Source organism: Pholcus phalangioides, unplaced genomic scaffold, assembly GCF_987345545.1.
Source record: "Pholcus phalangioides strain wild (caught in Gottingen) unplaced genomic scaffold, Ppha-v1.0 ptg000039l_1, whole genome shotgun sequence".
In the NCBI taxonomy this organism is placed as follows: Eukaryota; Metazoa; Arthropoda; class Arachnida; order Araneae; family Pholcidae; genus Pholcus; species Pholcus phalangioides.
In genome coordinates this window covers 3,800,410-4,377,125 of record NW_028301625.1, presented here as the reverse complement: position 1 = coordinate 4,377,125, position 576,716 = coordinate 3,800,410, and the positions used below count along the sequence as shown (strand labels likewise).

The following is a 576,716-nucleotide window of genomic DNA, read 5'->3' as shown; positions in this document are numbered from 1 at the left end:
TGGTCCGAGAATGATGTCAACTCAAAACATGTCTTTGTGCTTGATAAAAAATGTGAAAAATAATTCATGGCTAAATATGCCAAAAGATACAGTACATATATGTATAAGGGACTGCAACTTCATTAAACTGAAAAAGAAATAGCATGCATATCTCATGTCTAAAACAATGTCACAAAAGATGAGAATGAAGTGGGACAAGCAAGTGTATGTTTTATGGAGACAAATGGTTGAAAGTATTAATTGAGGAGAAAAAGAGAGAGTGAAATTTAGATGATCATGATGACTATAAAACTTAACAGCATGCCTTTATGGAAGAGCCGAGGACATTCTTCGGCCAATGAAAGGGTGGCAATTTACTGATGATTTGTTTGAATGGTCGGACCACTTCATCGATTCTTGAAGGAAGACCAGACTTGAAGAATCAGGAAACACTAGAGTAACATTTGCTACCATTTGACGAGCTTCTTAGAAATTCTGAGTGGGAGTTTCAACATGAAAATGCTTCCTTTCCTACTTCAACATGTACAAAACATCAACTATGACAATAAATTTCCTTAGTATAAGACTGACCAACATTGAGCCCAGTTCTAAACCAGATGGAAAATCTTTTAGGCATTCTTATCCGTGATTTATATAATCATGGAGAGGCAATAAAGCCTCTAGAACAGTGGTCTGCAACCTTTTTCTAGTAGCAAGCACCCTCAAGGCAAGTTTGGAATACGAATGTATGAAATCAGGATGATTTCAATCCCCTTGTTTAATTAAAACGTTGATCAAGTGCTCATGAGCACGAAATTACACACGAGCATCGAGCACTTTGGGGGTTTCAGGGAGCAACATGGTGCTCGCGAGCAACAGGTTGAAGATGCCTGCTCTAGAAGGACTCTGTATTGCTCGGTATTCAGAAGCCAGAAATCCTTCAAAATATGATCCTGCCAATAGAAACACATTTTTTAAATCCTTTAAGTGGTTTTTAAAAAATTTCCCTGGTCTGCATTATAACTGCCACATAGGAATTAAAGCCATGTTAAGAACGCGAGATAATTCATCATGACTGAGATAAAGTAGATCAAGTTCGAAGTTCTATCTCGGGATAGCCGCTGTAAGGGTTAAAGTAAAAGTTTAACACTTACAATGTAACCCTTTACTTTACCCTTTATTACCCCCCCCCCCTTTGGAATTGCATCTATTGTATCAGGATTGTTTTGTATTTTGTGCTTAAACTTTAGAGACAGATTCAAATGTCCAATTTTTCATTTTATATCAAAAGTCACGATTGAATTATTACTTGTGATTTTTTTCATGTGAATTATAGACTTGATATTAAAGCACCTAATTAGCAAAAATATCAAATTCATTTGCTTTTGATTTCTCTTCGTATTTGTCATACTCCTTTTGTGCTTAAACTTCTCAGACAGACCATATCATGAAACTAGACCTTTCTGGATATCATGCTGAAGTGAACTCTGAAAGAAAAGTCATTTGGTCTTCACTGGGAATCGAAACCAGGTCTTCTTGCAAACAAGTGACTGCCAGGTTTGGTTCCCAGCAAAGACCAAATGGCTTTTCTTTCCGAGTTCACCTCAATGAATATCGGGAAAAGGTACAGTTCCTTAATATATCGAGCTAAGAAAAAGTTGTCTTCTTCTCTCTAGCATCCCACCTGGGAGCCATTAGCTGAAGTAAAGAGTGCCTCATGCCATGGTGCATGAAATAAAGACAGGGTCTTGTCTTCAGTGGTGCATATAGACATATACTTGCCTGGTTTGCAAGAGGACCTGGGTTTGATTCCCGGAAGAGACCAAATGGCTTTTCTTACTGGGTTAACCTCAGCATAATATCCATAAAATATCTAGTTCCTTAATGTATTGGGCTGAAAAAAAGCTGTCTCCTCTCTAAAAATCCTTTAATTTCAAAATTTGTAGCAGCAAAAAGAAAAAAAAATTGCTCTCCAACCATAATTTCAAATTAGCATGCCATGTTCGGAGAGATGAAATTACCAAAAGCATTTTGATCAGGAAACCCAAGTCAAAAGATGCAAATATGTGGTATCAATAAAAAATGTAAGCTCACGTTTTTTTATAAAATTAATTTTTTCATGTACGAAACATGTGAATGAAATATAAATAATTTCATTGCTTTTTACTAAATACATCTGTCTAAATCTATAATTTTGTATAAATGAAATGAAAAACTACACAAAGAAACTCTGGTACGTGTGAAATGTTAGGCCTACTCAAGATTTCCCATTTAAAGCATTTTCTTTGCTTTCAATGTTTTGTCATGAAATGTTATAAGCAGAATCTCTGATATATATTTCTTCTGTCTGATATACAGTGAAACATCTATATCATGATACTCAAGGGACCAGAGAAGTGTCTGGTTATAGATGGAATATAATAACACTAGCAAAAGTGCGCTGGGACTAGAGAGTAATATTATATAGGATTTTCACAATATGTATAGGGTATCCACTCTCATCAACGTCTGATGGCTAATTATGATTTAACCTTTAGTAAAGGGAAACTTCTAATTATAAAAAATGTTTCCAGACTTCATCTTAGAAGCTTTTAAGTAAAAAAAAATCTCGAAAAGTTACAAAATTTAATTTTTTATATAATCCCTGTAAATAATAATTAAAAAAAATTCCCTCTGCACTGACATGTGAAGCAAAAAAAACCACCTCTTAATGACCAAGATTGACAGTTATATAATGTTGAATTTTTGGGTTTTAGGCAATTACTACAAAACACATCATTCCAACTAAGCCTTAAGTCAAATAAAATCTTATACAATAAAACTTTGAATCGCAAGCAATTTGGTTTATGAAGATTTTGCAAGACTTTTCCTTAAATTTTGATAATAAATGAGCAATATCCCACAATATAAGCAAAAGTTTTGACTATATAAACTAGAGAATTCATACAAAGAGAATTTAAGAAATAAATGCGATAAATGTAAAATTTGCCAATTTTGACTAATGCCAGAATTTTATTTTTTTTACTACTATTTGGTGAAATCTCAATAATTTAAAATTTTTTTTAGCTGAAAAGTTGTAATTTTGCCCACCACTTATTAGCGTGCTTAAAAGAAAAATCACAGGCTTCACTTCTTCACAGGAAATCACTTCTTTCCCCTCTTACTAGCTCATTTACTGGAACAAGATTGGGGTTTCAATAGACCTGCTTGGCATTTTTTCCCCTCTTGTAGGGAAGGAAAAATGTGAAAAACTCTTGTTTGGTGAACTTTTGTGGTTTCATGCCCCTTTCCCATAATCATTTGTGAATTTTCCCTATTGCCGTATTAGAAAAAATTGACTTTCCTTTTCCTATGTAAAAAATGCTACTGAACTGCTTAAAAAAAGAGTGTTTATTTTTGCCATCAATGGTAAATTTTGCTAGTACTTATAGTGATATATTCAGCATTCGCTGGCAATGATAGACGTACCAACATGGGCCATCCCAAAAACTTAATGGGCAAAGTGAAAGAGTTTGACCACAAGGGACTGTATTTAAGTGATACAAACGTTATTATGTGCAGGTTTTGTAACGTTTATGTAGATGGGCTGAAGAGAGATACTTTGCAAAAACATACAATCTCTGCCATGCATCTAAAGAAGAAAAATTAACAGCTAGGTCCATCTGGAACTAAACGGCAGACTACAATCTCATTGGTGGTTTTGAAGCTCAAAAGCGCGCCAAGAAGGAACGAAATGATTTTGTATAGAAGATATGGTAAGAATGGGTTTGAAACCTATAATATTACTTTGCATAAACTTGATCACTCTGCTATACATGATTATTTTGCAAAATATGTGCCTGGTTCAGGAGTAACCTTCCTTCTGAAGACAATCTCAGATGTAAATATGTTCCACTTTGTGGAATTTTGGAAAAAAGACTATAAAAGAAGAGTTTGAATAAATTGACTCAACACATGACATCTAATGCAACAAATGAAGTGTACCGGTATATAGGTAGATTATTCTGTCCATCTGAAACTGATGATGCTCTTAGAGCATTTTGGGCCCCAGGCCAAGTGATTTTTCTGAGACCCTACCTTTAAAATTCTCGAAAAATTCAACTACTTGTTTTTCTGAGGCCCCTGGGCCGTGAGTTAAGATGGCACTGCCTCTCATGACAACTGCAAAATTTTTTTAGTGTGAAGAAATGCAAAATTTCTGATTTCAAGTATTTTTTTTTCTAACAAATGTAAAATTTTTAATTTCAAAATTGTTATTTTTTGTGTGAACAAATGTGAGATTTTGATTTGAAATATTTTTTTGTTTATGGAATATGTTTTATTTATTTTTGTGTATAAAAGTGTGAAACTTGCAATTTGAAATTGCAAGTTTCTTGTTTTTTGCATGAACAAATGCAAAATTTTTGGTTTGAAAATTGATTTTTTTTAAAGAACAAAAGCATTCTGATTTGAAATATGTTTTATCTTTTTTTTGTGAATTAATGAGACGTTTTGATTTGCAATGTTTTTTGGGAATGCGAAATTTCTGATTAAAAATTTTTTTAAAAGAAAAACGTATCTCTAACCCCATAAGTTATTAATACACCATCAATCAACTGCTTCGACAAGGAGACACCAGCATTGTAGCACTTAGAAATTCTGAGATCTCCACATTACCAGCCAATCAGAGTCAAGCAACTGTGGCGTCATAGAAACGTCACAGCAGACCGCGAGGCTAGTGCAACTTTTGATCCATTTGGTGTCACCATATTTCCTGGCAACATTTAATAATTGATATTCTAAATTCAACTTCAGCTCGGCAACCACCATTAGTACAGTGGGAAGTTCACAGGACACTTAAAACGAAGGTTATGAGTTCGAGTCCTTTCGAACCCGAATTTTTTTTCCTAAAATCTTTGTTTGTAAAATTTAATTTTTTATTACATTTCTTTTAACCGTTTCACAGGATAAATATTATAATTCACCACAAATTGTCAGATGCACGGGAATAGGTGGGGGGTTGTTCCCAAACAGCGAACTTGGCGATACAGGGGAGAATGGGGGCCACCCCCGTACAATAAGTTATCGTTTATTGAATCACTAAAAAATGTTTTCATTTTTTTCTGATTTAATCCAAATGTGGTTCAGTTGCATCAAGTTGACAGTAATAACGGCTCGCAAAGCTGGGTCCTGCTATCATTTATTGATTCATAGAGTGCCGACCCATTCCTTTGTTATTGGTTCATAATGATAATAGATTCATTAGGAAACCAAACATAGAACTTGTGTTTCGGCAAGCCACTGTATTTATTGCATGCCAATATAATTATTATTATTATGATCGTTATATTATAGTATTGTTAAATTATATCATTGTAATATTATCATATGAGCGAATGAGACGTAATGACAAAATAATAGCGAAATCGTTAATAGATGCTGGTGTTGGTGATAAGTTGCCAAACGTAACAGCAGGAGGTACACTTTACAACGTCACAGTAGCCTGATTCTGATTGGCTGATAACGTGGTAAGAATGAAAAACTTAGAATTTCTAAGCGTTAGTCACCAGCATAGGCGTACGCAGAATTTTCTCTGGGGAGGGGGGTGTTAGAACCCCAAAAACCCCCCTTTACATACACCAATAGACACCAGTATCGTTTAATAAGGGGCAATTCCCAGTTATGGTGTCGCAGGTAGTTTGTTTTCTCTAATAGTATTCACAACCCCCAGAGGTAAGCGAACACAATTGATACTTTTAAAATAAAGTACAATAGGCACACATAGTAGAGAAGCTATCCATACTTAGTTACGACAACCATAATACTTTTTATATGTGGGCAGTGTTTTATACAGGGTATCCTGTAAGTGCATTATTGCACAGCTTTTATCTCATCAACCGCCCATTGTAGGCATGATTTCAATTTAAAAAATGTTCAACAGACATTTAAAGATTACCTTGTACCAGTTTTACGAGTGAAAACAAAGTGTGTAGAAAAATAAGAAATCAAATTTTTATATGGTCGCCATGTGTTCTAACTTTTAATTAGAAAGTTGTTGCCCTGTCTTTCCTGATGCCAACAAAAAATTCCATGTTTCTAAGTGCAATATTTACTGAAATGTTCCAATTCAAAAATGAAGGAAAATTTGGGAAAGAACAGCGTTAAATGTAAATAAAACTGTTTTTCCGCATTTAACTGTGTTCTTCCCCAAATTCCCTGATTTTTTAAATTGGAATATCTTTGGGAATACTGCACTTGGAAACATGGAATTTTTTTGCTGCCATCAGGAGAGACAGGGCAACAACTTCTTAATTGGAAGTTAGAGCACAGGGGGAAACGGTATAAAAATTTAGATTTTTTTTTTATTGTTACACTGTTATTTTCATTCTTAGAACTGGTAAAGGGTAATTTTTGAACGCCTGTTGTGCCCAAAGAATAACTTACTAAATGTGACATAGCATCAGAGCACCATATGAAAAATTAAGTTTCATATATATAACTTTTTAAGATACATATATATTTTATTTCAACAGCTTCTATGACGATGTCAAATGAAACATTTTTTGTAATTGGAAGTTTCCTTTAAGACTAATGGTTGAGGAATTATTTTTCCAACACACACACACAATGACAGAAGACACCCTCTATATATTATATAATACATACAGGAGTGCATGACAAATAGTCTGTTTCACCTGAAATAACTTAGACAACAATAAAGTGACTACGCCCAATTAGATACAACAGCAATGTATAAAAAATAGAAATATGCATATGTTCCCAAATCCCAGGAAGGTCAATTGGTAAACTATGTCCCTTTTTTTTTATATTATACCAAAAGGAATTTGCCCCCTCCCCATAACATTTGGTTAAAAATTTACAGAGATGGAAAAATATGAATTTTAATCTCTAAGTGCTGAAATTACTAATTTTTAAAAGAAATATCGAGATGGTTATATAAAGTGGCAAAAATCAACATTTTCAATTATCTATAACTTCACCATAATTCCATCAAAATTTTACAGGATTTTTTTCTTCTGTATAATACAGATTTATAAATTGACAGTTTTCGGATAAAGACGGGGGGGGGGGGGGGGGGTGCATATAAAAATTTAAATTTTTGAATTTCTCCATTATTTTTTTACATGCTATTGTTTGTTACATCTGATTGGGTGTAGTCATTTTCACAATGCCATAATCTAAGTTGCTTTGCTTAAGCTCTCTTTTATTCACGTGTTATTTTGGGTTCAAAGGAATTTCCTATACACAAATCATTCACAAGCATAAATTGTTATTCATATAACTGAGAATCTCTGAAATGTGACTGGCTAATCTTTTAAAATTTGCATGTTTAGCATGACCTGAACATTACATTCGATAGGGAAAAAATATTTAAATTAGCTAGGAACATCTTCTAATGCTTGTAGAAGAATCACCTATATTTCTCAGACAATTCTTTTTCTCTGGTATGATTAAATTAAATGGAACTTCAGGAGTCAAAGCTCAGTCACATTTTAACTCTCAATAATTTTGTACCTTTTTATTTTCTTACTACAATTATTTTTCACCAGCACACCAAAAGAAAAAAAGTACATCGTCATTGACTAAACCAGTGTTCTTCAACTGTGAGTTCATGAAACATTTCATCCAATTCATGTAGTAGCTACATAATTTTAGATTTAATTAATAAAATCTTGTCCTTACATTAGTTTTTATTTTCCACAGCCATGAAAAGGTACACAACTATTTTCACCAATAGAAGCTTTTGATCTGGGGTGGTTCCCCTAATCTTTCAGTGTAATTTTTTAAATAAAAGCTTAATTCATTTAGTGCTATAAATTATCAACATTTGAACAGAAAAAGCTACAAAAAACGATCAAGCCAATCAAATAAAAATTTTTAATAAATTTAATAATTTTAAAATAAATGGACAGTAAAGTATACAATAACAAAATTTTTAATACAAAAAAAATTCATAAAGAACAGTTGTAAATAAAATTACTCAACACTGAAAAAAAGAAAATCCGCTATAAATTGGTTAATCTATAAATATAAAAGTCAAAATACATTTATGACAAAACTTCATTCCAATTCAAAAAAAGTAATTTCATTAATAACAAACAATGATTTGCATATAACAAACAATGATTTGCATTCAACAATGACTGATTCTCAAAACAGCACAAACATTCACTATATATATATATATATTTGCTTATACATTGAAACATATACGGGGAGATACATATAATCTAAACACCATAGTCTCTAATGAAACCTATAAACAATGTTTTATCATACAATTCATTCTTCTGCACTGGCTACTTCCAAGATGGTTTCAAATGAGAACGGCATGAACATGTACCCAGAACCTCCATAAAACTTGCTCTGGAATTCAACCCTTGAATGATGATTAAAAATAACTCACTTCAGAATAAACACTGAATACACACACTGTTGCAAAAGAAACAATCCAAAAAATTGCTTATGAATTATTTTTTGCATAATAGAAGTTTATTGCTGCTATATTCTTTTGAATATGACACTTCTATAAACTTAGCTGCAATAATGGCCATGAAAATATCATTTATATATATATTTAGATAATAAATAAAGTATCTAAAATAAAGCTTATTTCATGACAAGGAAGGTTAAAGCTATGGCAAAACTTTCATTTCTTATTTCATAATACGATATCAAAACATTGAATCACAAATCTTTCTCTCTTAAAAGGCAATGGTAGTTATATCACCTTAACATACCAAAGCATTCACAACACTACACTACATAAACAGCCTTTAAAAAAAGAAACAGCTGACAATAAAAAATTCATTCTTTGTGGAAAAAATAACCCTAAATTTGAGATAAATTTCCAGATAATTTTCAATTTTTTTATATTTTGATAAAATGCTTTACAAATTAAAAAACCGTACATTTGGTAGCTTTAATTGCAAAATCTTACACTAATCATGCTGATAAAACATTTTCCTCGGATATAATGCCATACAATGATAAACAATCTTCAGATATGTCATTGTTGAATTTTTCAAACATTTTTTCATTCTGCTTACAATGATTCAGATGGTGTGTTTGTTGGTTGTATATATGATTGTGATTTTGCAGGTAACTTTTATTTGGGTTTCATCACAAACAATGATGTATTATTGGATATGAAAAAATTAAAAGGCCATAAAGGTAAAGGCAATGACTGTACACCAACCAACATTGTGAAGAGATGTGGTCCGTATTTGTGTGCTCCACTTTCTATAATTTTTAATTTATCTAATCTGTTGTTTTTCCTACACCAGAAAAATATGCACAGTCCCCCCTATTTTTAAAAGTAGTGACAATGCCAACGTCCACAATTGTCTAAAATCAATGGTTTTGAGCTCATCATATATGCAAGATCATATGGCCATGTCAAATCTTGGATATCTAACAATCAAAACAGTTTTATTCACAGAAGATCCACTGCAACCAAAATCTGGCAGAGATATCTTAAATCATCACCTGCCAAAACTTTTAACAATTAGCAACTTGATGTTATTTACACTTACTTTTCTAAGGCCTTTGATACTATAAATCATAGTATTCTTCTTCAGAAGCTTGGGGGTCGGGGGGGGGGAATTTACTGGTGTCTTTCTTCACAATGGTTTTGATCATATTTTACTCATTGATCTCAACAGGTTATCATAGATGGAATTACAACTTCCTATTGCACCTGTATTTCTGGCATTCCTGAGGGCTATAGGTTTTAGGATCTTTGCTTCTTATTTTATGCATTAATGATTTGCCTGCTTTCACCAATTTTAAGTGTTCTTAATTGTTTAATGTTTCCCAATTAATAAATAGTAGAGAAGATGCCGAGAAACTACAACTTTCAATAGACAAGTTCAGTTTATGGTGTAAATATAATTCGTAGAATTTGAACATTACCAAATGTAAAATCATGTCTAAAAGCATGTACTTTTTTTAAAATATAGCTATAATATTGACAATCAGCCTATAGAACCTGTGGAATACATGAATAATTTGGGGATCACATTCAATAGTTACTTCAACCTGAATAAACATATTGAAAATATTACTGCGAAAGCATCTAGAAATGCTGGCTTTATATTATTTGTAATAGTAATTTCTTCCCTGATACTGAAACTAACCTCCTCCTTCATAACTTTTTTGTCAGACCAGCTTTGGAATATTGCAATAAGGTTTGTACATTCAATGTATCAACAATAGAACATACCCAAAACCCATTTTTACACTTTGCCTATTTAAAAAATTTTCATATTTATATTGTTCGCTTGTCAATTGAAATCCTTATAAATCAACATTTCAATGTGATACATTAGATACTCGACATCAAAAAGTTTTGCACAGGTTTTTAAAAAAATCAAAATACTCAAGAATCATTTTGATTCACCATACACCCTATGAAAAATTACTTTTCACTGTTCCCACATTAACCTTAGAAACCATTGCTTATTCTATGTTCCTTCATATTGCACAAATATATTAAGAGATCTTCCCACTTTTTTAATGTACAGTAATGTAGATTTTTACTATGCATCAGAGATGCCATTGACACAAAAATTTTGTTCACGCCTTCTCCGGGACGTGTTCTTTCCTAGTTCTAAGAAGAAAAAAGTACAGAGAAAACCTCCAACTTTTTTTCTTCTTACCATGTATTATGATCGCGCAACCTTAAAAAAGTGGTTGTACACTGTATTGTATTGATATACACACGGGTTGTTGAAGAATAAGATGAGGGATATCTAGTTGCTTCCCTGAATGGGGGCTGTGTAGTTGTTAAATTTTGGAGTTTTATTCCCCTGCGGATTTTCTCCCTTCCAGTTAAATACTGGAAATTACAATACTTTCATACCTATCTGCCAGCATTCGAAAACAGCTTCTATATGGCGTAAACTCGCTTTGTTCCTACAATATTGCAAATGAGCTTTTTTTTTTTAATCGTAAAGAATTAGAATGCCCGTTCAAATTGTAAAACTCTGGGGTCAGCACAGATCATGGCCTCAAAACTAGTGAAAATAGTGACCAAATAGTGATCAAAATATTTTTAAAAAGAGACCAAATGGACAATGAATTTTGATTATTACCAAATTGAATGAATTGAAATTGAATTTAGTTTTAACTTTGCATTTCAATAGAACTCATTGAAATTGCTTTTTTTTTTACATAATAGTGTGAAATAATTAAATCAAACTCAAACGCATTCTGCTAACCAGAAAAGTTTTGAATAACTTATCAAATTTATCAACAACTATGTGTGAGAGAATAACTACATTACATCCTTTCTGAGTAACAGTAGCAATGCCTTCCCCCATGTTGCTTTCCACAACCCATTTTAAAATCAATTTAAGCAGGAAAAACTTCAAAAGGGGAAAAAAATAAAATAACACAAAATTTGATGAGAGAATTTGTCCCATCTACATTCTAGTGGACTTTTCATTCATGTTATGCTATGAATGACAGTATACAAAATGTACTTAAACTTTTTTAACTAGTACAAATTTGATTTACATACCTAGGTTTGTATAATACGTTCCAACAAATTTTAAGAAATTTACTATAATGATTTACTAAAATTAAATTTATAACAATATTTTAAATTATTAAATTAAAAAATTACTTAAATATTTAAATTATTAAATTAAAAAATTACTTAAATATTTAAATTATTAAATTAAAAAATTACTTAAATATTTAAATTATTAAATTAAAAAATTACTTAAATTACTGAATTATAAATAAATCATTTAAATTAAAAAATTGAATAAAGTATTTAAATTATTAAATTAACTAAATTGTTTTAATTATTATACGTTGAGAGAGGGGCAATCCACCCTCTCCCCAGCGTCAATGGCCTACTGATGTATACATATATATAATGTATATTAATTGTCATCGTGCCACACCCCTAAGACCTTCAAGTCTATCTCCACCTATGGCTGGACTGGGAAAAGTGGGCGAGTCTACTATTTTACAGGCGGGGGGGGGGGGGGGGGAGCACCAAAATAATACTGCCCTTGGGTGAGGGAGAAAATAAACCAGTTTTTGAGAGAAAAATTTGTAAAAATATATATTTTTCTTTTTTTACACACAACATACACCCCTGCAAAAAAACACATTTACTCCTTTACCCAGAAACACAGGGGTGGGAAGTGACAAAGTCCATTTCGGAGCAGCTTTGAAGCAGCAAAATTAAGGATTCTGAGCAGTTTTGGAGCATCAAATTCAGGATACAGAGCAGTTTTGGAGCAGCAAAATATAGGATTCAGAGCAGATATTTTTAAATTGGAGCAGGGAAATTAACAAGAATATTTTCGTTAACCCTCACCCCTTTTCAAAATAAAACAACTGCACTGTCTCTTTTGCTATCAAACATCTTTTCTTCAGCTTGTTTTTTGTTTTTCGTATTACAGGCTTTTGACAGCGCAATGGCTAAAGTTTTCAAATTTTGAGTAGGCTATTTATTCCTTTGAAAAAAACTTCTGGTTGCCACAGCGATTACACAGACCTACAATACAAATATGTATTCATTAAACTTCAAATGCACGCATTACCAGTTTGGAGGATAGATGCAGGACCGCAACTGGAAGGGACAGGGGGGTCTAGGTTGATCAGAAGATATTGAAAGAGCTAATATTTTTTTTAATGAAATGTAAAATCAATCAGAAGGGAATTTATAGATTGATTTATTAGTAAATGTATAAATGCGTGCCTCCAACTGTTAATTAAAATGGATCCTGCTTATAATGTTTTTCAAAAAAACGTCATAAAAAACATTGTAAATAGGAAATCTTAATGAGAATTATTTATTGTTAGGACCATGAAAATAAGTTGTACTAAGTGGAAAAATGTTCTAAATGGGAGAAACGTTATAAGCAGGATCAACTGCACATTTGTTTTAGATTTATTACACGTGCAGAATTCCATACGTTAAATTCTCAGTGCTAATGAGCTTCTCTCCAAGCTTTTCATACTAGTAGACAATAAAAGTAAATGAACCTTTGGATAGAACATGTTTTTAGAAATTATACTTGATTCACAGATACCTTCTCCTACCCAGAACATGACCCACTGCTCAGTCTCAACAAAGAAATATAAGCAGGTGATCAAAGACCTGGGGCATGATGGAAGAAAATTCATAGAGATACCAGTGAATTATGGGGGGCATAATTTTTTTCAAGATCAATTTTTTTTTTAGAGGGACCGACTTTCACGCAAAAGGGACCCAGATTTTTCGAATAACCTGGATATCAGGACCCAGATAAATTAGAGTACAGTGGCATATCTGATGCATATATTTGTATGTACATGTGTGTATGTATACATTTAATTTTTTTTTGGTGTTTTATATTCACATGTTCTATGAGTTAACATGTTTGTTATTTCTTTTTCATCACTGCAGTTTGGTTGAAGCCTGTTGCGAGTGAATAAATAAATAAAATTATTTGGTGAATCAAAGCCTTGTCATTTAACACTAGAATGATGGAAGTGGTAAGTTTGGCCACAAAGGAACTTTGACATGCAGTTACATCGAAAAAATTAAGTTGAAGTAGGGATAATTTGTGAGTAACTGAAATTTTATGAATATTCTCATTTTCTTCAGGCTTTTTGAAATCCTAGAAGATGAAAATTTTTTTTTAGTTTTCTTAACCCTTCAAGAGGTATTGATGAGAGATCATGCCCCTTTACAAGCCTCTTACTATAGCATTAATAAGTAGATATTTTGTAAAGTTGGTTTCTCAACGGAACACTTCCCTTCTATACTCTTAGTTTGCGCCTGCTGAAAATTGCATAAGAAAGCCTACTTCATTAAAAGAAATGGTATTCTGAAGAGACTTTAACCCTTTAAGTAGCACTGTACAAACCACTAATCAAGTGGTAAAATAAAGTTCTACCTAAAACAACAGCTGCAGTCAAAATGACTTCGTAGCTACAACCTTCTTTTATTCAAAAATTGTAGATTCGATCTTCAACTGATGAGAATATCGAAGAATTGGTATACTATTTTTGTCATGTACAGCATGCACAACTTGTTCACATCGATTATGGATTCCTCTCAGTGATGAAAAAATATTTATTATTCCATTGCGATCATGTCTCTGAAATTTCCTATACCTTTCTACAGTGCAACAGAAGAGCTCTTCTCATTGATGGTGGTGGGGATTTGCAAATCACTCTCATTGGCCTAGAGAAAATCTATGCCTCAAGTACCTGGCACAGACAAGCTAAATAAGGTAATTAATTTCAGAGAAAATCACTAACAACAATTACTTCCAAAAATTATGAAATTTTATAATCCTACAATATGTGTCGTAGACCTTGTTGACCAAATAGAATTGAAACTATTGGCATAAAAATAAAGCTGCGTTAACGTATATATTCTACAATGGACTTAGTGTTTATTCATGCTTAATTTTCATTCAACATATGCAAATTTGTTGATGATCAATACTTTAAATCTTATCAATCAACTATGAAATGAAAATGAAGCAGCAAATTACAAAAGCTCAAAGAATCCAAATCAAAGCCATTTTTGTAGTAACTAAACACAAAATCAATTTTCATCATATACTCCAAGCCATTGTAAATAAAATATTAAAAAATGATGCACGAGAAAAAGTTTATTGTAAAAATGTGCCCCATAGAAACTGAAAAAAAGTTTGTAAGAAATTTTAGAAAAGAAAGAAATTATAATAAAATTTTCCCTACTTTGATCCAAATGACTACTTTGTCATTCTACTAAGTGGTTCAGAATTCACAAATACAAGGGTCACAATAGGCAAATTGCCCACCAAAATGGCTGAAAAAATTTGCCCATAAAAATAAGTATGTCAAATATTATTTATTTATTGATACAATATTGTTTGGCTGAAGCCTATACAAGAGGGTGCGGTGATGGGATTTGACATAGGTGATTGATGCTACATACAAAATCAGAGATTTAAGTACAGAATTTGATGGAATGTTTTTCCAAATCAATAATTGTAAAGGGGGGGGGGGGACTAAATTTAAAGAAATCTGTGAATGAAAAAAAAAAGTTTCAATTTTAGGGAGTGATTTAGTCTACTGGAAAAATGTGAAGATTTGATTAGAATGTGATTAGTGTCAATGTTAAAACAGCCGTGAATAATTTTGAAAAGTAATGATAGGCGAACGATACATCTACGGGAGGTAATTGGGAAGATATTAAGTTGGCGTTTGAGCTGTGTGATGGAAACAGAGGAAGACCAGTAGTTTAAAATAAAGCGGGTAGACTTATTTTGGATAGATTCCAGCTTATCTATATTGCTTTGTGTATAGGGATCCCAAATTTCGCAGGCATAGGAGAGAACAGGAAGGATGTAAGTTTAGAAGCATAAGATGTTGGAGGTGGCAGGTGGAATATTTGAAGTTACGAAGGAGGAAAAAACTTTTTGAAAAGCCATTTTTGAATTATATAATCCGTGTGGAGGTTCCAATGAAAGTCGGTAAAAATGATCACACCCAGGTATTTGTAATGGGAAACTTCTGTGATTAAAGAATTATTAATTGAATAAGGAAATTTGAGGGGAGATCTTTTATGAATAAGTTTCCTGAAGACTGTTTGGGGATGTTCAGGGGTAGTTGCCAAGAAGAGCACCATTCGGATAAAGTGTTAAGGTTGTGCTGGAGAGAAACCAAAATAGTCGATATAAAAGCATATATCACCAAAAAAAATAATATATAATATGCTACCTATAAAAAAATTATGGTTGTCTTAACTAGTATGAATAGCATTTCAACTTATCCCACCATGTTATAACTATTTTAACTCATTTTAAACGTATCCATTGTGTTAGAATTTATTGGCTATTAGAGAAAAACTCTGACACCGAAACCTGGAACTGTCCCTTACTAAATAATACTAGTGTCCCATTGTCAAAGCACTTGATTGACAATGCATTCATAACTCATGGTCCATCCTATCCATCTCATTGAAAATTTTAATACTTCCATCATACGGGTCTTCTTTCATCAAAGTTCATCAAAATTTACCTTACTGCTTGACATTTGAGCTTGAGAAATTCCTTTCTCTTCGAGAATTTTAGTTTGAGTTTTTTTTCCCATTGTGAAAAAACGTATAAGTTTTAGATGCAAACTCAAATCCTTTATTTTCACGTTCATTTTTTCTAATTTCAAGACATGCATTAATCCATGGCTTTCGTGCAGATTTATTTACTTTTATTAAAAAAATTCACTGTCCCCTATGGGCTCAACAGATAGCTCAAACCTTGCATGCCAACAAGAGCATGCGTAGCTCTTCCCTTCACTCTCTCAACCAAGTCTGTCCCTCTGTATGTATGGTGTCCAAAACCTTGAGGCACACTCCACTATGGGACAAACTAAGCCTCGGAAAAATGGAAGAATGACTTTAGGAGAACACGAAAAGACCTTTTTGGAAATGTGACCAAGCATTCTATTCAATTTTTTTACCACTGCTGAACAATGTTCAGAAAACCTAAGCCGCTCGTCGATGAGAATTCCAAAATCAGTGACCCTAGTTTCATTCGGGGGATAGTGACACCATTCAACTCGTAGGAAAACCGTAGGTTGTTCAAACCAAAATGAGCGACCATGCACTTATCAACACAAAATGTCATGCTCAATTCATTAGGCCATGATGCAATCCTGTTTACGTTGGCCTGGAGAAACTCCTACGTTTCACTTCAAAAGTGAAAAAGAATGGGGCCAAGGACACTTCCTTGAGGACTCCACTTTTGACACCTGCCAAACCAGAAAATTCCTTGTTCACCATAATCCGTTATGGCCTATCTCTCAAACACAATTCTATGCAATTCAGTAAGTTCCCCCAATCTCATGTAAATGCTTCAAGAGTTTACCATGTTGGACCCGATCGAATGCCTTCTGGAAATCAAGATAAACTATGTCAACATTTTTGTCATTTCCAAAAGCCTCAGTCAAGTGATCATAGAAAACATTTTCACATCATTTTAGTGTTAAGAAAGCACGTTTTTCTAATTAAATTTTGTTTGTTTCATTGGTTTTTGGTTGCTACTTTTCTATGCAAACTAATGAAAGTGAAAATGAAAGATATAGAAAGTGATCAACTTACCAATGCAAACGAAGAGCATGTAAGAAAGCAGAAAGTCCTTCCATCACAAGTAAAACACTTATAGTGAGGCACCCCCATGCAGCAAACACAATGTAGAGAACTATTCCCCCTTTCATTCCAGTACTTGCTATTCCTATGCGCATAACCATTGTCCACAAAACTTCAGATAATTCTGTTGGGGGGGGGGGGGAGGGAAAAAACTATAACAAATGTGGTATATAAAATGTATGGGACGAGCCATGTGGACCAAATCATTAGATCATTTATATTTAGAAGAATGATACATGAGATGCATAACTGATCTTAACAATTGGTCTACGCAAATAATTGGAAATACAGGCTGTCCCAAATCGTTTGCACAACAGATATCTTTGTGCAACCATTTACTTTGGAAACATACTTTCAGTTACAAAGTTTTCATATATGACATGCAGTTACTTGAAATCTCAACGTTTGATCCAGGGGTTGTATACATAAGAAAAATAAATCAACTTTTTATGCAGTCCCAGTGTGCCAAAACACTTCAAATGATTTTTCAGAGCGGGATCTACATTTCAATTATTTGAGAAAAATTCTTATTTTTAGATGGAATATTTATTAGATATTAAATATATAAAAGCTCTATGTTATGTCAACTTATCACTGTGTTGGCAAGTTTTCATTGGCTAAAAAGTTGGGTTTTTTTATGGGAAGTAAACAAATAGAATGGATTCAACCATATTATTTTCTTCATTCACAATAAATAGCAATTATATTTTTCAGCAATTACATAATTTCAACATTTTTTAATTCAATTTATTGAATTAAAAAAAAGGTCTCTTCGTGTTCTCCTAAAGTCATTGGTGATAAATGCTGAAAACTTCAAACTCAAATATCTCAATTAATATTACATTTAAAACTACATAAACATTACATTATATTTAAAACTACACAACTTTTGGTAAATGACTTTTCAGAGCCACATTTACATGACTAGAAGTTTTGGCATACAAGGTGTACATAAAACCTCCTTAACTTAACATCCACTCATGTCAAGACGTTTATCTATTTCCTTTGGCATGTCAAGCTATTGAAGTCACTCACAATTTGTATTTCCAAAAATTTATTTTAACAACTGATGGAAGCAGTCATTTTGTTCTTCCCCCACCATGAAGGGAGTGGGGAAGGTAAGAGTTAAGACTAAGAACAGGTATATAGAACATTAATAGATACACTGATTTCGGTGCCAACTAACAAAGTTTAAACGGTTCAGTGATTGAGATGCTGTCCCCAAAATACACTCATTGCCATAAAAATTTGCACGCCAAGAAGTAATTGTCAGATCGTAACGAAACTTGGCATGAAGATGCATGTCTGGCAGATATGCAAATTATTAGCATTGATTGCACAATTTTTAATGCCACCAGAGGGCATTGAACTTCGTTCTCCTTGGCATATAAAAAAGATACGAAGAGGAATTTTGCCTATATAGTCCACCGATCACGAGAAGAACATCGCCTATGTCACGTCAGACGATTCTATTATTTTCTTTTAGGTAAAGCAACTGCCCATCAATAATAGCGCATTATCAACAGCACTTTCCCGTTTGGCATCTTTGACACTATTTTGGCCACCTAGAAATTTAACTAAAAGCGCCACGGTAGTGCTGTCAATAACGTCGTCATCGCAGTGTTTTTGTTATGTAAACACCGGCTGTTCAACAGTGCCGTCTTAAGACATTGTCGCATTAGATTCACAAAAATAAAATCTGGTCGTAATTTTCCAGGATTTATGTGGTAGGGCCTCAGAAAAATCACTTGGCCCGTGATGCTCTTAAGACGGCCCTGCTGCTTGAGCACTTACAACACATTATTTTAATACAAAAATATATATTTTTTATTCCGCATAAGGGATTGAAAACTCCAGCCTTTTTTTCAATAATCAGTTCCATGCTGAAGCCCAACACTGCACGTATAAAACATCTTCGACCATGGCCCCCGGAAGGATAGGGCTGACAAAATCCAACCCAGAAGAATTCTTATAATTTTTTTTTCCCACTGTAAATTCAGTGAGAGATCCCAGCCAGGATGCCTGCTGTAGCATGAGAGAGCCATGCTTCGGATGGCGTTAAGCATTGCCGCCCCCCCCCCCACGTCTTGCAGCCGGGCTCTCGGGCTGGAATCTTCGACAGGTCACTCTAAAGTGAATTTATAGTTGTAAAAAATGATTAGAATCACCCAGGGCTGGATCCCTGTCAGGTATGCCCTTAAGGTGGCTACATACATAACTGCAAACTTGACAAGCATGCATGTTCAATCTTTTTATTAGTCACTACTGCATTTGTCACCTGTTTGAAAAGCCTTTATGAGTAGCTTCTGTGGAAAAAGGAAAAAAGACGATATGGCAATAAGAGAAGGTAAACAAAAGAAGGATGGCTAATTGCTAGCAAGTGGCATTCTCTTGCTGCGGTATTAAACCGAAAAAAATTCCATATAATTTACAGTAGCAATAAATTATTATTAAATTAATAATACTCCCTTTGTATTAAATTATTAATTTAAAGTAATTTAACAGTTAATTTATTTTATTATTTTAGTAATTTAATTATTAATTTAATTTTACTCCCTTTATTAATATATTATCACTACTTCCTTTAAATTTTTTTCTGTATTAAACATTTTAGTTCAAAATATTAAATTTAATAAAAATTCAAATTTTTTAAATTAAAAAATTTAATTTACTCTTCCAAAATTTATAACAATTTTCGAGTACATATTTTAACAAATGCCAACACAAAGCGCAGCTCACTCAAGCGTGAAGAATACCCACATACAGAGAGAACCAATTTGCGCCAAGACAGCCTTTACTGGCAACCCAGGATAATTTTTATCCTTCCCTGCACCAAAATGGATCCTCTCCAGAGAGGGGCGTTCCCGTAACTCTTCTCATGATCTGAGGACTATACTTAATCTTTTCCAGAGGGATGCTTTTCATATAGGGATGCCATTACACCACCATCAAAAACAATATTATCAGCTGTCAGAGTTCAAGAGGGGAAGAATCATCAGGATGATGTAAGCTGGGTGGTCAACTCGGCAAGTAGCCTGCCACTTAGGACAATCTGACTTTACTGTGAAGTGGTGTTGGAACCAGTGGATATGAGAGAGGTCACATGCATGGCGACCAGGCTCAGGATGCCCTCGGCAGACCAAGACTGTTACATCACTTGATAAGCACACAAGGCACCTTGCTGAAGAACATTTGGTATCACTGCACCCATTACATGCATGTGCTACCAATGACACCCAATCACTGTCACCTCCATTTGGAGTAGTGTTGAGTTCGATGGGATTGGACCACAATCGAACGGAACCAGGTAGTCTGCAGCGATGAATTGAGATTCAATTTGGGCAGTAATGATAACCGTGTATGTGTGTGGAGGTTCTGTGGCAAACGCCTCAATCCTGCCTTCACTATACAGTGGACACATCGCTCACACAGCTGGTGTGATGGTATGAGGTGCCATTGCATATGGCACCCAGTCAGCTCTAATATTCATCCATGGTACCATGACAGCCCAGCAGTACGTTTGTGACATCCTTCAGCCACATGTGTTGACACTCATGGCAGGGCTCCACAGGAGGCATTTTTCAACAGGACAATGCTCGACCACACATGGCAAGAGTGTCACAGGAATGCCATCATCACAGTAACACCCTTCCTTAGTCTGCCCGATTCCAGATTTGTCACCAATTGAGCACATCTGGGATCACTTGGGATGGCAAGTTGGGCAGTCTAGGCATCTGATTGAACTAGAGACGCACTTACAGCAATTGTGGAATGAGACGATGTAGGACACCATAAGGGACCTGTATGCCTCAATGCCCACCTGCGTATCACAGTGTATTTAAGCTAGAGGCAGTCCAATAGAGTACTAGAACCTGCATTCATTTGTAGTTTTTCCCACAATAAATGATTCTTTTGCTTCAATTATGTAATCACTCACTTACATCAACGTTGTACTCACATATATAAAAAAAAATTTCCATTCGGAAACTCTTTCTTGATACGCAAATTTTTATGGCAATGAATGTATATATATATATAAAACTGAAATTTTCAATTATAATGGCGCTTAACGAGAATTCCATGATATTACAGCTAAATATTTATTTGAAACATTATGTATCACACTGCACCAACTCTTGATCACACATTTCCAACAAAATTCTGATTGTAAATAAGATTTAAAAATTTAAATATATAGGCCAATTAAAAACTTACGTGCATGAGCCAAGCTCAATGCCCACAACCGCAAATATGAAGCTGTGTGAGATATTGATCCAAGACAATACTCAATTGTATGAATAGACTGATTAATGAAAATATCAGCAAAATCAAATTTTTCTGGAATTTCTTCCGGTAATACTTGTTGAATATCTTTAGCAGCCATGTCAGAATCACCAATAGCATTACCATCTTCAGTGTTTTTGCTTTGTGTAGGCTTCTGATATGGAACAGAAACAGAGTACACTATTTAAAAAAGTGTTCGACTCACAATAGTCAGTAAATTAAAAAAAAAACAATACAGCACTCACTGCTTTATGTACATTTAATAGCACATGCCTACATATATTTCAAGTGATGAGATTCAAAAATTCAGCAAATTTTGCCGATATTTAAAAAAACTATACACACTTTTAGCAGTAGTAGGTAGGGCCTCCAAAAAATGGCTCGAGGATCCATGATGTTCTTAAGTCAGCCACCTCGTTGGGCAGTTTGCCTGTTGTGGCGTTGTATTTTTATTGTATTGTAACAAATCCCAACAATAAGTTTATGATGTTTTTTGTTTTCAAGCTCAATCCATATAGTTTCAATATCACTTCTCTGCACGTTACACTCTCTGGCCTTCAAACATGATTTAACATATATCAACACTCCACACCTCTCCTATCAAATCTATTTCTCAAAAAAGCATTGTATCCTGAGATGTGTAAGATTCATCCCATCGTTTGCCCAAGATTCAGGGCTATAAGATATATATAATGGCTATAAGATCCAGGCCCTCTGCAACCATCATAGTTTCTAAAAAATCTTTATTACCCAAGCTCCTGGCATTAATTAGCAAACATTTTAATTTGCCCGGTGGTTGTCAATCAAGAAGCCATCGAAGTCAGAGGTGGGTAATTCCCGTCAGTACTGTGATTATCATTAACTAACCCGTATTCCCGACTACTAGGTCTGGGAGTAAAAAACCTGACCTAAAACTATCGTAAACCTCCCAGAACCCCTCCTATTTAGATGGATCCCATCCGAACAAAGCCACCTATCGGGAAATGTGGGAAGCTCCAAGAACGTGATTCCAAGTGAGGAGCAAATGTCCTTCAAGCCTAAATTGAATTGATTATTTTTATTCCCCGTATATATATATATCCCACTATCCCCCTCTACCTTATCCACGACCACCCATTCACCCTTTAAACTGTCGTTGTTCGTGGAGATTGCTTCTCCATCAACATGTGGCTCGACGACAAGTGGCTCTGTTATATAATCGGACCCTCACTTTTTCCCGTAACACTTCGACCTCGAGTTCCAACCTTGCCCCATCCAAGCACCCTTTACAATTGAAACTACCAGCTACTATACCCCTAGATCAGGGAAACCTCCCGTCACATGCTCCACACAACACTAGTCGAGGTATACTAACACTATTGCTAAAACTAGATAACAATTAAAAAGGAAAATGAAAAATGTTAACAGGAAATTAAAGTAACGTAAAATAGAATGCTCAACACAAAATCATGAAGAAAATATATATGTATATAAAGAATACAACTCTCTCTAAAAAAAAGTATTAAGCTATAAAGTACAATTTATACTTACTGGAATTAGCTAACTATCTCTATTCACTAACACTAAAACAATAGGCCCAAATGGGTACAAAACATTGAGAACACCCGGGAAAAAGTATACAGTGTTTGCTAACACTAACGTCCAAAAAACCCACGTATTTATATCAAAGAAGCAGGAGAAACACAAACCTGGCAAAAATACAATGAAAATGAAATGAGAGCGAGAAAAAAAATTAAGATCAAAAATACACAACGAAAATTAAAATAACTGAGAGCAAAATAAAAAAAACCACTTAAAATAACAGAGCAAAATAAAAAAAAAACACTTATCTCGCAACTCCAACGATGTGCTAGAAAAATAAAAAAAACACTGCAGAATATGACCAAAAAATGAAAAACATGCTAAGTAAAACTCACGAGAACAAAGAAAAACACAAAATGGCGCACCGACATGACAGATAATCTTTCAGTAATCCCCAGCAGTGGTTTCAGATAAAACTTCTGTTATTGGTCGGTGAGCGGAGCGTGATAAAAGCATGTACGGTCCCCACCACGGCGAAGACGAGAATGCAACAAGACCAATGTGATATCTCCCCCGGGAGAATCCCCCACACAAAATAATTGTATGTTACACGAGAAATAAATTTTTGTGGGACATCAGCCACCCGAACTTGGTCCTGTCCTCGTCAAACGACTGCAAGACCCCACCCTACGGCCGTAGGACGAAGTGGACTTCTGGCTCATGACAGTACGCCAGCAGAACTTCCGGATGGTTTCCAGTAGCTGAGCAGTCCCAGGGCCTAAACATATGACTTTCCCACATAACAAAGTAATTTTTGAAGTAACGGAGAAGGATGCCATCCTGATCCGTTACAGCGTCCTCCAGGACTCATTCTTCACTAGTTCCAAGATGAAAAAAATAGAGAGAAAAAATTAAAAAATCATGCGACTTTGAAAAAGTGGTTTTTACTACTTTGTATACTGTATTCATATACATGTGGGTTGTTGAAGATATTTAGTTGTACAGAATTTTCAAAGAGAATTTTTGTCTTTCTTTGTGTTTTTCTTCGTTCTCGTGAGTTTTACTTAGCGTGTTGTTTATTTTTGGGTCATATTCTGCGGTGTGCTTTTTTTTTTCTAGCACACGTTGGATTGCAAGATAAGTGGTTCTTTTTTACTATATTGCTCTCAATTTTTTTAAATTTTCGTTGTGTATTTTCGATTGACTTAAATTTTTTTTTTCTCGTTCGCATTTCATTTTCATTGAATTTTTGCCAGGTTTGTTTTTTCTCACTTCTCTGATATAAATTCGTAGGTTTTTTACACGGTAGGGTTAGCAAACTGTGTATACTTTTTCCCCAGGTTCTCTCAATAACTTTGTTTTTTCTTCCACTTGGGCCTATAGTAGTAGTGTTAGTGTGATTTGAGATAGTTAGCTAATTCTAATAAGTAAAAATTGTACTTTGTAGCTTAATACTTTATTTAGAGTGTGTTCTATTGTTTATAGACATATTTATTTTATTCTTCGTGATTTAGTATTGAGCATTCTATTTTACGTAATTTTTTCGTACAATCTCTTACGTCTATTTCACATAGTAATGTATTTTACATTATTTTAATTTCCTGTTAACGTTTTTCATTTTCCTATTTTTAATTATTATTATCATCTAGCTTTAGCAATAGTGTTAGTATGTCTCGACCTCGACTAGTGTTGTGTAGAGCTTGCCACGGGAGGTTCCCTGGTCTAGGGGTATAGTAGTTGATAGTTTCAATTGTAAAGGGTGCTCAGATGTGGCAGTGATTCCAGTGCTGCCAAGGGGTAGTAGGGGGTATAGGAATAGGATCCACCAATTCTATAGAGGCCTGAAGGACATTTGCTCCTCACTTGGGATCACGTTCTTGGAGCTTCCGCATTTACCGATAGGTGGCTTCGTTCGGATGGGATCCATCTAAATAAGAGGGGGGTCTGGGAGGTTTACGATAGTCTTAGGTCAGGATTTTTACTCCCAGACCACGTAGTCGGGAATGCAGGTTAGTTAATGATAATCACAACAGTATTGACGGGGAATTACCTACCTCTGACTTGGATAGCTTCTCAAATGACACTAAATCACCGGGGAAATTAAAATGTGTGCTAATTAATTAGTTGGGTAATAAGAAAGATTTTTCAGAAACTATGATGGTTGTGGAGGGCCTGGATCTTATAGCCATTACATAATCTTGGGCAAACGATGGGGATGAATCTTTCTTACACATCTCAGGATATGATACTTTTTTAAGAAATTGATCGGATAGGAAAGAGGTGGAGTGTTGATATACGTAAAATCATGTTTGAATGCTAGAGAGTGTAACATGCAGAGAAGTGATATTGAAACTATATGGGTTGAGCTTGAAAATAAGACGTCGTAATCTTCTTGTTGGGGTTTGTTACAAACCACTGAGTAGGGATCAAAATTACATCACCAAATTTCATGATAAAATTTCTTACATGTGTAAGCGTAAGAGGGTTGTCATACTAGTGGATTTCAATTGCCCAGGTATCTATTGGGAGAACCTTTCAGCTGGAGATCAATATGAAAGAGACTTTCTTAAGTTGGTGCTCAACAATTTTTTGTATCAGAAGCCACTAGAGGGGTACTGCTATTTTGGATTTGGTTCTTACTAGTTCTGAGGATCTTGTTGAACATGTTACGGTGGGGGACGAGTTTTCTTCCAGTGATCATCGTATCATCAGATTTCACTGTAACTTTTCCTCGGGTAAGGTTGATAACAAAAGACTGGTTCCTTGTTTTCGGAGAACTAAATGTGATGTTTTGAGAGGATGGTTAGCGGAAGTTTCAAAGACCGGTTGGAATCAGTAGGGGTGGTAAGTCAATGGGAAGAATTTAGCACGAAGCTGTCCTCTGTTTTGCACGACGTCATACCCTTTGTTCGAAAAAAGCGTGTTTGTACATCGCACCTTCTATGGTTCACGGATAGCTTGCGGAACCTTGATCTTGAAAAGAAAAGAGCATTCAGAGAGTATAAAAGTGGACCAGTTGGCCTATCATTGTTTACTGATAAAAGAAGACTGTTGAAGAAAGCGATAAGGGATAGTAAAAAGGAAGTTGAATCTAGGTTGGCAGATAACATTGGCTCTGACCCAAAATCATTTTTTTGATACGTCAATAATGGATGTAAGGGGACAGTTGGCCCCCTCTTGATAGGAGGCTCTAGGGTAGAGAGCAATGTAGGCATGTGTAGTGCTTTCAATTACTTTTTCGCCTCGGTTTTTAATGGAGATAATGATATTCAATATACGGGTGTTGCATGGGGTAATAAAGCCCTCAACGATATTCAAGTAGAAGACGTGGAGGTCCTAAATCTTCTAAGAAATGTATGTGCAAGCAAAGCACCAGGACCAGATGACATCTATCCCAGGGTCCTCAGGGAATGTGCTAATGAATTGTTGGGGCCAGTCGCACAGATATACAGGATTAGTTTTGCTGAGGGTATCGTCCCAAGAGATTGGAAACCTGCTAACGTTGTCCCGATATTTAAGAAGGGTAGTAGAGAAGCTGTGTCAAATTATCGTCCAATGAGTTCGACGAGCTCCCTCTCGAAAATTTTGTAAATTATCATGAAAAAGCAGTTTGTGAAGTGGATAGACAAGAATAATGTATTGTCAGATAATCAGCATGGGTACAGGAAGGGGAAGTCATGTGTAACTAACCTCTTTTGCTTCTATGATCACGTGACAAAGGCTTTGGGTAATAGCAAAAATGTCGATGTTGCTTACCTTGATTTCCAGAAGGCATTCGATCGGGTCCAACATGGTAAACCCTTGAAGTGTTTACACGAGATTGGAATTGGGGGCAACTTGCTGAATTGGATAGAATCGTGGTTAAGAGATAGGTCACAACGAGTTATGGTGAACGTGGAATTCTCTGGTTGGACAGGCGTCACAAGCGGAGTTCCTCAAGGAAGCAGGGGCGTCGGAAGTGTTTCTAAACTGTGGGTGCTCGTCTTTAGTTTTATATCGGAAATTTTAATTTCTGAATCAATTCTGGGGGTGCTGGGATCCATGCCACAAATCACTATGGGTGCTTGAGCACCCACAGCACCCCCGGCTCCGACGCCACTGCAAGGAAGTGTCCTTGGCCCCATACTTTTTTCACTTTTTATCGATAAACTCGATCAGGGTATCGATGGGATAACTAGCAAATTCGCAGATGATGTGAAGCTACTGAGGGTAATCGAAAATCAAAGCGATAGGGAGTTGCTCCAGACAAACTTAAACAGGATTGCAGCATGGGCAATTGAATGGAGCATGACGTTTAGCGTTGATAAGTGAATGGTCGCTCATTAAGGTTTGAACAACCCACGGTTCTCTTACAAATTGAATGGTGTCACTATCCCGGATGCAACTAGGGTCACAGATTTGGGAATTCTCATTGACGAGCGACTTAGGTTTTCTGAACATTGTTCAGCGGTGGTCAAAAAAGCGAATAGAATGCTTGTGTGGTCTCATTTTCAAATAGGTCTCTTCGCATTCTTCTTAAGTCATTCTTCCGCTTTTGCGAGGCTTAGTTCGTCCTGGACTGGAGTATGCTGTAAGGTTTTGGAGACCATACCTACAGAGGGACATAGTCTTGGTTGAAGGGGTGCAGAAAAGAGCTACGCGTGTCCTTATTGGCACACGGGGCTTGAGTTATGAAGAGAGACTTCATTTTTTGAATATGTTTACATTGGATGAACGCAGATGTCGAGGAGATACGATCGAAGTGTTCAAAATTTTCAATGGGATGGATAGGATGGACCATGAACTTTTAGTACACCGCCAATCGACTGCTTTTACAAGGGGACACCAGTATCGATTGGTGAGGGACAATGCAAGGTTATGGTGTCGCAGGGAATTTTTCTCTAATAGGGTTGTTAATAAATGGAATAACTTACCCCCGGAGGTAGTAAATTGTAACACAATTGACACGTTAAAAAAGAAATACGATAAAGGGCATTGTATAATATTTTATCATGTGTATATACTGTTTATAATTTGTGTTAATTGGGTTGCTGTTTTTTTTTTTTTTGAAATATATGACATCCATATTTGTATGGGCCTCTTTTTATCAGCCACCTCGTTGGGGATTTTGCCTGTTGTGGCGTTGTATTTGTATAATTTTGGAGTTTCTATTCTAATGCAGATTTTCTCCCCTCCAGTTACATATTGGAAATTATGGTACTTTTGCAGCTATCTGCCAGCATTCAAAGACTGCGGTATATGAGGAGTAAATTTGCCTTGTTCTTACAAGATTGTGCGCGAATGTACATTTTTTTAAAAATCTCAAAGGATTTAGAGTGCCTGTTCAAAATGTAAAACATTTTCCCAAAGAGTTCAGGAAAAAAAAACAAAAAACATGTGAATCTAAAAACTCCTAGCTGCTATGTGGTAGTGTCACAGCATCTCATCGCAAAAATCACTGGTGTGTACGCAGAATCTACTTTTGGAGGGGCAGAAGGATTTCTTCCACAGAAATTGTGGGTCACTAATGCTCAAAAAGAATTTTAAATTAACATAACATAGTCTGTAGTATATATAGTATAGTCTCTGTAGTATCCATATAGTATAGATATCTTCCTAGTCTGAAGAATAAAAGACTATTTTCTCCAATATTTTAATTTTCCATTTTCTTGGGGCATGGGGGGCTTGAGACCCAATACCCCCAGATTTTGCCTTTGGTGAAAAACCGGGTGTGGAACCGGTGTGTAGTGGTAATCAGCTAAAAATATGATTTTCTAAGGTTTTCTAATTTTGAGTTGGCTATTCCTTTGAAAAAAGCTCTTGTTGCCACGACAATCACACAAACCTACAACACAAATATGTATAGATTTCAAACATTAGATTTCAAATCCATGCATTACCAAATTGGCAGATAGATGCAGGGCTGCAACTAGGGTGGGGGGTGCAACTAGAGCAGGTGAGTATAGGGTCCCCCCCCCCCCGGCTCTGGACTAGAGGAGGTGCCAAATTCACCCTTTATAACTGCTTCTTCTACATTACACGGGGTGCTAAAATGTGTGCTTGCCTCGTTTGAGAAAGTATCTAGTTGCAGCCCTAGATAGATGGCACCACCTACTGAACACAAAACACATTGAATGCTTTGCACACACTCACACACAAACACTTTAGTTTCACCAACACAAATCTGACATAGCTTCCATATTCAGGTGTGAAAATATGTGGCAGTTAAATGGCGGCAGATCAGAGTGGTGGTCCAATAGGGAGGAAAATAAAATCATTCTACCAGGAAATCGCTTTGCAAGGATTGGTATGAAATCCTTGCTCCTATGAATAGAGAATCAGAAGATAAGTGTCTGAGAGAGAGTGTACTGAAAGAGAGAATTTCATTTGCTTTAAATTTAAACCAGAAGATATTATTGAAGGAGCTAAGATTTTTTTAAAGAAATGAAAAATATATTAACATAATTTATTTGTCCCCAGTTAATTACAATAAAACTATACAAATTAAAGTTTAACAAATTAGATATTATCTTGGAGCAGGGTTGGTAAAAAAACCCGTTTTTTTTAAAAAAACCAAAAAACCGGGTTTTTTTGGTTTAAACCGATTTTTTTGTTTTAAATAGTATTAACCGGTTGAGCGGTGAAAGGTTTTTCGATTTCTATTTGAAAAACGGTGTGAGGTTATACAGAAAAATACTTGTAAAGTGGCGAAGCTTCTTTATCTCAAGTAGTGCTATCCCCCCCAACAAACATGCAGGACAACAGAGAAGGCGTGGTTGGTGGGGTCCATCCAAGTGACAGGTTGGCTACACCTATTCCAAAGTGATCCTATTCTTTACTAATACACACTCAACTTCAGTACCTGTTCTTTTGTTACAGTATTGGCCATTTTTTTTTCTCCCTGTCGTGGTCATAGACATATTTAGAAGTTCATTTTTCCTATTGCTGTGGAACATCGCTAAAATGACACTTGATACAACGATATTTTTCAAGTATTATTTGGAAATGTCTATACTCTAATGTTAATCGGCTGCCTCTCGATATAGCGATAATCCCACTACAGCGATATTTTTTCTTAGTCCGCAGACTATCGTTATATCGATGTTTCACTGTATATATATTGTACTTTTCTCACTAATTTATTGGCGAAAAGAAGCGTTTATATTCTCTAAATGCACAGCAACACTATAACGGGGTATTAGGGATTACGCAACAAAGTTTTTCTTTTCTTTTTTATTTAAAAAAATATTTAAGCCCGTTCTGAGTCTACGTAGAGTTTCATGGCGTTACAATACTTTATAATCGCACTTCCTTGCAATTTTTTCGTTCCTCTTTCGCTGACGTTGCATGCGACTTATCATTTTGTGGTATCACTAAAGTGTCTTAGCACATTTTATCCGAGAAGTGTGATGCACTTTTCCAATGCATACTTTTCAGTTTAATCGAATAGCTTTTTCGCAAGAGAAAAGGCTGCACAGTTTTGAACAGTATAGGAAATTTATGAAAGCAACACACATTATGTGTGATAAGGCACAAAAATATACATATATGGTGTACTTTGAATTTCCTAGAAAGTTGAAAATAACAGTAGTCGATGATTTTAATTATACAAATATCGATATTATATCTTATGAGTAAATTTGAAATATGCAATGAATATGAAAAAAATACCTTCGTTTTTATTTAATCTATTTATACAACACGAAATGATTTATACTTCACATATAAAAAACTAACTGATTATAAAATATATCGATTTTATGTGTATATGGAAGGAAGCAATATTATGATGTATTTAATACATGCCATTAATAATGTAAGATACATTATAAACGCAAACGTTTTAAAAGCCTATTTGAGCCTCGTTTCGATAGGTGGCATGTTCAGCAACGCGATGTATCTTACAGAATTTTTTTTTCTTTTGATGAAATTTACTTTCTTTGATGATATACAGACCAAAAAAAATAAAAGGTAACAAAAGAAATGGAATATTTGTCAACATTTTAATTGAATCAACGATAACAACTGCTTTTCAGGGTTTATCTCAATGTAATGTAACATTCAGTTGGTCACATATAATTGAATTTTTACGCTTCGCATAAATTACATGTGTTATCATAGGATTCTATAAACACATTCAAAAAAAAAACCCGCATACATACACACAGTTGTACCCGCTTATAACGAAGTTAGAAAAAACAGCGAATGTATTCAATATAAGTGAATTTCATTACATCCGTACCGGCTTGGAAAATGATACGATTAAGCGAATAACACATTTTGCACGAGCGATACGCATTTTTCAGTAATCTGAACATTCTTAAAATGAATAGATTAAAATAAAGATTAAAAATTTAATTGATGATATAATAACATTCCATATGAATAAATATGTGCCGATTATTATTTTTCTTGATATGATTGTATATGTCAACCGTATTGCGTTTAAATCATTTTTGCCAAATAAGCATGCACAAAATGTGTCTTTTATTTTAGTAAGTGCATAAATACCAAACAATTTTTGGTTTCTTTTTTGAATCATTCAAAGAGAATGAAAGAATTATACAAAAGGAATTATATTATCAAATCCGGACCACAATCATCCCATTCTTTTTTGCATGCATGGTATGTATTACGAAAACTACTATATATATATCGAGTAGCTTTGTGTATCAAAATTATACTAAATACAACATAGGCGTTCTCAGGATTTTCTCAAGAATGGGGAGGGGTCAAATTTTTTTCTTCTGAAGGGGGGGGGGGGAGTGAAGTTTATACTGAAAAATAACGCTGTAATCTCGGCCAAAGCTTGAACCCCTTCTCCCCTTTTCATACGCCAACGAAACATTCTGTATTTGGGGGGGGGGGGGATCGTTTCATGCCTTGACGCTGCTCAGAAAACATGTCAATTTCAATATTATTTTTGACAAACCGACATCTCTCAATGATTCTTTCTTTCAAATTTCACATAAAAAAGAAAAAATTGAGGAAATTAAGATGTCGGATAATACAGTAGATTTTGCTTTCGAAGACAAATTAAACATGCAGCACAATGTTTCAAAAAGGCCACATCACATACGTTTTCAAATAAAGAAAGTCTTGGTTTTGACGTATACCGCGTACGAGCTATTTCTTTATAAAATTTAGTTCCCTTGGTTGGGTGCAAGTCACAGACTATTATTGCTTTCAAAAGAGAAAAAAAGTCTTTCTGAGCCTTTCTGATCGGTATATCGATCTCTAAGATATCGATATACCGATTTCTTTGATCGTTAGAGTTGCTGTCGCTAGCTATAATTATAAATGGTCACAATTATCACCAAACACTATGCCAACGTGGTGATGACCCTAAATCATAGGAATCGATACATGGGGCCGGTCAAAGCACAAAATTTGGACATTGGCTGGGCAAACTGTCCAATTTCGGGCTTCGCCACTGTTATGCATGGTCGCAACTAGATGCATGGTCACCCGGGGCAAGTGCGCATTTTGCCCCCCCCCCCTTGTAATGTTGAAAGTAAGGTTTGAGAATGAAATTTGCTCCCCCCTCTGGTCCAGCGCCCAGGGCACGAGGCCCGCCTGCTCCCAGGGCTCGGTCGATTGCGCCGAAAATGGGAGTGTTTGTATTCCCCCCAACAGGTCAATTGCGCCGAGTGTGGAAATCGGGTTGTTTGGATATCGGGGTGAGCGCAATCGACCTATAAACGGTTTATCTTCTGCGCAATCGACTTACACCCCTGCTCCCTAGTTGCGGCCCTGCCCGTTTATATATATTTATTTATGCAGACTAAAAAAGAAATGTCGTTGTATATTGGTTATCGTTATATCGAGAGGCATCAATTTAACATTAGAGTAGTGACATTTCCGCACAAAACTCGAAAAATATCATTGTTGAAGGATTTATCGCTTATCGTTGTAGCGGGGTCCCACTGTATTTAAAAAATTTGTAAAATATAATTAAAACATTTATAATTAAAACAGCAATTGTGAATTAACAAATAGCACGAAATATTATGCAAGTCTCAAGTTAAATTTATATCCATATAACTTAGAATAAATTCTAAAAAGAAATAAATAAATTCTAAAAAAAAAAAAAATAAATTCTGGAAAAAAATTTAATTTTAATTTCATCTTCCAGTCAATAAACTTTTTGTTGGATTTTAGTGGATTGCATACGTTTGTTTATGTGTTTATATACAGTGAAATCTCGTTACAATGTCACTGATACAACGATAAATCCATGGCCCCCACTTCCTGGACTAGGGCCCCTAGGCTGGAATCTTTTGCGGGCCCCTCCCCGACCAGACTTTCGCGGGCCCTTTTATGATGGATTTATAGCGTTAAAAAACAAAAATAATGAAAATCGTCCCGGGCCCCAGGGCTGGAGCCTTGCCAGCCCACCCCTTGTGGGGGCTATGGATAAATCCTACTACAACGATATTTTTTCGTCTTATTTAGCAATGCCTATAGCCTAATATTGAAGTGCTGCCTCTCGATATAGCAATAACCCTTCTACAACGATATTTTTCATGGTCTCGAGAATATCGTTATATCGAGATTTCACTGAAAAATTAAAATAAAATAAAAAAATATTTTTGAGAAAAATTTTGACGTACAGCATCACATTGTGAATATAAGTGTGGAAAAAACAGTTCCCCTCCTTAGAAAGATAAACAGTTTCTCTCCCTCTTTCTCTGTACCACCCCTCCCTAATTCCATTTTAACAATCTAGCATTCTTACTTTCAAGATACCAGTAAAAAAGCCACACCTTATTCTGTACAGACGGTATTTATTGTGACGGTCTATAACCAATTCATTGTACTGTTCAACCGAGCGCTTCATTCATTTGAAGGATTAGGAGGCGTTGAAGGTGTCAGTCAATGTACAATAGGTCAAGGGGGAAGGAACAGGTCTTCCATGACCCATATATTCGTCACCACCACTCAAGGATTGGAAAAAGTTTGACCCATATAGTCGTCATCACCACTCAAGGATTGGAAACATTATGACCCATATATTCGTCATTGCCACTTGACTGGTTAACATTAAAAACAATGAAATTTCTGAAAAATCATTCAAACTTCTAATAATTAACTATATTAAAATGGTTATTAACGTAATTAACACTATTCCCATACTAATTAATCAGTAAATATTTCTTACATTTTAACAAAAACCAACTTTTGCAATTTAATTATTTTTTGCTTAACTCAATGGATTACTGTGTGTTTGAAAATTCTTTCAATGTTATTATTAATCACATAATATATAAAGGTTTTTCTCCAGTTACTTTTAGTATGCTTAATTATGAAGCTATTTTGCAAAAAGTAATAAAAATTAGGTGAATATAATGTATTTAATGAAGCATAAATAATGCAGATTAATTAGCAATGATTTACGATATACAGGGTGATTATAACTAAGGTTCTGATTTCAAAACACTGTAAAAAAAGAACGATTGTCAGAATGACTTGAAAATCGACATGAATATTCCTGAAGAAATGGAATTTTATTTGGTAAAGGGGAAAAAATACTTACAAATGTAAAATTAATGACATAATCCAACATGTGGGAAATTTGCTCGCAGAATGGAAACGATAGCCAGTCATGGCAAAATGATACCTTAATTATAGTATTGCACGATTTCATAATTCATGGAAACATCACAAAAAACAAAGTAATTGAACAAATAGCTACAACTTACTTAAGAAATGCTAAATATGTTATCCACCTTGTTCTGGCTATGAGGTTGAAAGCACAAAAATTGTTGTTCAACAACAGAATCGGAGTATGCCATGGTCATGATGTGGATGTGCTTGCAATTCAGCTTCATTAAACCAAATGCCCCCTCCCCGTTAATATTCCTGAGGAACTTCTAACATATAGGGAATGTGCTGGAGATTGCAATTCACCAAAGTTTGCAATGTGACCACTGTTTATAACATTTTGAGGTACCCCCACAGCCAGAAGTTGCAAGGGTTAAATTGCATCCTGTCAAAATGGGTCTTTAGCAGCTGCTTTGCTGGTATTGCAATGTGCATCTTGATAGAAGTTCTATCCACACACTGATGCTGTGGAAGTGCTGAAATGATGTGGTTGAACAAAATATTATACTGCTGGCCAAGTACAGCATCATCTACTTGCACTTTTTTTCCTTTTGCAAAAGAAAATTCAATTGCTTCAGGAGTATCCATGCAAATTTTCAAGTCATTCTGATCAATACTCATTGTATAGTTTTGGAATCAACACTTAAATTATAATCACCCTGTATATAGCTGATTATTTTTCATAAATCTGTTACTACTATACAGTAGAACCTTGATTAACTGGGCTTAACAGTGTGTGAGAAAGTATAAAAGAAACAACTATATTGAATATTAAGACTGGGAGATATACAGTAGATGTGCTACTTCTTATGGGAAAGAAAATGAAAATGTATGTGAGGTAATGTTCCTAATGTAACTACTAGTACACTAGTCTTTGTCCTTTAAGGACAGCTGGTGTCTTTATTGGATTATAGGACTATCTGTGTGCCCCTAGCATGATGGTGTCACTACTGTTGCTGCTTCTTTGTGAAGGGAAAAAGAAACCTGTGAGATAATATACCACTACATTTAGATGTGTGATGCAATCCTTATTCATGAATTTGCTTAAGATATAGAGCATCAGAATGTAGACAAAGGTTAGAAAATGTTGTAAGAATGAGAAATTTTGGCTCTCGTATATATAACTTTAAATAACTAAGATACTTCATATGAAAAAAATATATATATTCTGGCCACTTTTATGAGACTTTTTGAAAAAAAACCACTTATAAAATCTTATGTCATTTAAAGATATACCATCAGAATGTACCCCAAGGATATAAAATGGGGTAAAAATGAAACATTTTGGCTAATAATGAACCAATATGATATTTTTCACTGAAAAAAATTATATTTAGGCAACTGTTATTTGATTTTTTGAAAAAAACTACTTGGTTTAAATCAACGTGGTTTGGAGACAGGGTTGGTTTTCCAACCCTGTTCTTTTGGAGAAAAAAATTTAATTTTTTTGAGTCTATTAAAAAATTTGTTAATAAAAATTCATTAGTCTCTGAAATGTCAGAAAAAAATGGTTATTGGGTAGTCTGTAGCTTTTGAATTAATCACAGGAGCTAAAAATTGACTTTTAAAGCAATGGCTATATTACATGAAATTAAATGAAGGTATGGAATTTTTTTTTGAGAAGTCAGAAATGATCTTTTACCAACATCAGCTTTTGATGACCCTTTGCATTTCTGTAAGGTGTAACAATGTTCAGTAGTTATGGTATCAACACAGGTAACTACTCCATTTACATAGGTCCACTACCATCACACACAGTTGAAATGATCTTCCTAGTCTGAAGTAGCCGACTTTGAGAGTCCACCTATTAACTCCACTATTGCTTTAACATTCCTTTCTTTTTCAGCGGACACATGGCTCTAACCTGTGCTTAGCAATACACAAATAGATGCGTGATTCAGACATCAAAAAATTAAATTTTACTCCTCTAAATTTCGTTGAGTGAAAATAATCTTTGTAATTTTAGGTAATTTTTTCAATAGTTGTTTCTCACCAATGAAATAAAAATACCCCTCTTTATACAAAAATACCCCTAAAATTTTGGATAGGAGTGAAATTACTCTTCAAAATTATATTTTTGGATAACATTGGCTCCAACTGATCATATATACATATTTTGTACTGTTTCCAAAAACACCAAACCATGGAGTACTGCCACATCTTGGATTCTTCTAAACGAAACCCCAGAACTCTTCTCCAATTCCCCACTCCCCATCTTGTCTGTTATCACCACAAAATCTGTGAATCGCAACAGTACCTAATTGTCCGGGGGGGGGGGGAATATATTGTAAAAATTTTATATGCTTGTTAAATTTTTTTTCTTTTTGACTCAAAATAAAGTGTTTTGGACTTTTCTACAAAGTTGGGCTGGAAGAGATTTCGCAACGGGATAAGTCCAGCGGCGAAATTCTGGTGCTCATTCATTCATGTCACATCTTGGATTCCTTGTCACCTATTTGTGTTTTTGCCAGCTCTATGTTTCGATTGAACTCTCATGTGTATGTGTTTGTATATATAGATTTTTTGAATGAATTTTTAATTGATCAACCCTTGAAAAGTCACTGTAAACAGTAATTCATAAAAGTGAGTGTAAGGACATTTTATAAAATTAGAATAATTTTATAAATATTATATATGTATTTTATAATATAATAATTATTACTCAAGTTTAAATTTTTTTAGTGAAATGTTTTAGAATTTTTTTTGTCTATATAAAAAACAAATAAGCAGCCTTTCTGTTCACAGTTCAAAACCAATAAACACAATGAGAAAAAATTAACATCTTACTTGAACAGGTATCAATGACTGTCTGTATAACAAGAATGGTTTTGCCAGTAACATCCATGGAATACACAACATTGCTATGACAACTAGAAAGCCTTGAAATCCGGGCTGTAAAACAATGATAAAAAAATTTTAAAAATTTTAAAAATATTAATAAAATTTAACAAATACTAATTAAACCTTTAGTAATACAATTTAAACAATGCCCAATTTAGTGATATTATTGATTTAAGGACAACATTGAAGTGTATGGACAAAACTTCATTGAGATATAAAGTGCTCATTTCCTGAATTCATTATTTACTCAATTCACCAATAAACTTGTATATCTTTTCACAGAAATTTTGAACAGTTTTAAAGCACAAACTTTATGAACAAAGTGGAAAAAAAGGCATGCCCACCCAAAACTTTACATGTATTGTTTTGTTTGCATATTGAATACTTTTTAAAACATGAGATTTCTGTTCTGTTTCGCATCACTTTATCCTACATCAACTGTAGCTATATCTGTCTAATTTTAAGTTCATTTTTTTAAATTCTCATCTCATGGATCTAAAAATTTTATTTCATCAATTTCATTGCATTGGGATTCTTCATTGGTTTACAATGAGCATTTCTTTTTCCTAATCTCACTTTCCTTGTCTTGTTACTTTTGAAGGGTTTTGTATGATATAAAAATATGTATATATACAAACTCAACTTACTTGACCAGCATAAATGTTCTTTAAATAGCATGGTTCACTTGGGTAATTAAAGAGAAACATATTGATTAGCATTATGAGCAAACTTGGAGCACATCCTGATGATGTTGCATCATAATTGGTCCATTTGGAAAATATCAAGATGACCAAGTAACCAAATATACAAACCAAGAAAGTAATCTGAGGAATGAATTCACAATAAATATTCAAAGGCTTCTTGAAATATCTGAAAAATAAAAAGATATTTTATAATTACATACATATACCAATTTTCTAAATTTTGTAACATACCTAAGTTCCAATGAAATATATACATTGTCGTGTTTCTATATGGCCGTATAGTTTCTGCTTTTTTCAATTAAAAATTTATTACAGAATAATATATTTTCAATGTAGTGCAAATTAACTAAAATGTAAGTTCCAGTAAAAATTGTGTTTAGTCGAAGAGAGAATGTTATATAAAGACACTACTGTATATACATTTGTTTCAAAATATTAGACGAGCACTAAAAATTTGCTGACACAGTTCATATTAGAAAGCCCAATTTTACATTATGGCTAAAATATACATTTTAGTATTCCCCAAGGATTTTTTTGAACATATCGATGATAAAAACATTTGTGCATTGGATGTGATCCAAAATTCCAACAGAGTTTATCTTTTGTTTCATAAAATTAGAATATCAGAAGAGTTTGCAAAATGAATATGTGCATTCCTTTCCTGTAATAAAAAAAATCAATCATAGTTGGTAACTGTATTATTCCATTGGAGTAAAGAAACTGGGGTTGCACGGGAGGCATATTCCTTGGCGAAGTCAGACTTCCCGCCTTCCTCAAGCTTTTTTAATAATCATTTTTTTAACAAGAGTTAATGTTTTATGCTTTTGATTTGACTGTAATATAACATTGCACACACAAGAGAAACAACAGAGGAGCAGAAAAGATACTACCACAAATTGTGGAGACTGAGAATCAACCATGAAATAAGAGGGAAAACAAGAAATTTATAACAAAAATAGAATTAATACACTAATTTTGGTTAGGAATCTCATCAGTGAAAGTTAGGGACTATATACTTAGTGCTTTTGCACAATAAAATGTGCTTTTCAATCACTTTTCTTTCCAAATATCAGTTTCAGCATTAACATCCAGAAAATTCAATTTCTCAGTATATTTCAGACCGAAAAAATACCATCTCTTCATACAAAATGTGCTTTATTTCTGGTTTTAAATAAAGCCATGAATAACACAAATCTACATTTTCTCCACCCTTCATGCATTACAAGGAATGTGTTGCCAATTATGAAGATAGAGCGCCAAGTTATGGATACCATGCTCTTGTTATTCAACTCACCACATATGGGATGGGGCATGCTTCAAAAAAAATAGGAGGAAAAACAACAGGATAAGCAGTCTAGTTAATCATGTCTATGATTCTTGTCAACCCTGCTTTTTTGTTATCTAGCCTGCCTTTCGGCAAAATTAGGCCAGATAGTTGAGAGTCTACCATACTTTTCCATAGTGCTTGGAATATCATTACACAGGAGTTTCACTGTATAATATTTTAGAATTAGTTATTAAAATCAACCTGTGATTCCATAAGCTGAGTACAACCCCAAAGACCATTTGAGAAACACCAAGTATAACAGACACTTTCATTTTGTAGGAGTTCAAGAACAAAATTTTGTTGAATGACACCTGCCATGCCTGAAATAAAAATATCAAGAATAAGATTACATATCAAATTAATTATCATGACAAAAAATTTGATCATAATTCGTTAGATACAAAAATGTTCATCAAGCATACTGGATCAACTCCAAATGGATAGGGCACTCCAAAGTAGTCAGTATTATTTGTTGGATTAAGTTGATATGCTTCTGCCAATCCTTTTTCCGACCTTGAATGAAAGAATTAATATATGTGATTCCATGCTTTGTTATGTAACTCTCATTATTTCACACAGTGCTGAAAAATGATGAAGCCATTAAAAAGTTCTATTATTTTTATAAACCTAATGCTGCATAATTGTGGTGAGGGGTAATTTAATAAACAAAAAAGTTGAATACAAAAAAAAACCCATTTCTAATTAACAAAAACTGAGTACCATTTTAAACTTTTCAAGTGCTTTTTAAAATTTTCCTGATCTGCATTATAACTGCTACATTTGAAATTGTAAAGCCTTCACAAATAACTGCCTTATTTTTAACAAAAAAAAATTTCTCAGATTGTGAGCTGTGATAACTGCTCCCCTCCAACAAGAACATTTAATACAGCCATTGCCTTTATTTCCCTCACTTTGGAAATTTCAGAAATTATAAAAAAAGCAATTGGTGAGGTGGTAGATGAGAATAATTTATTGTCAGATAATCAGCATTGGTTTAGAAAGGGGAAGTCACGTGTAACCAACCTCCTTTGCTTCTATGATCATGTGACTGAGGCTTTGGGTAAGAATAAAAATGTTGTTGTTTACCTTGATTTTCAGAAGGCATTTGATCGGGTCCAACATGGTCAACTCTTGAAGCTTTTACACGAAATTGGGATTAGGAGCAACTTGCTGAATTAAATAGAATTGAGGTTAAGAGATAGGTCACAATGGGTTATGGTGAATGGGGAACTCTCTGATTGGGCAGGTGTCAAAAGTAGAGTCCCTCAGGGGAGTGTCTTTGGCCCCATACTTTTCTAATTTTTTATCGATAAACTTGATCAGGGTATCTATCGATGGGACTGCTGACAAATTCGCAGATGACATGAAGCTAATGGGGAACATGAAGCTAAGCGTTAAGGAGTTGCTCTAGACCAACTTAAACAGGAGTGCAGCATGGGCAAATGAATGGAGCCTGTCTTTTAGCATTGACAAGTGCATGGTTGCTCATTGTGGTTCAAAAAATCTGTTTCACTTACAAGTTAAATGGTATTATTCCAGATGCAACTATGATCACCGATCTGGGTATTCTTATTGATGAGCGGCTTAGGCTTTCTGAACATTATTCAGAGTTGGTCAAAAGATCAAATATAATACTCAGTTTTATTCTGAAAAAGGTCTCTTTGTGCTCTCATAAAGTGACCATTCTACTTTTCCTGGGCTTAGTTTGTCCTTAGTATGCTGTCAGGTTTTGGAGACCATACCTACAGAGAAACATAGACTTGGTTGAGGGGTGCAGAGAAGAGCTATGCATCCTCTTGATGGCACACAGGCTTAAATTTTGAAGAAAGACCTGATCTTTTGAAAATGTTTACATTGGAAGAGCCCAGGTGTTAGGGAGATATGATTGAAGTGTTTAAAAGGTTGAACGGGTTGGATAAAATGGACCACAAGTTATTAATACATCGTCAATCAACTGCTTCGACAAGGGGACACCAGTATTGATTGGTAAGTGACGATTCTAGATTGTGGTGTCACAGGGAGTTTTTCCCTAATAGGGTTGTGGATAAATGGAATAGCTTACCTCTGTAGGTCGTGAAATCTAACACAATTGACACATTTAAAAAGAAATATGATAAACATATTGGGATAAATTAAGAAGCTATCCATACTTAGATAAGACGACCATAATTTTTATGGGCGGTATATATATTTATATTTTATCATAATTATTGGTTTTTTTTATTGATCTTATTGGGTTGCTGTATTTTTTATATAGTTTAGACATATATTCGACATCCTTATTTTTTATGGGCATCTTTTTTCAGCCACCTCGTTGGGCATTTTGCCTGTTGTAGCCTTTGTATTTGTATCTATGATACAAAAACACCTACCGTAACGTGTATGGCTTTCTAAGACGCTCCTCTTATTGAACATTGAACAAGAGCTGCCTCCACCCAGTGGAAATTGACTGATTGTAGGGAGGGATGAAAAACATGTTTTACTGCAAAAACAACTTCAACATGTTTTTTATAAGCCAAGATATTTCAGGGTGGCTGAAATAAAGCAGATGAAGTTTGACGAGATATATCGAGATTGCCGCTGAAAGGGTTAAACAAGTTTGTAACATGAAAAATTAGGGAAAATTTAGAAGTATTATATGACCATTATTTGCCAAGTAACAGAACTTGCTCCCTCTTAAGAAAATTTGAATATACTGAAATAATGATTTGAATATGCAGTGAAACCTTGATATAATGATAAATCCCTCTACAACAATATTTTTTCAAAACTTCTTTGGAAATGTCTGTAGTCTAATGTTCTACATATATGTTGCCATCTGGTGGCCTATGTCATTCCCGAGCTATTAGTTGATTGCTGCCGCTATGTACGGAGCTTTCCAACATAAATATACATATGCTCCAAGGAAGAAATATTCTATCTGTTTCCATAGCTTAGTTGGAAGCTAAAGCACTCGTCTGGCAAACGAGAGACAAGGTTCAAGCCCCCGTGGGGAAGAGATGAATTTTCTTCCTTTTAATCAACATCTCAAAAATATTACCAGTCTTTCGAGGAATCTTGTATCAAGGGACACCTGTTTGTATTTAAAAATCTTCCAAAAACTGTAACTCACATTTTTTTGGCCTGCTGGTCTACATTGCTTTTTTCTGACATGATGACTAATGCAGGAAAATACAGTAAAATGAAATAACGAAGAATACATTCCCACCAACTCAAATAAAAATTGATTTAACAAAATTTTAGACACTGTACATCACTCACAGCTTAACTGTGGGATACCAGCAGGAGCCGAACACATTGAGGGCTTTAGAAAACACATCGTTGTAAATTAGGCCAGTATACACGGAAAATCCTCCCATGAGTAGTATAATATAGCGTCCATTAAAAAATGTAAGCCATATCTGCAATCAAAAAGAAAAATTTCATTTTAAAATAAAATTTTAATACAATGCAAGTCATGTATAATGATACCCTTTCTAATGAAAATCACCTATAAAATGATATCACTCTTTAGTTCTGCCACACTTCCCATAGTGTCGATATATTCTGTCTATGATAAATCCTATATAAGGATTACTTTACTTCAAGGCAATCCATATTTTGTTACCAACATCCTACCCTCACTCCTATAAAACATAATTTTACATGATCTGTGCTTTAGCAACAGCTCACAGAAAACATAATTTTATGTAATCCAGAAATAATTTCTTAACATTTGGACTATGGATATATACACTGCTGGCCACCCAAATTGCAACACCAAGAAAGACAAGAGATATCGCAACAATATTTATTTTGTAGATAACATGTTGACCAAGCATCAAATGATTAAATTTATAGACTTCTGTGAAGTGTGGTTCCTGCCAAAATCAGTAGCCAGAGTAGCCGCCATTGTTGGAGATCACCGCTGCCACACGCCTCGGCATTGATTCAAAGAGACTTTGGATGTGTTCTTGGGGTACAGCAGACCAAGCAGCTTCCACGCGTTGCCAAAGTTGATCTGGTGTGGCAGCTGGGGATGTAATCTGGGTCAATCGTTTAGCAACCATGGACCACATGTTTTCTATCGGCGAAAGATCCGGAGAGCAAGCTGGCCAGGGAAGCAATTCAATCTGGCGATTGACGAAGAACCTTTGGACAATGCGTGCCACGTGTGGTCGCGCATTATCCTGTTGAAATATGGCTGTGGGCAAGCCCTGAAGGTAAGGAAGGACAACTGGTTCCAACACCTCGGAGATGTAGCGCTGGCTTTTTAAAGTACCGGCAGTGCGTACTAGAGGAGTGCGAGAGTGATATCCAATACTGCCCCATACCATAATACCCGGTGCAGGACCAGTGTGGCGGTGCATAACGCAGCTGTTCAGCATCCTCTCTCCACGGTATCTCCAGACTCGAATCCTACCATCGTGGTGTTGCAGACAGAAGCGTGACTCGTCAGTAAAGACAATTTCATTCCATTGTGCCGTCCACATCCTTCTTTCATCGCACCATTGGCAGCGGAGACGTCTGTGGTTCTGCGTCAAGGGTAGACGAAGCAATGGACGTCTTGCGGACAGACCACTCTGCTGTAAACGGCGTCGAATGGTACGTGCAGACACTGGATGATGTGGTACAGACTGAATGTGCTGTGCTATGGTTCGTGATGTGGCTGAGCGATCCGTCACTGCCATACGCCTGTCATCATGTGAAGTGGTGCACTGAGGTGGATGCGATCGAACACGTCGGTCCGTCGTACCCTCCTGCATCCAACGATCACATATCCGCATTACAGTTGTTTGGTTTCGTCCAACAGGACTACCGATTGCCCTGAAAGATAATACACAATCTCGGTAGGCCACTATCCTTCCTCTGTCGAACTCGGATACTTGATCAAAAGATGATCGCTGTTTTCTACGAGGCATAATTGATCGTTTTTTTGAAAAAACCACAAGAAAAACACAATTGCCGTACTTCAAATCGTCGAAATCTCCAAGCCTTAAATAGCGCTTTGAAGTGGCGCCACAGGCGCGCGTGATGTGCGTCTGCGCTGAAATTCTAATCATTTGCATATCTCATCTCCGCTAATGCATGTTGTAAATTTCATATTATTTGCATGCTTCCTTCAGGGTGTTGCATTTACGGTGGCCAGCAGTGTATTTGCATCAGGGGCCCTGCAATTGATATATACATTTGCGCCATCAAATCCACACCCCCATAGCTAAAATACTATTCTTGGACTTAAAATTTTCAGTTTCAGAATGAAGAAAGCATCTTCATTGCCCACAGAGTGTAAAAAACTTTTTCTTGGATAGCCACCCAGGGGTTATGCACAGGAAATTACAGTACATCTTAGATTATCTTCAAAGATAAAGAGTGAGCTCAAATGTCAAAGCTAGACTAAGTAAAATTTTCTAATTTATGTCGCATGATAGTTTTATATCTATAACATATCAATCCACTTGTGAGATACAAAAAAATCATTAATGCAGAACCAAAAGGCAATCATAAATTTTTGTAATTCCACTAAACCTCAGTACAATAATTATTTTTTCACTTGAATAAGTACATACACTGACAAAACACTAAATCTATAATAACGTTTCGTATGTGGTTTAATCAAGTTAAAATACTCCTATAACAAGATTCAATCTGGAAAAATATTATGAGAATAAAAAAGTTTCCTATTGTTGCCTCAATGGTTTTCCCACATTGAAGAACCTGATCATATTAGAGCATGGGTTTTATTCAATTCTGGGAACTTCAGCAATAATTATCAACTCTTCAACTATAACTGTTTGAAACAAAAAGTATAAATACTGAAAGTAAAGGAATTCAAACAAAATCACTTGAATGATACATTCAGTCTGACCTCATTATCTGACTTCTCAGAAGCTAAGCCTTTTTCTTTCAATACCATCCAAGCAGCAAATAAAGCCATAAGTATTCCATGGCCTGCATCTCCAAACATCACAGCAAATAAAAATGGAAATGTAATTATTGTGAAGACAGCTGAAAAGGCAAAAGTATTCTGTGTGAATCAAACAAAAGTAAATTTGAACTGAAAACTATGTGCATAGACAAATTTACATTAAAAAATTATGAAAACATACATAAATCGTTTGAATAAAAATTCATTTCATAATTAAACTATTCAATAACTAAAACAGCATTTGACAAATCAAAAAATTAACTCTGCTGCCGGACTAATCCCATTGCAGAGATCTCTTCCAGCCCAGCTTTGTGGTAGCGTCTGAGTTATATATGCTAAAAAATGCTAAAATGTACACTGAAATTAATATATATATATATATATATAAAGGTTTTCAACAGCTGGCTGATGCAAAGATGTATTTAGGAAAGAGAAAATTCAACTGCCCTTGTGGGGAATCGAACGCACATCCTTTCACTTTCCGGATAAATACCCTAGACCACTAGACTACAAAGCCAACTAATATCTTGATGGTTCTTTGGAGCTCATGTGCACTGAACGAGACCATACATGTGTTATATCGAACCACTGGAAGAATATATATATGTAATTATCTAGATTAACCCAGGCTCCTAGTGGTCCAATATACATTTAGAATAAAACGATGACTCATGAAAAGAAAGAATCAGTTAAATTTCAATAGCATTTAATATTTAATCAAATGATCATATGAAAAGAACGAGTTATAATTACACAAAATAAAAGTCAATTAGAAAAATCCATTTCCACGATATCAAATTCTGCATAATACATAAACAAAATACTGTATGTTCAATTATAATAATTTTAACTTGATGTTGGAATATCTCTCTTTTAATCACTCTTTATGCCTAATTTTGCCATCTGCCCCCTGTTAATTCCTCCTAATTTAGGTTTTTACTAAACGTCTATAATTTACTAAAATTGTGGTAAGAATTTCTTTCCTACCTTTTCCTCCATCCCTTTTCATCACGGATGATCGCCGCTCCTGATGCTAATCGTTGAAATGTGTGTAAACAAAATTCTAACTACATTTTTTTCCAACTTGATTTCTAGCTTGCACTAATCAATCTGCTTTAATTTTTCAAAGATTCCAAAAAGTAAAGTTTTGAGGGGGTACCAACCCCCTATTTCTAATTGGTAGTCCGGCTTCAAAGAAAGATCCTTCCATTGGGTGATGAGGATTACGTAGGTACAAATAGTATTAAATTGACATCATTGGTCAAGGTTCACCCCCTACGATCTTTCGAAGCATATGGGAGGAATATGTTTTCTGTGGGGGGGGGGGGGAGAAGTTGTACAAAAAAGAAGGAAAAGAAAAGTAGAGAGGAAGCAAGAAAGTCAGAAATAAAGTCAATTGCCTGCAGGTGGCAATACAATGGTCAATAGGCTTCAGTATATAGGGGAGAGAGAGAGAAAAGAAGAATACGAAGCGGCTATTACGCAAACTTTGAAGGGGCCCTTTAAGTAAGTGGCCATAAAATTAAGGAGTGTTGATGGAGGCGAAAGAGCATGTTTTTTACAATTTAAATGGCTCAAGTCCCCTTTTCTCTTATTATTATATTATATTGGGCTGGAAATTGGACCTCTCCCGCTTCATCTGATAGCGATGGCTATTGACGCCATAGCACATGGACGGTCTGAACTAACTCCGGCGAAAGTTCACAATTGCAAGGCCTCACAGCAAGGGCAGTTGAATTTTCTCTCTTTCCTAAATATATCTTTGCATCAGCCAGCTGTTAAAAACCTTCATACGGATAGCTGAGAGTGACATCTTCAGATAATTCGCCATCTGGTGTCAGTGTCAGCAATTTTGAACTTTTTAAGCAAGGTTTTCCCATACATAAACCAACTAAAATGGCAATAATAAAGTTTAACTTCATAGTAATAAATTAGTCCTTTGCAAGACAATTAATGGATTAATATTAATATGCCTTTAAAAATGTTTTTTGTGATATGCCTTGCATATTGAATAATCATTTTTTTTTTTATGATGAAGCCTTTTCTTTACCATAATATTGACCATAAACTCAGTTTAGTGAGAGGTTTGTGTAACTTCAAACACGATTATACGGGTAACTCTGGAAGTAGGCTATTTTACATGCTAGACATTCAGAAAAGAACCACCCCTCTGACAATCTAAACAACACCATCTATAGATGGTGGAAGGCCTCCGCGCGAAGCTCGTGACATCACTGAAGAAAGTCATCTCACCTATAGCCATTGGATGTACTACAAAAAAAGGTAAAGTTGGCGCATACATTAGCCTGCTATATTTAATGATTATAGGTGAGATTACCTCTTCACTGATGGCACAAGCTTTGTTTAGAGGCCTTCTGCTATAGATGCTCCTGCTTCAGTAGTATGAAAAAAACTTGGATATTAATTCAATTTTTTTGGTCATAGATGATTTTGGTTTGCTACCAACAAACCGTAGATGAAACATTGAGAATTGCTTGGGTCACTTCATTAACAGAATGTATTCACAAAAACTATTTCCACATGGTTAGGCCTAAATAGAGAAAAATTCATTATAAATAAAAATCACACTGACCTGGATTCACTTCTCGATAATTAGCTACTCCATATGCATCCACAATGTTCTGAAAACCTTGAGTAAACTTATTAGTTCGGTTGAATGTAGGAGGAATTTCTCTTGTTTCCATACGGTTCAAAATTGATGGCACACTTCCACCACTTATTTCCTATATGCATAGATATTGACATTATTTAACCTGTGTTTAAATGAATTACACTATGGAAAATATAGTCATAGTGGTGTCCTTATAAAAAAAGGACTGATAAGGACTAACTAGGACATACAACACCACCTAGTGTTAGGTATGGGGAACTCATGGAGTTTCACCCCAGACATTGAGAAGGTAAGATGTCTGGATCTTCTGCTCCAGCTATATGAATTGCAAGTTTTCTTCATACTATGTGAATTAGCTGCCATGTATCTATCCAACTGGAATGAATACTTTTGTGTATGTTTTTAAATGTTGTAAGGTCTGTTACTTAGCCTGATGATATTTTTTTTAAAGAGACTGGCTCATATTCACTGCAAAGTTAAACCAACTTCAGCCAAACATCACTGTGCTGCTGACTGGGATCGAACCGGGTCTTTGGGAAGCTAAGCCATTATGATGCTTACAGGACCACACACTGGCTATTGTATCTAAACTGAATTTCATTAACCATAATTGATAACTGGTTGCAAAAATAGTTTATATAATCATCAATTCAATAAAAAAAGAAATACATAAGTTCTTCTCTGGTAATGAATTGATCTGTAACACCAAAGAATTAAAGGTTCAATACTATGGTATAATTTATACTATAAACTCATTCAAACAGCAATCACAGTACAGTCATACCTCGGTCAACAAAGATAATTTTTTCCAGAATCAGGTTCAATAGTTGAAATCTTTGTAAGCTGAAATGATCATTAACAGCCTCAAAACTGAACAAATTAAAATTCATATGGAGATAAGGTACTGAAGATCATTTTATTTTATATTATGTACACAACCATTACCAGCTACTAAAGCTGGTGTTGACACAACCCAGTCGAGCCCATTTGTGATTTGGTTAGCCTATTTCTGTCTCTGATACAAGCAGACAGAAAAGATAAGCTTGTAGAATGTCCAGAATGTTCAGTATGACGCCAAGAGTCTTGCACTGAAAGAATACGTGCTCTAAAGACATACAAAATGCATTGGAAAAAAAAGTATTTGCTGAATCTTTCATTTTGCACGAAATGGTTAAAAACTTTCAGAGAGAGAAGTGGAGGTACATCTGGAAAAAGATTACAAAATGGACACGAGTTAAACAGGCTAACAGTAATTCTGATGACGACTGGTGCAAAAATTCAGTTCATGACATGGTTGTTTGATATTAGTACGAGTATCCATGTACTAAAATGTTCTTTAGCAAAGGCAAAAAAAATCACTAAGAAAATCTTCGTTAGCCAAGGTATCACTGTATAAGAAACCATGGGTCAATAAAAAAATTCACGAATTAAATTGTACCTAATAAAACACTCTGAGAAAAATGTCTAAGTATCTCTTCAAATAAAATTATAATTGCACCAATGAATCTATACCTAGAAATCTCAAACTGAAGATTGTTCTTGCAGAGAACAAGTATTTTAAGACCAAATTTTTGGATATGCAACACTGCAAGGGAAAGGTAGTTTTAGTCCTATATAAAATTATCAACTGGTGGGGTACTAATAAAGTTCTGTCTTACAGATACAGATGTCAAAAAAATAGTAATAACTTTAGCACTCTAGAGTTCAAATTGATCTCTAAAAGTTCTAAAAATCTTGGTAACTACACAAAATTTATTAAGATCCTAGTAACCACTGTTTCCTCCAAGTTGTGCACTCGTGCACAGTGAAAATGCTCCCACACATTCAAAATCACAAAGTACAGCATAGGTAAATGTCTTAAATGTCTCATATTGCCATTCCATACACGGAAGAAACAAGTCTGGACACATGAAATAAAAATCACATGGAACGATGCTGATAACTACACAAAATTTCTAAACATTGTGGCAGCTGTACATGAATGAACACCAGAACTTGGTAGCTATACAAACTTTCGAACCACTACTTCAATGCAATCATGTTTCTTTTATCCAATTGAAATGTCTGATACAATCAATACTGTAAAGTCAACATAAAATACAAAGTGAAAATACAATAATATAAAACAGATCACAGTAATCCCTCACTTATGTCCCCTTGATTAGCATTGCCCTACATTTACAATCTCTGAAAGTTTGTTTGGATAGGTTAGTGCTTTGGATTATGGGCATATTTCTGGAACAAATTATGATCACACCACAAATCAAGAGGTACCACTTTCTATGTATATATTTATTTTTCTTGTTTCCCTCTCCCCCCCCCCCTCCACAGCCACATCATTAGACAATTTCCCTATTACAGCTTTAGATTTTGTATAACACAAATGGCAGGATCAGGTTCTGGATAATATTGGAAAGTCTGTCTGGTAGATGAAAAAGTAATTATCTTGCCAGTTGAGATTTTTTACAAATACCTAACCTAGATAATGCCAGAAAAACATACTTTAAATTAACTCCTACAGCCTGAACTTTACTGGAAATGCACATTTAGCACGTTTTGTGTTGTGTTTTCTCGAAATTTATATTCTACCATATACAATGGATCATTGAAATTGTGATTCATTGGATCACAGCAAATCCTGCAGATTATTAAATGTCCAGTTGTGGTCTTTGACAAACTGGAACCACTTGATCATGTTATCTGCAGACAGCAAAGATTTTAACAACAATCTTCAGCTTTCATATCCTGATGAATGTACTGAAAAATGAAGACAATTTCTAGTAGAGGTAGTATCAAACACTGAAAATATATGAATACCCAAATATCAGAACAACATACAGCTATTTTAAGGCAGATATAGCCCTCCTTCAGTAGGGAAAATGAAAAAAAATTTATAGCACAGACTGCTCCACTTTTTTCACCAAAGAAGGGACTGTAGTAGCCTCAAAACAGCTGTATGATGTTCTAATTCATATTCATTCAACACCACCGATCACAGTGCCATGGCTCAACTTCATTACAAGTGGGAATTAAGAAAATTCGAAAAGATCAATCGGATAGCTCTATTTCACAAGCAGCCAATCAGGTTATTACAGAAGACTTACATACTGAGCTCAGCTTTATTGTGGTCACAACGTTTGACTTCGACAGACGTATATTTTTCTTTTCACTGAGCAATGAAGGTGTCCTCATGAAGGTGTTCAATGAACCGACACACATACACTTTATAAATACTGTAGTTTCAGATGAAACAGAAATAGTGTTGCAAATCCTCAAGAATATCCCGACATTTTTGATCAGTCACACATGGGAACAGTCAATAGCTTTGAAGTGAACATCAAGCTCAGTGAGAATGCAGCACCTAAAATTGTGAAAGCACAGCCAGTTCCTTTTGCCTTGCGTGTTGCAGCAGACAAAGAAATTGACAGACTGGCACAAAACGAAACACTTGAGTAATATCCGTGTCCATGGTCCCCACATGGGCAGGGCTGACAGGGCACGGAACAATTATTATCACTTATTGAGATTTTTCACACTATAAACTAACTATAGAGGGACCCATGAAAAGCTGGTTTAGGTGCCCCCGCCAATGATAGACTAGGGGCCCTGCTACAGGATGTGGGAGCCATGTCCGTATCCAACATTTGAGGATGCTGCTGCAAAGTTGAATGGCCACGTAGACTTCAGTGTCATCGATCTGAAGGATACGTTTCTTCAATTCAAGGTCAACAAATGTTCACAGAAGTACCTAGTAATTACGACACATAAGGCTTATTACCATTACACCAGTATGCCGTTAGGAATATCATATGCTCCAATTATTTTCCAGGAGCTGATCCATCAGTTCCTTGTTGAAATAGAGGAATTAACCTGATAAAGGATGATATTGCTGTCGGCGGATCCAACAGAACACTTATCAAGACTCCGCAAAGGGTGAGATATTTTTTGACAGGTAGGCTTGAAGATGCAGCAGTCAAAATTGCAGCTGTTCAAATCACAAATAAAATTCTTGGGACACCGAATCAACAAAAACAATATTCTGCCAGATAGGAACAGAATATGAGCTCTCAATAAATTGCCTGCACCAACAAATGTTCCAGAACCAAGATCTTTTTTAGGTTCAGTGAACTACTACAGTAGATTTGTAAAGAACTTGCAAAAATGCTTTGTGAACCCCTATATGAACTTCTGCAAAAGCACAAAATTTGGAAATGGAGCAATGTTCATCAACAGTTCTTTGAAAAAATCCAAGAACAAATACCATCCGATATACGGCTAGTACAAAACCAATCATAATGTCTTATGATGCTTCAACCAGAGGTTTGGGAGCTGTGATCCAACATTGTATTGATGACAAGCTGAAAATGATTACTGTTGCTTCTAGAGCACTGTTTCTTAACCTTTTTCAGCTCATAGCCCCCGAAGGATCACATTTTTTTCTTGTGGCCCCCTGTCCTATCCAGGGGCCCCCTACCCTAATCCAAGAGTGAGATACTTTCTATTTTTTTTATTATGAATGAAATTTTAATAAATCGGACCAATCTCTAGAATCCTGGCTAGGCACGGATTCAAATGATGGATTATCTCTCCCATGATTCAAATTATATGGAAAATTATGGATCTGTGTATAATACGGGACGATCCAACGAACATGCACAATAAATCGACCCTCCCAACACATCAACCGTTGCTCTGGCAGCCCTCCATACTAAGCAGGTACTAGATTTGGTACTATGATTTTCACATGTAAGCTGTTCTTACATATGAAAATCATATAGTACCAGATCCCATATAGTGCAGTCCCTCTCCCTCCGTTATAGACATGAAGATCCGGGTCATGCCCACATAGACCCAAGGGTTAAGATGACCCTGGTTCTATGAACGGATCTGTGATGAATTCTGAAAGTAGTAATATTTTTTTCAACCATGTTTCACTTTTAAACCTTTTTTCTCTTCACAGCTCTCTGACTCTCTTCACCACCTGTCGTGGATCACCTTTCTTCTGATTTTCTCCCGTGGCCCCCCTAGAATGTCCCAGGACCGCAAGGGGGCCATATGGCCCCAGGTTGAGAACCACTGTTCTAGAGAACTCTCAACCAGGCCAAAAAGAACTATTCCAGCTTTGATCAAGAGGCCTTAGCTATTATGTTTGGACTGCTAAAGTTTTACAAGTACCTGATAGGCAATCAGGTACAAAATGACTACAAACCACTCGAACGCATTCTTAGCAATGATAAGGAAGTACCTCGTTTAGCTGCTTCAAGATTAACTAGATGGGTTATTACTCTGAGTTCTTTTGATTATGAAATCAAACATCTGCTTGGCAAAAAAAATGTGTGTTTCTGAGGCATTGTCTCGACTACCTTTGCCTGCAGAAAGCATCAGTGACTTTGAGAGTAGTACAGCTGTCTACAGAATTGTAAACCATACAATAAACAAGCTCTTTCTAACACAAAGAATTCTCAAATCCCTAAAGAAAAACATCCTGTTCCAAGCAAAGTTATTCTATATACTGAACAAGGATGGCCAAAGAACTAATTGGATGAGAACCTGTATCCATTTTATGAGAAACGACATGAACTGTCTTATGAACAAGGGATTTTAATGTTGAACAATCACATTGTAATACCAAACAAGTTGAAGAACTGTGGGAAATTCATGAAGGCCATGCTGGCATTGTTTCAATGAAATCAGAATCCAGAATGTCAGTATGGTGGCCATGCATTGACCGTGACATAGAACATGTGGCTAAAACATGTTTGGAATGTAACATAAACCATCCAAAAATTTGTGAATCGCTTCTATTGTCTATTGTTATGGAATAAACAGACCTTCGGGTCGAGTGCACAGACTTACCACAGCTGATATGATTGGATTTTCATCATTGACTCTCATTCTTGATGGCTAGAAGTATTCAAGCTAAAACAAGTTGCATCAGCTTGTGCAATTGAATGTTTCCGAAAGCTGTTCATTTCATATGGAATTAGTCGCATAATTGTGTCTGACTACTGACTACAATTCACATCATATGAATTCAAAGAGTTTTGTGACAGAAATGGAGTCAAACATGTCAGAACAACTCCATACTATTCCAGAAACAATGGTTTGGCAGAGCAAGTAATTCGCACTTTCAAGATAAGATTCAGAAAAACATCTAACAAGGAAAGGGTCGGAACATGTCATTCTCAAAAAGCTTTGAAAAAATTACTACTAATTCTACTTATTTAAATATGCACAAAAATATAAAAATATCTGGTGGAATTATTATGGGTCACTCAAAAAAAAATGTAGATATTAATATTTTGAACGAAAATAAAATTTAAAATCCCAAAATCTTACAACCCTAGAGTCTTAGAGTGATGTCAATCAAACAACATATGATTAGGTACAGCAGACAGAGAAAGAAAGAAAAAAGAGAAATGAAGTGGAACCTTGCTTATACATTGCTTGGTATACAGTTATACGACTTTCACGTTTATACAATGTTTGGCTTCCATCGCAATATGTTCCTATACAATTTAATGTTAAAATATATATATATAATTCATTTATTCGCCGCAAAACCTCAATTACTCGAAGTTTTCACTTTGACTCACACTGAATCTTTAGAAAAAACATCCATCGAACGAGCACAATTTTTGCATGCAGTGATAACGCATTGCTGTAACAGTTCTTCTTGCATACTGCCAACGCAATACCCATACATTTTAGGATGATTGCTGACATATATAAAAGTAGCCAGTGAGCTAGCTGATGGTAATTTAGAGTGGACTCCTCTCTTGAAGTGATTTTTTTATTGCTTATTTCTGAGAATACGCAGATGCAGTGAGTCCAAAAGAAACAGGTTTCAATTGTTTTTATGGCCATGTCCTTTCAGAATTTCCCTTCTCCCAATGAATGTTTTCAGCGTTATCTTCAAAGGGTAAGAAAGTCCACACATTGTAAGCATTTGGAGGGTACAGATCTGCTGATGAGAGAGACACATGGTACACATACGCAATAAGTTCTTTCGATCGTTTCCTGTGAAATTTGTTTAATTGTGGTGCTTTGCTTGCTGGCTGTGTCAAATTCTGCTGTTCATAATATTGACAAAACGAAAAGTCCTTTCTTTAAAAAAAAATAACTGGAAATATTAGAAGAATTCAACAAGAATCATGATGGAAAAGTTAAAATCATGACTAAAGTCAATCTTGCAAAACAGTTGAATATCCCCATAGCAACTTTGAAACCGATTACAAAGCAGAGAAACAAAATCAAAGCCCAAGCTGCTGGTTGCAAATCATCTACTACAAAAAAAATGACAGTCCAAGATGGTAAATTTTCCCAAGTCAAGAAGGTTTTGTTGCAATTTTTTACTTAATGTCCTACTGCAAAGGTAATGTTCCACTAAATTTGATTTCTTTAAGAGTGATTTGAAATACACAATTTACTCATTTTGTCCTCAAGTGTTACTGAAATATTTTTTTTATAAGAGAGTTGGGGATGCAATTAAAAACATTGAATTTATATTTTTTGGTAAGCCTTTGTTTGTGTGTGTGTGTGTGGAGAGGGGGAAGTCATTTTCTTCAACACTAGAACCGCTGAGTTGGTCAATTTGACCCAAATCAAACTTCGTTTTCATTTATCTCAAAAACTTACATGCAAATGATAAAAAAATTTTGTAACTTTTCATAAAATCGTATGAATATTAATTTGCGAAAATGTTATCTTCATTTCGTGTTTCAGAGCTATAAGCACTTATACCTAGAACCGTGGTTTGGGTCATTTTGACCCAACGTACTATTCTATAGGAAAAAAAGGGGGTGTAGAATTTTCTTGGATGTGGTTACCCTTTCTAAAATTATTTGTAAATGATGATAGTGAAGAATAAAGGTCTTTCAAGGTCAAGGCCAATTCATTATCAGAGCAGATTATCTTTTTTTTCAATGGAATGGCAAGTAGTGCTAAATATTTTTTTCCTTTGTAAACTTGAATACCTGGAATTCTGATGGGACTCAATAAAGATTTTGGGAGAATAAAAGCTTAACTCTAAAAAACCGTGTAGTTTAAAATTCTATAGGCAAACGATGTCACAGAAAAAGAATAAAATTCTGGATTGCATCAAATACGTTTTGCACGGATTTCCAAACTTTGGGGAGTATCAGCGTCCAACGAATCTCTCTTTCAGAGCACATAGTGATGCATCTGATCAAGCCATTTGAGAACAAGGGCAGAAATGCCTCAACCTACACCTCTTTTCACTTTGATCATGTATCTGTTCGTGAGCGATCAAAATATTTTAGTGTTGAATTATATCATTTTAGTCTAATGCAACAAATATCATACACACGTGTATAACTTTGACACAATAAAGACCTTACATACACACACATGCAACACTATCCAGTATACACCATTTGTTAGGAATTTCCCCAGAGATAACATTTACAAAATACAAGTATGGTTTAGTGTGTTGCAAGGAATTTTTCTCTAATAGAACTGTTAATAAATGAAATAGAATTTATTACCCCCGGGGGTAGTAAATTCTAACACAATAGACACATTTAAAAAGAAATATGATAAGGATGTTGGGGTAAATCGAGAAGCTATCCATACTTAGAATGAGACACCAATGAATACATCATGGGCATTGTATAATACACTGCTGGCCACCCAAATTGCAACACCAAGAAAGACAAGAGATATCGCAACAATATTTATTTTGTAGATAACATGTTGACCAAGCATCAAATGATTAAATTTATAGACTTCTGTGAAGTGTGGTTCCTGCCAAAATCAGTAGCCAGAGTAGCCGCTATTGTTGGAGATTACCGCTGCCACACGCCTCGGCATTGATTCAAAGAGACTTTGGATGTGTTCTTGGGGTACAGCAGACCAAGCAGCTTCCACGCGTTGCCAAAGTTGATCTGGTGTGGCAGCTGGGGATGTAATCTGGGTCAATCGTTGAGCAACCATGGACCACATGTTTTCTATCGGCGAAAGATCCGGAGAGCGAGCTGGCAAGGGAAGCAATTCAATCTGGCGATTGACGAAGAACCTTTGGACAATGCGTGCCACGTGTGGTCGCACATTATCCTGTTGAAATATGGCTGTGGGCAAGCCCTGAAGGTAAGGAAGGACAACTGGCTCCAACACCTCGGAGATGTAGCGCTGGTTTTTTAAAGTACCGGCAATGCGTACTAGAGGAGTGCGAGAGTGATATCCAATACTGCCCCATACCATAATACCCGGTGCAGGACCAGTGTGGCGGTGCATAACGCAGCTGTTCAGCATCCTCTCTCCACGGTATCTCCAGACTCGAATCCTACCATCGTGGTGTTGCAGACAGAAGCGTGACTCGTCAGTAAAGACAATTTCATTCCATTGTGCCGTCCACATCCTTCTTTCATCGCACCATTGGCGGCGGAGACGTCTGTGGTTCTGCGTCAAGGGTAGACGAAGCAATGGACGTCTTGCGGACAGACCACTCTGCTGTAAACGGCGTCGAATGGTACGTGCAGACACTGGATGATGTGGTACAGACTGAATGTGCTGTGCTATGGTTCGTGATGTGGCTGAGCGATCCGTCACTGCCATACGCCTGTCATCATGTGAAGTGGTGCACTGAGGTGGATGCGATCGAACACGTCGGTCCGTCGTACCCTCCTGCATCCAACGATCACATATCCGCATTACAGTTGTTTGGTTTCGTCCAACAGGACTACCGATTGCCCTGAAAGATAATACACAATCTCGGTAGGCCACTATCCTTCCTCTGTCGAACTCGGATACTTGATCAAAAGATGATCGCTGTTTTCTACGAGGCATAATTGATCGTTTTTTTGAAAAAACCACAAGAAAAACACAATTGCCGTACTTCAAATCGTCGAAATCTCCAAGCCTTAAATAGCGCTTTGAAGTGGCGCCACAGGCGCGCGTGATGTGCGTCTGCGCTGAAATTCTAATCATTTGCATATCTCATCTCCGCTAATGCATGTTGTAAATTTCATATTATTTGCATGCTTCCTTCAGGGTGTTGCATTTACGGTGGCCAGCAGTGTATTTTGTCTTGTATGTGTATACCGTTTATAATTTTTTGATTGCAATTTTAATTGGGTAGCTGTATTTTAATAATATATGACATATGCATCTTTTCTCAGCCACCTCGTTGGGCATTTTGCCAGTTGTGGCCTTGTATTTGTAATAGTAGTTGGATAGGGCACATCCAGCAACTCTCCTTTCAGGTCAATCATGAAGTAGACTATACCAACCATGTTTTTTTTTGTTTGAGACCTAGTTTTCTATTTAGCAGACCTCCAAACAAGATTCGTTAAACTTCCACAACAGCTGGTCTTGAACACTTCACAAGTTATACCACTAATGCAGATGTCACCACCTAGACCCATGGCAATCATTTCACACTTCCAAATCAATTAAATCACAAGTTTACTCATATTTTTCCCCATAATACAACAAGATTATACAAGCACCATAATAACCTCTGGTGGTAGCAATGAGATGTTATAGCTGATTACGAGATACTTAAAATAAATCAGATGCATATGTAACATGATTATCTAACATTCAATTATCCTATTCATCCCCTACTACAATGGAGTATGAAATTAAAGAATAATTGACAAAATTATGTATATCTGGAAAAACATATCCAGTAAAAAAAAATTTATCTTTATTTTTCTTATATTCATTTTTATGTTATTTCTATGTATATTTTACTGCAATTACCTGCCTATAATTTGTGGATAATACATTAAAAAAAAACATTTAAATTTCTCAGTGCAGATCATAGGCCATTGTGCTGCAATCAACAGCAATTTTTCCTGAACAAAAAAACAAGTTTCAAAACTAACTCTCACAAATTAATTTTTTAAAGATATTAGATGGTGCATACATGTAAGTAGAAGCATCAGTAATTTTTTAAAACAAGACACGCAATTGAATTTCATATAAGATATCTTTATTAATAATACAGACAGCTACCAAAAATTTACATGTGCTGAATATATGCAGCATGCATTAGAGGCAGGAAATTTATGGTACTTACGCTAATATAGTTACTTTATTTACAGTGTTTATACTTACAGTTAAATGTTTATACACTTGACAAAATGTCATTGGTAATACAGAGTGGGCAAGAAGTCCTGAACACATTTTAAAAATTAATAAAAAAAATCAACCTGCTGACTTAAAAAGTGCAGTTTTTTTAAATTTATCAAAAAGAAAAAAAAAAGTTCCAATATCACTCACCAGTGGGGCTGTAAAACAAACAACTCGACATAACACAAACAGTGCATAATCGATGTTTATGATAATTTGTGTTACATAAAACTATCATATTTCAATATGAACGGTTTTTTAGCTTGGGCTACATCTAAATTGGTGAAGGGTGCTAATGATGAAATATGGCAGTTTTATGTAACACAAATTATGTGTTATGTAGAGTTTGTTTTACAGTGCTCGGGAAGGTCCACACATAAGATCCTGTGTCGAGTTTGTTTTACAGTGCTCGGGAAGGTCCATACATAAGATCCTGCGTCGCGTAAAAACGTGGAACAGCAAGTGGTGCAGAGAACTGATTATGTTCATTACTGGACACGGCCCGTTCTCTGTTAACCTCCGAAGGTTCAGGTCCATCCCCAATGATCGCTGCAGCTGTGGTGAACTAGGCACAAAACTCCACTACACCACATCATGTCATCACACCAAAGAGTTCCATCTAAGAGCTCCCTCGGAAGCCATGGAAGCAACATGGATGGCCAATGCCCTAAAAAGGCCGGAGCCGACAATAAAACTGATCAAGCTTGTCAGATTTTTACAAGAAAACCTGGACAAGGCTAAGATGATCGGACCAGACTTGGATAAGGAGAGGTCCACCACCATCGCTGTGGAGCCAAGACGCTCAACTAGGCTGGCAGGAAGACATCAGCGATACGCCAAAGACTCCGACTATGTCTGACTATAAACTTGACCCCTGACCAAGCTGAACCCAAGCACGTCCTGCGCTGAAGGACTTCGGTGAACGTTCACTGTACAGTTGTGTGTGCGGCTTCTCCCCCTTCTTTTATTTATCTGTCATCATGTTTGTATATATTGTAATTATAATCTAGTATTTTCTTTTGTCTGTTCTTTTTTTTTCTTTTGTAAGCTTTTTTTTTTTTACTTTTTTTTAATGTATGTATTCTATGTACATGGAAAATAAAGTTCCCCAACACCACCCAGCCTCTTAACCAGGACAAGGGCTGATATTGACAAATGTTGACAGAGCCTGGTGGTGTACAGTTTAAAAGTACAAAAAAAGTGCCACCTGTGAGTGGAATTTTAATTGCCGCTTTTTAAATTTATTGGGGAAAAAAACTATAGGTCATGATAAGTATTTTAGTGTGAACTATACACATTTTTATGTCAATTGGTTGATTTATTAAATTTGTCCAGGACTTTCGTTGTGCCTACAATGCATATCCTACTATTTATCCAATGATGTAGATGAAGCACTCCTGTTCCTGTGAGTGTCAAATAATTGGTCTACTATATACACTATTCTATGTTTAAAATGTTCACAGTTTATCACCACAATAAATAAAATAAACTTTTACACATAAGCATACAATCTACTCACAGTTCCCCTACATAGAGCCATTTGTATTTTATCAAGATCAGAAACTGCACACCAACACTCTGCAATAAGACACTTTTGTGTGACATCCAAGTTGAAAAGATTTAATGTATGGTAAATTGCTTTAATTTTTCTAACTTTGACAAACCAGCTTTTAATATTCTTGGCAGCCGCTACTAGTACTCTATAGCGATGATCCTGTGTTTGGCCTAAAACCTATCGGGAAAAAAATACTTTTAATGAAAATGATATGACCTATATGAACTACAAAATATAACAATATTTAATATACACTCAGAGTAGTAATAGTATAAAGATCCAAATTTTAAATGTTGAGCTATCTGTATGAAACAAAGAATGAAAATAAATTTTAATAGCAATATGCCAATAAAAAAAAACCACAAAATGTTTTAACGATACTGAAAAATATTCTTTTTATGCTTTCACTTCTAGTATGGATCACTACTGCTATACTATTATCTACTACTGTATACAATGAGCCCTCTGTATTTACTGTCTTTTTGACGTTTTTGGGGAAATATTGTTCCTGAATTTTTTCTAGTATCAGAAAACATTACGTGTTAAAAATGACTCTACAGGCTTTTCTAATGCTTCTTTATGTTTTTCTGAAAAACAAAAGAAAGAGAAAACTTTGCAACATTTCAGCACACTGACTATGCACAGCAAAACAGTCAGTTACTGCAGTTCAACATCATTAAGGTGTCAAGGAATCTACCACTCAGATACATAATACCAGGATATGATGCAAGCATTTTGTAACATATTCATAGACCATTCATAGACCCTCTGCATAAAAGTCCAAAATCGTCATTATATCTTCAGTTATAGTTCCGTTCATAATCCAGACAGGGTCGAAATTCTGATAGGGGGCCATTCAAGTATTACGCAAGCAGATTTTCAGCCATTTTTAACTCCCCTTGTCAGCAAAATTTCGTCAGCAGCTTAAAATATTTCATATCTTCAAAAAGGGGTGGTTGATGACATAAGCACCCTTCTAATTCCCCTCCCCTTGTCATCAAAAGTCAGCAAATCCGAAACCTCCCCCTCCCCTCAATGCTGACGTAATACTTGAATGACCCCTAGATCAAAATTCCAACAAATCAAAATCCAGACAGGGTTGAAATCCCGACAAATCAAAATCCTCTCTTTCTGTCGAGATCTTCATTTCTCCCGGCGAGAGGCATTGGGGCGGCAATAAGAACAAATACAATGCCACAACAGGCAAAATGTCAAACGAGGTGCCTGAGAAAAAGGTGTCCATAACACATATGGATGTTATATATTTCAAAACTACAGCAACCCAATTAAAAATGCAATTACAAACAATATATATACATTTTAAAATGTATATTTTAAAAGAGTAGCCCCTTCCTGAGAAGGGGTGCTCTTCTCAGCACCCCTTCAATCAAGTCTATGTCCCTCTGTAGGTATGGTCTCCACAACCTTACAGCATACTCCAGTCCGGGACGAACTAAGCCTCGCAAAAGCGGAAGAATGACTTAAGAAGAATGCGAAGAGACCTATTTGAAAATGAGACCACACAAGCATTCAATTCGCTTTTTTGACCACCGCTGAACAATGTTCAGAAAATCTAAGTTGCTTGTCAATGAGAATTCCAAAATCGGTGACCCTAGTTGCATCCGGGATAGTGACACCATTCAACTCATAAGAGAACCGTGGGTTGTTCGAACCAAAATGAGCGACCATGCACTTGTCAACAATAAACGTCATGCTCCATTCATTTGCCCATGCTGCAATCCTGTCCAAGTTGGTCTGGAGCAACTCCCTATAGCTTTGATTCCCAATTACCCTCATTAGCTCCATGTTAACTGCGAATTTGCTAGCAATCCCATCGATTATCCTGATCAAGTTTATCGATAAAAAGTGTAAAAAGTATAAGGCCAAGGACACTTCCTTGAGGAACTCAGAACTCCACTTGTGATGCCGGTCCAACCGGAGAATTCTCTGTTCACCATAACTCGTTGTGATCTATCTCTTAACCACAATTCTATTCAATTCAGCAAGTTGCCCCCAGACCCAATCTTGGTAAACTCTTGAAGCGTTTACACATGTTGGACCCGATCAAATGCCTTCTGAAAATCAAGGTAAACAACATTTAAATTTTTGCCCTTACACAAAGCCTTTGTCACGTGATCATAGAAGCAAAGGAGATTATTTTGAGAGGGAGCTCGTCAAACTCACTGGACGATAATTTGACACAGCTTCTCTACTACCCTTCTTAAATATCGGGACAACGTTAGCAGGTTTCCAATCTCTTGGGACGATACCCTCAGCAAAACTACTCCTGTATATCTGTGTGACTGGCCCCAACAATTCATTAGCACATTCCCTGAGGACCCTGGGATAGATGTCATCTGGTCCTGGTGCTTTGCTTGCACATACATTTCTTAGAAGATTTAGGACCTCCACGTCTTCTACTTGAATATCGTTGAGGGCTTTATTACCCCATGCAACACCCGTATATTGAATATCATTATTTCCATTAAAAACCGAGGCGAAAAAGTAATTGAAAGCACTACACATGCCTACATTGCTCTCTACCCTAGAGCCTCCTATCAAGAGGGGGCCAACTGTCCCCTTACATCCATTATTGACGTATCAAAAAAATGATTTTGGGTCAGAGCCAATGTTATCTGCCAACCTAGATTCAACTTCCTTTTTACTATCCCTTATCGCTTTCTTCAACAGTCTTCTTTTATCAGTAAACAATGATAGGCCAACTGGTCCACTTTTATACTCTCTGAATGCTCTTTTCTTTTCAAGATAAAGGTTCCGCAAGCTATCCGTGAACCATAGAAGGTGCGATGTACAAACACGCTTTTTTCGAACAAAGGGTATGACGTCGTGCAAAACAGAGGACAGCTTCGTGCTAAATTCTTCCCATTGACTTACCACCCCTACTGATTCCAACCGGTCTTTGAAACTTCCGCTAACCATCCTCTCAAAACATCACATTTAGTTCTCCGAAAACGAGGAACCAGTCTTTTGTTATCAACCTTACCCGAGGAAAAGTTACAGTGAAATCTGATGATACGATGATCACTGGAAGAAAACTCGTCCCCCACCGTAACATGTTCAACAAGATCCTCAGAACTAGTAAGAACCAAATCCAAAATAGCAGTACCCCTCTAGTGGCTTCTGATACAAAAAATTGTTGAGCACCAACTTAAGAAAGTCTCTTTCATATTGATCTCCAGCTGAAAGGTTCTCCCAATAGATACCTGGGCAATTGAAATCCACTAGTATGACAACCCTCTTACGCTTACACATGTAAGAAATTTTATCATGAAATTTGGTGATGTAATTTTGATCCCTACTCAGTGGTTTGTAACAAACCCCAACAAGAAGATTACGACGTCTTATTTTCAAGCTCAACCCATATAGTTTCAATATCACTTCTCTGCATGTTACACTCTCTAGCATTCAAACATGATTTTACGTATATCAACACTCCACCTCTTTCCTATCCGATCAATTTCTTAAAAAAGTATCATATCCTGAGATGTGTAAGAAAGATTCATCTCCATCATTTGCCCAAGATTCTGTAATGGCTATAAGATCCAGGCCCTCTGCAACCATCATAGTTTCTAAAAAATCTTTATTACCCAAGCTCCTGACATTAATTAGCACACATTTTAATTTGCCCGGTGATTGTCAATCAAGAAGCCATCCAAGTCAGAGGTGGGTAATTCCCTGTCAGTACTGTTGCAATTATCATTAACTAACCCGCATTCCTGACTACTAGGTCTGGGAGTAAAAAACCTGACCTAAGACTATCGTAAACTTCCCAGACCCCCTCCTATTTAGATGGATCCCATCCGAACAAAGCCACTTATTGGTAAATGCGGGAAGCTCCAAGAATGTGACCCCAAGTGAGGAGCAAATGTCGTTCAAGCCTAAATTGAATTGATGGATCCTACTCCTGTACCTCTACTACTTCCTGGCAGCACTGGAATCACTGCCACATCTGAATCCTCCTCCCTAGCGGAGAATAGTAAATCCTAATACTCTGACAGAGACTCACTAATATTCGCTCCTACCCGATTCATTCCCACCCAGAGGATTACCTGCAAGAGCAACATTCGGCATTGAAAAACGTCTCAAACGCTGCTAATGTTCTCCCCAGGAAGATAACAGCACTAGAATAAACCCTAGAAAATCCCTACACACTGTTCCCTAACCATAGAATCGCTGATGATTAAGCACCTCTATCACTATCCCCCTCTACCTTATCTACGACCACCCATTCACCGTTTAAACTGTCGTTTTTCACGGAGATTGCTTCTCCATCAACAGGTGGCTCTGTTTTAACCGCGACCTCTAGAACCCCAACTTTTTCTCATAACACTTCGACCTCGAGTTCCAACCTTGCCCTATCCAAAAAACCCTTACACTTGAAACTATCAGCAACTATCTACCTAGATCAGGGAAACCTCCTGTCGCAAGCTCTACACCACACTAGTCGAGGTCGAGGCATACTAACACTATTGCTAAAACTAGATAATACTTAAAAAATAGGAAAATGAGAAATGTTAACAGGAAATTAAAATAACGTAAAATACATTACAATGCAAAATATACATAAGCGATTGTACGAAAAAATTAATTAAAATAAAATGCTCATCACTAAATCACGAAGAAAATAATTATGTATATAAAGAATACAATACACCCAAAAAAAGTATTAAGCTACATAGTACAATTTATACTTATTAGAATTAGCTAACTGTCTCTATTCGCTAACACTAAAACAGTAGAACCAAATGAAAAGAACAAAAATTACTGAGAGTACCCGGGAAGAAGTATATACCGTTTGCTAACACTAATGTATAAAAAAAAACCATGAATTTATATCGGAAGAAGCGGGGAAAACACAAACCTGGTGAAAGTACAAAGAAAAATGAAATGAGAGAAAAAAAAAACCACTTATCTCGCAAATCCAACGATGTTCAGTTCAAAAAATCCGGTGACAAAATCAAACTATAGAGTAAATTAAACACACAATCTAGAAGAAAGAAACACAGCAGAATATGACCCAAAAATAAAAAAACGCTAAGTAAAACTCATGAGAACAAAGAATAACACAAAGACAGACACAAAATGGCACACCGACGGATAATCCTTCGGTAATCCTCAAGCAACGGTTCCAGATAGAACAGCTGCTCTTGGTCGGCAAGTGGAGTGCGATAAAACACGTCTAGCCCCAACCACGACCAGAATGATGAATGATATATTGCGATCAAATAACTTTTTCAATTTTAATTCCGCCATATAAGCCGCATATTGCACTTTGTCAAGATTTGCATTTCTCACTACGAGGGGCATAAGGGAGGCAATAACAATAATAAATTGTGATCTAACAAATTTTTTCCAAATTTATTTCCGCCGTATAAGCTGCACTTCACCCTTTCTGTAGGTATTATCATTTCTCATTGCGAGGTGTGGTGGGGTGCCGATAACAGTAATAAATTGCGATCAAATACATTTTCAAATTTTAATTTTGCCGTATAAGCTGCACTTCACGCTTTCTGTAGGGATTTTCATTTCTCACGCCGTGAGGCGCCGATAAGAGTAATAAATTGCGATCAAATATAAATTTCGAAATTCTAATTTTGCCATATAAGCTGCACCTCACGCTTTCTCTCTGACAGGATTCCTATTTCTCGCAGAGAGGGACGTTGTGCCACAAACAAGGTAGTAAATTAAGATTACAAAAATTAAATACGTATGCTTCGCTGTATGCTTCTTTCCTCTACCCGATTTCTTGCAATACGAAATATTGCGAAGTGGATTCGAATAATACATCAAGTTTAAAAAAATTGTACCACAACGTTCTGTTCTAGGACCATTGTTGTTTTCAATTTATATCAATGGTTCTTGTAAATTTAACCTAAATGGATCATTGTTATCTTCTGTGATTATACAGTACTATACGGTGAGAACACTGAAAGGAAATATCTCATACAATAGTAGAGAACAGAACTAAAATCAATTCATGGCAAGATAAACTAAAATTAAATGTACAAGAAAGTAAATAAATGTTTTCAAAAACCAGTTATATAACGCTAACCCACATCTGCATTAAGATCCCTATTCGCTGTCAAATAATTACGCAATGTAACTGACAAGAAATAGGGTCTGAATATAATTTTGGCATGATAATGCAAGATGATCTGAAATGTACATGGGGATTGCAATTTAAAAATAAGACTTTTTTTTACAGCTGTTAAAATTCAAGTTTTTATGCATTGTCGATAAGAAATTCATCAAAGATGTATTCTCTGCATGACATATTCAATAGTGAATCACTGAGTTTGTGCTTGGGGGGGGGGGGGGAGGTGGCAATGATAGCAACATAAATCAACCCCAACTGAACAACATATACAAATACTTCTAAAATAAAACATAATGCAATAGACAAAATTGTATGTACAGGATTGAACAAAAAAAAGAAATGCTTGTGAATTAGCATCATGAAACAGGAACTTATAGATATATTATTTATGAAAACAATAATATAACTAGAAAGCATTGGTTACAATGAATTGCACTGTTTACGAATTGCGCGTTGAATTTTCTTTATTTCTTTTTATTGTTTTGTCTGAATTATATTGTTTTGCATCATGTCATTCATCGTGTTTTTGTTCTGTTTTATTGTGTAATTCTTTGAAATAAAAAACCCAAGATCAAACGTTCACAAATTCCAAAAATAGAGAAAAAAATTATGAAATAAATCCTTATTACTACCATTTAAACGGGTATTTAAAAATATAAAATGTTAAGATACACTGAGGCAAGGGGAAATACAGGGGAAGTAGAACCCAATATGAGTCGCAAAATTCAGTTAACTTCCATGTTAATCTTGCAGAATTTTTCTTTAGTACCTGAACTGTTTTTCAGTCCATATGATTTTCCCAACTTTGAAGTGCGGATACAGGCTGATCTCCCCTGATCTCGGGCTGTTAAAAAGTCTCGCCACAGAGAACAGGCCTACAACAGTAAAATCTACATACATCCCTTAACACCATCATTTCACCACTCCGGCATAATAATTAACAGCTGATATGAAACAAACTATTAAACACATTACGTTTAATATTTTAGATGTTGGAACAAATTAACAAAACAAATTATTTTTTGTACAATACTGCTTGTCTGAGGACATCAGAAAATAAGGAGCTAAATATTGATACAAGTGAGAGATAGATGGCTTTTTCCCAGTCTATACCTCAAAGAAATGGACATTTTCTGGATATTATGCTGAGGTGAACTTTGAAAGCGAAGTCACCAGGTTTCCACTGAGAATCAAATCCAGGTCCTTTTGAAAACCGGGCTAGCGTGCTACCATATAAGGCAGGATAATATTTCCAATGATGTATATTACCAGGTGTACAAGTATGAAATGCGGATTTCAGAAAACAGATGGTGCACCAATGCAATTTGTGCTATAAAGATTTGACACTGCGCCATCTTGTTGTGTCATCAACAAGTGTCAGATGCGCACGAGTGATAAATTGGAAAAGTGGGTGCATAGTGTTGTATTGTTGTGTTCAATATGTCGAAAGTTATATTGAACAAAGAGCATTCGTGGACAGCATTAATTTTTTTGTTTTCATTTGAAGAAAACTGCTGCTGAATCATACCGATTACTTTGAGAAGCTTATGGTGAACATGCTCCATCGCAAGATACGTGTGAATGATGGTTTCTGTGTTTCAAAAGGGGCGACTTCGATGTTGCAGACAAGGAACATGGAAAACTGCCAAAAAAAAAAGATGTGGAATTGGAAGCATTGTTGGAAGATGATACTACACAGACACAAAAACAACTCGCAGAGCAATTGAGCGTTAGTCAACAAGCTGTTTCCAATCGCAATGCCCCATGACAATGTGAAATGCTTCTTGACAATGGTCAATGTGCAATGCTCCATCACATACGGCAAAAGAAGTTCGCGGCACGTTGGAAGCATTCAGCTGGAAGTTCTACCCTATGCGGCTTACTCACCAGACTTGGTTCCTTCCGATTACCACTTGTTTACATTGATGGGTCACGCAGTTTCTGAGCAGCGCTTTGGTTCGTACGAAAATGTGAAAAAATAGCTCGATGAATAGTTCGCAGCAAAAGGGGAAGATTTTTACTGGCGTGGTATTCACAAATTTCAGGAAAGATGGGGGAAATGTATAACAAGCAATGGGGCATACTTTGAATAAAACACTTTTTATCATTCTTCCGAATTTAACATGTTTTTTTTGAAAAAAAATCCGCATTTCATACTTAAGGGATACGGAGGGGGTAAGTTTTTTACTGCAAAAATTCAAAATATAAGAAGGTAGTCCCACACCACCATTTGTGTGCATTAACGTACAGGTTTGAAACCATGTTTTAGAGAGCTGCAAAGCTGTTTTCACACTGGGTTGCAAAATACTTGAGCCCATCCCTGCGAGAAATAAAGCAAGATATTTCCCCCATCTTCCTCAGTTTGTAAACAGAATTGGGAGGGGGTTTATAATTGTTGGAATCTGATTTCGAACAATAGTCATTGAAATAAAAAATCAAATTGGATTTTCAACCGAAGGTTATTCCCTTTTATGAAAGGGTAAAAAAAAAAGGGAATTCTTTTTTGCTGCCCTGTGTGGCTGCACCTTGCACACAGAGCCACAACTAAGAGAGAGCACAGGAGTCTGGAGCCCCGGGTGCTTGACCACAAAGAGAATACCGAGTTGATGTTTTTTTTTCCAAAAAGCCGGATTTTCCTAGAAACAGGCTTTGGGGCTGAGTGCACCGAACTGGATCATTTTGTGTCGGCAGAAACTTGTTACGTAATCACGCTATGCGTTTGTGTAGCATGCCGCATGAGCTCAGGGTGGCTATATAGTACATGGTGGACAAAAAGTCAGTAGAAACTTTAAAAATTCATAAAAACCGGAAAAATAACCAAAATAAAAAAATGGTTTGAAGCATTAGCATCGTTAGGGTTAGGTCACAGGAATTTTCTTAAAACCGGAAAAAAACAAAATTAGCCAATAGGTGGTGCTGACATACACAAGTCCAAGAAAAGATACACAAATAACGAACAGAATGCCTTCAAATTGTTTATTGCAGCAGTATGTGTTCCACATGACCACCACCACAGGGAATAACACATTGCAGGCGAGTTACAAATCAGCTACTCTGTCATTTGCATGCTCCAGTTTTGAGGGGGAAGGGAAAGAATTAAGAGAAGATGGGTGAATGGCACAAAGCATTTGACTCCTCCAGAAGCAGTCCGCCAATCACACTCGACGTAAAGTGAAGTCATGAGCGGTATTGCGCTCTGTAGGAAAACAGTCATACTGCTTTTTTTATTGGTGAGTGGACGGTGCGTCATGCTGGGTGAATCACATTGCGCGTGCGCTGCACGAAACCTGCTCCTAGGAAAACTAAATAAATTTTTGTTCTTCCTAGTTGTGGCCCTGCTTAATTCTGGGCCTGGGTATTTGAAACTAAGGTTTCTGAAACAATGAAAGGTGTTCAGTTGTGTGTGAATGTGTGGTTTTTTATAATTTTTTTTGGTCCACGTTCATGCATTGCACTATTAGGAAATTTTGGTAAGGTGGGAGATAGATAGATTTGGTAAGGTGGGAGATTGGGGGGGGGGTGAAATGCATGCTTTCCCAGTGTGAGAGAGTACTGTACTTTTTTTTCTAATTGCTCCTTGTGAGACGGATAGAAAAATGTAGCCTAGGCACAGGATCCCAGTTCAAAGAGGGCCTAGAAATGATAACAGACATTTTTTACGTCAATATTTTAAAATATATATACTGTGATGGCAATTTGATTCCATGTTTTGAATGCAACACTGGAGACCACTTTTCTTGTTAGCAGAAAAAGGGGGTGATGGAGGAAGATGACTTTCTCAATTCTCTTTATTTTTCCCATCGCTACTGGACAACAAAAGAGAGCAAACTGTCCAGTATCTCCAGAAAGTTAACGAAGAAAAAATGTAGTGTGTGTGTATTCTTATCTTCACGGAAATCAGTATACAGTATGCACACTGCTCATCAAACCTTGAATTTTTTTTTTCTCATCACTTATTTTCCATGTGCAATTCGCACAGATTTTTTTTTTAAGTTACCTTAAGGATTATTTTCTATTTGTGTGTGTATCCAAGTTTTCTAACTCATTTTGGTGCCCCCAGCCCATGGCCCTCTTTAGACTTCTTTTTTCTCATGCCCCTATCTTATACACTCCCCTTCCCCCCATCTGTTCATGGAATCTTTGCCCCCAACATCTTGCCCCTGGCACATTTCGTTCTCGGTTGCGCAGCCCTGAGACCGCCACTGATGATACCCCCATATCAGGGCGGGATGGTAAAATTTGTTAAATAGGATTTTGTCATATTGTAGTCTGATTGCAGAATTAATCAAATAGGAGTTATTTCAGGAATGTTCAACAAAATTTGTAAAATCAGAGCTCATTATACCAGGTTAAAACTAGGGCTCACAAGTATGGTCATCTAAATCATTGTTTCTCAACCTTTTTCAACCCATATGGCCCTCTTTGAATAATTTTTTTCCTCATGCCTCCTATCTTATTGGCTCCCCCTATCGGTTCACAGAATCTTTGCCCCCAACATCTTGCCCCTAATACGTTTCATCCTCGGTACATTCCCCCCACAAATTTTGGTCCTGACATTTCACCTGCCCTGACCATATGAGCAACCCAGTGAGTGACCCTGCGAGTGATCAAGCTGGACATTTACTCCCTGACATTTAACCTGCCCTGACCTTTCGAATGACCCTACGAGTATGCATGTGAATGATGGTGAGTGACTTTAAGAATGATCAAGTTAGACATTTAGTCCACGATCACATTTAGCCTGCCCTGACCATATGAGTGACCCTATAAGTGATTAACACTAGAATCGCGGAACTTTCGGTATACCTAGAACAGCGGACTGGGTCAAATTTACCTAAACTGTGAAAGAACGGTGTTTCATAGTGAAAACAGGAATTTATTTTTGGTTTCTGGATTTTTCCCCTATTTTTATTTAATTATGTTTAATTGCGTATTCATAATGGAAAACTATATTTGTTTATGAATATAAAATTGTCTTCAAAATTAGCTAAAAATTAGCTGATGTAATTCAGTAAAAATAAGATTTAGTATACATTATTTACTCTATTCAGTCTAAAAACACTTTCTAGTAATCCCATAATACAACAAAGATATAAAATAAGTGTGTCAGATTGAATATGAAAAAGTCTATAATATGATTCTGTCAAATAAGTATTTTGATTTCTTACTGATAAGTGGAATTTACGATGAGCAGTTTGGAGCAATTTTTTTTTCATTATTCTTGCACATTCATTGCATGTTGAAGTTCTACAACCCATGCAAAAATTAACAAAAACTGTTAATTTTTGCAGGGTTCATACAAAATTTTCAAAATGAAAAGTAAGGAGTTTTTAAGGAGTTTCAAGCAGTTTTTAAGGAGTCATGGCAAACTTCATACCTTACAAGTTTTACAGCAAAAAAGGGGCAGGACACATATGCAAATTTATTTTTAATTTGCAAACAAACTTTCCCTCTTCTCAAAAATATAGACGCAGAAGTACTTCAAAAATTACAAGTTTTGATTTGTTACCCAGCATCATAAGAATTCATAAAATAATCAATCCACATACATGCTTTCTGTCATCACTAAAGTGTTCTAAAACCTTCAAGTATTAGTCAAAAATATAACTCATAACAGCATCACATAAATTATAAAAATTCTAAAAGTGATATTCATTCCCCCTCCAATTATTCAAAATAAAAACTACAGCCGACAAAGATTTTTCTTACAAAATTATTTATATTTGCTCTAGGCACACACACACACTTCCAGCACAACTTCCTAGATAGTAAATTGCCCATAGATGGTAATAGACCTGAGTTGTGCTTGGTTTGAAAGAAAGAAAGCCCCCCCCCCCCGGAAATCACTCACTCAAACAATCTGGGAATGTGCCGCAGGCCGCTCAATTGAAGTAAGAATTTGCCACGAGCCACTCGAAGCAGGCCACATTTAGGCCATGTGTTGAGCACATGTATGCTTTAAAATAAGGGGCTGTTCAAGTATTATGACAGCAAATTTTCAGCAATTTTTGACTCTCCCCTCTTGTCAGAAAAAGTCAGCAAAACTCTCACCCTCCCCCTGTCAGCACTCTGCCCCCTTCCATCCTAACGCTTATTGGTGGAATCTGAATCTGAATTGGGGGCTTCCCCCCAGATCAAAAATTTATTTTTTTAATCCACAAAAATTTTTTTAAAAGAATTGTACAAATATTTTTTACAATTTTGAAACAATATCTTTATATGTTATTATAACCAATTTTTGTTAATTTCAATGCTATTTGAAGGCTAAGAACCCAAAATTGCTAAAAAAATTCATTGTGACCCTACCTCTCTAAGCCCTTGGTAAGCCTTGACCCACGGTAAACATTCGGCCTTTGCGGACCAAATGTGGCCCTCGCGTTATGATGTGACCTGTCCCTAAATCTATTTTTGTAACAATGAACCAAGTGACACATTTACAGATCGCTTAAGTGACTCATGGCACAATTCCAGACCATTTAAGCGATCTGTGGCACATTAAGCGATCCCTTGAGTGACATGTGACAAAGTTTTAGAGCATTGGTCCTGCCACCAGTGCGGTTATACATCACTCAAGATATCCGCGGCACATTCCCAGATTACTTAAGTGATCTGCGGCATAATCACGGATCACTTATATGACGCGCGGCACAGCTCCAGAGCATTTGGATCCACTAAGTATTTGAAGATCACTAGAGTGGCTCTGTAGGAGACTCAATAGGGAGAATGTTAGTTCAGGTGCCCACAAACTAGTGAAAAGTTAGTGAAAAGTTTTACTCGTTTTTCACGCACCAAGTAAGACGGCATTAAGAATATTTCATATTTTTTATAAAGGGTTGGTTGATGATGTAAGAATCATCCACCCCCCCTCCACATCATCAAGTCAGGAAATCGAAAATCCCCCATCCATGCTGACGTAATACTTGAATGACCCCTAACATAAAGATACCCGAAAGTTATTTTCTGAAGGTTAAAAAAAGTGGGTTCAGCTATAGCGGCTGATCGGCTCGTCCCCCCCTCCTCCTGTAAAACCAGACGTGGCTCGTGCTGTCACTTTTAAAAGCCGGATTTTACTAGCAGGTTTTCTATGGCACGCGCAACATGAATCACCCAGCGCGACACGCCGTCTATTCATCAATATGAAAAGCAGTAAGACTGTTTTCCTACAGAGCGCAATACGGCTCACGACAGCGCTTTACGTCGGGTGTGATTGGCAGATTGCTTCTGGAGGAGTTAAGCATTGTGTGCCGCGCGTTTCGGCGATCTTCCCTTCATTTTCGTGTTGTGTCTCTTCCCTTTAAACCGGAGCATGCAGTCGATAGAGTATATGACGCCAGGGTCATATACTATATAGTCGTCCTGAGCCGATGCGCCACACTTGGAAAACGCAAATGTGTAACGTCATTATGTAACTCATTTCTGCAGACACGAAATGATCCAGTTAGGTTCACACGGCACAAAAAGCCTACTCCTAGGAAAACCTGGCTTCAGAGATGAATGCTCGTTACGGGATCCCAGGAGAGATAAACCCATTCTCTCATAGAATCTCTTGTGTGTGGATAGAGCCTGTTCTTTTTTTTTTTTGCCTTTTTATTTACAGTAACCAATCTGCGAAACAGATTCGCTTTCCCCACTTGACTTCAGTTTTTAGCACTTTAAGGCGCGGCGGCGAAAAGATACGCTTGTCGTCGTCCCTTACTCTAGTGGAGAACTGAAATTTTTTTCCCTTTCTTCTTTTTCAGTAGCGAGTTGCAATGTGAATAGAACACGTCAAAAAAACTGCGGAAAGCAGTGACATTGCGGTTTCTCGGAATTTTCGTAGTGAGATATTGGCTGTAAGCAAATGGGAAGGAGGGATAAAATAGGAATAGTAGGAGAGAATTGCAGTAAAAAAAAGGCGATTGCGGCGAAAGTACGAAAATAATAGGAAAAATAGGAAAGCTGCGAGGTCTGCACTCAGTATACTGCGTAATATAGGAGGTTCGAGACATCGTTTTGCCGCATAAGTAAAAACTTAAAATACTTTCTCACCACTGGACATGGGGGAATTTTCGGCCACTGGTTCAGCGGAGTGATGTCGTTCTACGGACCATCGATTTCGAATGCTGACCAGTTTGCGACATAGGCAGGAAAACACGTCAAAACTAGCGATTCGGTAAAAAATCATATTTTTAGAAGCAAAAGCGTATAATCGTATTAATTTACTAAATACGACAAAATCGTAACGGTTGGCAGGTATGCACAACCATTGGATGTTCCAATCCCATCCCCTGCTTTCACATTTCCTATTACAAAGGGAGAGGGCATTTTGTTTTTCTCTTTTCTTCCTCTTTATATTCGGGGGAAACTTCCTCTTATTTTTCTAGGCAATGCTATTCATCACCATGGGGAATGCCTATTCTAAGAAAGATCATCCCTTCACAGAAAAAAAAAAGGACTTTTTCAGACGTGGCTGCAAAAAGTAAGGAGTTATAAGGGCCCTTCCAGAGGGAAATGAAAAGTTAGGAGTTTTTAAGGAGTCTGTAAGGATGTGCGAACCCTGGTTTTGTTTCCACATTTTTATGTTATCTGACATCAGATTCATTTATTTTTATTTATTACTCTTATTATTATTTTGATCGCTCACGAACAGATACATGATCAAAAGTGCACGAACGTTTCTTTTTGCGCAAGGGCAACACGTATGATGAATGCAGCTCTTCAATAAGATTTTAGAGGAACTGTTTTCAAAAAATAGTTCTGGCCTTCTGTACTGCTCTATACAAAATACAGGAATATTTTTATAGTGAGATCCAGGATGTTATAGAAAACGTCTGTGACGCCACCTTCACCGAATATTTTCTGGGCATTTGATCGCTACAACTACGATCATTACACTTTGTTGAATTGTAGTGTGAAATAGTTTCTGTGTGTGTGTGTGAAAAAGCTTTTTGGAGCTAACTACTTCCAATATCGACTGCCAGATGAAACGTGCTAAGTAATGAAAAACTTGTACACATCGTTCTTTCCTTGATAAATTGTCATTGTGTTCCATACAACTGTAGTTTCACTATCTTTATTGTGCGTGAGATAATATAGCTCTTCAATTACATCTCGTCTCTACTAAGCTCGTATTTCTTGGCTTTTAGCATTTAAGCCAGCTTCAGTGTAGTGAAAAGAGGTGTAGGTTGAGGCATTTCTGCCCTTGTTCTCAAATGGCTTGATCAGATGCATCACTATGTGCTCTGAAAGACAGATTCGTTGGACGCTGATACTTCCCAAAGTTTGGAAATCTGTGCAAAACGTATTTGGTGCAAGCCAGAATTTTATTCTTTTTCTGTGACATCGTTTGCCTATAGAATTTTAAACTACATGGTTTTTTAGAGTTAAGCTTTTATTCTCCCAAAATCTTTATTGAGTCCCATCAGAATTCCAGGTATTCAAGTTTACAAAGGGAAAAAATATTTAGCACTACTTGCCATTCCATTGAAAAAAAAGATAATCTGCTCTGATAATGAATTGGCCTTGACCTTGAAAGACCTTTATTCTTCACTATCATCATTTACAAATAATTTTAGAAAGGGTAACCACTTCCAAGAAAATTCTACACCCCCTTTTTTCCTATAGAATAGTACGTTGGGTCAAAATGACCAAAACCAATGTGAAGATAATAACATTTTCGCGAATTAATATTCATACAATTTCATGAAAAGTTACAAAATTTTTTTATCATTTGCATGTAAGTTTTTGAGATAAATGAAAACGAAGTTTGATTTGGGTCAAATTGACCAACTCCGCGGTTCTAGTGTTAAGTGTGAGTTTGACATATACTTCCTTGGCTAGTAGTAACAACTTACATATTTACAAACCTCTTCTCCTTTCATCTGATTTTCACCCTTGGCCACCTTAAAATATCCCAGGGCGGCAAGGGTTGAGAACCACTGATCTAAATAAGAAAACTTTTCATGGCGATGGGACTTATTTATCAATATGAAAGCCGATTATGCATAATTACTGGCAAAAGTGATTTTTTTTAGTATCATAAAAAATTAACTATGACCCCTGGTGCTAGAAAATCTGATAATTATTTACTCTGGTGGAAGTGGAGTACTCTTAAAAAGGCTAGAATATCACAACTGCAGTATTCCACATTATTTGTACTGCGGTTAATATCGTATTGTGTACAAAAGTAAAAGGAAAAGAATTCTGTACATTCAAGTATAATGCATACATGAGAATGTCTAACTCTGCTCAAAATGAGTCTCTCTTGAAATCTGGGTGATATTTGCAATAAAAAAAAGAAAAGAGAGAGGGAGAAAACATCTCTTTTCTTCCTGAAAATCACCTGGATTTGCAGAAAAGACTGAATAACCTACCTTTTTTTTTCTCAATATTTTGATTGTGCTATTTAAAACATGTTGTATGCTGCAAAGAATGATTGTGCTTGTAGTCAACTTTGAAAGTCAATGTGGCGACAGCAGTTCTGACACTTTTGCACAGTACAGTGGGTCTTAATCCTTTTGGGAGTGTTAGTGTCAAGAAGGGGAGAGGCTATACTGAGCCATCTTTGTTATGTTTGTGGCGCTACTTGTCTTGTACAATTTTTATATTTTTATTTTATTTTTTATGCCACTTACTAGCTAGGCATTATCTAGTGTGTTCTTGTATTGGAGTTCAGTCTGGCTCCAACTGTCGACCGAACATGTCGTAAAAGTCTCTCTCTCTTCTATTAAATAACTAAAAAAAGAAAGGAGTCATGACTGTATGTTTCCGAAATAACAACCAGACACATCCACCAGCACTAGCATCACCATATGTTTTAACAAAGACGTTAAGAGGGAAGAAAAAACAGTAATATACGTCCAGAGCAAATAATCTGCCTCATGTTTTCATGTGCAGAACCGTTTTGAAAAGGATTTTTTCACATTTATTTTTATGAGCAGATCCATCGGTCGGTTAAAATGTAATGTAAATTGGATGTTGGCTTGACTGTTAGCTGTAGAGGTGACGTTCTTGTAAAAATGGCAATGAAATAAATAATTTTTGTCAAGTTTGCTGTTTGAAAACATGATTTTTATCAATCCTAGTCTGAAGTAACAAAGAAAGACACTTGAATTCTTTGATAAAAAGCAGCCAAAAATCACATACAACACCCCTCCCCATATAGCAGAGAAACTGCAATTTTTGCATGCAAATGCATCACAATAAGGAACTATTCAGTGAAGTGACCAAGATATTTCAAGCTCCTAAATGCTTCATAAACTTCAAAAGCCTTTTTTCCTTGAACACTGAATATGGGTATCAAATAAAAAAAAATTGTAAAAACATATTTTAGGAGAGGTATTGTTATTATACACAATATATGCAGTCGAGTCACATTGTGACCCCTTTCTATTTTTGATAGGAACTGCATGTAGCAAATGAAATAAAGCAAGAGTTGCAAGCTGGCTTGATGCAAATATAAAAAATGAGATGTAAGTATTCTGGAAATGCATCATACATTACTGTCAACATACTGTGTGGTCTTGTGATCATGGTGACAGACTCGCATCGCAAAGACCTGGGTTCAAACCCCACCAATGGCACAAAACTGGTTGGCTGAAGTTACATTTCTGTAGTTTCCAACTTCAAGAGGTGAATGTGAGCTGATCTCCGCGTTAAAAAGTCAGGCCACAGAGAGCACAAACCTATGATGGTACAAATATCAATTCATCTATACAGCACTAGAAAGTCATGCACAAAACTAGCTAAGCACTCACACAGTTAAGCACACATGCACTTCTGGCACAACTCATTTGGTAGAAAATTGCCCAATACGATAGACCCGAGTTGTGCTTGGTTTGAAAGGAAGTCATTACTGTCACATGTTAAACCAGTGTTTTTCAAAGTGTGTGTCTTCAACCTTTGCCAGGGGTGTTGCTGCGAGCTGGAGATATTGATTTGTGAGCCTATTTATGCTATGAAGTGGCTCTGTTATAAGGTAAAATGTCTACTTAACATTTTAGGGAGCCACAGATGAACCACAAATCAGCAAAGGAGCAGCAAGTGACAAAAGTTTGAGATCCACTCACTGTGTTAAACAAACTATTAACCCATATTTTTAAAGAAAGATGACTATATTAGCTTTTTGGCCAAGCATCACAGTATGATGGTATGTATGTATGAAATTAAGCAGTTGATGAAATATTAACTATTCATTAATTTATTTATTGTATGATAGTGTTTATAAGTGTACCATAACTAGACAAATAACCACAGAAATAAACTAAAGTAAAGACAGCCGAGTATCAAGTGCTGTCGATACATTAGAGGTGCATCTCAGCTGAGAAGGTACATGAGGGCTGAAGTGTGCAAGCTCTTCAAGAATAGAAATACGACATGCTATGCAGCCTTAAAATTTTAGAAAGAGAATGATAAAGATTTCTCAGTTCTTTTCTAGTCCCTAAATTCTCTAAGCTTGAAACCAATTGACCTCTTTAGGACCAAACTCTATCATTCTTTTTATAGATCTTCTATTATGCACTTTTCAGCAGCTATTGAATGGACTGAAATCTCCCTGGATATATAAATCAAATGCAATAACCATCTTCCATCTTACAGTGCCACTTCCAGACCATCTTGCTGTGTCTAGAACTGCAAAACCCTTTTTCTGAATATAAGCTGGTGGTCAGATTAATGTGATTTGACTGGGTGAAACATTATTTCAATTTTTTTTTTCATACACATATCAAAAATTGTTTTTGCATGAAAAAGGTAATTTAGCAAAATTTAAATTGTCAAATCTCAGTCAAATATGTGGTAGCTGATGAAAAACTTATGTTATTATTAGTTTGACTCATTGGAAATTCAGATTTTTGAATGAAGAGAGGAAAGTTTGTTTAAAACCGCCAAGTTAATTATTAGAGCTCTGATTTTTATGCCCTAAAGATGAAATGTTGTTGCTCATAGGTTTAAAAACCTGAATTTACCAATCAGCAATGGCGTTTCATCTTTAGGGGCATAAAAATCTGAACACTGCCCATTATGAATATAGTATTAGTAAAAATATCAAACTGCTGGAGAATAAGATATTTGCAAGAATAAATTATTCCACTGCAATTATATTTAATTACTGAATAGGAATATTAAAAAAAATTCACATACATTTTTTGTATGGATGTATAAGCACACATTTCTATAACTGAAACATATAAATAACGTGAGAAAGCAAGATTTCTATCAAAAATTGAAGTAATTTTTTAAATTCTAATTTTATTAACGTTTGAAGAAAATCTCATACGAATAATGTTCTTTTATTTTCAAAAATTGTCGATGAGGGTATTTCAGAAGGAATGCTTCACTTTTCAACCACTTTTCCAAATTCAGGTTTCTTTTTATTTTTTTTATAACTTGTTCTTTTTCTTTCAAATAAAAATTTTTTAACCTTTCATTTCAACTTTTTGAAAAATGTATGTACAATCAAGATTTATACTGATGTTTCAACACTAACTAACGGTGTGATATGGCTCACATCATCTGATGTTCAAACACTACTACTACACTAACATGCACCTCATCTACATTCCTCTGTGGAATTTCTATCGAATTGGTATGTTGGAATGTGTGTGTACCTGTACAACAAGAACAGATTTGCAAGCAAAGATAACCAAGTTCATTGGTCAGTATTTGTCTAAAAAACTGGAGCAGGTGGGGAAGAAAGAAATTCCAAGAATTATGTACTTTGCACTTCCAATTCTTTACTGAGAGAGGGTAAATTTATTTAATCCATCTTATACCCACAAACTTTTATTTAAAAGAGGAAAATTTCGAGTTATAAGAAAAAATTTTAACACTAAAATAATATGAATGTTTCTGAAAACTTCAACTTAAATAGATATTCGACTTGTTGGGAATTAACTGCATTTGAATGGTTTTGATATCATGCCTTTTATAAGGCCAAAAAAAAAAAATCACACAGTAAACCACACTCACTGTATTTAAATCTTCAATGCGAGTCATAACTCCTATTGACATCTCTCTTCTGTCAACGGGTGTTTCCGGACAGGGATATAATGTTGCACGAAAACTGAAATTCAAGAAATTTTGGTGGAATTAACTTACTTCCTTTCAAAATGTCAAATTAGAATAAAAGCTTTAGGATATTTTTACTATTAGGTCATTCGATTAAAACCTAACCTAAACTGACAAGTTGACCAAACTGACATCTGACTTTACACTGAATAGATTTGGTTCACTTAAATATTTATAATGTTATTTTCTATTTGAAGACAATGTAAGATATTTAATATTTCTGTATTAGAAATAAAATCATTCTTCTTAAATAAAACTTGCACGTCACTACTTTTTTTATGTCTTTTCAGTTAAATTTTTTCCATCACAATGAAAAAGGGGGGTAAAAGTTCATGACTTGATTATATGCAGGTTATTGGCCGTCTCTTACCCAAAACACAATTGAAGTAGCAATTACTTTAGTTATGTTTATTAATTTTGATTCAAATATTTGAACAATGTTTTAAATTATTTTTGACCACTCCTCAAGTTCATGATCAAATTACACAATTTTTATATATGTGATAACTGCATATAATAGTAACTGCTGATAATAGCATATTTTTAAACAACTCCAAAAAAATAGGGGGAAACAGTCTCTCATGTTATCCAACTTTAAATAAAAGCTAACTCAGCCAATTGGCAGTTGATTGACAGGAAGGAGGAAGGATGAAAACATGTCATCAGGCTAAGCTATCTATATAGAGGTAGCTGGGCTCGAGATTGCTGAAATGAGTGTTTTTTAAAAAGATAATATATTTCGGGATTGCAGCTGTAAAGTTAAATAACATATTTGAAAAGTTTCTAAAATTGGACATTAATTTAACATGTTTGTCTTTGTAATTAATTTAACATGTTTGTCTTTGTAATTAATTTAACATGTTTGTCTTTGTAATTAATTTAACATGTTTGTCTTTGTAATTAATTTAACATGTTTGTCTGTGTAATTAATTTAACATGTTTTTCTTTGTAATTAATGTACATTTTCACTTAATTTAATTAAAATAATTACTAATTATTGATTTCGGAAAAGCTTGTGCACCATTGTGACAGTAAACAATTAAGAAAAACTATTTTTTCCTATTTTTAAAAAATCTTTTGTCAATGGGCATGGAAAATAAAATTCCAGATCAAAAATCAGGATAAAATTTCCAAAAATTTCATTGAAAAATGATAAATTAAATTTCTCTGTAAACAAATTTAAAAAATACAGTGGCCCTATCATTAAACTTTTTAATTTACAAAAATGTTAATTTCATACAAAAAATTTTATGAAAATTGAAAAAATATTTAAACAAAGTATTGCGCAAATGAAACATGAGTCAAAAATGGGTAAGAAAGATGGCAAATACTAAAAAACAAAAAATTTCATACACTACATAATATGTGATATCAACAAATTAGGAAAAAAATTAAGAGTTGCAAGCAATAAAATATAAAACTAATCACCCTTCACAAATTTTTTTCACCCTATTTTTGAGTTGTTCCCCTTGGAAAAAAATGATGAATACAGACTTATATACTTGATCACCCTAAAACAGAAATTTTGAATATTAGGCAACAAAATATAAATGTTTGATCAATAAATTTTGTGACCTGACATTGATATACAAGGTGGCTATAATTAAAGTGAGCTTATTCCGAAATATATGTAGAGCCTGTTCTGGTTGACATATTTCTTTGAAACAGGGTACGTGTTATATATACCATTTGGGGGGAGGGAAAGAAAACGTGTATGTATATATATAGTAGTATGATACATTATATAAAAAAACACTGAAATTGAAAATTCAAAGCAAAAACATACCAAGAAAAACTCAAAATAAAATTTTATTTTTTCCAAAGCCAGAGTATAGCGCCCAAGGCGGCTGTATATACATAACTGGAAATTATACAAATAAAGATAACAAAAACAGAAAATATAAGGAACAATGAATAGTATTAAAATTTTGAAAAATATATTTTTTGGACAACTTCCTAGAATTAAAAAAACATGGAACAATGTAAATGATTTTCTTAATGCTTTTTCTGACTTCTTAAATATCTTAAGTGGCGACAGATATCCATGTTCTTTTATGGGTTTTAAACTTCACCCATGTTTATTGAGTAGTTAGTTAACGCCATTTGGCTTTTAATTTTGTGATACCCCAATGAAGTTGAATTTAAGGTAGGATCTTTGTTACTTTAATTTTTCATAAACTACTTTGGAACACACTTGTATTGTGTGGTGTCCATTTATTTAAAATTTTATTTATTTTTTATTACCAATGCTTTTTCCGTGTTAGTCTAGTGATTTTTAATTTTGATTATCTCAAATTCGCTTTTCTTTCTCATGTATTTTGGACTTCCAAAGCTTGTTATTGCAAAAATGTCGGGGAACAGATGGTAATTTTAGCCATTCTATGGCTTGCCATCATCAGAAACATTTTTGCTTGTCTGGAACAATGTCGGGGGTTCCCCCTTGAGAACAACCTCCTCTCATTGTTCCTTATATTTTCTCTTTTTGTTCTTATCTTTATTTGTGTGTGCGCATATATATAAAAATATACATTATGTTGCAAAATTGATACATTTTTGTCGAAACTCACCAATACCAGCGCTATAGGCAGCTGAAATATGCAGTGTAGTGTAGTGTATAAGCATTGTAAAATACTCATTGTTTATATATGAAAAATTAAAAAGCAAAATTGATGAGAAGATATGGAATTTGAAAGCATTAAATCAAAATTAAAAACAGTATATGAAAATTGAAATTTTTGAATAAGGACAAGCATGGGCACTGCCTGAATTGAAAGCAAATATAACATCATACAATTCTTCATGTTACTATTGATCTTTCTATAATTTGTTTTGAACATGTGACTGATGCAAATACACATTGAATAAATGCTGTGATTAAATAAATTTACATTTCTTAATTGCCGTTTAATTTTCTTTATGCATCATTTTTTCACCAGGTGGTGTAGGTTTGAATTATCACTTTCATTGCAGTTTTCTTTTCAACAATGTAACATATACACCAAATTTCAACAAAATATATAAACCACAATGGGCTCTACATAGGCCTGAGTGGGGTCACTTTAATTTTAACTATCATGCACTGGTATAGATCAAATTCTTGAAAAACAAAGTTCTCTTTAAACATTTTAACTGGAAATTTCCCTGTGTGTGCACACATACACAAAAATGTCTTTCTCCATGTTAAGTTATTTCATCATAAAAAGTTTTTATCATAAAATTTTTTTTATACATGTCTAATGAATGGCAACTTTTCTTAGAAAATGATTTGCATGGTCAAGATGGCCAAACAACACTTGCATCATACAATAATAGAAGGTTAAAATATATACAGTACAATATGGTGAGCGATAAATATGATTATTCATAACTGGTAATTAAGTATAACCACACATCGTTTCGGTACATTTGATAAATTTTGTTCATGTACTGCAAATGTCACCAGCTTGCGTTAGAAAATATGATAAATCCTCAAATCCACTGGACTGTTAAGCTTAAACTAAGTCTAAGGTAATGAATTCGATCAGTAGCATTGAATTTGATTGCTGTTGATATGTGCAAAGAAAGTCAACATTACAATTTTTATTATTTTTTTCTTAAATCTTCTTCACACTTACTTTCATATAATTTTGTTTCTATGGTAAAATATGGGTAGCATGCTTATTACATATGAGCAAAGCTTCAAGTACTGTCAAACCACCTTATTATGAAGGTGAAAAAAACTTGGAACATATTCTCTACAAATACATCAGCCACAACAGGAAAATCGCCCATCAAGGTGATAGAAAAATGATGCCCATAAAAAATACGGATGACAAATTGGGGTGATGTTGTCACAATGGGTTGATGTTGCAAACCAGAGAATTCTGAACATTCCTCTCAAACACGAAAATTCTAAACTCATTCTGATCATTTACTTCAATTAAAAAATTCTGGTGGCTTTTGCAATGCGTTACCAAAATGTTCTTAAGTGAGCTCTGGTTGAGTTGTATTCAAGCATTTTATGCACATTTGTCTCACCTACATCCTCTTATAAACAAATTATCATTCAACCACTCATCTGGCTATGATAGAATAGCATATCATGCCAATTTCTGGCATAATTTAGAAAACAAATTATTACTTCAATAATAAAATTTTTTTTTGTTGACAATTTTGAAAAACAGCGAAGATAAACTCAGTATAAATATTTGTGGCGTCATCTTTTGCCCCTTTACAAGTAGGTGTCAAAGGCTAAAAATGAGGGGACAAGTCGAACTGTTTACACCTCATTCTTTTCAGTGTGTTGCTCGCACGCAAGTGGATATATTCTTGTCCTTATATGATGTGGAATTAAATCTTGTTAACCAGTGTGAATAGTTTTCTAAAAATTAAATTATCTTAAATTATTGACCGTTTCTTAATTTTGAGTCACACACACACAACTACAAAATACACCATCCACAATGATGTCTATATATTAATAAAAAAATTTAAACAAAAATGTTTTAAGAGATTGTATATTTTGGGCTGAAAAAGTACCAAGAAATTGAATTTTCTGAATGTTATGCCGAAATGATTACTTGGAAAGAAAAGTGGTTTGTCTCCTCCGGGAATCGAACACGGATCCCCTTGCATACTGGGCAAGTGCATTAACCAATACACCAGACACACTTTTGAATTCCTTATAACACGAAATTTCTAACTTATAACATGCATTATTAGCATGAAGTGCTGAGTGGATATATTGCAGCCTCACCTTAACTACAACAATTTCGCCCCAGGTGGCCTTTTAATAAAATAAATTAGAAAATGAAAAGTAAATGCAAGGAGAACCACAAATTATTTGAGTTTCAAGAGTAAGACAGCTTTTTTTTTCTCAGCCCAATACATCAAGGAATTAGACATTTTTTGGATATTATGTCAAGGTAAAATCTAAAAAGTCATCTGATCTCTGCCTGGTGATGCAACCACACGGTCAAGGAGTCATCGAAAACTTCAAATCGTATTACAAAAAATTATTGCTGAAGGATTTCATCAGAACAATCAATGAAAAAAAATTCCATGTAACCATACTTGATGCCAAGTTATATCTCCACAGAAACTGAAACAGCGCCTCTGAAATTACCATAAGAAATTGCTTCCACCATGCTGTTTTCTTAGGAAATCTTGTCAATGACAGTGAAGATGACGATAACTTTGTCCCACTTGCTGTGTTATTAGAGTATCTGCAAAATCGTGGAAAAGATATGCCTGATGAAGGACTCTGTCAAAATCAATGAACGCTGATCAAAATCATAAAATATGCAGTGAACAACGTAATAGATATTACAGCTGAACTTCAGGAAAGCAAAAACATATCCGATGACGAAACAGGCAAAGAATAACCACTTGTGAAGATGCCTTCAAAACAAGAGGCCATGGATTCTATCAACCTATCAAGAACATTTGTATATATCAGGACTGGAAAGCACAACAGACAGACTTCCAATTTTCATCATCTTTGGAGAAAAGGATTGTTCCTCCAAAAATTTATCACAATTCAATACAAACAAAAATTGATGGGTTTTCTTTTCAGTGAAAAATGATTTTTCTTTTTTTTTCAAACTCATAGATGAAAAATATTTTCACTTACAGTGTTCCAAAAGAATTAAACTGCCATACAAGATGACAATACTTTGGTTTCCATGCACATGGCCATAATTTGAAAATAATTAAAAATAAAAGTTATATTTTGTGTTATTCAAATGTGTAATTATGCATTAAATGAACATTAATTAAGAAAAACTCAAGTAATCAATTTTCACGACTGAAATCGTTTGTATAACTAAAATTTATTTTTTTCCTGCAATGAAGCATCAATAGAGAGACAGGATTTGGTGCAGCCATGGCTTTCTCCGTTTAATGCATTACTCTGCTCATAGGGTCATATTTTTGCTCTCCCAAGAGTGACTTATCAATGAGGTTTAACAGGATGGACCATGAATTGTTAGTACACTGTCAATTGACTGCTTTTACAAGGGGACACCAGTATCGATTGGTAAGGGACAATGCGAGGTTATGGTGTCACAGGGAATTTTTCTCTAATAGGGTTGTTAATAAATGGAATAGCTTACCCCGGAGAAAGTAAACTGCAACACAATTGACACATTTAAAAAGAAATACGATAAACATGTTTGGGTAAATCGAGAAGCTATCCATACTTATAATATAAGACAACCACAATATTCTTTATGGGCATTGCATAATATTTTATCATTTGTATATATTGTTTATAATTTTTATTAATTGCATTTTTAATTTGGTTGCTGTATTTTTGAAATATATGACATCCGTATTTGTTATGGGCATCTTTTTCTCAGCCACCTTGTTGGGCATTTTGCCTGTTGTGGTGTTGTCTGTATTTGTAATAATACTTGTTACCCTGCACAAGGGTTCAAGGTTAAGCCTCAAATTTGTCACAATCGGTCGTGTGATAGACTATCACAGCCGATCTGTATTGTTACTCTGCTTATTGTTTTTGAATTGTTAATATAAATGCCTTGTTTCACTAGCAGAGGGCTGCAAACTTCTGTTGGCACTAATACATTATTTCATCATACAATAGGCCAAGTTGACATATTGGAAGAGCCTGGCCAGTTCCCCCAGTATTATTATTTTTTGGATTGCCATCCTAAAATACTATAGCTTAAATCATTTTCCCATTTGAATATGTAAACCGCATCAGTGAAATAGCTCAGTGTTATAATGGAATTTTTGGAATTCTAAAGCTGGAATTTTTCTGATTCTGACTATTTGGTGTGCTGGTATCAAATATAAAAAGTTTTTCCCCCTATCAGCTCCAGTGATGATGACAACACCTGTTCAGTTGAGGAAAAGCCACGATTTTATTTTGCTCCAACGCCATCTTGATTTTACAATTTTTTATATATATATATATATATATATACCGTATATACTCGTATATAAGCCGACCCCCCCCCCCAACTTCAGGACCACCAAAACCGCAATAAATTGAAAACCCGTGTATAAGCCAACTCCAAAAAAATCTGCGCATTTTAGAGAAAGAAAATCTTATATTTTCATGCAAAATGAATGGCTAGTGGAAATTTACAGTGGAAAATTATTCAAACTTTTTAATCCATTTCTTTTTAATCCATCCGAGTCTCCAATCGTAATCCATCATAAGGGGTACGGCATCTTCGTTTTTATCCTCATCTGGGCTGTCACCGCTATTGTCACTTTCAAAGAGGATATCATCTTCAGTTCCGTCCATAGCATTGCTGATCCAATACTTTTTGAAGGATCGAATGATAATTTCGGTGGAAACAGAATTCCACGCCTCATGTACCCATCGACATACTAGGCCAACGTCAGGTTTCTTCAAGGCACCACTTTTTGTAGTTTCTTTAACATCGGAACCAGGGCCGACACTAGGGGGGTGCAGGCGGGTCTGGTGCCCCGGGCGCAGGACTAGATGGAGTGCAAATTTGCCATTGGGGGGTCTTTGACATTTTCGGGGGTTTGAACATATCCCATAACAATAATGACGGTTTCTCGAACACTGCAACAAAAATGACTACTGATTGCGGGGGTCGATATTTTTTCACCAAAAACTGACCCGAGTATAAGCCAACTTCCCCACTTGAGGAACGAATTTTTCCACAAAAAACTCTGCTTATACACGAGTATATATGGTATATATATTTGCTTATTTCATTATTTTTATCTGTTCACGCTATAAATTTCTCAGGTTACTAGATTTAAGGTAAATTTATTAATCAAAATCTCTATACAATGTTCAACAATGGGGAATCCTAAAAAAAGAACAAAAACATCAACAAAAATTTCTCGCCCGCACATCAATTGGTTTGCACACCCCCTGAAGCCACGGGTGCCTTGGGAAAAATGTAAAAGACAAAGTTCAACTGATTCACCTCCAACCCATAGTGAAATTGATGCCAACACTGCTGACAGACCTCAAATCTATAATGCTAGCTAATTCTAAAACCCTTGCAGATCTTACTATCAGAATTGATGCTGTGGATATGAAGCTATTGAAAATCACAGATAACCTCGAGAAAGCTAGCAGGGTAAAATCAAACCACAGAGCAACGAACGAAAAATTGAGATCTAATCTGAAGATCATCGGCTTGGAGAACATGCACATTCCACCCCGTGATGATGCCTAGGACTGGTGCTCTGTTGTGCATGATATTGTGAAAGAAAAGCTACAGATGTCTGGTGCCGACCATCTGCTCATCGACATTGCTCATCCACTCCGCCACAGAAATGGAGGTTCTAGAAACCTACAATATGTCACTCTGATTGTGAAATTTGTTCGTGTTGATCGCAATGATGTGTTTAGTGCCTTTAAGTGGTTCCAGTGGTGATCGGCTGAAGTTGGTTTTCTGAGGTTCCCAACTTTGAGGCGCAAATACGAGTCGATCTCTCCGTTAAAGAGTCTTGCCGCAGAGAACAGGCCTACAACGGTATAATCATACATTCATTACACTTCACGCACTATGTGAGTTGAGGAAAAACTCAGTTTAAAATATTGATTGCAGATGGCCGCACTACACACATGGGTGGAGATATGGGGGGTGGGCAATGCACCCCCAGCGTCAAAGATGGAGTCGACTGATCTAATGTATACATGAATAGACATCATCATCATCTTGCCCCCCCAGACTTCCAAGTCTATCTCCGCCTATGACTACACATAAAAAGCATTACACAGAAACAAACTTCACGGAAGGTTCCCTATACATACACACATTCCAACATGTGCAAATTAATTAGAGGTTCTGCAGAGGAATATGAACGAGGTGTATGTCTGGTTTAGTAGTAGTAGTGCCTGTAAATGTGTATGCCTCTCCAACCCCACCTTACTCGATGGTTTACGTGTGAGAGAAAATTTTTGTGCCACAACAAGAATTAGATTCCACCTTCATCCACTTATAGATAGCAGTTTGAAAGCAAAGAGGGTGAGATTGATACGGGACTGTCTATTTGTTGACGGTAAGTGTTTTTTAGTCGATATAAATCAGTGATTCCCACCGTAGGCATTAACGCCCCCTGGGGGACGATGGAATGTTCCAGGGGGCGGTAGAAGCTACGGGCATAACATAGGATCGTATGGATTAGATTGCGTTGGGGACTATAGGAAAAAAAAAATTTCTGAAGGGGACGATGGGACAAAAAAGGTTGGGAAACTATGATCTAAATAACTCAATTATTGCGGTTCCATCCAATGGCCCAAATAACACTGATGCTTGCAGGCCATTTTATAAGAAATTTTCACTGGTGGGCTCCTTGGAGAAAAAAGGGACTTTTTCCCACATTACAGGCATACGGGGTGAGGGGCATAGGGTAGTTTCTTGCCAGATCAAAAATTTAAATGTTCTTAAATATTTTTGCAAAAAAGAATTATTGAATGAAAATACCTTTTTATGCTACTACCTTAACAAATTTTTAATTTAATACCATGCTTTTTGAAGGTTAGAAACACTAATTCTTTGAAAGAGATAACTTGTGGCCCCTCCCCCTCCAAAAATCAATCCTATGTATGTCCCCAGCCCTAGTGTATTCATAAAACTGAATATCGGGCCAAAATGTCAAATTTTTACGAATTTAACTTCAGTTTTTTTTTTCAGCACTTATGTATTTTAATAAATATTATTGCTGTGTGATACTTATGCCCCCAAAAAAATCTATTATTTGTTGAATCTCTATACCCTGAGGCTAGATACCCATCAGCATGAATAAAAAAAAGGTTAAAAGCAGTCACTCTGTCCCGATATATTTTTTGGAAACTCCTATAAATTAAAAATCATTACGTTTGTGCCTAGTTGGGCAGTTTAAGGAAACATTAAATTCCATAAATTTATTTGGTGGCGATACATCAACAAAATTGAGCACAAATAATATTAAACCTTCTTGAGGTTTGAAACACTCACTATAGAGCTTGTTAAATACTAGGCTGACTCATCTGCCATTTTTAAGCAAAAGTGTGATGTCAGTATTATCGCTATGATGTTCCCTATCTTTCAATGATTTCAGAGACATTACTTAGAGCTGCAAGCCTGTTTTTTGCTCTATGATGGATGAAGGTTTCACTCTTCTTTATAGGGGGGCCCTTAAGCCACCTTGATGTACAGCTAGTGACTTAAAAATGAAATAAAATTAGTGTATATACTGTAGTAGCTTACATGTTGAAAATTAGGTTGTTATGAACGTCATCGGTACCTGTATTTCCCATAATAGACAGCACAGTGTTATCAGAAAATATAATTTTGAATATTGATCAAAATCATGGTAAAAAAACCTATAAAAAGCATTACCTAAAATTTAAAGGAGGTTCACTCAACGAAATTTGGAGGAGTAAAATTGAATTTTGGTGAGTGAATCAAGCATAATGGTGAATACTAGTGGGCAGTACCAGAGGCGCCAACATTAAAAAACATTAAAGAGCTGAAAGTCGTTCCTGTATATAGAGATAGGCTGAAAGACTCGTGCACATATGCAGGAGGGGATGATTGCATTGCATTCTATATTCACATAGCTGCCAACTTTTGAAAATGAAAATTCGGGAGATTTTCGCGCAAACCCGTATTTTATGCTAAAACCACTCCCTAATAAATACAATAGGGATTTTCCAAACATAAAAGTTAAAGCGTAGGGAATAAAATCCCTACTCAAAAACTGAAGTCAAATTAAAATAGGGATTTTACACACATAAAAGTTAAACCCTTGGGAATAAAATTCCTACGCAAAAAAGAAGTGAAATTGGAGGCCAAAACTTCAATGATGTAAAAATAAATAGTGTTCAATCAGAAACGCTGTGAACAAACATTCTGCACGAATGACCCCAAAATCATTGGAAGATGAAGGAAAACACTGTCAATTTTTGAAGAACACTGACTATTTGTGAAACTTGCTTGTCTTTTTTTTCATTTCACATGAGTGATGATGTCACTCTTTCCACCATGACCGATGTTTATGTCCGTAACACAAGTCCGTGTACAAAAAGGAAAAGTCGGCCCTCTTCTGGAACGTTTGATGAAAGGAAATTCATCGGAATAAGTATCTTTAAAATTGATTAAATATGTTTTTGCTTATCAGTATTCATGTTTTGTTATATCGCACGTACGTAACTTCAACAAAAGAAATTTTGACCATATGCGCGTCACTATAATCTTATCCAATTATTATCCAGGACTATTGGCTGCTAAGCCATTTCCCTGCACGATAAGACAAACAACTTTCTTGTTACCATCAGAGGGTTTGTAAAACTTCCTTAAAAAGGGAATTTCCCCATTTACGACGTGTGACGTGATTTCGAAAGGGGAAAAAAAAGAGGCTTCATGCCCCACAAGAAATTCCTTAGGGATTGTTTTCATAAGCGGGGATTTTTTTTAATGAAGTAGGGAATTTTTAGGGACAATTAGGGATTTTTGTAAAAATTCGGGAGATTTAAGAACTTTTCGGGAGGTCGAGCAATGAAGCTAAAATTCGGGAGATTCCCGAAAAATTTAGGAGACTTGGCAGCTATGTATTCATTACTTATTCCAATGGCTGTAAAGCAGTGATTTTCAATATTGGGTCAATAAATTTCATTAACATACTGTAATATTAATACACTTCACAATCAGTTTTTGCTTATCATTTATATTTTAAAACATTGACACACAATAGGAAAAGTGCCTTTACTTTTCTGCATTTCAAGGTGTACAAAGTGTGACTGTTGTATGCAAGTAAAAAATAATTATTATGACTACTTTATACTACTTATGGTAATTATATCGACTTTGTTTTACAATATAAACTTTAAAATTTTCCTGTCTGACTAGCATGTTTCTTGTTTTTCAATTGCTTCAATAATATCAGCATGTCAAAGTGTAAAAAATTTTAAATTAGATTCCAAATCAAGAATTTTTTGTATGAGATTTCATGACTTAAATGAGAATTAAATTTCAAGTTCACTGCTGCATTTTAACTACATTACAAAAAAAACAAAAAACACACACTTTATCCAACTTTTTCTGCTAAATCTGCTTTTGTCCAAATCCTAATCTTAGATGATTGAAAGAAGTGTTTGCGCAGTAATCCATAAGTTTATATATTAATCATATACATACGCTAACAGGATCTTCTAAAGGGGTGTCAATTTCAGCTTGTCGTAGGAAAACATTACCATGACAAACTCGCCATAACATGCGTTCAAATGCTGGAAGTCTTTCTCTTAAAATCACACCTGCAACAAATCTACAAAAGAATTTATATCAGAAATAAACATATAAAAAAATGAAAAAGTGTGATTTGTTACAAGATGCTCTTTGAGTATTAAATTTGTTTTGAACTTTTAACTCTTTCACGACTAAAGGAAACATTTTTCCTCATTTTAAAATTGGTGATTTAGTTATGTAACCTTATTTGCATTTTTTATACAGAATGTAAAAATAGAACATATGCTGATCGCAATTACGTAAACGGGAACGTTTAGAAGAAAAAAAAAAGATGTCAAATCAATAATAATCTAAAATAACAGTTACATACCAATATTTACTCTTAGCAACCTTATGGTCCTGTAAGGGTTAAATGACTTAATTGAAAGATCTAAACACAAATAGTTTGAATGCAATAACCATCACAATCACATTAACCAGTCACACGTTGCTATGACATATAATTATATGATGGCCATATGCAACCATGGTGCCTATGGAGGTATTATATGTCATACAGCTACTGCCACCTTCAGTGTCATTCTTTTTACTTCATTATTTCACCAGTAGATGTGGTTGAATAATCATATATTAAAGTCTGGGGCACTATCTTCATGATGCTTTGCAAAGTTGCACCCCCTTACGCTTTATTTTTTCTCTCAGATTCTATTGCAAAGATGTTTGTGTTTCACTCACTCACATCTCTTTTAACGAAGGTTGAAATGTTTAAAAGCTATTTTTTACAGCCACAGGACATTTTATGACCCTAACCCTCAGTATTTCTGGATTATTATATTATGTCCACATTCACAGAGAGAGATTTTCGGCTTTTCTGGGAAGACTCCTCTCCTCAGCAGTGCATTACATAAACTAATTTGACACCTAGCTCATAAAAAAATACTCCTGGATGGTTTGCAAATTTTCAGTTTCCCAAATTGTCCCTGCTCAATCAGTTGCTCACTCACATACTCACTGACTTATTCATTGTACTGGTCATTTGTTCAATCAATTACCAACTCTGTAGACTAAAATCTAGCAAGGTGTTTGAAAATTTATTGAAGATGATTTTGCGAGAGTTAAAAAAACAATGTAGCAGTTTCACAATTTCTTCAAAAATTATGGTTACAGAAAGATTTATAATAATCAAGGCTATCATTAAATCAAAAGGAGATTGCATTAGTTTAAATGCAATTCCCAACAAGATATAAAAATATATTATTGTAAAGAGATTTATTGTTATATCGAGTATCATTGTAACGAGAATTCACACTGCACACAAGATATTTTTTTTAATACATGCAAAGATGTTGCTGCTATTGCTAATTTTTGTGTAAGACGAAAAGTATAATGCAGTAAACACATCTACAATGTCAAGTTGTTATTCAACACCAAAAACTGACAGCAATAGAAAATAAGTTGAAAATATCTATTGAATATTTTTCGTATTGAATCTTACAGATTAACCAAACAAAACATTTAAAAAAATTACAAGTTGTGAACCTTCCTTTCTTGGAAGGGCATCATCTTATCATTGCAGCAAGGTTCACTGTAAAAACAATAACAATAATAGAAAATAAATAGATCCGATGAAAGATCTGAATTTTTCTTCAATTATTTGAAGAAAAAAAATTTCTATAGTATATTAAATGCATTCCCCCCCCCCCCACCCAGGTCTGTGGTTGAGCACAGCCATTCGTGTTTGTACAACAGGAAAATCTGGACATACAAAAGAAGAACATTTTATTTAAATGCTGCAAAACAATTTGTGCATATGAATACACACTGAAAGGACAAATTATTATACAAACCTAAGCTGGAATACGAAAATTTTAATATTTTCTATAAACCGCATTTTGGCAAGGGCCAAATATATAAATTTACAGCAATAATTGTAGAAAAATTTTCTAGCCGTGAAGTATCACTGTACGTAGGTAAAGAAAGTGCCCATTGATTGTTAGATTGAGAGAATTGTATAAAATTTATTTCTTTGCAATGTCTCTTATATTTTGAAAGGATCAAACATCATTGATGTTTATTGTTCATTATTTCAATGGCTGGTGCTGCATATTCATGTTTTTCAGAGGTAATAACATGAAATCAGAATATTCAGAACTATTACTGTGTTCATCTACTGTATCATCTCCGAACACTTTCTAGATGATCCTGTCCCTGCTGCATTTGGCTTAATAATAAAGTGTTACAGACTCTGCCACAAAGCTGGGCTAAAAGAGGATAAGTACGGTGGTAAAGTTCTGACATTCATTCCATGTCTCTGCTGTATTGTGGTGAAAAAAAGAGCAAGAAACACGAATAAAGAGAAAGAGAAATAAAAATGCAACTGACAAAAAAATTGTTCAGGGTATCCGTGCTTGTCCAAGTTGAAAATGATCCATCAAAATAGATGGAATATGTTGTGATTGTTAGGCATTAATATCAAATTAAGTGCTGAAACAGGCAAAATGCCTAATCGGATTTGTTTATCTTGTAACATGGTTAAATTTAATTTTTTTCCCCATGAATTTTTAACAAGCTTCATTGCTGACTAAATTTTATTTATTAGCAGTTTTATTTATTACAAAGGTAGGACCTACATTCCTGGCTTCTCTTTTCTTTTGTTAATTAGAAATACCCTAGAAAAACAGATCTCATGCATCAGGATCACTGCATTGCTTAGACAAGCATCTCTGCATATGTAAGAGCAAGTTACTACTGTATATACTCGCAAGTTACTACTGTATATACTCGCAAGTTACTACTGTATATACTCGCAAGTTACTACTGTATATACTCGCAAGTTACTACTGTATATACTCGCAAGTTACTACTGTATATACTCGCAAGTTACTACTGTATATACTCGCAAGTTACTACTGTATATACTCGTATACTACTGTATATAAGCTGAGTTTTTTTGTGGGAAAAATTTGTTCCTAAACTGTGTGTGTGGGGTATCCTGCTTATATATGGGCCAGTTTTTGAAAAATATCGACTCCCACTGCACCAAATCAGATAGCTCTGCACGGTCCATGTAGATTTTCATACAATAGCTGGCATTACTGACCAGTAGAGTGATTTTTATAACTATAGAAAGAGTTGGAACTGGTTGCTTGGTCAGCCAGGAGCATTTTGTCTACCCCTTGTAATGTTGAAGGAGAAGTTACAGAGGGAAATTTATGGGCCTTCTGATCTGGCACCCAGGACCCAAGATCCAACTCTAGTTGTGGTGGATGGCATTGCCAGATGAAACCCAAGAGGTAATTTTTTCTGTAAAAGTTGTGATCACCCGAGCGGTAGCCATTGATCAATCCAAAAAACATTGCCATCTAATGAAGTATCTGCCGGTAAAAATGAAAAGAGGGAAAATATTTGCATTAATGCTTCTTTCAAACTAATAAAAAGTTTGAACTATTTTTCATTTTAACTTTTATTGCATGAAAATATACAAATTTTACCCCCTCTAAAATGCACTGATTTTTGGGGGTTCGCTTATACACGGGTTCTCAATTTATTGCAGTTTTGGTGGTCCTGAAGTGGGGTGTCAGTTTATACACGAGTATATACGGTAATTAAATCCAACAACTTTCTCACATTACAAGTAATTAAATACACTGTGTCCTTAGCTCTGGCATTTTTTAAATTCTTAGCATCGCTAGGTAAAGTGGTTAGTGAATGAATCCCCCCTATTACTACTAAAACTAAAATAAGCAGCTGATGACTGGGCGATTTTATTGACTTCTAGACATGTATTTGTGTTTATGAGGTATAGGATTTTCTTGGAAATGAAAAAAAGATATATATCTCCACTCTTGATAAAAGGGTCTAGGGTAAAGAGCAATATAGGCATCTGTAGTGTTTTCAATGACTTTTCACGTTGGTTTTTAATAGAAAAACAATATTAAGCCTGGGATCCCCATACCCAAACCAACATAGACAAATTAGAATCTATCAAAAATAAGTCCACTCGCTTCATTTTTAACTGTTGGTCTTCACCTGTCTCCATATCGGAACTCAAGTGCCAACTCAATATCCAACTGCTCTCCTCTCTTCGACTTATTTCTCGTTTGACTTCTCTTTCTAAAATCCTCCATGGGGTTTTAATATCGACACTTCCAATATTCTAATTAAACCCTCACATTTCTCTGTTAGACTCAATCATTCCCAAAAATTTCAGCCCATCTTTGCCTCTTCAAATTGTCAAAAATTTAGCTTCTTCCCAAGAACTATTATAGACTGGAACAACCTACTACCAAATATTGTAGATTGCACTATGTTTTCCGAATTTCCCTATTCCATCAATCGCCATTTTCATCATTCATAACTTCCCTTCACATCCTCTTGTATAGGCCTCTGCCAAACAATATTGAATAAATAAATAATAAATTCTTCAATAAATATTAAAGCTCACCCAAGCTTCAAAGCTTGACCACCTTGGCGTAAACCTTCATCTCCTAGAAGTTGAACATTCTCCTCTTGCAATGTTGGGTCATGCATCTGTACATGATGAAAGTCTGCCTGTTAAACACAGTAAAAACTCCTCTAAAGCGACCCTTGTGCTCTTTTCAAGAGTGGTCGCTTAAAAATACATTTGATAAATAAATCTTATGCATATAATATTTAAAAGGATAAAAGCAAGTGTAATTATTTTATATGTATCAAATATAACTGCAGCAATACCCTAAAATTACGCAATAGGAGGAATCAACAATAACTGCTTGTCTTTCTGTTGAAAGTTTCAGCAAATGCATACATATATAATTCACAAAGGGTGCATGGCTACCAGGGCGTGTGGTATTTTACTGGCAAACCATTGATCCTAGAGGCATACTTCCAATTAGAGAAAGTATTCAAATAACTTAGTATAGTACTCAGATATGTCATTTATGTTGCAAGGAATTATACACTATCTACCAATAAGTATTTGGACACCTGTGATAGAAAAGAAAAACTTTATTTAAAATCAATAGTTGGTAGAGCCTCCACGAGAGGCAGTTACAGCGTGAACCCTCCGGGGCATACTTTCCACAAGTCCTTGTGTGACGGCTAGTGGTATTTTCTTCCACTCGGCTTGGAGAAGACATGTCAGTTCCTTCACCGATTTTGGACGGGTAGGGCACCCCTTAATTCGGCGATCCAACTCGTCCCAGAGGTTCTTGATAGGGTTCAGGTCTGGGCTCTGGGCAGGCCAGTCCATTCGATGAACCCCATTGGCACCATACCAAGCCTTGGTTAACCTCGCAGTATGACAGCTGGCATTGTCGTCCTGGAAGTAACAGGGGTCCACCCCGTAAAACTGCCGCAATGTAGGAAGCACATTGTCATCCAAAATAGTGCAGTAGGCATCGGCATTGAGCTTACCATGAATGGGGACCAAGGGTCCCCGTCCATACCAGGAGAAACACCCCCAGACCATAATTCCACATCCGCCGAACTTGACTGTTGGCACAATGCATTCTGGCTGGAGACGTTCTCCAGGCAGACACCAGACCCTGCCATCCGAACGGTAGAGGGTGAACCTTGATTCGTCGCTCCAAAGAACCCGTTTCCACTGATCTACGGTCCAATTTCGATGTGCTTTGCACCACATTAACCGAGCAACGCGGTTGGACTTTGTGATCAAAGGCTTATGGGCGGCAGCATGACCATGAAAACCAATCAGATGTGCTTCCTTATGGATGGTATTCATTGAAACAATACTCCCAGATGCCTGTTGAAACTCAATGCGGATGAGGGCCATCGGTTGGGTGCGATTCTTCAGAATTTCTCTGGACAGCACCCGTCAGTCTCTATCTCCCAGTTTCAATGGTCTGCCGACTCAGGGCAAATTCCAGCAATCACAGCTCACCTTCCAATTCTTAATCACATAGGCCACTGTCGATTTTGGGTACTTCAGCTCGCTAGATATGTCCCTTAAGGATCGGTCATTTTTGTGATACCCGATAATTATACCTTTCTCGAAATCAGAGAGCTCCGAACTGCGCGGCATCTTGCATGCGACTAATGCCAATGTTGTTTCCTACACGATATATACCGGCGGAGGGCGTGACGTATCTCAGGATCGCAGATATCGTCATTTGCATAGGTGTACAAATACTTATTGGTAGATAGTGTATAGTTATTAAAATATAAAAATTAACTTTTTGTGCAAAAACCCTGTGCTCAAGAACCCAATTATAGAGTTAGTGCCCTGTCTCTCCTGATGCCAACAAAAAAAATTAAAAGTTTGTACGTGCAATATTCACTGAGATATTTGGATTCGAAAAATTGAGCAAAAACGAAAAAAATAGCATTAAATGCAGATAAAACGGTTTACCCATATTTAAAAAAAAAAGTTTTTTCTTAACTTTAAATTTTTTGAAAAATTTAAATACCTCAATGAATATTGCATTTGGAAACATGGAATTTTTTCTTTTTTTTGGCATCAGGAGAGACAGGGAAACAACTTTGTAATTGGTTTCTTGAGCACAGGGTCTCCATATAAAAAGTTATTTTTATTTTAATAACTATACAACCCCTTGCAATGTTAATGACATATCTGAGTGCTACATGTAGTTTGGATACTTTCTTTAATTGGAAGTATGCCTGTAGCATTAAGGGTTTGCCAGTAAAATACCATACGCCCTATTACTTATGCACTTTGGATATATAAATATTACTTGATTGGAACCAAAATTTGGGAAAAGCACCTGCATTTTATAAAAATTGCAGTAAAAAAATAGTTATTCCTGTGCAATGTGTTAAATGAAATTTTTCTCAGAAAATCATGGCACTGTAAGTTGACGAAAGTTAGGGTACTGTTGTATTTGATTCCTAAAATTCATGTCGTTATTGATGTCCATATATTATTTCTTTAATATTTCCACATAATCAAAACTCAAGTTTATTATATAGATGATGTATCAAAAACAATTAAAATTTTTGGATTCATTGCACGTTTCACCTCCAATGAAAGCATTGAATGGTTGTGACATCTACGGCATCACAGTGGTTGTTTTCAACCAGCAAAGTTATATTGGCATAATGCAGGGCTTATGTTATTTATTCTTTGAATTTATTTTAAAAGAAAACTTTTCATGTCTATGCAACACTCCAATCAGCATGTCTAACACAATTGTCTGACGTTATCTTGCTCATTCTTACAGTGACTGACAACAGTAAATGTTCTGTTTAGAAAAGCGCTCTTGTGGCGAAATTGCATGGATCGTGGAGTGCTCATATCCATGGGTCACAAACAGGGGCACACAAAGTGCAATAGCCCCAATTCTCTCTCAAAACAAGAAAATATTTTGTTTTCATTCAAGCAAGAAAGGTACAAGAATGAAAATTGAAAATGAGTGAACAAAAACAATCAAACCTGCTTTTATGTAAAAAAGTCTAAATTGAGGGGGGGGGAAATGACATAGTATGAGAAATGTCTCCCGATTAAGGGAGTTTCTATTCTACTGCAATTTATGCCAGTTTGGCAACAGCGACTAGCACAACCACTAACCCACATTTTGAACAATCCTATTATAATTTTTGTATACGATTGAAAAAAACTGGAGTAGTATGTAAGGCTACTGATGACTTGAACATATGTGAAGTTTGAAATAAATCCTACATTAATTAGGTATTTTTATTTTATACAAGTTTTAATTTTTGATATAAACTAATTTTTCAAATAAAGTTTGTAATTATGATTTTATGAAACCTGATGTCCCAAGGAAATTTGAAGAAAACTTTTTTTTAATTGTAAAAAAAATTTATTTTTGTTGTTTAAAAATAAAAAAACTTTCTCAATAAAAAAGTTAAGATACATTAGAAAAAACACATTTTTAAAAAAAATCAAATTTGTATTTTAACCAAATTCCAAAAATACAACAAAACTTGTTACATCTTTTAATTCTCGAAAATGATTTTTAATCATAAAAATAAATGAAAATTACTTGAAAAAACTAAAACAAAGCATGCAATATCAGTTAAACAGATGTTAAAATGAAAGTCTTTTCAACAGATTGTCAAAGAAAGTTACTAATTATAAAAGCATGATGCCCTGATTTTTTCCACACACACGTGCATTTTTTAAAGAAATATTTTACTACTACAAGCCATGTTCGTTACAGGCAAACACGAATGGAAACTTATGCAGTAAAATTACATAGTGGGTTTTTGCTCTTTACAATAAAAATGGCCTTATTTAAACAGGCTCTGTATTTTGCAGGGGCTTTTCATGGGATTTTGAAAATTACAATTCATTAATTTAATTCTTCAAATGGATTTGATACCAACTTAATACCATTGAATTCATTTTTTTTCAAATCAATTTGATATAGATATATAAATTAGACAAACATTTTTGGAAGGCACTGGTTAAAAAAAAAGTCCCATAAAATATGGGTCATAGGGTGAAGGTTTGGCAGTGCTTTCCATGGAGACTTATGTATTCTTTCTTTTTTGGGCGCTTTCTGCCTGACGCTGATACAAGATACCCTTCGTACTTAGGAACACTGTAGGAAGAGGATAGTTACCACAAGTTATTATGCTTATTTTGGCAGTGCTGAAAACCTTGCGGCAGATACAGATACTAGATGGTAGCATCAGTATCTGTATATCTCCTATATTTTAAATCTGTGTTATATCTTTTAAATTAGAATATATTTGAATATAAAAAATTAATATATATTTATAACTTTATCATTAAAATATAATACACCTTTTAAATTAGAATATAATCAATGATGTTTCGTTGAATGGTCCGCACGCTGACCCTTGTTGATGGCCCAGCATTGAAATCTGCAGCAATTTGCGGAAGGGCTGCACGTCTGTCACGTTTAATGATTCTCGTCAGTCATCGTTGGTCCCATTCTTGCATGATCTTTTTCTGGCCGCAACGATGTTGTAGATTTAATTTTTTACTGGATTCCCGATATTCACGGTACACTCGTGAAATGGTCGTATGTGAAAATCCAAATTTCATCGCTACCTCTGAGATGCTATGTCCCATCTCTTGTGCGCCGACTATAACACCACGTTCAAACTCACTTAAATCTTGATAACCTGCCATTGTAGCAGCAGTAACCGATCTAACAACTATGCCAGACACATGTGTTATATAGGTGTTGCCGACCGCAGCGCCGTACTCTGATTGGTTCCATATCTATTTATTTGCATACGCATGCCTGCACCAGTTTTTTTGGCTCTTCAGTTTATATATGTGTATATATTCATCTGTATGTATATTTTCTTTGTTCAGTAATACAAAAATTGAAAAAATATACTTTATAAAGTACAATAACAAGACTTTTATTAAACCAAGCTAACTCATTTAGTTAATTCATAACTGACAAACTGGAAGAATGTTTAGTCCCTTGGGGTCGTGAGAGTCTGTTTCATCATCATACATGTCATCTAATGTTTCTTCTTTTTTGATGTGTATCTCACTTGTCTTGAATGTATGTTTTATGTGTTGTATTCTGTCCAATGAAAAAAAAAAACATCCATGAAAAGCACACCTAAAGCCGTGGACAGAAACTGCTATTGATACCCACACAGAACTTCATGTCTTTACTACAGGTTCAAAGATAGTAATGGACTATTGAGATGACATCCTTGTACCATATCGTCCCGCTCATGCCAGATGCACGAATGTGCAATGTACTTGGAAAAAAAATAAACTGGGAAATGATGTTTGAATGTTTACTCTATAGAAGATGATACTCTATAGAAGTTATTTTACTAAAATGTTTTGTAACATGTATTTCAATAGGGATACACTTTCATGTTTAAGGCAAAATTAAATAATAGCTTAAAAAATACAAAAAAATAAATTTTATAGCAAAATAAAGTATTTAACCAGATGATTACAAAAAATGGAAAATTTACATATTTGTGCTTCTGGCATGCAGGGGACGATATTTAATGCTCATTTCTTGCTTACAAAGTCATTTTTTATCAGGTCATTCACATTGCAGTCATGGAACTGATAGCATGTTTATGAATAATTATGCAAAAATTAACACAGATGTTGTCAAGCATTAAGTTCAGTCTTAAAAACTGACTAATATGAAATGGCAATAAGAGATAGGTCATGTTTATTTTACGTGTAATTTCTTCAGACATGAACCCTGTAGAGCAGGGGTAAACAACCTCCAGTCTGCAAAAAGGGTTCCGATAGAAAAGTATACACAACACAACTAAAACCTAGCCTGACCCTATTTTCTTCATAAAAAAAGGAAATTAGAATCCATGCAAGATATCGCCAATTATCACAAAATAAAATTGTCAACTGCAAGTAAATTCGCTAATTATAGCCAAAATTTTTTTTTTCAAACATGAATCATTATTAGCCTGGATGCAATTGACTGAAAGAGTACTAGATTTTCCTTTCCACTTATCCGAGGACACTGCTCCCGTGATGATCCAACCAAGTTTAGAAAGTATAGCAAACAGTGAATCTGTAATGGAACACCTTCGTTCACCCTTCAACAAGATAAGAGACATTTACTCCAAGCAAAATATTGGTAGGTCCACTTTTGTAGACTGTAGAATCTGCTAACACAAGATCATAGGGACCAATTCATAGACTTGAAAAATCTGTAGTTTATCACATAACGACACATTCCGCATCAAAGAAAACATGGCACACAAATAAAAGGGAAAACTCAGACATTTTTCTGAATTTCAACAGGTGATCATATATATGTCCCATTTTCCTGGGATGCATTTTTCGCTGTTCTGATTTTTTGGCAAATAATTGGCCACTTTGCTTGCTTTTGGCATTATATTTGGTGACAATTACCGATTTTCCGTACTTGAAATCCCGATTTCCTATATTTTTCCTAAGAAAACATGGTCAACCTCAAATTTTAAGGAATAAAAGAGTATTTTCTTTAGGGATTTTACATTCAAACAAAGCTCAATTTGAGGACTTTTAGGAATTTTCCTATGAAGACACAAGAAATCGGAAGAATCCAATTCCCAACCAGATTTTAATAAGGCTGAAAAATTGAAAGGCTTCCAGGTAAATCAGAAGCATTGGCACCTATGCAAGATCATTGAACTCATTTCATAACTTCGATGCACAGAGAAACATGCGGCATATCTCCTATGATTTTACACATCACATATGCGGATTCACAAAAACTTGATGTCAATGTAAAATGAGAAAAGTTAAAATTTGTTATTCCATTTGTGTAAAAACTCGTGTACCTAAATACAAAATGGACTGACATGAGAAAAGTAAAAATTCCCATGTCTTTTTACATATTTTTTTCATGATAAAACTTGCTTGACTTCCGGGATCAAGCAAAGCTCAACCCAACTGGAACTGTCCTGCTGTATCTCACTTTGATTACCACTGTACACAATAGCACACACTGTTTAAAGTCAGAAATACACATTGTAATCCCAGTCTCAGATGGCATCTTTGGTAGGATACAATCCTCTGTGAATTTCACTGCGGCTTTGCATTGTGACGCTCCTAGAGGCACAAACTCCTGGACAATAGGAGACAGGCATTTTTTGTCAAACATATATTGTCTTGGTGTTTTCCTTGTACCCTTTGAAATGCAATAGTGAATAATGATTTTTTTGACAAAATTGCATTTTAATATGCTCTTGCAAGCCAAAGCACAATGTTTGCTCTTCAAGCAGTTGAAACGGTCTCTCTTCTCTTTCTTATTTTTCACAAAGTCTATGCACCTCTGAACAGAAATTTTTGTGAATGTTTCACATTTGTGCAACTAATGATTGCTATCACAATAAGAACACAAGAGGCTAACGGCAGCGACCAAATTAACTTTAGGATGAAACGTATTGCTTGCTTGTTTGTTTGACCTGTGGAGATGAGGATTCGTTCGATTGCAAGGCCTTTGCGTGTTTATTGAGGAACTTGAACAGCTCTGGTAGAGATGGAATGCCATCATCCTTCTGAAATGTCTCCCACCAGCTCCTCATGATGAATCCAACTTGTTTTGCATTATGAACAGGACTATTGTATCTGCGAAGTCTGAAATGCATTATCCTAGAATCTCTAAAGACCGAACACATTCAGTCGTTGAATCAGCCAAGCTCAAGATAGCAGACTGTGGTTCGCTTTGCACTTGTGGTAGAGACATAAGTCTTTACAAAATAGCAAATACATGTTGTTTTTTTTTGTTTGAATACCTCGCGCACTGTATGTCAAAAACTATTTCAAAATTATCATTGGTCATGGAAAATGATTGTATGAATTTCCAGATGCTTCCTTTCATCAAACTAGAGACATTGAAGCTTTCATAGAAAATCATTTTTAATCACAGAAGCACTGAACAAATCAGAAAAGGACAATCATTCATTAACTCACCAGAGAATCGGCTTTGGCAACTAGATCTCTATTCCACCTCGATGGAATGGATGGGAATCCTCCTAGTGTGATGTCTTCTCCTTACGTCGATTCTCTTCACATCTTAACACCAGGAGCTAAAGCTCTGTAACTCTGTCAGAGAAAAATGCTGATTCCTCGATGAATTTGTCGAGATCTTTGTCCTTGCATTCACAGATGATTGCCACGAATATTTCTGAAGCCGACTCTTTAACATCACTAAGTTTTATAGCATTGGCAGTTCTACTTACTGGAATCCATTGAGGATAAATTTTACAATTTTGATTCCAGTTTCGAAAACGAAGAATTCAAAATGCTTTTGCGACAAGATAACATAGCCATGACAAAATTGAAAGTAGTTACTCACTCGATCTCAGTTCACAGGAGGTATTCTCAGCTCTGGCCCGCAACGGATCAACAATTTATGAAGGATATTAAACACAGCGAGTCACAAACTCAATTAAAAATAATTAAAAAAAAACATTAACACAAAATAAAGACCACAGACTCCTCTAGACACACCTATCTCGTCATGCTCTCACACTTGCACTGATGAAAAACAGGCTACAATAATGCACAATGACAAAAAGCAGACAATATTATCACAACAATATCGTCTACAATAAAATACACTCACAGACGAGATAGGTAGTTTTCTCTACTGTAACTTATTTTTTCTGATAATGTTCCATGTAGGCTTTAGCAGTGTTTATCATATTATTAGTCACTCAAGTTTGTTAGGGGCATGACTGGAATAAGGTGACAATTTCGTTTATCAGCAAAATGCAGCTTAAGAAACATGTAAAATAACCAACACTAACTAAAATAAACATTAACATATAATATTTGATGACAACAGTTTGTAGCATTGCAAATGAAGTTATTACATGGGACCATTGGTAAAGATTCATTCAAAAATAAAAATGCATTATTAGTATAGTGTTTCCTAATCCTTCACAAGCACATTCTCAGATCTCGAACCTCAAGATTTCTGGTCATGGGGCCATTTGAAGAATTTGGTCCATCATGGAGGTGGTGTTATATTGGCAGAATTGTGGGTGGTGTGATGCCAATTGTGCAAAGCATCATAAATAATAGTTACTGATAACCCATTGCAGGTAATGAAATCAAACTTGGTAAACATTTCAAACCTTCAAAATTCCATTGCCATAAAGAAATATTAAAAATGTATCAGGAGAAAAACTGTTGCTGCATATTATGCAATAAGCATATTCACATGGCTGAAGACAAGTAATTAATAGAACAATCTTTCCCAAAATATCAAGGTTATAATTTACTTATACAATATTATTGGCCATGGAGGCCTATACAAGAGAATACGTTTGATTGTGACAGAGATATTGTTCTATATTGTACAAAAATTTAGAAGTTGTAGGAGAATAAAAATAATGAAGGGGAGTTTAAAATAGTTGGTAGAAGCAAAAAAATTGGTTTTAATTTTTAGGAGTAGTCAAGTCCATTAGAAAAATAGGAAAGCTTATATAGAATACTAGAAGTATCAAAATTTAGATGACCAAATGGAGCATCTTGTATAGCATGGCATGTCCTTAGCACGATCTCACACCATGTAACTTTTAGTTGTGGGGGTTATTTCAAAAGCTTTATATACTAAGCACATGTTGACAATTTATCAACTTTTAAAAACCAAATAACAATTCACACGAGACAAATTAGTGGAGATCTGTTTGTTCTGCAGTGAAAAATGCTATTAATAGAAACCAGTTGTTTTAATGTAATCATGCATTTTCATCACCAACTGATAACTGCACGTGCAGCGTCTCAGTTTTCTTATATCACATTCGAAATGTCTGAAATGTATATCTACTAAATTTGGTTTCATTAGCCGCAATAGGTCTAGTAACAGGCAATGTTCTTTTCTTCAATCTTTTTTTGGCAATCATTATTTTATTTATATTTTGATAACAGAGGAAAAAACTGTTTTAAATAATTTTTTTCCTTTCTCATTGTCTAATCAAAAGTGAAAGAATATATGCACAGTATATCTAAAGCTGGTATTACACTATAAAAGTTTAATAAAATCCCTCTTATAAAACTTAAAAAATCCAACCAATAAAGCTCATAGGTTACATTCAAGCAAATGCAACCGATAAGCTTATTGGTTAAATTTTTCATGTTTTCATGAAAGGACTTTTATAAAACTTTTATAGCATAATCCCAGCCTAATAGAGAAAAAATTAACTGGTTCAAAGACCATACATTTATAGCAATTATGTTTGATTCAGGCTAAGCACATTACTCTTTCAGTTGAAAATAGTGTAACCAAGAATATCATGATAGAAGATAACGTACCAAGTTTACATGTAATGAATATTTCAGCAGCTTTCTTCAGCTTCATAATAAGTAGGTCCAACTGTATATTTTAATTATTAAACATTCGAAAGTGAAACAAAATTTAAATGTACCTCGGTAATTGGAAAGGATTGTCTGTAGCAGTGTGAATAATGCATCATCTGACAAACAAAAAGTAAGCATAAATTCATGCATAAGCTGAACAAAAAAGCTGAACATGCAAAAATAAAACTTTAATCCATCACAAAAAAGGACATTACATACAAAAAATTTACATTATCACACAAAATAAATGAGTTAGCTTCAAAAAAAAAATTTTGTTTGTGTCCTAATTCAGGCCAAAATTCAATTTGGCATAAAAAAATTTTGAATTTCACACCCCTAATCTTGCTAAAGCTGTATTAGCATAAAACTACTAGTGCAGTCAAATAAGAATACAGTTGCATACCGTTATAACAAAAAAAAAAAATCTCGTTTTAATGAACACTTTTCTAATCCCCCAGATAAGTTTACATAGGAACAATGAAAAAACATGGAATTCCTTCATAACGAAATTTTGTTACAACAAAGTGATTTCTCTTGTTTCTTGGAGTTTGTTATAATGGGATTTGACTGTATATATAATCATATCCCAAAAAATAAAATGGCAAATATATTTATTGATGTTATTGTATCATTATTAATGAAATATTTTTAGCCTCATTCAAAAGTTGTTTTTATTTCAGAAATGATGATATTAAATCAGATATTTGTAAAACTGATTTCTTAATACCACTTTTCCCCTATCGTCCCCACCTTAAACCTGCCAAAAATTAAAAGATAGTAAATTTTGTAAAAAAAATGCAACATTTTAAAGAGCCCTCATCATCAAAGAGCCATCACACCCTAGAGGGTGTGATTTTTATCACACCCTCTATGGTTCACGGATAGCGTGTGGAACCTTTATCTTGAAAAGAAAAGAGCATTCAGAGAGTATAAAAGTGGACGAGGTGACCTATCATTGTTTACTGATAAAAGAAGACTGTTGAAGAAAGCGATAAGGGATAGTAAAAAGCAAGTTGAATCTAGGTTGGCAGATAACATTGGCTCTGACCCAAAATCATTTTTTCGATACGTCAATAATGGATGTAAGGGGACAGTTGGCCCCCTCTCGATAGGAGGCTCAAAAGTAGAGAGCAATGTAGGCATGTGTAGTGCTTTCAATGACTTTTTCGCGTCGGTTTTTAATGGAGATAATGATATTCGATATACGGGTGTTGCATGGGGTAATAAAACGCTCAACGATATTCAAGTGGAAGACGTGGAGGTCCTAAATCTTCTAAGAAATGTATGTGCAAGCAAAGCACCAGGACCAGATGATATCTATCCCAGGGTTCTCAGGGAAGGTGCTAATGAATTGTTGGGGCCAGTCGCACAGATATACAGGAGTAGTGTTGCTGAGGGTATCGTCCCGAGAGATTGGAAACTGGCTAACGTTGTTCCGATATTTAAGAAGGGTAGTAGAGAAGTGGTGTCTAATTATCGTCCAGTGAGTTTGACGAGCTCCCTCTCGAAAATTTTGGAAATTATCATCAAAAGGCAGTTTGTGAAGTGGATAGACGAGAATAATGTATTGTCGGATAATCAGCATGGGTTCAGGAAGGGGAAGTCGTGTGTAACTAACCTCCTTTGCTTCTATGATTACGTGACTAAGGCTTTGGGTAAGAGCAAAAATGTCGACGTTGTTTACCTTGATTTCCAGAAGGCATTCGATCGGGTCCAACATGGCAAACTCTTGAAGCGTTTACATGAGATTGGAATAGGGGGCAACTTGCTGAATTGGATAGAATCGTGGTTAAGAGATAGGTCGCAACGAGTTATGGTGAACGGGGAATTCTCTGGTTGGACAGACGTCACAAGTGGAGTTCCTCAGGGAAGTGTCCTTGGCCCCATACTTTTTTCACTTTTTATCGACAAACTCGATCAGGGTATCGATGGAATTACTAGCAAATTCGCAGATGATGTGAAGCTACTGGGGGTAATTGGAAATGAAAGCGATAGGGAGTTGCTCCAGACCAACTTAAACAAGATTGCAGCATGGGCAAATGAATGGAGCATGACGTTTAGCGTAGATAAGTGCATGGTCGCTCATTTTGGTTCGAACAACCCACGGTTCTCTTACGAGTTGAATGGTGTCACTATCCCGGATGCAACTAGAGTCACCGATTTGGGAATTCTCATTGACGAGCGACTTAAGTTTTCTGAACATTGTTCAGCGGTTGTCAAAAAAGCGAATAGAATGCTTGGTCTCATTTTGAAAAAGGTCTCTTCGCGTTCTCTTAAAGTCATTCTTCCGCTTTTTCGAGGCTTAGTTCGTCCTGGACCGGAGTATGCTGTAAGGTTTTGGAGACCATACCTACAGAGGGACATAGACTTGCTTGAAGGTGTGCAGAGAAGAGCTACGCGTGTCCTTATTGGCGCACGGAGCTTCAGTTATGAAGAGAGACTTCATTTTTGGAATATGTTTACATTGGATGAACGCAGGTGTCGAGGAGATATGATCGAAGTGTTCAAAATTTTCAATGGGATGGATAGGATGGACCATGAACTTTTAGTACACCGCCAATCGACTGCTTTTACAAGGGGACACCAGTATCGATTGGTGAGGGACAATGCAAGGTTATGGTGTCGCAGGGAATTTTTCTCCAATAGGGTTGTTAATAAATGGAATAGCTTACCCCCGGAGGTAGTAAATTGTAACACAATTGACACGTTTAAAAAGAAATACGATAAACATGTTGGGGTAAATCGAGAAGCTATCCATTCTTAGAATAAGACAACCATAAGTATTCTTTATGGGCATTGTATAATATTTCATCATGTGTATATATTGTTTGTAATTTGTGTTAATTGCATTTTTAATTGGGTTGCTGTATTTCTGAAACATATGACAACCATATTTTTATGGGCATCTTTTTATCAGCCACCTCGTTGGGCATTTTGCCTGTTGTGGCGTTGTATTTGTATAAGAGTGCTCAGTGAATCTTAGTACAGCATTTTTAATGTGGACCTGTGAAATGCATTGTCTAAGAAAAAAAAATAAAATAAAAAAATAAAATTTTTATTAGCTGATTTCTGTATACACAATTCAATTTAATTTCACGGCTGTTGCCCTAAAATATATAAGAACATCTACAATAGTACTTCAACTGAAGAGTATCTAAAAAAGTGAGTACTCCAAGTTATGAGAAATTGAAGAGATTTCCATTATTTTAACAGGACAGTGTCATAAGATATGTTTTGCATGATACGGGTAACTTTCAGGAACAAATTAAACTCTTAAGTAGAAGTACCACTGTATTTAGTGACTAACCGCATCAATTTATGTATTTATAATAATGTATTATATATATTTAATGTTGGTTATATATTATTTATGTGCAAGTTATTTTAAAGTGGTCCTTGAAATGATTGCTTTGCCCTGGGTCCTCTCGTATCAGCCCACCAAAGTAGCATAAAAATCTTGATAATAGAGTCCAATGATTTCATTTTAAACAAATTTCTGCAGGTGAGAGCTAAAAACGATAAACCCAAAAAATTAAAAGTACTTTGTATTTTCTGTGTTGAACAATATAGCCCTCCATTGCAGTGATTCTCTAATAGTCTGGTATGATTCTTAAAGGTACCATAAGAAAGAATGAAAATATGAAAACCATAACAGTTGTATGCATTAAATTAAGTGTTAAATCACTAATCATGTGTTTTAATTGTGTGTTAAATCACTTTCTTTGCCTGTGAAGAAAGAAAACAAGCAAAAAGTAGAACATGAATGTCTAAAAACATTAACTACAGAGCAGTTCCAGCTTGAACTATGTCAAGAATCAAGTTTCAAAACAGAAGGAATGCAAGAATCCATCATTCAGGAAAATGAGAAGCAATAAGAAAAATGTTTGTAGCACTGCCAAGAAACATTTTGACTTTGAGAAAATGAATGGGAAAAACTCATGAATATCAAAAGTCTCATTAGAGTAGACATCTTCAACCTGTTGCTTGCGCGAACACCATGGTGCTCTTCAAAGTTCCAAGAGTGCTCAATGCTCACGTCTGATTTCGAGCTTGCAAGCACTTGATCAACACTTCAATTAAACACCCTGTAAACATTATATTCAAGGATTATAAATATGCAGATTTCAGGCATACGTATGTGAAAGTTGCCGTAAAGGGTGCTCTTTGTTTAATGATGGGTATAGGCAGTGCTCATGACTCAAGAAAGGTTGGAGACCCCTGGAGTAGATTAAAGGAAAAATGAGACTAAAAATAATTACCAGATTCTTCATAATACAAAGCTTATGGACAATTCATTATCAAGCAATTATGTTGGAAAGAAGAATATGGCATTGAAATATGACATGAAAATAAATGCAAAAAAAATTTGGAGAAAAAAGATGCACGATACATTAAAAATTAATTTTTTTTTTTAAATCGTGATAATATGTCAAGCGCACTTGAATTCAAATCCTTTGCACTTGTTACAAAGAACTATAATTCAAATGCTTTGCACTTAAAATACATACTTCACACACATATATTTGAAGTGCAAAGTATCTGTTTTATAGTGGTATCATCTAAACTAAATAACGTCTCCATCCCTTTAAAATTCATACTACAACCTAACTTAACTACAACCAAATTACGAGTTGCTAATTATAATTATTTAATAATTAACAAATGAGAGAATTAACCTCTAATTAATTTACTCTGAACCGTAAAACCCTGTTTTAATAAATCAATTAACCAAAATGAACTTTTAGTTCCTGACACTTATCAATTAATAATCAACTGATATTATCAATTCATGTGCGTTGTTCTTTTAAGACTTATACTATCACTATCGTACTACTAGTTTGAGGGGTTTTAAGGGTAGTCCCCCCCTTACCACTAAGGTGGCAAGATAGGGGTTATGTGGCCATAGAACGATATACCGATTCACACAAGATCCTGCTGCTAGAGGAAAGTATCTGTTTTAAAGTGCAAACTATCTGTTTTATAGTGAAGGTCATCCAACTTGCAGTTAATTCCATTCACCCCCCCCCCCCCAAAAAAAACCATACATAAAAGAAATACAAATACAATGCCACAACAAGCAAAATGCCCAACGAGGTGGCTGAGAAAAAGATGCCCAAATGAAGTTAATTCAAAAATTTTTCAATATCAAGAAGAGACTGGCAAAATACCAAGCGATTTCAAAAAACCTTTGCTGGTCCCCATACCAAAAGAACTGACTATCGTGATTGTGGCAATCTTGATTAGAATAATTAGTCTGATAATGCATGTTTCTGAAGGCCAAAATAAAATAGTTCACTCATTTAATCAAAATACAGATACAAAATTGAAATAACTACCAATCAGATCAAAAGCAAAACTGAATCCAATTTAAGTGATGATCAATATGGTTTTGAACCAAAATACACAGAGATGCAATATTTGAGACAAGAACAAGTACTAAAAGGACAATTGTGAGCTAATATTAAATGAAGCATATATTAGCATAACACATTTTTACCAGAAGCAGACAGCCACTTTCAATATAAGCAATGAAATATCAGTGGATAGAGATAAAAATGAGAGATATGAAAAAAAAAAAGTTATCTCCAGTAACTTACTTTCATTCCTGCAGCAGTGGTTCCCAAATTGTGGTATACATACAACAAGGGGTGCGTAATGGGCTATCTCAAGGTAAGTGAAAAGTAATAATTTGATTTGAAAACAAATGAAGTAATGAAACAATTGAACAATGAAAAATGGTTCAACATGCAAAAGGGGTATGTTAGTCCTGTATGTATGTCCAGGGGAAGGGGGCAGTGCCGTATTAAAGCATGGATCCACCCAGGAATGATCCGGGGGCCTCAGAAAAACGACTAGCAATTAAACTTTTCAAGAATTTTCCAGGTATGGTCTCAGAAAAATCACTAGGTCCGGGGGCCCATGATGTTCTTAAGATGGCTCTGGGGGGGTTCTTGAAGCACGAGAGGTTGAGTACTACTGATCTTCAGTGGAAAACGTATTGGTTCTCAAAGAAAATGAAGTTGATCTCAGAACTTTGAAGAATGGTTGAGAAATATTTATGGAAATTTAAAAAAAAAAAAATCCATCATGGCTAATGTTGTTTCAGAGATTACACTATACAGTGGATTCAAAAAACTTGCCTGACCTTTGTGAAATTGTCTAGAAAAGATAGTTTACCCAAGCAAAAACATTGTGGAGTACAAAGGTTTGCTTTTAATTTTTAATCATTTTACCTTTTCTAAAAATAAATATCAATGGTATTTCAAGCTAATTACAAACAAAATTAGTTTGTTACTTAATAATAAATTAAGTTTTTTTATCCTAATGAAATTCACATCTTTCACAAATCAATTTCTCATTCTAAATTTTAGTTTATATGACTTTCTCACGCACACACATTCATAATTTTTTCTCTAACTTTCCATATTTAAAACATAAACCTGTCCCTTTTTAACCCTCTTGACAGTGATGGCAGAGTCTAGTTCATGCAACAGCAAAATTAATTATGTAGTTGATATAGATAATAAGTTATATTTGTGATTTGATTATATTTTGAACACTATTTCACAAAAAAAAGTGTTTTCTTTTACATGAAATCTGAATTGAGTTCATCTTTTTCATTGATATAATTCATAACAAAGAAAAGATTTCCATCTTCATAATTTTTTTCAGAAAAATACACCACTGTCACAGGGTTAAAGACACCTAATTTTAAAGCAAACATTAAAATTTATCAATTGTGTGTAGGAGTAACACATACTACACCTAAATGAATGATACTGATATTGAAAAAATATTAGCATTGAATGAGTAAAACAAAAGTCAGAAATTATTTGGAACTAAAATAAAATTTCAATGTACCTACTCTATAGGTATGACTACTTCTGGAAAGTTTCTTAGCCTGTCAAATGAATCATAATTTAGACGTCTGGAAGAATGATCAGACAAACAAAAAATAAGCACATGCATTCATGCATAAACTAAACATAACAGGGTACATGCAGAAATAAGTAAACAAATACAGTGGAACTTCGGTTAACGAGCAATTCACATAACGAGCAAAAATTTTAAACAAATTTTGATTTGATTAACGAGCAATGATTCACATTACAAGCAAAATGTGCTTTGTTTATTTATTTTCACGTTACCACAACTGAGCTGGTGGTTTTTCGCTTTCATCAACACAAGTGCTGTGAAATTGTGGGTAATATTCTCCTCTACAGCCTATGGTCAGCGTGCTTAACTCGAAAAATGAACAGCTCTAAAACGTGACTGTTTATGATATGAAACTAGATGTAGCATTGTAACTATGTGTATATGCACTTGGAGTTTTTTTTAAATTCTGCTTGGAGAAAAACTTTGGGCTGATTGCATTATTGACCGTGACTTTAAGGAGCTAGCTCATCAACAAGGGCCACCATATCCGAGGAGATTGTGCCATAGGGGAAGACCATGAGACTGGAGGTGCATGAGCCCGACATTCAAGAACTAGTGGTGAAACATGGTCATATCCACAGACAAACTGATGGATTTCCATTGCATGCAATATCAAGAGCTTATGCACGTAGAGCTTATTATGATCTCGTCTGAGGAAGAGAGAAATGAGAAGTCCCTTCACTTCAAATGAGATTAAAAGATGTGTAGAATGTGGGAATCTGTGCAAAACTTTATAGAAGAGAACCATCTCAAATAAAGCTGTAGCAGTGTGAACGATAAATCTGTCCAACGATAGTACGATTTTTTTTTTTTCTTTTTTTGGAAATGGGAAGAGGCAAAAGCAAGTGTCATAGATAGGATTCCATTTTAAAGTCACACAAAAAATAATAAGTTTACAGATGGTGAGTGCAGTGCATAAGTCATCTTAAACGATAGTCCTCCTCCTCCCTCTGGTCGTTTAGAGTAAGTTAATTTGTAAACATCATATTGTATATTTATTTATGGTATTATTTTATTTTTTTAAATAATTTATTGTATTATTTATTATATTATTGCGTTGCATTATTGAATGAATGAAGTTTTTATTAGTCATTTTCATGTGAATGAATAATTGTGGAACAAATTATCCAAGTTCCCATTATTTCTTATGAGGAAGTTTGATTTGCATAACGAGTGATTCGGAATGAGCGCGTTGGTGGAACGCATTAAGCTCGTTAACCAAAGTTCCACTGTATTAAAAATTTTCACACATAGCAAAATTCGTAAACCATAATAGTTATCAAAAATACAGAAAGAAATAGCTAAAATCTTTGGGCGTTTTGAACTTCTATTATCATGAAGGTTTTGATTTAAAGTAGATGTTTTTACAGGGTTCATACTCTCATTTTTGTAAAAAAAATTTACCTGACTTTTCAGGTAATTTTTCAATTGAAAGTTCAAAATAAATTAAAATAAAAAATTGGTTAATAATATAAGAAATGAACTTATTAATTATAAGAAGCCAATTTTAATATAATTATAATTTTATTAATTACAATTGTCATCAAAACATCTCTCTCATAATTGTAGATTTATATTTTTTTCATACATGCACTTATGCTTTTCAAATACACCTAATGGAAAAATGGAATAAAATCAAGGAATGCGAGATTTCCCATTAATACAATAATAAACTGTAAAAATTTAAAACAATACCATAAACATTTCTCCAAAATCCTTAAATTATTATAAGATAAGTGGGACATGATTAAGTTAGGGTCTTCAACATTTTGCATCCGAGGACCACATCAATGGATTGGTGAAATTACGAGGGCCACATTTAATGGGAGGGGTGAATCACTGGGGTTGGGCAACCGCACCTTTCCCTCTTTGTGACCCATGCAATGAAAAAATCATGGTTTTTATAAAATTTGCAAATTTATTTTGCAAAACAATATAGCCTATAAATAAATTAGAACTATCAATCATTAATTAATAAGCATTGATTATTAGGTAATTTTTTTATTGATTTGACAAATTCAGAGCACGCTCACTCAGAGTTTTGTCCAATAATAATCAGGACTATCAGGGTGTCTACCAAAAGCAAAATTCTGTGACCTTTTTGTCATTCGCATGGCTCTCACTCTAAAAATTAGAAGAAGTAGGATGGGGTACCCACTTAGACAACATAATCTCTCTCATGGTGTAATTTAAAAAAAAAATTTTTTTTTTTTTTTTTTAAATTTTAAAATTAATTTTTTTTCATAACACACACTTTCAGTATCCTGTAAGATTGACTCAGGCCAAAGCAAGATGGCAGAAAGGACTTGGTTACAAAAAAATGTTTTGGCCAAAATAAGGTCTTAGCAACCGTATAGATAATTCTTTTCTGCTCTCCCATGATATATTACATTCTTTTTGAGAGTCTTCCACAGTCCAGTCTTATACTCTCTTCGACAATACACATGGCAAATTATGAAGATATGTAAGTTTTTAAGAATGACACTCTTTCGATACCACTTCCAAAAGCAAAATGTGTAAATTACAAGGTCCGATTTAAAGAAGTCAAGGTGGACCAGATGGTTTTACTGTGTTGTCCATCCCTTTTAAAAAGAATTTGTTTAAATTTTAGTGGTCAATGTGAGTGTAATCATTTTTGACAAATGAAACACTTTTATTTCTAGCTCTTTACTTGAGCATTGTAAATATTGTTTGTGCCTCCGCATGCCCTGAAAATACAGAAGAAAATTGAATGCTATTAGGTATCATCAAAGTCACAAAACCTAGAATAAGTCTATGTACACAACTGCTTTGTTATGCAAACTGTTTCACCTACACATAAGATGTGCACCACAATTTTGAATGATGAATGTTAGTTACTGTCTAAGACCATGAAGTAGTAAATAAATTTTTTTTTCAACTAGGCAGAAGTTTTAAATCACTACTCTACTTGTTGAACCCTCAAACTAAACAAATGAAAAATTAAGAAACCACCAAATGGTCCACATACATTCCCCCCCCCCAAATAAGGTTTAAAATGATACAATTTCTGCTTTGGTAGAATCATTAATTGCTATCTACTACATTTTTATTACTTGGCACTATGTCCATGATTCCCTCCTCTATTAAAATCAATTATACAAATTTTGTTGATAGGATTTCATTTAAAAAGTAGGAAAAGTAGGACAAAAATGGGACATTTTACAGAAAAGTAGAATGAGTGGGAGCCCTACTGGACTGTTTTTTTATATCAGTTGTTCCCAACTTGTGAGTAGCGACCAAATAGGGAAGTTTGGGTCAATAAAATAAAGGGTCTTAATGAAAGGGGGGGAATGCAAGTAAATTAACAAGAAAGACCAGAATTTTGTTCCAAATATTTAAAAACTTTTGAATTTAAAGTTGATTTAAATACAACGCCCCATAGAAACTGGACCCTAAGGTCTCAAGCCACATAAGCCTTTCCCCAAGCAAAAGCATAAGTGGATACAGGTTGTTTCTCTAACAAGGCGGGGGACTAATGTGCACTTTTTGCTCTTCTGTCTACACCAATAATTTTTTTAATTAGGGGCGATCATCTTCATTTCCCCCCCCCCCCCCCGTATTCCCACCCATGGCTTCAATCAACTTTGTGAAATCACCTAAGCCCTCAGGTTATCATGAATATTCAATGCAATCCATTCCTGCATATGCCCTTGCAAGTCATGTACGGATGTCTGGCAACCATAGAAAGAGACCTAGACAAGCCCCTCATCAATGTTTTTGTCATAGCGGAGTTACTTCGCTACCTATGACAAAACTTTCCAAAGCAAGCTCCATGGGCGCACCCATGCTCATTGAAAACGTGTCCTGCAAATGCTAAACTACTGGAAACACTACTGATCGATATTAAGCCGTGTGTGTACAAGAGCAGCGTTGCGCTGTGACGCATAGCAATAGTGGGCTCAAAACAGAGCAAAAAACCCGAACGACACTGAATGGAGCAAGGCGTGATTGATTGAGCAGTTAGTTCAGTCGATTCAACGATCGGCGCAAACTGTCGAAATTGGCAGTTTGCCGTCGAAATCGCAGCACATCACCAGACAGGGATGTGCATCAGAAGGAAACACAGTCTTAATAAAATGTGTACGAATGAACCCATTTCTTCACTGATTACATTAACGCGCGCAGGTAAAATAAAAAAATAAGAAACGTTTCTTATGTACGAGAGACGAAACCATCGTTTAAGGGTACAAACATAGTCCAGCATATTTTCCAATTCGGAGGGAAGCACAGTAGAGGACTGATCCAGCCTGGGGACTCTAAGGGCCATATTCACCGACATGGTTTAAACCTGTAGTTACAATTTTTGGATAAGAGATCAACATAGATTGGTTAAAACCCTGAATTTAACCAATCCGTGTCGATCTCTTATCAAAAAATTGTGACTATAGCTTAAACCATGTCGGTGAATACCACCCTTAATGAGCTAATTCTCATTTTTGTTTTCAAAATTCACTTACAGGGCCCGTGAAAAATTTGGCCTGAGCCCGCCAAAGATCTCAGCTTAGGGGGTCCTACTGCAAGATGTGGGGCCACTAGACCAGTTTCTCAACCTTTGGAATCCTGCGGCACTATTGATTTCTTTTTCTTGATTGGAAAGCCTGGGCATACACAAGATTAATGGGAAATAAATGGGTAAAAATGAAGCAATAAATCACTCGCGGTCCAGTTTGGCGGATGTAAGGGCTCAGAGGTTGAGAGACAATTCACTAGACTAACCAAGAACCCTTTTAAAGAATATGGATTTCACATATTCCTTTTCCTATTCACATATTTCGAAGTCCAATATTAGCCACTTGTTATTTACTCTATCATCATGCTTGGGTGTCTATCTAGATCAGGTATCTTCAATCTGTTGCTCGCGAGCACCATGGTGCTCCTCGAAGCACCAAGAGTGCTTGATATTCAGGTCCGATTTGGTGCTTGCGTGCACTTGATCAAAGTTTTATTTAAACACCTTGTGCAAATTGCATTCAATTATCAAAATCATCCGGATTTCATGCATTCGTACAGAGTTTTGCTGACTTTTGCTGAAAAGAAGGGGTCAAAAATGGCTAAAAATTTGCTTACGTAATACTTGAACGGCCCTAAGGTGGCAGGAATACGCTCTTTCACATGGACTTATGGAATCTTTATTTCTCCTCAGCAGTTTTTACTGTTTTTGCATTTGATTGCAAGATTAGATTTATCTCAATATTTACGATGTTAATAGGATCCCAATATACTTTCTCCATTTCCCTTTTCAAGGCAAAAACTTTTTTTTGCCTTCAATCAGATGACAATTGCAATGATTTTCCAAGTCTGTTGTCAAAAATTTCCAAGTTTTTAAAACAAAAAAATAGGTAATTTTCCTTTTTTTTAAAATAAAAAGTGTTTTTTTTCCCTAACCTGTATGAACCCTGTTTTAGTTTTATAAGTAGTACAAGCCTCCTTACAATATTTCAGATGCCTTGAAAAATACAGGGTTAGCATAAATGAGAGAATAACCAAATTTTAAAAACTTATATTTATTTTTGAAACTACTACACATACGAGAAATATAATCAGTGATGCACGAAAATAAAGAAAAAATTTCTATAATTTTTTACAGTTACAAATATTTGATGTGTGAACCTTTCATAACACAACGAACATTGAATCTGTAATCAAGTTTATTAAACACGTTTTACATTTTTACACTGCCAATGGTTCTTAATGCAGCACTGGAGTGTTTTTAAGTTCATTGAGCGTTCAATGGTGCTTTATAAAAAAGATCTGATGAAATACCATTAAAAAAATTACATTACGCAAGATCCGGGGATCTCAGTGGTCATGTGAATTAGGGCAAATCATTACCCGCACATCCAATCCAGCATTCTGGAAGCTCGTTTAAATAACTATGAAAACCCAAAGCCCCATCTTGTTGAAAAATAAAATTTGTACTGTCCTCACCCAATTGTGGAAATAAATATATTTGAAACATGTCTAGATAATTGTTATCCATTACCATTGCGGGTTCCAAAACCGTTTTTTCACCAAAGGCAAAAAAGGGGGGGGCGTATGGAGGCCCCAAGGAAATGAAAAATTAAAAATATTTTTGTAGAAAATTAAAATACGGGAGAAAATAGTCTTTTATACTATGTTAATTTAAAATTCTTTTTGATCCACAATTTTCTTTGGAAAAAAATCCTTCTGTCCCTCCTAAAGCCAAAACTAAATATCTTCAACAACCCACATGTATATCATTACAATGCAGTACAGTATACGAAGTAGTAAAACTTGGATTAACTTCATCTTGGAACTAGGAAAGAACACATCCCGGAGGACACGTGAACCAAACTTTTATGCATGCTTTCCCGAAATTTTGGGTATTTGACGTGTTAATGGCATCTCTGTATGCCACTGCAAAATATTCATGTGGCTTGGCGATCCCTTTCTGTAGTGATTTCTATGCGCATGCTGTACAGAAATAATAGAAAAACCTTTCAATATTCTAATGCACAAAAACTTTTCTGCCATTGTTGCCATTTTCAATTTTTATAGACGAGTTTTATAGAAGTACTAGAGTAAGTACTAGAAGTAATAGAGGTTTATAGAAGTACTAGGTTACACAAACTTTAATTTCTCACTTATTTTCATTGGCAATCAATTCCTTTCTGCTGTATGTATAAGGTGTTGAAACTTCTTGCTGTTGCAGCAACTTTTGTCAAGCCCAATGCATGCAACAACAATGTTTTCTGCAGACTTCACATTTATAGCACATGACTTGCCAAGAAAGTCCAATTTTTCTCAATATCTGGATATCTGGGCAGTTTTGAAGGAACTAAAAGAATTCCCTCTGATGGTGCGCCTTTTTGATAGTTGCCAAGTAAGTGGTGAATGAAATCTGATCCCTATTCATCTTTGCTCAAATTCACACCTTAGAAAATCTAGAATCCATAATATCTGAAACATGATAAAGAGATTTTATAGAGAGTGTCATGGCTTCAAGTGTGATTTTCTCTTCACTTTTCAGGAGTGCCAAATAGAAGCTTTTGCAAAACTTTTGCAAATTTCAGAAAAAATTCTTTGACAATCATACTGATTGTAAGTTTGGTAGATCCATTTTGCACATTAAGACTCATAGAAAAATGAATTTTTTTTTACATGAGGCCAAAATATATCTTATCTTAATCTCAGCTAGAATGCAAGAACTACTATTCACAATACAAACAATATAAGTTAATAATTGAAGTCAGAGTGCCTATTGAGAACAGTTCTATGTCCTCTGAGAATGGAGATGCTTAACTTAAATTTTAAAATTTTACTTTTGCTTCCTGAAAAAAAAATCGAACAAAATATAACTTTATTGGAATGTAATCAATTTACTATTGATATTAGTTTTTTTAAAACTTATTTCTGAACACGTAGCATTTTATAAATATCTTCAAATATTCATTCACAAAGTAATATACATTGGTACCCACTAACCCAAACTGACTGGGACCTGTTTGGATAGCCAGGGTTTGTCTTTTAATTATTGCTTTTTTTAAAACTTTAATAATAGTGAGTATCCCTATGGGTAGGATAAGAATTGAAGACCAGATAATTCCACTTAACAAAAGAATTGTGGGGAAATTACATGGTTTTTTTACCTTTTCAATCTTACGTTTTTGCTTCAGCCAATGGACCAAAGGGTGTTGCAATTCATCAAACAGGTGCAAAAAAAAAAAAAAATGTTGCTTCAATATTTCATTGGAAATGAGAACGAGCCCCTTTCAATTCCAATGAAAAAAAATTCAGTGAACAATTTTTACTGGCCTGCAGAAGCAAGGGAAAACGTGACAGAAGCCTTGCTAAAAAAAACCTGGGAAAAGTTATGGCCCAGACTTGCTTTTGATGATAATCAAGAAACAAAGGGATCTGACGAAATCCTTCAGCTTTTAAAAGAAATCCCTGGTTGCAGAGGAAAAAGATGTGGGTGAAATGTTATTAGACTATAAAAGCCATCAAATTTTCACTGATGCAGTAATTGTCTCAAAAGTTTTAACTAGCATTGCCTCATCATCAAGAGATGGGTTAGAACAGTGGTTCTCAAAGTGTGGATTGTTTTTCCTAGAGACGCTATAGTAACATATTAGGTTCACATCCAATAGTAATAATCGTGGAGGAATATCATCCTTGATCTCGGCACATTATTTTGCTCATTATATTCGAAAGAATTATTGAATTACATAATTGTACTTACGTATTCTCTGAGTGGTTGGCTGCCGACCTCTGCCCAAGATTTATACAATTGTTGACAATATTTTTGCAATATAAAATTCTTGTTGCTATTCTAAAATAATTTTGCAGCAAAAATGTTTGCGACACGAAATTATGTAAATCCTGGATATTATGAAAGACAGAAGATTTAAGAGGACAGTCAGTCCTAAAATATCTTCATCACCCGGTTGTATAAATACCCCTGTTGCTTACAAATCGATCACTACTACTACAAGTAAAATTCGTTTGTTCAACGATTAGTAATTTTTACTAATCCTCAGCCAGCAGTTGAAAATTCTTTGGTATAACATGGACCGATCAATTGATTAATTATTCATTTTGTTTCTGGCTAGTCTGGATGTATGTTAACTTGAACCTTAACTGAAATATTCTCATCTTGTGATATCCTAGGAGTTCAATCTCACCAAAGAATAGCAGGTGCTCTCGTATAAAGATTAGAATAAACTGATACAGTTGACCTTTGGGTGCATTTCTTGCTTTTAATTCTGTGCAAGCACCTCGGTGGCAATGGACGCGTTTGTCTACAGTAGCTCCTGGACTGAAATGTTTGATTTCAATATGACATGGGGAATTTCAGGTGCCTGATCTCAGTAGTCAAGAAGGATTTCACAAAGTTATCTGGAAATCATCTGAGATGTAGAGTTCATAGAAAACCCTGAATTTAGGTGAGATCTGAACTTATTTTGTTGAGATATCTCTACGAAATTAACTGCCAAAATTTCAAGACAGGACTTTAATTCTTAGAATTAAAAAATCAAATGGAAATTGATAATTGTAAAGTGTTAATTGTGAAAATTGTTAAACTTTGAATAAATGATCCACTGTGATAGGAATCTTTCTCAATTTATTTTGTTGTCTGCTCACATTGGATATCCAAAACTTAACCTGGGAATGCAATAGTATGTTGCATCATCAACCTTTGTCAAGGGCATCACAGTGAGCTGTGAACATTGATGATTGCCTATTGTAGTGGTTCTTAGACCATTCTGGGGTGGAGCACATTGACATAAAAAGGGAGCAATGGATGGCAAAAGTGAACCACTTGGTTAGATTATGATGCTCCACTACCAAAGACTCGGACCATTCAGAAGCTGTGGTAGCTTTTAAAACTGAGAGAGAGTTAACTTTCATCAGAGTTTATATCCTTTTGTGAATGGACTCAAGTTGTTGATATCTTTGCTAAAGAATACTAGCTTATACTAGGTGCTTATTTGTTAGACTGCTTTGGGAGAGCCACAGACAAGCATTGATACAGGAGAGGGGTGCTGCAGAAGAAAGTTTAGAACCATAAGAGAAAGAATCTGTATTACTAATTCAAATTGTTAAAAGAAAACTTTTTAAATTCTCATTCAAAGTTTCAGACTTTGTGCAATAATCCATATGAAATAAAGTTGTAGGTTAAATCATTCTGTAATTCACTGGATACGGATTCATTTTATGAAACTTTTATCAGCACAGTAACATTTCTTGCACACCCATGAAACTTTGTTACACTTTGAACCCTTAAACTGTTCCCACTGCTTTGATCATCTAACGACAATTTCAACTGATACTCATGCTTTAAAACGCTTTGTTTCTTGAAAGGTTGTACAGATTGTATATGAATATGTTTGTCTTCTTCGTGTTCCCTATTGCTTTAGCCAGCTGGTAAGTATAGAAAAAAATAGTTTTTAGCCTCAGCAACTTTTCATTTTCAAGCAAACACCATCTATCTTCCACAAAATAGAGTAAAAGTAATGGAACAAAATAAAAAATTCTTCACACATGAAAAGAGGTAAATATCAGACAGAGCTGTTAAAGGTTAGTCAAGAATATTTTGGAGAATTGAACTTCTGAAATAACTTACAGTAAAAGATTTTACCTCATCAAAAAATGCTTGTGTTTTTCTCAGAATATGTTTCAATTCTGTCAGTTCCAAATAAGTTTTCTTCAAAGCTTCAGCATTTGTGTTCACTTCCTTCAGCTCATTTTCTAGCTTTTCAAATGTGGCCTAAATGGGAAAACAATAATTAGCTTACATTTGTAAAAAGCCCCATTTATACACCTTTTATATTTACATTCAAATTTCACTTCCAAATTATTTCTATACAATCACAATTTGAGAATTCTCATTAATGAGCTGTAACATATTGCCCTTTGAGCAATATGTTCCTGTATTTTCTGGATTAACAAGATTGAGCTGATCATGAGTGCATTGGAGGGACGAGCAAAAATCGTGATGGTAGAGCATAGGAAGATATGAGCAAGAAATATGGGATTGTGTTAACATTATCAAACCTGCCTCCACAAATTGAGGCTCCCCTTGTTTTTGATTAGTGAAAAATATTGTAATCGGAGATTTCTGATTGAGTACAAACATCTCATAGTTTTCAATAGTCTTTCTTAGGGGGGGGGGGGGGGTCATCATTTCTCACGGAAATTACCAGAGACTGAAAAAATTCTAAGCAATTTTTTTTTTTGCAGGGATGGGGGGGGGGGGAATGTTCTCATATTTTCTGTGTTCTGCCGCCACCACTAACCCTTAATTCTGTGGTGTTTGGTCAGAACATAACTTGAAAATCGCATTTTTGAGATATAAGCATTTTCATTGTCATTTAAAAATCAAAAATAAAGCATACGCACAAATACAAATGAAAATATCATACATCAGCATGTTGTTTAGCCGTACGCACGTATTTGTGCATTTATCTAACTTCTAATTAGTTATAATTAGCAAGACTTACTTTTAGATCAAAAAGCCATTTTTTGGAGATATCATGTTCTGACCAAACACCACAGACTTTATGAGAGATGTTAGGTTTCTCCCAGAAAGAAAACCCGGTTGAGTCGTTAAGGTTGTAATTTATTTTAATGAATCATGTTATATACCATTTGGATAAGATTTCATGTGTCTAGAAGAGAATCTGGACTAATGTGGTGGAAAGGCGGGCCGGATATCAGAAAAGCCGGATAGGCCATAGTTCTATAAATGCTCACTTCTTAACCTTCCTATCAAAAACACCATTTTAATGCAAAAAACTGCCCCTCTTCATATAATAGGAGTCAGTACTTAATACTTAAATGTATACATAATGTAAATGTTTGTTATGTACTGTACATTTTAAAAATTTATTACTGAAAAGGAAGTCCAAGAATATAAATATTGCTACAAAAATTATGTAAATAGTTCTTATTTATCATTTATTGTCATTTTTCACCTGTAAATATTCCTTATTTTATGTAAAAATGAAAAGTAACACATTTCTCTGTAAATATCGCCAAACTGGCAACAAACTGAGCAATGTTTGGCGACAGCTCCAATGATTTGATGATGTCATGGCACCAAGAGACTAGGCCGTATAGTTGTGAGCTGTAGTCAAGAGATTTTATTGTAATGTAATTAAATAATTACAAATACATTGTTTTGCTAGCAGGGGTCGACCCGGGAACTTCCATTAATGTCTATCTTTCTTTATCACCACCATCTCATAGATATTGGCATATTGAGAAAGCCTGGCCAACTCCCTCCTTATTGTTAATTCTGTTGCCATCCTAAAATGTCAATACTCAAATATTTATTATGCATTTTTATGTAAATTACTTACTGTTTTGACAAGGGGACACCAGTATCAATTGGTAAGTGACAATTCTAGATTGTGGTGCTGTAGGGACTTTTTCTGTAATAGGGTTGTTAATAAATGGAATAGCTTACCTCTTGGGGTTGTGAATTATAAAAAAATTGACACGTTTAAAAAGAAATACGATAAACATGTTGGAGTAAATCGAGAAGCTATTCATACTTGGATGAGAACCACAATTTTTTATGGGCAATATATTTATATTTTATCATAATTATTGGTTTTTTATTGCTCTTATTGGGTGGCTGTATTTTTGATATAATTTAAATACATATTCAACATCCATATTTTTCATGGGCATCTTTCTTCAGCCACCTCATTAGGCATTTCATCTGTTGTGGCATTTGAGATCAGTTTTACTAAAGTGTTGATATGTTCTAGTCGAAGTCCGAGAATATTCATTATTGAAGAAATGCTGGATCCTGAAGTAGTTTGATTACTTCAAAAAAGAGGAAACATCCTGGACAGTTGATCATCAGTGTCCTCCTGTGCAGCTATCCTTATATGTATATTGTATATCCTGGTGAAGAATCATCGTCTGCTGTAGTCCAATGTGTCCTCCTGTCATCTAATACTCAGCCTAAACTGAATTTTCTGCAATGATTAGAAAGACTTGCTTTTAACTACATGAAAGGATACATGACTCCTCTCTGCATTTGCTTCGATGTGTCAAGTGGCGAGATGGTGATAAAGTGCTTAGACCACATTCAATCATTTTGGTCAGATATTTTTTATTTACTGTGAGATATATTCAGAACATACTTTAATCACGAAACAAGGATTAATTGCCTAACATGGAAAAATGTTTAATTGAATGTGTTAATATCTTAACTGTAGAAAATAGCATTGTATGTTTTGACTGTGAAATTTCTTTGCTGCCTGTGAACTTATTGGGATATGGGAATCCGCGACAGTAGCATTAAAGGCTACCGAGCGGCTTAGGTTTAGTAAACGTTGTTCCATGGCGATAAAAAAAATTAATAGAATGCTCAATTTCATTCCTAAAAAAGGTCTCTTCTCAATCTCCTAAAGTGATCCTCCCACTTTTCTGAGGCTTAGTTTGTCCTGACCTAGAGAATGCTTTATAGTTTTAGAGACTATCTTCAGAAAGATACAGACTTGATTTAAGGGATGCAAAGAAGAGCCACTGGAACACTAGCAGAAATACAATACTTGAGCTACAACGTGAGACTTCATTGAATATATTTTCTTTGGAACAATGTAGATGCTGGGTAGATATGATTGAAATATTTAAGATTTTCAATGGGACTGATATGGTGATCATGAAATATTGTTATGCTGTCGTTCAAATGCTTTGACTCTGATGATAGAGGCAGTTCTCGGTTGTGTGAGTGGCAGGTAGTTTCATCTAATAAGGTTGTAAATGCATATAGAATAGCTTGCTTTCTGATGTGAATTGCCTCATTATAGACATCTTCTGCAACAATAGTTGGAGAACCTGAGGAATTTGCCAAACCCACCTCTATCCTACAATTTTGAAACATGATATATACATTTGTAATTGTGTAATTTTATAATAGAATTTTTGTTATTGTTTCCTTACCTCTCCTAACCGTGCACAGTTGATTAAAATCTGTGATATTCTCATTGTTCATAAACTGGAAAAAATGTGTGATCTTGATCACGTCAACATTGTTGCCACATTGATATTACAAAATTTCTATAACATTCAATGTCATTGTTCTGTTATGCAAATTTGTTTTGTTATGTTTTAATTATTCATGTTCTGATATACATTTTTTGAGATGGTCAGTCCCTGGAGTTGGACTGTACCGCACTTTCTATTTAGAGGTGTAAATACTCACGATCCTGGCGATCAGATTGCATTCTTTCGTCCGTTCATCACTTTCATGTGAAAGCTTAGTAGATCGGCTCTTGGCGAGTCGCTAGTATACTCAGCAGGTGTGAAAATTGCTGAATGTTGTACAATCAATAATGTTTGATGGGAGGTTGTTCCAATCAGTTATTGTTCGAGGAAAGAAACTAAATTTAAAATAATCTGTGGATGCAAAAAGATGGGTTTCAATTTTTGTGAATGGTTAATTCTTTTTAAACAGTATGAAGCTGGAGTTAAAAAAACTGGAAGTGTCGATATGAAAATGGCCATGAAGGATTTTAAAAAGGAAAGTTAATTGAGAGATATGTCTATGGGTGAAAAGCGGTTGCATATTGAGTTGGCGCTTGAGTTAAGTGACAGAGGCGGAGGATGACCAACAGTTAAGAATGAAGTGGACGGATTTATTTTGAATAGATTCTAATTTTTCAACGTTTGAGAGAGTATGGGGGTCCCAGATTTCACAGGCATATAAGAGTACAGGAAGAATATAGGTTTGGTAACAAAGATGTCTGAGGTGGCGGGTGGAGTTTGAGGTTTCAATGAAGAAAAAGGAGGTTTTTGGAGACACTTGTGAAAGACATAATCAACATGGAGATTCCAACGGAGGTCGGCAGAAATAATTACAACCCAGATATTTATAATTAGAAACTTTTGTGATTAAAAAGTTATTGATAGTGTAAGAAGAATCAAGTGGAAGTCTTTTGCGAGTAGATATCATAAAAACTGTTTTTGAAGAATTAAGGGGTAATTGCCAGTACGAGCACCATTCCGATAAAATGTTGGTTATTTTGGAGAGATGCTTGTGTAACGTTACCATTTAGGCCCCGCGGGAAATGGTCCTTTTCTAGTCATTTTTATATTTTTACTACCTTTAACATTGATTTTGGGATCGATCGGCCTCCATGTTACGATCTTTTGCGCTGCCAGATGCCGATTGTCATGCAATATTTTTTAGTTCATGTGAATATGTAAATTTCTCAAATGTTACGTTAATTTTAGCGCCGCCGAGTCTCGATACGGATTGGTTCCGGTAAGGCGAGATGGGGAAATTTTCCCTTATATGCCGGTAGTGTGCAACGAACAGTCACGTTGGTCCTTGAACGTTGATCTTTGGACGTGACATTTCATTTCATCCCGCCTCGTTCCAGCCATGAGTTGATAATCTAGAAGGGTGCCTCGGCACAGATCGTTCCGTTGATCATCCTCTTCATCTAGTCAAAAGTCGCTCATCCTGTGTTGAAGTGTCTACGAGATGTCGGCTCTCATCCATTAAGGGTTATTCGTCAGGTTCACCTCTTCGGATGCCTGATGCTGTTGCATTAGAGCCTCCCCCTCTTCAGGAGACCGCACAGATAAATCAAGAAATGAACTGTTCGCGTTCTTGTGACAGTGACATCCAGAAGGCTGTAACCGATGGACTGATCGGGTGAGAACGGTTGAAATCTGTGATATGTTAACGCTATAACTCTAAAGCAAATTTACTGTTGGCTTAAAATGTTGTAAAATATAAAGATTAACGCCAAATTAAAAGTCTTAAGAAAACAAAATAGTTGTTGAATCATTGTTGTCATCTGTCTAGTGAAATTATTTTGGAAGATAAAAATAGAATCCGGGAAGTAACGTTACATCGTTACAAAATTGGGGGCTCAACCGGGATTTAACTTGCATCGTTACACTTGGTCGGATTCGTTGTACACTGTTTGGTAGATGACGCGATCATCTGTAAAGAGTCTGATATGGCAATTGATGAAATAAGGAAGATTGTTCATATAGATCAAAAATAATAATGGTGAGAGGACCAAACCCAGGGAAGTGCCAGACTTACCCTGGAGAAATGGGGAGTTCTAGCCATTGAAGGAGACAAACTGACTGCGGTTGGTGAGGAAGGCTTCCACCCATAAGATAATTAACAAGATAATTAGAAATTTCACAGCAGCGCAAAATTTGAGAATAACATCATGAGGGAGACAGGCTTTAATAGACAATCAACTCACAGCTTGCTTGTTTTGCTCTTTGTGGCTATAGTTTCTAGAAGTAGTATAACGTCGTTGCTGTTGTTTGGCAGGTGAACATCAAGTACATTCCGCAAGACTTTCTTTGCAACCATCAATAAAGCTCTCATATTTTGAGATAACCTTTTCCCTTTCAGCATCTTCCAGAGTCCAAGAAAAACCCCAGACATCAATTCTAATAAATCTAAATCAGTTATAAATCAATTCTAGTTCTTTTTTGTCACCCATTAAAAAACTAACAGTTCCAATAAAGCTCATTCACACGTGCATACCTCCAAGACATAAGACAATGTTGGCGAACGTTTCCGGGAATGCCCAAGTGATATGTAATGCAACTCTATACAACAGTTGGTCGCATGTAAATATGGTAAAATCCAGATTTGCTAGCTCAGTAAGCCGTTAAGCTAATAAGACATCATCATACTAATGACATTGTAGTGACCTTATGTTCTTTGAATAGTGAGCACTCATGATGACAAGCATAAACAGAAATTTATTAATAAAATAAAAAAAAAATAGAACGTTAACATGAGACGACGATCCTACTCGATCGCTTTTTCCACCCTCTCTCTCCCTGTTTATTTTCGAATGTCCCATTTTGTTTTTTTCAACCTCCGGTCTCCTGGGACTTTTCTTCTTCTTATGCTCTGGAGCCTTATACCATATTGTTACGTCAAGGTTTTAACTGAGAGACGCGCATACAGAACACTACACCCTCCACACAAGATTGGGTTTACATATAAACACAACCTGGAATCTTCTGTATGCGTCTGGGAATGTTTACAACTATTCACTGGCAAACAGCCTTGACAATGCATCTGCGTGAGACATTTTTGCGCCTGGGCAATGTTCAATTTTTATGTTGAACTTCTGTAGAGCAAACACCCAACGTTGCAATCGCGAGGATTGTGGTGCACACTTTGTCAAGTATGATAGTGGGTTGTGATCAGTATACGCCACTGGATGAGCAATCTCTGATGAACATTCTTCAATCAGATCTAATTCAATCAGTTCATCTATCTGGACATCCACTTGTGATTTCAACGCTTCTGATTTTTCTATTTCCTACACAAATATCTGCATAATGTAAAGGGTTCAGATCCAGATTTGGCTCACTCGAATAAAATAATTCCGATCGAATTTCTGCGGTCAACACATCATCTTCCAGGTTTTCTTTCGTGTTCGCCTTATATCTTTGATCACAATCTCGAGCGAAATGATTCAAACCACAGATGTAACACTCCTTTGGGCTTTTTCTGATATTCGTGTTTTCGGTCTTGTTCCAGCCTTTATCGCAACGATACTTCCGATTTGGTGGTGGATATGCTGTTTTTGTCGATGTTTCTCGTCCCTCTCCATAGCTGAAGTGTTGTCGCTGTAACGATGACTTTTCTTCTTCGAAGAAATCCTTCGAACTCTTGCCGATGTCTGCCCTGACGTTCTCGTAGTCATCCAATTTACTAGCAAGGATGTCGGGTCGCTTGAATTGAGACCACTCGTCAATAAAATGATCTCGAATCTCTGACGGTACTTTCCGTTTTATCTGATCCGTAATAATCAAATCAGACAGTTCTTCAATCGTGGTAATCTCCAGGCCTCGGATCCATTCAGTGAAGAAGTTTCTGAGTTCATAAGCAAAATCACACCACGTTGCTTCCGATCGTTTACTGTGCTTCGTGAACATCTGTCGGAACCTCTCGGGAGTAAGCTTATATCTCTTAAGCAAAATGGATTTGACTTGGTCATAGTCATCTGTTGTCTCTTCATTTTCTCTAGCAATGACTTGCGCCACATCATAAGGTAGTAGTCCAAGCAGATATGAAACCCAAAGTTCCCTTTTTATTTCGGCTCTTTTCGCTTGCCTTTCAAACAGCACCAGGTAGAGGCTAATCTCGTTGCTCTTCGGATCGAACTTTTGCAAAATGTTCTGTAGCTCTAGCCTTGGCCTTGCCATTGAGTTAATCGGGGATTCACCTGCCGCGCTGATGCGAATCCTTTCATTTTCTAGTTGCATTTTTCTGAGTTCGAACTCCATTCGTCTCTCCTCACTAGCTTCCATCCGTTTTCTCTCCTCGCTTGCTTCCATCCGTTTTCTCTCCTCACTTGCTTCCATCCGTTTTCTCTCCTCACTTGCTTCCATCCGTTTTCTCTCCTCACTTGCTTCCATCTCTTTCCGTTTTCTCTCCTCGCTTGCTTCCATCTCTGTCCGTTTTCTCTCCTCAATTACGGTGTTCAAAAACTGTTCGATGAACTCTTTGTCATAGCATTCTGCCTCCGTTATTGCGGATTTGAGTTGAAATACTTTCATCTGCATAACATTTTCAAGCCCCATTTCCGCAGCGACTTGCTGTAAGTCCTCTTTTTTGCCTCTGGCTAAGAAAGCCATGATTCTCTCAAAGAAAAGAAAACCAGCGAATTTTCTTATGAAAAAAACACTCACCGCACTTTTCCTTCGTTCTTCCAACACTCTTCAAGTGCTCTTCGTATCGTCTCCTCACGACAAAAGTTCTCTTCGCGTCGCCTTCTCACGACGAAAGTTTTTCCGTTAAATATTGTCCGATCTATTGCTCACTATCCTGTCGACTGCGCCAATGTAGTGACCTTATGTTCTTTGAATAGTGAGCACTCATGATGACAAGCATAAACAGAAATTTATTAATAAAATAAAAAAAAAATAGAACGTTAACATGAGACGACGATCCTACTCGATCGCTTTTTCCACCCTCTCTCTCCCTGTTTATTTTCGAATGTCCCATTTTGTTTTTTTCAACCTCCGGTCTCCTGGGACTTTTCTTCTTCTTATGCTCTGGAGCCTTATACCATATTGTTACGTCAAGGTTTTAACTGAGAGACGCGCATACAGAACACTACAGACATCATCATTGTAACTGGATGAGAAGGAATCATGTCGATTCAGAGGTTGATATTTTGCAGAGGTTGTTGGTTTCATCTCAAAGTCTTTTTCTTGACATGTTCCTGTATCCATTATATTCTGGGAATTGTATATATACAGAAACACAAAATTTATGGCAGGTCACCTTAAGGTCCTTATATATATTTTGCATCTATCTTTGTAGTTCTTCGCATTTTCTATCGTCATACATCTCACTACATGAAATAATATTTTGAATTTGCTGCTCACCTGCTTCAATAAGTTTTAAGTTTTCAACTGCAATGATATTTCCATTAAAAAATCACAAACACAGTCTGATTTCTTCATATTTCTTATTTTTGGCTATTACAATATTCAAAACTGTAAAGATTATAAAAAATAATTTAAAGGGAGCAGGGAATCCCACAATATATAAATCTAATTGTGTAGAGACACATACTCGTACCAAAGCATGCTCATAGCATGGCTGCACAGATGCCACTCATATGGAAAGGAAATAGTAGAAAATAAACAATGAAATGGTGTTGTCATTCTGTAGTTCAGTAGCATATATAAACTTAAACAAAAACCATAATTCTGGCTGATATATCACAAAATATTAAACACTTATTAGTTCCAAAATGGCGGAAGATGCCATCTTGAATATTGCTAGTTGCCCAAGGGTACCCAGTATTTCTCGATTCCTTATGCCTAGGACATAAGCAATTTCAATAATAAAAAAACTTGCAAGAACAAAACCAGGTTTGTCTCACGGCTGCTGGAATAAATCTCATTTTTAGATGCTTTCAATGTACATTATCTGAGAGCAAAGAAAATTATACCTCAAGGTCAATCATCTCTCTTGGCTGAGGTGCCTCTGGATTATCTCCTATGCTCATCATTGCTATACCATCTTTCTTGATTTCTTTTTCCAAGTACCCTGAAGAAACATACCATTTTTACAATAAAAAATGATCATCAAAATGGTGTCTCAAAACAAATGAATTACACATACATCTTGAAATTTTATTTTTCTTCTACTTGAAATACCACCCCCCTCCCCCCCATGAAACATCCATGCCATCTTTCCTCCAGAGAACTCTTTAGAGCTTTAGAGTTGGTCCCCGAAGCAGAATATGCCCAGAACAGTGACGAAAGTCACAGAACAAGCAGTGCTGCTGCAGGAACATCTCAGTACAAAAACTCTTCTGAGTAGAACACTATTATCAGAATTTTCAACCATAGAACATTTTCAGTCAGCCAAGGGCTCGTTACAGAACAATGCAAAACATTGTTTTGGGAAATCAGTTATGAACATGTCCTTGCCTGAACTAGGATTTATGCCCAGGGGCAGTTCAAGCAAGGGTGCAAGGGGTGTGGTGCACCCGAGCGGCAGGTTATAAGGGGAGGCAGTTTAGGCTTTAGTATAAACATGAAAAATTTAAAAAAGTTCCAAGAGTAAAAATTCACGACATCATGCTTTTGAGCCATAATTTGACGAAGATGACATTGAGAGAGACGCCCTGATTTGAAGGAGCAAAAAGGGTCTGGGACTAATATCAGAAACAAGAATGTATTCTGTCATGAGGGGCAAATGTCATTTGGTGCCTCCAACCAGTAATTTTTTTGGAACAATCAAATAAAGGCATGGGAAGAAATCAACTACCTACTTTTCTGGTCTCTAGAGTACCATTAATGCCTTTGAAATAAATTTCTTGATAAATGCCACCTTATTACATTTGCTCTTTACAAGATAAGTGTGAGTGATGATAGACCATCAGTATTAAGTGCTGTAATCCAGATCAAGTTATCTGGCATAATTAAGATAGAACAATCTTGGACGAAAAAACGGGATGCATGGTCATGTATATTTTGCTCTGTAAACAACTTCATAATAAAATATGTTTGCCTCCAGATGCTCTGGGCCTTTCAGCTTTCCATGAAGGTCGTCTATAGGGGCGGCACATGAAGATTTGCACCCGGGCAGCAGCCCCTGATCGGCTAGCTGGGAGTAAGGGTATATTTCTGTTAAGAATAAGAAAACTAATAATCAGTTCTGCTTCCACAGAGTCCATATGGATAGAACAGGAAAAGATGTAAATGTTTTTTAGTTGTATTTGACATGACAAGCATCAAAAACTAGTTTAAACCAGCAAGTATCAAAAACTGGTTTAAACCAGCAAGTGTCAAAAACTGGTTTAAACCAGCAAGTGTCAAAAACTGGTTTAAACCATCGAAAAAAAAAACAGTTGAAAACAGTCAAAAACCTAAATGAATGCCTTTCGATAATGTTTTGAACACAATAGGTATACAACATGATGAAAAACTTACTTTTTTGCATATTACAATGTTTTATTTTTAAACATTTATTACAATAATTAAAACAAAATATTAATTATAATTTGCAATTTTGAATTCTTCAACATAAAGAGTCTAGAACATATAAAATATAATTTTATGGTTTATTTATCTAAGCTACTCATTACCTGTGTTCAATTTGCTAAGTGGAATAGAGCTGCTTATTCAAAATATGTATGATAGGGCATCAGGGTTAGGTTTTTGACCCCAGAAACTAACTCGGTATTAAAACTATCAAAATCTTACTGTCAATGATGTCAAATAGTTTTTGTTAACTTGATAGATATGTTAAATAACAAAACACTTACTTTTATTTAGATTAAAGGGCTTTATATTCAGAATGATAATTACTGAGGAAAAATATCTATTTTGATATTTTAAATTTTCTGATCCGCCCAAAATTTTATTCCATATAAAAATTCTCACGCAGCATCTGTTAATGCACTAATTAAACTCATTTATTTCTACCTAAAAATTTCTTAGATCAGGGTGTATGAATTCACAGAGCTTTAAAGAGTATTTCAAACCAAAGCAGAGCTAACAAGACTTGATACCCAAAGCATTTGTTTTGCACGTTTGAATACAGCTTCAATTGGAAAACCATTGCATTATAAATGTTAGTAAATGTACCATATTACAGTGCAAAAGTAAGAATAACTATGTTTGACATATACAAGATAGCATTGCCAAATTAAATGACATTTTAGTCCTACAATTTAGTATTTTGATCGCTAGATATATTTCAATGTTATGCGCAATAAGAGTATTGTTTTAAGCACCAGTGGTTATCTAGATAATTTAATAACAGAAATAAACATTACATACACATGAAGTAATAAACTTTTTTAAATACTTATCTGTTGTAAAAAGAGGACAGCAGACGGTTTATATCAATGCAAATATATATAAGCAGTTGACGAAATTTTGGAAGTTCAAGAATCATCTTGAATCAAAGAATGTCAAATCGTTCCACAGTTTTCCCTTCAATGTTCATGTTATGCTTTATTCAAATTTTATAAGGAAAGAAAAACATATTGTCCAAAATAATTCTGTCGAGAGTAGAAAATTATTTTAGAATAATATTAAATATTTATTCTTTGTATAACATAGTCAATTTAAACATTACATGCAATTAGCATGTGCATTTTCAATGGGAATTTTTATATTGAAAAGCAATATTTGAGGTTTTTGACAGTTTTTGACGGAGGGTTTTGATGTGACAGTTTAAACTGCAGTTTAAACCGTCAAAAATTGCCATGTGTCAAAAACCTGCCAACCCTGGTTTAAACTGTCAAAAACCATCAAAAATCTAAAGGAATGCTTTTGGATAATGTTTTGAACACAATAGGTAATTAACATGATGAAATAACTTTTTTGTATATTACAATGTTTTGTTTTTAAACATTAATTTATTACAATGTTTTGTTTTTAAACATTAATTTATTACAATGTTTTGTTTTTAAACATTAATTTATTACAATGTTTTGTTTTTAAACATTAATTTATTACAATGTTTTGTTTTTAAACATTAATTTATTACAATGTTTTGTTTTTAAACATTAATTTATTACAATAATTGGAACAAGATATTAATTATAATTTGTAATTTTGAATTTTTCAGCATAAAAAGAATCTAGAACAGATAATATGTAATTTTATAGTTCATTTTATCTGAACTAGTGATTACCTGTGTTCAATTTGCTAAGCAAAACAGAACTGTTTATTCAAAATATGTGTGACAGGGGATCAGAGAAGGGTTAGGTTTTTGACCTCAGAAACTAGCTCAGTATTAAAACAGTGAAACACTTGCTGTCAGTGTTATCTATTAGGTTTAAAAAAAAAATACTTGACATGTTAAATACCAAGAAAATCTACTTTTATGTAGATTAAAGGGAAAAAGTGAAAAACAGTTCAACACAGTGAAACTTCCATAGGCGGCCAACTTCCCTTCACACAGTTTTTACAGAATGGACAATAGGCTCCATAGACATAATACAAAAATCATTCCTATCTCGCGGCTACCTCTGTATGCAGTCAGCAGCCAACTTGTCTTTTTAACCCTTTGAAGGGCGGTGGCAACCCCTTTATCCCACCTTTTTCAAAAATTCATAACTCCACAACAAATAGGAATTTTTTGCTGCAAATCAAATTAAAATGTAGTTTATAATTCCAAAAGTTATCAGAAGATGGCTCTAGCTGTACAGAATCTTTTTTTCATATTACTAATGGTAGTCTTTTTCGTCAAATATTTTTGCTGACACTAAAAAAAAAGTTATTGCAGATTTTTACCAAATTTTGCATCACCAACTGGTCGAAATGATACAAATTCACTGTACAGTATTATGAATTTTGTCTTGCAAGTAATTTTTGAATCCTCAAGATTTTTTTCAGAACGTATTTGCTGCAGAAACGGGGTAGGATACATGTAGTCCCACCGCGCGTCTACAGCATCCCCCCCTACAGAGGGCAGCGCCAATTTCCTCACCCTTGGGAAATATCTTTGGAATGAGTGTTTTGTAACATGATACTGTTGCATCTGGCAATTCTTTTTTTTTATTTGTGTGTCTGAGAATGGTCCCTCTATAAAGTAGAAGAAAATTCAAAATGCCTCGAAAAGGACTAACAGCTGCTGAAGCTCTTGCTTTGATTGAAGAAATACCATCGGAAACTAAACTTGATGCAAAAGTGCAAGAATGGGAAGAATTTCGCGTATCGGGGATGAAGAATTGACTATCATAGAAGAATCTATTGTTGAAACATCGGACTCCAGGACTATCAACAATAGATATAATAACTTAGAGTAAAACCCCACGACACAACACTGTTCCATAATTCGGAGAAAGGACTGGGCCAAGTGAAGAGATTTTGGACCTGGATGAACAATCTCCTATTGCGATTTTTTTGTGTTTTCATCAGCCTTGAGTGAGCATATCGTTTTCCAAACAAATCTTTGTGCAACCCAGGAAGGAAAGAGGTTTGATCCAGTTTCTACAGACAAGTTTCTATGCTTTTTAGCCATAAATTTAGCTATGGGCACAAAAAAACTCCCTATCTACAGAGACTACTGGTCAACAAATCCAAATCTGGCCGATAGTTTCATAAGCAAACTAATGCCCGTAAAAAGATTCACCTGGATGTTGGCCCACCTACACCTGAACGATAATTTGGTTCAGCTAAAGAAAGGTGACCCCAACTTTGACAAACTATAACGTGCGACTCTTATTGAGTCATTTGTCAGAGAGATTGCTATAGAATATTTTCACATAATTTTTTTTCAATTTTGCACTTAACACTTGTCATTATTTGAGACTTTGTCTTCCATCAACATTTAAAATACAATTTAGAAGTATTTCTCCACATTATGACATCCTTTAACTATTCTAATCTTTTCCTGGCTAATAAAATGAAATATGCATTATTATAAATGTACCTTAATAATGCTTTCCCTGCCAAGCATTTTCAACAGGGCTGATAAGCGCTAAGTGCGAGGCGGGACAAACGGTATCCCACCTCATATATAAATAAAAATGCGCATTTTTTTTTCAATTTTTTGAAAAACTTAATATGTACACCCATATGCATTAGTACATCAAGTTATTTTTTTATATATTTCATATTTCAATGTCGCGCCCTTCAAAGGGTTAAATGAGGGGGGTACCTGCGGACAAGTTTTTATGAAGTTTTTTTTTCCTTCAATGCATTCAGAGCTGGTAGTTTTTTTTCTACAACCTTTTATAATCTTTATATATCAGCATAAATACCTTTTCAGATCAATCAGATTTTCTGTTCCTGTATCAGGAACACTATCAGGTTGAAAACATTTGTAAATAGGATGGCAAGGGCTAATGCTATATAGTTGCTGCTAGCTGATAAGACAATTTAAAAATTTGTATATATTTGTATAATTTAATAGATATTCATATTATAGATATGAATGTAACAACTTTTTTTTTGTCAATGTCATGCAATCTTTTTAACACTGTAATACTAGTAAAGACTATTTGATTATTAATAGTTTTCATCTTTTTCCCCATCCATTCAAATAATCTATCTTTATTATAATTTAAAAAGTTTTGATGTACGTTTCGAATAAGATTCACCTTTTTCTCGCAATTCTGTATATGCAAATCATCTATCGCGTGCGCGGGATGATAATTTTATTTCATAAACGACTTTATTTTCAAAGAAAGTGCATTTAAATAATAGAATTAGCATGATTTCAAATTATAATTTGTCATTTATATCCAGTGTCAAAATGACTCCAGTGGCTGTTTTAGGGTAACAGAAATGTCAGCTGTTCTAGTGTTAAAGGACATTTTAGTCCTACAATTTAGTATTTTGATTGACAGATATATTCTAATGTATAAATAAGGGTAATGCAAAATAAGGGTATTGTTTTAAGTATCAGTGATTTTCTAGATAATTTAATAACAGAAATTAACATTACATATATAGCACAAAAGAACTTTTTAAACACATGTTCTTATAATAAGAATACAGCAGATGAAACAAAAAAGGCTTTCATGCCCATCCTGTAAATTAGAATTTAGCTTAAAAGTTTTCAGGTTTTTTGGCCGACGTGAAGTACAGTTTTCATCTTTCAACGTTTCGTTTACAAGAGCGGCAAACATTTTCAAGAAATCTTACGTTACAGCAGGCAAAAGGCTACTACTTACGCCTTCTCCCTGCTTGAGTCACACTGCCTCGTAGGGATTGGTCTGTTGAGCCAGTCTGTTTTCCCCATTGGTCAAAGTTGTTCCTAAGGGCTCTGGATAATCTCATCATTTTTAAAATGGGAAACTAAGCACTGTTTATTTTCATCCTTTCTTCCTTTCTGTTGAAGCAGTTCTTGTGCTTTTGAATTTCTATTACTTCTCTAAAAATATGTGGAAAATATCTCATGTCCTTAGATAACACTTGGGTGTTTGTGAAGAGAATTTTGCGGTCCTTGGTCAGGACATGCTCTGCTACGGCTGACTTGTAAACTTGACCCAGTGTACAATTTTGTTTGTGCTCGACTAATCTGGTCAATATCGATCTTTTTGTGTGTGCGCGCAGTTACTATGTACATTTCTCCACAACTGCACGGGATACAGTAAACCCCAGCTGTTTTTAGTCCATCCCGTTGATCTTTGGCCGACCTGAGGCATTCACTTAGCTTTCTGGTTGGCTTGAAGATGGTCTTGATGCTAAATTTTCTCAGGTGTCGTCCAATTCTGTCCGTAACTCGAGGAATGTAAGGGAGAAACGTTTTTTGGGTCACTGGTTCTTCTACTTTCTGTGAGGCATTTTTTGGATGTATGGACCTCATTACATCCCCCGTAGAGTATCCATTGGCTTGGAAGGTCAGAATCAAGTGTAATTTTTCCTCATCAAAATGTTCTGGCTCAGATTCTTCTTCCCCTTTCCACCAGAGCTTTGATCATACCTTGCTTCTGGGCAGGATGGTTATTAGACTCCCGGTGCATACATTTGTGAAGAGTGATGTGACACCAAAACTGACCAATATTTCATTGGGCTGAAGCACTATATCACTAATCTTTTCTATAAAATGTTTGGAGTCCCTGATGAAGATTTCCGTTCCACCGATGTGTGTCCTCAGCATCGTTGCGAGATGTTTTGCAAGTGAATGTGTAGGAGATCTAGTGCTGCTCACTATAGGCCATAGAGGAACTTCTGGCTTGTGCACTTTTGGCAATCCATAAATGCATAGCGGAACTGCCTCTGATTTACAAGCAGTCTTCTTGATGTCCTCTATAAGTGAGGATAATTTAACAAGCCGGTTCATCTGACGAAGTATCTGTTGCGTCGGATCCCTCTTTAGTTTTCGGTATGTGGGCTGGGTCCAACAGGTTCCGTATCTTCTCTTCATAATCTTCGGATTTGAAGATGACTGGAGTTTTCCTTGTCTGCCGGCAGCACCAAGATGTTCTTATCCGTATTTAAAGATTTGATCGTTCATATCTCTTCCGGTTTCGTGTTTGGCCTAGGCACTTTTGCTCTCTGTAGAATGCGAGATGTTTCAATCCCGACTTCTTTGGCCTGTTCAATAAAAAGGCTTCGGATCGCAGCTTCCACGTTCGCGACGATGTCCTCCATTGACACCATTTTTGGATAGATTGCAAATTTTCCTCCTTTTGATAGCACCGTCGTCTCCTTGGTTGAAAGGTCTGTCACTCAAGTTTATAACAGTTCTTGTCATGTCCAGAGTTTGATGACACTTACGTTGCTCAAACTTCTCCTTGGAGACAGCACAATACCAGCCGTCAACCTGTTTTCGGTATGTGGACGACACATTTGTTATATGGGGTCATGGAGAAAAGCTTGAAGAGTTCTTAGTTCATCTGAACTGTATACATCATAACATCAAATTCACAATGGAGAAATAAGAGGGGACCCTTCTGTTTCTAGATGTTCTGATCATAAAACCGAGTTCTGCCAAACGCATTCTCTGCAACAGACAATATCAAAACTTACAATACATAAGATTTTTATCCCTATTGGATGTTGAAATTGTCAACATCCAATAGGGATCACACCACAATCGCAACATACTTTAGGGATCATCCACACTTCTTTTGACCATGAAAAGAATGAAAGGCCTGTCCTGGAAAAGCCACTAAAATGATAGGCCGGCCAAGAGGCTTCAAACATTCATTCTTCACATGCATGCCCCCACTCATAGCACAAAAAAGGGACCCATCATATAGAACAAAGAAACAAAGGATTATCAAAGTCCCATGGACAACGTCAAAAAATTCTTACACTGGCAATTGTAAAAACCAGTCATAATAAAAGGACAAAAGTCGTAGTCGACTTAAGCGGAGTTAAGCCAAACATGTGTCGAGTTAGAGAGTTTCCCCTTCATTCAAATTAGTATTGGGCCAACCAAGGGAATAATAGATGTCGAGTTATCCACGTGTCGAGTTACAGAGTCTACTGTATATGCCATATACACAATAGCATTTTTAGACTTTTTACAAAAGACTCTCACTCTCTCTAGCGCGATTGATAATTGCCATAAGGCCATGTGGCCTGCTATTGGAACAATTTGAAAATTGACCCTAAAGTGGCCTCCCCTTTAACTTTATATACTATCAATTTCATGTCTTCAAATCACAATGGATAAAATATTCAGAGTATAGTGACATGAAATAATGACACTTTAAAACAAAATAAAATATATTGTGGAGGAGAAAAATATTCAACACAAACCAAACATGTCTAAAGAAAAGTGCTGAGAATCAATTGAAGCAACACTCCCTTTTCACCTACTTTTCAAAAAAAATTCATCCAGCTTGAACATAAACTGAAAACTAAAACAATGTGGCTTGCTATATGGCAGAAAAAAAGTTCAAAGTATTCAGGTCTTTTCTTATAATTAATCTTTGATCTTGAAACCCGGTTTTTTATTCAACTTTTAAAACAAGGGGCCCACTAATGGTGTGCTTACCTAAATAACATAATGAAATAAATAAAAGTTCTGTTGCATAGAGTACATCATCTACATACTGTACATCCTCTACGACATATTGAAGTTTTTTTTAAGAAACTTACTCAGTTTACGTTCCATCTCATCACACCTTCTCACTTCATTCACAAATTTACGTTGGAAAGCGTTTACGTCTGGGTTAAGCTGGAAAAATAAATTTAGCAATTAATATTAATAAAATTAAGCTACAAACAACTTCACATTCTTAAATTTGAGAAAGCTTAAATACTAGGATTACCATATTTTAGAATCTGTAAATGAGAATTCACCTGTAACAAAAGCCAATTGAATCTGCTTAACAGATGGCACCGCTACACTGGCAACTGGACTTGCTAGTACATTGATATCTCGGGTATTAAAAATAATTCATTATGGAATCGTATTTGTTAGCTGAAATCTTTGTTAGCGGAAACATAATTTTCCACAGGTTTCCATGGAAAATCATTTCATTCGTTTCAGGTTTTGCCCAAAATTAGTAGGTAAGTTTCATAAAACACTAAAAAGCACTATAAAAGAAACAAAATTTGAACAAAGATTAAAATGAACAGCTTAAAAATTGTATACATGAAAATTTACAGGAAAATTGAGAAACTGGAGATCTTTTTATTTTACTATGTGCACAACCCAATTGGTTTCCTAGGCATCCTCTTATGTGATGCAGTCAGCTCATTTCTCTGTCTTGATACATGGAGATAGAAAAGATAAGCCCATAGAATATCCAGACCAGTCAGCTTGTTGCTAAGTGCCTTGCACTGAAAGCCCATGTGAACTTTAAACATTCAATTCTAGTCTCTCTTTCATGCATTTTTCTAAGCTCAATCTTTCATTTTATATGAAATGGTTTGAAAACTTTTTGAAAGAGAAATAGAGGTACATCTAGGAAAAGATTCTGAGGTGGACACAAGTTAACTAAGATTGAGAGAGTGATTCTGATGATCATTGACATGGTTTCAGCTCACAATGTGACTTATGTTAGTGTGTGATAAATTGGAAAAATTTTGGGAACCAACAAAATTTTGTGGTACAAACCCCCCCCCCCCCCAACAAAATCGGTACAAAACAGAGTATTTTTTCACTTGTCTGCGACTTATTAACCTCTTTCCATGCTAGCAGACAGACTGACATAATTTCTGATAATTTTTGCTGTCCTCTGGCTTCAATTCAGACATGAAAAGTACTTAGGCACCAATATCAATTTTTTAGTCACCATGGCGACCTGGTGCCTGGGATTTTTCAAGCCCTGGCATTACTGGCTATAAAAGATTTATTACCATTGTCTTGAAGTATATAATAGAAAAGGCAAGGTATTGAACTTTTCTCTAAAGAAAAGGGTAAAGCATCCCATTTTATATACATAATTTCATGTCAGCAAAAAGTTTGCTTCCCAAAAAGGAGATTGAATGGAAATTTTCTTTTCATAAAAACTGCCAATGAAAGTTTTTGGATATAAAGGATTTAAGTACTGTGTTACTTTGAAGCGTGAAATAAGTGATGATCTTGCTATTTTTCATGACACAAAAGTGTAGTGTGCAGGGGTGGGAAGTGACAAAGTCCATTTCGGAGCAGCAAAATATAGGATTCGGAGCATATATTTATAAATTGGAGAGCAGCGAAATTAACTTACAAGAATATCTTCGTTAACCCTCTCACCCCTTTTCAAAATAAAACTGCACTGTCTTTTGTTATCAAACATCTTTTCATCAGCTTGTTTTTTGTTTTTGGTGTTTCAGGGTTTTGACACCTTGTTTGAAAGAGAGGCTGCCATAAAAATTTTTACACCAATCTATTTAAGATGACACTTTTTGCTTACTGAGGGCACTATTTGTTGTCTGGAACAGCAGCAGTTTAAATGGGCTAAAAATTTTCTATAAGTTATTAATTTTTTTATACTCGGAAAGAAATTGTTGCAAAATGGGAGAGAATTTCGGAAAAATCAACACAATGTTTGGCAATTCAGCAGTCATTATTTGGTGAGATTGGCAATCTGACACTCGTTATTTGATGATATTGGCTATTTAACACTCATTATTCTGCAACATTGACGATTTAACATTCGTTATTCGGCGAAGTTTCTAAATTACCATTCGTAATATGGCGGACATATTCTTTTTACTCCTGGAATGAAATTTTTTTCAGGAAACATCGGGATTTGACGCAATGACGATCGACTACAGCAGTGTTTCTCTACCACCAGGCCATGGTCCGGTACTGGGTTCTAATATCATTCATACCGGGCCGCGAGTGATTAGCCGTTTCATTTTTCCTCATTCATTTTCCGTTGGTGGTGTGTTTGGCTGGGCCTTCAACTCACAAAAATGAATGAAACCAGGCCATGGGCTTGAAAAGGTTGAGAACCACTGGACTACAGTAATTTCTACTGCTTCCAGTGGCAAATTTTTTTTTTGAAAATGGAAACTGACTCACATTTGTGCTTTAAAGCAAAAAGACCATTGCAAACTATCTTCAGTTGCACGATCACAGATATTATTGGGGTTTAGTGATAGAAAGCCTGATTAGGGGCCAATAGCTTAAATAAGGCGATAGTTTAAGAGTACAGTGGAATAAAACACGCTCTTCTCAGAAGGAATCATTTCATGGCAAGCAAGAACAAAACATTTTTGGAGTGCTTTCTGAAATTCCGGGCATACTGAAGCAAAATTCGCTATTTGGCGTACAAAAATACAATATTGAAGCAGGATAGTGCAAGATGTTAATTTTGGCACAGTGCGGCGCAATTGACGCAGAGTTCCCACCCCTGAGTGTGGTCATGACACAAAAGTGTGTTCACCTTTTATGGGATGAAACCCCCAATGTTATTTTATTAATTAACAAATAATGATTTTTTGGTGCTAATACATGTTCATAAATGCATTTTCTGGATAATATCTATCCTAGAGTCCTCAGGAAATGTGCTAATGAATTGTTGGGGCCAGTCACCCAGATATACAGGAGTAGTGTTGCTGAGGGTATCGTCCTAAAAAATTGGAAACTTGCTAATGTTGTTCCGATATTTAAAAAGAGTAGTAGAGAAGCTGTGTCCCATTATCGTCCAGTGAGTTTGACGAGCTCCCTCTCAAAAATTTTGGAAATTACTATCAAAAGGCAATTAGCGAAGTGGATAGATGCGAACAATGTATTGTTGGATAATCAGCATGGGTTCAGGAAGGGGGAAGTCATGTGTGACTAATCTCCTTTGCTTCTATGATCATGTGACAAAGGCTTTGTGTAAGGGCAAAAATTTAGATGTTGTTTACCTGGATTTCCAGAAGGCATTTGATCGGGTCCAACATATGTAAACGCTTCAAGAGTTTACCAAGATTGGGACTGGGGCAACTTGCTGAATTGAATAGAATTGTGGTTAAGAGATAGGTCACAATGAGTTATGGTGAACAGGGAATTCTTCGGTTGGACCGGAATCACAAGTGGAGTTCCGAGTTCCTCAAGGAAGTGTCCTCTTTTGGCCTTATACTTTTTACACTTTTTATCGATAAACTCGATCAGGATAATCGATGGGATTGCTAGCAAATTTGCAGTTAACATGAAGCTAATGAGAGTAATTGGGAATCAAAGCTATAGGGAGTTGCTCCAGACCAACTTGGACAGGATTGCAGCATGGGCAAATGAATAGAGCATGACGTTTAGTGTTGACAAGTGCATGGTCGCTCATTTTGGTTCGAACAACCCATGTTTCTCTTACAAGTTGAATGGTGTCACTATCCCGGATATAACTAGGGTCACCGATTTGGGAATGCTCATTGACGAGTGGCTTAGGTTTTCTGAACATTGTCATTGTTCAGTGATGGTAAAAAAAGCGAATAGAATGCTCGGTTTGATTTTCAAAAAGGTCTCTTCGCATTCTTCTGCTTTTCCGAGGCTTAGTTTGTCCTGGACTGGAGTATGCTGTAAAGTTTTGGAGACCATACCAACAGAGGGACATGGACTTGGTTGAATGGGTGCAGAAAAGAGCTACGCATGTCCTTATTGGCACACAGGACTTGAATTATGAAGAGAGACTTCATTTTTTAAATATGCTTACATTGGATGAATGCAGGTGTCAGGGAGATATGATTGAAGTGTTAAAAATTTCCATCGGGATCGATAGGATGGACCACATGAATTATTAATACATTGTCAATGGACTGCTTTTACAAAAAGGCACCAGAATCGATTGGTAAGGGACAATTCTATTTATGGTGTTGCAGGGAATTTTTCTCTAATAGGGTTTTTAATAAATGGAATAGAGCTTACCCCCGGAGGTAGCAAATTTAACACAACTGACTCATTTAAAAATAAATACAATAAAAATGTTGGGGTAAATCGAGAAGCTATTCATACTGTTCTGGATAATTTTTCACAAGACTTCGAAATTGCAAAACAAGAAGCGGTTCGACAGACAGATTTATTTACAGAACAGTAATTTACTCGTATTTACAAGATAATCAGAGAGAGTGTTGACAGCTGCACTCGTAGCTTCTATTCTGTCATTTATGGCGGCAATGGAAGTGCTGGCGGTGGACGTAGATTTGTTCATCTCTTCCACAATGCCCAATTTCATCTGGCCTATCACAGACATCAGTTGGTTCAGCTGTTCTTTTTTCCAGCAATAATTTTATAATAATTTTCCCTATAATCTCGGCTCTGGGGGGGGGGGGGGGGGATTAGAACCCTAAACCCCCTTTGCATACGCCAATGGTGATTGTGATCCATGGTGGGCAGGGCTGCAACTGGGGGGGGGGGAGACAAGCAGGTATCTTCCCCAGGACCAGAAGAGCGCGCAAAATTCACCTTTTATAGCCTCTTCTTCAAAATTACAGGGAGGGGGGAAATGTCAAAATATGTGCTTACCTCAGCTGATCAAGGCATTTAGTTGCGGCCCTGATGTCTAGTGTTCAATGTCAAAGTCTCTCGATTAACGATAATACCTCTATTATGGTATTTTTTTCCGTCCGCAGAATATCGTTATATCGAGATTTCACTGCAGTTTTATCATGCATAATACTAGCTACAATACCCGGCGCTGCCCGTGTTTTCTTCATTTATTGGGAGGATTGGAAAAGTGACAAACCATTACAAAGGAATAAATATATAATACTGGCAGGATTAAAGAAGTGACAAGCCATTGTAAAGGCACGTGTAAAACGCATTACTAGGAACCACGGTAATCAAAGTAAACATTCCGAAAGTGATTGTTGAGGCCCAGAAACCATTGTTGCCCGACGATTTTTCGTCCATTTCGGGTATCTGCCCTTCTCTGACGAACTTTTAAAGTAGCCTATCGTTCAATCCGGGCCCTGTTTGGTATATATCCAAATTTTGGCGACGATCGATCTGAAATTGTGGATTTTATAGAGAACATACACACAGACAGAAAATCAATCATATATATTGATATATATGCACAGTATCAAATTTATCCTTAGTTTCTCTCAGATAAGATATCCACCGCAACTCTATAGTTTCGTTGTTCACCAAGCAAGCAAGTATACTCATACTACACCAAATGAAACTACTGTAGAATCTCTACGAACCAGTTTGAAACGTGTTTTACAAAAAACAATATTTCTATCCAAACATTTAACTTAAATTTAGAACATCAAAGATTATTCCTATAACGCACGGGTTCTCAAACTGTGCGCCTCCAACCTTTGTCATGGTGTGAGGTTTTCGAAAATATTCTTTGTTAAACAGCTCTGGAGAGCCGGTGGAGCTCGCGGAAAAGCATTGAATAGGGGGAAAGGGGGCCACAGGAGGAAAAAGTTTGAGACGCCCTGCTCTAACGTGAAGTTATTCCATGCAATGATTTTTTTGATAAAACAAAGCGATTCCGTTATGCCAGGCGATTCGCTACAGGCGTACAAAAATAAATAAATAAATTTAGTGAATTAAAAAGTTAAAAAGTAATAATACTGAAAACTATTTTCATTGGCCTTGGTTAAAGCACCGGCCTGAAAAATTATGTGTGAGAACTGAAATAATTCAAATATTTATGTTCACTTCATCTATTCAACTGAGCAACTTTACAATTCTGTTACAGTCGTTTATACGACGTTCAAGAGGCCGAGTCAAAACGTTTTATGTATAAGTCGAAGTGAATATAACAGTCTTTCTAAAAAATTATCCCCCCCCCCCATACATATAAAATGTCATAAAATTTTGTGTGTTTAATTGCATTCCAATTCTGTTCTAAAAAAATATTTCATACTTGAGAGGAAATTAAATCACATTTCAAATCATTTAAAGAAATAAAATTTGGCACAACATTACCTTTAGGACACGACATTGAGTACAAAATCACAACAAAATCTTCTCGACTTGCAAAAATTTCCCCATCTTGGACTTTTTTTTTGGCAGTAGATGATTTTCAATCAGGAGCTTGCTCTTTGGTTGTTTTACTTTATAATCGTTTCAAAAAGTTCAAACAAACATATTCAACTGGTTTAGCAGTCAGCAATCACCTTAAAATTTATGTCTTTTGCAGTGACAATATGCTAGAACTGTTGCAGCAACACTTTTTCACTGCATACAAAAATTTTGTGCGCATTTGATGGATATAAATTACGTTTTTCTTTTTTCAAAAGTTTCCGAGTTTTAGTCGAAGTGAAAACGTCGAATAATTGAGGTTTTACGTTAAATAAATGAATGAAATATTTTAACATTAAAATGTATTTGTTGTATTGTTGTTCAAAATGTATTGTTACCAATTGCTACCCAAGTTAAACGTCGTATAAACATGAAAGTTGTATAACTGAGTGACGTATGAACGAGGTTACTCTGTAATTTGTAGATATGCCCTATTAAAAATAATCGTTTTTAAATTTTACGAAACACAATTCAACAAACATCGCAACTGGCCTCGATGCAGGGACAAACTCTTCTGACATAGATTTATTACAGTTAACTCTTAATGCTCAAAATAAAAATTTAACAAAAATTCAAATTTTCAGCTTTGCTTACCATTCTTTTGGGCTAGAACCGCGGGATTCATCCACGTGGGGAAAAAATTAATCCTTTATGTACGCAAACGCGTTCAACTATTTTACTAAAAGATTTCGAACAACTGTATTTTTGCAGACGCGAACCGTAAATATTTTTCTGTTCAACAATATCGTCTGTGAATAGAAGTTTTGAGGGGAGATGTGTCCTCAAGACAGTACAGCGAATAAAAAAGGCCGATGCGGAATGTAGCCTTTTTTTTCAGAAGCAAGGAAAAAACCCATTGATTTGTTCGGACTGGGAGAGGGAGGGGGTTACTAGAGGGGTTGTGAGCGAAATCACGTGATTCAGTACACACGTCATTACAGTCATTTCGTACAATACTTTTTGCGGGAAAACGCGTTAAACGAGAAATCTCAATGAGTATCATTAATAAGAGTTGGCACCAGAGAGTCGCAGGACCCAAGGAGGAAAAAGTAATGCGGGATCCACTGTATACAAAAGCTTGCAGCAAAGCTGTCTCAGTATCGTAACCAGCCCACGAGAGTGGGGCTGGCTGAGCTTCAGGCCTGGGGCCTGTACCATTCTTGTCATTTTTTGTTTTTTTTCCACACTATTAGTTCACTATAGAGGGGGTCCACTGAAGAGCGCAGCCTACGGGGCCCCTGTTCCAGGATGTTGGGGGGAGGGGGTCATGTGCTTTATCGGCACCCAGAGGCAATTTCATATTGGAATACGACGTCTGTTTACTCCAATTTTCACTCTATCGAGACATTATGGCCTTCTATGAACTGAAACAGCAGGGGTAGCCTTGTAGGTCCCTACACACGTTCGACGACTAGATAAGGATTAATCTAGTGGCTATAGCCCTGAGGACACACAAAATGCTGGCGTTCTTGACGTCTCAGTAGCCATGACCATCACAATGTCTTTTCTTCCTTCCTAGGAGAACGACTGCCATGAGAGCCGGGGGGGGGCTTGTACAATGTTCTTTTCTTCGTTTCCGGGTTTTTTTTTCGTTCACTTGTACATGTGTATAGTTAAAAAAAATTTCAATGAGATCTAAGGTACGTAGTTCAAGATATCCGTCCATACGAGTACAAATTGATATGATTGATATTAAAGAGTCCTGTCTATTTTCCTATGGGACATATCTGAAAGAAAAATCAAAAAGATCTTTCCACAGGCCCCCCTGACTCCCGGGCCCCAGGGCTGGAGCCCTGTCAGCCCCCCCCATGTGGGGGCCATGGCTGCCATCTGCCACCAGTTTTTCTAACTATGAGTGAAGTGTTATGATTGAATGATTTATCGTTGTAGGACTGTTGCTCTCTGTGGCGAGACTTTTTTAATGGGGAGATTGGCTCACATTTGCGCCTTGAAGTTGGGAACCACAGAAAACCAACTTCAGCCGACCACCACTGTGGGGTTCGAACCCGGATCCTCGGATCGCGAGTCCGTCACTATAACCACTCGACCACCACAGCGGCAACCTAGAAGTTTTGCGGGAAGATGTGTTCTCAAGATAGTACAGTACCTTAAAAAAGACAGATGCGGAATGTAGCCTCTTCTTTTTTTGGAAGAAAGGGGAAAAAACCCTTGAATTTTTCGGACTGGGGGGGATGTATTGTTATACAGAAGCTTGCACCAAAGTTGCCGCTTTATCATGGTCTGCCTACGAGGGTGGGGTTGACGGAACTCTAGCCCTAGGGCCGGCACCATTCTCATTATTTTTTTTTTTTACACTATGGACTCACTATAGAGGGGGATCCTATTCCAGGATGTGGAGAGGGGGTGTCATGTGATTTATCGGCACCAACAGGCATTTCACTGTGTTCATGGAAATTTTCATTTTATTCAGACATTATGGCCTTCTGCGCATTGAAACAGCAGGGTCACACACCCCTAATGCTGGTGTCCTTGCTGGTGTAAGGAAAATACAGCGGTTGTAACCTTCGTTGAACGACAATCACAATGTTTTTTCTTCCTTCCTCAGAGGACGACTCAGAGCAGTGCCTTGTATAAATTGTTCTTTTCTTCATTTTCTTTTCGTTACTTATACATGTGTATTGTTAAAAAAAATTGCAATAAAAAAAAATAGAAATACTTTGTTCAAGATATCCTCTGATATGCATACAAACTGATACGACTAATGTTGAAATGCCTTCCGTTTTCTCCCATGGGACACATCTGAAAAGAAAATAATAAAAAGGTCATCACACGGGGCCCCCTTGACTCCCGAGCTCCAGGGCTGGGGCCCTGTCAGCTCCCCCTAATGTGGTGGCCATGCTCATGCCAAAAGATATTTTGAGGATAAAATTGAATTGAACATAATGATAGATTTATGATTCCAAACCAGCGTGTCACAATAAATTAACATGCTGTTAAGAGACCTTAATGTTCAGCAGAGAGTGCTAAGAGACTTGTAAAATTCTGATCTCATTTCCAAGGGTTCTGCAAAGCATGAAAAGTTTGTAAATCCCTGTCTAACAATCAGCTCTTCCTTGTGAATGCCCTTTGTTCAAGTGGCCCATCACTCTAAATAAGCCTGTATTATATATGAAAATAAATAGGTGAGAGTAGGAATAGGACAATTTTCAAAAAAATATAAACCGTAATTTCACACAACTATTGTCCAAAATAACACCATTTTCTAGATTAATCATCATAACTTCTGTATTCAAGCTATTCAAAAACTTTTTTTTGCGGATATTTGCCTGTAGAAAGGTCAAGCATTAATATTAAACATTTTTTCTATTCCTTATGTAACTCAAACATGGGTTTTTTAAAAAAAATTGTAGCCTCGTAGGGTTGAAACTACTATATTTTTATTTTCAAGGGACTGAAAATTTACATCTGGGGGGAAAAAATCCCGCTTACGACAATATACACACCACGTGGGCGACATCACAACAACTTCATTCGAACCACTGTCGAACACGACTGCCACGAGAGTGAATCTCGGGCGCGCCACCTATATTCGTGAGTGCGGTCGGCCTTGACTGTCACGGACTCCCCCTCTGGTTTCATGAAACCGTCTCGGTATGAAACCAGGAAGAGTCTTCAAACATAAACAATACGGTGCATATAAACAATCAAAAATATTTAACGAACACATTTCAATAATCGAGGGCAAAAAAAACCAAATAAATAAAAATCACACATATTTTCAAATATAATAAATAAATATATATAGTTCATTCTTCACGAGAACGATGACTTGTAGGTAGATCAATCTAAGACTTTTTCGGAGGGCAGCCTCGTAGACGCATAGGTATCACCTGTGTCTGTGCAATGTTCTTGCAAGGTCGAAGTGCTGATGTATGATTCACTCCAAGCGATACCTGAGGTGAAGATGTACTGGCCACACCATGTCTACATGGAGATCTCAGGGACACCGCAGAATTTTGGCGCCTCGGCAATGAGTGTCTACAGTTTTTCTCTTTTTCTTTCGTCTTGTGGAACTCTACGTGATCCTGGAAGACGGATTCGTCCTCGAAGGTCATCTCACAGTATTGACAGACGATCACCTGGATGCGAATCGGCTGTCGCGATTCTGGCAATGACGCTGTCGTTTCCTCTGCGTACGCCTCGTTCATGTGGGTCATGACATGCTTTATCATCTGCAATTTCCGACTGAATGTGGACTGGCAGATTCCGCAAACGTATGCAGCCTGCAAGCGACTGGCCGACACGACCTTGCAGCTGCTTGAAGTTGTGACTTTGTGGGCATAGATGGTTTTTTGAGTGTTGCTCGTCAACGTGTCTCTGAAACTGACTCTTCTGAACGAACTGGCAGATGTGACATCTGAATAAATATCTGGCATCAAGCGGAGGATTCGCGGCGACCCTTTGTTTCTTTGCATCGTCTTTTACGGGCATAGCTGTTGTTTCTATCAAGGCCTCGACCTTTTTGCGTCCCCTTTCTCTCTGGCTTCGGATGTTCACGAGTTGAGGCGGGACAGGCTTGCGAACCCTCTTGGTTTTCGCTGGAGACATTCGGTACTGAGGGACAGCTGTTGGTGGGGTATTTCCAGTGTTGATATGATGTTCAACGAATGAAGTAGGCTCTCCCCCTGGTTTGAAGACATCCTGATGTTCGCTTAGCAGGGCGCTAAGTTGACGCTTTTGTTCAGGAGTCAAATCTCTTCCCTCGTCAGCACGCAATCGGTATGAATGCATGAGGTCCACTGATTCCGATACTGCAGGAGCCGTTGGAACCTGTGGGAATGAGAATTGGTGATGTGGAGTGTCACTGAAAAACCAACATTTCCTCTTCAGATCCACAGTGATGCCTGCTACCGTCAAGAAGTCCAATCCCAGCAACGATCGGTTACCCTTTGCTTCTGGTAACACCACAAAGGTAGTATTGACAGTTCGATTTCCAATGCGTACAGGTACTTTGACTTCATAGACCTTGCTGATAGACCGGGTACCCCAGACAAATGGTCGTGGTGGCACTGTTCATTGGTATATTTTTACTTAGGAAAAGCTTGTATAAGAGTTCCCCTGCAACCGAGTGTGTCACACCTGTGTCGATACATATGAGACCACGATCTTGACATACGTGAATTTCCATCAGCGGTAGCGATACCTGAGCGTCTGTGGGTTGACAGCTGTACAAAATAACGTTGTTTGGTGATTTCACAGCTGGTGCAGTCGATGGAAAGCAATTTGGACATTTTTTTTTTTTTTTTTTTTTTATTTGCAAAAACAAACACAAAATACATATAAGAGACAGAACAAAAGCACATAGAAAGAACAACACATGAACACAATAAATAGTCATATTGGACCCCAAGGGACATAACGTCCTTCCAGGCAGCCCTATGGATTAAATTATTATATTTTGCCGCCATTTTTTTTCTAAGTACTTTTGCTTTGATGAACCCTGGCATACGACATCCATAGCAAATGATAGACGATCTGTCATGTAAAGGTACGGATTTTTGGGGTTGCTCAGTTTTACGAACTTGTTCGGGTTTATTCGAAAAATTGTTTCGGTTGAAAACACTTCTGATATTGCCATAGGCATCCAGTTTATCGGCAAGAACAGTCCACTCATCCATTAGATGCTCTTTGCATTCAGGAGGGACTTTCTTTTTCATCTGGTCGGTAATGATCAAGTCCTTTAACCCATGGAAAGTTGTGATGTTCGATTCAGTTAACCAGTTCTCGAAGAACGACCTGAGCTTGAAATAGTAATCGCGCCAAGTACTGTCTTTCGATTTCTTGTGAGTAGCAAACAGTTGATGGAATTTTTCAGCAGATAATCGGAAACGTCTCAGGAGGACCCCTTTTACATGTTGATAATCAGATGCTTTATCTTCAGGTTCCTGGGCGATGAGCGATGTTACACTACTCGGCAGGACTGTGATGAGGTGGGATACCCAAAATTCTTCAGAGACCTTCGTCAATTTGAGTTGCCGTTCAGCGAGAGATAGAAACAAGGATATGTCATCCTTTTGAATGTGGAAACTCTGGAGCAATTTATGAAGTTCAAATATACGTTCTGGTGACGTTGACACAGAGCTGGCACCGTTATAAGCTACTTCGGGTTGAAGTTTGAGTTTTTCAAGTCCGAATTGCATTTCCAACTTTCGGATTTCGATTTCCTTTTCCGCTTGAAGCGTGGCTTGTTCCCGTTGATCTTGGCGTTTAGAGTCCGAAATTCTCTCATCGATGACAGTTAGCAGGAATTCTTTCATAAAGTCCTCATCATAATCGTCGTGGTTGATTATTGCAGATTTTATCTGAATGACTGTCATGTCGGTTGACACTGCTACTCCCAATGCTTGAGCTAGAACGATGAGATCTTGCTTCTTTCCTTTTGCTAAATAAGCCATGTCACACTATATATAAATGAATGTTTCAATAACAATAAAAAAAATCTACACTTTTGAGACGTGCGGAACCACATAAAAAAAACGAACATTAAACATTTTCGCACTCGATGAACACTTTCGCGAATTTCGTTTCAGGTGGAAAACGAACATCGGATGAACATTTTCACACTTGACGAACACTTCTACGAATTTCGAAACAGCCGATGCGATGAATTCTTTTCAGGTTGAAAACGAACACGGATGAACATTCAAAACAACTGATGCCATGAGTTCTTTTCAGGTTGAAAACGAACATTCGTGACGAAAGTTTCACTTACCAGTTCGTAGGTACGTTCAGGCTGAATGCTGACGATTTCCCTCGAGTTGAAAAAAAACCGTCATATTTCACGTTGGGCATCAAATTGTAGCCTCGTAGGGTTGAAACCACTATATTTTTATTTTCAAGGGACTGAAAATTTACATCTGGGGGGAAAAAAATCCGGCTTACGACAACATACACACCGCGTGGGCGACATCACAATCACTTCATTCGAACCACTGTCGCACACGACTGCCACGAGAGCGAATCTCGGGCGCGCCACCTATATTCGTGAATACGTTCGGCCTTGACCGTCACAAAATTAAATTTTGAACCATAGTTGTGTTATGAAGTCCCAACTATAGTCGATCATATATTTCGTGTTATAAATCGCTTATGAACCATAGTTTAAAAAATCTACTTCAACCATATCATCAGGCCTGTCAATGAAAATACATTAAAAATGGTATATATATACAAAGGGCTGTTGAATAGTCGTTACTTGTTAACTAGGAGAAGACCCTTTAATTGCCTCTCATGAGGACTAGAAGGAATCGACTAGGAGTAGAGGCTCAAAGTCCAATCTGCACCTTCTCGTGGTGCAGCCTGTAAGTAGCCATGCTTAACACATGGTGAATGGATGCGTATGGGTTTCCTCCAACCCGCACTGGCCAGCGTGGAGGATTATGGTCAAAAACCCTCTAAAAAAGAAATATGAACTCTGTCAATAAACTAAGGCCCTCAGTCCCCAGCAGTCTGTGTACCTGGTTACGGCAGCAACCAGCAAGACATGAAGACAGAGGGTGCTAAGAATCTCTGGGTTGGACCAGGCTACCATAAGATGACCTTGGCCACGTATAACGGAAGATCTCTTTCTTCAGAAAATTGTTTGCAGGAGCTGGAAAAAGAACTAGAAAGAATAAATTGGGACATCTTAGGCGTCTGTGAAATAAGAAGAAAAGGAGAGGAGAAAATTGAACTTGCCAGTGGACATGTATTTTACTACAGAGGAACAGATAATGGAAGAACGAACCAGTGGAGTAGGATTTCTTATTCATAAAAAGTGGAAAGATCACATAGTTGAGTTAGATAGTACATCTGATAGAGTTGCAAAGCTAGTTATGCAAATATCAAGCAGATACCGGATACAGATTATACAAATCTATGCACCAACAACAAGCTACTATGAGGAAGAAGATTTTTATGAAGAACTAGATGAACTGCATAGTAAAGGAAACCATCATATCAAGATAGTAATGGGTGACTTCAATGCCAGAATTGGAAACAGAAGAAATGGTGAAAGCTCAGTTGGAAGTCATGGTTACGGTGTACGAAACAACAGAGGAAACCGACTCGTCGAATTTGCAAAGCGAGCAGTTATGCATCACGAATTCATTTTTTAAGAAAAAACCCCAAAGAAAGTGGACCTGGAGAAGCCCAACTGGAACAACTAGTGCGATCGACTACATCCTATCTAATAAGAAGCAAATGATCCAAGACTGCAGTGTTCTCAACAAATTCAATACAAGAAGTGATCATCGACTGGTTAGATGCAGAATAAGGCTTAACACTAGAATAGAAAGAGCAAAACTTATCAAAAATAGAAAAACTGTCATCGATATGGTAAAGCTTCAAGAACATCAATATAACTTCCAGTTAGAGCTGAAAAACCGATTTGATTTGCTGTATAACACAACTGAGGATTAACAAGATGTCACCATGATGAATAAAACATAAAACACTACCCTAAAAGAAGTAGCTGGAGAAAAAGAAATCAAACCGGTGAAGAAAATAACAGAAGAAACAAAGAAACCTATGAAAGACCGGAGAGAATTTGAGATTAAGAAGAATGATCCTAAATCAAAAGTGGAATATGCAGAACTTTGCAAGGCAGTACGAAAGCGGATTACAGAAGATGTCGGGAAGTTTAATTGCGATATTGTAAAGAAAGCATTGGAAGATAATAGGAGCTTAAAGTCAGCGAAACGAAAACTGTGTGTTGGGTGAAAGGAAATTTTGCACTTAAAAGAAAAGATGGAAATGAAATCATTAGTATTGTTGAGGAATTTTATAATACTCTATACAAACACGAAGAACAGGATCGGGACAGAGGAAAGGGAGCAGAAACAAAAGAAAATGAAGCCGAATTTATACAAGTAGCACCTGTGCTGAAAGAGGAAGTCTAATAGGCTATAAGATGTATGAAAAAAGGCAAATGACCAGGTGAAGATTGGATTTCAATAGACATTATTAAAGAAGCAGGAGAAGAATTTGCCAGTATGCTAGCTGCCTTGTTCACAAATTGTCTCACAAAATCGGATGTACCTGAAGATTGGAATAATGCAATGATGGTGATTCTTTACAAAAAGGGTGAAAAAGAGGATATCAAGAACTATCGACCAATCAGTCTCCTATCAGTAACTTATAAAATCTTCACCAAAGTACTGACATAGAGGCTTGAATCCAAATTGGACGAAGCTCAACCAAAAGAACAGGGAGGATTTCGGAGTGGATTTAGTACAATGAATCACATCCAAACAATCAGGGAACTTATAGAGAGACATATGGAATACGAATTACCATTGTGTATGGTCTTCATTGATTTTGAGAAAGCATTTGACTCTGTCTTCACATCTGCTGTTGTTAAAGCTCTAGATGTAATTGGCGTAGAGAAGACTTACATCAATATCAAGAAAATATATGACAAAGCAACTGCATTGATTCGTTTGGATAAAGGAAAAGCAAAAATTAAACTTGGAAAAGGAGTCAGACAGGGTGATACTATCTCACCAAAACTCTTTACTGCTGTTTTAGAAGAAGTATTCAGAAAACTGGATTGGGATAAAAAAGGAATTAAAATAAATGGAGAATTTCTCAACCATTTGCGTTTTGCAGACGACATTGTTGTTATCAGCAATAATCCAGACAAACTAGAAGAAAAGGATACAAGAATTGGCTATGGCAAGTCTTCAGGTGGGCTTGAAAATGAATCTGCAAAAGACTAAATGTCGAGGATCGACCACTTTCATGGTTCGTAACTATCAGTGAAAACAACTACAAAAACCGATCCAGAGTCAAAAACCGAATGGGAGCAATGTATATTTATTCAGTCTAAAAACAGGTATATATACACAAGGCTTGTGGGAAGAAAATAACGCCACTCTTGTGACGTAAAACTAAATTTGCATGAATCGACGAAAAAACACCAACACTAAAGTTATGTTCAACCTGTTAGCGTTGAAGAGGACAATCTTGCTCAACAACACAGAGATAGAAGTAGAAAGCTATGTATACCTGGGACAAGAAATCACCATGGATAAGGGAATCATTAATGAAATAAACAGAAGGATCAGGATTGGATGGAGCACTTTTGGCAAAAACTGCGTAATTCTGAAGAGTCACATGCCATTATGTCTGAAACGAAAAGTTTTTAACCAGTGTGTGCTACCAGCACTGACTTATGGAGCTGAAACATGGACACTCACAAGCAAGATGATACAAAGGCTACAGACAACGCAAAGGAGTATGGAAAGATGTATGTTAGACATCACAAGAAGAGACAGAAAATGAATCACTTGGATAAGGAACCACACAAAGGTATATGATATCATGGAAAGAATCAAACTTTTGAAATGGAAATGGGCTGGACATATTGCAAGAAGACAGGACAACAGATGGACCACAAGTATTCTAGAGTGGTACCCCCGTGGTGTTAAATGTCCGAGAAGGCGTCCTCACGCAAGATAGATTGACGAGATCAGGAAAGTGGCAAGAGTCAACTGGATGGTTAAGAGGCCTTTCACACAGAGCGGATGTGGGTCCGGAAGAAGTTTCAACAATTGGAATATACTGAGCCTTTCAGATGAGCCGAAATATCTCTCCACCTAGGAAATGTTCATGCAGGTCCGGACGTCGTCCACATGTGTCAAAACCTAAGTGCGGGCTCCGCATCCGCACATAGAAGTTTTGACAATAGGTTTATTCTGAGCTATTCACACGATGCGGATGCGGAGCGAATTCGTCCGCATCTTTGGCTACTTTTTAAAGATGATTTTGCACGGAATTTTTTAAATTATTTTGCCATAAATACCCTATAAACACCATATGAGGGTCCCTGTTCATCAAATATGATCTACCCACATACGTCTATCCCTTTGTTTCCTTCTGAGATTAAGATATAGCAACTTTAACTGCTTTTTGTCCATACGTTACAATTTTATACAATAAAACCTGTCAACAACGGCCACTGACGGGACCAAAATTATAAGCCGTTCTGTTCATTACGAATATTTAATTGACTACATGCTTTAATAACTTTTAAATTTAATTTAAAAATTTTAATTTTTTTGTTTTTAAATTTTTAAAATTTAAAAAATATAATTAAAATTTTTTTTTTTAATTTTTAATCTTTTAATTTTTTAAACTTAAAAAGAATACTTTTATTAAACAACGTTATCCACGTACGGCGTTCACTCAGGGCCGTATTAAGACGATTGCAGGCCCTAAGCACTTGAATAGTTTTGGTGCCCCCCGATACCTACAAGTATATTTTACTCTATAGGGCTTTTTGAAATTCAACCGCTAAGGGGAGTCATATTAATTTGGTCAGTATTTTTTTATTATAATGTAGGGATTCACCAAGAAGGGATTTTCCAAAATTCAGGGCCCTTAAGCAGTGGCGTAGCCAGGGGGGGAGCACAGGGAGCGATTGCTCCCCCAGTCAAAATTTTGCCTACATTGGCGCCTATTTTTCTAAATGACTTTTGATCTTTAAAAAATATTGACTTTTTCATTTTCCACCTTCATTGACTAAAATGATGAATAAGGAAAAAAAAAATCTACATTTATATTTGCGCCTCTTGCAGTTTCACAGTTATTGGGTTTGTACTAACCCTTAAGAGAAGAAAAAAAAAGTGGAGGTTTTTTCATTACCATTTTTGACAATTGCTCTCAAGCTCTTCCATCTGGAAGCATGTTCAGATCAGCCTCTGTTCCCCACCTTTATTAAAGGGCAGAATCTTGCCCGCTTCTAGCTCTAACTTTTTTCTCTTGCTATTGGTCGTTCTCGGTAGAGCTCCTAGAAATACCTTTCATACGTGTGAGGATATGGCGTTCATGTAATGCTCATTCTGTTCTGAAGGGCCACCACAAGCATTGACTAAGGCGCCTTTTGAAGAAATTAGGCATGGGAACCTATTGTGTACAGACCACTGAACATATAAAATAATGGCTAGGATTCAAGCTGCCAGAAATATCGCCTTTTCTTTGGGCGCCTTGGGTAGAGCTTGAGCTCCTAGAAATACCACTTCATGTATGGGGGAGGGGACTTAGCTAGATTCATAACGCCTAGAAATGCCACATTATCTGCAGGTGCCTTGGCAAAAGTTACTAGTTTGCATATAGGGCAGTGCCAAAGACTAAGAAAAGGTGGAAAACAGCTACGAGCTTTTGAGCCCTAAGAAACCCAAGATTTTGGGGCACAAAAGAGGGTTCTGGAAGAGTTTTCCTTAATGGTGGGTAAATAAAAACCTATAATTTTGGGTCAATAGCACTTTGATATGTAGAGAATGGGAGTGGAAATTATAGTCACTCTATATATATTTGTACAGCAATATATTGTGCTATATCATATGGTGATAGTGCATAGTTTTATGTTAAAATGTGACTTTTTCAGACACATAGTCTTTTTTCATGCCGTAGTTTCTCTTTCCTATGAATCACTGTTTGTTTCATCATTATGCATATAAAGCAGGGTGCCAAATCGGAGAAATTATTTCCTGGTTCCTGGAAAAGTTATGGCCGGTGTGACACGTATATCTCCCCTCCAATTAATCCCAGTATTTCTTAAACTTTTGGCACCTGTGCCCCCCCCCCCAACCTCATCATAATTTATCCGTGACTTCCCAGAATTGCCTGATGCAGGGGGTTCTCAAACTTTTTCCACCCGAGGTGTCCCTTTCCCCTATTCAATACTTATCCGCGAGCTCCGCCTGCTCCCTAAAGCTGTTTAACAAAAACTATTTTCGAAAAATCTTTGTCAGTGTCACCACTCCGTGGTGGCCCTGACGAAGATTGGAGGCGCACCAGGGCAGGGTTCATACAAAATTTTCAAAATGGAAAGTAAGGACTTTTTAAGGAGTTTCAAGCAGTTTTTAAGGAGTCATGGCAAACTTCATAACTTACAAGTTTCACAGCAAAAAAAAGGGCGGGGCACATATGTAAATTTATTTTTAATTTGCAAACAAACTTTCCCTCTTCTCAAAAATATAGACGCAGAAGTACTTCAAAAATTACAAGTTTTGATTTGTTACCCAGCATCATAAGAATTCATAAAATAATCAATCCACATACATGCTTTCTGTCGTCACTAAAGTATTCTAAAACTTTCAAGTTTCGGTCAAAAATATAACTCGTAACAGCATCACATGAATTATAAAAATTCTAAAAGTGATATTCATTTCCCCTCCAATTATTCAAAATAAAAACCACAGCCGACGAAGATTTTTCTTACAAAATTATTTATATTTGCAGCAACTCTAGGCACACACACTTCCAGCACAACTTCCTAGATAGTAAATTGCCCATAGATGGTAATAGACCTGAGTTGTGCTTGGTTTGAAAGAAAGAAAGACCCCTCCCCCCGGAAATCACTCACTCAAACAATCTGGGAATGTGCCGCGGGCCGCTCAATTGCAGTAAGAATTTGCCACGAGCGACTTGAGGCAGGCCACATTTAGGCCATGTATTGAGCACATGTATGCTTTAAAATAAGGGGCTGTTCAAGTATTACGACAGCAAATTTTCAGCAATTTTTGACTCGCCCCTCTTGTCAGAAAAAGTCAGCAAAACTCTCACCCTCCCCCTGTCAGCGCTCTGCCCCCTTCCTCCTAACGCTTATTGGTGGAATCTGAATTAGGGGCTTCCCCCCAGATGATCAAAAATTTATTCTTTTAATCCACAAAATATTTTTTAAAAGAATTGTAAAAATATTTTTTACAATTTCAAAACAATATCTTTATATGTTATTATAATCAATTTTTGTTAATTTCAATGCTATTTGAAGGCCAAGAACCCAAAATTGCGACCCTACCTCTCTAAGCCCTTGGTAACCCTTGACCCGCGGTAAACATTCGGCCTGTGCAGACCAAATGTGGCCCTGGCGTTATGATGTGGCCTGTCCCAAAATCTATTTTTGTAACAATGAACCAAGTGACACATTTAAAGATCGCTTAAGTGACTCGTGGCACAATTCCAGACCATTTAAGCGATCTGTGGCACATTAAGCGATCCCTTGAGTGACATGTGACAAAGTTTTAGAGCATTGGTCCTGCCACCAGTGCGGTTCTACATCACTCAAGTTATCTGCGGCACATTCCCAGATTACTTAAGTGATCTGCGGCATAATCACAGATCACTTATATGACGCTCGGCACAGCTCCAGAGCATTTGGATCCGCTAAGTATTTGCAGATCACTAGAGTGGCTCTGTAGGGGACTCAATAGGGAGAATGTTAGTTCAGGTGCCCACAAACTAGTGAAAAGTTTTACTCGTTTTTCGCGCACCGAGTAAGACGCCATTAAGAATATTTCATATTTTTTATAAAGGGTGGTTGATGACGTAAGAATCATCCACCCCCCCCCCCACCCTCCACGTCATCAAGTCAGCAAATCGAAAATCCCCCATCCATGCTGACATAATACTTGAATGACCCCTAACATAAAGATACCCGGAAGTTATTTTCTGAAGGTTAAAAAAAGTGGGTTCAGCTATAGCGGCTGATCGGCTCCCCCCCCCCCCCTCCTGTAAAACCAGATGTGGCTCGGGCTGTCACTTTTAAATGCTGAGTTTTACTAGTAGGTATTCTCTGTCACGTGCAACATGAATCACCCAGCGCGACACGCCGTCTATTCATCAATATGAAAAGCAGTACGACTGTTTTCCTACAGAGCGCAATACATCGGACGTGATTGGCAGACTGCTTCTGGAGGAATTAAGCGTCGTGTGAAGCGCGTTTCAGCGATCTTCCCTTCATTTTCGTGTTGTGTCTCTTTCCTTTAAACCGGAGCATGCAGCCGATAGAGTATATGACGCCAGGGCCATATACTATATAGCCGTCCTGAGCCGATGCGCCACGCTTGGAAAAGGCAAATGCGTAACGTCATTATGTAAATCATTTCTGCCGAAACGAAATGATCCAGTTGGGTTCACGCGGCGCAAAAAGCCTACTCCTAGGAAAACCTGGCTTCAGGGATGAACGCTCGTTACGGGATCCCAGGAGAGATAAACCCATTCTCAATCTCTTGTGTGTGGATAGAGCCTGTTCCTCTTTTTTTTTGCCTTTTTATTTACGGCAACCAATCTGCGAAACAGATTCGCTTTCCCCACTGGACTTCAGTTTTTAGCACTTTAAGGCGCGGCAGTGAAAAGATACGTTTGTCATCGTCCCTTACTCCAGTGGAACTGAAATTTTTTTTCCTTTCTTCTTTTTCAGTAGCGAGTTGTAATGTGAATAAAACACGTCAAAAAAACTGCGGAAAGCAGTGACATTGCGGTTTCTCGGAATTTTCGTAGTGAGATATTGGCTGTAAGCAAATGGGAAGGAGGGATAAAATAGGAATAGGAGAGAATTGCAGTAAAAAAAAAGACGATTGCGACGAAAGTAGGAAAAATAGGAAAGGTCTGCACTCAGTATACTGCGTAATATAGGAGGTTCGAGACATCGTTTCGCCGCATAAGTAAAAACTTAAAATACTTTCTCACCACTGGGCATGGGGGAATTTTCGGCTACTGGTTCAGCGGAGTGATGTCGTTCTACGGACCATCGATTTCCAACGATGACCAGTTTGCGACATAGGCAGGAAAACACGTCAAAACTAGCGATTCGGTAAAAAATCATATTTTTAGAAGCAAAAGCGTATAATCGTATTAATTTACTAAATACGACAAAATCGTAACGGTTGGCAGGTATGCACAACCATTGGATGTTCCAATCCCATCCCCTGCTTTCACATTTCCTATTACAAAGGGAGAGAGCGTTTTTTTTCTTCTCTTTTCTTCCTCTTTATATTCGGGGGAAGCTTCCTCTTATTTTTCTAGGCAATGCTATTCATCACCATGGGGAATGCCTATTCTAAGAAAGATCATCCCTTCAGAGAAAAAAAAAAGGACTTTTTCAGGCGTGGCTGCAAAAAGTAAGGAGTTATGAAGAGGGAAATGAAAAGTTAGGAGTTTTTAACGAGTTTGTAAAGATGTGCGAACCCTGCAGGGTGTCGCGGTGCACAGTTGGAGAACCTCCTGGTCTAATGTAAAAAGAAAACCCACCACAAAGAACTGAATAAGCACGCTGTTGAGACGTCCCTCAAAAAAAGGGTGGCGATGAGCCATGAGCACACGCACTTTGAGAATCCGTTGAATATTTCTGAAATAAAATAATAAAAATGCACTATATATATATATACTCGTCGCTTTTTAAAGCAGAATTCCGGATGTTATTTGTTTCGTTATTTCCCACAACAACACATTGGTGGTCTACACAGGGCCGAGCATCAAAAGGCCTTTTCTGAGGCCCTCTACCTGTTCAGAAATGCCTGTCTAACAGTTCACTCTCGAAAATTTTAACTGGATCTCATCTTCATGAAGTCCTCTTGCACTTGTGGCACCTGGACCGGGCCTGGAATTGTCCATGTATTACAAGGAAAGTTTAAAAGTAACTGAAGATACATACGTATACTATTTCAGAGAAAAACAAAAAGTGTCCACGAACCGTTGAGTCTACTCTTAAAAGATTATCTGGTGTTTTTCAATTAGCACTTATCTCCCAGGGCTTACAATACTTTCCAATATGAACTATGGTGTCGTGAGGTTTGCCAGAATTTACCCAAATGCCCTCTGGTCAAATTAAGAGGGAGAAAAATCCAAGAACTTATTAGTCCGGAGGGTTCTCAAACTGTGCATCACCAACCTTTGTCGGGAGCACCGCAGAGCATCCCGAAGGTTTTTCAAAGAGATTCTTCGTTAAACTGCTCTGGGCAGCCGCGGGCAAGCATTGATTTAAGTAACGGTGCATCGTGGATGGAAAAAGTTAGAGAGCCCCCCCCCCCCCCCCCCCGCGCTAGTCAGTACCGTTCATCACTCATATATTTTCAATCTTCTCTGATTTGTTATAAAACACATCACATGAATTTATTATACTAGAAATAAATATACATATACTAGGCACAATGCCTTTTTAAGTTTTTCTAGTTCGAGCAGAGAGAACTCCCCTTTAAATAGCATCTTCAAAGGAAGCCGGTAGATAATAAAACATTAAAAAAAATATTTCAATCACATACACCTGCCACTTTCACTTCGATTCGAAAGATGAGCAGTGGCATTACAAACACACCTAAGAGAGATACTTAACACTAGAACTGCGGAGTGGGTCAATTTGACCCAAATCAAACTTCGTTTTCATTTATCTCGAAAACTTATTAGCAAATGTTAAACAAATTTCGTGACTTTTCATGATATGATATAAATATTAATTCACGAAAATTTTATTATCTTCACATTTCGTGTTTCTGAGTTATAAGCACTTACACCTAGAACCGCGGTTTGGGTCATTTTACCCAACGTACTATTCTATAAGAAAAGGGGGGAGTAGAATTTTCTTGGAAGTGGTTACCCTTTCTAAAAAGTATTTCTAAATGAAAATAGTGAAGAATAAAGGTCTTTCAAGGTCAAAGCCAATACATTGTCAGAGCAGATTATCTTTTCTTTAATGGAGGAATGGTACACACACACAAGTAGAGCTAAATATTTTTTTTCCTTTGTAAACTTGAATACCAGGAATTCTGACGGGACTCAAAAAAGATTTTGGGAGTGTAAAAGTTTAACTATAGAAAAAACTTGTAGTTGAAATTTCTGGAGGCAAACGATGCCACAGAAAAAGAATAAAATTCTGGCCTGCACCAAATACGTTTTTTCCAAATCTCGGGAAGTATTAGCATCCAACGAATCTCTCTTTCAGAGCATATAGTGATGCAACTGATCAAGCCATTTGAGAGCAAGGGCAGAAATGCCTCGACAGACACTTTTTTCACTACACTGAAGCTGGCTCAAATACTAAAAGCCAAAAAATACGAGCTTAGTAGAGACGGTGAGACGAAATCGAAGAGCAATATTATCTGACGCAATAAAGATAGTGAAACAACAGTTGTATGGAACAATGATGCCACAATGACAATTTATCAAGGGAAGAACATTATAAACTTTTCATTATTCAGCACGCTTCATCTGGCAGTCGATATTTGCAGTAGTAGTCCCAAAAAGCTTCCACACACATAGAAACTACACTCATGTCCATAAATTAAGGATAATGCCAGCTCCGGCAAATAAAGGTTCAGAAACAAAACAAACGTTACTTATTCATAAAGCCCATTTATTAAACAAAAGATAAAGAACAAAAACGATGGTGTATGTATGATACCATTCATAAAAACTACGATTTTTGCTCCCTGGAGCAATTGTAAAAAATATCTCCTTCACAAAAACTTACTACTACATGGTTGGTATGATGGTTAATACATTGTATGTCTCCCATGCGATGAAATACAGTCCGTACAACGCCTAGGCATGCTGAGTATCAAATTATCGATCTGATCTTCGGGAAGATCACTCCACTCAGCAAGCAATGCTCTCCGAAGTTCCGGTACACATGTAGGAGGTGGTTGACGGGCTGCAACTCGTCGGCCAAGCATGTCCCACACATGCTCTATCGGATTCAAGTCAGGTGAGAATGCTGGCTATTCCATACGGGTTATATCCTCAGATTCAAGGCATTCATTTACGATGTTTGCTCGGTAAGGACGGCGTTGTCATCCATAAACACAAATTCTGCACCCATGGCACCCCTAAACAAACGTACATGTTGTTCCAGAATGATGTCCCGATAAATTTGGGCTTTCATGGTTCCGGTTTGAACATGCAGATCTATTCTGGAACCCAGTATAATTCCACCCCAAACGAGCAATGCTGCACCACCGTATGCAGGTGGTGCAGCATGCAGGTGGTATACCCGTGGCTGCAGATAGCTGACGAGACAGGTCGGATGCTGTGCTCCGTCTGCTTCTTTTGGCAGTTACTGCCAAATACCGGTCTTCATTCGGCGTTGTAACTCGGGGGCGACCTGTACTGTAACGTCTACTGACATTTCCGTTATCTTGGAATCGCTGCCAAAGCCTAGAGATGACACTTTGGGCAATTCCAAGTTCCTCGGATACTTCCATCTGAGTACGCCCACATTCCAGGCGGCCGATAATTCTACGACATAAAAAATCATCCACATGCGTCCTCTGTGTCATAACTATTCGTTTATGGCACTGAGCGCCTTACAGAACTCTTGTGAACAATTTTACTTCTTTGCCCCCATTCCTTATATACCCCCATCTTACACTCTCGTCATTGTGATGTACTATCGGCATCATCTGGTGGCTTCCTGAAATTTGCAAATAATTCTTGCAGATGTGTGTGATAATTCTACAGGTGAAATTTTAACTTTAGATTTCGATTTCCGTGTGATTCTGAATTATCCTTAATTTATGGACATGAGTGTATTTCACACTACAATTCAAAAGTATAACGATCACTGTTGTAGCGATCAAATGCCCAGAAAATATTCGTGGAAGATGGCATTATAGACGTTTTCTACAACATCCTGGATCTCACTATAAAAAATTCCTGTATTTTGTAGAGCAGTACAGAAGGCCAGAACTATTTTTCGAAAGCAGTTCGTCTAAAATCTTATTGAAGAGCTGCATTCATCATACGCATTGCCCTTGCGCAATAGGAAACGTTCGTGCGCTCTTGATCATGTAACTGTTCATGAGCGATCAAAATAATAAGAGTAATAAATAAAAATAAACGAGTCTGATGTCAGATAACATAAAATTGTGGAAACAAAACTGTTAATTTTTACATGGGTTGTAGAACTTCAACCTGCGATGAATGTGCAAGAATAATGAAAAAAGAAATTGCTCAATCATCATAAATTCCACTTATCAGTAAGAAATCAATACTTATTTGACAGTATCATATTATAGACTTTCTCATACTTAATTTGACGTGATTATTTTACATCTCTGTCATATTATGGGATAACTGAAAAATGTTTTTGGACTGAATATAGTAAATAATGTATACTAAATCTTATTTTTACAGAATTACATAATTTTTTAGCTAATTTCGAAGCTCATTTTATATTCATAAACAAATATAATTTTCCATTATGAATATGTAATTGAACAACATTGAATAAGAGTAGGGGGGAAAATCCCAGGAATCGATAATAAATTTCTGTTTTCGCTATGAAACACTGTTTTTCACAGTGTGGGTCAATTTGACCTAGTCCGCGGTTTTAGGTATACCGAAAGTGCAGCGGTTCTAGTGTTAAATAGATTACGGACACATATGACAATTTCTGGCGCACACTAATTTGTTTGAAGCAGTGGTTCCTAAACCTTTTTGGATACAGGCCACCCTCTGCTTGTGCGCATGCAATCTAGTAGTATGTGATAACCACTGCGATCGTGTGGGCATCATGATGGATTCATCCCGGTTTGAACCCCACTAGTGGCACAGTGGCGGTTGACTGAGAAACGAGTCTTTTTTTAAAAAAATTCTAGGTTTGAATGCTAACCGATCTTTCGTTTGGGAAGCCTTCCCGTAGGCTTTTACCGTGATATTTACATAACGTGAAACTTCAGGCATCTGATAGACAGATATCAGAACTTCTCAAACTGAAACCATACAGAATTATGACATCATATATACGTTATGGTCCCGTATAATATAAGAAAGAACTTTCCAGCATGAATTGATTTGTTAGAAATTCCATAAGAGTCTTGGAAGTACATGCACGATTGAGTAGAAGTACTGTACATGTGATACATGCTTACGATAAGAGTGAAACATGATAAAAGAAATTAAATAGAAAAGCATGAAGATTTATCTGTACTTTCATATCTTGGAATAATTTTAGAGAAAGAGAGAGAGAGAAAAATATTTTTTCTCCTTTTTATATATATATATTTTTTATTTTGTCCTTATCATTTTTTATATTTTAATCTAAATTTTTTTCCCAACTACCTTTTAGGGTGACTTACCAGTTGTTTTGGTGTTTGCATTTGTATACGTACACAAAACATAAAATGGAATTTAAAATTAATTAAAAAATTAAAATAAATTAATCAATTGAAAGGTAATTAATTTAATTTGAAAAATAACATCAACTGAAAACAAAATAAATTTGATTTTTTTAAATTGGGAAATTTAAAGTTCTTTCCACTAATGCATTTCAAGTTTGGACCTTAAGCACAAACGAAAAAATGGCACCTTTCACAATTTCGCTCCCCCATGGACCAAAACCTTGCTACGCCACTGCCCTTAGGGAGGGGGGGTTCAGAGGTTATATGGAGCAATCATCACTGAGCCAAAATCGCTGAAGGCATAAATATAAAATATAGTCAATATTGTATTTTATAATGTAAATACCCACTAAGACAGGATTTCTGAAAATTCATCCCCCAAGGGGGTCATGAGGGGTTCAAATGTGACATGGGGAATCATCGACGAGTGATTTTCAGACTACCAAAAAAACTTAAAAATTATGGTCTATAAAAATGGTTGGACCATAGTTGAAAACAGAAAGTACAATTTTCTATTATTTTTCCTATAATTATTTTTTAAGCATGCAACAGTAAAAATGTTTATTAAACATATGTAAATACTAAATTAACTGTAATACAGAACATCAATAGCGCAGAACAGCGTGTTGTAGTAACTTGTAGCAGAGAAAGTTTGCAGCTGACAAGATAACTTGAAAAACATAATCCCCAATAAACAGCTGATTCATGGGAAAGTATCAGAGAGAGGGCGTCTCCTAACCACATCTCCATATTACGCTATCAATGCTTTTTGCTTTAGTAATTAAATAGTTCACTAGATGTTGTTAGCATTTCGATTATCGATGTTTTAGTGAGCACGGGAGTTTGGACCATAACTGTGAAATTACGGTATATATTTTAATACTGTAAGATATAAAATATTGTAATTAATAAATCATGAACCTTATCACTTTTGTGATAAGAAAACTTTAAATTGCACTCTAAAATAAGTAATAATCTACTTTTTAGAAGAAATTTAAATTTACAAACAATTTGTCCCATCGTTCCTCCTATATGGGAAGAGTGGGACAATAACTAAAAATTTCATTAAAATTGAACCAGGGTTGATAAAAATTTAAAAAATCAGATTTTTTACTTTTTTTAATTTTCACCTTAATATATCAACTTATGTAGAATAAAACAATTTAATTTTTATTTCATTAACAGTTAGTGGTTTAAATATTCTCTTTAAAAATATGACTGAGAACAATGTTAAATTCTAATGATAAGCATACAAATTTTTCCGACAATATTCAACTTGATAAATGATAAAATAAATGCATAGTCATGTGCATAGAACAGGCATTTATTTATACACAGAGGGAAAATTGTTATAAAATTTGTTAATTTTATCCTTTATTAAGTCCATGGTTTATTTTAAAAAAAATCACTATTTTAAAAAAAAAGAAGATAAATTCGATTTTTCTTATTTGAATCAGATTTTTTTAAATTTAAATTCTATATTTACTTATTTTTTAATTCGAAGTTTAAAATGCTAACTTATTAGTGATATTAAATAGTTTTCATATAACAGTTTTAGTTCTCATTTATTTAACTTGCAGACTATATTAAACTCTTGAGATCTTGCTTTTAAAAATTCCCATTAGCATAATAAACTACTAAAAATCCCATTTATCACACCAATGTCAACTAAGAACAAATCATGCTACGTTTAAAACAGAATTGAAATTTGTACTTGATAAAAAAATTCAAACGCAGTCATATATGCAATTAACATTCATTAATTTAATGAACTTAAATATTCTGGAGAAAAATATTTATAAAATATCACTGTAATACCATAAACTTTGAAAGAAAAAAAACATCATGAATGAACAAAAGTTTATTAGGAGCTATGAAAAACTTCTCTTATGTTGTAACATGATATCAAAAAAACATGAAGGGGAAAAATCAGAGTTGTGAATTTTTTTGATTACTACTTTTGAAAAGAAACATATCTTATTTCCCAACTGTGACAATTTATCCCCACAGATAGTGAGTGTACTATTGCCTACTTCTAAAAAAGCATATGGCAAATTCCATTTCAAGGATAAAAATCTTTCCATACAGTTAAAACTTTTTTTAATGACTTTACTTTCTCAATCAGAAAGTTTTTGGAAGAGACTCTAGACACCCCTTTTTGTAAAATCTCCAATTTTCTGAGAAAAACTGAAGTAATTCTAAGAACCTAAATCTTAACTAAAAAAATCTATCGCATTTATTTAAATATTGATTAATGTGCAAAATATTTAAAATATGAATCTTAATATCTCTTATTTACTTTACATCATAAAAATTGAAAAAAAAATCATAATATTCAAAAAAAAATTTTTGAATTATCAAAAGTATCCGATTTAAATCAGCGATTGTTTTTACACTGAAGTGGAATAAATTTGAACCACATTTATAATTGAAATAACTATTCAAATCATAAACACAATATTAATAAAGCTTTGAAAAATCATATTCCTACGATTAGATTTAAATAAAATAATGATTCTATATATAAAAAGTTAGAAAGGAAAAAATCATCTCTTCAAAAACAAAAAAAAAAAAAATTACTACATATTTATAAAAAACAATGAAAGAATCTGAATAAAAGACGAATGCCTCTAAATACAAGAAAGTTATTTAATTTTAACATTATCAAATATTTTCAAACTAACAATCCACTCAAACTAATTAAATTCAGGCTGTATCAAAGCATAAAAAAGTCTCAAATACAAAGCACAGTTTTCAGGCTGAATGTCAATTTCTCAATATATTTAAGAGATGTTCTATTTCCCATCAAAGTTGCATTCAAAAAGTTATAAAACCGAAAAGTTATTGCATAAATGAAATTTATTTACTTTTGAATAGGGAAAATTATTTTTTCAATTTATAATAAGGTTAATCTTCTTTGTCCAAACTTTATTAGCAATAAATGTTAAGCATTGAACGCTTTAAACACAGGAAGAAACAGGAGCAAACTAAGTAATTTATTTATGCACGAAAGCAACTGTCCTACACCTCCCTTCTCTCCAGTGCCGCAACTGGGAGGGCAGGCAGGTCTGGTGCCTCGGGCGCTGGACGAGAAGGGACGCCGAATTCACCCTTCAACTGCTTCTTCTACATACAAAGGGCGCCAAAATTTCCGCATGCCCCGGGCGACAAAGTATGCAGTTGTGACCCTGCTACTATCACCTACACACAGTTTTTTGCCACAGTAAGCAAGTGTTAGTCAATACAGCTTGTTAATTTCGTTTATAACAGCTCATTCACTTGACCCAACATAAGTAATCACAACAAACATAATTCAAACACAGTGCTTGATGTGGTTTTTAATAGATTGATAAGTGAATTGAATTCAAGTTATTTTGAGGATGAAAATAGCTATAAGAAACTGTTTTATCGTAAAATATAATATACTTACATCTCGAAATTGTACCAGACCCAACTCTCCTAATTCTGATACACATGCATAAGCTGATTCGGATTGTAAAAACAATTGACATAGTGTCATTTCTTCACTCCTAAATAAATTCATTTTTGCGTAATTGATTGAGTGAGATTATTTTTGTGATTCTAAAACGGGAAATATTACAATTATTTCATAAAAGGTGTGATTCGACTATGCAATATTGAACAACGATCTTCGGATCATCGTTTAAAAACCAAATATATCTGTCACTATCCGATACGACCGAGACCTACTATCGATCAATAATGGGAGAAAAAAAAATACGTATTCCTTAAGAGATTCGCGGATGAATTTTCAAAGAGACCTTGCGATTGGTTGATGTCCACTCATCAGAGAATATTATCAAATCAAAAACAACATTTTATTTGATAGAGTGAAATAGAATTTTTGAATTGCGTATTTCATTGGCTCAAGCAAGCCGGGGGGGGTAACCATATCACTGGAATGAACATGTAAACCATATTTTTCGGACATTCCCGTACAAAGCCGCTTGAAAGATTACTCTTAATGAAACTTAGTTCCCATATTTTCACACAATTTTTGTCATACTGGCTCACTGGGCTATAAGGAAAATGGAGTGACCTCCCTACGCGACCGCATCACACCATTTTGGAACGAAGTACGCAATACATTCCCTGAACGTGTTAATGCAATGGCATTACAAAATACGAGAACTATGCATTCCCGTTCTTTTTTCACATTGCGACAATAATTATGCATTCTTCGTCTTAAAAAAATTTATAAAAATAAATACATACTTTCGTTCAAGAAAAATACTCTTTTTTTTAAAAAACTTGAACACGGAACTTTTTTTTAAATAAAAAACAATAGCATACATTTCTAACATCCTATTTTTCATATTGGTGAAGGCTTGCACTTCGAAAATTCAAAGCAGTGAATATTTCCGCGAATTAACTGCTCAAAAAGAACTTTCAATGCAAGAAATGAAATAAAAATGAGAAAAAAAAAATTTGTAATGAATTTTTTTTCCCAACATTATGTATACACACAAGTTTTTCAACAATTTACAAACAGGTCCGGAGAGCATAATTTGGAATATTACAATCACAATTAACAAGAGCACTTATATGTTTGCTATCAAATAATTATTTAGTTACAATGCAAACTTTTGTCTAGTACTTTATACAGAAAAACTCTAAATTTGAATGGATTCCTTTTTCCTCCAACATATGCAATTATTCACAGCATATAAGAACTTCTTTAACATTTTAATTAGATTTTTTTTTTTCTTCATGACTCTACAGCTGTCATGTTTTCTCACATTTCAAGGATACAAGAACCTAAAAATGTTTCCTCTGATTATTTGTAATATTACATACTTTGCAATATTACATACATAGCTCAACAGTAATCACCACATTAAGGAAGATGACCAGGCGGTAGCCCAATAAAGGATATTTCACAGACGATAGATTAGAATTTAAATGAACTTGGAACTATGCAAAAAAACTGTATTAAACAGGCATTTTCACAATTATTTTATATATTATTTTATTAATTATTTTCCCAAAATTAATTTTACTATAAATAGAAATGTTTAGGTCGTTTCTTTGATTTATACGGCATAATTATAGTTATTCAAGGCATTTTCAGTTTTTTTAGGACATAAATGCATTTTTTTATGGAGCATATTTTGACAGTTTGTCTGTCATGAAAATTCTAACCCAAATAGCAATAAGCAATTTCTACACGATTTCGAAAAAATATTTATGAAGTTTATAATCCATACGAAATTATTTTATTTTGAATTATGCTCATTAAACAAAAATTGAATGAGAAATGAAAACTACATGCGTTTAATTTCACATTTGTGATATAAAAATCAATGCATCTTTTAATATAAAACCACGTGCACTTACCTATGAAACCGAAGTTTGTATTTCCCCATCTTCCTTTAACTTTCCCCATCGGTTCGCGCAATTATAGGCAGAACACGATATCACCATTTGTGTATGTGCAGATGGACAGCTATACTAATGAAACAATATGAAAACAATGGAAAAAAATACTAAAGATGGAAGTTACCCCATAGTTTACATGTGATTCCCAACGTGGGCGTTAACTCCCCCTGGGGGGCGATGGAATGTTCCAGGGGGAGTAGAAGCTAGGGGGGTAGAAGCGGGAAGGGGGTGTAGCATAGGATTCTATGGGTTAGATTGCGTTGGGGGGGCGCTGAGAGAAAAAATATTCTGAAGAAGTGGGCGGTGGGACAAAAAAGGTTGGGAAACTATGGTTTACATGCTGAAATCGGCAATGTTTTGCCTATTTCGCTCTGTCACGCCCGTTTTTGTATTCCTCCGCGTCGGCTCGCGCACATCCTTGTTATTGTATAGGGAGTCTTCACTCCAGTTTCTATATAGCTCAGTGTACTGCCTTTAGGGCTCCTTGAAATTTAGTCCTCTCTCTCCAGACCAACTGTGACCCCCGCTCTGTCCCCTAAGGAGATATAAGCTGGTTCGTCTCAGGAGACGTGGTGAAATCTAGTCCACTTGAATCCACTATCTTTAGAACTCCAAGGAAATCCCAAACCGGCTCATTCGTCATATTTGTGCGAAGTGTGACGTCAGTATCAACGCTACAGCTAATAGCTGTTGCCTATGCCGTTTTTTTAACCCTTCCCGTTCTTTTTATACTCCTGTTTATTGTCTTTTTTTCCTCCATATATAATAGTATATGATGTATTATATGATAGAAATATATATTATATATATATATCTTTCTATCATATATTCATAAGAGAGAGAAAGAGAATAAATATGGAATATGAGGAATAGAGAAGGTGAGTGTGAAAGTGAAATCTAACTGCCATTAATATTTTTTTGCCCTTCTAATTTCTAACGTGAATGAGGATACCAGTTTTGTTAAGGAAATAATTTTTTTGTCGAAAGGGAGTTAAGGATTAGACGTCACTTTGAACAGAAAACTGGTTTAGACGCTCTAAGATGAAGGGCGATGAGTCAATAGCACACTAGAAATATCTTTAGTAGTGTGGTGTTGAATGAGTCCATTCGGCATATTCCAGGCACCATAACCAATTTTTGGTGAAGTGCGATGTCAGTATTGTCGACAATAACCAATTGCTGTTCCTTTTCTTGCCTTTTTAAACGAGATGTCTCTTTGAACAGAAAACTGGTTTTGGCACTTCAAGATGGAGGACGATGAATACGTCCGCTTCTCTACAGGCGCCTTAACCAACTTTTTTTTGCCATTTTTTCCAGCGTCTTTTAAAACAAACCTGTTCGAATTTTTGTTTTCTTTATTAAAATCAAGAACAAAAATTATTTCCCCAACTTAAAAATTATATTATGATAATTATGACGAAAAATATGAATGTTCATCCCCATATTTGTTATGTATGTTAAAAATATATAAAAAGCATTTATCACGTAGAATTCATTTTAATTCACTGCAATTTACAGTAGTGCTTCTCGTGCTTGGCAATATTCGGTGATTTTTAGGAATAATTAGCAATCTTGCTTACCTTTGGCAACATTTTTGGCAATGATTGGCGATTTTGTGTATTTGGGATATTGATTTGCAGTATTTTTTTCTTTTTTTTTTTGAGGAAATATGGTCAGCCTACACATCACTGCGGCGACCGTATCTTACTGGACATTCCCATTTTTTCCGGTAATTTTGGAAATCCCGACCTCTTCCAAAAAAAATTTACTGTTTCTCACCATATTTTCAATGAAGCTTACGTTAATTTTGTATTTTACTAAAATCGAGGATTATATATATATATATATAATTATTCACAACATGCAAATTATTTTATGATAATTATGATCATGGAGGAAGAAATCTAAATACTATGAATAAAGCTAATAATACTACTAGAATTCTAGAATCAGATCAGGGCCATAGCCAGAATTTCTTTCGGAGAAGGACAACTGGTACTTCAATTAGACGATGAACCAAAGTGATAGAACAATGGACTTAACCAAGTTATCAGCGGGGGGCATAGCTATCTCCTATCGAAGCAAATTAATGGTAAACCATTGATCCTAGAGGCATATTTCAAATTAGAAAAAGTTTCCAAATAACGTGTAGACTTCAGATACGTCCAGGCGCTGCTGATCTAGGACGATGTGTTGAGAGGGACGATTTATTGTGTAGGTTCGTTGGATCGTCCCGTATTTTTTGGATCAGATGAATTTTTCCCCCATCTTATTCAGCTCTTGAGAGGGGCAATCGGAACCCTCTGTATCTGCACCTGGGCACGTCATCCATATTGCAAGGGGTTGTATACATAGGCAGCTGAACCTAGGGGTTGATGTTATTTGAGCCCCCTTCCCAATAAATTTTGTAAGGGGCTGAGCCCCCCCCCCCCGCCAATAATTTCTGAAAAAACAATGCAATACACTTTCCTCCTCCTGCGTACGCGCTTGAGTCCCGTATATACGGGACGACCAGCAACTTTCAGCCCCTCAATGTTTTTTTCACGTCGGCGTCTTTGGTTGTATAGTCATTAAAATAAAAAACTAACTTTTTATACAGACATCCTGTCCCCAAAAACCCATAAAAAAAACAAAAAACACAAGAACAACAACAATACCACGTTTCCAAGTGAAATATTCGCTGACAAAAACCAACATTTCTACCAAGTAGGTTAGATGCTATTATTGTCCTAATATTATACCAAGGCGACAGCAAACTTATTGTCATTTGTTCATGGTTATCTGACACTATTCTTTTTTTCTCCCCCCCTCCCCAATCATTTTGATTGCCGAAGGTGCTGTCGAAACTTCGAGTTTCAATTCCGAAACCATTGTAACATATCTATGCCTACGTGAAGATGTCTTCAATCACTGTTTTGTCAGTTCTGATACTGTACAGAATAGATAAATCGATTCAGTTAAAACCTTACAAGACCTTTGACATTCGCAAAGAATGGTAAATCTCCTGTATTGTATTCTATTCCGGTTGAGTTTTTCAAATTTATTGAGATTACTCCGTATCTAGATGAAGTTTTTAATAACATCTTTGAACAATCCTCTGCTCGAGAATTAAAGAACCAGTTGAATTATCCATTTCTTGAAAAGGGCTGCATTAAAAGCGCAGAAAATTATTTCTTATTGAGCTCTCTGTTCAGGGCTGAAATTTAGTCGTGCATCCTTCACCAAAGCGGTTGAAAATATCAACCACTTCGTAACCCATATTCTTCAACCGCTTTCTCGTTCACTTTCATTGGAGGACTTGGTGCTATTGACAAAAGCGGATTTGTGATTTTGTTGCCGATGAGCTACACAAATTTTGCCTCCTTCCTCTAAGGGCCCTTTCACACGGAGCGGATGCGGATGCGGACGCGGGTCCGCATACCCTTTCAAACGAGAACTGAAGATGCGGACGAATTGCCCGCATCTTTAGTTCGAAATTCGTGAATAAAAACTGTTTTTTCGCAATTTTTGTAATTATTTTTCTCCTTCATCCCTGATTCAGTGCCCATAGGCAGCCTAGTGGTTCTTCTTCTTATTCTTTGGTGGTTTTTATCATTGAGCCTAAAGATGCCTCCATTCCGATCCTCACAAGTAGTCGATGGGAGAAAATATCTTAAAATATTTTCAAAAAATTTTGAAAAAAAATCTGTCTTTTTGGAAAAATATGAAAGAAAATTCCCAAAACACATCCAATGCTCGAAAAATCCAATCCAAAAATATCCAAAACATTCGATGTTCCAAAAAAAAATTCAGCAAATATCAAAGAATTTGCAAGTATAAAGAAAAGGAGGGGTTGGGACTTTCAAAATGTCTGTGCTTAGAAATATTCGCATCACAATTCTGTCTCAGGCCGGGATTACACTATAAAAGTTTTGTAAAAGCTCTTTGATAAAACGTGAAAAATTCAACCATTAAAATCACCGGTTGCATTTGCTTGAATGCAACCGATGCGCCTATTGGTTGAATTTTTCAACTTTTATAAAAGATCTTTTACAAAACTTTATAGTATAATCCCGGCCTCAAGTACGGATTACACTATAAAAATTTTATAATAATTATTTTAAAAAAGCAACTAATAAATTTATCGGTTGCACTTGCAATTTATTAGTTGTTTTTTTCAAGTTTTATAAAATAACTTTCGTAAACCTTTTAGAGTGAAATCCCATCCTTAGATTAGTCACTTCTGAAATATAAAATTTCATTTTTTTAAGTTTACAGACTAAATATTGAGTAAAATATACTTGTAGGTATCGGGGAACCACCAAAACTATTCAAGCGCTAGGGTCTTCAAACGTCTTAATCCGGCCCTGAGTGAACACCGTACGTGGATAACGTTGTTTAATAAAAGTATTTGTTTTAAAGTTTAAAAAAATTAACAGATTAAAAATTTAAAAAAATAACAAATATTTAAAATAATATTTCAGATATTCATATTTCTAAATAATTTTAAAAATTTAAAAAGAAAAAAATTAAAATTTTTAAATTAAATTTAAAAGTGATTAAAGTATGTAGTCAATTAAATATTCGTAATGGCTCATAATTTTGGTCCCGTCAGTGGCCGTTGTTGGCAGGTTTTATTGTATAAAATTGTAAAGTATGGACAAAAGCCAGTTAAAGTTGCTATATCTCAATCTCAGAAGGAAACGAAGGGATACACGTATGTAGGTACATTATATTAATGAGCAGGGACCATCATATGGTGTTTTTAAGGGTATTTATGGCAAATAATTAAAAAAATTCCGTGAAAAATCACCTTCAAAAAGTAGCCAAAGATGCGGACGAATTCGCTCCGCATCCGCATCGTCTGAATAGCTCCGAATAAACCTATTGTCAAAACTTCTATGTGCGGATGCGGAGCCCGCACTTAGGTTTTCACACATGCGGACGACGTCCGGACCCGCATGAACATTTCCTAGGTGCGGAGATTTTTCGGCTCGTCTGAAAGGCGCAGTATATTCCAATTGTTAAAACTTCTTCCGGACCCGCATCCGCATCCGCTCCGTGTGAAAGGGCCCTAATAGGCTCTTCTTTCGATCACCCATTCTTGCTCCCTACGTATAATTGTCCATTTAAAACGGCTTGCTTTTTCCAGTTTTTCTATGAAGCTTACTTGAGTTTGCAATCATTATAGAAATAGAGGATGAAGATAATTTGCATATATTATAAATTATAATTATTTAATGATTATAATTATTTAGTTACTCATCACACACACACAAGCATATTTGTTATATTCATTCAATGTTTTTTTCATGAAACACATTTTAATTTTTACGGTGATTTGCAGTTCCTCATTTCTTCTATCCGTAATTTTTTACGGTAGCAGTCAGGGCCCAATTTCCACATAGGAAACATGGGCATTTGCCCAGGATCCAATGTTTTAAGTGGGCCCCAAATTTGTAATATAATAGTACATATTTACTCAAATTTTTATACATTTCATTTGGTAAAATTTTGGAAATATCAAAGAATTTTCCGTAAATCACATCATGCTAATTCCAATGTGCCCATTATTAGAAAACCCTATTACAGTGGAACCTCCCTTAATTGACACTCCCCGTTAGCGAACACTCTCGATAGCGGACAGTAAAATCAAGCACATTCTAATTTTTTCTTCCAAACTCTAATTTGTAAATTTTTGTTCATAAATCGAGAATTTATCATATTCAACGGTGATTATATTTATGATCCCAAGCTCGTATTGGTAAATATGATAAAATCTGTCAATTAATTACTTGATTAAGTGAACATAACTATTGTCCAAGATGCTGATTCCGAATGGTAATGTTGGTTTTGTTTGCACATGTTGATACGTGTAAAGAAAGCTAAAATTACAAGTCTGATAATGTTGTTATGAACTTTTTTATTTTATTCCAATTTAATTTAATTTTTATTGGAAAATAGGTGTAGAGCACGTATCATGTACGGGTAAAAATAATTAATTGGTTTAATGAAGAGAAGGGGGAGGTTATAAATTTTTCTATACTTTTTTATCGGGACTTTCCAACTTTATTTGGGAATTATGCATAATAACCGGTAAAAGTGGTATAAATGTAGTGAAATTTAATCAAACTTTCTTTATCTATATCATTGATGATTATGCATAAAAACCGGTGTATCATTTTTTTACACACAGTAACACATAGGAACCGCCGCTGTGGTGGTCGAGTGGTCACACTGACGGACTCGCATCGCGGGGACCCGGGTTCGAGCCCCACCGTCGCCACAGTGGTGGTCGGCTGAAGTTGGTTTTCTGTGGTTCCCAACTTCGAGGCGCAAATGCGAGCCGATCTCCCCGTTAAAAAGTCTCGCCACAGAGAGCAACAGACCTACAAACAGTACAAATATTCAGTCATGACACATCACTCACTTCACTTCTGAGATATAGATGGCAGCACTGAAAACTCATACACAACACTAGATACGCACTCAGACTGTTAGGTACACATACTTACACTTCCGGCACAACTCACTAGGTAGAAAATTGCCTATGGCGATAGACCTGAGTTGTGCCCGGTTAAAAAAAAAAAAAACACATAGGAACCGATTGCGACCGCAACTAAACGTCGTATAAATGTGTAAGTCGTATAAACGAGGTTCTACTATATATTTTACCTCTCCAATAGAGGACACTTCCCGTTAGAGGACAAAAGTTTTGGTCCCATGGGTGTCAGTAATAGACTTTACACGGTATGCACCTATTATAGTATTAACTCTACGACAAAAATATGTTTCAACGTGTCAGTCCTTTGTTAGATTCCTCAATATCACAGTTTTTTTTACCGTAGAATGATTTATGAAACAATGACAAGAAATATCAAGGAAACATTTTAATTTTCTAGATATTATGCTGAGGTTAACACGGAAGGAAAAATCATCTTGGCTCCGCCGGGACTCGAACCCAGTCCCTCTTGCATACCGGGCGTCTTGTATATGACAAGAAAGTTTGCATGTTTGATCAACATGAAACCCTGCAATGCAAAACTTTATGCATCTGATTTTGCAAACACTTTTTCAGATGAACAGCAAAAATTTTCATCCTTGGTTCAGGTTGGTGACACAATGCCACAAATGTTAAATAACACTAGAGGTTTAGAAGAGACGTTTTCAAATGTTGAGACACTATTGAATCATCATTGACAACATCACCAATATCAAACTGTTCTAGAGAAAGATAATTTTTCTTTTCAAAAAGGATAAAATCATCAGTTCGCTCAAGTCGTTTACAAGAAAAACTGTCATCTTTAGCTTTATTGTGTATTGAAGCTGAGATAACCCCAAAAATAGATTTTGATGACATTACCAATGATTTTACTCGCATGGAGAGAGTGCAAAAAAGCATTCAACTGTTGGTTGTAAGATATTTCATGGATAATTTTACATTACATTTCTCATTTGAAATAGTGCATATCTTGTTTTTGATGTGTTTACAAACAACATGTACCGTATTTGGATTTGCTGACATACCAAACCTCTTCGACCAAAGTCAAGGAGGGTGGGGCCATCAAGTCGAAGTAGAGCCTTGGTAGGAGTTCAATTTTTTAAAACACTTTTTTTTAATTCACTGACCCCTTTTTAGAATCAATTTCTACAGCTCAGCCCCCTTAGGCTTATTTTTATTTATTTACTAAATTTACTGACTTTATTAAATAAAGTGATTAAATTTAGTAATAAATAAATTTTATTTTTCTGGAGCTCTCAGGGCTCCACTGAGCACAGGTAGGGAATCGCTGTTTTAGAGATTTTTAAAGTAGTGTTTAGGAGTAGATCTGGAAGTCCCATCCCCCTAAATGTGAGAATTTGAATGATAAACTGTATGTGTAATTACGATTCGTAATTCACGAATTACGCGATTTAGTTTACTGTATTATCAGTTTGGTTCACCTCCACTTCCGGAAATAAATTTCTAGCTACGGCCCTGGGGTGGGGGAGATACAGAATTCACCCTTTAACCACTCCTTCAACATTACAGTTGCACCAAAATGCATGCTCATCCCGGCTGACCAAATACCTTATTGCGGCTTTGGGTATAACCTAATCATCTGAGACAAAATTCAAGCCTTCGGTCATGGTTGAAAATATATATATACTGTGTATGTTATATATATATATAAAATATGTGCGTGTTGATAGGTAAACCCCTTGGGGCGATAACCCTTTTCTATTGATCGAAATTCCGGCGGATGTTGATGGAAATTTAAAATAAGTACGTAAATACAGAGTATTTCGAAATTCTCGGCAACGTTTGTTTTGTTCGTGTCATATATCGAGCCATGAGTAAGTAACCTGGCAACCAAGTTAAAACCTTTAAAGGAAACAAAACTCTTAGTTCCTTAATGAGTTGCGCAGCAGCGAGAAGTCGTTCAGAAGACAGTCGATATTATCGTTGTTCAGTGTTTATGCGTTTATGAAGTTGGTGATAAAAGCGGCACAGTTACGGGTAAGTTATGAGTATTATAATCCTTATATATAATTATCGTTTAAATGATAAAATAGGGTTTTTTATTGTCGATAAAAAGAATGAATATACTGATAGATCCCGCTTCAATCTTTTATTCCCCTCTGTCTTAGAACAAAAAAACATTTCTTGGCTACAATGATCAAAGGAAATTTGTTTATTTTTTCACAGCTATTGTGCAATATCGTGTCGTATCTCAATATAAAACACTATATATATATATATATATATATATATATATATATATATATATATATATATATATATATATATATATATATATATATATATATATATATCTCTTTCTATCTCTAAATAGTAGCATCGGACTAATAGACTTCATGGAAAGAGAATCTAATTTCAATAGATTTGAACTGTTTGTGTGTTGCGAGAGTGCTTAACTACAGTGAGAAGTTTCACCCAGGTCTAGAACTGAGGGGCGGGGGAAACTGCCTCGTGTGGCAAACTTAAGGGGGTGGCGAATTTTAGGCGGGAACAAGACTTACATAATTATCGAATTTTAGAGTGGGGGGGGCGGCAAACGTGATGCCCCCCACTCAAAAAAGTCCTGATAATTGGTCCTGGTTCCACCTTCTCAATTCCATACACAGACCAGTTGTTCTCAAAGTGTGTTTCGTGCCGAGCCTCGAATGCGTATTTATAGGGGCCTGAATGGACTATAGACCTGAATGGCGTAAGAAATCAAGTTCGGATGGGCGGCAAAACCTTAAATTCGCCTCGCCAAGCCTGGGTTGTAGATGAGTACACATGCAGTGGTTTTAGGAAACAGAATTTATCCAATTTACACGATTGACATTGCCAAGGTGTCTCTCGTGATATGATCCCCAGAGCGAGGAGACTGAGTTGTCAACATTGACATAACAATACTAAACTGGAGATATCTACTACCTGTGGCAAAAAGTGTTCGATCATGTACAAAAACACTCTAGCAATGATACGTTTAAATCTAAAAAGAAAAAGAAAAAAAACAGAAAAAAATTGGTGAAAACAATCATTCTAAATACGGAATTGGCAATATTTATAAATTATCGATATAATGTACATCTTGTAGACTTCTAATATCACAGTACGCTTCACGATGTACAGTTTTCCTAATCGTGGCCTGTCACGCATGTTCACACGTTAAACGAAATGACAAAACAAACTTAAGTTGTTTTTCTTATCAATGAACTCATCATTAAGCTTTTCTTCTGTTCTTTTGCATACGAATTTACCATAGCCATCTCCAGTTTGCAATCTGATTCTCAACTCTTCATTGTAAAGTTAGTCGAGGCATCTTCTTCCAGTCATCCATTTCCCAGCTGACGTGTTTCTTTTTTTCCTACCATTGCAACCGAGATCTCACCTGCTGCCAGTTTCAATGAGGTTTAGGTGTTGATTTGCAGTACCTAAATCTCTCTTCTCGTAAAAGATTGCGTAAAGTATGGTTACAGACACGAATCTGGTACTTTGCCTCTTCCACATTCAATTATTTCGAGGTGGTGCGACGATCGGATCGTTCTTGGGGTATATACATGGTATATTTTCCCGACGTATTTCAACTATGTGTGCTAAGAGTTTTTTTATCACCTCTTATTGTAATTTCAGGTGTACAACGAGCCCAAGGTAAATCCTCTCAACACTACTAGTCTTATATTTTTCTAAAAAACAAGCTCACCCTACTTTGATCACAGTTAAACTTCTTTTTCAGGAATCCTGTCTTCCAATACGGAATTAGCAGCTTTTTAAAATCATCCGAATGATATTTTCTGGGACCCATCTCTCAGCGCTTCAGAAAAAGTTTAAAAAAAACCAATATTGCATTCATTTTTTATGCAAGGTGATTCTAAATTCATGGGGCAAATTTTAATTAGAGGTGATATAAGGCACCTAAACAAGTATTTTTGGTCAGAGAATGTGTGGTCCAATCACAATAGCAAAGGTGATAGAGGGTCCTTTTAGATAGAGTGCACAATGGAGCACTTCACCAGTAGCAAATATACTTTATAATAAATTTTTCCGACAGATTTGCAGTCATATGTGCTATCAACCATCAAATGGTACAGGGGTTGTAAAGTGGTAGTCCTCGTTGTTCACCGAGGATGAATGCTGTTTCAACATAATGAAATAGGTCAATTTTGTGAGTGAAATTCGAAATTACTCAAACACTACATTTACAAAATACAAATCAGAAACCACAACAGGCAAATTGCTAAACAAGGTGGCAAGGAAAAATAAAAGGAGAAATCCTGGGCGGAGATACGGGGGGGGGGGGGCATGGAGTGCATTGCCCCCCCCCCCAGCGTCAAAGGTCGAGTCGACTTATCTAATGTATATATGTATACATGAAATGACATCATCATCGTGCCCCCCCCCCAGCAATAATGACTTTGCCCCCCCCCCCCCCAGACTTCCAAGTCATGGAAGTCATCATCTCCGCCTATGGACCCATCTTATCATATTTCTTTTTGAAAGTGTCTATCGGAGGAGAATTCGTGACATCATAAGGTTAGCTATTCCAAGCATTTACAGCCCTGTTGGAGAAAACCTCCCTTCTACACAATAACCTAGAATTATCCCAAACTAATCGAAACTGGTGTCCCCGAGTCGAAGCATTTGGAAGACGGCGTAGCAGTATTTCATGATCTATTATATCGATCTCCGTGAAAATCGTAAATACTTCAATCGTATCTCCACGACTTCTACGTTGTTCCAAAGAAAGCATATCCAACGAATCAAGTCTTTGTTCATACCTTAAGCCTTGCATACCCACCAGCGCTCTAGTGGCTCTTCTTTGCATCTCTTCAACAAAGTCAATATCCTTCTGAAGATAGGGTCTCCAAAACCGTATGGCGTACTCCAGGCCAGAACGAACTAAGCCTCGAAAAAGCGGAAGGATGATTTTCTGGAAGAACACGAAGAGACCTTTTTAAGAATCAAACCGAGCATTTTATTTGATTTTTTTTTTTTGACCAACGCGGAACAATGCTCAAAAAACCTAAGCCGTTCCAAATTGGTGAGCCTAGTTGCATCCGGAAGTTTTCCCATTTAGCTCGTACGTGAATCGTGGGTTATTCGAAAAAAATGAACATCCATGCACTTTTCAGCACCGAAGCTCATGCTCCATTCATTTACCCATGCTACAATCCTATTTAAGTTTGCCTGAAGCAGCTTCCTATCGCTTTGATTCCCAACTACACCCATTAATTAACGTCATCCGCAAATTTGCTAACAATTCCCATCAATTGGGAATGAGCCAGCACCCTGATCGAGTTTATCGGTAAAAATTGAAAAGAGTATGGGTCCAAGGACACTTCCTTGGGGGGGAGGGGGGGGGGAACTCCGCTTGTGACGCCTATCCAGTCAAAGAACTCCCCATTCACCATGACCTGTTGTGACCTATCTCTTAACGACGATTCTATCTAGTTCAAAAAGTTCCCTTCAATTCCAATGTCATGTAAACGCTTCGAGAGTTTGAGGTATACAACATCTACATTTTAGCCTTTAACCAAAGCCTTAGTCACGTGATCATATAAGCAAAGGAGGTTAGTTACACATGACTTCTCCTTCCTGAATCCATGCTGATTATCCGATAATAAATTATTCTCGTCTATCCACTTCACCAATCGCCTTTTGATAATAATATAATTTCCAGTATTTTCGAGAGGGAGCTAGTTAAACTCACCGGGTGATAATTTGAGACCTTACTACCCCTTTCAAAGATAGGAACTGCGTTAGCGAGTTTTCAATCTCGTGGGAAGATATTCTCAGCCACACTACTCCGGTAGATCTGTGCAATTGGTAAAAACAGTTCATTGGCGCATTCCCTAAGGACTGTTGGATAAATGACCTGAGGACTTCCCCATCATCAACTTGAATTCCATTGAGTTCCTTACCAATCCATGGTTCACCGTTACTTGAAACATCACTGTCTTTGTTGAAAACTGACACGAAAAAATCGTTGGATACCTTACACATGTTTTTGTTGCCTTGGACTTGTTGGACTTGTTATAATTCAAGTCCCGTGTGCCAACAAGGGAACGCGTAGCTCTTCTCTGCACCCCTTCAACCAAGTCTATGTCCCTCTGTAGGCATGGTCTCCAAAACCTTACAACATACTCCAGTCCAGGACGAACAAAGCCTCGGAAAAAAAGTGGAAGAATGACTTTCGGAGAACGCGAAGAGACCTTTTTGAAAATGAAACCGAGCATTCTATTCACTTTTTTGACCGCCGCTGAACAATATTCAGAAAACCTAAGCCGCTCGTCAACGAGAATTCCCAAATCAGTGCGCCTAGTTGCATACGGGATAGTGACACCATTCATCTCGTAAGAGAACCGTGGGTAGTTCGAACCAAAATGAGCAACCATGCACTTATCAACACTAAACTTCATGCTCCATTCATTTCCCCATGTTCCAATCCTGTTCAAGTGGGCCTGGAGAAACTCCCTCTCCCTTTGATTCCCAACTACCTGACTACCCCCATTAGCTTCACGTCATCTGCGAATTTGCTAGCAATCCCATCGATACCCTGATCGACTTTATCGATAAAAAGTGAAAAAAGTATGGGGCCAGGACACTTCCTTCAGGAACTCCACTACTGACGCCTGTCCAATCAGAGAATTCCACGTTCACTATAACCCATTGTGATCTCTCAACCACGCTTCTATCCAATTCAGCAAGTTGCCCCCAACCCAATCTCCTGTAAACGCTTCAAGTGTTTATCATGTTGGACCCGAACGAATGATTTCTGGAAATCAAAGTAACAACATCTATATTTTTGCCCTTACGCAAAGCCTTAGTCATATGATCATAGAAGCAAAGGAGGTTAGTTACACATGACATCCCCTTTCTGAACCCATACTGATTATCCAACAATACATTATTCTCGTCTATCCGCTTTACCAACATTTGAGAGAGGGAGCTCGTCAAACTCACTGGACGATAATTGGACACAGCTTCTCTACTACCCTTTTTTAAATATCGGAACTACATTAGCAAGTTTCCAATCCCTTGAGGCGATACCCTCAGCAACACTACTCCTGTAAATCTGTGCGACTGGCCCCTAACAACTCATTAGCACATTGCCTGAGAACCCTAGGATAGATATCATCTGGTCCTGGTACTTTGCACTTGCACATTCTTTTTTTAGAAGATTTATAACCTCCACATCTTCCGATTGAATATCGTTGAGGATTTTATTACCCCATGCAACACCCGTACATTGAATATCGTTTTCTCTATTAAAAACTGACGCGAAAAAGTCATTGAAAGCACTACAGATGCCTACATTGCTCGCTACCCTAGACTCTCCTATCTCGAGTGTGCCAACTTTCATCTTACATCCATTATTAACGTACCTGAGACATGATAAATAAGAAGTGTTGATGCACTCGAAATATTTTGAACAATTACTTTCATTGTATGAACAAATTGTTCTTCGTTTTACTAACAACTACGAGTATCAGAGAATCAATAACATAACTTTCAATTTTTTTTACGGTTAATGTGCGCACACACACACATAATTTTTTTAATGTAAAAACAGGAAAAAAAAGGTTTTGCTTTGAGAAAAAAGCCGAAGCCCAAGCCAAAGTTTCTTTCAAAAATTTTCCTTCTTTTTGAGTAAGTTTTTCCCCACAAATTAGAATACAACTTCAAAATTAATGTGCTGCCATCTATAGGTAAACATATCTAGCTAAGTATTTAGCTTTAGCAAAGCATTGCACAAAATTAAAGAAAAAATTAATAATTTTTTTTTGTTTGATATAAAAACTCTCAAAATTTCCCACAATCGCTAAAAAATTTCCCCCATGGACCAATTTTTCCCACGACTTACCATGACTGATTCAGATGAATAATCTATTGACGGCCACACACCAGTGTCGTTGAAGGGCTACTATTGTTATGCTCTAAAAACTCAATGACATTGCTGATTGGTTGAAAAACCTGAATTTCAGGATTCTTTACCGATCAGCAACAACGTTTCATTTTTAGTGCATAAAAATCCTCCGGAGACTCCCTTACATAATTCATGATTCAGATGCTGTTCCTAGAATAGTTTGGTGTGGATATTTCCCCATATAAAAGAACCACTTCAACACCTAAATAGGCTTACAAATCAATATCTCTAGTTCACCGCGACGCTCCTGGGAGCCGCGACGCACACTCTGAGAAACACTGCTTAAATAAACGCTGTAAACATTCACTGCGCTTGCGTATGGTTTTCAAAAAGATTTCTAAGATTATCAGTTGGTGCGCATATTTCTGGTGTTTGGCGGAAGTTTGACCCTAATGGCCGTAGATGGCCAAGGTTGAGGGGGGGGGGGATACTTTTTGGAAGTTTTTGTGAATTATGGGGAATAATAAGATAGAGCTATCTTTACAAAGGAGGGAACCGAAAAAACCAGCCTGAAGCGGAATCAGAATAGCAGGGGAAAAATTTACTTTTATCGAAAATTATTAAATATGTAAAAGATGCCTTAAAATTTTGAAAATATTTGCAAAAGATGCCTTAAAATTTTGAAAATATGCAAAAGATGCCTTAAAATTTTGAAAATATGCAAAAGATGCCTTAAAATTTTTTAAAATATGCAAAAGATGCCTTAAAATTTTGAAAATATGCTCTATCACGTAAAAATAGCAAAATATGCAAAGAAATCCGAGCCCTACTAATTAGCATCCCTATATTCGGAGGGTTATATAACATACTCCGACAATAATTTATTAATTTAAGCTTTTAACTTAAACCATTTATATTTCCAAGTTCCACCCATGTAGTTTCAATAACACTATTCTGTACGTTACACTCTCTAGCATGTGAGCATGATTTAACATATATCAATATATATACCTCCCTCCTTCCTACCTGCCCTATTTCTGAAAAAAAAGTGTCATTGCCAGATATATGTAAGAAAGATTCATCCCCATCCTCCACAGCAATCATAGTGTTTCCAAGAAGTCTTTTTTTATTTACCAAACTTCTAGCATTTATTAAAACATATTTTAATTTGCTCCATGATGTGTTATTAATCGAGAAGCCACCCAAGTCAGTATTGCATAATTTCTCAGTTATATATATATTTATCATTTTATCATTCCCTTTTAACTTGTCTGGGAGTAAAAAACCTAACTTACCTAAGCCTATCATAAACCTCCCAGACTCTTCACCGCCTATTCAAGTGAACCCCATCCCAGCAAAAAATACTTTTCTCCAATGGGTTGAATACGACGAACCCATCACATGGCACCCGTCTCCCACGATCCCCCCCCCTCATTTATTTTCTGTGGGTCCATAGTTCACTATCGAAAAATTAAAGCATTTTTTTAGTGAATCAATAATTCATTTTATCAAATAATTTCATTAAATACATTAGAATCCCGCTAATCGGAAAAACCCGCTTTATCCGAACGTCTCTTAGCAGGGCCCAGCTTCGCGAGCAGTTATTATTGTCATCTTGATGCACCTGAACCGCATATGACTAAATCAGGAAAAAAAAAAATGAAAGCATATTTTTAGTGAATCAACAAATAATCGCAAAGACGGAAGGGAGGGAATGAAAATTTTATGGGATTGAGAGGGAATCGAACACACAACCTTCGGCACGTGTGTCCAGTACTCTAAGCACTACACCTAATGCGGATGTCGGGTTCAAGTACAAGTAAGTATATCTATTGTTAAACGTTTCCAGCAAAAATTTTTCACTGGTTCACTCATTTCGACCAATTACGATGAGCTAAATTTCTATATATATAATGTAGCTAGGAATGTAGGTTTGTTTATAAGCCTCCTGGGCATTGTGTATGCGATTCCTATTGTTCGGGGACCTCATCGAAAAAATTATAGTCATTAATGAAGCACCAATGTGTTTTATTACAGCCACCTCAGTCTTTCATATTCGACCACACATTCTATGACCAAAAATGCTTGGTTAGGTGTGTACCAGGGGTAGCTTCAGCCACCCCAAATGACGATCCTGGTGGATAGCTGGAAAGGATTCACCCAGGGAACTCTAACTCACCAGGGAACCCAGGCAATAAACTTGATTTTTCATTACCAACACCAACTACAGCAGAAAGCTGGTGTTGCCACCACCAGCATCATCGTCATCATCATCATCATCTTGTTCCTCTCCTGGTGCAATAAAATGCACCTGACCATATGTCGCGTCGCGCTTTTATAAAAACTGGCTTGTTTTTTTGTTCAGAGTTATTTCACTACTCATGCAATCATGCTAGATACCTTTTTCCACATTACAGCTCTCATTGATGAGCCATTATATTTTCCTCCCCTCTTTTCTGGGGTTGAAGTTTTTGATTAATCTCCAATCTCCAACATAAAGTAGAACCTTGTTGACGTCAAATACCTACTCCAAGAAGCTCTTTTGGCAGAAACTAGAGAAGTGAAAGGGTGGTTCTGGTGCTCTAGGCCCTGGACTAGAGAGAACTCGAATTCTATTTTTGTCTTTATTTGACCGCTCCTGGGGGCACAAAAATCCACACTTGCCCCTTGTGGGGCTCAACGAGAGGCGAAGATGCGGGGGCTTCAGAGGAGTCCATTCTGGTTTCTCATATTACTGCCCTGTCTGTTGCCTCAAGTTTTTTCAACATCATCAAAGGTATGGCTCAAAAGAGTGACAGCACTGGTGTATTGTTAATACGTCGGAACGAAAGCTTAGGCTGCCGTCTCTTACAGCGTGTCACCCGGGTGCACTACACCCCTTGCACTCTTGTTTAAGGCGCCCCTGGCATGTTCTATCACTCCTTAAAGTTTTCCCATGAATTCTGAATCACACTGAATATATATTGTCTAGTTCCCTGCAACTGCGCAAACATAATTTCATTTACATATTAAGAGCCACGATATATTTTTTAAAAACAACACGATAAAGCACTTATTTCCCTGGTGTTACCAATTCATAAACTGATTTTCTAGTTCAAACTTATGAAATTTTTTCATTTATTTCGTATTCAGAATGATTGTTTTCACAAAAAATTTTAATCGAGAGGAAAAAATATTTTTTTGCTTTTTAATTTGCCTACATTGCTACACACACACATGGTCATACAATACCATATGTACATACTTTTGTGCATGATCGAACACTTTTGCCGCTGGTTAGTAGTGTAATGCTACTCTAGTGTTGTACTCAGTGCTGTCTTAAGAGCATCATGGGCCCCCGGGCCAAGTGGTTTTTCTGAGGCCCTACCTTGTAAATTCTAAAAAAATTCAACCTGATTTCAATTTTGTGAGGTCCCTCGTCTCTTGAGACCCCCGGGCCGTGCCCGAGTGGGCCCATGCGTTAAGACGGCGCTGGTTGTACTGGACTTGGACGATATAACAAGAACAGTAACATTTTCCCCACTTGGTTTTTCTTTTGCTAATATTCTTAGAAATTCATTAAGCTTATACAGCACTGATTAGATTCCAATCCAATTATATTCCAATATATTAGAATGGGTTAGCATTTTACTCTTGTGGTGCTTCCTGAAGCAGATTTACGGTTTTGCCGTCCTTTTCCTATTCTAGGCCAATTTTCTTGACCACCCATTTGGTATCACTTGACCACCCCATGGTATAACCCGCTTAGCCCTGACTCTTGTAAATACGCTTGCATGTTTAAGTCCCTCCTCTGGTCACTCACACTCTTGCGTACTCTTTTGGTCATTCCCCCATGCTTACACATTCTTAGGTCACTCTTTTGGTCATTCCCCCATGCTTACACATTCTTAGGTCACTCTTTTGGTCATTCCCCCATGCTTACACATTCTTAGGTCACTCTTTTGGTCATTCCCCATGTTTACACATTCTTAGGTCACTCTTTTGGTCATTCACATGCTGGTGTAGCGTGGTGAAGAAAACTGGTTGTGTGAAATGGATTGTACTTTAAAAATATTGTCTCGATGAAACAAATCGATTTGTGTTTGTTCAATATTAACTAAATCTGAAAATTTTCGAACGAAATTTTTCCACAAACGAAAACCGTACCACTTGATTTTCTCACAAATACATTTGAAACAAACTTTTTACAAATCTATATTTGCTTTGAACAGATTTTAGTGTGCGATGTTTCATTTTTTTACTGCTACGCCAGTATTCAACGGCTGCTCTTTTAGTTTCAAAATGGGGATATACTCTGGACTTCCTCATTTAATTCTTCACGTACATGCATTTCATCATTTTCATCTATAATGTCAAAATCATAATTCTCAAATTCACTTTCGTCAACCGATAACTCGAAATCCAGAGTGTCTTCTACTTCATCACTGAACATTTCGCAAATAGATTCAAGGTTCTTTCAAAATCTCCATTATTTTATTTTTTTAAATTTATTTCGGCTTCTGTAAAATCTGTCAGCTCCATTTCTTGAACAGAGAATTCGTTGTACAGCATCCACAGCACGCAACACATTAATATATGGTGGCATTTTCTATTTGAAAGCCACAGCTGGTTTAATAAAATAGATTTAAAAACATCGAGTATACAACAATGCAATTTTCATTCGAAACTTTTCAGCATTAAACAAAACAACAACAAAAACTTATTGCAACTCGCTAATTTGTTTCACTTATGTAAAATAAAAGTGTAGGAAATGTACGATTAGACTAAAAATATATATATATATATCAAACTCAATTTCAAACATTTTTGAATGCTAAATACCAAAAAATAACTTAACAACAGATTTAACCTCATTTGGAGGAGGGCGCGGTAGCCCAGGTCGATAAGATACTCGCCTAAAGTACCAAAGACACAGAGGTACAACAAAAACAGTGACATGACCACAGAAAAAGATAGCCACCTCAGGGAGGCCCACATCGAGGGGTTAGCGCACAAAACTCTCAATGAGTATAATAAAAAGACTGCCGTGTTCGGAATTGGCAATAGACTGTAGGTCAAGGTCTAATTATCCCTCGTGTGCAGCGTCGTGTGACAAAAATGATCAAATGATCATTCGGGGGAAACTCGGACAGTTCATTTAAGAATTTGGCGCTTTTCTCTGAATCCTCGCTAAGTAGGATGTGCGTTAAAAATGTCAATTTGTATTCATTTTTTACCGCTTTTCTATTGCAATTCCGCCTGTAAAATTTTCGTCGAATTCTATGAGTTTAGCTTAGGAACGTTTCCTTGTAAGAAATTAAGGCTACTACTTGAAGCAGTTTAATACTTGTATGCTGAACATATTTTGTTAAAACCTGGAATTTCTTCATTTGGATTTTGTGTTGCTTTTTTTAATCGATTATTTTAGGTTAGTCACTGATTTTGAAACTACTTTTGACCATACTGTTACTTGTTTTCCTTCAAACTCCTCCCAAATGCAACTGATACTTCCAAGAATACGAACTACTGTTCATAGTGGAGACAATAAATTTTGGTCTTGCCTTCTGAAACTCCCATCAAACTCAATTTGATGATATGATCACAATGTTTCGTTGAATGGACTTGTATTTCCCAATGCCGAAAAATTTGATCAAAATATTGTTTCAAATTATTTTAAATATGACCATTTATATCGAAAATGTTACAAATTTATACAGTTATTTAGGGGGGGACATTTGATTGGTTTCGTTAAATAAATCAAGTCAAATTATTAACTTTTTACTCAAATTTTAATCGAACTTTAATCGGACTGATCAAGCCGATTAATTCAACTAAAATTTTTAACTGTGATCAACAATTGATCGATTAACCAACCCGATTAATCGGACCAGCCCTAATTTTTAGGGGAAGGAACAGTCTTTTTTTACAGGACAGAATTTCAGTCACCACGCAAGTTAAGTTTTACGAAGTCATAGAAAAGTACTATAGTGAGAGAGAAGGTAAAAAATGTGTTTTCTCCTAAATTTTGGTCCATATAGGGTGATAGCTAGAAAATTCTTTCAAAAGGGATTAACAAAGTGACAGAGCAACAGACTTGACCATGTTATTCCATAAAAATAAGTCATTTCCTAAAATTTCGGGTGAGGAACGGGTCCCCCTAGTTCCCCATGCTACGGCGTGGGTCCAAATCAACCAATATTTATATGTATTTGTATGCTAAATCATACCCCGACTTATGCGGTTATCGTCGGTCCTACCTATCACGTAACTTCGGGGGGGGGGGGGTATTACCAAAGCCTCCTGTACTACAGTTGCCCCTCCCCCCTCCGTATTCGCTTACGTTCTGGGGGTGACCGCGAGTACGAGAAATTCGTGAATACGGGAAATCCGCGAATACGGGAAATCCGCGAATAACGGAAACCGTAGGTTATGTTTTGTATATTTCTTTTATTGAACATCATGAGAAAAGCAGTTTGACGCAGAGGTAGAAGGAAATGTGAAAGAGGATGCAGCGATTGTTAGCGATGTTTTCTGAAAGAACATTGTGATTTCTGTTTGCCGTTTCTTCTTCTTCATATCATCAAGTAAGTTGACAAGGCTTCCTCTATCAATTTTTCTACATGTTAAGAACGTACCATAGAGGGATCTACGTCATGAAAATAATCTATTGCTGATTTGAACTTGCGAAGCCCTTCCGCTATGTAACTCATGGTGAACTTGTCTTCTACTTTTTTTATCTTCATCTGGTACCGCTTCAGTTTCAGGAGCAGTCAGTTGCATTGATTCCTTCTCGTTCAATGCCTCTGAATTGCTATTAATTAGCTGCTCGACTTCTTCTATATCCATATCATTGAACCCTTCTCCACCCACCTGTTTCACTAACGTGACGATGCCTTTTATAATTTCTTCAGTTGGCTCTGTATAAATAGTTGTGTCCTGGAGCGCATTATGGCCAAAGGTTAATCTAACCCGAGTTGACTGTTTCTCTCTTAAGAGCTGCCACGGATCTAGTGATGACAGTATTGGCATTAGCGATAGTGCCATACCTTCCATACCTTCCAGACATTTTCTTCATTTGCATCTTCTTCTATTGCATGCACAATCATCTACATTGAGTGACGTGTATACTATTCAAGGGTCACTATATGCTGTATAGTGAGGCTTGAATGCTCGCATTACCCCCGATCAAGGGGCTGAATGATAGATGTTGTATTAGGAGGCCATACCATCAGCCTTGAACTCATTGACATCTGGGCGTCCAGGAGCATTATCCAGTATCAAAAGAACTTTGAATGGCATGTCTTCATTCTCAAGGTACCTTCTGATATCCGGAATGAAACACCGTTTAAACCAATCCAGGAAAAGTGTTTTCGTAGTCCAAGCCTTTTTATTATTTATCCAAAATACTGGGAGCTTTTCCTTATCCCTTCCCTTCAATGATCGCGGATTCGCAGATTTGAAAATGACGGTGGGCTTTATCATGTGCCCATACGCATTTGCACAAAACAACATGGTAAGTCTATCTTTACTTGCCTTAAAACCAGGGGCTCGCTTTTCTTCTTGGGTGATAAATGTTTTTTGCGGCATTTTCTTCCAAAATAGTGCAGCTTCGTCAGCGCTGAACATCTGCTGAAGTGCCCTTCTTTTCAATAATTTTCTGCAGTCTTTGGAAATTTTTTATCTGCCTCCTGGTCGGCAGAGGCTTGATCACCTGTGATTTTTACATTGCGTAATCCGAATCGTTTCTTAAACCTGTGAAACCAGCCTTTACTTGCATAAAATTCTTATGAAATAGACATTTCACCAGTCCTTTCCTTTATTGAAGAGTAAAAATTTGTTTTTCGCCTTTTCCTTATAATACAACGTATTACAATCAATTGGAATCCTTTTCTTTGTAGCAGTCTTGTACCCACAAAAAAACCCAGCATTTTCTGTACGAGAAACACGTGGATCCCGTATACGATGCAAAGTTTTCGCTGCCACGGGTGCAGCTACAGCCACAGCTGATCGAATTTCAGATTCCTTTTTCTTGATATATTCGTATGATACACCGTAGCTTCGTTGATTCTGTAATAGCTGGCCACAGCAGCAATTGACTTACTTTCGCCAAGCATAGTTAATATATCCAATTTTCCTTGTATAGTTTCACTTTTTTTTGGTCTTTTCGAAGCATTATCAGTAGCGCTAGAAAAATGAGCCATCCTCAACACGCACAGCTCAAATTTTGTAAACAAAGCATGTGAATGACGATATATATATTGCTGAGTATTTCCAAAAAAAATTTTCCAATTAAGAAAAAAACTGCGAATATAGAAACCGCAAATACGGGGGTCGACTGTATAGTCTATCTAGGAGAGGCTTTGGTATTACTTTATCGTGGGTGGGTCCTTACAAGGGTGGGGCTGGCAGGGCCGCAGCCCTGGGACGATCCTCAAAACTTTTTGTTTTTCACGATGTAAATTCACAGTAGAGAGGCCCGTGGAAAGTCTGGCCAGGGGGCTCGCCAAAAATCCCAGCCTAAGGACCTTGTTCTAGGATATGGGGCCACTTATGACCCAACCCACACGGATAAAGGTCTAATATCTCGGAAGGGACAGAGCCCGGGCCGTGTCTGGTCTGATAGGATGTGGAGGGCCATTTACTCTACTCAGTGCCGTCTTAAGGCATGGGCCCACCCGGTCACGGACCGGGAGTCTCAGGAAAAGACGGAGCCTCATAAAACTGAGAAAAGTATCATAGTGAGATCTGATTAAAATTTTCAAGAATTTGCCTGCCCTTACCTCAGAAAAATCACTTGGCCCGGGGGCCCATGATACTCTTAAGGCTGTCCTGTCTATACTGTGTACTGCTGGTGTGTTTTATTGACAAGAAGGTTAGTAACTCGCATCTCACAGCTGTGAGAGCCTGCAACTTTTATCCAACTCAACCACAGACGCTTAGGTATTAGACAGAATTTCAAAAATTGACGTTCACATGCTGATTAATAATGACCAAAATTTTGAATGATTGGGGATATCAACTTGATGATACACAATGATGGTGTACGTGCAAGGTCACATCTCGAGTTACGCCAATTTGAAAGTGGCATTTCCCTGAGTGCATTTTGCAACACCATCACACCAAGCAACACCTACTATGTTTTTGGATGCTGTTCTTTTTATTCACGATCTCACGTAATTCTCGCATTATAAAACCATAAAATTACATCTCTAGTCATTAATTTGACTTCACGTAAAATAATACTAGTGGGCTATCTATCGCGCTATAAATTAGGCTAACCTTTAATGGGTAAGCCTACACAAGTCTTCAGAAAGGAAGCAAATTGTATATAATAGGATAGATTCACCATGAGGGTATCATGGACAAAAGAATAATAAATTTAGCTTCATGGGAAACATACAATCTTCAGCTCATTTGAATCATAAATCATCTGTATTGAAATAGTTAAAATGTCACGAAAACTCATCCATTATTCCCTTATAATACACTATTTCAGCGTGCTGAGTAGCTAAAGCAGTTTTTATTACAATTATCACGCGATAACTAAACGAAGACAGATGTTTCATTTTCCTGGGAAATACGTCACGCAATGGTGCCATCTCAGCTCGCAAATCAGTCAGAAACGCGAAGCGAATGAGGAAAAGCATTTGTTTAATCGGTTCGGATGTCTAATCTTTCTTTTTCTGTTATTTTCCTCACACATTTTTTATGTCTTATCGATCACGTATTCGTGGAAATACCAAATTTTTGAAACAAAAAAAAAAACACGTCCATTTTATGTGTGAGAGTCAACCGTACAAAAATTCTCTCGTGAAGCATTTGCTCAAAAAGAAGTAACTTTGAAAAATAACTAATACGTATTTCTTGAAATAATTTTCCTGGTTTGATATCAATCGTGAAAATAAACAACAAAAATCAGGTGAAACTGCAGAAAAAAGTTGTTGTTACAGTGTTGCCGGGCCCTATGCACTGTATGAAAAAATGTTTTCATGTATGAACGTATGGTCTTTTTGTGGTATTCTACAGTAGACTTAAAATGTAAAAATTCCAAAAAATAAGTTTCATCTCGGGCATGAACCAAGAGGCGTACGAAAGGAGGGACACGGGGTACCCATACTCTACCACCCCAAGGCGATCAAAACTCAAAAATATTTTTAAATATTAAGAATTAAAATATCGAAAGAAAACACACCTTTATATAGCATCTTAATAAATTTCTTTTAATTTGAAATGCTTTTTAAAGGTTAGTAACTCAAAAATCTCTAGAAGAAATTCCTTTTACCCTTTCTCCCCAAACTCGGTGTGCCCACTCGAATTGTCAATCCTGCATACGCCCCCTGCTCATAGGCATCGTAAGTTTTTCAGACCTGTGGGTGCTCAGATTGCGCTTTATGCAGGAAATTGTCATTTGTGTGATATATTTCTGAGGGTGCTCAAACCAGTTCTACAAAAAATGTGGGTACTCGAGCACCCACAGCACCCCCCCGACTCCGACGCCACTGGCCCTTGCTAGAGCCCAGAAGCGTACGCAGGTGGGGTGTGCCCCCAAGCCAGCCAAAAATTAGAAGAAAAAATGAATATTCCGGTAAAAAATTAATGTATAGAAAGTAAATACCTTTTATGCTATATTTCAACCGATTTCTGTCAATTTAAATGCTTTTTGAAGGGTAGTAACTCAAAATTTCTCGGGAAGAAAATTTTTGTGCAGCCTTCAAAGGTCGATCCTACGTACGCCCCTGCTAGAGTCCTGTCAGAATTCTCTATGAAGCATCTCCTAGTAGATAGATTAGTACTTTCAAAGCTCCTAATTTATGTAGTATCTAGGACAGAGATCTTCAACTTTTTTCTAGTCAAGAGCACCCTCACGGCAAGTTTAACATAGGAATGCATGAAATCCGGCTACTTTCAATCCTTGAATGCAATTTGTACAGAGTGTTTAATTGAAATGTTGATCAAGTGCTCAAGAGCACCGAATCGGACACAAGCATCGAGCACTCTGGGTGCTTCAGAGAGCACCGTGGTGCTCGCGAGCAACGGGTTGAAGATGCCTGTGATCTAGGAGATATTGCCCTATGTGGGAGCCATGAAGAAGGGAATGTTTTATCGATCTCTGCACTAAATTAAAGCTTTTCAGTATATGTTCAAGCACAATGCTGTGATGATAGAAACAGCAGCTTTTATTCAAAGAAGGGACCATAAGATAATGAGTTCGTAATTAAAAATCTTGACTGACCCCAACTAACAATAATTCATTATTAGTAGGTTAATTAAATAATTTCTAATTAATTGTATTTTTTTTTATAGGTATTATTAGGGAATATATTCCTTCACTGAGATCACGCATCTCGGTATCCGGCACAATTGTGGAAAACTTGATTGATCGATAATTGCCTGGATGTTCTTGAAAAAGGAGACCAGGGCATATTAGGGGTGAGTTTGAATTTTACTTGAAAATGTATGTACTTTCATACTTGTGTCCCCGTCTAAAACATTGAATATTCTCTTGTTGTCATAATGCAGTGATTTTTAATTGGTCTGAAGCCGGTTGTTAAGGAATTGTCACATATAAACAAATGCACTGTTTTTAGAATTGAAAAAAATCACATCATCATTCATTATTTATAAATCAACAAGAGTATTACCATAAAGTTACACAACTGTAAAAAACAAGAATCAATAACTATTTAACAGTATACAGGGTAGTAAGGAAAGTCGCAAAGCCACATTTTACCGTTGAACCGTTGATCCTAGAGGTATACTTCTAATAAGAAAAGGTATTCAAATTACGTGTAGATCTCAGATATGTCGTCATCCATGTCATTCATATTGCAAGGGGTTGTATACATAATAAAATACAAAAACTAACTTGTTATACGGACACCCTGTCCCCAAAAAGAGTTCTTCTCTCCCTCTATATATATATATATATATATATATATATATATATATACATAGACACAGTTACTACCCTGTACATACAGTTCCACAATTACGAAAGCTAATTTTCTTTACTCATTTTTATAAGGAATTAAAAAGGAATAAAATATTTTAAGGAAACGAATCTCTTACATATTGAAAAGCAATATGATTAATTTACAAAACAGAAATTTTCACGGTTTAATCATTTCACAAATTATACCAAAAACAAATTTTGATTTTACATGACAATATAATGTGAAATTTATTCTGTTAAAAAGGAAAGAAAACGATAAATTTTTTCTATTCAAGGAATGTTTGAGAGGAAGAGCTAATCAAATGCAAGAAACGTCAATGATGCAGTTTTCACCTTCACTTTCAAGAGCCTCAAATGTCTCTATTTCATCTAATTATTCGGTAGAAGAACTGCAAGGTGGTTTGTTAACTTTAATTCACTCTCTTCTCGTTACATCAATTATTTTTTCTAACAAGTTGGTACTTTTTCATCTTTTTGAACACAAGCAAAAAATTTCATGTTTACGAACGCCAGAATTTCCGGGCCTCGTTTTCTTACTGCTTTAATTAGTATATAGAATTTCTATGTATAGAATAGTAAGTTACATTTTCACTCTACAGGGGTTGTTTCACGAAAAGTGTTCAAAAGTAATGAAAACTCTACGGCTCATTTTTGAAAAAAGTGAAATATGAAGTATTAGCTAGAAAAATAGAGGAATTCAGCCGTGAAGATTCATCCCTGTGAAATGATGAGGGCGAAAAAAGAGTTCTTTACACTCTCCTCAGTCAAAAACATTTCAATTAGCGAAATTTGAGCCTCTCAGGGACGGCTTAAGCGAGGGTGCAAGGGGTGCGGCGCACCCGGGTGGCAGGTTGTAAGGGGCGGCCATGGCTCCCACATCCTGAAGCAGGGCCCCTAGGCTGGGATCTTTTACGCCCCCCCCCCGACCAGACTTTCACGGGGCCCCTTTATGATGAATTTATAGCGTGAAAAAAAAAAGTGATTAAAATCACACCGGGCCTCAGGGCTGGAGCCTTGTCAGCCCACCCCTTGTGGGGCCATGGGGGCGACAGCGTAGGCTTTAGTCAAGACCCCCAAAATTTAACACAGTAAAAATTCACATGCCATCACGCTTTTGAGTCATACCTCGAAAAAATTGAGAAAACTTGAGAAAATAAACACAGGGCCTCTGACTGTGTGTGTGTGTGTAATACCAGAAACAAGAATGTAAGCTATCGGGGCGTTCGCGACAGAATCTGTACCCGTGCGGGACTCATTTTTCGCACCTCCCACCTATCCCCCCATAGCCCTACACCCTGCGTGAATGCCCCTAGGCTGGAATCTTTCGCGGGACCCATGCCAGATTTTTCATGGGGCCCCTTTTACAGTTAATTTATAGTGTGAAAAAAAGAAAAATGGTAAGGATTTAGTACCGGGCCCCTCAAGTTGGAGCCCTCTTAGCCTACCCTTGGAGGTCATGCCCCTTCCTCACAACTTATCCAAACAATTTCCTAAAAAAAAACTGTATTTAAAAATAAATAAATATATATATATATAATATATAAAATTTTCCCTTTTTCATCTCGTATTTTGCGCCTCAAGAGCAAACAGAAAACATTTTCTTTGATTTTTTCGTCCACTGGAACTTCTTTTACCCATTCAACTTGGATTTAGCACCCGTCTTGTGCGGCGGCCATGCGGCCGTAATGGGTCGCATACCTAAGCGCCGTCCCTGTACTCTATCACAAGGGGCAAGTGTGCATTTTGGTTCCCTCCCCCAGAATTTGTTCCACAATAGTCACATGAAAGCAAAGGAAAAATTCGGCTTCTCATTTGACCGGTTCCTGGAGTACCAGAAACGTCTTTGAAAAGATTTCTTAATAAAAATAACCTTGTTATATATATCATCTACACAGGATAAGTGATGATGACTCACAAAAATAAGTGCTGTTTCAAGGATTAGGTTATCTGGCATTATTAGGAATGGTAAAATAATTCTGGAACACACAAAAAAAAAAAAACAAGAAAAACTACTTTAAAAGCGGGATGCATGGTCACAAACATTTTGCATGGTAAAAAATGGTGTGCGGCTTTCTTCTGAAAGAAAAAAAATCATGTTTATCTCGAAGTCCCCTTCAATGAAGCTCTGTCAGCCTACTGCCGGGGGCAGCATATGAAATTTCGCACCCGGGCGGCAGGTAAGCTCGAGCCGCCCCTGGCGCCTCTCTTTGTTACCGGAAGAAATTACACCCAACGTAATTGGAGAAATCGGAAAAGATAAAATTCTTCATTTTTTTGTGACTTTTCATAAGCAAAAGTAATTTAAAAGAAATATTGAGAACATCGTGGAAAGAACTTCAACTATCGATATCTCGGCATTTCTATCTTTGAATGTTGCGAGAGTAAATTTCTTTCGGTAGGTATAATAAAAATGAGAAAATTATACAAATTTTCATATGCGTGATTGTGGGGAGGGGGGGGGGCATATATTTCAATTATATTGGACACATGTTATTCATAGGGACACGCACTCTACCACAGGAATCTTCAACCTGTTGTTCGTCAGCACCATGCTGCTCCCTGTCAGGGAGTCCCTGAATAGTCCCATAGCAGCATTAGGATTGAAAAATAAGATAGAAAAATAAGATCATATATAAAATAGAAATCACGAGAACCTACTGGTCGGCAGACATTATTAGTGGTCCACTAAACGAAATCTGTTCTGAATAATAATCAGGGCCGTAGCGTGCCTTCTCGGGGCCCCGGGGCAGATTTTTTTCTTGGGGGGCTATTGAGAGAGTTATGCTCAGAAAAAAGAGCTTGAGGGCCCCCATTTGACTCGGGGTTCCGGGCACTGCCCTGGTTGCCCCAGCCTAGTTACTGCCCCGATAATAATAATTCATTTTCCTAAACATGTTATCATTATTTGGGAGAGTGATATACCATCGAAGTGCAAAAAGTCATGAAAACAATTAGAACTGTAGTCAAACCTTATAAAACCACCACTGTTGATTCTGTGGCTTTATCGATAAACAAGTACGGAGGTTTAAAGAGGCGTTCCCTTTTTAAATTACACTTTCAGAAAACATTCTGCAGAAGATATTCGCTACTAATAAAATATATACCAAACAGTTTTTTTTGCCAAGTTTCAAACCGCAACATTGACTATAAGAAATGATTAAAATAAAATAACTTCGCATTAAATGCACGTGTTTTTTGGCATATTCATTGAAAAGTAAGACATTTCCAGGTGTCAAAGCTTGCAAGACGGAAAAAAGAGGTCTCTGGAATGGACTGCTATACAGGAATAAGGTGGGGGGATTCAAAGGGATCACCCACATTTTTGTCCCAGACAGAAAAGATAAAAATTAATTAGATGGATTCTATAAAGGATTAAGAATCTCGCTCTCCACTTGTTAATACAAGATATACAGTTGACTGGATTTCCAGTCAACTGTATATCTTGTATTAACAAGTGGAGAGCGACATTCATGTCATATATATAGCCATCTGGTGGCTCGTCGTCCATGAGCTATTAGCTGATCGGTTTCACCGTCCATTGCACGGTTCCGTTCGGCATATATATACGCTCTAGCGAAGGAAAATCTCTATCTCCTCTGTAGCTTAGTGGTCAGAGCACTCGTCCGGCAATCGAGGGACCCGGGTTCGACTCCCGGTAGAGGCAGAGATGAGTTTTTTCCTTCCTTAAAAAATTGACATCTAAAATAATAAATATCTTATCACAAAAACATCATCAGAACATGCCAGAATTTCCTCGTTAATGATGGAAGAAACACACCACCTATTTCGTCAGCTTGGACAGGCTTTATTAACCTCAGTCGTGAAAAAACTTTCAACACTTTACAACAGATGGCTCCCCAATTCGCATCCAAAGACCACTCGGACGCAGCAAATACAAAGGCGAACTCTTCGGACGACCAGACGTAAACATCACTCTTCATTCGTGTGAGTTCTGACCACGAGGTCCTGATGACGGCTCTCCATTGAAGAGCCGAAACGCGTCGACCATTCGACCAGTGTGATTTATTTGTCTTAAAAACGTGGCAATTTTTGTGTAAAATAAAAATAAATATCTTCACAACATCCAGTCAACTGTATATCTTGGATTAAGAATCAGCTGATATTCACAGCTCAAAATTATATTCTGGAGCAATGTTATTTTTTATAAAATAACAAGGCAAAAACTCCGTCAAAACTTAAAATTTCAAAAAAACCGGAAATATAACAGAAATAAAAAACGGTATGCAGGGTTAGCATTGCTAGGTCACGGGAATATTTTTAAGACGGAAAAATAACTAAAAAAAACCGCCTGGATTTCAGTGAAAGTTGTCCATGTTAGAGAATATTACAGTTCCTTTTCTATGAATTCTATTCCGTTGAATGAAAAATATTTTAAACTGAGTTAAGGGTTTTAATTTCAATTTAGACCTCTCATTGCAATTGCGAGAATTTTCATAAATTTTTTTATAATTTAATTATAAAAAGGATCAAAAAGGAGAGAATGGAAATTTTTTATCTACTATTAAAAATCTCAGAAAAGATGTTTCTCCCAAAAGAATCGTCACCGAACTACAAAATGGTTATACTTGTGTTTTTTTTTTACTTCAATCATAAGAAAACTTCATTAAAAAGTTTACAAATTGTGCCATACTTTTAGGTCATTAAAAAGAGCAAAAATTTCGAAAATAAGCTGGACACTCCCAGAATTAGGAAAAATGAGCTGAAATTCCCAGAGTTTCAGAAAATATGCAAAAAATTCTTAGAATTTCGGAAAATGAGCTGGACACTCCCAGAATTAGGAAAAATGAGCTGGACACTCCCAGAATTAGGAAAAATGAGCTGGACACTCCCAGAATTAGGAAAAATGAGCTGAAATTCCCAGAGTTTCAGAAAATATGCAAAAAATTCTTAGAATTTCGGAAAATGAGCTAGAAGTTCCCAGAATTCCGAAAAATATGCAGAAAATTCCCAGAATTCCGAAAAATATGCAGAAAATTCCCAGAATTCCGAAAAATATGCAGAAAATTCCCAGAATTTCGGAAAATAAGCAGAACATTCCTAGAATTTCGGAAAATGAGCTGGAAATTGCCAGAATTACGGAAGATGAACTAGAAATTCCCAGAATTTCGGAAAATAAGCGGGAAATTCCTAGAATTTCAGAAAATATATGCAGAAAATTCCCAGAATTACGGAAGATGAACTAGAAATTCCCAGAATTTCGGAAAATAAGCGGGAAATTCCTAGAATTTCAGAAAATATATGCAGAAAATTCCCAGAATTTCGGAAAATGAGCTGGAAATTCCCAGAATTACGGAAAATAAGCGGAAAATTCCTGGAATTTCAGAAAGTGAGCTGGAAATTCCTAGAATTTCGCAAAATATGCAGAAAATTCCAAGAATATAGGAAAATGACACGGAAATTGCCAGAATTTCGGAAAATGAACAGAAATTGCCAGAATTTCGGAAAATGAACAGAAAATTCTTAGAATTTCGGAAAATGAACAGAAAATTCTTAGAATTTCGGAAAATGAGCTAGAAGTACAAAGAATTTCGGAAAATGAGCTAGAAGTACAAAGAATTTCGGAAAATGAGCTAGAAGTACAAAGAATTTCGAAAAATAAGCAGAAAATTCCTAGAATTTCAGAAAATATGTAGAAAATTTCCAGGATTTCGGAAAATATGCAGAAAATTCCCAGAATTTCGGAAAATGCGCTGGAAATTCCCAGAATTATGGAAAATAAGCGGAAAATTCCTAGAATTTCGGAAAGTGAGCTGGAAATTCCTAGAATTTCTCAAAATATGCAGAAAATTCCTAGAATTTCGGAAAATATATGCAGAAAATTCCTAGAATTTCGGAAAATATATGCAGAAAATTCCTAGAATTTCGGAAAATGAGCTGGAAATTCCCAGAATTTCGGAAAATGAGCTGGAAATTCCCAGAATTACGGAAAATGAACTAGAAATTCCCAGAATTTCGGAAAATGAACTAGAAATTCCCAGAATTTCGGAAAATAAGCGGAAAATTCCTAGAATTTCGGAAAATAAGCTGGAAATTCCTAGACTTTCCCGTTCACTCCCCCCCCCCCTTTCATCCAGGAGCAAGACTCTTTCTCTACTTATTGAATGGAATTTAGTCAAAAGTAAATTTATAATGAATATAAATAAAAATTGATCTGATCTGGATGTGCGGGTCAGGCAGGAATCCAGACAGGAGAATATGATCATCCTTCCCAAGAGCCGAATTAAGTCGGAAACATTTGCACCGTAAAATATGGGACGATTCAATGAGGGAACCTAAGTAATAAATCGCCCCTCCTAATGTATCCCCCTGGATTCGTGTCGATCCTGAGCCAAAGTTCAGTAAACGTCCTCCTTAAATATGGGGGCTCTACAGAAGGGGAAGGGTACCTAACTAAGATACTCCGGGGTCACAAACTTAACTGGGAATAGCAGTTTATTTTCGCGCCTACTTGCTCGAGAAGATCATTGTATGTGATCTCATCCATGTAGTCCTTCAATGGGCATAAGGCCCTGAGTCATGCCTGGATGGGCCCGTGTATTAAGATGGTCCTGATTTTAATGGGCAGCTCTGTTGGATTCTGATAGTAGTCACATTTTTTCCATTTCAATGCTTCATTTCTCCACAGCTCTCTGTGGCCCAGTATCTACCCCTCATAGTTCCCCTTTCGCCTGATTTTCACTCGTGGCCCACCTTAGAATATCCCAGGGTCACAAGGGGGCCATATGGCTCCAGGTTGAGAACCACTGGTTTAGATGACCACACATCCCGTAATTTACAGGAAATTCCCGTATTTTGACGTAATTTACTAGATTACTACTTAGTACAGAAAAAAATTATTTGGAAAAGATTAGAAAAACAACTAACACAAAACAACTAGATGGTATTTTTCCTACTAAATGGCCGAAAAAAAGACCAAATATAGTGAATAGAAATATAGTGAAAAATAAAAAAATATAATTCTTTTTGTGAGTGAATGAAAGAATAAAGCATATTTATCAATATTGAGATTAAGTCTATTAAGTATACACCATTCGTGAAGTAAAGACAACTCATTTTGTAAACAATAACATACATCAATACAATCAATACTTTTAAAAATCTTCAAATCATCAGCAAATAGTAGACAATTTTTGAAAAGTGCGGTTAGATCATTGATAAAAATGATAAATAACAATGGGCCTAAGACAGATCCCTGAGGTACACCAGAACTAGCAACAAAACCTTGGCTTAAATTGGATTTATAGGATACATACAACACTCTATTGGATAAGTAGGAAGTGAATCAATTCACTAAGTCAGAGTTAAAACCGATTTTACTAATTTTGTTAATAAGAATTCCATGATCGATATGATCAAAAGCTTTTAACGATAAAGTATCGCCCATACTTTACACGAGGACAGTACGTGTACACGCTAAGTTACATAACAAGTTCTCAAAAAATAAGAAATTGTGATTCTGATCTTTTTTTGTGATTCTGTTCTTTTTTCGTGGTTCTGTTCTTTTTTTGTGATTCTGTTTTGTTTTTTGTTTTCTACCTCCCCTGAAAATTTGTAGTGAAAACCTCTAAAAGTTTTGAATCATCCTGTATATGCGTATACTGTTAGATAATTTAATTTGAAACCATAATTTATAAATTACACAACCCGGCTACTAGTAAAAAGGGCCCTTTACACACTTATTTTGATGCATATATTTTGTATAGGCTTGCGTGGATCCGAAAAAAAAAATTCTGACGATAGTATATAAAATGTAGATTTTTTCGTATTCCGCAATCTTCGCATAACAATCGTACTGGTTTCCCGCGTTCTAGCTTTTTCAAAAGATCAACTCTTTCACATACACTTGAAGTGTTGTGTTTCTGTTCGCAGCTTCAGCACTTGATGTTTTGGGCAGTGGCGTCGGGATTGCTGAAGGGTACTCGAGCATCCACGGAAATGACGAGTCCGAGCTAAATTGTCAATTGCGATTTCGAAAATGTATTTTCTATTGATGGGAAGTTTCTCTAACATGTACAATAAGCATCTCATTCATTATTTGAAATAGTGAATAAGGGTGCGCGCATAGTTCGTCCGTGTTTCCGATCCAGGTAGCGGGCGTGGTTTAGGCCCCTTTCACACAGAGCGGGTGCGGACGCGGGTCCGCATACCCTTTCACACGAGCACTAAAGATGCGGGTGTTTCGCCCGCATCTTTAGTTTGAAATTCGTGCATAAAAACTTTTTATTTTCGTAATTTTTGTAATTATTTTTCTCCTTCACCCCTGATTCAGAGTGCCCATAGGCAGCCTAGAGGCATTCTTTGGTGGTTTAGTCTAGAGCTCCATAGAATATGGGTATAAGGATGTCTTCATTCAGATCCTCACAAGTAGTCGATATGAGAAAATGTCTTAAAATATTTTCAAAAGATTTTGAAAAAAATCAGTCTTTTCGGAAAAATATCAAAGAAAAATTCCAAAAACATCTAATGTTCGAAAAATCCAATCCAAAGCATTCGATGTTCCAAAAAAAATAATTCAGGGGATATCAAAGAATTTGCAAGTAGGAAAAAAAGGGGAGGGGTGGAGACTTTCAAAATGTCTGTGCTTAGAAATATTCACATCACAATTCTGTCTTAGGCCGGGATTACACTATAAAAGTTTGATAAAAGTTCGTTTATAAAACTTGAAAAATGTAACCAATAGGCCGATCAGTTAAGTTCGCTCGAATGTAACATGTGTTTATTGGTTACAGTTTTCAAGTTTTATAAAAGAATTTTTAATAAAAGTTTTATAGGGTAATACCAGCCTTAGGCCGGGATTACGTTAAGAGTTTTGTAGAAGCTCTTTGATAAAACGTGAAAAATTCAAGCAATAAGATCATCGGTTGCATTTGTTTGAATGCAACCGATGCACCTATTGGTTGTATTTTCAACTTTTATGAAAGATATTTTATAAAACTTTATAGTGTGATCCCGGCCTTAAGTCCAGATTACACGATAAAAATTTTATAATAATTCTTTTAAAAATGCAACCAATAAGCTGATCGGTTGCATTTGCTCGAATGCAATCGATAAATTTATTGGTTGCTTTTTTCCAGTTTTATAAAATAACTTTCATAAACCTTTTAGAGTGAAATCCCATCCTTAGATTAGTCACGCCTAAAATATAAAATTTTTATTTTTTTTTTAAGTTTATAGACTGAATATCGAGTAAAATATACTTGTAGGTATCGGGGGAACCACCAAAAATATTCAAGTGCTTAGGGCCTCCAAACGTCTTAATCCGGCCTTGAGTGAACGCCGTACGTGGATAACATTGCTTATAATAAAAGTATTTTTTTTTTAAAGTTTAAAAAAATTAAAAGATTAAAAATTTAAAAAATAATAAATATTTAAAATAACTTCAAATATTTAAAATAACTTCAAATATTTAAAATAACTTCAAATATTTATATTTTTTAAATAATTTTAAAAATTTAAAAACAAAAAAATTAAAATTTTTAAATTAAATTTAAAAGTTATTAAAGCATGTAGTCAGTTATATATTCGTAATGAACAGAACGGCTTATAATTTTGGTCCCGTCAGTGGCCGTTGTTGACAAGTTTTATTGTATAAAATTGTAAATTATAAACAAAAGGCAGTTAAAGTTGCTTTATGTCCATCTCAAAAGGAAACGGAGGGATAGGCGTGTATGGGTACATCCTATTGATGAACAGGGACCTTCATATGGTGTCATAAGTGTATTTATGGCAAATACATATATATATAATTTAAAAAAATCCGTGCGAATTCATCTTTAAAAAGTAGCCAAAGATGCGGACGAATTCGCTCCGCATCCGCATCGTGTGAATAGCTCCGAATAACCCAATTGTCAAAACTTCTATGTTAATGGTTTTGACACATGCGGACGATGTCCGGACCCGCATGAACATTTCCTAGGTGCGGGGAAATTTCTGCTCGTCTGAAAGGCTCAGTATATTCCAATTGTTAAAACTTCTCGCGGACCCGCGTCCGATCCGTGTGAAAGGCCTCTACTCGTACCGGGAGGCACACAATTCCATACCCTACTCAGATTTTACCATGGGATACGCTCATTGGCTAAAATCAATATTACGTCATGAAAGATCGATGGAAATTCTTAAGTTCTAGAAATTCTAACTCCAAACCTATCTCGTGACGTAGCAGGGTTGGTAAAAAAAACAGGTTTTTTTGGTTTAAACTGGTTTTTTGTTTTAAATAGTATTAACATTAAAAACAATAAAATTTCTGAAAAATCATTCAAACTTCTAATATAATTAATTAAAATAAAATGTTTATTAATGTAATTAACACTATTCCCATATAAATTAATCAATAAATATTTCTTACATTTTAACAAAAACCAACTTTTGCTATTTAATTATTTTTTGCTTAACTCAATGGATTCAGTGGCGTCGGAGCCGGGGGTGCTGTGGGTGCTCGAGCACCCACGGAAGTTTGTAGAATGGGTCCGAGCACCCACAGAATTGATTCAAAAATCGAAATTTCCTACATGAATTTCAAGATGGGCACCCACAGATTCGAAACGCTTCCGACGCCCTTGAATGGATTACTGCGCGTTTGAAAATTCTTTTAAATGTTATTATTAATCATATAATATATAAAGGTTTTTTCTCCAGTTACTTTCAGCATACTTAATTAGGAAGCTATTTTTCAAAAACTAATAAAAATTAGGTGAATATAATGTATTTAATGAAGCATAAATAATGCAGATTAATTAGCAATGATTTACGGTATACCGGGTGATTATAACTAAGGTTCTGATTTCAAAACACTAAAAAAAGAACGATTGTCAGAATGACTTGAAAATTGGCATGAATATTCCTGAAAAAATGCAATTTTATTTGGTAAAGGGGAAAAAATACTTAAAAATGTAAAATTAAAATGACATCATCCAACATGTGGGAAATTTGCTAGCAGAATGGAAACAATAGACAATTCATGGCAAAATGATAACTTAATTATAGCATTACACGATTTCATAATTCATGGAAACATCACAAAAAACGAAGTAATTGAACAAATAACTACAACTTACTTGAGAAATGTTAAATATGTTATCCACCTTGTTCTGGCTATGAGGTTGAAAGCACAAAAATTCTTGTTCAACAACAGATCAGAGTATGATCATGTGCTATGGTCATGATGTGGATGTGCTTGCAATTCAGCTTTATTAAACCAAACGCGCCCCCTCGTTAATATTCCTGAGGAACTTCTAACATATAAGGGATGTGCTGGAGATTGCAATTCACCAAATTTTACAATCTGACCATTGTTTATAACATTTTGAGGTACCCCCCACAGCCAGAAGTTGAAAGGGTTAAGGTGCATCCTGTCAAAATGGGTCTTCAGCAGCTGCTTTGCTGGTATTGCAAAGTGCATCTTGATAGAAGTTCTATTTACACACTGATGTTGTGGAAGTTCCGAAATGATGTGGTTGCACAAAATAGATTATACTGCTGGCCAAGTACAGCATCAGTTATGTACAGTTATATCTACTTGCACATTTTGCACTACTTGCACTTTTTTTTCTTTTTGAGAAAGAAACTTCCATTGCTTCAGAAATATCCATGCAAATTTTTAAGTCATTCTGACCAGTACTTATTGTATAGTTTTGGAATCAAAACTCTTAAATTATAATCATCCTGTATATAGCTGATTATTTTTCATAAATCTGTTACTACTATACAGTAGAACCTTGATTAACTGGGCTTAACAGTGTGTGAGAAAGTATAAAAGAAACAACTATATTGAATATTAAGACTGGGAGATATACAGTAGATGTGCTACTTCTTATGGGAAAGAAAATGAAAATGTATGTGAGGTAATGTTCCTAATGTAACTACTAGTACACTAGTCTTTGTCCTTTAAGGACAGCTGGTGTCTTTATTGGATTATAGGACTATCTGTGTGCCCCTAGCATGATGGTGTCACTACTGTTGCTGCTTCTTTGTGAAGGGAAAAAGAAACCTGTGAGATAATATACCACTACATTTAGATGTGTGATGCAATCCTTATTCATGAATTTGCTTAAGATATAGAGCATCAGAATGTAGACAAAGGTTAGAAAATGTTGTAAGAATGAGAAATTTTGGCTCTCGTATGTATAACTTTAAATAACTAAGATACTTCATATGAAAAAAAATATATATTCTGGCCACTTTTATGAGACTTTTTGAAAAAAAACCACTTATAAAATCTTATGTCATTTAAAGATATACCATCAGAATGTACCCCAAGGATATAAAATGTGGTAAAAATGAAACATTTTGGCTAATAATGAACCAATATGATATTTTTCAAGGAAAAAAAATTATATTTAGACCACTTTTATTTGATTTTTTGAAAAAACCCACCAAACAACACTGTGACGTAGTAGCCAAAGACCCGAACTATAGCCACTAGAATAAGGGAATATTCCTTACATTGATACACCTTTATCAAGTCACCTTAGTTCAGCTCTTCGGCTACCACGTCATGAGATAGGTTCGGAGTTAGAATTTCCCTCGATCTCGGGGCTAACTCTCTTTCTCGTTAGCCCCGCCTCGATCTTGAATGACGTAATTGTAATCTTCGCCAATGAGCGTATCCCATGGTAATATCTGGGTACATTATGGAATTGTGCGAACGGGGCTTATCCGGAAAGAACAATTCTTTCCGGGGAATTTTCTGCTTCTCACAGCCGGTTCGCGTAACGTTATGCAAATGAACACGGAGTGATCCTCTATTGCCATTGGTGCGATTGCTAACTATTGCCGGAATAGGAAACACCGAAAAAATTTTCCCGTTAGTCGTTTGGAACCTGAAAACTAAAAAGTTGAAATTCAGGTTTTTAACCAATCGGAAACACGCACACACTAAGTGCACACCTTAATGCTCCGTTCACATGGGAAATAGAAAAGGCGGGTTTAAAACTTCGCTTCAAGAATTTTCACCAATGACTGCTCTCCATATCTTTCCTTATGAAGGAAAAAAGTCGTCAAACGGGTGCTAGAACTCCCAATGCTACCGCAATATTTGCACGTGTGAACGGGGCTTAACACTAGAAAGACGGGATGGGGTCAAAATGACCCCCCATAGGTTTTTTTGCAATTTTTGGTTACCTTAATGTCGTAATCACGGTATATCATTTTTAATACATAAATATAGTTATAACACAAAAAAACAAAGGGTGAAACCACTGATCTGTTAATATATTTTGTTTTTATTTAGCACTCAAAGCATTCTGTACAAATCACCTCTCTCGATGCACATTTGCCTCACACTGGGTTTTTTTTGCATTGCGTACAAGATTGAAGTGTTTTATTGGATGTGCACTTCCTTCTCACTTGGCATTTCTGTCGTTTTTTGTCTTCATCAATAGGTGTTTTGCATATTATCGCATTTTGAATTGTAGTTTTCAAGTTTAAATACTCAGCACGGAGTTCCTCACATAGCTGCAATATGTAAGTTTTCCAGTGATCTTTTTTTTTCCTGTCATTTGTTTGTACAAAATCCAAGCATTTATCGCTGATATATCCAAAATGTTAGAAAATACATGCATTGGCTAACGACGACTTCCAGTCTTAGTCGTTTATAATCGTACCATTTGATCCACGATGTCGACATCACATATTCAGTTTCGTTATTATAGGCAACTGTTTCTGTGGTCTTTTTTCGACAAGGTAATCATTTCTCACGATTTTACGTTTCTTATTTCTCAATGGCGTTCTATTTTGTACCAACTGATGCACCATTGGAGAAATAATTTTATTTTGATTTAAATCTTCGTCATCAGAACCGCTACTTGCTTCTCCACAGTTCGGCATAAGGTAGATCTCGTGCTCTTCTGCACTTTCATCATCACTGCTTCTAGAGTTTCTCTCATCTAATCTTTGCAACTCCTGGAGTATTTCTTCTTCAGTAGATATACGTTTTCTCGCCATTTCTAAACTGGTTGAAATGACACGTGCACTCAAATTTTCTACGTCAAACTACAAACAATTTATCGGATAATATGGAAAGAATGCTTGACAAAAACCAAAAATTACACACCTGCTGACGGACACTTGCAGATAAGAATGGGAAGAAAAGAAAGGTCACACAGAAGGTCAAATGCAAAAAAAGACTTTCAGAAGGATTATAACTTATTTAGAAATCAGTTGTGACGATAACAGTAGTATTTACCGCATAATGTGCTAGGATATAAGGAAGGGGTCATAATGACCCCCTTCCGTCTTTCTAGGTATATCCGCTCGTATCTTCGTTGTTAAAAAAGATAACGAAAAAAACTTTGGTATACAATAAGAACATGCTGATTCAGGAAAAGTCGGAAAATTTCAGGTGGTTCGGTTTATTTTTAGCAGAGATATGCAAGCTTAAACAGCGTGCAGGGTCATAAAGACCCCCGTCCGTCTTTCTAGTGTTAAGATGCGTTTGAGAAATTCCCTGATGCATTTAAGGTGGACTCAAACTTGTTGAAGAATTTTAACCCAGAACCTTTAACCTACATATTTTTCGGGGCAAGAGTGGGAAGATACTTCTCTACCACCATGGCGATTAGTCACGTCCGCGAGGCTCGATCTCGAAGAACAGCAACGAAAAGTTCTTTTACTATCGGACCGGAGGTGATAGATGGCACCTCAACATGCCTCACCCAAAGTCCCCTCTGTCCAAGACGAGGACGGAAGTAAAACATTACTTCCTCTAGAGAGAAAGATTTCTGGCCTAACTCGATCAGTAGTAAATTGCTGTAAGACGACATGATCGGAGTTCGTGGGAAGAACCTAGTTTCGGGTGTAAAGGTAAAAACCCTGGGCCGCAACTAGAAACGAAAATTTACGGGCCCAGTACCCATTTTGGCGAAGCGCCCCCTCCAACTCCCTTCCCAATTTTTAAGGGAAATAAACTCAGAGGCCTTCCTGGTCCAGCACCCGGGTATCAGACCACTGCCAACTCAACACTTGAATTGAGTCACCCGTGACCAGCCCCGAGTATACCGGGAGAGATACCCACGTCAATAAGGAACTTGAGAAGAGGAATGTTATTAAGGCTCACATACGCACTTTGATGAATAAATTTCCCATACTTTCCCAGTCAAATTTAGAGAATTTCTCCGCAAAAAGTTTGTGAAGTTTTTTTTTACCAAAAAAACCAGTTGCTTTTTTTTTGTGAATCTTCAAAACATTTACACATTTTTTTAAATTTTAGGGTCACTGTTGACATTCAACAAGAGAGAATTGTACCTTTTCTTTAAAATTTTTACTTTATGGCTTTCCTCTCCTCCACTATACATGCAGCTTTCTTTTTTCTCTCTGTATTGTTCACTTTTCAGGAACTTTCAGATAATTATGACATAATTACACAACAACTGTCTAAATCACCATGGGATCATAAGGATACAATAAATTATTATAAATTGTTATAATATAGTTACTCACTAATTTCCCTTTGCAATTTACCTTGTGTTCTTTAATGTTGTGACCCCATGTGTTGTTGTAAAAGCTATATGTGATGACTTGTGAAGGGTTTCCAAAGTGTATACCCGTAAAAACCTTATCCAAGAGGTACATTACCATGTGACCGAGTAAGAACTATTCTCAAAATGTGCCATAGCTCTTTAAATCTGCCATAATCTTTGTCAACATAAAGTTGCAGAAAATACATAAATTTTGTTTCTCACTCAAAAATCCAGAAAAATATATCTTTTCTCTCATCCCCTATTATAACTATGTTGACAAACTCAGAGAATTGGTTCTGCTCGATCTGTTGACAATACTGACGATAAGATCATCCATCACTGGATTAGGATAAACTAAGAAAAGCCAATTGAAACAAAGAAACGTGTTTTCAAACAGAAAAATCTATCAAAAAAATTGTTAATTACAATTTTTTTTCATGATTTGACTTTCCATGTAACTTCTGTCAGCAATGTCAATATGATGTCATAGTTTTTTGGTTTACCTTTTGATATCAGAGATGTCTATTTGAAATTCAACAGAAGTTCACGCGTAGATAATTTCCAGGTTTTATAACAAATATGTGAGACTTTCCCTGAAAGTTTTTTAGCAATAATGAAATTTGAAAATTCGATATTTTCCCTGATCCGTAAGAACCCTTGTTGTTCTTCTCCGTGATAATGCTTACCTCCATACCACAGACACTCCTTCACAAGTTCAAATGGAATCGCCCCAATTTTAACTTGTGCAGAATTTTCTATATCTATGTTGCAATGGTAGGGCAAGCTTGGAGAATGCCATTTTTTTTCTGTACTGCATTAACATTTGTGGCAGCTTCTTATGGGATGATATAAGAAAAACTGTGGCAAAGGTATAACAAATACCTTAATTGAAACCTGAAACGCCATGTAGAAAATCAGCTGAGAGTAACTACATTATATACATGATAAAATTTGTGTTTGCATATATTAATTTTTAGTCCCATTTCAATAAAGGTTGAAAAAATGAAAACAACACAACCTGTGTGTATGTGATATACATATATGAAATGTATATCTCAATATTGTAACAACATTTTTATCTTCTTTTACTTAGAGAAAATTGGTGAACTTCGAAAGCAACACAATCATAATGTGGGGGAATTCCTGAAAGTGCAAAATCTTCAACGGGAACGAATGATACAGAACCTAGAAGAAAAACTGGCTGAAAGGAGGAGTAGGAGAGAGCAAAAAGTTGAACAGTTCACACCAGTGTCAATATGAAACCGATAAAAGGCAAAAAATTATGATTTTGTGTTAAATAATGATAATTTGTGAAACACCATTTTGGCAACAAAAAAAAACATTTTTTATTTTGACTTTAATATACAGTGAGATCTTTTGATAATACACACCCATTTGACCAAAATTTTTGTCTATTAACAGGGAGTGTTTGTTAATAGATAGTGAAATACACTGAAGCCTTGTTGCGCAGGATTTATTAAGTGTCTGCTAATAGTGGCTGTCCATTATAGGAGGTTACACTGTTTTATACATAATTTCTAATATTTTGAACAAGTTATCAAAATACAAAATGTAGGTTAATATTTTTTTACACTATGTGCGCCAATGTTTGAATTAACAAAATATTCAGTTCTAAATTCTTTCTAATCTGCAAGCTTTACACAAGTAATGACTAGGAAAAAAATTAATGAAAATCTCTGAACAAAATTGATGAAAATCTCTGAACAAAATTAATGAAAATCTCTGAACAAAATATTTTTAATCCTTGTGAAATGATTTTTACACATATTTTTGTGTTTTATAGATTAAGTTATTTTTTCCTACAGAATACTTAGAAGTGAATCTGTGAAAAGCTGGCATGATTTAACTTCATCATAACTACACTTATCATGCAGAAGTATATTTTAAACACAGGAATATTCTGTTTCAAGTGCTTCTTAAAAGTTTATATTAAATTTGTAAAAATACATATGGAAACATATTCTTCCCATTAATAAAGTTATTTTATACTGTACAGACCGTTCAGTAGAAATTATTTTAAATGGATTTGAGAATTCACCAGATTGTTTTGTTTCTTTTACAAGTTTCGGTTAGGATATACAATATTATTTGCAAAAATATTTATACAGTATTTAATATTTCAGATTATTCAAAAATATTTTGATTTTCCTGCTTTGAATAAAGAGAATTTTTTAATGCATTATAGCTTACAGAATTTGCAGCAAGATTGAGATAGAATTCAATGGCAAAGAAAAAGTACACAACGACAACAAAAAAACTGTCCTCCTCCCATTCTAGTCTAATTTTCTTGACAAACCTTTTCCCTAATTTGCTGCTTGGCCCCTTGTAAATACGCCTCTGGGGATCAGTTACATATGTACCCTTGTCGCTACTTGTATTGTGAAGACCCAGATTCGAACACCACTGGTGGCATAGTCGGTGGTCAGCTGAAGTTGGTTTTCTGTGGTTTCCCAACTTTGAGGCGCAAATGTGTGTGAGGGATATCCCCATTAAAAAGTCTTGCACACAGAGAGTATAAGGCTGACAATGGTACAAATATTCAATCATTAAAACTTCACTCATAGTTTGAAGAATAGAAGACAGTACTAAAAATTCAAGCACAATACTACAGGGTGATGCAAAATGAACATTATGGTTTAAATGCTTTATAACTTTTTTATTTTTGAATAAATTGTTAACATTATTCTGCCAAAATACAGCATATGAATGGAGAATATTGTTAACTTAAATGTGAAAAAGTACGTCTCGCACAGGTGTCGCCCATTTTCCGCTTCACAAAGTCGTGCTCTTTCCAACACATGTTGCATGACTTTTCGCAAAATTTCAGGGGTTATGGCACGGACTTCATTGCAAATATTGTTTTTCAGTTCAGGTATGGTCTGTGGCTTATTGACATATACTCTCTCTTTCAAATAGCCCCAAAGAAAAAAGTCTGGAGCGGTCAAATCCGGCAAATGCAACGCCCAATTGAAATCGCTCCTACGTGAAATAACGTGTTCGCAGAAGATCTCTCGTAACAGAACCATTGTGTCCCTTGCAGTATGGGCCGTGGCGCCATCTTGTTGAAACCACATTTGAGGGTGGTTTGCCACACATGGTCTCAAAAAATTTTCCAACATGTTACGGTAGTGGATAATAACCGAGTTTCCGTTTGAAAAATAAAATTCAATGATTTTTGTTCGTTGTTCTATTACATACTGTTCCATTTCAAATTCCCCAAGCCTTCTTTACACAATTCTAAAGCAAAAGAAAAAATGCAATATTAAATAAAAAAGTTATAAAGCATTTAAACCATAACATTCATTTTGCACCACCCTGTAGATGCACACCTCTGGCACAACTCATTCAGTAGTAAATTTCCAATGGTGATAGACAGGAGTTTTGCTTGGTTTGAAAGAAAGTAGCATATGCACAGGCCCACAACTGGGGGGGGGGGGGGTGGAGTAAGCAGGTCTTGTGCACACCTCTCTCTCCTTCAACATTACAAGAGGGTGCCAAAATGCTTGCTTGCTCAGCTGACCAAGTATCCAGTTGCAGCCCTTAGTCTAAAATCTCTGAGCCCAGCATCAAAACCTTCTCTTTAAGCTGCGTGGAAATGCCTATACTCTGTGAGAGAATGCATCTTCACATGCAAAACCACTAAATACACTCTACTGTGCACAGATGAAAGGGATAGGTGCAGGTAAAATAAAATTTAAAAAGAAATTGTGAGAACATTGCTTATTCGAATGTTGGAATCAACGTAAGGTTGCTTTTTAGTCAATTCGTTTCAATGAATTAACAACATTACATGCACGACATAAGACAGCTGTAGAAGTGATAAAATCATGGAACTTGTTACAGAATATGAAATCTGCCTTCACTCATCTGAATTCTCTGTTGAATTGGTCCTAAAACTGGTTGCTTTTAACATTGTGGATCCAGAACTGCTCTTATCAGAATAAAAATAACCATGTTTCCTTTCAAAAGACAAATTTTACAAATTCTTTGTTTCTCAGGTTTTTTCATGTCTTAATCACGAGACACTTGTTATTTGCTATATGATTATGCTCTGTTGTCAAGCATGTCATAGAATTCTTCTAAATTAGGCGTAACGCCATTAATAGCAAACAATACTTCAATTCGATCACTGACACTTTTCCAGCCCGATGAAACGTCTTCTCTCAAACTGTTCTGTCAAATTTGTTATAGTGCTATAGCTATTATAAAAATGTCAAAAATAAATACCACAAGAAACTCAAAAAAAGACCTGTTATATATACAGTCAGTCACAAAAGTCTACATATACCCTTAAAAATAGCATTATTGAAGAAACAAAAAGGAATCAAGATTTTACCCTATTATTATTCGAACATTGAACAATTCAAACATGTTTTTGATAGAAATGAATAACATCAAATTGATATTTATTTAAAAAAACCAATTTGAGTGAAAATAGCATGTCACAAAAGTCTACATACATGGGTGAAAAGTTTATTAATATGCACGATTTTTGCATTTGAATTGAAAATTAATATTTTGTAAGACCTCCATTCGATTCAATAACGGCATCCAACCTCCTGCTCATGGGCTGAACTAGGTTTTCAGTTATATCCGCTGTAATTTTGGACCACTCTTTCAACAATGTCTGTTACAAACATGCTTTGTTGGTAACACTATACTTGCAAACTCTTCTCTCGAGTTAATCCCATAAGTGTTCAATGGGATTCAAGTCAGGTGAATGAAGCTGTCTAGGTACCTTGTAAAGGAGCCATTCCTTCACAATCTTTGCAGTATGCTTTGGATCATTATCCTGTTGGAAGATCCATTGGCTTCCGAGACCTAATTTGTCGACAGATGCTTGCAAATTATCTTGCAGTATCTTGAGGTATTGGAGACGGTCCATCTTACCTTCAATGAAAACTAATTTCTCTACTCCAGACGCTGACATGCATCCCCAAACCATCACACTGCCTCCACCATGCTGGACTGTTGGAGTCAGATTTTCAGGTTTCATTTCCTCATTTTTCCTTCTTCAAATTTTTCCGTGACCGTCACTACCGAAAATATTATATTTGCTTTCATCTGTAAATAAGACACTTTTCCAAAAATCGAAATCCTTTTGATGATACTGTTTAGCAAAATCGAGCTTTTTCTTCTGATTTACGGTGGAGATCGGAGGTTTTCGTCTTGGAACTCGTCCATGAAATCCTTTCAATCGGAGAATTCGTCTGACAGTTTCAGGATGCACAGTGTTGTTGGTCATTGATACAATATGCTGCGTCAATTTGGGATTCGACTTGACTTTATTAACAATCGATCGTACATCTCGATTACTCAAAAGCCTCGGACGACCACAGCGAGGTTTATTAAACACATTTCCGGCTGATTCGTAATTTCTGACAATGGTTTGGACACTGGAACGGCTTTTTCCCATAATTTTCGAAATCTCACCATAAGATTTTCCTTCTGTTCGCAACTTAATCACCACATTACTTATTTCAACAGAAATCTCTCTCCGCGGAGCCATTTTAACATCAGAACAAAGGCAGTATGAGCCTAGTACAAGTACAGAGTTGCTTTTCCGTGTTTGAAACAGTATTTCTTCTTCCCTCTCAAATACTACAACAATTTCACTTGACGCAACAGAAATGTGCTTGCTGTATGTAGATTTTTGTGACATGGTTTTCTATGAAATTTGCATATTCTTGCGAATTTATTTCATATTTGTCATTTACAGTAATAAAATTTTGTTACACTTTTGATACACAAAGTTCTGAAAATAATAGGTTAACCCCAAAATGTACGATTCCTTCAGAAGTACCATTTTCAAAGGTGTATGTAGACGTTTGTGACTGACTGTATATATGTTATGGGCATCTTTTTCTCAGCCACCTCGTTGAGAATTTGATGGATTTGTATATATACAGTAAAACCTGTCGAAACAGAATCGCAATGGACCAATAATTTTTTCCATTGAACACAGGTTTCCACTTAATAAAGGTTCAATTGACACAATGTGTAAAATTATGTAATGATTTTGTATGTAATTGAAATGAAATAATTTAAAAATTAATAAAATAGATAATGTATATTATTTACTCTACAATTATATTTACTAAATATTTATCACTTGATATATATGATGTATTATTTATAAAAATAACTGCACACTTATTTTAACATTATAGTGCATGCAGTACATTGCATAAATTAGCTGTTCACATCGCCAAATAGGGAGTAACAAATTAAAATCAGTACTCTGTATAAATAAATAAATTTTTATTTTTCTAGTAGTCAATAAGTTTTTCTGTATGCAGTTCACATCCTTTGTTGCTTGACTTTCAGTAATCAGTTTATAGCTTCAGAAATCATACTAAATATGTCTGAGTCATTATGTTGTAAATCATATGCAGCAGTTCTTTCAAGGTTTTGACAGCATCTACATAAGACTTCACACACAACCTATACTGTTCTTCTTCTGAAATGACAACATTTTATTTGATATATATGTCTCTATCTATCTATCTCTCTCTCTCATCTCCTTCCTTTTTTAACTTTTTCTAAAATTTTAAATTTTCAATGAGAGCGCCAATATCTGTTGTCAGGTTCAATCTATACATGATAATCTATATTTATGTAATCCTCAGCATTGTGACTGAGAAAAGTGGCTAGCATGCAATTTTGTAAGCATTCCATATCATTTAGAAATCCAACTCACACTGACTTCTCCTGTAGAAAAGAAAACTTGCAAAAAGTTTTGTTACAGTTTCAAGAAGCAACTGTTTCCCTATGTATGGCTTATTATAATCATAGCACCAACTACGGTTTTTGCTAAGGTAGGGGCAGATGATGTGGAACTCACATTGGCAAGCGAAAATTACATAAAAATTTTTTGTAGAGCACTTTAGCATTTTGTCCCTTGGTCTATTGTTCATGTAACACTCGCAGTGTTTGTGGGAAATTTTCCACATTAAGAGGGTACAATTTTTTTTTCTGCGTTAGACAGGTTCCATTTAATTCGGGTTCTTTAATATGTATTTTGGCATTGAAATCATGGGATCAAGATTTTTTTTGTTGAAAACAGGTTTTGGCTTAATACAGGTTCCATTAAAGACAGGTTTTACTGCATATATATATATGTAGAAAAAAGCTATTTCTGTAGTATTGAGAGTATCTCCTGTAGTTAAGTGACAGTATCCATAGAAACTACTTACAATCCATAGCAGTTGGCAAGTCTACAAGTAGAATGAAAGAAAAATGGCGAAACTATTTCTCTTTGATATTTTGTATTTATGATCATATATTTTTCTGAAAGCTGTCAGTAAAGTTGTAAACGATCGTAAAACGTCAACACTTTGACATTAAAAGAAAGGGGGTAAAACCGTATATACAAAAGAAAAATACTGGTTATAGGCAGATATCAAAATTAAAAAAAGTTAGAAATCCTTCTTGAAGCTCAAATACGGATTATCATGATTATATATTCAGAAACCCTACAAATCAACATTTGTAAATGTTTGTGAATAGCATGTTTTGTATAAAAATTACTGATTTTTCTTCTTTTGTATAACATTAATAGTAAGTCATTTTGTTTCATTGTTAAATTTCCCAAACCCAAGGACTACCAAAATGTTTGAAACAGTTTCACAGACAACTAGCTTACAGCAATGTTGTTTTCTCAGTCAGTAATATATTGGGAAAGAGATTTTTCTGGTTGTTATGCTGATACAAACCTTTGGAAAGAAAATTTAGCTGCCTTCTGCAAGAATTGAACCTGGGTCCAATTTCATACCAGGCACAAGCGCAAGCTACCTATACAATACAAAAATCTCTTTCCCAACCAGCTTGTTTTTTCATATGGGTATAATTTTTTTTACTTGAACTTATGTGATTATCATTACTACATTTCCCAATAGGCACTAGAACATTGGACTCAGGCCACCCTAGTCCCATCCCCCAAGAAATTTTGTGAGATTGCAGAGTCCCTCAGTAATTCATGAATATTTTATGTTGATGCAAAGTTCCCTCCCTGCACACACACTTGTGGGTTGTTTATATGGATGTTTGCTGCATAAGAAAATTAGATTGAATTCTTATTAAATTGGAATTAAATTTTCAAATCGGCCCCACGTTCTCTGGTCTGTGGACAATAGGCAAAGAAACCCTCCTTCAAGACATACAGAAATAAACACATGCAGAATAAATTTATTGAACACACACATATTAGTTATAACAAATATTTTTCTAGGCCCTGTGTGACCCCCCTTTCTTCTAGGCTCAACTGCATCAACCTTGCAGACATTTTTATTGTTTATTAAATACTGCACAATGCTTTAAGAAATAGTTCATCATCAAGTAAGAAATAATTAATGTAAATTGAAAAAATACAAGTTTTTTACTCTAAAAATGAATACATATCTTACGCAATTCAGACATGAAATGATATTTTCATGAATTATGAAATAAAAAGTTCAGAAAAGTTTTCTCATATATATAAGAAATATTTATTACAATGACAATGCTGAAATTTTATACATATAATGAACACTCATGACGCGAAACAGACACATTCACAAAAAAAATATTCTTCATTGAAAGTCTAATGAAGAAAAAAAAACTTTCATTGTAGAAAGTTTGATGAAAAGAAAGATGTAGACTGGATGTATCTGTATTTATCTGAAACAAAAAGTAGAAGTATAATAAACTTCATTAGTTTTTTTAATATATTTTTGAAATAGAATCGCAAATTATTAAGGCTGGACCAATTAATCAATATTTAATCACACTTAAATTTACACAAAGTATGCAAAGCCTCTCATCAATTAGGCCTCATCTAGGAGGCTTTGTACATATGTAATGGCTAGGGCCCTGATCAAACTAGATTTCAAATATTTGGAATGAATACTAATCTTTTAACCAATATTTTTAACAAAGTTTATAAATATACACAAGGCCATTACGTAATTCTCCCTTGCACTTTACTCGCAAACCGTTGATCCTAGATGCATCCAATTAGAAAAGGTATCCAAATAATGTGTAGAACTCAGATATGTCATTCATGTTGCAAGGTATTGTTGTATAGTTATCACAATAAAAAAATTAAGTTTTTTATACAGTCACCCTCGAAAAATTAATTTTTTGAGGACACAATCCCTTGCAACATGAATGACATATCCGCGTTTTACACATTATTTGGGTACTTTTTCTAACTGGAAGTATGCCTCTAGCATCAACGGTTCGCAGTAAAATATGGCAAGGGGAATTATATATAAATAATCACTTTGTATAATAACTACTACACTTATGTTTGGTGAAGGTCAAATTTACAAACACAAGTGGATGCTTCTCTACAATCAAACCTAATTACAACAATGCACTGGTAGTTTTTGAACATCTGAAGACAAACTGGCAACACTGGAAAAAAAAGTCAAATTTGTGAATGTCAAAATTTGTTAAACATTTCTGCTCATCTTGCAAAGCACTTGTAAACCAAGTTCTTCTTAATCCTTTGAGCAGTTTTTAAAATTTTTTGATCCGCATTTTATAACTGCCACATTGGAAATAAAAGCATGTTAAGAACCCGAGATATTTTTGGGTGACTGAAATAAAGATGAGCAAGTTTGACAAGATATTTTGGGATTGTTGCTGTGTAGGGGTTAATCTGTAATTTTATTGTATAAATTTTATTATCATATTTGCTAGCATATAACACATCAAAGTATAAGACACTTCTTTTACACTAAATAACACTTTAAACTTGCATATAAGGTACACCCAGTTTCTTGACCTACTTACAAATCAAAGAAATGTCTTATATACTGACAAACAGTAGTTTGTTCAACAGTTACACAACTCTTTTTGTAATTTTTGAAAAAGATAAGCCACATCTATTTAAAAAAATGACAGGATATTACTAAATATTTGTAGTGTGACTTACATAGCACCTATCAGCAAATTTTCGACATGAAATTTATCTATTCAACAAATCACAAGAATATTGTCTGAAGTGCCAGATGCTCAAATTCACACAGATCAATAAAACACCTCTCTAAAATCTTTGAAGTTGAAATTTAAAATAAAAATTATGATCACACAAAAAAATCTTTCAAAAGCATAACTCTTATAAAGTTCTCTAAAGCTGTCAGATACCATACACAAAAAAATATTATATAATCCATAAAATTAGCCCAAGGAGGATATAATTATGTAAGGGACATGTGAAGTTTGATCCCTTTACATACAAGCATTTGGCAACAAAAATCAAGAACCTATAAGGTCATGCTCTGCAATGGGAGTGGAGGTACATTGACATTTACCAATAAAGGGCAGCTGCACACTCACAGCAGCTATAGCTCAAGCAGTGGTGAAGAAAAATGGAGTCATTGAAACAGCTCATTTAGTGTTGTCTGCTTCATGACTTTCAGATGAACTTGCTTGTTCACAACCTAATTAAATCTAATATGTGAAGCTTTTGTAGATAATTCTGTGAATAAATATGCTGCTAGGCAATTGTTCCAGACATTTGGAGAGCTGTCCTTTCATGATAAAAATCATGCACCAAAGAAATGCCAGGGCAATCTGCCATGAAGGAAGACAGCAGCCAAATGTAATGAGCACTTGCTGAACACTTCCAGGCTTCTGATGAAAGTCAAGCTTCACCTGTAGAACAAGTAGGGTAAGTACTCAAGTTGAGCAATCTGGTATTTTCCATCTCCCATTCTCTTGGAAATCAAAAAACAATTTTTAATGCTGGAGTATTAAACAACTTGAGGCAAATTGGCAGAAGATGCCGGATGCCAATGGAGATTATTTTGAATAGTATGTGATATTTTCTGAATACTTTTTAATTTTGAATATTGAATATGCAAAAACAAAAACATTCTTGGTTATCTTACATATGTATGAAATCCCCACACCACTGATAATTTTAGACACCCATATCTATTTTCTGCTCATGAAGACAGACCAGAACAAACAGTTTATTGTAAATTCTTATTCTGAATGGCAGCATTTGAAAATTTTCTTTTCATACATCTAACCGAGTTGTTGGTACGCTAATCTCTCTGAGGAATACTTCCTGCAACAGCCAATGTGTTTTGAAGCCATATTTTGTAGTTTCTGTTCTATATCAGTTCCAGGAAAGATTCCCCCAAGGACTATTTGGGTATCAAACTCGCAACACCTTTGAGCATCCTTTGGAGCAGAATGGCGAGTATCTTATCAACCTGGGCTAATCCATGAAGTTGCAGTAATTATAATACTGTTAAAACTTAACTAAGAAAATCTGATTTTGCATATAAATCATGTATACAAAATAACAGAAACAGAAAACAAATACCTACTTTTATTGACAGAACTTCAGCAAAGTAGACACATATTCATATGACTCTATGTATTCTTCTTTGCCTTCATAAAATGACAATTTCTCCTTCAACATGGACTGCAAACCAGGATCAGACAAGTACAATTCTTTAACCTTTTTATTGTTTTCTGCCATTGTTACCAAGATGCTAAGCATATACTCATGACTAGTGCCTTCCTCTTCACTCAAAAGCCTAACTAATATTTTTCCAAAACCAGCTCTAAATAAAACTTCTAAAACAAATGAGAATAAATATGTAAGTAAATAAATAAATAAATATATATATATATATACACCTTAACTAAATTTCCTGTATAATGTATAATACATTTATTATCTGTTTAAAAAACATCTGAATTTCTAATTGCTGATCATAGACTACTGCATGCTTTCTGCAGTTTTTTTCTCAGAGGTTTTAAATAAAAATGAATAGTTTTAAAAATGATTCACTTAAAATAATTTTTCTAAAGGTAACAGATGGTATATAGATACAAATAGAAGAGTGATATATTTCTACAAAATCATGACCAACAACCATTTCCATTTTTTAACATTTCATTACTGCGGATAGAAACGGCAACCAAAAATTAACATGTGTGTGAGTGATTCACAGTATTTTTCCCAAAGTAATAAAATTTACGTGTGTAGATTATACGATGCCACAAATTATATGCAGAAATAGAATATTATTTCAAGGTGAGTTTGACATGAAGTTTTTGTTTTGAATCATGAGTGATCTCAAGTTCTCAAGTTTGGTGTCAATACACAAAAATGGGGCTTATAGTGAAGCCCCCCCCCCCCCCCATTACTAGTCATCCCTGTCATGCTGCTAAAAACAAGCATTTCCCTAAAAAAAAACCCTATATAAAGAATGAATTTCAGGCCTCTGTTTAATGGTCCCAAGATACAGTTGCATATACTATTTTCTTGATTCATTCCATCAGATTAGAGCTCCTGTACAAACAGAAGAAAATCTTTGTTTGAACATTTCGATTCCTTATATTGATGGGTTTTGTCTCAGTGATTTCTAAATGGGAATAAAAGATTACAATCTCTAAAATGAGTGATAAAAAAAGATGTGGAAATAGGTAATGACCAGGAATATGTAAATGTTGCATTTACAAAATAGATGTGATAAATGCCAAATATATAAATGTGAAATTTGTGAATTTTGATGGATAAAATGACAAAATTTGATTTTTTACTATTTTTCCATGAAATTTATTTATTTATTCAATATTGCTTGGGTGAGGCCTATACAAGGGAATGCGGTGGTGAAGTTTGACAGAGACGATTATTGATGTTACAAAGGAAATCGGAAACTGTTGTACAATCAATGTTTGAGGGGAGGTTGTTCCAGTCGGTTATTTTTCGAGGAAAGAAACTAAATTTGAAACAATCTGTGGATGCAAAGATAGGTTTCAATTTTTGTGAATGGTTAATTCTTTTTGAAAAGTATGAAGCTGGAATTAAATATCGATAATTTGCAGTTTTAAAAGTGAAAATTTGCAACAATTTTTCTCAAGTACTTGAGCCTTACGCCCTATTACATATGTGCTTAAAAGCCAGTATTATTTGCATGAGATTGTTTTACAAAATATGTGCCTGGTTCATGTAATATTCCTTCAGTTTTGAAAATAAAGTTTTTAACTTGTATATGTATTCGTTGACTTTTTATGTCTAAGCTCTGTAAGGCCGGATACACACTGGCCTGAGAAAATTATGGAACTAATTTATAATTTGGAACACTCAAACTACCTATTCACGCAAATTTTGTGGAGTAAGTTAATAGTTTTGAAATCTTTTGAGCACCAATTTCAAGGCCATTTTTGAAAAAAAGACAGAAAAATTTGACAAATAAAAGTGTTTAATTGAAGAGAGCAATATTATGCTAGACATAATAATGGCAGATTAAAGACATAGGCAAGTAATTATTCCAGTAAACTGATTCTACACATGATATCCAATGAAACGAATGATGTCTACAAACATAGATATTTTGGCCATGTGAAGCTGCAATGCCTACATGATCTTTGTACTACTACTTTGTACCCAAATTTATTAATAGAAGCCTTTTTGGAAAATATTTAAAAAAAAAAGACTTGACACGGGATGGGGAAAGCATCATTCTAACAGACAGGTATTTATAATGGTAAACCAACAGACATTTGGATATGTCATGCAGACTTCAAATACCATGAGTATAACCACCTCCTCCTGAACAGAACATAGCCTTCCAATCTGTCTCAATAAAGCGATATAAGCAAGTGGTCAAAGACCAGGGCCATGCTGGAAAAAAACACCAGCATAACAAGAAACATGCATATAACTTTCGCAGCATAAACATGTTAGGGACACACATATACACACCATGCTCTTGCATGTGCCAATTCATTAGAAATTTTTTTGAGGCATAGGCGTACAAATTTTGGGTTAAAAGTTTTTCCTTCTGAAGGGGGGTTAAGTTTTTTCCTGCAAAATAACACTAGAATCTCAGCTTTGGGGGGTTAGAGCCCCCCTTTAGGCATATGCCAATGCCCTGAGGAAAATTCACGAGTTGCATGTATGATTAAGTAGTGGTAGACTTCAAATGTACATAAAAAATGTTGGTACTTCTCAACTTTTCAAGGGCAGATTAATTTAGATTAAAAACATATAATAATTAAATAACAGCTGTGATTATACTTTAAAAAAATTGTGTCGTTTTTAGTGAACAAACGTAAAATTTTTGATTTGAAGTTTTTTTGCGAATAAATGCAAAATTTCCGATTTCAAAACTTTTTTTTTGCAAAATTTATGTATCCCTAGTAATGGCTCATCAGAAGGAAGTCTGACAAGAAAAAAAAGGGACCTACTTGAAATCACTTAACAAAGACCAGAAATTCTAGGGCCAGAGCAGGGTGAGAATGAAAAGAATAAACATGTTAACTGAAATAGTGTTTTAGGTGTAGTTATATATTTTATAAAATCATGTTTTTTCAACATGGCCAGTTGTAGTCAGAGCTAAATGAAAATTTATACCATTGAATACAGTGAAAAATATGAATAGGAAATTTGTGAAATTGCAAGTAAATTCAATTTTCCCAAAGATGCAAATATAATACATCCAATATTTTTTAATATTTTATTGTGTAAGTTATATGAGCAAGTAAAGTAGTTACACTGCCTCAAGTTCAGATGACAACAATAAAATCATATAAATTACCAAAAATGAAGTATTTCAAATATAATTTTTACATTTTCAATATGTTTCAATAGTAACTCCCTTTCTTCCACTAAATGGGTTGTAAATCAAAATTTATTAGATCTACTGTAATAGTACAAGGCGCGGTCAAAAAGTTCAGTGAATGGTCTTGGAAAATAAAGGAAATAGAAGACGCAAACAAAATACCTTTATTGGCCTTCAAATTAATCTCCATAGCTTAGCAATAGTAATCTCTTAGCTACAATACATTTTTGACAATGGTTGTAAAGCTACTGAAAACTTTCAGCAAAAGCTTTCTTTGAAATTGCCTGAAGCAACAATGTCACTCTTGCTTGGATGTCTGGTATGTCTACAAAGTGAAGGCCTTTCACGACTCCTTTGAGCCAGGGGACCAAAAAGAAGTCTCAGGAGCCTTGAGAACCTTCAATTCATCTCTGCTATCATTATTAAAATCAGTTGCTGATCAACTGTTGCACTCGTTAATGGTTGACTCGAAAGCAGCTCATCAAGTCTTTTTTCCATCGCCAAAGCATTTGAACCAGTCATAAACACATTTTTTACTCATTGCTTCTGTTCCGTACACTTTTATCAACATTTCATGGGTCTCCATCACAGTTTTCCACATTTTGCAGCAAAACTTTGTGTTCTTCCATTGCATTGCGACCTCAATTTTCACACTCAATGCATTCTATTGGTTCCCACGGGCAACTCTGCTTCAGCTTAGTATTTTAATGTGATGGGGGCAATTCTTTACATGTCTCTCAAAGTGCAAAAGTCTCAAGTTTTAAAGAGTGGGATGATCTCAATGTAGAACTCTTTTATGGTCTTTTACAGAAAGCATGGGTAGCTTTTTTTAGCATAATTTTACAACTTTTATTCAAAATAACTTAGCAGGAAAAGGAATTATTTAACTTGAAAACAAGTAAATGATAAATACAGGTAAAAGCCCAGATTGGTACAGTTCTCCATATTCTTACCACAAATTTTTTTCTCCTTCACAACGGAAGAAATAAAAAATGCAGATTTAGTCTTTAGCTTCTCATCCTGATTCTGAATCATCTTCATCAAAACTGGAATGGCCTTCAGACGTTGTAAACTTTTGACAACATTTTCATTGTCGCGACATATACCTTTTTGAATTGAAAAAATACACATTAATGCATACTGTTTAATCTTATTTTTTTATTTATTTGGTAGTTTATATTTATACAAAAGGTACAACAGTAATTTGTATTAATGTAACAATTTCTATAGTAAAACTGTATACAGCCTGTCTGAAAAGTATTAACAAAAGATAAAAATGCTGATGAAGTCAAAAATACAAACTAAATATTATTCAGAAGTGTTATTATTCAGAAGAATTGAAGAAAAATTCAAATTGAATAAAATAAATATATTTTACTGAATAACAACACTGATAATTAGTTAAAATGATATTAAAAAAAATTTATATAGGAAATTATTGTCTTAAAAGTTTGAGCACTTCATGAAAATTTTAAAAAACATGTATTGAGCAGGCTGAAATGATATATTTTCAGAGTAATAAAAGCAGAGGAAAAGTTTTTGGTATTAAATCAAAATTCTGAAGTCATCACAGTTCATAGGCAAGGAGATTTCTAGGATCTTCAAGTTTAGACTGTTCAAGAAACAGCTAATATTCTTAATGCATCAAAGTGTAGTACAAATCAAGTTCTTGTTGAAGAGAGCATTTTTAATGAAAAACCAAAAATAACACATTTGGCCACACAGACTGATAGAGAGGATGGTGTCAACTCAAAACATGCCTTTGTATCAAGTAAAAAATAGTCTTTGGTTAAATGTGGCAAGACATGCAAGGAAACTGAATTACATTAAATTGCAGGGGAAAAAACATGTCTGGAATATAGCATCTTAGCATCTTTAGAGAGCTTGAAACTTAAGTTTTTGTTAGTACATCTGGTTGTTAGGTTAAAGCTTTTTGAGAATCGGTTTGATCTTCAGTGAGATTATTGGATCATGGGGCAGAGATGCCACTGGACTCTAATTTACTTGGGTCCCGGGACCCAGGTTATTTGAAAAATCTGGGTCCTTTTTGAGTGAAAGTGGGTCTCTCTCTAAAAAAAAAAAATTATCTTGGAAAAAAATTATTCCTGCCCCCCCCCCCCATAATTCACTGGTATCTCTATGAATTTTCTATTTTCTTCCAGTATGCCCCAGGTTTTTGATCACCTGCTTATATTTCTTTGTTGAGACTGAGCAGTGGGTCATGTTCCGGGTAAGAGAAGAAGGTATCTGTGAATCAAGTAAAAAGTTCATTTCTAAAAACATATTCTATCTAAAGGTTCATTTACTTTCATTGTCTACTAGTAAGAAAAACTTGCAAAAAGAAGCTCATTAGCACTGAGAATTTAATGTATGGAATTCCGCACATGTAATAAATCTAAAACAAATATACAGTTGATCCCGCTTATAACGTTTCTCCCATTTAGAATGTATGAACTTATTTTCGTGGTCCTAACAATAAGTAGTTCTCATCGAGATTTCCCGTTTAAACCTATTTATAATGTTTTTTATGACGGTTTTTGAAAAATGTTATCAGAAGAATCCACTTTAATTAACAGTTGAAGGAACAAATTTATATATTTACTATTAATCAATATATAAATTCCCTTCTGATTGATTTTACATTTCGTTAAAAATATCTTAGCATTTTCAATATCTTCTGATCAAATTTAAAGCAAATTAGATTCTCTTTCAGTTACTTATCTTCTGATTCCCTATTCATACTTTATTTTTGCTGGTAAAATGATTTTATTTTCTTTCCCTGATAGTCCACCATTCTGATCTGTCGCCATTTAACTGTCACATATTTTAACACCTGAATATGGAAGCTATGTCAGATTTGTGTTGGAGAAACTTAACAGTGTGCTTATGTGTGTGTGCCCAGCATTTGACAGTAGGTAGTCAGTAGATTTGTGTTCAGTAGGTGGTGCCATCTATCTAGCGCCGCAACTAGATACTTTCACAAACAGGGCAAGTACACATTTTGGCACACCCATGTAATGTAGAAGAAGCAGTTATAAAGGATGAATTTGGTGCCCCCTATAGTTCAGAGTGCAGGACACTAGGCCTGCCTGCCCCTCCCAGTTGCAGCCCTGCATCTATTCTCCAAACTGGTAATGCGTACATTTGAAGTTCAATGTATGCATATTTGTATTGTAGGTCTGTGTGATCGCCGTGGCAACCAGAAGTTTTTTTTCAAAGGAATAGCCAACTCAAAATTTGAAATCTTTAGAAAATCTCATTTTTAGCCGATTACCATTGCGCAATTGCAAGTTCCAAACACGGATTTTCACCAAAAGCAAAATTTGGGGGAGGTTATAAGGGGCCTCTTCCTTCCCCCCTCCCCCCAGATCAAAAATTTAAAATATTTTTGTAGAGAATTAAAATATTGGAATAAAATAATTTATTTTATACTGTCTGTGAAGAATTTGATTCTGGTGCCCCTCCAAAAGCCGATTCTGCGCAGACACCCGTGATTTTTGCGATGCAAATTGGTGACTACCGCATAGCAGCTAGATGACAAAACTGAATATTCAAGGTCGAGTTTTTAGATTCGGTTTTTTTTTTTCACGATATAGGGAAGATTTTACAATTTGAACGGGCATTCCAATCATTTACGATTTAAAAAAAAGAAAAGCAGCGCATTCGCAATATTGTAGGAACAAGACGAATTTACGCCGTAGAGACGCGGTCTATGAATGCCAGCTGATAGTCGCCAAAGTACCGTCATTTCCCGTATATAACCAGAAGGGAGAAAATCTGCAGGGTAATAAAAATCCGAAATTTGAAACTTCTATTACATGGCCCTTCATTCAGGGAAGCAACTAGATATCCCTCATCTTAAGCTGGGTTTTCCTAGGAATAAGTTTTTTGCGCAGCGTGAACCGAATTAGACCATTTCGCGCCGGCAGAAACGTGTTACATAATTACACTACACGTTTGTGTTTTCCTAGCGTGGCGTATCAGATCAGGGCAGCTAAATTATAGTACATGGCCTTCGCATCAGCTACTCTGTCGTCTGCATGCTCCGGTTTGAAGGGAAGGAAAGACAACACACAAGAGTGAAGAGAACATTGACAAAACGCGTGGCGCATGACACATTTGACTTCTCCAAAAGCAGTCGGCGAACCACGCCCGACGTAAAGCGCTGTCGTGAGACGTATTGCGCTCCGTAGGAAAACAGTCATGCTGCTTTTCTTATTGGTGAGTGGACGACGTGTCGCGCTGGGTGAATCTGTTGGATTGGTTTTTTTTTCTTTTTCTCCATGCACATGCGGGAACCGGTTGTTCCGACGCTATATGCAAATCATTTGCGGCGTGTTCTCACCTTCGGGAGCACAGATATATAGACAGGTTTTTTCTCTATATGTTATATGTCTGTTTTTTTTACATGTATGTATGTCGGGATTCGATTTGTCTCTCCCTTTTTATTCCCGGCCGTATTTTCTGATGAATGTAAATGATTTTTTTTGCAACTTTTATAGAATAAAAGTTATAGTTCAAAATGAACTTCCGATCGTTGTTTTTCTTTCTTCAGCTCAGTCGGCACGCTCTGCCCCCAACATTGCGCGCAGCAGAGGAAACCTGTTCCTAGGAAAACCCAGCTTTTATTCTTCAACAATCTGCGTGTATATCAATACAGTACAGTGTATAAAGTAGTAAAACCAGTTTTTCAAGGTCGCACGATCGTGATACATGGTAAAAAAAGAAAGGGAAAAGTTGGGGAGGTTTTCCTCTCTACTTTTTTCTTCTTAGAACTAGGAAAGAAATTCTTTCCCGAAATTCCGGGTATTTGACACGTTATAACGCGTCAATGGCATCTCTGATGGGGTATAGCTACACTAAAATTTGAGTGGCCTTCCTATAATGCTTTTTAAAATAGTTCCTTGTGCCTTTAAGAATGTGATGTGAAAAATCTACCATTGCCTCTCACTGCTGGCAAGAGGGGCTACAGATTCAAATTTCATGAACCAAAAAGTTTTTGTAAAGGAAAGTCAATGGCTGATTTAGACACCTACCAAAACACATATATTTGTGTCTTCAAAAAAATGTTAGTAAACAATAATAAATCAACACAACTAATCGCGCCATGGCTTAGATTCATTATGAGCAAGAATTTTTAAGAAAATTCAAATAGACCAATTTAATAGTTTTATTTTGCAAGCAACCAATCCGAATATGCATTAGACTTATAAGCAGGCTCTCAGCTTCATTCTGACCGCGACATTTGACTTATACAGACATATTTTTTTCCGCTGAGCAACCAAGAGTTTATATTTGGTAACCAACCCATATGGGATTCCTGGTTAGCATGATGGTATTTATATTTATCCTCTGAACATGGCACACAGTGTGTCAAAATGCATAAGGAATATCAATTTTCCATGTGTATTTGCCTTTTTCTTTGTTCTCCTTATGTGATTAACTTTACTATATAACTGTTATATTCAGATAAGCTAGTCCTGGCCATCTTCAACACATGATGAGGGCAAAGGAAATTTTGTGAGTCCTAGACTTCACAATTTTTTTTTCCAACCTGCCAAGAATTATCAGAAATTCTAGGGAATTCAAAAATTTCTATTTCTTACCAACCACATGGCATTAACTATACACTGTCCTGGATTGGCAGAATAAAGACTTAATGGGTATGCAATGCATCTTATTACAGTTGGCACTCTGTTACCACCACTCATGTTTTCTGGTTAGAAACAGTTAAGGGCTCTCAAACTAGCAAGAAGTGACAAACCATGGATGTCTAGAGAGGACATTGCCTTAATGATAAGACCTTTCTGTCAATTCTCAAGGCAACACAGCACTAGAAAGAAAATGAAGAAATACCTGACCAACATTTGCTACCATTTGGTGAGCATTTTAAGAGAATCTGAGTGGGAATTTCAGCATGACAAACAAACACTTCCATTCATACTTCAACATGCACAAAAAAAGTTTATTTTACAAAAAATCTCAGTTTAGAATCTAATAGCCCAGATCTAAACCTGATAGAGAATCTTTAAGGTATTCTTACCCAGGATGTTTGCAACAGTGGTAAGCTATACAATTATCCAGAAAACCACTGAATTGGCAGCAAGGATGCTTATATTTTCTGATGCCAGAAATCATTCAAAATTGATTTCTGTCTATGGAAAAATGATTCATCAAAGGGATACAGGCACTACTTCACCAAACACCAACTCTGGCCATATTGCTATATTGCAATTTACTGCCATTAATGAGATGGGTTGGAAATGAAGGACTTCAAGTTCATTAAGGAAAATATCTTATGATATAAGATATATAACTCCAGGTTTGAACCCGGGACTGTGACAGCAACCTTCACGGTGGTAGATGAGCATTTTACCACCATGCCACTCGGGCAGGATACTGGGATAGGGAACATTACTGACACTTAATTCTGTGACTACACATGTATTGTACTACAAATTTTTTTGTGTGTTAAACAGTGCTTAAACTTCTGTGACAATTGAACATCAAATTTATTTTGGATCAAAAATTATGATGGAATTAATACTTTTAACTTTTTGTGTGGAAAACCTAATTTAATTACAGTGAAACCTCAGTACAATGAACTCAATGTAACGATAAATCCCTTTACAATGATATTTTTCAAATCTTGTTTTGAATCAATAAATACAATCTCGACACAATGACATTCTTTTCTGTGATAAATCCCCTCTATAGCAATATTTTTTATAGATTTTGAAACTGCTACAATGATATTTTTTATATTTCACTCAAAATCACCTTCAATATGTTTCGAATTCTATGTAGTACACAAAAGTGCTGAGCAGTAAACCACTTTACAGTGTGGAACAGCTAACTGAATTTTATTAATCAACCAATCAATAATGTTTTGTTGCAAATAAATCATTTTTAATGCATTTTATGGCAGTACTAACAACACCAATTCAGAAGAGATGCCAATACCAACATAAAGGGTGCAATAGCCAGTCGATAAGAAGCTCGCCTAAAGTACCAAAGGATGTTTAGAGGTGTCGCGAGTTTGATACCCGGTTCATCCTTGTCAGAAAACTTTCCTGACACAGGGGTACAACAAAAAATGGCGACTTGACCGCAGCAAAAAATTGCTACCGCAGGGAGTCCCCTATCAAGGGGTTAGCACACCAACCTCTTGATGAGTATAAAAAACAAGCCTGCCGTTCGGAATCGGCAATAAATTGTAGGTCCTGGTCTAATTAGCCCTCGTGTGCAGAAAATGACTGTGGTGCAACAAAAATGATCAAATAACAACATAAATGTGGTGGTGATTGATGATAATGCTACCTCTCGATATAACAATAACTTCTCTACAATATTTTTCTTGGTCTGCAGAGCATCATTATACCAATCTTTCACTATACTCTATCTAGAAATGCATTCTTTATTATTGTGGATTGCAAGAGAACCATGGTTTGATTGCCAGCAGAGACAGCTGACTTTTCTTTCAGAGTTCATCTCTGTATTAATATTCAGAAAGTCTTTTTTCTCAATGTATTGTCGGCTGAGAAAAATGATCTCTCTTTCTAGGATAGAGAGTTATAATGAATGAAACAAAAAATAGCGAAAAACAAAAATTTATTAAAATTAATTTCAACAACACTACTTGAAAACTAATTAGAATATTAATCCTGACAAATGTTTTAACGTATGATACTGAGTGAAACCATGATACAAACAAATGTCACAATGCAAAGATATATGATCCCTATTTGCTGCATCCTCCTGCCAATCATATGATTGCTTATAAATCACACAAAATAATTACATAATGTGTTAAAGTCAAAAATCTAAAATATTACAGATTGGCTGAATCAACACCAGAAACCTGCGTCCAGACTTATCTCATTGCCAAATTACAGATTGGTGCCGAAGAGATTAAATAAAATTATTCATATGCAGCCAAATTTAAAAAAAAATGCATTCACCCATTGGCATACGCAAGGGGGGGGGGGCCCCCAGCAAAGATTATAGTGTTATTTTGCAAAAAAAAACTTAAACCCCCCTCATGAGGAAAAAAAATCGGAAACTCCAAGAAAATTCTGCGTACGTCTATGCATTCACCTATGATACACAATATTACACAAGGTACGAAAAAACTTTACTTACAAGATAAAGCATATAGTGCTTTTACACAAACTTGAACACTATTTTCGTTTTCAAGAAGCTTCATAATGTTTTCTCCAATACCAGCATCTAATAGATGATTTTGGAGAAATTTATCATTTTGAGCCATATGAGCAATCAGTTCTGCTGAACTTTCTTTAACATTATCATTGTCTGCTGACAGAAGCTTGGGAAGAATTTCGAATCCCCCTATCTGATGGAAATCTATAATATCAAAATATATTCATATACATTATAAATAATGAAAAAATAAATAAAACATTATTTATCATTCAGTACACAGTTAAACTTTAACTACAATAAAACTGAAATTTGGGGAAAAAATAACTATTGAAATATGTTGCGTTTATTTCACAGAATTCCTTGATTCAACAATTAAATTTAGAAGCCTCACTTTTTAAATGCATTAAAACATATATAGTTTCAGTTTACCCTATTCATCATCAACAACCACCATTTTCAATCCACTGCTGGATGAAAGTCTCCTCTAAATTTTTCCATTCTGCTCTGTCTGATGCTTTAGCCATCCAGTTGACTCCTACCACTTTCCTGATCTCGCCAATCCATCTTGAATGGGGATGCCTTCTCGGACGTTTAACACCACAGGGTACCAATCTAGAATAGGCTACTTGTGGTCCATCTGTTGTCCTGTCTTCTTGCAATATGTCCAGCCCATATTTCCATTTCAAACGTCTAATTCTTTCCATGATATCATACACCTTTGTGTGGTTCCTTATCCAAGTGATTCGTTTTCGGTCTCTCCTTGTGATGCCTAGCATACATCTTTCCATGCTCCTTTGTGTTGTCTGTAGCCTTTGTATCATCTTGCTTGTAAGTGTCCATGTTTCAGCTCCATAAGTCAGTGCTGGTAGCACACACTGGTTAAAAACTTTTCTTTTCAGGCATAATGGCATGTGACTCTTCAGAATTAGTTTTTGCCAAAAGTGCTCCATCCAATCCTGATCCTTCGGTTTATTTCATTAATGATTTCGTTGTCCATGGTAATTTCTTGTCCCAGGTATACATAGCTTTCTACTCCTTCTATCTCTGTGTTGTTGAGCAAGATTGTCCTCTTCAACGCAAAGGGGTTGAACATAACTTGTGTCTTTTGCAGATTCATTTTCAAGCACACCTGAATACTTGCCTTCACAAATTCTTGTATCATTTCTTCTAGTTCGTCTGGATTACTGATGATAACAACAATGTCATCTGCAAAAAGCAAATGGTTGAGAAATTCTCCATTTATTTTAATTCCAATCCAGTTTTCTGAATACTTCTTCTAAAACAGAGGTAAAGAGTTTTGGTGGTAAGAGTTTCAGTTTAGCCTATTAGCTAAATCTATTCAACATAAATGGAGATTTCAATAATAAAAAAAAGATTAATTTTCTGGTGATTAAATTGTGCATTTATGGTCAGGTATTTTCAAACTTGTTAAAAAAAGGCCAATTTAAATCAGGGTTGGTCGAAAAAAGCTGGAAAGAAGAAACAAAAAAACCACAATGAGTTTGAAATATTGTCTTTGGTTTTTCATAGCCTGTGTTCGATGACAAATACACAATTTCTGGACTATTGGATCATGGTGCAGGAAATCCATTCCTTGACATTCTATCTGCATCAGTGACAATAGGCCGATAAGGGGGGAGGGAGTGCAGTTGGGAAAAATGCATGTCACCTGATTGAGGCATTCTAGATTAGCAAAACCAGATCTCACTATTTTCAATTTCAAGCTCACAGCTTATTTCTAGATTAGCGCATCTGGAATATTGTATTTTTATCATTTTGGTTTTTAGTTTCACCATTTCTGTCTTAAACCTCCCATTTTTAGTTTAAATAATCCAGTGATTCTAGTTCATTGTATTTATCTCACTTTTTGATAGCACAATTGATTCAGTCAGATCATTATCATTGTGAAATATTCCAAATTTTTCAAATAATCCTTGAACTGGCTAGATACAAATGATTTGAGTTCAGAATTTTCCATCTGAAGTTTCTGTAGAAAATTAATGATTCTTTCAACTGGATTTGTTTTATTGTGTCTTTGAGGGGTAGTTTAAAACTACACAAATTTATTTCAACATATCATTTATGCTTATATCATTCACACAGACTGCTTCGACCTTACAAACTATAGTCAGACCTCAGTATAACGTCTACTATTTTAATATCACCAGCCCCTTATAACATCAGCTTTTTATAGTGTTGCAGGTCCTTACAGGATAATTAGTAAATTGGGCTAGATGGTTATTCAGGGTTCCTACAAAATTTTCAAAATGAAAAGTAAGGAGTTTTTAAGGACTTTTTAAGGAGTTTCAGGCAGTTTTTAAGGAGTCATGGCAAACTTCATACCTTACAAGTTTTACAGCAAAAAAGGGGCGGGACACATATGCAAATTTATTTTTAATTTGCAAACAAACTTTCCCTCTTCTTAAAAATATAGATGTAGAAGTGATTCAAAAATTACAAGTTTTGATTTGTTACCCAGCATCATAAGAATTCATAAAATAATCAATCCACATACATGCTTTCTGTCATCACCAAAGTGTTCTAAAACCTTCAAGTATTAGTCAAAAATATAATTCATAACAGCATCACATAAATTATAAAAATTCTAGAAGTGGTATTCATTCCCCCTCCAATTATTCAAAATAAAAACCACAGCCGACAAAGATTTTTCTTACAAAATTATTTATATTTGCTCTAGGCACACACACACACACACTTCCAGCACAACTTCCTAGATAGTAAATTGCCCATAGATGGTAATAGACCTGAGTTGTGCTTGGTTTGAAAGAAAGAAAGCCCCCCCCCCCCCGGAAATCACTCACTCAAACAATCTGGGAATGTGCCGCAGGCCGCTCAATTGAAGTAAGAATTTGCCAAGAGCCACTTGAGGCAGGCCACATTTAGGCCATGTGTTGAGCACATGTATGCTTTAAAATAAGAGGCTGTTCAAGTATTACGACAGCAAATTTTCAGCAATTTTTGACTCACCCCTCTTGTCAGAAGTCAGCGAAACTCTCACCCTCCCCCTGTCAGCGCCCCCTTCCTCTCCTAACGCTTATTGGTGGAATCTGAATTGGGGGCTTCCCCCCAGATGATCAAAAATTTATTTTTTTAATCCACAAAATATTTTTTAAAAGAATTGTAAAAATATTTTTTACAATTTCGAAACAATATCTTTATATGTTATTATAACCAATTTCTGTTAATTTCAATGCTATTTGAAGGCTAAGAACCCAAAATTGCTCAAAAAATTCATTGTGACCCTACCTCTCTAAGCCCTTGGTAACCCTTGTCCAGCGGTAAACATTCGGCCTGTGCAGACCAAATGTGGCCCTGGCGTTATGATGTGGCCTGTCCCTAAATCTATTTTTGTAACAATGAACCAAGTGACACATTTACAGATCACTTAAGTGACTCGTGGCACAATTCCAGACCATTTAAGAGATCTGTGGCACATTAAGCGATCCTTGAGTGACATGTGACAAAGTTTTAGAGCATTGGTCCTGCCACCAGTGCGGTTCTACATCACTCAAGTTATCAGCGGCACATTCCCAGATTACTTAAGTGATCTGCGGCATAATCACTGATCACTTATATGGCGTGCGGCACAGCTCCAGAGCATTTGGATCCGCTAAGTATTTGCAGATCACTAGAGTGGCTCTGTAGGGGACTCAATAGGGAGAATGTTAGTTCAGGTGCCCACAAACTAGTGAAAAGTTTTACTCGTTTTTCGCGCACCGAGTAAGACGCCATTAAGAATATTTCATATTTTTTATAAAGGGTGGTTGATGACGTAAGAATCATCCACCCCCCTCCCCTCCACGTCATCAAGTCAGCAAATCGAAAATCCCCCATCCATGCTGACGTAATACTTGAATGACCCCTAACATAAAGATACCCGAAAGTTATTTTCTGAAGGTTAAAAAAAAGTGGGTTCAGCTATAGCGGTTGATCGGCTCGTTCTCCCCCCCCCCCCCTCCTGTAAAACCAGACGTGGCTCGGGCTGTCACTTTTAAAAGCCGGGTTTTACTAGCAGGTTTTCTATGCTGTGCGCAACGTGAATCACCCAGCACGACACGCTGTCTATTCATCAATATGAAAACTGTTTTCCTACAGAGCGCAATACGGCTCACGACAGCGCTTTACGTCGGGCGTGATTGGCAGACTGCTTCTGGAGGAGTTAAGCGTGCGTTTCAGCGATCTTCCCTTCATTTTCGTGTTGTGTCTCTTCCCTTTAAACTGGAGCATGCAGCCGATAGAGTATATGACGCCAGGGTCATATACTATATAGCCGTCCTGAGCCGATGCGCCACGCTTGGAAAACGCAAATGCGTAATGTCATTATGTAACTCATTTCTGCCGAAACGAAATGATCCAGTTGGGTTCACGTGGCGCAAAAAGCCTACTCCTAGGAAAACCTGGCTTCAGGGATGAAAGCTCGTTACGGGATCCCAGGAGAGATAAACCCATTCTCTCATAGAATCTCTTGTGTGTGGATAGAGCCTGTTCTTTTTTTTTTTGCCTTTTTATTTACGGTAACCAATCTGCGAAACAGATTCGCTTTCCCCACTTGACTTCAGTTTTTAGCACTTTAAGGCGCAGCGGCGAAAAGATACGCTTGTCGTCGTCCCTTACTCTAGTGGAGAACTAAAATTTTTTTTCCTTTCTTCTTTTTCAGTAGCAAGTTGTAATGTGAATAAAACACGTCAAAAAAACTGCGGAAAGCAGTGACATTTTGCGGTTTCTCCGAATTTTCGTAGTGAGATATTGGCTGTAAGCAAATGGGAAGGAGGGATAAAATAGGAATAGTAGGAGAGAATTGCAGTAAAAAAAAAGACGATTGCGGCGAAAGTAGGAAAATAGTAGGAAAAATAGGAAAGCTTTGAGGTCTGCACTCAGTATACTGTGTAATATAGGAGGTTCAAGACATCGTTTTGCCGCATAAGTAAAAACGTAAAAAAACTTTCTCACCACTGGGCATGGGGGAATTTTCGGCTACTGGTTCAGCGGAGCGATGTCGTTCTACGGACCATCGATTTCCAACGATGACCAGTTTGCGACATAGGCAGGAAAACACGTCAAAACTAGCGATTCGGTAAAAAATTGTATTTTTAGAAGGAAAAGCGTATAATCGTATTAACGTTACTAAATACGACACAATCGTAACGGTTGGCAGGTATGCACAACCATTGGATGTTCCAATCCCATCCCCTGCTTTCACATTTCTTATTACAAAGGGAGAGGGCGTTTTTTTTTCTCTTTTCTTCTTCTTTATATTCCGGGGAAGCTTCCTCTTATTTTTCTCGGCAATGCTATTCATCACCATAGGGAATGCCTATTCTAAGAAAGATCATCCCTTCACAGAAAAAAAAGAGACTTTTTCAGGCGTGGCTGCAAAAAGTAAGGAGTTATAAGGGGCCTTCCAGAGGGAAATGAAAAGTTAGGAGTTTTTAAGGAGTTTGTAAGGATGTGTGAACCCTGTTATTACCAGCCTGCTTGTGAAATCATTTTTATTTGTTTTCAGGAATGATATACTGAGATCTAACTATATCAACTATTGCTAACAAAAACAAGCACCAAGGAAACAGTCAAAATTGTTCACTCATCTAAATGCTGCTACCATGGGCCATATTTAATCAAAAAAGTTTTTCAGTAATAGAGCAAAAAAACATCTTCATAAATTATCAAATCTAATATTAAAAAAAGTCACAACCAGTTAATGAGCAGAATCAAAATTTCAAAACTTGCATAGCATTTGCAGTAAAACTGTTCAGCATTTGTTGCATGTTGATAAGTTTAGAATACTATGAAATAGAATAAACCAACAGGTTTGAAAAGTCCTAAAACATACTTTTTGCATGGCCTTCTAACTGCACTATGTCTGATATAACTTCAACAGAATTAACTATTCCATCATATACTGCCTCAGTCGATGCTCCACTGTCAATCATCTTTAGGCTTTCCTTTAATTTATTCAACTCTTTTTCCATCCGTTCAATATCTGAAAGTGGCTTAGGAACCAACACGACTGCCATGGCTATGAAAAAACAAAAATACACAGTGAAACTCAGCATGAGAATCTGAGAATCAAATAAAATTAGTGTTAATTCACATGGGTATTGTGTTTATAACTTGTTGAATAGTGAAGGAATAAAATTCTGAAAACTAACATCATTTGCAATGAAAAAAAAACACAAAAAAATCATGTACATAATTGTGTATGAAATCATATTGCATTATCATATCATATTATTTATCATTAGGCCCTAGCACATACCGAAAGGCCCTCTTAGCTGTATGAGAGAATTGAGGAGCCTGAACTATGTGATACTGAATCAAGTTGTGTTTCTTCAAGAAATATGATAGTCACTGGTAATTAAGTGTTTCTTACTCTAAGAAAAATGCTAATTCAAAAATTTAAATTCAATTTAAGACCTCTAGTAATCTTTTATTTGCTAATTCATTATTAGCGGTTTTTTCCTTAAATTAGAGAAGTTCACAGGTGTAGATATGACACTGCAAGTTGTATATATATAAGCCAAATATATTAAAGTAATATCTTTTCTTTAAACATTTTTTTTAGACATTGTTTGCACTGATTCATTGTATGGGCTTTAAATGTATCAATAAGATGAGTAGGCTAGTATAAAACACTATTATTTTAAATACTAGATTCACATAAGAACAAGTTTTTATTTATAACCTTTTTTTCCATCATAATAAAAAAGCTTTAGTAGTAACTAAACTTGATAGTTTAATCATTAATTAGAATAGCCCAATCTAATAAATACTGTGATAATTTAAAATAGAGCAAGTTTTATATTTTTTATAAAAATATAGATGTGTAAATGTAAATGTACTTTATTTGACATAACTATTTTTTTTTACTCTCGCAACCTGTATCAATGATGGAACATATATAGAAAACAGAATAAACCTTTTTTCTCTGTAGAAAAAGAAAAAAAAGGATGGTGAATTTTATTTTTAAATAAATAATAAATTCAACTTCTTGTTCCTTGAAGATTAGACATTTGTCGGATCTCTGCAGTTCGATTACTTGTGTAAATAATTTAGTATAAAACACTGTATAGTCAAATAAGAAATCTGAATTTTCTGGATTTAGTTGTTATATACCAGAGGGTGCTCAAACCTTTTGAAAGCTTTGGCCACTACAATAGATGGTCATGGTGAAAATGCACTGTTCATAGTTTTTGAATTTTATTTTAAATGATACGAGTAATTTATTCACATGAAATAAGACATTGTGAAGCTTGTGTAAAACCAAAAATAGGTCTTAAAGCAGAAACACACTACACTGAAGTAAAATCATGTCACATCAGTGTAGTGTTTCAGCATATAATTATTTTCCATTGGTTTATGATGAATTCACTAGACACACCTGTTTTCATCCACAGCAAAAACTGTAATGGAAGGATCTAGTAAAGCAGCATCTAGTCATCTGTAGATACTGTAGTGACTACTGACAAATTGGAGTTGTCAATTAAATATTGTTAGAATAAATCAATTAATTTTTTTAAGTCTTAACATATTGGGAACAGGATTTTTGTTATTGATTCATTTCATTCCCAATAGATGACAGCAAATGACTGAAGCACCTAAATTAAAAAATTAAGACATGAAGGGGATCTGCCTGAGATGTTCCCTGCATGCATAAGCTACCTTTCAGCCCATCAAATATTGCAAATATTTCTAGTTTTATATATACACAGTAAAACCTCATTAACTTGTCACCCTAATAAGTCGTCTCATTTTCTTCCATCCCATCAGAACAGATGATTTCCATTTGATCATTTTTGTCGCACCACTGTCATTTTCTGCACACGAGGGCTAATTGAACTGGTACCTACAATTTATTGAGATTCCAAACGGCAGCCTTTTTTTATACTCATCGAGAGGTTGGTGTGCTAACCCCTTAATATGGAACTCCCTGGTAGCAATCTGTAGTCATGTCGCCATTTCTCTTGTACCCCGGTGTCAGGAAACTTTTTGACAAGGACAAACTGGGTATCAAACTCGCGACACCTCTAAATATCTTTTGGTACTTCAAAAATTTTAAAACCGAAAGTTAGAATTTGAAAATTTCTACCAAAAAGTTAGAAACTAAAGTGTCTATGAATCTCTAAGACAAAGAGCTTCAGAGGTGCCACTGTACTTTAATTTACCAGGGTATTCAAAAAATCTGGGTCCTTTTTGAGTGAAAAAGTGGGTCCTCTTGAAAAACATTATCTTGCAAAAGGTATGTCCCCCCCCCCCCTTCCCCATAATTCACTGGTATTTCTATGAATTTTTTTTCCAGCATGCCCCAGGTCTTTCATCACCTGCTTATATCTCTTCGGTGAGACAAAGCAGCGGGTCATGTTCTGGGTATGAGAAGGAGGTATCTCTGAATCAAATTATTCATTTCTAAAAACATGTTCTATACAAAAAAAGTTTCCTTTATTTTCATTGTCTACTAGTAAGAAAAGCTTGCAAAGAAGCCCATTAATGAGAATTTAACATATGTAATGTAGTAGCACATATAACAAAAATAAACCAAATATACAGTTGATACCGCTTATTATGTTCCCATAAAGAATATTTTTCCACTTAGTACAACTGATTTTCATGGTCTTAACTTTAAGTAATTCTTAAGATTTCCCGTTTGAAGTGTTTTCCTGCTTACGTTTTTTTATGACAGTTTTTTGAAAAGCATTATAAGCAGGATCCACTACAATTAAAAGGTAGAGGCACACATTTATATATTTACTAATAAATTAGTCTATAAATTCCCTTCTGATTGATTTTTCATTTCTATAAAAAAATCTTAGCTTTTTCAATAATATCTTCTGAATAAATTTTAAGTAAATGAGATTTTCTCTCTCTCTCTCTCAGACACTTATCTTCCGATTCCCTATTCATACGAGTAAGGATTTCATATAAATCCTTGCGAAGCGATTTCCTGGTAGAATGATTTTATTTTCCCTCCCTGTTGTTCCACCACTCTGATCTGTCACCATTTAACTGCCACATATTTTCACACCTGAATATGGGATCTGTGTCAGATTTGTGGTGGTGAAACTCAAATGTGTTTGTGTGTGTGTACCCAGCATTCAGCGTGTTTTATGTTCAGTAGGTGGTGCCATCTATCTAGGGCTGCAACTAGAAACTTTCTCAAATGGGGCAAGCACACATTTTGGCACTCCGTGTAATGTAGAAGAAGCAGTTCTAAAGGGGTGAATTCGGCACCCCGTCTAGTCCAGAGCCCATGGGTGGAGGTGGAACTAGATCTGCCTGCTCTCCCCCCACCGTAGTTGCGGCCCTGAATCTATCCTCCAAATTGGTTTTTCATGGATTTGAAATTTAATGTATACATATTTGCTTTTTTCAAAGGAATAGCCAACTCAAAATTGGAAAACCTTAGAAAATCGTATCTTTAGCCGATTACCACTGAATGAATGAACGCCGGAATTTTGTTACTGGACTTATCCCATTGCCGAGATCTCTTCCAGCCCAGCTAACCGATTACCACTACGCAATCGCTGGTTGCAAATCCGGATTTTCACCAAAGGCAAAATCGAGGGAGGGTATGAAGGCCCCCGCCCCAAGAAAATGAAAAATTTTAAATATTTTTGTGGAAAATTAAAATATTGGAGAAAATAGTCTTTTATGCTATGTTAATTTAAAATTATTTTTGAGCATTAATGATCCACAATTTCTGGGGAAGAAATCTTTCTGCTAATTCCACAAACTCCTAAAGACAATTCTGCGTACACACCAGTGATTTTCGCGATGCGAAACGGTGACTACCACATAGCAGCTAGATGACAAAACTATGAATATTCAAGGTACAGTTTTTACAGATTCTTTTTTTTTAACGATCTCAGAAAATGTTTCACACTTTGAACGGGCGTTCCAAATCCTCTACGATTTTTCAAAAATGCACATTCACAATCTTGTAAGAACAAGGCGAATTTACGCTGTATAGACTACTGTCTTTAAATGCCAGCAGATAGCCACGAAAGTACCGTGATTTCTGATGTGTAACAGGAGGGAAGAAAATCTGTAAGGGAGTAAAAACTCAAAAATTCTCTTTGAAAATTCTGTACACGATTTGTCATTAAGGAAAACAAAATATCTTCAACAACCCGTGTGTATATCAATACAGTACAGTATACGAAATAGTAAAACCACTTTTTCAAGGTTGCGCGTGATTGTGATAAGAAGGAAAAAAGTTGGGAGGTTTTTCTCTCTCTACTTTTTCATCTTGGAACTAGGAAAGAATGTGTCCCAGAGGACGCGTGAACCAAATTTTTATGCATCCTTTCAAGAAATTTTGGGTATTTGATGCGTTATAACACGTCAATGGCATCTCTGAGCTTGATTAAATGCATTGTTATATGTTTCAAAGCAACCATGAAAGCCTTGTGTATCAAAAAGGAAACGCTCAAGTGATGAAAGTGACACAGGAGAAGTTCATTTGCCGACTGAAAAAAAACAAAAGTTCTTAAAGTGTCAGAAACTGTTCAAGCTGGACCTGATTTCTGCATGGCAAGGGAGGTATTTTTCAAGAGCCTCAACTTTTTTGGAGGCTTCAAATTTGAGCAAAATATATTTGTTGACACATTTTTCCCAAGTGGTGGAGGACTTTTAATGTCTGCTCTCTCTGCCCCTTCAAATAAATATCAGTTCCTAAATTTGATATAACCTTATGTACCATGAACTACTGCAGAAGAATTTAAAACATTAAAATTGAATGTTCTGTAAAATTAATGTGCATTAATGTGCTGGAGAAAAAGCTGACTATTCTAACAGTAGCTCGGATCTGTCTGAATTAAACAAATAATCGGTATAAACCCTAAGTGTACTCATGTATTGAACCATAATAAGTTAAATACCATTAAAAAAATTTCTATTGTAATTTATAAATTTGTTATTGTAATTTTATTTGTATTTGAATGTTATAATACAGTCGAATCCTGTTATAATGAACATCAAGAGACCGTAGAAATCACTTCGTTATTTCCTGGTTATTTAAAATGTCCCTATGTAAACTTATCTGGGAGATTAGAAAAGTGTTCGTTAAAACGAGATTTTCACTATAACGGTATTCGTTAAAACGGAATTTGACTGTATTTTAAATTTATACAATTTTTACAGTAATTTGACTGTATTTTAAATTTATACAATTTTTACAGTATAGTACCTAGAACTGATGATACTTCACTTAAGCCATTACTCCGCTTAATGAGTTTGGAGGGCTAGGACTGACTACTGTCCCCTTATAATCAATTTTGAATCAATTTTGATTGGCTGCAGAGAGAGGCCCATGAGTTTTTCATTCAAAATTTATCTCCACGTTGTACCATTTTTTTTCCCATACTTTGTATAAGTAGTGGAGAGTAACATCTTTCTCTACATCACCATTTGGAGGAAAAAGTAATCTTGAGCTATAAGCTGAGATAGGTCAAACTATCGGTGTGATAGGTCAGCACATATAGCAGTCTTCCAAACTTATGTCTCACTGCTCCCCCCTCCATGGAAAAAATTTTCTCCTATCCTAGGCCAACAAATAAAATTTTCTGTTGCATCTGTAGCTTCTATTGTCTCCCTGGTCTGTTCCATCACACACTTTAGGAAACACTGATATATGCTCTAAGGAAAGGATCAGTGCTTCTGTAGCACAGTAGTTAGCTCACTCAGATTAAAAGTGAATGGTAGTTCGATTCTCTACAGAGGCCTGTGAATTTTCTTTTCAAAATTAATCTTCCCATTGCATCCAATTTTACTATATTTGGCACACAAATTACAGTATAGGACTCTGATTATTCAAGCCTTGATTAATTGAGTTTTAGGTTATTCTAAGTATTTTTCATAAATTGATTTTAAAAATTAGGTAGTAAAATGACATGAAATGCTTTGTCACGACAAAATGGTTCACAAAATTCCTATATCAGTATTTGGCATAGAGGGTGATATTTATAAAATATTATTAGCCAAAGATATACAAGGAAATACAAGTGTTGCTTGATTGTGATATCATCATCCCCTGGGTAAACGAACCAATGCAGTAGAAGCAGTGCCGTCTTAACGCATGGGCCCACCCGGGCACGGCCCAGGAACCTCAGAAAAATGAGATCCGGTTGAAAGTTTCTAGAATTTAGAAGTTGGGGCCTCTGAAAAACCACATGGCCTGAGGGCTCATAATACTCTTAAGACGGCCGATTAGAAGCTATGGATACAACATGGGATCCTATGGGTTGGCTTAGCAGGGAGATGATACAGTATGGCTACCACATCCTGAAGCCAGGCCCCTAGACTAAGATCTTTGGTTAGGCTCCTTTTATGGATTTATACTGTAAAAAAAAATTATTATAATAAGATTTATCTTGAGCCATGCCAGACCTATCCTTGTGGGGGGGGGGGGCATGGATGGATAGGATTCATATTTTCTAAGAAGTAGACAGAGGATGAGACAAGTTTGAAACACACTGTACTAGACTATGTACGCCTACTCATCTTAGCCCTCCAGTAGTCAAATACGCATGTGCTGAATCCTAACATATTTTAAGCTGGAGTGTGCTGAACACTGCTGTCCTTGTCTGTCCCTTCCCAATCCTGTCACCTTACATCAGTTGTCTTCCGTCATTTGGTGCAACATCACAATTTTTCTGCAGGTTTTAATGTTTAGACCTTGGCGCAAAATTCTACCTTTGATTCAATCTGGTCGGTGCTTTGGGTGAAATATTTTATTTATCTGTCAGAATGTGCATAAATATATTTACCTTTTGTTCTCTCAGAGGTCAATTGTGATTATCGTGCGATCGGCAATTGCAACCAATTCACCCCAGTTATTTTGTTGCCATTTTAAAGTGCATATTGTTTCAATTCCAAATATTATGTAAATTTTGGTGATATTTCAACTGTGACATATTTTTTTAAATTCTTTTTTTTCATCCTGAGACATAAGGATTAATTGGATTATGCCGTGAAAAACAAGGATATAAAAAACCCAGCATGGGTGGATTTTTTGGGCAAAATAAGGAAAATTGAATTTCTTTCTTCCACAACCTCAAAATATGTGACTTAAACATTTATGTACATCATTTATGTATACATCTTATATTATGTCTAAATATAAATTTTTGGTGTACCTTAAATGATGTATTTGATTAATAAAATTGACCATACAACAAGGGAATAATTGTTCACACATAAACACACCCACTTCTGCATAATTGTATCTGAACCTTGAGTTGTATGCAGAACTGCAGCAAAAAAATTTTTGTGGTAAAACAAATGAATTTGGATAATGAAAATTCTGGGAAGTCAGGATGGTGTCTGAATTTTCTTTTTCTCCAAATTTTTCAAACACTGCGGAAAATGTATTCAAAAGTGTCCTGATCCGACAAAAATAAAACCTTTAGCTATGTAACCAGAACCATTAAGTTTTTCTTTTTTTAATCAAAGTCACTATTGAAGAATATCCAGCTTCATTAAATTAAATTCTGAAATATTTTTAAAAGAGCAGTGATAATTAAAAAAAGAGATGATTAAGAGGAGATAGCAATCATTCTGAGGATTCATTACTCTTTTGGTGTTTTCCCACTTGTCCAAATTAACCATTTTTGGGAACTTAATACTACAGAATAATGTGAATTATCATTAAATACAAATGTCAATAACATTATTGTATATTAATATCACTTTATACAAGACAACCTGCCATGTATAGCAACTGAATGCCTTCATCTGGCTGACAATTTCAACAGGCTAATTTTCGGGGGGTTGGGCTTATATTATGAGCATCTTGAAAAATCAAGCTAAGGCTAATTTTCTGGTTAAGTCTTATTATTGGAGAAAACTATACTTTTAATGGTTTCAATTGAAGGTGTTCGTTACCAATGCTCAATTCCAGAATCCCACAAAGTTTTATTTTTTGTTATGAGATAATGTTATTTTTGTGTCTTGATATTTCAGTTATGAAACTCTGATGTACCTATATAAAACTTATTTATTTATGCTATATTGTTTGCTCAAGGCCTATACAAAAGGATGCGGTAGATTTCTACACATATGCTTTGAACGAAGATCATGGGGAGTTAACAATAGTAGAGGGGAGCTTGTTCCATTCACCTATGGTATTGGGAAAGAAACTGAATTTAAAACAACAATCTGTAGAGACAAAAATAGGTTTTAATTTTTTGGAGTGGTCAAGTCTATTGGAAACATAAGAAGGCCTAGACAAAATACCGGATGTATCGAAATTTAAATGACCATGAATAATCTTGTAAAGCATGGCTAAGTGGGAGATGCGTCGGTGAGTAGCGAGTGGATGGAGATTAAGTTCGAAATAACGATCGGAAACTGAACTAAAAGATGACCAGCAGTCATAGATAAAGCGGGAGGATTTATTTTAAGATAGATTCAAGTTTGTCAATGTTATTAGAGGTGTGGGGTGTCCCACACCTCTAATAACATTGACAAACTTAGGGACATTGACAAACCTCTAATAACATTGAGGTGTCCCACACCTCAGCTGCATAAGAAAGAACAGGAGAAATATAAGTTTGGTAGCAGAGAAGTCGGACGTCACGAGTAGAATGTTTGAGGTTGCGGCGAAGGAAAAAAAGTTTGTTGAGACATTTCTGGTAGAGAGAGAGATTAGCCAACTCGCAGATATTTAAATTGGGAAACTTGGGATATGGTTAGGTTATTGATCGAGTATGAGAATTCGAGGGGAAGAGTTTTATGAGTAGCTTTCACGAAAAATATTTTAGATAGGTTGATAGGCATATGCCAAAATGAACACCAATCTGAGATGGAAACAAGATTATATTGGAGAGTTTCTTGATCAGATTTGTAATTAATTGTGCGGTAAATTACAGTCATCAAGAAAAAATCTAGTGGTGCAGTTGAAGGTTTCAGGGAGATTGTTTATATATATTGAAAACAATAAAGGCAAGAGAACCGCTGCTTGAGTAGTATCTGAGTTTGCAGTGGGAAAAGGTGAATCATGATCTTTAAAATGAATGAATTGTTGATGATTTTTTACGAAAGCTTCTAACCATTTGAGCAATTGTACATTAAGAACAAGATTTGAAAGTTTAAGGAGGAGTCTATTGTATGGAACTGGAACTTTATCATAGGCTTTAGAAAAATCCAAGATGATATTGGTTTGTAACTTATCAATGGCTTTGGAAAGGTCAAATTCCCATGAAAAGGGACAGTTGGGATGTAGTAGAAAGGGATCGTCTAAAGCCGTGTTGGTTGGGAAAGGAAAAGTTAATGGAGTCTGAATGAGCGCAGATTTCCTTTGCTATAACATGTTCGAAAATCTTACAACAGGATGAAATAGGCCTAATAGATATTGGTCTGAAGTTAAGGGGGTCGGAGAGAGGACTGGTTTTGTGAATGGGAATAATTTCATTGATTTTCCAATCGGTGGGGAGGATGGGGGTGTTCAGTGAGACATTAAATAAAATTAGAAGATAGTCTGAGATTTCTCCCATGCAATTTTTGAGAATGGAGTTTGGAATGTCATCAGGGCCTACAGAATGGGGTTTCAGTTTTTTTAGTAACTTTAAAATACCTTCTTTAGTAAAAAGGGCAGGATTTGAGTTATGGACAGAATTAATGAATGAGTATTATGGTGGAGTGAGATCAACTGAAAAAACTGAGCAGAATTTTTATTTGAGATTTTGAGAGAAGCGGGTCCAACAAATTTAGGTCTGAGGAAGTTCCAAAATTTGGTAGGATTTGTTTTTAAGTAATTTGGTAAAGAGTGGGATAGGTACTTGGACTTTTGGGTGGAGATGAGGTTCTTGAGACTCTGAGAGGAGGTCGAAATTGAGGATTTTGGGTGCATTAGATTTGTTGGATTACTAATAATCCAACAATTAATAATCTTATAAAAATGTAATGCAAACATGCAAATATTTTTTGAATGAAAATTCAGTATCACATTTTTGCTCCCAAAAAAAATCTTTCAGAAATACTTTAAAATATACATATTCTAAACACTGCACTATGCAGCAATTTTTAGAATACATGAACTAACCTTAAAATAAAATTTTAACCTGAAAGCAACACATTTTCTTCGAAAACTATTTACCCCAAAAAAAACCAGCCTGGGGGGAAAATGGGTATCTACCCGGAAAGCAAATTTGACAACCCTGGTGAAAAATACCAGTTCCTTAGAGTATAAATACTTGTTTCAAGTCAGTTGCGATCTGCTCATGCTGATTGATACTAACATGAAGTGAATTACTTATTAATCGTGCCGAGGTACTTTTACCGGCTGGTTCTTTTGAAAATAAATTTTTCTTTGAGTTCTATTTCAGATCAAGTGGGGCATGGAGGGGCATTGCTCTCCCAGCATCAAAGGTGTAGTCGTCTGATCTATATACATTAGATCAGACGACCCAAACCAACATAGACAAATTAGAATATATCCAAAATAAGTCCTCTCGCTTAATTTTTAACTGTTGATCTCTGTCTGTTTCCACATCAGAGCTCAAGCGCCAACTCCATATCCAACTGCTTTTGTCTCTTAGATTTATCTCTCATTCAACTTTTCTTTTAAAAATCCTCCATGGGTTTCTAATATCGACACTTCCAACATTCTAACTAAACCCACACATTTCTGTGTTAGACTCAACCATTCCCAAAAATTATAGCCCATCTTTGCCTCTTCAGATTGTCACAAATTTAGCTTCTTCCCAAGAACTATTATTGACTGGAACAACCTACCACCAAATATTGTAGATTGTACTACGATTTCCAAATTTTCTTGTACCATCAATCGTCATTTTCATCATACATAACTTCTGCATCTTCTTGTATAGGCCTCAGCCAAACTATATTGAATAAATAAGTAATATATGCATATATATATGAATTAACATCATCACCATCATCATGCCCCCCCCCCCCAGACTTTCAAGTCTATCTCCGCCTATGAAATGGAGTGATCTTGTTGAGAACAATAAGGTCCTTTGCCTCTGATGGTTGGTGCTGATTACAGACATTCAAAGTTGATGCGATGTCGGGTCGTGATGATCGAGAGCGTCCAGTGATGTCTGGATATCGGGTGATGCTCTACCACAACTCATTAAGGCTCTGAGGTGACATAGTTTGCTGAAACTATCATTGGATAGCCACTCCAGGAACTTGGTTGATTCATCTATGTCCCAAAGCAGAATATGCCAAAGTCTGCGACGTACGGCGCAGAACAATCAATGCTATTGCAGAACAATCGGGAAGAATTTTAAGAAAAATGTAGACTATTATAGGAACTGCAGAACATTTCTAATCAGTCGAGGGCTCATTGCAGAACAATGCAAAACATTCTGCTTTGGGGCATCTATGATGTAGTTTGTGCCTATAACCAACGAACCGATTCCCGAGAAAAGTCTATGATTTTGCATCGTCAAAGAGAGGATTGAAATGCTGAGTTATATATTGAAAACTGCTGGACCGTTTTGGTCAGATCAGAAAATTTTCTTGTAATAAAAACTTGATTCATAAAATGTTTATTCAGAAAAATGATTCGTATTTACAAGTGAACTGGCGAACTTAATTGTTAATGTTAATAGCATTTAATTGTTAATAGTGGAAAAAATAAATAATTTTTGTGAAATGACTTTGTTTTCATTTTGCTGTCTTGCAATTTGAATCCAATATGAATCCGGCCACTGCGACAAAAATTGTTGCAAGGTGCTATTTGTATTTTTGAGATACACTGAGATGGTTCTGGTTACCGCAAGAGGATCACACAGTTCAGCTGTGAAATTTGCCAAAAATTTGTGTTTAGAGCATGCTAAGCACATCTGCTCAGACTGCAAAGCTATGATTTTATGAATTAATCAAAGCCTTTTATGATAAGTGTAATTTCTAAGAGAATGTGTTAAATGTTTACAATGATTAGTTGACAATTCTAATCATGAAATTTTTAGTTCCTTTGTTCATTCTTATATAGCGTTCTTTTATAAAAATAAATGTAATTTTTATTTATATAATCTGTATTTATCAGCCATATACTAATTATATCAAAATTTAAGTTACTTACTTTGGACTTCTACAAATATGAATTTTAAATTAGCATATTTAGGAAATACATGTAACCTTTCATGTTTGTATAGAGGTTGCGCCCACTGAAAGGTTAAACCTGCTGGTTATAACAGTCTTAAATGCTTCAAGGAGCAATGGCGCTCCCTGAAGCATTAAAGACTGTTCTGGCCATTCAATATACAACAATTTGCTGCTGCTAATGAGTTGGGTTGGAAATTAAGGTGCCATCTATCTGTGGTCACCTCAAGTTCGTTAGGGAAAATATCTTGTGAAACAGCTATAGTATAATCATCTCAAGCTTGTTAGGGAAAATATGTTGTGGAACAGCTATAGTATTATAATCCGTAGATTCTCTCAGCTAGTTCTTTACCAGAATCCTCTATTAGCGCTGGGTTGCCATTTCCTCTTTCCTTCCAAATGATGTCACCCCATAGAGGGCACTGGATATGATATACTTTTGTATTACCACATCATTTGAATGATTTGAAAAACCCTTTGAAGTTTTTTCTTCTTCTTTCCTTGTATGGTATACACAATTTACATTTTGGAGTGTATAGAGTATGTTACACTAAATTTTTCACATTGCTTTTATTTAATTTTGGATATCATTGTCTCTTAGGTTGTACCTTAATATTTATTACTTTTATCAGTGTTAAAATTGAAAAATAATAGTCACTTGTCCCGGGAACCAGTGAATACGAGAACCTACTGGTCTGCAGACATCATGACTGGTCCACTAAATGAAAAATCTCTTCTGAATGATAATTTAACTTCCTAAATATATTGTCCTTTACAAGAATGATATACCACCAAGGGGTGCAAAAAGCCAGTAAAAGCAATTAGAACTGCTGTCAAACCTTATAAAACCCACCATTGTTGATTCTGGGTCTTTATCGATAAAAAAATGTGGAGGTTTGAAGAGGCATTCCTTTTTAAATTATGTTTTCAGAAAACATTTTGCAAAAGAAATTTGCGTCTAATAAAGTATACTATACTGAATAGTCTTTTTTTTCGCTAAGATTCAAACAGAAACATTGAATATTAAATAATTAAAACAAAATATCTTCACATAAATGCACATTTTTTAAGCATGTTCAGCAAAAAATTAAGACATTTCAGGTGTCAAACTGCCTGGCTATGCTTTTCATTACTGATCCTGCAGACACAACAATTTTTTTCTCGGTGGTCCGATTGTTTGACCACTGGTCTCCGACCAGCAGAGCACCAATGATCATTATATCTGTAGTTTTAATCCCACGTTTTTATTGACCGAACCCACAGAGACTTTTATGCTCTGATGGTTTTATTATTTAAAAGAGTCCAGATTTCTATTTTTTACTACAAAAAATATTTATACAACAGGAAGGATCATTTATTTAAAAGTCAAGAGTTTTTATTTTTTACTATAGAGAATATTTGTTTTCTATCAGGAGGTACCATGGTATTATGTAAAAGAGATATCAATTTTTATTTTTATTCCGGAGCATTCATTCCAAAATCATGTCATTCTTTTGTCCTTTTTATATGTTGTTTCATTTCCAATCTGGATCCTGTATCTAGTCTAGGATTTTTTTAATCTCCATACCTTATGATGTTGTTTTGATGTTTAACCCAGAAATCACCAGACAGAGCCTATTTTTTCTCCTACGAGAAAGGGGGGAATTATTTATAATAAAGAGCTATTTATATATTTATACTGTTATATATTTTCTCGTGTTTAGTCTAAAAAGTGATATTTTTTATTTTTATGCTTATTGGTTTCTGTTATTGTTATTAACAGAAACATGTTTTTTATGCTAGGGATTTTTTTCTTTGGTGTCTGTAGCATCAGTTACAGCCCTGGTGAATTATTGTCGGGCAGTCTGACATGTTTGTCATCAGAAAAAAAGTCACCAACTGTGGATTATACTATAGCTGTTCCTATCCTCTTATCTATATTCTTCTCCTGGATTGCACCTGGGACCTGCCAGCAACCTCCACAGTGGTAGAAGAGCATCTTATTACCACACTACTCAGGCGCATTTGAGAATGCTACTACTAATAAACCAAACATGCATCTCATCCATATTTCTCAGTTGAACTTCTAACAAATTAGAATGTATGTGTTGTGAACCTAACATGAATTTTATTTCTGTGTAATCTTTGTAATTTGTGAATGCCGGAATACAGAAGACATTGAAAGACTTTTGTTAAAAGAACAATTAAATCCCTCTAAACAGTAACTCAGCAGATTGGTCAGACCTTTCACGGCAAAATAATTAAGTTTTGTTTTTTTATCTTCAATAGGAGCCCCCTCCTTTTTAAGGACAATTTTTTTGTCCCGTTGGTGTCCGCAAAAGAAGGGTTATATTCTACTGTATGTAACAGTTTTTCAAAATGATGGGTACAGATGCAGTATAATCCAGATCGCCAAGGCAGGCATAATGGTGCCAGGTTAATGTAATTTTTTTGGATTTTCCATTCCAGGTGGCGCTAGTAACACGGGCTATTCAAATGGTGTCTCCCTTTACATAATAGTACTTGAAATAGCGTCATTTCATTTTCTATTGTCTAAACGTGTCGTTTTGTCTTCTCTCACTAGAGTTATGTTTCCATCAGGTTGTATTTTTCCAATATATTTATTCTCGTTATTTCTTGTAACTTCTGCCCTTCTGTTTCCAGTGTCATAAAGAAATATCATTATTTTAGTTTACTACTATTTTAAAGAGTCTGGATACCCAGAGTGACTTGTGCCTAGATCAGTTTATTTTTCAAAGAGTCCAGGTTTTATTTTTTTATGGAGAATATTTATTTTTATAACTAGAAGAACCGTAGTTTATTTAAGAGGGGATAAGTTTCCTAAGGATACTCAGAGAAACTTATGCCCGTATCGATTTATTATTTCAAAGAGAGTTCAGGTTTTATTTTTTCATTCTACGCTGGTTTCCTTTTCGGCGTCCGTAGTCAGCCACGGCCTTGGCGACTTTTCCTCGGGCTGCCAGACGTGTTTGGCGCCGAAGAAAAAAGTAGCTAAAGAGGATCTGGATTATACTGCATCTGTTCCCAAAATTTTGTCTGGTCCATATTAACTCAGCATGAGAATGTTATTATTAATTAATATTAACATGTAGCATGAAAACTGGGTTTGACGATTTTAATTAATAAAATAAAAGCCTGAAAGATACTCGTGAACTACACTACAATCTCAACTGAATATAAGCGATTATAAATATGAAAAAAAACTATTTGGTTTCGAGATGAAATGATGCAATAGACCAGACTTCATTCCTCTTTTAAAAAGTAATATGATTATCTCAATACAATGACAATATTATAAAGCATACCCGGGTAATTATGGGAGTCTCTTGACTGTGCTGTAAAACAATGGGTGTCCCGGATGAATAAATTAGGAGAAAGAAACAACGTGTTTAGAGAAATATATTTTACATTTTCAAAACAAAACAATAATTTGACTTTGACCTGACTTGACTATATAATTTAACTCAATCCACACAGAAATTTAGGTAAGAACTGGGCCTTTTCAATAGCTGACACTAAAAAATATTTTTTTGTAGAACAGATTTATGAGGTTATGCTGACCATACTTTCTCATGAGAAAAGCGAAATTTCAAATAAGATCTTCCTCTGGGGTGTAGCAGCACCTCCTAGAAATAGATCTATCTGTAGGAGGTGCTGGGTGTAGGCAGGGCCGGATTAACCATTAAGCAAAATAAGCACGTGCTTAGGGCATCAGGGAAAAAAGAGGCCCCACAAAAAAGTTATCGAATGCACATTTTTTTCCAGCATCAGCATCCAGCATAATCGTAGAATTATTGTTGAAGACCTTATCAAAAGGATAGCAAGAATGCATAAAAACTAATAATATTGCAAACTAGAAACCACGTTGATGCTGAGCTTTTGGAATGAAATTTCGTGAAATTTGCATAAAGTAAGCTTGGGTCTTCTTAACAACTCATGGGGCCCTTGGACAAACTGATTTTTCTGAGCCCCCCCCCCCCCCAAGGGCGTAGCGGGGGGGGGGACTTGGGGGTCTGGTCCCCCCCCCCGAAATATGAGAAAATGACCGAAAAAAGGGAAAAAGATGGCCAAATCCACTGTTCTGTCACTTTGGTTCCCCCCCCCCCAAAATTAAAGTGGTTCCCCCCCCCCCCCGAACGATCATCATTTGATCATTTTTGTCGCACCACGGTCATTTTCTGCACACGAGGGCTAATTAGACCGGGACCTACAATTTATTGCCGATTCCGAACGGCAGGCTTGTTTTTTATACTCGTCGAGAGGTTGGTGCGCTAACCCCTTGATGGGGGACTCCCTGCGGTAGCAATTTTTGCTGCGGTCATGTCGCCATTTTTGTTGTACCCCTGTGTCAGGAAAGTTGTCTGACAAGGACGAACCGGGTATCGAACTCGCGACACCTGTAAACATCCTTTGGTACTTTAGGCGAGTATCTTACCGACCTGGGCTACCACGCCCACGAACGAAATTTCTGGCTACGCTCCTGCCCCCCCCCCCCCCAATCAAGCTAAAATCACCTGGCCACCAATTTGTCACAAATTCTAAACAGATCTAATTGTTATGAAGTCGTCGGTCTGTATGCTTGTCAAAATCAACCAAAATGTGTGTATTAAGAGGACATTTCAGGTATATATACTTTATATACCCGAATATAATTATACTTTATTTTCAGAACTCAAGTGGGTCAATTGAAATTATAAATAATTGATTTAATTATTTAATTTATGAAATTATGAATGATATGATTTAATTTAATTCTTTAAATGTGGATTTGATACCAACTCAATACTATTGAATTTCTTTTTTTTGATTCTCGTGTTAGCACAGGTTATTATACTAGTGTTATCAACCGTCCTCCTTTTTGGTGTCATTTGAACGTCCTCCTACGTTTCGGAAAATTCGTTCTTTTGTCCTCCTTTTTCCAGAATCACTTTTTTTTTTCCGGGGATTTTTTTTCAATCTCTGAAGCATCTCTTTATTGGTAAGAGTGTTTACATGTGTCTCTTTTCCCCCACACATTTTTACACACGTTGACGAACGCCCTCGAAATTCTCTGACAAATCCAAGCTGCCTCGAAGCAGGCAGATGCTATTGAATGAGTATTGCTTTTAAATATACACGTGAATAATAAGCTATTGGCAAGTGCTCGTATCTTACGTAAAAGATAAACAGCATTTAGAGAGAGAATTTTTCGGTGAATTACCAAAGATGTTAGTTAGATTTGATGGTATCGGTTGCTTAAGCCGGATTTAAAAAAAAATTACTTATTTCATCCTGGTTAAGATAGAGCGAGTATTAAAATTATCCACAGTTTTTTTTCAAAATATGTAAGACGAACCAATTGCTCTGTAAAGAAATAATAAATTATAGTGAGCATCACTCAGGGCCGCAACTAGGGGAAGCAGATGGGTCTTGTGCCCCGAACGTTGGACGGAAAGGGGCGCAGAATGCACCCTTTAACTGCTTCTTCTCTACATTGCATGTGGGCGCCAAAATGCGTTCTTGCCCGGGTGAAAAGTATCTAGATGCGGCCCTGGCATCACTACTAGGGTAACAAACTCACCCATTACTAGAAATTAGAAATTTCCAACTAGAAAACGCGTAGAAATAATTTGTATGAGAATTTTTTTTTAATGAGTGAGCACTGAGAAATTTAAAATATACATTTTAAAAACATGTTTGCTTCTTTGAGGGTATTTAGTTTTCAAATACATATTTTTAGATCCGGAATTTTGTGAAGGGTCGGAAAAACAGGCCCACATTTTGGCTGAGCGCAGACCCGATATTTGAAGAGTATGAATTTTCACAATTTCCAAAAACCATTGCCGATGGCATCAGATAAACTTAAATGCTGATTTTCAACGTTAAGATATTGATTTAAGCTGACTGCGCAAACTATTTACGCAGATGTTGCGTTGATAGAGAATCATTATTTTTGTTCTGCACAGATATACAGGTAATGTGTAAAATAATTTGATAAACAAAAATAAAAGTTTTCAATGCAGTGCAATACTTTACTATAGTTCGTTTCAGGTTAACTTTGCAGTGAAGTGGAAGCTACGAGGGAACCGCATCACTCGTTGTTATGACAACAAAAGCCTCTTAACCTATGTATCGATGCGCGGCCTCGGCGGTATGGCTGATTCTCGCCAATCTCGCAGAAAAAAATATTTTTTATGTATAACGTAATGCTTGTAGAAAAAATTGCAGTCAGTTAGTAAGCCGCTGTGGTGGTCGAGTGGTCATAATGACGGACTCGCATCGCGAGGATCCGGGTTCGAACCCCACCGTCGCCATAGTGGTGGTCGGCTGAAGTTTGTTTCCTGTGGTTCCCAACTTCGAGGCGCAAATGCGAGCCAATCTCCCCATTAAAAAGTCTCGCCAGAGAGAGCAACAGGCCGACAACGATTAATTATTCAATCATTACACTTCACTCGTATTAAGAAAAACTGGTGGCAGATGGCAGCACTACACATAACAAGCATTACACAGAAACAAACTTTACGTCAGGTTTCACTACACGTACACACACATTCCCGCATGTACCAATTCGTTAGAAGTTCCGCAGAGGAATATGAACGAGGTACATGTGTGGTTTAGTAGTAGTAGTAGTCAGTTAGTAACAATTAGCTAATGAAAAAAAACCATCGTTGATACTTTCAGAAATTAAAGAGCGGTTTTTTAAATCTTTTTTTTTTATTGAAAAGTATCTTAGTAACTCCTATTAACCCGGTTTTCACGTTTGAATTTGGGAATAGCCCCAAATAATAATAATAATAAATGATAAGGAAAAATTTAGAATTCTTTTACTCACTTTTCTTGCCGAAATTTCCGTCGCTCACCCACCCGAACGCATATGCGTCGATGCCACTTGTTATCACTACAGTTTTAGTCATTTTTTACGGATTCCCATTCTATGGAATCCTCACTTGAAGTTGTAGAACTATAATTGTAAATAGCACATGTACTCGGGGTGGAACTGGGGGGGGGGGAAGGGCAGAGAGTACGATTGCTCCGGGTGGAAAAATTTAGAAGCCAGCAAGTTTTAGGGGGAAACAAAGAACACCATTACATAAAATTATCGAATTTTATATTGCCCTGGGCGGCAAAAATCCCAGTTACTGTTATAATGTTTATTTTGATTATTCCTTTAGGGTACTGATTAATTTTACAAATTTTAGAACTTAAATAGGGGATGGCCGTGATAATGCGGGGGGGGGGGGGGAGTTGAATACCCACCCAGGTTCTTTTACGGTTTCTGAGATTTTATCATTACCAAAATAGAAAAGTAGCATCATCTCAACAAATGACAGGATGCAGTGAATCAAGCAAGACAACATTTCAGTTACACATCAATTAAGTAAGTTTAGATATTCAGCAAATTTTTAAAAGGGGGCCCCATTCATATCCAAATTTCACATACATTTTACACAAACCAACAATCATGGGGGGGGGGCGTTATTAGATTCGGGGTTGTACACTTGGAGAGGAAAGAACAAGAACACACTTGGAGTCCACTTGGAGAGGAACAGGAAAGAACCTGAGATGTGTAAGAAAGTGCTCTTACACATCTCAGGATACGATACTTTTTTGAGAAATAGATCTGATAGGAAAGTGGATGGAGTGTTGATATAAGTGAAATCATGTTTGAAGGCTAGAGAGTGTAACGTGAAGAGAAGTGATATTGAAACTATACGGGTTGAGCTTGAAAACAAAAGACATCATAAACTTATTGTTGCGGTTTGTTACAATCCACCGAATAGGGATTCAAACTACATCGCCAAATTTCATGATGAAATTTCCTACATGTGTAAGCGTAAGAGGGTTCTCATACTAGGGGTTTTCAATTACCCAGGTATTGATTGGGAGAACCTTTCATCTAGAGATCAGTATGAAAGAGACTTCCTTAAGTTGGTGCTCGAAAATTTTTTTGTATCAGCATGTATCAGAAGCCACTGGGGGTACTGCTATTTTGGATTTAGTTCTTACTAGCTCTGAGGATCTTGTTGAACATGTTTCGGTGGGGGAAGAGTTTTCTTCCAGTGATCATCGTATCGTCAGATTTCACTGTAACTTTTCTTCGGGTAAGGTTGATAACAAAAGACTGGTTTCTTGTTTTCGAAGAACTAACTTTGATGTTTTGAGAGGAAGGTTAGCGGAAGTTTTCAAAGACCGGTTGGAATCAGTAGGGGTGGTAAGTCAATGGGGAGAATTTAGTTCAAAGTTGTCCTCTGTTTTGCACGACGTTATACCCTTTGTTCGAAAAAAGCGTGTTTGTACATCGCACCCTCTATGGTTCACGGATAGCGTGCGTAACCTTTATCTTGAAAAGAAAAGAGCATTCAGAGAGTATAAAAGTGGACGAGGTGACCTATCATTGTTTACTGATAAAAGAAGACTGTTGAAGAAAGCGATAAGGGATAGTAAAAAGGAAGTTGAATCTAGGTTGGCAGATAACATTTTCTCTGACCCAAAACAAATCATTTTTTCGATACGTCAATAATGGATGTAAGGGAACAGTTGGCCCCCTCTCGATAGGAGGCTCTAGGTTAGAGAGCAATGTAGGCATGTGTAGTGCTTTCAATGACTTTTTCGCGTCCGTTTTTAATGGAGATAATGATATTCGATATAAGGGTGTTGCATGGAATAATAAAACCCTCAACGATATTCAAGTAGAAGACGTGGAGGTCCTAAATCTTCTAAGAAATGTATGTGCAAGCAAAGCACCAGGACCAGATGACATCTATCCCAGGGTCCTCAGGGAATGTGCTAATGAATTGTTGGGGCCAGTCGCACAGATATACAGGAGTAGTGTTGCTGAGGGTATCGTCCCAAGGGATTGCAAACTTGCTAATGTTGTTCCGATATTTAAGAAGGGTAGTAGAGAAGCATGACGTTTAGCTTTGATAAGTGCATGGTCGCTCATTGTGGTTCAAACAACCCACAGTTCTCTTACGAGTTGAATGGTGTCACTATCCCGGATGCAACTAGAGACACCGATTTGGGAATTCTCATTGACGAGCGGCTTAGGTTTTCTGAACATTGTTCAGCGGTGGTCAAAAAAGCGAATAGAATACTTGGTCTCATTTTGAAAAAGGTCTCTTCGCGTTCTCTTAAAGTCATTCTTCCGCTTTTTCGAGGCTTAGTTCGTCCTGGACCGGAGTATGCTGTAAGGTTTTGGAGACCATACCTACAGAGGGACATAGACTTGCTTGAAGGTGTGCAGAGAAGAGCTACGCGTGTCCTTATTGGCGCACGGAGCTTCAGTTATGAAGAGAGACTTCATTTTTGGAATATGTTTACATTGGATGAACGCAGGTGTCGAGGAGATATGATCGAAGTGTTCAAAATTTTCAATGGGATGGATAGGATGGACCATGAACTTTTAGTACACTGCCAATTGACTGCTTTTACTAGGGGACACCAGTATCGATTGGTGAGGGACAACGCAAGGCTATGGTGTCGCAGGGAATTTTTCTCTAATAGGGTTGTTAATAAATGGAATAGCTTGCCCCCGGAGGTAATAAATTGCAACACAATTGACACGTTTAAAAAGAAATACGATAAACATGTTGGGGCAAATCAAGAAGCTATCCATACCTAGAATAAGACAACCATAAGTATTCTTTCTGGGCATTGTATAATATTTAATCATGTGTATATATTGTTTACAATTTTTTGTTAATTGCATTTTTAATTGGGTTGCTATATTTTTGAAATATATGACATCCATATTTTTATGGGGATCTTTTTCTCAGCCACCTCGTTGGGCATTTTGCTTGTTGTGGCGTTGTATTTGTATTTGCAACATCCTTAGGGCAAACACAGGGCCGTCATTTCAACTTTTTCCGGGGTGGGGGGGAGGGTGCGCAAAACACATGTACTCAATTTATGTATATATATATACCATTTTTAGTATATTTTCAAAAGCCAGGGTATATACGCATTTATGTATATACATATATATATATATATATACATAAGTACTTACCATGTAAGTATATACATGGTAAGTACATATTGTCCACATACATATGGATAATATTAAGGGGTCTTAGGGGAGACAGAATTTAAATAGATGGAAAACAGAGTTCACTGATCGACATAACCGGCAGTGGCAGCGGGGAAAGTGGAAGTGAGCCTTGGAACAGAGATGAATCATCAGCGTCCAGGAGGGGGGCCTCATAACCAACAAAGCCCGGTCCTAGTGGTGCTGTTCGACTTCGGAGAGGCAGAGAAGATGACCAGCAGTGGCGGTGATCGACGTAACCGGCAGTGGCTACTGAGAAGGTCAACTTTTGGAGCGGTGGGTGATCATCAGCGCATTGGTGGGGACCCCCATAGTTAGCGAAGTCCTGTCCTGGTGGTACTGTTCGGTGACGGGGAGGCACAGGTGACCTTCCATCCGAGCCGCAGGATTTCAATAGCGGCGATTCCAGCAGTGTGGCAGTGTCAGCGAAGCGATACCCCTCAGCAGAGGCGAGAGGCCCACGTCCCGGTCAAAGCGCTTGAAGAGAAGTTTATAAACTTACTTCAATTTTTTACAAGAAAGATTTTGATGACTTCGAAATTTATCACAGCTTACATGATTCGAGCAGAACTGTCTTTTTTTCGGATAAATTTTCATGTAGTTCCATATTTATAAGGGGGTGGTTGCCCGAGCCCTTCTTAGCACTTCACAGACTTCGGGCTCTTGCCATTCTAGGCACTACTAATTTTTCCCCCACTTTGAGATGCTCTTATATATTTCACATTTTTTTCTCCCTTGAAAATCATACCTTTCCCCAAGCTTACAATTTTCAGAATGAAAGCCATTACTGTGTTTGTTCTTTTAACTATGGTTTTGAGTAGGGGCCTATTGTTACATTCGCACATTCATGACATAAATGAGATGCCGTAAAAGGGCTTTGGTCCCGGTGAGGTTGCCCAATTCGGGTGAGCCATCCAATCTCCTTCCAGATTGGCGGCATGTAGGTGCCGGATGAGAGGGAGGGGATCCTTCCGTTTACGGACCTGATAGGCGGCCGCTGCTCTCGTGGTCGTGACGACGGATCTTTTTCTTCTCCGTGAAAACGCGCCAAACGATGACTCCAAGTCGAGGGGGGGGGGGGGAAAGGAAAAATGGAAGCTACTCTGCTCTTGCTGACAAAGTTTTCAAGAACCGACATGTCCGTCCCAACAAAGGAATTTTTACAAAACTGCAAATTTCTACCGAAATTTTGGTTCGAATGTTCTGAAATTTTGAATTTGGATTCCTCAATTTATTTGCCGCCGAGGCCGAATGGTATAACTCATGAGCATGGCAACAGAGAAAGTGGATAAAAATGAGGGATTCAATTTTTTCACGTGTTAATCTATAGATGGTTCTAATTAAGGCAATCAATTAGTGTAGGAGGTGTTCATGCCCCCCCCCACAAGGGGTGGGCTGACAAGGCTCCAGCCCTGGGGCCCGGGATTATTTTCATCATTTTTTTTTGTTTTTTCACGCTATAAATTCATCGTAAATGGGCCCGTAAAAGATCCCAGCCTAGGGGCTCTGCTTCGGGATGTGGGGGCCATCGAGGTGTTCCAGGTGGGAATTACACAAATGGTGATGGGAAAATTAAGGTGTGACGTGAAGATTTGTTAAAATGACAAAAATAATATTTTCCGTTACTTTCCTTGAATAATCATATCAAAATAATAATAACAACAATGATGATGCTAATTAGTGATTGTGGCGTATTTTTGTGTAAGGTTTACATCATGATGGGGAAAATTATGTGTGTAGGTGTGAATTTGTCAATTTCAAAATATTAAAAAAAATACAATACAATACCGCGTGGGCCACATATTCGAATAGGGAGTATTTAAGTGTGCATGTGTGTATGGTGAATGAGTGGAATAAGTAATACTCATGTCACATTTTCCTTTAGTCTTTATGACATGTCACAAAATAATAATGGCACTACACCTTCCATTTTTCCCGTTCTCCATAACATTACGGCCCTGCATGTACTTGACATTTCATCACCGATAGATGGAAAACTGCCCCCCCCCCCCCCCCAAAAAATGTCCGTCTACGAGCCGCCACTGGATTAGATCTACAATTAAGTGGAATCAGGCGGGCCACGTTTGTCAAATTAATTAAAATGTGATTCATTCTCAATAGATCGTGTTTGATTATGATCCAAACTATCAACGCGATCTTAAAATAACGGAAAAAAGTGCAATAAATTGTATTCTTTCTGAGCAATTTTTTCCCTTACAAGATTTATGTTCGTCACTCAAAAAGTTGAGCTCAAAAGTTTAAGTCGGGGAGCATTGCCCCCACAAGGGTAGAACCGACAGGGCGCCAGTCTTGAGGTGATTCTCACAATTTTTTGTTTTTTCATGCTATAAATTTACTATATAAGGGCCCATAAAAAGTGTGGCCGGGAAGCTAATTTCGCAAATGCACCGCTATTCCGCGATTTCAGCCAATCACGTCTCGTCTTGATTTACGATAATGCCCACTACCTTAATATCGTAAGATCTGTTGTGCTTTCGGAATGTATTCTGAAATATTAACACGCTGTTATGCCAAACAAACATTCTTTATTTTAATTCGCGTAAGGGAAGGATTAAAATTCCGCGTGGTTAATGGTACCGAGTGATGAAAGTGGTAATAAATTTCAAAGAAAAAAATTCACTGAAAGTACATGCTTTTGGTGGCCGAGTTAGTGTAGGTGATAGTATATCGGACTGCGAACTTGAAGACACTGAGCTATAAGTAGGGTGACCATACGTCCCGTATTTCCTGTTTTTTGGGCCGTCCCGACTTTTTGGCAAAAGTGCCCCGGTTTTTCCCTTATTTTACACGAAGCCTACTTGAATTTTTATTCTTTATTGAAGTCAAAGATTGACATTATTTTTCAACTCATAAATTATTTTATGATAATTACAACTATATATGAGAATATTAATCTCCCACATTTGCCTTGGTGAACGTTTTTTTTTTCGTGGAATACATTTTGATCCACTGCAATTTGCAGTAATGCATCATTTCCCGCCATTGTGATTTTCCTGTAATTTCAGCAATATTTGGCAACTTTGTTTGATTTTGGCGTCGTGTTTGGCGATAATTGGCGATGCTCCCGTATTTTCCCGTATTTGGAATCCCAATGTCCCATATTTCTCTCGAGGAAATATGGTCAGCCTGGCTATAAGGAACTATGAGGTTTACTCATAGCTCAGTGCCTGAAGACCACGGTTCGAATCCAGTTCGCGAAAGTTTTTTTTTTTGTAACTCCTCGTCAGAAAATGATTTAAAAATTTAATTCTTTTTGCTGATGCAATACATTTTACAATATATTTTGCGGACTCTTAAAATACAAGTACTGTAAATCAGTTAAATATTATAACAAAAGCATGCAGAAGAAATTAAGACCAATAATGTTATAAAAAAGCGTATTTTAGTGTCTTTTCTTTTCTTCAGTTCCGATTTTTAAATATTTTATAGCTGTTTACGACTAATTAACGTGCATATAATATATATATATATATATATATATATATTTTATACAGTAATTTTTCTATTTATTTTTAGTCGATTTGCTATCGAAAAATGCATTGATAAATTGGAGAAATATTTTACTAAAATTTGAAAAGATTTTCGTGATCTGCGCCTTTAGCTGTTCGAATATTTCAGTTTGTACCGAATTTATAATGTATTTATATTTTGCGAAACTTAAAACTTTGGTATATATAATAAATCAATTAAATATTATAACAAAAAATATGTAGAAAAAATTATCAAGACCAATAATAATGCTCTAAAAAATGTAATTCCTTTTAGCATATCTTTACTCTTCTGAGAAGTTCTGATATTTAAATATTTCATAGTTGTTTGCGATTATTAACATGCACGATATATTTTTTCATATTATAATTTATCGGTTTATTTTTAGTTGATTTACTATCGAAAAATGCATTGATTAAATTGGAGAAATTTTTTACTAAAATTCACAAGGATTTTCTATCACATTTTCAGAAATTTGAAGTCGTTATCCTCCTTTAACTGTTTGAATATTTAAGTTTGCTTTTAATGCATGAATTTGTTGGTTTAAAAAATAAAATCGTTTTTATTGAAAATGGCGCGATTGCACATTTGAAATGCCTCGCGGAACACCAGTGGATATGTCCACCTTGTTTGCACCACTATTGCGCGATCAGATACGGAAATGAAGATACCGTAGAGTTATGCAAATTATCGTAGAAGCTGAAGCAACGTGATTGGCTGTATGGGAAAAAATACGAAAAAATCGTGTAATCGCGGAATAGAGCGGTGTATTTGCGAAATATGCGGCCGGGAAAAACTGAAAAGATTCCAGTCTAGGGGCGCTGCTCTAAGATGTGGGGGTCCATGTCACGGAGCGACTGTTTAAAATGTTTTTTAGAGGGCCCCATTTTTTTTTTTTTTTTTTGGCACTGGGCCGCAGAATTCCTAATCCCGGTGCTGCAGAGATTACAAATGTTATTTACTTTATTTTTTTAGGCCGGGATTACACTATAAAAGTTTGATAAAATCCCTTTTATAAAACTAGAAAAATCCAACCAATAAAGCTCATATGTCACATTCGAGTAAATGCAACCCTTAATCTTACTGGTTGAATTTTTTAAATTTTGTAAAAGGGGTCATTCAAGTATTACGTCAGCATCGATGGGGAGTTTCCGATTTGCTAACTTTTGATGACAAGGGGAGGGGGGTTTGGACGATGCTTACGTCATCAACCACACTTTATGAAGATATGAAATCCGCAGTAGCACAACGATATACAATATGTGGACCATATTGTTATATATCGAAATGTCAGATGTCATAACTATGATATAGAACGACCTTGTCCTATATGGTGCAAATTATCTATGATATTAATCGATGAAGTCTAATTTTTCAGTCGAATATGTATTTGATTAAATGTGAATAATCTCTACTTTGAAGGACAACAACTTGGGACAATAAATTATTTTATATAGTTTGAAAAACATAGATCTATATCAGATTCTTGATATAGATCTATCAAAGAAGACATAGCTCTATATCCTGAACATGACATACATCTATATCCTGAACATGACATACATCTATATCCTGAACATGACATACATCTATATCCTGAACATGACATACATCTATATCCTGAACATGACATACATCTATATCCTGAACATGACATACATCTATATCCTGAACATGACATACATCTATATCCTGAACATGACATACATCTATATCCTGAACATGACATACATCTATATCGTGAACCTGACAAAGATATACAACCTCTGACAATAAAGTTCGGTGAATAGTCCTGGGGGTCTATTACGCTCATGTCGTTATGCCCGCGTTTCAAACGTGTTTGTGGTTTGCGGTGCATTGTGGGATAGATTTACGTCACCATCGCTAAAGGTTGATTTTTCTCACATCGTTACTAGCGATTTTCGTTATCATCATCGCTACGTGTACCGTTAACTAACGAGAATTATTCATTCATTATTAATTTATCAAGTTGTTCATTATAATGAATAATAATTCTCTGAATTACGTTACTTAATTTAGTAACATGATTCAAAGACAGCATTATCGTTTAAAATGTTATCTGTGCACATACTGATTGGTAAAAATTATTCATAGTGATAAATCGTTATAAATTATTTTACTCGGTACAAAGATAAACCACTCTACAACGTTTTTTTCCCCCTTCAAATCTTGCATAGAAATGCCTTTATTCTAATCTTAAACTCATCTCAATATAAGAATATTATTTAACTGGTAAATCTCTCTAACGCGATGTTTTCAAGACATTTTGAAATTCGCTCAATATTTTTTTTACTTCTCGTTCAAAATCGACGTCAATATATATTTAAACGTCTCCAGATTTTCCCCTTCTTAATTCGTTTAATAACATTGATATTTTGTAATATCACTGATAGTGTTAAAATAATTGTATTGCTACTTTCTGTGCAGTACACAGAAGTGTAATGCAGTAAACACCATTACACGCACACACACTATACTCTGTGCACTAAAAAAAAGTACACTATAAAAAATCAAAGTAAATTTTATTAATCAACAAATAAATTTTTTCTAATCCTTGAGTGCATTTTCTGATCGGAATCGGAGTATAAAAGAGATGTCAACAAAAAAAAAAAAAGTGTAAATTTGATGCCACTTCATTTCATGTGTGAAACAAGGAAACCAATTATCTAATTAATGATGTAAATAAAAGGTTACTTGTTCTTGATTTTGACTTAATATCAAGACGGTAGATAAATGTTAAAAACATGGTAATATATGATGATATTTTTGCTAGTCGTTTTGGAAATTCATAACATCATTGAACTTTTAATAGAAAATCATTTTTTAAACGTAATAATTTAGAAAATTTCCCTGCTCCAGTATCATGTGCATGCATAGCCTACCTTTTTCTCAAATATTTGATGAAAATAAAAAGAATCCGGATGAATTAAAAAAAAAAAATGTAGCTTAGAAAATTAGGGACAATCAACGCACACAAATAAATAAAAATAAAATAATAATAACGCAAGTGCTGCAGCACTCGTTGATAGTGATGATGATTATCAGCAGCGAAGAAAATTATCCGATTGGTCCATCCCTTTCGGAGCTAACGCAAATCTCGGACCAGGGAGTTTTTCGTAAAATAGATAACGACATACCGCGGGTTGCTGAGAAAAATCAAGTTTTTGACGATGGTCGCTGAGATTTGCGTTATGAGGCTCGTTAAGAATTTGCGTTAAGGGCGTGACGTCACTAACGACCTCGTTGTATAACGACGTGAGCGTAATAGACCCCCTGTAACATTAACATAGATGAAATGTTAACAAGAGTTACCTTACTGTCCTTCAAAATAGTCACCTCCCATTACTATGCACCGCTGAGATCTCCTATACATGTCCTGGAAACTTTGCAAGAAGTCTTCTTTTGGGATGGAGTTCAAAAGCCTCGTCACGTTTCATTGGATGTCAGGAATATCGTCAAATCTCTTTCCTTTCAAAGTGAGTTTGAGTCGTGGGAATAGGAAGAAGTCTGGAGGATTGAGATCTGGCGAGTATGGTGGATGTTCAATTTGCACCACTCCCTTTTTTGCCAGGAACTGTTTGACGATATTGGCTGTGTGAGGGCGAGCATTGTCGTGAACAAGAAACCATGAACCTTGTTGTGCGTACTGAGGTCGTACCCTGCGTAGACGTTTTATGAAACGGGTCAAAATTTCAATGTACCTTGCAGCATTCGTCGTCGTTCCCTCAGGTAGAAATTCCTTGTGGATTTTCCTGTTCTCAGTTAAGAACCAACGCACTGAACAAGCACTTTGTAAAACAAGTCTTTCACGGAATACAAACGACGCTCAACTGAACAACGGTGGCGGCAGATGGTCAACACCTGCTGCTACGCATGTGCAGCGTTTTGCTTCACCAGTGTTGCCAGATCGGCCGTTCTGACTTCATTCACCGAACTTTATTGTCAGAGGTTGTACAAGTATATCAGATACACAATATGCTGATATATCAACATATTGTGTGCCTTTAAATAAAAATATTGCGTTCAAATAAGAATTTGGAGAAAATTTAAAGTCGAGCGTAAATTTTTTTGTTTGAATGGAAATTAAAAACTTTTGAATGAATAATTTTTCATATGAAATTTTGATTTTAATAGGATTAATTATGTTGATATATCAAAACCATTTAATCAGTTATAATTGAATCATTACTGTGTATGTTTTACATCACAGATGTTGGTATTTTAGGAGGAGCAAGAACGTATCCACCGTAACTTTAATTGCCACTTTATAATTGCACATATTTTTTAATTTAGAAAAATTTGCTCTTGTTTTTGTTGTATGTGTGTGTTTTTTTTAAAATTATTTTTTTTTGCCTCTGATGTTTTCATTTTTTACAATACTTTGAGAATTTTAACTTCCTTGTGTTGCATATTTTTTATTCTGTATTTTTTGTTTTATTAGCATAAATTAATAATTTTAAATAAACAATTAATATACTACACAATACATTACATAATTTGTTTCTTGTGTTCTTTGTGTTATATATAATTTCCTTAATTATAATATAATTTTTCAATTATCTGCCTCAAAATGATAAATATGTCTCATAATTTCTATTTTGTAATTTTTGGGCATACATGAAAATGAATAAATTTGATTTAAAATACAAGTAAAAAAACCATAACTTGTAAATTAATGTTATAATAACAACCGGTAGCCAGTGCTGTAGAGATGGGAAGAGTTCAAGGTACATGGGTTCAAACCCACCCGGGCACCTCAAGCGAAGAACGGCCTCACAAAAATTAGAGATCTGGTTGAAATTTTCGAGAATTTGTTTGGTAGGGCCTCCAAAAAAACAATTGGCCCGGGGGCCCATGATACTCTTAAGACGGCCCTGGTGCAACGTGTCACTCAAGGGATCTCTAAATGTGCCATGGATCGTTTAAGTTTTCTGGAACTGTGTCGCGGGTTACTAAGTGATTTTTGAATGTGATCGTTGAGGCCTACTTCAAAGATCTACTACTAAATGTGCTACGGGCCCCTTAAATGCTCTGAAATTGTGCCACGGGTCATTTAAGCGATTTGTAAAAATGTGCCGCTTAGTTCATTTTTACAAAATTAGGTTTGAGGGGGCAAGAAACATCAGATAACTTTCAGGGCCACATTTTGTCTGCGGGTCAAGGGTTTACCATATCTGGCTTAAAGGGTGGTTCGCAATGAATTTCTTAGAGAAGTATTGAGTTCTTATCCTTCAAATAGCATTGAAAAATTGATTATAGCAACCATGTAAAGGTATTTTCTTTTGAGATTATAATTTTGATAGTTCATCATCACCCTCAATGTTTTCTTATTTCAGCGCCTCTGCCTCATTAGAAAATGCAATTGATCGCAAATCATTTGAAACGTCTTAATATTCAACTTTATAGAATAATTTCACATAGTTTGCATGATACGAAGTGTAACATGACAACCTGGGATATCTTACAAATCTCATTGTTCATCTAATCTTGTTTAGGCCCCAGAGTTTGTTGGCTACCGGAAACCACCCGAGGCACCTGCTGGCGATCCGGTTCGGGCCAGTTAGTTCGCTTAATTTGGATAACAAAAAAAATTTTGCATTAAAAATTTTTTTTTTCGTCTGGGGGGGGGGGGAGAGGCGTACGTTCCTGATCCCACCAATATGCGTTAGGAGGTAGGGGGCAGTGCTGACAAGGGGAGGGGGTGAGAGTTTAGCTGACGGGGGGGGGGTCAAAAATGGTTTAAAATTTGCTGACGTAATACTTGAACGGCCCCAAAGGGCTTTTAGAAAAATTTTAGTGTAATACTGTCCTTAAGCATATGACACCTCAAACAAATTTAGAAATTTTAAGTAATTGCATATGATTAAATGGTTTTTTTTGTAAAATTTAAAGTACGTGGAGCCCAAGGGGTGATACATTGCAGCTGCAAACTTCCGCGAAATGCCAGGTATTTTTGAAAGGGATCGACAACCAATGTGTCGCTGTTGTGAAGTTTGCATAACTGGATGGTAAGAACTTTCAGCACTTGTTGTGAAACTTAACGTTTACACATACTGTGTCCTCGTGTAAAGTATCTCTAAATAAAGAATTTTTCCACCCATTATTGGTGTGTCATTTCTGCATCTTCATTTATCCTCCAGCTGATCCGATTGAGGTTACCGGTCATAAATTCCTATGTGATTGTTTTGTTTTTGTGTTTTCTACCTCTACTAAAAGTTTGCACATTGAGGTTTGAATCACCCTATATCATACATATATAGATAGACAAGAATTTATATAGCAGAAGAGGATCTAGACATCTTATTGGACTGATGTCCGGGGTGGAACTCAGTGAGTTCTCCCTTACATAATACTAGGTGGCGTTGTATGTCCTACGCGATAATCCTTATCAGTCTTATCGGTTTAGTTCTTTTTATACAAGGACACTACAACGTTTATAAAACTTACAAGCTCCAGTCACGACAGTTATTCAAGGCCCAACTTGCCTGATATACTGACCCCGAAAAAGTTGAGTTTTTTTGCCAGAGTGTGTACGAAGAGCAAGTCTCTGCCAAATAAATAAATAAAAAAAATAAATCATATAATCAGTTACATTCACTTGAAGTCTCTTGGGAGGGGTGATTGCTTCATCGCCTATTGTTTGAAGTCTCTTTGGGGGAAGGAGGTAATCGCTCTTCCCTGGATCTGCACCTGTGTATGTACCTCTTGCTCATTGTGCTCCTGAATGCAGATATGACTTACTGCAGATGAAAAGTAAGACACTGCAAACACTAAAACCACCTGACCTACAGGTCATTCACTAACACCCATTCTGGAGAAAAATTCCCAGGGCCCAACTTTGAGTTGATGTGGCCCTGGGCAAAGCATGTATTGATCATTTTTGTCGCATCACTGTCATTTTCTGCACACACGGATAATTAGACGGGACATACAATTTATTGCCGATTACGAACGGCAGGCTTGTTTTTTATACTCATCGAGAGGTTGGTGCGCTAACCACTCGATGGGGGACTCCCTGCGGTAACAATTTTTTTGCTGCGGTCAAGTCGCTGTTTTTTGTTGTATCCCTATGTCAGGAAAGTTTTCTGACAAGGATGAACCAGGTATCGAACTCCAGACACCTCTAAACATCCTTTGGTACTTTAGGTGAGCATCTTATCGACCGGGTACCACGCCTGGCAAAGCATGTATTCAGGGGGGACCCCCTAGACTACAGTCAAAGGTGTATTGTGCATCAGAAAATACATATATTGTTTGTGAAGACGTTACAAAAGGATACAATAAGTTTTGAATGAAGAGGCTAACATAAATTCATCCAAATACCTTAAAATAATCATGAGTTCATCTCAGCATAAATGCCCCGAAAAGCCTCATTTTATCCATAGGAAATGAATGATATGCGAGATAAATATTTATAGTCATAAAAAAGTAGTGAATTTTTCATAAATGGAGAGAGTCATATTAGTATTCTAGATATCTTGATCACTTTGTGAAGATGAATGTTCGTTCATCGCAAACGTATAGTGGTTGGTCGGCTAATATTGATTTAACAACTTCAAATAATGCAAGATTGTTCTCCTTCCAAAAATATCCATCCCACAGCAAATTCATGACACAAAAAATATATTTATTACACATTTAATCCATTGATTTCTCATTACTGATTAAGAGGACAAATGACAGTACCTATTTCACCCAAGACAGATCTAACTTAAATGCAATTTTAACAAAAAATGTGTGTTGTTTCATCTGACCATTGTTTCTTTCATCCTGTATCATGTGACCGCCAAAGAGTTTCTTTTATAGCAAATGTTACATAAGAAAAGTTTAGTTATTGAAGTCTTGACATTATAAATGATTCATGAAGTTTATTGGAAAGTGATTCTATGTCCCTTATGCTGCAGAACATAAAACTTTCACTTTATTACTACATTTAGACTACAGCAAGAGTTGTCTCGAGATTGAGAGCCTTCACATATGCATATACACTTGACATTTTTATCCTGTTTTTTGTGACAGCCTATGTAATGATTTTAAAGAGACTAAGGGTGATATTCACCCACATGGTTTAAACTATAGTCACAATATTTGGATAGGATATCAAACACAGATTGATTAAAACCTTAATTTAACCAATCTGTGTCTATCTTGTATCCAAAACTTGCGACTGTAGGTTAAACCATGTGTGAGAATACCATGCTAAGAAGCTCTGCTTGGTGTTTTGAAATATCAGTTTGCCTTTTGTATGCATTCACCATATTTTAGAAACACTTTATGTATTCTGATCTTAGCTTGAAATATTTTCCCATTCGTGTAAGTTCTCCAGTAGTATAGAACCTGTATTTAATTCTGTTACTATTATTTGTAAATTACCGAAATAAAATTCTGTGTTGGAAAACAGCAGTTGGGATATTAGAATTAGACTGGAATTCACTAGCAGTATCCCCTCACAATCGTTTCACCAGTTACTGTAGTTCACTACTTTCTGGTTTAGTAATAGTAATTTATTTTCAGTAGCCAAATAAATTTGCAACAGAAAAAAAAATCAGCCATGGGGACCCTGGTTCTGTTCAAGTATAGGATATAAGTGAGAAAAAAGAATCAACAATAAGTTTCATCCATCAAATTAGTAGATAATGAACCCATAGCTACTTAAAACAGAGGTTTTCAAACTTTTGTCGCCCTCGTCCCTCAAGAAATTTCTATTACCAGGATAGGCAGGGAGGTGGAAAATCTGCATCCACTTATCACTTATACAAATACAACACCACAACAGGCAAAATGCCCAACGAGGTGGCTGATAAAAAGATGCCCATAAAAATATGGATGTCGCATATTTAAAAAAAAAACAGCAACCCAATTAAAACTGCAATTACACAAATTATAAAAAATATATACATATGATAAAATATTATACAATGCCCATAAAGAATACTTATGGTTGTCTTATTCGAAGAATGGATAGCTTCTCGATTTACCCCAACATGTTTATCGTATTTCTTTTTAAACGTGTCAATTGTGTAACAATTTACTACCTCAGGGGGTAAGCTATTCCATTTATTAACAACCCTATTAGAGAAAAATTCCCTGCGACACCATAACCTGAAGAGTAAGTTTTTTTTTAAAATATGGATAACTTTTACCTCTGTATAAAAAAGGGAGTATTCATATTATTTTCACCAACAAAAGCATATAGCATATGAAATTTCATTTTTCACTAAAAATGTATAAAACTTTTTTCTTCTTTATAAAACGAGCAAAAACTTTATACAGAAATTCAATAAAAGAAAAACCTCCATGTAAGCAAGGAACAACTTTATTTATTTGCACATTCTTTTTCTTCCAGGTTACACTGACATTCAATATTTTCACTTCATAAAATTCTAAACATAATTCATGAAAAAAATAAAATAAAATAAACACATAAAAATCTTTCGAAAAGAGCAACACTTTTTGGAATGAGAATATTAAGCAAAAAAAAAAAAAATGAATCTGGGCTATGCATTGAAGCTAATCTGAATCTTCTCAGCTCACCGAGCTTGTTGTCCAAGAAAGTCACCATTCATCTACATAAAAAAAACAAATTATTTTAAAATGTATTTGTTTATGCTGATATACACTCCACCTGGAAAGCAGTATTTAATAACTGAATGAGGACACCCAAGATGATGAAAAGAAACATTTATTACAGACGATTGGGTGTGTTCTAATTCTCACACAAAAATTGTTCACCTAGAACAGTGTTTTCCAAAGTGGACAATATCGCCCCCTGGGGAACGATGGAATGGTCTGGGGGGTGGCAGAAGCTGTGGTTTTATTATAGGATCATATGGGAAGATTAAAGGTAGGGAGCGATGAGAACAAAAAAATTTTGAAGGGGGAGATGGGATAAAAAGTTTGGGAAACTATGCTCACAGTGGTTCTCAACCTTTTTGGAACTGCGGTCCCGTGAATGAAATTTCTATGAGTCTATGACCCGGTCTGGAATAGTTTACTCGTTCATAAGATAATTGATAAACAACTAATTACCTTTTAATTATGAACTAATTATTTGATTGTTTATTTAAAACACATTTATTTGATTAATTAATTAAAACCATTTTAATTAATTAAAATTATTTTAATGAATTGAATCCATTATTATCTTACGGATTGATGTAACATTTTTTCTTTTTGGTACTGTATTAATAACGTGCAGAAATCAAAACATAAGCAAAGCGTTTCATCAGCAACTGCAGTAAACATGCTCATTGCATAGGCACCGGAACCTGCGTAGTGAGGCTGTTTGAGTGCCCCAATAAATTTTACAAGCCCCCAATAGTTAATGAACATACAATGAAATGCAACACTCCCTCTCCTGCATAATATCCATATATACAGGACAAATAGAAACTTTCATCCCCCTCAATGTTTTCTTATTTCAGCGCCTCTGCCTCATTAGAAAATGCAATTGATCGCAAATCATTTGAAACGTCTTAATATTCAATTTTATAGAATAATTTCACATAGTTTGCATGATACAAAGTGTAACATGACAACCTGGGATATCTTACAAATCTCATTGTTCATCTAATCTTGTTTAGGCCCCAGAGTTTGTTGGCTACCGGAAACCACCCGAGGCACCTGCTGGCGATCCGGTTCGGGCCAGTTAGTTCGTTTAAGTCTGGCGATCAGGGGTAGGGTCTCCTGGCTGTCAGGCGAGAACGGGGCCAGAGGTCGGGCTGCCAACGTCCCATATAAATTCCGGTTTACATATATGTCAGAGATCCCAATAGCTCGTCTAGTTACCTTCTCTTTCCCTCTGGGGGGTTCTCGTGGCTCGTCGATGGGAACCATGTCGAGTCGTCGTCAAACTCAAATAGCGAATTAATTGTGCAATATATTAGTGCAATATAATGTAAATATTCTGCAAGGTGTTATATGAATGTGCAATAAGTTTTACCTCCATGCCGTCGGTGGGTCCTAGGACCATCTCACGGTCTATAATGTCATGAGCTTATACAATGTGCAATAGGCCTAAGAGTTGTGGATCCTGGTCAGATCTCGAATTTGTTATATTTGGTTGCCAGAGATTCTGTATTATATTTTTTACAATATCTCCGTTTCTCTCATGAAGTTACGTAAATTAGATGCAAGCTCAATACTGCACCTTCGATCTTGTAATTGATTCTGCCATGAAGCATTGTGGGAACGCTTCTGCATAAAGACCAGATAGAGAGATGTGCACGACCACTACTTCTTCAGACTAATTTCCTGTCTTCATTACTAAGGCATCACGCCCTGTTGAGGTGTGAGCCAGATCGTCTCTCAGTTGTAGCAATGTGTTAAATTTAGGAAGGTACCTCACCAGTCTCATCGCTTGATCTCATGTGATAATCAAACGTCGTCGTGATTCCATCACCTGCGGATTGATTAGTGGCCAGACCGGCTACCCTTGGACGTTCGCCTCCAGTTTACTACGCAATGGCTGACCTATAGTTTGAACAGATATCTCAAGACACAAACCCATCTGAACCTGGTATCAGGGTTTCTCCTACCATGGTGTATAGAAGACCACTGACTGACTGAGACATCTTGGAGTGTCTTGTGGACGATGTCAACTAATACATGAATACCTGGACATAGCGGTGAGAGTGTTCTATTGTCACATTGTAATGTTTGAGAGAAAAGGCTAACTGAGAAGATAACTTGTAAAAATGTTGTACTACTTATTAATAGTTAATGAAATAAATGTTTATAATTTAACTAAAGTCTTGTTCCATTCATTATTGTCATCCATTCAATGATCAATGGGGATAAATTAATAAAGAACTGGAAAATGCAAGATAAACATTGCAGAAGCTTTCACAATACTAAGTTTTCATTCACAGTGGGCAATTAGGTTTATTTGTGCTGACATCGATGAAACACTTATTAATTAGCATTTTTTAATAATTTAGTGTAAAATATATTTTACGATCAAATTTTGTATTTAATCTTAGCTAGAAAGAAGGTAATGATGTAAAAAAAATTGTGTATATTGTAACTCACCATAAAAGTCAGCTACAAAGCAGAAAATTGTTCAATTTTGGACGAAACACGCGTTTCGGTATATTCACGATAGAGGCTTATGTTAAATTGTGTAACTTCATAAATTTCAAAATCTTGAGCACACGATTTTTCTACTCTAAAATTTGAAAACTTTTCTGTATTTTTTAACAAAAATTTGGATTTGTGAACCTATTATTTTAACAAAAATGAAAAATATGACACTGGAAAAAATTGAAACTAAAACTTTCTTAACGTAATTCACTGTGTTTTTGAAAAGAAAACAGTATTCTTCATCAACATCCCTAATTATATGCACCTTGATGACCGATTCAAAACACAATATTTTTAGTATACACGCAGGTGCTTCACTGACTGGCCATAAATAGCGGGTCCAATGGTCGAAGGTGGTTTTCTATTGCCCGAAAATTCCCAAACACTAATTATCCCCCTTTGTAGTTACGCGGCTTGGTCACTGGCGAGTAGCACAGATGATTTTCCAGTCTCCAAGGAATTCTACAGTACCGAGTTTTCTCATGGCATTATTGTCTTCGGGACATTTTCTGTGGTGCCTATAATGGCAAATAGTGAACATGCAATCATCTGGTTGTCAACAGAGAGCCCTGAAGCAGTAGAATATTTTCAGGCAAGAGGGACCGGGAGTATAGAAAAAGATTTTTTCCCCTGCTGTATTGTGTGGATGTCATGACGATGGTACTCAAAATTGCAAAAAGAAAAAAATACAATTAAAAATATGGCGATGACCAGAGACACTTTTTTTTCCCTTCCTTGGGCCTTGCAACTAAAGCTTATTAAAGACAGCTGGTTGAGGTACTCTTTAGCCAGCTTTGCTTGCTAAAGAGTGGAAGCTTTTGTCCAGGAACTATAGGAAGGTTTTTCATCTTAACCCGTGTATGATTTTTATCAGTTTCTGACTGAAAAATTCAAATAATATTTTCCATAGTGGTGAAATAAACCAATTAGTTATTAGTGTGCTTTGAGGAATGAAAGGGTAATGAATATATTCTCGCATCCCGGTACGATTGATGTCATGGCCCGGCGGTTGAGAAACACTGCTCTAGAACATGAACTATTCCACAATTGACCTCTTTCATTTGTATTTTGTTATCTTTAACATAGTTAATGTTATATGAAATTTCATTACGTTTTTAGCCATGTTTTGAAACATTTCTCTAAAACAACCATTTGAATGGCTTATCAACAATCAGTTACAACTAGAACATCTTCTTCAGGCATGTTACTATCAACTAGTTTTTTTTTGAACATCGCTTTGTTCGAATATTAGATAGCTTTTCCCCCAAGCTATCTCAATACTGGATATTTCATTTTTTTCAACGCAATAATTTTCTTTTTTTGTAGTTATTTTAAATTGAACTAAAGCTATATCTGTCTAATTTTATCATGTTATTCTCATGAGTCTAAAAATCTTATTTCTTATAATTTCATTTGGTTCATTCACAGGTTTAATAAATGTGTGAGCATATTTCTTTTCATCATCTCAGTGTCCTCTCCAATAATTAAATACTTTTTTCCAGGGGTTATAGTACTCTATATATATACAGGGTGCACACAGGTAATTCAACATATAGAATTTTACTGGTGAGCCATTGATCCTACACACATACTTCCAATTAGAAAAAGTATACAAATAATGTGAGTACTCAGATACATCATTCATGTTTCAAGTAATAACTTCGAGGCGCAAATGCGAGCCGATCTCCCTGTTAAAAAGTCTCGCCACAGAGAGCAACAGGCCTACAAACAGTAGAAATATTCAGTCACTACACATCACTCACTTCACTTCTGAGATATAGATGGCAGCACTGAAAAATCATGCACAACACTAGATACGCACTAAGACTGTTAGGTACACACACTTACACTTCCGGCACAACTCACTAGGTAGTAAATTGCCCATGGCGATAGACCTGAGTTGTGCTCGGCTTAAAAAAAAAAACATAGTTATTAAAATAGAAAAATTAACTTTTTATACAGTCCGTGTGACCAAGAACCCAATAACAAAGTTGTTGCCCTGAGGTAAAAAAAAGATGATTTCAAGTGCAATATTCGCTGAAATATTCTAATTCGGAAAACGAAGAAACGTTGTGATATAACAGTAACAGATGCGGAAAACAAAAAAAAATCCACGTTTCTAAGTGTAATATTCGCTGAAATATTCTAATGCTGCTTTCCTCCATTTTTTGAATTCGAATATCTCAGCAAATGATGCACTTAGAAATTAGAAATGTGGAATTTTTTGTTGGCAACAAGACGAGTCAGGGCAACAATGTTCTAATTGGATTTTAGGGTACACTGGGACTGTATAAAAAGTTATTTTATTTTAATAACTATACAACCCCTTGAAACATGAATGTCATATTTCATGTTAATTATAATACTTCTTTTAATTGGAAGTATGCCTCTAGGATTAAGGATTCACCAGTAAAATGCCATAGGTCCTGTTACCTATTCACCCTGTATATACTGGGTGGTAACTATCGACCGCCCAATAATTACAGTGATACCTTGTGAAAAACTGATATAGAAAAGTGTTTTCCATTGGTAGGATCTGAAGAATATTAAGGGAGTTATAACGTTTTGAATTTTTGGGATGTGTAATTTTTCTGAAGGTCAGTTATGCACCACACAAACACCCAATAAAAATAAATTTCTCCACCAGCTTGTCATTTCTTGAAAATGAACTGAAATATTCAATCCCGTTAGAAGCCAAGTTAGGCATTCTTCTTTCACAATTGACACTTTTCTCTTCATGTATAGTGTGATATTATAACCTTGTTATTAGGTATAGCTTATGTGTTATTACGTGTAGCTTATGTGCAACTACGTGTTAGCTTTGTTCACTATATTGGCAAATTTATCACCAGATTTGTAAAATGCAAGCCAAATGAGATAGATCTATTTGAAATTTTTTTTAACCAAATCAACTTTTTTTGCCAAAATGTGCCAATCTGCTCTCCTTCACTGTTTTGTGAAAACTTTGGAGGGCAGGTGCATAGAGTTCTAGTGTTTACTGCGCGGTCATTTTTTTCTACCTTGTCTCAAATTTGATCCCATGTTGGTCAATAAAACAGTGCAAGACTTTGAGTTAGTTTATCGAAACTGTTATGCGTAAAAAGCTTCAATGAAGGATGTAAAAATACTAGCTTCACGAAGGTGACTGGTGGGAACAGTAAAATAGCATCGACTCAGTCAGAAACTTTCAATGAAACTAGTTATTTTATTAATTGGCATATTCAATATAATTATTGAGTTCAGATTTTTTTTTTTTTTTTATTGATTATTCAGAGTCACATTTTCATACAAATTCTACATGTTGCAATGAAGATTTTTAATTTTCTTGTGACTGCAATTGATTTTTATCAGGCTGAAATTTTAATAAACTTACTTTAATTTTTTACAAGAAAGATTTTGATGACTTCGAAATTTATCACAGCCTACATGATTCATGCAGAACTTTCTTTTTTGTGGATACATTTTCATGTAGTTTCATATTTATAAGGGGGTGGTTGCTCGAGCCCTTCAGCACTTCACAGACTTCAGGCTCTTGCCATTCTAGGCACTATAATTTCAAATAAAAACCTCGAATTTGAGATGCTCTTATATATTTCACATTTTTGCATTTTTTTCTCCCTTGACAATCATGCCTTTCCCAAGCTCTCAATTTTCAGAATGAAAGCCATTACTGTGTTTGTTCTTTTAACTATGGTTTTGAGTAGGGGCCTACTGTTACATTTGCACATCCATGACATAAATGAGATGCCGTAAAAATTTTGAATTGTAATTGTTAGACTTCATCATGACAATTTGTAACGCTGATTCATTTCATTCAACATGCTTATTGTGTTAATCAAGTTAATTGTGTTGCAGAATTGTAAACAAAAGCCACATGTAAATCTTTCAAAACTTCTTAATTGGAACTGGGGAAAAAAAAATCTTACCTCAAAATTGTTAGTGATACTTTATTCTTTGTGTCACAACCCTGAAGTCGAGTTTTCAAAAACATAACTTTAAAAAATATTTCTTTCAATTGAAAATCAAAAGCAAAAAATTTCCTGTCAATCGAGTGAGTTAGTTTTTTCAAAATGAAATAACATATTAATGAGTTATAGTGTAAATATGAGCAGGAAAAAGCACTTCGGACAGTTTTCTCAAATTGCAGTTTTTGAGCTCATCTATTTAAGATTTAAAAAAACAAAAAACCATTGCACTAAAAATTCTGAAATTTTGTAGGAATATTAATACAATGTGTTAGTAAAATGAACCTTGAACTTCGATATCTGATCATTCGTTAGAACTTTATGAATTTTAAAGTTTGGGAAAAGGTACACATTTCAAAAATTTCAATTCAACATTTTTTTAAACAATACTTCTCATGGGTCAATTTCTAAATCTGGGGTTCATTTTATTTTCACACATGGTGAGTAAACATTTCTGCAAAATTTCAGGATTTTTGGGGTGGCAGTAGTTTTTTTTAATCTCATGGATGAACTCAAAAACTGCAATCTGAGGAAATCGTAATAATTAACAGCCATGTAAAAATTTGAAAAGTGCACACACATAACAAGAGAGGAAAAAAACTGTTTGCTTTCTTGATTTTTCAAAAGTTATACCATTGTTCAGTTAAAAAAAATTACAAGTTAATACGTATGGTGAATTTGGCAGGATTTCGAAGGGACGTCATCAATTTTTAAAGAGTTATAACTCATTAATTGTGGGTCAAATAAAAAAAAAACTGAAAACACCTTCCCATATTAGTTTTTCACAAGGAATCACGTGTGTAATTATTGGGAGATCGATAGTTACTACTCTGTGCATGTGATTTTTTAAAATCTTTTTTTGGTCATACAATTCCTTCATTTCTAAACTGAATACAGTGACACATCCCAACAATGGCCATTATTGAAACCTTGAAAATGTGGCTGTAATTCGGGAGGTTACCATTGTTAAGAGAGCCAGTGTGCCTAAAAAAAATTTAAATTTTTCATTGCATGTAAAATTACAACTTTTCCTATGGTGATAAAGGAAAGTAATTTTTTAACATAAAAACATTCATTTTGCATTGAAGAAATCTAATTAGTGAGTAATATCATAATAAACTTGAAGGGCTGAAGAAGGGGCATAATGATGATGTCATCATATACAGGGTGATTTAGAACTCATGGGAAAAACTTTAAGGAGTGATAGAACAGATCTAAGCACACACACAAGCAACTTTTGTCACACAATGCATGGTCATAACGAAAGTAATGAACTGCTAGATGGTGATGTTGTAAATAGAATCTGTTCAGTGAAAAAGAAAAACCTCTTACCATATTTAGTGGCATGCATACCAACCAAAATATCAATTTTCAACACTGTCCGGGCTCCCACTCAAAAAATTATAAAAAGCAGGACTAACAAGTAGGATGGGGGAGGATAACCCTCCTTAGACAACATTATTACAGCATAATTTAAAATTTAAAATTTTTTTTTTTTCATAGCACTATTTCAGTATCCTATAAGACTAACTCAAGCCAAAGCAAAATAACAGAAATGACTTGGCTATAAAAACAATTTTTGGCCAAAACAGGGTACTGGTAACCACAGATAATTCTTTTCTGTCTCTTCTCTCACTAAAAATCACATTATTTTTCGAAGTCTTCTACAGTCCAGTCTGTCAACGCTCTTCGATAATGAACAGGAAATTATGAAAATATGTAAGTTTTTTAAGAAGAATGCTCCTCCGAGACCACTTTTAAAAGCAAGGTGCAAAAAAAATGTGTAAATTACAAAATCTGATATAAATAAGTCAAGGTGAACTGGATGGTTTTACTGCACTGTTCATCTTTTTTTTTAAAGGGACTTGTTTACATTTTACTGTTCAATGCTAGTGTAATCATTTTTGAAAAATGAAGCACTGTCATTTCTAGCTCTTTGCTGAGTATTGTAAATATTGTTTATGCCTCTGCATGCCTTAAAAATACAGAAGACTATTGAATGATATTGGGTAGCATCAGAATCATCAAACCTACAATAGGCCTATGTATCCAACAGCTTTGTAATGCTAACTGTTGTTTCACATATACACCAAAAACTATAATTTTAAATTATGAATGTTACTGTCCAAGACCATGAAAAAGTAAATACAAAATTATTTTTTCCATCCAGACAGAAGTTTTTAATGACTACTCTACTTCTTGAATCCTCAAACTAAGCAAATGAAAAATTAATAAACCAAATGGTCCACGTACACCCCCCCCCCCAAATGACCTTGAAAATGATACAATATCTGCTTTAGCAGAATCATTAATCATAATCTACAATATTTGTAATATTTGGCAAATATATCGCTCAATTAAAACCAATTACACAAATTTTGTTGACAGGATTTGGTAAAAATGCAGGAAAAGTAAGACAAAAACTAGAGAGTAGGACAAAAGTAGGATATTTTACCAAAAAGTAGGAAAAGTAGGATGAGTGGGAGCCTTGCATTGTTCATCCTCTGAGTGAAATGAGCAATCCTGGCCAGTTCACCACTTTGTTGTTATAGTTGGTGGTTTTATCTTTATGAAATTTTGAAAATGTCAATCTCTCAGTGCATATGCTAATTAGTCTCATTGAAGATCCTCATTTGTTGTTTACTAAAAACAGTTTTTTTGAGATGGTCAGTCCCTGGAATCAGACCACACTGCTTATATACTTACATGTATAAATAAAAAGATGTGCAGATGTTCCAGCATGCTGTCACTTCTAACTTTTTTGAGTCCCTCCCAGTTATTTCACAGCTCCTGTAGCTGTCCATCTGATTAAATGTCAGTCATCAATGAATCTCTTCTAACTTCTACCTCTAACTTGTGCAGAAATAATACAGACTGAACCAAAACCGCATGCATTTTGTGAAAAGGCCTATTTGCCATCTAATGGTTTAACCAGAGTCCACATGCAGTAATCGTCAAGTACTTCAGCCTTCTCATGGCTATTCTATAGGTTTAATTTTGCCCTGTCATCATCTTCCTCTAACGCTGCACCCGCTGCTGTCAGCCTAAAATTCTTGTGACTATTGGCTCTCTCCTTGTCCGTCAACACAGAGTAGTCTCATTTTAATGCCATGCCATCCTGTGGTTGTTTTAACAGGTTCTTCTGTTGAGGTGAGTGTCTCTTTTTGTTCCCCACATGCATGGTTTCTGAGTGTGTCATTGTCGTCTGACGAACCCTTTCGAGCTGATCCATCACCGTGTAAGTGCATTCGGGCTCTTGACCAGACTTGTTTGTCGGTATGACCTTTTTGTGTGACTTTTATTATTGAAGTTTTTGTGTTCAATTAAGATTTTATGAAGCTAATACTTTTAACTGCTAAATAAATTAATTTTTTGTTCATGGAAATCTGAGAGTTTGTCTCTGTGTAATTTGTATCACTGCACCATTGTCTGGATAGGGATCTGGATTGTATGCAACTTTGAGTTCATCAGGGTATGTTGCAATGTCATTGAACAGGTAAGGCACTTGTTTTGCTACTTATCATTTCCATCATGGACTGTTGAAGGGATGGCTGGTTTAACAGATCGGGGAAGAAAAGGGCATGCATTTCATGTATAAGGTACGAACGGAAATGATCTAGAAGCCGAAAAACTTTACCCTGTGTTTTCAGACATGACATGTAGGTAGGTTTTGTATTGTTTATACCCCACAGAGAGCATGGTCAATGTAGATCAACCAGGGTTGGTAAAAAAACCCTTTTTTTTGTTTAAACCGGTTTTTTTGTTTTAAATAGTATTAACATTAAAAACAATAAAATTTCTGAAAAATCATTCAAACTTCTAATAATTAATTAAAATAAAATGTTTATTAATATAATTAACACTATTCCCATATTTAATTAATCAATAAATATTTCTTATATTTTAACCAAAACCAGCTTTTGCAATTTAATTATTTTTTGCTTAACTCAATGGACTACTTCGTGTTTGAAAATTCTTTTAATATTATTATTAATCATACAATATAAAGATGTTTTCTTCAGTTACTTTCAGTATGCTTAATTAGGAAGCTATTTTTCAAAAACTATAATAAAAATTAGGTGAATATAATGCATTTAATGAAGCATAAATAATGCAGATAAATTAGCGATGATTCACGATATACCGGGTGATTATAACTAAGGTTCTGATTTCAAAACACTGTAAAAAAAAAAATGATTGTCAGCATGACTTGAAAATTGACATGAATATTCCTGAAGAGATGGAATTTTATTTGGTAAAGGCGAAAAAATATTTAAAAATGTAAAATTAATGACATCATCCAACACGTGGGAAATGTGGGAAATTTGCTCGCAGAATGGAAACGATAGCCAATCATGGCAAAATGAATACTTAATTACGGCATTGCATGATCTCATAATTCATGGAAACATCACAAAAATGAAGTAATTTAAGGATTACTTTGTGTGTGTTTGAAAATTCTTTTAATGTTAATCATATAATATGAAGATGTTTTCTCCAGTTTCTTTCAGTATGCTTCATTAGGAAGCTATTTTGCAAAAACTATAATAAAAATTAGGTGAATATAATGTATTTAATAAAGCATAAATAATGCAGATTAATTAGCAATGATTTACGATATACAAGGTGATTATAACTAAGGTTCTGATTTAAAAACACTAAAAAAAGAATGATTGTCAGAATGACTTGAAAATTGAAATGAATATTCCTAAAGCAATGAAATTTTACCAAGTAAAGGGGGGAAAATACTCAAAAATGTAAAATTAATGACATCATCAAACACATGGGAAATTTGCTCGCAGAATAGAAACAATAGCCAATTCATGGCAAAATGATAACTTAATTATAGCATTACACAATTTCATAATTCATGGAAACATCACAAAAAAGTGAAGTAATTGAACAAATAACTAACTTACTCAAGAAATGTTAAATATGTTGTCCACCATGTTCTGACTACCAGGTGAAAGCACAAAAATTCTTGTTCAACAACAGATCAGAGTATGCCATGGTCATGATGTGGATGTGCTTGCAATTCACCTTCATTAAACCAAACGCGCCCACAAGTTAATATTCGCAAGGAACTTCTAAAATATAGGGAATGATCTAGTGGGAATGCAATTCAAAGTTTGCAATCTGACCACTGTTCATAACATTTTGAGGAAACCCCCCCCCCTCCCCCCCCCAGCCAGAAGTTGCAAGGGTTAAGTTGCATCCTGTTATTGTCAAAATGGGTCTTCAGCAGCTGCTTTGCTGGTATTGCAATGTGCATCTTGATAGAAGTTGCTCTATCCACATACTGATGCTGTGGAAGTGTCGAAATGATGTGGTTGCACAAAATAGATTATACTGCTGGCCAAATACAGCATCATCTACTTGCACATTTTGCACTTTTTTTTCTTTTACCAAAGAAATTTCCATTGCTTCAAGAGTATCCATGCAAATTTTCAAGTCATTCTGACCAGTACTTATTGTATAGTTTTGGAATCAAAACCTAAATTATAATCACCCTGTATATAGCTGATTATTTTTCATAAATCTGTTATTACTATACAGTAGGACCTTGATTAACTGGGTTTAATCATGAAAGTAAAAAAAATACTGAATATTAAGACTGGGTGATATACAGTGTGAGATGTGCTACTTCTTATGGGAAAGAAAATTAAAATGTCTGAGGTAATGTGTAACTACTAGTGTTTACACTGGTTTTTGTTCTTAAGGGACCACCTGTCCCTAGCATGAAGGTGTCACTACTGTTGCTGCTTCTTTGCGAAGGGAGAAAGAAACCCTGTGAGATAATACACCACTACATTTAGATGTGCGATGCAATCCTTATACATGAATTTGCTAAAGATAGAGCATCAGAATGTAGCCAAAGGTTAGAAAATGTGGTAAAAATGAGACATGATTTTGGCTTCTGTATATAACTTTAAATAACTGAGATACTTCACATGAAAATATATATATATTCAGGCAACTTTTATGAGACTTTTTGGGAAAAACCATTTATACCATCTTATGCCATTTAAAGATATACCATCAAAATGTACCCCAAGAATATAAAATGTGGTAAAAATGAAAAATTTTGGCTAATGAACCAATATGATATTTTCCAAGGAAAAAATGATATTTAGGTCACTTTTATTTGATTTTTTAAAAAAAACCACTTGGTTAAAACCAAACAACCCTGAGATCAACATTAATTTTTATCATACTGGATCACTTGCATAAATAAAATTAACTAAATGCTTCAAAGAAAGAAATAAAACAAATGTAAATTCAGCCCTACTGCCACCAAAAACATGTATATAATTCAATTACAACAGAAGCCTTTCTACAAAACTCTTGATCTATCATTTTTTTAGAGATTCATAAAATCCTGAGTCATTAATACTTAACAATAGTAAGTTTACTGTAAGTTTTAATGTGGCAACAATTTTCTTTCAAATTTAATTGGTAAATGAAGTCCAGTCAGAGTCTATCCACAACTAGTCAAATTTTAGAAAATTTATACAGGCAGACAAAGTCAGAAATAATAGTTTTGATTCTGTCTGCTCATTTCCTCTCATTCTGCTAGTTTTGTCTAATATCTCCTGATGATGCCAACTAGTGGTGTTAGAAAATATACACTCAAAATTTCTCTAACTCATAACGGCTCCTTAACCAAAGAAAATCTTTTTCATTAAAATAAATTTTTGGAAAACTATGGATATATTCTCTCTCAAAGAAACACACATTTAAATCAAAAGCATATTAGGTGTTTGAAGCACAAAGGGTATAAAACATACACATTTAACATTTCACTTATACAGGAGTGGCTTGAGCTCACCTGCCGCCACGTGCGAAGCCTTATGTGCTGCCCCTAAAGAAAACCCTGGTGGGACGCTGAATAAGCTTTAGCCTACGGCAGGGTCACCACACATGCTCCTTTTTGATGTCATTTTGAACATGTTCCTAGTTTCTCTCGAATTCTTTTTCTTTTTTTTTCTTAAAAATGTTTTTTACAATTGAAATATATTTCTTCAACAACATGAGTGTTTTTGTGATTTTTTCCACTGACCAATAACCAACAAAATTCCCAGGATATATTTTTTTGTAACTCTGTTTCAGTTGGAGAAAATTTTTTTGTTGTGGCTGGTTTTTATTAGTCAGAATAGTGGTGGTTTTATTGGTCATTTGTTGTGCAAATTGGAAATATGATTTCAAAAGGTCTCTTTGCGTTCTCCTAAAATCATTCTTCCGCTTTTCCAGGGATTAGTTCGTCCTGGACCAGAGTAAGTTTTTGGAGACCATACCTACAGAGAGACATACTTGGTTAAAGAGGGTGCAGAGAGGAGCTAAGTGTGTCCTTGTTGGCACACAGGGCTTGAGTTATGAAGAGAGACTTTATTTTCGTAATATATTAACATTGGAAAAATACAAGTGGAAAAATACTTCTGGCATATGATCAAAGTGTTCAAAATTTTCAACGGAATTGATAGGATGGACCATGAATTAATAATGTCGTCAATCGACTGCTTTGACAAGGAGACACCAACTGATTGGAGTATCGATTGGTAAGGGACAATTCTAGGTTGTGGTGCCGAAGGGAGTTTTCTCTAACAGTGTGGTGAATGAATGGAATAGCTTACTCCCGGAAATAGTAAATTCTAACACAATTGACACGTTTAAAAAGAAATATGATAAACATGTCGGGGTAAATCGAGAAGCTATCCATTCTTAGATATATAGACTATATCTGGCATATGATCAAAGTGTTCAAAATTTTCAACGGAATTGATAGGATGGACCATGAATTATTAATGTCGTCAATCGACTGCTTTGACAAGGAGACACCAACTGATTGGAGTATCGATTGGTAAGGGACAATTCTAGGTTGTGGTGCCGAAGGGAGTTTTCTCTAACAGTGTGGTGAATGAATGGAATAGCTTACTCCCGGAAATAGTAAATTCTAACACAATTGACACGTTTAAAAAGAAATATGATAAACATGTCGGGGTAAATCGAGAAGCTATCCATTCTTAGATATATATATATATAAGACAACCATAAATATTTTTTATGGACATTGTATTATATTTTATCATGTGTATGTGTGTATAGTCTTTATAATTGCATTTTTAATGGGGTTGCTGTATTTTAGAAGTATATGACATCCATATTTGTTATGGGCATCTTATTCTCAGCCACATCATTGGGCATTTTGGCCTTGTATTTACATTTTTCACTAAAGGTGCAAGTGCAGGCATACTCCTTTCTCAGTTTTCGAATATAGTAACCCTAGCTTAAGGGAGATTGGGATAAATCTGATTTTTCCCAGAGAGAAGGAGAAACCCTTTTTCCTCATTCGTCCAAAGTTGCACACCTTTGTTTAAGAGCGTCACATAGATACTCTTGACCATACGTCACTGTTGTTTATCCCCCATGTTCACTTGACCATACGTCCCGCTTTTAAAGAAACACTTGTTGTTAGGTCCAGAGTAATTTCACTGTTCTTAATTATGCCATATAACTTTTTTTACATTGCAGCTATCAAATTTGAGTCATCACATTCTCCTTTCGTTTTACGTTGAAGTCTTTTAATTTATCTCAAATCTAAACTACAGAGTTGAGCCTTGTTAATGCCAAAATACCTACTACAAGGTTCCCAGGGCTGAAACTAGAGAAGTGAGAGAGGGTTCTGCTGCTCCAGGCCCTGGGCAAGTGAGAATCTGAATTTTTTTCTTTGCCTTTTATTTGATCGCTCCTGAAAAATTACTGGGTGGAGGGCACAAAACTGCACACTTGCTTTTTCTCAAAATCTTTGTTGTCAAGATATGACTCACAAAATCAAGAGCACTGGTGTCTTGTGAATTTTTAATATTCAAAATTTTAAAAATTTATTTGTATGAAAAAATGTCTGGGCTGCTGCCCCTTGCGATCTGCCACCCGCATGCACCCTTACCCCTGCAATTATACCCCTTGTGCTTTAGACCTCTCATATATAAAAAAATTACTGTATAACCACAAAAAAATGTATTTGTAATACTTACATCATGTAAGTTCTGAGAGAAGATGGCTGTGGCTGATGGTAGAAATGAATACATGTTTGGAACTCCTTTTGAAAAAATACAATAGTAAAAATTATAGCATCTTCTTCTCTGTGTTTGTAAAATTTCATAAGTGTCAACTGAAGAAATTTGCATTGTTTGCATAGGTAAGGGCATATCATAGGCGGAGATAGACTTGGAGGTCTGGGGGGCACGATGATGATGATGTCAATTCATATATACATATATACATTAGATCAGTGGACTCCACCTTTGACGCTGGGCCCCCTCGTATCTCCGCCCATATGGCATATGGCATTTTACTGGCAAAGTGTTGATCCTAGAGGCATACTTCCAGTTAGAAAAAGTACCCAAATAACGTGTAGATCTCAGATATGTCATTCATGTTGCAAGTGGTTGTATATTATTAAAATAAAAAATTAACTTTTTATACACACACCCTATGCTCAAGAACTCAATTACAAAGTTGTTCCCCTGTCTCTCCTGATGCCAAAAAAATTCCACGTTAATAAGTGCAACATTCACTGAGATATTCTTATATTGTTTTTTTCCCCAACTTTTCTTAGTTGTTGAATTTGAATATCTCAGTGCTTGGAATATATTGCACTTGGAAATAGGATTTTTTTTTTTATTGTTGTTGGCCTCAGGAGAGACAGGGCAACTGCTTTATAATTAGGTTTTGAGAACAGGTCTACATGAAAAGTAATTTTTTTTCTTTTAACAACTATACAACCCCTTGCAACATGAATGGCATATCTGTGCGCTACACGTTATTCAGCTACTTCTTCTGATTGGAAGTATGTCTCTACGATCAGCGATTTGCCAGTAAAATGTCATATGCCCTGTTACCTATGCGCGCTGTATATCATGAAATAAAGATCTAATACCAGCAAACTGGTTTTCAAAATTTGTAATTTTTTCTGCCTATTAATCAGAAATTGAATTCTCTTCCAAAAACTGATTGGCTCTCATAAATTTTAAATTTTCAAAAACAGTAAAACCTGCCTAAGAAGAACTTTGTATAAAACGGAAACTTGTCTTGAACAGAATAGAAAAATAATCTTGTTGATAATAAATGCTTTTCAATCATGATAAACTTCTTCAAGACGGAAACTATCCAACCCAGAAACTCAAAGCATATGCAGTCTGTTTTTAGATAAAAAACAAAATTTTTTTGGCCAAGTGCAAGTTTTAGTCCTTTAAGTGGAAGAAGTTAAGTCGCACTGATCGCCCTTTTGTTAGAGAACTCTTCTACTTCTTCAAAAAATTATGAATGCTTATTATCTATCTGAACTGGTTGTAACTGCAAGTAAGGGGTTGAGCTTATGTGGTAAAAATCAGTAAGTAGAAGTAAAAGTCATAAAAATTTATGCAATTTGAAAAATAAAATAAGTAAAATATCATAAGAAACTAGACCTGCTTTTTTTTTGTTGAAAAAAAATAGCTGAAGAAAAATTATTTTCTGTAGTATTGAGAATATCTTCTGTAGCTAGCTCTATAGTTGAATGCGACCATCTGTAGCAATTGGCAACTCTGCATTACTTTTATTGTTATAAGCATTTCTTTTATATTTTGCTTACACTAACCTAGTTTATCACATAATGGTAATTTAAACCATTGTTAAAGAGTGGTATAACTCTCGAGTCAAGTTGGTTCACTAATGTATTTGACTAGTTCCACATAAAATATTGGAATTTATCAAGGATTCTTTTTTTCTTGAAAATTAACAACTAATTATACAGTAATTTATTTATTTAAGTATTCTGATTAATTTTATGGAAAATATTGCAGCTTCTAAAATACATGCTTCTAGTGATGAAAATGTCTTTTCCATCTCGCTAATAAGCATCTCGTTCTAATATAGTTCAATCTTGTTTTTCTTCCTGGATCCCAAGAAATGAACTGAAATTTTAGAGGTTGTATATTAAGTGCTAAATCCTGGGAGAAAAACACTAAGTGTGATGAGTTTGCATGCAATTGGCCAAGAGTGTTTTTCTGGTATGTCATAAAATCAAAATTGGGCTTGGATGTAATGTGAAATATTTACAGAATGAATATATATTAGAATTATATATAGAATTTAATATATATTCACTACAAACTTCCAAGCAATGAATTTTTTTAACCTATTTTTGACTGATGTTACATTTGCGTAATGTTTTGCTTAATTTTAATTTCTTTTCAATTAATTTTCATGCAAAATTTTTTTTATAGAATGAACATTTTTAAAAATTAAAAGTTCTAAGAAGAGAGAAAGTACCATAGTATTTTTCAAAATTTGTGTACAAAGAAATTCGGTTTTTATGACTTTTAAAAAAATTAAAATTTTCAAGATTTTATCCTGATTTTTTATCTAGAATTTTCTTTTTCCATGATAATGAACAGAAATAATTTTTTTTTAAAAATAGAAAAAAATAGTTTTTCTTAAATTTTTTGTCACATGGCACACAAGGGTTCCCAAAATCAAATACTAATTATTTTAATTAATTTATGTTAATCAAACAGTAAATTGGAAATTTACATTAACTTCAAAGAAAAACATGCTGAAAATTAATTTTCATTTTTTTTAAACTTCTCAAATACAGTCTATCCCCATTGCAGCGTCAAACCCTCTCAGTGCCACAAATTTTCAGTGAAAAAATTTCCCACATAGGTACGGTGGCCAAATCATGCAATTGTGAAACTGGGACAGATCTCGATAAAAACCGGGACATAATGCTAATTTCCTGGATAAAAACTGGGACACCTTGAAAAACATTTCTTAGAGAGTAAATACAATGATCAGGGATGGGATTGCTGTTGACTCTTTTCGGAGCAGTTTTGGAGCAGCAATCTGCGAATTCGGAGCAGTGTGCAGAATCATTATTACCTTTGTCAAAAATGAAAATTTTTTGAACCAAGATAATCAGAACAAAAAATTTTGAACATTTTAACCAGTTATAGGGTTTTGGCATCAAAAATCAGTTTATATGTTTGATAAAACTTGCATCCACTTGTAGGGGCGTAAAAATTAGTCATAATCCAAGCTGGGCGTAAGAAGAAAAAGTTTACAAATCAAACAAATAAGCATACATTAAAAAAAAAAAAAAACCTCATGACATTTTGTTGACTCTGTTTCTGTTGATTCATGACTCTGTTTTCCTCCATATTCTCAAGAACACTACACATTTTTTTCTTTCGGTGTTTTCACACGAACTTGCCCGCTTTCCATGTCTACAAAGTTTTTTCTCTTTATCCACACTTCTATCATTTTCTCTGCAGTGTTCAGCATAGTTTTTGATGATGACAACTGAATTTCCAACTCCCTTTCTTCTGCTTTTAGTTTTTGATTCTCATCTGGTCGTGGAACGTTCTTATCAAAAGTTTTTTGGTGCAAAAGTCTGTCTTCGTACTTCTGATGCGAGCTGTGAACAGCTTTCAGAAGATTGGCATTGACATCAATATCTTTAGCATTTCGAGAATGCTGTACATAAGATTTTATTTGTCTAATGCCATTGATACTTTCAATTGAAAGATTTGATCTATGTTGCAGGAAATGTTTGTTTACACTAAAGCCCCTCTCACAGTCTGCATTTCCATGTGGGCAAGACATAATAAGGCTTTGATGAGCACAAGCAAAATTTTGAACTTTGCACTTCCAAGTTTTTCAGATCGCAAATATAGATCCCCAATACTTATCTAACTTTGATAACTCACATATATATCTTCAAACTGCAGAGAAATCCATTCATCCAAGAGAACAGGGACATCTGAAGGACAAAAAACTTGTGGTAGCTTTGCAACAATGTGCTTAATACATGATAATGAAGAGTTTTCCATTCAGAAAACGGGATGCAAACACTTCATTTTTTCCAGCATGGTGTTCTCAAAAAGTAAAACTTTAAGCAAGTGATTGACGATCTAGCACCCAATAGAAATTTTTTGTTGAGAACATTCTCCCAGCTTAGCAAGATTGGATTCTATTTCAAAACCAACAACCACATTTTTCCTCCAGTTCTCACTGCTTTCTATAGCTAAATTCTGAAGCTCAGCAATTCTAACATTCTGAATATGTTCAGATTTCAGAAAAAGTGCCATAATTTTTCTAACAAGAGCTCCTATCTCATCATACAAAATGTGTATAAGGGGCTCCTCTTTTTCAAATAATGTCAGAAAGCCATTCAAAAGTTCTGATGCTTCTTTCAGAAACAAAGCTTTCACCAAAACACTTTTATCTGAAAGGACTGCCTGGATTCGATGCAGTTGAGATAAGTCTGATCTGGACTCCTTACTTCTGAATCAATACTGAATTATCTCTTTCATTAATTCTGGAATTCTTTCAATAATTTTCTGGAATTCTTTCAATAATTTTCTGGAATTCTTTCAACAATTTTCTGGAATTCTTTCAATAATTTTCTGGAATTCTTTCAATAATTTTCTGGAATTATTTCCTTTATTAATTATTTCTTTCACTAATGCTGAAATTATTTCTTTTATTAATTATTTCTTCTTCCATTAATGCTTGAATTACCTTTCATTAATTACATAATTATCTTTAATTAATGCTGGAATTATAACTTTCATTTATTTTGGAACTGAAATTCTCTTTCATTAAAACTAGAGACTTTTTCTTTCATTAATTCTGGAATTCTCTTTCATCAATGCTAATTATCTCTTTCATTAATTCTGGAATTATCTTTCATTAATGCTGGAATTATCACTTTTATGATTTTAGAATTATCACTTTTATGATTTTAGAATTATCACTTTTATGATTTTAGAATTATCACTTTTATGATTTTAGAATTATCACTTTTATGATTTTAGAATTATCACTTTTATGATTTTAGAATTATCACTTTTATGATTTTAGAATTATCACTTTTATGATTTTAGAATTATCACTTTTATGATTTTAGAATTATCACTTTTATCAATGCTGAAATTTTCTTTCATTAATTCCGGAATTATCTTTCATTAATTTTGGAATTATCTCATCGATGCTGAAATTATTTCTTTCATTTATTGTTTTAAACTCCTATTTATGCCATAAGAAAATAATGGGGGATTGTGAGTGTTTTCACCGAGTCACGTGATCTTCTGATGAATGATGTTGCGGACGACGTTCTCAGCACTGCCAAGGCGAAGACAGCTGACGTTATAGCCCTCCAGCTCGATGGTGCAAACATAGTGCATCCGCATTTCAGATTCCGAAAACCAGCGCCGTCTCCGATTGGTTAAAAACCCCATACTTTTTTTAGCTCGAAATTCGATTTTTTAATCAATTGGAGACGACGCGAGTTTTCGGAATCTGAAATACAGACGCACTATTTTTACACCCAAATGCAGGAAACCTTGGCAGAACCGGTTATTTTGATGAATTCTACAAAAAACCGGAACGAACACAAAGGTTTTCTACAAGTTACAGTAGCAACGCCGAGGTTTATGTCACGGCATTATTCAAATGACATCATCGAAAGCGAAAGTTGAAGAGAGAAATTTCAGAGAACCCAGATTAGCGCAGAAGCGCCTAATTTTCTCAGAAAATCAAGTTTATGGCGCAGTATGTAGCAGGAAATTGCTAATGGCGCAGCAATCCCATCCCTGAATGATGATCATTCCATCATTTATGTCGCCCCACGGTCATTTTCTGCACACAAGGACTAATTCGACCGGGACCTACAATTTACTGCTGATTCCGAACAGCAGCCTGTTTTTATACTCATCGAGAAGTTGGTGCACTAACCCCTCGATGTGGAACTCCCTGCGGTAGCAATCTTTTTTTGTCGTCATGTCACCATTTCTAGTTATACCCCTGCGTCAGGAAAGTTTGTGACAAGGATGAACTGGTTATTGAACTCGTGGCACCTAGAAACATCCTTTGGTACTTCAGGCAAGTATCTTATCGACCTAGGCTACCATGCCCCCCCATACAATGACAAATTGCACAGAAATGGGTAAAACTGCCTATTTGTGATGCCTGATTCTTGTCACACACATGCAACTCCCACTGTAAATAATATCTAATCTATAGGACGAGTTGGTCTTGCACAGTTTGTTCAGTTCAGTGTCGAATCGCAAACCTACAATGCAATTGAAACTTTCTGAAATTACCTTGTATGGGCATAAAGTTATATTACGAAGTACGAAAGCTTGGATAACCAAGAGGAGATTGAGATGTAGTTCGTTCAGAAAATTCACATTCATCTGTGGGAAATCGAACCACCAATCTTTCACTGTCCGGGTGAGTGTTCTAACCATTGAACTACAGAGGACAGACATTTTCATTCCTTAGAGCATATGTATGAATGCTGAACGGGACTGCTCATGAACAGCCTCCTAGCTCAGCTAATAGCTCTTACGACGTTAGACCACAGATGGCTCTCTATAAAGTTATATTGTTGCGATGGATAAAAAGATTTGTGAAATTTTGAACATAATGAATTCAGGATTACTTTCACACTGGGTCCTGCATCATAGGAGCAGCCATGAGTTTGAGTACACAAAGTTGGTCACTCTGTCCCATTACGATGTGTAACACAAACATTCCATCAAAATTTGCGGTTCTCTTGATGACAGTCCACTAAATTCAAAGCTATAAAAAGTGGGTAATTTGAAATTTTGAAACAAAACAGTTCTGCTAACTAAATATTGAAAAATAATTTCATTTATTTAATCTTTGATCACATAAATTGAAAACCCGGACAAACAGGTGTCTTGAAAGCACTTTTTTGGGACAGTACATTTATAGAAAAAAACTGGGACATCTGACTACCCCATATATAGGAATTCTAATGCAAAAACCTCATTTTAGTGCCAGCTATTGTTTGCATGTATAAAAAGTCTATATGCATCATTTTCTGAGAAATTCCACAACATTTCTTCTCCCATCATTTTGCTTTTTCTTTTCGAAAGGAGTTGAGAGTTGTCCTTTTCATTACACTGTTATCACCAGTCAACATAACAGTTTAGAGCAAATGACTTGAAAAAATAGAGAATGGTGTGGTTAGAGGCCTAGAAAGCACATTTCTCATGAATACCTGAATGTGTATAGGGATCTTAAAGCTAAAAAACCAACCTATTTAATAAACAGATTTATTGATAAAGGAAAGTGTACAATGAGCGTACGTACTTGCACCAGTTTGTTCAACGTTGCCACAATAAGTTATTCAACAGTGCATTTTTTACTCTCTGGTCATTACATTTCAAGTGGTATGGGTAGTCATTAACAGGGCCATAACTAGATGCTTAATCAGCCGGGGCAAGCACACATTTTAGCGTGCCCTTGTAATGTTGAAGGAGAGATTAAAGGATGAAATTTGATCTCCCTCTGGTCTGGCGCACGGAGCACCAGACCTGCCTGCTCCCCCGTCGCAGTTGTAGCCCTGATCTTTAAGAAATCTCCCTCGATTTGCTTTATTCAATCACGTTAAAAAAAAAGGAAAGGTGTTCTTTCAGTATCTGAAAGAACACCATGACAATTAACAAAAAGAACATTATGACAATTTTGTATCATAAAACCAATTTGTACTAAAAAAAATGCCAGTATTATTTCCCTTTGTTTATATTTTGTTTTCCCATTTATGAAATGGGTTGCTAAATTTCTGCAGAATTACATTAATTTCAGTGGTAAGTGAATCTCATTTATCTGTTTTTTTTTTTTTTTTTTTTTATCTGTGAAAATATTTAACTAATTGTACAGTCCGAAGGTTTTTAACAACTGGCTGTTGCGAAGATGATATATCTTCGCAACAGCCAGTTGTTAAAAACCTTCGTATGTGACGTCATCCTTGTATAATTGTACAGTGTTTACAGTTTTACCAATTTTCTCAATTTAAAATTATGTATACAAAATAAGTTATTTTATTCATTAGCCACACTAATAAGAAATTGAGATATAGTAGTTTGTAATAAATGCGTGAATTTATGTAATGGTGGCTATGGTGCTTCTCTGAAACACTATTCCAACCATGATCCAATACAATGCCAAAATCGTTATATCGCCAAAATTTTTTGGGACAGATGATGGCATTAAATAGGGGTTAGACTGTATGTTATTTAAGTAATCAGCCGGCATATATAAAAAACTGTGCAATTTTGTCACAAATTGGAAAAGCTGTCAAAAATGGTTAATAAAAAAAATGCAAAGGAAAGCCAATTGTTCACTGATAATAGACTGACACATCATAAAAAACTACTACTGCTATTAAATTTGCACATGCAAATCATAAACATCCCTTTGAGAAATTTTGAACAAATTTATGCATGTCAAGAAGTCTTATACAGCCTTGATCCAGACTTTACGGAAGTCATCCTAAAAGACAGGAAGACAGACATAAATTGCAAAGATTTCCTCCTCAATATTACCAGTTTGATACAACCATCGGGGACCAAGAACTTCATAAGCTATATAACTTTTTCATCTGTAATAATTTGTAACTCTCTAACCTGATGCATTGTATCTTTTCATTGACGCATGTGATTTAAATTTTTGCAAGATGCACCATATTTCCAAAAACTTTTTTATTTTCACACTGGTCAGTGTAGCATGCTTATATTCTAAAAGAATGCTTTTCTCATGTTACACCTAGAGTAAAAGATTTGTTAAACCTTATGAGGTATTTCATAATGTATTTTCGAAAATGAATGTAGTGCTTAACTTTTTTTTCATTTCTTGAATCTTCACAAAAAAAAACAAACGTAGCTAGTATCATTGATGCATAGAAGAGAATTGCACATCTCAATTTTTTCTATACTAAACCACTTTTTTTGAACACATTTATACTACTATCAAGAATTATTACCTTGAACATGTTCACCAAAGAAACTTCCAAAATGTAATGTTTGATTGTAATATGGCACATTATATGGGAAGAATGGCACATGAGTAGGACACCTAGTTTGCATGAAAGGTGGATAAAGACAAGAATTTTCTGGTTCAGATGGTAAAAACATTCTGAAAGTAGAAAAATAAATTAAAATACAGTAGAATTCCTCCCATAAAGTAACTTCTTGTGAACAGACATTTTTTAGTACCAGTTCTGTGTGGTTTAATATGTATCTTATTCTTGATCATTGGACACACTATCATTCGATAACAGTAAAATCAGACAGCCCCAATGAGAAATCATGAGATGATTCACATGAGAAATAAGCTTGGCAAAGGATACTTTCAATGAAAAAGAAAACCACTGACCCCTGAGTGCATAATCTGACTGAAAGAGAAGAACCTTTCAGAAAAGTATGAAAGTCGAACAAGAAAAAAAGAAACATGAGGATTTTTAAAGAAATATATGTGGGATACCAAGTTTCATGACTAAGGGTATGCATGTGAGTTTTATGAATCCCTTCCAAAGGATGATACCGTAATTTACTGTGTACTGCATAACTTTTAGTGTCACCCAAGAAAAAGTTGTTTTAATGTTCTGCAGGCAATCTAACAATATTTCTTATTCTGAAACACTGAAATTTCAGTCTAAAAGGCATTTTTACTCCTCCTTTGTAACCTTACCCCAGAAATATGTTTAGAAGAAATAGTATTTATCTTTTACTGGTTAATACACTTTTTCTGATTAGGAAGAGACTAAAATAATTTATCATTATATCTAGAGGTGTTTCTTTAAACCAGGGTCGTTATAACAAGGGTTGACCGAAGTGTGTTTATGATTTTTAGTTTTTACCCCTTTCATATGTCATTTTAATAGGGCTCTGGGGGAATCGATTAAAATTCTTAACTGGTACCTCAAAAAATTTTAATAGAATATTTTCAAATGCTAGCCACTTATAAAAAAAAGGAATAGTATCGGGATTAATCAATGCTGTAAATATAAATTTTAGTCATTTCAAACTCCTATTCAATAGACAAAAAATATAGGATTAAGAAATTAAGGCTGCCCACTTGAAACAATTTCATATGTTGAAAATATTTGTCAAATCTTTTTCTTCACTTGGATTTTGTCGTTTTTCCTAGGAAACTAGTTATTTTCAGGTTAGTCACTGATTTCGTAGCAGTAGTAGGTAGGGCCTCCAAAAAATGGCTCGGGGATCCATGATGTTCTTAAGTCAGCCACCTCGTTGGGCAATTTGCCTGTTGTGGCGTTGTATTTGTATTTGTAAAATACACTGGTACACTTATTATTAAAACCAAAGAATTTTCAATTTAGACTAATCAGAACAACGGTTAAAATATAGTTAGCATTTCTCTACAACAGAACAAACTATTGTGCATTAATTTTACATATACATGAAATTTAATTATTTTAGGGCTTTGAATTCTCTATTAGTAGTTGCAACAAGGTAATGTTGAACACAGGGCTTACTTTTTACTTCACCTTGGGCAGGGAAAACCGGCATTAGAAGGACTTGGGGAAAAAATGTCTGGTTTTTTAACAAAGATATGTTTAAGTTTGGAGCCCCAAATTTGTGGGGCCCATGCAAAAATCAGATCCAGCTCAGACAGTCCCAAATGTTTTAAGAATTTTTGTTTTTTAGCCAACAAATGAACTTCCTCAGCAAAATATTTGTTACTTGAGCTGTTTTGTTTTGGTGTATAAGGCTTTTATGGTCACTTTTTAACATATAGTAATGCTGTTATCAAGCTCTTTCTTTAAAGAGAGCCATAGAAATCATGTTCTTGTTTCTCAAGTTTTCCATAGTGACGAAACAACCAAAAGTAGTGATCAGTAAATGAGGGCTTATCAACATTATCATATATGGAAGCTGGACAGGACCGAAGAAAAATGATAACTTAACGAGGTTTTACTGTATATATACACACATACTTATTTTTGTTCTTCATGGATTAGAATAATTAAAGAAGCCCTGGCCCCCCTAAGCTTGTTAGAACAGCTTTGCCCACAATGAAAGAAAATGAAATGTGTCAGCTTTTTAGTTGCGATCATATGATGCTAGGCAGACAATGACAATGCAAATATGCAAAGCCTCTTATTGATTAGTCTTCATCTAGGACCCCTAACAGAAGTTGCTTTGCATCAGTCCGGGGTTGTGAGTGGTTCCATCTAGGAAGCCTATTGGGATAGGTATTATTGAGGGATATCGCTAGTTCATCAAGGCAAAATTTGTAAAATCTTTGCTCGTATTATGGGACATCAGGTCATTTATCAAGTCAAAATTGGTTACAAAATTCTTGCTCATCTTATGAAACACTCATAAACTGAATTACTCCCAATCTGAAGCTTTACTGTACATAGTTTGAAAAAATAATTTAAATTTAAAGAAATAATAATAGACACATAGATTTAGACCATGAAGTGAGAAGTTTCAGACTCTATGACATTTTCCTCAAAGTATATTGTTAATAGCATAAATTCAGTGATCACACATTTTCTATTAAAAAACTAATTAGATATGATTGAATACAAAAACTAAAGAATCAGCAACCTATAGAACTCAATACATTACTATTGAAAATTTAGTGTTTGTCAACATAATAAGAGTTATATAGGGGGTATGAACTAAAAACTTACTTTGTGGGTGCAAAGCCAACTGAGTTTGAGTGTATCAGAGCAGGTATAGCTGACATTGAAGGGTAATGATGCAAAGTAGAAGCAAGACCAGAGGACTGGAGTAGAGGATTTGTCAATGGAACAAGACCTTCAACTTTACTCGGAATATGTGCTGTTACACTATCATCTGAATATGGCGATGAATGTTTTTTTGGTATCTTAATATCAACAGGTGAAAATTTCGCATAATTTTTAACAGCTGCATTATTAACTGAAGAAGGAATGCTAGTATAAACTTGGGCCATCTTTGATGGAACAGTCATGTCAATTGCATGCATTTTTGGCACATTAGATCTCTCATCTACACGCATCTTAGGTGGAACACCCATATTTATTGCACGCACATTCTGTGAGCCACCTTTTCTGATGTTATTCAGCTTTGGTGAAATATCCATGGTGACACCTGGTATTTTTTGAAAGACACATTTGTCACTCCTGGGGACCTTTGTTGAAATAGCCATACCACCAGCAGGCAACTTAGAAAGAGTTGCTTTCTCATTCAAACTTGTTGGCATCCACATAGTTTTAGAATGACTTCCAGGTGATTTTCGACTAATGTATTTGTCGATTGTAGGAAGCTTTTCTGAAGAAACTCTGTCAACAGTGGGAAGATAGTCTGTTGTTACTTTTCGACCACCAGAAAAACTAGGTGGCATCCATGTCATTTTAGTACGAGATTCAGGTAGCTTTTCAAAAAGGGCTTTATCAATTAAGGAAGATTTCAATGAAGTACTCCTGTTATCTGGTAATTTGACAGTACCAGATAAAGAATAATCAATAGGAGACTGTTGGGCAGCAGAAAACATATCATGTTGCTCCAAATTGAAAGATGCATATTTTTGTTTAAGACTGGTTGAACCTAATAGATGTTCAGTAGGAGCAAATGATGAACTTTCTGTCTGTGCTGACAAAATAACAGTATCTGTCTTATTTACGTGAGAATATTTCAATGAATGAGATGATTTATGGGGTCTTCCTGTCTTAAAAGGTACAAAATTCAGATGTTGGGGAACATTGCACCAAGATAATGGCTCTTTTGTTTTTGGAAAAGTAAACTTGTTGGCACATGCAGGTGGAGGATTAGCTACACTCCCATATTTAAATATTTTTTCTTTTCTCAATCCATCAGAAGAGCATCCAGCAACAGGTGATGAATTTTTTTTTGCAATAGATATTTCTGTTGGTGGCTGATTTCGTATTTTCTTAGATGGAGTGTCCGAAGAAACAGAAACACCTTCATCTTCAGATTCTGTAATGTCTACTACCTCTATATGACGCTTATGCCCTAAAAAAAAAAAAAAAAAAAAGAGTGATTTAATGTAAAACCAGAATGAAATCCTCAAATAGAGATATATAAACTAAATATAATCTAAGAATAAGCATAGTTATATATATGCTAAAGCAAAAAGGAATACAGTAATGATAAAAGCAATAAAATGAAAACAAAATAATACACTATGGGTGCCATTTCCATAGGAAACAGTTTTAGACCATTATCACTCTAACCACGGATCCCATTGGGGTTGGTCACCATATTTAATTCCCAGTTGTTCAGTATTACAAATGAAATCTGCACAAGTCAGACATTGTGGTCAAAATCAAGAGACACCAGCATTCAAGCCTGAAATGACATTCTGATTGATTGCTTGGGAAATAATTACTTGATTATTCTATTCAAATTTGCTCGATGTTCAATGAGTTATCGGGATGCAATTGGTGACCCAATATATTCTTAAAAGCTCAAAGTATGTGCTTTTTAAAAGCCTAATATATTCTTAAAAGATCAATGTATGTGCTTTTTAAAATTCTAAGAATGCCAGGGACTTTCTGTGCAAGCTATACTTTGAGACTGTAACTGCATTTTTCAGGAAATAAAATATAAATGAACTCGACAGGTAAATGTATGTATTTTATTCAGAATTCATTCTGCATTAACTTTTCTATATCAAAAAGTTCCATGTATACAATTCACAATTTTCAATTTTTATTTTTAGTCACAAAGGTTGTTATCTACTATCAGCACAAAAGCTTGGAACCAATTAGGGGCAGCTATGGAGTCTTATTGCATATTTGCATGCATAAAAAATATCGGGGCTAAAGGGATTCAAAAGTAATGGCTTATACAGAGAAAAGCACACATGCTTAGTTATCAAAGGGCTGCGATGTCGATAGGAGATTGCTCCAAATGTTTTGCTCAAGTTTTCTATCAAGGTTGTCTATGTGCACTGTCCAAATCTGCTTTAGAACACTTTCATAGCTGTTGCATGCTAACTGCCAGGCAGCAGGTTAATGGAAAGTTTTTTGAAGCCATTCATTACAAACTGCATTGTTCACTGAACCTGATTCTTTGTGCAGTGTATTATACTGGTGATTCCCAAACACTGTGATGCAGTACCAGGTGTCATTTGGAGATGCTGAAATAATTTTATCATGACCATACTAGTTATAGGACTATGATTCTCAACCTATGTATCATGGTTTTTAGGGTGCCCTGAACTGCCTTGAGACTAAGCAGGGTTGCAGCATAATTTTAAGCACTTCCAAGGCAATTTCATTAATAGGAAGTTTGGGAATCTTTGTCTTAAAAATCTTGTTCCTTTGCTGAAATCTATAAAACTTTCTTTTTGAAGCAGAAAATTTCTCACTGTTTTGAATATTTTTTGCAATTTTCATTGCTTTTTGCATAATCATAGCATTAGGGTTGCCAGATTTCCTCATTTTCAGTGTTATTTAAAATGTCTTCCCTTAATTTTGTGATTTCACCCTTGTCCAAATTTTCAGGTTTTCAGAATTATTTTTCTTTCCAGGAAAAAATTGTACAGTGAAGTAGATATCCATCTGCATGTTCTTTTTTCTTTCACAAACATATTCACTGTTGAATCTGTTAAAATTCACAGAAAATGAAACCGAAATTATGTCCAAGCAGGGCTATTATAACTACGATCATATCTGGTCCATGCTAGTATGAAAAATACACAGTCTAAAAAAAACAGGTCTGAAAGAAGGTAACTACAAAAACACCTGTCTTCAGAATACCATTGTTCACTCATCAACAGCTAATGCAGTGAAAAGGAAAAAGTACCTCTTCCATTCAGAAAAATACAGAACAGGCAAATTTAAAAACATCTGATGCCCACTTCCTTAATAATTTCCTTTATAACAAGCACCCTTCAGGGGATAAAAACACCCAAACCCAGTAGAGCTTAATATTAAAGCAGTAAAAACTTTTAAAAATTCCGATAAATGCAACAAAATATGAGGTCTTTGTCAAACGAAACTTCTTATTGTGCTGTGGGCTAAGTAAAACTGAGCAGACAACTCGAATCATTCATTATACGCAAAGGAAGACACCCTTATGTTTTGGTCATCAATTTCTTTTGTTTTGCCCATATAGCTTAGGCATAATGTCTGCAGCAGATGTTATCAAAATACTGTGATACGCTAAAATTCTGAAACTATTTTAGCATAACTATTTGAATTAAAATGCATCAATATACATCATCATGCCTCTTTCTTATATAGTGTGAAATATCGTAACTCCTTAACAATTCAGAGGTTTCATCCTTATTTCCATTACTAATGAGAGATGAATATCTTGATAATGCAATAAGGATGTAGTAAGTTTGAGAGTCAGAGGCAAAAAAAGCTCTTCTGTGTTAAATGGAAAACTGGTCCTTTATTTGTCTGTATAGTGGTACCACCTGTTGTAAATAAAGTTAAATGCTGTTGTAGATAAAGTTAAATGCTGTTGTAGATAAAGTTAAATGCTGTTGTAGATAAAGTTAAATGCTGTTGTAGATAAAGTTAAATGCTGTTGTAGATAAAGTTAAATGCTGTTGTAGATAAAGTTAAATGCTGTTGTAGATAAAGTTAAATGCTGTTGTAGATAAAGTTAAATGCTATTACAGACATGCCAACATTGGCTTAAAGCTTGTCAGTAGTGATGAATGTTCAGCTTTGCCATGGGGGTACCCCCAGCACAACATAATCATAGTACAATAAAAAATCTCTCTAAAATTTAATTTTTTCTAAAATTTGAATTGAAAGTTCATTAAATACAGCACCTCACTGACATGGGAACGTAGAAGGCTCAGGCCACATGAGGCCCCCCCGACCTCCTGAAGCAACTTTCCAAGGCAGCAGAGTCTTTGTCCCTTAATAATTCACGAATATTCAATGCAATCCCAACCTGCATATGCCCTTGTAAGTCGTATACATAGAAATCCAGCAACCCTAGACCCCCCTCCCCATCCTCTTCATATCAGAGCTCATACGGCACCTATGACAAAATATTCTTTCCGACACAATTTCTGCGAGCTCAACCACATGCACTATGCAAATGAAGCTGAGTCAGGACCACTACCTTCTATATAGTTATATAGGTCTTGTCCAGACCCGCTGCGGAAAACCTGTAGACTCCACCTTGAACCACTCAAAAGCCTGTTTTTAGCCCACAGCGTGGGGCGGTTTTGACAGAAAAGAGATTTTTTCATGTCTAGGCATTGAGTAAAGTGGTGGGTTTAGACGTGGCTTTACAGACTGCCTTCAGTGCACAGACAAAACAGATCGGCTTCGAGTTTGTCTTCTCTCAAACTCTCTCACACATGCATACACAGAGGAGGTTAACCTGAGCATCTTCATTTCAGAGTTTTGGGGCCTGATAACCCTATCATTAATTAATACCCCTTTGAGCAAGAAACCAATCCAGAACAGCTTCGTTATCATGGTCCCAAAAAAAAGGTTATTTCCCATTCTCTGTCTAAGCTTTTATTTCTTTGTCAATTCTGATTTTTTACCAATTTTATCAGCATTTTTCTTGAAGTTTGACACTTGATTTTGAGAAATTCTGTACTTTCATTACACATTTAATCATCAGGAAAAAACTAGTCAAAATTCTCCTATTGAGCTAGGATTTTAACATTGCCTCTATAGGAGAAATTTTAGTCCCAGAAGGTATATTCCAATATGCTTGCTTATCATTATTAACAGATTAAGCGAGGCTGACTGTAATTAAAAAGATACCCAGTTGAGAAAAGAATTGAATTTTACTTAAATGAACAACTGAATGAAAACTATGTGTGTAAACAGGCTGATTATGCCTTCAGAGAGCACATATTTGTTTAGCCACAAATGAAAAACATATATGCATGGGAACACTACAAAAATGAACATTTTAAGCTGAATATCAGATATTTGAACTTTGTTTTCTATGAGCCTGTCAGATCAATTGCACCTGACTAATGATTGACCAAATGATATATAACGATAGCTCACAAAGTGCAACAACCTACCATTTTTCTTTTTATAGAATTCTGTTGACCAGCTTCCATTTTCATGAAACTCAACTTCATTACACTTCTTAGGCGTTCTCGACAATATTTCATAAAATACACTGGAAATAGGTTATTTAAAAATGTATATATTATCACAAAACAAGAAGGGGAACATTATTCACTACATTTTTGTTTCACCCAGTAAGTGAATATTAGCAAATCATTGTCATTTAGTTTTTACATTTATTTATAATCAGCATGAGACAATCTTTGAGGATTCACAGTTAACTGGGACTGTTAAGAAAAGCCTATAATATAATATACATAGTAGTTGAACATTTGAACATTGGAATCTGAACTAATCTATAATGGATTAATACATTTATCACTTTAATCAGCCATTTTTTCTACCCATCAAATTCTTTTTTTTTTTCATATCAGTACTATTGATAAAACATGTAATCCTCTAGACTCTTCTCAAGCACAAAATCCACATGACTTATAACAAAGGTTCTCAACCTTTGGGGCCTCTCTATTCAGCTCGGGGCAGTGACCCGGTTGCCCCAGCTTAGTTATGGCCCTGGATTGTTTGTTTTTTTCTTGATGTGATCATAGACGTCAAACGCTTTTCCACTTCATCTAATGCTGGAACACCTATACCTTAGAACACAAAATATAAGTAATTATGAAGATTTTTACAAAGTCAGAATGGCTACCCGGTTTTGAATATTTTATATTTCAACAACAGCTTTATCTTCTTCATCACTTTAAATTTTATCATTTTTATTTTGGATTCCATTGACAATGTTCACGTCTGTCATCTGAGTTTCCACCAGTATGTCCTCATCAACATTTATCTAATCTTGAAAAGAAAATTCAGGAACAATCGGTTTTTCTTTTTTTTGCGACAGGTGAATCCAAGTTTCATTTTCATGAAAGATAAATACTTGATTAATTTTCACTATTCCTGTGAATATTTTGTCCAAAATCCACATGAATTAAACAATTTTGAATAGGCACTTTTGAAACATTCCAAGCATTAGCTAGCATAAGACAAGCTTGTTGCACATCAATTATTGCATCTTCATCTTTTTCCACACTAGTTAAAACTTTTTTGGAGTACACTTCTTCTGTACATTACTTTAAGGTTCTTTATTATGCTTTGATACAGAGGCTGTAACTTACTTGTGCAATTTGGCGGCAGATGATGAACAGTGATAGATTTCAAAATCCCCTTAGTGTTGCAAGACGTACAGTTGTCTAGCAAAATTAATTTTAAAATTATTATTTCATTTCTTAAGGCTTATCTCTTCATCGAATTTCCTTAACCATTCAGAAAAATCTCAGAAGGCATCCATGCTTTTGTGTTGGCTGTGTATGATACAGAAAATTTCCTCCTTCATAAAGCATTAGAGACTTTTTGATTTTATGCTGAGAATCTTTCTTTTATCACTGTCATCCATGTTCGTACATACCATAGCAATAGACAAAGTTTGAAATTTTTACCATGGCTGCGTTCTTCTTCCTTGAAAGCCATAGTTTTTGAGGGAGCAACTGATAAAATAGCCCAGTCTCATATGCATTATATATATCTGCAGGTTTGTAACTAGAAATAAGTCCTTTACTGTGGTTTTTATAACCATTTCTCAACAGCTTCATTGTCAACTGAAGCACTGTTGCTGGAAATTGATTTTCATGTGATGCTATGGTGATCTTTAAATCTTTGTAATCATCTAGTATTTGCGTTAAAATCATTTTTGCCTAATAAGCGTAAAAAATGTAACCCTTCTTCTTTTAGCAAGGGGCCGGTCACTGGAACATTTTTCAGTCTTAATTCTCTCTGAATCTCTTCTTGGAGATGTTAAGCTCACCACATCTGAACACTTCCTTTACAATTCCTCTAAAGTGTTCAAACTTGGAGGATTGTTGAATTTCCTTGAAACCCCACTTTTTTCCTATTTTTCACTCTCAACCAACTGTATGACCAATTTTTGAAGCAGTAGATGGTGTTTTGCTCTTGGATATTCATAAAAATTAATTCGCACATGATAACACCACACATCCAACGCTCAAATCTAGCTACCAAGTGCATTAAAAATTGGTGTTGGGAATAAAAACCTTCATTTTTTCTTTCTAATAAGGTTTTCTGAAGGCAAAATATGACTTGAAAAAGAAAAATAAGAAAAAAAGAAAGCAATGAGGATTATACAGTACTCAAAAACAGCCTAATAGCCTTCCAAGGAAAAAAATAGGCATTATCAGTTGCAGCTACGCATTGTAGAAAGGTAAATTTACCAATGAGAAGATTTAGATAAGATTATAAAGAAAGTCTGGAAAATTTGTGCTTGAAAACCGGTTGAACATTCGAACAGGTGTACTTTACTGAAATCAGTGTTCATTATAAGTAATCAAAATAACACAAATAAGCACTTTGAAACTCTTGGGACATGGAAAAACTTCATTATAAGTGAAAATCCATAATATCTGTGTTCAATATAAGCAAAAGTTTGACTGTGTATATATATCAAGACTATCCTGCAAGTTATGCCAGACTTTGCAGATTCAGAGATAGGTTTTCTTCTCCTGATCTTTTAAGTTAAGTGATATCAAGAAATTCACAAAAAAGAAGAAAAATCCTTGTAATGTTTTCTGGACTTACCCATGTCCATAGAAACAACAATAAAAATAATAACAAAAAAATTAGATTATTTTCTTCCTCAAGAATGGGGGATTTTAGAAAAATGAATTTATGGCATGGGTGCTGAAATGAATAAAATATTTTATTTCTAAATTTAGTTTGGAATCTTGCAACTGCAGTGAACAAATATCAATTTCTTTCATTAATAAAATCAATTTTCACCTAATTAGGAACATTGACCATTAAAAGAGTAAACAATAAATTCAAGAGAAAGGGAAAAATTATTTTATAAAATCCTTTTACATACATTTTGGCACACAATGAGTATCATTTTTAAAGGGAGCAATACAAGATTAAAAATTGATCATATGGAATCTCACTGACCTGGAGACCTCATAATAATGAATGATAAAATTATAAAAAAAAATGTGATTTTGGTTTCTTGATCAGCAGCTAGCATGACTTATTACCATTTCTACCATTTAGTGTTATTACTTTTTGCCTTAGTGTCTAGCTTGGATAAGAAGTGCCAGCCTAGTCAAATGAGGACCCTAGGTCAGTAAGATCATATGGGGTGATTTTCAATCATCTATCACTGCCTTCGAAAGCAGCGTGTTTTGTGCTAAAACATACGTCACAATTTTTGATACTTTTATTTGTCCTTCCCTGCGGAATTCACGATTAAGGCTATGCATATGAAAACACATAATAAAAGACAAGGTTTTTGATTTTTTTTTTAAATCAATTTTTTTGATTTTAATGAATTTTTTTAACAAAATATATATTTATATATATATATTACTAACACACTACTCATTAATCATATTTTCTTAGAATATAAAATTGAAGAAATTTTAACTTATAAAAATAATGACTATTTAAAAAATATTTGCAAACTAAAAATAATCATATACTTTCGAGACATGTCAGAACATTTTATTAAGAAAAATAGAAAAAAAACTTACATTTCTTGAATAGATTATCTTACGTATATCGTATTGAATAATTTTATTCCCAATAATTGTTGATTTTCTTCATTAGAAACACTAGTTTTGATGCTTTTGCCTACTCCTAATCTGTTTCACTGTCTGTAATGAACTACACCAAATACTGAAAAAAATCCTTTCAGCACAGGCAGCCGATATGTTGGCTGTGGTTAGCAGGTTCAAAAATTGCATATCACTCTTCGTAATTACATCTTTACCAAAAACATTATAAAAACTATTTGGCCACTCAAAATCACACATTGTATCAACAACCTTAGAATACAATAGAATACAAAACATTTTCGGCATGAAATGGTTCCAACTTTACCAAAAATTTTAATGTAATTGCCGGGAACCTAGAGCCACAGTTTTATTTGATAAATTCAAGACCCTTATTTTTCTCTTCTTTTGTGACATCAATTCCCATATTAGCACTGATGAGCTTAGAATAAATGCAGCAAAGTGTGCATCTATTAATATGATTTTTCATATCTATTTTTATATGCTTAAGATAAGAGCTTTTTATTGTTTTATGCTTCTTTTATCTTCAATTGCAACTTTTTCCATGCTAATTAGGTATACCCATTCAGCTAGGACTTATTCTTTTGAACAAAATCAATAGTTTTGGCTATTGATTTCAGAATCGCAATCATGTCCTTTTTAAACCAATATTTACGTTTTACTGGAGATGTCATTATCTATTTGAGATCTGTGATCTTCACAAACTTTGGTAACAACTGACCAATTTTAACATAAGATTCAAGAGAATGACAATAAGTATTCTATCGTGCTTCTACAGGAAGTATCAATACACTTCCACCTTCTGTATGATACCATGCTTTCGAGAGATGATTGTGAAAATATTTAAATATACTGAACTTGTATAACATGCTTTGTTACATCAGTTTTAGCCAAATCTTTGGCTAGCAGGTTTAAAATGTGGGCACTGCACCCATATGTAAGTCCCGTAAAACCAAGCTCTTCATCCACAGTCTTTCTGGAAGAAACCATATTTGCAGTTATTGTCTGTAACAAAACTTGATATTTTACATTTGAAGTTTTCTTCTGTTGATTTACATGAACTAAAAACTAAATTTGTTAAATAATTTCCAGTATGCGATGAGCCAGATGTCTCAATAGTATCAACATGGATGACTTTACTACACTGTTTGATAACACACACACACAATTGGTTCATTATGGATATTCATACATCCATCGATTGCCATGCAAACTGTCTGATTTTTTAAGTGAGCTTTACATCCCATAACTTCGTCATTGTGAATCTTGAGCTATTGAGCAACCATTTGTCAGCTAAATCGGTACAACTATCGCATTTCTGATATTTAATACATATATATATATTAATATATATTTTAATACTAATATTTTAACCATAAGTATTCTAGATTGGTACTCCCGTGGTGTTAAATGTCCGAGAAGGCGTCCCCAAGCAAGATGGATTGATGACATCAGGAAAGTGGCTGGAGTCAACTGGATGGCTATAAAGCATCGGACAGAGCAGAATGGAAAAATTTAGAGACCTTCATCCAGCAGTGAATTGAAAATGGTTGATGATATTTTAATACTATATAAATAATATTTAAAAATATAATAATAATTAAAATAATTTAATAAAAATTTAAATCACTCTTTAAAGTTGCATAAATAATTTTATTTGATTGAAACAGATATTTTTCTCATATCTGAAATAAATTGATTTAAATCAGTGATTTTTTCAAAAAATCAGTTGATTTAAATCACTACAACCCTGATTATAATAACTATGGAAATATTAAAACTTGGAACATAAATAAGAAAAAAAATATTAACACATTTCTCACCTATCAATTTGCAGTTCTTCAAAAGTAATGGATTTATGGCATATGGGACATATGAAATACTCCTTCTGTTCATTGAGCAGCAGGAACTTTTGTGCATCAAAGCATTGCAAATGCACACATGAAGCTGGTCTGCATGGGAAAGACATTCTCTTTTTGCTGAGCTACAGAAAATAAAGAAAACAGCTATGAAGAGGTCACATACCATTCAAAATTATCATATTAAAATTAGCCTGCAGCAGTAAATACAGTGGATCTTGATAAAACAATATTCTGCAAACCAAAAACAAATATTATGGAGGAATTACTGTTAAATTTATGTATACACATGTTCAAAAGTTAAGGGATGAGTACTTTTTTTACACTGGAGAAAATGTACAGCGCACTAAGAAAACTACACATGAATAGGGACAAACTTGCAAACATGTGCCACAATTTTTGCATACAGTTTTCTCAACATTTTTAAAAGAGTAGTACATCTTATTAACCTACATACAGTCATTCACACCTGAATTCACTCTACGGAACACCATGACATCCATCCGAAATGGGATATCATACATCTGCGATTTTGATCAATGAGAAATCACATAACACCCAATATGTTATGCAACTGTCTATAGACAATTGCAGAACATTGTCTATAAAAATGTGTTATGAGACATTGTCTACAAGTGTGGACATACTCTTAAACACATGTTTGTTGAAATTTATCAAGATAAAATTTATGACAAACTTGTTTTGCTAGAAAATTGTGTTATGTGTGAAATTTTTCATCTTTTTTGGCCTCTTACTCTAACACATAGCTTCCATATACCCCACTGATAAATCAATTCTTAAAAACTCAATCAATAAAAAAAAATGTCATCAAAATGTGAGTATATGTTGGAGAAATAAAGATCAAAGTAATCTCAAGCTAAAAAAAAAAATTCTTTTCACAACATCTATATAGGATTAAGTCTAAAATTTTTCAAATACTGCTCATATATTTGGAGTTTTTTGCAAACAGCATAGCTGCCAACTTTTGAAAATGAAAATTAGGGAGATTTTCACACAAACCCGTATTTTATACTAAAACCACTCCCTAATAAATACAAAAGGGATTCTTCCAAATAAAATAGGGATTTTTCACACAAAAAAAGTTAAAGCATAGGGAATAAAAGCCCTACTCAAAAATTGAAGTCAAATAAAATATGGATTTTATACACATGGAAGTTAAACCATTGGGAATAAAATCCCTACGCAAAATACAAGTGAAATTGGCCGCCAAAACTTCAATTGATCTAAAAAAGATATATTGTGTTCAATCAAAAACGAACGATATGAACAAACATTCTGCGCGAATGACCCCAAAATCATCGGAAGATGAAAGATGAAGGAAAAAAACATAAATTTTTGAAGAAGACTGACTTTTATATATATATATATATATATATATATATATATATATAACACAACTTTGTACAAAAAGAAACAGTCAGCCCTTTTCTGGAACGTTTGATGAAAGGAAATTCATTGGAATAAGTATCTTTAAAATTAATTAAACATTTTTTGCTTATCAGTATTCATGTTTTGTTATCACACATACGTAACTTCAACGAAAGAGGATGCGCGTCAACACATGTGCGTCAATATAATCTTCAATTATTATCCAGGACTATTGGCTGCTAAGCTATTTCCCTGCACAATAAGACAAACAACTTTTCTTGTTACTATCAGAGAGTTTGTAAAACTTCCTTATAAAAAAAAAGGAATTTTCCCCACTATTCCCCCATTTACAACATGTGACGTCATTTCAAAAGGGGGGGGGGAAACATGTGAAAGACTTTTTGCCCCACAAGAAATTCCTTAGGGATTGTTTTCAGAAGCTGGGATTCTTTTTAAATGAAGTAGGGAATTTTTAGGGACAATTGGGGATTTCTTGTGAATTTTGTAAAAATTCAGGAGATTTAAGAACTTTTCGGGAGGTCCAGAGATGAAGCTAAAATTCAGGAGATTCCCAGAGAATTCGGGAGACTTGGCAGCTATGAAACTGGATTATATTTAAACCTAATTTAAAATTGATTCATCATAACTCTTTGATTAAAAAAAACTCATAACAGGAATGTGTCTACACAAATAAACAATGTGATAAAGTAATAAACTTAAGGAAAAAGTCATCAAAAAGAAAATAAAGAACTTACTGGACATATGAGAGATGCTTTTAGATTTGTGGTGGCTATTTCATCATCACCATTAGGATCAGGAGCAAGCTTTTGAATGACTAAGAAAAAGAATTGGGTGGAAATTTGTGATATCATTCTTATACGAATGACACACAATTAAATTTACAGCATTAACATTATAGCATTACATTAAACATATGCTGTAACTACTAGGTACAAAAATCTGATTTGTGGTAACACTGGAAGGAGCAAGCTTTTGATATTATTTCCATACTATGAAGTTGAGCAATTCGATGATTTTTCTTTATTTTATTTATTTAAACATTGGTTATTGTTTACAGCTCCTGAATATCAAACTTACGAGTGTTATTTTGACAATTTTTTTTTTCCTTCAGTAATTTATATAGGTGTGACTACAACAGGTGTAAAAGGTACAGACTCACTGGTCTGTACCTTTACACCTCTGTTATATATATATTTATCAGGGTTTGAGCTACGGTCGCATTTTTTGCAAAATGAGAAAGAAAATCATAGAATGCGAAAAAAGTAGTAGCCACTTTTGCAAAAAAGCATACAGGAGGTATGCAATGAGTAGACGTCCAACCATGAATCATTACATTAGCATTGTAGCATTTTGCTAAAGCTTTTCCCCCCATTTTCGCTTTTTGCGAAAGGAATTTTTTATCCAGCTTAAACCCTGATATTTATATAATAATATATTTTATATAATATATTTATTATTATTTATTTTATATAATAAAATATATTGTTTTCCAAAAAATATGCAGATTTTACATAAAAAATAACAATCTGAATTTCTTAGCAGGAATTATGTACTGCTGCATTTTATCTGCAATTTTTTTTCTGAGAAGGAGAAATGAAAATAAATATTGTAAAAATAAATTTATGAAAAATAATTTTAAAATATTTATAGATGATGAATATATGTGAGTAGAATAATCAAAATTTTTTTTACAAATACACATGGCAGAAAAATAACCTCTTTAATTCCTCAAGATTTTATTACTGATGAATGAAATTTGCATATGCAGATTATACACTGCCATGTAATATATGCAGGAAATTATGGTAAATATTTCATTTAGACTAAGCAGTGGCTCAACCATTCTATCAATTTACGGCTTCAGAAATTTGCATCTTAAATCTTATGACACAAGAATATAAATATTGTATAGAACAACAAAATTATTTTTTGCAGACTGCAACATGACTAAGCCTTGCCCTGCAGTCACAGACTTTGCTGATTAACATGTTGAACTAAAGGGAACAACTCCCAGTTTAAACCACCAATGGTTGTCACTGGGATTGAACCTAGAGCCATGTAAAGTCATTATTATGCCTACACAGCATCAACGACTCAGGTATGGAAAGTATTTTGTTGAGAAAGAGGTGCACTCTGAGATTTTTCAACATAGTCTTGCCTACAGCTCTTCCACTAAAGCAGTCTTTCCCAAAGTGGGCGATGGAATGGTCCAAGGAGGTGATAGAACCTACTGATTTAACATAGGATCCTATGGGTTTACTTGAGTTGGGGGGGGGGGCGATGATAGGAAAAAATTTTTGATGAAGGGGGTGATGGAACAAAAAGTTTGGTAGACTATGCACTAAAGCAATAGCATCATGATAATAAACATTAAACATGAATTATTGTTTTGCATATGATAATGGAGGGTGTGTATTTCTTTGGCTATGCTAGATGTAGAGGGCAAGAGAGTTGGTGTCATTGAGATTTATTTCTCCAATTAAATTAATCAGAGCAATGTTTTTCTGGTATGACAGAATTTTTCAATGTTATTAAAAATTGAACATTCATGTACTTAGTTAGTGGAGTACATGAAAAATTTTTGACAGTGGGCACACATGCCAAAATTAATTGTATCAAATTCCTTGACATCTAGGAAAAAGAATTTTGTGCCAGGAAGCTCATGGAGCACCCAGTTGATGACTGCTGAGCATAAATCCTTGCCACTATAAAAAGAAAAAACACATCTGTGATCATTCATGAGCAACATGCTTCTAACATTTTTTTTACTTGTGCGAAAAACAACATGCTTCTGCATACAATATAGTGAATTTATTCTGCATGACAGAAACTCAGTAAGAACGAAACTATTTTCAGTCATGCATGGCCATACACGTACCCAGATTTTAGAAAAAATACTGCTCATGAGAAAGTTGGTTTTCTGTGGTTTCCAGCTTCAAGGTGCGAATGCAAGCCGATCTCCCCATTAAAAAGTCTCGCCACAGAGAGCAACAGGCCTACAACGTTACAAATATTCAGTCATTACACTTCACTCCCAATTTGAAGTATAGATGGCAGCACTGAAACATCAAAACACAACACTAGCTACACACTCAGACTGTTAGGTGTACTCACTTTGTCCCAGACTCTGCCACGAAGCTGGGCTGGAAGAGATCTCGGCAATGGGATAAGTCCGGTGGCAGAGCCCCTGGCGTTCATTGCTCATGAGAATATGAGTTTAAGTTATCTAGCTTATATTATCCGTTACTATGCTGGAGGGACACAAATATTTTATTTTCATCCATATGAAGGTATTTTATTACCATTATACATCTGTTGTACCTACTTACCTACTTTTCACCAAATTATGAAATAATACAGCATAACCAAATTGTAATTTTTATTTACATTATAAAAATTGTATTCATTATAAGTTCATTATTTATAAAATTTTTACCCATTGCTGTTGTCACTGAAGGTGGTATCATTTTGTTTTGCACTAAATCTGCCAAAAGCTCTTTTGGTTCTTTTATTGTTACTAAATGAACTGTGGCTCCATACACCTGAAAGAATTCACAAGTTTTTAAATCTAAAAAACAGATTTTCAATTATTTTCTAAACATGAAAGCATTTCAATAAAACATAAAAATACAGAAGCATATACAAATTTCAAAACTGATGTAATAAAATAAATATACTCCAGGTTTTATAGCACTATATAGTCAAAAGTAAGTGAACACGTTAGATTTTAGACATTTTTTCTAAATTCTTTAAACTTGCACTTTTCAGTGAAGATTCTAACCTAAGTGCATTTAGGAGACCAACAAGAATTTGAATTAAAAAAAAAAGATTTTTTTATCAACTCTGTTGGAAATGATCTGTAACTTTCATAAAATATTTTACGTGGTATGGGCAATGTTGGTATGCATTTTTCGTGAAATAGAATGTGTGTTCACGAAGCTATATCTTTGTGATCCGTTTCATCAATTTTTCCTTCATTTCTTTTAAAAAATTCCAATTTTCTCTGCATGTTTTTGCTTATGCAGTTTTCAATCAAATTTTACAAAACTTAACATAATACAAGAACAACATAACACAAAAGGGGTATCCCACTTATAAAATTTTTTCAAAAAACCGTCATGAGAAAATGCAAGCAGGAAAACACTTTGAATGGGAAATCTTGATGACTATTAGTAAGAGTTGGGACAGACCACAAAAATGAGTCATATCAAGCAGAAAAATGTTCTAAGTGGGAATTTTATAAGCAGGATCTGTTGTACCAAAATTTAAAGTGAAATCATTTATTATTTGATGAGCTGTGAGCATTGGAGAAAGATCATTTTCCAAGTACGCATGTATGTGTGTGTGTGCACAAGATATCAATATTATTTTTTCCCAATTCAGTGGCCAACTATATAGGGCAACTTAGATAAAAAAAAATAGTTGAATATAGTGAAAATTCAGAAAGGTATCAATGAATAATAAAATAATACAACTCACACAATATCAAGTTATTTTCTGAAAGTAGCTGGATGGTGAGAGATTTTGCAAAAATTATCATTTTGGTTATTTTCTGTCGATTATTTTAAGAATGACTTTCTGGCATCATGTAAATGAGTAAAAACATGTGCCTGATTCTATATAAGAGAAAGAACATAGCACTCGAGCGTAAAACAGGTGTTTGATGTCAAATGTAAACAAACATGAGGAAATAATCAAATGACAAAACAAATCAAAATCGCAATTTGTGGAAAATCCCTTATCATCCAGCTATTTTCACAGCCACTGTGGTGGTTGTGATGGACTCGTATTGCAAAGATCTGGGTTCAAACCCTATACCGGCACCACAGTGGTGATCGGCTGAAGTTGGTTTCCTGTGGTTCTCAACTTTGAGGAGCAAATGTGAGTCTATCTTAAAGTCTCGCCACAGAAAGCAACACGTCTTCAAGTAGTGCAAATATTCCCTCATTACACTTCAAAACTTCAATCACAATTTTAAATATAGATGGTAGCACTGAAAAAAATCAGGCACACTACCACACAAATTACCTTCCCCCCCCCCAAAGGTTTAGTTACACCTAACTTGGAATATGTAATGCAGTTTTGAAAGTCCTATCTATAGTATGATGTACTATAATACATCAAAGATGTACAATACATTTATTCATCAGCATAGAGGGTAAAAACTATAGATTACACACCTTTTTTTGAAGAAAGGAGGAATCGCAGGGACATAATGGAAGCATTCATAATTTCAAAGGACATTGACAGGATGGACTATAAAATATTTTTGTACAGACTAACAAGTTAACCTATTACAACTAACAAAAGACAGAGCTAGACTTCATTGCCATAGGGAGTTTTTCCTTGAACAACATGGTGGTTAATGATCAGACTCACTTCCAATCTGGAGTGATCTATTGCTAGTTGATAATTACATTTGAAACAAAGTATGATGCATCACATCAGGCGCATGAGAGGAAAAAAGTAGAGGACTATCTGAAGGCAAATAAGGAGAAATAGAGTAAACTTAGGGGATTTTTAAATTTTTCTTAGAAAATTCTTAAAACTATGAAGAAGCAGGAACTTTGGCCCTCTTTTTTATACATCTTAGTCAATGGCCTGTTGAATATTGCAATGTAAACTGCATCTTATAGACACTCATTAACCATTTAATCTGCATAGCCGAAATCACTAAACCTTCTGTAAAATGAAATGTTTTATGGAGCAGGCTTTCTTCTTCTAGCAAATGCAAAGAAAGGAGGATAAGAAAATGAGTTCCATTGAGAAATCAGCTTTACAAAATACCTTGTCATTGCTAAAATAAAAGGCTTTTAAGAAGGTGAGATGTCTCATAAATGTGGGTTAAAGGATTAAATAAGAGATTATGCTCTCTAATCTCACTTAAAAATTTATAATAGTTTGAAAGTCTTGATGGTTGAAAGACTTAGGAACCCAAACAAACACGAATATTTCTACTATATAGATGATATTATTGTAACTACAATGAGAACTTAGCTTTTCATGCCATGGAACCCCTGAATAGCTCGAGGAACCTTATTAAGTCTGTGATATATATATATATATGTATACTTACAATTGGTTCTCGTATCCATGTAATTTTTATCCTGTTAGTAACCATAGGTGCTATCTTGATGAAAGAAGATACATCCACAAAATATTTTTGCTGTTTTTGATCATTTTCACAAGAGTTCTACAAAAGCAGAGAACACAATGAGAAAAATCATTATTGTTACATTAACAGTAGAAAAAACATAAATTATATGATGTGATATATACTCAAAGAAATATAAGGGCATGGTAGCCCAAGTTAATGAGACATCACCCCCTACTGTGCCAAAAAATATGTTATAAGCTCAATACTTGCTCAATCCTTCTCAGAATCTTTTTTTGGTACAGGGGTACATGAATGAACGCCAGAACTTTGCCACTGGACTTATCCCGTTGCCGAGATCTCTTCCAGCCCAGCTTCGTGGCAGAGTCTGGAACACTTTATTTAGTGTAAAAAAAAAACAAAAAAAACATAAACTTTTTTACAACATATTTTCCCCGGACAATTGGGTACTGTCGCGATTAACAAATTTTGTGGTGATTACAGACGAGATGGGATTAGGATGTGGAGAAGTTTCAGGGTTTAGTTAAGATGAATGTACACATATTAGGATGGAGGTATGTTTTAAAAGCAATTGAGCCCCCCCCCCCCCAGCCATCTCATCTGTTATCTTACACTTGCCATATTATATACACAGGATACAAAAAGAAAGAGAAATGAGAATCTTATTGTGAAATTATATATATATATATCCATCGGAGCGAGTCATCTCGCTTAACACCTTATTGGTGAGCAAATGGGTTTGATAACTTGCGACTAGAAGCCAGCATCAGTTTTATTGGGTTGAGTTCACTCGCTCCGGTGGATTTAATGAAAATATACAAAATAGAAGTATTGTGTGAGGGAATATATACAATTAGGGAGCACCCGTGGTATCTCGCTTAGCACCTTATTCGGTGAGCAACATGAATCCGACAATATGAGTACACACGTGTGTTGTGGACATGAAATGCATGGACAACTTGAATGGAGGAAAGAGAAATACACACATTTATATACATATATATAACTGCCAGGTCGAGTCATCTCGTCCTAAACCTATTTTGGTGAGCAATGTGGGCTTGATTTAAATGGGGGATTGTCTGGAGAGAGCCTTAGCCAAGGATCAGCTTCGGTCTTGGTGTTTTGGTTGACTCGATCTGGCTGGTTATATTTATATTTAAAAATATATATATATATATAATATAAACTGCATGTGTAATGGTTATTATGAAACTATTCGTGTCGTCCCGCCTAGCACCCTAGCTAGAATAGCGGCATGAAGGACACTTGTGGTTATCACATTTACATCATTGTAACGGGAATGTCATAAAAATTCTTGTTCGGGTCCCGTTAGTACATGCTATATCATGTATTAGTAGTGGCAGTCATGTGGATATGATTTTTGTTGTTGTTTTTATCCATTTCTGTTTTTTCTCCCACTTATTTTTGTAATATTTAAAACATTATTTTATAAATCTGGTGGACAGATTTCTTGTTTTTCGTTGGCGTGTATATATCTGACAAGGCTTGTAATCCTTGCTGCTGTGTTTTTGTTTTTGATTATTTGAGTGAACCATTGTTTTCTATTGTTTTCAGAATATTTGTACATGTGTAGATGTTTTGTAAATTTGCACTCTGTTGCATAGTGAACAGGAGTACCCATCATTCCGCAGGCACATTTGTCTGTTCGGCGGCGTTTCCATTCGTGTAGATATATAGGGAATGGGCAGTGTCCTGTTATGAAGATAGTCACCTCCCTATTCCAGTTTAGTGTGTTGTATGTGACTCGAGGGACAATTTCGTGCACTTTCCTAGCTGTTGTGTTCCTTGGTCCCAAATTTGCTGCCATTTCTGGAGGGTTGCTTGTTTAAGTTGTCGCTTCAGGAGCGTTAGTGGGAAAGGGTTATCAAGTTTATTGTCACAGTTGATTGCAGCTTTGGCTAGAGAGTCTGCTCTCTCGTTTCCAAGATTACCTACATGGGCCTTGGTCCAACCTAGGAAAATGTTTGGGTTATTTAATAGACGGCGCCTTAATACACATACTATTGTGTTTCTATTTGTTGGATCTAGAAGTGCTTGAAGGGAGGAGCGGCTATCAGTTATTATTAAAACTCGCTCTTCTGCTCCCGTTGCGTATTGTGCAGCTGCTTCTATCACTAACAATTCTGCTTGGAAGTTACTATTGTTTTTATCTAGCACTGCTTGCCACGTTTGCTTTTCTGTATACACAATAGGCTGCCCGACGCCTTCATCGGTTTTGGAGCCATCTGTGTATATGTGGGTGTTTGCTAGTTTTATATCGTGGCCGTCAATCGAAATTTGATTGGGGATAGTTGAGCAGGAGGGGTGGTGGTGCCAGCCATGCTCCCGTGCTTCAAAGTTATTGGGGTCAAAGTCTAGAAGTTCTGGTTGAATGTTTTTCCTAAACCTAACTGCGTTTGTGTAGACTGCTTCCATTTGGAGCTTTAGGTGTAGTGGGCAGTTGCCTGTGATCACTTGGAGTCCGAGCGTAGCTGTTGTGTCATAGGCTCCGGTTATTGTTAAAAGAAATTTCCTCTGTGCACTATCTAAAGCCTGTTGTGTTTTTTTGGTTGGATGCCTATACCAAGCTGAGGCGCCATGGGCCAAGAGTCTCTCGACCACCGTCTTGTAGATAGTGTTCCTAATGCTTTGTGAGATGCCCCAGGATTTTCCTGCTATTTTAGTTAGTTTAAAATGGAAGCGAGTCGCTTTTAGTTTGCGTTCATTGATGTGTGATTGCCAGCCGAGGTCTTTTTGGATGGTTACGCCTAAATATTTGAGATTGTTTACGCATTTAATATTTTTACCATTAATTTTGATCCTAGGGGGATATTTATTTTTTGTGAAACAGAGAAATTGTGTTTTTTCTGTTGAGATTTTGAGGTTATGTTCATTAAGCCGATTCAAAAAATCGTTAAGAATTTTAGTTGCCTTTGTCCCTAGCTGTGATACATTTACTGACCCTATCACAAAGGCAAAGTCATCAGCAAAGGCTTGGATATGGGCATCTTCCGGGAGGGGGATTTTTAGGGCTTGATTGGCCACAAGATTCCATAAAGCTGGTCCGCTACACGAACCCTGTGGACAGCCAATATCCTGTTTTCTAACCGCCAGGCCTTCCGGTGTTGTGATTAAGACATGTCTATTTTCTAGGAGGTCCAAAAACATTGATTTAATATTGTTAGGGAGGGGAGCTTTGGACAGTTCTTGGTTTATTGAGGAATAGGTCAGGTTGTTAAAAGCTCCTTTAATATCGATACTGGTACAGGGGTACAACATAAACAATGACAAAATTATCACAGGAAGTTCCTACACCAAGGGATTACTGCATCACCACACAGACATTACAAGAAGCCATTGGAAATCAGCTAGAAAATGTAGATCCTGGTCTAATTAGCCATCATGAGCAAAAAGTTAGCATGGTGTGAAAAAAATGATCAATTTAAAAAAATTTAACAGAAACTGTTATTAAAATAACTTTCAACAGCCTCTCTTTTTGTGCTCTCTAAAATAGTTGCAGCTATATTTTCCCATATTGTTTCTATTAGTTTTCATGACATCGCATTACTCTTGAAGATGCTTAGCACAAACGTGAGCAAAATGTTAAATAAAAATTCAAATCCACTTCAGCCTTAAAGCCTGAATAGCTCTGGTAACTTTAACAATGGTGGCAGCAAAAGCCTTACAAGCTATACTAATCAAGAAAATTTGGAAACCAACTCTATCATCACGTTTCTACTTTTAATCATGTTTGCATTTTAAATTTTCACCATACTTACACTTTGACAGCTGTTGAATGTGCCATAGATTGATTCAATTTAGATATCTGTGACTAATGTTCCCTCTAATTTCTTTACTTACACAAAAAAAAAATTTCTCTGCGTGATAAAGCAATATGCTATAGACCAGGGGTGGCCAACCTACGGCACGCCATGGTATCAGGACTGGCACCTGAATGCTTTTCAAAAGTTAAGAAATTTTATTCAATTTTTTGCACAATCAAAAAAAATTCTCTCCAACTCTTAAACAATTCTTTTCTTATGAATGATGGTCTTGTTGGCTGCCAAAGCTATATTTAGTAGACACTTTAAAAAAAAATTTAAGATTTTTTAGATGACTTAAAATGTGATTCTGTTCAGTTTTTCATCTTTGCACGCAGTTTCTGGAAGCCCCATTTGTATAACATTCAGGATCGGCCACATGGGGAGACATGCATTAAAACATTAGAATGAAACGATGAACCTCTCCACTAATTATACGAAGTACAAATGGCACTGCATACCGAGCGAAGATAACTGGACAGAAAACTCACATTCCTCTGTGGGGAATCGACCCACCAACCTCACATTTTCCGGGCGAGTGTTCTGCAGATTAAACTACAGAGGACCAACATTTTCTTTCCTAAGAACACTGTGTGCCTTTGGGCTGAACGGGATTGCACAATAGACAGCCTCCTAACTCAGCAGCAGCTCGTAAAGAAATTAGCCTCCAGCTGGCCACATAGAACAAAACAATGAGCCTCTCCGCTAATTATACTTTCTGGCGCTATGTTCTACCATGGTAGAACACGCACTGAAAAGTGTGAGGTTGGTGGTTTGATTCCACACAGAGGCTTTCTTTTCTTTCCAATTATCTTCGCTTGGTATCTAGTCGTCTGTACTTCGTATTAAAACATTACATTGTATATGTACCCATGAATTCTTGGGGGGTTAAGCCATCTTACAAAGTTTATTGGGGAGGGGCCCAAGCACCCTGAGTCCTCAAGTGCCAGTATCTATGAACAACATGGTGTAGATAAGATGAACTTTTCTACCGATATACCTAGGCGACATACATATTCTGCATTGTGATTAATCCATTTGAAAATTTAAACAATTTAGAAGTCAAAAGAGTGACACAAATTGAACATTTTTACAAAAGTAAGAGCACAGGTGAACAATATTTTTCAGAAATGGAGAGAATGCTGTCCTGTAAAAACGGGACATAGGGTCTGGGAGCTAAAATTTGTATAGTGACATGCGCATTGAAAATAATTGTGATCTTGTCATGGTTTGGGAGAAGGTTGGCTACCCCTGCTATAGACATGTGATGTATTAAATGATTTTGAATGTGCAGAAGCATTTTCACCTTGCATGGTTGCATAGGTACACAGCTTAGAAGAAGCATAACCGTTGAGCATTCTATTGTATCACTTCCAGACTATTTAGCGGCTGTCTGCACGCTCCACAAAATCTATATTCTAAATATTAGCTGGTGTGTGTGTGGTCCTAATAATATGACTCAACTCTGCATATTGATTATCAATTTTTCATTTGGCATTTCCCGTTTGGTTCACATAAATTTTATATAGGCACACACACAAACATGTACTATAACCATTACAATGGGACATTATAACTACAACCATTATAATACCCCCCATTATAATGAACTTCAAAGAACTAAAACTTTGGTTACCTACATCGGATCTGATAAGAGAATATTTTATGAGGCAGGGCCAAAAATTTTGCTTGTTACACACATTTATATAATAGATATAGATCTAGGTTTGATATAGCAGGGTTTGAATACACATACAGGCATATTACACCTATCACATTGACTGGGAATACATAAAATTAAAGAAAAAAAATTACTCACAGGTAATGTGCAATGTTTTCCATTCACTTCTACAGAAAGACCATATGGGAAAGTATCCTTTCTTTTTGACATATCACTGACACAAAATTTGAGATGAGCTAGGACTTTATTTCTAAATTGGATAATGTAAAATATGAATTCATTGTTTACAATAATTGATATCTGGTTAAACTAAAAAATAAGGAATGAAGCAGAAATAAAATATTTTGATAAAATAATTTATCTTAAATTGCTGTTGTACCAAAAAACTCATTAATCCTAGAATGATGGAAGTAACCATTTCGACCACAAAGCTATTGACTCATAATTTTCCCTCAGCTTAGGAAAAACAACACAGCCATATTTTCTTGGAACACAGAATGTATCCTATTAGATTAACGTTAAGGTTAACCATGAACAAGGACTTACAAATAGTGGCCACTTTTGGACATGAAAATAAAAGAAAAATGATGCATATCATAGAAAAATATTTGCTCTCAAGGAGTCTTTCTTCCTTGAACCCTATGGACATAAAAACAAATGTGGATTCTTCCCTGTGTTGTGTGTGGGGTGGTTCAAGACAAAATTTTCACTTGAGAGAAACACTGTTTTGATGGCCCTCTGGAGTATAAGCTGCATCAGTAAAATAACTGAAAAACTAACAGCTGTGTTCCCAGCTAGATGACATCTATCAAAAATCAGTTTTCTCTACGAAAAATTCCACACAACACATCCATAGTTTGAATTTCACAGAGAGAGAAATTTTTTCTTTTTTTTTTCTGCAATAATCTCCCCCTTACCACTGATCTGGTGCCACTATAGGAGGGTGATTTCCAAAATGATATAAATATAATAATTTTATATGTGAAATCAAAATGTTTAATTTTTCCCCTCAGATATACTGAAGCTCTTATCAATGGCAACCTCCCAATAATTGTCAGACAGAACAATCAGTGGTGATGCAGAACAATCTTGGGAAGACCTTTGATAAAAGAACTCTTCTGTGTAGGAACACTATTATGGGAATTTTCATCGCAGAACATTCTCAGTCAGCTGAGAGCTCATTGCAGATCAATGCAAAATATTCTGCTTTGGAGCATGCAACAAGTTAAATGCCAATAACAGTGCATGAAAGTTGACTGCATATCCCAATAAATCTCAATAAGTACTGTTTGCAAGATGCTTTTGTTCTAAAATAAACAAACTGATACATTTTTACAATGTCAGTAAAAATAGTAGCTATAATAGTACTAGGTACAAATGAAAACCGGTCTCCCATTTGAAAAAGTCTGTCTGCAGAGAGCAGACAGACCTTCAGCACTATATTTACGACATGAAAATTCAGGCATTTGCCATTTTCACCTCAAAATATAGGAGAGCAGTACCAGTATTTCATAAAACCAGCACGACTATGACAACATAAATACATTAGGGCCATGCATATACATATACACAACACATTCCTGCATGTACTGATTCATTAGAAATTCTACGGAGAAATGTTTATGAGGTTCATGCATGGTTAAGCTCATGACACTACATTCTAGAACAATTTTTTTCAACCTCTGGGTGGTGGCATCAATCATATCAAGCCGCAAGAATATATATTCATTATCCCTTCATTTCTCAAAGAAATCTCATGACTTTTGATTTGCATTAATTTCTTTGTTTCACGAATACAAAACATATAAAAAATTTTCAGTCCTAAAAATCATTTAAGCGAATAAGGAAAACCTTCTGTTACTCCTGAAAGCTTGATCTGTAACTGGAAATAATAGGAATGTAGGGGATCCCTCAATGCAATTTGCACCTCCCTTTCACTATATACACTCTCTGTGATTCTCCCCTCCTCTTTCTCTGTTCAAGTAGCTTAAATCTGCTTATGAACATGCTTCTAATAAACATTTTTCTAAGAAACTTCTAATGAGTAGTGCATTATGCCACGAAGTTGGGTAGCACTTAGACAGTTTAAGTGTATGTCTTTGGCTTAGCATGTTATGTGCTCAGATCTTTTAAATTGAAATGAGAAACAGCAATCACATTCAATTTTTTATGCATGTAATGTTTTGTTTCTGAGTGTGCAGCTCTCTGGTTAAGAAACTTTTAAAATGGCAAATAGGATTGACCACATTTGCACCTCAAAGTAGGAAATTTACAGAAACAAATTAGGAGACATAATTCACCCCATTTCAACTAGAACAAATAATAAAATAATTGGTTACCTTGATTGGGCAAGAAGGTTTGCATGGTCTACTGTTAGATCAAAACTGTAATGACGTACTTCAGCAACATTATTGTAGCGATTGCTGGGTGCTGTAAATAAAAAAAAATTACATATAAAATAAATATACATACACTGAGAAATTCTGATATAAGGATACTCTGCTAACCAAGAAAAAATGCCGTTGTGGACAGGGCTAGACAATTCCCAGTCACCATGGCAACTAAAAAATTGGAATTTGCACTACAGATTTTGTGTGATTTCTGAATTAGAACCTGAGGAAAACAAAAAAAATTCGGAATTTATGCCAGTATCAACAGGCTAGGAAATAAATTATTGAGTCCCTGAAAAGTAAAAAAAATTGCTTTGGACCATTTCTCTTGTAGCAAAACAATGACTGGCTCCTCAAACTTGCCAACTGTTTCTGATTGTCAGTAGTTTCTACAGATGGGTAGCATACAATTATGGATCTACGGAAGATACTTTCATTACTATGGAGATCATTTTCTCTTCAGTTAGTAAGACAATTCACACATAGTAGAAGCTCTCTAATCCAGACTCCAAGTGATCTAGGTGATTCTAAATTATGGAATTATGAATCTAGTTTTGTTTATTTCCCAATTTTTTACAATTAAAGCCTCTGATGTGCTTCTTTGAGCATTTTGATTCACATTTTCCTTCAAAATAAAATTAATAAAACAATATATATATATATATGCATATAATAATAGAAAATTTTAGACCATGGTTTCTAAATTACACAACATTCTAGTAAAAAGATTATTTATTCTTTAGACATATTTTGTATAGACATAGTGCAGAAAAAAAATGTACAGGGTGAATCCGACCTATTCTGCCAAATGAAGAGGGGCGATAGACGAGCCCAAGTGGATCATGAAAGATCCTATCAACCCTGTTCTATCTCAAACTGTTTGAGTTATGGTGGATAACCAATTATGGAAAAAAAATGTGTCAAGTGTGAAAAGACCTGCATTTGTGAAGTTTCTAAGAGACCTACATGCAAACTAAGCACATATTTGGAAAGAACGAAAAAAAATCCTATAAGATGACATCATTTTCATCAAAATACCTGGATTTATTGGTGAGCTACTAGTGCTGAAAAATTTGCAAAGTTCAAAATTGAACTGCTGCCAAAATTTTTCATTCCCAATTATGCAAATACCCTTCTAGCTGCAATCTGTCAAATTTACCAAAAACGTGTGCATTGTACCAGATTTCAAAAGAGCCTATAATAAACCATATGTGTTCTGGTTTAGGAGAAATTTAGCTTTTTGTTCGTAATATATCACTAAAATCAACATTTGTAGAAGTAGATATTCAATGAAAATTCGGAATTGGATGTTACAGATTTTGGTGATAATTTGATTTTGCAGAAAAAATCATTAAGGTGATATTAAAGGATCATAGATATCTACAGGACATCTGTATTCAATAGCGAGCTTCAATCGCTGAGAGATTGTTGAAGTGAAAAATCAAATTATTAAAACCTACTAAAATTACTTTCACGAATGCAGAATTGTAATTGTAATATTTGCGTAATTGATGGAGAAAACTTTTGGTGAAAATTCAATTTTGAACTTCACCAATCTTTCAGCGCTTATAGCTCGCCAATAAATCTAGATATTTTGATGAAAATGATTTCATGTTATAGGAATTTTTCCGTTCCTTCCAAATATGTGCTTAGTTTGCATGTAGGTCTCTTAAAAACTTCACAAATGCAGAGTTTTTTCACACTTAACATATTTTTTCCACAATTATCCACCACAGGGTATGAAAAAATCATGATTTTTTTTAAAAAAAATTGTGATTTTAATGATGATTTAAATCACTGTACCCTGATCCACCATAATTCGAAAACAGTTTGAGATAGGTCAGGGTTGGTGGGATGTTTTATGATCCACTTGGGCTGATCTATCCCCCTTTCGTTTGGCAGAATAGGTCGAAATCACCCTATATATACAGTAAAACCTCTGTAAGTCATTACTCTGGTTAAGTTGGCATCTTTTTTGGTCTCGTCCAACTCTCATAGATAACAATGCTTTCTTTTGTTCTTTCAAACTGAACATAACTCTGGTCTATCACCATGGGCAATTTATTATGGAATGAGTTGTACCAGAAGTATGAGTGCGTGTACTTAACACTCTCTGAGTATGTATATATTGTTGTGTTTGATTTTTCAGTGCTACCATCTGTATTTCAGACGTGAAGTGAATGAAGTGCAATGATTAAATATTTGTACCATTATAACCCTGTTGCTCTCTGTAGTAAGACTTTTTAATGGGGAGATCGGCTTGCATTCACCCCTCAAAGTTGGGAACCACAGAAAACCAGACAACCATCATTTACTAGTCGATAATTTTGGTTATCTCTGCACTATGAAAAAGTTTAAGAGAGGAATAGATTTATATGGCTCTCTTTAAAGAAAGAGCTTGGTAACAGCATTGCTATATGTTCAAAAGTGACCATAAAAGCCTTATGTACCAAAACAGAATAGCTCAAGTAACGAAAGTTACACTCAGGAAGTTTATTTGCATACTAAAAAACCTATGTTCTTGAAAAGTTAGGGACTGTTTCTGTTGGACCTGATTTCTGCATAGGCCCCAATAATTTAGGGCTTCAAATTTAATAAAATATTTTGTTGAAAAACTAGAAATATTTTCTCAAATTTAAGCCTTCTAGTGTCTGCTTTGTCGTGTGTGTGTGTGTGTCCAGGAGCAACTTCCAAATCAAAATTCAGCCATGATTAAATTTACCTTGTATCTGTATAATGAGTTACTGATAAGTGTACCAGTGTAATTTATGATAGCTAGTTAAAATATTAAAAGCTCAAAAAAGGTAAACATTCAGTTTGTTTTCTTTTGTAATCAATAAATTTTGTAAAATTTGTAATTTTAATTCATATTTTAATAAATTTTATATTACATTAAAATTATACAATTTTCAAAAATGAAATAGGACATTCAAATTGAAGACACTTCACTTAAGTCTCATTCCGCGTAAGCCGTCATAATTTCTCGATAAAGAGAGTGACGACCTAACGCGGTATAAATGTATATATTTTTATTTATTTATTGAAATAGGACTTGTTGTATACTCGAAATAGTGCTTTATACCTTTGTGCAGTTCAACTGCAAATTAATAGTTGTATCTCAATATTGATGAAAATGGATAGTGCCTTTTTCTTCTGACATACAGATACGTACAAATATATATATAGTAAAAATATGTATTGCAATTTATGTTTAAAAGAAGTTGATACAAAATTAAAAATAGCAAAATATGAAAAAGCAAAAAGAAAAAACTGGTGTGTTTTGACAACATTACTTAATTTTGCAACTACAACCTTTTGGTATATATACATTTCACTCATATATATATATATTATGTTTTTTTATTAAGATCATAAAAAGGTTTATTTTCCAATTCTATATTCTTCATACAACATTTGTACTGGTGTTCCACATTCTAGTTTTTCAAGAGTTCAACTTTCTCACATGTACTTAAAGTGTTATGTTGCCATTAGCAAAACAGTTTCTATCTGCCACATCACTTTTTCAGCAGTTTAAAAATACTACTTACATAATCATAGAAAGTAATAGAACATTGGACAAGTTCTAAACACTATAAGGTTGACTGTACAGCACTTACAAATGAAATGAAGAAAAATTCTTTTGACCAAAGCTAACTTTTAAATTAATCACATTCATTGCCACAGCAGGCGTCATCATTGTTTCCATTTTTCCAGAAGTTAGAAAACCACAGTGGGCACCAAAAATAAATTTGGAAAATGTAATAGAAAAATGATGGAACTAAATTTTGGTAAAAATAAAAAAACTTAAGTCCCCAGTTGAGAAGAAAAAATTCACAGCAGAAGTGTCCGGATTTGAGAGGGTCTACTGTACCTTTAGAACAACTGATAACTTTTGTAGCTATATGAGATGTCTGAAATAAAAATTTTATGATGTCCTGAAATTGTATAATAATGAATGAAATATGGTAAGAAAGAACATGAAAAAATGATATCAATAAAAACATTTTCATTACCAAGGACTACAGGGTCCATAAGACTTCCAATGACAGCAAAGAAAGGGCTTTCTGTGAAAGTGAGGGATTTAACACTCACTGGTTTTAGCGAAGAATAACTTGCCGCATTAGCAAAATATTGCACAGCATAAACCTCATTATTAGGTAAGCTTGGAAAAGGATATTTTTCATACCCAGCTCTGAAAAAAAGTAAAAATATACAAGAATTAGTAGAATGCGAACTAGAGATGTAAAACTCTTTAGAGTAATCTTTAGGAAAATATTTTTATTGAGGAGAATATTCAAGAACATTCTCTTACTATTATAAATAACAATAATATTCTTATAAATTCTTGATGAGAATATTCTCCTGTTATTTATAATATACACACAGTAAAACTTTGATTAACTGTCACTCGTTTAACCGTCAGTTTGTTATTCGTCATCGTCTAAAAAATTGCATGAGTATCAACAAACAGACATCTTTAAAATTGTCCACAAATTAATTTTACACCCTTCTGCATAAAACTGAAAGTGACTGTACCGTATGATGGCAGAAGTGACTACTCATCAGTGGCAGAGGAGTTGAACTTGATCTGGCGTGCCACAAACCCATCACTAACTAGTTGCTATTGTGTGACAGACATACTGGTCTCAGTTGTGACAGAGTAGCCTGTGTGTTCGAATGAATGTTTCGTTTTGGTTGGAATGTGACAAAATGGATGGAGGCTTTGAAATTTTGAACGATGATGAAATTTGTTTCAAGTATGACTACCATGGAACAAGAAACTGATGACGATGAAGGATCAGTTGTTAACCAAAAACCTAAAACTAGCCACTCAGAAGCAGAAACAATGTTATAAAATCACATCGACTGGTTAGAAATGCAAGAGGAGGCAAACGCAACATAGATCCTACTTCTGCGTAGGATATGGAACATCGCCAAGCATATAGCTCAAGCCTAAGACACAGAAGGAGATGACAGATTCTTTTAAAGTACTGTAATGTTGGTTTATAGTATTACAATACATTTCTGTACATTACTAGTCTTATATTAAATTTATATTGATCGTTTTGTAAAATTAAATACAATATGTATGTATTATTCACTTTTAAACAATTTTATTTTAATTTTCGTCCCAAGCCTGCAGTGAAATCACGTTACTGTACATATGTATTAAGATATTTCTGTTATCCTGTTCGGTTATCTGTCAGAGTCCTGATCCGGACGGTGACGGTTAATCAAAGTTTTACTGTAGTTATATATAATATCCTTGAGAGAATTCTCTGGAAGGACTACTTTCATAAATTACTGGGGAAATTTATCTATTTTCAGAATATTCTCAAACTAAAAGTTGTTATTGGGGGGTGATTATGTCAAAAATTTCTTTGTTTCAAATGTTTCAGGCAATGAAAACTGATTTATATTTTATAATGTAAACAAAATTAGTGAACACAATTTCATTATTTATAAGAAAAATGAATATTCTCGATTATTCTCTAATTTTTACATCCACGAGAATATTTTTCGAACATTTTTGTTCTCAGAGAATATTCTCACCTCACATCTCTAATGAGAACAGAGAGCTTCAACAAGAAAGGAAGAAAATCTTTAGCAATTCTTAAACACTTTTCAAAAACTCAAATTTTTGATAGATTGGACCATCTATTAAAAAACAAACCCTGTTATCAACTCAACCAGACCATTTATGAGAGTGGTTCTCAAACTTTTGCCACCCATGTCTCCCTCCCTTTCATGTGTTGATATACAAGAGGGTCAGGGGTAATGCCTGAAAAACATTGATGATTTGTGCATTGTGTGGTGACCTAATATAAAAGTATATATATAATGTTACTGCGGGGCTAGACAAATCGCAAAAAAAAAAATCTAGGCACTAGAATAAATTTTTACCTGAAAAAAAGGTCCAAAGTAATGCTTCTTTTGACTTTTGCAGGGCATAGTGACCCTCTTTCATGTTGGCCCATATGCTGCTATAAATTTTGTGCAAACATTTTGTGCTGCTTTCAGCATGCAATTTAATAACTACACAAAGAAAATTTTAGTAAAACATACAAATTTTTTTAGTCGCCATAGCGACCAGGCACCTAGGATTTGTCCAGCCCTGTGTCACTGCCAAAGTCTGAAATGCAGCCTCAGTTTTTCGAATATAAATATATCATCAAATATTGCACTTAGAAATGGGGAATGTTTTTTGTTTGCATCAGGAGAGACCAGGCAACAACTTTTTTGTTGGGTTTTTGAGAACACTGTGTTTGTATAAAAAGTTAATTTTTTATTTGAACAACTATATAATCCTTTGCAACATGATGTATCTGAGTTGTCTGAGTTCTACATGTCATTAGAAGAATGCCTCAAGGATCAATGGTTCACCATGAATGAATGAACACCAGAACTTTGCCACTGGACTTATCCCATTGCTGAGATCTCTTCCAGCCCAGCTTTGTGGCAGAGTCTAGAACACTTTATTTTGTGTCAAAAAAGAAAAAAAAAAGGGAAAAAAAAGAACAAACAAAAATTTTTACATGTTTTCCCCAGACAATTGGGTACTGTCACGATTAACAAATTTTGTGGTGATTACAGACGAGATGGGGAAAAGTTTCGGGGTTTCGTTAAGACGGGTGAATGCACGCATATTAGGATGGGGTATATTTTAAAAGCAATTGGGGGGGGGGCCCATGCCATCTCATTTGTTATCTTACACTTGCCATATTATTTACACAGGAAAAAAAAAATGAAATGAAGATCTTATTGTGAAATATAAAATATCTATTGGAACGAGTCATCTCGCTTAACACCTTATTGGTGAGCAAATGGGTTTGATAACTTGCAGACTAGAAGCCAGCATAAGTTTTATTGGGTTGAGTTCACTCGCTCCAGTGGATTTGATGAAAAAATACAAAATACAAATACTGTGTGGGGGAATATATACAATTAGGAATCACCCGTGCCATCTCGCTTAGCACCTTATTCGGTGAGCAACGTGAATACGACAATATGAGTATGCACGTGTGTTGTGTTTACCAGTAAAATGCTGTGCGTGCTGTTACCTCAGCACCCTGTATATAGTAGCTGTTATGGATTACCTCTATGTGACGAGAGGAAACAGAAGAAATTTGAGAGAAAAAACTATTTACGTAATAATATAGTTTTTTGTCAAATTTTGAAGAAAAAAAAAAGATTACTGCATCATGACTGCAATATGATGGGTTGCCATACCTAATGTGGACATAATTATCATGAAGAAATATACCAAATGGCAATGACCCCAAATCAATCATGCTTCATTCTTTCGGCCAGGGATCTCGAGCCACTTCATGAACTGGGTGGCCAAAACCCTGAATTCAGACATTGGCAGCTCAGTTTACAACAAAATTAGCTCGTTTTGGGCTTTGACAGTAACATATATACATGACATCATCATAGTGCCTTCCTCCAGACCTCCACACCTATCTCTGCTTGCCTTAGTTGACATTTATCTGTGGTCCTCAGAATAATCTAACAAAGAATCACTACAAAATCTAAACAGACACATCAATATTGCCAGCTTGCCACAGCTTCCCTGACAGAGGTTGTTAATGCATCTAGGAGCCCCAATGCACATTTTGAAAACCACTGATTTATGCAACAGAGTGTTATTGAAAATATGCATTATTCATAATGTTGTTTATGTTGTTTATATTCTACAATAAATTTTCCCCAGATACAAAAAAAGATTCATTGGAAAAATTTGCAATAAATATATAATTTCAACCTACTGATAAATTTCCAACACTTTGTTTCTAATAATATCAGGATTTTGCTTCAATATGTCAAAAGCTCTTTTCTGAAGCTCCTGCTTTCTACCGTACTTTACACTATTGGCATGGCGAAGCAATGACTGTAATTCAATAACTTTGAATTGCAGAATTTTATTCTGAAACAATAAAATAACAAATATTATTTCTCAGTTGCTAATATATTTATATAAAATTTCTGCACGCAAAATCAGCCATAAAAAGTATTTATTATTTTTTACCTGCAATCAATGGGAATTCCCCATCACACAGTGGAACTCCATATACGGGGTGATTATAAAAAAACTATCCCGACATATGGGCCCCTAACTATCATACCATTCACAGAAACTGAATGAAATTTTGGCATAAGGTATTTTGAGGTATGCGCTCAAGAATGATATGGAAAACAACAGTGTCACTCAAACAGTTACGGTTACAGTGAGAAAATTTCGAAAATATCAAATGTCTACGCAAAGTTTTTTGTATTGGAATGCGATCTCCATACTGAAAAACACTAAATAGCGTTGGAATGGCACCTGTAGCATGAAAATCCCCGGAGCTAGGCAAGGAAAAAGTAAAAAGGACTTTGCCGTGCACCAGAGCATTAATGTTTGTTTCATTCGTCACACCGTTTCTTCGGCTGAGATCCCAGCCTGATTAGTCCTTCACAAAACGAGAAGAAGAAACCAAGAAATGCAAATTTCGGGTTCTACGTAAGACACAGCCATGACTGACGTCGTCACCCTAGGTGAAAGAAAAGGCACTGCGAAATGTGAGCCACGTATGTTGCTTTCTACCATTCCGAACTAGATGCCGCTTTCAGGGAAAGAACGTGGGGGAAATCGTAAAGATTAATTACCTGAATGGACAAACTGAAGTTGTGTGGATGCAAGATGGCGCTCCTCCACATGTAGGGTCTTCAGTCAAACGTGTCTTAAGTCAACAGTTTGGTGACAGAGTTATCTCCCGTCATTTCCCGTTTCCGTGGCCACCAAGATCTCCTGATCTCACACCAATGGATTTCTGGCTGTGGGGATATCTGAAATCCAAAGTGTATCAGTATCGTCCGCAAACTGCATCTGATTTGAAAGATGCCATCAGAACTGTGATTCAAGAGATTCCTATTGCCATGGTATGTGCTGCAGTGCTATCCACCATCTGCCGCATGCAAAGTGTCATCGTGTGTGAAGGAGGTCATGTGGAAAATTTGTGAAACAATAAAATGCTTTATTTTATGCTGCTTCTCTGTCCTTATTGGTTGTCCTCACTTTTAGCCTATCTACCGCCGGTGATTTGTATGCTACAGTTGCCGTTCGAATGCTATTTAGGGTTTTTCACAATGGAGATCACATTCCAATACAAAAAACTTGGTGTTGCCATTTGATATTTTCGAAATTTTCTCACTGTAACCGTAACTGTTAGAGTGACACTGTTGTTTTCCATATCATTCTTGAGCGCATACCTCAAAATACCTTATGCCAAAATTTCATTCAGTTTTTGTGAATGGTATGATAGTTAGAGCCCATATGTTGGGATAGTTTTTTTATAATCACCCTGTACATGACTCATATGGTGTTCCATATGGACAATTATGAAACATTTTATAAATAAGAAATTGTACATAAGATACATTAGATTTAGAAAAAAGAAAATATATACAGGGGGTAACTATTGCCCGCCCAGTAATTTTTTTTTACACATGTGACTCCTTGTGAAAAACTAATACAGAAAAGTATTTTCCGTGTTGATATTAGACGTGTTATAACATTTTAAATTTTAGTGACATGTCATTTTTGTAACGGTCCAGTCACGCGCCAAACAACCAACATTCTTCCTCAGCAGAAGGTTTCTGGATTTTTAAAATTGAACTGAAATATTCAATCCCATTGGAAGCCAAGATCAGTTATTTTCTTTCATCATTGGTGCGTTTTCCTCTTCATTATTGTAGAGTGATGTTAACCTTGTATAACATGTCACATTTGCTGCCACCCCACCATATGGCAAATTTATCACCAGATTTGTAAAACATTAGCCAAACGACATCTATTAGAAAAACTCTTCTCAAAATCAACATTTTTTTGCCAAAATGTGGCAATTTGTTCTCCTTCACTATGAAGTCAAACTTTTTGAGGACTGCACAATCTTTTTTTATGCTGTCGTTTTAATCAGATTACATGTTGATCAATAAAATGGGGCAATAATTTTTGTTATTCTAAAATTTCATCAAAACTGTTACGCATTAAAAGCTTCAACGAAAATTGTAAAAATGGTAGCTTGACAAAGGTGACTGGTGGAAAAAATAACGATTCAATCAGAAACTTTTAATAAAAATAATTAGTTTATGAACTGCCATATTTAAAATAATCAGTGGTTACAGATTTTTTCTATTGATTATTGATCGAGTTCCATTTTCATACCAGAATTCCACATGCTGCAATAAAGATTTTTCATTTCCTTGTGATTGCAATTGATTTTTATCGTGATAAAATGTTAATAAATTTTAACTTTAAGTTTTTACAAGAAAGATTTTGACACATCCAAATTTATTCCAGCCTATATGATTTGAGCAGACTTGATAATTTTTTAAAATGAAATTTCATTCGGGGGCATATTTGTAAGACGGTGGTTGCCCCAGGTCCCTCTTAGCAGAGATGAACTTCCGGCTCTAGCCGTATATTACGGCATTACTAATTTTGCCGCTCCTTTGAGATGCTCTTATATTCCATTTCTTAATTTTCCCCCCAAAAAATCATGTTCTCTCCCATTAGCTACTGTTAGTTCTCTAAATATGGTTTTGAGTATTGTTTCATACACACACCCACCACAATGTCATTCAACAATCTTATTGTGTTGATCAAGTTGTGTTTCAGAACTAAGATCAAAAGCTGTGGTGCAACCATGTCCCCCACCACATCTAGGGCAGGACCCGTAGACTGGGATCTTTGGCAGGCCTCCAAGCCAGACTTTTCAAGGGCCCTTCTATGAATTTATTGCTTATATAATTATTATTAATTTCTTCTACTGAATTTTTTGCATGAAAGAAAAATGATAATTGTTTCGGGCCCCAGGGCTAGAGCCCTATCAGCTCCATCCGAGTGGAGGATCATCTTAAGAGCACCATGGGTCTCCAGGCTTTTCTGATGCCCTACCAGGCAAATTCACATGTATGCGCCTCGAAAATTACAACTATATCTCATTTTTGTGAGGCTCCTTTTCTCTTGAGCCCCAAGCCATGCCCATGTGGGCCCATGTGTTAAGACGGCACTGCATGGATACAATATGTAAATCTTCAGAAACTTCAAAGTTGGAACTTGAAAAAAAATCTGATATCAAAATTGTTAGCAATATTTTATTCATTTAAACGAGACAAACAAAATTATCACAGATGTAGTGCAACTTTGATCAAAGCAAAAAAGAATTTTATTTTTGGGTATAAATGATCATGTAAAAATTTAGAAAAGGCACACACAAGAGAGAAAAAACTGGTTAGCTTCCTCATATTAGGGTTATACTATAATGCAGGCATCTTCAACCTGGTGTTCTCTGAAGCACCCAGTATGCTTGATGCTCGTGTCCAATTTCGTCCTCGCAAGCACTTGATCAACGTTCTAAGTAAGCAACTTGCATCGAAGGATTGATTTTATATATCGGTATGTTAAACTTGCCATAAGCAGACATGCCAAAATATGCTTAAAGCTTGTCAGTAGTGATGAATGTTCAGCTTTACCATGCCTAGGACAACATAACCATAGTACAATAAAAAATTCACCTCAGTGGCACTGGAACCTAGAAGGCTTGGGCCACCTTTCGAAACAATGTTCTGAGGTCACATAGTCCCTTAATAATCATGAATATTCAATGCAATCTCAACCTGCATATGCCTTTGTGGGCCGTTTACATGGACGTCTAACAACCCTAGAACTCCCATCTCCGTTTTCTTCGTATCAGAGCTCCTACAGCACCTAACACAAAGTCCTATACTAAATGAGAAATTATTTAGGTAGAAAATAAGAAAACAGTGGTGAATTGAAATAATTTTCTCAACTAAACCATTATCATTGTTACAGAAAGCCTGGTGATTACAGATTAGGCTATATTTATACTGCAAAACAGCACAAGGAAAAAAAGGAGTGTACAGGGTGAGGCCCACACACACATCATGGTTTGCAATTAAAAATGTCTGTTGAAATATGCATCTATTTGTCGAAACTCATTAGTTAATCCAGGACAGACAGCGATTTCTGACCTAAATTGTAACAATTAATTAAATTTATCCTTAATCCTTTTTTTTAAAATTATCTTGAAGTGTAACTCAAAAATGGCACGGTCATTGTAATCTTTATAAAAGCTAATACTTTCATACCTATCACCTACAATGAAAAGAGACAAAAACCAATTCCACATGAAGGGGCACTGGAAGTGTGATGTTGATGAAATTTGCATTTTTCAATACTTTTTCTCTTTCACAGTATTTTTTCAGGTTTTAGGGCATTTTTTGTCATTTTTAGGATATTTTTTCACTTTTGAAGTTTTTTCAAAAAAAAAGTAAGCTCAAATTTTGTAAAACAAAAAAAAAATATGATGCTTTCATCACTTGTATCTTCCGATGACAAAGTTTAAAATCAATTTCAGGCAATTTAGTAGGTAGCCTGCTGTATTTATATTATATTTAGTATAAAAATTCCAAGACCTCACCACACTTAACCAAACAATAAATTAAAGTGAATTCAAGAAAGTCTAATATTATATGGGATAGCGAGAGAGGAATTTTCATTATATAAAAGGGAGCATGATATAGTGCTTGCATGCACTATGGGGGAATTTTGAAATCTGCAAATTCTTGTTGAATGATTTTGATCGGTAAGAATGCTGCATACAGTAAGATTTTATAAGCTTTGATTTGCCTTGGGAACATTGAAGAACTGATGACACTCATAAGATCAATCTTCAGCATTCTGGTTTCTATCATTCAGTCCTTGATGAAGCTTAATTGATGCTATCGATAAAGTGAGTGTGCTAAAAGTGGGGTAGGCCAATTTGCCATCATGAAATTCGAAAAATAATGGGAAGAAAAGTGGACTTATTTCCTGCAGAAAAATTTTTTGTCTTCACTGGAAAGTCTAAAAGTTTTGAAAAATCGAAGGAAAATTAACACTGTGAGTATAGATCAGAGATTCCCCTCCCCTCTCAAATATTCCCAATAGCATCTGTTGATGTTGAAAGAAGTTTATCTTGTCTTTTCAGAAAATTCTATTTTGTCTCGTAAATTTCCTAACCCACTCCATAAATTACAAATTGTTTATTTGAAAAATTCTATCAGCAATTTTTGGTGAAATCTAATGTTGACACAATGAATGTGATTTTCAATAGATACTATGAGAATTTTTTTCTTTTACCTCCAGTTAATGCAATAGGACTAGTTCGGTTTCTAAAAAGAAATGTTTTATTTTAAATAGCATTTTTCGTCTTTTTGGGGGGGGGGGGAAACCTTTCTTTCAGCTTTTTTAAATTTTTAGGGCATTTTTCCAAGTTTTTGGGCCATTTTTTTAATGGTCATTTTTCAGGCTTTTATATATATATAAAGGTCAACAACATTCGGGTCTTGGTTATAACTTATAAATATACATGGGTGCTCGGGCCCAATTTGTGTAAGATATTTTGAAATCTGAATTAATCCTGACAGGTGCTCCTCAGCTTGAGCTACAAAATACTGTGGGTGCTCAAGCATCCTATCTATTATTCACCTACAAGTATAAACCACTGCATAGCAACCACATCCACCAAAGCAAAGCCAGCTCATTTTTATACATAATTATTTTTGTATTAGATATAATAGCAAGATTACTCATATGTAAACTATATTTGTACTACAGTTGAATCCCATTTTAATGAACACGTTTCTAATCCCCCAGATAAGTTTACATAGGAACAATGCAAAAAAAACTGTAATTCCTTTATAACGAAATTTCGTTATAACGAAGTGATTTCCCCGGTCTCTTGGACTTCGTTATAACGGGATTCGACTGTATTTCCATTTATGCAGTAGACCAGTGTTTCCCAAAGTGGACGATGGAATAGTCTGAGGGGCAATAGAAGCTAGGGTTATAACATAGGATTCTATGGGCTTGTTTGAGTTGGAGGGGGTTGATGAGAGAAAAAATCTCTGAAGAGGGCGATGGAACAAAGAATGATTGCTGTGGGGTATTTTTGACTTTTGAGAGGGGGGTGCAAATCCATTGCCTCTGCTACAAAGAAATAGTGTTCTGTTATTACGGCTGGAAAAATAAAAGAAGGGACGATGATAGGTTTTTTTAGGGCTATTTGTTAACTTCCCCCCTCCTCCTACTCGTGCTGAGGCTAGCCAATATGGTCCTTGTGACAGGGTCATGATAACCAATGGGAAAAAAATTAATTTAGACCTTTGATTGGTTGGCAGGACATTTCAAAGCCTACCATAGGATCTAAGTAGTTAAAAGATAGAATTTAGCACTTGAAGTATCAGAAATTTTAAGAGTTTCACAAAAACAAGCGTGTAATAATTTTTTTGTGTTCATCTAGTTTTTCATATAAGCGTATGTTATTATAAGGTTTCGAGACAAATGTACATATATATACAGCTGAATATACGTTATTGAATTTACCATATTTTACGATCTAATAGAAAGTAAGATATTTTTGTATTGCTTTTTTTCTTAATTTTTATTTAAAATATCGAATAAGGAGGTTAGTCAAAAACTTATTTGGTTACTAAAGGAAAAAAATTTGGAATAAAAGTTGCATGCTTTGTTTTTCTGAATTAGAACAATAAATCAGTACATATGTTTGCTCAGATCCTCAACAAGTTAGTGCAGAGTGTACAACTTGATAATGATTCGGGGACTACTAATCTCTCTATTTAAATACGAAATGCTCAGATATGAAAAAAAAAATGTATATCATCACATAAGTGTGGTCAGAGGCATACTCAGCTTTCCCCCCCCCCCCACAAGCCAACCAAATATTAGGAAAACACTAATATTTTGGTGAAAAAATTTAATTATCAAAAGAAAATACCCTTTATATGCTATATTAACCTATTTATTTTAATTTAAATGCTTTCTGAAGAGTGGCAACTTGAAATTTCTTGGAAAGAAAATTTTTGTACTCCCTCCAAAAAAAAAACAGGTCAATTCTGCATTCGCCCCGTGTGTGTGGTACGACAAAATTCAAAACGAACTTTGAGACAATAAAATACTGGATGACTTTCATTGTAGCCATCTTCATTGCATTATACACGTATACGTACACATATATGTCTGTACATATATGTTTGCATATATGTATATATGTATCATTCAATATTTAAACACACTCAGTGTTTGCTTGTTGACAAACTATTACTTTATACAGTGTAACTTCATTTATATGCCATTGAAGAGGCCTTGTCAAAACTTAGTATGAATGCCAAAATTGCACAACTGAAACTTCTTTAAAATTAACCCCCTCTCCATATACAGTCGATCTCGCTTATAACGTCCCTACTTAGAACGTTTTCTCACATAGTAACTTATTTTCGTGGTCCCAATTCAAACTAATCTTCATTAAGATTTCCCATTTCAAGCTATTTCCTGCTTAACACTAGAAAGACGGGTCGGGGGACTATACCTAGAAAGACAGGCAAGGGTCTGTGTGGCCGCATACGTTTTTCCGGAAACTTTTGAACATTCTAATATTTTAGAGCAGCGATTCTCAACCTTTTTGACTCACAGAGCCCTTTTAAGAAAAAAAATTCTATGGCAGAGCCCCGTAGGCCCATTACTTAATTATTCATCGAAGTTACTGATTTATTTTTGCTATTTAAAAATATTTATAATTATTTTTTTATAATTTTACTTTAATATTTTCTTCAAGCGGCCACAGAGCACCGGCTGAGAACCGCTGTTTTAGAGCATGGTATATTATTTTAATGACAGAATCGAGTAATAATACAAAGTATTAGTTGGCAAAACGATTGATCTATTATTATATCTCCATTATTATTTAGTTTTTAAAGCATTCTATGCAAACAATCTCTCTTAATGTGCATCATTGTGGAGGGAACTCGAGATTTGGGAATTTGTATTTTCTATATTCCTGATAGGATTTCAGCGCTACATCACCTCTAAGTTTTGAATAGGATTGAGTGTGATCTTGATTTTTTTTTGCAGTTGGAAGCTCCTGACAATGTTCTTTTCAATAGGTTTCTGATAAGTTTGTCAATTTAGATTTGAAAAAAAAATGCACATAATTCCAGTGATGTGATAAGTAGGCCTATCTGCAAGCAATAAGTTTCTTGTAAAATACAAATACAACGCCACAACAGGCAAAATGCCCAACGAGGTGGCTGATAAAAAGATGCCCATAAAAATATGGATGTCATATATTTCAAAAATACAGCAACCCAATTAAAAATGCAATTAACACAAATTATAAACAATATATACACATGATAAAATATTATACAACGCCCATAAAGAATACTTATGGTTGTCTTATTCTAAGAATGAATAGCTTCTCGATTTACCCCAACATGTTTATCATATTTCTTTTTAAACGTGTCAATTGTGTTACAATTTACTACCTCCAGGGGTAAGCTATTCCATTTATTAACAACCCTATTAGAGAAAAATTCCCTGCGACACCATAACCAATATAATTTAGAATTCTTGACGTCATATTGAGGAGGAAGTGCTCACGATATTTCATACACTTTTATCTGCAGTCGTTTTTTGGCTACACCGATAGATGGAATATTATTGAAATCTCTGAAATTTATGGCATCAAGTTGATATTTGGTGTAAGACAAGGTTTTCATTGGGGGCTTCTATTTGTTTTGTGTTTATTGTTTCTAGTAGCATTTAATTTTGCATCAGCTGAGGCATTGTTTGAGGTATAATTTCCTTCTGACTTAGGGCCATCCAAGTATTACGTCAGCAAATTTTTAGCCATTTTTGACCCCCTCCTCTTTGTAAGCAAAATTTTGTCAGCACTGCCCCTACCTCCTAACACATATTGGTGGAATCAGAGACGTACGTGGGAGGGAGGGCATAGGGGGCTTCTGCACCTTCCCCCCCCCCAAAACATAAATCCCAAAAATATTTTTTTAATGTAAAAAACATTTTTTAAAGAAATTTAAATTTGAAAGAAAATACCTATATATGTTATTATAAACGATTTCTGTTAATTTCAATGCTATTTGAAGGCTAAGAACTCAAAATTTATCTTTAAGAAATTCATTGCGACCCACCCTTTAAGCCATATATGGTAAACCCTTGACCCGCAGACTAAATGTGACTCTGAAGGTTATCTGATGTGGCTTGCCCAATCAAACCCAATTTTTTTAAAATGAACTAGCGAAACATTCAAAGATAGTTTAAGTGGCCCATGGCACAATTCCAGAGCATTTAAGTGGCCATGGCACATTTTCAGATCACTGAAGAAGGCCCATGGCACATTCAAAGATCACTTAAGTAACCCGCAACACAGGAACACTTAAACGATCCATGGCACATTTAGAGATCCCTTAAATGACATGTGGCACAATTTTAGAGCACTTAAGCACCCTCTCCCTGTGCGGTTCTATATCACTCAAGTTACCCGCAGAACATTACCAGATTACTTAAGTGATCCGTGGCATAATTACGGATCACTTGAGTGATGCGTTGCACAGTTCCAGAGCACTTAAGCGGCCCAGACACATTTCCAGATCACTTAAGCAGCCCTGACACATTTCCTGAGTACCTGAAGGATCCGTGAAACATTTAGAGGCTGCTGAAGTGGCTATGCAAGGGATTTATCATCATAGGCGGAGATAGACATGAAAGGCTGGGGGGGGGGGGCATGACAATGAAAGCTGGGGACATGATAATTATGCCAATTCATATATATGCATATGCATTAGATCAGTTGGCTCCATCATTGACGCTGAGGGGCATTGCCCCCCATGCCTCCCCCCCCCCCCGTATCTCCGCCCATGTTTATCATTAGGGAGAATGTTAGTTCAGGTGCCCACAAACTAGCGAAAGATTTTTCTCGCTTTTGGCAAGTAAGATGCCACTACGAATATTTCATATCTTCATAGACGGTGGTTTATAACGTAAGCATCATCCAAACCCCCCTCACCCTCGTCATCAAAAGTCAGCAAATCAGAAACCCCCATTGCCTGCTGATGTAATACTTGAATGACCCCTTACATATATTCAGCATCAATACATCACAAATATTCTGCATGGGGTAGTTTTCATTCTCCTCTGAATTCTCATCATTAGCACCACTCCTTCAGGGTTTGTCACAAATATTCTGCCTGGGGTAGTTTTTCTCCTTTGAATTCGCATCATTAGCACCACTCCTTCAGGGTTTGTCTCACACAGTCTTTGCCAACTTCTGAGAAATTTCCTCTTCATTGTATTTGCATATTTTGCCATTTATACAGCATAAGCACATGGATATTTCTGCTTTGCAGAACAAAAAAGTTATCTGACAAAATGACATAAATACTTGACAACAAACGCTGAGACACCTGCTGACCGACATCTACAGATAACAATGAAGGTAAAAAATTCTCATGAATGGGGATTACACCATATTAGATGAACAAAGAGACTATCAGAAGAATTTTAACCTTTCAAACTCAATTGTGACAATGTTGATAGCATTATACAGCAAATGTGTTCTGAATTATATATGGGAGGATCAGTGTGACCCCCTTCCATCTTTCTAGGTATATCCGTTGATATCTTCATTGCTAAGAAAGATAATGAAAAAAGTTTTGGTGTACCATAAAAACATGATAATTTAGGAAAGTCCAGAAATTTTAAAGCTTCTGGTTTATTCTTTCTTTAGATATGGGAGCAGAAAAAGCACACAGGGTCTTACAGGCCCCGTCCATCTTTCTAGTGTTAAAACGTTTTTCCATGACGGTTTTTTTGAAAAATGTTATAAATGGGATCCATCGTATCTCACAATGAAAATATCACAAAAATCAAATTAAATTTTAAAAATTCAAACTATACATGAGAAAAAATACCCACGAAATTTAATTTTTTTAAACTATACAGCTGTGAAACTGTAATTGGCATATTACTGGTGTTTCAATCTCAAGTATTCATATGCTATTCTTTTGAATTTCACAGGAAAAACTTGTAATTTTGAACATATTTAAGGTACCTTCACACACATACATCACGGCTTGTTTCCGTCTAGTATATCAGTTAGAAAAAATATTTTTCCTTCCTCCACTGCTATTAAGTGTAGCAACCAGAAATAGTAGAGAGAAGAAGAATATTTTATCGAACTGGCATGAGATGGAGACCTTTAAGAAGGTCTTATCGTCATTTGGTTTGCTGATTGGTTTCTATATCTAATCAAAGCAGATAATGTCCTGAGACTTTCTCTAAGACTGCCACCACCAGCAACCCCGTTTTTTTTAAAGGTTTTAACCAATAATTGATTCCTATTAACAGGCCTACAGCATCACAAATAATTCCAATGCACTTTGTAGGGGTGCAAGCGCCCTTCATCTATTTCGGAGCAGCAAATTTCATTTTGGGAGCAGAAATTTTGAAAATGGAGCAGAACTAAAAACGAACTATATCTGCAATATAAGGAGTGATTTTTCTGTGAAATGCCAAAAGTTTTGCCAAAAATGGTTGAAACAAATAATTCTAAATAAATTTCCTTCACAAATTAAAATCCATTTAAATTTTTTCTGAATTATCTTATATGTCACTACTAAAACATGCATTACTGAAATGACGAATGGCTTGAAGACCAAAACCTTATTCATCCTGATATAGCAAAAAAAGTGCGTGCAGAATATAATAAGGGTTTCCGCGAAAAAAAGAAGAAAAAAAAGCGTCTCACAGAATTTAAAGGAATTATTAAATTTAAAAGCAAAATGCAATCCTTATTTACTTAAACAATTTCCCAACCTAATAGCATGTTAATAGATTACGAATCGCGAGTCGCTTTCAGAAGTTCAGCATCTCAATGACAATTTTTTTTAAATTTTTTATGCCCTTGAACATAAGATTTTGTATGTCTTATTCCTTTAAAGCATTGGATGGACAGATTTTTCAATGTTCGAACAGACTTTTATTTATTTGTTAACAATGAACTCTCTTTCACTGTCTGTGTTACCATGTGCTAAAGATAAAAAAGCCTTTACCAAAACTGGCAAAATTTTGAACTTTGGGCTGCTTTCAAGGTTACAAAGTTTGAATATGTCTGCCCAATATCTATCTATCTATTCTCTGAACTGATTTCACTTCTTGTAGTTCTTTGCATTGTAGTGCAACCCATTCATCACACATAATTAATAGTTCTGTTGGTGATACAATGTTAAGCAACATCCCAGCAATACGTGAGGGAGTAATGTACCATCCCAGCAATGCACGAGAGGGAGTGCAACAAACAAGAAAGAGTGCAAACGTTTCATTCTCTCCAACAACGTGTTTTGGAAAGGTAGGACATTAATATAAAAAAAGTATCTCACAGAAGTTATGTAAAATGAGCACATGCTCCTAGTACAAACTCCTTAGTTTGACTATTGTTAAGAGCATGCCCCTCCCCCACCAATGCAGTGGCGGACCGTGACGCCATATTATGCGCCACTCTAGGAGGGGTGCCAAATAGAGTTGAAAGGGTGAAAAAAGCTTTGTTGACAAAAAAAAACGTCGTCAGTAGCGCCAAAAACAGATTCCGCATGGGTAGAAATTTTTTTCCTCGAGCCGGCCCTGTGTGTGTGTTCACCACATCCGGATTTTCGCAATGAGAAATTGTCACGCTCGGCAACCGCCAACGATAACTACACGACCGCATAGTGGCTAGATGACAAAACTATGAATATTTTAGCTGGAGTTTTTACGGATCCCATTTTCTCCCAATGATCTTCGAAAAATGTCGGTAATTTAAACGAGTAAACCAATCCCTTTTTCGATGTATGCCGTCTTTGAATGCAGGTTGGCAGCCGCGAAATTAGCGTTATTTTCAGTATATAACCCGCAAGGAGAAAAAACGGCCTCCGAAATCTGAAAATTTGGCATATTCATTCAGGGACTTTGATAGCCCGCCGGTTAACCAATAACAGTATAGGTTTTTATACTTCAAGGTAGTAGAACTACTTTCCAAGGTCACGAGATAACGTGATTGTGGTAGATGGTGGGAAATTAAAAAAAAATGAAGTTTCTCCCTCCGTATCTCAGAAAGAACGCGTCCCGTGAACAAAATTTCCATACTTCTTTTTTCTAAATTCTGGGTATTTGACGCACTACAGTACATTAGCAGTACCTCTGCGAGCCACAAACAAGAATTCGCACAAATGTGCAGGGATTCTGTGCCTTGGCGCACCATGTAGCAAGAGAACCGTTTCGTCGCAATTGGCGTAGGTCTTGCACCCCTGACTTTTCCTACCCTGCAAGAATAATGCTGTGGACATTTGAAAAAAATTCTAAATGGGCATATGGCCACATTTCAAACAATTTAAATCCATTTATTTGAGACTCGCTGCATCTGGTGATCTCTCAGAAAAGTGCAATCAATTCTCACGTAATTCTTCACTTTGAAATGTCCATAACTGGCTCAATGTCTCTTCGTATCTGTCAACCAAAAGTTTATGGTTTTCGCACTGATATCTCATGACAAACTAGTTCAGCAATGTGTTTTCACAATCTAGAAAACTGGGCGGATTTCATAGTTGGATATGATGTCCACAGATTACAAAAATGTAGAGTTCAAGTCAAAGTGAAAATGTCAGCTAATTGAAACTGTGCCTCGCATGAATGAAATATTTTGGAACAGATGCAGTATGGTCCGCCACGACTTTGGCGACTTTTTTCTCGCGATAAGTCGCCAAGACCGTCATAATGCTTCTCTGGGTTGCCGTATTTTTGTAACACTTTTCCGGTTTCGTTGGGTGATACTAGATGGCGCTGGCTTCAACAAACAGGATTTTTCTTTTGTTCACCGCGTTTTTTCAAAAATTCTAAGCAGCCGTTGTTCCATTTCCAGCGCGTCTCTCTCTCTCTCTCTCATTATTATTCCTCCCTTCTGTAGCTATAGTTATTTGGATTATCTACTGCTCAGGTTGTATCATACCATTTTATTATTTCGTTGTATTTATTAGTTATTCATCCATTGCCATGCCTTCTGTTTTATCGGTTTATTATTTAAAATGAACCTACAGAATTTTTCATGCCCGGACCCGTTTACTTAAAGAAAAGGGTCCGGGTTTTAATTTTAATGCATAAATATTTATTTATTCAACATGCCCGGATCCGTTTATTTAAAAAAAAGGGTCCGGGTTTTAGTTTTAATGCATAGAATATTTATGCCCGGAATTCCTTATGCCCCGATCTTTTTATTATTAAAAAAATGGGCCAGGTGTAATTTTTTTTTAACTGATATTTTTTTATATTTTTATGCTTGGTGGTTTCTATTATGTTTTGCACGCTAATGTTTTTTTTTCGGCGTCCGTAGTGTCTGACGGCCTTGGCGACTCTTCGTCGGGCCATCAGACATGTGTGGCGCCATTCCAATTCATTCTTGGCCTCTATTGGCATTCAAAATATTAATATTTACATTTTTTTTGGATGACCTATAATAATTCTGCCCAAATTGCTTACATTTTTGTGCATACTTAACTGAGTATATATGATGGTAATTTTTCCAAAACATTTGAAGACCTTGGGATCCTTTCTTTACTAGTTAGAAGAAAGAGCTCACATATTTGCCCATTAGAATATCCCAGAACCGCAAGGGGGGGGGGGGCCCATATGGCCACAGGATGTTACAGACTATTATTATGTCATCACAAATAATTTCTACATATGGTGTTCACAAATACTTTTTAAAATATAGGAAATAAAGAAAAAACAACACTTCATCAAAATTAAACAAGTTCAGAATAGAGATATTTTGTCCAGAAATGAAAATAACAATGTTGAGAAAATAACTGTCAAAACAAAAACTCACTTGTAAATCCTCGATCTCTGACATGATGATCACTGATGTTGTTATAGATGAGATCAATGTCAATCAATGTTGTATTATTACGTTTTTAATTTCTTAAAAACTTGTTTAATGCTCTCAATAATTATCATGTTTACACATTCTCACGACCGAAACTAATAACTGACTTCAACTTCCAAAGCAATCCAACATATGTCGTTGCCAGATCCTTTGATTATATTCCAATTCCAATTATACAGGGTTCTCGGCAGCCTGGCTATTCCCTGACTGTTGTTCTTTTAAGCTGAAATCAAGAGCTAGAACTAAGCTGACCATATTTCCTCGAGAGAAATACGGGACATTGCGTTTCCAAATACGGGAAAATACGGGACATCGCCAATTTTCACCAAAAACAACGCCAAATTTAAACAAAGTTGCCAAATATTGTTGAAATTACGGTTAAATCACAATGGCGGGAAATGATGCAAATTGCAGTGAATTACAATGTATTCCACGAAAGACAAACGTTCAAGGCAAATGTGGGAGATTAATATTCTCATATATAGTTGTAATTATCGTAAAATAATTTATGAGTTGAAAAATAATGTCAATCTTTGACTTCAATAAAGAATAAAAATTCAAGTTGGCTTCGTGTAAAATACGGGAAAAACCGGGACACTTTTGCCAAAAAGTCGGGACGGCCAAAAAAACAGAAAATACCGGGACTGTCCCGGGAAATACGGGACGTATGGTCACCCTAGATAGAACCATTGAGAAGAAATATAAGCCCTTAAGCCGGGTTTTCCTAGGAGCAGGTTTCCTGTGCCGCGCGCAACGTGATTCACCCAGCGCGACACGCCGTCCACCCACCAATAAGAAAAGCAGTACGACTGTTTTCCTACAGAGCGTAATACGGCTCACGACGGCGCTTTACATCGGGCGTGATTGGCCGACTGCTTCTGGAGGAGTAAATGCGTCGTGCGCCGCGCATTTTGCCGATGTTCTCTTCACTATTGTGTGTTTTCTCTGCCTTTCCTTCAAACCGGAGCATGCAGACGACAGAGGAGCTGATGCCGAGGCCATATACTATAACATAGTCGCCCTGATCTGATGCGCCACGCCGTCCACTCACCAATAAGAAAAGCAGTACGACGGTTTTCCTACAGAGCACAATACGGCTCACGACAGCACTTTACGACGGGCGTGATTGGCCGACTGCTTCTGGAGGAGTCAAATGCGTCGTGCGCCGCGGTTTTGCCGGTATTCTCTTCACTCTCTCTTGTGTGTTTTCTTTCCCTTCCCTTCAAACCGGAGCATGCAGACGACAGAGTAGCTGATGTTAAGGCCATATACTATAATATAGCCGCCTTGATCTGATGCGCCACGCTAGGAAATCACAAACGCGTAGCGTAATTATGTAAAAGGTTTTGCCGGCGCGAAATGGTCTAATTCGGTTCACACGGCGCAAGAAACCTATTCCTAGGAAAATCCAGCTTTTACTACCCTTATTTCTCCTCTAAAGCCGGGTTTTCCTAGGAGTAGAATTTCTGCATCGTGTACAGCGCGAAAACGCTGATTGGTTGAAAACCTGAAATTCAGGTTTTTTTTCAGGTATTTTAACCAATCAGTGTTTTCACGCTGCACGCGCTGTAGAAACCTGCTCCGCGCGCAACGTGATTCGCCCAGCGCGACAAGCCGTCCACTCACCAATAAGAAAATCAGCATGACTGTTTTCCTACAGAGCGCAATACGCCTGACGACAGCGCTTTACGTCGGGCGTGATTGGCCGACTGCTTCTGCAGGAGTCAAATGCGTTGTGCGCCGCGGTTTTGCCGATATTCTCTTCACTCTTCTGTGTTTTCTTTTCCTTCCCTTAAAACCGGAACATGCAGACGACAGAGTAGCTGATGCCAAAGCCATATACTTTATATAGCCGCCCTAATCTGATGCGCCCACTGAGCTATAAGTAAACTTTACTTATAGCTCAGTGGATGCGCCACGCTAGGAAAACACAAACGCATATCGTGATTATGTAACACGTTTCTGTCGGCGCGAAATAGTCTAATTCGGTTCACGCTGCGCAGCAAACTTATTCCGCCGCTGTGGTGGTCGAGTGGCCATAATGACAGACTCGCATCGCGAGGATCCGGGTTCGAAGCCCACCGTCGCCATAGTGGTGGTCGGCTGAAGTTTGTTTCCTGTGGTTCCCAACTTCGAGGCGCAAATGCGACCCAATCTCCCCATTGAAAAGTCTCGCCACAGAGAGCAACAGGCCTACAACGATTAATTATTCAATCATTACACTTCACTCATAGTTAGAAAAACTGGTGGCAGATGGCAGCACTACACATAACAAGCAATACACAGAAACAAACTTCACGTCAGGTTTCACTACACGTACACACACATTCCCGCATGTACCAATTCGTTAGAGGTTCCGCAGAGGAATATGGACGAGGTACGTGTGTGGTATAGTAGTAGCAAACTTATTCCTAGGAAAACCCGGCTTAAGGGTAGAACCATCGAGCTTATATTACTGGAGGGACCATCCAGCCGCCGCGACGTCGTAGACATCTAATGCTAGGAAACCACGTGACTCGGTGCAAACACGATCCCCCCCATAGAGATCAATGTTAAAATTGCCGATTTTAGCATAGAAATGCGGAAATTTAGTAAGGTTTTCCGCAGCATCAATAATCTTAAAAATTGTATTGAATTTTTGATTTCCGAAATATTGAGTTCGCTTAGAGATACGAAGCCCAGAAAATTAAATATAAATTAATGAGCCAGACCCACTTTTGAGGTGGATATCCATGCAATAACATCAATTTCAGCTTTTTATTTATATCTTCTCAAGCACGGAAATGAAAATTAATGTCTCCGTATTGTCTTATATTATCCAATTGCATCAATCCATATAGTTTAGGATGTTTTGAAATTAATTATGGAATTATTTATTTAATTGTTATTTCTTTCATTACTTCTGAAGTAATTGCTTTAATCAATTCTGGATTTATTTCTTTTATTAATGCTGGAATTATTTCTTTTATTAATGCTGGAATTATTTCTTTTACTAAATGCTGAAATTATTTCTTTTACTAAATGCTGAAATTATTTCTTTTACTAAATGCTGAAATTATTTCTTTTACTAAATGCTGAAATTATTTATTTTACTAAATGCTGAAATTATTTATTTTACTAAATGCTGGAATTATTTCTTTCATTGATTCTGAAATCATATCTCATTAATTCTGGCATTATCTCTTTCATTAGTTTTGGATGAATTATCTTTCATTAATTTTGGATGAATTATCTTTCATTAATTTTGGATGAATTATCTTTCATTAATTTTGGATGAATTATCTTTCATTAATTTTGGATGAATTATCTTTCATTAATTTTGGATGAATTATTTTTCATTAATTTTGGATGAATTATTTTTCATTAGTTCTGGAATTATCACTTTCATTTATTTTGGAACTGAAATTATCACTTTCATTTATTTTGGAACTGAAATTATCACTTTCATTTATTTTGGAACTGAAATTATCACTTTCATTTATTTTGGAACTGAAATTATCACTTTCATGTATTTTGGAACTGAAATTATCTCTTTCATTAATTTTGGAACTGAAATTATCTCTTTCATTAATTTTGGAATTATAAATCATTAATTCTAGAATTATGACTTTCATTTATTTTGGAACTGAAATTATCTTTCATTAATTTTGTAATTATCTATCATTAATTTTGTAATTATCTATCATTAATTTTGGAATTATCTGTCATTAATTTTGGAATTATCGTTCATTAATTTTGGAATTATCTTTCATTAATTCTGGAATTATCTTTCATTAATTCTGGAATTATCACTTTCATTAATTCTGGAATTATCACTTTCATTAATTCTGGAATTATCACTTTCATTAATTCTGGAATTATCACTTTCATTAATTCTGGAATTATCACTTTCATTAATTCTGGAATTATCACTTCCATTAATTCTGGAATTATCACTTCCATTAATTTTGAAATTATCAATTTCGTCAATGCTGAAAGTACCTCTCAATAATTTTGAAATTATCAATTTCGTCAATGCTGAAAGTACCTCTCAATAATTCTGGAATTATCTTTATCACTTTCATTTATTTTGGAACTGAAACTATCACTTTCATTAATTTTTGAATTATCTTTCATTAATTCTGGAATTATCACTTTCAATAATTTTTGAAATATCTTTCATTAATTTTTGAAATATCTTTCATTAATTTTTGAAATATCTTTCATTAATTTTTGAAATATCTTTCATTAATTTTGGAATTATCACTTTCATTAATTCTGGAATTATCACTTTCAATAATTTTTGAAATATCTTTCATTAATTTTTGAAATATCTTTCATTAATTTTGGAATTATCACTTTCATTAATTCTGGAATTATCACTTTCATTAATTCTGGAATTATCACTTTCATTAATTCTGGAATTATCACTTTCATTAATTCTGGAATTATCACTTTCATTAATTCTGGAATTATCACTTTCATTAATTCTGGAATTATCACTTCCATTAATTTTGAAATTATCAATTTCGTCAATGCTGAAAGTATCTCTCATTAATTCTGGAATTATCTTTAATTACTCTCATGAAACTCATGAAAGGAATGCCACATGCGGCTCATGAAAGGAACAAATCTAAATGAAAGAAACATAGAAATGAATCCATCTACCTATTTTTGCTTCAAAAAATGCTTGATTAAAGCTGCGGAATTTCTTCAATGTAATTTATATGGGCCCATAATTAATTTCAAAACATCCTAAACTGTATAGATTGATGCAATTTGATAATATAAGACTGTACGGAGACATTAATTTTTTCATCTTCGTGCTTGAGAAGATATAAATAAAAAGCTGAAATTAATGTTATTGCATGGATATCCACCTCAAAAGTGGGCCTTGCTCATTATTTTATATTTAATTTTTTGAGCTTCGTATCTCTATAAGCGAACTCAATATTTCAAAAATCGAGCATTAAATACAATTTTTAAAATTATTGATGTGGCGGAAAACCTTACTAAATCCAACCTTACTAAATCTGCATTTCTATGGTAAAATCGGCAATTTTAACATTGATCTCTATGGGCGGTCGTATATGAAGGCGTCAGCAAAGCCTCCTAGAAGTAGTATCTAGGAGGCTTTGGTCTTCGGCCTTGTTCTGCGCCTCACATACTCGGGCAGCGAGACGAGGAGGAGAAAGAGGCAGCTCAAGAGGTACGCGACTCTTTCAAGCCGGTTTGTTTTCATCGCGAGGTAAAATCAGACGCTATTTGGGGATTGGTCAGTTTTCTCCCCTTTTTTTTTCTCCTCACTCTCTTGGAAAAAAAAGAGAACTTCTGAGGGGGGATCATCATCATCACACCCACTTGGTTTGGAGGGAGCATTTCAGATTTTTTTTCACTTTTGGCGCTCTCTCTTCTTTTCGATTCCCATTTTTTTTGTGTTTAACCCAGTCTATCCTAATTTAAAAGTTTGACGATTGTTGTGGTTGCATTTTACGCATTAATTCCCCCCCGTCATTTTTGTAGACGTGAATATTTTTCAAAATTTTACTGGGACTAACGAGATAGATATTTCTCAAATTTCCGCCCATCCCATTGCGCTTTTTGCATGGAAAACTACACTATGTGCAAGAGAACTTCCTTCTGATGAACGGACAGTGCTGCAACTAGGGGGTGGGGTTAGTCTGGTTTCCTGGGCGTAGTATCAGGAGGGGCACAAATTCCATCCTTCAAATTTCATCTTTTCAATTGTCTCTGAATAGCTTTTAATAAGAAACGTACTGCCGTACTGCCATGGGACGTAGGCACCAAAACATGGCGGAGGGGGGGGGCTATTTCAACCCCCCCCCCCCCAATAAATTTTGTGTTGTGGGGCTGAGAACCCCCTTCCCCAATTAATGAATAAATAAAGCGGGGCACTGCATCCTTCTACATACGGGCTCGAGGCTCGTCACGGGACGACTGGAAACTTTCAGCCCTCTCAATGTTTTTTCATGCCCACGCCTTTGCTCTGGGCTGCAAAATGTAAAGGGTGGCAAATTTTTGTCGGAAACTGGAAAACCACTATAAAATCGTAAGTTATATACCACTATAAATCATTATGCAGTCGCTGGGGCGGAAAAAACCTGTCCTCCCCACAAACACATCAAAAATCTTTTAGAAAGAAAACTTTATCTACGTACTGTCTACACCAGCGGTTCTCAACCAGTGCTCCACGTGCACTGGTTGAGGGTGCTCCACGTTCACTCAATTAAAGTAAAGTGAATCAGTAAATTTTATGACCAAATGAAAAAGAAAAACGTGGCGTACGGGGCTCCGTTGTAGAAATTGTATACTAAAAAGGGCTCCGTGACGCAGAAAAAAGGTTGAGAATTGCTGGTCGACATTAATTTTCTACTCAATACTGAACATGTTCTTAGAATTTCAACGAAAATTTGTAGAGATTTTTCCAGGAACGTCATTTCAACGTTTTCCAGGGAAGGGGGCAGGCAAAGAACATGAACTCAATTTATGTATATCTACTCTATATTATAAAATCACAAACTCGAAAAGGGCCTGTTTCTAAGCAACCGAAATTAGTGACGATTTTATGTTACGGAAGTGAGTAACGTTTTTTGAGTGATGGAAATCGGTTACGATTTTAGGTCAAGTATTCATTTAACTCTAGCATATTCGGGACCCATTTAACCCATCGGGACCCATTTAACCTATCGGGACCAAGTTACGTGTATGTACTGAGAGGCTCCCACATCCTACAGCAGGGCCCCTAGACTGGAATAGATGGCGAGCCCCCAAACCAGCTTTTCGGGGGCCCTCTGTGGTTAATTTATAGTGTGAAAAATCAAAAAGTGATAAGAATCGTTCCGGCTCCTGTCAGCCCTGCCCTTGTGGGGGAAGGCGGGGGGTCATGCTGAGAGGTATGTATATGTATCATATACATATAACACCAGTGCTCCCAACACACAGGGTCGGGGTACCCGGGGGGAATGCACATATACCTTAATGGGGAAGTTAAAAGGTTTGATTTCCAGGGCCCTTGATGGATCTCGTTGTTTTCTTGCTGCTTTAACATTGAAAAATTTGCGATAGTGGAAGCTCAAGCTATATCCAGTCTGGGGACCCCATAAAATTTGCGAATTCGGTCACGGGTAATTGAGGGGGGGGGGGCTGGAATTTATTTGTTGGTAAAATGAATACAAATGAACATTTGCCGGGGCACTCACAGGGGGGATGTATGAGAAGCTCCGAGGGGACCGTTTCATTTTGGGGGCCCTGGATGAATGTCATTCTTTTCTGTTATTTAACGTTTTAGAATTTGCAACAACGAAAGCACAAGATAAAGCCAATCTGGGGGCCTCACTAAAAGTATGCGAATTGGTGTCCCAGGTAATTGGTTGGGGACCCTGGATTTTATTCGTTGGTAAAATGAATACAAATGGAAATTTTCATGGCGATCGCACCGCGGATGACCGACAAGCTTCCAAGTCGGGGGCCCCATGTTTACAGGTTCTCCTTTGGGGGCCCTGGATGAATCTCATTCTTTTCTGTTGTTTAACATTGTACAATTTGCAACAGCGGAAACCCGAGATAAATCCAGAATTCAGTCTGCGTCCTCCACTAAAAATCTGAGTATTGGGTCCCTGCTGCTGAATGGGAGCCCTGGATTTCATTCGTTGTAAAATTGATAAAAATTTAAAATTTTCGTGGCCCCTCACCGGGGAGATGTCCGACAAGTCTCCAGGTCGTTGCCCCATGGAAATGTTGACAGGTTTCATTTTGGGTGTCCCTTGATGAATCTCATTGATTTTTGTTGTTTAACAATGTAAAATTTGCAACACATCGGTAGCCCGAGATAAATCCAGTCTGGGCCCCACTAAAATTCAGCGAATCGGAGTCTGGGGACCCCCATGGGCAAGTTTTCTGGGGGTACTTGATGAATCACATTTGTTTTTTGTTGTTTTCTTATTATAAAATTCGCTTCTTCAGTAAGCTGGTGCTTTCACATGTCCCTTTCCATAGTACGCTGATGAAGTGGGACGAAATAAACAAGATATGTTGTGATGAGAAAAGGGGGGGGGGGGTTTGGTCGCCAAAGGCGACAGGGGGGGGCAGAGCCCCCTAGTATATATATATATTTGTATGTATATATACCATTTTTAGTGTATTTTCAGAAGCCCCCCCCCCTCCCTCGAATGACGGCCCTGTATTTGTCAACACGTTGATGGATTAGCAGGGATTCTCAAACTGTCCGCGCTAACCTTGGTCAGGGGTGCAGTTTCGCAGTGGTCTTGACAAAGGTTTTTCAAAGAAATGCTTTTCTTACAACTTCTCTTCACGTAGACGTACGCAGAATTTTCTCGGGGGGTGGGGGTTCAGATTTGTTTTTCCTTCTGGGGGGTTTCCCCCAGAAGGAAAAAAAAAACCAGTAAATTTGAAAAAAATAATTAATATTTTTGAATAATAAAAGTAGGCCAGAAACTTTGATGAATAAATAAAAAATAGGCGTCTGGGGCGCCGCCATAGAAATTACATAACGGAAAGGGCTCCGTGGGTCAAAAAAGGTTGAGAAGCGCTGCAATAAACCCATTAATCCTCAAAAGACTACATGTCCTGATATATGTTTTTAATGACTTCTTGTATCAAACCGTTGTTTCGAATATTATTATTGCATAATGTTATTATATTATAATATTATTGCATAAAGATTTAAATAATTATACTTCAATCAAGATAGAGAGACAACAGAATTAGTTAGACACTGAATAGAAATACATGCCTATAATCCGCAGAAGCTAATTTCGATACTTTCTAAACAAAATATCACCGTTAATGAGATGAAGTGAGAAGTTATCCATACACCTCGATGACGCAACTGTAATTTTTTTATGGCCACCGTATCATTATGAAAATGATTGTTATTAGCGATAAATGTATACGTGGTCGTTAAGCACAAATTATCAGTGTGGATCCATTATTTATGAAATCCCAGAATTAGGCCGAACACATACTGGGGATGTGAGCGGAGAGGTACGAAATAGCGGCGAAAACAAATGCACTGTTTTGTTCTGCGCCTCACATACTCGGGCAGCGAGACGAGGAGGAGAAAGAGGCAGCTCCAAGAGGTACGCGACTCTTTCAAGCCGGTTTGTTTTCATCGCGAGGTAAAATCAGACGCTATTTGGGGATTGGTCAGTTTTCTCCCCTGTTTTTTTTCTCCTCTCTCTCTTGGAAAAAAAAAAACTTCTGAGGGGGGATCATCATCATCACACCCATTTGGTTTGGAGGGAGCATTTCGGATTTTTTTTCCACTTTTGGCGCTCTCTCTTCTTTTCAATTCCCATTGTGATTAACCTAACCCAGTGGTTCTCAACCTTTTCGGAACCGCGGCCCGGTGAATCAAATTTCCATGAGTCTACGGACCGGTGTGGAATAGTTTACTCGTTCATAAGACAAATAATTGAAAAATAACCAAGTACCTTTTTATTATGAGCTAATTATTTAAAACCCCTTAACATTCGATTAATTAAACCATAAAGAATTTTTAATTAATCTATTAAATAATTTAAGCTATTTTAGTTGACTAATTAATTTAAACCCTTTTAATTAAAATTATTTTAATGGATTGAATCCATTATTTATCTGACGGACGGATGTAAAATTTTTTTTTTCCTTTTTGGTACAATATTAATAAGTGCAGAAGTGAAAACATAAACGAAGCGTTTCATCAGCAACTGCAGTAAACTTTCTCATTGCATAGGCGTCGGAACTTGAGTACTGAGGCTGTTTGAGCGCCCCAATGAATTTTACAAGGGGGCTGAGCCCCCCCAATAATTAATTAATATACATTGCAACGCATCACTCCCTCTCCTCTAAGGGCTTCAGCCCGTATATACGAGACAAATGGAAACTTTCAGCCCCTGCAATGTTTTCTCATTTCGGCGCCTCTGCCTCATTAGAAAATGCAATTGATCGCAAATTAATCGAAACGTCTTAATATTCAATTTTATAGACTAATTTCTCATAGTTTGCGTGATACGAAGCTTTCAAAATACGAAGTTTTCATTCACAGTGGGCAATTAAATTTATTTGTCCTGACATCAACGCAACACTTATTAATTAGCACTTCTTAAATAGTTTAGTGTAAAATATATTTTGCGATCAAATTTTGCATTTAATCTTTTCTAGAAAGACGGTAATGATATAAAAAAAAATGGTGTATATTGTAACTCGCCATAAAAAAAAAATTTAGCGGAAAAGCAGGAAATTGTTCCATTTTGGGCAAAACGCTCGTTTCAGTATATTCACGGTGGAGGCTTATGTTAAATTGTGTAACTTAATAAATTTCAAAACCTTGAGCACTTAATTTTTCTACTCTAAAATTTGCAAACTTTTCTTCTGATACTACCGGGAGCAGTATCAGAAGGTGCGCAAATTTTCCCTCAATAGCTTCTAATAAGAAACGTACTGCAATGGGACATAGACAGCAGAACCGGGTGGGGGGGGGGGCGAGGGGCGAGGCTATTTCAGAAACCACCCCCCCCCTAAATTTTGTTAGGAGCTGAGAACCCCCTTCCCCAATTAATGAATAAATAACGCGGGGCACTGCATCCTCCTACATACGGGCTCGAGGCTCGTCACGAGACGACTGGGAACTTTCAGCCCTCTCAATGTTTTTTTCATACTCACGCCTTTGCCCTGGGCTGCAAAATGTACAGGGCGGTAACTTTTTTTCTGGCGGAAACTGATAAACCGCTATAAAATCATTATGCGGTCTTGAGACTGAAATATAATATCTCCCTACAAACACATCGAAATCTTGTAGAAAGAAAACTTTATCTATATAGCTGTGTACTGTCTATACTAGCGGTTCCCAACCAGTGCTCCATGTGCACTTCCCAGGAGCTCCGCGTCCACTCGATTAAAGTAAAGCGAATCAATAAATTTTATAACCAAATTAAAAAAAAAAAACGAAGCGTAAGGGCTTCGTCGCAGAAATTATATACGAAAAAGGGCTCTTGCGAGTCAGAAAAGATTGACAATTGCTGGTCGACACTCATTTTCTACTCAATACTGAACATGTTCTTAGAATTTCAACAGATTTGTAGTGATTTGTCAACACGTTGATGGATTAGCAGGGGTTCTCAAACTGTGCGCGCCAACCTTTGTCAGGGGAGCAGCGGCGGAGTGGTCCTGACAAAGGTATTTCGAAGAAATGTTTTGCTTATAACTGCTCTTCGTAAGGGAAAGGGGTGGCGCGGGTGGAAAATGTTTGAGAACCTCCTGGGTTTTAAGGAAACGGATAAACACCGTGACGATTGCCCATCGCTTACAACCATTATCGAAACATGGTTTCTGGTTTTTTTTTTTGCTTGTATTTTATTGTTCTGAATATCTGTTATTTCTGTGAATTTGAATGCCGTTTGTTATGAAAGAGACACCAGATTTTTTTTTCTGATTACATATGAACATCTCACACACAATATATCTCTGTATTTCTTACAAAATCGAAACCAGTTTATTTCATCATCCGTGCTTTAATTGAAATTTGTTATGCACAGAACATGCCGGATATAGCCAGCGCCATTTTAACATGGGCCCACTCGGGCATGGCCCCGGGGACCTCAAGAAAAAAAAGGGGCCTCAAAAAAATGAGATCTGGTTGAGATTTTCGAGAATTTGCCTGGTAGGGCCTCAGAAAAATCATTGGGGCCCATGATGCTCTTATGACGGCCCTGCATGTAGGAGGAATCTATAATTCTGGGATGTCATAAATAATGTGGATCCACTTTTATAATTTGTGATTAACAACCACGTATACATTTATGGATAATAACAATCGTTTTCAGCCATTCACCTTGTTGGGCAACTTGTGTGTTGCGGCATATGTATTTGTATCATTTGTGTTGTGTGTGTGAGAAACTATTCTAAAATTATTAAATACAGGTGAGTATTAAGAATAATGAGCATTTCATTGTCTTCTCTTACAAATGTCAAATGATCGGAATCCAGTAAAGGTTCTTATGTTGTTTATTAGAGGGAAAAGCTGAAGGAATATACTGTTGTAGGAAAACTTTTGATTTGATTCTTGTTTTTCTAGCGCAACAATAAACATGTTTTTTACACTGATATTACCGACACTCTACTTTTTTTGATAGAGCAACTACTATTTCTCTACTAATAATGAAAGAAAAACCAACTCTTCTTACCCTTTTGAAGTCTTTTTGCCGCACGAAATAATTTTTTACCATAGGGAACCCATCGGGGCCCTTTGTGAACTTAACACTTCATTAACACATCTGTATCTGGACGGTACCGTCCGGCGCTCAGGTGCCACAGAATGTAACACGTCTGCTGCGCTGCAATAACGCCTTCGTTGCAGCATTTCATTGCACAAACATTGCATGTTCATCGTTTTTTTTAATGGGAATTTTTTCCAATCATGGAAGCATCTCTTTGGAACCAAAATTTTACAATTTGGAATAGATTCCAATTTACCAAGAAGTTTGACCATACTTTCAGGAAAGTCTAATTTTGAAATTTTTATTGTGAATTCATCAAAATTTGTTACGTTCATTTAAAAAATAATTACAAAAAAAAGGTGGCCCCGCAACAAAGGGCCCGGAACTAGAGGGGGACGAGAAGGTGCAACTGTCCCGGGCAGTAACATTTTGGGGTAGGAGTTTTAGCTGGGAACAAAGAACAGCTTTCTAAAATGATCGAATTTTAAAGTCGGGGGGGGGGGCAAAAATCCTATTCCCGACCATGCCGCAGCACTCCATTCCAGGGCAGGGGCATACGCATAATTGACCTTTGGAAGAGGCCAAAAAATTTTCTTCCCGAGCAGTTTGAGTAATCAACATTCAAAAAGCATTTAAATTAACAGAAATAGATCCAAATAGTATATAAAAGGTATTTTCTTTCACCGATACATTGAAATTGTTCCTAATTCTTGGTTAGCTTAGGGAGCAATGCATGAACCCCCTACGCCCTTCTCTTGCGTACGCCTCTTCCCTAGGATGCCATGCATAGGGATGAGTACTATATACAATTTTTTTTCCTCCAAGAATTTGAAATGGAAATAAATGTTCCAAAAATTAATTTGCAATAACATAATTTTTCATAGATTTATAGATAGATACATATTCAGACGCAACAACAGGCAAAATAACCAACGATGGGGCTGAAACAGGATGCCCGTAAAAAAGTATGGATGTTAATATATCTGCTATGCAGTAACCTCATATGGAGAGCGATGACCACGTGAAAGAAAAAAAAAATTATAAAATAATGTGCAGTGCCCACAAAAATAATTACGGTTGCGTCATCGAGGTGTATGGATAACTTCTTGCTTCATCTCATTAACGGTGATATTTTCTTTAGAAAGTATCGAAATTAGCTTCTTCGAATTATAGGCATGTATTTTTATTCAGAGTCCATATCTTGATTGAAGTATAATTACTTCAATCTTTACACATACTACGCAATAATATCCGAAACAACGGCTTGATACATGAAGTCATTAAAAACATATATCAGGAATTTTACTGTTTTGAGGATTAACGCTTTTATTTTATTGGAATCCTCCAATATTTCCAAACTGATTGATTTGGGATGAACAGGCTGGTAGGTTTACTAGTTGGCGAGATGTCACGTTTTCCGCTCAAAGGCTTTTCTTCTTTACCCTTCAAAACGCCTGCATTTGACTTTATATAGTGAAACAATGTATACAAAATATAATTAAAAATAAATAAATAAAACGATGTCTGAAAAGAGTATGCAACCTCACAAAAGAGGACTACGGTACTTACAAAAAGCAGTGAAATCACATCAAAAACATTTCATGTAAAAAATGAAACCACATCTCGAGATTCTTTACCCGTAAGAAACTGTGATATCTGATGTCGACCCACGTCTAATGTTGTTATTAGCTGTGACATTTTGATTCACAAATCACTCCAGGGTTCCCCACGTTTATAGTTGAAGAACATTTTGGGGGATTTGGGAATTACGCAACACGAGAATGTGTCGGCCGTGGTTAAGTTTTACTATTCACCATTGATTAAATTCCATCAAGTAATGTTTATGTAAGGATATGTGCATTTACAGCGTTTACTTAATTTCACATAATATGGTGAGGTAATAAGGTACGTTTGATATGTATTGCGTAGTTGCCAAGTTTCAAAATGTTCTTCAACTAAAACCTGGCTCTACATCAGACATCACAACTTTTTACGGGTAAAAAATCTCGCGATTTGGCTTCATTTTTAACATGAAATGTTTTTAATGGGATATATAATTAAAAGCAGAATGACTCAAAGGTGCACATGTATGCTATTTCTTGACAAGAAAAGCAAAAAGGATTTTTTGACTATTTGACATCAGCATTTTACAGGGAAATACCATGTGTAGAGGAGACATTGCTGTGCATTCCTCAACAACGACAGAAAATCAAACAATAAACCAAGGGCGTAGCGGGGGGGGGGGGGGCTTGGGGGTCTGGTTGCCCCCGAAATGTGAGAAAATGACCAAAAAAGGGAAAAAGATGACCAAATCTATTGTTCTATCACTTTGGTCCCCCCCCCCCCGAAATGAAAGTGGTCTCCCCCGAACGAAATTTCTGGCTACGCTCCAGCAAGAAACGGCATTTTTTATACTATTTACTAATAAATCCATGTAAACCACATAAATCTGTTTTCTCTGAAGTGAAAAATCCAATATTTTTTTAAATGGTGCCCCGGGCGCTGGATCAGAGGAGGCGCCGTGAATTCACCCTCTAACTGCTTTTTTTACATTACTCAGGGACGCAAAAATGCTTGCTTGACATGAGTATTAAGTTACGGCCCTGTGCAATAGCATTCAGGATGCCTTATTTGCTTAATACATTATAACCCTTGAAAAATTTCCCCTTCTGGATATTTCAATATTTCTGGATATTTCAAGAGAAACCAAAGATCTTTCGCCGCCCTTGACGAGAAAGTTGGTCAACCCTCTTTTCGAAGAAGAGATAACAGATTATCTATTTATTTTTTTATTTTTGCATTTAAATATTTTTTCTCGAAATCAAAACCTATGTATATCCAAGGTCATGGTCTTTGTTCTTATCAAGTTCCTGATCGGAACGTATGGAAATCAGTTGCTATACAGTGTGTGTGAGTAACCCAACCAATACCACACTATCTATCTCTAGTGTGGTGTTGGTGTAGTGACATTTGGTTGATTAGACTTTGACTACTTTTATTTTTTAAGTCACATCATCACCATCATCATCATCCAAAACATATGTATGAATTGCCTTATCGGCGCGCATTGAATGATGTTTACGAGAGTGGCTCTTGAGATTTTCCATCTCCAATTAATTTAAAAACATGGATATTCTCTATCCAACCGTTTTTCTAAAAAAAATCACCGATATTATTTATTTATTTTGACAGCAGATAAATATGATTGGCGTGGTTGTGAAGAGGCGGCTCAGAAACTGATATTTCAGATGTGCCATCGCATTTTGAGACTATCTGGCTATTCGGGAACTAAATCCTCATGGATTAGTGATTGTGATCGCATAGTTATTATACGAATTCCAGTTTTTTTTAAAGAAAATGAGAAGTCGCTATGAAGCCACGAAAAGTAAAGCTTCAACTATTTCCCGGAAATCGATGGCATTTGTGTTTAGGCGTGTATATATCTCATTCAATATTCTACTGATGCTGTCAGTAGTTAGTGCGGAACGAATCTATACCAATGAATTCGCAGTGCAGCTAAACTTAGACAATGAACAAGCTAGTCAATTAGCAAACAAACATGGCTTTGTTAACAAGGGTCAGGTAAAGTATAAATTTTCATTATGATCTTATTCATTTTTGCTTCATAATTGACTACGTAAGCTAAATATCAAAGCTTATTGACAATATGAAAACAAAAATAATAATTGAGCACCAGCCGAACTTCTTAAGAGCCAAGCATGTTTTTTCAATTTGTCAACAGCTAAAATGTTTTTTTTTTGAAGAAAAATTATTAAAACAATTTTTCCCCAACATTTCCTGGAAGTTAGTGACCAGTTTCCATGTTGGTAGTCACTCTGACATGATACAAAAGCCGCTACAGGCAAAATGCCGAACAAAGTGGCTGAAAAAAGATGCCCATAAAAAAAATATAGATGTCAAATATAATTAAACTTACAGCAACCCAAAAAAAGAGTAATTAATTATCACGAAATAGCTATTGTAAAATATAATGTACTGCCACTGCCCATACAAAATTATGGTTATCTATGTATGGATAGCTTCTCTATCCTAATATAAATATCAAATTTCTTTTTAAAAGTGTCAACTGTGGTAGAATTCATGACACCCATGGGTAAGCTATTCCATTTATTCACAATTTTATTGGAGAAAAATTCTGTGCGGCACCACAACCTGGTGATCCCACTTATGAATTCATACTGGCATGACTAGACAAATGCGACGCACTAGGTTGCCATGGCGATCAGAAAATCAGTATTGGTGCAGAAAATGTTCTTAATGTGGTTATTAAACTGGAGTTATGATGTCTAAAAGGCAACGTAAAATTTTTTAATTTCATTACGCTGGGCGGCATGTAGTTTAGATCCCCTTCAGAAAACCTAAGCCACTCCTCGATCCCTAAATCGGTGATCCTAGTTGCATCTGGAATATTACCTTTCGACTCGTAAGTGAAACAGGGGTTGTTTGAACCAAAATCAGCAACCATGCATTTGTAACGCTGAAAGTCGTGCTCCATTCATTTGCCAATGCTGCAGTCAGAAATTTTTTTGTCACTGGTCTTTATTGTATCAATTACACATAAGGTAAAAACAACCGTTGTTGATACTTTCAGGAATTGAAGTGCAGTTTTATATAAATCAGAAAAGAATTTTATGTAGGAAATAAACAAAACGGTACAACTTCAATATTGGTACCACTTCTCTTGACAACTTTTTCTGACGATAAGTCACCAAAGCAGACATAATGGCGCGGGGTTGTTGTATCTTTTAAATTTCTAAAATGGGTGATCCCAAGTAGTGCTAATTCTGTAAATTAGTTCTCAGTGTGTCTTTTCGAAATTTAAAACAGCCGTTTTTTTAAATTTGATCTTTTTTTCCATTGACAGGTATCGTTCCATTTGTTATCACTTTTATGCCCTGGTCCATTTATTATTTAAAAGTTGGTCCAGGTTTTATTTCTTTTATCAGTTTATTATTTAAAAGTTGGGGTTGTATTTTTAAAAGTGAGTCCAGGTTTTATTTTCAAAAGAGAGACCTGGTTTTATTTTTTTAGACATAGAATATTTATTTATTTATACAACAGTAAGGACTGTTATTTATTTAAACAAGTGGATACCTTATGTTGTTTTGATGTTTAGTCTAGATTTTTAGTATAGTTTTTATTATTATTATAGTTGTGGTTTTCATCAGTTATGTTTTCTATGCTGTGAGACTTTTTTTTTGGTGTTCCTAGCATCTGATGGTCTTGGCGACTTTTCGTTGGGCTATCAGATGTGTTTGGCACCAAAAATTGCCAAGTGGTGACAATATCGAAGCTGTTCCAAATATTTCCACAATAATGAAACTTAACTACATTTATCGATCATGTTGTCAATTATGAGTGAAATTATAAGGACATCATCCAAGAAACAGCTTTTGATATTTTAATATTTTTGTAAATTCCAGTAAGAAATTAGAAGGTCAGAAATGTACGCACATTTTCATTTCTTCTTTTTTACAGTGTATAGCACAATGTTACTTTATGCTAATAATTTTGTTTTGTCACTTCTATGTCACTGGATAGCATACCAATAAAAATATATCTACTTTCAACTACCTCATCAGTTAGGAAAATGCCACAGGGTACAGAGCTGCAAGAAAATAAACTTAGTGAAATTTGGCTATTGCATGGCACCAGTGTTTCGAAAAACGTATGTAGGTCATTCTCACAAAATTAGCCTAAATTGTGTCCCCAGCAGTTTACATTAAATATATCTGAAAGAAATTTTTTTTGTCACTTTATATTCCAGTTTCTGAAAAGTTGCCACTCAGTTTTTAATTTTTCCATCAACAGATTTTTGAAATTTGCTCGAACAAATTTTCATTTGTTAACACTAGAAGTCCCAAAGCAGAATATGCCAAAATGTGCGAAGTACGTCGCAGAACAACCAGTGCTGTTGCAGAACAATCTGGAAGAATTTTAAGAAAATGTAGAAAAACGCTATTATGTATATGCGAATTTTTACCGCAGAAGATTTTAAGTCAGCTGAGGGCTCGTTGCAGAACATCACAAAACATTCTGCTTTGGGGACTAGAAGGACCAGGGCAGTTAAATATGGTGTCTAACTATTATAAATTTAAAAACAAATCAGCCAAGATAATTTTAGTTATACTTAAAAGGACCAACGCCGATCAATAATTTGACCAGTAATGTTATAAGCACTTTCATAGCCATGCACAGCAAATATTTCCTCTCATCATGGTATCAGATTTCCTCTAATATAGATATAGCTCACTTTGGCTAATTGAAAGCATCCTTAACGATCACCTAATTACAAAATAAAAATACTAATATGGCCAAAAATGTAGGGATGCAAATCATTGAATCTTATCTGAAAGCTAGTAGAAATTTAACATGTGATTGCTTTTCTTCATTAATTTTTGCTGAAATACTGAAGAATAATAATACCTTGGTAGGTATAATAATAAAAGATAGAAAAGAAATTTTTCATGTGAAATTCATCAAACAACTTTATGTGAAATGTGTTTGATGCATTTACACATTAAGACGTTGCATTTTTTTTCTGGATAAGAAAAAGGAAAATATTCTAATGCTTTCAATGCATTGAAATATATAGTCTCAAAGTGAGAAAAATTTTTTGAAACCATTGAGTTTTACAACTAAACCAAGTATAGTGTTGATCACATGGCTTGAATTTCATGTGCATATCGTTCATTTGCCCATGTGCGTTTTTCACAACATTTGAAGTAGCCTCAAGAAATGCTTGATCGATTTGTAGGAAAAATAAATAAAACTGGTGATTTCCTCCTTGCTGAAATTAGCTATAAAGTTTAGCGACCTTTATTTGTTCAGCAAGCGCTGTACCAGTAAAGAGACAGCGATGTCAGGTCCCACTATGCAGTACCAAAATAATCAATTTTCAATCCGTAAAAAATCTTTAATGTAATGAAGGTACTGAAAAATGTAGAAAGTGTGATGTGCGAATACAATTGCAATTATAATTTTTAGAACGTAAATATTTTTTTATCAGTTGAAATGCAACATGGAACTTTTTGATAGGTATTATCCTCTTCAAACCTGAGCCAAAACAAGACTTTTCCTCAGTTAATCAGTTATTAACTGACCATTAAATTTTTTTTCAATTGATATGTGTTTATTGTATGTGAAAATGGCTTTTTCAAACAGAAAAAAAATAACGAAATTATTTAATTGATTAATGATCAAGTATAAATACAGGTACAAAGCCACAACAGGTGAAATGCCCAAGGAGATAGCTGAGAAAAAGATACCCATAACAAATATGGATGTCATATATTTCAAAAATACAGCAACCCAATTAAAAATGCAATTACAAAAACTAGAAACAATATACAGGCTGTTCTGTTAATGGACCGACAAACTCAAACTCAGAGGGTTCATTCAACAGTCTGAGTGCATATGTAATGTTGTATTTCATTTTTCAGTGCTGCCATCTATATTTCAGAAGTAAAGTGAGTGATATGTTATGATTAAATTTTGTGCTGTTTGTAGGTCTGTTGCTCTCTGTGGCGAGACTTTTTAACGGGGAGATCGGCTCGCATTCGTGCCTTGAAGTTGGAAACCACAGAAAACCAACTTCAACCGACCACCACTATGACGACGGTGGGGTTCGAACCTGGGTCCTCGCAATGCGAGTCTGTCACTATGACCACTCGAAGGTTTTGACATCATGCTGGAATGACAAAAAAAAAAAGTTCAGTAATAACTACAAGAAGATTTATTTGATTAATTATTACAAGAGTTGTTGGAAGTGATGGCTGCTGATGTCATTGCACAGTCTACAGCGATGTAAAAATGAGTCCCAGACGTGCTCGAAGATACCAGGTATGCTTTTGATGTCTGCCACAGTGACGACAATTCACGCTATGAGATCCACCGACGTGTCCACAGGCTTTGCATAAACGAGTGATTTAAGGCGACCCCATAGGAAAAAGTCACATGGATTGAGATCCCGCGAACGTGGAGGCCACGCCTCCACGTTCGCGTGGCAATGGTTCCTGCGCATGCAATTCACCTCCTTGGGTATATAACATCGAAGAGATTACACACCTCACAGGAAAAATATGCAGGGGCACCATCATGCATGACATGCATGAACTATCTGCTTGACCGTAAATCAGATGTATATCAGCGTATTCCTTGTTCGTGTAGTCAGCGATGAAGATACTCATTGAAACAGACAACTAACTGCTACACATCCTTACTACCGCAATAGCACTAATTTATGCTGTTCACACACAACGCATTATTCTACCCCAGTACATGCATTTCGCAACGCTGCTTATGTCAGATATGGTGAGCGAACCCATGAGTTTTTCGTGATTTTCATCCTCTCAACGTGGTTTGCAACACCATGTTGCATTGCAATTTTTGTTCCTCTTGATGCCTACTAATAACCCTCCAAGTTTGTCGGTTGATTAACAGTACACCCTGTATATACATGATAAAATATTATGCAATGCCCATAAAATATATTTATGGTTGTCTTATTCTAAGTATGGATAGCTTCTCGATTTACCCTAACATGTTTATCATATTTCTTTTAAAATGTGTCAGTTGTGTTGGAATTTTCTATCCCCAGGGGTAAGCTATTCCATTTATTAACAACCCTATTCAGGGCCGGGCTTGAGAATTTCCGGCTCGATGCTAGAAAAGTTTGCAGCCCCCTCAAAAAACATTTTATGCAGACACTCCCCAACTTATAAACTTTTTGAGTTATGAACATAAATCTCCAAGAGGAAACAATTGTTCAGAAAGAACTCATTTTATTACTTTCATTATTTGAAGAACACGCTGATAGTTGAGATCGTAATCAATGGAGCCCAGAAGTTAAGGCACTAAAAATGGTCGGAATATATATAGGCACTCTCTCTCTAGAAAAAATTCATTTATAATTTATGGAAAGAAAGAAAGATAAAAACTAAGGTATTAATCCTTTGAGAGATTTTCAAAGTTTTCCTGGTCCGCATTATAGCTGTCACATTGGAAGTAAAAGCATGTTTAGAACCCAAGATATTTTGAGGTGAACAAAATAAAGCAGATCAAGTTTGACGAGATATCTGGGTGATTGCCGCTGTAAGGTTTCATGATCCAAAAACTAGCTGAAAAATTAGTTGCACTTAATCTGTCTACTGTTTCAATTAGAGTTTATGATAACTGTATTATTATCCAAGTTAAATTGATTTCAAGCTCAAAATAAAGTATTTGAGGTCTCTCGGGTTATTTCCAGGGCCATCCTTACCAGACGCAGAGCCCAAAGAGAAAATGATCTGTGGGGCTCCTTCGAGGTGTGAATAATTCTTGTTTATTTGATGTATTATTTGGAATAATCACTGTCGTTTCTATAGTTGAAACACAGCTACCTTGTTCTATATTGTAGTAAAAAAAATTAACCTTTTTATATAACCACACGTGCGAGACTTCTTCAAAGGTGGGGCCCTGTGTGGCAGCAACTGTTGCACACCCCTGAAGGTATCTGGTCAGTTTAATTGAATATCAAAAAATATATATGTAAAATGAATAGCCGTGGTTGTTTTCAGTGCATTTATGGTGCAAAAACACACACACACAAAATCAAAACAACATGGGGCCCTCCTGAGCTCAGTCTTCTACTCTGCCTTGGGTGAGTCATGACATCAACTGATGACCTCTTGGAACAGTCATCGGTCAACTATACATTTACAATGCAGTCTAATGCCTGAGCGAGACATAATGTGAAGCATGTGGAGAAGCAAAAATTTCGAATTTTTCTCTGCTTTTCTAGCATGGGCTGCATTCGTCTGAAATACCACGACTAACACCCATGGCCCCCACAATGGTGGGGTTCACAGGGCTCCAGCCAGGGGGCCTGGGATGATTCTTACTTTTTTTTTTCATACAATAAATTCACTTCTCTCTCTTTGGGGCCCATGACAAATTTGACAAGTAGACCCGTCAAAGATCCCAGCCTGGGGGCCCTGCTGCAGGATGTGGGGGGCATGCTAACTCTATCCAGTCAAAGTAAAGTTAACTCATGGCAACACCAAGTTCATTATATCTTAGATCACTTATTTGCGTTTAAATGGAGCTGCTGGAAGTGGGGGAGAACTTTCTGATGAAAATTAATACTGAGAGTTGAAAACAATTTATTGTTTCTCAATGCCCAAAATATCCAATTTTTGCATATTATGGCCTCTGAAATGCACCAATAAACTTAAAATTATGTTAAAATAGACATTTATGGCAGAAAAAGCTAAAAAAAAGACACTGTTATAGAAAAGCTTGAAAATAGGCAAAAAAAGTCATTTATGACATTTTTCTTTAACTTCCGGGCTCTAGTAATCAAACATGATATATTGAGAGGGAATTGGATTTTAATTAATTCAATAAAATTTATAAATGATTAATAATTGAAGTGGTCCACCTGCTTACACTTTATCGTGGCTCGAATCATATTGAATGGACATACACATTTCTGATTTACTTTTATCATCTTATGTTTTATCTTTATCAAATATATGTTGGTATTTGATAACTTTGATAATTTTTTGAATCTTTTATTGCTTTATGTAAATAATAGAAGTAAAAGAATCAAGTACTGGGATTCACAAAAATAAAGGAAAGCATTCTGAAACACATTAGAACCGTATTTGAAAATGTAGATTAATTTGAAATTACTAAAGTATATTCCACTTAATATATGTTCCCACTTAGAACGTTTTCTCGCTTAGTACGACTTATTTTCGTAATCCTAACTTTTACTAACACTTATCAAAATTTCCCATTTCAAGCGTTTTTCCACCTACGTTTTTTTATGATGAGTTTTTGGAAAACGCTATAAGTAAGACACTGTATATAAGCTCTTCAATATTATTACTTGTTTAAAATCAAGAGTTACTTGGCACAAATAAAATCCAAAATTGCATTCTCAATATTTGAGAATATTCTAATTCCAAATTAAAAATAACGTCCTGGTAGGCCTATAGGTTGTCGAATATTGACAATACTAGCTGCAATCAGCCTAAACCTCAGATATAATTTATTTAATAGTAGGCAAACACATTGTCTTATCAGAGAATGAATTACCAAGCAACATCGCCTACATCTTAAATTTTCGGATCTTTGTGCTCTTAAATGTTTTTATGCATGAACTGTCTGTTCATGAAGCATAATATCTCTAATGTGGGTACCATACTAAATGAGTAATTAGATTGAGGGAAAAAATCAGTAAGAGACGTCTTACTTTTTTTTTGGAAGTTCAGTAGTAAAAATTGTCAAAATTTAGAATTTATATCATCGTGGTTAAGAGATAGGTCGCAACTAGTTATGGGGAACGGAGAATTCTCTGGTTGGACAGGCGTCACAAGTGGAGTTCCTCAAGGAAGTGTCCTTGGCCCCATACCTTTTTCACTTTTTATTGATAAACTCGATCAGGGTATCGATGGGATTGCTAGCAAATTCGCAGATGACGTGAAGCTAATGGGGGTAATGGGGAATCAAAACGATAGGGAGTTGCTCCACACCAACTTAATCAGGATTGCAGCATGGGCAAATGAATGGAGCATGACGTTTAGCTTTGATAAGTGCATGGTCGCTCATTTTGGTTTGAACAACCCGCGGTTCTCTTACGAGTTGAATGGTGGTATCCCGGATGTAACTAGGGTCACCGATTTGGGAATTCTCATTGAAGAACGGGTTAGGTTTTCTGAACATTGTTCAGCGGTGGTCAAAAAAGCGAATAGAATGCTTGTGTGGTCTCATTTTCAAAAAGGTCTCTTCGCGTTCTCCCAAAGTCATTCTTCTGCTTTTTCGAGGCTTAGTTCGTCCTGGACTGGAGTATGCTGTACGGTTTTGGAGACCATACCTACAGAGGGACATAGACTTGGTTGAAGGGGTGCAGAAAAGAGCTACGTGTGTCCTTATTGGCACACGTGGCTTTAGTTATGAGAGAGACTTCATTTTTTGAATATGTTTACATTGGATGAACGCAGGTGTCGAGGAGATATGATCAAAGTGTTCAAAATTTTCAATGGGATGGATAGGATGGACCATAAACTTTTAGTACACCGCCAATTGATTGCTTTTACAAGGGGACACCAGTATCGATTGGTGAGGGACAATGCAAGGTTATGGTGTCGCAGGGAATTTTTCTCTAATAGGGTTGTTAATAAATGGAATAGCTTACCCCCCGGAGGTAGTAAATTGTAACAGAATCGACACGTTTAAAAAGAAATACGATAAATATGTTGGGGTAAATCGAGAAGCTATCCATACTTATAATAAGACAGCCATAAGTATTCTTTATGGACATTGTTTAATATTTTATCACGTGTATATATTGTTTATAATTTTTTATTAATTGCATTTTTAATTGGGTTGCTGTATTTTTGAAATATATGAAATCTATATTTTTATGGGCATCTTTTTCTCAGCCACCTTGTTGGGCATTTTGCCTGTTGTGGCATTGTATTTGTATATACATTGTATATCCATCTTCCGGAATATATGAGAGAATGATTCAGATGGTGGTGTTTATGACTGAAAAGTTCTCAAGCCTCCGTAAAGAAACACCATGACAGTTCAGAGGTTCTCAGGAAGGCATGCAATTAACACTCTGAAGGACAGTAAAAGTTGCCTTGGTCCGGGCAGTCATCATCTAGAGATGTCCATGCTACAGGCTACTATCAACAGTGGAAGCACCGGCAGATGAAACTACAAACATTCACCTTGTGTTCACTATTGGTACCCCCAGACCAGATGGTAACTCAAACGAGAGGGGAAGTTTTCAAGGGGAAATTTTTTTTTTTTGTAATGTCCTCTTTCATTTGATGCCCTAAACATGTTTGTTTTTTTTTTGGTTAATATACTCCTGTTATTCTGTAGCTGGGCTGGAAGAGTCCAGTGACAAAGTTCTGACGTTCATTCATTCAGTCCGGTTATTTTTTAATGGCAGAAAGAAAAGCCTGACTTTTTTCAGTGATGAAGAGTGCGACCACCTGCATACATTCTTTTCCTCTTCAAAATAAGCTAGCCATACCTAATAACACTAAAAATGATATTATAGGGGCTTTAAACTGAAAGCCTCTTTTCAAAATCAGTAATAGTTTAACGGGAAAAAATTAAATTTTAATTAAAAAATTTTCCAAAACATATGCTGAGAAAGGAAAGGGTTTCTTTTGGGAAAATTGCGGCCCCTAAAATTTTGTGGCCGGTGCTACCGCACCTTTTGCAACCCCTAACTCCGGCCCTGACCCTATTAGAGAAAAATTCCTTGGGACACCATAACCTAGAATTGTTCCTTACCAATCGATAATGGTGTCCCCTTGTAAAAGCAGTTGATTGATGATGTATTAATAATTCATGGCCCATGCTATCTATTCCGTTGAAAATTTTGAACACTTTGAACATATCTCCCCGACACCTGCGTTCATCAAAGGTAAACTTAATTGAAAATAAAGTCTCTCTTCATAACTCAAGCCCTGTATGCCAATAAGGACACGCGCAGCTCTTGTCTGCACCCCTTCAACTAAGTCTATGTCCCTCTGTAGGTATGGTCTCCAAACACTTATGGCATACTCTAATCCAGGACAAACTGAGCCTTGAAAAAGTGGTAGAATGACTTTAGGAGAACGCGAAAAGACTTTTTTGAAAATGAAACTGAGCATTCTATTCACTTTTTTTTGACCACCACTGAACAATGTTCAGAAAACTTAGCGTCACATCAATGAGAATTTCCAAATCGGTGACCATAGTTGCATCCATTATAGTGACACCATTTAACTCGTAAGAGAAACGTGGGCTGTTCAAACCAAAATGAGCAACCATGCACTTGTTAATGCTAAATGTCATGCTTCATTCATTTGCCCATGCTGCAATCCTGTTTAAGTTGGTCTGGAGCAACTCCCTATAGCTTTGATTCCTGACTACCCCCATTAGCTTCTCGTCATCTGTGAATTTGCTAGCAATCTCATTGATATCTTGATCAAGTTTATTGATAAAGAGCAAAAAAGGCATGGGGCGAAGGACACTTCCTTGAGAAACTCCAATATTGACGCCTGTCCTATCAGAGAATTTCCCATTCACCATAACCCGTTGTGATCTATCTGTTAACCATGATGCTATCCAATTCAGCAAGTTGTCCCAATCCCAATCAAGGTAAACAACATCCACATTTTTGCCCTTACCCAAAGCCTTAGTCACGTGATCATAGAAGCAAAGAAGGTTAGTTACACATGACTTTCCTTACGAGATGGAGCTCATCAAATTCACTAGACAATAATTGGACACAGCTTCTCTACTACCCTTTTTAAATATGGGAAATCAAAATGTCAAAGATGCCGCTGTACTCTAATTTACCTGGGTCCCGGGACCCAGTGTATTCAAAAAATCTGGGTCCCTTTTGAGTGAAAGTGGGTCCTCTCGAAAAAAATTATTTTGAAAAAAAGTATGCCCCATAATTCACTGGTATATCTATGAATTTGTTCCTAGCATGCCGCAGGTCTCTTCTCGACGCCTGGCAGTCGATTGGTTAGGGAGCTAGCCTCTCACTGTGCAGGTCTGGGTTCAAATCCCAGTTCGGGCATTGATGTTTACTAACACTAACAAATTCCCTGGACGGATCATGCTGATCCCTTGGGAATACGTGAGGATCACGTTATTAAAAAAAAAATCACCTGCTTATATCTCTTCCTTGAGACAAAATGGTGGGCCATGTTCAGGGTAGGAGGAGGAGGAGGTATCTCTGTGAACAGGCCTGTCATTTGGGGGATCGGGGCCGTTGCCGCCCCCCCCCCCCAGCTTTTGATTCAAATAAATAATTTTGTGAATCAAATAAATACTACTTATACATTATTCGATCAAAATGGATTAAAAGCTGAATAGTTATGATTTTTTTAAATGGGATGATTCTTTTTGAAACAGTGTATATATTTTTTTAATATAAAATATACATTTTAATGAAATATAGCGTAAAAGCTGAAGGAAAAACTTTATAATGATTTGATATTCTTCAAGATGAAATCTTGACCTTCCAAAATTTCTTAAACTGGTTATATGTATATGCGTATAGATATAAACACACATCTGTTGTACACTTTTTATAACAGATGGGTGTTTAAAAATGTCTTTTACACCATTTATATGTAATGCTGATTTCTCTTATTAAATTATTTAGATAATCACTGATATTTAAAACAATACCCATATTGTGTATAACATTAGAATATATCTAGCAATCAAAATACATACTGAATTGTAGGACTAAATTGTCCTTTAATTTGGCAGTGCTGGCTTGTATATGATGCTTATGAAACTCCTATAACTGTGGTCAGATGGCAAAATGTCACAAGTCACTTTTACTTTTCCCAAAAAGATGAGTCGTTTGCATTCTGGAGTCTTTGTCGTCAAAATTTTGGAAGGTGACAAAACTTCGTCCATCTCTTTCGGTTTATGAGGAACCAACAGAGGGAAATTGCAATAAGTCAAAAAGCCACAGTATCACATTTTTACAAAATATTGTTTACAAATTTGCCCTCATGAAATTTTGAAAAAGTGACTTATTACATTTTGCCATCTGAGCACAGAACTTATTCTTGGTGCAAAGGTAAGAATGGCTAAGTTTGACTATGATATAGTATGACGTATTTGCTAGCACTCCTCATGTATGGTTTTTCAATTCAAGCTGCATCTAAACGTGCAAAACAATGATTTGCGTATCAAGTCCTACCAGTTCTGCTTTGATTGAAAATACTCTTTAAAAAACTGGATTTATACAGCCTATGCCATGAAATTTTTAATTGAGAATAAATGAGTTCGTTTGGTATGAGATGCTGCACAAAAAATGATTTGTAATGAAATTCTGGACAGATTAGAAAATTTAAAATATCAAAATGTGACTTTTCTCAGTAGTTACAATTCAAAATATAAAAACATGTTAACCTACATAAAAGTAAGTGTTTTGTTATTTAACATATCCATCAGGTTAAAAAAAATATTTGACATCACTGAAAATAAGTTTTTGACTGTTTTAATGCTGAGCTAATTTCCGAGGTCAAAAACCTAACCACGATGCTCTATCACACATATTTAGAATAAACAGCCCTATTTCACCGAAGTATTCATTTAGGTTTTTGATGGTTTAAATCAGTTTTTGATGTCAAAATCCGGTCTAGCAGTAAGGACCAAACTGCTTCCAGAAATATATAAATATATCTGCCTTTTGCAACTGCAGGTGCTCACAGTGAACAATTTCAAGAGTTTTTAAGTTCTTCAAGTTTAGTCAAATTCATGAAAATGGAGAAAAACCACCATTAACTTTTAAACATAAACAGGGTAGCATATTCCCCAGGGGTTCCACAACTATTTTTACAGTTTGACTCTCGCAAAATGACCATTCCTAGTCTCATCAGTGGTATTCTACACTCATTGCCATAAAAATTTGCGCACCCAGAAGAAGTCGTCAAAATAAAACGAAATTTTACACATGTAAGTACTACGTTGATATAAGTAAGTGATTAGAAAATCCAAGAAAAAGGATCATTTATTGCAGAAAAAAGTACAGATGAACAGAAGTTTTAGTACTCTGTTGGTACTAAAGTAGTTTAGTACCCCTTCTAGCGCGAATGCACGATGCGATACAAGCGGGCATTGAGGCATACAAGTTCCGTATGATGTCCTGAGACATCTCGTTCCACAGTTGCTGTAAATGCGCCTCTAGTTCGACCAACCTTGTAGGGTGTCCAATTTGCCGTCCCAAATGATCCCAGATATGCTCAATTGGTGACAAGTCTGGGGATGGAGCAGGCCAGGGAAGGGTGGTAATGTGGCGGAGGCAGTCTTGTGACATCCTTGCTGTGTGTGGCCTAGCATTGTCTTGTTGAAAAATGGCTCCTGGGAGCCCTGCCATGAGTGGCAACACATGTGGCTGAAGGATGTTATGGACGTACCACTGGGCTGTCATTGTGCCATGGATCAATATTAGAGGTGGCCGTGTATCGTAAGCAATGGCACCCCATACCATGACACCAGCTGTGGGAGTGGTGTGTCGCTGTAAAGTGAAGGCAGGATTGAAGCGTTCACCACGGGGCCTCCACACACGAGCATGATTGTCATCACTGCTCAAGTTGAATCTCGATTCGTCGCTGAAGACGACCTGGTTCCATTCCGTTGCAGTCCAATCCTGTCGTGCTCGACACCACTCCAAACGGAGGCGTTGGTGGGTGGGTGTCATTGGCGGCACACGTAATGGGCGCCGCGATACCAGATGTCCTTCAGCCAGGCGCCTTGCGATGGTTCGGGAAGACACAGGGGCCCGTAGTGAAGCTGCTGCCTGTGTCTGGATAGCGGCCAATGAGGCAGTTGGCTCTACGCGTGCGTTTCGGATGATGTGGCGGTCTTCTCGACGACTGGTCTGTCAAGGGCGTCCTGAACCTGGTCGCCGTATAAATGATGTCTCTTCTGTCCACTGGTCCCAACACCTCCTCACAGTAAAATCAGAACGGCCTAGTTGACGAGCTACTCGCCGAGCTGACCACCCAGCTTCCATCATCCCGATGATTCTTCCCCTATCGAACTCTGACAACTGCTCATATGGTCTTCAACGCCGCCGTAACGGCATGTCTACCTCAGCATTTCCTTTGCAAACGATTAAATACACTCCAGCAAGCTCTGCTTACCTGTTTTATACTCCAAGGAGAACGAAGTTCAACGCCCTCTAGTGGCATTACGCAATGCGCAATCATTCTGCATTTCTAATCATTTGCATATCTGCCCGACATGTACCTTCAGGCCAACTTTCGTTTTGATCCCACAATTATTTCTTGGTGCGTAAATTTTTATGGCAATGAGTGTATTATGTTCTCCGATGAAAAAAATTCATTTTTGATGTGCCAGATGGTTTCTATTCATACTGCATGATTTGAAGTCTGCAATGCAGCAGTTAATGAGCCGTCAAATAGGTGGGGGTTCAGTGATGGTTTGAGGAGCATTTTCTGCCCAAGGAAAGACATGTTTTTTTGCCCTCAAGGATGAACTCAAAAAGCTACGTAGAACTTTTGCTGGATCAATGTGATATATATGTTGCCCAAAGTGTGGCCAATTCGAGAGTTCTGGTTTAAGTCTGATTTGCAGAAATGATTTGGGCTCTGCTGGCCAATTTGCAAAGTAGCTGGAGATCCCTACTACTACTTAATCGTACATGCGCCTCATACACATTCCTCTTCGGAATTTCTAACGGATTGGCACATGCCAGAATGTGTGGTCTTAATGTATCTATGTTGTACAGTTGCGCTTGTTTCGTGTTCATACTGCCATATGTCTTCCATTTTCTGAAGTAAAGATGGAAATGCTGGAATTTTTATGTTATGTCAGTGTCATGTTATAGCTCTGCTTGCTCAGGCTGTAGGTCCAGCTGGAGATCCCTGGCCAATGTTCGATGTGCTGATGTAAAATGGTCCGGTAGGTCCCAAATCCATTTTTTTTTGTCATTGCTAACATGTTATTCATGGTTATATATAGTAGCTGTACTGGATTAGCTCTATGTGACGAAGAGAAAGAGAAGTTTGAGAAAAAACTATTTATGTAATAATGTGTGTAGACAGTTTTTTTGTCGAATTTTGAAAAAAAAATTATCACATCGTTACTGCAATATGATGGGTTGCCATAGCTAACGTGGGCATAATTATCATAAAAAAGTATGTCAAATACTGATGATCCTAAATCATGCATTTTCTTTTCGGGCTTTGGTGAGGGATCTCCAGCAACTTTGCAAACTGGCTGGCTGAAGCCTGAAACTGAGACATTGGCCAGCTCAATTTACAACAACCTGGCTAATCAATTTACAAATTAGAAAACAGTAATTGTGATGAGATTCGGATCAGCAAAACAAAACAGTGATGTTGGCGAGGAAGATCTCAGGTATTTAATGCCTAATGTGAATTGCAGGGGAGGGAGCTCTGCGCCAAAATTAACATCTTTTGCCAGATACCCGAAATATAAAATTTTGCTTTAGTATGCGTGAAACTTTGGAGAGGATAGCAAAAAATTTTTTTCCTGTTTGCCGCAAAAATATTCTTTCAGAGAAGAGCATGTTTTATTTTTCTGTACTCTTCAGCAGCACCACCTCCCATCTTCTGTAGTCATACTATCTCTCTGCCTTGAAAAAATAGAGGTCTCTTTTGGAAAGTAGTTTGACTACACTGTAAAGTACAGTGTTGGGGAAAAAATTTGCAGGCTAACCGCATGTGCTTTTCATGCTTTGTAAGCACTACAGAGATATTTTTACATTTGAATGAAAATTTTCAGTCAAAAATATTTAATCTTTATTTACCCGTCGCAACTTTACCCCAAGACAGTTTATTTTTTTTAAGTGCTACAAGCATGTTGAACCAATAATCCATCTGGTCTCTCGTTTAAAGAGTTCCCGGAAGTCCAGAAAAGTTTGCGAAATTAGAGAGAAGGTATCAAATTTTTTTTTTTTTGAATTTTCTTGGCAAGTTCCCACTCTCGACTTTGTCCCCGAAAATTGGATTGGGATAACTGTGGCCCTTTATTTAAACTACCAGGCCCTCATCAGGCTTTCCATTGTAAAACTCCAGATAATGTCCTCGATCGTGCAACTGAAGATGGTTTGCAATGGTCTTTCAGCTTTAAAGTGCAAATGTTAGTCAGTTTCCGTTTAAAAAAAAAGTCGCCACTGGAAGCAGCAAAAATTACTATAGTCGATTGTTATTGCATCAAATCCTGATGTCTCGTGAAAAACATTTTCATTCCGGGAGTAAAAGAGCAAGTCTGCCGAATTACGGATGCTAATTTAGAAACTTTTCAGAACTATGAACGTTAAATCACCAATGTTGCCAAATTACGAGTATCAAATCGCCAATCTCGCCAAATAACGAGTGCTGAATCGCCAAACATCGTTTTGATTCTTTGAAATTCTCTCCCATTTTGTAACAATTTCTTTCAGAGTATAAAAAAAATTGAAAACTTACAGAAAATTTTTAGCCTATTTAAATTGCTGCCGTTTCAGACATCAAATAGTGTCCTCAGTATGCAAAAAGTGTGTCATCTTAAATAGACTGGTGTGAAAAATTTTGACAGCCGCTCTTTCAAACATGGTGTCAAAAGTCTGAAACACCAAAAGCAAAAATCAAGCTGATGAAAAGATGTTTGATAACAAAAGACAGTGTAGTTGTTTTATTTTGAAAAGGGGTGAGGGTTAACAAAAAAAATATTCTTGTAAGTTAATTTTGCTGCTCCAATTTATAAATATCTGCTCAGAATCCCGAGTTTTGCTGCTTCAAAACTGCTCCAAAATGGACTGTCACTTCCCATCGCTGGAATTAAGTTGCTATGGATAATTGAAAATGGTAACAAATGTTTTTTAAACTAATTTGTTGAAAGTTCAATCCACTGGTTTTAAACAACATTTTCAAAATTTTTCTAAATTCATAAGTGAAACTAAAAATTTCTGTATATATCAGAAATGATGCAAACTTATCGTCAAATGCAGCAAATTTTGAAGGGGGACTTGGGGGTCTGGTCTTCCCCCCCCCCCCCTCAAAATGTGAGAAAATGACTGAAAAAGTGTAAAAGATCGCTAAATATATTGTTCTGTCACTTTGCTCCCCTGAAATACAAGTGGTCCCCTCTGAACAAAATTTCTGGCTACAGTCCTTGTATGCTATTTAAAATGATGTTTTTTTCACTTCACCTTGAAACAGGTTTTTTAAAACTGCTATATGTTAAACCAATAATTCATCCCATATCCACCCTCACCGCTTTCTGGGAAAGAGTTGCAGGAACAAATGATGCAGAACTGCAAATAATGGCTGAGTCATAACTAATGGAGGGAGTCCGATCGGGTGTGCAGGACACATAATTCATCCACTTAACAGGTCCTTCAATATTACGTAGGGGTGCAAAAAAACATGCGTGCCCCAGCTGAGTTGCAACACTGAAGTGGGCTATACAATAGTGCAGGCTATTTACAAAATTTCTCAGCTGAAGAGAACGTTTTCTTTCCTGCAGGATACACATAGCAAATTATAATACATTCACAGCTACCTATTTGCATTCACAGTCATTGTTCTGACTGAGATTGCACATGAGCTTCTATGAAAATCGTCCAGGTGTTTTTTGTTCTCAAATTTGTCATCCCCAAAAGTTTTCAGCCCGTGGCAGTTGCCCCCAGGGCCGTCTTAAGAGCATCATGGACCCCCATACAAAGTGGTTTTTCTGAGGCCCTACCTGGCAAATTCCAGAAAATTTCAACCATATCACATTTTTGTTAACCCTTCTCCTGAGTCCTCCGGGGCCCCCAAAGCAAAATGTACCAAAATCTGTGACGTGTGTCGCAGAACAATCAGTGCTGCTGCAGAACAATTTGAAAGAAAAAGTGCAGAGAACACCATTATGGGGATTTTTTCAGCAGAACATTTCCAATAAGCCAAGGGCTCGTTGCAGAACAATGAAAAACATTTTTTTGGGGCCCGGGCCGTGCCCGAGTGGGCCCATGCATCAAGGTGGCACTGTTGCCCCTTATGACTCCCTGTAGTTCCGGCTCTGCCAGTCAGTCTTGTACTTGAAATATTATATGCCTGAATCAGTATTTTAAATGCCAGCATCAAGTATGTGTGTGGTTTAAGAAAAAGGTATGTGAGAATGTTTTTACATGCTTTGGACATGTCAGACAATATATTTTTTCCTGCCCTTGTCCACAGAATATCGCAACATGTAAAGAGAGCTCTACAAAATGGGAAGGTAGAGACTTAGACCAGTGTTTTTTCTAAACGTTTGTAATTGTCATTGTTATGCTAATAGTTAGGCTTTAGAGATGTTATTTTCTTAGCATGCAATAAATACATTAGGAAAGAGATGTTAGCCTATACAGACACAAACCTTTAGAGAGAAACGTTTGTTGTCTCCTCTGGGAATCAAACTTGGGTTCTCTTTCCTAGTGGCACAACCTGGTGTATTTATTAACATACTTGCCCAGCAACCGTTCTAAAGGTGACATTAGCAAAAATAATACAGATTAATCTCACTTGTTTCGTTTTCTCATTCAGTTTGTTACCTAGCAAAGACTTTATGCCCGGTATAGTTTCTCATTGTTTTTTCTATACAATAAGTATTTATTTTTTAGTATTAGAATTAAAGTTATTAGCTTTTTTGCACATGACTCTGTTTGCCAGTTGTAATCTATATGCTGCATATAGTATTCCTGCAATCATTATTTACAAAAATATATCATTTACATAGATTGGCAACTTGGAAGGATTTTATTTATTTGAGCATCATGCTCTGGAAAAAAGATCGCTAGATGCTAGTCATATTCATCACAGTAAACTAAGAAAGGATTCAGATGTGAGTATTTATTTCTTGTGTTGCACTCTGTGATTAACATTAAAGACATAGTTTTTCAAATTGAAATTATTATTCGAAATAATAAATAGAAAATTTCAGATTACAGACACAAGTGAGTAAGTATTAAATGCAGAAACATGATTATAGAATAAAAAAGTCAAAATTATGTTTATTAGTGGTCGAGGAGTAAAAATCTTACTTTACCATGTCTAAACAATGTTTTAAAGAAATTTATTCATCTAAATTCTGTGACAAATATAAATTATATGGATATATTAAAGTAAAAAATAAAATATATATCAGAGTAGAGAGGAGAAATATATATAATCAAAGAAAGCAACTGAAGCAGCTAGTGGAATTAGCAGCCTTATACAAAATGGGATAATGGTGCGTATAAAAAAAATGATTGCCAAGAAATAAATATATGCATTTTAACCACCAAAAAATTCCATATCTAAAAATCAACTGCAATATTTGAAATGGTTAAATTGAAACAAATTGTTAGTTGAAAAATCCTGACATAATCTATTGTAGATTTTAGGTGCTAATTAGAAGAAATGTTTACTAAATATTTTCTTTTTCTGTAATGGAATTTCATAGATTTCACTGGGTCTTCTCAAAGACATTTTGTTTTTTGTAGAATATAAAATATAAATATTTATTTTTGTGCAGGAAGAGGACTAATTTGTAGAAAACCAATTGTGGTACACCTAGAAAATAATTTATAGTAGTATCATTATTTGAAATTAAATAGTGATGAAATTTAAAAACTTTTTTTTTTATATTTATGATCATAAGTAGATTAGTTTTTTATAGTCACATCCCCAAATTGTTATTCCCTGTTGCGGTGATGATTGAACCTAAGCATAGTATATGGAATGGTAGTTTGTAGAAAAGAATTATTAACAACAATTTGTTATGTGATAACATATATAGGAAATATCTAAGCTTTTTAGTTAGATGTGCAATACAGGTTTTTCATTTCAAATTTGAATCAACATAAATTCCAAGATATTTCCACGAATATACTTTATCAAATTCAGGACAGTCACAACTTTGTTGAGTACAGTTAGCAGTGTGATTTTAGTTCGTAATTGAAACTAATTTCCCATTATGCTGTAATGAATAAATTTGGTTTTACTCATATTTAATTTCATGTATTTGAGAACCACTCATTTATAACTGAGTGATCTTCCTCAGGTTGTTTTTTAAGTGTATGAAGATCATCACAAGAGTAAAATATAACTTAGTCATCTGCACATGCTATAATTTTGCCATGTATTTTTGATAAGTGAAAATCATTAATTAAAGTAAAAAAGCAAAGGACACCGAGTATGGAACCCTGGGGAACTCCCGTAGTGATAGTTGAATTTATATTATCAAAGGCTTTTGAAATATGAAGAAAGACGGAAACAGTATATTTACTCAAGTTACCATTATTGTAAACTAACCAAGTTTAAAAGATGTTTTGCATCTTGCTAAGTTTTGTTTGCTAAGATGTTTGCTAAGTTTTGCATTTTTCTGAAAAATCCATACTATTTAGGAGCAAAAAATTTAGTACCATTCAAAAAATTGACAAGTCTTTTTTTAAACTCCATATTATTGTTACTGAAGGCTTTAACAAATTTTGCGTGCATACCGTCATAATCAGATGTAGACCTATTACAGACTGAGCTAATAATATTGCATGTTTTATATAATTCAATGGAGTATAAGAAAAACCACTGCGGTGTAGGTTTAAGATATTTCCTGTAATTGAAAATACACTGGTGTAATAAATTAAGAGAATTTGCACTTGGTCGATTATCTCTAGAACTACTGTACCGATTTTAATGAAATTTGATATGTACATACATTGATACAATACAAAACAAATAACCATTTAATAATTGTAATATACGCACGCGCATGATCGTGCGTAACACTCGTTTGAGTCGGAAGGTATGAAACAGCGGTTGCAGAATAAACAAAAAAATAGGTTAATGGATGGGTTTGGTCCCCTCTTACAGATATACAGGTCTTCCAGCGTGATTTCATACTTGAAATAAGGCAGTTTATCATTTCCTGTGGCAATTGGTCCCACTCGTTCAGCAATGCTGTTTTCATTCCCTAGATGGTTCCCAGAGGGGGGTTGCGAGTTGCAATTGCCCTCTCCAGAGCGTCCCAGACATGCTCTATAGGGTTAAGGTCTGGAGATCTGGCTGGCCAATCCATCAGGCGAATATCCTCACTCTCTAGAAAATCGTCGAGCAGAAGAGCTCTATGTGGCCTCGCGTTATCGTCCATTAAAATGAACTCGGGGCCAACTGCACCCCTGAAAAGGCGAACATAGGGCTCCAAGACCTCATCCCTATACCTCACACTAGTCACAGTGCCTCTTTCAAAGACATGGAGAGGTGTGCGGCCATCCAACATGATGCCTGCCCAGACCATTAAACCTCCTCCGCCATAATGGTCGATTTCGCAGACATTGGAGGGTAGATAGCGGGTCCCTGGTTCTGTCCATATGAACGTACGGCGAGAATCTGTGCTTAGGCTGAACCGGGACTCATCAATGAAGAGAACAGTCGCCCATTGATCCATACTCCAATCTCTATGCTCTCTGCACCATGATAAACGGATTCTCCTGTCCGTACAAGTGAGCGGGACGCAAACAGCAGGTTTTCTTGCAAACAAGCCTCTCTCATGAAGTCTTTTGGAAACAGTCACCCTTGATACACGGGTTCCTGTGGCTGCATACAAGTCACGAGAGAGTTGAGAAGCTGTAGCACTCCTGTTACGCCTCGCTATAATCGACAAATGGCGATCTTCTCTGACCGTCGTGGCTCTTGGATGACCTTGCCCAGGCTTTCTCTCGATGGATCCGGTATCCTGGAACTGTTTCCATAAGTTACACATGACGCTGGGCGTTAAATTGAACTCTATACAAATCTGGACTTGAGATTGGCCTGCTTCTAGCCTCCCCACAATTTGCCACTTCATTCCATCATCTAAACGTTGGTGGTTACTCATTTTTACTGTTACAATTTTAAATTAACCGATTGCTGCAAAATAACACCAAGAAATTCGCCAAGGTGTGCTAGCGAACGAAATGCGTCTTAACTTACGCGCTTATAAAGCCTGTTTTTCTACTGGCTCCGCCTACACACACACGTGTACGCTTACGTATTTGACGTACAAAATTTGCAATTTTGTCTAGAAGCAGTGGCTTTACATTGAGTTCAGTTCTTTTCATGAAATTCGATAAAATATGCAAATTCTCTTAATTTATTTCACCAGTGTATTAGAATTGTTATAGATCAGGAATTCAAACTGATCAGACTAAAGTTATTTGTTAAGTTGTTGTCATCTGTATCTAGAGAGAACATTGTCTTGGCAACTCCATACCAGTTAGTTTATTTATGAAAGATTATTGTTTCCTAGCTGTGGTATATTTCTAAAACCATTCAGAAATGAGTGTTTTTTGCAAATGAAATCATAAGTTTTAGGTTTCGAGCTGTTGTAGCATAGGTACAAAGATAAATTTCATCAGAAGGATATTTACAGATCTTTTTGTACAGTTTTTCTGCACAAGCTGATCATATTAATCCAAGATTTCTTGTACCTATAAACTGGGAATTTTTCTTAAGTGGAAAGTTTTTCTTAATGGAGTGGATGAAGTTTATTAATTTTTAATATTGTAGCTCTAGTGAGAGTTATAATAAAAATTAGAGAGAAAACTACAGATCCCACTATGATTGTAGAATTGAGTATGATGATTGGCTTTTTATTAACAGTTAATGGTTATTAACATCAAAATTCAACTTGCAAACATCAGTAAAACGATTCATGATAACGTGTTGAAATGCTCCAGAATATATATATTCATATAATTTTGAAAAAAATTGGATGAGAATGAATGATGAATACACGTGGATGTATTAGTAGATACTCTAGTTGATTTATTGTGCAACACGATCAATCCATTTTCAGGGAGATTATCCAGATAATTGGTTTTACATTCAGTTCATCAGATGAGATATCTATGTTCGTGTCACCTATTAGTAATACATTCTATTTATTTAAAATAATAAATATAGAATTAAATGATCAAATTACTACATCATATAATAGAATTATGTGATGGTTATAACCAAAATAACCATCAGTTTATCTTTGGTTTACTTGATCAAACTGAAAAATTCATTGTTAAAATAATTTATTGTGAAAGAGAGTTATTGATTTATACAGTTAGAACAGGGAAATTTAAACAAATACTATGTAAAAAACATTCAGAAGATTGTAAAGGGCACATTTTGATTTCATCCAATATTCTAACCTTTTTTGATAAAATACCATTACTACTCCTGATCTGGAGTGATCTCTGCAACAGTGTATTTTGCCAAAATTATCAATATTATACAAATTTATTTCATCTTCATGTATCCAAATTGCCTACAAAATTAATACATCTATTTCAAATGTAAATTTATGGAGGAGTGCAGGGCTCGGCACGGGTCACTTTTTTCACTAAAAGTCACTTTTTTAGAAACTGGTCACTTTTATTACGTATTTTCAGGCCCAGGTCACTTTTTTAGCAAAAAAACCTCGGTCTCGCGCGCTTTTCTGCTGTCAGTGTTTTTCTTTTCTTCAAGGAGGAACTTTACCTGTTCAATATCGCTAATTTTCTCCCTCCCTTCATTGAACTACGATCGAAGGCATCTTATCTTCCCGGGAGCATACCGTGTGACGTCAGCATAACTTGATTTCAAGGCGCTTGGAAAAAGAAAGCGCCTTGGTTAAAGAATCGTCATTTTATGGAAAAGCCGGTCGGAAAAAAAACTAGCATAAAAGGCGTACTTACAACAAAGAATCCCCCCCCCCTACTACCATTCTTTCTTATTTCCCCACGCGTGCTCACTCGTTCTTTCATTTTCATCTTATTTTAAAATTGATCCTTTATTTTATTTGTTTTAAAAAATTTTAGTCCTAAGGGCCGAATTCCTTTCTTGGAGCATCGAGCAAGTTACATTTGTTGTTTGTTCTATCGTTACTTTTGTTAAATGTTATTTGAAATGACGATTAGAGAGCCCGTGCAGAAGCTAACTTACGCGCAGCGGGAGAATACCAAAGCGCGTATTATTAATACGTATTAATACGCTTTGGAGAATACTGTTGTAGCTGGCCAAGGTTAAAGAAGCTCGCATGTATTTTGAATTTACTTACAATAAAAAAAAAACATCCGATTGAAAATCGCGATCTATCGACAAATAAAATTCGCACTATTTTTCTAACTGGATTTAAATCTCAGCAAGAAACCGTACCCCCAAATTTGATCGAAAGGAGAACTATTTATGAAAAGATCACAGAATCCTGCAATTCAACATTTAGTTTAACACAAGGGTTTCCAAATCAGATGAAAATTTGTCATCAGGCTGATAAAAACTCTTAACGTGCATGCGAGCCGTAACTAGAGACGGATTTAACGATGGGCACACCGAGCGCGCCTTTGGCCCCTACTTCACATTTTTTTCCTAATTTAAAGGGCCTAATATTAATTTTTTTTATGCCCGGGCCGTAACTTAATTTAGAGCATCTTCACGATACTAATTGTTGACTTAATATTGTTGGATTGTTTTCCTTTTTTTTTCTCTCCATGCACGTGCGGGAACCGGTTGTTCCGACGCTGTATGCAAATCGGCGGCGGCGTACCCTCACGGGAGCACGGATATATAGACTGGTTTTTTCTCTATAGGTGAGATGTCTGTTTTTTTCCGCATGGATGTATGTCGGGATTCGATTTGTTTCTCCCTTTTGATTGCCGGCCGTATTTTTGATGAACGAAAATGATCTTGTTTTTTGTTTTTGCAACTTTTATGGAAAAAGAGTTAAAAATGAACTTCTGATCATTGTTTTTCTTCATCTCAGTCGGTACGCTCTGCCCCCCAACAAATATCGACATCTTGCGCGCTATTCTTGATGTGTAAAAAAATCTTATTTTTAGACCTCGGAAGTTATTTAAACGTTTGTCTCGAGTCTGTTATGACCGCAATAGGAGAGGGCGGGGGTCTGGTTCCACGGGTGTTGAACGAAGAAAGGTGCCAAGTTTACTCATTTTCTGTTAAAAAGAGTGGATACCGGCCCCGAGCGATAGTAAATTTTCGTTCGTACTTGCGACCCGGATTGCTACTTACCGTGATCAGATCCAAAAGCGGGGGGGCAATGCCTTGGACGGCGTTTTTGATGGAATGGTATATTTAAGAAAAGGCAATAAAAATTCCTTTGCAAAATTATCGAATTTGACAATCAAGGGGCAGTAAAATTACGTTTCTCCTCCAGAAAAAACAATTGTATTACGGCCATGGTAATTCGGGTGTCCCGGATGGAGGCGAATTCACTATTTTTGTTCGTTGAAAGTTACGGGAGGAGTCAGCGCTGACGTGGCGACTTGTTTTCGCGCTAAAATAGGTAGCCCTGACAGCAGCATCCATGAACTCTATCAACCGCATTTATAAACCCCGTATGTTGTTGATTGGATTTTTCTGTTCATTTCATCCTAATTTTCCGTATTTCCCGATATATTCCTATCGATTTTCGCATATTGCCGCATATTAGGTTAATTCATATTATAAATTATATATTTTTTTGTAATTTTTTATGTGCCCTTTGTCAGCCATCTTGATTGACTACCGCAAAACGGCGATTCCTTGGCGCGAAAAAAAGTCGCCACGTTGGTGCTTACAAGGTTCATGGGAAATTTACCGGGGAAGGCCGCTGAGTCTCTTTTTCTGTTAAAAATTACGGGGGAGGCCAAAATTAACATCTTGCGCCATCCTGCTCCTATAGTGTTTTCGTATTTTTCTGCGCCAAATAGCTAATTTTGCTTCGTATGTCCAGAATTTCTTAAAGGACGCCAAAAATTTTTTGTTCCTGCTTACCGTGAAACGATTCTTTCTAAGAGCGTGTTTTATATATATATTCCACTGTACGCCTTATTTAAACTATCGGCCTTTCCATCGTAAAACCCCGATAATATCCGTGATTGTGCAACTGAAGATAGTTTGCAATGGTCTTTCAGCTTTAAAGTGCAAATGCGAGTCAGTTGCCGTTTAAAAAAAAGTCGCCACTGGAAGCAGCAGAAATTACTGTAGTCGATCGTCATTGCGTCAAATCCAGATGTTTCGTGAAAAAAATTTCCATTCCGGAAGTAAAAAGTGTTTTCGCCGAATTACGAATGTTAATTTAGAAACTTTGCCGAATAACGAGTGTCAGATCGCTAATCTCGCCAAATAATGCGTACTTAATCGCCAAACGTCGTGTTGATTCTTCCGAAATTCTCCCCCATTTTGCAACAATTTCTTTCCGAGTATAAAAAACGTATAGAAAATTTTTTGCTCATTTGAAGTGCTGCTGTTCAAAACAGCAAATAGTGCCCTCAGTAAGCAAAAATCATCTTAAATAGACTGGTGTGAAAATTTTTATGACAGCATCTCTTTCAAACAAGGTGTCGTGTCAAAAGCCTGAAACACCAAAAACAAGCTGATGAAAAGATTTTTGATAACAAAAGATAGTGCAGTTTTATTTTGAAAAGGGATGGGGGTTAACGAAAATATTCTTGTTAATTTCCCTGCTCCAATAAATATCTGCTCCAAATCCTACATTTTGCTGCTCCAAAACTGATCCGAATCCTATATTTTGCTGTTCCGAATCCTATATTTTGCTGTTCCAAATCCTGAATTTGCTGCTCCAAAACTGATCCGAATCCTATATTTTGCTGTTCCAAGTCCTGAATTTGCTGCTCCAAAACTGCTCAGAATCCTGAATTTTGCTGCTTCAAAGCTGCTCCGAAATGGACTTTGTCACTGTCACTTCCCACCCCTGTGTTTCTGGGTAAAGGAGTAAATGTGGTTTTTTTTGCAGGGGTGTATGCTGTGTGTAAAAAAGGGAAAATAGATATTTTTACAAATTTTTCTCTCGAAAAGCAAACAATTTCAAAACTGGTTTATTTTCTCCCTCCCTCAAGGACAGTATTATTTTGGTGCCCCCCCCCCCTGTAAAATAGTACTCGCCCACTTTTCCCAGTCCAGCCATAGGTGGAGATACTTTAAGGTCTTAGGGGTGTGGCACGATGACAATTGATATACATCATATATATGTATACATCAGTAGGCTCTGCCATTGACGCTGGGGGGGAGGGTGGATTGCCCCTCCCTCAACATATAATAATTAAAATAATTTAGTTAATTTAATAATTTGAATACTTTATTCAATTTAATAATTTAAATATTTTATTCAATTTAATAATTTAAATATTTTATTCAATTTAATAATTTAAATATTTTATTCAATTTAATAATTTAAATATTTTATTCAATTTAATAATTTAAATAATTTATAATTCAGTAATTTAAGTAATTTTTTAATTTAATAATTTAAAATGTTAAAAATTTAATTTTATGGTTTTTAATCATTAAGTAAATTTCTTAAAATTTGTTGGAACATATTATACAAATCTAGGTATGTAAATCAAATTTGTACTAGTTAAAAAAAGTTTGAGTACATTTTGTATACTGTCATTCATAGCATAACATGAATGAAAAATCCACTGGAATGTAGATGGGACAAATTCTCTCATCAAATTTTGTGTTATTTCATTTTTTTCCCTTCTTTGAATGGGAAAAATTTTTCCCGCTTTGAAGTTTTTCCTGCTTAAATTGATTTTAAGATGTGTTGTGGAAAACAACATGGGGGAAGGCATTGCTGCTGTTACTTAAAAAGGATGTAATGTAGTTATTCTCTCACACATAGTTGTTGATAAATTTGATAAGTTATTCAAAACTTTTCTGGTTAGCAGAATGCGCTTGAGTTTGATTTAATTATTTCATGCTATTATGTAAAAAAAGCAATTTCAATGAGTTCTATTGAAATGCAAAGTTAAAACTAAATTCAATTTCAATTCATTCAATTTGGTAATAAAAATTCATTGTCCATTTGGTCTCTCTCTCTAAAAATATTTTGGTCACTATTTGGTCACTTTTAAACATTTCGGTCACTATTTGGTCACTTTTAAACATTTCGGTCACTATTTGGTCACTTTTAAACATTTCGGTCACTATTTGGTCACTTTTTCAAACATTTTGGTCACTATTTTCACTAATTTTGAGGCCATGATCCGTGCTGACCCCTGGGAGTGGGAGTAGGTAATCTAAGTAGTCATAATAGTGAACTTCTAATATTTATATGAAATATATTAATAAAAACATTTGAATTGTAGAGGGAATTTTGTTAAAAAAAATTATGGAAATCGTCTTTAGAATATAGAATTTGGTTTGAGCAAACATTATCAAGATTCAAATAATCATCATTAATTTGTGGGAACATTTGTGTATGTTTTGGTTTTTTATGAATTTATAAAATTAATTTATTATTGGAAAAAAAGATTTGTCAACTTTTTATACTTTTAATAAACTACTCACATCCCCTCCCCCATATGCAGTTGGCACTCGGTTGTAGTACTGTTGACTGTATTATGTACAGCTTCATTTTTTTTTTTTACTATAAATTTGCTCATTGGATGCTCTTACTTTGTTGTTTGTTTTTAGGTCTTGTGGTTTGAACAACAACATGTGAAGCGTCGGATGAAGCGAGATTTTTCCAGACATCTGCCTCACCATGAATATCCAGATCCTTTATATAAAGACCAGTGGTTTTATGTTAGTTATTCACAAACTTCAAGTGTTATTTTAGTCTCGGCTAAATGGTGTTCAATGAAGATTTTTTTTTCTTTTGGCACGGCATATAAAGACTCAGTAACTTCTACTGTTCATTTAGTTTTAAAAATACCAATAACTGTGCTTTTTTCGTTATAAGGCATCGTCAAAAGTATGGCATCTAAAAGTGAATAGATTGACTGTTTCACAAATTTTCAGGAAAATTAATAGAAATGAGTCCGTTATCCACAGTCTAACCAAGAAATAGTGATTTTATCTGAAAGAAACAAACTGTAGGGTCAAGAAAAACAACAGAAAGAGATAACATTTGTGTTCATTGTAAAAATTTTTACTCAGAAAGTATTTGGCATATCAACTGTAATATCTCAAAGTATACAGTTCATTGAAGTATCATAGAAAGTAGTAACATTGTGTGTTGCAAAATGAGTTTGTTCACGAAACTTTATGTGCACCACAAACAAGCTTGATTATCATGTGTTAGTTCTCATATGCGAATACACAAATGTGTAACAGATGTTTTGTTTGATGAAAAAAAAATTCCACTTGGATAACCCAGATGGCTGGAGCTGTTACTGCCATGATTTGAAACTTGAACTTTGCAATATTTCCAGTAGATAGAATAGAAGAGCATCTGTTGCAGTACTTGAAGGTTTTCTATTCAAGTCACACAATGTTACTGCTTTGTAGGATACTTCATAGCATTGTATACTTTTTGAGATACAGTGGAACTTTGGTTAATGAGCATACTTCGTTCGATGAATGCATTTGTTATCTGAATCACTGGTATACAAATCATACTTCTCTATAGGAAATATTGTGAACTCTGATGATTCGCTCCACAATTATTCATTAACATAAAAATGACTAATAAAAACGACATTTAATCGACAATATAACTCAATAATAATAGTATAATAATTAATAACTCTATATAATGCAATAACACCATAAAACAAACATAGAATACAATTTTCGATGTGTACAAATGAACTTCCTCTAAATGACGAGAGAGAGGACTACTATTTTTTGGATATTTTACAAACTCATTGTCTGTCAACTGATTTTTTTGTTTGTGTCTTTGTAGAAGAACCCATCCAATGACACTCACTTTTGCCTCATTTGAAGTGAAGGATTTATTTCTCTCTTTTTTCTTCTCAGACGACATACCGTCCATAAGCTGTTGCATGGCATGGAGATCCATCAGTTTGTCTGTGGTCAACTCCTGGCCATGTTGCTCCACTAGTTCTTGAGTGTCATTCTCATTCATTTCCAATCCCATGGTCTTTCCTACATCCTCCAGCACATTTGGTCATTGCTTTGGTACTCTTGTAACTCTTTTTGCTGTATTTAGTCCTCTTATTTCTTTGATATTGTGCAAATCATAGAAGTAGATTTATAGAATGTTGCAATATCAACTATTCCCATACCCTTGCTCCTACTTCTCGGTAATTTTCTCTGTAAAGGCTTACTTACAAGACAAATGAATGCTGCATGATATTTCTACGACTAAATGAACGGTAAATTTAGTTGGGTCTTTTATACATTATGCAGAAATACTGTCCACGTGCAACTCTCAATGTCCTAATCACATTTTGGTTGCCGTTTTAATCCATGTACGTGTAGCGCTGCTTCACAGTGGTGGAGGCAAATTTAAGATTAAAAAAGCCCTTCAGTTCTCGATCAGTTTTTTTCAGTTGATCAAATTCACAGCTTCTTGTTGAATCAACTTTCTCAAGGGATTTATATAACATACAGTACATAAAAACATGATTACAGTCCACATAAACCAGTTATCTGACTAATTAATTTCTCTATGTGCTACCCATGTTGCCCCTTTTTCATGAAGATGCATATGCTTTTTCTATTTTTCCCAAGTTTGAACCTATTAAAATATATTTTTTGATTGAATTTTTTATAAAATTCAAAGTGATGTTCTTTGCACACAGTATATTTAAAATCATAAAAATAATAATAAAAGTTAATTATCAAAACTAATTAGTTTTCTAAATAGAAATGTTAAATTCTTAATTAAATGCAATGACAGCATGTGTTGTTCAAGTTCAAAATGAATGCAGGAAAACATTTCTCATTAGCTCATGTTAAATATCATGTATTGAAATTTATAAAATGACACATGTAAATGTTAAATTTTTTCCTTGTATGTTACTAATTTTAAGACAGAATATGTATTAAAAAAATGCTTGGGGATGCAGCCTTGCAAAGCATGGTGAAGATAATAGTATTAACCCCAGACCTTGAAATATAATTGTTCAACTCCATCTAGGTTCAAGATAATAAAGTAGAAGGGTATGCCTGTACAGGTGGCAGCAGCTGCATGACTAATTATTCTGTCATATCCATGTGATAAAGACAGAAAATCTGTATTAAGCACCACTGTTATGTATGGCCGCAATGCAAATGCTGCTATAGCAAGATGTCTGGTTAAACACTTCTATTCTAACTACTCAAAATAGCTGAATAAAAAAAGAGGGCAAGATCTTGGCTTAACCTCTTTATGATCATGGGTGTAAAATTATGGCCAAACTCCAGTGGAATAAATTCAAACAATTTTTCTTTCCTCTCAATCATCGCAAAGCTTTATAGTACCCCTATTATCTACAGAAGTTGCTTTTTCTTTTCTTCCTTTCTTTCTATATTCCTATTAATGATTTTTTCCCATTCATATAATGTATTTTTCTACTATATGCATGCTAGAGTGAAAGAAAGCACATAGAGTGAGAGATGAAAAAATATGACTCTAAAAAAAACTCTCTGGGACTAAGCAAGCATTGATAGAGCAGGGGGTTTCAGATTTGCTGCCTTTTGATGACGGGGGGGGGAGAAGGGGTTTTGAATGATGCTCACATCATCAACCATCCTTTAAAAAAATATTAAATGTTGTTAATGGCACCTTTATTGGGAATGTCATAAACGAGAAGAACCTATTCCTAGTTTGTGGGTGCCTGAACTAACATTCCTCCCTATTGATAAGTCCTGTATAGATCTTTCTCTAGTACAATTCTACAAACCATCCCCCCATGTCCTGTCTTGCTTATGGTGGGGAGGGGGTTGGCTAAACTGTTTCATGTCCACTCAGTGCATCACATGCACTGTTCTTGTGATTTGCTGGACTCTTGTACATGAGCAGATAGATACACGCTCTTCAAACAGGAGGGATGTGGTTCACCGAGGGTGTGCATGGTGATCAGGTGAAATTGCCTATATACTTTTACCCTGCTGTCTATGCTAATTATTAAAAATTTTCATGAGTGTCAGATCACCCCCCCCCCCCCATGCTCGAGTGGCATGGTGGTAAGATGCTCGTCTACCATCGTGAAGGTTGTTGTCAGGGTCCCGGGTTCGAACCCAAGGGAGGATATAGATAAGATATTTTCCCTAACGAACTCAAGGCGACCACCGATAGACAGCGCCTTCACTTCCAACCCATCTCACTAATGGCAGTAAATTGCAATATAGCGATATGGCCAGAGATGGTGTTTGGTGAAGTAGATCCCCCCCCCTTTCCCACCCCTGTACAGTCTATGCTCCTGTATGACAGACGAGAAAGCAAGCGGCAATGATTTACTCGTTTGTGTGTTAGTGAGATATTGAAAAAGAAGTAAATGTTTGGTGTATTAAATTTACTATTCTAAAAAATGTTTGATCACTCATGGTGTGGGCCTACCTTGCGCTCAGAAAAAAATTAGTAATCATTGGCTAGCCAAGACCAGATACATCAGCAAAACAAGCTGCAATAATTGCATTGTACAAGAAAATAGAAATTTCTCAAATGGTTTTTTAAGTAACTATCTTGTCATTGACTGATAAACATCTCTGGAATTTAGGGAAACCATGATGAAGACAAGAGCTCAATGCTCTGTACTTTGCACCAACTAGCATCGGGTATCTATACCACTCCTTCAATTGATGCTTAACCTAAACCAGTAATTAATAAACTTGAAACACAAGCTAAAAATATAGTGTGTTCAGTCTATACATATCAAGTTAAAAAAAATAGAGGAAAGTTGGGAAAAAACAGTTAAATGCGACATTTTTTGAAAACTTTTTGTAATTTAAAGTATATTTTGAAAGTCAATGGTTAGAGATATCCGCTGTGCAAATAATTTGGGACAACCTGTATATATAATCATGTGAAAAATAATCCCTTTGCAAACACAGCAAAGTACGGCAGTGTCACTCCCTATGTATATTCTTGAAGAGCAATCCAATCAGAGGCATACACAGAATCACCCTTTGGAGGGGCACAAATGGCTTAATGGAGGTCACAAGGAATTAATTTCCGAAAAATAAATTTTGAGTTCTTAGCCTTCAAATATCATTGAAATTAACAGAAATTGATTATAATAAAAAGGTATTTTCTTTTGATATTTTAATTTTTTTAAAACACTTTTTTGCATCAAAATAAAATGGGACATATGGTAATCATATGCATCCGAGTTTGTTTTGAATATAGTTATCGAAAACCAGAGTCAAGATGTAATCTCGTATTGAGCTAGGCATACCTAAATTTAATGGGGTTTTTTTTGCAAAAATACATATAAAAGACAACAAAAACCACATACAAAACAAAAAACCTATTTTAATATCATTTATGATGCTTTTTCTGTATCATTTTATCTAGCATGGTGGCGGACAAGGAGGGTTTGACATGAATGTGCTACCTGCGTGGGAAGAAGGCTATACTGGTAAAGGTGTTGTTGTCACTATTTTGGATGATGGTATTCAGAGAAACCACCCGGATCTAGCACAAAATTATGTGAGTTTCATATGCTCAAAACAGTGTTTCAAATCTTTTTATTTTGGTTTATTTACACTAGTAATCGCAAAATAATCTGTTGAAGTAAATCATTTAGTAAAAATTTTTATGTAAATATGTCCTCAATCATAGTAATATTTAATGAGTGAGAAATATATATATGTGCAAGCAGGGCTTGATAAAAAAAATAATCACCAGTTAAGTTTCTTAACCCTTTAAAAAGTTTTTAACATTTTCCTGATCCTCAATTATAATTGCCACATTGGAAATTAAACTGTCTAGAAATTGCCACTGACTTTCAAGAATTTTTTTTTTGGAGTTGGCAAGCTGATAAATGCTCCCCCCAACAAGAAAGTTGACTCTGCCCATCATTTTTATTTCCTTCACTATGATACAAAGACATCTGCCATGAAGTGTGTGACTTTCTAGGAAAAGAATTTTTGTTGGAAAAAAAAATCATTTTGTATTTACATATTGAGTGTGTATTTCTTTACTGTGGTGAAAGAAAAGGGAAAATACACAGTCTCTATCTTTCTCTCTCCTTTTGTTATCTAATTTTGAACAAAAGCTGACTTTGCCCACTGGCAGTTGATTGATTGGAGGAGGGGGGATGAAAAACATGTTTGATTGTAAAAACAACTTGAACGTTTATTTGGGCTCGTCAACACCGAAATAAAAGCGTTTTAAGAACCCGAGATATTTTGGTTTGACCAAAATAAAGCAGATAAAGTTTAACTAGATATCTTTGGATTGTTGCTGTAAGGTTTAAGACTCAAGAATGATTTTTATTCCCCTCAAAAAACTGTGAAACACTTTTTCCATTACTTACTGATACCTTTGTCTGTTGGTACGAAGCATGGTTCAAAATTAAGAGGCAATCAGTAATGAAATGTGAGCATTTTCGGTACCCATTGTGCATATAGTTTCCGATAACTCAGAGTTTCAGTCACGATTCTCAACAATGTTGTCCTAGAAACTTCTGGAAATTCTAAAGAAAGATTGCTTATCTCGTAAAGCGACAACTTTCTTTCACTTTTACATTCACACACTCAATGAGATTGTCAGTCCGGACACTAGGTCTGCTACTCCTCTGCTCATCATGAACATTCGAACAGCCTTCTTTAAACTCACAAAACCATTGCCTCATTTTTCCTTCACTCATTGCAATAGGCCTGTATGTTTCACACAATTGACGGTGAATTTGAGCAGCAATATGTCCTCTTGTGTTTAGAAATCTAATAACTGATTGAATTTCACAATTGGTGAGATTTGTTATTACCGCACTCATTTTAACACAGTCTTGCGAAGGCAGAAAAAAATCAAATGACAGCAATATGGCAGTTGCATTCCCAGCAGACCAAGTAATGCTACTACGCATGCGTGAACCAATCGGTATTGACATTCGTTTTTTATATGTAATCGCCCTTAATTTTGAACCGCACCTCGTAGATACGCTGCCGTTAATTCCTTAAATTTTGTGTTAAACTTGGCCTTCAATTTGGCAATGAGAGTTGAAGTTCAGGCCCATAACCAGAAATTTTATTCAGGGGGAGGGGGACCAAAGTGATAGAACAATAGATTTGGCAATCTTTTTCCGGTCATTTTCTCACATTTTGGGGGGACCAGACCCCCAAGTCCCCCCCTTCTCGGTAGGGCCTTGCTGAAGTTGCATAGATCAGTAGTTCCCTAACCTTTTTTTAAAATAGAGGACTTATTCAGGAGAATAGTTCATCACATATCAGTTACACAACCTTAATACATTGAACTACCTCAGAATTGAGCAACAGTTATACAAAACATGCAAACCTCATTGTGGTACCTGTTCCCATTTGTGCACGTAAGGAGCATTGCTGGCATAAATGTTAAGTTATTTATATTGTCTAGTTCTCCTTAATAGGGGTGGGTAATGTTCTCTCTAAGCTCTCTAGGACCAAAGACACTTCTATGCATACAGAATGTTTACCACATAGAGGGGATTCATTATGTTGTGCACAGATTTTGTTATACAATGAAATGCCTATATAAAGATACTCAAGCAGCCGAAGAAATGTATCGTTATAAAAGAGTTATCAAGAAAAACTCCTTTGATTATAAATGATCAAAAGGCATTTGATTCGGTCCATAATGGTAAACTCTTGAAGCGTTTACAGGAGATTGGGGTTTGGGGGAAATTTGTTGAATTGGATAGAATTGTGGTTGAGAGATAGGTCACACAGAGTTATGGTGAATGGGGAATTTTCTGATATGGACAGGTGTGAAAAGTGGACTCCTTCAAGGAAGTATCATTGGGTCCATACTTTTTCACTTTTCATCGATAAACTCGATCAGGGTATCAACGGCAAATTCTCAGTAGCAAGCTCTCAGATGACATGAAGCTGAGGGGGGTATTTGGGAATCCAAGCGATAAGGAGATGGTCTGGAAGAACTTGAATATCAGTGCAGCATGGGCTAATGAATAAATAAGTGCATAGTTGTTTGTTTTGGTTCGAACAACCCACTTTTCACTTAAGAGTTGAATGGAATTATTATTAATTCTCATTTACGAGTGGCTTTGGTTGTCTTAACATTGTTCAGCGGTGGTCAAAAAAGTGAATAGAATACTATATGTATGTTTGGATGATGATTTTTTTGCTCGGCTAAGATACATGAAATCAATAGGCTTTCTGGATATTATGCCAAGGTGAACAAGAAAAAAGTGTTGTTCCCGGTGGAGAGGAACAACACTTTTTTTTCCTGTTCATCTCAGCATAATATCCAGAAAGCCTATTGATTTCCAATACTCTGTTTCATTTTTGAAAAAAAAGGTCTCTTCACGTTCTCCTGAAGTCATACTTCCACTTTTCTGAGGCTTAGTTAGTCCTGGACTGGAGTGTGGTTTGAAGACCATACATGCAGAGGAACATAGACTTGGTTAAGGGTGTGCAGAGAAGAGATATGCATGCTCTTGTTAGCAAACAGGGCTTGATTTCATGAATATGCAGCATACACCTGCATTGGAGAAATGCAGGTCGGGATATGATCGAAGAGTTTAAAATTTTCAACGAATGGATAGGATGGACCATGAGTCATTAATATACTGTCAATCAACTGCTTCAGTAAGGAGACACCAATATCAATTAGTAGCAGCTGTGGTGGTTCAGTGGTCATAAGTCCCGGGTTTGAATCCCACCATCCCCACATTGGTGGTTGGCTGAAGTTGGTTTTCTGTGGTTCCCAACTTTGAGATGCGAATGCAAGCCGATCTCCCCATTAAAAAGTCTCGCCACAGAGAGCAACAGGCCTACAACGGTAAAATATTCAAACATTACACTTCACTCATAGTCCAATATGTGGTAGATGGCAGCACTATACAAGCATTACACAGAAACAAGCTTCACGTTAGGTTCACAACACTGACACGCATATCCTAACATGTACTAATTCTTTAGAAGCTGTGTAAAGGAATATGGACAAGGTACATGGGTGGTTTAGTAGTAGTAGTATCATTTAGTAAGGGAAAATTCCAGGTTGTGGTGTTATGAGTTTTTCCTCTAATAGGGTTGTTAATAAATGGAATAGATAACGCCTGGAGGTCGTGAATTATAGCACAAATTGACACATTTAATTGCAAAAAATATGGGGAAAATATTTGTCCACTCTAGGAAGGATGCCAAATCTGGGATGAAGGGGCAAAAAAATCTTATTGATTAAAAAAAATAAGGGTGAAATGTTTCTGTTCTCTCATTGGAGGGGGTACTAAACCTGAGGGGAAAGGGCAAAAAAATAATTTTCCTAGGAATTGCTGGAATAGGAAAAAAATTGTGATGGGGTGGGCAGGAGCAACACCAGCCAGCTATAGCATAAAGCCTCCTCCCGAGATTTGTGATGTCATCAACATTAGACGGTCAAAATTTATCATCCCTGTAAGGTGGTTTTCCAGTAGCACCACAAACAAGCAACATCCACTGTAATGCTGATACATTATATATTTGACCCATTGCAAATATATATTTTTCTTAATGTTATAGAAAAAGAGGTTGAATTATAGCAAATAATTGAGCACTCGTGCGAATAGATGAGTTTATACTTATACAAATACAAATACAAATACAACGCCACAACAGGCAAAATGCCCAACGAGGTGGCTGATAAAAAGATGCCCATAAAAATATGGTTGTCATATGTTTCAAAAATACAGCAACCCAATTAAAAATGCAATTAACACAAATTACAAACAATATATACACATGATAAAATATTATACAATGCCCATAAAGAATACTTATGGTCGTCTTATTCTAAGAATGGATAGCTTCTCGATTTACCCCAACATGTTTATCGTATTTCTTTTTAAACGTGTCAATTGTGTTACAATTTACTACCTCCGGGGGTAAGCTATTCCATTTATTAACAACCCTATTGGAGAAAAAATCCCTGCGACACCATAACCTTGCATTGTCCCTCACCAATCGATACTGGTGTCCCCTTGTAAAAGCAGTCGATTGGCGGTGTACTAAAAGTTCACGGTCCATCCTATCCATCCCATTGAAAATTTTGAACACTTCGATCATATCTCCTCGACACCTGCGTTCATCCAATGTAAACATATTCAAAAAATGAAGTCTTTCTTCATAACTCAAGCCCTGTGTGGACACGCGTAGCTCTTCTCTGCACCCCTTCAACCAAGTCTATGTCCCTCTGTAGGTATGGTCTCCAAAACCTTACAGCATACTCCAGTCCAGGACGAACTAAGCCTCGAAAAAGCGGAAGAATGACTTTAGGAGAACGCGAAGAGACCTTTTTGAAAATGAGACCAAGCATTCTATTCGATTTTTTGACAACCGCTGAACAATGTTCAGAAAACTTAAGTCGCTCGTCAATGAGAATTCCCAAATCGGTGACTCTAGTTGCATCCGGGATAGTGACACCATTCAACTCATAAGAGAACCGTGGGTTGTTCGAACCAAAATGAGCGACCATGCACTTATCTACGCTAAACGTCATGCTCCATTCATTTGCCCATGCCGCAATCTTGTTTAAGTTGGTCTGGAGCAACTCCCTATCGCTTTCATTTCCGATTACCCCCATTAGCTTCACATCTGCGAATTTGCTAATAATTCCATCGATACCCTGATCGAGTTTGTCGATAAAAAGTGAAAAAAGTATGGGGCCAAGGACACTTCCCTGAGGAACTCCACTTGTGACGTCTGTCCAACCAGAGAATTCCCCGTTCACCATAACTCGTTGCGACCTATCTCTTAACCACGATTCTATCCAATTCAGCAAGTTGCCCCCTATTCCAATCTCGTGTAAACGCTTCAAGAGTTTGCCATGTTGGACCCGATCGAATGCCTTCTGGAAATCAAGGTAAACAATGTCGACATTTTTGCTCTTACCCAAAGCCTTAGTCACGTAATCATAGAAGCAAAGGAGGTTAGTTACACATGACTTCCCCTTCCTGAACCCATGCTGATTATCCGACAATACATTATTCTCGTCTATCCACTTCACAAACTGCCTTTTGATGATAATTTCCAAAATTTTCGAGAGGGAGCTCGTCAAACTCACTGGACGATAATTAGACACCACTTCTCTACTACCCTTCTTAAATATCGGAACAACGTTAGCCAGTTTCCAATCTCTCGGGACGATACCCTCAGCAACACTACTCCTGTATATCTGTGCGACTGGCCCCAACAATTCATTAGCACCTTCCCTGAGAACCCTGGGATAGATATCATCTGGTCCTGGTGCTTTGCTTGCACATACATTTCTTAGAAGATTTAGGACCTCCACGTCTTCCACTTGAATATCGTTGAGCGTTTTATTACCCCATGCAACACTCGTATATCGAATATCATTATCTCCATTAAAAACCGACGCGAAAAAGTCATTGAAAGCACTACACATGCCTACATTGCTCTCTACTTTTGAGCCTCCTATCGAGAGGGGGCCAACTGTCCCCTTACATCCATTATTGACGTATCGAAAAAATGATTTTGGGTCAGAGCCAATGTTATCTGCCAACCTAGATTCAACTTCCTTTTTACTATCCCTTATCGCTTTCTTCAACAGTCTTCTTTTATCAGTAAACAATGATAGGTCACCTCGTCCACTTTTATACTCTCTGAATGCTCTTTTCTTTTCAAGATAAAGGTTCCGCACGCTATCCGTGAACCATAGAGGGTGTGATGTACAAACACGCTTTTTTCGAACAAAGGGTATGACGTCGTGCAAAACACAGGACAGCTTCGTACTAAATTCTTCCCATTGACTTACCACCCCTACTGATTCCAACCGGTCTTTGAAAACTTCCGCTAACCTTCTTCGCAAAACATCAAAGTTAGTTCTCCGAAAACAAGGAACCAGTCTTTTGTTATCAACCTTACCCGAGGAAAAGTTACAGTGAAATCTGACGATACGATGATCACTGGAAGAAAACTCTTCCCCCGCCGAAACATGTTCAACTAGATCCTCAGAACTAGTAAGAACTAAATCCAAAATAGCAGTACCCCTAGTGGCTTCTGATACATGCTGATACAAAAAATTTTCGAGCACCAACTTAAGAAAGTCTCTTTCATACTGATTTCCAGATGAAAGGTTCTCCCAATCAATACCCGGGTAATTGAAATCCCCTAGTATGAGAACCCTCTTTCGCTTACACATGTAGGAAATTTCATCATGCATTTTGGCGATATAGTTTTGATCCCTATTCGGTGGATTGTAACAAACCCCAACAATAAGCTTATGACGTCTTTTGTTCTCAAGTTCAACCCATATGGTTTCAATATCACTTCTCTGCACGTTACACTCTCTAGCCTTCAAACATGATTTCACGTATATCAACACTCCACCCCCTTTCCTATCAGATCTATTTCTCAAAAAAGTATCGTATCCGGAGATGTGTAAGAAAGATTCATCCCCATCGTTTGCCCAAGATTCTGTAATGGCTATAAGATCCAAGTCCTCAACAACTATCATAGTTTCTAAAAAATCTTTCTTGTTAGCCAAGCTCCTGGCATTTATTAACACACATTTTAATTTGCCCAGTGGTTTGTTGTCAATCGAGAAGCCATCCAAGTCAGATGTGGGTAATTCCCCGTCAGTACTGTTGTGATTATCATTAACTAACCCGCATTCCCGACTACGTGGTCTGGGAGTAAAAAACCTGACCTAAGACTATCGTAAACCTCCCAGACCCCTCTCTTATTTAGATGGATCCCATCCGAACGAAGCCACCTATCGGTAAATGCGGGAAGCTCCAAGAACGTGACCCCAAGTGAGGAGCAAATGTCCTTCAGGCCTATATTGAATTGGTGGATCCTACTCCTATATCCCCTACTACCCCTTGGCAGCACTGGAATCACTGCCACATCTGAACCCCCCTCCCTAGCGGATAATAGTAAATCCCGGTATTCTGACAGAGACTCACTAATATTCGCTCCTACCTGATTTGTTCCCACCCACAGAATCACCCGCAAGGGCAACTTTCGGCGATGAAAAACGTCTCGAACGTTGCCAATCTTCCCCCCAGGAAGACAACAGTGCTCGAAACCCCGAAAATCCCTACACACTCGGTTCCCAAGTTCCCTAACCATAGAATCGCCGATGATTAAACCCCTATCACTATCCCCCTCTACCTCATCCACGACCACCCATTCGGCCTCTAAAATGTCGTTGTTCGTGGAGATTGCTTCTTCATCAACAGGTGGCTCGACGACCAGAGGGTCCGTTATAACCGGGCCCTCTAGCACCCTAACTTTTTCCCGTAGCCTCGAGTTCCAGCCTTTTTTTATCCAAGCACCCTTTACAATTGAAACTATCAGCTACTATACCCCTAGACCAGGGAAACCTCCCGTCGCAAGCTCTACACAACACTAGTCGAGGTCGAGGCATACTAACACTATTGCTAAAGCTAGATAATAATAATAATACTTAACAATACGAAAATGAGAAACGTTAACTGGAAATTAAAATAATGTAAAATACATTACTATGCAAAATATACGTAAGAGACTATACGAAAAAATTACGTAAAGTAGAATGCTCAGCACTAAATCACGAAGAATAAAATAAATATGTATATAAAGAATACAACACCCTCTAAAAAAAGTATTAAGCTACGAAGTACAATTTATACTTATTAGAATTAGCTAACTATCTCAAAACACTAACACTACAACAATAGGCCCAAATGGAAGGAAAACAACGTTATTGAGAGTACCCGGGAAAAAGTATGCACTGTTTGCTAACACTAACGTCCAAAAACCTACGAACTTATATCAAAGAAGCGAGCGAACCTGGCGAAAAAACAACGAAAATGAAATGCGAACGAGAAAAATAAATATAAGTCGATCGAAAATACACAACGAAAATTTAAAAAAAAAATGAGAGCAATAAAAAAAAAAAACCAATCTCACAATCCAACGTGCGCTAAAAAAAAAAGAAAATCACCGCAGAATATGACCCAACAATACACAACACGCTAAGTAAAACTCACGAGAACGAAGAAAAACACAAAGAAAGACACAAAATGGTGTCGGTGAGCGGAGCGCGATAATAGCACGTCCGTTCCCAACGACGGCGAAGACGATAATATTATATATAAGACGATCGAATTATAATTCAACATTATTTTCAAGCATTAAATAAGGCCAGTCTTTTTAATAATAAATTGGCAATATGTGAAAAATAACCCTTCCACCTCTAAACTTCATCAAGGGCATTAATTTTTCAAAAATGCATTTGTGTTGATTTTATCCAAAAAAATATCCATTGAATGACACAAGAAAATCGAGACCAATTCAGCTATAATATCCTTTATTTTTCCTTAAGATAGACATATGCAATAATTACTACATTTTGAATCATTTATTTAAAAAAAATGAAGAAACTTTTCATGTAATGTGTATTTTATTAAAGGGAAGAAAAAACAAATATACTTCACTTTTCTCCTTAAAATTTTCAAATGATGTATTGGATATAGATGATTGCTTGATTCTCCTTCATATTAGGAGAGGAGAGAATGTGTAAATGTGATGACGTCATGGCATCAAAAAGATTGCGGGCGAAGGCTTTCTCTATAGCTGATGTTGGCAGGAGGAGTGCAATAAACAGGTCCTGCATGGGTAGAGATTTGTCTTGAGCTGCACCTGCCATAATAATCAGCAAACTTAAAACACATACATTAAATTGCAAATCAACATTCACATTACCAATTTGAAGGAGAGATAGATAGCACTGCTTGACACACAAGCACACTAATAGGTTTCACCAATACAAATCTGACAGCTCCCATATTCAGGTGTAAAATATGTAGCAGTTTAATGGTGGTACACCACAGTTGTGGACCATCAGAGAAAAAAAAGAAAATCATTCCAGCCGGAAATCACTCAGCAAGGATTTGTATGAATCAGGAAATCATCAGAATCATTTGCTTTGAATTTAATCACAAGATGTTATTGAAAGAGCTGAGATTTTCCGAAATTGAAAATTGATCTGAAGAGAATTTATAGATTGATTTAGTAGTAAATATATAAATGTGCTTAACTTAATTGTATTTGTTTTGAGTGTGTTACCCGCATGTTATAATTTCTCAGTGTTGATGGGTTTCTCTTAGCAACTTTTTTCTTACCAGTAGAATAGTTAGCAACAAATGTAACTAAACCTAGTTATACTAGTGAATTAAACTTTTTTGTTGGTGAATTCTTTGGACAGAACATGTTTTTTTTAGAAACCAATTATTAGTTTGATTCACAATGGTACCGGTGAGTGATGGGTAGTCAACTTCATTTTTCTCGAGAGGGACCTACTTTCACTCAAAAAAAAAAATCCACATTTTGCCAATAACCTGGGTCCCAAGTTAGAATGCAGCAGCATCTCTGTAGTATTACTTATTAGTGTTTTCTTTCGTAGATATACTCTTTTATATTGGGTTGCTGTATTTTTTGGTTATAATTGACATTCATATATTTTTCTAGGCATCTTTTTTCAGCCACCTCGTTGTGCAGTTTGCCTGTTGTAGCCTTTGTGTTTGTATATGTGAACACTATAAAAAATATTGTAAATATATAGTATATTAACACTATAAAAAATGCATTGAGATAAAAGTAATATATTTTTTGCGAGTGATTATCATTATAGGGGGTATCATTATATAGGATTGTTAGTGTATTATAATATACAAAGATGTACACAAAAAAAGGATCAATTTTTGGGGTATACAGGGTTGGGGGAAAAATAAATCTCTTTCAAAGAAGTTTTGGGTCACTAATGTTCATAAAAGATTTCATCAGGCAAAACAGCATATATCCGGTAAAAAAAATTATTTTATCAATTACATGCCCAGATATTTCATAAATCTGATTTCTCAATGGAGCACATTTTCTCATCCCCTTTACTTTGCACCTGGTGGAAATCTGAAGAAAGCCTACTTCATTAAAAAAGATTTGACATTTTGCAGGGTGGATAGTGATTTCTACTATGTGGTGAAAGGGTTTAATCAACAGAAATTGATTGAGATGACATATAAAGGCATTTTCTTTCGATATTTTAATTTTTTTACAAACATATTCATGATTTTTGATCATTATGGGGAGACACTGCCTTCCCCTAATTCTCCCTGCATAACAAAATGCACATATTATAATGGCACATTAACAGCAGATAACAATTTTTTTAATGGTCTTGCCCTTTCTACTTGTAGAAAGCATATGAAAGTCTTTCATTGCTTCATTTTTTTTACCATTAAATTTTTTGTGAGTGTAATTAGTATTGAATTTTAATTGTTTAACATTCAATCGTGTATTGATATGGATATTTTGGCTGTTCTAAAGTAAATTCCTGTCAATCTATTCATATATGGTTCTGAGGTTCTTATAAAAAAATGAGGCTCAGTGATGGAAGCTTACAAAAGAGAAAAAAAAGCACACTTATTTTAAAACTTTGTCTCAAAAGCATTGCTTTGTCAAGTGATGCAGAAGGTTGAGATATAATGTACAGATAGCTCCTCCTTTTCACTTTAGAAGAAAATTATCAATATTTTTTGATTCTCGCTTCCAGTTACATTGGTTTATTTACAATTTTTCCCCTGTTTTAGAATTTACTGTTTCATTTTTTTTTTCAGGACAAGTTAGCTAGTCTAGATATCAATGGAGAGGATGATGATCCTACACCACAAGATAATGGTGATAATAAGTGAGCACACTTCACAACATGTATTGTGTTCAGTGTATAAAGTTTCGTGAAAATTTGTTGAGGAATTCATGATCAATTAAAAAAATGAATGTAAACTGATTAAATGGCTATTGTTCATTAATGATATGTAGCAATATTCAGATATAGTAACATTGATAGCAACTCTTGTAGGTTTTTGTTATCCAGACAGCATGCGATCCTGACAGGCAAAAATTCAATTTTTACATTTGTGTAGCAGAGAATGGTAGAAAGCCTTGAGGTGTAAGCTAGCTATGTTTCACATCTGTGTGTATCTATTTAAAGGTGCGTATACACTGGCGCGCGGATCATGCAATGAAAGCATTCGCAAACGGTTGTTCAGTAATTTGTACGGTGTTGAGCTGTTTTCACTGGATCCACCTGGAATTGGTTTTTTCAACAAACACAAAGGAAAGAAAGGAACACAGGAAGTTTGCGTACCCACGAGCAGATTAGAACTGCTGCAGGGAGTCATGCAATGCAAGATCGGATCGTTAGTGTATACGTGCCTTAACATGTGCTTTAGCCAGTATCAGTTAAAGTGTTTGAACAGTTTTCTTTTCTTCTCAGAACCTTGTTGGTTTACCAGATGTCAATCTATTGCATGTTTTTGAATTTTTGAAATAGAGTGTTATATAGATCTGGGGGGGGGGGGGAGAGAATATTTTTTTCATATAAAAATCATAAAGTAAGAGCTTAGCCTCTCTTCTGTATGAGCTCCAGGAAATTAATGTATGAAGATACTCTCTCGGTCTGGTTTTTGATACAATGTGGTGATCCAAGGATAAAAAAAATAAATTTATGTTCAAAAGAAAGTGTCTCTGAGTTTTATGGTTTTTCTTAAAAGTTGAATCCAACACATACATTGGGCTGTGCCTGTCCACAGGATTAAGAATTTAGTTATGAATATTATTTTTGTGTGAAAAATTACTTGCATATTTTTAAAATAAAATCTAGTTATTTATTTGTTATCGCATGGGAAAACATCAGGTTGACAACTGATGAACAAATAGGCCAAGCATCTGTAAAAGTTCTAGGTATTATACTATTCTTGTGCTAAAGTAATACAAAACACAGTTGCTGGGCTTGTCATTTAGTGTGGGAAAGTGCTTCATCTTGTTTGAAAACAGTGTTCTGCAATTACTGCTGTTTCTGTAGGAATGACTTGTGATAATTTACAAAGCATATTTTCCAATCGGTTCATATTTATTTTCTTTTTCACTTTCATTTAATTTTCTTTGTACTTTATCAGTGTTTTCTTGTTGCTTATTTGTGCAAATTCAAATTTTTTCCCACGTGTTCATGTAAGAAATGCGCCATAACAAATGATTAATTAAAAATAAGATTTCGAGAAACTTATTCTTGTCACGTCCAGAAAGTTAAACTATGCATGATAAAAAACAATGCTGCGTGAAACATAAACCAATGACATGGAAACAAAGGTAGAGTATAACGAACAAATTCACTGTTTTTTTTTACTTTGTTATAAGCGGGTCCGACTGCATATTGAACAAAAACAAATTAGTAGTGATAATGTTATTGAATGTGAAGTAATGGATTTATTCATACTGATGTGAGAGTAACAAACCTCTCTATTTTGCAGGCATGGTACGAGGTGTGCTGGTGAAGTAGCTGCTGTTGCATACAATGAATTTTGTGGAATAGGCATCGCTTATAATGCCAGTATAGGAGGTAAAATTTTGTACAAATCAATTCAATTTTTCATTCAGGTTATATATCAGTGAAATCATTCTATTTCAATTCTCCTGGGTCTCTGAAAACCAGGTTGTTGTAAAACCTGGATCTGTAGTGATTAAGTGTGTACTGTGTGTTGCTTGATTATACTTTTTACATGTTCTTTTCAAAATTTTTGATACTTGACACAATATAATGTGACAGTGGTTTCTGTGATATATTTTTTAATTATTTTATTGAATATTTTCATTCAAAACACCAATTTGAAAAAATTGTGACACGTCAACAAACCTTTTCTTCTTCCTTAAAATGGTTTTCTTTAGTTTTCTGATTTTAAAGCATGAATGTCAGTTTGTTTTAAAAAAGTCATTATAGCGAGCAGCAGAAACTAACTCCTCTGTTGTCTATCGTCATTAGGCCAAATCTTGATGAAATGTTTCATTTTGCAAGCAAAAGCTATTCTGGCATCGAAAGAGCTATTCATCACCAAATAATGGTGAAATATCACCAACATTGTCAAACAATCAGCAGGGCTCCAACTCGTCCTACTTATCCTACTTTCTTGGTTTTTCCCTTTCTTTTCCCTATTTTTTTTAACCAAAACATATTAACAAAATTTGTATAATTGGTTTTAATTGAGGAGGGAATCATCTATATAATGCCAAATAATACAAATGTAAAAAATCACTTACTATACTAATTTTCTCTTTGTTGCAATTAGGGTTTTTTTTTAAATGTAAATGATCACGAAAATTGCTTCATTGACAAATTTGTAATTTTCTTTTTTGATACTCTTGAACATTGTAAAAAATCTTCAAGTTGATTTAGAAAATTAAAAAAATGTGATTTGTGAGCCTTATTATTTCTAATATGTCTGTAGTTTCTGCAAGTGTTGGGATAGGGAATTCTGTTGTTTTCTTAGATTAGTTTACAACCTGTTCATGAGAAAATTCAATGTTTATATTTTTTACTTCTTCACCATATACGTAAGTTAACCACAATTTTTTTTTAGGTGAATAAGCGTATGAACCTCTTTTGGACAGGGTGAAAAATTTTGCATCGCTGTTCCAAAAAAAAATCATATAATAATGTTAGGCAGACATAATTCTTCAACACGTTTCACCAGAAAAAGTCACTGGGATTTCAACACTTGAGCTTTCAATAATTCCTTCTTAGGAGAAAATTACCACAGACACACAAACGTACTTCATGAGTAGCGTATGCATCTGTGATTAGTAGGTGCTAATGAAGTTATCCAAGATTCGGTAAACCACCAGCTGTAGCGAGTAGACAGAAGCTAGTGTGTGTAACTGGCAGGGTTGGTAAAAAACCGGGTTTTTTTGGTTTAAACCAGTTTTTTTTGTTTTAAATAGTAAACATTAAAAACAATAAAATTTCTAAAAAATCATTCAGACTTCTAACAATTTATTAAAATAAAATGTTTATTAGTGTACACTATTCCCATATTAATTAATCAATTAATATTTCTTACATTTTAACAAAAACCAACTTTTGCAATTTAATTATTTTTTGCTTAACTCAATGGATTACTTTGTGTGTGTTTGAAAATTCTTTTAATGTTAATCATATAATATAAAGATGTTTTCTCCAGTTTCTTTCAGTATGCTTCATTAGGAAGCTATTTTGCAAAAACTATAATAAAAATTAGGTGAATATAATGTATTTAATAAAGCATAAATAATGCAGATTAATTAGCAATGATTTACGATATACAGGGTGATTATAACTAAGGTGCTGATTTAAAAACACTAAAAAAAGAACGATTGTCAGAATGACTTGAAAATTGAAATGAATATTCCTAAAGCAATGAAATTTTACCAAGTAAAGGGGGAAAAATACTCAAAAATGTAAAATTAATGACATCATCAAACACATGGGAAATTTGCTCGCAGAATAGAAACAATAGCCAATTCATGGCAAAATGATAACTTAATTATAGCATTACACAATTTCATAATTCATGGAAACATCACAAAAAAGTGAAGTAATTGAACAAATAACTAACGTACTCAAGAAATGTTAAATATGTTGTCCACCATGTTCTGACTACCAGGTGAAAGCACAAAAATTCTTGTTCGACAACAGATCAGAGTATGCCATGGTCATGATGTGGATGCGCTTGCAATTCATCTTTATTAAACCAAACGCGTCCCCACGTTAATATTCCTGAGGAACTTCGAACATATAGGGGATGCGCTGAAGCTTGCAATTCACCAAAGTTTGCAATCCGACCACTGTTCACAACATTTTGAGGTACCCTCCACAGCCAGAAGTTGTAAGGGTTGAGGTCAAGTGAACTGACTGCCAGTCAAGTGTCATGCCATCCTGTTATTGTCAAAATGGGTCTTCAGCAGCTGCTTTGCTGGTATTGCAATGTGCATCTTGATAGAAGTTGTTCTATCCACACACTGATGCTGTGGAAGTGCCGAAATGATGTGGTTGCACAAAATAGATTATACTGCTGGCCAAATACAGCATCATCTATTTGCACTACTTGTACTTTTTTCCTTTTGCGAAAGAAATTTCCATTGCTTCAGTAGTATCCATGCGAATTTTCAAGTCATTCGGACTAGTACTTATTGTAGTTTTGGAATCAAAATTTTAATTATAATCACCCTGTATATAGCTGATTATTTTTCATAAATCTGTTACTACTATACAGTAGAACCTTGATTAACTAGGCTTAACCATGAAAGTATAAAAAAAAACTGTTGAATATTAAGGCTGGGTGATATACAGTGTGAGATGTGCTGCTACTTATGGGAAAGGAAATTAAAATGTCTGTGAGTTAATGTAACTACTAGTACACTAGTCTTGTCCTGTAGGGACAGCTGTTTCCTTAGCATGATGGTGTCACTGCTGTTGCTGTTTCTTTGTGAAGGGAAAAAGAAACCCTGTGAGATAATACACCAATACATTTAGATGTGTGATGCAATCCTTATTCATGAATTTGCTAAAGATAGAGCATCAGAATGTAGCCAAAGGTTAGAAAATATGTTAAGAATGAGAAATTTTGGCTTCTGTATATAACTTTAAATAACTAAGATACTTCATTAGAAAAAAATATATATATTCAAGCCACTTTTATGAGACTTTTTGAAAAAAAACCACTTATACCATCTTATGCTATTTAAAGATTAAACCATCAAAATATACCCCAAGAATATAAAATGTGGTAAAAATGAAAAATTTTGGCTAATAATGAACCAATATGATATTTTTCAAGGAAAAAATATTTAGGCCACTTTTATTTGATTTTTTGAAAAAACCACTTGGTTTAAACCAAACAACCCTGGTAACTGGTTCCAAAATTATTGCTCTTTAGAACCAAAACCAGAAGTTCATATTTTTTCTCTATTGCTATTTTTATTATGTTTAAGTTTAACCAAAATATTATATATTCTGGGAAAAGATAGCTAAGCCATGGAATATAGAAAAGGCTGGAAAGAAAATTAGCTAAGAATTTTGAGGAAAGAGAAATTTTGCAAATGACACCTGAATCAAACTTTAAATTATTCAAAACATGAGACAAAAAGTTTAATTAAACAGGTAATCTACATTATAATGAATAGGAAACTCAAGGGGAATTCCCAATAATTAGAATTATCAAAAAATTCGAATTAACGGAGTTAAGTTCACCACAAATATGGAAAATCTGTCATTCATCATTTTTGTCACACCGTGGTCATTTTCTGCACACGAGGGCTAATTAGACTGGGACCTACAATTTATTGCAGATTCCGAACGGCAGGCTTGTTTTTTTTATGGTCATCGAGAGGGTGGTGTACTAACCCCTCGTGGGGGACTCCTTGTGGTAGCAATTTTTTCTGCGGTAATGTCACTGTTTCTGTTGTACCCCCGTGTCAAGAAAGTTTTCTGACAAGGACGAACCAGGTATCGAACTCGTGACACTTCTAAACATCCTTTAGTACTTTAGGCGAGTATCTTATTGACCTGGGCTACCGCGCCCTAGAAAATCTGTGAATAACACAAGCCATAAACATTTGTTTTTTAAGCATCTTGTTTATATCCACTTTGGGCTGCCAATAAAAAGTGGCGTCCAGTGATTCTGGATGATTTTTTCTGAAAGAACATTATGGGCATTAATGCTGGTTAGCTGTTCCATCTTCGTTCCAGTAAATTTGTTAGAATATAGTGAGCAGGCTTCCTCGACCAATTTTTCCACGTATGGATAGAATGGGTCATTGATAGGTCTAGCCTGTGACTGTGGATCAGAGATGTGTGGATTCAGGGCTACATAGTAGCAGGTGTAGCTACAGCAATGGCTGATCGAAATCTAAATTCTTTTTCCTCGATATATCTGCTTAGAAATTCATTAGTGACATAATAACAGAGAACTGCAGCAATATGAAGCTATTTATTATCAATATTTCTAATTTTTCTTTCTAATTTTTAACTTTCAGAGGAACATTTAAACAACAGTCTTCTAGAAATCTTTCCAGAAGCACCAGATACATTTAAGACAAATTTTTTTTAAATGTTTATTTGGCACATACAAGTTATATCTTGTTCAAATACTAGAATTAGCACTGAAAAAGACTTTCCAAACAGCCATGAAATACAAAAATGTGATTGAAAACCAACTGTAATTATGTTGTGGGGGGGGGGGGCTTGTTGTAAAGCTCAACAATTTTTGCTACCGAGAGGCTTCCTGCCAATGTTGGCATGTGTAAGTATGTGGTGAAAATAATATCCTTTAAATAATTTTTGAATGCAAATTTCACTTTATATCTGTTGAAACTGCCATGGTCTTAGCCGACTTCCAAATATCAGACTTCAGTATATATCAAACATTTTTGCGACATTCTTCAACTTCCTTATGAGTGGGTCTGACTGTATTATATCTAAATTGCATAGATATTATAAGTTTCCATAATTAGGAATTTAAATCAATTTCATCAGAGCATTTGAAAAATGTATTCACAATGTTGTACTACATCTGATTAAAATGTTTACAAATTTGATGTTTCTCTCTCTTGAATTGAAACTTAATTTGTGTTCAGATATTCAAAGTGGGCTTTGTGTTGACTTTTTTCAACTACTATTTACTGTTTTAAAAAAATTGTATTTTCCTATCAGGTGTAAGAATGCTTGATGGAAGTGTAACTGATGTGACAGAAGCCAAAGCATTGAGCCATAATCCAAATCATATCCATATCTATAGTGCATCATGGGGTCCAGAAGATGATGGGCAGACAGTTGATGGTCCTGGACATCTTGCAAACATAGCTTTTGAAGATGGAATTAAAGCAGTGAGAAAAACTTTTTCCTTGATTAATAAATTGGGTTGACATAAATAGAATGATCAGAAAAAAAAACCACATTATACATGATATTAAGGAAACTGTAGAGATAATGGTTTTTAGAGAAAAATATTCACATTCATTTATGGGAACCAACCATCTTTCTGTCGTAATTGGAGTGAGTGCACTAGTCAATGCACTACATTTTAGTGATACTGAAAGATTTGTCAACCTCCCGTTCCAAGATTGGGAAACTATGCTCCAGAAGGTTGAGATAATGGATTGACCAGATGGAAGAACCATAAGAAAAGACTGAGGTTACCATGCTATTGAACAGTTTAAACCATAGTTTCCCAACCTTTCTTTATCCCATTGCCCCCCCCCCCAACGCAATCTAAAGGCCCATTTACACGAGGCAAGTGCTTTAGTTGGTAACTTAATTTTAACTTACCGATTCTTCTTGAAAGTGTCCACACGTAAGTGGTAAGTAGATGCTCATTGGATAATTTTTACAGAGGCGAGCACAGTTAGCTCATGCGCGCTTCAGTCTACTCAAATCCACGGAGAGAGACGCAACGCGTGGGAGAATAATACTAATAATTTTTTATTTATCTGGCATTCAGAGAAGTGTTTTTTTTTAAAGCTCATAGCTTTCGTAACGATGGATGAAGATGATCAGGTAGAACTTACGAATACTGTGATCAGAGCCACATTATATGTGTGGCGATGCTGTCGGCAAGAGTGTGTAGGTGTTGGTTTCGAATAGCATAAATCTGCCAACACCTCGTTATGTGTGCGCGCCTTTTCTTGGCCTCTCTTCCGCTGTTTGGGAGAGAAGGCTTTGGTTTCTTGCAGAGTAGAGATGTCTTTTAACTGTGTGTCCGTGTATTCTTATTTCGTATATATGTGTTAACGTGCCGTGTGTTTCTTCTAATTAATAAACCGTATATTTAACCGTATCTAGAATTGAACAGTCTTAGTGGAGTCAAATAAAATTTAACTATGGATAAATAGCTACTTCAATTTAAATGTCATTATCACCTCCGGCAACCACATATGGTGCCCACAAACTGGTGACCCGGACGTGATAATGACATTTAAATTGAAGTAGCTATTTATCCATAGTTAAATTTTATTTGACTCCACTAAGACTGTTCAATTCTATTTTGGGTGCCCACAAACTGGTGACTCAGGACTATCGGATATTACCTTCTGAAACCACTGTTCCAGTTCAGCCTCGTACGTTACAACGAATCATGAATACCTCTCTGCAACGTGGATTTTAATTTCAGTTTCGTGGTGAGTGAATATTTCTCTCTTTCGTAGGACTATTGCCGTCTTCATTCTTTCGCTATGGCAAATCCGCAAGCAACTGCTAGTCAGACTGAACTTTCCCTTTCGGGAACCGAAGTCTCACGTGTTTCATTCCGTGCGCCTCCATTTTGGGAAGCCGACGTTGATTTATGGTTCCTTCAAGTGGAATCCCAGTTTATCACGGCAGGCATTACCGCGGATAAGACGAAGTTTCATTCGGTGATTTCCGTTCTCGACACAAAAATCTTGTCTTACGTGAGTGATTTAGTACGTAATCCTCCCACACACGATTTATATGAGACTCTAAAGAAACGTATTCTTTCCCGATTTGCTCAATCTGAAACTGCTCGCTTGAAATCTCTTTTTCATGAGTGCGAGCTAGGCGACAAAAAACCGTCCCAGCTACTTTGTGAGATGCGAAACTTGTCGAATAACACAATCAGTGATGATGTTTTGAGCACATTATGGCAGCAAAGATTACCCGTCAGTGTTCAACAAATTTTGTCGATTTGTCGGGATCCTCTTGACTCTTTAGCTCAGATAGCTGATCGCATATTAGAAGCTTCGAGTTTCAACGCTGTCGTTTCTCAGGTGTCTCAACCTCCTCTGCCTTCTTCAGAGTTGCATGAGCTTAAAAAAGAAATTGCATCGCTCGCTACACGAGTCGAAGAGCTCTCTCGTTCTCGAAACCAATACAGAGGTCGGTCGCGAAACAATTCAAAAACTCGTGAGCGGAAAAAATCTTCAGATCGCTCCGATCGACGCAAATTGTGCTGGTATCATGCTCGATATGGTGAAAAAGCACATCGTTGCATTTCACCTTGCCAACACTCGGAAAACTAGTGGGCAATCCTGTTACAGCGGCGGCCGGAGATTGCCACTTTCAAAGTCGCTTATTCATTTGTGATAGAAAATCGAAAATTCGTTTTCTTGTTGACAGTGGTGCAGCTGTGAGCTGTTTTCCTAAATCACTTGCCAAAGTTTCCAAGCCTGACGACCTTTCGTTATATGCGGCTAATGGCACTAAAATTCACACATATGGAACTAAGCATTTTGAACTTGATCTCGGACTGAGGAGAATATTCTCATTCAATTTCTTAGTGGCCGACGTCACAAGTCCTATTTTGGGTGCCGATTTCTTGGAGAGATTCGGTTTACTTGTTGATGTCAAGAATCGCCGGTTGGTTGATAATTTGACAACTCTATACTCTCTTGGTGTCGTTACCACTGGTCCTTCTCTCGGTCTAACTACAGTTTCTGGTGCCACTACATACCATAAAATTTTGACCAAGTTCCCAAATCTCACTGGTTCGGTCTTAAATTCTCAACCCAAACCACATGCCATTATCCACTTCATCGAAACATCAGGGCCTCCCGTCTTCGCAAAGGCTAGACGTCTTTCTCCTGAAAAACTTTTTGCCGTCAAGAAAGAATTTAACTTGCTTTTGAAGCAAGGCATCATTCGTCCTAGCAAAAGCCCTTGGGCTAGTCCTATCCACCTAGTCCCAAAAAAGACAGGTGGTTGGCGCATATGTGGTGATTTTCGTCGGTTGAATGCCGTAACTACTCCTGATCGTTATCCTATTCCCAATATTCAAGACTTTTCTTTCGGTCTGGCTGGAAAAAGAATATTTTCTAAACTCGATCTTGTAAAGGCATACCACCAGATTCCTGTGAAAGAAAGTGATATTCCCAAGACGGCTGTGATTACACCGCACGGTCTCTTTGAGTATGTTTTCATGACCTTTGGGCTCAGGAACGCCGCACAAACATTTCAACGATTCGTTGACAGCATCCTCTCGGATCTCGACTTCTGCTATGTTTACTTAGACGACATTCTTGTTGCGTCAGCTGATGAGAAGTCGCATGAACAAGATCTCGATGTGTTGTTCAAGAGACTAAGCGAATACGGTTTAGTTCTCAATCCTGACAAATGCCAATTTGGACTCAAAGAAATTCAGTTTTTAGGTCATCTTGTGTCAGAAAAGGGCATTTCCCCGTTGCCGGATCGTGTTACCGCACTTTTGGACTATCCATTGCCCAACACAATCGATGAGCTGCGACGTTTTCTGGCACTAATAAATTTTTATCATCGTTTCATGAAAAACGCTGCCTCTACGCAAGCATGTTTGCATGATCTAGTTAAAGGCAAACAAAAACGGGATAAAACAAAAATCGTCTGGTCTGAGGAAGCAAAATCTGCATTCGAGTCATGCAAGGAAATGATTTCCAATGCTGCTCTATTGGCTCATCCTATTTCAAGTGCGCATCTCCTTCTAGCTGTCGACGCGTCTGATTTCGCGATTGGCGGAGTTTTGAATCAAGCAGTTAATGATCAAACTCAGCCATTAGGATTCTTCTCGCGTAAGCTAACTTCAGCTGAACGCAGATACAGTGCGTACGATCGAGAATTGCTAGCGATATATTCAGCAATTAAATATTTTCGACATATGCTGGAGGGATCTGACTTCGAAATTCTCACAGACCACAAACCATTGGTCTATGCATTTTCCCAAAAAAGTGAAAAATGTTCACCTAGGCAGATTCGTCATCTAGAATTCATTAGTCAATTTTCAACCCGTATCAAGCACATTTCAGGCGATCGAAATGCAGTAGCCGATGCATTTTCAAGAATATCGGAAATTGAAATACCTCCTAGTATCGATTTCGCCGAGATGGCTCGCGCTCAGGATGAGGAAGAATTGCGATTACTTCGTGAAATGGACTCAGGTCTCGAGTTAAAACCAATGACTTTCGGTTCTCCTGAAGTCACTCTACAGTGTGATGTTTCCACTGGTTCAATTAGACCTTACGTACCGTCAACGTTTCGCCGCGCTATTTTTGATGCAGTGCACAACCTCTCCCACCCTGGTGCCAAAGCTACTACTGAAATGGTTCGCAGACGATTCATCTGGAAATTTTTAGAAAGGGACTGCAAAGAGTGGTGCAAAACTTGCATCCATTGCCAGCGATCCAAAGTTGGTCGTCACACACATTCTCCTATTGGTGCATTCGGATTACCTTCCGCAAGGTTCTCGCATGTCCATATTGACATCGTGGGTCCACTTCCACCAAGTAAAGGAAATCGCTACGTTGTGACTTGCAGTGACCGATTCACCAGATGGCCGGAAGCTATTCCTGTACCCGATCAGACTGCTGAAACTGTGGCATTCGCTTTCCTGTCGAATTGGATCTCCCGTTTTGGCGTTCCAGAACGCATTACTACGGACAGGGGTTCTCAGTTTGAATCTGAACTCTTCCGATCTCTTGCGAAGTTGCTGGGTGTGGACAGGGTGCGTACTACCGCTTACCACCCACAAAGCAATGGAGCCATCGAGAGATTCCACAGGGACTTGAAAGCTGCCATCATGTGTCACGCCACTGAAAGATGGGTTGACGTTCTTCCTACCATTCTACTCGGGATACGCTCAAGTTTCAAACCTGACTTTGGTGCTACGCCGGCGGACATGGTCTACGGAACATCTCTGAGGTTACCAGGAGACTTCTTCAAAGATTCCGGTAAGCACACCTCAAAATCTGATTATGTCACGAACTTGCGTATGACTATGTCAAAGCTTCGTCCTTCGCCTTTGTCCAATCATTCCTCAAAAAACATTTTTGTGCACAAGGACTTGGCCAGATCCACACACGTTTTTGTGAGGGTTGACACTGTAAGGCGTTCGCTACAGCAGCCTTACCAAGGACCTTATGAAGTTTTGAATAGGACTGATAAATTTTTTACTTTGCGTATCAATAATGAATCTAAGTGTATTTCTATTGATCGTTTAAAACCTGCATTTTTGTTTAATTCTCTCGAATGCACAGAATCTAATGTTTGCAAATCATCTATATGTAATGCCCCAGCCTCGCCACAGGGCTTCGTCACGAGGTTCGGACGGAAAGTTCGTTTTGTAACACCTTATCAAGCTTAACGTCCTTCGGACTCGTGGGGGAGTACTGTGGCGATGCTGTCGGCAAGAGTGTGTAGGTGTTGGTTTCGAATAGCATAAATCTGCCAACACCTCGTTATGTGTGCGCGCCTTTTCTTGGCCTCTCTTCCGCTGTTTGGGAGAGAAGGCTTTGGTTTCTTGCAGAGTAGAGATGTCTTTTAACTGTGTGTCCGTGTATTCTTATTTCGTATATATGTGTTAACGTGCCGTGTGTTTCTTCTAATTAATAAACCGTATATTTAACCGTATCTAGAATTGAACAGTCTTAGTGGAGTCAAATAAAATTTAACTATGGATAAATAGCTACTTCAATTTAAATGTCATTATCACCTCCGGCAACCACATATGGTGCCCACATATGATTTTTTTTTTAAAGAATATTAATTTATTCACTTTCACTTACCCAAGAGGGGGAAAGAAGAATACACAACATATTATAAACTTATGTAAGTCATCGAGAAGAAATATATGATTTCTCTATTTCTCCTCTAAGTTGTTAATATCGATTATATGATATTTTAATCGAAGTTAAAGAGGAGATAAATTATGAATTATGGAAGCCGAAAATACGGGAGAAGATTCTTGGCATTCGTAGGAAATTCTAAGGGTTAAAAATTAAATAATAAAAATTCATTACACATAAAAATTATTTCCAAATTTTCGAAATTATTATATTTTAATTTAATCTAGAGAGATGCTATCTTTATGTTAAATATTTGATCATGTATTTTTACAACAGATGGCAGCAAATTCGTTCTGGACGAGAGAAATATTTGAAACCCCCCCTCCAGTTTTTAGTATATAAATCCTCCACACCCGATATATATTTTTGAATCTTCAATTTTTTTCAATTCCTGACATCACGTCGACAGAATATTCCATATCTTTTTCTAACATTGAATAATTTTCAGCTTGTTTGTTAATGTAATTTTCATTTCTATAGTTCAACAAACATTCATGGTAAAGATATTTTTCAACAAACTTGAAGGTTATGTCTTCTGGCAACACCATCCAATATTTCTGCGGAATTCTAGTCAAACTTCAGGAGACGACGGAGCATGAACAGGTTCAGGCTTGAGATAAAAATAAACCCCTCCGTGAGAGAGCAAAAAGACCTCTCCAGAGTGGTAGGTCATGCCCACTCGCGCATGCGCATAGGTCTACTTAACCGGAAAAAATAGAACCGTTCGTATTTCACTTACCAACTAAATCACTTGTGCACTTGCCAACTAAAGCCGTGTAAACGGCCCTTATCGTCTGCATACATTGTATCGTACTTGGCAACTTAAAATTAAGTTACCAACTAAAGCACTTGCCTCGTGTAAATGGGCCTTAACCCATAGGATCCTATATTATACCCGTAGCTTCTACTGCCCCCCCTGGAACATTCCATTCCCCCCCCCCCCCCCATTAATGCCCATGTTGGGAATCACTGGTTTAAACCAACCAAATGGGGAGTTAATTTTAGCTCCTGAAAGTAAGAGCCACAGTGCGTTCATTGCAGATGTACCTTTGGCAAGGAAGTGATTTTTTGCTATATAAAAAGTACTAAAAGAGGATAAGGGGAATTCCAAGCTAGGTATAAGAACCAACTGTATCCATTTTTTTATTTTGATAAAAGAAGACATCGGGCTTAGAGCGTTTACCACCTTTATGGAAAACCATAAATTTCTTTTACTGACATCAACTATGAGTTGCTGAATTTTTCGAGTATATAAATTTTTTCCCTTAAATTTACTGGTGAATCCGCCAAAATTACAGCGTCATCTGCTTATAGTAGAATGTTAAGTGGCGTGATGTTAGGAAATGCTAGGTCCGAGATCCCAGCTGAATTTAAACTGGTAATAAGTGTGTTCAAAAAGGGTAAAAAAGTACAGGACTCAAAACTTCTCCCTGAAGTACACCTGTGTTAAGCCTTCTGAGCATCAAATTCTGGCAGAAGCTTTTTGTAGAGATCCGCCAGAATCAATACGAATTTTTCACTCAAATTAAGTTCTCAGAGTACTGACCACAAAATTTGATGGTTAACAGTCGAAAGCGCTCTTGAAATCCACAAAAACTGCATAAAGCTTTCCTCTTTTTCTCAAGTTTATGCTGCACAAAATAGCTTAGAACAAACGCCTGATCTATGCAATCATAGCCCTTTCTAAAACCAGCCTCTTCTAAAAGGACATTGTAATCTCTTAACCAGTTTAACAGTCTTGAGTTTAAAATTGATGTAAAAAGTTTGGCGTTCATGGGTATTAACGTGATTGGTCTGTAGTTCGAGGGGCTGTTAAGATCACTGTTTTTGTATATTCAGCAAATAATTATTTCAATCCAGGAGTCGGATATTTTGCTTGCACTGTAAATTTTATTAAATATATTATTAACAGTCAAAAGAGAGGATTCTTTGAGGTACATGAAAAATTCTGGTTTTAGACAGTCTCAGCCAGGAGCTTTACCACATTTCAAGTTTTGAATTACAGTTTAAGTTTGAAAACAGTTATATCAGGATCTAAAATAGATAATATTATAAGAAAGAGAATTGATCGAAATTATATCGTTCCCTGTGGAAAATATTGTAAAAAAATAATTGTGCCATGTGGTCAAATCAATATTAGATAGGAGATTTTTCCTTTCTATATTTATTAATAAGTTGCCAAAAGAATATTTAGTTTGTACAATGAGTAAGTTGATTGTTTAGGCAATCAAAATACTATTTTTTTTATTTTACACAGTTTCTTATAAGCATTACGTTTTGATTTAAATTTCATGTAATAATTAGTATTATAACACTTGTATAAATTTTTTGAAAGCTTCCATAATTCTATTCTAGCAATATTACACTCATCGAACCAACCTAGAGATTTCGATGCTTGAGATCCCCTAAGGAGGTTTGCTTTAAATATTAAACCATATTTTGTTGTAGCTTGTGTAAGATATGGAATCAAATCTTGCAGATTCATGTCAGGGCTAGTGGAAAAATGAATCTCGACAAAAAATATTGTTTACCTCTGTCATCCTCCCAAACAGGGGAATTAAATTGAACGCATGTCCCATGTCTTTCAGAACAATTTATGTCAGTCATATGTAGGGTCACTTTAATGGGGAAATGATCGGAGCCTAATTTATGGATTATCTGAAAATCGACCGTATGAACATACACATTTCTAGACACAATTATATAATCAACTACGCTGGCTCGATTTTGGCTTAAAAATGTATAAATCCCTTGATCATCGTGGGTGAAAGCACCATTTAAGATAAATAGGTTATCTAACATACAAAACTGATTCAAAAGTTTACCTCTGCAATTTGTAACGAGATCTTTGGAATTACGATAAATAAAAGATCATAGAAAAATGTTCATCGGACGGCCCTCTAGTGCGAGCGTTCATATCACTTAAAATTATAATATTCTCAAAGCCTAAGCTGCTCAAGAAATCAGCAAAATCTTCATCGTACCTTGGGATAGGAGGAAAATAACAATATGCAATCAGTAAATTTTTAAAATTAAAGTATTCAGCTGAAAGAAAGAGAAAAAAAAAATGGTTATTTTTAAAATATTCACATTAGTTGTTTTATGAGGGTCATATATCCAAAAATCAGGCCATTACTTGGTCTACCCAGATGTACTTCAACAGCCAAACTTTGAATTGTTTTAAAATTTTGTAATTGATCGGGCAAACGGAATTCTGAAGTGTGCCAAGTTTCTACCAACGAAAAAAATCAAGGTTTCTAAAATCTTCCCAAAAATCAGGGCATTCACACTTATTATATAAGCTAGCAATATTATAGTGCAATATATTAGTAAAAATTTTGTTACTTGGATTAGTGCCACAGGATAAACCATTGTTGGTGGGAGAGACAATATTATTTTCAGAAAAAATCATACGAACATGATCTCACATTTTGTAAACAGGGCGACCCATATTTACAAATTTGAAAGATTTACTATATTAGTACACTTGGAATTAAATGCAAATACAAATACAACGCCACAACAGGCAAATTGCCCAACGAGGTGACTGACTTAAGAACATCATGGATCCCCGAGCCATTTTTTGGAGGCCCTACCTACTACTGCTACACCACACATGCACCCCCCCCCCCCGCGGAACCCCCCCCCCCCAACGAATCGGTAAATGCGGGAATGTGCGTGTACGTGTAGTGCAACCTGGCGTAAAGTTGTTTCTGTGTAATGCTTGTTATGTGTAGTGCTGTCATCTGCCCCCAGTTTTTCTAACTATGAGTGAAGTGTTATGGATGAATGATTTTACCGTTGTAGGACTGTTGCTCTCTGTGGCGAGACTTTTTAACGGGGAGATCGGCTCGCATTTGCGCCTTGAAGTTGGGAACCACAGAAAACCAACTTCAGCCGACCACCACTGTGGGGTTCGAACCCGGATCCTCGCATCACGAGTCCGGCACTATAACCACTCGACCACCACAGCGGCAATTACAAATGTAAATTGTGTCGTTAATTATGTATTTATCCATCAAATTTCTAGTGCTCTTATCGTTTGAGGTAGCCTTTTCTCTCTCTCTCAGTGTTCAATATACATCTTTTTTTCTGCATATCAGATGAATAGTCCTGACAGACTGAGATATATGATTTCAGGTCCTTCCATTTCTGCAAAATCGCATTCTGTTCAACTCTTGATGGAATTTTGGCGATGATCAGTGATGGTTTTTCCTCAGTGGATCTTCCTAATCTGTGTTGTCTGTCAATGTTGATCCACGGCAAGCCCAGTTTTTTGCAGATTTCTTTGATTTTTTCCTTTTATGTTTCCCAGGTTTCTGACGATTGATCTCAAAGCACATTGAGGAATAGTAAATTTTCGTGGCATGATCTATTTTCATGGTCATCGATTTTAGATTTCAGCCACGAAATCTCATCGGACTGAGTGGAAATTATAGATAAGTCAGTAATTTTTGTAGACAAAGTGTTGCAAAGCGTAATAAAGTCATTCATTTTAGCTCCGATGTTGTTGACTTTTTGTTGGAAGGTGTCAAATTTGCCATCAAGTTTCCCGACTATTTCAAGGATTTCACAAAGTTTAAGGTTAGATTCCCCTGCTTTGGGAGAGAATTCATGTGGCCTTTTGTTGCTTGTACTCGAGTCATCTTTTGAGAGGAAATTATCCAGCATTGTTTGAGCATTCTGAGATGGAGGTGGTGTCCGGTTGAGTGGCCCAGGGTTTAATTCCACGTCACCCAAACACAGGAGGAACAATAAACACAGCCAAAAACATGTTTTTGTGACATATCTTGATGCTGCGGAAATCACAGTCAAAGTTACGTGTTGTCACTTCTTCGAAGCACTGGAACTGCACAACAAAGAACGAGTGATGTCCCTTCGAGTTTGAAGAATCACAGGATGCACTCCACGTGCACAACAATGTGAACGCCATTAATTGCTTGATAAAGACATGATGTATGTGAAAAAAAATGAATAAAATAATATTAATTAAAAGTTTTTAGAAATTAAAATCATGTCTTTTTTCACAGGATACCAGGTATCAAAAATCTCTTAGTATTAATCAGAAAATAACTTTATAATAAGAAAAAAAAATTAAATCTTGGAATCATGGAGTGAAAAATCATGCGACCAATCGCTTCAAGTTACCCCATTGCCATCCCTCAATTTCCTTTTTACTATTCTTTATCACTTTTTTTAACATGTTTTTTATCAGCAAATGATTACAGGTACTTTCATTTTCCATTTTATACACTCTGAATGCCCTTTTCTTTTCATGATATAAATTATGCACATTATCCATGATCCAGAGAAGTTGGGATGAACAAACATGTGTTTTTATGAACAAAGAGAATGACGTCATTTAAAAAATCAGATAGTTTTGTCCTAAATTCTTCGCATTGGCGTTATCCACTGATTTCAATCAGTTTTTGAAAATCAGCGTTAACTTTTCCCTCAAAAATTCAAAATTTGTTCTTAAAAACAGAGAACCATTCTTTTGTTTTTAGGTTTACCCGTAGAGAACCTACAAATAAAGCTAACCATCCAATGGTCACTGGAAGTAAAAATGTGACCAACTGAATCAAGTTCAGTAAGATCCTCAGAATTAGTAAGAGTCAAATCCAAACTAGAAGTTCTCTTCATAGCTTCTGATACAACAAATTATTGAGCACCAACTTAAAAAAGACTCTCTCATATTGATTTCTAGCCGATAAGTTCTCCTATTCAATACCCAGATAATTGAAATCCCCTAATATAACTAACCTCTTATGTTTCAACACATAGGAAGTTTCATCATGGAGCTTGGAGATGTAGTTTGGATCCCTATTTGGTAGCTTATAGCAAACTTCTACTATAAGTTTATAATGCTTTTGTTTTCAAGCTCAACCCATGTAGTGTTAATATCACTACACTGTAGGTAGGTTACACTCTCTAGCCTGCAAACATGATTTCACATAAATCAAGACTCCACCTCCTTTCCCACCAGATCTATTTCTGAGAAAAGTATTGTATTCAGAGATGTGTAAGAATGATTAATCCCCATAGTTTGCTCAAGGTTCTGTAATGGCTATTATATCAAGGCCCTCCACAACTATCATAGTTTTTAAAAAGTCTTTCTTGATACCCAAGCTTCTGGTGTTTATTAGAACGCATTTCAATTTTCCCTGTAATTTAGTATCAATCAAAAAGCTTTCCCTGTCAGAGTTGGGTAATTCCCCTTCTACACTGTGTTGATCAACATTAACTAACCCACATTTTGATCTACGTGATCTGGGAGTAAAAAAACCAGGCGTAAAAACCTATTCTTAAATTCTCAGACCCCCCCACTCACCTATTTAGGTGAATCTGATCCCAACAAACCACCTATCAAAATGCAAGAAACGCGACTCCAAGAGTAGAAATAGCTAACCTAAAAGTATTAATTTCATAATTCATATAGAATTAATTTTTATATTCGAACCTATATAATTAAAAAGCATGCATACATTTTGAAATTTATGAATGAAATAATTCTGCCTAATATAGAAAATAATTTTATTTCATTCGATCTTTTGATTGTGTAAGAAAAAAACTTGTATATACGCAGACAAATCACAACAGAAGCGTAAAAGATTACCAGAACCGTAATTGGTCTATCAGGGTCTCAAATACTGCTATAATAGAGGTCCACAACCCCTTCATCTAGTGTCGCTATCTGCAAGTCAATGTTGCATGAAGCCATAACAAATGTGCAGACTTAGTTAAATTTTTACTTTTTGTAAAAAGTTAGTGCCTTCTAGGGGCAAAGATTACTATGTGTGGTACGCTCAGGAAAGTCAATTTCAGGAAGAAGCAGATATGTCAGCCAAGTGGTTAAGCAACAAATTGTTAAAGACAAATTTTTTAAAATATTGATATAGTTTCGACACAATCTCAGTGCCATTTTTTACTTTAAATTCTGTCTGAAACAATTGTGCTATTATCCTGTTGGCTTAGCAACATCTGATGAAATTTTAGGCTAGTCCTGACAGAACCCCAGATCATATGGTTCATTTTTGGTGAGGAATGATTATTTTTTTCCTTTGTGAATGGTACCCTTTATACAGGGATGTAACCAGGATCAACCTTTGGGGGGGGGCACAAAATTTTTTTCCCAAAAAAAATTGAGTTACACCCTTAAAAAACCCATTTAAATTGACAGAAATTGGTTAAAATAACAAAAAGTAATGCATAGGCTTTCATGGCCTTGTGCCTAATCTTCATGCTGTAGGGTCTTCTATTTCTCTTTGACCTTTCACTCACAGCTGTGATGCCATCTTCAGAGGCAAGTCTGAGTTTACTGACGAGGTGCCCTTTTTATTAACCTCATGCTCATTTGGGATTAGCTGAGAATGGTCACCATTTTGTGATTGATGGAGATCAATATATGATGCCCATATTTATTATGGGCATCTTTTTCTCATCCATCTCATTGGGCATTTTGCCTGTTGTGGCGTTGTATTTGTATCTGTTGTCCGGTTATTTTCAAATATAATTTCCATGTGCGAAAGGATTGGAAACAAGTCTGGATTTATCTTCAAAGTTTCTTCTTTTTTTAATTGAAGTTATTATTATGCTTATAAATAGTGTTAGTAGTCACTACCATCCATGCCTCTACAGAGAAGCTATAGAAATTCATAGGCATAAGAATAACTTCAACAAAAATGAGCAAACTTTGAAGGTAAGTCCAGCCTGGTTCTCAATCCTTTCACATGTGGAAATTCTTTTCAAAAATAATCTGACAATGGATTTCCACCAATCAGAAAATAGTAATCATTCTCAACCAATCCCGAATGTGCATAAGGGAACCAGCCAATCAACAATTTACGGTAAATGAAGCCGAAAAAGCTGATAAAAAAGGCACCTCATTGGCAGGTAGTACCAGACTCACCTCTGAAGATGCATGCCACAGATGCGGCAAAATGTCAGAAAGAAATAAATAGACCACGATCTAATGGCCCAATAAATCCTCATTCTCAATATAAAATGTACTTTCTTTCAAAAATTTTATTTTTTTTTACCGAAATATTTAATTTTTTTTGGTCAGTTTGGAGGGGCACTGATTCCCTATGCCTTCCTGCATATGCCTCTGCAAGCTAAAACTTATAGGAATTTAATTTGCTTTGTGTGTTGGTTTCTTTGTTCAGCAACTCAGTTAAAAGAAAGTTACAGATAATAAATGATTGGGAAACTGACAAAACCATATGATCTAAATTTGTAAGAAGGTTATCTGTCTTGGGTGAATCCAAGGCAGAATGACTAGGAAGCGATTTTATAATAGCAATATGAAAAAAATTGAAAATTTAAATTAAAAGTAAGTTGAACTTTTTTGCAGTCCCCCTTTAGCTATGAATTAACCAAGTTTGACTGTCTCAAATTATTGTTATCAATCACCAAATATTATTATATTTTATCAAAAAAATAAAATTGAATCCAATGTAATCATCATTTTATCAGGTACAATATATCACCTTTAAAAATGTTATCTTTTGATCTGCAGGGACGCTCTGGCTTAGGATCTATATTTGTTTGGGCATCCGGAAATGGAGGCAGATATGGAGATAGTTGTAACTGTGATGGTTACACCAATTCAATCTATACTTTATCAATAAGCAGTGCAACACAGGCTGGAGCGATGCCTTGGTATTTGGAACAATGTTCTTCAACTCTCGCAACTACTTACAGTAGTGGAACTGCACCAAAAGATGGCAGCATAGTATGCCATTATTATTATTCTTTGATATATTTTTGCTGTAATGTAAAACCTAATTTCTGAACTTAGTCATTTTTGCATCATAAGATTTTTCCTGTATACAATGGAACCTCAGTACAATGATATTCTGTGGACCCAAGAAAAATATAGATGTAGAGGAATTATTGTTATACCGAGAGGCCTCATCATCTCACCGTGCTACAATTACGGCACCGCAGACATTTGTTTCAATTTTCCACAGTTAGTATCATCAGAAATGCTCTTGTGAGCTCTTATTTTGCCCAATATTGATTAATTAATTATTAAAAATTAATTATGTAGGCAACAAAAAATTTTGTTTGATAATCATAGGTTTAGGCAGAATTTGCTCATGAGGGTGTTCATTTTCTATTTGATTTGAAAATACTGATAAAGAAACTATTATATTGTTGATATATGACTTTGATTTATAATTGATCTGTATTTGATCTATTTTGACATACGAAAACATATTCATTTAAAAAGAAATTAGTAAAATGTTGAAAGTAAAAATTCAAATGATTTGACTACCTAATTATTGTCTGATGATCATCTGAAATAATCAATATTTTTGTCTGTTTGGTTTATTTGATTTATCACTACAAGGGCTCATTTGCACAAGATGTGGGAAACACCCTGTGAGAAAAGTTATTACCCAGCGGGTATTTGTCATATAGCAGAAGCACTATACTTCCAGTAACACAACAGAAGATGTTGAATTTTACGATTAGGGTGCCTGGAGAAAAAAAAGAGACAAAAAGGAATGCCTGGTGTCTACACAGTCGACAAGTCCTCGATAAAATGACAAGGTGGCGGTCAGAAAATCCACCTACAACTACAGTAGGGAACAATTGAATTGTGCTGCTTTTCTCAAATAATGAGGAAGCATTCTGCACATGCTGGACAATACCCAAAAAGTATTGTCGGTAATACCCAAAACAAGGTTGTTCTCAAAGAGCTAACTAATGCTAATCTGTAGTAGCGACTGGGCGATGCAGACAGTGAAAAAATATGATAACACACCACAAAAAGCATTCTGGAAAAGCAAAGCTAAAAAAAAATATTATACCTCCCTGAAAAATATTGTTATAGAGGGAGTTAACTTCGTAGATTATATCGTTGTATTGAGAGGAGTTTAACATTAAGGTAAAGGCAATTTCAAAGTAGATACAAAAAATTATCGTTGTGGAGGGAGTTATATTTGTATCGTGTATCGTTATAGCGAGGTTTCACTGTTGAACTAATTCTCAGTTTCATGCCAATAGATTGTGAAAGTGTAAAATTTCTTACATGGGACTCTGTCAACAATTCTAGTGAAACCTTTTTCTCAAAATGAAGATTATTGACTTACACACCTCTGATTTTAACCCCCTTATATATTGCTTTGCATTTGAAACAAATATTCATGTTATATGCAGGCGTGTGCATCTAATTTGAGAAATAAAATGTAGTATGCATGGTTTTTTTTGACTGAGAATATTCTATAAGAACAATGACATTGCACTGGGTTAACACCAGGGCACAAGAAGAGCTTCATAACATGCTAACATACATTGAAGATTACACTGTAGAATTCTCATGTGCATACTACTTATCTAAAATAAAACAATATATATATAAAACAAGGCTTGAGAAATCAAAAAGAAGTTTAGGCACTAGTTAAATTTCTTAGGAGCCAAAAATGATTTAAGCTTATGAAAAACGATCCTAAATTATCAAAAAAACTGATATTCTCGGGATATGCTGAGGTGAACTCGTAAAGAAAAGTTATCTTGTCTCCACCGGGACTTGAACCCAGGCCCTCTTGCATACAGAGCAAGCATACTACCATCTACACCACTGGAGACACAACCCTGCCTTTCTTATTTCACACACTGTAGCATAAGGCGCTGGAGTAGAGACATTAGTAGCTTCTCTTAACTTCAGGAAATGGCCCCCAGGTGGGACGATTTTAGAGAGAGATAGATGGCTTTTTCTCAGCCCAAGATATCAAGGAAACAGATATTTTCTGAAAACTTTATTTGAACAACAATTTATCAATGCCAATTTTATACTAGCCATAGTGGCCTGGGATTTGTCAAGCCCTGATATAAAAACCCGTATACTATTGGAGATATGGGAAATGTGCAAACAATACCATACAGGATACTGTACTCATGAGTATACTGCATTGTGCTAGAGCAAAAATGTTTAACCTTTCCAGTATTTATTTTATTGCTCCTCCTTTCAGTGAAATGCATTTTTTTTCCTGTGCAAAGATTCAACAAAAGTGGAATCCATGAATACATAATGAAATAAGAGAAAAGAGATTCGATTTTTTTTAATGTGACTTGTTTCGGAACAGGTTTTCAGCAATTCCATAACAATAGACATTATGGTATACAGAGATTATGAGTGAATGCTCATCATTAGAATAGGTAGCTATTTTTGATTGAAAAAAAAGTATTTGTTCTTATTTTAAAACCGGCCTCATGCCTGTTTTTTTAACAGAAAGATTTAAAAATAAAATCATAGTTCAGCATATCCAGAGATTTTTATATCGGAAACTATTTATATTACTTTTTATAGTTAAAACGATGACTGTGAAGCTGGGGATGCTCGAGCACCCACAATATTTTGTAGCACTGGGCTGAGCTCACCAAGAATTAATTTATAAATTCTCAAACAAATGAAGGCTCAGCACCAAAAAGTCTAAAGCACTTCCGACACCCATAAATTCAATTCCTTCCACATAAACTGAAGTTTTAGCGGTAGTTGCTTGAGCAACCACAATATTTTGTGGCATGGGTCCAAGCACATCAAAATTTGTTCAAAAATCGAAATTTCAGGCACCCTGGCTTTCAGATTATAGCACTATGTATCAGCAATGTGGAATGAAATCGCATAATAAATATAAAATGATAAATTAGTCAAACCCTGATTTAAAGAATCAGAAGAAATAGACAATTTTATTTATTAAATCAAGATCAAATTGATTAGAAGCATAAACACTTTTGAAATGGCAAATTTTAAAAGCTACTTACATAGGGGGTTGCTGTTGTAACTTATTTCTGATGACAATTAGAAAAAAACAACTTAAGAATATAGTCAGGATGAATGAAAAAATTGCTTGATGGAAGTTTGTTTGATACGTCTGACATTTTTATCAAATTCAGTCGAAATTGCCATTTTTTCGCTTATTGAAAACATTTTTTCTTCAGATGACCCACCATTTTTCAATTATCAAGAATGCGTGATGCTCAACACAGCGCAAAGTTGAATTAAATTTATTTTCTTACTGAAATCTAAAAACATGCCCTTTCAGCACAATATTTTATGGTATTGACATAAACAAATTGGTCACTGAAATCTTCCCACATACATTTAGAATGACTTTGTTGTCTCCTTTTTTCAAAAAAAAGGAACAGATTCATGTTCCCACTTTTTTGTTTGTCTCTAAAGAAAGACTGAAAATCAAATCTTCGGATTGTGGTTTTGTGGAACAAGAACTAAGAAAAATTTATACAAAAATTGCCACGTTTTTAAGACAAATAAATTCAACTGGTCGAATGGTCGACGCGTTTCGGCTCTTCAATGGAGAGCCGTCATCAGGACCTCGTGGTCAGAACTCACACGAATGAAGAGTGATGTTTACGTCTGGTCGTCCGAAGAGTTCGCCTTTGTATTTGCTGCGTCCGAGTGGTCTTTGGATGCGAATTGGGGAGCCATCTGTTGTAAAGTGTTGAAAGTTTTTTCACGACTGAGGTTAATAAAGCCTGTCCAAGCTGACGAAATAGGTGGTGGAAGAAACACACCACCTATTTCGTCAGCTTGGACAGGCTTTATTAACCTCAGTCGTGAAAAAACTTTCAACACTTTACAACAGATGGCTCCCCAATTCGCATCCAAAGACCACTCGGACGCAGCAAATACAAAGGCGAACTCTTCGGACGACCAGACGTAAACATCACTCTTCATTCATGTGAGTTCTGACCATGAGGTCCTGATGACGGCTCTCCATTGAAGAGCCGAAACGCGTCGACCATTCGACCAGTTGAATTTATTTGTCTTAAAAACGTGGCAATTTTTGTATAAATTAAAACCAGGCAAAGTTACTCATTTTTTGTGATAACTAAGAAAAAATTTGGGATAGTTCCAAAACATATTTGTTACATTGAAGTTTTTTATTCATTTAATAGGAGGGTTTGACCTCTATTTTTGCCAAAATTTCTCAAACAAATTAGTTAAATCAATGAGTTTGTTGAATCAGAGTTTGTTAAATTGGGGTCTGATCGTAATTTGCATGTGTAATATGTTGAAAAGAACTGTTGAAGTGTAATAAGCAATATTATTCAAAATAAAATGCTAGTGACCTCCGTGATGCCGATCACATTCAATGAATGTATTTTTTTGACATATTATACTTGATATTATTTCTAATTCAAGAATCACATGTTTTGAGATAACTACATTGCCACATATCATCATTTCGATTGTGGATTGCAGAAGGGATGACTGGTCCCACAAATCAGGAAAGACAGAAATGCATTCCATGTATGGTGCTTCAGACCGGAATGCTCCAGAATTTGGTAACAATCGATGTGATTGTTAGCAAATTCGCAGATGACGTGAAGCTAATGGGGGTAGTCGGGAGTCAAATTAATAGGGAGTTGCTCCAGTCCAACTCAAACAGGATTGCAGCATGGGCAAATGAATGAAGCATGATGTTTAGCATTTACAAGTGCATGGTCACTCATTTTGGTTTGAACAATCCACGTTTCACTTATGAGGTGAATGGTGGTATTATTCTGGATGCAACTATAGGATCACCGATCTCTGTATTCCTATTGATGATATTCTTAGGTTTTCTAAACACTGTTTAGTGGTGTCAAATAAGCAAACAGAATGCTCAGTTTCATTTTTAGAGGGTGTCTTTGTGTGTGCAATCTCTTAAAGTGATTTTTTAATTTTTCGGGGCTTAGTTTGTCCTGGACAGGAGTATGCTGTAAGGTTTTGGAGACCATTTTAAGTTAGACTTGATTGAGGGGGTGCAGAGAAGAACTATGCATGCTTTTGTTGGCACACAAGGCTTGATTTATGATTAAAGACTTGATTTTTTTGAATATGTTTACATTGGAGGAATGCAAGTGCCTTGGAAGGGGGTATGATCAAGGTGTTTAACATTTGCATTTTAAATGGGGATGGATAGGATGGACAATGAGTTTCTACCGAGTACATTCTCTGTTTATTTTTTGTTTCTTAACAAATAAATCATCAGTGAGTGGCAATAAAGAATGACAACTTTCTTTTCCAGTTAAATCATTTATTAACAATTTTAAATTTTATAACTAAAAAATTTCAAAATTGAACATAACAAACAAATTTTCTTTTAGAGTTTTAGTATTAAAAGTACAGTTATTGAAATGTCCTCATGCAATCAAACCCATGGGCCACCCTTCAGGATGTCATAATAACAGAAATTACAACTTCTATATTTGGTTGAACAGTCCAAACTCTTAGAGCATCTCCCAGCGATGCGAGTCCCACAGGAACAGTGTTGGGATGTAGTTACATCTCGAAGCTTGTTAGCAACATCCCATCTTAGACAAGAGGCATTGTTTCTAGCTTTTATATAGACTTCCGCACAGGCAGTGAGATGGCAAGCAGAAAGAGAAGTACAATGACTCGGGCAGTGCCAAAGCATGCTACTGGATTATCAATGCATAACGTTGGAAGAAATGTGACTCAACACACGGTTCTCAGAATGAAGTGAGATGAAACGCCACAGGAATGAAATGCGGTAGAATGGAAAAGCAACTTTACACAGCAAACTGCTGGCTATATAAAGAGAAATTTCCCCATCTCATAATATCGCTGAAAAATCACCTTTGAGACTCGACGCCGCTGGAATTAATATAATGTTTTTTGACAGACAAAATCTTATTTACATATTTTTATGAAATAAAACAATATTGCACAATTATGACATTCAGAATCTGACAACACTGAAAATGTAAACATTGAAGACCTGGCCAGGGTCTACAATATTAGGGCTATTGTAGATTGAGTATTTTCATGATAATATGTTAACCGTAAAGTGGTCCATGGCACACCATCGATGTGAAGGTAAATATTGCACTAATTTAAAGTATAAATATGTTTTCTGATATTTTAAATTAAAACATTACACATTTAACACACTTTAACCGATGTAGACAATGACTCTTCGCAGGGTTCCCATTGGCGACTCACAGTACCCTATGTTACACGGCAATGATTTTCGGGGTTCCCTCATGTTACAAGTTATTAATACACCGTTAATCCATCTCTTCAACAAGGGGATACTACTATCGTTTAGTAATTAATGAATAATTCCAGGTTGTGAAGTCTCTGGGAGTTTTCTCTAATAGGGTTGTTATTAAATGGAATAACTTACCCCCCCCCCCTCAGGGTTGTGAATTATAACACAATTGATTCATTTAAAAAAGTATGATAAGCATAGTGGGATAAATCGAGAGGCTATCCACACTTAGACAACCATATATATATTTTTTATGGGCAGTGTATTATATTTTATCATGTATATGCAGTTTTTAGTTTTTATAATTGTACTTTAAATTGGGTTGTTGTATTTTAGGAATACATGGCATCCATATTTGTTATGGGCATCTTTTTTCAGCCACCTTGTTGAGCATTTTGGCTGATGTAACCTTGTATTTGTAAGTACTAAAACTGCACGGGAAATGTTTTCTTACAAAACATGGGAAAGATTGAAAAACCTTTAAGAGACTGCACCCATTTCTATACAAAACAGGCTTCTTGCGATGTCCTCACACTCCTGTCATGCCCTGCATGCATCCTTCCAAGAAAGCCGGTTTCTCACAGACCAGTGCAATTGTTCAAAATATTTTCAATCTGGAACACATTTGTTAGAAAGTGTTCTGACCATGTTGTTAAATAGGCTCTCAGTCCAAGAAACATAGAACAAAGTATATAACAGGGTTCCCAATTATCTGAAAGTCGGAGAATCAGAGAACATCAGAGAAAATGTGAAATATTTGGCAACAGTCAGGGAAATATGCAAATATTTGATAAAAGTCAGGAAAAAAGTTCTGTGAAAGGGGAAGAAAAAGGAACTAAAAAAAAGCAAATTGGAAAGATTAAGATTTTGAATTATATGTCTTCCGAAGTTTTGGTCAGGAAAATGATTGAGCAGATTTTGCTAGGAACCCTGTGTAAGTACGTAAAATAATCTTTTACTTTTTTCCAAGAGATCTGCATGATTTTCCAGAGAATTCGTTAGTGTTACTACACATCCATGCCTGAACTTAGATTCAAACCCAAATCTGCACAGCAAAAAATTATCATGCTAATCACTTTAATTCCTAGCCACTAAATCGAATAACTTTTCATGTAGTCAATGTAGACAAACTTATATAAGACTGTTAAGGGGTTTGAAAATGACTTGTTCTGTATGTAGGATATTGTTATGGAAATTGTGTAAATATTTATGATTTTTGTCATCATTTTTTGCCTTTAAATGGTGTAAATAGTAATTATATTATGTAAAAATAAAAATTAGCACACTTCTCTGTAAATCTCGCCAAGTTGGCAACAAAAGTTGCAAGTTTAGTGACGGCGCCAATGCTCTGAATGATGTCTTGGCACCAGAGAAATTTTTGGGAAGAATGGAATCTTACAAGAAACTTCTAGAGTTTTCTTTCCCTCTCTATATATAAAAGCAACTGCTAAAGGAAAACGGATAGTTGTTGAGAGAAACTCTTGTGTACGCTTCACTTGAGAAGCCAACTCTCAGGGGCTCTGTTCTGTTCAGGGGCTCTCATCTGTTTAGCATGTATAGTGAAATTTCTGCTTGTGAATACATGTAAATAGCTGTTCTTGATAAATCTGTGATGCCCTGCATTTTGTTTTGTCTTTTAGGACTTTTGTGAGAGATATTATCTGAAACGAGATGTATTAAGATGACATTGACACTCAGTAATTTGACACGTTACAATTCCACATCACCTGATCGGCAGTGACATTGCTAATAGCAATACAGAAATTTCGGGTTATGAATAATTTGCTCTCTTGAAGGCTAGTATCCAGAGTAGTGGTGCCTGCGGTCGGGGGGGGGGCGCGTCCTTACATTGTTTTGGTGCCAGATATACAAAGTAACAGAATTTCAGATTATGTTCTCCCTTCTTACTCTTTTTAATATCTTGGTTCATCTTCCCTTTTTTTAAAAAATTTAAATCGAAAATTGTTCTAGTTTCTTTTTATCTTAATTATAATACTCAAAATTTTTCTTATCTCTACTGCTCTCTATTTGTCTTTTAATATTGTAAATGCAGCTATTTTCCATCATGGCCCACCTCTGTAAGAGCTAGCTGGCAGTAAATTATCGCAAGATAATTCTCCGGGACTGTGTGAAAGGGAAAAAAATTCTTCCAGTTGGGAGGGAGAAATGAAAGAGGAAAAAAATATTTTCCTTTTTTTCTCTCTAACAATATCATGCTTATAGGGGGGAGATATTTTTCCCCATCTCCCCCAGGGTTATTTTATGACATTTTTTTTTATTTTAGTGAATTCAATTACATTTTAACACCTCAATACAAAACAAAAGTCATTGCCCACCCTAGGTTCCTGTCTTTTCCAGAAACCATCTCTTTTACAATCCACAGTATAAATAATTGACAAAACCAGTGCTTTACGAGTTCAATGATAGCATCTAGCAATTCACCGCTTGTGTTACAACTATGCATTGCCACGAAAATTTCTTGTTTATGTTTTCCATCAGTCCTTAAAATTTTGTCCATGAGTTCAGAATCACCATGTACTTGGCATGGGATGGGCCAGTCCTGGAAAGTAATCCTGATGACCAAATTGCAGTGTTGTTCTTTTTATTCTTTATACGCCTTGAATGTTTTCCCAGGGGCATCTGCAGTGTTGTAAACCTGTTGGTGTTTGGCTTAATTTTTATGCAGGATATTTTAATTTCCTAATTTATTTTGGGGTAGCTTGAGCATGCACAGAACCCTTCAGCTCTGACACTACTGTGTACTATACTTTCTCCTTCCTTTTGCGTACAAATAATTTGTAGAAAACATTTTTTTATAATTTTCATTTCACACTTTTTCCAGCATTATAGCTGGTATTGGTGAACAGCCAGATGCATTGTCTTTTTGTTGAGGGAAAACTAACTTTGAATCTGTGTTCAATTATTTTGAACCTGGAAAAAAAATGGACCAACTTTCCTTCAAACCCAAAGAAATTTCAAATGTTTAATTTTTTGTGTTTCATTGAATTTGAGATTGATTCAACTTTTTATTTTATGCAGACTACGGTAGATGTAGACTTCTCTTATTTTAAAGACATTGAGTTGGATAGAACACCTAATGCAGCACGATTGTGTACTGGAAGTCATACTGGAACATCGGCATCTGCACCCATAGCTGCTGGCATTTGTGCATTAGCTCTAGAAGCAAAGTAAGTCAAATTTCTGCCCATTAAGTAGAACTAGCAGCAGAGATGTTTCTCTCACACTATAGAGTGTCAAATACCTGGAATTTTAGGGAAAGGATGCATAAACATTTTATTCACATGTCCCTTGGGACATACTTTCGGCTTATGAGAGAAAAAAAGTACGGAGGGAAAAAACCTCTGTGCCAACTTTTTTCTCCTCACCATCTGTCATGATTGCGCTATGTCGACCTTGAAAAGTAGTTCCACTACTTTTAAGTAGAAAAGGAAGTGGGTATTTTTCTTTTGGAATAAAATATATAACCCAGTGGGTTATATCACAATTTTGCTGACGAAATATCAAGTTCCATCCTTGAATTAGAGGATATTATATCAAATTTTTCAATATCTAAAGATTTTTCTCCAGCAGTGTATATATCGGAATTTATGGTAATTCTGTGGCTACCCACCTACATTCAGAGACAGCGTATTTCCAGGCAAATTTGCTTTGTTCCCACAATACCGCACTTGTGCCTTTTTAACAAAATTGTATAGGATTGTATCACCTGTTCAAATTGTAAAAAATTTCAGAGATCGTCAGAGAAAAAAAACCTGAATCTGTGTAAAAACTCTACCTTGAATATCCAGTTTTGTCATTTAGCCACTACACAGTTGTAAGTTTCACATCGTGAAAACCCCGGTTTGGGATGCACAAATGTGCTGTGCTGGTCAGTTAAATATGATTTTCTGATGTTTTCCAATTTTGTGCAGGCTAACAGTTTGAAAAATACTGTTGCCACGATGCAAGGGCGGCTTTTTGGATATGCAGGCACACGGGAAGGGACGCTAGATCCAAAATGAAAGGGCAAAAAAAAATTTTTTTTTAGGAATTGATGGGATCGGGGTGAGCATAAGAGCTGCCCAAAACAGGTCCTTCATGCGTAGAGATTTGGTCTGGAGCCACCCATGCTATGATAATCAGCAGACCCAGAACACAAATATATATTAAATTGCAAATCCACGCAGTGAATTGGAGGATGGATATCACCACACCCAGAATGCTGGACACACAAGCACACTGTTAGGTTTCACCAATATGAATCTGACATAGCTCCCATATTTGGGTGTGAAATATGTGGCTGTTAAATGGTGGTAGACCACAGTTGTGGACCCCCCCCCCCCATTAGGGAGAGAAAAGAAAATCATTCCAGTTGGAAATTGCTCAAAAAGGATTTATATTAATAGGAAGATAATCACATCAGAATAATTTGCTTTAAAGTAATGCCAAAGCTAATATTGAAAGAGCTAAGGTTTTCTGAAATGAAAAGTCAATCAATAGAGGATCTATTATAGACTGATTTATTAGTAAATATGTAATGTGCCTAACTTTATTATATTTGTTTTAAATTTGTGACACGTTAATTCCTCAGTGTTGATGAGTTTGAAAAACAACTCAAATCAGGTGGAGTTGCAAAACTCCAGTACTCAAACACTGGTAGAGTACAGTTGTTCTCTACCAGTAGAATATTTAGCAATGAACGTAACTAAACGTTGTGAAATTAAATTTTTTATGTTAGTGAATCTTTATATTAAACATGTTTTTAGAAATAAATTATTGTATTTGTTTGATTTACATTGGTACCTTGTAATGATTGGAAAACCCAACTTCATTTTTTTCTAGAGGGACCAACTCAAAAACGACATAAATTTTGGCAGTAACCTGGGTCCTGGGACCCATATAAATCAGAGTAGAGCAGCATCTCTGCTAGTTTCAGTAATTTGAGAAAATGATTACAAAACTCAAACACAAAGAGAATCCAAATTCTTACTTTTCAAACCAGAATGTGGTGTCCCATATTTCCTCACATTTTCCGGCATACCAAAAGAGGGAACATCATTTTCATTCGCTCCCAATATTGTGTTTTGAATTTTTATTTTTTCAATGAGTCCTGCCATTGTTTTTTTGTTTATTTTTTGACAACTTTGTCAATGCTTTGGTGGTTTTGCAATATCTGATGATTGTATCTGATGCTAATCCTATCAAGGAATTGTGGTGTTGTGTTAAAAAAAGGCTGATCAGTTGCTATCAGCTCTACAATAGTGACGATAGGATTCATGGTTCAGGTCTAATCCAGATCTGCGCCAGAGACTTATCTTACGATGTGATGCATAAGTAATGGTTAATATGGGCAATGCTACATACTCTCACTGTGTTGGCTGAATTTGATTGTATATTGGTATGATACTGTGAGGGTAAATGAAACTAAACTTCAAAAGTTATTCTGTTGCACATACAGTATTTGTCTAACTTAAAACTGGGTGGATCATAGGATCCCTTGGATATTACCAAACTTGTAATATTTAATTGTCTTTTTGTGTGAATTGTGTTGCCAGTATCAAAATTTAAATTTTAATGGGGGGAAAAAGATTCAGTACTCAGAAAGAAAAGCTTTTATTTGAAAAAGGCACAAATTCATTCAGAAAGCTGCAGGAGCCAAAAAAAAATTATTCTAAAATCGTTGAAATCACTGTCATCTGAAAATTACAGTGCATGAAAATTACATTACGGTGCTTACTTAATATCAAATGTGGTTTTTTTTTTCCAGTCCAAAACTTACATGGCGTGATATGCAGTATCTAGTTGTGCTTACTTCAAGACCAGAGCCTTTGAAAAGTGAATCCGGTTGGGTCAAAAATGGTGTCAATAGACTGGGTTAGTGGTTTTTATTACGAGATTACATTGTTATAATAAAGTAACAGCTTTAATTTCACATGTATAAAGAAATGTTGTTGCTTATACAAACTAAAGGTCTCTTATACGGTGTTTGAAAATAAATGATGGTTTCTACTGTCCAAAGCCTCAGTGCTAAAATGTAACCAACATATTTTCAAAACATGGAAATCAATGAATTTTTTTTTATTAAGTTAAAAGTTAAGATTAACTTTTAAAAAAAATCACTAGAGTATATTAAAAAAATCTGTCTGAATCCAAATCTGTCAAAAAAATGTAAAACCACCTGAAAGTGTCTTTGACTGCTACTTTACTACACGGCAACTCTGGTCATTTCGCCTTACAGCAATTTAAGTTGTCCTTGACTGTTTTGAAGTTTGAAAATATGAAATGGGGAAACAATACATTTTTTGATATGATACTAACGTATTAAAAAAAAATTCAAAATATGTTTCAGAACATAGTCACTTGCTGTACATCGCACATAGTTTACTGGCTTGAAGACTACAGATAATCTGCAAATTGGTTTGGAAAGTTAATAAACAATAAGAATTCACTGCAATGAAAACATATTAATTTTCAGACTGTTATTTTCAAATATGATACATACTTACACTTTGCTATGAAAAATTTGTGACACAGTGTATCTATGAATACATTTAGTGTATTTTGAGCTATCTAATGTCTTAATCAGGTAGGAGCGAATATTAGTGAGTCTCTGTCAGAATACCGGGATTTACTATTATCCGCTAGGGAGGGGGGTTCAGATGTGGCAGTGATTCCAGTGCTGCCAAGGGGTAGTAGGGGATATAGGAGTAGGATCCACCAATTCAATATAGGCCTGAAGGACATTTGCTCCTCACTTGGGGTCACGTTCTTGGAGCTTCCCGCATTTACCGATAGGTGGCTTCGTTCGGATGGGATCCATCTAAATAAGAGAGGGGTCTGGGAGGTTTACGATAGTCTTAGGTCAGGTTTTTTACTCCCAGACCACGTAGTCGGGAATGCGGGTTAGTTAATGATAATCACAACAGTACTGACGGAGAATTACCCACCTCTGACTTGGATGGCTTCTCGATTGACAACAAACCACCGGGCAAATTAAAATGTGTGTTAATAAATGCCAGGAGCTTGGGTAACAAGAAAGATTTTTTAGAAACTATGATAGTTGTGGAGGACTTGGAACTTATAGCCATTACAGAATCTTGGGCAAATGATGGGGATGAATCTTTCTTACACATCTCCGGATACGATACTTTTTTGAGAAATAGATCTGATAGGAAAGGGGGTGGAGTGTTGATATACGTGAAATCATGTTTGAAGGCTAGAGAGTGTAACGTGCAGAGAAGTGATATTGAAACCATATGGGTTGAACTTGAGAACAAAAGACGTCATAAGCTTATTGTTGGGGTTTGTTACAATCCACCGAATAGGGATCAAAACTATATAGCCAAAATGCATGATGAAATTTCCTACATGTGTAAGCGAAAGAGGGTTCTCATACTAGGGGATTTCAATTACCCGGGTATTGATTGGGAGAACCTTTCATCTGGAAATCAGTATGAAAGAGACTTTCTTAAGTTGGTGCTCGAAAATTTTTTGTATCAGCATGTATCAGAAGCCACTAGGGGTACTGCTATTTTGGATTTAGTTCTTACTAGTTCTGAGGATCTAGTTGAACATGTTTCGGCGGGGGAAGAGTTTTCTTCCAGTGATCATCGTATCGTCAGATTTCACTGTAACTTTTCCTCGGGTAAGGTTGATAACAAAAGACTGGTTCCTTGTTTTCGGAGAACTAACTTTGATGTTTTGCGAAGAAGGTTAGCGGAAGTTTTCAAAGACCGGTTGGAATCAGTAGGGGTGGTAAGTCAATGGGAAGAATTTAGTACGAAGCTGTCCTGTGTTTTGCACGACGTCATACCCTTTGTTCGAAAAAAGCGTGTTTGTACATCACACCCTCTATGGTTCACGGATAGCGTGCGGAACCTTTATCTTGAAAAGAAAAGAGCATTCAGAGAGTATAAAAGTGGACGAGGTGACCTATCATTGTTTACTGATAAAAGAAGACTGTTGAAGAAAGCGATAAGGGATAGTAAAAAGGAAGTTGAATCTAGGTTGGCAGATAACATTGGCTCTGACCCAAAATCATTTTTTCGATACGTCAATAATGGATGTAAGGGGACAGTTGGCCCCCTCTCGATAGGAGGCTCAAAAGTAGAGAGCAATGTAGGCATGTGTAGTGCTTTCAATGACTTTTTCGCGTCGGTTTTTAATGGAGATAATGATATTCGATATACGGGTGTTGCATGGGGTAATAAAACGCTCAACGATATTCAAGTGGAACACGTGGAGGTCCTAAATCTTCTAAGAAATGTATGTGCAAGCAAAGCACCAGGACCAGATGATATCTATCCCAGGGTTCTCAGGGAAGGTGCTAATGAATTGTTGGGGCCAGTCGCACAGATATACAGGAGTAGTGTTGCTGAGGGTATCGTCCCGAGAGATTGGAAACTGGCTAACGTTGTTCCGATATTTAAGAAGGGTAGTAGAGAAGTGGTGTCTAATTATCGTCCAGTGAGTTTGACGAGCTCCCTTTCGAAAATTTTGGAAATTATCATCAAAAGGCAGTTTGTGAAGTGGATAGACGAGAATAATGTATTGTCGGATAATCAGCATGGGTTCAGGAAGGGGAAGTCATGTGTAACTAACCTCCTTTGCTTCTATGATTACGTGACTAAGGCTTTGGGTAAGTGCAAAAATGTCGACGTTGTTTACCTTGATTTCCAGAAGGCATTCGATCGGGTCCAACATGGCAAACTCTTGAAGCGTTTACACGAGATTGGAATAGGGGGCAACTTGCTGAATTGGATAGAATCGTGGTTAAGAGATAGGTCGCAACGAGTTATGGTGAACGGGGAATTCTCTGGTTGGACAGACGTCACAAGTGGAGTTCCTCAGGGAAGTGTCCTTGGCCCCATACTTTTTTCACTTTTTATCGACAAACTCGATCAGGGTATCGATGGAATGACTAGCAAATTCGCAGATGATGTGAAGCTAATGGGGGTAATCGGAAATGAAAGCGATAGGGAGTTGCTCCAGACCAACTTAAACAAGATTGCAGCATGGGCAAATGAATGGAGCATGACGTTTAGCGTAGATAGTGCATGGTCGCTCATTTTGGTTCGAACAACCCATGGTTCTCTTACGAGTTGAATGGTGTCACTATCCCGGATGCAACTAGTGTCACCGATTTGGGAATTCTCATTGACGAGCGACTTAAGTTTTCTGAACATTGTTCAGCGGTTGTCAAAAAAGCGAATAGAATGCTTGGTCTCATTTTCAAAAAGGTCTCTTCGCGTTTTCCTAAAGTCATTCTTCCGCTTTTTCGAGGCTTAGTTCGTCCTGGACTGGAGTATGCTGTAAGGTTTTGGAGACCATACCTACAGAGGGACATAGACTTGGTTGACGGGGTGCAGAGAAGAGCTACGCGTGTCCTTATTGGCACACAGGGCTTGAGTTATGAAGAAAGACTTCATTTTTTGAATATGTTTACATTGGATGAACGCAGGTGTCGAGGAGATATGATCGAAGTGTTCAAAATTTTCAATGGGATGGATAGGATGGACCATGAACTTTTAGTACACCGCCAATCGACTGCTTTTACAAGGGGACACCAGTATCGATTGGTGAGGGACAATGCAAGGTTATGGTGTCGCAGGGAATTTTTCTCCAATAGGGTTGTTAATAAATGGAATAGCTTACCCCCGGAGGTAGTAAATTGTAACACAATTGACACGTTTAAAAAGAAATACGATAAACATGTTGGGGTAAATCGAGAAGCTATCCATTCTTAGAATAAGACAACCATAAGTATTCTTTATGGGCATTGTATAATATTTTATCATGTGTATATATTGTTTGTAATTTGTGTTAATTGCATTTTTAATTGGGTTGCTGTATTTTTGAAACATATGACAACCATATTTTTATGGGCATCTTTTTATCAGCCACCTCGTTGGGCATTTTGCCTGTTGTGGCGTTGTATTTGTATTTGTATTTGTATAACCCTTTCTGCGGTTCTATAAATTTCACTGATCCACATTATAAATGGCATAGTAAAAATAACAAAATCCTCTGTAAAATGCCACTTTTTTTTCAAGAAAACTTTTTTTCTGACTTGGGGTGCAGGTGATACTGTTTCCCCCAACTTTGAGAACAACCTACCTAGGAAGAGAAGTATTCTATCTTCTTCCATTGTTTATGTACTATATTAAGATACTTATACTACACCAAAAAGAAAAAGAATGGTATAATTTGAACACTCAAATCACTCTTGAACACTCAATAGAAAAACACTCTTTTTCTATTATCAAAATGAGAACAAAAACTTATTCCTTCTGCTGGCAGTTGATCTGACATTTTGGGTGGGACGAAAATCGCTTGAGTGGGAAAAGAAGCACAACACAGTGTTTGGGTTCGTCATAGCAGAAATTGAGAGGATTTTAGGAAGGCAATGTATCTTGTAATCACCAAAATATAAAGCATCAAGTTAGGCAATATATCTCCTCAATGCTGCTGAGAAGATTAATGAAGATATAGGAAAAGAGATTCTCTCATAGTAAAAACATTGCTTTCAATATTGATGCTATTGTGTGTTTTTATGCAAGTTTTAATGAATATGCTAATTTTTTGTGCAAAAATGTGACCAAACTGCTCAAACCGTATGGAAGGACGTCATCATCTCGTAGCAGAACCATTTACTAAAGTGAATATGATGTTTAAGTTTACAAGAATGTGTTTTTTTGTGTGAAACTCTCCTATGAACACTTTAATTCTGCACTAAAAGCTATACAGAGATTGTTTGAGTTTGAATTCCCAGAATTCTTGCCATTCTTTCATCAAGATGTTCTTAAATTTTCATAATTTCCTGATGGGTAGTTGAAGCTTAAGACAGCCCAGAACACTCCAACTTTCTTTAATTATAGACACACTGTACATTGAGGTTTTTAATTTAAATAAAATAAGTTAGAATCTCCATCAGATTTTCATTTTGGAAAAACCACTCATGGTTAAGTGGGAGTCTGCTGTATTTTAACTCCAATACTGCTATGTGGTGGGGGGTCCTTGGATCCCTCTGCATTTCACCAACACTTCTTTTTTATATATATGAATGAATGAACGCCAGAACTTTGCCACTGGACTTATCCCGTTGCCGAGATCTCTTCCAGCCCACCTTCGTGGCAGAGCCTGAAACCTTTTTTATATACAGCAGACTCTTTTATAATGACAGCAAAGATTCTGCAGAATTTTTTCATTACGACCAAGATAGAAGTTTTCAAGACTTAAGTATAAAAAATATAATTAAATGAAATATGCTATGCATGAAGCCTCCATACTATGCAATATGCTAGTCATTATTGATTATGGTAATTAAACAATAAAAAATAAATGAGAGAAGCAGCTTTGTTTTGATAAAATCATAAAGACATACTTGTACAATGTGCAATTGCAAAATAATATTCAATTTCATGCAATCTAAGTAACAGAAAGTGCAAATACTCTCTCAATTAATTATATTAAATTCATCGATGTTAAATTTATCTTCAAAAGTGAAAAAATATTTCTTTTCTAATCTATTTTCCACAGCTGAACTGCACGTGCACAGATCACTTGCACAAAATGAATGAGTGGTGAAAGTTGTTACTTGCTGCACTTATGATCATTAAGAAGAAAAAAAAAACTGTGATAAGAAAAAAAAATTTATCAGCCTCCCCCTTCCTGTCCTGGTTGAGTCATGGAGGTTTGATGCGAAACAGAATTTTTCAAAACACAACACAAAGTGGGTAGGTTTTGGATTCATTCCCGGAAATTTCTTCCAACGGAATACAATGCTCAAAGAAATAACAAATGCATATACGAGATAACGATAATGGATCCAGATCCATGGAAAGTTACTGTAGCTTGCTATGAATACTAGAAATAAAAGTAATATCATTAGAGACCAATTGCTGCTAGGAGAACTACCAACATTCCTATGTAGAACAGGTGGAGACTGAAGAATGAGCATATCCAGTGTTAAACATCTAATAAATTTTTAATTGTTTTTCATCATTACTTATCAATAAAACAGCAGACAAACATTTCCTTCATGTTCTGGACTTTAATTCTTCGGAAAAGCCATAAGAATGTAGAAAAATGTGTCGCTATATCTGAAGCCATTGCATTTTGTTGACGTAATTCAACTGCTGCCTGGTGCAGTCGAGTGGTAAGGAAGCTAGCTTCTGACTTTGCAGGTCTGGGTTTGAATAAAGAAATGGTTCACAAGCATTATTCTCTATGGAATCAGTTGCAGCCTTCACTTAATGTCGTTATAGCCAAGTTTGACTGTATACAAAATCGAAATCTACAGATCCCTGTGAAAAAACTGTGGTTAATCAGGAGTTTACTGTATTTTCACTCTGATGTCTGCTATGGTAGAGCCCAAAGAGATCCTCGGTTCCCTCTATGTTTGATCAAATGGTCCTTGCAAAGTTGCTGATCAAAAAACACTGATCTAAAAGTGTTCAAACCTTAAAATTGCTGAAATATGATATGATTTTCTTTTAATGATACTAACATGTAAAAGAAAAACATGCAGAATTAAAAAGTGTCTGGATCTAAAATCTGTCAAAAAATCTAAAACTGTTTAACAGTGTCATTGAATTTTTGCCTTTGATCTTTTTGTTAGCCTTTCTGTCAAGTTGGTGGTTCTAAGCTGACAAAATCTGCTTAATAAATTATTATCAGCTATATATCTGTTCACATAAACAGTTTTCAATTTTGTAATTTTTTTATTTGGTTATATTTTTAATGCCTATTTTGTTTGTCGTATACGGTTATGAGATGAACATTTTAAACATGTTTTGGGTATCGATGTTAAAAGTCAGTTAACATCTCTAGCATTTTACCTTTTTATTGGCATAGCAGAAATCACTTTGGTGGAAGTGATTGGAAGAATTTCATGGAAATTTCACATAGCAAAAATCACTACACCCCTTGTGGAATGCAATTTTTTTTTTTTCATGAAGTAGGCTTTCTTCTGATCTTCAGCAGGTACAAAGTAAGGGGTGGGGATAGGGAAATTTGTTTCATTGCGAAATCAGCTTTGCAAAATATTTGGGCCTGCCACACATCGCTAAAATAAAAGGGTTTTAGCACATTGCAAACAAGGGATTGAGATCTGTCCAACCTCATCTGATTGGAATATAAAACTCATTCTTCAGCTGCAGAAAGTTTCTGAATGTGGAAGTTTTAAAATGAGAGGAAAGAAGTGGTGTTCCATCTTTTCTTTTTTTCCTTCCCTTCTCTCTTCATCTAATTGAAATTGGTAAAAAATATATATAATAGGCGGAGGGTAAACAAATGAGTGTGTGTGTATGAAATGACTTCTGACAGGGTTACAACATTGCACCTAGAAGAAAGAACAAAAAGCTGCCACTGTAACAACTAAAAATCACCCGGATAAGAAGTGTTAAGAAGGTGAGATATCTTGTTAATGCTTGTTAGAGGGTTAATTCATCAAGGACTCCGAAAACAGCTGTGTATAATCAGTAAATGGTTGAACTTCTATTCCATCCATTTTTATTTTATCTTGTTTTTTATTCTATCCAAAAACAATATTTTTCATTGCTATAATTTTTCCATTAAAATCCAAAGGTTTAGAGTTTGCATCCATTCCCTGTAGTGTAAATTTGTAATTGGATAAAAAAAATTTATATTTCCTCTTATTGTACAATTTTAAAACATGAATTTTCTGTCCTTCAGAGTATCTCAGAGATAGAATGATCTCGTAAACAATAAGAAAATGATTCATTGGCCCATTGATTAATCGAGCTTCATGTATACTGTCTTATTATAAGTTGAATTTCTAATGAACATGTGGTGACCACACATTTGCAAAGGCTCAATTCCATTGGGTGAGTTTATTAGCTACACTCTTGCAGTTTTACTCGCTGCTGCTAAAGCAGTTCTGTGTTATAACCTTATCTAGTAAACTTGCCACTCGCTTTGCTAGTGCGAGTGAAGTAAGAGGTTGGGCGGTTTTTCTTGCTATACTTGCCAGCATATTTGTTATCTCTTGGGTGCAATACGAGTGTGGCTACTTCTTTTCTTCTTGCTTTGCTCGCAACAAAATATAAAGAAGATAATGAAAAATGAGATGTTCATCCAATGAGCAATTTCAGCCATGTGTAATTGAAATTCGGTGAACTAATTCAAAACTGGTTCGATCACCAGTTCAGCTACTTTACTCCCTGGAGAATAGCTAGTACACTCGCCAAATGTAATTGAGCTCTTGGACTAATTTCTAGTAATATCATTTATTAGAGGTGAGAACCCATTTTCACGTAGGGAGTTTAAGTAGTCTGTACCAGAATTAGATAGATTTAGGATGTCAATATCACAGACTATGGTAATGTTTTTATTTTTGACTAGTAAAAATACCCGGTGCTTCCCGGGTTTTCTTCAATTATTGGCAGCATCAAAGAAGTGACAAACCATTGTAAAGGCATATGTGCATGTCTGAAATGCATTGCTAGCAAACCACAGTAACCAAAGTAAACAATCCAAAAGTGACTTGGGACCCAGGAACCATTGTTGCTTCACGGTTTTTTGCCCATTTTGGGCATTTGCCCAGCTCTGACAAACTTTTAAAGTAGCCTATGGTTCAGTCCTGGTCCTGTTTGGTATATATGCAAAATTTGGCGATGATCGGTCTGAAATTGTAGATTTGTATAAAGAACAAACATACATACATACTTTCACATTTATATATAAGATTATCTGTAAAATTTTCTGCATTTTATTATTAAAAGCATCAGTATGAAAGTAATGAGATTGACTTATGTAGAAAAAAATTAGATCAATACATTCACATAATATAAAACACAATTTCTGCTAAAGATATGCGATATTTGATTTTTTTTTAATTTGTATTTTTCATTGGTATACACGCAGTGGCCAAAAAATTAGGAACACCCTCCTACTTACTATTAATATCGTGTGGGACTTCCTCTGGCTTTCATGACAGCAGATATTCTTCTAGGCATGGACTCTACAAGTTGCTGAAACCATTGAAGAGGAATATTAGCCTATGCTAACGAAACAGTAGCTCTTAATTCCCTCAGATTAGAAGGTTGTGTTTTAGAGATTTTAACAGACCTTTCAACCTCATCCCACAAATGCTCAATTGGGTTGAGATGGGGTGACTGAGGAGGCCATTGAAGCAATTGAAACTCTGAATCTTGTTCCTCAAACCAATCTGTGATAATTCCAGCCATGTGGGAGGGTGCATTGTCCTGCTGGAAGTAGCCATCATTATCTGGAAACATTATGGCTATAAACGGCTGCATGTGGTCAACAGTAATGTGGAGGTAAGCGCTGGCATTCACGGATGTCTCCAACGGAAATAATGGACCTAGAGTACATCAGGAAAATGCTCCCCAGACCCCCGCCACCTACTTGAACAGTTGTCATGTGGCATGTGAGATCCATGGCTCTGTGCTGCTTGCATCACACATGGATCCTGCCTTCAACGTTATGGACAAGAAATCTTTACTCGTCAGACCAGACAACCTTCTTCCATTCATTAACTGTCCATTATACTAGTCCAATTTCGGCATTCTCTATCCCAAAAAAAACTGTTTTTCTTTGAGTTTGCAGTGAACTCAAGGAACTCACCAGCTATTAAGAGAAATTTGTTTAAAGATCCATCTTGTAGAGTGTGCGAATATGTTTTGCGATCATCCTGAGTTGTATTGTAGCTCTTCTATTTCTACACACAATGCATGTCAGTCGTCTGTCACCTCTTTCGTCACATATAATTTCTGCCCTCTAATCCACTTTTTGCTTGAACTTTTTTGGCTTAACTGCCATTCTTTGAAAATTGAGATACTCTGGTATGAGAAAAGGCAAGAAGGTTAGTGGCTTCGGAGATACTGGAACTACCATTTTTGGCACCCACAATCAGGGCGCATTCAAAGTCACTCAGATCTCTTGTTTTCTGCGTGAATAGGCGAATTTCAATGTTAACTGCCGCTTCTGACTAGGAGAAAGCTATAAAGCTTGTATTTATCAGCAAATCCGGTTTATTACGTCATCACACATGCTGCACAGACGAGTCAAGGATTAAGTGAGGGGGGTGTGTTCTTAATTTTTTGGCTGCTGAGTATATCTGATGCTTGTAGGCATTTTCTTTCAGAACCTGAAATGTAGTGATGATGATAGTTTTTTGTAGAAAATTTTGCAAATTACTGCAATGGGTTTGTGGCGATCTTTTCTCTTGGTGGGAGTGCGATGAGCTATAAGTATACCTTCAGGTTATTGTACATCAAGATTGGTTAACACTAATATCATAGTTTCAATTGTATTTTCAACTTCAATTATACCAGTGATTGGTTGCACTTCTAATCAGGGTATGGTGATTTAAATTGATTGATCATTGATTCTTTTTTTTAAATTGCATTGATGTAAATTGCAAAATGTAAATTTCATTTTTCCTTTTCACTGAAGTAAAACTAACCTAATATGATATGTGCATGCTATTAAAATGCTGAAAAGTTTTCTATTAAAAAAATATATAGAAGATCTAGTAAATATAGGTTTAAGCCTAATCCTTAGATACAGTGCAGAAAAATAGCTGTTCTATTTCTATATTTTGTGCATGGAAAAAATTTCAGAAAAATATAGAGAGCTAAACTTGAATATAATTGCATTAAGCATTTGCAGTACATTACAGTGGGGCACTAGGGTTCCCCTGATAAAGAAAAAAATAAATTAGCCTTTATATTATAAAGCCTTGAATTTTTCTATGCCCATAATTGTTGATTTGAAATAATAGATATTGCACCAACATAAATATTGTTGGACTTCAAATTTTAATATGAAAAGTGAAAAAGTGTAGAGTTAGCTTGTTTTTTTTATCAAAACTCATTAAATCTCTGAAAGAATAAAAATGTGTGAATTATCAAGTAACATTCAAGTCGGAAATACATCCCATTAAATGCATGCATCAATTGTTAAGAAATAATCTTGTCAATAGAATGTTTTTTATTTAGTTAATGCTGAATGAATCAAGAAACTTTGCGCCATATTTGATACTAAATTACCACCAGTCATTCACTTTAAAGTGGGGGGGGGGGAGAGCCCTCATGAATAAAAGCACTTCTCTACAAGAGAAATGTTAATCCATGAAGTTAATTTGAGCTCAACAACTTTTCATGTCATATAAACACATAATTCTGTTCATATTTTTTGCTTGTAGTTCATTTGTTTATTGTTAATCTGTAGTTTATTCATTAACTCTTTTGCAGCCAGTTTTTTTCCCTCAAAGTAGACTTGTCCAAGTTTTGACTAGTCTTTTTCTCTTTTTACTCTTTTTCTCCTTATCCTTCTATGCGACTTAGACTTGTTTAGGGTTTCTGCCTCTGACGAGATCTTCCATTTTCTTCCTCACCCTTCAAAAATCTAAAACATACCCATACTCCCTATATGGACCATCTTCGCCCGTTTTTGGCTTTTAAGAGATAATGCTGAATTAAATTTAAAAGATTATGTGAAAAATTGGTAGGTGATATGAAAATATTCATTCTTAATGATTAACAAGATTTGTTTTAATTAAATAAGCAGTCAGTAAAATTTAATCAAAAAATCATTTAAATTAAAAAAACCATTTTTTTTAAATTATGATTTTTTTTTTTGTCATACCCTGCTTCTAATACTTTATTTTATTTATTTTTGAGTCTTATGGCTGAGTAATTTTGTTGCACAGTATGAATTTCAGATTTTAATTGTGCGGTAGATTCAGTTTGTTCACTCACAACCTTGTTATGATATTTTAAGTTCTTGGTATATTCGTTTAATTGGGTGGATATGAATCTTTAAGGTTGGAATTCTCGTCTTGGAGTTTCTAGAGAAAAGCATTAACACTATCTGTTGTATTAGTTACTGTTTTGATGAGAGGTTTCTGTACACAATTCTTGTGAGCAATAGCTCACAAGAAGTTTTTTGAACTTTATTTACTTGGGAGTAATTAATAATGTATTTAAATATGATTTTGCATTCCTTTGCCAGACAGAAAGTTCTCTCTTTGAATTTATCATCTTAATACCGTAAGGTCATTTATAATTTCCAGTGCATTGGATCAAATACTACATGGTGATAATATCCCTGCTTCATCTGTTACACTTAGGTATCCCATTTGCCATTTCAATTTTTTTCCCCTTAAAAATTTTGACTGATTAACATATATTTACTGAACTAATTGAAGTATTAGAAAATCACTGTATGTATATATATATATATATATAAAGTATTAGCAATAGTTATAATGACTAAGATGAGATGACTTGGGCAGGCACAGCTAAAACACAACCAACACTGGCTGTTGCCACAGATTGTTTTATGAAGAATTCCTCTACATGGCTATAGTAAGCAGTCAATATAGCATTGAGACTTATTGTTATGTTATTTGGAATGTTTGGTTTCTTTTTGTCAAACCCTGTATTGTATTGGCATCTATATTTACTTTATTGGAATGAATTCACTTTCATGAGAGAAGACAATCTACTTTATCATGCTTTCTATTTTATACATTGTAAGTCAAGATTGTTTCTTATACAGTAAGTCCAAAGTTTGGGTATGGGCTAATGGATGCAGCAGGAATGGCAAGACTTGCAAAACGATGGAAAACTGTCCCTTCACAATCAGTGTGTGAAGAAATTACTGACTATACTGAAAGGTCTGTTTATAAGTATCATCTATTGTTACAAATTGATTCACAATTATAATTTTCATTTTTATATCTTGGCATGCTTAGGTAATAGATGAAAAAAACAAAGCTTTAAATGCTGCTTGCTGAATAGCAAAGTTGGTTTATATGATATATAATATTAAGTAAAACTTACAGTGAAATTAAATTCTCTCTCTCTGAATATCAACCTTCTTATTTTAAATTGACAATTATTGGAAAACTAAAAGGACAAAAATTCTTATTTATATGCCGCTGTGGTGGTTGAGTGGTTATAGTGACGGACTCGCGATGCGAGGATCCAGGTTCGAACCCCACAGTGGTGGTCAGCTGAAGTTGGTTTTCTGTGGTTCCCAACTTCAAGTCGCAAATGCGAGCCGATCTCCCCGTTAAAAAGTCTCGCCACAAAGAGCAACAGTCCTACAACGATAAATCATTCAATCATAACACTTCACTCATAGTTAGAAAAACTGGTGGCAGATGGCAGCACCACACATAACAAGCATTACAGAGAAACAAAAAACTTCACGTCAGGTTTCACTACACGTACACGCACATTCCCGCATGTACCGATTCGTTGAGGGGTTCCGCGGGGGGAGGGGGTGCATGTGTGGTGTAGCAGTAGTAGGTAGGGCCTCCAAAAAATGGCTCAGGGATCCATGATGTTCTTGAGTCAGCCACCTCGTTGGGCAATTTGCCTGTTGTGGATTTGTATTTGTTAACGACAAAAATTATCAGGGATAAAATATGCTGATATTTATGTGTGTAACTTTATTTATTAGTTTTATGTGTTCTATCATGTTTTTAGATATATAAATTGAAATCATTTAAAGATACATTAAATTTACATTATTCTTTTGGTTTGCAATCTTGGATCATGAAAATATTTTTTGATAAACATATTTTATTAAAAGTTATTCATTTGTTTTCAATTCATCTTTACTCAGAATGATCAAAACTATTAATCTTATCCAGGATAATACCTGCCACTCATAGAGGATATGTAGAAGTCAGTATGAACACTACTGCTTGTAGAGGAACCAGAAATTCAGTGGTTTATCTAGAGCACGTACAAGTAAAAGTCACATTGTTCTTCAAGCCACGTGGAAATTTACAAATTGTACTCATGTCACCTTCAGGAACGCCATCAACATTACTTCTTCCAAGACCACATGACAAGCACAATGCGCTGTTCACCGATTGGCCTTTCATGTCTGTTCATTTTTGGGGTGAACCAGCTGCAGGAATGTGGAGACTTTTCATTAAAAATAAAGGAGGAATTCCGGTCTCTCAACCAGGTTTCATTTTTTTATCAAGATTTATCTTGATTAAATTTTTCATAATTTTAGTTGAAGGTCATTTAAAATATATAGAATTATATGCATATTCTAAATGGTTATTGATGTTATACTTTGAAAATAATTCCCATTTCTTATGGAATAAGCACTGTAGTACTTACATTTTAATCATTTTATCATACCATGATTATTTTATGCACACAAGGACTAATTAGACAAGGACCTACATTTGAAAGCTCATTTCAAAAAGCTGTATTTCTGTACCTTTAAACCAGTATTCAGACCTAATTGTCAAACCTCAGATTAGCAGGTTTAGACAAATATTTGAGATTTTCAATCGGAAATGATATGATGGACCATAAAATTGATACACAGTCGATCAGTGCTTTGACAAGAGCAAACCAGTATAGTCTGGTCAGAGATAATTCCAGGTTGTGTCACAAGAAGTCTTTTTCTGATAGGGTTGTGAATGCATAAAATAGCTTACTGTCTGTTCAGGGGAATTTATGACAAGAAAGAGGCATTATCAACGAAAACATTTACCTTGACTAACATTATCTTCTTAGAATGAATTACCTATGTGAGTTGATGTATCAATGAAATATAATTTTAAGTACAGAGCAATAAAAGAATGTGTAAGGTAGGTAGGTATATATATATATATATATATATATATATACACACACACACACACACCTACCTTACCCATTCTTTTATTGCTCTGTACTTAAAATTCAAAATTATAAAATTATATTTCAGTGATACATCAACTCATCATCAATATATATATAATGACTCCTTTTTTGCAACAGGTTTCAATAGTGAAGGCAATATCCAAAGTATGAATGTACCATGATATGATGAAAGTCCTCAAGGATATTCAAGTGGAAGATGGGAAATTCCTAAAACTTCTAAAAAATATATGTGCTAATGGAACACCAGGACCAAATGATATTTATCCTTGGGTCTGTAGGAATGTGTTAATGAACTGTTGAGGCCAGTTGCACAGATTTAGTGAAGTGGTGTTTCTGACGATATCATCCCAGGGGATTATTGAAACCTTGCTAATGTGGTTCCAATATTCAAAAATGGTTGTATAGAAACTATATTCAATTATCATCCAGTTTTTGTAACAAGCTCCCTCTTAAAGAGTTCAAAAGTTATCACACAAAAGGCAACTGGTGAAGTAGATACACAAGAACAATGTATTGTTGTAAAACCAGTGTAAGAGAAAGTCACACATAACCAATCTCCTTTCTTTTTATGATCATGTGACTAAGGCGTTGAATAAGGCAAAAACATGGATATTTGCCCATTGATTTCCAAAAGGTGTTTCATCGGGTCCAACATGTTAAACCATTCAAGCGGGGGATAATCTACATTAGAAAATAATACAAAAAAAATGAAATGTAATAAAATGCTTAACACTAAATTATGAAGAAAAAGCAAAAAAATAGAATATATGAACTATACAACATGTCCTAAAAAGCATTAAAATACAAAATGCAAACTATACAGGGTTCGTACATTCCTTGAAAATCCTTAAAAGTCCTTGAAAAGAACATTTTCAAGTCCTTGAAAAAAATTTTTGTGTGAATTTCTTCCATCAATTTTTGTCCCCCTTCCACTAAATCTCGCTCTAAACCATATTCCACTGGGGTGAAAATGTGTAGAGCAACAATGTTACAATGATTACACGACAATGTTCAAAACAGGACATTTATTTTTTTTCAAACCAAGCACAACTCAGGTCTATCGCCATGGGCAATTTACTACCTAGTGAGTTGTGCCAGGAAATGTAAGTGTGTGTTCCTAACAGTGTGAGTGCGTATCTCATGCTGTGCCTGATTTTTCAGTGTTGCCATCTATATTTCAGAAGTGAAGTGAGTGAAGTGTAATGATTGAATATATGTACTGTTTGTAGGCCTGTTGCTCTCTGTGGCGAGACTTTTTAATAGGGAGATTGACTCACATTCGTGCCTCAAAGTTGGGGAAACCACAGAAAACAAACTTCAGCCGACCATTGTGTCAAAACAGGACATATGGTCACCTGTACCTGAGGTATTTCTATACTTAAAAAAGTGTTGCCTAAAATCTGGCAGTAAAACTCTGTGCATAAGATGTTACTTCAAAATATTTTGAACTGTTGAATTAATGAATATCAGTTGGATATATGTGGGCTGACCATAAATTCCCCAATAAAAATACGGGAAAATCGCCAATTGTTACCAAAAATGATGCCAAAGGTAAGCAAAGTTGCCAATTATAGCCAAAATGAAAAACATCAAAGGTAGAAAATGAAGTGCCATTGCATTGAAGCAGAAGATTTAAATATGAATTCCATGGGATGGGGGAACGCTAACATAACAATATTTAAAGCCAGTCGTAGACGAGAAAGCGGGTTATTGTTAATAATGACAGTATAGACGGGGAATTACCCACCTCTGACTTGGATAGCTTTTCGATTGACACTGAATCTTGAGCAAACGATGGGGATGAATCTTTCTTACACATCTCGCGATACAATACTTTTTAAGAAATAGATCGGATAGGAAAGGGGGGTTATATGTCTTGATATGTGTGAAAACATGTTTGAAAGCTAGAGAGTGTAACATGCAGAGAAGTGATATTGAAACTATACAGGTTGAGCTTGAAAACAAAAGGCATCATAAACTTATTGTAGGGGTTTGTGAGTATGAAAGTGGATGAGGTGACCTGTCATTGTTTATTTATAAAAGGAGGGCATTGAAGAAAGCATTTGTTACAATCCACTGAATCCAAACTACATCGCCAAATTTCATGATGAAATTTCATACATGTGTAAGCATAAGAGGGTTGTCATATTAGATTTCAATTACTAAGGTATCAATTGGGAGACCCTTTTAGTTAGCGATCAATATCAAAGAGACTTTCTTAAGTTGGTGCTCGATAATTTTTTTGTATTGGTATGTATCAGAAGAGCCACTAGAGGTACTGCTTGTTTGGATTTAGTTCTCACTAGTTCTAAGGATCTTGTTGAACATGTTTCGATGGGGGGACGAGTTTTCTTCCAGTGATCATTGCGTCATCAGTTTTTTCTAAGTTTTCTTCGGGTAAGGTTGATAACAAGACTGGTTCCTTGTTTTCAGAGATCTAACTTTGATGTTTTGAGAGAACATTTAGCAGAAGTTTTCAAAAAGACCGGCTAGAATTAGTCTGAGTGATAAGTCAATGGGAAGAACTTTGTACGAAACTATCCTCTGTTTTGCACGGCGTCATACTATTTGTTCGAAAAAAGCATGTTTGTACATCGTGCCCCCTATGGTTCATGGATGCCATGTGTAACCTTTATCTTGAAAAGAAAAGAGCATTGAGTAAGTATGAAAGTGGATGAGGTGACCTGTCATTGTTTATTTATAAAAGGAGGGCATTGAAGAAAGCGATAAGAGAGTTTAAGAAGGAAGTTGAATCTAGGTTGACAGATAACTTTGGCTCTGACCCAAAATGATTTTTTAGATACATCAATAATGGGACAGTTGGCCCCCTCTCGATAAGAGTGTGTAGGATGGAGAGCAGTGTAGTTATGTGTAGTGCTTTCAGTGACTTTTTCGCGACAGTTTTTAATATAAAAAACGATATTCCATGTGCTTGTGTTGCTTGGAGTAATAAAATCCTCAACAATATTCAAGTGGAAGATGTGGAGGTCCTAAATCTTTTGAAAAATGTATGTGCAAGCAAACAACCAGGACCAGATGATATCTATCCCAGGGTCATCAGAAAATGTGCTAAGGAATTGTAGGGGGCAGTCGCACAGATTCACAGGAGTAGTGTTGCTGAGGGTATCGTCCCAAGGGATTGGAAACTTGCTAATGTTGTTCCAATTATTAAAAAGGGTAGTAGAGAAGCTGTGTCTAATTATCATCCAGTGAGTTTGATGAGATTCCTCTCAAAAATTTTGGAAATTATCACACGAGGCAATTGGTGAAGTGGATAGATGAGAATAATGTATTGTCGGATAATCAGCATGGTTTCAGGAAAGTGAAGTCAAGTGTAACTAACCTGTTTTGCTTCTATGATAACGTGACTAATGCTTTGGGTAAGGGCATAAATGTGGATGCTGTTTACCTTGATAAACCCGATCGAATGCCTTCTAGAAATCATGGTAAACTCTAGGCATTTACATGAGATTGGGATTGGAGCAACTTGTTGAATTGGATAGAATCGTGGTGAACGGGGAATTCTCTGGTTGGACAGGCATCACTAGTGGAGTTTCTCAAGGAAGTGTCCTTGGCCTTTTTCACTTTTTATCAATAAACTCGATCAGGGTATCTGGGATTGTTAGCAAATCCTCAGATGACGTGAAGCTAATGGGGGTAGTCAGAAATCAAAGCGATTGGGAGTTGCTCCAGATCCACTTGAACAGGATTGCAGCATGGGCAAATCTAAAGAGCACGATGTTTAGCATTGACAAGTGCATGGCCACTAATTTTGGTTCAAACAACCCACGTTTCTCTTACGAGTTGAATGATGTCACTATCCCAGATGCAACTAGGGTCACCGATTTGGAATTCTCAATGACAAGCAGTTTAGGTTTTCTGAACATTGTTCAGCAGTGGTCAGAAAACGAATAGAATGCTTGGTTTCGTTTTCAAAAAGGTCTCTTCATGTTTTCCTAAAGTCATTCTTCCGCTTTTCCGAGGATTAGTTCGTCCTTCTTCCTGGACTGGAGTATGCTCTCTTTCATTAGGTCGTCCAATAGGACGTGTCTATCTCCGATGATCATACATCGCGAGAGCCGTCCTGTTCAGTATTTATTTTTTCTATGAGTGTTATTAGTCCCAATCATAATTATTACGCCTTTATTGTTTCTAATCCACGTGATAAAAGTTAATTGAGTTAGTTGATGACTAACATAAAAACAATGAGCAAATTAGTATTAAGTTTTGTCCTCCAATTTTATAGTTTGCCAAAACAAGGGAAAAGAAAGGAGAAAAATTGCAGTGTCCTCCCGAGACTCTCGGGTCGAAACAACAAAAACACATTGCATCAACTATTACATAACTATTTACAAACTGTCCTGCAACTTGCATGTGTTTAACAACAAATATATGAAATTTAGTTACACATGTCATCTTGCATATGCAAAATGAAAAGATCAAAATATTCTTTTACATAAGTTCTGAATACTCTGTGTCCCACATGATCTAGTGGTTAGGATACCTGGTTCTCACCCAGGAGGTCTGGGTTCAATTCCCGGTGTGGGAAATGTTTTGAGCTGTCCAAAGCTTACAGCAATTCCTCTCTTGAAATACTCTGTGATCTTTTCACTTCTCTGTGATCTTTTCAAATCACAAATACCTCATATTGTTAGTGTTACTTTGTCAACACAGTGTTACCCGCTTCACAATATGGGTTTACACAATATACATTGTTCATGGATTCGATTTTACATACTCATCAATACAATTAGATAAGTTAGATCAATTGCATCACTATTTTATATTTTTGGCACAAATTTGGCAAAAAACAACACACCCATCATTAAATATTCATGTTAATAAATAGAGTTGTGAGAAACCCTAAGCAAAAATAAAGCAGTTACGAGTTTAAAAAAATTTTAGTTTATACAATCCTCAAGATATGTTTGGGTATTTCGAATCACCCACAAAACATTAATTATATATAAACTAAACAATTGTACCATTAATATTCTTTCACAAAACACTTTTGCACTATGTTTTATATACACTAGTAGCTATATATTCAAACCATTCAACCATTACAAATTTAAGTTTTGTTAGATTTACTTTACATTAGATATTACAAATATTTCTCTAATGCTGTATTCAAAATTTCTCTAAGGAAGTCTTTCCTTGATCTTATAATATATTTTATTGATAATTGTCTCTGATCTTGTGTTATTGCTTCTCTTGTCTCCCAATGTGGGCATTCAAAAATGTAGCGGAATCTTCTGTTGCTTTTACTTCTACAGAAGATGCATCGTCCATCTCTGAGGTGTCTCCATTCCTGGTAATATCCAAGGGACCCATGTTCTGTGATAATTTGGTTTATATAAAATCACCCTGTAATCTTTTAATGTCTACATTTGGGTATATACTGAATACTGGTCGTCTTTTTGTGTTGTTATGCTATGAAATTTGCCATTCCATGATACGTTTTTCAAGTATTTTTCTTATTTGTGCTTTGCTATATCCGGTTATTACCTACACTGTATTATAACTTGTTCCATCTTTGGCGAGCTTGTCAGCCATGTCATTTTTTTTATTATCTGTGTGAGCTTTGATCCAGTGAAAATGGACCATGATCCTCATTAATATTTCTTTGATAATTGTGGTATCTGGATCATCTCTTTCGGGTCTCTCCAACGTTTTTAACGAGGACATAGAATCAGTGTACAGGTGCAGGTCATCTATTCCCATTTCTTCCGCTCTCGTTAGGCTCAGTCTTATTGCTATCATTTCAGATCTGTAGACTGTTGCACAATCCGATAATCTGTAGCTTTCTGTGATGATATATAGAGACCACTCTTACTCATCATAAGAGTTTGTGTCCCAAGTTATGGCATATGCATAGTCCATGGTTCTTCAAGAATTACGAATACGTCATGGACTGGAGTATGCTGTAAGGTTTTGAAGACCATACCTACAGAGGGACATAAACTTGGTTGAAGGGGTGCAGAGAAGAGCTACGCGTGTCCTTATTGGCACACAGGGATTGAGTTATGAAGAGAGACTTCATTTTTTGAATATGTTTACATGGGATGAACGCAGGTGTCGGAGAGATACGATCAAAGTGTTCAAAATTTTCAACAGCATGGATAGGATGGACCATGAATTATTAATACGCCATCAATTGACTGCTTTTACAAGGGGACACCAATATCAATTTGTAAGGGACAATTCTAGGTTATGGTTTCACAGGGAATTTTTCTCTAATAAGGTTGTTAATAAATGGAATAGCTTATATACCCCAGAGGTCTTAAATTCTAACACAATTGACATGTTTGAAAAGAAATAAGATAAACATGTTGGGGTAAGTCGAGAAGCTGTTCATACTTAGAATAAGACAATTATAAGTATTCTTTATGGGCATTGTATAGTAGTTTATCATGTGTATATATTGTTTGTAATTGCATTTTTAATTGGGTTGCTGTATTTTTGAAATATATGACATCCATATTTGTTGTAGGCATCTTTTTCTCAGCCACCTTGTTGGGCATTTTGCCTGTTGTGACATTGTATTTGTATTAGTATTAGCTAAGTTAACTAGCTCTATCTTATCTACTAACACTAAAACTATTTGTCCCAAAGCAAAATAACAAAAATTACAAAGAATACCAAAAGTAATTCTACTCTGTTCGCTGACACTAATGCCCAAATTACCCAAAAAATTTAGAAGAGGGAGAAATACCAATATAGCCAAAAAAAAACCAAAAAAACATATATTCCCTTCTATATGAGCAACAAATTGATTATAAACAAAGAACAGGGCTCCCACTCGTCCTACTTTTCGGTAAAATGTCTTACTTTCTCGGTTTTGTCCTACTTTTCTACCAAATCCTATCGACAAAATTTGTGTAATTGATTTTAATTGAGCAGGAAATCATTGATATATTGCCAAATATTACAAATGTTGGAGAATGCAATTAATTATTCTGCCAAAGCATAAATTGTATCATTTTTAAGGTTATTTGGGGGGGGGGGTGTATGTGGACCATTTAGTTGATTAATTTTTCATTGACTTAGTTTGAGGGTTCAACAAGTATAGTAGTCATTAAAAACTTCTGTCTGGATGGAAAAATAATTTTGTATTTATTACTTCATGGTCTTGGACAGTAACTAATATTCATCATTCAAAAGTACGGTGCAAATAGGTGAAACAACAGTTTGCATTTCAAAGCAGTTGGATACATAGGCCTATTCTAGGTTTGGTGATTCTGATGTTACCCAATAGCATTCAGTTGTCTTCTTTATTTTTAAGGCATGAAGAAGCATAAACAATATTTACAATGTGCTCAGCAAAGAGCTAGAAATTGCTTCATTTGTGAAAAATGATTACACTGGCATTGAACATTAAAATGTGGATAAATCCCTTTAAAAAAATGATGGACAACGCAGTAGAACTATTTGGTTCACCTTGCCTTATTTACATCAGATCTTGTAATATACATATTTTGCACTGTGCTTTTGAAAGTGGTTTCAAAGGAGCGTCATTCTTAAAAAACATATATCTTCAAAATTTGCTGTGCATTGTTGAAAAGAGTTGACAAGATGTGCACTTTAGAAGACTCCAAAAAAATAATGTAATATATATGAGGACTGACAGCAAAGAATTATCTGTGGTTGCTAGTGCACACTGTTTTGGTCAAAAATTGGTTTTGTAACCAAGTCATTTATTATTTTGCTTTGGCTTGAGTCAATTTTATAGGAAACTGAAATAGTGCTATGAAAAAAAAAAAGTTAATTCAAAAATAAAATATTTTTTTTCAATTATTTGAAATTATTTTTTTTGCAAAAAAAAATTTTTAGGGATTTTTTTCCATCATGCCATGATTATGTTGTCTAAGGGGGTTACCCTCCCCCATCCTACTTTTTAGCCCTGCATTTTCCTACTTTTTCTCATTTTTTGAGTGGGATCCCTGACATAGAATCAATGAGAAAACCTGACAAAACTGAAAATTAAACTAGAATAAAAATTAATTTTGTCACAAAACTTAAATACCCAAATGAAAATTGAAAAAGAAAAAAAGAAATATGAAACACTCATCTCTCTCTCTCTCTCTCACAAATCCAGGATGGCGTTCCTTTATGGGAACAAAGCAATTCCCAAAACTAAAAATCCAGTGGCAAATACCAACTAACATATAATACTAAACACAGAATCAACAAAAAACAAAAAGAACGCTGAAAAGTATTTAATCCAAAAAAACAAAAACATGCTGATGAAATCACATGGGAACAAGGAAACTCATGAAATGGATTACCTATAATACCCTGTACTATCTACCTTGTATATACTGCTTTTAGAAACTTATTTTCATTTTTTGTTTGTGGTAACTGTTGAACATCATGCTTTTTTTTATTCAATTGTATAAAACTTTAGGTAGATTAATGGATTGGACCCTCATTTTCTATGGTACAAGAACCCCAACTGTAGCTGCAGAACTTGCAAAAAGACCTGAATCTCGTTCTTACAAAACACCTATTGCTATTGGAAATGTCACAGTAGTAAGTTTCTTTCCGTACTACATTGGATTTGTATAGTAGAGCCTCTTTCAACTGGCCAAACTGAGATTGAGGGTTAGTCAGGTGAAAGATAATTCACTCAACCCTTTTGATGGTATGCTTGAATCTACTCTAGTGTAAACAAATATCACTTTACGGAAGAGTAGATTACTTTGCCTAATAATACACACAAAAAATCTTCAATGAATGAGGCAAATACCAGGAAATACTAAAAAATTCCTTATGCATTTCGGCACATTATGGGTGTCATCTTCAGAAGATAAGAATATCATGCTGACTGAGTTTCCCCACTTGGATTGATTACCAAATTTTCAATCTTGGTTGCTCAGTGGAACGAAAAAATATATCTAGGTCAAATGTCATGGTAAGAATAAAGTGAAGCACCTGTGTGTAAGTCTTTTGCAACAACCTTATTGGCTGCTTGTGAAATGGAGCTATCCAATTGGTCTATTAGAATTTTCTTTAAATTCCCACATACTGCTGGCAAGAGGGCCAAAGATTCAAATTTCAGGAAGTGAGAGTTTTTCAGAAAGTGAAATCCATGACCGATTTTGACTTTTACAAAGGCACATACATCCAGGCCTTCAAAAATAAATTAGTAAATGACAATAAATCAACAGCACCATTGGTTAAATTCATTACAAGCGGGAATTTAAAGAAAATTCTAATGGACCGATCGGATAGCTCCATTTCGCAAGCAGCCAATCAGGTTGTTGCAAAAAACTTGCATGTAAGCACTTCACTTCATTCTTGCCGCAATGTTTTACTTGCACAGGCAAATAGTTTTTAGTTCTGCTGAGCAATTGAGATTGAAGATTTGGTAATCAATCCAAGTGGGAAACTCGGTCAGCGTGATATTCTTACCCTCCGAACATGCCACCCATAGTGTGTTGAAATGCGTAAGGAATTTGGTAGTATTTCCTGGTATTTGCCTTATTTGTTGATTATTTTTTTAGTAAATGTCATTTTCTTGTTTTTGTCTCAACATGTGCACAAAGGCTAATTATGGATTAATTTGACCTGAATCAAACAGTTTTCACTTATCATAGAACGTGAACACAGATAATAGAAAAATTTCTTGACTTTTCATGATATCATATGAATATTGACTCATGAAATTTTCATCCTGTACACATTTTGTAATTTAGAGTTATGAACACTTATAATCAGAACCACAGTTCAGGTCATTTTGATCCAACATACTAAATTATAGGTTTAGCTACTTCAACATCAGTGTTCAACATCATTCATAATTTCTTAATTTTCAGTCTTATTTGAAAATATTTCAGCACTGAAAGTTTCTCAAATGCCTTGCCAACCATTTACTGGTACTAAAACATCCCCTTGTTTCGTTTGAATATTATTTTTTTTTCAGCAAACTCATAATTAGATACTTTTTTTTTAAATTCAATACTTAAGTTTTCCATTGCTATTTTTAACTCAGCTAATGCTATATCTACTTTTAACATGTTGTTTTCATTAGACTACAAATCTTATTCTATTAATTTCATTTCATTTTCACTCACTAACTTGTAATAAACTTCTATTTTTATCATCCGTTTCTTATGATTAATTAAACATGCATGAAGTGATATGAATGTATGAAGGTACGTGCCATAATTTCCTGCCTATAATCTGCTACTATGAAGGGAAAAAAAGAAAATTTTGCTATTTTAGAGGGAGACCTTCTATTACCTGCAGCAGTGTGTAATATGCATGTATAAATTTTATTTAATTTGAGTGGAAAATGTGCTGCATAATCTGCAGCAATATATAGAATGAAACCTTGTGACAATGATACTTGATATAACAATAAATCTCCCTGCAATGTTATTTTTTTCTAATTTTGTTTAGAATTGCCTTCAGTTTTATGTTGAACTCAGCTCTGGATACAATAGTACCCATTACAGTGATAAAGGTCTCTATAACGATAATTTTTAAAGTAGTTTGAAGCTGCTGCAAGGATATTTTTTATATCTCAGTCGAAACTGTCTTTAACATATTTGTAAACAGCTTACTAGTTTTTATTTTCTAAGACCATCTATTTTACACTATCTGCTTCTCAAAATGTTCATGAAGTTGCTACTTTCCGTGTAAAGCCTACTACACATATTGAAATTTGCCTGCCTAGGTATACTACTTCAAATGAAGGAAACACTCTCTTCAGTTTAAAATAAGAAACACAGGGTCTTCGTATACTTTTTCTGATTTGCCTGCGTCAGTATAGCTGTGCAGGTAAACTTGAACGTGTGTAGTTGGCTTATGACCCCAAAATGTAGTGCTATAAAGTGCATTTTGTGATGGTGCTAATAGCGCTGATTTAAAAGAGACGTCAACAACAGTATAAATTTGGTGATATGTGATGATGATGCTGCCTCTCCAATATAGCAATAATCCCCCTACAACCATATTTTTTCTTGGTTCATAGAATATTGTTGTATTCTCAGTAATCAGTGAATGAAATATAACATAGAATGCTTTAGTTCATGAACATGACGTCTAAAATAAAAATTCTACACTAATTCTTTGATTTCAATATGTACAAAACAAGGCATTGGAAAATGTCCAATTCAAGATTTATTTGAAACCCTTGAATTCAGATGATTAATCAGGCATGGAGTTAAACAAATCCAGTATTCATTCATTTGAGTTATATATTCCCTTAAATCAATTATTAATTGAATTGTTTATTTCAGAAAGGGCATAAGTCACATTTTTTTCAAAATTTATATCTTTATAGCAATTGACTCTGTGGGGGTAGGCATATTTAATGTTGAAAAACACATCTGTAACTTAAGTTGTTTCGTTGCTATGGAGGTTTGAAAATCATAGTTATTTGAGAAATGGCACATCTCCTGCATACGTGCTCTTTCTACAGTAAATTTACTATACCCGGCATCCGCACATTGGTTTGGCAGACCACAGAAACATGTTTGTGGTACATGTAAGGAGCTTAATGTCAAAATTAAGAGTAACTCACGAAATGAAAATGCAGAGTTTCTACGGCAGAAAAATGTTCCACTTGAGGTGTTCACACACACACACACACACACACAAATTTTATTCTGCCATAAAAGACATTACGAAGAAGTGTGTAGAGGATCCAGACACTTATAGTATTTGTGTAGACTCCAAGCAGAACCTTCCACATTATTAAACATTCCTGTTCAAGAAATTTTTTATTACTGCCAATACTGGGTCAACTGCTTTTCTGTATATATGAAGACAGAAATGAAAAAACACTATCTTTATCATGAGGGGTATAGAAAAAAAAAGGAGGTAATGAGTTTATCATTACCATCTTTTATTTATCATTGCATAAACAATCACATTCCTCAAACGGCAAAATATATCCATGTTTTTTCAGATGCTTGCACTGGCCATAATTGGAATTACACTGTGTTAAGAGTCTTCAGGGCCATCTCAAGAGCATCATGGTCCCCAGAGCCCAGTGATTTTTCTGAGGCCTTACCTGACAAATTCTCAAAAATTTCAACCAGATCACATTTTTGTGAGCCCCCCCCCCCCTCTTCTCAAGAGGCCCCTGGGCTGTGTCCTGGTGCACCCATGCATTAAGATGGCATTGAGAGCCTTACTAGCTATATCTTATGCAAGAAAAATTCCTGTAACACAATATTTTCCTGTAAGGGGGTCACAGCTTCTTGTCATGTTACAGAATGTTTGGGGTCATTCAGGGCCGGACTTAAAGGGGGTGTGAAAGGTGCAGTTGCACCGGGCCACAGAATTTTTAAGCCCAGCCCTGGGGTCATCAAAGAGCTATTAAAAACAAAGATAGAGTGTATACACCAGAAGAGTAGTAAACCACTAATGAAAGAGGGATCACAGGTGAAAATTGAAACAGTGATGTTAAAAGACACTAACATTATCCTAGATTTGGATAAATGGTGGCCAGAGTATATCAGAAAGTGTGTAAATTTAACAAAAACAGTGAAAATAATGAATAAAGAAGGAAAAGAAAATTAAAATATCTGAGCTTCATTACATATGAAATGAACCATGGAACTGTAAAAGCAAGCAAGTTTAGCAATGGGTTAGACCTAAGTATGTTTCCTCTCAAAATGCCTGAAGCCTAATGTAGTCTGCATCCCTTTGCCTACAGAACAAGCTTTTGAAGGCAAAAACCCTATCAATTAAAAAAATATTCAAAACAAAAAGTTCTGAAGTATGTAATTGAAGAAGCTAAAGATTTCTTCGACACCATTCTAGCTTAGCCAACTACAGTTCAAAATTATGCAAAATAAATTTTAGAAAAGGAGATACGCTTATTAAAAAGTATAAAAATGTTTTTCACATCTACTGTTCATTAAAACATTGATTCCAAACACTTTAGGTGTTTAAATGTTTATTTCTTATGGGTTTAGTGCAGAAAGGGCACATGTCCAAAACAAAAAAAAAATTCATAGGAACTATAATTTTTGTAGAAAAAATCCAGAATTCATGTGTGAAATGTGCATTAGAGTATGTTTTTTGAAATTAAGTATTACCATTTAACATAACTTTTTTTCTTTGGTACAAACAGTTTTATATGTCTGGTTTAAAATTTAAAAAATGTGGCATGTGCCCTTTCTGAAATAAATGATTCAATTACATCTTTTAAAGTAATAAAATTGTCTCTACCCTGGTTAAATTTATTAAATGAAATCCAGATTCCCAAATCTTCCAGGTTCATGGCCCCACTGCTCCTACTTAAAGCACTTCAGAGGTACCAAAAAGTAGCCACAGTACAGTTCGAATCACTGTGAACTTCTCAATACTTCAAATGATGATGTGAAATCACCACCTTTTTTGAAAATTTAGGAAAGTTGAGTAGAGGTGATTTCATATATGTTCTGCCCTCTTATCACAGTAGTATGCTGTGGCTGCTGGACAGATAAGCAGGGTAGTTTAAAACACTTGCATATAATGAACACACAGTATTTCACATGATTTTTCCTAGAAGTATTGAAAGGGAACAAAGATACCTGGTTACACTATGTGTCTCATCGAAGAACATAAGGTAAATTATCAAGTAAACTAAAATAGACAACTTGAATGTCTGAAAAAGAAAGTTTGGAACAGAAAATAATGGGTACCAAAATAATGTACTAAATGAATGAGAGAAATAAATACAGACCTGCCAACTCTCCCGATTTAGGCGGGGGACTCAGAATTTTTCATCCTTCTTCCCGCTCTCGGGATTTGTTAAAATTTCTCCGCATTTTGGCTGAAAATTACATTTTACGCGAGTTTTCACGTTGTCATGGCGTCAATGATTACCTTTGTCGTTAGGGAAAACACCCATAGATAACAGCCGTAGTCATTTCCATCGAGCAGCCTTAGAAAAGTCTCTGTGACCGCATTTAAGCAACTGGCAAAGATGCGACTTCGTTTTCGTAGCGTTTATCGGCAATCATTTATCAGGGGCATGACCTTGGTTGCCAAAATTCCTGTATAATCGTTATTGTATTCCATTAACAGCCGTGCGGTAAACACGTTTTTTCGTCGGCAGCTTTGTAATTTGAATTTTTTCAAATTGTTTCTTCCGATTAAACATCTTCAGAAAGAAAATATAAAACTTTAAGCTATATACAGCTAAATATAAAGCTTTTAAGAATTCATATACCCAAGATTATCAATCACTGATAGCATCCACAAAAGGAAACACTTATGTTTTATGAACAGTATGTAGATGTGATTTCTCTATTCTGCTCAGGGGCAATGCAGAACCTACCTTGAGGGGGGGGGGGAATGTAACTTTTTCTTAATTGATTTAAAAAAAAAAAAATTCGAAATTTTTTTTATGAACTTTTTTTTTGATCGAGTCTGTGAGTGTCGGGGGGAGGGGGGTACCCCCCTTCGGGAGAATCTTCGAATTTCTGGATTTTAAAAGTTGGCGTGTCTGTAAATACATTACTCAAAAAGGATATACACTGAAAAAGGAAGTGTGATGAGGCTACAGAAAAATTATTTTTGTTACAAATTATGTGTTCTGACATTTCAGAAAAATAGCTGCAGATAATAAATACACTTCTGTGTATTTATTATCTGCAGATTCATACTAAAAAATTCAGGTGTTTTTTTATGATTGTTCCATGAATTATAGGCTGGGAATTACAGTACATGAAAAGCTGCTATTGTTTGTATTTAATTTAAAAAAATTACGTATAATTTCAGGAAAAATGCATGTCAGATAGAAATTTTTACACAGAAATCAATGGAAAAAGGTTAGTATTTTTCATTGTATTATCTGTCACGTTAATTTTATGTTATTATGTTATTTATTCTACATTAACAACCCCTCCTCAAAATTCACTGCAGTATAGTATGTTAGTTCTTTTTGATTAAGCAAATCAAAATCTTCATTTTTAGTGACTCGGATTTGAAATGGCACTTTGGTTATTTACGTTGCAATAAGACTCTATTTACTCCATACATACACATGCATATTTATGTTCTATGAGGATTATAAGCTTGTAGAAACAACTTTATTAACACCTACTCAGGACAAGTGATGCAAAAATTCAGAACGGCTGCTCCCATGTACCATCAGGTTGAATTTAAAGTTTTGTTGTAGTTTTACCCAAAGTGAAAATGTACTAAAATAATTGAGCAGACTGATTTTCTTATTCATAGAAATAAATTACATCAGAAGGATTATTTGTTGTCGCATGTGCCTATAAAGTTCAATTCCATGGTGGAGCTATTCTGCTAACTCGGATACGAAGAACTCCTCACCTATTCTCAACGTTATCTACATTGATTAGACACTGTTCAGACTAAAATTGAGCCAAAGACCTGTAAATGTGGTAGTTGGATGGTGCGAGGTCTTGGGCTGGGGCAGTGGCTGGATACTTTTGAGTTCTTTGTTGTGATTGCATCAATTTGGCTGTGTGTGGTGAAGCTTTGTTATGCTGGAGGATAGTATGGTTTCTGTTGACTAATGCTGAGTACAGGGCTTATAGAATGTTGTTCTTGCAATTGTTCAGTATAGAAGTGCTGTCATTCAGAGTGTGCAGCTGTTTGGAAAAAAATCATAGTGTAACACTGCCTTGAAATTCCACTGAACATCCATGACCTTGTATTTGAACTACAAGCATTTAACAAGAGTTTGAGACCTGGCCCACTGTTTCCATTTTTTATGTGTGGATTTTCAAAATACAGTGATACCTCAGTTAATGAACACTTTAGCTTACAAATTTTTTGGCTAACAAAGATTTTTTTGATGTTTTCTGCCTCAACTAACAAACATTTTAGTTGATATGGATGCACATGCTAACATAAAACAGCTGCGTCTTGAGCTAAATTTTCATGCTAATCAAAATGAATCCAATGAGTAACTGTCACTGGAGCAAGATTGCAGTATTTTAATGCATATAAGAAGAACTCTCATATCTGCCTCAATTAACAAACATTTTAGTTGATATGGATGCACATGCTAACATAAAACAGCTGTGTCTTGAGCTAAATTTTCATGCTAATCAAAATGAATCCAATGAGTAACTATCACTGGAGCAAGATTGCAGTATTTTAATGCATATAAGAAGAACTCTCATATCTGCCTCAATTAACAAACATTTTAGTTGATATGGATGCACATGCTAACATAAAACAGCTGTGTCTTGAGCTAAATTTTCATGCTAATCAAAATGAATCCAATGAGTAACTGTCACTGGAGCAAGATTGCAGTATTTTAATACATATAATAAGAACTCTCATATCAGGAACCCTAACCCCCCTGACTTTTTTGGCTGTAAAATTTGGAAAAAGTTTCATGAAAGATATTTTTTAAGATATAAAATATAAGCTATATATGTAATAATACAATATATATATATATATATATATATATATATAATGATGAGATAATAATCATGTAAATTATTTGATAGGTAATTTTAGTTCTGATTAAAGACAATATCTACACACACACACACACAGTAGACTCTCTCCCTTGATAATCTGGCTATGCCCCCCCCCCTCCCGTAGAAGAGGAAAATATGTCTGCACAGAATTTTATATTATTTAAAAGGGTTTTATCAATTGTCTTCCAGTCCTGGTCTGATATGCGCCAGATTAGCAAGTCTGTAGTATATACTATTTTTCAAACAGTTACATAACAAGTTGTCTAACCTGGTACTTTTAAGTACCATCTGTAGATAAATGCTTAAATAACTGGTGATGTTAAAACCAGTTTTTCACTGAGCATTCATTTACGTTACCAGAATCCTCATTTCTGTAGCCACTATTATATCTAGTCAGATTTTCCAGAGTTAACATAAAATAACATGAATTAATTTTTTCAGTCATTATAACAATCTACAACAAATATATACACAAGTTGAATCATTGAAATTAATGAATATGGATAACGCCTAAAACCTGCTGCACCAAATAAGTTCTGTTTGCACAGAAATTGAATTGTGCATGTGGGTTGTCAAAGAAAGGATAGCAAAAATATGAAAACTTTTGACTCAACCTGGTAAAAGATGACAAACTATGCAACAGAATCAAAGCATCTTAAAAAAAATTCAAAAAAAGTTAGCTGTATAGAAAACATTTTTCATTGTAGAAAAATGATTTGCAAAGTAAATCAACAAAAATGTCTGCTCCAGTAAAAATTTCTTTATTTAAAATTTTTTTATAGAAATAGAAGTTCATTAAAAAAAAGACTACTGTATTAATATAAATTTATTTTTAACAATAGCTACTGCCTGGAGAAGTGTGAAGTTGGCCAATATGGAGATACAAGGGACTTTGTTTGTCGTTCTTGTGATAAATCGTGTTTGACTTGTTTTGGACCTTCTTATGACAACTGTCTATCATGTCCCAAGAAACTATTTCTGTCAAAAAATTTTTGCGTGAAATCCTGTCCTGATGGATTTTATGCAGGTAAGCATCTAATTGTGCAAATGATAATGGCATCTTTCAATTGTATTACAATTTCTTATATCCCTGTCATGTTGGAGGCTCATTGGATTATTTCAAAAAATAATTATTTAAAAGTTTAAACACACTAGCACATTCTAACAGCAATAGTTTCTGAGCACATAAAACATCATTCCCCCATATTATTGAAACAATTTTATTTTTTCTAATAATATTTTTCCAAGATTAAGATTTAATTTATTCTTACTAAGGGGTAGAAATTCGAAAAGGCTTGTTAACTCATGCAAAGTACGCATAGCATGCAATTGTTTTAATAGAAGAGGGAGCCTCTATTGACTCTGATGGAAATTAGTTGGAGGAACTGACTGGAATTAGTTGAGTGAAAAAAGTTGAGTTAAATGTGTGTGTATTAAACGTACAAATGGCTGCTGTAGCTTAGCATGAATTCTCTAGTTGATGTAAATAAAGCCGTTTTTACATTCTGAAATCTTTTTTCTTGTGAGCTTTTACACATCTCAAAGTCCCTGTGAAGAAGACGAGGAGTTCAGAACAATTTGGTGTCACAATGGACCACTTCAAGGACTTGAATGGTAAAAACAAGGAGGATGTAAAAGGACTAGGGGAGAAGTAGTTGAACAGGGAGACATCAGAAACAGCTGATGTCTGATTGCATCTGAACCATCATCGCCATCTTTAAGGATTTAGAATAATTCTGGGGGAAGGTGTCATGAAAAGCCTTGGGAATTTAACAGTCAAACCAGATTTGACTCCGGTCTGCAAGATATACAATGCAAAAGACCATGTAAGGAGATCCTATCCGATCGCTTCTGCTGGTGAAGGAAGTGCCCTATGTCGAGTGAACCATGGTTGGGAGCATGGACTGTAGGCGAACTTGATTGTCCTTGCCGGATGGGCATCAACACTGGAGCCAGTGTCAGTATCGTTCGAAGAGACATGGATCAAAGATTCCAGCAGCAACTTCTCTGCGTGCCACCATCGTTGACACTGCAGATAGTCACTGGAGAGAAAATGACTGCATGGAAAGTTGGAAGTCTCAACAAAGTTTGTGTCTATCCACCTGTTGTCATGCTGTCTTGGTATCCAATATCCAGGACTCTTGCATACTCAAACTGGACTTCCTGAAAAAACATGGATTCTCTTTGGACATTCAGAGTAACCAGTTGCACACAATGAAAAAACATGCCCTACTCAAAGGTGGTCACAACAAAGTCATTCTGTGGAAAGTGATGGCCATTCCAGGAGAAATCCCTGATGCGGACAGGATTGGAACTGCTCTTTTGAGAAGGCCAGGTGGCCGGAAGAGAAGGATCCAGTGTTGCATAGAGATGCTGGTGCCTTGTTGAGGAGACTATTTGCCCCTGAACTGCCATCATTACCTCAAGGCAGAAGAAAAATACAGACCAGTGGACCCTATAGTGAAGTGAGACACGTAACATCTCAAGACTCGAGTGACGATCCTTGGAGCGATAAGGCACAACTGGAAGATCTCAACATATGAGTGGTCATGCACTTGAAGGAATCCACTAGGAATAGACCAACGTAGCAAGATATCACCTCTTCCAGTCTGACCACCAAGAGATATTTGGCCTTCTGGGACTACTTAGAGGTGAGGAATGGTGTGCTCTACCACTATTGGGAGTTGAAGACTTTAAAGAATTGCAGCTGGTGGCTCATTCTACACAGAGGCCATGTGGGAGAGGTTTTGGAAGAGTTGCACAGCAGCCCGACTGGTAGACATTTCAGCTTAACCAAGACACTATGCAGCAGGTTCGTGAGCGATTCTATTAAGAACAAGTCCAGGGCTGAAGTGGAGAAATGGTGCAAGACCTGTGCCACTCGAAAAAGACCTCTGAAGCCGAGTCGTGGCCGTTTTCAGCACTACAACATTGGTGCACCATTTTGAGAGATTTTCCCTGGACATCCTGGGACTGTTACCTGAAACTCGCAATGGTAACGAGTACATACTTGTAGTGATGGGCTATTTCACCAAGTGGCAAGGAGCATATCCTATTACTGATCAAGAGGCAGTGATGCTAGCTAGAGTGTAGATGCAGAAATGGGTGTCTTAATTCAGAGTCCCCATGCTGGTAGACTATGACCAGGAAAGAAAGGTCAGCGGTATTCGCTGGCATATGCGAACTTGTGGGAATGGAAAAGACTCAAACTACTCTGATTCATCTGGAATCCGATGGGATGGTTGAGAGATTCAACAGAATTATTCTGAATCATCTCTCGCTATTTGTGTCAAAGAACCAAAAAAAAAAATTGGGCCTCAAAGTTACTGCTCTTCTTGCTGGTCCACAGAACTACCGTCTGTGAGAGCATTGGATTTTCACCAGCACGGATGCTCATGGGATAGAATCTTAGGCTGCCAAGCGATTTGTTGTTTAGCCCAGTGGTGCAGAAACCGTGGGGAGTCACGTCAATGAACTAGGGGGATTGCGAGAGATTCTTCAAAATAAAAACTTCCAAATAAGAAATTCATTTTTAAAAATATGTCAAAACTAAAGAATGTCTTTATCAGCTGAGTTAATTACCATGTATCATACAATGTAATTTTATCAAATTCTACTTGTATAATAATCAATATATCGGCCCCCATCATGCCAGAATCACAAATGTGCAATGTCCTTGCGAAAAAAGAATGTGGGAAATGATGTTTGAATGTTTACTCTACCCATGTTACTCTATTTAAGTTATTTTCCTAAAATGTTTTGTAACATGTTTCAATAGGAATACACATTCGTTTCAGGCACCACTTAGATAGCAAAGCAGGGTATCTAAACAGCTTATAAAAAAGGAAAATTTGTACATTAGTGCTTTTGGCATGTGGCGGACGATATCAAGTTAGTACTTTTACAGGGTGACTTAGAATTGTATATTTTTTTTAAATTAAAAACGCAGAATAGAATAAGCAATATCTAAATATAAAGGGGAAATGTGTCTACATGTTATGAACAACTAGCTGTTACCTGCAGTTTTGCTCGCGTGGATTCCATAATCTGAAAATTGCTGGGTGATAATTTACCCTATATAACATTTGAACCTGTCATGACCCCCTCGGGGGATGAATTTTCAGAAATCCTATCTGAGTGTGTACGTACATTATAAAATATAATACTGATTTAAATTTCATATTTATAGCTTCTGTGATGATTGCTCCATATAACCTTTGAACGTCCTCCATAGGGGTTGAGTTTTGAAAAATCCCTTCTCAGTGAGTCTCTGCGTTACAATATAAAAATACTGACCAAATTTCATATGTATGGCTTAAGCGGTTTCGACTCTGCACAATTTCTCCATATGGCCCCCCACCACTTTATTGAACCCCCTTTAGGGTTGAATTTAAGTCTACATCACAAAATAAAACTACTCACAAAAGTTTGTGAATGCTACTTTTGCACCCTCTCATGACCCCCCCCCCCCCTCTTACGGGTGGAATTTTGGAATACCCCTTCTAAGTTAGTGTTAACGTTATGAAACAAAACCTTTGACCAAATTTAATGAATATAGCTTCAGAGTGTTTTCGGCTAGGCGTGATTTCTCTACATTACCTTTAAACCCCTTATGACCCCCTTAGGGGTTGAATTTTGAAAAACCCCTTAGTGAATGTTTACGTCATGAAACCAAACTGTTGACAAAATTTGATATCCATAACTTCAGTTGTTTTGGCTCTGCGATGATAAATCAGTCAGGACATGTTTTTTTAATATATATAGACTAGTTGTTACCCATGGTTTTGCTTGCGTGGATTTGGTAATCTGAAAATTACTTGATGTTGATTCCCCCATAACATTTGAACCCTTCATGATCCCCTTTGGGGGATGAATTTTTCAGATATCCTATATCTTAATGGGTATCTACATTATTAAATATAAGACAGACTATTTCATATTTATGGCTCCAGCGATTTCGGCTCAGTGATGAGTGTTCCATATAACGTTTTGAATTTTAAAAAATCCCTTCCCACTGAGTCTCTATATTACAATAACTTAAGAAATGCAGACAAATTTCATATTTATAGCTTTAGCGGTTTTGGCTCTGCACGATTCCTCCAAATGACCCCAAATTTATTGAACTCCCTTATGATCCCCTTAAGGGTCTAATTCCAAAAAACCCTTTTTTAGTTAGTAGAGGAATATAAAATGTCAATGTCATGAAATAAAACTGCTAACCAAATTTCATGAATGTTACCTTTGAACCCCCTTATGACCCACTTAGGGGTCGAATTTAAAACCACCTTAGTTGATTTCACATCATGAAATAAAACTGCTGATGAATTTCATGAATATTAGCTTCAGCGGTTTCAGCTCAGCGTGGTATCTGTGTTGCCTTTGAACCCCCTTATGGTGTCCTGAAGGGTCGAATTTCGAAAAAAAACCTGTTCTTACTTAGTCTCTACTGGAGATGTAAAATTCTCAAGAATAATCTTTAGGAGAATATTCTCTGGAAGAACTACTATTATAAATAACTTGAAAATATTATTATTCTTGATGAGAATATTCTCCCTTTATTTATAATATCCTTGAAAATATTCTCTGGAAGGACTATTTTTACAAATTACTGGGGAATATTCTTATCAAAAATAAGAATTATTCTCAAGTTATTTATAATAGTCCTTCCAGAGAGTATTCTCAAGAGTATTTGTAATAACATGCATTGTAATAAATAATCTCCATAAATAACTTGAGAATAATTCTTATTATTTTCAATATGAATATTCTCTTGTAATTTGTAATACAGGGTGTTTCAAAAAGAATCATCCAATTTAAAAAAAATCATAACTATTCAGCTTTTAATCCGTTTTGATTGAATAATGTATAGGTAGAGAGAGAGATATCTTGAGTTTCACGCAGTTGCCAACAGGTAGTGCTAACGCTCTTCCTTCGGCTGTCACTTCAGTGTTTGTCAAGATTGACTTTTCCCACAGTTAGAAACTGATTTGGAACTTCATTGTCCATTAGGATGGGGCACCACCACACTGGAGCTTGGACGTTCGAGAACTTTTGCACAATTGCATCCCTAAATGATGGATCAGCCGTTTGGGACCTGACGATTCAGTTAAATGTCGCTGGCCTCCAAGATCACCGGATCTCACAGTGTGCGATTTCTTCTTGTGGGGGTTTATAAAAGACTACATTTATCTGCCTCCCTTATCAGCTACATTAGCCGAACTGAAGATACGCATAACTGCAGCAGTGGAAGCAGTAGATGCAAACATGCTCGAAAACGTTTGGGACAAATTCGACTACTGTATATAGACATGCCATGCATCCCAAGGTGGACATATTTAGCACCTTTAATTTGGTTTGTAAAAAAACGTTAATTTTATATTACATGACTAATCATAATCTTAAGTGTCTATGACTTGCAAACGGTTTCCGGGTTATTAGGCCATGGTCTAGGAGATTTTCTTCCTGGCGTTTCGCCCACATCTGTGGCAGGCATCATCTGAGGTTATTTGGACGTAAGTCTCCGCGGCAAGCGAGAAAGGCTTCGTACATCTACTGTCATCGACTTGTTCTCTATATGCATTTCTGAGACTTGATCGGCCGCAGAAGAAACGCATTGGTTGGCTTGTGTGGATGTGTTGTGCGCAGATTGGCTGCAAGTGGTGTCTGGCGACGATTGGCTGTCGAGGTCATTTTCTCTCTCACATTCATCGGGGGCACATCTCGACTCTCTGCGCCGCTGAAGTACCAGGACCCAAGTGGGATGCACCTTCATCGTCTCCTCCTTTCGATTCATGTTGTGGTGCTTGAATATTTCAATGGCTTCTCTATGAAGACGAGCATGGTAGTGCACCTCCGACGATATTACCTCGGTCTTTTCAAATTTAATTTTGTGGCCTGTTTCCTACTGTCGATGACAGTAGATGTACGAAGCCTTTCTCGCTTGCCACGGAGACTTAAGTCCAAATAACCTCAGATGATGCCTGCCACAGATGTGGGCGAAACGTCAGGAAGAAAATCTCCTAGACCATGGCCTAATAACCCGGAAACCGTTTGCAAGTAATTTAACGCCTGCCATGAAAGCCTCAGACAATATTTAAGTGTCTATGTTCAATATTTTTTGTAATATATGCATTTCAAATCGGATGAATCTTTTTGAAACACCCTGTAATAGTCCTTTGAGAATATTCTCTGTCCGCGTCTCTCTTCCCATCAAGAAGACAGAAAATATTGAAGTTTGTAGCCCACAATATATTAAAGTTTGAAAGCAAGAAAATGAAACCAACATGGCAGAGAATTGCACAACTTTAAAAAAAAAAAAACGAGTGATAGAGAATTTAAGTGTATGTACATTGAACAAAACAACAGTTCAGTATCTTAGAATGAAGGTGATTGTATAAGAATAGCTTCCTTTGTCAATCAACTTTGAGTTTTACTCTTTTCTTTGAACTAATTTCTGAAAATTTGTCTAATTTTAAATAACTTTTTAAGGTTTTAATCTAAAGGTTTCTAAAATCTTTGTAACTAAACTTTTAAAACCTCTTACCATGACCAAGAGAATATAAATAATAATAATAATTCTCAGAATAAATATTCTGAGAATATTCTTGAAGTAAAAGTTGTCATTATGAGATGATTATGCCAAAAATTGCTTTGTTTTTAATATTTCAGGCAACGAAAACTGATTTATATTTCATAATATAAACAAAATTAGTAAAAAAAATTCATTATTTAAAAGAAAAATGGATAAACGAAACTTCTGACAAAATTTCATAAATATAGCTTTATTGGTTTTGACTCCGCGTGTTTTCTCTATGTTACCTTTGAATCCCCTTACGACGCCCTTAAGAGTTGAATTTCGAAAAAGCCCTTCTTGTTGGTCTTCAAGTCATGAAGTAAAACTTCTGAACAAATTTCATGAATTTCATCGGTTTAGGCACAGTGCGATTTCTATGTTACATTTGAACCCCCTTATGAACCCTCTTATGGGTCAAATTTTGAAGAAGAAAAAAAAACCCTTCTTAGTTTTTACGTCATGAAATGAAACTTGTGACCAAAAGTCATGAATATACAGGTTTGGATCGACATGATTTCTCTATGTAACATTTGACCCTTCTTGTGACCCCTTTAGGTGTCGAATTTTCAAAAACCCCTTCTTAATTCATCTTTACGTCATGAAACAAAACTTCTGACCAAATTTCATGAACATAGCTTCATCGCGATTTTGACTGGGTGTGATTTCTTTACCTTGAAACACCCAACACGTGAATTTAAAAAAAAAAAAAAAAAACCTTTTTAGTTGGTCTTTAAGTCACAAAATAAAACTCCTGACTTAATTTCATGGAGTTCAGCTATTTCAGCGCTGCATGATTTCTATGTAACATTTGAATCCCCCCCCCCCCACGTTGCCCCCTTCGGGGTCAAATTTCGTAAAACCTTCTCCTTATAAATACCATCTTAGAGGTGGCAGCTTGAGAGCGGTTTAGAGAGCAATAGAAGAGGAGTTGGATAAACCTGCCATGATTAGAATGCAGGCTAATCTTTGCACTTTTTGTAGAACAGTCTGATAAGAGGTTTTAACTAATGCCTGATGCCATACCACACATCCATAACTTAGCATTGGGCATGCAAAATTGTGTAAATTCACTGAGTGGTTTTAGGATTTAAACCACAGGTTTTACAAATAATTAAATTTTGCACAGCATGAGTATATTTGTCCCATTTAGCTCTTTCTTGAATATGGTGCTGTAGTGGGGAAAGATCAAAAAACAGCAAAACCATGCTGATTACTGACTAGAATTTATTACATGATTAACATTAGATGAGAACCGATAACAAATGTATAGTTAGACTACATAGTTAAGCAGAAGTAATAGTAGTAGTAGTAGAGTGATCACATTTGACTCGCAACAATATATATGCTTCAAGATGGGTGTGATCTTGAAGCATATATATTGTTTATTACCCATCATTGTTGATATGCAAATCATTCGGAGTGTTGCCATATCACAACACCCTTCTCCCCATGTGACAAAGTCCTTTAACCACTTAGAATGGATGATTGTCCTTTTGAGTCTTTCACTTGACACAATCACTGTCGAAAGGTCTGGAACCACTGGATCAGGAGTTGTCTTGACACTTTCTGCCAGTACGACAGGATCAGGAATATCAGCTTGAGGACTAGTCAATCTTTCTTCAGGCACTGTTGATTCTTCTGCTGGATTTCCATTTGAAGGTTCCACAGCAGATGCATGCTGCAACATCTATTCTATGTGTCACCTGACCAGATTGCAATCCTCAGTAACTGCACGGTACTACAGAGGACCTGTTGGTTCTGACACAGTTGCAGGAATACACTTTGGACCTTGTCCGTAATTTCGCATGAACACTGGTTCATCTGCAGCAAAGGCTGGTGAAAAACGATTCCAGTTTTTCTTAACCGTATCAATTTCCTGTTTTTCTTTCCTTTCGGAAGTCAGGTCTGGATGTAGGTTATTTAAGACAGTCTTTGCATGAGCTATTCAGCAGGACTTGTACTAATCAATGTTATCAGAGTTACGTGCTGTTGAAGCAAGAAGCTTGCCAATCTTTTCTTCCATGTTCCACTCGTGATACATTGAAGAGAATCTGACTGTCTCCACAGTTCGTTCAGCTTGACCATTACTAGAAAGCTTTCTGGGAGAAATTGGTACTCAATATATGGTATTTCACTACAAGAAAAGCTTTTACTCTGAAGAAATGAACTGGCCTCCATTGTCAGAGACAATGGCATCTGGAATACAGTAAGTCACAAAGATCTGTCGAAGAACATCAATGGTTGCACCAGCTGATGTGGAATTCATGTGATGCACTTCCACCCGCTTCAAAAATGCATGAATTACAATGAACTCCTGTCCTTAAAATGGATCTGCAAAGTCCATGTGCAAACAAGACTATGGTTTGCTTGGAATCTCTCATGGATGTACAGGAGCTTCGGGAGGGGAATGACAAATCTGTGATAGATACTGCAATGTTTTACGAAACGGTCTATGTCGTCATTGATTCTTTGCCTCCATACATAGGAACGAGCTAGAACTTTCATCCTCTTTATCCTCTTTATTCCTGGATGACAGAGATGCAAGGCATGCACCACACACTGGATCTCCCAGAGACTGGTATGATCACGCTATGGACAGACAATTCATTCTTTTTTGAAAAAAAAATTCTGAAATTTGAAATCTGGTTTTTCATTTGGCCAACCCCTTGGGACCCAATTAAGTGCTCTTGGTAGTACTGGATCACATAAAGTTATTTTAGAAATTTCTTTAGCATGTAAAAGGAGGGTCTACTAATTCCTCAGTAAAAAAAAACTTCTAATGAAGAGGAAACACTGAGATTTCCAGTTTCTCTGGGTAATCTACTAAGAGAATCTGCATTTTTAATTTTTTTTCCTGGCCTATGAATAAGAGAAAAATCATGCATTCATTATGGAAAACTCATGTCCATATAAAAAATGGTGAAATTTTTTAACTCCAAAAATCATTTTCAATGCTTCCTTCTCAATCTGGGCATAATTTCTCTCTGTAGGTGAGTGTGTTCTAGAGATGAAGGCAATGGGAGCTTCATGGGCATCAGGAAAAACATGATTCAGTACAGCCCAGACACCAAATGGAGAGGCATCGCATAACAAGGTGACGGGCAGTTTCTCGTCAAAAGGGACAAGCACATCCTTGGATGTCAGAAGTTCTTTTAAGGATTCAAAAGCATCATTATGAATTTTACGCCATTCGAATTTGGTATCCTTATCCAATAACCTATGCACGACCTCTGCCTTGGTTGCTTTATCTTTTAGAAAACTATTGGAGCAGTTTATAAGTCCTAGGGCTTGAAGCTGCGCTTTATTTTTGGGTACTGTAAACCCATGAATAGCTTCAAACTTTGGATTTCGATGGATTGATACAGTTTCCTTAAATGCAATAACTGAAAATTTCATCCTCTCTAGCACCAAAAAGGCATTTGTTTTTATTAGCCCTCAGGTCAACTGATCAAAAACTTGTTCTAATCTTTCAGCCAATTGCTTCTTGGAGCATGCCCTGACATGCCCATCATTGAAATAAGGGACGACCCCCTTTAAATTGTAAAACAAATTTTCAATCAAATTTTGAAAAATACCTGGAATACCATTGATTCCAAATTGTAGACGCTTCACCTTGAATGCACCCTTATGTGTAATGATTGTTTGTGGTCAGCTGATGCTGCCTCTACTGGAAGCTGCAAATGAGCCTGGGCTGATTTACAGCAGGAATCAGATAAGGGTGAGCATTCATAGCTTTATTCTAGGTGACCTTGTAATCCCTGCATAGTCGTATGTCACCCTATGATTTTATTACGGGCATGACAGGAGTCTACCATTTAGGATTTGAAATTTCCTCGATAACTCTATCTTTCAAGAGCTTATTTAGAGTATTTTCAATTTTGGGTCACATTTCTAAAGGCACATTACGAGGTTTAATGAGAATAGATGGAAAATCTGTATTGAGAGGTGAAGAAACTGGAGGGCCTGCGTAGGTGCCTAGACCTTTCTCAAGAACATCTTTGTACTTGAAAAGTACTTGATCAATTAATCCCCATTTTGTCTCATTTATGCCAGTGTAACAAATACCTAACTGTTTTAACCAAGAAAATCCCAAAATATTAATGCAATAAAATTTTTAAACTAGCAATTCAAGTTTCCACCTGGCAAAAATTATACTCAACTTCAACCTCACATTTTCTGATGAGGGAAATCCCATTTTTTTGAAAATCTCTCAACCTAATGGTTGTTTTACGAAGTATAGGTCGTATGGATTTCAGAAAAAGGTTCTTGAAAGTATGATTTGAAATAATGGGAGAATTACAATTTTTTCATGAATTCACATACTCCCCCTGAACTTCTACTTCGCTACTATAGCATGAGGCGATCCTCTGTTCCAATTTTTTCTGCACACTTTTTCTATGTGACCTTTAATGCCACAGGAATGACATACTGCTGTTCGGAATTTACAATCTCAGTGACCATGATTACTGCCGCTGCGACAACCCAGGATTCTGATCTGGCGAAATCGGTGCAATCAATACACAGCAAGAGAGACAAATGATTTCAAGAGAATTTCTAAATTTTAACATAAGTAATACTTTTAACAATTAACTAGGTTACAATTAACAGAACTATCACAAAATTATTTCTCTTAATTCATACCAATCCCCATGCAAGTCCATTGACTCATCAATATAGTCCGGCGACTGAAGTTTGACGATCTTGAATTACTCTACCAGTGACTTCATTGACCTTGACGGGAACAAGCGAAGTTCATGAGCTGAGACTCCACGTGGCAGCGAGAACTGCATGCTCAATAACTAGAGCCGAGGTGACGACCAGGCAGTCGGAAGAGACAATCGACGCCAAGCCAAACGACGGACCAGCGATGACAGAAACCGGGATGACGGCAGTGACAACAGATGACTAGAGAGGAGGCATGGTAAGGTCCAGAACCAGTCGGCGATGTGCCGAGCACCAGTGAGACGAGTTATTTCATACTATGGACGATTCACCAAAAGGCGACCTCCTTCACCTTAAGTGATGTATACTGAGTTGAAAACGAGATTGAATGCGAGAGAATGCGAAGTGATTCCGAGTATTTATACCTAAAAAGGAAGTGCGGAACGATCCAACTCCTGGGACCAACCATCTCAAAAAAATACACATCAGAGCACGACCAATAGGAAAATACAACATCCAATTTGCATAAAGAAATGACAATAGATTTGTTATAAGAACTTTCACAAAATAAAAATGGCAACAACAATTTAAAATGGCGATGTGATCAGGATCGACATTTTTCCGGACTATGAGCAATGAAAATATCACAGACTAATTTAATCAACCATGCACGGTTATAAAGGGTAAGAAAACATGACAAATTCTATTAAAAATTATACAATTACAACTATATAAACATGTTTTAAAAATAAGAGATAGAGGCAGGTTTGGCAAATTCCCCAAAGGTTCCAGACTATTGTTACACCGCAACCAAAAGATACTGATTTTCCCGATTTAGCTTTCAAATTCCTGGTCCAATTCCTGAATGAATTTTTTTGAAACGAATTTTATTTGTGATTGCATCTGACATGATCGACACAATCGGTAGCCTCAGATGAATTCTGAAAGTGAATATGCCTTGACTGAAAAGCTGCAGTTTCGGCCACAACTGCTATAGAAACGGCAGTAACACATGCATTAACACTTTCATGTTTACTCTGAATTTGTTTATGAAATTTGAAACATCAAAAAATTTCCAATGATTTCAGACAAAAATAATTTTAGAGCAAGCTTAAAATTTCTTCAAAAAAGACATCCAAGACCTTTCTCTCGGAGAAACCAAGGTCCGAATTACACCCAAGGTCTTAATGCCGCAAATATCCAACAGAGTGGCACGCTTTTTACCCGGATAGTCTATGTAATTTTCATCAAGAAAAAATGTCAGTTCCTTGCCATAAAGTTTGAACGAATTCAGATCGGAAATGTCAAATCCCTGAATCAATCCGATGTTAGCCATTTCAAGAGAATGGGAACAAAAATTTTACTCAAAATTGTGAAGAAAAACATTTTTTGTATAAAAACGATTCAGCAAAATTAGTAAAACTAAAAACTCCAAAAAATAGATTCACCTTAAATGCATACCAGCGTCCGAAAAATCCTGCAGCAGCACAGCCAAAATTCATCCAAATTGTCAGTTCAACATCACCAAAACTGGCACTAACTGCGCACACTCGTTGATATGCAAATCAGTCATTAGTGTTGCCAGATCGCAACAGGTGCTCTCAAGCAACATGAATTTCTTACATTTTTCATGTAAAGGCATTTTATATTTTAAGTTAATTTCAGCCTTGATGCTTCTGAGCAACTTCTAAATGTTTGACTTTTATTTGCAAACTGTGCATGAAGTTTCTACAGTCACCAGCAGTTGTCTCAAAGTACATGTGTCTCCCACTTCTTGATAAGTCAAGTTAGGACGATTGTTAACCCTTGGATTTTGGAGTGAGATATCATGTGTGGGAAGAAATATTGATGTATTTATTTACTGATTGATTCCTAAACAATGGTATATATATACACAAAGTTACATTTTCAAACAATAAATGATATTTTTATATTCTCTCTAATCAATGCAATTAATATATATTCTATATGTTACCAGTTATGAGCATGATAGATAGTAGGTCATATTGCAATGATGAAGAACTTTGTACAATATTTTCAGTAATTTTTCCCATGTAAATATTAAACAAAGTCGTCCAAATTTTTGAACAAAAAATATCTTTTATTTTTAGAGGAAAGGGTGTTTTTTTACTACTGCTACTATTTAGCGTTATATGCATCTCGTAAACATCCCTCTGATAAATTCCAATGAACTGGTGTATGCTGGAACATGTCGAGTTGTGCTTTCATAATATGTATGAGGAGAATTATCAACAATAAGCTTGTTAATTTTTCATCAGGCATTTAGTAAATACTTAGTCTAGTCATCTATTGGAAGCTGCTACGAGCAAAAACAAGTTCCATGTATGCATAATGCAACAACCCTGCATATGACCCAAGTTCCCATCCGGACAATGATGCAGTGATACAAACAAGGGAAAGAAGAATAAATTTCACAGATATTTCAAAAATCAACAATAATTTATAAACTATTTTGACATGATTATCCAATTAAGCTTAAAAAAATAGTTATAAACTCAACATTCATACCAATGGCCAAGTCCACTTGAAAGTTCACAAATTGACAATAATCTATTCAAGAGCATACCTGTTTCAGGACGATGTTTAAACAACACATTTTATGATGTCGGTGGGGCGGGTTGACCTTGATGGAGAGAGGGAGGTCACATGCCAGGGCTCTGGGACTTGACATCCAACATGGCAAATGGCTGTGGACATGGGACGCAAACTATAGAAATCATCCATTCCTCTCTCTCAAACTTTTCCATAGTGACAAGTTAGCCTAAATTAGTGACGAATAATCGAGGATTTAATAACATTGTTATCTATGAAAGGCAGACGAGAACAAACTAAAATGACGACTTGACCAGAGGGACAACTTAGAGGTTTTACTGTATACTCAACTTTGTTCATCAAGATATAAAATGTTTGTGTTTTAAGCCACATAGGAACTGTTACAAAGCTTTCCATGTCAATCTGTAAAGTGCTCAAAAGCTTTGTACTCCTTATTATATTCAAATTATCTAGTAGTACCTAGAGTATATTTTTTCAAGTTTAAAAACTTGAATTCTTATTTTATGTTTGCTTTGTTGTTTTTTTTTCTTAGTTTGCCGATGGACAGCATTTGTTTTGTTTTTGTATATTGATAATGGGTTGGCAATGCTCTCTCTCTGCTTATAGGCAACATCCCATATTTTTTTCAAATATTAACAATATTTTTTTTACTATAAAATGGCATGTAAGACACCTTATTTGCTCTACATAATTCCTCAAAAAAAAAAATTCTCTGCAAATTTCAATGTTTGCCACAATTAAAGGGTTAATAAGTAAAAATACATTAGTCAAATCTTGATGAACCATATACCTTGTGGCGAATGAAAAACTTTGACATCATTAGTTTGACTCATTGAACTGTCCTATAATATTGAATATTCTTGGGCCACCTGAAATTGAATATATATTGCATTACATACAAAGTACCGTATATACTCGTGTATAAGCCGATTTTTTTTGTGGAAAAATTTGTTCCTCAAGTGGGGGGGGGGGTCGGTTTACACTCGGGTCAGTTTTTGATGAGAAAATATCTACCCACACAATCAGTAGTCATTTTTGTAACAGTGTTCGAGAAACCGGCATTATTGGTATGGGATATGTTCAACCCCCCGAAAATGTCAAAGACGAGGCAAAGAAATCTAAAAAATCATTGGCTTTGATACCAGGTAGGCTAACGTCAATTGTAAAGCCTTATGTGAGCATCAACAAGCCTTTCAAAGACTGTTTGAGGAATTTGTGGATCGAATGGATGAGTTCTGATGATAAAGAAACCACAAAAGGTGGTACCTTGAAGAAACCTGACATTGGCCTAGTGTGCCAATGGGTACATGAGGCGTGGAATTCTGTCTCCACCGAAATTATCCTCCGATCCTTCAAACAGTGTTGCATCAGCAATGGGATAAACGGAACTGAAGAGGATATCCTCTTTGAAAGTGACAATGGCGATGACAGCGTACCCATCATAGGGGCGATGCTGCACCCTATGATGATCTGATGGATTGCGATGAGCTTGGAGACAAAAGAAACGGTTTAAAAAGTTTGAATCGTTTTCTATTGTAAATTTCCGTAAGCTATTCATTTTGCATGGAAATATAAGAATTTTTTTTTCCCCTGAAATGCACAGATTTTTTGGGGTTGGCTTATACACGGGTTTTCAATTTATTGTGGTTTTGGTGGTCCTGAAGTGTGGAGGGGGGGGGGGGTCGGCTTATATACAAGTTGGCTTATACACGAGTATATATGGTAAATATACTATGGTTGATAGCGATCATTGCATTTTTTGTTTATTTCCACAAATTTCACATTTTTCTTATGCTTTAAAATATTTATTATTACTCCAATGTATTTTCAGATGCTTTAGAGTCAGAATGTCTTCCATGTTCTGCTTCATGTTTAACTTGTCAGAATAGTAGAGATTCATGCCTTTCCTGTTCATCTCCTATGATTTTGTTCAATCATTCATGTGTGAGTGCTTGTCCAAAGAATACATATTTAGACAAATCAACGTGAGTTACAATACTTTCTTGAAAGAAAATTTGCAAATAGTATATACCACTTTGAAGCAGGGTTGTAAAAAACCCGGGTTTTTTGGATAAAATGGGGAAAATTGAATTTCTTTCTTCCAGAACCTCAAGCCAATGTTGGCATGGCTGCATGTAAATCCTAAATTTTTTCCTCATATGTTAGCCTACCAATTATGTGATAGAATATATATTTAAAAAAATGCTTGAGGATGCAGCATTGCAAAGCATGACAAAGATAATAGTAATAATGACCCCAGACCTTGAAATATAATTGTTCAACTCTATCTAGTGGTAAGATAATAAAGTAAAAGGATGCTTGTGTGCAGGTGACAGCAGCTGTTTGACAAATTATTCCATCATATCCACCTGATAAAGACAAAATCTGCTTGGCAGCTTATGCCGTCATAGACACCACCGTTACGTATGGCCATGACTGCAAATGTCGTCATAGCCAGATGACTGGTTAAAAGAAGTGCTTTAATTTAATGCTAAATTTCAGTAATATAGGTATAATTTTATTCAAACTTTTTAGTATTTACTCTCTGATTTAATTATTACAAAATATGTGTCGAAACATGGTTTGCCAATTGATCTATGGGGATAGTAGCTGAAAGTTTCAACTGTAAGGGGTGTTTGGATAGGGCAAGGTTGGAACTCGATGTCGAAGCTTTACGAGAGAGTTATCGTTTTAGAGGGCCCAGTTATTACGGAGCCACCTGTTGCAACGTACCTTTTGCATTTCCCGGTTCATTTGTTATATTAAATTCAGTATTAATCACTGAACAGATGACAACAATGAAACAAACCAGATTATTCTTTATAAAATAAACGTTTATTAAACACTTTGTAGTCTCAGTATAACATTTAGTTATCACAGTTAGTTTTCTCAACATAACATTTAACTAGATTGATAATCAGAACAATCTCACCATTTGCCGAGACAACCTAGAATACACTTATCCCAATTACATCATTTATATCACTAGACAAATATCAGTGAGAACTCTGTCCATTTGGGGGTAGTCCGGAGACTTTCTTGTCAGTCGATCGGTTTGTCTATTGCTTATTGAACAGTTGGAGAGATGCCAGAACCAGGATAGTGTCGATTCACACACAAGGTATCCGTTCAAGCTACCGGTCAACCATAGAATAGAAGACAAGATCAGGCTGACATCGAGGAAAGTCCAGAGGCAGCAGGTCAGGCCATGGAGTAGACGACGGAACCAAGATGACATTGATCATATGGGGTTATCTGGCAGAACCACAGGTCAAACCTTACAACAGATACAAGATCCAAGCAGTGCTGAGGCATACCTTTCACTTTCAGTACATCGCTATGATTTAGGGATCACCTGGCACACGCCTCAACAGGGTGAACGGTCTTTATGATAAGACAGCTGGAATCAGTCATGCATCTCACTGTGTATCTGGTATTTATCTGAGCACACTACCATTATGCATCATAACAGGAACCAAAATTCAATTTAGTCCTGAAGGACATTTGCTCCTCACTTGGGATCACGTTCTTGGAGCTTCCCGCATTTACCAATAGGTGGCTTCATTGGGATGGGATTCGTCTGAATAGGAGGGAGGTCTATGATAGACTTAGGTCAGGTTTTTTTACTTCCAGACCACGTAGTCGGGAATGCTGGTTAATTAATGATAACCACAACAGTACTGACAGGGAATTACCCACATCTGACTTGGATGGCTTCTCGATTGTCATTAAATCACAGGGCAAATTAAAATGTGTGCGAATAAATGCCAGGAGCTTGGGTAATAAGAAAGATCTTTTAGAAACTATGATAGCTGTGGAGGGTGTGAATCTTATAGCCATTACAGAATCTTGGGCAAATGATGGAGATTAATCTTTCTCACACATCTCAGGATATGATACTTTTTTAAGAAATAGATTGGATAGGAAAGGGGTGGAGTGTTGATATACATAAAATCATGTTTGAAGACTAGAGAGTAATGTGCAGAGAAGTGATATTGAAAACAAAAGGCATAATCTTATTGTTGGGGTTTGTTGCAATCCACCAAACACAGGGATTCAAACTATGTCGCCAAAATTCGTGATGAAATTTCCTACATGTGTAAGCATAAGAGGGTTGTAATACTAGGGGATTTTTCAATTCCCCGGGTATAGATTGGAAGAATCTTTCAGTTAGAGATCAATATGGAAGGAACTTAAGTTGTTGCTTGATAATTTTTTGTATCACCATGTATCAGAAGCAATTAGGGGTACTGCTATTTTGGATTTAGTTCTCTCTAGTTCTAAGGATCTTGTTGAACATGTTTCGGTGAGGGATGAGCTTTCTTCCAGTGATCATTGTGTCGTTAGTTTTCTCTAAGTAAGGTTGATAACAAAAGACTGGTTCCTTGTTTTCAGAGAACTATGATGTTTTGAGAGAGAAGTTAGCAGAAGTTTCCAAAGATCTGTTGGAATCTGTCTTGGTGGTAAGTCAATGGGAAGAATTCCCTTTGTTCGAAAAAAGCGTGTTTGTACATTGTGCCCCCTATGGTTCACGGATAGCATACATAACCTTTATCTTGAAAAGAAAAGATCATTCAGTGAGTATAAAAGTGAACGAGGTTATTTGCCATTGTTTACTGATAAAAGAAACGCGTTGAAGAAAGCGATAAGGGGTAGTAAAAAGGAAGATGACTATGTGTTGGAAGACAACATTGGCTCTGACCCAAAATAATTTTTTAGATATGCCAATAATGGATGCAAGGGGACAGTTGGCCCACTCTCGATAGGAGGGTGTAGGGTGCTTTCAATGACTTTTTTGCATTGGTTTTTAATGGAGAATACAGTATTCAATATACTGGTGTTGCGTGGAGTAATAAAATCCTCAGCGATATTAATGTGGAAGATGTGGAGGTCCTAAATGTTCTAAAAAATGTATGTGTGAGCAAAGCACCAGGGCCAGATGATATCTGTCCTCAAGGAAAATGCTAATGAATTGTTGGGGACAGTAATGCAGATTTACAGGAGTAGTGCGGCGAGTTTGACGAGCTCCCTCTCGAAAATTTCGGAAATTATTATCAAAAAGAAATTGGTGAAGTGGCCAGACAAGAATAATGTATTTTTGGATAATCAGCATGGGTTCACAAAGGGGAAGTCATGTGTGACTAACCTTCTTTGTTTCTATGATCACGTGACTAAGGCGTTGAGTAAAGGCAAAAATATAGATGCTAATTACCTTGATATCCAGAAGGCATTCGATTGGGTTAAACATAGTAAACTCTTGAAGCGTTTACAAGTGATTGGGATTGGGGGCAACTTGTTGAATTTGATAGAATCGTGGTTGAGAGATAGATCACAACGGGTTATGGTGAACAGGGAATTCTCTGATTGGACAGGCGTCATTAGTGGAGTTCCGCAAAGAAGTGTCCTGGGCCCCATGCTTTTTCCACTTTTTATTGATAAACTCGATCAGGGTATCAAAGGGATTACTAGCAAATTCGCAGATGATGTAAAGCTAATGGGGGTAATTGGGAATCGAAGCAATAGGGAGTCGCTTGTGTGTGTGTGTGTGTGTGTGCCCGCAGTGGTAGTAAATTTTATGCAAGCTAAGCACCAGGACCAGATGATATCTATCCTCGGTTCCTCGGGGAATGTGCTAATGAATTGTTGTGGCCAGTCGCACAGATTTACAAGGGTAGTGTTGCTTAAGTTATTGTCTCAAGGGATTGGACGTTTTCTAATGTGGTTGCTATATTTAAAAAGGGTAATAGAGAAACAGATTCCGATTATCATCCAGAGTTTGACAAGCTCCCTGATAGGGTGGTGAATAATTGTATTACCCCCGGGAGTAGCATATTCTAAATACAATTTTCACGCTTAAAAAGAAATACAATAAACATGTTGGGGTAAATTGAGAAGCTATCCATACTTAGATAAGACAACCATAAATATTTTTTATGGGCATTGTGTAATATTTTATCATGTATATATAGTTTTTATAATTGCATTTTTAATTGGGTTTCTGTGTTTTAGAAATATATGGCATCCATATTTGTTATGGGCATCTTTTTTTGAGTCACCTCATTGGGCATTTTGCCTGTTGTGGCCTTGTAGTTTGGAACTAGTACTGATGAACAAGTGAGGACGAACATCGGAAGCAGCAATATTTATATCTGAGAAAACATGAGGGGTACGATCCAACTCTGGGGGGCTGACCATCTTAGGAAAATATATTATAAAAAAACCAATAAAAAAATCTTCAGTTCAGGATTTGACTAGGATCGCTCATTGTACTTAGGCTATGGACTGTGTAAAATATGAATATTGAAGTGGCCATGCATGATCAAATAAGGTAACTTTTTTTTTTCAAAACAAATTACACTATAAATAATATAGAAATGCATGACATCCATATATTTTTTTGTACAACATGTTTACCCAAATTAATTTGTATAAACATGCCAACAAATTGTTACAGCTTGTTTCATAAGTTATGATAACATGTCATTTCGTCAATATTATCAATATTATTGGGAAACTTGAATAATTACACTCAAGGACAATGTAGCATGGTGCTTTTATCCCTTATCCAAATTTTTTTTTTTTTGGTTTTCCTAATTAGTTCAGATTAATTGTTGGCCTGTATCTTGCTGTATCTCAGAGGAAACAAAATGTTTTATAAACAGAAAACTTTGAAATTTCTGTGAAAGATACCAGTGTTCAAAGCCAATTTGTGATTATGGTTTACTCTAAAAACTAGGGCTGGGCTGATAGTCAATTACAGTTGAAATTTTTAGTCAACTCTCTCTGTTCACTACAATCAAAATTCAATTGAAATTTTTTCATTAAAAGTTTGTAAAATAATTTGGTTTATTTGATGAAACCTATTAGATGTCAAATTGTGTTCCTGCACGTATAATTTCAGATAAGTTACCATATTTGCAAGGAACTGGACATTTTGTCGATGCACATAGGTACTATCATACTATAGAAAGTACCATATTGTGCATTTCCAGGTACAGTGAAACCGGTCTAAGATAGACACTGTATGAGACGAAAAACCTGTCTTGAACAGAACAGAAAAATAACTGGATAATTAATTCTTTCTCAATTATAGGAATTCTTTTCAAGACAAAAACTGTCTAACGCGATAAAGGAAGGAATACGTAGTCTATTTTTCGATTTAAAAAACCTGCTAAAATGGAAAAACTTTTGGCCAAGTGCAAGTTTTGTCCTTTTAATAGGAGGAAGTTAAGAGTCATACTGATCTCCCCTTTTGTTAGAGAACTCTTTTACTTTTCTGAAAAATTATGAAAGCTTATATCATATCTTAACTGATTCTGGAAATCAGGGATTAGGGTTTTGCTTGGGGGAAAGCGAATTTACTCAAAATTTAGTAAAGTCTGTATAGCATTTTATTTACAATAGAAATAAATGGCCGCTTTGCTAGGACACACTCCTGTGTCTTGGAAAAATGTTGACAATTTCCATTTAAAGTAGTTTGGGTGAGGAATAGGTGAGGGAGACTCACAATTTAAGTAATACAGTGTTTTAGCATTTCATTTAATGTAGAGATGGCCACCAGTCACAGGAAACACATCTTGGATTTGAACACAAAAATAGAGGTCATAGATGCGAAAAAAAAGTAAAATTTAAGTGTTACAAAGATAAAGAAAAATTTGCTATTAGGAAAACCGAATGCTATGACATTATCAAAAGAAAACATGAAATTTGCTCGGATTTTTCAAAATTCAATCTTTTGAATTTTCAGATTAATAAATCCATGTAAGTGAATCCCAGTGTAACAGCTAGTGAAATATATTTTTATAGTATTAACTGTTATTACATGGTTACCATTAATAAGTCTAATTAAACTTATAAATAGTTGGTATTTGAAAATGCTCAAAAATTTGATTAATTAATCAATTAAAAAATTTTGAATAACAAAAATTTCATTCGAATACCCCCGCAACCTCATTTAAAAGCTTCATGATACTGTTTTTAGATAAATGAAAATAAAAAAAATTAAGCATTATTATTCTTCTACAATAAATTGAGAGATACTAAAATCAAATGAACACAACATCACTAATATGTATTGAGCACCTCAATTGAGTTCTCTGAATCAGTTGAAGAACATTTTTTTTTTTTAATTAGGAGGTTGTAACAAAAGTTTGTTCAGCTTCAGGAGAGGCATCAACTGTGGATAAAATCTTGTATTCGCACAAGATTTTAATGCATTGGCATAAAACTAAAGACTGCATACATCTCTCATTGACTAACATGATAACTGAAAATCAATGATTTGTTCTGTGAGAAAGGGTCTCATAGAAATTAGAGGAGATTATATCTTCAACTTCACAGTATACAATCTGTTTGGCAAATTTGGGGAGATTATCTTTATTCCGAGATTTTCTTTCAACAACAGTTTTGCTGGTGCCTTTCTAAACAAAAACAGGTGTAGCTCTATATTGGAATAGTGATTCACATAAATTTCATGAAGTGTTCCTCATTTAAATTTCTTAAGTTTTAGTTTTATCTTCAGAATTTTACGATAACATTGTGCTTGGCCATTTGTTGAGGGATGGTAGAGACCTATCATTTATTGCTGAATACTTTTGTAAGTCTGTGAATTCTTTGGATTTGAAAATCAAAGCATTATCACTGACAAGAATTTTTGTGGTTGTCCATGTCCACTGAATATTTCTCACAGGAAATAATTTGTTGTTGCAGAATCTGGAGCTTTCTTTGTATATTAGATTTCTGGCCATTCAGACTTTGTGTCAATGACGAGGAAGAAAGAAAGTCTTATGAAGGGTCCCAAATAGTCTATATGAGCACTTTGTTAATACCTTATGGAATTTTCTTGACATCACAACAGTTCCTGACTTTTCAGCGTCAATATTCTTTCATCAGCAATAATTTTTAGTGATTGTGAAAATTAGAAAGGGGATAGTACCCATCAAGATGAACAATATGTACAATAGAAGCTATGGTTTCAATCCACTCAGAGTGTCAGAAAAGCGAAACTTGGAAACACGTTCAACAAGCACAAGTCCTCATTTCTGATGTCATTTATGCTCTTAATGAGCATAACCATCAATCATTTATATATAGTTCTTAAAGATTAGCTGGTGCCTTAGGTGTAATTACTCATAGTCTTCTTAGTCGGATTCATTCCTGTAAAGTCATTGCGCTTGGTTGAATAAAACAATTGATTTTGAATGCTATAAAAACATAAAATTATATTGAATAATAAAAAGCCTATTTTAATTAACATAATTTTTCTTCTGTTCTGCAGCTGTCAAAATTGTCATCCATCTTGTCATTCATGTTATGGTAAAACTAAAGATAATTGCCTTGAATGTATTCAAGGGAGACTAGTTCAAGATGACTCTTGTGTTATGGATTGCCTTGAAACAAAATATATTGATCAAAACAATGTTTGTAGAAAGTAAGTAATTTTTATGGAGATTTAAAGTAAAAAAAATAGTATATTGTCACCTTATAATAAAAACCTTGTACATAAAAAATTTCCAACTTTTACAGGAAGAACAAAAAAATGATGGGACATCCCATTTAGCAACACACAAAAGGTGTTAATTTTTTTCTCTATAGGGAGCAGATCATTGCTGATTTTTTCTTCTTCGAAAGCTGTAATAGGTGAGATATGTTCTCAATCTGTAACTGTCAAAAAGTCATTTTTGAAAAAAAAAAAATTATGTTCAAGGTTTTCATTATTAAGGTGATATGGAAAAATAGTTTCATGAAACTCAATTTAAAAAAAAATTATACAGCAAACCCTCCCATATTCACAACAACCAGAATAATATTTTGCACAAAAGTGAATTCAAAGAAACAGGCTGAATGAACGCCAGGGGCTCTGCCACCGGACTTATCCTGTTGCCGAGATCTTTTCCAGCCCAGCTTCGTGGCAGAGTCTGGGACAAAGTGAGTGCACCAAACAGTCTGAGTGTGTAGCTAGTGTTGTGTTTGATATTTCAGTGCTGCCATCTATACTTCAAATTGTGAGTGAAGTGTAATGATTGAATATTTGTAACGTTGTAGGCCTGTTGCTCTCTGTGGCGAGACTTTTCAATGGGGAGATCGGCTCGCATTCGCGCCTTGAAGTTGGAAACCACAGAAAACCAACTTCAGGCCGACCACCACTGTGGAGCTCGAACCCGGATCCTCGCGATGCGAGTCCATCACTATAACCACTCGACCACCACAGCAGCCAAAGAAACAGGCTGTGAAAGTGAACCTAAAATTGGTGACCAAGAAAATAGTACAGATAATTTGTGAAATAATTATGTTAGATTCAAGTTAAATCACATGAATGAAACAAATTTCTACTATTTTTACCAATTTGATACTTTAAAAGCTCTTATTCAATTACTTATATTTCTCTATATGACAATATTTACTCTCATCAAAAATGTTCCAAATGTTGGGAAATTCATCCAAATGTTGGCATTCTGTGTTTTTGATATAAGAGGTTCTGCTGTATGTAAAAAATGGCATGAATTTTTAATTCAAAAAATGTGATGATGTTCATAACAAAATGTGTCTATGAATGTGCATTTTTATATCCAGAGTGTTTGTAAATTGTTAAGAAAAAATTAGAAAGGGGATAGTATACCCATCAAGATAAACAATATTTACAATAGAACCTATGGTTTCAATCCACTCAGTGTGTCAGAAAAGCAAAACTTGGAAACACGTTCAACAAGCACAAGCCCTCATTTCTGATGTCATTTTTGCTCTTAATGAGCATAACCATCAATCATTTGTCATATGCAAATTTCTAGTGAGAAGAAGACAGATTTACGGATCGGGTAGATTGGAGATGGTGGGCCTGTGGCATGGCCTCCTTGCTCACAATCCTCAATCCACTGCACTTTTTTTGTGTGAGTGCAAGAAAGTATTAGTGTAAGAGACACCTTTAGATTGCTTGGAAGATCTCTTTGCAAGAATCGTTGTTACAGGGACAAGATCAATAAGACACCAAAGGTCTACAAGAGGGTGACCAATCTTTCATTCGTCAATGTGAACTATGCCCTTGAATGTTACTTTGAGCATAATTTTTTTTTAATCTTTCACCGATCTGCACAGGATTGTATAACTCATAATGTTTGTTATATTATTCTTTTTTTTTCACTGTTGCAACTTCAACAAAGAAATTTATTTATGCTTTTCTGACAATTTCAGTGAATTGTGACCATAGGTTTCATTGTAAATATTGTTTGTTTTGATGAATATTATCACCACTCCAATTTTTTCTACACAGTTTATGAACACAGTGCAAAGCCACAAATTTTAAATAAATGCTGCTTTGTTATTGTAAAAAAATATTAAATTGAGCCCTTTTTCACACAAGAAATCTGTTGATTAATTCAAGAGTCTAAAAGAAAAAGAAACGCAAATGTTTGGAAAATTTTCTGTGTACCCTGGAGCATATGTATCTCATGTTCATAGCTTGATCAAAGCATGATTTCTGAGCATCATCCTCGTGAAACATATAAATTTTATTTCTGAGAAGAGAAAAAAATTATTTCAAGTTTTTAGACTGGTTCTGCTACACAAAGAAATATTTGGTGTTCCAATATTCTCTGAAATTTTAATAACTATTCAAAATTTTATTAAAAAATAATGTGATTAATTTGAGTACAAGGATTTTTTTTTCCACTCCGAACATTGATTTCAATTTTCTTTTTAATTCTTTCAAAAGCTTAGAGTATATAAGTTGAATTAATACTTCTTTATCACAAATGCAGTGCATGATAAAGGTTTTGAAGGTAATTTTGAGTGGTGCATAATCAACATGTCTAGTAGAAGGTGCATTTTCTTTTTTGAACTGAGCACAACTCCAGTCTATCACTTTGGACAATTTACTACTGAATGAGTTGTGCCAGAAAAGTTCATGTGTACCTAACTGTCTCAGCACATATGTAGTGTTGTGCATGAATTTCAGTGCTTCTATCTATTTTTCAAACTATGAAATGTAGTGATTAAATATTTGTTCCACTGTAGGCCATTCTATGGGGGAGACTTTTTAGTATGGAGGTTGACTTGCATTCACATCAAGTTAGAAATCACAGAAAACCAACTTCAGTCAACTACCACCATGCTGCAGGTGGGGGTTTGAATTCAGGTCTTCATGATGAAAGTCCATCACTATTACCATACAGCGGCTAGTAAAAGTGCACTACATCTTCCTTCCACAAATCTGTATCATGTGTAATAAGTTGGAAGATCAATATCCGCACTAATCTATTCTAAATTAAAAATAAATAAAACAATGGTAAGGATCAAAATTCAGGTAGAAGAAGCATGTTGCTGAAAAAAAATATGTGCTAAAAGTATGTTTTTGTGAGCTGCAGCATTTCTGACTTGAGTTGTATAATTTTTTACCTTCAGTACCTAAGTCTACACTTGCTTGTGCATAAGTCTGTAACTGGGGGGGGGGGGGGACATGCAGGTCCGGTGATCTGGGGGCTGGACTAGATAGGGGGGTGTTTTCATGTTTAAAATTATTCATTCGACATGGCTGTTTTAACCACTTTAGATCAAGGACGTAGTATTGCATCCAAATACCAGTAGAATAAATTCAAACAAGTTCACCCTGTTTTCTTTCCTTTCTCTCCTCACGAAGAGTTGTTGCAACCCCCTATGAGAGTTTTTTCCTCTCCCTTTATTGTATATGCTGCTACTGATTTTTTTTCATATACGATGTATCTTTCTTATAATAGTGAAAGAAAACAGTTTGGGTGAGGATGAAAAGAGAAATCTGACTGTGTACCTACATTCTTATCAACTTATCTGTTATACTGTTTTACTCTTTCATTTGTCTTCTTTTTTTCTTCCCCTTCTCCCTTTCCTTTCTTCTAACGTGAGGTTAGGTTAGGACAAGGTTGCCACATATTTATTGCCGATTTGTCAAATGAAAATCATCAGAATTTCTTGCTAATTGCTTGTATTCGAAGAGGTTAAATAAATGTAGCGGTATATCTTTAGATCTCAAATCAAATATTATGGCCGAAGTAGCAGAATCATTGAATATTCTAAAGAGTATTTTGTTCACCATGATTAAAAATTCTTGATTCAATTATATGAAAGCAGAATAGGTGGGGTTCTTCTTCGTGTATTTGATCCTGGAATCTTACAGAAAAAGCGCTTCACAAAATGTTACAACTAATTTTATCAAAGAATACTCTGGTAGATGGGGGAAAATAAAAAATAAATATAAGTTTTGGCAATATATATATATTGTATTTTTTCGTAAGTATAATGTGCATACTGTATTATGTATTTAAATTTTGTTTTTTCCAGCCAGATACATTTTCATTTCAACATTATAGCAAAATGAAGGAATTTTTTTTTTATTCCTTCAATACAGTATGAAATTATCTTGAGAAACTAAGCTTTATTATTTTTTGAAACGTTTGATATAATGGATTCCCAATATAACATCCATTTTCCGTGAAAGGAAGGGGTTCATTATAACAAGCATCAACTGTATTTATATTTTTTAAATATTTTTAGGTGTCCTAAAATGTGCGAGACATGTAAGGATGGCTATTGCTTAAAATGTGCTCATGGTTTCAAATATCAGTCAGGGAATTGTGTACGTGATGATAATTGTCGAAAAGGTATGTGAGAAACGACTATTATGCATAAAAAATTTTAAATATCATTGCTTATTGTTTTTCATTGCTATAATAATTTTTTTCTTTTGTATACACTTTTTTCAGTATTTACCAAATAAAACATGATGCTGCTAGAAATATCAAACTTCCTCAGTCAATAGAATGATCGTGTAGTATTTAAAATAAGAAGTTTCATTTAAAAAGACTTCTTGAAATAGACTGTGTGAAGTTATTTTAAACCTAATTTTGAGCATTGTTACTGGGGTTCAGAAAAATGACAAATAATTCAACCAATTATCAAATTAAATTTTTCAACCCCCTCTATGCAAGTCTAAGTATGATGCATGCCTTGTAAATTTGTAATATAGAAATATATTTTAAGAGATTGTGTGTGGAAATTGAAACACCATCAAAGAATCATCAGAATTTAAAATTTATTAGCTTAAGGTACAGTCAACAACTGCCAATATTTTATTTACCGGAATTCAAAGATGAGTTTGGAAGTTGGTTGAGCTTCACGCTCTAATTGAAGGTTCCATCAGGAACAATGTCATCTGACATTACTGTAAATTACAGTCAGTCCATAACTAGGCTGGGTCCCTGGGGTGGTGCCTCAGTTGTCCCAGCCTAGTTATGGCCCTAAGTCCTAACATCAGAGTTAAGGATTTTATTCTAGTCAAATATGAGTGAAGAAAATATCCAGGTCAGACAACTGAAATTTTTGGTGAATATCATGGAAAACAATGAATATTGGAAATCAGAGCTGAAAGATCAGATTTGGTAATCATCTGACTATATATTGTATTGAGAAAGATATCCCCTCAAAAACAGACACGTTTGACTCGGTGGATTTATATTGTAGACATAAAAGAATGATTTCCAGTAATCTAAAATATCTTTAATAAAAACAAAATTTATGTGTTTGTTATGTGCATGCACTCCAAGAAAAGATATAAGTAGCCATCTGTGGTACTAGACACTTGTTCGCAACTGCTACTGGTGGAGAACTCCATTGAGTGCCCTCAATGTTTCTGAAGTAAAATCAAATCAAAAGTATCGTTTTCTACAGCAATCATAAATGTGTGAGTTGTGTGGTAATTACAGTAAAACACCTCTTAATGGACACCCCTCAGATGTGGTCACCCGTCTATTATGGTCAAATAATAATTTCCCCTTGTACAATAAAAATACTCATGTCAAACCCTTGATTAATGGTCATCCTTTTCTACTGACGAATTTTTTTGTCCTGCCATTGTCTGTAAAAGAGAGGTTTTGTAATGGGTCAATAAATTCCCTGAGGAGGAGTCCTTATCCAGTCATTTTTATTACTATTTATTTATTTTTCCTTCCTACCTTTGTTGTGCCTTCTGGGACTGATCTGCCAATTTCCGTTGATCGCCCATCAATGTTTTTTACCGAATTAAATCTTTGAACTGAGATCTCAATGCAAATTTGTCTTAAACCAAAAATTAATTTAACGGTATAAATTGTGGATATTCATCTCTTAAATTTTTAATGGAATAAAGCAATTGAGGTAATAAAAAAAGACTTGTTTCTATTTCCTTCTTGTTTTCTGCTTTAACTAAGGATATTTCGAACCAGGCATTTAACTCCTGAGGGAGGTTGCACTTTTACTGTATATAGAATGGCAAGCACTCTTGGATAGTGGATCCCAGACATCTTTCATAACCAACTACAATTGTAAGAAAGTAGGACTGATTTTCAACAAATCTGAGCACTCGATTCTTGTTGTCTATGATAAACTATATGACATCCAGAAGGCATTCAATTGGGTCCAACATGGTAAACTCTTGAAGCTTTTACACGAGATTGGAATTGGGGGCAACTTGTTGAATTGGATAGAATCGTGGTTAAGAGATAGGTCGCAACGAGTTATGGTGAAGGGGGAATTCTCTGGTTAGACAGGCACCACAAGTGGAGTTTCTCAAGGAAATGTCCTTGGCCCTATACTTTTTTCACTTTTTATCGATAAACTCGATCAGGGTATCGATGGGATTGCTAACAAATTCGCAGATGACGTGAAGCTAATGGGGAATCAAAACTATAGGGAGTTAGTTGCTCCACACCAACTTAAACAAGATTGCAGCATGACGTTTAGCGTTGATAAGTGCATGGTCGCTTACTTTGGTTTGAACAACCCACGGTTCTCTTACGAGTTGAATGGTGTCACTATCCCGGATCCAACTAGGGTCACCGATTTGGGAATTCTCATTGACGGCTCAGGTTTTCTGAACATTGTTCAGCGGTGGTCAGAAAATGAATAGAATGCTTGGTCTCGTTTTCAAAAAGTTCTCTTCGCGTTCTCCTAAAGTCATTCTTTTGCTTTTTCGAGGCTTAGTTTGTCCTGGACTGGAGTATGCTGTAAGGTTTTGGAGACCTTACCTACAGAGGGACAAAGACTTGGTTGAAGGGGTGCAGAGAAGAGCTACGCGTGTCCTTATTGGCACACGGGGCTTGAGTTATGAAGAGAGACTTTATTATTTGAATATGTTTACATTGGATAAACGCAGGTGTCGAGGAGATATGATTGAAGTGTTCAAAATTTTCAATGGGATGGATAGGATGGACCATGAACTTTTAGTACACCGCCAATCGACTGCTTTTACAAGCGGACGCCAGTATAGATTGGTGAGGGACAATACAAGGCTATGGTGTCGCAGGGAATTTTTCTCTATTAGTGTTGTTAATAAATGGAATAGCTTACCCCCGGAGGTGGTAAATTGTAACACAATTGACACGCTTAAAAAGAAATACGATATACATGTTGAGGTAAATCGAGAAGCTATCCATTCTTAGAATAAGACAACCATAAGTATTCTTTATGAGCATTGTATAATATTTTATCATGTGTATATATATTGTTTATAATTTTTATTAATTGCATTTTTAATTGGGTTGCTGTATTTTTGAAATATATGACATCCATATTTTTATGGGCATATTTTTCTCAGCCACCTCGTTGGGCATTTTGCCTGTTGTAGCATTGTATTTGTATATTTGTATTTGTATTTCAAGAGCACATGTAAATCTAAACTTCATACCACATTTCAGCAAAGGTGAAATCCCTACAACTACAATGTATATAAGGTGTTGAAAACTCATCAATGATCCCCAACTTTAAGATATCCTTTTCGGAGAGGATGTTCAGTGATATTTAACTGTTTCATTTATTTAATATAGCAGTATAATATCGTTTTTTCTAGGATGGTATGATCAAGATGGATCTTGCAAGCCATGCTCAAAACATTGTGCTCTATGTAAAGGACCATATGATGCAGATTGTATATATTGTCATGATGGGTAATCATGAGATTTGATAGATTATCACATATATTAAGTCTTTATTACTTGAAACTATTCATGTCCTACAAGAGATGGTATACCAATATTATGAAATGACAGATATATGCCTTTTTTTCATCTGTTTGTGTTTTTTGACTGATATTTTTTATTGTCATACATGCATTTAAGAAAATAGCTTGTATATTAGAATAGTTTTTAGATAAGATAGTTTATTGGGTTTTTATTATTATATACAGAGTTAATGTGACGTGTTCTGTCAAACAAAAGGGGGTGCTAGACAAGTCCAAGAGAAACATAAAACACCCTACCAACCCTGTCCTATCTCAAACTATTTTCAAGTTAAGAGGGATAATTGATTATGTAAAAAAAATGTCAAGTCTCAAAAAACCCCAGTTTGTGAGGTTTCCAAGAGACCTGCATGGAAACTAAGCACACTTTTGGAAAGAGCAGAGAAAATCATATAAAATGACATATATAAATGTACATTGATATATCTGGATTCAATGGCAGGCTACAAGCACTGAAACATTGGCAAAGTTCAAAACCAAATTGTCGCCAATTTGGATATAGATTTTAGATATGATCGAAGTGTTCAAAATTTTCAATGAGATGGATAGAATGGACCATGAACTTCTAGTACACCGCCAATCGACTGCTTTTACAAGGGGACACCAGTATCGATTGGTGAGGAACAATGCAAGGTTATGGTGTCGCAGGGAATTTTTCTCTAATAGGGTTGTCAATAAATGGACTTACCCCCGGAGGTAGTAAAATGTAACACAATTGACACGTTTAAAAAGAATTATGATAAACATGTTGGGGTAAATCGAGAAGCTATCCATACTTAGAATAAGACAACCATAAGTATTCTTTATGGGCATTGTATAATATTTTATCATAATATATTGTTTATAATGTTTCTAATTACATTTTTAATTGGGTTGCTTTATTTTTGAAATATATGACATCCATATTTGTTATGGTCATCTTTTTCTCAGCCACCTCGCTGGGCATTTTGCCTGTTGTAGTGTTGTATTTGTAATTATGTGAACACCCTTCTAGTTACAATTGGTAAAATTTACCAAAAACTTGTCCATTGCACCAGCTTTTAAAAGAGCTTACAATAAACCATATCAGTGATCCAGTTCAGGAGAAATTTAGTTTCTTGTTTGCAATACATTACTGAAATCTTCGTTCAGCAAAGCGAAGTAATTTTACTAGGTTTTGGCAACAATTTGATTTTTTACTTCACCAATCTCTTGGCACTGGAAGCTCACCATTGAATATAGATATTCTGTAAATAGAGGTAATGTCACCTTATAGGAATTTTTCTGCAAAATCAAATTGTGGCTAAAATCTGTAACTGCCAATTCCAAATTTTCATTGAATATCTACTTTGAGAAATACTGATTTCAGTGATGCATTGCAAACAAAAGGCTAAATTTCTCCTGAACCAGAACACCGATATGATTTATTGTACACTGTTTCGAAAGCTGGTACAATGTACAGGTTTTTGGTAAATTTGATTGATTATAGCTACAAGGGTGTTTGCGGAATTGGAGATTAAAAATGTTCAGTATGATTTGATTTTGAACTTTGTCTATCTTTCAGCATGTGTAGCTTGCCATTAAATCCAGATATTTTGGTGACTTTGAAGGATTTTTCTGCTCTTTCAAAATAGTTGGCTTGTAGGTCTTTCAGAAACTTCACAAAGTTAGGTTTTTTTGAGACTTGACACATTTTTTTTCCATAAGTGATTATCCACCATAAATGGAAAATGGTTCAAAATAGGACAGGGTTAGTAGGGTGTTTCATGTTCCACTTGGGCTCGTCTATCACCCCTTTTGTTTGGCAGAACATGTCATGTTCACTGGTTTGGCAGGTATGTGTAGCAATGAAACTGGTATGTGAATCGCATACCAGTTTCATTGCTATTTTGATTAACCCGTCCAATGTTACTGATGTAATATTGCATCATAAGTGGTGATTTTATTTGTTCTCCAAGATGTATATCAGGGTTTAAGCTACGGTCGCATTTTTTGCAAAATGCGAAAGAAAATCATAGAATGCAAAAAAAAGTAGCAACCACTTTCGCAAAAATGCATACAGGAGGTACGAAAGGAGTAGACGTCCAACCATCAATCATTACATTAGCATTTGCAGTATTTTGCTAAAGCTTTTCCCCCCATTTTCGCTTTTTTGCGAAAGGAATTTTTTATCCAGTTTAAACCCTGATGTATATGATATATATATGAATGATAATAATGTTTAAAAAATACAAAACACCCCTTTCTCTTTTGCTTTCCAAGTGCGTGTACCGATTTGAGATAAAAATGTAATTTTGAGAATTTTTTGTATGAGTAGATAAAAACGTATAATATGCAAAGGTGTGAATTTATTGATAATATTAAAGAGGTTCAAAAATATTAGGGGAGGGGGTGCACAAACCCAATATTTCTATAGGTATTTCATGCAAAGTATCATGGAGGATATTGCAGCTTAGTCATCCACTGGAATGTCCCACACCATGCTGCTAAAGCATAGTTTCCCAACCTTTTTTGCCTAATCTCCTCCTTCATTAATTTTTTTCTCCCATCGCCTCTCAACCCAATCTAACCCATAGGATCCTATATTATGCCCGTAGCTTCTACCACCCCGAGGAACATTCCATTGCCCAAATTGGAAATCAGTGTGGTAAAGTCATAAGGCAGAAAACATCTCTTTTAGGTACTTTTGGTGAAGACAGAGTGATATCTTGACTCAGTATATTTTTGTTCTGTGGTCTTCATTAAAATGTCACCCATGCTGGTTGAAAAGGAGCCTGATCTAGTTGAATATAAAAAACACTCTTGATCTGGTCCAAGTATGGATTCTGCATTTTCCAAATGAAGCATTAATCCTATTGCTAGAAGGGTGTCAATATAGTTTAATTAAAAATTTATCTGAGTGCAAGTGAGTTCAGTTAATAGGAATTGTTGATACTTACATGTGTTTGGTTCTATGGGATATTAGATTTTATAGGAAATGAATGAAGATATTTCCTAAAACTCGACTTATGTTAACTCAATTTTCTCAATTTTGATTTGTGAATAAAGCTTTCCCATTTTCACACTCATTTGCTTATGTAATCTTCATAATCCTCTTTACAACTCCTCCTCCCACCTTTTTCATCAAAGGTAAACAAAAGCAAAAACCCTTCCCCATCAAAGCTTGACATAATACTTTAATGACCCCACCCCTTAACTGTAAAGCCTAAGTCGAATTAGCTCTTGTGTGCTTGAATCACTGTAGTACTCTGGTGGATATAGAGAAGGATGAAGGAGCCCCCTCCCCCACTGTACACACCCTTGTTCATGTCCTTCCTCCTTTTTTCAAGAGCCTGTATCTGGTTATGATGTTACTACATAACATTATTATAAAAAATTCGCATTAGCCATCATTGACGATAAGGAAACACATGATGAAGATCCAAATAGTTAAAAGACTGGAATAAGCAAAACATGAATAATTAGAATATACCCCTGAAATTTTTGAATATCTCAAAAACTGAATCAGTTTTAGGAATTAATTCAAACCAAATAAAAAAATTTAATGTTTATAAAGTAAAATACATCAGTCACACAAAGTAATATTAATAGGATTCAGAGATTGTTCGTTAGAAGTCCTTGATACACTGGTTCAACCATGATTCGATATAGTAAAAAAAATCTTCAAAACAGATGGTTGTGTTAAATTGGGGTTCGGTTGTAATTATCTTGCAGTCATGATAGGATCGTGTTGTCATTGTATAGTGGTGGAACTCTGAAATATACTGCCAGGTTACCATGGTGAATAAAAAGTTTGTACTGGAGCCTGAAATTTTTTGTTTGTGATTACTGAATTGGTGTCTGCAAAAACAATACAAAGTTTTTAAAATTATGTCAGCATGTCTACCAATACAAAAAGGGACTAATACTTAGTCCTGGAAAAAATTGAGGAAAAAAAATGTTTTTTAGACTTTTTTTTTAAGTTTCAAAAGCAATATGCTTGGTTGAAGCCTATTTTTGAATACTGTTTATTGTTTTTTTAATCCAAAGGTTACTGCATTACTCTGTAGCATCTGATGTCTATTTAACTTTATCTATACATCATACACTATTGTAGGCCCAGGTGTATACAAAACAATATGTGTGACAGCTATTGTTTTATATTATCTGACCTGCTGATAAGATTTTAATTTTGTCCCACATTTTATATATATTTGCATAAATTTTTTCAGATTTTTCAATTTTGAAGGTCATTGTGTTGAAGAATGCCCAGATGGCTTTTTCTCTAAGGATCAAGAATGTCATAGGTGTAGTCCGAAGTGTATATCATGTTTCTACACAAACAAATTTGATATCTGCACTAAGTGTGAAAGTGGGTTTATTCTACATAATGGAATATGCATGTCTGGCTGTCCACAGGGGTAAGCGACACAATGAATTTTTAGATTTACAAAATACCATGAAAATAAACAGCGAGGATTTTATTCATATGAATAGCGAAAAAAGATATGACATTTTGTTGAGTGCAAATGGAATGGCAACTCACCAATTTTCCTTTCTCCCGCAAGCATGTGCTTTTGTTCACGACTGCAGTACCACAGTACCCACTTCCAGTGCAGGTCACATGAACTAATTATTTACAAAGAATATATGTAGAAACAAAAAGAACAAATTATATATGGATTTTAAAAATGAGGCAGTTGGGGAGGCGACTTGCCCTGCTGTAACAAGTCACAAAGGGCTTGCTGTTTTGACTATCACTGTCTGTGGCAATGTGTGCTGGTGTCATTCGTGTTTTTTCCTTTGCATTTGATGGTGATAGTGTTATTGTGCCTTGCGATCACTTCATAGGGGCCATCATATGGGCACTGCAAAGGCTTCTTGACAGCATCGTTGCAAAGGAAAGCATGAGTGAAATGATCTAGTTTGTTATGGATGAATGTTTTGGATTTATTGTGGTGAGATGTGCTGGTATATATACAGATGGAATTTCCCAAAAGTACTGTCATAATTCGGTGAGCAACTGTTTCTCATCGACATCTGTGTTGGAGTCTGGATTGGTTCACCATGTCAGTTCAGAAGTGGAGCATTCCAGTTCCGGCTTGTATGCTGCTCTTAGTCAGAGAATAACAATTGGCAATACTCCCACCCAATCTGTTGAGGAAGGGCACTTGATTGCTGCTTTAAAGAGGCAATGCCACCTTTCTACGGCACCACTCTCTTCTGGATGGTATGGAGTGGTATGCTTCCAGTACTTTGCAGAGAGATCACAAGAGATCACTCTGAAATTGTCTGCTTTGATTGGTAACGATCACTTCTGGCAACCCAGATGTTTACGAAAGCCTTAGTGACAGTCTCAGCAGTAATATCTGCTATTGGAATGACTTTGGGGCATCTTGTTTGGGATAAGTTGTTTTAACCTGTCATCTTTTGACAGGAGTTTGTTACAATGACAATTTTTCTTGTGATTGTGAGCTGTCATTATAAGACTTTTACTGTAGTTATATAACAATGAAATGTCTTATCCAAGACTCTCTATGAGAGGGACTAATAAATAGTATGTTGAGAATAGATAATATTTCATTCCTGTCTCTGTGCCACTCTTTTTGATCACTAAACTAAAAGTATATGGATGAAGAAAAAGAAACATGTTCCAAATTGAAAAGGTGGGAAAGTTCATTGTTGTTACTGTATGAAAATGATTTTTTTGCCCAATATTTTTATTTTATAGCACCTAATGAAAGTAATTCTTTTCTGAAGATCGTATGAGTCTAATGAGGAATGCAAATACTGTGATGAATCATGTTCACGCTGTTGGGGAGCTTCACATACAGAATGTTCTTCATGCAGGAGCGGCTATTATTTGATGAACCATTCATGTGTTAAAACATGTCCAGAAGGATATTTTCCACTTGATAAAAATACAGAATGTGTGCCTTGTTATCACCTGTGTAGAACATGTTCAGGTAATTTTTTGTTTTTCATTCATCAATAAATCCTAGTTTTTTTGTGTTAAAGTATTTTAAATTTTATCTACAAGATATTGTTTTATTTTACTTGTACTTGAAAACCTGAACACTGATTGAAGTGAATACTTATTAATTTGAACCAAAATCACCACAAAGATTTAAATATTTTATGAACTGCAGTAAAATTTCCACCACTTCTATTCTGTGACCTACTTTCTTTCATGGGCAGTTTTTCTCAGAATGGAAAAATGAGCTCTGCAGACATATTACAAAAAACCACTTCATTCTGTGGCCACTTCCTTATAAATAAGAGTTGAAAAAATAAGTTTTATGTTTTTTCTTACTGTATTAACATCTGATAGAGACCATTAGAGGCATAACACATTTCTTTGTATAACCTTACACAGGGTGTTCTGTTAATGGACTGACAAACTCAGAGGGTTGTTAGTAGGCATCAAGAGGAACAAAAATTGCAATGGAACATGGTGTCACAAACCACATTGAGAGGGTGAAAATTGCAAAAAGTGCATGCAAGCTCTGAGTTCAGAAGAGACAAAAGATGGATGTCAGTTGATCGTTAAATGCGTTCATGGGTTTGCTCACCATATCTGACATAAGCACCATCGTGAAACGCATGCGCTGGGGTAGGATCATGTTCTGCAGATGATGTAAATTAGCGCTATTGCGATAGTAAGCACATGTAGCAGTTAGTTATTTGTTTCAATGAGTATCGTGATGGCTGACTACATGAATGAGGAATACGCTGGTATGCATCTGACTTATGGTCGAGGAGACAGCAATGGGTGCTTAGCACTGTACCAACAGCGATGCCTATGGACACACAGGAGGATCTTGTATAGTCAAATTGTTGTCGCTGCAGCAGACATTGAAAGCATACCTGGTATCTTCGTGCGCATCCGGGAATTGTTTTTACATCGTTGTAGACTGTGGAATGATGTCAAGGACGGCCACTTCCAACAACTCTTGTAATAATTTATCAAATAAATCTTTTTGAATTAATTATTGTACTTTTTGTTTTTCCAGCGTGACATCAAAACCTGCATACGTTTTTCGTAATCTTCATCCTTCAAACATAGTTTGCAACACCATGTTCCATTGCAATTTTTGTTACTCTTGATGTCTACTAACAATCCTCTTAGTTTGTCAGTCCATTAACAAAACAGCCTGTATATTATTTCTAGTTTTTGTAATTGCATTTTTAATTGGGTTGCTGTATTTTTTTAGCATATTATATATATATAAGTATTCTATAAACTTGTAAATGGTCTAAAAATTTATAGAAATGGGAAGAATTAGTATATTTGAATGTGGTTGCCAAAAGTTATTCTTCCCAAGGGGAATTTTTTCCCGGTACAGAAAGGAAAATTCAAATTTTTGTCATTGGAGGGTACTGCACAAAAGCAAATCACAGAAGCTTGGACCCGAACCAACTTCAGCCGACCACCACTATGCTGCCAATAAGGTTCAAACCTAGATCCTCATGATGACAGTCCAGCAGGATGCCATATGTTTCGATTACTAATTAGTATCTAGAACTGGGCTTTTTGCATGCATCAGCGGTAAATGTATGGCGAGATTGAATGGAACAAATAGGAAAACCAGAGAGACACAGTTAGCCTTGAATGATTGCACAATGCAGCCCAGCCAGCTCCAATAGCAATGTCATCAAGAGAGCTGAAAATTGCAAAATTAATGCGCATTAAGGTTTTTGAATACATCGCTGTATATAACCAGGCAATAACAATTGAACAAAATCATTTAATAAGTTTCCTAAACAATCAAAGAATTCTGCACAGAAAAACATTTCACAAACATTTCATTCTACATAAGATGAGGGATATGAAATAAGGCAAGTCAAGTCCACCAAGCAATCAGTCCTTTGAATGGCACAGTTTAGCAAGTCAGTCCATCTTGTCCGGTGAGTCCAGTTGACGGTAGTGAACAAGTCCATAGTGTCCATCTGATAAATGATGAAGCAAGAGAGTTGGAGGTTGATCCGACGTGCAAGTCGGCACTGTGAGGCTGTCTGGTAGTAACTCAGCAATGCAACTCCTGGCGTGGTCCTCAGAATAGAAATTCAATCCACTTGTTTTAGAGACCTCAACAATGACTTGGCAGGTCACTACCCTGGCTGGAGAACACCAAGCACACCAGCAGTGCTCACACTAGCAGTGAAATCATAAAGGCAGCTAGATCACAACAGCAGCCTAGCAGGAAGGAACTAAGTCGTCCTGTACCCTTTGAAGTGCTCTAAGCGCCATCTATTTTAATGTGCATACTAGGAGGAATTTTCCCTCTCAACACATAGCACCAGCATAGCTCGGCAACCAGGAAATGTGTATGCTAACATAAGATAAGATGACATCATTGCAATACTTCTCAGAGGTTGTGTGATCTAGGGTCAGAGGAACTCAGTTGACCCTGTGAACCCTGTCTTTATAATATCCTATCTTAGAAATAGGGTTAACCCAGGTCAATTTTTTGTAGCATTAAAATTGAATTGCCTGTTGATGACAATTTGCTTAATAGAGAAGTTTTATGTAAAAATTTTAATATCTCATGATCGAAACAGTAAGTACAAAAAACAAAAGTTTAAAGAAATGCTAAACTGCTGACACCTTCAAAACCAGATGAAATAGTTTTATGTGTGTAATGTTTTACATGTCTACACATCTAATACCCTGGTTCTTCTAGAGGTATTAAATGTATATAGCTTTTGCTTTTCTTTTAGCACCCATGCACAAACCGGTTGCGATCCCATCCACACAGTTGTTTACCATGCCAATAAGATTCCGGCCAAAAACGTTCAGTTTGTGTAATGCCTGCTGCTTGTCTCATAAATTATATCTTTGCAACCAGAAGTTCAAAAAATTGCTCAAGGACAATGCATAGCACACATGATGTACACAAGCTTTCAGAAACAATGTATGGGAACATGTTGCAATAGATTTACTAGGCCAAGATTCTATCTTGAATGTTATGTTCAAGTTGATTATTCACTGAAATCAACTAAACTTTCCTAACGATGATGCCAGCAACTAAAAATACCCATATGTTGTTCAGGATGGCATTCCTGATGTAATTAATAATAGTTTAACATCTCAGCTTAGTAGGTAAGAATAACCAAAAAATATTAGCATTACCTGTGCATACTTAAATGCATACTGCAAATGAGATTAAGTGGGGGAATTTGACATGTATTGATAGCATGTGATGCATATCTGTTACAATGTTGCATTTATTTACAGTCAGACCCCAATATAACAAACTCTGATTCAACAATTTTTTTCTTAAATTCTGATGAAGCTAAAGGTCAAACCCTTATTTAATTAACAAAAACCCTTGATATGACAATTTTTTGTTTTGCGCTAGCCTTAATTTTTCTTCTTATGTGTCGTCTACCCAAAAACACAGGAGATTTGACCATCTTTAGAGAAACGAAAAAAAAGGGAGCAGTAATCTGTTTCTTTTGAATAAAAGAAGGCAATAAAGCCATTTAGAGTGTGCATGGGAAGGTTTACGTGGCCAATTGGTGTACACAATACTATAAAACATTGTGCTGTCCGTGTGTTTAGATTTCAGTAAAGAAATGAAGTTACTTCAAGTTTGTCTTTACAAGCAAAGAAAGGCTGGTCATCTGAGGAGAAATTGTTTTTTGGTTAGCCAAAAAATAAAATTTCAACAGAATTTTAAGAAAATGTTGGACGTAGTAAACAAATTTCTATCAACCAATTTTTTCATGCATCCTAATTTCATTCTTAAGTTAACCATTTGAAAGGCCATTTTTCTATAAAGGGTATGTTAAATATTTTTTGGATTTTAAGATTGATTTAAGAAAAGAAACTCATTTAACTTATTAGATAAAATTAATTTTCAAACAATTATATTTTTTTTATTAGATTATTTAGATAAATTAATTTTTGTTTCTCTGAAGTTATTAATAGATGGTACATCTGATGAGCAGTGGTAAAATAGCTTACCATGGACATTTAAAAATTCATGAATTTGGTAGGAAGTATATTTCCTACGGCCTTAGAAAGGGTTAATATATATATTTTTTTCAATTTTTGTCAGAAATAATTTTTAACAGTAACCTCAAAGTAAAAAGCTTTTAAAATTTGCCATTTCAAGTGTGTGTTCCTGATCAATTTGATTTAATTATTTCCTTGATTTAACAAATAAAATTGTCTTTTTTCTGATTCATTAAATCAGGGTTTGTCTGTATATACTTTCTGTAAACCATCACTACCATTATTGAGCCATAAACTAGGAAGCATGCAGTTTACGCACACTTTATAAGTTTTTATTTTTGTATATCAATTAATTTAATCTTTCTTCAGGCAGGTGTCACATGGGTATGTTTCAGAAAGTTATGTTGCTGAAGGATGAGTGCTGCGTGCATAATCTTTATGCTTATGTTCTCACAATCCTAATTATATGTACCCTACTAGTACGGTGTGAATTATTGTGTTTTTGATTGGTTTGTGAGATTTACACAGCTTCAGGATTGTTTATGTAGAATGTGCTAGGTATTACTAAATTCATAAAGGCAATTACATTGAATTGCATGTTTTATGTTGTAGTGCAGTGTTTGTTCTCAGTATTACCTATGAATTGAAAAATTTATTTTTTCTAATGAATAAAATACACCTTGATATAGCTGCTTTAACAATACACTGCTCAAATAATGAAAGATATGATTGATATTGAAATCCCTCATTGCGGGCATGCCATTCTGGGGTGTGGTCCTAAACTCAATGTAGCTATTCTGTCCCTGGCCTGAAAGGGTCAAGTTGAGTAATATCTGACATTTTTATTCATGTTTATGAAGCATTAAAAAACAGAGTTTTCATTCATGATAATTTTTTTTCAAGAATCTGGGCCTGTTCATTGCACAAGCTGTTATGAAAATGCTTCATATGCTGATGGTCAATGTGTGCCATGTTTGGATGATGAATATTATGATGAATATTCGCAGGTAAAAGATTTGTTTTCTCAGAAAAGTTTAGCTAGATGCATTTTCTTAGGGTGTACCAAGCTTATAAACTCCTTAGTTTCCCCATGAATGTGGCTCTGGTACTTAATTACTAGGTTTAAAATTTGGTAATTGTTTTTTTTTTGTATGAATAATTTTGCTCAAAATGGTTAAACAAAAGAGTTTCATATATGCAAAACACAGTTTAGTTGTTGCAAGCCGCAAAAATACATTAATAACACAACATTAATAATAATGTTATGTTAACACTAATTAAATGGATTATTTAATCCATTAAATACCAACCAGTTTCACGAACTTTATTTTATAATTTGGCTAGTTTTTTTAAATACAAATTTGAAGGCCACAACAGACAAATTACCCAGTGAGATGGCTGGAAAAAAATTAAGAAAATGAAAACTTATTATTGTGTGTGAAAAAAAAAAGTCCATAAAAAGTGTTGATGTACTACAAATTGATTAATGCCTTATGAAGATTTTTTTCATGGTTCTTAGCCTCAGCTAATGAATGTTTTAGTTGATATGGATGCATTCGCTAACGTAATGCAGTTAAAAAAATGTTTCTACTTCTCTTAGGTTTTTAGTGTAACTTTTGCAAAAGAATCCTAAAAATACAAATCACAATTTTTAGCTTTTCTTAAGTGTCTTTTGATTACGTAAAAACATTTTTTTTCAGACATGTAAAAGATGTCATGATAAATGTGGAAGATGTAATGGCCCCTCAGCATACAACTGTTTATCATGCCAAGCTCCATTGAGACTAAATGAGACAAACCATCTATGTCTACCATGCTGTAATAAATCCAAGGAATTGTTGAGATGCTGTGCTTGTAGCAAAAATCTAGGTAGAATAGTTATTTATCGTATCGATAAATCTTGAATTTTTCCTAATGGCTTTTGTTTTTAATGTTAATATATATATATATATATGTGTGTGTGTGTGTTTATTTATTTTTTTTACAAAATTCATTGTTGCAGCATTTGTAAGCTAATTTCATTGAAAGCTAACTTTTAAGTTTTATAAAAATTCCTAAACTTTTTTTTTGCTCTGTTTACACAAGTAAAGTGTTTATGATGATTTGGAAAATTTATCTTTTATAGTGTTGGTTATTTTTAATTATTATACATACACATGGTGTCCTCTAAATTTATGGCTACAATGTCACAGATGGTAGTGCTCACCAACACCACCAGTTTTCATTATAGAATTTGTGGTTGCCTATGTAGCAAGCAGTTGGAAATGAAGGACAAACACAGAGGTTTCCATTATAGTGACATTTACTAGAGATAATTGCAACAAAAGCTCTAGCAACCTCTAATCCAACATCTAGTAACATGTTTACTGATGTCAAAGGTGCCTGCCTTAGATTGTTGATGATGCAGTCATGCAGCATTAAAATATGATAAACATCTACAATTGGGCACATAAGATATATACATAGCTGCTGTGCTGGCATCATTAGGACCCAGGTTTGAACCCTACTGGTTGCACAGCAGTGGTCACCTGAAATTTGTTTTCCATCTTCAAAGTGCAAATGTGATCTTATCTCCCCATTGAAAAGTTTGTCATAGAGAACAACAGAGGAGGCACAATATACAATCATTACATTTTATTCACAATTCAAAATATAGATTACAGCACCAACTTCATGCACAACTCTAGATATAATTCACAGACTGCTATTTACACATACACTTCATGAAGAACTTGTTTACCACTTAAAGGCGGGTAAAACGGTAGTAAATTGTCCAATGCTGATGGACCGTAGTTGTGCCGGTTTGCAAGAAGGATAATGCAAAACCAATCAGGAAATAACCTAGTCATCAACCAAAATTGACAGCAGGAGTTCACTTTGATTTCAACCTTATTATATGAATTTATTAGACGTGTTATCATTATATGTGCTGAGCAACTTGTTGTAGAGAAGTGCAAAGAGGTGATGTCACTCTACACTGTTCATGCAAAGTGTAGAAAAACTTGAATAGAATGTGAAAATGAGTTTTCGGAAAGATACATGCCTTTGCAGAAGATCAAACCACTGTCCTCCAGGTAGGAAAAAAAATTTCCAAAGAAACAAATAGGACATTGTGTTTCAGCTGACAGAGATTTTGATTAACAAATGCATTTCCGGAATTATAATTATCATTGTTGGTTGCTTTTTACCACCATCCACCTTACATTTGAGCCATTCATGGAAGGACAACCTATATGTAATTTTTCTTGATTTGTAAAATGCATAAATACCGTATATACTTGTGTATAAGCCAAGTTTTTGTGTGGAAAGATTTGTTCCTCAGGTGGGGGGGGGGGGGGGTCGGCTTATACTCGGGTCAGTTTTTGATGAGAAAATATTGACCCCCCGCAATCAGTAGTCATTTTTGTAGCAGTGTTCAAGACACCAGCATTATTGGTATAGGATATATTCAAACCTCACAGAACTGATAATGTCAAAGCCGGGGCAAACAAATCGAAAACATCATTGGCTTTTGATACTAGGTGGGCTAATGTCACCTGACAGGTGATAATTTTGGTAGAAGCAGAATTCCACGCCTCATGTACCCATTGGCACACTAGGCCAATGTCAGATTTCTTCAAGGCAACACTTTTTTTAGTTTCTTTATCATCGGAACTCTTCCATTCGATCCACAAATTCCTCAGTCTTTGAGAGGCTTGTTGATGCTCACATCTAAAGATGTACAATCGACGTTAGCCCACCTAGTATCAAAGCCAATGATGTTTTTGATTTGTTTGCCTCGGCTTTGACATTATCGGTTCTGTGAGGTTTGAATATATCCCATACCAATAATTCTGATTTCTGGAACACTGCTACAAAAATGACTACTGATTGCGGGGGTCAATATTTTCTCATCAAAAACTGACCCAAATATAAGCTGACCCCTCAATGCGATGGATGGAACTGAAGATACCTTCTTTGAAAGTAACAAAGGTTATGACAGCCTAGATGAGGATAAAAGCGAAGATGCCGCACCCACTATGATTATCTGATGGATTACGATGAGCTTGGAGACTCAGAAGAAATGGATTAAAAAATTTGAATCATTTTCTATTGTAAATTTCCGCAAGCTATTAATTTTGCATGAAAATATAAGAATTTTTTTTCCCTGAAATGCACAGATTTTTTGGGGTCGGCTTATACTCTGATTTTCAATTTATTGCAGTTTTGTGGTGATTTTGGTCCTGAAGTGAGGGAGTCAGCTTATACACAAGTATATACAGTAGTTATTTTACAATTAGGTCTCTTTTTTTTTTTTTTTTTTTTTCTAGGAGTAAATTTTTTTTTATTATTATATTCAAACCAGTATCATTCATTATGTCAAGTGAGTATAATTCTTATTTTTTAATCATTTCTTAAACATCTTTTGATTAACTCAGCTTGTGATGTGTAGTATATGCTAATCTTTGTACATCAGTGTTCTTGTCAGTCTTATAAAATTAAGATATTGTCAAGTTGAAAGATGATTAAATTTTCCAACATCAAGAGAGAAAGAGCAACGTGATAGGTAAATTCAACCTCCAAATTTAATGGTTTTATGAATAATTTTTTTTCTGTTATGGTTGTGTTCCTAGTCATTAAGAATTGGCTTTAAACTATATTGTGGTACGCTTGGTGGTCGAGCGGTTATAGTGACGGATTCGCGATGCAAGGATCCGGGTTCGAACCCCACAGTGGTGGTCGGCTGAAGTTGGTTTTCTGTGGTTCCCAACTTCAAGGCGCAAATGCAAGCCATTCTCCCTGTTAAAAAGTCTCGCCACAGAGAGCAACAGTCCTACAACGATAAATCATTCAATCATAACACTTCACTCATAGTTAGAAAAACTGGTGGCAGATGGCAGCACTACACATAACAAGCATTACAGAAAAACAAAAAACTTCACGTCAGGATTCACTACACGTACATGCACATTCCCGCATGTACCGATTCCTTGGGGGTTCCGCGGGGGGGGGGGGTGCATGTGTGGTGTAGCGGTAGTAGGTAGGGCCTCCAAAAAATGGCTCGGGGATCCATGATGTTCTTAAGTCAGCCACCTCGTTGGGCAATTTGCTTGTTGTGGCGTTGTATTTGTATAATGAGACTGTGTGAATGAATTCTCCAAAAAGGAATAGGAAAGCTTGTGAGATAGTGTCTGTTCATAGGTTTCTTTAGCAAGGTTTTTTTTAAACATTTTATTAAATTATTTTAACAAATCAAAAAATTTTTAAAGCTAAACTGCAGTTTTGAATATTTTCTGAATTTAATTACAAAAAAAATTGATGGTTAAATTTGTAAAAGTCTGTGGTAATATTTTTTACACATGAAGATTATATGGCGTTTGGTACCAAATATATTTATTATATATATATATATTCATGTTCTCTTATCTTTCAGCTCAGGGGGTGCTTTCACACCATTTTATGCTTTGCCAAAATTCCTTACAACAAATTCCTGTGAACCATCATCCAAACCTATTTATGAAGGGAGAACCTAGCAATTTTTTTTTCGAATTTCTGAAACTAGTTTTCCTTCTTATATTAAAGTTAGTACTAGTACATCTGGAATTTTAATTTTTTATTTTCTGATGGAAAAAAAATGTTTTTTTACCTTTAGACAATAAAAGTTATTTTTTTTTTCCAAAAAACAAGATTTCATTTCCATTTCTTTTTGTTTTCAATGCTGCTAATTTTTTTTCTTTTGATCTATATTGCCTTTTCATCCAATAGAACACCAATATATACACATTAGAAGATGGTCATTATACTTGAAAATTTCTAAGCATTCAAGTTAGATTAAAATAAGATAAAAACACACTGAGATAATCTGGAAATAGTGTAAAAATCAAATGAAGTTTACAGTTTTATCTGGAATGTATATGGGTCTTGAACTTGCTGAATTTCAAAATTGTAGATATTTTCTAAGTAATGATGAAATTCAAACCAGGTATATTAGATATATAAATTAAGGTGTAAATTATGGTTTTCTTTAAAGCTTTTTTAGTTAATATTTTCAAGGAAAGGAAAACGTATCACAGTTACCAAACCAAATTAAAAATTCAAGATAATAGTAGGTATACAACTTATCTTGGTTGCTGATGTTTCTGGGAGGGGGAAAAAGAGGCCTAATTATGAAAGTTTTTATTTTCCATTGTATTTTTCAGTATAATCAAGTTTTTCTTAGTTTTTCCTTTTCTTTTCAAACATTTCACGTGACTAATGTTAGAAGTGTTCAACATGAAAATCTTTTCTTAACGAATTATGGATATTTCATCTAACTCTTGAAAGAATAATGATAATTATCAATATCAAACATCACAGTAATACAGTGTAAGTTAAGAGTAAATTTAATTTAATCATCGTTGAAACAAAATGATTTACTTATAATTAACTTATTCAGTTCATTCACTCTTATTTTTTTACAGTCACATATATGATGTTTCATTTGATTCTGTTAAAATTATTTTTGTGTGTATGCATGAGTTTTCACAATAAATGTTTTTATTATATTATTTTTCCATTATATTGCTTTTTTCATTTTAATATTTACTTTCTTGCTAAAAAGAAATTAATTTCTCATCGATTTGATATTTTCCTGATTGCTGCAATTTTTGTCATAAAAGTTCCATCTTCATTCTGAATCAGAATTTTAAGACTATCACACAAAAGTTTTAGCGCTGGAATATATCCTTGAGAAAAGACTATTTTGATGCATAATAAGGGAGTGGCAAAAGTTTTTTTACGCAATTTTTTTATTTAAATGTTATATGGAAATGATACCAAATTAAAAAGAAGAAAGAAGTTTTAGCTAAACACATTTGTTTCAGAAAATTTTAATATCTGATAAATTTGCAACTGCAGTCCATAGTGAAAATTTTATTTTCTATCAAGATTCTGTGCATGTTCTTCCTTCAATGCTCTAAAGGTTTTGCGACATCTGCTGGTGGTACTTAGGTGTTCATTCTGCTAGAAATGTTTTTCCACCTTTGCAATAATATTCTAATAAAAACTTGAAAAATTTAAGCCAGTCATCTGAAATTCAAAACTGCAACTGTGACAAACATAGTGGAGGTAAATTCCCAATATGTGCTGATGACTTATTGATTTGATACCATGATACATAAAATCCACAATCAAAGCTAAAAGTTATTACTAATTACCATACCACAGTGATTTACAATATAAACACATTTTTACATGCTGCCCTGTTCATGTAACCTTGTGCTTGCAGAAATTGCTTTTCTTTTTACCCATAATGCTAAGATTAATAGTTTCTGGGGTGAAATACAAAAGAGACTGAAGAGAGTTGCGTTTCAAAGTACTAATTATTCAACAGATTATCTTTTGGTTTTGTTCAAGACAAGTTTGTTTCATACAGTGTCCTTCTTAGACAGGTTTCACTATACAATGAAATCTCAATACACAAATATTCAATGTAATGACAAATGTCTCTACAACAATACTCAATGTAACTATAGCAACAGAAGATGCAAATGAAGTGATGCTCTTCCATGACATAAGCAGCGTGCATGAGTTTGTTATGAAAATTATTCTAAGCACATCGTGTGTGGAACATGACTGGATATAATGATGTATGTCAATCTAAGAGCATCGATGTTGATTTTGTTTGCACTTGCAAGCCACAAGTTTATATTAATGTAACATTAATATAACTAAATTAAAATTAATTATTCTAGATTGTTTCGGATCTTTTACATCACTCAGACATTTTAGTAATGACAAATGTCTCTATAACAGTATTTTTTGAAATCTTGTTGGGAATTGCCTTTAATCTAATGTTAAACTGTGCTAAATGCAACCATATCCTTTACTATGACAAATCTCTACATATATATATTTTTTTTTTGAGATTTTGAAACCATTATAACATATTTTTTATAGTTCGCTCAAAATTGTTTCAATATAGTTTTGAAAATGTCATCAGTTTTTATTTTTTGGGGTAGTCTAATAACATTAACCACCTGTCCCACTCAAGAGTGTTTATCAAGTTATTGCTTTTGTTACCTTCTGTGTAAAACATAAAAATGTAGTGCAATAAACTTCTTTATGGGGTTGAAACACATAATTTAATTTTATTAATCAACTGGGTGGTGGCAATATTTTGCTGTGAGTAGTTATTAATGTATTTGCTGTGGCGGTAATGTGTCTAGAGTATTATTATATCAACTTTTCATTGTATATAAAATAAATGTAGGATAATTCTACCTTATATATGCCCAGATGACCTGAGAAGAGTGAAAATTATGAATATACTGCAAAATCGAGTTTTTAAACTTGGAATTTACTATAGTTGTTTTAGTGTATAAATATGTTTATAAATAGAAAGAAGATGGCAATTACAGGAATTTTAAAAGTAATTTATATTTGTAGCTTAGAAATTCAAATTATGTGACAAAACAAAAAGAAAATATAGTGAGTTAAAATAAAATAGTTTCACTTTTCCTCATCTTTGTTTGGGAAAAATAGTGATTTCTGTTTCTCTGCAGTTATTTTCGTACCAATAAAATCAATGGGATTGAGACAAAATCTTACAAACCATTTCCGTGCAATAGCAATTAAATTGCCTGTTGCTAATATGTTTACTGGTGAAATATATGAGTTTCACTAAGTATAAAAAAGAAAAAAGAAAAATTTTACTATAAAAAACCTTTGTAAAATCTATCAAAACCTTTCATTAAGATATTGTATGAAGAAGGATTTTTTCATTATTTTTTGTGGTAAAAATTGATATTTAGAAATAGTGATGATGAAAATAAAAAAAAATTTTAGAATTCAGTTAAAATATAATAACTTTTTTTTTATCCTAGACATATGCATCGTATCTGTTGAACATCCGAGCAATAGTGATAAAGAAAGTTATGATTCTGACAGCTTAGATGGGAGTATAGTTCAAGGAAATGATGTTGTGCTCATCGTTTTAGTGATATGCTGTTTGGCAACCATCATGTTTATAGTACTATTTATATTCCTTCAGCTTCGTTCAGCCGGTTTGTGTGTGTGTCACAATGGAACTGAATATGAAAGAGTTCCAAATAATCTCACTGCAAGATTTGATGCTGATCAAGAAACCATATCACTAACTCATGAAGATGCAGATGATGATGATGATGTATATGAAAAGGCCTAAAAACGTGTATCGTGTTTCATACCTGTGCCTCAAGCTATACCTACTTGTGTATAGCTGATTCTTGTTGAAGTGTCAGTTCATTTATGGCATTAAATGCTAAAAAAAATGGCATTGTTAGCTTGTGTGCAATGCTTTAAAAAAAAAAGGGGGAGTTTTCTGGGCTGAGTTATACCAAAAGGGAAGCCCAATGAACACTGATTTTTATTTGTATTTTCTTCATCAAATCTTAAAACTGTAATTTTGTCTTTTAATAATCTACTTAAATATCAAATTTGTGTGCTTATCATATAGCACAAGTTTTACTTATTTGTTGGATAAATTTTTTATTGGGCATATCAATATTATCTACTGAAAATAGGCTGTTTAATATTACACTTTAAGTAATAAAAACTAATTTTTTCCTGATAAAAATTGAACTATCATTAAGTTTCTATGATAAATATATTTTTTTGTAGGTGAAGTACTGCATGTTGTGTGCTAACTTTATTCATATTAAATGGACAAATTTGATGCCATATTAATTGTGGTCAGAGCCTTTAGTGTGTGAGGGTACCATGGTAATCTTTTGTTGTGATTTCCGCTCACAAACTGTTCCAGTTTGTAGGGGGTCCCACTTTATTGCCATGTCCAAGTGTCCATGATGTTAAGATTGTCTTGTTTGTAATGGTAGTGAGCATGATGAGATATATTTTGTACAAAAGCTGAAATTTGTCCATTGTTATGCTGCGTTTGTTCAATATTGTTGAAAGACTATAAGCACCCACAAAATTGGTAGATGTATTTGTCACCAAACTACCAAGATACAGCATAAGTATTATCATCAACATGAGCATATTAAGTTATGCTAGTTTTACCTAATATATATACACCCTAATATTTTCCATCTACTTATTATTTATGCTTTCTAAATATAGGTCAAAACTCTATAAGCAAAGATGTCAAAACGGAACATTGTTTGAAGAGAAAAAATTTAAAAATGAATGAGTTTCCTCTTTGCTGTGTTTTGAAAAAGAGTACTTGCATTTTATTTATTATAAATTTGATGATTCTACTATTTCATATTAAAATATTTTCTTTCAATCATTTTACTAAAAACCTCCTATGTTTACCATAGTTATAGATCAGTTAAATCAGTTTGAAACTTTTATTCTACCTTTTAAAGCATTGTTTAATGAACAGGATATTTATAAAAAATAAATGGACATTATAACCTTGCATTTTGTTAAAATACTGTTTTCTTTCTTGACAAAATCTCAAAGTTTCATAAAATAAAGGAATAAAGGACTGACCAACTTTTGTTCTGACAAGAATTAAATTTATTTTTGACTTCAATAGCAAAATTCATAATTAAAAATTTATAATACAATAAAAATACAACCTCTGACAACAAAGTTTGGTGAATAGTCCTGTAACATTAACGTAGATGAAATGTTAACAAAAGTTACCTTACTGTCCTTCTAAATAGTCACCTCCCATTACTATGCACCGCTGAGATCTCCTATACATGTCCTGGAAACTTTGCAAAAAGTCTTCTTTTGGGATGGAGTTCAAAAGCCTTGTCACGTTCCATTGGATGTCAGGAATATCATCAAATCTCTTTCATTTCAAAGCAAGTTTGCGTCGTGGGAATAGGAAGAAGTCTGGAGGATTGAGATCTTGCGAGTATGGTGGATGTTCAATTTGCACCACTCCCTTTTTTTGCCAGGAACTATTTGACGATATTGGCTGTGTGAGGGAGAGCATTGTCGTGAACAAGAAACCATGAACCTTGTTGTGCATACTGATGTCGTACCCTGCGTAGACGTTTCATGAAACAGGTCAAAATTTCAATGTACCTTGCAGCATTCATTGTTGTTCCCTCAGGTAGAAATTCCTTGTGGATTTTCCTGTTCTCAGTTAAGAACCAACGCACTAAACAAGCACTTTGTAAAACAAGTCTTTCACAGAACACAAACGACGCTCAACTGAACAACGGTGGCAGATGGTCAACACCTGCCGCTACGCATGTGCAGCGTTTTGCTTCGCCAGTGTTGCCAGATCGGCCGTTCTGACTTCATTCACCGAACTTTATTGTCAGAGGTTGTACAAAGGCCACAACAGGCAAAATGCCCATCTTCATATATTTATCAGCTGAGAATGAAGCTTAGAATTTATAACAATAAATCTTCTAAAATATTGAAAAAAAAGAAAACAGTTGTGATGGCTGTTGGCTTTTCATTGTAAAAATTCAAGAATGTGTTCTGCTTGCATAGTTAATGACACTTATAGTATATATATACAATATATATAAAATATAAATTTACATTCAAATATTTTTTAATTGTAAAGATCCTCAAAGAAGGCATTATTGATTTTTTTTTTTTTGTCAATTTTTAGAATGAAGTCTAAAGGAAAATCACCCATAACATAGGCTATAGTGATAAATAGTTTAATTTATGATATATATTACAATTATTAATATATTATTTAATAAACACATTTTTTCTTATAATTAATGTTGGATATTATACATTCTAAGAAATAAAAATTGTGGAATGTTTATGGTAGAAAATGGAATGTATGGAATGTTATGGTACTATAATTTTCTGCAAAAAGAAAAGGGGAAATGCAGTAAAACTTCTATGAGAAGCGACCTCTATTCAACAGCTAACCTCCCATCATTGCCAGTTTTGCTTGGAACAAACTATTAACTCCATGATAAAAATAAAAAAAACACAGCTAATAAAACTACCTCCTCTTCGCAGCTGCCTGTGCAATCTCCTGGCATCCAGCATGTCCACTATCACTTTTAGAATAAATGAAATTGCGTATGTGTTAATTAGAAAAAAAACTTTTTTTTATATTTGTGGCCCTGTTTGGTTGCATGTTTTCCCAGTTGCCAGTGCAATGAAAGCACTGAAAATTAATAGTGTTATCCCAATATTGACAAAAATAGACATATTGCCCTTTACCTCTGGCATACAGATATAACATCGAGAAAAATGCAAAATTTTCATAAAACGGAGCATAGATTTTTTAAGTCTTCTGCTGTCATAATAAAGCAGACAAAGATTTGCAAAGTTATAACTGAAATGGAGCCAGTGTGACCATTAGTTGATCTTTCTTTTCAGTTTATTATGACTGGAGTAAAAGCACATTATACAATTAAGAGTAGATGGGATCAAAAAACACAGGGCAGCAACTAGACACTTGATCAGCCAGGGCAAGTTTACATTTTGATGCCTTCCCCCCTTGTAATGTTGGAGAGATTAAAGGGTGAAATTTGCACCCCATCCCCTCTGATCCAGGGCACTAGACTCGCCTACTTCCCCTAGTTGCAGCTCTGATCAAAAGTGTAAGTTTTCCAATTGAACTTTCCAATTGGAAAACTTACACTATTCCAATTGGTTTTTTTTACATATATAACAAAACATGGATGGGCAGGGTGGTACTTCTGATAAAAGTTCTATTTATAGCCCTGGCAAGGGGACATCAGGATTTTAGAGATGGTTTGGTATGGCATAGCTGAAAAAAATGTTGGGAACTGCCTTAGGAGCAAGTGGCACAAAATACAGATGTCACTACATGCCCTCAGGAGAACAAAACCGGCAAGGTGCTTAAAATATGTAAAAGACAATTTTAAGTGAAATATAAGAAATAACATTGTAGGGATTTCAAAATCTCTTCAAAAATTTATTATAGAGGGATTTTTGTCATAGTAGAGGATATTGTTGTATTGAGAGGATTTTAACATTAAATTAAAAATTCCAAACAAGATCTGAAAAAATATCATTAGAGATTCATTGTTATATCGAATAGTGTTGTATTGAGATTTTCTTTTGCATTTAAATCCAGAAACCAACAACCCATTATGGTGCAAAGAAGGACCATTTTCACAAGCATGAAGCTAACATGCATAGACAGTATGTAGTAAGGTTTTGTTATACGTCAATGGTGAATTAAGTAATTTTTTACGTTCACAGAAGCATTTGCACCATGTGTAGCTTGAAGGGAATGGTAGTGATCACTCCCACAAATTGCCTTATTTATTTTATTTCCTATTCTGCACCTGTAGTGCAATATAATTTACCTTTTGGCACCCCCTTGGATAATGTGTTTTCTACCTGTTAGAATGTATAGGTTTTTGTGACTAATTATATTAATTAGTTTGTATAAATTCTTTTACATATATATTATTCAATTCTTTTTTTAACTATTTGATTTTTTTTAAATTTGTTTCAAAAACTAAACTAAAACAAAAATTATTTGAAGGGAAAAGAAATACATTCATTGCTGAGTAAGTAAATAATTTATTCCAGTCAGTACAACAATATACATGTATTTATATGCATATATTGACACTTGATTAAATTTTTGAAGTTTATCCTGAGTCTTGCTCACAACAGTATGAAATTTAAGCACAGCATGTTAACATATTGCCAGCAGTAGACTGAAATCTCAGTCCAACCTTTGTCTGACTAGATTAGAAAATCTGTTCTTCAGCTATAGAAAGTTGATGAGTGTGGAATCCATTGCTGCATTTTCAAAACAAGGGGGAAAATGGTGTTTGATATTTTTCTTTCTTTCTTGTTATCTAATTCAAGTTAGGAAAAGTAACAAAAACAAGATGTCAGGGTTACAATATCACACCAGTATTGCACCTAGAAGAAAGGTTAGAAAACTTTCACTGTTATAGCTGAAAATAGTCTCCATAAGTGTTAATAACACAAGGTAAGAATGTAAAGCCAACCGAAAAATGATTTATATTATCTAAACATTTTGAAAGCTCAATTTTTTCTCCATTCTAGTTTTCCTGAATGATTAGCTGACATGTTTTTCCCCCATCTCGCACCCTTAAAAATGCTTTGCTGCAACCCCTGGGGTGCAACATTTTAAAATTTTTAACTGGGCACCTCAAGTCATGAACCACTGTTTTAGAAGAACTCTAATTAACCATCTCAAACGTTTCACTGTAATTGAAAAACAAACAGAGCATCCCCAATATTTGAATTTTTGATTGTCATGTTTAAGTCTGCTTGAGAGCACCAATATTGTGTCAAAATGAAGAATGAATGGTTTAGCTGTTGCCAATGCAATTTTACTATTGCCATTTGATTTGTCATATTCCTTGTTAACTCCATTTTTTTTCTACTAAACAAATAAATTTTTCATATTAATTAGATTTATGTTTTCAGTTAGGGTGGGTGGTCCAAATAATTAAAATAACACATGTATTTCTTGCAAGAGAGTATGATGATATTTTTCAGAGTGTAGTTTTGTAAAAATAACGCAATATCACATCCAATGCACATGTCTACTTTCTGTCTTCTTCCATTGCTAGCACGATATCAGATGACATTGAATGGATGGCATGGCAATATCTGATGGGATTTGCTTTCCTTAAGATATATGATTGGAATTTTTATTTTTTGAGAGGCTGTAGTTAAAAAGTGTAGTAGTGAAGGTTGTCTATTTACATTTTGGATATGTGGAATTTGAAATTCTTTATACAGGACTCTGAGTTTGAAATTGCCCACTTAAATATCACTAATATTTTTGCATTGCAGATTGTCAGTGAATTTAAAATGACTATCTAAAAGGTTGAACTAAAATTTTCTACCACTGTACCAACTTTTGTACACACTCGAGAACTCAGAATCATGTTATGCATCTGTGCAGCAAGGTTTAAGCTTCGGTCACATTTTTCGCAAAATTCGAAAAAAAATCTTAGAATGTGAAAGAAGTAGTAGCCACTTTCGCAAAAATGCGTACAGGAGATACGGAATGAGTAGACATCCAACCTTCAACCAAAATGCATTGCAGCATTTTGCTAAAGCGATTCCCCCCCCCCCATTTTTGCTTTTTTGCTAAAGGAATTTTTTATCTAGCTTAAACCCTGCTGTGCACTACCCCATATTCTCATTTAATCTAATGCACAAGCAGGTTTCATTATCATATTTTCAATTACTTTTTCATTTTTTTCCAGTTCTTCCCTGAAGGATATGTGAACTTTTAAGAGCCTTACCACTTGCTTATCTACCTATTTCAGACATTTTGACTGGATTCCAGTTTTAACACTTCTTATGTGATCAAATTTCGACCTTAATAATGCATATGTTCTAATCTTTCTTCCAGGTGCAAGCACTGGCACTCCAGGATGTACATAAATTATTGTTAGGGTTTCATTTTCCCATAAGTTCCGAATAAAAATCATGACAAAAAATTATTACAGAATTGATTAAAGAATTGCATACAACTTAAAAAATTTCAATAATTGTATAAATGAAGTTAAATAGTTTCCACATGGTTGCATTTTGAGACACAAAACATATTGAAATGGAATTCAATTTCCTTCCAAGTGTTTTTCAGTGTTCGTCATGTAACAGTTTGGATCACAATCCTGCACCTCAATTCACCAACTGAGGCCCAGGGGTCTTGTGGATAATATCCTTGCATACCAGGGTTTAAGCTGGATAAAAAATTCCTTTCGCAAAAAAGCGAAAAGAGGGGGGGGGGAAAGCTTTAGCAAAATGCTGCAATGCGAATGTAATGATTGATGGTTGGACGTCTACTCGTTGCGTACCTCCTGTACGTATTTTGGCGAAAGTAGTTGCTACTTTTTTTGCATTCTATGATTTTCTTTTGCATTTTTCTCAAAATGCAACCGTAGCTTAAACCCTGTTGCATACCCCACAAGAAAATGTCAAGCTGCATGATATCCAGTGATCGTGAAGGCAATAAAATTAGTCCACCTGGTATAACTTCTGCATTCTCTTGAGAAATCACTATTTTTAAATCAGATGTCATAATTTCCAACAATGTAATTGCTGCAATACTATTACAATCACAGTGATGCAGATAAAAAAATTTTAGTTGTAGGCCTACTTTACGATTAATTAATTTTTGTTTTTTTATTCAAAAGTTATTAGGTAATGAACTTGACAATAAATTATGTGCACACTGTCTATTTATATCGTTCCTCTGTCAAGGATAACATTCCTTGACACACACACTCATCAATTGATGCAGCAAGCATGTTTGCTTATTAGTACATATTTTCACAAATACTGGATTAAACTGAACAAAACATGGAAAAAAACAAAAAATTTCCAACACTGGCTTTTCCCTTATTTTCAAAAGATGTGAACAAGAAATATTTGCCGCACTAGACAATTTTCTGCAGCCGAAGGATGAGTTACATTCTAGTCGGATTATGTTAGGCTGAGATCTCAGTGTCTGTGCAATGTGTTAAATTTTGGCATAAACTTGGACATGCTTTTCCTATTTTTCCATACTATGTCACAATCATTTATGCCATTTTACAAGAGCCAGTCATGTAATAAAGAACTGGAAGGCTAAGTTTTGACCAAGCTTCAATTTTCTAACATTTTGCTGTGTTTGTATATCAGTGTGTATATAACTTGTGTTTGTTATTGCCATTGTATAAATCTCAGTTATTTCAGTTGTTCACTTACTTATTATTCCAACTATATGACACCAACATTTCCATAAGCACTAATATCACAATTTGCTAAGTCATTTTAGTTTTAAGTTTATTTCTATTATTGGCCTATCAAATCAATGAAATTCTGGCAACTTTACTTGTATCAAGAATAATATAATTCTTTATTGTTAATTTAAATTTTATCTAATATAGGGGGTTATATTGTTAAACAACGCGATGAATGTGAACTAAACAAATTTAAATGTTTTTTTACATTTAATTTTTTTAATGTGATTCTGTGCTCATGTGATTAATATTGCATCTGAAGTTTTTGAATGATATATATTATATTTCTCAGCACACGCAGACATTTTTGTTTGACATGTTTGTTCTTGCTTAACAACAGATATAAAAAGTCAGGTTTATCTCAAGTGAATATCCTTTAACTTTCTTTAAAATCATCTATATTTTCATATTTAAATTTTAGACCATTTTTTTAACAGAAGATAATTATATTTAAAACTTAAGTTCCAATAATATTCATAGTATTTTTTATAGAAAGCATAAAAGTGAAATTTTCAATGTTCTCAAAATTTTGTGAGCACTAAATTTTTTACACATTTAGCATGTTCCAAAGAATATTGATTAAAGCTTTATGTAGAATCCACAATTTTCACCCAATACTTCATAAAAAAAATGTATTTTCCCATCACTCTAATTTTTTCAAAAATTTATGAAACTTAACAAAATGTTCATCATTCGTAAGTAATTTATTCAAAAGTTACCGTAGAAGAGATTGTCTTTTTTCAACCTTCAATCTAGTTTAACATGGTTGACAGAACATTTTTGTATGAACAAAGAATTTTCCACATTTTTTTTTCAAACATACATGGATTATATGCACTCATATTTCTTGTTCTATTTTTACTTGTTTATGGAATATTGCTTCTAAATATGTGCAGCTTGAGATACAATATGAATGTTAAAATTCTGGAAAAAATATATATATATAATAAATATATAAATGATCTGATATTTTTTATATGTTATTGTTTTTATTTATTTATTGCAAAACAGAACTAGCTGAATTGAAAACTTATGGAGATGTATCTGCTTATTACTAAGGGGTTGTTCTAAAATTCAATGATGGTAATAATTTTTTCCTGAATTTTTTTAACATCTATGCCAGTGGTTCTCAAACTTTTGTCATTTGTGGCTCCCTTATCCTAGTCAACGTTTATATGTAGCTCTCCAGGAATAGTTCAGTAGATATTGTTCATTCATAAAAGAAATACTTCAAAGCACTGAACAGGCACACATCAAAAAATATCGCCAACTCTCCACTACGCACACTTTGAGAACCACTAAGCTATGTTATAACTGTGAGTGAAATATGAAATGAAAGTATATACTATTCATGTATCAATAAAATAATAGGTTTTATGCATAAAACAGACATGATTGCCATTCCACAGTATATTAGACTCTGTAAACATCTTTTCCTTTCCCATTAAAGGTGAAAGCTGACATACACAGATCACTTTCATATCTAAAGGCCCGTTTACACGAGGCAAGCGCTTTAGTGGGCAACTTAATTTTAACTTACCGATTCTTCTTGAAAGTGTCCACACGTATAAGTGGCAAGTAGATGCTCATTGGATAATTTTTACGGAGGCGAGCGCAGTTAGCGCATGTGCGCTTCAGTCTACTCAAATCCACAGAGAGAGAGAGACGCAATGTGCGGGAGTATAATAGTAATAATTTTTTATTTATCTGCATTCAGAGAGGTGCTTTTTTTAAAGCTCATAGCTTTCGTAACGATGGATGAAGATGATCAGGTTGAACTTAAGAATACTGTGATCAGAGGCACATTATATGATATTTTTTTTTTAAAGAATATAAATTATCCACGCATCAGGAGGTGCACATAAGGGGGGCCGAGAGATGACGCCACAGGGGAAAAAAGAATACACAACATATTATAAACTTATGTAAGTCATCGAGAAGAAATATAAGATTTCTCTATTTCTCGTCCAAGTTGTAAATATCGATTATATGATATTTTAATCGAAGTTGAAGAGGAGATAAATTATGAATTATGGAAGCCGAAAATACGGGAGAAGATTCTTGGCATTTGTAGGAAATTCTAAGGGTTAAAAATTAAATAATAAAAATTCATTAAACAAAAATTATTTCCAAATTTTCGAAATCATTATTATTTTTTTAATTTAATCTATAGATGACATCTTTATATTAAATATTTGATCATGTATTTTTACAACAGATGGCAGCAAATTCGTTCTGGACGAGAGAAATATTCGAAACCCCCCTCCAGTTTTTAATATATAAATCCTCCCCACCCGATATATATTTTTGAATCTTCAATTTTTTTCCACTCCTGACATCACGTCGACAGAATATTCTATAGCTTTTTCCAACATCAAATAATTTTTAGCTTATTTGTTAAGGTAATTTTCATTTCTATAGTTCAACAAACATTCATGGCGAATATATTTTTCAACAAACTTGAAGGTTGTGTCCTCTGGCCACCTCACCATCCAATATTTCCGCGGAATTCTAGCGAAACTTCAGGAGACGACTGAGTATGAACAGGTTCACGCTTGAGATCAAAATAAACCCCTCCGTGAGAGAGCAAAATGACCCCTCCAGCACAGCAGGTCACGCCCACTGGCGCATGCGCATACGTCTACTTAACCGAAAAAAATAGAACTGTTCTTATCTGACTTACCAACTAAATCACTTCTGCACTTGCGCACTTGTCAACTAAAGCCGTGTAAACGGCCCTTATCGTCTGCATACATCGTATCGTACTTGGCAACTAAAAATTAAGTTACCAACTAAAGCGCTTGCGTCGTGTAAATGGGCCTTAATTGATTAATGATAAGTTTGGTTTCAAAAGAGTTCCCAGTGCTTCCACATAATTTTAATAATTCATTATGCAAATCATATAAAGAAATTTATTTTGTGGCTCTTTCTCTTTTCAAAGTGAAAAGTTTAAGTTTTTAAAGAATTTTCTCCCATTGGTAAGGAGTCCAAAATAAGAAACATTTTTGAGGTTCTTGTTACAGTATACTCAGTCAATGCAATTAAATTTCTAACAAAAAAAAAAATCTTGTTTCAGTTGAATATCAAATTTATTTCCTTGCACTTCTTTTCATTGGAATAATTTGTTACATGAGATAAAGCTTGGGTGAGAACTTGTGCATAGAGCATGGTTTTACTTTTAGTACCATGCTCTCATAGTTCACGTCCTACCTTTTTGAGTAGAATGGTAATTTTAATGGGTGGGTGGTGGACATAAATCTCTATTCATATATTGTTTGATACCAATTTTTAAAAACTATTTTATCTTAGGTTTTTTTTTGGTGAAAGAAAAAAAAAACCTATGTCTATTTGTAAAAATTGCATATTTCTTCAAACGGGTGGCAACTAGTGCAAATTATCTCAATCGCTTTCTCTGATACAGAGTGGCCATATGGTGACTGTCAATTTTCACCTTTACTTACCCCATGTCACATCACTTCAGAATTTCATTCCACAATTTTAAAATGACCTCTTCCCTAAAAGAATCAATATATTTACAGTTCTATATTAATTCTCTCTCAACTAAAGCTTTTGTCTATCTTTAGTTATATAGTAGATACATCTGTCTGTATGTGTATGTAAGTATACTCATAATGTGAACTTCATTGGCATTCTATCATGATTGTTTTTTTATGCTGCTCAAGTGTTTTATATATTGTGGAAATTTACTTGAGTGAATCACTTTCAATAAAATATATTTTTATAGTTGAGTGATGTATTTGTTGTTTCGTTTTACCTTTCTTCTATGTGATATTGATTTATATTGCCTCTGTATATTGACCACTACAAATTTTACACAGCTGAGTCATTGTTAACTCGTAATCGAGTATAATATAAAAGTTAAAAGATTGGGTGCAATGCGCCTGCAGATGCATGTGTGAAAACCTTTAATTTAAATAGGAAAAATAATGAAAATAAATACATATGAAAATGCCAATTATTTCTATTGAACAAATCGTATTCAGTCATAATGTAATAAAATATACCGTATTTCCTTGCATTTAGCCAGCATGCCAGGAGACAGCAAGGTAGATAATCATGCCGGTATATTTCAGTCATAGATTCTAGATAATTCTTAAATATTTGGACTTTGAGAACCAATTGAATTGGCGGATTTGTCTGTCTTCTGAATTTTAGGATCCATACTGCTTTACAAAGCACAGTTCAAATTGTTCTAGCTTTGTTTGCTTTTGTACCCCAAATTTTGATTCATTAAAAATGTTGTAGATGCTAAGCATCTTTTATTCACATAGATTATATGAGTTGAATGAACACATAAATATATAAACTGTGAAGTATTTCTTTATTCCTTTATCATGCGTGTGAAACTGAAATAGCATACTGAAAAAAATGAATTGTACTGCAGAACACTATATTGTTATACAAAAGCAACAGCATATTTCTACAATCTCTGAACATCCAGAAAAGCATGCAAAATATCTACTTTATATTGAATGCCCAGTCCAAAAAAAAAGGAAGACAATATTCAGAAAATTGCATTTTTGAGTTATGTATGTTCTTAAAACTGTGAAAAATTTACTCTGTTTATACGCTCCCTACTGTAATCAAATCCGAGTTGATTCACATTCAGGTTCCATACGAAGTGCAAAATTTTCAAAGCATTGAATTTGGAACTAGGCCGTTGATATTACGTTTATGATAGTCAAATTGGTGCAATAAGTTGATGCTCAATTTTTATTATCCTGAATGAATTCAGGCCTGTCATTTAGGGCACCCCCCCCCCCCGGCTTTTGAAAATACACTAGAAATGGTATATATATATACACATACAACATTGAGTACATGTGCTTTCCCCCCCCCCCCCCGGAAAAAGTTGAAATGACGGCCCTGAATGAATTCCTGTATAAAACATTGTTTGCTGCATGGGAAAATTTCATTTTTATTCTCTGATGTCATTAGCCCAGTCAATATGTATAAAAAAAATTGGGTTTCCTTGCAAAAGGTTGAGTATTTCTAATTTTTGGATATGTTGTAGGGACCACAGCCACTAATAAAAAAAAGCAAGCTTAAAGAAACAAAATCCCTGTACAAGTAGAGTTATATTGTAGATTATTATTTTATGTTTAGAGTCAAAATTTGCAGACTTTTTCCGTTTTTGTTCAATAGCTCTGTTCCTATACACACATACACGGGAGAATAAAAATGTTAATTACAATATTGTAGATGAGAAAATTTGCTACAACTTCTGTATTTATGACTTTTTCCTACAGGCTACAGTTATCAAGCTACAGAGCAGTGGCAGTGGAAGTACAATGATTTTCTGAAAATCACAAAACACGCACATATTGTAGAAATATTGATGCAAATTTTTTTTAAATCTTAATGATTATATATATAACTACTATTTATATTTATTTTTCTTTAATTAAACCTTAAATATTAATACATTTTTAAAGTAAACACGATATTCAAAAGTAGGTTAATATAAACACAATTAAATGTTATTACTCAATGATATAATATATCGCCTGTTAAAGTAAAAACTTCTACTTTAAAGCTAAAACTTCTTACTTTACTTTCATTTACTGTGCAATGCATTTATCATTATTCGGTACAATCTGTACAAACGAACTACATACTTTTTGTTGTAAGATTGCAAGCTCTTGCAATTGAAGATTGCAGGGGAAAGTACAAATTAGAAGTTCCAATAAGTGTAGAAAAATACCTCTCAACCGCAAAGAGTTATTCTTGTCCTCAAAGGGCTCACTACTCAAGTCTCCCCATTGAGGCAATTCACAGCTAAACCCAAGAACAACAGTTCCAGATTAGGTATCTTAAACTTCTTGCTTTCGAGCAATGCGATGCTCACTGACACACAATTGCTGGATGCCTGTGCCTGATTTTGTGCTTACAAAGACGTAACTGAATCAAGCTAATTAAAGGTTTTGTTGAGCATATTAAGTATATGTATATTTAAGCTCATGTCACTTCTTTGGACTGACCACAACTGTTATTTTTCGTTGTGAGAACCTGTTAAGCCAGAAGTTAGTTTCGATTCCGAAAAGCTGGAAAAGATATTCATGGTCCTAGCTGAAATTCAAATAAATTGTGTTGAATCAAAAGCTTTTGGTGCCCTTTTTCTTTTGATCCTGGACATGAATGTTACTTCTGATTCTATAATAGTTGCATATCTCTACTTTAGATCATTGATTCCCAAACTTTTTTACGTCCACGGCACCTTCCTTGGATTGAAATTTAAACATTAAATGTCTTAAGAAATATCCTGCAGTTTGTTTAACCGATTTCATGACATCTCAGGGTGCTGCAGCACATATTTTAGTCATCAGTGTGCTAATGGAAAGTAATTTTAACTAGTGTGGGTGTTAGTTAGTGATGACTGGCAGTAGTTGGTTGATGTGCAGTTTTTGTTTCAATAAAAAAAATTATTGTATGATATTTTAATTGAATGCCTCAATAAAATTACATTCAAAGGATAAGCATTATGTTAATTTTAAGTCTGAATTAGCTTCAGAGTTTTGATACGAGTGCTCTTCTGATTTGGGCATAGACATAGATTAAGAAAATGTTTAAGACATTTTGGTTTGTTAGATTGAACATGGATTCAGTCATCATAAAACAGTAGTAACATTACAATGGGAGGAATTTTTGAGGTTCTGGCATGGACTTACCAAGTTTGATAAGTTAGGAGTAAAGTTTCATCATTTTTGTCGCACAACAGTCATTTTCTGCACACATGGGCAGTACAGTACATTAACAACCAGTGAGACCATCCTGAGAGGCCTTACTCTTATACCTCTGAGGACAGTGCCATATGCTTCTAAAATGAATATTTTCTATTTCTTAGTGCATATTCATTTACAAAAAATATCCCCACATATGCATATACTGTATATGCAAAAAACTATTTTTTATTTAGGCATTTTTTAATTTCTAGTTTGTTGTAGCTGCTCAGTAACGAAATAACAGTAGCAAAAGAATTTCAAATTATTAGCACTACTAATAATTACACCATTTCTAAAAAAAATTGAATGCTTTTGACGTATCTCTAGAAACAGCTTTAAAAATACAATACTTGATGTTTGGAAAATATTAACATTTCTATTAATTCATCAAATTCCACCAGAAACCGATGTTATAAAAATACAGTAAAACCCCTATCTTAACAGACACCCCTCAGATGTGGTCACCCTTCTTTTACAGCCAAGTAATATTTTCCCCTTATATAATAGAAGTACGCATTTCAAACCCCTGATCAATGGCCACCCCTCATTTATGAATGAATTTTTTTGTGCTGCCGGCGATCGCAAGAAAAATTTTACTGTATTATTAACAATATTTATTTGAAAAATTGTTTAAAAAAAATTATTACACTTAAATAAACCTTCAAAAATATGCACTTATTCTGAAAATTCTTTGATTTTATACATTTATATGCATTAATGCTGAAAAAATCCAAAATGTGCATACGGGGGCTACAACTAGATGCTTGATCAGCCGATGCAAGCACACATTTTATCGCCTCCATGTAATGTTCAATGAGTGGTTGAAAAGTCATCGAGCTTATATTACTGGAGGCCGCCGGCGGCGGCTACATCTAATGCAAGGAAACCATGTGACTCGGTGAAAACAAATTTCGTACCTGCCAATTTGCGCATAGAAATGTATAGTTCGGTCTCTAAATATTGCGTTTTAAAAATTAAAAAAAAAGGATTGAGAACTCATCTAAAGATGAAAAAAGATTAAATTAGTTATTTCATTAATACTGGAAGCATTTCTTTCATTAATACTGGAAGCATTTCTTTCATTAATACTGGAAGCATTTCTTTCATTAATACTGGAAGCATTTCTTTCATTAATGTAGAATAATTTCTTTCTTTAATGCTGGAATAATTTCTTTCTTTAATGCTGGAATAATTTCTTTCATCAATTCGTGAATTTTCCTCCATTAATTCTGGAGTTAATTCCTTTATTAATTATTATTTCTTTCATTACTTCTGGAATAATTGGTTTCATCAATTCTGGATTTGTTTCTTTCATTAATGGTGAAATTATTTATTTCATTAATGGTGAAATTATTTCTTTCATTAATGGTGAAATTATTTCTTTCATTAATGGTGAAATTATTTCTTTCATTAATGGTGAAATTATATCTCATTAATGCTGAAATTATATCTCATTAATGCTGAAATCATATCTCATTAATTCTGGAATTGTCTCTTTCATTAGTTTTGGAATTGTCTCTTTCATTAGTTTTGGAATTATCACTTTTCATTAATGCTGAAATTATTTGTTTCATTGATTCTGAAATTATATCTCATTCTGGATTTATCTTTCATTAATTTTGGAATTATTATTTTTTCATCAATGCTGAAATTATTTGTTTCATTAATTCTAGAACTTTTCCTTTCATTAATGCTGGAATTATCTCTTTCCTTAATTCTGGAATTATCTCTTTCCTTAATTCTGGAATTATCTTTAATTTATTATCTAATGATCTTCCATTAATTCTGGAGTTATTGTTTTCAATTATTTTGGAATTATCGTTTCATTAATGCTGAAATTACCTCTTTCATTGATTTCAGATTTCTTCCATTAATTCTAGAATTTTTTCTTTCATTAATTTTAGAATTATCTCTTACTTTAATTCTGTAATTACAGCTTTCATTAATTTTGGAATTATCTCTTTCCTTAATTTTGGAATTATCTTTCATTTATTCTCAAATGATCTACCATTAATTCTGGAATTATCTCTTCCATTAATTATATAATTTTTTTTTATGGGAGCTAGATATTTCGAAATGTTTTTTGAGGTTCAAGTTATTGATCTGCCTATTTTTGCTTCAAAAAATGCTTGATTAAAGCTGCGGAATTTCTTCAATGCAATTTATATGGGCCTATAATTAATTTCAAAACATCCTAAACTATATGGATTGATGCAATTGGATAATATAAGACAATACGGAGCCATTAATTTTCATTTTTGTGCTTGAGAAGATATAAATAAAAAGCTGAAATCAATGTTATTGCATGGATATCCACCTCAAAAATGGGTCTGGCTCATTAGTTTATATTTAATTTTCTGGGCTTCGTATCTCTAAGCGAACTCAATATTTCGAAAACCAAAGATTCAATTCAATTTTTAAAGTTATTGATGTGGCGGAAAACCCCACTAAATTTCCGCATTTCTATGCTAAAATCGGCAATTTTAACATTGATCTCTATGGGGGATCGTGTTTGTTTGCACCGAGTCACGTGATCTTCCGACGGAGATGTTGGGGGACACCGTTCTCACATGGAGGAAAGAATAACTGTATAATGTATTCTTTCTCCTCCATGTATAATGTACACTGAGCTATAAGTAAACTTTCCTTATAGCTCAGTGATAATGTATTCTTTCCTTATAGCTCAGTGATAATGTATTCTTTCCTTATAGCTCAGTGATAATGTATTCTTTCCTTATAGCTCAGTGATAATGTATTCTTTCCTCCGTGCCGTTCTCAGCACTGCCAAGGCTGAGACCAAAGCTGCATTAAGAGCATCTTTCAAGCGGCTTTGGCTGAGACCACTGACGTCATGCTCCCTCCAGTAATATAAGCCGGATGTGAAAAGTGAAACTTGCACCCCTTTCTGGTCCGGGGCAAAATACCCGCTTTGCTTTCCTCATCCCCACTTACGGCCCAGCTGACCATGGACCACCAGAAACTTCCAGACTCTAAAATGATTTAATGCACAGCACTTTTGTGTACTGTGTACTACACAGAAAGTAGCTTCGCAGCAACTCCATAAACACTTTGGAAAGATAGCGCCCAAAATACCAATATTTATTAAACACGCTCGAAAAAACAAACTTCTGAAGAATTTAAAAATAGGTAGCAGGGGAGTTTGAGCGAAATAAAAAAAAATCTTTGTATGTGTATATATACAGGGTGATCAGCGAATAAGCCCTTATTTCAAAATTAAATATCTGCAACAAAGATCAATAGAATTATGCGGTAAACGGTATGTTTATTAGCAAAACTGTAAGCATGTTGTACAGAAATTTCGAAAATTTCGTTTTTTTTTAAATTTTTTAAAATTAAAAAAAAAAAAACTGGAGATTTTGGGGTTCCGAAAATCCTCATTTGTGTGAAGAGAAACCACTGCATTCACCTAAAGTTACTGCATGGACTGCGGTATGCGCCAGAGGCATTATCGGCCCCTTCTTCGTGCGAGAAACGATTACTACTGAACGTTACGTTACAATTTTGGAACAATTTGTTAGCACACATGGCGCATACCGCAGCCCATGCAGTAACTTTAGGTGAATGCAGTGGTTTCTCTTCACACAAATGAGGATTTTCGGAACCCCAAAATCTCCAAATTTTTTTTTTTTTAATTTTAAAAAATTAAAAAAAAAACTAAATTTTCGAAATTTCTGTACAACATTCTTACAGTTTTGCTAATAAACGTACCGTTTACCGCATAATTCTATTGATCTTTGTTGCAGAGATATTTAATTTTGAAATAAGGGCTTATTCGCTGATCACCCTGTATACAATATACAGGGTGATTATAAAAAAACTATCCCGACATATGGGCCCCTAACTATCATACCATTCACAGAAACTGAATGAAATTTTGGCATAAGGTATTTTGAGGTATGCGCTCAAGAATGATATGGAAAACAACAGTGTCACTCTAACAGTTACGGTTACAGTGAGAAAATTTCGAAAATATCAAATGGCAACACCAAATTTTTTGTATTGGAATACGATCTACATACTGAAAAACACTAAATAGAGTTGGAATGGCACCTGTAGCACGAAAATCCCCGGAGCTAGGCAAGGAAAAAGTAAAAAGGACTTTGCCGTGCACCAGAGCATTAATGTTCGTTTCATTCGTCACACCGTTTCTTCGGCTGAGATCCTAGCCTGATTAGTCCTTCACAAAACGAGAAGAAGAAACCAAGAAATGCAAATTTCGGGTTCTACGTAAGACACAGTCATGACTGACGTCGTCGCGCTAGGTGAAAGAAAAGGCACTGCGAAATGCGAGCCACGTATGTTGCTTTCTGCCATTCCGAACAAGATGCCGCTTTCAGGGAAAGAACGTGGGGAAATCGTAAAGATTTATTACCTGAATGGACAAAATGCCGCATAGACATTGCGTGTTTACCGCAGAAACCATGGATTACGGCGAGGCCCGTGCACTGTCAAAGCTTTACGGGACTCATTTCGTGGTTGGGGGGCGACGTCAAGTCTCTCCCTCTCGCTACGGCCTTGTAAGTACTGTATTAGCGTTTCGGTTATACCAGGGATCTTCAACGTGTGGGCCACATTTGGCCTTTGGAGATTTTTGTCGTTACCCATCAATCATTTTCAGAAAATGGTTGAAAATATTGAAAAATGATTTATTCCAGAAAATTAAAGAAATAATTTCGGATTTTCTCTCTCTCTTAATGAAAAAAATAATTCCAGAATTTATGAAAGAAAAAAATGCTGCAGTATTTCTTTCTTCTTTCACATAACATATAACTACATATAATTACATTACATGTAATTTCGGAATTGATGAATTTTTCTATAATTTATTTAAGAAATAATTCCCAGAGCAAATCGATGAAAATTCAGAATTGATGAAAGATAATTCCAGAATGATGAGAATTCAGAATTGATGAAAGATAATTCCAGAATGATGAGAATTCAGAATTGATGAAAGATAATTCCAGAATGATGAGAATACAGACTTGATGAAAGATAATTCCAGAATTGATGAAAGATAATTCCAGAATTGATGAAAGATAATTCCAGAATTGATGAAAGATAATTCCAGAATTGATGAAAGATAATTCCAGAATTGATGAAAGATAATTCCAGAATTGATGAAAGATAATTCCAGAATTGATGAAAGATAATTCCAGAATGATGAGAATTCAGAATTATTGTAAGAAATAATTTTTGAATTTTTGAAGTTACTAATTTCCGAATAAGTGAAAAAAAACAACTTATAAATGAGAAAAATATTTTCGTAATTTCCGATAGAAATTATTTCACAATCAATGATTGCATAATTACTGCATAATTATCATTAAGAAATGATTTCAAGATACGTATAATGCAGTGAGAAGGAAAATAATTTCAGAATTACTGAAATAAATAATTAAAATATCATTTTAAGTGATTTCAGAGTGAAATTAATTAATTTAATCAGTAATTAATCAAAAAAAATTTCAGTATTAGTGAAAAAATATTTCATAACTAATCAAAATTGAAAAATAATGATAATAATTTCAGAATAAATAAATGTCTTCATTTATTTTTTCCCTGTTTTGCTCGAGGCCTCATTGACACCCCTCTATTAAGATGGCACAAAATTACATGAGTTGGTGGCCCGCGGGCTTCATGGGAAGTTTCAATTTTTCCCGCAGTGTATGAAAGTTGAAGACCCCTGCATTATACTATAATGTATTTTATTCTTTTTCTCAAGAATTTTCCCGTGCACATAATGTTTCACTTGATGATTTTTTTTTTTTTTAAATCTTAGGCTTGGTTAGAAAAAACTATCAGAAACTATCTTATATATATATCTTCGGTCAAACTATTCAGTTTGAGCAACGTGGGCGGGTAAGCTATTCACAACCATGCCAAGCATTTGAAATCAGAGAAGCTTTGTAAACAACCCCAGAAAGAGAGAGATTATACTAAACTTTTCGGTTCTAGCGCGAATACGGAGTGTAAGCCAACCGTAAAGAATTGTTGATGTAATGAAACCAACTGCATCTTTGACAAATTATATCAAATGAAACAAAAGTGAAGGCTTATATCTTGGGGTGTTGAAATTAGTGATGTCCCGCTCATCGATTCAAGGATGTTGAAGAAATCTTTAAGGCCATTTTCAGACAGTGACAGTGTACTGTGAAAAAAAAATTGTTAAAGAATCGTCCTGATCTGGAGCCCTGTCAGACCCATCCTGATATGGGTCATCCGCATAGACAGAGATAGACTTGACCGGGGGAGGGCATGATGATTAGGGTGGATCGAAAAATCGAAATGTGGATAAAAGAATCGGCTTGGGGTGCAAAAGTTGTCTTTTAAGCATACTAGCATAAATGCAAAATTTTTAACTTCAATTAATTTCTTCCGGGGCCCCAAGAAACTTTAATATTTTCCAAAAATCGACTTTATTCAAATTTTGAATTAAAAAAAAAATGAGTTAAATAATCGAATTCACAGGGAAAATAGTATAGGCAGAGAATGAAAAATCATTTATTGTTTATTATTAAATGTATACAATTATTTAGTATTGTAAAAGTTGGAAGGAATGGTGAAAATATTCATGCCATACCCAAGCAGTTGAAAGATGCATTCGCCTATTGTCTGAGACGTCGGAAAGTGCATGTGGAGAAGAGACACGACTTCATATTGAATAGGATAAGATCAAGAAGCCATATCAAAGTTTTAATACCAACATTTAGAAATATGTAAATCTCTTCAAATTAATACAATTAAAAAAGCCATTATATATAAGTTCAGTTTTTATAAGTTTTGTGATTTATTGCTTTGATTTTTAAATTTATACTTTATGTATTATTATAAAATTATAAATAATAATAAGTTTATACTTTAAACCTGAATACTCTGCCAAATTTATAAACATTTTTCATTAATTTACAATTTTTATTACATTTTTCATTAATTTACAATTTTTATTACATTTTTCATTTATTTACAATTTTTATTACATTTTTCATTTACAATTTTTATTACATTTTCATAAAAGTGAATTTTTAACTATTTTGTGGGGTGCTTGGGCCAGCAGAAGATATGAATAGATTTCAATAAAAAAAAAATTATGCAAACTAATATGCTCAAGACAGAACTTTCTCCACCCCACGTCAAAAGTAATTTCAAAAAAGTTTTTTTCATAAATTTTCATCAAAATGTCAATTTTTAACTATTTTTGGGGCGCTCGGGACACCGAAAGATATGAATGGATTTCAATAAAAAAAGTTACGCGAACTAATATACCCAAGACACGATTTTCCCACCCCAAGTCAAAAGTAATTTCGAAAAAAAAAATTTCCTATACTTTTCGATCCACCCTAATGATGATGCCAATTCATATATATGCCTATGACTGGAATCTCAGCGTCCGAATTTTACAATGGAAAAGGCCCTGGGCAAAGCAGACATTAAATAGCCCTCCCCCCCACTTGTGGAAATTTTTATTTTTTAATTATAATCTACACTAATAAATTCATGTTTTGAACTGATTATAAGCAGCAAATTGCTTTAGTCATCATACGAAGTAAACATTTGACTTTTAAGCCGGGTTTTCCTAAGAGCAGGTTTTTCTGTGAATAGGACCATTTCCGGTCGGCAGAAACGTGTAACTTTACCACGCTACGCGTTTTTGTTTTTCAAGTGTAGCGCATCATCATCTGAAAAGGTGAAATGAAAAATTTGCCAAAAAAATTCCCCTCCAGTGATTATTTCTTGAAATTAATATTCAAATCACAAAAAATCCAATGAAGGGGAAAAAAGGGGGGGCTCTTTTTTTTTCAATTTTTGTTATTCCGTTTAAAAATTTCTCTAGGATGTTTGCTAACGATATTATTTTGTTGCCAACGATAAATGACCATGCCTGACCACCTCTTCAAAATTCGACCAATCAAGTAACATAATACGGGTTTTATAACATTTTGTCTGTGGATATGGTGAACATGAGCCCGACACTGGCATGTGGGCAGAGTCAATACCTTCTAAAGCAGAAGGTATTGACTCTGCCTTATTGACTTCTTGCTATAGAAGGTGTTGCCTTAGCACTGCCAAGGCGGAGACCGCTGACGTCATACTGTCTCCAGTAATATTAAGCTCGATGGTCACCCGGTAGCTAATTTCGCAAATGCACCGCTATTACACGATTTCAACCTTCGATGATTTCAACCAATCAAGTCTCTTCTTGGTTTACGATAATTCCCACTACCGTACAATCTTTTGTGCTTTCGGTCATAAGGTGGCTTCGTTATGTAATTACTGGAATGTATTCTGAAAGATTAACACTCTATATGCCAAACAAAATTGTTAATTTTAGTTGTTTACGATTAATTAACGTGCATAATATATATTTTTTTATACAATAATTTTTCTGTTTATTTTTAGTCGATTTGCTATCGAAAAATGCATTGATAAATTGGAGAAATATTTTACTAAAATTTGCAAAGATTTTCGTGATCCGCCCCTTTAGCTGTTTAAATATTTCAGTTTGTACAGAATTTATAATGTATTTATATTTTGACGAATCTTAAAACTTTGGTATATAATAAATCAATGAGGGGCTTTTTGGATCACGTGATATTTCCCTTTTCTTTTGAGGGACGTACAAGGTAACCAATACGGCGACTTTCTGTGCGATTTATTAAAGAAATAAATCTAAATTAAAGAAACATAGAAATGAATCCTTTTTTCTTTTTAATGGGAGCTAGAAATTTCGATTTTTTTTTTCAACTTCAAGTTATCGATCTGCCGGTTTTCCTTCAAAAAATGCTTGATTAAAGCTGTGGAATTTCTTCGATGTAATTTATATGGGTCCATAATTAATTTAAAACATCCTAAACTATATGGATTGATGCAATTGGATAATATAAGACAATACGGAGACATTAATTCTCATTTTTTCGCTTGAGAAGATATAAATAAAAATTTGAAATCAATGTTATTGCATGAATATCCACCTCAAAAGTGGGTCTGGCTCATTATTTTATATTTATTCTATTATCGTAGGGGCTTCGTATCTCTAAGCGAGCTCAATATTTCGAAAACCAAAGATTCAATTCAATTTTTAAAATTATTGATGTTGCGGAAAACCCCACTAAATTTTCGCATTTCTACGCTAAGCAATTTTAACATTGATCTCTATGGGGATCATCCAGTGTATGTCTCTCAGGAGTGATGCTGATGATGATTATGGCGTCTATTCGAAAAGCCTCATTAAATATTGTAACAAAAAATATGTAGAAAAAATTACCAAGACCAATAATAATGCTCTAGAAATGTAATTCCTTTTAGCATATCTTTTCTCTTCTGGATTCTGATATTAGATGTTTAAATATTTCATAGTTGTGTGCGATTATTAACATGTACGATATATTTTTTCATACTATAATTTATCGGTTTATTTTTAGTCGATTTACTATCGAAAAATTCATTGATAAATTGGAGAAATTTTTTACTAAAATTTACAAGAATTTTCTATCACACATTTTCAGAAATTTGAAGTCTCTATCCTCCTTTAACTGTTTGAATATTTAAGTTTGCTTTCAATGCATAAATTTGTTGGTTAAAATAATAAAATCGTTTTTATAACAATGAAAATAGCGCGATTGCACATTTGAAATGCCTCGCGAAACATCCACACACATTGAGAAGAAATATAATATATTTATTTCTCCTGTAAGGGAACATCAGTGGAAATGTCTACCTTGTTTGCACCTTAGAGGGGAAATACAGTTCTTAGAGGAGAAATAAAGTATTTCTCCTCGATGGTTTGCACCACTGTTCCGCGATCAGATACGAAAATGAAGATACCGTAGAGTTATGCAAATTATCGTAGAGGCTGAAGAAACGTGATTGGCTGTGTGGAAAAAATTACGAAAAAAATCGTGTAATCGCGGTATACAGTTACAGTTGAATTAAGCAGGGCTATCGGCTGCAGAGACCATTCCCTGGCTGGGAGAGAGTAATGTGAGGTAGGTAATTAAATAAAGAAAATTGAAAATTCAAAACAACAGCAGTAGTAGATTACTACAAAAACAAAAAGAATGGGAATGGGATGATATGGAAAAGAAAATCTTCAGATCTAGGGGACGATGCTAGATCACTTTTGTGAGTCATGAGATGTAGTCCCAGGATGAGTGTGTGTTTAGGTTGGAAAGGACCTCAAAACCAGAAAGAAATGTTAAATAAATCTTTTACTTAACGAAATGAATTTTTCGAAATGACAAATCGATATACGGAGGTTGGACGCCATGAAGGTAGGCCAAGATTTAATGGGAGGAGAGGACGCAAAAAAGGATGGAATGCGATGACGCATGAAGCGGGAGCAGTTGAAAAGAAAATGGGTCGCAGTTTCCGGAAGTTGGCAGTGTGAACAGAGAGGGCTGTTAACTTTTTTGATGAAAAACAAGTAAGCATTAAGAGGCGCTCTATCACAGATTAACTTGTAAAAGAGGCGTTCAAATTTTGAATTAGAGAAGAGATGAGAAATCTGATTACAACAGTTGAAGAAAATTTGAAAGTCAGGAATAGTGGAATTAAGCGAATCAGATGTATATTGACGAAATGAGAATCGTAACATAGATCGTAGGTCCTCTGGATAAAGAGCCGGCGTGACGTAAGGACTGGGAGAGGAGGAAAGCGAACGAACATAGCTGTCAATAAACTCATTCAAATCTATCCCAGAATGTGCAGGGACCCAAATTAATGAGATATGGCAGGTATAAGAACAAACCATTAGAAGTTGGGAATAAAGGAGGTGGATGACTGTGGGAGAGTGACTGGAGAATTCATTAATCGCATGAAGAACTGATTTAGCATCCGAAAAAAGGACCACGGGTTGGCCCCTGGTGGGGATAAATGATCTCAAGCCCATAGTGATAGCTAGAGCTTCTCCTGTAAATATAGAGGAGTGAGAGTGAATCCACCATGCTCTCATACTATTCGTAGAGGGACAAAAAGCACCGCAGACAACATTAGAATTTTTAGACGCATCAGTAGCGATGATGATCGTTGAACGGTCTAAAGATTTCAAGAAATTTTGAAAGAGGATGTTGATTATATTCTTATGTCTATGTTGTTGAAAATCCAGGTCATCAGTGACAACCGAAATTTTGTTTGAAATCCAAGGATAGAAAGAGTAGATTGGTCTGAGAGTTTGGGAGAACGAGAAATTAAGGGAACTGAAAAATTGGGAAAGTCTGATTTTCAGTTTGGGAGCAATATGCGAAAAAATTGAATTGAAGTTATCAGCACAGCCTTGAGTAGAAGCAGCAGCCTGAATACATGCAATACCATTTCTAAGAAGAAGAATTTCCTCCAGAGTGGGGAGTGCTAAAATGGTACGCATCTTGAGTATTCTAGTAGAAAGTGGTAGGCCCAAGGTAGCTCTCATTGCAGAATGATACATAGTATCCAATTTCGAACGGTTAGTTTTAGCTGCATTTAACCATACTATGGAACCATATCCCAAAAGAGCTGAAATGATGTTAATGAAAATAGGTTTCACAATAGAACAAGGAATATTTCTGGAAAAATGATGAAGAGAACGACAAATATTGAGAGTGAAAGTGCAACGAGATCTGAGATGATTAATTTGTTTTTTCCCGATACGGTCTAAATAAATACCTAGGACTTTAAGGTAGGGATCAAACGGGATACTGTTTCCATTGATTTGGAAATTCGGAACATATGAAGTGGGATTCCGAGATAAAATCGTAAAACGAGATTTCGAAAGCGAGATGGACAGACCACTGTCCTCCGCCCACCTAAGGATACAATTAATTGCAGACATCACGAGCTTCAATGTAGGCTTCACAGTTAGATTTATACATGATGAAAATATCATCTGCATACACAAAAAGTTTAATGTCGGGTGGTAAGTAGGTGACGATATCAAGAGTGAAGAGAGAAAATAAGATAGGAGACAATGGTGAGCCCTGTAATAATCCTGAACAAGGTGAAAACTTATTGGATGAGCAACCACGCCAGTGAATGAAATGATCCCGTCCACCCAAATAATTAGATAACCAAAGTAAAAAGCGACCATTCAAACCCATTCTTGCCAGTTTATGTAACAAAAAAGAGTGTTGGGTTGAATCATATGCTTTATTGATATCAAAAGCAAGAAGATAACAGGTCTTAGATTGGCGGAAGGCATCTGAGGTATAAGAAACAATATCTCTGAGACAGGCCTCGGCAGAGGTTTTTGGACGGAAGCCGTAGAAACAGTGCGGAAAAATTTTGAACCGTAGGCAAATCCAATTAAGACGAAACAGAATAATGCGTTCGAAAATTTTGTTTATGGAATTGATCAATGTGATAGGGCGAAAAGAACTTGGATGCGATGGGGATTTGCCAGGTTTTTGAATAAAAATAATTTTACCCTCTTTGAAAGAGTATGGAAGTCCAAATCCTATTGAAGGCGGGCAAAAATTCCAAGCCTTTAGCAGGGAGATATTTAAAAGCGTGAAGAGGAATGTGATCAGGACCACGTGCAGTAGATTTTCCGGATCTTATGGCTCTGCGAAGTTCCTGAAAAGAGAAATCCGCATCTAGACATTGTTGAAAACAATGGTGGGGACCAGTGAATTGATTCGGAGGAGGGAGGGAAATGTTTGGAAAATGAAAATTTTTTAGAATTGAAATCTGGTCCTCTGGACCCGTGAAGTCTTTGTGAGCAATGGAAAAAACAAGTCGGGAAGAATCAAGAGATTTCGAAGCCACATACCGGTTTCGCCTCAAAATAGAATATACAGCTGAAGGGGGAGAATGGGGCTTAACTTCAAAAGCCAGAAGTTTAAGACGAAGAGTACGCAGATGACGAAATTTAGCAGCACTCTGTACAAGATCCAGTTTGAATTAGATGGCGAAGAACGGAACTTTCGAAAGTTACGTTTTTTTTCAATGAGAAGAGATCGACCATCCCTATCCATTTTGATACGAGGGAATTTTTTACGAGGTTTAAGCGAAGTGTGCTTTGAAATAGAAGAGCGTAAAAAAGTATATAAGTCGTCAAAATTATCGGACGATGGAATATTTTTCAAGTCCGAGATAATTGAAGGCCAATGGGAATGACGAACCATTGATGAAGTATTACAGTTTATCGGAATAGAAAGCTTGATTGGAAGGTGGTCACTATTCAGAAGACTGTCAGTCGGAGACCAGGTTAGAGTCCGACGAACATTTGGGGAAGCTGAAACAAAAATCTAAAAATGAGTTGGTATTGGCACTATAATAAGTAGGGCAGGTAGCAATGGTGAAGCAAATATTATTTTGAAGATACCAGTTGTGAAGGGCAATACCAGCTGAAGAATTTACATTGCCACAAAAGTTCACATTTTTAGAATTAAAGTCACCCAACATAATATAATCACAAGTCATCAAAGATATCACGTGGTTCAAAGGATCAATGTCGAAAGGGCCATCAGGACGGTAAATATTTGCAAGGCATAATGGATGATTATTTATAAAAATTTTAACACAGAGAATTTCAAAAGATACATCATTAGTGGCCCAAATGAGTTGAGATGAAAAATCAGACCTGATAGCTGTAATTAAACCACCACCGGAAGAATATGTTCTATCAGAACGGTGTATATGGAAACCCGGAATAAAAAAGGATTGGTAATTAGAATTGAGCCAACTTTCCTGGATGCAAATTATGTCAAATTGATGAATAATATTACGAAATAAATTAAATTTGGAACGAATGCCACGACAGTTCCACTGCAAAATATTTAATCTTTGACTTAAAGACATGAAAATAAAAATAAAGGCAGGACCAGCTTGGAATTCTGACAACAAAAGGCAATAAAAAAAAAGTGGCATGCATATGAATAAGAAAACTAATTAGGTATTACCTTTGGGAGGATAAAAACCCCCTAGAGCTCCGCCTGTCAGAAGACTCGAGGAATAGGAAGAGGATGGATCATTTTTATTTTTTTTTTCTCGGCAACGTCCTGTCGTCCACCGTGGGACGGAGAGAGTCAATAACAGTCTTGATTACATCAGGCATAAGAGCAGACAAACAGTTCGAGACTGTTTCTTGTAGTTGAATAGACATTTCATTCAACAAAGCTTCTTTGATCTTTGTGATCTCACTCTGGATTAAGCTGTGAATTTCTAATTTCAAAGATGCCAAGTCAACAGGAATCGTGGACATACTAGCTTTATTAGCATATGATTGAGGATGGTTAGGACGACACGCAACCCTGGCCTCTTGAAGAGTGACATGATTATTTGCCTTAAATTCAAGCACTTTACATTCAAAGATATATGACACACATGATTTGTCCATTGGATCATGATCACCAGCACAGTTGACACATGATCTAGGATTTGAACAATCTGAGGAGCTGTGAGCACCCCCACAGGATCGACAGACTGGACCAGAGGCCCGACAATGGACTTGTCGATGATTCAATTTGAAGCACCTGGAACATTGAGATGGCCGGTCAATGAAAAGGTTCGGTCTATGTATGGTGAACCATATTTTGAGAACTGAAGGTAGATTCACTCCCAAAATAGTAGCAAGCACTGACGTGGATGCTTCACCATTTCTTGCAAATCTTCTCAGACTCAAAAGGGTGATGTTATTTTCGCGAATTTCCTCGGCCAAGTCCGCAAGAGTTTCAGAGGTAGGAATATTCCGCAGGAGGAATTTCGAGGTAATGTTATCAGTAAGCAAAATAGCTTTGACTGGAATATCTAGGATCCTAGGTATCGATAAGGCTTCGGTCGCCGCTTTTTGTGAAGAGGTCGCGATTATGAGTTCATTACCACGAGTGAAACGGACGTCTAAGATCTGGGAGGTGTCTGAAAAATAATTTAATAAGCTTTTTTTCAAGTCCCTCGGTCGAGATCTCGGAATAGCTTGAGCACCCGTCAGCTTGACAGTGAAGCATTTAATTTCATTACACGCACAGGCTAATAAGTCTACATCACTAATATTTGAAGACCACGTGTTGACAGGCAGAGCCCTATTAGGGTTCGCAAAACCATTAGAGGGAGCATCATTATTAATTTCCATGTCGAATATTGTTATCAATCAAGTTAGCTATAAGAGAGTTGGAACTACATACCAAATCCGCCGTCTCGACGATAAAACGAGGATTAAATAAATAACCAAAAAAAACAACGAAAAAATTACCGTGACGAACAATATGAAGAAAGGGAAGGAGGGGAAAGAAAATTACAGAAAGGAAAGATTATCCTTTTTCTAACACGAACGCAAAAAACAAACTAGCGCTACAAAAGTCGACGCGGAAACCGGATTACGAAGAAGCAGCCGATCACCCACCCTGCCGTCCTACCACGCCATCAAGGTGCGTGAGATTTCACCAAATCGCGGTATAGTAGTGCATTTGCGAAATATGCTGCGCCGGTATCTGCCATCGAGGAGAAATAAATAAATAATTTTATTTCTCCTCTAAGTAGGGTGACCATACGTCCCGTATTTCCCGGGACAGTCCCGGTATTTTCTGTATTTTTGGTCGTCCCGACTTTTTCGCAAAAGTGTCCCGGTTTTTCCCGTATTTTACACGACGCTTACTTGAATTTTTATTCTTTATTGAAGTCAAAGATTGAAATTATTTTTCAACTAATAAACTATATTATGATAATTACAACTATAAATGAGAATATTTATCTCCCACATTTGTCTCGGTGAACGTTTTTTTCGTGAAATTCATTTTAATCCACTGCAATTTGCAGTAACGTTTCATTTCCCGCCATTGTGATTTTACCGTAATTTTAACAATATTTGGCAACTTTGCTCGGTTTTGGCGTCATTTTTGGCGATAATTGGCGATGTCCCGTATTTTCCCGTATTTGGAATCTCAATGTCCCGTATTTCTCTCGAGGAAATATGGTCAGCCTACCTCTAAGGTATATACTGGAGATATGTTCCGAGGTATTTTCTCATCGAAATATGGTCAGCTTGGTATAGAAGCACAAAACGCTAACATCCCATATAGTCAAGGCCGTTAGTGTTTAGAAAACGTTCGTCGGCAGATGTTTCGTTTTGATGTTGCATGAAGTCTACTAAAATTGTAGAAATAGAAGAATAATATAAAACACATTGAGATGATGGCTGAACCTTGTATTTTAGAATTGAGTCCCGAACCTATTCGCTTTGAACCCGTTAGCAAACTCACCAATGTTTTCTTTGATGAGGCCAATTGCCAAGTGTTTGCTGTAAGGTCTGGAGGTACCACGGGCGTTGTTGTTAAAGGTCCAGAAGAAAAATCTATCATTAGTTTTCGAATGGCTGATAAAGGTGAAGTGAATTCCATTAAATTTTCTCCCGATAAAAAGATTTTGTCTATCCAGCGTAGCTTCAAATCTGTGGAATTCATAAATTTCAATGGAGATCTTGACGGTGTTACATATTCTCAGAGCTGTAAAGGGAAATCGACAAAGATTTTGGGATTTTCTTGGACGAATGCCAATGAAGTAGTATTTGTTACTGATCATGGTGTAGAACATTACCAAGTAGTACCAGATAAACGAATTTTGAAAATGCTGAAAACATATAGTGTGGCTGTTAATTGGTATGTTTATCATGCCGAAAGCTCTTTATTATTGCTTTCATCTGGAAGCCTTTGTAATGTCATGCACCCATACCAATTCAAACCTGGCATGGCATACAAGCTATCAAAATTTGAGATTGATCTGCCTGCGACGCCCAAAGGTCAAAAAGCCATTTTGTTGGAGCGAGATATTAATATTGCAACTATATACAGCAAGACATGCATTATGGTGCTTAGGCACCAACCACGTTGTGTAGGGTCACCCGGAGCTGAAATAGTGATTTACACTCTGCAGAAGGATGGTCCTCCACGAAAGACTGATATTTTGAAACTTGATATGAGTGGACGTTTTGCAGTCAATGTTATTGATAATGTTATCGTGGTCCATCAGCAGTCATCAAAAAGGTCGATGTTATATGATATATGCATGGCTGGAGAAACTGATGGTTATGTAACTCATCATAATCCACTTGTGCCTCCTCAACCTATAAAACCTTTCATACTTAAAGTGCCTTTATTGCCTAGTCATAGTATGAATGATATAACTGATATCACATGTGAACTTTACTCCCCTAATTGGGTTGTATTTCAGCCAAATATCATTATAGATGCAAAATTGGGTTGTTTGTGGTATGTTTGTATGAATCTCGATCCATTAGTTGATTTGATTCCAGACAAGAGCCAACTTATTGATTTTCTACTTTTAAGACAAAACTCAAAGCCAGTTATATTGAAAGTTTGTTATGAAAGCATGGTACCTGAGCAAAGATTGCCGCTTTTAGTTCTTTCAAAAATATTTGATAAATTAAATTACATTTGCAAACAGCATTGTGACAGGGAAAAGTCATCTAGTAGCAGTGCTCTAGTCGTAAAACATGCTCCTGTATTGGATCAATCAGATATGTATACTCATGTTTTCACCATGTTTGAAGATAGCCAAGCAAATCCTAAGTTTGTTATTGCCATACTACTTGAATATATCCGGTCATTGAGTCAACATCAGCTGTATGTGCAACATTACCTCTGCAGATTGTTGATCAATATATTAGTTCAACATAAAAGATTCTATCAACTTCATCAGTTTCTTCAATACAACACGCTTAGTGACTCAAAACCTTTAGCTTTCCTGATGTTGTCGCTGGCAAAGGTGTATCCACCTGCACATCAATTAGCTCTCGACATGCTGAAGCGACTGCAAACTTCTAATGAAGAAATTATAGAGATTTTACTTTCTCAAAAACAAATCCTGCCTGCTCTTCATTTTGTTCGTAGTATTGGTGGAGTGGATGGTCTATCTGCTCAAAAGTATCTATCTGTAGCTATGGCGTCCAAAGATGATTATGTGTTTTATGCTGTATTTAAGTTTTTTGAACAGCGTAACTTGAGGCTTCGAGGCTCACCCAGTTTTGAGCCAGGGGAACATTGCGAACAATATGTTAAATATTTTCAAAACTTGATACAAGTGGTTAAGAATGTAGATTTACAGATTTTGACCAATCAAACACCAGGGCTCTCATGAGTATTAGTTGCTTAATGATTCACAGAGTGCAATCATTATTTTTTATTTGAAATGTTCTCTCAAGTCTATTTTCTTATAAAATAACCAGCCAGCTTTTGCCCACTAAAAGATTAAATGTCAGAACTGACAGGAGTTATTGTTTTTTCCTTAAAATTTGTTCCACTAGTCATGATATATAAATTAGAATTTTTGGTTGTTATTATGTCACAATCTGCGGTGCTTAACTTCCACCAGTGATCAAGGATATGCTTTGTGTCATCATAGATTGTAGACCTTGCTGATTTTCTAAACACTCTCTCTTATTGTAGGTCACAGTTAAATATTATCTTGTGTTGTAGTTTCTACTGTGGATGCCAAAAACTACACCCAAATCCAACAGAGATTCGTTTTAAGAAAAATTTTTTCAGAGTTTTGCCTGAAATGTTAATTTTTTCCTGAAAAATCCTAAATTTTGAAACATATATATATTTTATTATGACCATGTTTCTAATAACCGAATCACTCAAATAGCCCACGCTCTTTTGTTGGATAGGGTTCAAATGTAACAGAAGCAGGCACAGTGCATCAAAATTATCACAGTATCTATTCTTTTGTTTTTGGAGAATATTTTACAAGTATTAATGTATTATTGTGATGTTAAAAATGTATTTTATTTTGAAGATATGCATTGCAAATGAAAATAGTCAGTGAAAATGAGACATGTTTTATCACAAAAGCTTCCAAAACATCAGATAAATTTGAAGAGACGATGAAGAAAAAGACTCCTATCAACTCAATCCGATAGACCAGACACGACCCAGGCTCTGTCCCTCCGGGGATAATTCTCGTAGCAACCTTATCAACTCAATTTGGCACACCTGACGGAAGGTTAAAAATCCTTCTGTCAAGATGTAATAATATCATGTTTGTTCATTTTTGTGTGCAAAAAAACTGTTTGAAATTTAACAAAAAAGCAAAAAAAAAAAACATGTTGTATATATCTCATCCTTTTAACATGGGAATATAATCCTTTGTCTGATACTAATAAAATAAAAAAGAAATCAATAATAAATGTCAGTAACAAGAAAAATCACAATGTATTTTGGCACACCATGTCATCAGTATAAAAATATAACTACTATAAAGCGAGAGACTGGGGATTCCACTCAGAGTAATTACCAAATTTAAATTCCTGGTTGGTCCAGGGCTGTCTTAACATGTGGGCTTACCCAAGATCTGGAATGTATAGGAAGCACCCTCATAAATGCTCTCCCTACAGGGGGCTGCCAGAGCTCCAGGATGGTTCTTATATTCAGAATATTTCTAAAGTGTCTCAGACCTATTAATGTTATTTCCAATTTCATGAGAAATTAATTTACACTTTTTTTGAAATGAACATTCTACCCTGTTGTATACAAGACAATCTTTTCACCTGTCTCCCTTTTACGAATCAAGATTTGCAGAAAAAAAAGTCATTATTAGAGAAGCTCTTAAACACAATGCCTACTCATAAGGATATGCAAATAAGGTGAGTGACTCAAGAAAAAGGGGAATGGTTATAAATGGGGGTAAAAAACACATTTTACCTACATTTATGCAATTTTTTCCCCCCAACTTTTCTCCATTTTGAAATTTAAATATCTCAGTAAATATTGCACTTAGAAACATGTTTTTTTTATTGGCATCAGAAAAGACAGGGCAACAACTTTCTAAGTGGGTTTTTGAGCACAGAGTGTGCATGTAAAAGTCAATTTTTTTTATTTTAATAACTATCCTTTGAAATATGAATGATGCATCCGAGTTCTACATGTTATTTGGGTACTTTTTCTAATTGGAAATATTCTTATAATTTTTGTTTTTTTATACTGTAAATTCATTGTAGAGGGCCCGTAAAACATATGGCTAGGGGCCAACGAAGGATCTCAGCCTAGGGCTCTACTCCAAGATAGGCACATGGCTTGATGATGATAAGATCTGGTATTATGATTTTTGAGAATAAGTATGTAAATTGGTGGTGGATACCTCTGGTCAGATGGGGAGCCCTCAGAACATAACTTGGCATTTTGGCCCCTGATGATCAGATTTCCCTGGGTTGTTCAGCAGAAGTATCATGTCTATGTAAGTCAGATAATATGTCAAAATGAAGCTAAATGAGTGCAAGTCCAAAATGAGCAAATAGAATTATATGTATATGAGTTTTTGTAATCAACCTAAGTGGGATCTTTAGTCAGCTTGATATAGTGAGTGGTTATATTTTTCCTCTGAAGACTGTCATAGAACAGAGCTGACCTTAGAGGTGGGAAACAGGTGCAGCCACATGTAAAAATAATAATAAAACAGTGGTTGCTCTTTAACCTGCGAGTGCACAAGTTGGGTCTGTGAGACCCATGCAAAATGTATTTCTCTCATTTATCGACATGTTACAGGAACTATTTTCTTGAAGTTCTCGCTAATTTCCTATTTAAATTTGTTTATCTACTTTGCCAACTTCAGGCATTTGGTGGATACTTTTTTTTCTCTGGAGCTGTTGAAAATTTTATCAGTATTTGGGACTTGTACAGTCAAGCAATATTTTTTTTCAGTGTTAGTTGACATGGTTATTTTAAAATTACTGTAAAGATGACATATAAATATTTATATTTTCATGATGCAATGTTTATTTCACATACATAAAAAAATTTTTTTTTATTGTTTTTATGATTGAGCTTCCACTTTAGTATGATGTTATGAGTAATTCAGAACTGTCAATTTGAAATTTACTATAAAATAGTACAGCATTCATTTTATGTTCATAGTATAGCTAAAATGATATAATCATTTGTCAGTCAAAATATTATAAATAAAAGCTGTATCAATATTTTATATACAAGGTGCGCTCCAAAAGTTTGATGAATGGTCCAATATTTAAAGAACAACGTGGGTTAGAAATGTGCACCCACGCATGTGCTTTGAAAGACATGTAAAAAATCGCCCCTAGCATTGAAAACACTAAATTGAAGCAGAGTTGCCCAGGGCAACCGATAGAATGCATTGAGTGAGAAAGTTGATGTCACAATGCAATGGAACAAAACATAAACAAAGTTTTGCTACAAAATAGGGAAAACTGTGATGCAGACCCATAAAATGTTGATAAAAGTGCATGGAACAGAAACAGTGAGTGAAAAATTTGACTGGTTTGCTTCTGCGTCTGAAAGGAAACTGTTTAGGATGTGTTCAGGTGAACCAATAACAAGCAGAACACCAGAGATCATCAATTGAGTGCAATAGCTGCTTGAAGATGATCGGCAGCTGACTTTAATAATGATAGTGGATGAATTAGGAATTAGCAAGCCCCCCACCCCACAGACTTTTTGCTCAAGGGAGTCATGAAAGTCCTATACTTTGTAGACATATTGGACATCCAAGCAAGAGTGACATAGTTGCTTTGAGCGATTCCAAAGAAAGCTTTTCTCAAAGTTTTCAGCAGCTTTACAACCGTAATCAAAAGTGTATTTTAATTAATGGAGATTATTTTGAAGGCAAAGGTATTTTGTTTGTATCTTCTGTTTCCTTTATTTTTTGAGACCATTCACCAAACGTTTTGGGCACATGTTGTAGAATATATTCAAAGATGTGTGAGTCTGTGAGATCCAACCTGTGCAGTTAACTCATGGAACATTCTCTCACCTGTGCACTCACATGTTAACTATAGCAATGAGACTATATACAAAAATTGATTAAGAGTTACATGACGCAGTGAGACCTTTTGGTAACATAAATCCATGAATCTGAAGATTTTGTTAGCAAAGGGGAATATCAGTTAAAAAGGGTCAGTTTATGGAGCCTTGTTCTACAGGATTCCGAAAAGAGTCCATTAATCAAGGTGTCTGTTGGGAGTCAATTTATTATGGAAAGTTTTGTTGCATAAGGGATTAGAGAAAATTATATATTCTATGAAAGGACCTAATGATTATTTTTGCACCAAGCTTTGTGTCTGGTAATGATCGCCCTGCTATAGTACAGCATGTGTGAAAAAGCATTAGGAAATTCATAGTTTTCCTTGTTATTTGCTTTTGTCATTGGTTTCTTTTTTTCTGTGTTAGCATTTCAACATATCATAAAGTTTAATTTCATTTTACGTAAATAATGTAATTTCATTGCTGATTTCCAAGTACTCTAGTTCATTGTTCATCAAACAAAGGAAAATTCACAAATAAAAATAGTTACTAAATGTTATGAACATTGATTGTTGTATCCTATATATATATGTTATTGAATGTGTATGTTTCTTGCAGATAAATTATATGAAACACTTTGATTGGCAATTGATGTTCTCAATGGAAGTTCTTTTAGAACAGTGGTCAACAACCTGTGGACTGGGAGCCTTATCTCAGTCGAACGCTGAACCATTTTTTCTGACCATTTGATCATTTTTGTCGCACCACAGTCATTTTCTGCACACGAGGGCTAATTAGACCGGGACCTACAATTTATTGCCGATTCCGAATGGCAAGCTTGTTTTTTATACTCGTCGAGGGGTTGGTGCTCTAACACCTCGATGGGGGACTCCTTGCGGTAGCAATTTTTTCCTGCGGTCTTGTCGTTGCTTTTTGTTGTACCCCTGTGTCAGGAAATTTTTTTGACAAGGACGAACCGGGTATCAAACTCGTGACACCTCTAAACATCCTTTGGCACTTTAGGCGAGCATCTTATCGACCTGGGCTATCGCTCCCCATTTTTTCTGACAATGTTTTTTTAAAAATAAAATGAAAATTTATATGGGAGCATAAATTGTAAAGATACTGTACAGTGGAACTGCGTTAACTCAAACATATGGATAACTCAACTACCATGGTAATTCAGCATTTATCATTTCCATTGTTGGCACCAGTGCCATCTTAACGCATGGGCCCACCTGAGCATGACTCAGGGACCTCACAAAAATGAGATCTGGTTGAAATTTTTGAGAATTTTTCATGTAAGGTCCTCAGAAAAATCACTTGATTCTCTTAAGATGGCCCTGGGTAGCACAATGCTAAATTTAATAAGGGAAACTTCTCTAACTCAACTCATGATAGCTAAATCCTTCTTAGCCTACAATTTGTATTTTGCATTTAATGAGTATTCCACATGCTTTAATAATGCTTAATCCTTTATCTACTGATGGAACTTTAAAGTACCAGTTTAGATAATTTGTTATGCATCAATTGATCATTTGAAAAACAGTATTTTTTTGTCTTTAATTGGAACTAAAATGATTTACTAAATAATTTATATGGTAATTATTTATTATTATCATTGTATTTATATTTATCATCATTTTCTTATTCTACTTTTCATAATGTGGTAGATAAAGGGTTAAAACATATAAATTTATTGTATATGTATTGAAATGAAAATTTTAAAGATGATTCCATAATACAGTCGAGTCAATCAAAATACAGTCGAGTTGGTTTACAACAACCTCTTTGTCGATTCCAGAAATTTGTTGTAAGCGAGGTCTTTAAATTAGCTTACAGCAGCTGTACAGTGGTACAAAAACTATGAGGCCAAATGGAAAGTTGTGATTTCGAATACACTGTATGTAGACTTATTATTAGGGCTCAGATTTTTATGACCTGAAGATGAAATGTCATTGCTGATAGGTTAGAAAACATGAATTTCAAGGTTTTTAACTGATCAGCAACAATGTTTCATCTTTAGGTCATAAAAATCCAACCCCTACTTATTATTATATAGCAGATATTTCTGGTACAAGAGAGTTGTAAATTGTTCACAGTTTTCTCCGAAGTCATTTTTTTTGTTCACATGTCAAATTATTGCTTCTTCTACTAATCTGTTGGAGCAGATAGCCTACTCATACTTCTATATTCAGAATAACATTCACTGCTGTTCAGAAATTTCTAAAGTGTCTTGGATCTATTAATGTTATTTCCAGTTTCACAAGACATTAATTTACACTTTTTCAAAATGAGCATTCGACCCTGTTGTATACAAGACAATCTTTTCCCCGTCTCTCCTTTACGAATCAAGATTTGTAGAAAAAAAAGTCATTATTTGAGAAGCTCTTAAACACAATGCCTACTCAAAAGGATATGCAAATAATGTGAGTGACTCAAGAAAAAGGGGAGTGGTTATAAAGGGGGGTAAAACACACATTTTACCTACATTTATGCAATTTTTTTCCCCAACTTTTCTCTATTTTTCAAATTTAAATATTTCAGTAAATATTGCACTTAGAAACATGATTTTTTTTTATTGGCATCAGAAAAGAGAGGGCAACAACTTTCTAATTGGGTTTTTGAGAACAGAGTGTCCATGTAAAAAGCTAATTTTTTTTTAATTTTAATAACTACCCCTTGAAATATGAATGATGCATTCGAGTTCTACATGTTATTTGGATACTTTTTCTCATTGGAAGTATTCTAGGGTCAAATGTTTGCTAGTGAAATGTTGTAGCTATGCACCCTGTATTTGTATATTTGCCTTATTCGTTGATGATTTCCTAGCACCCTGTATATATATATCATACAAAAAATCAATGAAATGCATCAATTTTTCTATGAACCATTCCATCTAATGCATTCATAATTTGAATTTCACAGACAAAACATTTTTTAAATATTTTTTCTGCAATTTCCCCTTGGCCATTGATTTGATGCCCTTCCCTATTTCACATCCCCTTGCAACCGCATGGGTTACACAGCCCTGGAACTACCCCTGCTAATGTCAGTGATCACAAAAATGCAGTCAATGTCTCGAGATTTGACGGGCTTACTAACTGGTGTGAAATATTTTCATGCTAAATTCACGCATTTTCAATGCAAAATAAATACCAGATGCTGTATGACTGCAAAGCTACTTTGACAAGTGATTACATCTCTATGGTTATGTGCCATTTTTTATAGCATGATAGTATTTCAAGTTTTTGAAATTTTATGACTTTTTCTCATTTTCTTGCAGCTTTTGATCTTCTACAATATGAATGCTCTAGGTTTAATTAAGTAGTAAACTGAAATTCTCCCTAGAACTACCATAGTAGTCAAAATGATCACTATAAAGATTGTACATTAATATAATTACAAGACATCCTGAAATGAAGGTTTCTTATGCAAATTATTTAAAGAATTTTCAAATTATTTGAAGAACAAAGAGTTTTAGAGTGGTTTTTGCTACTTTCTAGTAATTATCTAATTATTTTAAAGTTCATTGCCATACATTATTAGATTCATATAGCGTTTTTTTGGATCATGGTGCATTAATGTAAGTAACAGGGTTTTTTTTTAAATCTTTTAGGAATATAAAGAATGAGATCCAATACTTGCTGAAATAATGTTGCACAATGAAGAGCTTCTTGATTTAATCAGACATTTGCACTTTCGACTGTGCTGACAAATAATACATCCTCCCCTCACTTCTGAGCTACATACCTATTTTTGTTTAAGAATCATATTTTCATCGGTTGATGAAAAGACCAAACCTGATTAATAACTATTGTCATGTAAAGCATGTTTGCCGATTCATTTGATATATAGTGTGCAGCCTGAAAAAAAAAATTCTCTAAAACTCTTGTTGGCTGCTAATTTTGAAACCATATCAGATCCCATTTTTGAAACACACAATTCAAAAAGGGTTTCCATTGATATTGAATTCCCTAAGTGAGATGAAGATAAACAATGTTAAAGTTCCACTAAATTACAGAGAATTTCCTTCCAATTACAAGTTTACAACAGGGAAGTTTGTCTCATTCAAGGTGATGAGGAATAACCAAATAGCTCCCTAAGGCACTTATAAAAGAGAGCAGGTTTGCCATTCATCATTGAATGGGAATCATTTTTGAAAAAAAAAAAGCAAGATTGAGAACAGCGATTGCTGTAATGATAATGCTGACGTCACACTTGCTCAAAGATAGCGCATAGGTCAGCATGGTATATATATTTCAAGAAGCTCTAGTCCCTATTTTCTACAGTTGGTAAGCAAAAAAATTAGGTCTTGAGCAGCACAGATGAATTAAAATGGCAGACAAAGCAAAAAATAATTACTGCATGAGATTATGAAATTTTATAACTCTATTGTGTGTGTCACAGATGTTTTCAACCAAATTAATTGCCTGTACACAGCACAATCGGAAAAGTTCTGTTGCATGCATACAAATACAAGGCCGCAACAGGCAAAATGCTTGACGAGGTGGATGAGAAAAAGATGCTCAAAACAAATATGGATGTCATATGTTTCTAAAATACAGCAACCCAATTAAAAATGCGATTATAAAAAATGAAAACTATATATACATGATAAAATATTACACAATGCCCATAAAAAATATTTATGGTTGTCTTATCTAAGTCTGGATAGCTTCTCGATTTATCCCAATATGTTTATCTTATTTGTTTTTAAATGTGTCGATCGTGTTAGAATGTACTACCCTCAGGGGTAAACTATTCCATTTATTAACAACCATATTAGAGAAAAATTCCCGCAACACCACTACCTAGAATTGTCCCTTATCAATCAATACTGGTGTCCCCTTGTTACAGCAGTCGATTGACGGCATATTAATAATTCATGGTCCATGCTATCCATTCAGTTGAAAATTTTGAACACCTTGATCATATCCCCCAACACCTACATTTTTCCAATGTAAAAATCTTCCAAAAAATGAAGTCTCTCTTCATAACTCAAGCCTTGTGTGCCAACAAGGATACGAGTAGCTCTTTTCTGCACCCCTTCAGCCAAGTCTATGTCTCTGTAGGTATGGTCAAAGCAGTCGATTGATGTATAATAATCCATGGTTGATGTATTAATAATTCATGGTCCATCCCATTGATAATTTTGAACACTTCGATCATATTCCTCTGACACCTGCATTCTTCTCTACACATGCTCTGCAATTTTCAGGATTTGGCAGCATTTCATGAATTTTCATTTCAAGCATGCAATTTCTTAATTTTTTCACAAAATTTTCACAACGTATTATACGTAAAACCTTCTCAGTGAACTACCAAATAAAAAATGAAGCAAGGAATTATAAGTGCTCAATGCAATCAAAAATCGTTTTATGGTAACAAAACACAAGATTTTTCAATTATTTGTCATGCACAAATACAAAATTCCAAAAAAGAAATAAATAAAAATGGTGCACGAGGGTGAAAAAGGGTTTATTACAAAAATAGTGAAAGGTTGTTATAACGAGTTACAAAAAGATGAAAAGAAAATATGCTTTTCGAGAATTTCTGTTATAGTGAATATATGTTCTGATTTCCATTCATAAATACCTCGCTATAAGTGAATATTTATTTGTATCTTTAAGAGTAGATGTTGATTATCACTTGGAATTACTCATAATAGCAACTATTATGAGTAGAGAGACAAATAAATAGTTTATCTTCCACTGGTTACAGTTGGGAACAGCTTGAGACAGCTCTCTATTTTGACAGAATAATGGAGAGCTGTTTCCAAAACATTGTGGTCTGAAGCTACAAACCAAATATTCATTAGAGGTAGGAGTAGTGTTTACTGTTTGTCTTCTGGATAAGAGTTTGCCTTTGTATTGTCAAGCTTGATTGGTTCTTGTTATGTAAATGGGGGAGCATTCATATTGAAGAGGATGAAAACCTTTTTCTCTGCTGTGGTCTATGAAGTTTGCCCAAGCTGATATAGGCAGGGTCACAACTACGGAGGAGCTGGCGGGTCTGGTGCCCTGGTCTCTGGACCAAAAGGGGCCCCAAATTCACCTTTCATTGATCATTTTTGTCGCACCATGATCATTTTCTGCATACGAGGGTTAATTAGACTGGGGCCTACAATTTATTGCTGATTCCGAATGGCAGGCTTGTTTTTTATACTCATCGAGAGGTTGGTGCACTAACCCCTCGGTAGGAAATTCCCTGCGGTAGCAATTTTTTGCTGCGGTCAAGTCGCCGTTTTTTTGTTGTAGCCCTGTGTCAGGAAAGTTTTCTGACAAGGACAAAAATTCACCTTTTAACTGCTTCTTCTACATGTAAGGGGCACCAAAATTCTTAGTTCAAAAATTATTGAGACAAAAAATGTAAAGAAAAACTTTTTTTTTAAATGAATTTCAATTGTAGAGTGGCTGGTTGTGAACCAGTTTTCATTTAAAAAATTTAAAATAATAAACTTGGCTTAACTGTGTGTCCTATAATGCCATTTGAAAGGCAAAGGGGAAAAAATCTACATTTTCCATTACATTTCTTTGATTCAACCTATTCCTGTTCTCTATATACAGTAAAACCTCGTTAAGTCATCACCCTAATAAGTTGTCACGCTGGTTAAGTTTTAGTTTTTCTTCAGGCCCGTCTAGCTTTCATAGATGACAATGTTATTAAACCCTCGTTTACTCGCCGCAAATTTCGGTTAACCCATCACAATGAAATAGTTTGAGAAAGTGGAACAGATTTAATTTTATGGTTCCCTTTAAAAAAAAAAAAATTCTTAACAGCATTGCCACATGCTTAAAAGTCACCATAAAAAAAGCCTTATGTACCAAAACGAAACAGTTCAAAGAATGAAAGTTAGCCGGGGAAGTTCATTTGCCGACTCAAGTTTTTGATATGTTAGGGGGACTGTTTGAGCTAGACCTGATTTCTGCATGGGCCCCACTAATTTAGGGCTTCAAATTTAAACAAAATATCTTTGTTGAAAAACCAGACATTTTTTCCAGAGAGAGAGAGGCCCCTTCAAGTGAAAAGTGAGATTAGTCTAAATTAAAAATTACTGGTATAAATCAAAGTGTACCAGTTTATTTTACCACATAATAAGTTAAGTAATAAGAGCTAAAAAAAAGTAAAAATGCCTATTTTTTTCTTTCGCAATCCATAAATTTTATTAATATTGTAAATTTAATTCATATTTTAAAAAATGTTACATTACTTTAAATTTATACGATTTTCACACTATTGCACATTAAACTGACGGCATTTCGGTTA

At 35.5% G+C, this 576,716-nt stretch overlaps 5 protein-coding genes, 1 long non-coding RNA gene and 1 other non-coding gene across 13 annotated transcripts; 4 read left to right on the top strand and 3 right to left on the bottom strand.

Moving 5' to 3' along the window:
* Positions 1-7,041: 7,041 nt before the first annotated feature.
* Positions 7,042-174,046, bottom strand: Vha100-1 (V-type ATPase subunit a family protein Vha100-1). Of its 5 annotated transcripts, XM_089253436.1 has the most exons (21): positions 173,755-174,023; positions 143,133-143,211; positions 134,060-134,157; positions 124,720-124,848; positions 114,526-114,561; positions 107,729-107,776; positions 97,353-97,438; positions 92,861-92,987; positions 82,173-82,255; positions 80,646-80,739; positions 60,545-60,757; positions 47,890-48,040; positions 45,237-45,376; positions 42,650-42,789; positions 39,811-39,901; positions 39,590-39,708; positions 38,005-38,227; positions 37,304-37,408; positions 21,344-21,566; positions 17,081-17,252; positions 7,042-8,359 (listed from the first exon to the last, which is right to left on the bottom strand). In XM_089253436.1, the coding sequence occupies exons 1-21, from the start codon at positions 173,866-173,868 to the stop codon at positions 8,263-8,265; spliced, it is 2,568 nt and encodes an 855-aa protein (XP_089109562.1). In that variant the 5' UTR covers positions 173,869-174,023; the 3' UTR covers positions 7,042-8,262. The 5 variants fall into 5 exon arrangements, with proteins under 5 accessions (XP_089109562.1, XP_089109563.1, XP_089109564.1 ...); XM_089253437.1 differs by lacking the exon at positions 107,729-107,776 and having other exon boundaries at positions 173,755-174,046; XM_089253438.1 differs by lacking the exons at positions 107,729-107,776; positions 114,526-114,561.
* A 10,061-nt stretch (positions 174,047-184,107) lies between these two features.
* On the top strand, positions 184,108-219,487 carry LOC149065472 (uncharacterized). The gene is made up of 4 exons (XR_016195626.1): positions 184,108-184,203; positions 201,347-201,472; positions 202,271-202,391; positions 218,565-219,487. It is a non-coding gene; the product is annotated as an uncharacterized LOC149065472 (long non-coding RNA).
* Positions 219,488-225,659: 6,172 nt separating this feature from the next.
* On the bottom strand, positions 225,660-261,790 carry LOC149065471 (hsp70-binding protein 1). Its single transcript, XM_089253779.1, has 6 exons — positions 261,621-261,790; positions 246,080-246,265; positions 240,208-240,429; positions 233,019-233,171; positions 228,817-229,069; positions 225,660-226,150 (listed from the first exon to the last, which is right to left on the bottom strand). Exons 2-5 carry the CDS (start codon positions 246,261-246,263, stop codon positions 228,819-228,821), a joined length of 810 nt encoding a protein of 269 aa, XP_089109905.1. The 5' UTR covers positions 246,264-246,265; positions 261,621-261,790; the 3' UTR covers positions 225,660-226,150; positions 228,817-228,818.
* A 19,383-nt stretch (positions 261,791-281,173) lies between these two features.
* Positions 281,174-357,634, bottom strand: LOC149065470 (uncharacterized). 2 transcript variants are annotated; one of them, XM_089253567.1, is made up of 14 exons: positions 357,446-357,629; positions 342,437-342,594; positions 338,681-338,859; positions 334,617-334,707; positions 332,416-332,527; positions 326,737-326,853; positions 324,097-324,202; positions 321,395-321,474; positions 319,215-319,375; positions 313,765-313,865; positions 308,435-309,758; positions 305,753-305,904; positions 296,952-297,016; positions 281,174-281,439 (listed from the first exon to the last, which is right to left on the bottom strand). In XM_089253567.1, the coding sequence occupies exons 1-14, from the start codon at positions 357,467-357,469 to the stop codon at positions 281,404-281,406; spliced, it is 2,706 nt and encodes a 901-aa protein (XP_089109693.1). In that variant the 5' UTR covers positions 357,470-357,629; the 3' UTR covers positions 281,174-281,403. The 2 variants fall into 2 exon arrangements, with proteins under 2 accessions (XP_089109693.1, XP_089109694.1); XM_089253568.1 differs by lacking the exon at positions 296,952-297,016 and having other exon boundaries at positions 357,446-357,634.
* A 15,127-nt stretch (positions 357,635-372,761) lies between these two features.
* Fur2 (furin-like protease 2) lies at positions 372,762-534,919 on the top strand. 2 transcript variants are annotated; one of them, XM_089253427.1, is made up of 25 exons: positions 372,780-373,299; positions 391,990-392,094; positions 401,676-401,786; positions 406,447-406,581; positions 417,686-417,756; positions 419,378-419,466; positions 424,591-424,763; positions 439,000-439,215; positions 448,550-448,698; positions 451,278-451,384; positions 464,060-464,177; positions 465,162-465,484; positions 474,587-474,711; positions 480,904-480,953; positions 483,434-483,618; positions 499,232-499,385; positions 506,678-506,830; positions 510,922-511,028; positions 514,250-514,346; positions 518,608-518,796; positions 520,136-520,341; positions 525,240-525,343; positions 526,037-526,205; positions 529,750-529,897; positions 533,180-533,299. In XM_089253427.1, exons 1-25 carry the CDS (start codon positions 373,075-373,077, stop codon positions 533,199-533,201), a joined length of 3,531 nt encoding a protein of 1,176 aa, XP_089109553.1. In that variant the 5' UTR covers positions 372,780-373,074; the 3' UTR covers positions 533,202-533,299. The 2 variants fall into 2 exon arrangements, with proteins under 2 accessions (XP_089109552.1, XP_089109553.1); XM_089253426.1 differs by lacking the exon at positions 529,750-529,897 and having other exon boundaries at positions 372,762-373,299; positions 533,180-534,919.
* TRNAE-CUC (transfer RNA glutamic acid (anticodon CUC)) lies at positions 470,657-470,728 on the top strand. The gene has a single exon. It is a non-coding gene; the product is annotated as a tRNA-Glu (tRNA).
* Positions 534,920-563,773: 28,854 nt separating the features above from the next.
* Bulli (regulator of MON1-CCZ1 complex protein bulli) lies at positions 563,774-567,799 on the top strand. The gene has a single exon (XM_089253652.1). The coding sequence runs from the start codon at positions 563,848-563,850 to the stop codon at positions 565,810-565,812; it is 1,965 nt and encodes a 654-aa protein (XP_089109778.1). The 5' UTR covers positions 563,774-563,847; the 3' UTR covers positions 565,813-567,799.
* Positions 567,800-576,716: the final 8,917 nt, after the last annotated feature.

Bases quoted from the DNA above. Each gene is read 5' to 3' on its own strand.
- Vha100-1 (XM_089253436.1), bottom strand. From the start codon at position 173,868: ATGAATTTATTTAGGAGTGAAGAAATGACACTATGTCAATTGTTTTTA. The intron at 97,439-107,728 runs GTACATTTAAAT...CATCATGTACAG, and splicing joins AATCCTTTCCAATTACCGAG to ATGCATGACCCAACATTGCA. The intron at 37,409-38,004 runs GTAAGTTGAGTT...ATTGTTTTACAG, and splicing joins AGAACATTTATGCTGGTCAA to CCCGGATTTCAAGGCTTTCT.
- LOC149065471 (XM_089253779.1), bottom strand. From the start codon at position 246,263: ATGGCAGTCGTGTTGGTTCCTAAGCCACTTTCAGATATTGAACGGATG. The intron at 240,430-246,079 runs GTATGTTTTAGG...TTGATATTATAG, and splicing joins GTTAGAAGGCCATGCAAAAA to ATTTCCATCAGATAGGGGGA. The intron at 229,070-233,018 runs GTAAGAATATGG...CATTTGTTTTAG, and splicing joins GAAGGAGAAAAAAATTTGTG to AAGTTTTATTTAGAGCTGGT.
- LOC149065470 (XM_089253567.1), bottom strand. From the start codon at position 357,469: ATGTCAGAGATCGAGGATTTACAA. The intron at 313,866-319,214 runs GTGAGAAATGTG...ACCTATTTCCAG, and splicing joins GAAGAACTGCAAATTGATAG to TGTATTTTATGAAATATTGT. The intron at 281,440-296,951 runs GTAAGTATTACA...TTTTTTATGTAG, and splicing joins TCTCTCAGAACTTACATGAT to ATGAATGGTGACTTTCTTGG.
- Fur2 (XM_089253426.1), top strand. From the start codon at position 373,075: ATGAGAAGTCGCTATGAAGCCACGAAAAGTAAAGCTTCAACTATTTCC. The intron at 392,095-401,675 runs GTGAGTATTTAT...GTTTGTTTTTAG, and splicing joins AACTAAGAAAGGATTCAGAT to GTCTTGTGGTTTGAACAACA. The intron at 518,797-520,135 runs GTAAGCGACACA...TCTTTTCTGAAG, and splicing joins ATGTCTGGCTGTCCACAGGG to ATCGTATGAGTCTAATGAGG.
- Bulli (XM_089253652.1), top strand. From the start codon at position 563,848: ATGATGGCTGAACCTTGTATTTTAGAATTGAGTCCCGAACCTATTCGC.